We start from the raw sequence: 576,716 nt of genomic DNA on the forward strand, positions 1-576,716 counted from the left end.
ATGATATGCATGGGCTAATTATCATTGTATTGCTAGACTGTGATATGCATGGGCTAATTGTCATTGTATTGCTAGGCTGTATGATATGCATGGGCTAATTGTCATTGTATTGCTAGGCTGTATGATATGCATGGGCTAATTGTCATTGTATTGCTAGGCTGTAACATGTTCAGCTGTAGGTGGCTGCTGATTGGAACACAACTAATTTATTTCTATGGAACTGACCTTGTAATTGATTGACCTGAGAGATTATCTTTGTATCAACATGATTTTATCTCCATGTTCATTGACCAGAAGAGCTTTTGGAATGGCCTGTTGTTCTTCATCTCATTAGTCCATCCATTAACATGATTTTTTTTAATTGCTAATCCTGCTAAACTTCTTGGTGGATTGCCATGAAACTTGACACATTTATCATATAGTCTAGTTGGTCCTAAATGAAAATGGTGGTACTTAGACAATTTTGTTAATGCTGTTTCTGAATGGATGGACATGTTAACATGGGGTTTTCATAGAAAGACTTGGTATAATCTCTAGTTCTAAATGGAGACAGAACTATAAAGTTGCTCAGCAGATATGGAAAGTTACCAAGTTTTATTGTCCTGTCTCAAAGGGTATTTGAGGAAAAGTACAAAAAGGTAAACATTTTTATCACTGACCTTGACATTCAAAATATAATTATAACAATGATGAACTAGATGCTATCAAACTTGGAAGAATTAGGGTACCTTGGTTCATCCCTGTGCCTCCATCAGTTTTCATGATGTAAAGCAGAAAGAAGAAAAAAAAACATAAAATATTGACTTGTGACCTTGACTGTGACAATGAAACTTCAAATATGCAATGCATCATGTCTAGTAATGTGGGTGGGGTGAGGAAGAGATAACAAGCATTCTCTGAAGTTGTTTGAAATCATTTATTCCTGCAAATATGCCTACATTTTACTTAAATTGGTTGTATGTATTCCAGTTGAAGAAGATATCTATAAGTTCTTTTTTTATAACCACTACAGAAATTATGATGTACCAGAGTTTAGACTTATACAATAGTCAGCTCAAGTCACTTTGGTTCAAGGTCAAGGCCATGAGTACAAAACAAAAAACCTGTAGCTACTTTATTCATTTGTGAATGACAACCACCATAGACAGATCTGATAGCACATAATATGTGATAGGTCTCGGTCTATGCTGTTTAGACAGATCTGCAGCCACATAGTACACGATATATCTAGGTATATGCTGTTTAGACAGATCTTCTAGCACATAGTACATGATATATCTAGGTCTATGCTGTTTAGACAGATCTTCTAGCACATAGTACATGATATATCAATGTTTATGCTGTTTAGACAGATCTGCAGCCACATAGTACATGATATATCTAGGTATATGCTATTTAGACAGATCTTCTAGCACATAGTACATGATACATCTATGTTTATGCTGTTTAGACAGATCTGCAGCCACATAGTACACGATATATCTAGGTATATGCTGTTTAGACAGATCTTCTAGCACATAGTACATGATATATCTAGGTCTATGCTGTTTAGACACATCTGCAGCCATATAGTACATGATATATCTAGGTCTATGTTGTTTAGACAGATTTGCAGCCATATAGTACATGATATATCTAGGTCTATGCTGTTTAGACAGATCTGCAGCCATATAGTCAGACCTTCCAATTCTTAAGATTTTGCCGTAAGTCTTAAGACAATTACCCTTAAAATACAGACTTGCAGCATACAAGCAAAATCTACGGAAAAATTATAGTTGCTGAAAAATCCAGATAATCAATTCTTCCATGTTTCGTATGGATCCGAGTTTCATATTAGGATTAGTGAAATGTCACTGAACCAGACTAATTTTACAGCAGCACCCCAGACACTTTAAACTGCACCTATTTGTTTATGCAAAGTTATGTATGTTTAAGATGAAAGGGAAAAAAAGCTTCTAAATAAGTGTTAATAATCAACACAGAAGAATAAAAAGGAGTATTCAGATTCTTGTGAATAAAAGCTGGAAAGGACACAATTATGTTTATTAGACATCGCATGCCAATTTGAAAATGTCTCGCGACGGGATATATTATGGGTTTGTTACAAAGAAAATTTGGAGTATCCATCCATGAATCAAGGGATGGGGGTTCAAGCCTATATTGTTACAGGTTAGAAACCCCATCCCTTGATTCATGGATGGATACTCCAAATTTTCTTTGTAATGAACCCCTGTGGGAGATGTGATTGCCATCGTGATATGAAATAGAAAAAGAATTTCCAAGAATTATGTCAAGTTGAGAGATGGCAACAAGCCATTTAGTTGCGTAGGGTTTAAAACTAATGTTTGTGCAACTGTACTTGTGCTAAATAAAGTCTGCATTTACTTTACAAACTTTTCAGTTGAACATAATATATATTGTTGCTGCATCAAACTTTTAATTATGTTTTCCAACTCTACAGTAACAGTTATTGATATTTTGTTACACCTTACTGAAAACTGGTCAATCTTACAGAAAAAAATCAACTGCCTTACTGAGACAGACTTGTTAGGGTTGGCAGGTCTGATAATAGTACATGATATATCTAGGTCTATGCTGTTTAGACAGATCGGCAGTCATATAGTACATGATATATCTAGGTCTTTGCTGTTTAGACATCTATAACCATATAGTACATGATATATCTAGGTCTATACTGTTTTGACAGATCTAGCACATAATACATGATGTCTAGTCCATGCTGTTTAGACATCTGTAGGTCTGATAATAGTACATGATATATCTAGGTCTATGCTGTTTAGACAGATCTGCAGCCATGTAGTACATGATATATCTAGGTCTATGCTGTTTAGACAGATCTGCAGCTGTATAGTACATTATATATCTAGGTCTGTGCTGTTTAGACAGATCTGCAGCCATATAGTACATGATATATCTTGGTCTATGCTGTTTAAACAGATCTGCAGCCATATAGTACATGATATATCTAGGTCTATGCTGTTTAGACAGATCTGCAGCCACATAGTACATGATATATCTAGGTCTCTGCTGTTTAAACAGATCTGCAGCCACATTGGTATGTTGGTACGTGAGAAAACCTGCCAGTAGCTTCTCGTGGGTCGGTGGTTCTTCCTGGGGTTCTTCCTCCACCAATTATACTGGCCGCCATGTATAGCCTATCTTGTGCTGAAAATGGCGTTAAACCCTACAACAACAACAACAACAAAAATCTTCCCTTACTGGAAGTTATTGTAGTGACTGCAAAGAAATGAAAATGGTGTTAGATTCAAGCATATTATTACATACAAATCACACATATAATGACTTCCTCCCAAAAAATAATTGGAGAATTTAAATGAATAACAGAAACTTTAGATCAGATCATTACTGTCAGATATTCTTGTTGTTTATGAAAACAATTTCTTATTAATTTCTTCCACTGAATACAATTCATTATTACAAACATGGTAGAAAACCTATTTCATTAATTTCTTCCACTGAATACAATTGATAATTACAAACAAGGTAGAAAACCTGTTCCTTTAATTTCTTCCACTGAATACAATTGATAATTATAAACATGGTAGAAAACCTATTCCATTAATTTCTTCCATGAATTCAATTTATAATTACAAACATGGAAGAATTCCATTTTTGAAGGCCTAATTGGAAATTAGGACATATTTTCTCAATTATATCCATAGATGTTCACAATACAGAAATGTTTCAGTAATCAAAGTTTCCTATTCTAAAAAGAGTTTGAAAATTTACATTAGAGCCTCTTTGTTGAAGTACATAAAACTCTCTTGTTTTCTATCTTCTTCATCTGACAGTTTGAATTTTAAAACATGAATTTTAATTTAAGTTATAGCTCTGAGTTGTGGGATTTTCCCTGCATTTTGTAAAAGAGCATTTACTGCCTTCCCATAAACTACTCCACAATCATTGTAAATTCTTTAATATATTGAAGGTATATTCATAGTCATTTGTTTTCATGGTAATTTGTGGTGTAAATAAAAGTTTGAGTTGCATGTTACAGTATTTATTCCTGTATACAATTCCAAATTTTAATGTTGGGTCCCATTGTGGAAATAATAATGCTTGAGCCATTGTTTAAAAAAATATATACCTGGTACAATGGTGTCATGGATGAGAGGCTGAAACATTTGAATGGCATAATTTCAAGATTTTATCAGCCAGTGCAACAGCAAACATTTTGCTTAAGCAACAGATAAAATATATACTCAATGGAAGAACAATAATGTCAGTAATTTAGTTTTATCAGTATCATATATTGTTACAGTCTGAAAACTAAGCTGTTGAAAACACTGTAAATGATATTTAGACATTATCTATACTATCTGTGCAGTAGGTAGTGTTTCCCTTTTCAAAAAGAGGACAGGTTTGATAAACAGCAGCCATGGAATTATTGTTCAAAAATAATTGAATAAGTTACATTTTTATGTGTATTTTGAGGATCAGCTGTACCGTAAGTGATAATACTATGTTAATTTGATCAAGGGAAGTTGTTATTTCATGACTGTTTGTATTGCTGTAGAAAAAAAGAATCATAATTCATTCCAACTGAACTAATGCTGCGAGTAATCTCCACTAACACCTAGCTCTCATGCACCAGCGACCAAGTCTACCACACAGTCATGCTGAGCATTGCCTTTATCCCCATTATATAATATATATAATATATACTTTGTTCAAAAATGTCATGAAATTGCAAGGATAAAAGTTAAGGTATCCTTAAACAGACAACTTATATCTGCATACCAGTTTCTTGTACTTGATACTTTGTGATAAGCATTTCTGTCAGCTAAAGGAATAATTTCCTGATTATCATTATTCTCAGAGCTCTCTTTGCCATAGCTGATGTAACTGCACAAGTTGGGTATAAACCAGGGATTTCTTTTCCAGTAGGATCGATTTTCTGATCTAATAAAGCCTGTCTGTTACAAGTTGATTAACCTCAATCTTATCTCATTGCTTAGTAATAATTGAATACCCTTGATGGGTAAAGACATCACTTTTCCAACTTTCACGGGTCCTAAAACTAAGTGTGATGACAAACTTACGCTATGAAGAGAAGCATTAACTGAATTTCAAAACATTGAAAGAAAAACAATGGAAAACACATGCCTGATTTGTGTTTGTAGCTATTACTGTTTTCGCAGCAATATAAGAGAAGGTAAAAGGTTGATTTTTGCCTTTAAATTTGCATCAGATAATTATGATCAAATTTTTTGCCGAAATCAGAACAAAATAGATATGAGATATCACATTTGGATTTGTTTGAAAGCCCAGATAACTTTTCCCATCTTTCAGTAAAAGAAATATAAAATGTAACTTTTCATAAATTGGGCCATTATCAGTAATATCAAACAGCAATGCATACTAATTGACCCAATGTATTATTAACTGGATTTACTCTTCTTTTTTTTTTTTCCTGCGCCATGTTAACATTATTATCAACCAGCATGGTGGCACAGACGCATATGTCAAGGCAAGGTTCGGAAAGGCGAGAGCAGCTTTCATACAGCTCAAGAACATCTGGAGCTTCAAAGAAATTTCCTTAACTACCAAGCTCAGACTGTTCAACTCGAACGCGAAGTCGGTCCTACTTGGAGCAGAGACCTGGAGAACCACCAAGTCGACTGTAAAGAGAGTTCAGACCTTCATCAACAGCTGCCTAATAAGAAGTCTCCAGATCCGCTGACCAGACACCATCAGCAACACCAACCTGTGGTAGAGAACCTCCCAGCTTCCGGCAGAACACCAACCTGTGGTAGAGAACCTCCCAGCTTCCGGTGGAGGACGAGATCAAGAAGAGAAGGTGAGGTTGAATAGGACACACCCTACGTAAGCCGCCAACCAACATTACCAGACAGGCATTGAAATGTAACCGTCAATGCAAGCGGAGAAGGAGACGACCAAGAAACACCTGGAGTCAGCTTGAGGGGATGGCACATGACAGAAGCCTCTGGCGATCTTTTGTGGGCGGCCTATACCCCGTCAGGGGTGACCGGCAAAACTGATGTTAACATTACCATACCCGTTTGTCTTCATAAACTATCGACCTTTTAATTCTGCACCATGTTGATATTGCCATTCCCGCTTGTCTCTTTAAATATTTTGTCCTTATAATACCATTCCAGTATTAATCCTATGGACCCACTTAACAATGGATTTACCGTTTGTCCCCCAAGGGTTCCGCGCATGTTAACCTAAGGGCTAATAGTCTGACCCTATAAGTCCCCCGTGGTCCCCATATAACTACTTAAAGCTGTTTTGGGCAACGATAGAATGATTATGTTTGAAGAAAATCCAATGAAGAATGGCATCCAGTTTTGGATTTGTTCAGTTCTCACTTACAAAAAGATTACTACTGTGTTTTAGGGGGTCAATTACCTACACTAATAAGATGTGCTGCTGATAGTTAACGGACCGACCATTTAATTTTCCTGGGCTTTGTCATGAGATTATATTTTCAACCAGGATGTTATGTTTTTCTCTTATCTGAAGATTTTTCCCACATGTAATATTATAGATATAATTGATTCTTTTCTACGAAACGACAACAACAGTATTTTTTCAAGTTGTTCTGCTGCTGCAATTTTGGTATAAATTTTCAAAATCAAGCCTCACTCATCCTCTTCCACACCCCACCCACCAAATAATTGGTCAGGCCCTTACGACAAAAAACTCCAGGTTGGTGTTATCAAATTGGTTGGGTTTATGTTTTCATTTTCATTTCTGATATACGTTTATTATTTGCGTGCATATAATCTGAATGCTATTGGTCATTTTTGTGTCCAATGGAAGGTGAATTAACCCTACTACACAATTAAAACGCTTAAAACTCACTTGATTATTACAGCGATTACATATCGCCTTCACATCAGACGACTGATCCGCCGATTGCTAGTTTCCGAACCTACTTATTTATGAGCCGATAACAGGAGGTTTTAAGTTATATCTCGTTCCATGTATGACACGTACTTCAGTCTACTTCTTACATCAGCAGAAACAAGTGACAATTCTAAACAACAACAAACAAATGGAAGGGGGGGGGGCTTCAATACCGTTAGCTTTTTTAAATTCGAATTGAAGATCTCAAAAGTATAACCTTGTCTCGGTATTAGAAACCCAATTTCCGGTTTCAAATGAAATTGCTAAGAACCTTCATTAGGAGTTGGTGGGCCTACTCTAGTCCGAGTTTCTTCTGACCCTTGTCACCCCATTTCTGATTTTTGGACATTTATGTTGAGGTGTAGGGTTAGAGTCCATTCCAATCGAAAAGTTGGAATTCGCTGACACCATTTGGTGGCGGCATGGGGTAACCGCTTACTAGCCGGCCCAGTAAACTTGAACGACCTTTCATCGAGTTATATTTGCATGAAATCGAAAGGAATGTGATCTGTTTTCTCAAAAATCGTGAGCATAGTATTCGTGTCTTTAATCCGTGGACAGACGAGACGAAAGTACGTCGTTGCTGAAATTTGACCTGGATCTGGCCATTTGCACCCCGAGAAACACGACTATACAAATCTCGCAACCTACATGTCAATGACGTAAAAGGTCACATAGTCACGTGATATTGATAATAAACATATTCCAAAAGTTGTTGAACATAGAATTCGGACATATTATATATAAGTCACTTAATGTTTGTAAATAAATAGAATGCACACTTAATTCTTAAGATGTTAGTTTTGAGAACAAGACCCGAAACCTGTCGATATCGCAGCAGGGTATAGAAAACCATTTTCAAGAAGTATCGAGCACGTGTCGGCGATGTTTTTTGTTGGTGTCACGTGACTACCACATTTACATGTGCTCTATGCGTAGAATCTGGTTTTCTTCTACTTGGTGCAACATTACAGATTTTCGGTCGTTGTTTTCACAATAAATATTTTTAAAAGTTTATGCATCTTCAGTTTTCTATAAATATTACGTGACTTTCATTTATATGTTCGATTTGTTTTCCTAAAGCAACACTAGCGATGGTTTATTGTTGATATCACATGACTGTATGGCCTGTGATGTATTGGCATCTACGTTGCGAGAGTTGTGTAGTCACGTAACTAGGAATGCAAATGGCCAGATCCAGGTCAAATTTCAGCATAGATGTACTTTCGCTCATTTGTCAGCGGATTAAAGACATAACGAACGCTATGATCGCAATTTCTAAGAAAATAAATCATATTCCTATCTATTTCATGCAGGAATATCTCGATGAAAGGTCGTTCAAGTTTACTGGGCCGGCTAGTAAGCGGCTACCCTATGCCAACACCAAATGGTGTCGGCGAATTCCAACTTTTCGATAGGGAATAGACTATGGCCCTACCACCCAACATAAATGTCCAAGTATCAAAAATGTGCTGGCATTGGTCAGAGGAAACTCGGACTAGGCCTACTCTTGTTTCGAATTTCTACTGGTGTGTGAAATTAGGATCAATGAATAAATAAACAAAACATAAGACTGATCACCATCCCTAGATTCTAAAGTCGGTATTTATTTCTGAATTCAGGTTTTTGTTTTTAATACATTTTAAACCACTGTTTGTTCTTGCTGTAATGGGATATAAAGCACCGGCTTTAGAAAACGCGGGGCTCAATTTGGATCGTTTTGGCTGGGACCCCCTGGATTTATGTGCAAGATCCCATGTGAGCACAGCATTAGAAAATAAACTCGGAAACAAGTTTTATATAATATTAAACGTAAAATTTTTATTACATCGCTTTAAAATTACTCTCTCTCTCTCTCTCTCTCTCATATATATATATATATATATATATATATATATATATATATATATATATATATATATATATATATATATATATACACTAACCCGCGAGGCCCAATATTGCCCACTTTGGCCGGCCCTGGGGGTATAATAAGCGTTAAAGAACTGGACACAAATGCTGCATCGACGAAGTGATTATTTCTAAATTTTACCTGGAAACGTGCAAACGGAATTTTTATATGCAGAAAAATTGGAAAGAAACAAAAATCGATGATTGCGCTGTTTCATATATAAAAGGAATTTCGTGGGGGAAAAATTGTATTGATTGCTGCATAATTACTGAGTTTAAACTCTTCAAAAAAATTTGACATTACTTGCCATTTTTATATTGCAGACGTTCCATAGTTCGTTTCCTTACACAGATTCTTGCTCCCCTTACCAAACGTTGTGTATGTCATGCACGCTGGGTGACAAAAAGTATATCTCCCATTACCAAACGTTGTGGATGCACTTTGAGTGACAAGAAGCCCATATAATGTTCCCAAAGTTTGCGAATCCCATGCACTTTAAATGACAAGAAATTTGTATACTGTTACCAACGTTGTGTATGCCATGCACTTTGAGTGATATGAAGTCTATATACTGTTACCAATCGATGTCTTTGCCATGCACTTTGGCTGACAAGATGTCTATCTCTCTTTAACAAACGTTGTGTATACCATGCACGTTTGGTGAAAAGAAACCTCTCTCCCTTTACCATTCGTTGTGCATGCAATGCACGTTGGATGAAAACAAGCCTATCTCTTGGCCAAACGTTGTGTATGCCATGCACGCTGGGTTGAAAGAAGTCAATCTCTCTTTACCAAACGTTGTGTATGCCATGCTCTTTGGGTGATACGAAGTCTGTCTCTCTTTAACAAACTTTGCGGATGCCATGTACTTTGAGTGACAAGATGCCTATATACTGTTACCAAACGTTGCGGATGCCATGCACTTTGAGTGACAAGAAGCCGATCGATTTCAGGAATAAAGATTAAGATTACTGTGAAAGTGGCAACAGTTTTACCTCACAGACCTGGACAAAAATGGATTCCCATAATAACAGTTGCTCGATATCATCGAAGTGGTCTAAACTTGTGGATTGCTTCCACTTGGGGCATTGTGGAATTATATGGTTTTTGAAGTCAAAAGGTCAACGGTCAAGGTCACTCTGGCTGAAAGAATATTTATTTGTACCCCCAAAATATATGTTTACATCATCGGACCTGTAGTAAAGTTTATGGATAGCCTTCGCTTGGACTTAAGTAGAAGTCAATAGATGTCAAAAGGTAAAATGGTGAAGATCAGGAGCCAACAAATGAACGAATGGTTTCTGCACAAACATTCAGTTGCGTTCATGGCTGGCTTACACTTTGGATAAGAAGGGATTCTGTTGATTATGGGGTCAAAAAGGTCAAATGACATGGTCACTGTGACTGAAAGACTAAAAAATTGTTTTTTTACATGGATTCCGCTGCAGCGTTTTGCGGAACCGCCGAAAAAAGGGAGAATACGGGGCAAACGTGTTTGCTCTGCAACTCTTACGTTGTAGAGAAAATTAATATGCACTTGTATCTATTTCACCTAATTGATCGACATTTATATTTTATCACTCTTACTAAAAATGCGCTGTCTCCACCAAACAGCTGATCACAATGGCTTTTTATATGTGCTCTGAAAAAAAAGAACAACTTGATATGGTCCAAAGTATACCATTAGTACTTGGCTTTTAAATGCATATTCAGTTTTGGTATAGTTTTTTTTCTCAAAGTGCCAGCTATAAAATATTGTTCGATACCTTATCCAACTATTCATACTTCACTTTGCAAATTGATAAGTTGCTTCTTTTTGAGCTTTAAATAAATGTAAGGCATGCTTATGATTTAAATATGAAAGATGATTTAAAAGAAGAAAACAGAGCACTACGAACACCGCGTGCTTAGCTTATTGAGCAAAGACAGCGCAGCAATTCAGTCAACGATTAGCATACTGAAACGAGTTGTGAATATAGTGTTAAGACTCTTTGGTCATAAACTAAGTAGCAGAAAGAAGCAAAACAAACAAGTTTTGTAAAACTTAACAAATAATTTAATGATCAAAACTATAAATGAAAATGTGAGAGGAACTTACAGTATTATGAAGTAAATTCCAAATAATCCTGAAAAGTTCTATTATCGTCCGTTGTCCAGAACTCCTTTGATTAATTAACAATATTTCGAAAATAACGTTATAATCCAATGAGAAGTTTCTATTTTCACAACAATAACAACCCAATCAAATGTTTTCCTCTCAATTAATATCTAAGTACAACATGAAACACGCATGCAGACTCGATGGTACACCAGGAACACAATAAATAAGAATGACTCCAAAGTAGGAATGAAATTCTGATTCCTGTTCTCTCCTTATATACACCTTCAAGAGTCTATTATAAATCCAATAGAAATTAACTTAATTCTTCTAAGATACTACAGCAACAACCTATCCAATGTGAAAAATGCCGAATCTCGTAAACATATTTACTACTAACTTTATTTTTAGTAACTGCCAACACACATGTAAGCATTTATTTATAGATACTATTCAAATTTACGTTTTTTAATATTTTAAAATAGACCTTATTCATGTACGAAATCCAGCTATATATAATCACTACAATTTAAAGTCATAAATGAAAATAACTAAAAATATACAAACTTATGTACCAGGAGTTACAAAAGAAACAGATATGTGTAACAACAGTCTAAGTGAAAAGTATGCTCCCTGGCCAACCAAAAGTGAAAATTGTAAACAAAACAGATTCATTTACAATGCCAAGAATCGATGACTGCTGTCACAATATTGGAAATGAACAATATGTCGCCAAGTTTCATCTTTTGAAATCATTCGAACAAATTCCACTTACAGAATGAGCAATGGAAATTTCATCATTTGTAATTCCAGATGGATTTTTTCAACAGAAAGTGATGTCATTTGATATGAAGGGTTCCCCGCCAACTTTTTAGCGTTTTATGAATGAGAACATCTGGGTAAGATAATTGGGAGACTTAATTAACGGTATCATCTACAACTACACCTTGAAAAATCACTTGAAAACTTTTCGGAAATTCTTAGATTGACTTCGTGCTGCAAATTTTACAATTATTTTGGCAAACGTGAATTTTGTAATGTTTGTGTTACATTTTAGGACATACTGTGGGGCACAGTCAAGATAAATCGATATCAATTAAGGTCAAGGCTGTCTCTAAATTCACTGTGCTATCACTAAAAAGCAACCGATGCGATTTTGTAAATGGCCGGATCCTATATGAAATTGTGCACAAATTCTTCCATAATTGCTTAATCTCAGTATTATATTGGGGCACTATACGGACAATGGGAAAATACATTACGAAACACCCCGCTGCACTATATGGACACAGATTTTCATATCCTAAGGCACTATACGGACAAAGTTTTTCATATCACCCTAGGGCACTATACCGACAATGCGAATTAAACACGGAGAATACTGGGCCTGTATACGGACAAGGGAAAAAGAAGTTGTTGTATAGGGACAGTAAGAATGGAACAGGTGAGGTGAGGTCACGGTAATGGAAATTGGTAACAATTTTGCTAGGGCTGACCTCAATCGGACCAAAGAGCGTGAAAACACCTAGAACGCTTGGCGGGGTGGGACTGGCGGGACATAGACATATATAATACATACAACACATAGGCATAGATTAATGAAAATCAATTTATCATACTTTAACTATAAAACTGACTTACAAACATTAGGCAAGAAAGCAAATCTTTTCGAGGCATATGAGTGACCCTGAAAAGGGCCTTTGGTTTTCTTCTTATAATGTATTATATTCCTCCACCATCTTCTTGTTTCTTCCTACAATCTTTGTCTTCTTCTCATTCGTTTTCTATTCCTGTTTTTCCTTTTCTGCCTCCTCTTTCTTCCTCTTTTCATTTTCCTCTTCCTTTTCTATTTTTTCATTCTACTCCCTCATTCGTTTTCTGTCCTCTTTATCCAGCTTTTCTTCTTTCTTATCCTTTATCATTTCTCTTAACATTTCCTTTTCCTTCCTTGTATTATTTATCTCCATTTTGAGACGGTGGTGAGTATAGTCATAGCCATCCTCCAATCACACCAACATGGGGAGTACCCTGGTATCTTAGGTAGGCATACATGATTTTTGGATAGATAGGTCTCTTGTAGGCAAATAATTTCCGGTTTGTTATTAGCATGGTCGAGTTTATATAATAGTTCCGGAAGATCTTTTGGTAATCCCCTACAGTTCCATTGCCAAATTATAAGGTCTTTTTTGTTTGTGCTATCCATTTTGAGTGCTGGATTTTACTGTTGTGGTTGAGGCCTGGTGAGTGATAGAGTGGTATAAAAGTGACTTGAGATGATTGTGTTTAGTTTAGTGACTATGGTTTTGTAATATCGGTTGTTTAGTTCTGTCTAATTTTGCAAGTTCTTGCACATCGGCCATTTGAATGTGTTTGTGGCATCCTTTTTTGGGGTGTTTATTTTTACAGGATTGTCAGAGTGACTGCTGTGTTCATCTGGTTCCCCTTGTTTAGATGTTGTAGATTTTGTAGTGTTTGATTTTTGGGGGTGGCTTTCTGTTATTCCTGATGGGATTTGGGTTACCGGGTGTGGTACTAGTTTTCATGTGTTTTGAATAGATTTTTGGTATATCTTTTAACCTCAGGTAATTTAGATGGTGAATTGTTTACTGCATTTTTTGCTGCTAAGTACGTCAGGTGTTTTTCATTCATGAGATCAATTATCAGTTTCTCTTTGAGGGTGTGGGGGCATTCTGCTGCTCTGGGGGTGGTGATGTTCGCGTAGGATGGCGTACTCAATAGTTTGAATTCGGCAAGTACCCCTGTGTTGACCACCGCAGTGTTCTAGGTTTGTAACAGCAGTTGAGGGCGTAATGTCCCCAAAGTTGACATTTGTTGCAGAACCTGGGCTAGTTGAAAAATGGTTCCAGTATGTGGCGTACCCTGTATGGGCCTAACTTAACCATGGTGGGGAGTGGTTAAATGGACTTTAATACTGCCTTTGATGTGGGTTGCCCTATCAGTAATTTGAGGCGATATAAATTTTTGACCTTAGTTCCATGTTCCTGAAATATGTTAAAGAGAGTGTCACTATTTAGGTCTTTGTTATGGCCTGTTAATGTTAAGACGGCTTTAAAGTATGTAGTTTGGGTTTGTTTTGTGGTTTCTTGGTTGGTTTTTAATTCATTTTGTGATCTGGTGGTTGGTTTATGTTTTATGTTGCTAGGGATAGTGTGTTTATGTTTGATTTTGAAATGTCTATCTATTTTGACTTTGATGTGCTCTATGTTTTCTGTTTGTATGAACTTGTCAACCTGATTAAGAGTACTGCTTTGTATGATTAGGTAGTTGGCTTTTGGTCAAATTAGGTTGAACTGCCCCTGGTGTACTCTAGCTAAGGCTCCTGTGATAATTGTAGAACTTAAATAGTGAAGTTGGCTAGTTTTGCTGATAATAAAGAGTGTGTTCAAGCGAGTGGCATTGTGGTTTTGCTTGTTGGGAGGAGGGTGAGCGTTTTTTTGCCCTTGAGTTCTTGGATCCATTTTTGTTGGTTGGAGTTATCTGCGTTGTTTTCCTTTCATAGGGCCCTACATTTTTTCTGAGTATGGTATTTGTGTAAGGGACCTATCTTTATTAGGGAGGTGGTCGGGATGTGATGGGTTTGCCTTTTGGAAATTGGATTTTGTCCTCTTCCCTTTTGAGTTCCCTGAGGGGCCTAGAATTTGGTTGTAGTGAGTTACTTCCCTTGGTTTGGTTGGGTCCACTGCTGAGATCCCCGTGGGGAAGGAGCTTGACTATTGTGTCTTACCTCTTTCATTTTTGGGGGGTGTTCCATGTTTAGTAGAACTATTTTGTTTGGGGTTTTTTATTGGTGGGGGTGGGGTAGATTTTTGATGTTTTAGTATTGCAGGGGGTGGCATATTTTGATTGGTTTTTGCTTTAACTGATCTGTCAGAATTTGATTACTGTTGGGGTGAGATGCTATTGGGGGGGGGTGTCATGGTTTATTTTGAGTCCAATTGTTAATTTAGCTTACGCTAGTTCTAGCATTTTGAATGTTGGTTTTGGAGTTATTGTTTGATTCAAGTTTTGGTCTAAATATGGGGAGCTAGTGGTGAAATTTCCGTCCATGAATTTAGTCAGTTAAGACAGTGACATGAGGTGGGTGTCATCCACCTCCTCATATGTTATCGTTATAACGGGGTCCTTGAAGAAGACCCGTGATGGTCAGACTATCTTTCAAGCAAGGACATGATAGAAAATATGCCTGCGATTGTTTTTTTTTTTTTGGGGGGGGGGGATCTGAACGCTATGATAGTCAGTTTTAGGGTGAATGATAGAGAGAAGTCAAAGAGCGTGTATAATGATAACAACTGAAAACAAACGACATACACATTTTTTCAAAACACAATTTTTTTTATTCAGCAGCAAACAACCAACATTTAACAATACAACAGTTGTTTTAAACAAACATTTTTCAAATAACAATCGTTTGTTTTTACAAGGTTGAGAAGTCAAGCTAGACTTCCACTGATGGAAGTCATTGGGCCATTGATACACACTACGCTTCCTAGCTAAAGACAAAAGATAGCCATAATGGTCACAAAACCATCTACTTTGTCATCGTTTCTAGAATAGTGACGATAAAAATAAGTCACTAAATGTTCTAAAGAATATCAAAGACTGTGTTGATGAAGGAAATACACACAATAGTGTCCACACACCATGGAATCTGTGCCTTGTAATTTCACATTATTGAATTGTGTCGTCTTGGCATTTCTTTTCATAAAGTCGATGATGTCGTCTTCCAAAGGCGGTAATCCATACGAATAAAAATACTCCACACAACCATCACGGGTAATGTAGACGGTTACCAAGTGGGTTTCTGGGAGATGACTGTCGTCCGTGTTATGACATAAGCTTGATGGTCTTGAGGCATGCGATGAGGCAGATCATCTTTAGCACACACCACGTGATTCCAGGAAGCATTGTACGAACTGTGGTTCAAAAGGTAATAAAGTTCCCAGGTACCCATTTTTGTGTTGTTTTGTTTTTCTGAGATTTTTCACAGCTACTGATAAGTCATCAATTCAATCCGAACATTTTGCTTGAAAATCTCTGACAAGTAACCGTTTCTTCGCTTTGTCTCCGCACTCTGAGCCAAGAGAGCTTCCATGTGATGGATCTCTAGAGCCATCAATGGAGGGGAGGAATGATCATGCAAATCTTTATACCACTGATGCAGCACTGCTTCTTCCGAGATGAGAGTCCAAGCTTCGGTTAGATACTCGTCCAATGTTTCTTCTTGACTCAGCGTCAGACATTTATCGTGTTGAATTTGACTGGGATGATCAGTTTGACATCCATAGCAATCTTTCTTGATCAATTCCCTAATTGTTTCTACCAGGTATTTGGCTAAACAGGAAACTTAAGGTTATTTTTGTTCTGGCCATCTGGACTTTATCACTATGTCCTCTTAGTCTTTGTCTCTGGGTTCTACTTTCACGGGATCCTCCCATTCCATTTCCATGGATTCTCCACCATTCAAAGAGGGATTACATGCTTCCATAGTTTCTAACAGTCAAGAATTACTTCTCTCAAACTGTTGATTTCGTTGGTATTGTCGAATTCGGCATACAAGATGAAATTCACCGTGTGGGGTAGAGGTGTTTTAAACAAGTTCCACACGAATCTGACCGGATTTTATAGGGTGGAAATGTCTCTTATCGCTGCCGCCTTTGTCTGGAGTGAAATCAAAAGTTCACAAAGTGTAACCTTCTGCATAATCTTCTTACCTAATGCCGTGACTGGTGTTGGTTCCTAACTGTTCGGTGGCTTCGTATAGGGATAAGTACGACCTCAAATAATAATTATTGTCATCAAACTTAGGTTCGAAGGGTCTGGTACACAAGGTCTTACCATCGCGACTGACTTCAAGCTTGGATACGTCGCAGTAATAAAAGTTGAAAGGATTTTGTTGAAGGCGGCATTGCTCACGATACCAAGGATTAAACGCCTGGGTAATTGTCCTTGGAACAGATGATCTTCGATCATAGAGCGCTGTCCAGTGGGAATGATGAAAATGTTCATTTCCACGCGTCGTATCGGATACTTGGCGGTCGTTCTGCTCAAAGTGTAACTGATGTCGTTTCCCACTTTAAGTAACACTTTCACACGTCGTACGTAGAGTTTGGCTTCATCGTAAACATGTGTGCATTATCAGTTTCATTCAGGGTTATCAAATGGAAAGCAGCACTGTTGAGATTCAGTCTCTGACGGACATCCACACCGTTCAGCAAATACTTCTCCTGCAACCACATGTCCAAACGCAAAGTATCCATCATTTCTAAACTCTTGTTGTTTACAATTTTGTTTCTGTCGTTTGACAAGTCCCTTATTGTGACCTTTCTTTGGATCCGTTTCGGTGTCGTTAAATTGGCCTACCGTGTCAGGTTTCCATACCACGCAAGCATGAAGATGAGTGTTCTTGGCTTCTTTTCACTACGTCAAGAGATTTTTTCAGTTACGCTCGGTAAAGGTAAGTATCCATGCTGCTACTGACTATTTTGTTATTCAAGTGCAAATCCACTGAGCTGAACAAGGAATGCATAAAATCCTTGACGGAAGCTACTGGCTCAATGTCTATGGTAGTTCAAGTCGGATCCAGAACTTTGACTTTCAGGTACAAGTAATTGCTATTCAGATCGATGTAATCTTCGGGTTGTTCTTTGATTTCAAATCGATGGGGTTGATCCTGAGCCCTTGACAGACGAAACAGGATGAAATTGTACCCATTTGGATTCTTGCATTGTCATCATGGTGGGCGGCATGGCAAACATATCCAGTTCCGACTTGGAACAGGCAGAAGACTCTTGGTGCATCATTTTCAATCTTTCTTTTTCTCTCTGTGAATTTTTTAATAATCAAAAACGTTAAAGTCTCGGACGGTTCTTCTTTTCTTAGTATTTCTAGCTTTATAAGTGTGCAGTTCTCTGAAGGGGTGTTTTCGTCGTCTCTTTCCGGCCCGTCCTTGCTGTGGCGTCAGGGAAGCAGGAATGCCTGAATCAGCAGTGTCTAGGGCAGTTATACGAGTTTCTTGTCGGCCCAAAATATCTTTGCCCGTTTGAAGCAAGACATTTTTGCCTACTCTCAAGAAAACTTCCTCATGGTTTTGTTTGTCGGTGATGACATTTTGGAGAAATTATTTGCCTTGCATCAACGCGGCATCTTTCAATGTGTGCAATCCTCGTGTCACCATCGGTTCCAAAACTGGGGCCACCGAACGAAAGGCCGATTGAGCATATCTCCTAAAGCATGTCCTCGCTGTTCAGCGACACCTCGGTACACAGGACACATGACTTACGAATCGATAGATAATCTTTTGCGAAAATGGAGTTTAACCGTGACTTTCCCTTTTGTGAATGAAATATTTTGTCCCAGATCTCCTTTTATAGCAATGTTGACAGCTTCCAAATACGGCTTACTGGCGGGTAAATAATGAGGACTTACGAATTCTCGGTGAACGTGATAAGTGTTTCTACCTTTCTCGTCGGCGTTCATGGCAGAATCCACTTTGAAAGGAATGACACGCAGTAACGGTACAGAGGTGTGTCCCACCACGTTTTACGCCACCACACCGGAGTACACAATGATCAAATCTAGTCCTTGGTTCTGTTCTGCCGGGGAACGAAACCACTTTGCAAAACTCGGGTTGTCGTAAACGATAGCTATTTCGCCTTTTCCCTCTACTTTCTTCCTCATCTCCATGTTCCCACCCAAAATGTCAAACAATTCAGGACAAAATGTGATACCCATCACTTTGTCATCCAAACATTTCATCATAAGCCGACGAGCCACTTTATGGTACTCGATTGTGACACTGGTTTTGAATTTCTCTAAATCTGAAAGCAATTGCGTCCACCAAATGTTGGCCGCTAAAATAATAGCCTGGACGAATGAACAAGATATAGGGGTGACGTGAAACATCATTGACCTTAGCGGCAGCTGTACGATTGTTTTAAATCAAGTATTGTCACATTTGCTTATTAAAGATTTCTACCTCATAACTGTTTTGATTTTCGACGATATATTTTTTGTGTGTAGGGTGAATGATTTCGACCAAAGCCATTTTTCAATGGGCTTCGTGATCCAACTGGATGACCTGCTGTAATTTGGCCATGAAACAGCAGAAAGTGTTGTTGGGAAACACCTCCATGGAACTGTCACTGGTAACATTAAGTAAAATTAGTGGTTGTTATTCATAATTCCAGAGTTCTGCTGTCCGATGGGTCACTCGAGGTCAGAGGAGTGTCTGAAATAGGATTATTTCGGTGGCTGTTCTTGTTGGGGTGGTGACTGGCGTTGGGCACACGACTCCCGTTGTTCCCGTTCGAGGAGTATTTAAGGGAAGGATTGGGAAGAAGGTAACTGATGCAAATGCTCGGTAAAATAATGGTCCACACTTGTTTGTCTCCTTGATGTAAACTCATATTGGCAATATCCGCACCAATGACACAATACACCACAAAGATTTGGCAGAAAAAGACGATTTGCATTTTAGGCACACGTTCTCCACACCACACCTACAAGGGTTGATTTTGTAGATCTTGCAGAGAAGAACTCGGAGAATGAGTGGTCGTTGTGGTGGTTGAGGGTGTGTTGAAGGGCATGATGGTCACTTCTTTTTATAGTCAATGATTTACGAAGCGTCGATCAACGAATCAAAACTGGGAGGATATCCTTTCCAACGTACTTGACTTCTTTGACACGACGTTTTCCCACATTTCGGGTTCTTCGTTCGAGAATGCTTTCGATATCGTACACTTCGTCTTCTTTTTGGTCACGCGTTGTAACTCGGGCAAGTAAAACGTTCCTTTTCACACTTCCCCGTTCATGTCTTCCAATTTATAGACAGCAGGATGACGGCCACGCGCTCGTTTAGTGACACGAAACAATTCCAGTTGGGTAAGTAACCTTTGTCGAAAGTGTGTTTGGTTTTGCCAAATGCGCATCCAATCTCCTGCTGATAACACTCCGCTTTTTTTGGCGACAACCACCGTCGGGGACGTATCAAACAGGCGCTAAAAACATTCACTTCGTTGTCGGGAGTCACTTCTTCGGGGGCACATCCGATGCTTCGATGGTATGATCGGTTGTACGATAGGACCATGTGCGGTGAGATGCCGATGTACGTGAGAGTTTGTTGTCACGTAAAATATTTCCACATGCGTTCTTTCAAGGTGAGTTGAAAACGTTCCACGATGCTTGCTTTGATTTCAGAATTCGTGGTGATGAAAAAATGAATGTCACGTTTCTTTAATTCTTTTTGGAAAGCTTGGTTCCGAAATTCGGTACCTTTGTCAGTTTGCCATCGAAGGAGGTGACGGCCACATTGTTCAACAGCATTTTGAGGGCTCGCACTAAGTCACTGTTCGATTTTGAAGTCAATGGTACGACCCAAGCAAATTTGTAAAAGACGTCGATGAGACAAAATAAATATTTGTAGCCACGCTTGTAGGTGGCCAAATTGAGAGACATCGGCTGAATCGCATTGCCATTCGTGGTTTGCGAATCTAAGGTTGCGTCCTGGTCGAAGTGCCTCTCTTGCGGATAGAAGCTTTCTCTTTTTATGTGGGCTTTTGTTTCTCTGGAGTTGTGACCTGTTCTTGACACCACTGCTTTTTTTCTTTTGGGTCCGTTTGGCTTTTATTCGGAATGGCTTTTTTGGGGGGATTACATTGGGGGCATTAGGATCCAATTTTAAGTGGGAGCGAATGATGACACCTCCTAGAGAACCGTTATTTTTGGTTTGAGTGTCGATGCGGTGATCGGCCAATTGCGTCAAGGCTACTTTGTTTCTGTCAAAAGAGCGTTTCGTTTGATGTGAAATGTGAATGATGCCTTGCAGTAACTGACGTGCTGCCATCGTAAACCATCATAAGACTTCTTTGAGACTCGCTTCTAAGACACGAGCACGTATTTGTGGATGTTTTCCGTGACTGGTGCCGTACGAGCACGAATCAATTTGACGGGAAGTTGAGAATGAACGGACGTCATGTTGACACTGTAAGAGACAGATTTAAAGTGTCCGATGTATTTATAGATTTTGTTTGTTGTTGTCGACGACGAGGACGTGTACACGACATGCCTTCCGTCTCGACACCAGTGGTGAAACAGATGGGTACGAAATCGCAAATAATCGGGGCTGGGGGGGGGGGTAAATCCACAGGTAAATATGCACGTGGGATTTGAGCGGCATCGTCGTACGCATAAGTCAGCCAAGGCGTTCCTAACTGTTTGGCTAAGACATGCACTTGCGATTTATCTATAGGGTTTTTAAATAGGTCACGTAATGAGCATTTCAAAATGATGGTGCAATGGGCTTTACTTTCTTGAAACAAATTTTGGATAATGTAAATGACACTGGCATTGCGACGATTCCCTTTGCGCGTAAATCACGGTTTAATTTCTTCTTTGTCTTCTCCTAATATGTCGTCGAAAATGACCAAATGGGTTTGAATGGGGTCAGACACGATCCCGATCTTCGTTTGGAATGCCTTCCACAAACACGATGGTATCGCCTTGACTTTCTCGAGAGAGCGGCTAGACGCCGATTGCCACTCTTTGTAACACCACACGATTCGTTCAGGTCGGCGATCGATCAAATGATATTTATGTTCGATCAAACGTTTGAAAAATTCGGTTTTGCCTGAACCGATGGGTCCGATAATTAACATGTTAAAGGGATGGCGAAGATTCAATGACTCCCAACTGGCACGATCTGAGTGTTCGTCGATGACTTTGAAATTGGAGAAAGAGGGAGCAGAGACAGTACAGGTAGACATAGTGCATGGAATGCCAGTTTCGACACGAAGACAGACAAGACAAGAGTTTTGAACAACACGAAAGACAAAAATACCTAACAGCCAAAGGGTTAAAAACAGTGATAAAATACACATCAAAACGATTAAAGTGGAATATAAACAATTGACTGTACAACATGTTTTTGGTAACAAAGGTGTCCTAGAGACAGTGCGTACTGTTCTTAAAGTCTCTATATTGGGTACAGTCACACAGGAGTCCTCCCGGAATGGCCTTTCGGGAATGTCCATGACAGTCCTTTACTGAAGGGATTGGTTTTCCTCGGTGGAGGGTTCTTTAGCCACTGCAGCTAACACAGGTTTAAAAGTTACTCTTTCACTGGACACTTCAAGTTCAATTTTTCCTTTGAATGCATAACACAAATCTCGGGCTATGTAAGCCACATCTTTTTTCCAAGCCTCGAAACCCCAATTTTTTCAGTCACGTACATCTTTCCAGTGAGAGTGTAAGTCACAAACTATACACACATCTTCGTAAGCTTCCGGAGAGAATACAATTTCACAAAGAAACGTTTCTTTAAACAGAGGTCGAAAAGTTTGTAGATGGAAACGCAAGGCTTTTAGCAGAACTAACATCTTAATTTGTGTTTGGTACAGTACAGATCGTACCGAGCCCACAACGAATCGGCTGGTAACGAAATCCTTGAAAGCAGCTCACGAAGACACACACCACACGTCGACCCCAATTGAATGGAGACAGTTCTCGTAATAAGTGTTTGTAATCTTCCGCCATTTAAATACTCTCATTGATTTCTTTCGATGGAATCTGTTGTATCACCACTGATAAAGGTCGTGGCATGGTAGGCCGGGTTTTTTTTATTACCTCTTTTTGTCAGAGGCATAAGTGAACTTTCTACACAGAGATGATTGTACTCCAGTGGCTAATCTAAATGGTTGAGTCACTAACTTGCACATCACACGCCGTTTAAAAGTTTGCTCTTGAACTAAGATTACGTTGCGTAAAATATTTTCGCAATCCTCTAACTCTTCTTCAGGAATTCGTTGCAGTATGTCTACCTTGTAGTAAAAAGAAGCAGTCACAACAAAACAATCCTTCTCGCCCAAGTCAAGTTTAACAATGTCTGACCACTGGAGCACTTTCATCTGAATCAGTCCTCTTATATCATTCAGGTACCAGTGATTTAAATATCGGTGACATGACGGATTCAATTGTTCTTTGCGTTTCACTTGTCTTTTAAAACTGCTCTCAGTAAATGCGTTCTCTCAACGTCGCAGGCAAACCACGAATGTTCTCTTGCAATGTAGCCATCCAAAGATTACTGAGGTCGCCCCACTAAAGATAGGTAGTGACAATCTGGAGACCATCGATCATGTTCCAGGTAAGCCGAATCTTACGTGAAGTGACACACCGCAACTGATACACTTGACTTTATCCCCTTTGCACAAGTAGAAAAATCTGGCTCTGGCTAATTCTTCGGGAGTAGGTCCTCACATATATTTAGGCCATTTTTATTTGAAGGCTTGGAATCGACTTTCAAAATTGCAGTATTCAGGCAAACGCACAGGGAGGGAATGAATATTCGTCTTTCACGGGCTCATTTCTTCAAGGGTACGATGAAATCAGCAGGAGTTTGCTCAGTTTTGGGTGACATCCATAGGGCGGTAGGCGCATGATTTCACGTGGAGGATGAAATCCACAATCAAAGCCAGTAAAGTGATAAGGTGTTCTGTAATGAGTGTCATCGCTTTCGCATCCGTCAGATTTGACACGCACAGCATTACTTTCCTTGGTAGGTGTAGTGGTAGTAGTAGTCATAGCAAAGTTCCCATGATGTCCTGCTGAAGTAGTCACAGCAACGCTCCAGTGATGTGGTAGTGAATCGCTGAGGTCTCAGCGTACGGAATCGCTCTCATCGCAAGGCACAGCATCGGATTCAACTTGAGAATCACCGAACGTGAATGATGTCTATTTAAAAGTATTGATCTTTATCGATTGGTCTTTGAAGTTACAGTGAATTATCGGTCTTGGACGTTGTCCCTTTTTACATGCTGACCAATATCGACGTCCCCGTACGATAAGGTGAAGTGGTTGGGAAGCCGCACTCGCTTCTGGTAAACGATTTGATACACTTTTACCAAAGGTCGACTGACGATTTGGTGTGTGTGTGTGTAAACGTACAATCTTGTGCGGTTTGTAGGTGGTCACTGTCCAGACTGCAAAGCCTCTTTCAGTACGACAAAGTTCACCACTCGACCGGTGCTATAATTGAGAGTCATTCCTTTCACTTTGCACTCTATGTGCACTTCTCCTTGTGGGTCCCGGTATTCGTAGCCATACTTTTTAGGACCGCCACTAGCAAAACTTAAAATCTTGTCGTCGGGGTGCTCGTCCGTCCAGGCTCCTAAACGGTCTCGTTCGATTTAAGGGTAACAGTGACGCATGCGATCGATGTAGATGCAACTGTCCGTGTCAAAATACAGCACACGATCTCCTAATAGTTCTAAAATTTCCAAATTCGTTGGCTTCTACAAGGTCCAGTTTTTCTTTGTAATTGACTAGGATCAAGTCTTTCTTGTGTTTGGATCTGTCGTGAATCATCTGGAAGTAGCGGGAAGGTTCTATCAAATACTCCGTCTTGAGTAAACATGGTCGTTTTGCCATTTTTCCCCCACAAACAATTTAACTTCACTTTGGCAAACGATCGTTCCTTCGTTTTTCTCAAACTCGTCCAAAGTGATGGCTTCCTGCTCCCAGTATTTCTCTTTTAATTTCTTTCGGTCTTCGGGAGTGTGGCACCAGGAAGGATAGTCGCACCAGGAAGGATAGTCGCTGGCTTATTGTTTCAGTTTCTGCCTCTTACTTTCTTCTCCTTTATCTACGAGGTCAAATGGCTACATTTTAAACGTCATGGGTCCCTATATCAATGTCAGACTAGTGTCTTCCTAGAGCTTTGCTAGGTGTCATACGAAAGTTTTCTTCAGACAAGCCGACGGACTACTCCCTCTCCTTTCGAGATAAAAGTGAAGATACTTGTATATCTGTAAGACGAATGGGCATTCTGCTACAAAGTACCCAGGCCGTCAAAAAAAGCAAGACAGGTGTCAGAAGAGACAAAAGTCAAAATACCTGTTATCATTGTCAAGAGAAAGAACATTGGTCTTCAGAATGCTCTAAAAAAAAAAAACAGGAGCAAGAGGAAGAGAGGGGATCAGAACAGGAAGAAGAGGTACCCTCCCAAAACGAAGAACCCAGACACGTCCAAAAAGAGAAAAAAGAGAAGAAAAGAAGACATGGAGAAAGTGAGGAAGAAGAGGAGGAAAATAAACATGTGAAAGTGAAGAAATTTAAACAACAGAGAGAGAGACAGAGTAAACAAACACACAGAAGTCTATGAACGTTTTAATGTGTTGTGTTGTGAATTGGACAGAAAAACTGGTATTGGATCAGACAGAAAATGTAAGTGTCTCTTGGTTTTGATGTTTTAGATTAAGGACCTACACTCACTCATTCACACACGTACATCATGGGCAGAAAAATGATTTTGAGTTTTAATTGATTTTGGCAAAATGAATGCTATCTCTTTTCGAGAGAAGTGGGTGGCCCTGAAACAGACCGTTTGGTGTGTTGTTGTGTTGTTTTTTTAAACTCGGGAACGGGACGTATTCAGCTTTAACTGTCTTAAGCCGTTGCCACGGCCAATGTCTACTTCTGGACTTGCTTCTGTCAATGATGATTTGGTAGAAATCACATGGGGTGGTATCTCAGGTGTAGCAACAGGGTTGGACTGTTTGGCTCGGGAAGGTCTTTTTGTCTTTGGTCGCAATAAAGAAGTCTGATACATTTGTTTCAGACTCCTTAACTCTGCTAAAAATTCTAAGACTACCGTTACCAATTGACGTTCACTGTCCTTCTTCTTTCTTAGACCTTATTTCTTCTCTGCTGCTGATTCGTCTTCCTGTCGTTTCCTTCCTGCCTCTTCTTCTTCTTCTTCTTCTTGCTGATGAAGGAAGAAAGGATTATTCTGCTTCTTTCTGCCGCTGTAAAAATTTCTCCAATTCTTCTTTCTGTCTGTGTTTAAAATCCTCGACGTGTGGTAAAGAAGGAGAAGGCGGCAAAGGTACTGGTACATGAACAAATTCTTGCGATGAAGAAAGAAAATCGACTAAATCCCAATTCAAATCGGTCTGTTCTGGAAGTAAGACTGTGTTGACTTTGGTACCGCTGCTATACCATCGCTTCTAAAATTCACAGCCGGTGTACCCCAATTCACTGTCTTCTTAGTTTCCGTCTTGTTTGAAAACTCTGTCGCATTGATTCACTACGTACAGACACTAGCGCATCTATATAGGGAATGTGACGTCACAGGCAGCTCTCTTCGGATTGGAAGATAGACTCCACAATGTCATTGAATTTTGTAACGCGTGTTAGGATTGGTAAGGGGGAAAAAAATCAATCAGTTTCGATCCGCTCTTCCACTATAAATAACCGCAGTTACTTTTATTCCCTTCACCTGTTCTCATCATAAATGTGGACTAACGTTGAATCATCTACCCTCGTATCGTAGATGCTGTTCCGCACGGACTTACCCATTTATGTCAGATCATCATGGACAACTATCCGGATCACCAATACGAACGTTTGGAAAAGAATAAGTTATGTGGAGAGGCAAGGCTGTCTGAAGCGAGTTCTCATCTACGGCCCAGAAGTCAAAAGAAATTTGAGGAAGAGAAGAACACCTATGCGACGCCCTCTGTGCTAACGGCATGATTTTAACATAAAAACCAAAGGCCCTTTTCGGGGCAACTCGTATGCTTCGAAACGATATTAATTCTCTTTGCCATATATATGTTGAACATGTATGTGCTATATATGATGTCCCACCAGTCCCACCCCGCCAATAGTTCTAGATTCTGTCCCGCTCTTTGGTCTGATTGAGGTCAGCCCCTTGTAACATTGTTACCAGTCTCCAGTACCGTGACGTCACCTCACCTGTTCCATTCTTATTGTCCCTATACAACAACTTCACTTTCCCTTGTCCGTATACAGGCACAATATTCCCTATGTTCAATTCCCATTGTCCGTATAGTGCCCTAGGATCATACGAAAAACCTTGTCCGTATAGTGCCGCGGTGTGTTTTGTAATGTATTTTCCCATCGTCCGTATAGTGCCCCATATACTACTAATATCTAACCAATTTATTGTGTATGAAATCCAAGTTTAATTGCTCTGACAAGTGTCATGAGGCTTCTGGTAAATAAAAAGCCAAGATTGCACCAGTTATTTCAGCTCCTAATGTCAACCATTTAAAATGTGTGTTGATGCTAATGGTGTTGGGGTTGCATGGAGTATCGACTCAAGAAGACAAAATAGTGCGAATTGTCCAATGTTTTATTTTCTATTTAACAAAACAGAACAAAATACGCACCAAAGAAATTATTCCACAATAGAGAAGGAGCGTTTGACATGGAGACTGAGTTTGCAACACTTTGACGCGCATATTAGTTCAGCTCCTTCTCCGATTATTGTTTCAGTGATCACAACCCGTTACTTTCATATACAAATTGAAAACTGTCTGCGGCGGTTCGAGTCTAAGATTCAGCCAATGTGGGCATGTGAGAAAGCTTGCCAGTAGCTTCTCGTGGGTCGGTGGTTCTTTCCGGGGTTTTCCGGGTTCTTCCTCCACCATTAATACTGGCCGCCATGTATAGCCTATCGTGCTGAAAAATGGCGTTAAACCCCACAACAACAACAACAACAAATTGAAAACAAAATCAGGTAATATATAGGTGTAGTTTGATGTTGCAGGAATACAACACTGGAATAGGCACATCAAGGAAAAAAAAGAAATTGACTCCAGATGCACTTTCACGGTATAGAAGCATTATATTACTTTATGTATATCGTGTGTCATTCATAGGACACGTATGTTGTAATTAGTAAACTGTCATATGTACATTTAATTATTATGCGGAAGGAAGCTTTATTGTATAAATCTTTCATTTTTTTTAGGAGGTAAGATGTTATGTATGTTTAATTTCTGTTGTGTGATTGACCTTTGTCCATAATTAAGGGGAGGAGTTTGAGCCTAGTTTATTAATATCTTTCTTTGAAAACAACATATTACATAGCTATTTCTTAGAAATGATGAAAGATTATATTTTAAGATTATTATGTGTAGGTAAAAGTGTTTAATTTGATTTGAGTTCAGGACATTGGTTTTCCCCTATGGGATTCCTGGTGACCTGATGCTTGGCATGTTCGTTATTAAAGTTTTAGTAATAGACCTGATCTGTTTACGACTTAGAATGTTCAAGAAATGAGCGCTTCACCTTCATCTTGGCCCTCTTAATATTCATAGATATTAAGGAAGTTAGTGTTAGAATTACGTATTCCAGTCTTAACATCGGAAGTGGGATGAGTCTTCTAGTTTTCGGTTTCAATTTGAGAGAACTTTTTTTTTTAATTATTCATTGGAATTATGAAGTTTTCTTTGATCCTATAGGACAAAACCACTATGTTGGGATTATTTTGAATTCATTTAAAGAGATTTTAGATTATATCTTTGTGATACTGTTAGCATTTTGATACGTTAAATGTTACTGGCATATCAGCACATTCGAGACTGAAGCTGATTCGGAACACCACTGGATTTCATTCGGAATATTTTTGGAATTGTTCTTTTTAAATTATTTGTTGAATTGTATTACACATCTTGGTTTTCTCTCCTTTTTTTTTTTTTTTTTTTTTTGTTACTCAGCTGAAGCCCGCAGAGTCATAACACATGGATCCTAAATTAGATGGGGTGAATAATATTCCTTTTTAACAAATATAATGACATGAATGTTCTGTTTATATGTGTGACTTTGCGGCTGCACATTCTTTGGGTCCTTTTAAGATTTTTGTGGCATTATTGTTACTTTTATCACCCCAGAGAGAACCTTTATAAGTGGCGAGAAATCGGCGAGTTTTCAGTCTGCTAAAACTGGATTAAAATCTTCATCAGGACTGTATGCTGAACTAATCTTTTCATGATTATTTTTTTCCCTCCTTTCTCGCTTATTGGTCTGATGATATCCCTGCTTCGGGCAGAAGCTAATGGGTATTTGCCATTTTAGACCTTGACAAGAAATTTTGTTTTGAAATCACCATAAAAAAAAGGAATGGTTTGTCAAACTCGTCGTTTCGACAATCATATCGAAAGAAAGTTAAGATTGTATCAAAAACTGAACAAATGAATTTTAAATTGGCTAGGAATCAGAAAGTTTGCATGTTCGTGATACTCCGGCATGGACGTATGCAGGATTAACATCAGGATAGACGTACTCAGTTAATGCAAATGGATATTCTCACCAAACTTATAAAGTGTACAAAGCGTGCGTTTGAAGTGAAGATAATCTGAAACAATTAATTATATTAGTAAGTATTCAGGATTAAATTAAAGCAAAATTATTCGGAATGTTGCTGCTGACAGCCAGGTTTTCTTGTTTTTCTTATTCTTTCTGTGTTTTTTTTATTTGTGGGTGGGTGGGGTTTGTATTTTTTCCCAATAAGTTTTAGGACTTCCTCTACTCGTTATTCAAAAATAAAAAATGCATTACCACACAATCGGGTAAACGGACAAAAACTTAGGAATAAGAATTGGTTTCTAATAGACTGGGATAAAGTCCTGTAATGTTTATATCAATTAGCATTTTTTTTTTTTTAAATTTCAGACTCCACTTAAGGTACATCAACTGTTGAAACAAAATAAAATGAGTTCTAAAGAGTAGAAATATGTTGATCGCGTTTAAATTGCATTCTTTTCATAAGTAACTATTCAGTTAATTGATATATGGATATCCGAGGGGAATGCAAGCCTATGCTAGCATCTTGTCTAGTTAAGAAAAATTACAAATATTTGGGAAGCTACACCTGTCCGCTCAGACGAGAATACAAATTCATATGTGATGTTAGCAGTTGCGAGATAAAGTGGAGATTGTGTACTCTCAATAATAATATCCAGGATGTTAGGAGCAGCATATAGAGAATATTCAGAAACACTTTAATAAATGGTAAAAACATCCATGCAGGGTTGCATGGTACGTGACTATTTCCAGGCGTGAAAAGTCGCTAAAAACATTTTGTCGCATGTTTATATCTGTGAAAGTCAAGTGGAAATAAAGTTTCATTTAAGGGTTGTGTAACCCTACTTTACCTGTTCAGCTTTGCATGTGGATCCGTATATGGTTATACTGACCTTGCTAGAGGAAGACACGAAGATTCGTTCACCCAAGCAAAGGTAATATATAATTATTATGCTGAATCAATGAGGGCATGTCAACGCAATTGGTGATGGATATATGATCGTGTTAACGCGATCGGGTGAAGACATGATCTCGTTAACACGATCGTGATAGAGACATGATCGCGTTAGTCCCGTCAGGCCCGATCGCATGAGGAAGACATGATGCATAGTCTTTACGCAGGTCATTGACAACGTTACTTGTAGGAAGCAAAAATAATGATACAAAAACAATAATTGATTTATATCTAGAATCTAAGCTAGAAGCTTTAGTTTAAACATCCTGTATTCATAATGAACCATATAAAAATAAGATTTTTGCAGTTTCGAGGTCAGGCACACCAGAAAGAAGAGTGTAGAGATGAGAACGAACATTTTGTTAAAAGGGATAGAGACAGAAAGAGACAGAGACAGATTTGCGAATAATTTTTTTCTTCAGATATCAACTATTTACTTGACGGAAGCAGTGGGAAATGTGTTTGTTCGGACAGGAAAAGTTATAATGCAGCGACACACCTTATAATTACGCGTCCTGTTTTTGGCATTCATTGTTCAACGAAGTATATTGTACTTGAATAACAAACTGATTATCAGCAGCAAACACATTTTCCCCTGCTTTCATCCAGGTGTATTTAGGGCTTTGTCAATGAGTACGCATTTAAGACACTATTTTCCTTGCGTCAAAGATGCATCTTTCAAAGCATACAGTCTTTACGATGGGTGTTACCGTACGTAAAGTTTATTTTAACAATACTCCCAAATCATCCCCGTTGTCGAGAGACACATGATACGTATCTTACAATTCATTGGAGAATAGTTTTCCTGAATGTAGCTTCACCATAATCTATTTCCTTTTGAGAATAATCAAGGCCTCCTTTATAATAATATTGACGCTGTCAAAATAAGATTTACTGACAGCAACAGAATCAGGATGCACGCATACTCATAGAATGTGATACTTGTTTCTTCCTTCATCGTAAGCATGTATTGAAGAATCCACTTTGAATCTCGCCGACATTTGAGTACACTGACACTGAATTTAGTCCCTCGTTTAATTCAATTGGAAATAGAAAATAACTGTGCAATCGGTAGTTGCTGTTAATGTTTTTCACAGGAACGAGAGAGGTTTTCCACCCAGAATAGCAAACAAACCGGGAGATCAGTACGCTTCTTCAGTGCGTTGCAGAACTAGCTGTTGAACATTGCTAAAATTGTTTCGACGATTTTCATCACTGAAGTAAAATCTTGTTGGAAATCTCATGGTATATATGTTAAGCTGAGGATTTGCTTATACTATTTTTGTGATTCTTAAATGACATGATCAGTTTTGCCCAGTTCTTTTTTGACTTGTTCACTGATGATATCCACGATGAAAGTGTTTTAACCCACAGTAATTTTTATGTAGGATGAAGGATTTCTACCAAAGCCAGTGAATTTCATGATCCAGTGGTGCAGACTGCAGTAATTTGATTGTAAAACAACAATTTCTTGTTGGGAAACACATGCAAAGAAACGGTCATTTAGTAATGCTAAATATAGTTATAATAATTCGATCTATCTGGTTTCATACCAGTCGCTTGATGTCCAATGAGGATTTCCCAAAGAGGGAGCCAGAGAGAGAGCTACTGTGATAAGAAGAGGAGTTGCGACTGGCGATGGCGAAACTACCGTTGGTTTTACCTGACGGTATATTTCAACGAAGAAATGGGTAAAATATAACCAATACAACCGCTGAGCACAATAGTCAGTAATAGTCAATTATTTCTGCGCACCACAACCACAGTGCAGTGATTGTTTCGGTTGTTCTTGGAGAGCTTAACTCTAAGAAGGAGATACAAGTGTGTTTAACGTCATGGATGTAAGTTCTACATAGTTTTATAGCGCATGACGACACGTGAAGCAGCGATTCAAGAATCGAAATTGATTGGTTATATTTTCCAACTAATTTTCGCCTTTTGTAATCGATCTTTTCTAACTTTAGGTATTCTCTGACCGAGAATGCTTGCGATATCGTAGACACCGTCTTCATTCTTGGTCATTCGTTGTAACTCGGGAAAGTAAAATGTTCCGTTTACAACTCATTTGTTCCCATGTTTCAAGTCAAAAACAGGAGGATCAAGGTCACGCACTTGTCCTGCGACACAAAGCAATTTGTTTCGCCCACTTGGATAACTAATCATTCTATTGACATGCGTATTAACGTAATGATTTAGATCAAAAACCAATGCTTTCTTGTTTTACAGGTGAAGTTTGAAACTCATCGAAATCGTTACATTCTTCTATTGCCGTAGTTATGCCTGCCATCGTTATATCTAAGGTTGATATTTTTTGCATTTCTCTCAGCGTTGCCTTATCTGAAGTGTTCTGAAGAAGAACAAAAACAGTTCAATAATTATTGGTATCATTGCGATTTTTCGGCTTATAACAAATCTGTTCGATCCATCAACACTTGTAATTCTTGATGTAAATCTGACGTCTCGGTGAAATTGTAATTAAGCAGGAGTGATCACCGTTGTCAGTGTCAATGCTGGGAGTTCATCTATCGCTTGTAAGGAACTAGAGTTAATTTTCGTCATTTCTTAAGACAGAAGAGTGTATGTGATGTCTTTTCAGAAAATCAAGTTCTTTATTATCTTCTCATCACTTGTCTTGGAAGAGGTGAAGAAACTGAAGTAACAGCCATGCTTAACAACGGTCCTGTCAACATGAATAGAATCCGCCTCGATGAATGAGCATTTATTTCTTTAAATGATTGTCATTTCCGTTCTCAGGATTTGATCATTTGTTTAGGTGATTTTGGAATGACATGGTAAGAACTAATAAGACATCCTAATTTTTAGCTAAACATTGTGATATCTTTGTATCTGGAGAAAATTTCTAAAGTGAATATTATCCAATACTTCTTTTTTACTGGAATTAATCCCTACATATTGTTAGAGCGTCAACTTGAGTTTAGGTACTACAGATGCTCTCGACGCTCTCAATCATATTTGGAAAAATCTAATAAACCTTTTAACATGCCTTCTGCGTATTTCTTATAGTAGAGCTTTTTGGCAGTAGTACCTCAAAGTAGTCGAAATTTGGTTTGAAATGGATATATTTTTTTCTCTCATCAAATTGGGAAACACTGATCTTAAATGAAACGTGGCAGGTGTCATCATTAACAGAGTAGAATAAAAAGTGGAAAGAGCGACAGTTACTGAGAGAAGGTTTCTTGAATACGTACTATCAGCAATACCTCTCTGTGTTCAAAGAGATGGTGGAGGGCTTGCTTCATCATAGAATTTGAACTTGCTGCACCTCTCTTCTATTTGGTCTGTCTATTGGGTTTGTTGACGCTTTAGCTTCAGGATCCCATTTTAAAATCGAACGAATGTTAACACCTCTTAATGATTCACTTCCACCTGATTCTAAAATTATTCGTTTTTTGTTCCTTTCGTTTTTTAATTATTTTAATAGGAGGTTGGGGTGATTGTTTGTTTAGTCCTGGGTTGCTGTATATTTTTAGTATCGATTATTGGGTAAGTTGTGATAAATGCAACATTATGTATTTTTTTAAATAACGGTTTTGTTTGATGTGGTACGCGAATGATTCCTTGTATTCATTGACGTGTTGAAACTTTTCTTTGAAACTAGTCTCTAACAAATGTGAACATGTTTGTCATTATTTCGCGACTGTTGGCATACAGTGCACGAATCAGTTGGGCAGGAGGATTAGATTGAACGTTAGAAGTCAGTTTAAATCTGCCAAAAAGAGAAGTAAATGATGTTTTAGTTACTAGTTTTTTGTTTTAGACAGACGAAAACGAGGAAGGTGGCGTGTGAATGACCGGATCTCCTTCTTGATAAGAATGGTGTATAAAAAAATCCTTAAGAAATCTAAATTAACCACTAGAAGTAGATCTTAAATCAATTAATAAATACCCGTTTGGCCATTAAATGGCATGTGCACAAGCAAGGCTTTTCTAACTGTTTGCTTGAACTTGAGTTTTATCTCTCAAACCTTTGAACAGCAACACATAATGTGCATTGAGACTTATACTCCGATGCTCTTTACTTTGTTGAAAGAAATGTTGAGTACTGTAAGTAATACTGGAACTAAAGCAAGACACGATCTCGTCCATTTTAAAATGAATTCCTTTCACTAACAAAACGGATTCTCCTTGACTTACTTGGAGTAAAGTGTAAGCCGTTTTCCACTCTTCCTAACACCGCACAACATGTTGTGTAGGACGATGTAAAAAGTTTAATTTGTATTCTATCATATATTTGACAATATCGGTTTAGCCTGAACTACTGTGTCTATCAGACAACAGGTTAAAGGGACGGCGAAGATACAGTGCCTTCCAACTCTGACGATCTACATTTTCGCAGTCACTTTGAGAACGCAGGATGCAGCCATAACGTTAACGTTTGCTTACATAACTTTCAACGTGTGTTTAGAATTCTGAGATTTCATCAGAGACACGAGATATTCTCAATATTTTATATAATTAATATGTCATGGTGTAACAACAACATTTAAGAAAACACACACATTTCATTTTTTTTTTGTTTCATCAATCTAACGTGGTGGCATATTCATCTACCATTTACTTCCAATCATCGAATCCAATACTTTTCCAATCACGTACACCTTTCCACTGTAAAATATACTGGTGTATTCAAATTCAAACACCAGAAACTTATAAAAATTAGTACTAACAGCTGCCTCGCTAAGCGCTCAGCATTAAGAGGTTAGTTTTAGGACTGGTCGGCCTGGTGACATGATAACGTGACGGAGTGGGACATCATGTTACATATCTGTGGCATGATGCCCCGGTGCTATACATCACTATAAAATACCACAATGCAAACATCGTAGCGAGATGACTGAAACATTGTTAAAAGCTACATTAGAAATCCAAATCACACACACACACACACACTGTACATGCGCATATCGATGTCAATGTAAAGGACTAAATATCCTAAAGGTTCCGAGACATTATAATTTTATACGAGCATTAGTGTCATATAAGACATTACCAACCTCATCGGGTGATACAAACTCTGCGACTTATTCGCATTTCATCAAGACTAAATATTTTCGCGTGTTTTATGAGTTTTCCCTTATGACATGGATCGACCAAGAATTCTGTCTTTGGCAATATCGGACGTTTAGACAGTTTTCCCCACACGACGTTTGCAGATGGTCTTCTTCTTTCGTTTTGCTGAAAGTGTCTCATTGTGATGTCTTCTGGGGATCGGTGCTGTTCTTTGAATTCGAATTTGTGTTTTGGAGTCAGATTTCAAGAAGAATAGCTGCCTCAGTTTCAGAAATTCGTTGGCTTAGTCTCAAACATATCCCTAGATTCGAGCTGGAGTCTTTTTTGATAGTGTTCTGTCAAAAGAAAGTGCCAAACATAGTAGAGCATGAAACAACTCGCCAATGTTCCTGTCAAAACTCGTTCTTGATCATCGCGGCGACGAGAGTGTCTTGATCACACGTTGCAGCACACGCAAGACATCAAGGAAACATCGTTTTCCCTGGCATTGATGACGTAAAAGAGGATGGTACAAATTTGTCTGTGCATAACATTACATAAGGTCAACCCTTCATATCGGTGAATGTGTTCCACCACAATGTGTTCTATCAACATTGTAGGAAGTCTGCTGGAGAATCAAGCATATTTACAGATCCAATGATACAAGAAACACATAATGATGTATTTGATATACTCACCTTGAGATTGGTCCACTTCGTACAACTGTGTAACATTGGTCCTCAAAGAACAAACGGTCACGTGGATTTAAAGATTATATATCCACCACATCGCAGTTTTTGAAGATGCGTTTAAATTCCGGGTCTTTTTACAAACGTCAATCATAGTTGGGGTTCTACATCTCTACCACTTGATATTGTTGATTTTCCAAACTCGTTGATATGTTTGGTCGTACAACTCTTTCAATGTGAACTATGAGAAAGGATTTTCCAGTTCTCGTTGAGGAAAACATGTATGCGCCCTTGAAATAAACAAAATAAATATACAAATAAATAAAATCTTATGGACTTTTCATCATCAACTCCGCCTACATGCCTTGCAACAAAAACGACCGTTTTGTTTTCACTCTCTTCCATCTTCTCACTGCTAAAAGCTGTCCTGTTTTCCTCTGCTTGCTTACTTGTTCATATTGTTGCTGTTGTTATTGTTGAACAAATACGTTTTTTTTTTCTGACGTTGCAAAAATCCCTCCAATCCTCCCCTTTTCTGAAATAATCGTAAATTCGTAATGATGGGAAAAAGAAGAGACAGTTATACTACCGAAAAAAATTCTTGCGAAGAAGATAAAACATCGGCCAAAGACTGATTGAAAAGCATTTATCTTCCTAATGAATACTTGTTACAGTAGTAGTAGTAGTAGCATCAGTAGTAGTAGTAATATTTGATTTCCCTTCTTTTACATCTTACCCTTTTCTTTAGATAGTAGGTGTACGTGTTTTGGTCACTACACACGACGTTTTTGATAGTATAGTGTGGGGTGTTGAACAGTAAACAAAACGTGGGGTGTCGTATAGTAAAAAAAAATTGGTTTGGGAGAGCAATGAAAAAGTGGGTGTTGGATTTGGGACAGAAATGAAAAAGTGGTGTTGGATTTGGGTCAGTAATGAAAGTGGTGTTGGATTTGGGACATTAAAGAAAAAGTCGTATTGGATAGTAATCAAAAGTGATAGTGCTCATAAAGTGCGTGCTGGATGGCCGGGTTAGTTTTAACACTTGCAATCCTGTACGGCTCTATAAATCTGAGCATATTTTTTAGGCTCTATAATGGTCTTCAATGTAAACGTAAAAAGGCTCGCAAGTGACACATGTTACTACTTGTGTGTGCTGCAGATTATATATTAATAACTGATGGTTTAATAGCTTGCAATTTGTGGGTATGGTGTACTTACTGACTTGGACCTTCACTTTATTTTTACCTGGAAAAAATGCGATGCCAACAAAGGCATTTTACACAATTAAAAGTGTTTACTTATCGTCATTGTGACGATGTAATGATGTGAATTTCTTACCCTAATGCAGTGAATGTATAAGTGTTGATCACTTTGTTCAAAGATTTTTCGCAAGGACTACTTAATATGTTTTTGTCTGATAAGATTCTGTCCTAGTAATATCTGTAAGTGTGGACTACTTGACCGTCGTGTTCTCTAAGTAAAGAGAATCAATACATTTTTGAACTACTATGGTTTCTGACATAGTCGTATTATGAAATTTGATTTTAGTGTTTATTTAAAAAGTAAACATCACAGTTGAACCACATTTGCATTTTAAAGCTTTTTTTTTTTAAAAAAAAACTTTTATAAATATCTCTCTGTTTTGTTTTGGTTTTCGTTGTCTGTTTGTTTGCATTTATTCCTTGTTTATTTTCTCCATATATTGGATACGTTATAGGTTTATTTACTCATTTTGTGGATTTCTGAAGTCTGTAAGTTTCTCTCTGGATTAGAGGAGCAGCCTCTTATAGTCTTGTAATGTGGCTACAGTAGTCATCCTGGCTATTTGGACGGTACGGTAATTTTCTCTGTATTTCCTTTTCTTTACGTTTTCATCCTCGTCACCTGCTATAGAACGCTCATCTTCGCTAGCCGAGGTTCGAATAACCCTATCTGCACCTTGGCATATCGAGCAGATATTTCTGTGCTTCGGGTCTGTGAATATCATTGGATGCAGCGGCAAGCCACCGCATCCACTCAAAATTAAGTTGTTCAAATTTGAACACTGTTCTTAAGTGATCGAGACATGGGGAGCACACAACTTGAATGGACTGATAAATAAGCAATTTTCCACTGCTAGTCTGTGTTTGTACAAATATCTTTCACTCAAATACACATATAATGGCTTCCCTCTGGTACGTAGTCATACTTTCAATATTAAACTTGCAAAGTATCCTTTTTAGGTCAAATGCAACTAACGTTTTCTGCGGATGTATAATGCAACACGCTATTGGTTAGTAGGCATTACATACTAAGGCAGGCAACAAATGAAATCCAAAATAGCTATTCGATCCGCCAAGGTGTAGATAGGGTTTTCGGAACCTTGGCTAGCGAAGATGGAGAACCCTCTGTCAGCAATTCTATTCTGTTCTGCACTGGTGTACAGCTGGTTTCTCTAGTCGGGTTTCTTTTTATAATATTACTTGTTCTCCACCGGTGTGTCTGTATCTCTGTCTTTATTTTACCTTGTTCAAAGGCGACAGAATTTCACATATGTTATGTATTTCCAAGTTTCCATTTCCGTCGCCGACTGCGGCACCCAATACCAGCATTTCTTTTCTAGATGGGAGCAATGTCTTTGACTCTGTTTTACTTCCTTTTCCCGTGTTCTCTGTCTCCGGCAATTTTTCTGTCTTTAAAACTGGTATCTTCTCTTTTTGTTTTTGTTTTTGTTTTGTTTATTCTCTTCTTGTTCTTTGTTTTCTCCTCTGTTCATCATGAACGTTCCAGCTGCTTACATTTTCTGTTCTTTTATTTGTTCATCCGTTTCTTTCCGTGGGAATGTTGATTTCTTGTTCATCTTTGTTGGATTCCATTTTGGTTGTTTCTGTAAACACTGACTACACTGTTGGTTTCTTGCTCATCTTTGCTATGGTCAGTGGTTTCTCCAGCATGAAGAAAACGTCTGGGGTCATACCTTGATTGTCCACATTTATTGAACTTGCGATGAAATATGCAAACTGCATACCGTGACTTCACTAGGAAGCCATAGATATAAAAGAACGTTTGTAGTTTTTGACCTGGTTTGTTTTTCTTTCTATCGTGACGACTCCAGCTCCAGTTCGTATTGTTGGAAATCCTGTATAAGTTGCTATTTTGTATTCGTTCACCTCTGTGCTGAATTTGATTTGAAATCTCTCAACAGTTGCTTTCAGTTAGATATGTCTTCAAATTTCTCTTTCTGTGGGTGTTTCAATCACTCATAGATTTCGCCTTTGTTTTCTATAATCTGTTCCGTCTTCCCTTCTGATGTATGATGCATACTCCCTTTCCGTTGTACGTAAAGGCCTGCGTCTTCCTTATGCCTTGTATCCATAAGGAATTGAGGATTTTCCCACATAATGGTCTTTTTATACTCGTATGGGTGTTAGACGAATCCCCTAAATTCCAGCTCGCCGCTTTGCCACCAGGATAGTTTCCGTTTCCCGTTTCCGTACGGAGGGTTTCTATCCTAAAGAACTCATGTAATCCTGACATTTTTTAAACACGATTTGAAAATTCTCAGTATTGAGTTCGTTCAATACTGTTTTATACATTCCATATTAGTGGCTATTTTCTTCAAATTCTGTTACCATTCATGATTAAGAATTAAGTTATTTATTGAAAGTGAATCAAATAAAAGAATTCACTGGGTTACACTATTAAATGATACTTAAAACAGATTTAGGTTATTAGAGATTTAGATGTTTGCAGATTCAGTAAATTGCTTTGTTTATTCTATTTTCTGAACAAATGCTGACTTTCTATCAGACTTGAACAACAAATTATAAAATTTGAATATATATATATATATATATATATATATATATATATATATATATATATATATATATATATATATATATATATATATATATATATATATGGGTATTTACAATTGCCACGCAAACGTTATTACCTATTGCGGTTACTCTGTGTTCATTTTGAATATAAATACCATACGAGCAAATTCTTCAAACATTACAAATCCGCTCTTGCGACATTGTTATCTCCTACGATACGGTATTCCCACCTAAACATGTCTCACGTGAAGTGAGTAGGTGAAGGAATTAAGTGACAAACTTTATGAGAATGCGAAATGCGAATAATACAATACAGATTTCTGACGAACCCTGACGATACCTTGACCTAAAATCGTCGCCACGTTGAATCCCATTATCCACTGAGCTCGGGTACAAGCCCACACACTGCGGCAGCCTTGCTGTGTGACTTGACTTTTATTCCAGGGGGCGGAGACATATTGGATTATCTGGGTCATCCGCCAGCTGATCGACCGGGACTCTCATTCATAAAATACCACTACATCAGCGAAAGTAGGTCAGACTCTTCACAACTACCTCACCGAATAGAACGGGACAGAGGCATGTTTGTAACACAGGACACTACCTTTTGAACACATAAATAACAGAAAGCTACAAAGCCCCAGTCCTGGACAACGAGCACTTCGAAGAATTTCTCTTTCCGTTCACAAATAGGCCAGGATTAGGTTTTGTCTGTCAACCAGATCTTTTCAAGGAAGAGTTACGACGAAAAGATAACTTTGTAACAGCTATCTATCGCACAGCGGGAGTGAATGATTTCACGATAAGACCTCGTGAGAAAATCTCACACGATCATCATACCTCCTAAGGATATTTTGGACAGCGTTTATCATGGCAGATACAGAGACCAGAGGCGCTGAGCAGCCTCCTGCTCCCGAGAAAAAGAAAAGAGGCCGACCACGAAAACCCAAACCCGACCAGGTGCGTTCCTTTACTTTCGACTTTCGATTTATTAAAATATCTCTCTCTCTCTCTCTCATCAATATTTAGCTTTTTATTTTACGATTCATTATTTGTTTGCTTTAAGATCTCCATCTCCTTTTTGCACGTACTTCCAATCCTTTGGAAAGAAATTATTTTCAACGTTAAAAGTCCACGGGATGTTCTTATTTGTAACTTTACTTATTTTCATCTAATTCTGGATTGGGTTTAGTAAGTTGGGGTGTGTGTGTGTGTGTGTGTGTGTGTGTGTGTGTGTGTGAAATGTGTTGAAACAACCATTACATTTTCATGTGAGAAACGCTTTAAGAATACTCGGACGGTTTCATCTCTAATGACATTTTCTAAATTTAGAAACGTACACGAATATAACTAGTGCTTAGAAACGTACACGAATATACCTAGTGTTTACAAATGTACACCAATATAACTAGCGTTTAAAAATGTACACCAATATAACTAGCGTTTAAAAATGTACACCAATATAACTAGCGTTCAAAAATGTACACCAATATAACTAGCGTTCAAAAGTGTACACCAATATAACTAGCGTTTAAAAATGTACACCAATATAACTAGCGTTAAAAAATGTACACCAGTATAACTAGCGTTTAAAAATATACATGCATAAAACTAGTGACGTTTTAGTGCACCGTGTATACCTTATTCAGAAATAGATTTATTGGTGAGTTACGTTCTCTGGACATATATATATGTATTAATTCATGATATGTTACATAGAACAACTTGCCTGGAGTAGTTCAACAAATTAGCTCGAAATTCCCTTATCAGTTTATTGTTTCCATACAAGTTAATATTCTCTAAAACCAAAAACATTTTTCCTCCCCAATTTTTGTTACAGTTATTATGCACAAGAATAGTCCCAATTTTTCAGTTACAGTTATTATGCACAAGAATAGTCCCAATTTTTCAGTTACAGTTATTATGCACAAGAATAGTCCCAATTTTTCAGTTACAGTTATTATACACAAGAATAGTCCCAATTTTTCAGTTACAGTTATTATGCACAAGAATAGTCCCAATTTTTGTTACAGTTGTTATGCACAAGAATAGTCCCAATTTTTCAGTTACAGCTATTATACACAAAGAATGGTTTTCCCGCCCCAAACTTTATGTTAAAGTTATTATGCACAAAGAATGGGTCCAGTCTTTCTGTTTCAGTTTATTATACACAAAGAATTATCATATACTGCAGTGCTGTCCAACCCGCAGCCCGAGGGCCGTATACGGCCCGCTGGCTGACTTTAAATGGTTGCCAGAGCTCGAGCAGCTATATAGTCGTTGCTTTTCAGTTTTCTGCTGAGGCCGTCGGCTTCAAGACAAACATTTTTCAGTCGTCCATGGTGTCAAAAAGGTTGAACAGCACTGATATACTGCATACCAATTTTTTCTATCCTACAACGTTGTCGCTCTGCTGTCCGTATGACAGCATTATTCATCTGACCTTTAAGGATATATATATATATATATATATATATATATATATATATATATATATATATATATATATATATATATATATATATATATATATATATATATATAATTACCATTGGCAACGAACCTTAATTGCCAAAACCCTGATTCGTCCCAATATAGGCGGCGAGGACAGTGAGCCTTCCTTGACTTTATATTTTTGGAAACCAAAAATGTGACGTCAGAGACGGGAGTCCACTTCAGATTATGATATACCAATCTCCTGACCTAATGTGAAAAACGTATTCCTTGCGATGATCCAGTAGTTTTCACTCATTGGATGTTGCCTTGTACCTATCGGATGCCGTTAGGCACACGTAGGACTGGATGTTGCCAGGGGCGGATTAAGGCTCACTGGTGCCCTAAGCACTGACAAATCTTGGTACCCCCCTCCTTTCCACGTACACCTGGGAAGATAACCCTAGGGTGTACCATGATCAAGAAACAGAACATTATGATCAATTTGCACTAGTTTTATCAATTTTTTTTACAAATCTTCATTCGTTTTTTTTCTTTTCGCCCTTTCCTCAACTTTGTGGTGCCCCCTTTGGCCCTGGTGCCCTAAGCACGTGCTTAGTCTGCTTAATGGTTAATACGCCCCTGGATGTTGCCTAATACCTACCAGGTGCCGGTAGGGACACGTAGGGCCCAATAAGGTTTGGCCACGTGACATGACTTGACAGCAAACATATCGTGATGCAGGCCTTGCGTAAAATTACGTCACGTCGTACTGCGTAGTCTACTGTTTATTCGATTCGCGATTGACTAGAAAAATAATTAAAACAAGATTTTTCACTTCAAGTTTGAATGTGCTTAACAAAAGGGGAATGGGTAGAAGGATGTAGTTTCAGAGAGTATGATCTCACAGTACATGAGGCTCACAAGCTCGCCCGTTGTCTTTTGGTCTCATCCTCAATAGCCAAGAGTACATATTAGAGTTGAAATCAGTTCCAAACGTTCTTTTCCAGCAACCTTTTTCGGATAGGATTCGAATATTCGTCGATGTTAATAAATGCATACTAAATCTATCCTTTCGTTTACTTGCTTTGGTATTTATTGGCACCTTGCCATTTCCGCTAAATTACATTGACCCACCCCCCAATGCAGACGTCTACATTTAATCAATTGACATGTTGGGGGTCTTGAGTAAATTGTTTTTTATTCAGACAAAATATCAAAGAATATATGTGTTGTTTTCCTTGTTCATTTTGAAACCCAGTACGACCGTAAACTTTCCCTTAATGCTGAAGACGGACGTAACGGTGGACAGAAATTCGGTTACCTGTGCAGTTAAATGCGAGGATTATCTCGAACATTTCACCGGAAATTGAATTGCTCATGGCCAAATTGCACAAACGAGTGGCCAATTTGACTGAATGTAGATTCCTTGATTACAGGTCTCCTGAATTTGTTTTATATGCCGGACAGGGCTGACGCATTGACCGACTATTACTTGCGCAAATCGGACATTAGGAGTTTGTACTATGTCATAAGAAACTCGCACTTGATAAATAATTGTTTTAACTAAAGCCTATACACGATTTTTGACCTCATCTTATACGTAAAATGTACATTACAATAGGTGTGAACTGGCCATGTGGCCAGAGTACGGTGTACAGTATAGAGTACAGTGTAACCTCAAGCAGGGCTAGACACAACGAAACTAGTTCCAGGCCCCAAAGCCAGCTGTGGAGCAGACCATTTCATGTCATGCGTAAAAAAATGATTTCTAATGAACAGAATGCCTTTTCATACAGGCATAAGAAAGAAAAACTAAAATATTCACTGTACATACACAAACACACACACACACACACACACACAGATTTCTGTGTTGTCTTAATTTGCCCCGAGGGCCAGATATACTACCTCTATTTCTATAACATGTTATTGATATGACCTCTATTTCTATAACATGTTATTGATGTGACCTCTATTTCTATAACATGTTATTGATATGACCTCTATTTCTGTAACATGTTATTGAAATGATCAACATTTCTATAACATGTTATTGATATGATCTCTATTTCTATAACATGTTATTGATATGACCTCTATTTCTATAACATGTTATTGATATGACCTCTTTTCTGTAACATGTTATTGAAATGATCAACATTTCTATAACATGTTATTGATATGACCTCTATTTGTATAACATTTTAGTGATATGACCTCTATCTCTATAACATGTTCTTCATCAGATTGCCGTATTACACGTTATCTTCTCAAAAGTGTGTGTGTGTGTGTGTGTGTGTTTGCGCGTGCGCGCGCGCGTGTGTGATTAGGATTTTAAACGTAGCTTTAACAGTTTTTCAGTCATATCTCTACGATGTCTGCAGTGTGACAGTTTATAGTGATGTCTAGCACTGGGACATCATGCCGCAGACATGTAGCATGATGTCCCACCCAGTCACATTATCCTGACACCAGGCTGACCAGTCCTTACACTAACTCTTTATGCTGAACGCCTAACGAGGCAGCTGTTAGTACCATTTTCTTAAGTCTTTGATATCTTTGGTATGACTCAGCCGAGGTCGAGGTTCGAACCCACGATCTCCCGCTTCCGAGGCGGACGCTCTAACCACTAGGCCACCGGAGCGGTCCTTATCAAAAGTACCTGAATTAAAATGAATATGAATATAAATGACAGTGATATGAGCAATGTGACTATTCAAAATTTGTATATTATGATTAACTGTGAGTAGGCGTTTGAATTGTCATGTCATTTAGTTGGTTTGAAGTTAATTACCGTTTAAATTCTAATTCAACGTTGCAAAGTTTACCTATTTTATTCTTTCCTTGTTTTGCACAAAGCCTCAAACACAGGTAAGAAGCGAATATCCAAATACCATTTGAGTTCGAAGATTCGGGGGGAAACTATTCTGACCCGAATTTTTAGATATTAGTTTCAGTAGAAATCCTATAATCTATATAAAAATGAATTATTTCCCACGGTTAATATCAAACTTAACTGATGAAATAACTTTCTCTTAGTATGATATACAGCACCAATCTTGAATGCTACCATACCGCAATCATAATTTCACACGCAAATACGGTTATCGCCTTAATCAGACACCGGCTTTGTGTCATTTAAATCACGTAAGAACTTACATCCCTTCCTTGTACTTCCTTTATCCCATGATAAAAACCGTATGTGAGAATCGGAGCACTTGTCGAAGCTTTGCAAAATACCCAGGAATCATTGTATATCTGTCTGCGTATTTGGTATTTCCTCATCCTTTAATTAACAATCGATTACATTTGGTTTTTTATTTTCAAATTTACTTTGTTTTTACTACTAGCTCTTGTTATATTGATTTAGAATTGACAAATGTTGGTTATTGATTTGAAATTGACATATTTCGGTTATTAATTTGAAATTGACATATTTCGGTTATTGATTTGAAATGGATATATTTCGGTTATTGATTTGAAATTGACAGATGTTGATCATTTATTTGAAATTGACAGATTTTTGTTCTTTGGAAAGGCCGGGCTGAGGTTATGGAAATTACTAATTTATTGTGATTTAAAATTTAAGAAAGTATTACCTCCGTGTATTGGTTGCATTATTGCAAAGGGATCTTAAATTTATAAGACAAAAAGAAAGATTTTTGTTAGCTATTTTTATTTCTTGTTTATGTTAATCAGAAGGGGCCATCTTGAAAATTATGAAATTATGTGCAAACTGACACAATGGGTGAAAAATTAACAAAACAAACTGCGTGTAACATGACTCAAATACAAACTTAACTTGAAAATCACTGCTGAGATGAACTACGTATAAAACCAAAAGGCAAATAATAATAATAATAATAATAATAATAACCATCATGACACAATATTATTATTATTATTATTATTATTATTATTATTATTAACTACTATCAACGTCATCATTATGTTGTGCTATGAATAAATAAGAAAACTTAAAGCACAACTGAAATGTGTCAACTATGTAATAAAATAGAAAAATATAATATCCAAATGCTTACATGATATATTGTGGTTACTGTACATGTACGTACATATCACGTCACTTGCACATAAATCAACATCACCAATCTCAGAATTAAAATTGGTACGATACATCTAGACTGCTATATATGCAATACAATTAATGTGAAATGTTCTAAATACAATTTTTATGACAAAACGTAACACATATGTATGTTCGATAATAGGATTGTTCTGTTGTCCCTTCTCTGGCGATACTTCATCGTGTCACGGGACGGTTCATTATTGTCAGGGCGAATGAATCGAGCGATCGTACTGTACTCTGCCAAAGGGTCTCTTTACCGAGCGAATGTAACCAACACTCGCGTGGATTCTGCTAGAAGTTAGTTGTTTTCCTCTTATTTCCAAGGACTTGTCAACAACAACCGTTGTCTACTGAAGTTCTAATAGCGCGCCAAGACTATAAATTAATTTTCCTCTAATCAATGAATAACCACAAAATATCCTACCTTCACATTTGAATGACAATTTCACAATTGCATGGCATCCTCACAGCTGCATAGTTTCTCCTTGTTAGATTTCCGTAACATAGTGCCAGGACTTAGCTACCGTAAAATACAAGTCGCCACCCAAACACCAAATACAACGAACTATTTTCCTACTTTATTCCTTGGTCAGTCGAATCACGATTATAAACCTCGCTTCACCTGTATCACTCCACAGCATTTATCATCACTGCAACAATAAAAAGCGTCTCCAGATAATGAAACAATCATCTCTACATTATTATATTGTACAAAATTTCAGTTCGTATCCTAAATATTTCACATGGAGATACAGAATCAATCAACGCCTTAGATTTACATAGGAACTGCTTGGCTAGAGACACACTTATCCTGCTTTGACCTGAACTCAATACGAAAATAAATCATGCCATCATGAAATATTATTAACACTGCACTATGTGACGTTTGTCCCTAGATATTGGCAAAATACTTAGGCTGATGAATATTTCCCCAAAACCGACTTCCCATAATCAAACAAGTAATCACAAGAATTTAATAAATCTATAAAATGGATACGTAAATACAAATGGCGCATAACCTAGATTTATCACAGCACTGACAAAGGCGCTACATTCACAATTTACAAAGGATTCGGGTGCAAGTAGGCAAAGAGAGTGGGGGTTGAGGGATAGATACATATTTAACTTAGATATAAAGTAGGACACTAAAACTTAAAACCCTTTCAAGAAACCTATTTACTTTGTATGAAATGATATTCACGAATGTAATAAGTGATACAAATGGTTCGCGAATAAGCGGAAATAATTACTCCGACCCTCCAGGCAGGCCAAAATCACCCGCTGTATAGTATTGGTGTGAATAAACGTATATTAAAATACATTATCTAACGAAATATGGCTCATTTTAAACGTAAAACAGTAAACCACTGAGGCGTCTCGGTTGCAGTACATACAGGGCAAAATATTTATTCCATTCAGTTTAATTAATGAAACATTTACTCTGCAATTTTAATTAACAACATTCATAATTATCATTTTAGTATCTTTTCATTTCGCATGGTTATTTTGCCCTCAGTATTGTAACAGAGAGAGAGAGAGAGAGAGAGAGAGAGAACAAGCAAAATATGATGACTTTTCCACGCAGCAACCATTGTGATGTGTCTGGACAATAATGCTTTGAACCCGGATTTACTCCATCATCTACTACAGAGCGATTCAAATGTTATCTTTCAAGTCATCATTTTAAAAATATAGAAATTGTTTTGTTTTTTAAAGTGACACGTCAAGACCCTGGATTTAATACATGCATATGTGTACGTCCCTGTCAGCGTAGAAAATTATGTTCATGTTTAACTAACTTCATGTATCGGATTTTTCCTCAGTAGAGCTGGAATTGTACACTGTAACGAAAGACCGAACTGTGGCGCTGTTATATGTATCAATTTCTTTACTATATTGGGCAAAGACGCTGTTATATTTATGGGTCTCCATTATACATTGGGCAAAGACGCTGTTATATTTATCAATCTTCTTATTACATTGGGCAGAGATGCTGCTATATTTATCAGTCTCCTTGTTACATTGGCAAAGACGCTGTTATATTGTGAATCTTTTACATTGAGCAAAGACGCTGTTGTAATGTTTATGTAAGTAGTATCAATTTATTGCCAGTTTATATTAAATTAATCTAAGGTTTATTACTTGTACAAATCTAGTATTCACAATTTTGTTCATTTGTACATTTTGGATATCTCTAGTTCTTGCATTATATGGGACATTTAGCTGGATCCAGGCCTAATACCTGTATCCGATTCAAAATCACATTGAGCTGAATCCAAGCCTAATACCTGTATCGGATTCAAAATCACATTGAGCTGAATCCAGGCATAATACCTGTATCGGACTCAAAATCACATTGAGCTGAATCCAAGCCTAATACCTGTATCGGATTCAAAATCACATTGAGCTGAATCCAGGCATAATACCTGTATCGGATTCAAAATCACATTGAGCTGAATCCAAGCCTAATACCTGTATTGGACTCAAAATCATATTGAGCTGAATCCAAGCCTAATACCTGTATCGGATTCAGATTCACGCGAGTCATGCATCTTCAGTACCTCACTTGGGTTATTAAGGGATAATACGTTATCTTTTGTAAATATAAATATTTGATCCCTTATCTTTTGTAATTTCAGTGTTGGATCCGTCCGCAATAAAGTTGATTTTGTCTTTCATATTTTCATGATTTTGACATTATTGTGCTTAGTGACTCATCTAGACGATTAACGAGGATGATCATAACTTAGATGGTTATCATAAGCCTGTTAGTGGTCATCGAACAAATCATGGAGATGTGTATTGGTCTATTTTTCAGAAAAGTTGATTTTCAAACTATGTGGCAATCCGTTAATACGTACCCTTGAAGGGATATTGATAGAAATATGTAAATATGTATAAAAGGTATGAATAATGTATAAAAAGTACGAAATATGTATTAAAAGTATGAATTATGTATAAAAGGTATGAACTATGTATTAAAAGTATGAAATATGTATACAAAAATATGAAATATGTATTAAAGGTATGAAATATGTATTAAAGGTAGGAGATATGTATTAATTGTAATCTAACGTCCTCCATCTGTCATCACATATATGTGGCTCGTTGAATGTTATCATTGGCTGGAGTTTCATTGATAAAAATATGATTATAGATGACATAATCGAGGTGTACTCTTGAATTCAAAGGTCGCGTCAGTGACATGCAAAATATAACAACTGAGCTAACCAGAGTAACGTATACCTGCAACTGTTAGATCCCATTACTATATCTCTAACCACAGATGTTCTTCATTCTGAAATCATCTCTGCTGATGTAAATATGAGTGACCATTTAACTTTATGATCGCATTGCGAATCTTGTACCTGTTACAAGAGAGAAGCATGGCTTTATAATAAATCGGATTTTATACAATTTAATAATCTTATAATATATTTCGACTAGACATCTTAGTCAGGATGTCTGTCATGCCGTTACATCTTTACTTAATGGTATATTTATTTTGTAAAAAAAAAAAAATCCCGCCAAAGATTTATACCATTTTGGCACAGTAGCCGTTCAGCTGAAGGACACATTTTGGTAGGATAGCACAATACCCATAACTAGCAGTAATTGCATACAAAATATAGCTAAGTACAGTAATAATCCAAATCGTTAGGAAAAACAAAACAAAGTACTTTAAAAAAGTCGATGACCAGAAAGTAACAGTAAAGGAAATATGTATTCATATTATGGAGAATAGTTAATGTCTTTTTCGCTGCTACAACAGAAGTAGATGACACCAATGTCAATATACAGGATAAACACTTGAATCCTAATTACAAGCTAACTAACGTGATATTAGCAAAATATGAGGTTTTCTATGTGATCAACACCTTAACCAACCCACAAAGCATCTGGCTTTGATACAATAAGTCACTATATACTCAAAGGAACGGTCGCACCCATAGTTAAACCACTCCGTATCGCACCCATAGTTAAACCAGTCCGTATCGCACCCATAGTTATATCACTCCGTATCGCACCCATAGTTAAACCGCTCCGTATCGCATCCATAGTTAAACCACTCCGTATCGCACCCATAGTTAAACCAATCCATATCGCACCCATAGTTAAACCACTCCGTATCGTACCCATAGTTAAATCACCCTGTGTCGCACGCATAGTTAAACTTCTTCGTATCGCACACATAGTTGAACAACTTCGTATCGCACCCATAGTTAAACCACCCCGTATCGCACCCATAGTTAAATTACCCCGTATGACATCTATAGTTAAAGCAATTTGTATTGCACCCATAGATAAACCACTCCGTATGACACCCATACTTAAACCACTTCGTATCGCACCTATAGTTAAACGACTGGCATCTCGTATCGCACCCATAGTTGAACCACTCCGTATCGCATCCATAGTTAAACCACTTCGTATCGAACCCATAGTTAAACCACTCCGTATTGCACCTATAGTTTAACCACCCCCTGACACACCCATAGTTAAATAACTTCGTATCACACCCATAGTTAAACCGCCACGTATCGCACCCATGGTTAAACCACTCTGTATTGCACCCATAGTTAAAGCACCCCATATCGCACTTATAGTTAAACCACTCCGTATCGCACCCATAGATAAACCACCTCGTATCGCACCCATAGTTAAACCACTCCGTATCGCACCCATAGTTAAACCACTCCGTATCGTACCCATAGTTAAATCACCCTGTATCGCACGCATAGTTAAACTTCTTCGTATCGCACACATAGCTAAACAACTTCGTATCGCACCCATAGTTAAACCATCCCGTATCGCATCCAGAGTTGAACCATTCCATATCGCATTCATAGTTTAACCACTTCGTATCGCGCCCATAGTTAAACCACTTCGTGTCGAACCCATAGTTAAACCACTCCGTATTGCACCCATAGTTTAACCACCCCCTAACGCATCCATGGTTAAATAAATTCGTATCACGCCCATGGATAAACCACTCCGTATTGCATCCATAGTTAAACCACTCCGTATCGTACCCATAGTTTGACCACTCCGTATTGCACCCATTGCTTAACCCTCCCCCAACGCACCCATAGTTAAATAACTTCGTATCACACCCATAGTTAAACCACCTAGTATCGCACCCATAGTTAACCCACTCCATATCGTGCTCAGTTAAATCACCCTGTATCACAACATAGTTAAACCACTCCGTATCGCACCCATAGTTAAACCACCCCGTATCGCACTCATAGTTAAACCACTACGTATCGCACTCATAATTAAATCACCCAATATCGCACCCATAGTTAAACCACCCCGTATCACACACATAGTTAAACCACTCCGTATTGCACCCATAGTTAAACCATTCCGTATTGCACCCATAGTTAAACCACTCCGTATGACAGCGGGGCCCTGAGTGGCAGAGTGGTCTAAAGCGCTCTCCGTTACGGATCACTGCCATCTCACCTGTCTGCGTGGGTTCGAGTCTCGGATTCGGCCAATGTGGATATGTGAGAAAACTTGCCAGTAGCTTTTTGTGGGTCGGTGGTTCTTTCCGAGGTTTTCCTCTACCATTAATACTGGCCGCCATGTATAGCCTATCGTGTGCTGACAAAGTCGTTAAACCCCAAAACAACAACACCAACAACCGTATGACAGCCATAGCTAAATCACCCCGTATGACACCCATAATTAAACCATTCCGTATCGCACCCACAGTTAACACACTCCGTATCGTACCCATAGTTAAACCTTTCCGTATAGCACCCATAGTTAAATCACCCCTCATCGCACCCGGTTAATCCACTCCGTATTCTATTCAAGATATCCCTTGTTAAAAATATGCGTCCATCTTTATTGAAAACCGCGAAAGTAATGCATGTTTATAAAAAGGGATGTGTCTCCGATCCTTCAAATTAAGTCTTGCTTCAGTATTGCATTTGGTAGGAAAGTTTTAAAAAATAATTGTTTTTTTTAAGCAGCACTTTAGCCACCTAAACTTAGATATCTTATATTTGAATATCAATCCGGTTTTCCTCCCAACAGTTATATAGTATTCGAGCTCACAGATATGGACTAGAGATAGGTACCCGGAAAAATTTTGTCTGCCAAAGTTCTGAACGTGCTGCAATACGTAACACGGTAGACTGCATTTATGTTAGGCATCATCAATTTAATGCTCCGGGGTGACGTCCGACAGTTTTTTAAATTTCCGTCTTGCAATAGCTGGAAAATAACTTGCGCAGATTTATAACAAAATAACATCATGTTATATTCATTAGATTATTTTTTAAATATTATCTTGAAATTAAAGAAATTAAATATCCCAGCTCAGCAGATAATAGCAAAACTTCTCTCCCCCTCCGAAAATTAAATTGTGTTAGGTAGATGAATTTGGTATGTGGATGCGAATTGTTGCACAAGTTGTCATTTAAAAAAAAAACAAACTGTAACTATGTTGGGACGATTAAGCTTGCAGTATAGCCGACACCGTGTGAAAGACATTGTGTTGACGTTAAAGAATGTGTTGATAAAAACAGAAAGTGTTGACATTGAAGCCTATAATTGACTAGCTGCAATATTGACATAATAGACAGGGAAACGTTATTAAAGTGGGATGCCGGTACCCAGAAAAAATAATTTATCAGAGAGGGCCATTAAACATAAAACACACGTAGTCAATAAACAAGAAAATATTTAGTGGACTAGAGTATTGAAGTAAAAATTTAAGCAGAAAACAACTAACGCATGCCGTGAAAATATTTGGATGATTCGCTGTCTTACGTGTACTTAACACATTCACATACGCTTGTGAAAAACTAAAAGATAACGTGGTTATTTATTTAAAATCCGAAATTAGTCAAAAAGTTTTATATAACCTGAGTATCTTTCTCAGTATTCGATTTTGTTACCACGTTGGCATACGTGATACATGTCAAACATCTGATTAAAGGATACGTGATACATGTCAAACATCTGATTAAAGGATACGTGATATGTCAAACATCTGATTAAAGGATACGTGATACATGTCAAACATCTGATTAAAGGATCGGTCAAGGAAGTAGTTAGTTGACTTCAATCCATCCACAACTGAGGTAATATTATTCTCTGGTAAGGTAGTGTCGATTTTTCCAGAACTAAAATTCAAAACGAAATCCTCTCTCTTCTAGATTTCCATAAACCATTTTGTCGCAACTCTTTCAAAAGTCTAAGCAGATGGACCAAAGGTTTTTTGACCTCAAAAAATCCTTACAAATATTTAAATATAAATTTAGTTAAAGGATGTTAGAAAGGATATATTCACTATCTGTTCCTTTACTAGAATATGCTGATATTGTATGGGATGTCTTTTTTTCGGCTGAAGACTCCTAAATTAGAAAGTGTAATTAGAAGGAAGGAGAATTGTGACTGGTCATACTAAAAGTGTTACGTGTCATAAGATTTGTGAAGAAATTATTTGTTCTATCTTGGCAATAGACGAAAATTTTATAAACTATGTTACTGTCATAAAAGTGCATAACATGTCTCCCCTTTTTATCTTGCTGACCTTCTACCATCACTGGCTGGAGAGACAAACTGGTATAATCTTACAAATAAGACTAATTTTTTAATCGAGTTCTTGCCAGGCTTAAAATAAGCAGAAACTTGGAACTCACTCCCTTATTCAGTAAAAAGTGAAAGTAAATATTCTATTTTAAGAAGTAAAATATAGCCTAAGATAACACAAGTGCCTGTGCATTTTTTGAAATTTGTAACAAGAAATTTTCTATTCTGCGTACTAGAATGAGAAATAACTGTAGTGATCTACACAAAGATTTATATTCTAATCGTGTGCTTGTGGTGATTATATAGAAAATGTATACTATCACATATTAATTGCAAATGCTATACGAAACAGCGTAGGAAACTGGCTCAAAATCTAATTCGTCTCTGTATACCAGCGAATACAAATAATTTGTTATTCGGATCAAATGGGTTTACAGCGAACTTTAATATTGGCTTATTTGAGTTGTTCCAAACATTATTAAAGACAGGAAACGCCTTATATAATTAAGGAGTATTCAAAATATGATTTTTCTACTCAGTTAATTACTGCAATTCTAATATTGAAAAACATGATGTTTTTAGCAAATGTATTTATTTTGTTGTAGGTACTCATGTTCGATTTCTGACACGATTATTCTCTCTCTCTCTCTCTCTCATATACCTATTTTCCCCTGAATTATGTTTGATTACATATATTTGTATGAAACTATATATCTATTTAGTGTCGCTATCCATGTCAATGTCTTATCGATTGTAAGGCAAGATATATTTCTAAGTTGTGAGAACTTGTATCCTGACCCCATTTGTTACCATTAATACGTAATACGATCATGCTCTAGAAATGTCTTGGTTCGTCAAGCGGTATTTCCACGCAAATAATGTTATCATTTTCCTTGTCTAGACTTGAAATAGGACAGTAATGCTAAAATTCAGATTTAAAGAAAATAAAATGGTGAAACTAGGAAGGGATGAAACGCCAAAATTATATATGGGCATGCTCCTACATATGTCCAAACTAACATGTCTTTGGAAGGGTTGGTACAACGTAATTTGATATCTAGTCAGTTTTCTTTCCCACCCAGTCAGATGTATATGACAATAAAGTTGGGGTGTGAGGTCAGCGCGTGTTTCCTTCTGAAAGGGTGGAATTCGCCTAAACCGCTAGGTATCGGCGTAATTTAGTCACCTTTTGCAAAGGTTTCCACAAGTTGGCGCCATTATATCAAACCTTACCTGAAATCAATAAATATACACAATTTGACGTCTTAATATCGAACCTTGCCGTTCTGAAATAGACACAATTTGACGCCTTTTTTATTTTGAACCTTACCTATCTGAAATCGATGACTAAACACCATTATGAACCCTACCTATGTGAAATCGATAACTTGGCACAATATGGCGCCTTTATATCGAGCCCTACCTGTCGATAACTTGGCACAATATGGCGCCTTTGTATCGAACCCTACCTACCTGAAATCGATAACTTGGCACAATAAGGTGTCTATATCGAACCCTACCTATCTGATATCGATAACTTGGCACAAATAAGGTGTCTTTATATCGAACGCTACCTATCTGAAATTGATAACTAGAATATTTATCTTCTTGTTCATAACAACTGGAACATAGTTTGCAATTTTAATAAGCCAGTAAGCCGATTATCTTATACTAAACCTATTATTCTCTGAGATTCAACATGATCACCAGATCTTGTGGCTTACTTATTAGAAAGCAGTCTCATCAATCATTTTCTCCTCGCAGGTCTTTTAGACATACATAACGTGATCTTTGGACTTCTAACGTCGAAAGAAAATGTAGCCCGCGAGATTTGGATCACGTGATCAAACACTCCGAGAAATGGCAATTGTTCTGTCCAGACTATAAACATTGTATGTTTGGCTTCAGCTGTGGCATATTGAATTATAAAATTATGTTTAATTGTTATTTGTGAGAAAATAAATCAACCTTCTATGGATTTCATGCAGATAGCTGTCAGTGTAAGGTCACATGGCATTGATACGAACAGAAGTAAGGGCTACCCTTTGACGCTGCCACGCGGTTCGATGAATTACAACTTGCTAGGGACTATTCTCTGACATTACCAACCAATATAACTGTCCAAAATATCCTACGCTAGGTCCGAGAGGTCACTGGGAACGAAGCTATTCCGGAGAGGTATGTTATTTCCCCCATAATGCTGTGTGCATTTAACGTCAAGGCGCAAGACAAGAGATTCAACTTCTGAGTGGTACTGGCTGTAGCGGACAAAGCTGATCGTATCATTGCTGCTTACGCATGTTTAATTATGTTCTTTCGACCGTGTCGTCAAATTAACGATAATATTGTTTCTAGATTCCCTAAAAATGCTCCAATTGTATATCCCAATTTTTGAAACCAGGGATTGCGAATGCATTTCTGTCACACTGTAGCAATAAATTACAAAATTATGTCTCAAGATAAACATACCAAATTTGAGTTTGGACACCAAAAATGTCTCAGATTACAATGTAACCATCAACATCAATCAGTCTTGTAAAAAGTTATGTCTTCTCGTAATTTTGGGAATTGAAGCTACGAGATGTGGAAAGAATAGAATCGATAGAAGTGAAAGATATTGTATGCTATGATAGTGAACATTAATATCAGTTTCTTTTAGTATGTCTGTGATATACTAACATGCGTAACAACTTAAAGTACTTTGGTATCCAACCACCCATGTATAAGTGGTTTCAAGTGTTAACTTCTAGTAACAATGACATAATAAGTACAGTATCGAGCGTTTAAAATGAGAGATATTTTAAAGATAGCTTGATGATGATAATGAATTACACGATATATGTCAGTTGAAATTAGTTCTCTACGTGTTTATCAGTACTGAGCTTTCCAGTGACTCCAAATCCAAATAAATCATATTGTTACAGGCATAGGGTCTCATGCCGAGCCAATCAGACAACTTTGCTTGAGTCTGGCTTTGACAGTCCATATTTCCCCTATTTTCAATACCTCAAGACAGTCGCTGTTGTCAGCTTAAAGGTATGGTTCACTTGTATGCCTTTCTAAGCTGACTATTAGTAATTCACGCCATGCAATACAAAACATGACCCAAACACCCAACATGCAATACAAAACATGACCCAAACACCCAACATGCAATACAAAACATGACCCAAACATACAATACAAAGATTAAAAATCCATCTCTCTCTCTCTCTCTCTCTCTCACACACACACACATACACACACACACACACACAAACACACACACACTGACTGTAAATTGAGCCTTACGTTATAATCCACACCATTTTTTCACCTGGTTTATTTTGTTTTACGTTTGATCTAAGCACGGTTAAAAAACCCACCAATCTATAGATTGCACCACACACACACACACACACACACACACACATATATATATATATATATATATATATATATATATATATATATATATATATTTATTTATTTATTTATTTGGAGAGTAGTAGTAGTGGTAAGCATGAAGGCAAGACAAGCCTGACTTCAAATCATAAACCAACTCGTCACATATGATCAAAGAAACCTTTAAAAAGAAAAGAAAAAATATATACCAAAACAAGTTCATTCTTGCAATTTATAATAAATTTGATAAGGCTGTAAAAAACAAAAGAAAGATATTGTCTTTTGTGGAATGATTGGTCGTGAATCCAACTTGAGTAATTTAGTATCATCAAGGAATTTAGACAGTCTTAACATTTTATATAGCAGTAAATATTTTGTCAAAAAACAGTTTATTACAATAAGTTGTGTATAATTGATATATCGATTTTGTCACCTTTATTTTCACAGTAACACCGGTAGTCCAACCATCTGGTACGTAACCAGTATTTAAGATGATATCAAAAAGTTTTACATACATATTTAGCATTACAGGAATTTTTTTTTAAATATTCATTTTGTATATTATAAATTGAAATTGCGTTATCATTTTTTTAAATTGTTAAAAACGTTTAATATTTCTTCACAAGTAATGAGGTCATTCAGACGAGTTAACGACAACATCCGCCGCGTTCATCTTTTCATGGATTACTCGGTCGTCACTGTCAGATTGTCTGAATTATATCAAAGTACATTAGTTTATTCTTACTTGTCTAACATTGTTATCAAACTAATTCTAGTGAGACCATATCCACACTAATCATGGTGAGACCGTATCAACACTAATCATGGTGAGACCATATCCACACTAATCATGCCCTATCAAACTAATTCTAGTGAGAGCATATCCACACTAATCATGGTGAGACCATATCCACACCAGTCATGCCCTGTCAAACTAATTCTAGTGAGACCATATCCACACTAGGCAAATCTTATGAAACTAATTATAGTGAAGCCATATCCACACTAATCATGATGAGACCATATCCACACTAATCATGCCTTATCAAACTAATTCTAGCGAGAGCATATCCGCAATAGGCATGTCTTATCAAACTAATTCTAGTGAGACCATATCCACTCTAATGATGGAGAGACCATATCCACGCTAATCCTGGTGAGACCATATCCACACTAATCATGCCTTATCAGACTAATTCTAATGAGAGCATATCCGCAATAGGCATGTCTTATCAAACTAATTCTAGTGAGACCATATCCACTCTAATGATGGAGAGACCATATCCACGCTAATCCTGGTGAGACCATATCCACACTAATCATGCCTTATCAGACTAATTCTAATGAGACCATATCCGCACCGGACGTATCTTTGCACTATTTTATAGTGCAGTGTGTAAGAAAGAGATACCAGGATAAACACTACATGTGACCAAAACAATTAAACACCAATAGTTCCAGATTTTAAGGGACTTTCGTGTCTCGGGTTTTCGAATTAGGGTTGATTACTGGTTTGTCATTAATGTTTAAAGTTTACTGTGTTCAACTGATGGAGAAAAGCAAACATAATTACTTTACTTATCAGTCTAATGAAACCACTTTACCTCTAAGACTGCTAAACTGATACCCTATACTTTTTGGTATGTACTTTGAATTAATAGTTTTCTTTTCATTTATTATTATTATTATTATTATTATTATTGTTATTGTCAATGCAGCAATATTTGTATTTTCACTGTAAATGTACGAAACTCATGATCTGAATAAGAAACGATTGGTTTCATTCTCAATATATGACATGCTGGACGCTTACTATCAGGAAATTAAGGGCCAGTTCTCGGATGGGCTTCATAGCAATATTTCAATATATCAAATTGTGATTCACCCGTGACGTATGCATTTTGAGTTATTTGTCCTTATTAAAATAGGAAAATAAAATACAGTTTATAATCAGTATAACTTGAACTTCATCTCTGCTTATGATGCCCACTCCCTCTTCTCTCTATGTTTCTCCCGCTCCGGCGGTGGCCTAGAGGTTAGAACATCCGCCTTGGATGCGGGATGTCGTGGGTTCGATCCCCGGCCGAGTCATACCAAAGACATATGAAAATGTTACTTACAGGTGTCTCGCTTGGCGCTCAGCATTAAGAGGTTAGTGTTAGGACTGGTCGGCCTGGTGTCGGGATAATGTGACTGGGTGGGACATCATGCTACATGTCTGCGGCATGATGCCCCAGTGCTAGACATCACTATAAACTGCCACACTGTAGACATCATAGCGATATGACTGAAAAATTGTTAAAACTACGTTAAAAATCCAAGTCACTCACACACACTCTGTCTGTCTCTCGTTTTACATCCATGGATCTATATTTGTTTCTGTATATGTATCTGTTTCGTTCCCCCTGTCTTAGTCGCTCTCCGTCCTTGCTTATCGGTTTCGTTCGCTCTTTCACAGTCGCTCTACCTCTTTGCTGATCTGTTTCGTTCCCTTTGTCTCAGCCGATCTCTCTCCCTGCTGGTCTGTTTTGTTTCCTCTATCTCGGTCGATCTCGCTCCTTGCTGTTCAGTTGACCTTTTAGTTTTACAGCCATATATCCAGACGTATTTCTCAGTCTCTTTAATGCCTTTGTCTCATTCACTTTTTCCATCACTGTCTCTCTGGGGGGGGGGTGTTTAATGTTAAAAGTGACAGACACAACGATCAGCAGAAAGAAAGCGAAAGACTGGGAGCAAAAAAGAAACAACAAATCGTATGGTCAGTATGTATGTATGTGTTAGTGTTGAACGGCACCTCAGCTCAATAATGGCGGTATGGTGCCAATTAAAGAAAAGTTATAAACATATACACTTGAAAAAATACAAAACCTTAGGAAGATAAACGCATCTTAACAAATGGAAAACGAAATATTTATATATAAAAAAAACACTTCCAAACAAATGGAAGCATCAAGTAGAAGGTATACTGTAAAAGGCTAAGATGTTAAAAAAGTTTAAACTATATAAAATAAAAGATCAAGGTAAAACATGTATAACCCTTTGAAATCTGTGGTAGTTCATGGCGTAATGAGAATAAAATCTCGTGAATAGAATCAAATAAGCGGAATCGCATTTTGTGGCAGACACGCTCTTCAGGTACGTTAACTCTCTCAGTCAATAAACAGCTTCTTGTAAGCATTCTTAACTCCACTGGAAATATGTATGTGGTACAAAGAAAATAGTGGAATCAGTCTAAGTTCTGTTTCGGTTAATATTTTAGAGGATTTATTTATTTAAATTATTCGCTGGAATTACAAAGTTACATAATACTTTCGGACTAAATCACTATTTTGGGATTAGTGTTAATACATTTAGAGATATTATCCATATAATGTATAATGGTTGTTTAGCATTTTGATAAATTAAAAATTATGATAAATTACAATTCCTAATTATGATTTGCACGATCACCTAGTTTCTTGGGAAGCCACTGAATTTATGCTTCCAGGTTAAGAAGTTTAGATGAATACCAGTATTATTTCCTCTAATCGTAACTTGGAACCCCTCCTTTTCATTCGTGCTGTTTTATTCATGTATCAATTACGATGTAAAGAAATGAAAGAAATGTAAGGAGTTGGTGTTGTTGTAGGGTTTAACGCCATTTTTCAGCACACGAAAGGCTATACATGGCGGCCAGTATTAATGGTGGAGGATGAACCCGGGAAAACCCCAGAAAGAACCACCGACCCACGAGAAGCTACTGACAAGCTTTCTCACACACCCACATTAGCCGAATCCTAGACTCGAACCCACGCAGACAGAGGTGAGATGGCAGTGATCCGTAACGGAGAGCGCTTTAGATAACTCGGCCACTCGGGGCCCCGAAATATAAGGAAGAGTTAACGTTACATTGTATACTAAGTAAACATTAGCTTGCTGAATTAAACACGAAAACAGAGTGAATGTGTGAAATTTGAAGAAATCATATACTTTCACCCTAAAAATTACAGACCCACCTCTTTTTAAAAACCAAATATTGACCAGATAATGACGAAAGCAAATATTACAATCTCAGCGGTAAAACCAATGACAAAAATCTCAATTAACGAAAAAGATGTAGTGAAATATGGACAAGGCCCGCTAGTGACAAATTCAAGTAGGTCTCAGTACGTGAAGTGTGTGTCATTGATTTGAGTGGAAACTACATTCGTGGTGTATATGGCGGACTCGTATTGTCTGAAGTATATACTTTACCCCTTTCCTGCTTTTGTAAAGGATGAGTTATCCTTAAATTCAAGGTTAACAGCTAATTGAGTTATCTTGCATTTGGCATTCTATGATTATCCTACCTTGCTGACTGCAGCCGGAGTAGAGACTGTGCTTGTCTGATCGGCTGCTGTCAGGGTATGGTCTGAGTAGAGATCATACTTGTCTTACCGGCTGCTTTCAGGGTATGGACCGCTTTGTATACTATTCCTATCTTACCGGCTGCTGCCTGGACATGTACCTTGGCGGCTGCTAAAATTTAAATTCACTCCCTGATACCCTAAAGATACGTAATGACCACAGTCTGAAATGTTTAACTATATCTCGTAGATTATAACCACATGTAGTAATTTTATTCTATAAGAGAAATCAACTTGTATCGATATTTAGGCACATTTTTGCATATATAAATATACCTAATTTTGTTTATAAGTAGTATTTCAGGCTTTAAGGTGGAAGACTACTAAAATCTTTTACATCCATAATTTGCTCATACTGATAACGGTGGATCCAAAGTAGGTCATCGTGATCGATTTTGTACAGATCTTTTTCTTATATCTTATATTCAGATTTTCTCAAATACGTTTCAGAAATATTCTAAGTGATTTGTCACATTTTGACAATTAAAAAATGCATAGATCACCATTCTTGAAATACGTTTGCTGTTTCAATGCTAAACGTGACCATAGTTATACTGATCGTAATGAGTTCATCAAAACACAGGTCTTAATTTCGCCAAGTAAAAGTGTCCAGATGAGATTCTAAAATTGAATAAGATTATTAAAGAACTTTTAATCTGCCTCAGAATGATCATTTAGTGAAATGTTTTGTGCGGAAAGTCACTAATCCCCGCTTCGCGTTTATTAAGTACTCGTGAAAGAGGACAAACTGTCTACATTTGTAAGAAGCAGAGTGGAAAGAATAATGACTTACCTTTTGGCTAATTTCTTGTACTGGGACTAAAAGTTCGTTTGCAGACTGCTTTGCTTAAAATAAGAAAAAGGAATTTGCCAGAGCGGACAATACTAGCTTAAAATAAGGAAAATGAATTTGCCAGAGCGGACAATACTAGCTTATAATAAGGAAAATGAATTTGCCAAAGCGGACAATACTAGCTTAAAATGAGTAAAACGAATTTGGCAGAGCGGACAATACTAGCTTCAGAAAGCGCAATAAATGAAATACAAATAAATATTGACTGGTTTGTTGTCATCTTTTTTTCATCCAATTTATTTGTGATGTCCAGGACGTGAAGAGTTATCAGTCGGAGTTAGACGTCTTATGGATAGGTGCGGATCTTAACTCCCCACTCTACAGTTAATGAGTACTTTCAAGGAGGGACATGTATAATGTGAAGTTGTGTGTAAGCACAATGTTGAGAATACGGGCAAATCTGTGCGCTACTTTCATGTAGTGTGACTGAAATTAATTTGTATGTCGTGTTAGGGAGCAACACGTTACCTAAAGCAGACAAGTGGTCGAAATGGCTGTTCCGATGTGCGCGAGAAATAAGCTTGAACTAGTCCAAAGTACACTAACTTCAACCGTTATTAAAATAAGGAAATCAATTTTCCAGAGTATAAATTACTAATTTCTGAAAGCGCAATTAACGAATTATAAATTATATGTAAAAGGTTATTGGCTAGGGTTTTTTTTCCTTTTTCCAATCTACCCCAAAAGACCAGCAAGTGAAAATGACCAAGCGGACCTAGTAGTCTTTTAAGAGATACACATCTGAAGTAAGGGAAAGCTGTATACTTTATAACCCGTATCATACATATCCATCAGGCACAAATATATATGGACGGGGCCCCGAGTGGCCGAATGGTCTAAAGCGCTCTCCGTTACGGATCACTGCCATCTCACCTCTGTCTGCGTGGGTTCGAGTCTCGGATTCGGACAATGTGGGTATGTGAGAAAGCTTGCCAGTAGCTTCTCGAGAGTCAGTGGTTCTTTCAGCATAGCATATCGTGTGCTGAAAAATGGCGTTAAACCCTACAACAACAACAACAACAAAGATATATGGAATTAAAAGGCACTTTAACAATATCCAGTATATATGAGGTCTGTTTTAAGGATGATAAGCTGGAAAATTATTTTTTTTTTTAAATCGAACTCTATGCAAAGTGCAAAACTGTAGAGCGGAGCCTTAAGTAATACTAAGCCAACCCAAAGTACACATTTTATTGATGCACCAAAAATGGAATGAAAAGTGATTTTTACAATACCTAAGGTTTACAAGTTCTTTTTGTATATGACCAAGATAACTAGCGAGGAAAATGTTGGATATTATTGTTCTTGCTCCAGAGTACGAAAATCTAGAGCTGATTCTCGATGGCACGTTAACCATAGACCATTGTACGGTATGTCGTAATCGACTTGATTGACTAAGGTGGCGCTCACCAGATAATATGTACTTTTGAGAGAGTGACGTACGTAAGGTGAAGTAGTTCGCATTTAAAACATGCACAGTGGAGAGAATGTTTGCATACCTCTATGCTACATTAATGTAATGTGGATGATATTTCTTTTGGATATTGTACTTTTGGAAATTTTACATGATTTAAGCACACTGCTAACTAAAATGACTGCTCCCTTGTGTTCAAAAATCAGTCTGAATTAGTCTAAAGTACACTATACATAGCAGCTATTAAAATAGGGAAAATGAATTTTGCCAGACTAGACAATACCAGCTTCTGAAAGTGCAATGAATGAATTACCAAATATATAAAATGTAAAAAAAGTTATCGGCTCTTTTTTATACAATTGACCTCTGAAGTTCAGGAAGTGAAAATGACCAAGTAGAGCTAGCACTTTTTTGAAAGGTGCACATTTGAAGTAAGGCCAAGCTGTATACTCTATAACCCATAGTACACCCATCAATCATACACCAAAATAAAGGGAATTAAAGGTTCTTTGCATTATACCTAAGATATACAAGGTCTTTTTTAAATAGCCAGTATAACCAGTGAGGAAAGCCGGGGACATTCTTTTTCTTTAAAATCCTAACCCTATGCAAAATGCGAAACTGTATAGCGCCACCTAAAGAAATACTTTATTAGCCTTAATTATTAAATTATTTGTTTGTTTCTGAATGCGTTTAAGAATGTGAAACAGCCATTTGTCGACGAACTGTACAGCCAGCTAGATACAATCGGTATAAGCTCCAATAATGTCGTGGAAAATTAAGCATACTTTAGAGCAGAGGTGGGCAAACTTTCCAGTGCAAGTGCCGCATACCCAAATTTACACCTTGTCGCGGGCCGCATAGTTCATTAAGTAAAATAATTAATATTTGAAATAGCAGAAACAAAAGGTTTTTCTAATTAACATCTAATTAATTTTCAGTTGTTAATATGTTGTTAATATTTGAAAACTTAAACTTCAAAAGAAACACATTTATTTGATAAACAGAGTAACATAAACAGAGTCAGTGCGAATGATGACTTGTTCCTAGGCTGCATGAAAGCCCTTGGCGGGTCGCATGCGGCCCGCTGACCGTAGTTTGTCCACCCCTGCTTTAGAGATTCTGTGTATTCCAAAACCATTCGGTCCCACCACACGCAAATATCAAGACTTTTTTTTATGAGAACGATTCTGTCATACAGAGACTTATGAATGAAAAATGTCGTTTAAAGAAGGCCTGCATAAAATGACGCACTTCATCATCTAAGAATGCAGTCTTGAGCAAAATGAAGAGGAATGTCCAATGGAAACTCAGAGTTGCAAAACTCATGGCTGAACAATAAGGCAGATGAGATCCAGTCTTAGGCGGACACGAAAAATGACATGAAGAAATTCTATCGTGCTTTTGAAGATAATCTACTGGCTACAGTCATCAGGAACATCAATGCTGACAACGCCACGCTGATCAATGACAAAGTAAAGGTACTTAAAAGATGGGTTAAACACTTCAACATCATTCTCAATCTAGAGTCTTATATCAGCGAGTTACCTTGAGGTACCAGCGAGACCGACTGCCTCAAGTGGAAATCAACCTAACATGTGCTGATCCTCACACGCTGACTAAAACTGAGAGCAATTGACATGCTGTCAAATGGCAAAGCACCTAGAGCAGTAGACGTGTACAAAGCCATGCATAACATAGGGTACAGAAACTGACTGAACTCTTCCAGTCAATGTGTATTTTGGGAACTATACCCCAAGAGTAAGTGGATGCATCTTTCGTCACTTGTACAAGCGGAAAGACGACAGACAATACTGCGACAACTATCCGGGCGTCTCCTTGCTGTCAACATCCGGCAGAATACTTGCTAGAATTCTGCTGAATCATTTTCGCATGGCATCGATCAACGACTCCTGTCCAGAGAGTCGACGTGGCTTCAGAAAAAGACGAGGGACCGCACACACACGATGTTTGCAGCTTGTCAAATCCATGAGAAATGACAGAAACAGAACTCCAACTCGTAGACGGCGAGTCGTCTGAACCATTCTCAATCACCGTCACTTGTACAAGCGGAAAGACGACAGACAATACTGCGACAACTATCGGGGCGTCTCCTTGCTGTCAACATCCGGCAGAATACTTGCAAGAATTCTGCTGAATCATTTTCGCATGGCATCGATCAACGACTCCTGTCCAGAGAGTCGACGTGGCTTCAGAAAAAGACGAGGGACCGCACACACACGATGTTTGCAGCTTGTCAAATCCATGAGAAATGACAGAAACAGAACTCCAACTCGTAGACGGCGAGTCGTCTGAACCATTCTCAATCACCGATGGAATCGGTATGATTTCTCTGCCATGCTAAATCGATGCGTTCTTTGAGTGACATTGGGATCATCATCTGATACCGGGCTGTCGGCATGCTCTTGAATCTCAGGAGACTACAAGCAAAGACGAAGTTACAGGAAGTGACTGTTTACGATCTCCTAGTTGCTGACGACTGTTCCCTGAATGCCAAAGTCAGAGTCTGAAATGCAACACAGTATGGACCATTTATCTTGAACTTGTGACATTTTCCGTCTGACAGTCAGTGCCAAGAAGAAAGAGGTTATGTACAAGCCTGCACTTTAAAGCATTACGTATTGCCTACCACGACAGTAAATGGTCAAATCCTTCTGTCTGTAGACAATAATCACCTATCTCAGCAGTACACTGTCACGTGGAGTCTACATTGATGAAACCAACGCCAGAATGGCTAACGCAAGTGTAGCCTTTTGAAACTACGTGCAAATATGTTCGAGCGTGGAAAGATCAGTCTACTAAAACAAACTCAAAGTCTACAAAGGCTTTCTGTCTGCGACCCTGCTGTATTGCTTGCAAAACCTAGATGGAATACGGACGCTATTCCAAGAAGCTGAACCATTTTTACATGGGCTGCCTGAGGAAACTGATAAAGAGAAGATGAAGATAACATGGCAGGACAGGGCCCCAAGCACTGAGGTTCTCACATGGGCAGATATTCGAAGTTCTTACACGGGAAGGTATTCCAAACATTCACACTCTGCTGGTGATCTCACAGTAGAAATGGGCAGGCCGCGTCGCAAAGATGTCAGAAGAGCGACTACCACATAAGATCTTGGCGAGCTGAAGGAGGCAAATCAATCTCACGGTGGTCAAAAGAATCGCTTCAGTGAAACCCTCAAGTCATCCTAAACACATCCAATATTAAGTCAGAGTCTTGGGAAGATCTCACACATACGTACATACTGGTGCTCCAGACTTTCAAAAGGAGAAGAATTGCGGATGCAGCGCAGAAGCGGAAATCTCAGAACTGTAGCATATCCAATATTGATCAAGCAAACCTACGCGGCAAATCCTGTCAAATATGTCAAAGACAGTTCAGAGGACATAATGGCCTGGTCAGTCACTCAGAGCAACCAAACCATTTAGTGATATGGTCACTTTCTAGCACATTCGCAAGGTATTGTCAGTAAACCATCTCATCGTTCTCGATAATAATATATGCGCTTTTTAATTAAATTTGTGTAATATGTGTACTGTGATATATCGAGAAGTAAGGGAAACCCTTGAATCCAGGCAAAGGAAACGCAAAACTTGTCCACTTCACAAAATAACAAATAATTGAAGTCAATCCTATCGTTATATGTGGTTCCTCCAGTCGTCATTGACTTGCTCGTAACAACTGTCGTAAAGAAATTAAACTGCAGACAGTATTGGCTTGAGTTTGCTATTATTTCAATTTATTTATCCCCACTATTTTTTCAGTTTATTTATCCCCTATATTATTTCATCAGTTTATTTATCCCCGATATTATTTCAGTTTATTTACCCCCTATATTTTTCGAGAATGAAAGACTCTACTAGCTGAAATTTGCCAAGACGACTCCAACAGCAACTTGAAAAATATATGTATTAGTGTGTGTGTGTGTGTGTGTGTGTGTGTGTGTGTGTCCGCCCAGACAGTTACTGAGGCAGATATTTCACTTTCGGCTTGAAACAAACTGTAGTACACGTGACCAGTTCTTGTAGTCATACTTACGTATAAAACACGTAACCCTGTATTTCTCTTGCGTTTCTAGATACTTTCTTAAATGGCGATGCGACGTTTATATTCGTATTTTTGATACCATACATCAGGTTACTGAGAAACAACTACAGCAATAAATAAGTAAATAAAAGATGAAGTCATTTACTTGCATTCCGTGTCCGTGGTTGATTTCAAAAACACTGATTATGCCCTCTTAAAAATCGTCTTGTCACTACTTCTTCAGAATGGATGATCCTTAGGACACGGGGTTTTCATTTTTAAAAAAAATTTAATGATGTCCACTTTGTCCTAAATAAAAATGGTAACAAACTGACATCCGATATGTTTTCTGCCACAGCTTATTTGAAATTCTTCTTATTGCTGACAAATATGAAAGATGGTTTCAACACTCGACAGTTAAATGGAAGAAATGATCTTATTTTGAATTCCTGTAAATTCTTTTCGCCAAGTAGAGCGTCAATGCCTTCTAGGGACTCTTGCTTTAACAACCTTAGAAGTTTGACCTGTAAAGCTGATATGATCGTATGTTTGAACACTATGCATCATCTTTTGAATGGGCCGTGAGTTTAATAATATACAAAATGTTTGAGTGGTATTTTCGAAAAATTATTGTGCACAATTTGAAGAAATCTAAACACATAAAACTTAATTTGTAACTTTCAATAAATAATTGGAAACTCGTGTACCAATTTATGATTTCTAACATTGTATCTGGTGTTGATATTAAAAATATATACACGTCCATATTTTGTTAAATATGTCTGAATTTCTCTATGGTCCTGTATTTCATACTGAACATTAGATTAATGGTTGTATCGTTGCAGCTCCGATGTGCAAACCCACAATGTAACGTGGTTTATGAGCGTTCTCTTGTGAAACTTTTAAAGTGACTATTGCAGCTCATATACGGTACGAGTTTGACCCATAGTTCTACTCCGGAAATACTCATTGCATGTATCCGAATAAGTCATCCCCTGTTAACGGGACTTCGTCTCGTTGTTCTGATTGCACGCAAAGGTCTAGTTCTATACTTAATTTATTTGTCTGTAAAATGTACAGTCCTATTATACTGGATCTTCTAAGCTATGAATTTAGTTATAGATAGACTACGAAAGGCTAGGGTACTTGCTAGTATATACGTCTATATTTTTGAATGTGCTGACTTAGTCAAACAAAATACTAGAACGTCCTGGGTGTTTCCCGCCTTAAGTGGAAGGGTGAAGATTTTGACACCCACTCACTGGCATAAATCCTTGTGCTTCATAAAATTCCATTCTTGATTAAAATCGTTTGCACAACGTGAATCGGCTAAATCAAAGCATGGTGTTCACTTAGTTAAACATCTTTGCATTATGCCAACTTAGTTAAAATCGCTTATCACTTCACCAATGATGTTAACAAAACTGGTAATATAAAAAAATGCAATATTAGTTTGATATTTATCTTTCGTTATACGCAGCGAGGAGAAACATGGGCGTAGGTGTAATTTGTGGTTATTGGCACAACATTTATTACATATATCCTGTAAAATTCTGTCACCAAGCTAGGTGAAGTTTTCAGTTGAATGCGAGCCTTATATATACACCTTAGACGAGTTAGAATTCATATTTTGGATATATATAAAAAATTGGGATTTCATAAATCGAATGCTCGGGCAGATATACATGGGATAGCTCTAATAGTAAATAAGACAACAGTACATGGTACATGTATGGTAGCGTTATTTTATATCTCCCATTACGTAACTGATGATGACGCGTACCGATTTAACCGTTCATGAATTTATATTGGATGATGCGTACCGATTTACCCATTCATAAGCTTTTATTTTTTAAAATTAAATTCTGTATCCAAATAATGGATAAAAATGCACTCGGCCTAAGAATGACCTTTTTAAAAATATTTTTTAAAATTTTTTATTAGCTTTCTAAGTGATCAATTAGTGTGACTATTCTATAATAATGGCGGCTAAAATGGACTTTTGAACCATACTAAATATGTAACTTTTGTCCTCGAGGCTAGAAGGTTCGATGAAGGGTGTCTGGTCAAAGTTTAAGTCCCTCCCCTTATCAATCTTTTAAATTATTCCTTAGCAGCCGACTCCCATTCCACCTTTTACCATTCATGGACACCCGATATAGAACGATCAACTCGACATACGATGGAATTAAAGGAATATTCATGGACACCCGATATAGAAAGATCAACTTGGCATACTATGGAATTAAAGGAACAGTATGTGCCTCATTCCAAGTCGCTATCAACAGTTATTTACAGTTGCGGATCCATAAATATCGTTAGGTGGGGGATGTGAACAAGTAGGCGAGAGGTCTATGGGACCATCTGTGGGAATCCAGGTTACAAATCCCCAGGAAGATCATGCACGTTAAACGTATCCAGGGCACAATTTTAACTATCAAACTTAAAAGAAAACTTACTCATGGAAGCATTCCACAGTGATTACCGTTTTTTTTATTGGTTTTTTTAAAGAGGTTTTGTTGGTGGATTATGGTACGGGTACGCCGACTCACCCCCATCCTCCCCGATTTCAGTTAATATGATTGCTAACCTGCTATACCCAACTTCAAATAAAACAAGTAAAACTTGTAAATTAAGTTGATTTTATTCGTTCTTATTGAAATGTACATTTTGTCTGATTTAAGTTTTATTCCTAATTACATTTTTACCTTGCACGTGAATATGTTGAGGTTACATGAAAATGTGGCCTGTAATAGAATGTATTATCTGGCTGACATGAGGCCTACATGAAAATGTGGCCTGTAATAGAATGTACTATCTGGCTGACATGAGACCTACATAAAAGTCTGGCCTGTAGTAAAATGTACTATCTGGTTGACATGAGGCCTACATGAAAATGTGGCCTGTAATAGAATGTGCTATATGGTTGACATGAGGCCTACATGAAAGTCTGGCCCGTAGTAAAATGTATTATCTGGTTGACATGAGGCCTACATGAAAGTCTGGCCTGTAGCAAAATGTATTATCTGGTTGACACGAGGCCTACATTAATGTCTGGCATGTAGTAAAATGTATTATCTGGTTGACATGAGACATATATGAAAGTCTGTCCTGTAATAAAATATATTACATGGTTTGCATGGGGCTTACATAAATGAAATACATTTCATATTTTAAGATATGAACGTCAATTGTACACGATCTGACTCTTACATGCCGATTTCTGACCACATAAAATCTGCTAAATATAGTTGTCATTTATTTCATGTAAAGTACCGGTCATTTAAGTTTCTGGGTGGGTGGTTGGAATTTTGCACAGAGCGAGCTGAAGTAATTGAGGACGTGAAATTTTGTTCTCCTGGTGATATTGAAACAGACATTATTTTCCCAGCTGAAACTCCGTTTATGCCATACTCCCACCCCGTCTGTTGTGATGAATTGTTTGGTAACTGTGTTGAGATTGTTGCTTTTATTTGCAGCCGGAGGAGCCAAAGCCAAAAAGACCGAGGGGACGACCAAGGGGCAGCAAAAACAAACCGCCACAGGTAAGTGAATGTATTTGTGTGATATATTTCCTCTCGCTTAAATGGTCATGATCCAAATTTACCATAATTAATCAGAGCTTTCTTGACAAAGGAATCCCAGCATTGATAGCCCCATCAAAGTCACTAGTAATACACAAAACACTGTCCTGCAGGAAGATGTATTTTTCCAATTGGAGTTGAAAGAGACATGGCTTTAAATCTTAGTAATACTTCCCGCATGGGCTTGCTCCTCAGAGCTCATATTCAGAATATATGTATTGTGATGACCTGCGGTTTTGGGGGTGGGAAATATACATGCACGTGTACAGGAAACAGTAAACACTATTCATACGAGCTGCCAATTCGGTCTCGATTTTTTTATCAGTGTATTACTAACAAATCTGTCAAATAAGTTAACATTAATATTCTCTATAATTCTATGTTTTGTTTACTTCTTCGAATAACTGTCAGCTGGTATAACCTACGTGCTGTGGGTTAGCGAAAATAGGGAGTATCAATGCTGGAGGCTGGCATCCTTGATTACTGGATTAACGACTAATTTTAGTTAACCATTTATGGCTGTATAATGCATGCTCAATGTATTTATAGGTCACACTGTTTAGTTTTTATACGTCATTGTATTTAATGTTTGATTTTCTCATGTTTATTTTACTTGGTACGAACACATACTGACTTCCTTTGCCATGTGGTCTACATCGGTGATAATGTAAGAGTTAAAACTTAACACATGCTCCGAACCATTGCGATGAGCGACGTCGTCAACCTGATATGTGTGGTGAAAAACCAACTGATTTTAAGGGGTGGGAGGCAATACAACTCAAGGTAGTAATGTGTAAAATATCGAGTTAGCATTTTCTTTTTACAATCATTGTGAAAATTGACTAAACGTACTGTTGCCATACTAACTCATGTTTGTTGGAAGACTCAGTAGTCTGAATAAACCTCCCCGTATTTAAAAGACGAAACGCACAAATGAGATAAAAGATGCAAATAACGTAATTCATTTATTGATCTATAATTTCAAACTAGTTTAACCGGAAGTATTAAGTGTGAAAGACGAAGTGTTCGCCATTCATTTCCAGTCCCCGGACAAGTCCATTTTCATCGAAGGGGTGTGTTCACGGCCATATATGTATGTACATAGAAGGAACATACTATGCCGTCTGCTTCCGATATTTACAATGTCTAATCAAGCAAAGGAAAAGAATGACCATTACAAATATGCCTTTCACGTGGATTTAACAAGCGGTGTAATTTCTATGTACATCTGTGCAAAGGATATAACTCTGAACTGTCAACATTATGGTAATATACGGAATTACCCGGCAGTTACCGAATAGCGTTACAATGTTGTCTGATTAAATCAACTTGCCTACAGTGTACGCAACATTGCGCCGTATTAGTATGGAAAGTCCGTTAAGTATAAAAGTCGCAGAAAATGCCAGTGTTAGGGCCACTTTGGTCACATTGAGGTTAGAAATTATAAATCAATGAATGAATCGACTAAGTTCTGTGCACTTTTATGTCAATAAAGATTACCGTTATTGAAATATATAGAGGGGTTCAAACAAACGGGGAGGATAGTCAGACTATAGCAAACTTTGTGGGTTCTGTGGGTACTTGGTTCTGTGAGTTTCGTCAGAACTATATAAGGCGATGTGGGCTGCTTATGGGCTGTCAGAACTACGTAAGGCGATGTGGCCTGCTTATGAGCAGCCAGAACTATATAATGCAACGTGGGCTGCTTATGTGCAGTCAGAACTACATAAGGCAATATAGGTTGTTTATGTGCAGTCAGAACTATATAAGGCAATATAGACTGCTTATGGGCAGTCAGAACTACATAAGGCAATATAGGCTGCTTATGGGCAGTCAGAACTATATAAGGCAATATAGGCTGCTTATGTGCAGTCAGAACTATATAAGGCAATATAGACTGCTTATGGGCAGTCAGAACTATATACGGCAATATAGACTGCTTATGTGCAGTCAGAACTATATAAGGCAATATAGACTGCTTATGGGCAGACAGAACTACATAAGGCAATATAGACTGCTTATGTGCAGTCAGAACAATATAAGGCAATATAGACTGCTTATGGGCAGTCAGAACTACATAAGGCAATATAGGTTGTTTATGTGCAGTCAGAACTATATAAAGCAATATAGACTGCTTATGTGCAGTCAGAACTATATAAGGCAATATAAACTGCTTATGGGCAGTCAGAACTACATAAGGCAATATAGGCTGCTTATGTGCAGTCAGAACTATATAAGGCAACGTGGACTGCTTATGGACTGTCAGAACTACATAAGACATTGAGTGCTGCTTATGTGCAGTCAGAACTATATAAGGCAATGTGGGCTGCTTATGGGTAATATTTATTTAAAGATTTTTTATTTTTTCATTCATTTCTCTTATCTAAGATATTACAAATCGTATTTATTTATATTCATTTCTAGTTAGAAAGCAAATTACATATTGTTATATGACTTGTAAGAACTCACTTATATGTTCAAGTGACTGCTGTCCTCACAGACCAATACTTTTATTTTTTTACGTATAAATGTTTTTGTTTTTAATTATTTTATGAAGTTAAATGCATACCTGATACATTTGGTTTCACTGCAAATAGATAATTCATTTTCTTAAATTATAGGTCCAAAAATGGTTGTAGAGAAATATAATTTTAAGTCATTGTGAGCGTTATCCTCACCAATGTGATGGTTTTTAAAACTTCATGCATGTAATTCCAACATTTTCATAAAAAGCTCAAATGTCCTTGTCATTGTGAGTGTTTTCCTCGTCGACTTAAGATCAACTAAGCCTCTGTTTATTGTTTTCATGGATTAGAACACGAGTTCTTAATTCTGTTTCCTACATTTGATTTGAAATGCAATCTGGAACGAATCTAGAGGAAACAGACCACATGTGGTTGCTCAGACACCTTTCATTGTTACGTTTTAGGCATATTCTATGACGTCGGCTAACTTGCTACCGTATAACGTTATCTGACTTGAAAGTTACTGAAAGTAGAGTTTTTCTCTGGTATGTTTTACAAAATCTTCAATCTGTACCGAAGGCACATTAGATCTAAACAACTTTAAAACAGTCTACATTAAGTATCGCAAAGACATCAAATATCATGACTTTCTCCAGGTGGCATTTTACCACCAAAATGTACACCATTGTTGCTGGAAAACATTATCTTAGTCAGGGAATGTAATACACTGTGAGGAGTTTACAAATTCTGGAAAATAACACTCATCCACATTTCAACCATAAGTTAAATAATATAAACTTTTAATCTTGCCCAAATTATAAGAAATCATTTAGTTTGAACAATTTCACAGTATCGTTTATATTGCTATTAGTGATGGCATATCATCGAGTCCTTTTGACGTCATTGAAGTTATTATGACATAATTATATGCCTGAGATTAAGTCTGGTTCACAATGAGCATTCTTTAAATCTGATGTGTTTTCAAGCATGAGTGGAAAAGGCCGAGGACGTTCCTCCGTGACAAAAATCGATCCCTGTTCATTAGACGATTTAAATGATTTTGAAATATCTTTTGTGAAAATATGATCTTGAAAGGAACCTAAAACCTAACATAACATGTTGTGGTTGTTGCATTCTACGCACATGTTGATTCTATACATTATTTTTTTAATGCGAAGTAACAATTTATTAAGGCCTACAATTTTACAATTTTCCAGTGTAAGAAAATCTGTAAGAGATCGCATCCATAATTAAAATAAATTCATTCAAGAAACGGTAGTTTCCATGGACTCCGCTACAAAAATGGCGACCAGTTCCGAGAGCAATTTCCCTTAGCGGGGGTTGATTCAGTAAGTGGCAAAAACAACAACAAAGCGTGTGGGGTGCAAAACAAAATCGATGTCATAAACTTTGAATTAGTAAAAGTTACAATATAAATTTATACATTTTGCATGAGAAAGACAGTTGACAGCAGACGCACGCCAAAAACAAAACCATTGCGACACGCAATATTTAACTTAGAGGTTGAGCGAACATGTACTATCTTAAAGCTATATAAAAGGTTACACCTCTCTACTTCTCCTTCTTTTACCTTATCAGCATGTAGTATCCAATCATCATCTTCATCATCATCATCGTCGTCGTCTTTTTTTTTCTTCTTCTTCTTACATAGGTCAGCTCGTAGTTTGTTCAAAGACATACAGTGATTTTGAGTTAAAACAGTGATTAGAACTGAAACCGTCGCAAAGGAATGCGCTTTACAAGTGGTTGACATGTCAAAGTGCCACATTAGAACTTGGAATTCAAGAGATTAAAGAAATTGGAAGGAAGAAGTACGTATTGTTATTGAGAAATATCCATATCTGTCCCCAGTTAAATGTGTCTTTCATGCCAGCTCTTATAAAAGAGACAACAGAACTTAAGCCCAGAATTCAGTCATGTGACTGAAATTTAAGTTGGCTTAAAATTGACTATCAAATATCTGAAGTCTAGACTTTAAGACTAAGAACCTATGTTGGTGAAATTTGGACCATGTCATAGTGGGTACGTGCTCTGTTAGGAACTATAAAAAGAAAGTGGAACGAAGGAAGAAAGAAGCAAGAAACGGCAAAGATAATTTTCGTTTCTCAGCAATTAAATAACCTTTAAATATTTGATGTAACAAATGGCCGGATAAACCATATGGTAAGGAATAAAAAAATATTTGGGTTGCAGGAATTTTAAACGAAAAATTTCAATAATGGTATTGCTTGGTTTTGAGTCAACTATCAAACGCGCATTTGCCACAACTGATTAATGTATATTTAAAACCTGATGCATATAACTTAGTTATTGTATTTGATTAACTAATTGATACTGTATTTATTGCATGCAACATGTTTATTTACGTTTTAATTGAATTATTCTTACATTTATTATGTATATCTTTAAATTTTTAATGTTTATTCATGGCTGTAAATTGTAGTGATTATCTATAGCTGGATGAGGTCTATTTTAAGATGCTGAAGAACGTAAAATTGCATAGGATCTATATAAAAAAATGCTTACGTACGTGTTGACAGTTACTAGTAATAAAATTCTTAGTAAATATGCTAACAAAAGTTTTCGGCTTTTTCTCACTGGACAGGTTGGTCAGGTGGTACCTTAGAAGAAAAAAGTTAGTTCATACTGGATGGGTTAAATCATGTGAGTTTTTGTACGATGTTGGAAATTTGCGATTTGTCACGAAGCAGTAGTGACAATATGCGTGTTTTCCCCTGTATACAAATTGATCAGACTGAGCAGTTTTCTCATTCTTATTCCTTGTGTTCTTGTTGTAACATCGTCTGCAGACGTATTTTATGTTGCATTTAGATATTATTTGAGACGAAAAAAAAACATTTGGATTTACTCAGTGGATATAGAAAGTTCATTGAACTATGCTATTATTTTGGAACTTTTATGAATTATACAAAGGAGTACTGGAAAACGCCATTGTGACACGTCATGACTGCTGGCCGACCTTGAATCTTAATTTCACACGCAACGTTTCATTCTTTTGAACTTTGACCATAACTTTTTCAGGATTATTTTGGATTCAGTTCATAATACTTTAAGTTTCTCTTAAATTGTCATTCAATAACAAAGAGAATTATATTGTTTTTTAGGTTTTACAAAACTTGTCGGCTTTGCTTCTTTCTGTTAATTAGTTTATGACCATGGAGTCGTAAAAATATTATTTAATGCATTCAGTATGTGTATTTAATGTCTTTGATTAATTTTTTTTACAGTATTTATTGGTAAATCAAGTTAGTATTCTAGTCATTTTTACGTAAATACACGAAAAACTGGATCAGTTTGGTCAGGAAAAAATAACTTTGGCTCCCCATGTCACGGTTTCCGTCAATTTCAGCCATTTTAATGTTGGAATCGCCGGTCTTTTGACTCTTTGTCGTGTTCACTTTGGAATTTTCTGTCCCGGCGTCGAGATCAAGTTGACGTTCGTGACAATCACGGTATTGTTTAGCACGACCTTGCGCAAGATTGTGATTTTCCTCTGGAATTAAAGATGAAAAGTTAACCTTCGTTGCTGCCAGTATGTATAGCTGTAGGTTTCTTGTTCGAGGTTAGAGATATGTGAGGATATGACCAAATAATTTATTTTCCAGACGTTAAAAAAAGTAAAAGCGTAATCTAATCTCGTTGTCTTACGACCATATATTTTATTAATAAAATTACTAAAATATAAAATACCTTGGCAAGACTGTTACTCGCTGAGAAACCTAGATAACATCGACAAAAATAACATTTTTAGCACTACTGGTTATATATAAATATAGCTGATGGGATGGTTCGTCGTCCTTTGTCCGTCCGTACGTCCGTCCATTAGCAGAAGTTTGTAATTGCTATTCATAAACCTCTAAGGTGATTGCCCTGAAACTTTACACATGCATTTATCTTAAGGTCTAGTTGTCCTTAAACGAAATGTGTTTTATAGCTACTCCTCCTGAACTGATGTTCATATCCACATGGGGTTTTAGACTCCTTGATATGTCTTGTTGGTCATAAAGGAAAATGATGCGGATCTGATGTCCATCTTGAAAATCTTGTTATTGCCACTCTTCCTGAACGAAACGTCAGTTGACATTGGGTTTTCACCAGGAGATTTCTTATGATGTCTAGTTAGTCCTTGAAAGAAAATGGCACCACTCGCACATGATATGACCGTCACAGCGACCATCTGGAAAATCTTGTTATTGCTTCTCTTCCTGAATTAATCGTCGTATTAATATCGGCATTTTAATTAAAGACGTCTTATGTCTAGCAAGTCCTATATGAAAAGCTGTTTATTAGGCATCCAGTATGTCCGCAACAGTGGCCATCTTCAATATCTTGTTATTGCTACTTCTCCTAAATGGATGGTCAATTCAACATATATTTTAAAAAGATTTTATAACGTTAGCTTGTTTTAAATTAAATTGTTTCCTCTGAAACGTCCAATATAGCCTTCTTGAAAATGTTGTTATCGATATTCCTCCTGGATGGATATCTATATAAACATGTGGATCTCACTTAAAGACTTCTTATGGTATCTGGTTGGTCCTAAACAAAATGTGCCTGGCTGAAGTCCAACATGGCCGTCACGATAATAATCTGGAAAATATTGTATCGTTACATCTCCTGAACGGAAAGTCATATCGGCATGGCGTTTTCGCTTGACCTCTTTTTATATCCATTTGGTCATATATAGAAAATGGCACCGCCCGAGGTTGATATAGCCACTACAGAGGCCATCATGAAAATCTCGTTATCATTACATCCCTGGTGTGATGGTCACATCTTACGACTTAAACTAAGCAACAGAAATATGCACAAATTTCGTAAAATTATACAAATAGTTTTTTTTTCTCCAAGATTACAAAGTGAAAATTTAAAAGGTACTTATACTATTGTGAATTAAATCCGAAATACTCATAAAGGTTCTAACACAAGTCCAAATGTCTCGAATATTTCGAATGAATTCTTGAATATGCCAATGTACCATTAGTCTTTAACCGTATTGATGTATCACAATGATACAATCAAGAATGTCTTTGAATGAGTCCTCAATAATCCGAAAGTAGTTTTTTAAGTCCACCCTGTAATTCCAATGAATAATTTAAATAAATAATCGCTTTCAAATTATATCTGAACATAGCTAACAACGATTATATAGACTGAACGTAAAACAGGGATTAATCATCTTGTTTTAAATCTACCTAATATAAAAACCTAAGGCACAATAAAATGACCAGGATGTGGGTCATAAGGCCAAAGGGCCATGTCAAAATGTTTACAAATTTTCTTTGTCTTAAAGTAAAATCTACAATCAATGAAAACAGTCATCAAAAGATGCTGTATGCAAATGACCATTAGCTTAATATGCAGCCTTCAATCATGGATACAACTTAAGCACACAATATAGATATACATAATACATATCAACATGGGTTTTCACAAAAAGACTTCTTATGATGCCTAGTTGTCCTTACATCAACTAAGTCCCCAAATCGTATCGCTACTTGTCCTGGATGGAAATTCGTATCAACATTTAGTTTCCACCAGGAGACCTCTTATGATATCTTGTTGGACCTAAATGAAAATGTTACCGATCTGACACTCAGTACGGTCACCATGTAGTTCGTCTTGAAAATATTGTTAATGGTACTCATCCTAAAATGATCGTCATATGAACCTTAGGTTTTCACTAGAAGACTGGTTAGGATGTCTGGTTGGTTCTGGGTGGAATGGTGCCAGTCTTATCTCAAACATGGCAGGCATGGCATCCATATTGAAATCTTGTTATAAGAACTTGTCCTATATGGAAAGTCATACAGACATACTATATTAACCCGAATACTTTTTATGGAATCTAGTTTGTTCTGAATGAAATTGATTTCAATCTGACATCCGATGTTGCCATCATAGGGGCCTTCTTCAAAATCATGTCTTTATTCATCCATGTTGAAATAGAGTTTGCACAAGAAGACTTCTTATGATATCCACAAGGACCATATTGAAAATCTTGTCACTGATTCTTCCGAATGGATGGTCATATTGGTACGGGGTTTTCACCTAAAGTCTCCTGATGGTGCCCAATTTGTCATAAATGAAAGTTGTTCTGATCTTACAGTCAGTATGGCTGCCACAGCATGCTGATTTCAAAATATGATCGCTCAGACATGGTTTCAACTCACAGCACTTAAAAGGAAGACATGGTCTGATACTGAATTCCAGAATATTATTTTCCTACATTAGTGCGTCGGTCCTTTCGGGTGACTCTTGTCGTGAAATCTTCATGGTTGCGATCAGTCAGCATTTTCTATATTATTGAATTTGAGGTGTGAATCATTAGGGTTCACACGATTCCGACTCTTTATTAACAGAAACTGTCATCTTTAACAATGCTTACCGTAATTAGGGTCATTCCACCAGAAGCGTTTTGGATCCATACCGTATGAACTACATAGATAGTTTGCCACGTGCGCCTTTTCTGCTAAAAGGTCCAACATGAATTCTTTATACTCTTCTTTCGACAGCGTCATTTCCGCTTCAGATTTTGCGATCGACTGTAAGCATCAATCAATCAATTAGCGGGCAAGTTGATTAAATTAATTCATATTTCACTGGATCAGTAAATGTTCAGTTAAATTCACCATGATTAAATAGCTTCACAGTTTTACGCAAGATAATTTAGAGAACGTTTAATTTGTACCGGTAGGCAGACACAAAAAAAATTAGCATAGGACTTCTAGATTCGAAACAAATGTAGGTAGTCTTTGTAAGTAAGTTATGTTGAAAATATGCATTTAAAAATAGTGTATTAATATGTTGGTCGGGAACAAGCAACCACGCATGCGTGCATATACATTTATATATAGATTGTTAGCAAGAATTTGAAGGGAAGAAGGAAGACAATTTTTCTTGCCATCTATATTAACATTCGTATCATCCTCTAATCAGTATATTATCTAAAGTGGATTTAGGCACTCTGTTTTAATATGCATAACTACTGTCAAAAGATATTAGAAAAATCGATTGATAAATTATGAATTTTCTCTTGTAGAACAGCAAATGATTGGAACAAAAGTTTAGAGCAAACCGTCGTTTTAGATGCCACTACATACAGCACACCTAGTGGCAAGATTATTTGCGATATAAAATGACAAGTTTATTTGCTATGTCTGGGATATAAAGTGGCAAGAACACACATGTAACTAGAAAGCTCTCTGAATTTCTGCTTTCCTAGTTTTCTGAATCTTCCTTTTGATTTAGTTAGAAAGATAGTAATTATGACGATTATGATCACAAAGCATTGTACACATCAGATATGAATGATCATATACTGGATGACAGAGTAATTCCAGATCAGTAACTTGACCTCTTCATTTGACCCGTGACCATCACATTAATTTTATCTATAGCACTTGTTAACATGAACACGTGTCTGAATGTTACAGGTACACGAATATAATACACCGACAGTATTGGCAAAGGACAATGAACTCCTCTCCGACTCCTGGCCAACGTTTTCTCACGTACTTAACTAACTATCCGGTGTCATCGGTTGGTGATTTACTGTTGTCACGGCCCCGTATATAGTAAAGATCATTTGTTATCGAATCTTAAGTGCATGAACTACAACTATGAAAATTATTATATGTCTTTAACACTGTGTCTACAGCGACCCCACATGTAGCAGTATTCCTGGACCTACTGTTTCGAAGTTAACGAATGAATGATAATCCGAATCTAACCCTTAAGTCACTCATTTCCCTCAAAATAAAAACAGATCGAGAGGTCAGGGTGAAGTTTTAGATTTCGGATGGCTCACTAGTTTCTGGATCAAGTTACTGAACATGGAACTAAGCCTCGATGTTCATATTGATATTTAAGTTTACGTCAGATTCATACTATCTGGACCTTGCAATCGGAACTACTCGACTGTTTCAGATGCATGCTGCAGTTTGTTCGTCTCTTGTGACATTTGTAACAGCTCATATTTGCAGAAAACTCGAAAGTATTACAAGCAAACCGTTTTACTCCGGGGTCTAACTTATCTTAAATTGCGTCGACGTTTGACCAAAAACGAAAAGGCAACAAAAGCAAAAAAAGTTCCAGATCTGCTGGTTTAAATCTACAAGTCGGACATTTTCTGTTATTATATTTCCAGAGGAAGTGTGCGTGTGTGAACAATTATATTTTTGCAAGAATCTTACAGAAGGCAACTAGGGATGACGGTCCCGTTTCAAAAGTTGTCGAAACGTTTTCGGTCTCTTTAGAAGCGAAAGCGCAACTTGGGGAGGAGAAAAAAGACAAGGATGTCTTCCTATCCCGAATTTTGGACCTCGGTTTGAGATTAGCTTAAGCACAAACCTAAACACAATACTCTTAATGTAAGGCCGAAGCATTCCGAACATGTTTAGCACTTAGAATGACCAATGGTTCTCATAGTGTTGCGGTTCCGCCAACATCAAAAATTGTTATTTTATCGAAATCTTTGCACATGCTTTCTGAAACCTAGTTGCCTTCGAGTTCAGAATTATATCCACTGCTAGGACCAAAGCAAGATTGATTGAAATTATACGTGAAATTAAATTACATGTACTCATGATCTAATCGATTATTGATATAACGTTAACATGTCAGATGTGAGAAATTTTAGTCGAGACTCTGCCTGAGCCCAGAAATATTTAAATAACCCTTCAGCTTAGTCTATTCATACAACTATATTTGTCTTTGTTTGATGTTTAACAATTAGATATCATGTTACATATTAAAGTCATTCGTAATTGGCCGAGGAGAATACTCTGAGACATAATCTGATGCCTAAACTCAAGCTCAAAGGTTCTCGGGCCAATATTTGCTGAATATGACTTCCAGTTACCATTTACGTACCCATTCCAACATTTTACGACGAAGAAAAAGTCTTGCCAACTGTGTCGTCTGCTGGAAGATTTGTCTCAGAGGTCCGCTGCAGGCTGCACCTTCTCCCATGTCCATACTGTTTTCTAGGCATACCTTTTCACAAACTTCAGTCAATGGATGGAAGAATTTTACATCAGATGAAGACACTGCAAGAATCGAAGTTTGTGTCAGCTACATTTATCTTCTGGTTTATGTGACCTTCGTATTAATCAGCGTTTTAGTCCATGTTTTTTTCGCTAATGTGACATTTTTAGGTTACGCGTGCATTTTGAAATCTGTCGTTCTTACATGCAAATGTTAAGACAATTGTTTACTTGTCTTCACAGGCTGAATTCATCAGAACTAGGATTCACTCAAAATTGCCTCGAGTTCATCAGACAAAGCTAGGCTACGCTCAAATTCGACTGAGTTTTATCGAACAAAGCTAGGTTGCACTCAAGTTCAGCGCGAGTTCATGGACCAAAGCTGTACTAAAATTCGGCTCAGATGCATCAAAGTTTAGCTGCACTCAAATTCGACTAAAGCTAGGTTTCACACAGATTCATCAATCAAAGTTAGGCTGCACTCAAGATTAAATTCTAGTCCTTCAACCAAATCTAGGCTACACTAAGGTTCAGTTCTAGTCCATCAACCAAATCTAGGCTACACTCAGATTCAGTTATAGTCCATCAACCAAAGCTAGGTTACACTCATATTCAGTTCTAGTCCATCAAACAAAGCTAGGTTACACTCAGATTCAAATCTAGTCCATCAACCAAACCTAGGTTACACTCAGATACATTTATAGTCCATCAACCAAATCAACCGTATTAATGCGCATATCTGTTGTTATTCACGCTTCGTTCATAAATTCATATTAATGCGCATATCAGCAGTTTCAAAAAATAAATTTCGTTTATGAGTTAAGATTGAGTTCGTATCAGAAAGGTTGGAATCTTAATCATTTCCTTTTTCAATTTCATTTTGGGACATTTTTAATTATCTCAGAATGGATCTGTATATAACAGAAATATAATTATCATAGTAGTTCGATCTTGATGGATAGATCGTGTCTTGCTGTCAGCATCAGAAATTCCGGATCATGGCACGACGTTTCGCGTCTCGTAATGATACGGATTTTCTGATGCTGACAACAAGACGTGACCATGCATTCAAGATTGCATTACTGTGACAATGGTGGCGCTCTACAGTTTCCTATTTTGCGTACATTTTTAAGACAAGGAATTTTCTCTGTTTTCCTCGCTGGTTATACTGGCTATTTAAAAAAACAAGACCTTGTATATCTTAGGCAAAAATCGTTTACCTTATTTTAACATAGTGTACTTAAGACTAATTCAGGTTGATCTTAGGATCACATGGAGATAGCCATTGTGGTTAGCTGTGTCCTTAGATCATGTACAGTTTTCACAAGTACAGTATCCAAAGCAATTTCAACCACAGTACATGAATGTAACATATAGGTATGCCAACATTCTCACCACTGGGCATGTTGCAACTTCAACTTAACACGTGACACTCTCTCAGAAGTGTACAATATCTGTAGAGCGCCTCCAATAGTATATATGTACTTTATAGTAGGCATTGTCCTACGGTGGCCTTTATTATTCAATACATAGTATAGAAGCCATTGTCCTACGGTGGCCTTTATTGTTCTGCACATTGTATAAAAGCCATAGTCCTCCGGTGGCCTTTATTATTCTGTACATAGTATAGAAGCCATTATCCTACGGTGGCTTTTGGGGCCCCGAGTGGCCGAGTGGTCTAAAGCACTCTCCGTTACGGATCACTGCCATCTCACATCTGTCTGCGAGGGTTCGAGTCTCGGACTCAGCCAATGTGGGTATGTGAGAAAGCTTGCCAGTAGCTTCTCGTAGGTCGGTGGTTCTTTCCGGGGTTTTCCCGGGTTCTTCCTCCACCATTAATACCGGCCGCCATGTATAGCCTATCGTGTGCTGAAAAGTGGCGTTAAACCCTACAACAACAACAACAACAACAACTACGGTGGCTTTTATTATTATGTACACAGAAGCCATCATCCCACGGTGGCCTTTATTATTCTGTACATAGTATAGAAGCCATCATCCAACAGTGGCCTTTATTATTCTGTACATAGTATTGAAGTTATTGTCCCACGATAGCCATTATCATTTGTTTATATTTTCCACGTCACTGTCCCACGATGGGACAGCTCTGGTGGCCCAGTGGTTAGAGCTTCCGCCTCAGATGCAGGAGGTCGCGGTTCGAACCCCGGCCATGTCATATCAATGACTTATAAAATGGTACTAACACCTGCCTCACTTGGCGCTCATCATACAGAGGTTAGTGTTAGGACTGTTCGCCCTGGTGTCAGGATAATGTGTCTGGATGGGAATTGATGCCACATGTCTGCGGCATAATGCCCCAGTGCTAGACATCACTATAAACTGCCCAACTGCAGACATCGTAGCGATATCACACACACACACACACGTGCGCGCGCGCGCCCCACGATGGCCATGATTGTTTGATACATATTACAGACGTTATTGCCCCACGATGGCCTTTGTCATTTTGTATATCTACAGATGTCGTTGTTCCACCATGGCCATTATTATTTGTTTTTACATATTGAAGACGTTATGACCACCAGATTTTATATGTAGTGTTATTGTCAGTACTCTTCATAAAAGCGGTCGTAGTAAATGCATAAAAAGAAAATGATCTGAATTGAACTGTCAAAGACAATTTTCCCCCCAAAGCTTAACGTTCTTTAACTTTAAACACTTTCCCAGTAAACGGTATAACACGGAGTGAAATAAACGCCTTTCCCAGTAAATGGTATAGCACGGAGTCAAATATTATGTTCGTTGTCTTCAATTTTGAGTTAATTCAGTGCCAAATTTACACGCTTGTACTATATAAAAGATGCCTCTAAACTGTACCTTCTGTATCATCGTTGATTGCAAAGTCTTCCATTCGTTTATCCAAGTAAATTTCATGCCACGTCACAGAGGCTGACACGTCAGATGTCTTCGTTGACGTCATTTATGTTACGACTTGCGAAGAAAAAAAATTGTCGAAATTAAACATTTTGCTTATATGCAATACATGAAAAATAGATCTCTTCAATGTTTATCGATATATCATTTCGATACTAGGTGCACTCTTTGTTGAATTAATCTTGCAGAATTTGTTTTACATTTAAATAGAAAACGCCTATGTAAACAACGATTATTATTTCACACATTTTCTGAATAAATCACTTCATAAGACGAAAAATATACAGGTAGGTTTTGAATATGTTATTGCTCTTCAGCAATCTTCATCATATTGATAAAATATAAATGACGGACATATCCGGTGAAGAAGGTCAGGGCTAATATTCAGCATGAAGGATATTTATTTGACATCATTTCCGGTTTATACTTTTGATAAATAAGGTTCCTTCGGTCCCATGTGCATGTGCCTTTGTATATCTGCATATTTCCTTAAATTCAAGCATTTTGAACAGATTTGTGTGTGTGTGTGTGTGTGTGTGGGTGAGAGATATCTGGATTTTTAACGTAGCTTTAACAATTCTTGAGTCATATCGCTACGATGTCTGCAGTGTGACAGTTTATAGTGATGTCTAGCACTGGGCATCATACAGCAGACATGTAGCATGATGTCCCACCCAGTCACATTATCCTGACACCAGGCCGACCAGTCCTAACACTAGCCTCTTAATACTGAGCGCCAAGCGAAGCAGCTGTTTTGGTAAGTCTTTGGTATGACTCAGCCGGGGATCGAACCCATGGCCTCTCGCATCCAAGGCGGACGCTCTAACCACTAAGAGATTTGTAAGTAAAGGAAAACCTAAATATCGTTGTATAAAAAACGGTTTTGGTGTTGAAAACTGTTGCTTTGGAAACGTTATATAGCATGCCAGCAAATGTGCGTATTAAGCTAAAGTGAAATTCGTTTTTAGCATCTTTTTGGACTCGCCGCATTTCCACATTTATAATTTCTCTAATTCATTGTTGGGACTTGCCTACTTTTTGCACTGATAATTCCTCCAGTTCGTTTCAACGTCTCCATTTTTCAAACCGTGAGATACACTGATGTAAAGTTAATCAAAGTGCAAAAAGAAGGTAATTAGTACTACCTCAGTATAAATAGTGCTTTAGAGCCTCAGTAAATCGTACCAGTTAGCTCTTCCTCTTGCTTTTATTCTTTCAAGGAGTATGTGAACAAGGTTAAGCCATATTTTGTTATGTATATTTAATTTGTAGTGTGATTTACCTTTGTCCATTATTGAGGATAGGAGTTAGGCCTACATAATCTTTTTTGTATACAAGATATTACATAGCTAATATTTGTCCATCATTGTAGATTGTATATCAAGGTACTTATCACAAGTAGGCAAACATGTTTATGTGGCGTTTTCACCCATAGATGTTTCTAGAAATGATCTAGTTTATGTATTTTATGGGAAAACGACCCTCATCCTGGTCTTCATATTGAATCTTATGTTTTTATATAAGGGAGAGGCAAACATAAATTCTTTATAAATTATTTAAAGACATTTTGGATTATATCATTGTGATACATCAAGACCGTTAACATGTCAACACTATTCTAGGCTATTGGTAAATCAGTACTTTCAAAATTGGAATTCATTTGGAACACTACTGGAATTCATTCTAAATTCTATACTTTTGGACTTGTGATAGAACTTTTAGGACTGTTTGGTATTTAATTCAAAATACTTTAAGTTCTTTTTTCAATTTTCACTTCGTGTTCTAGGTAAATAAATTTGTTGAATTTAAAAAAAAATTGTTGTTTTTCTTTGCAAATTTCTGTTACGTAGTTTAAGACCATATAATCGTAACAATTCAGCGAAAGTAGGTGTGTTCAGTGTCAGTGCAAAGCAGACTTTTTCGCAGTCATTAATTTTCACTCATTCACACAAAAAATATGTGACACGTTTACAAACACATTTATCTATATATGTATTCAAACACATCTTTGTATCCATCTTAAAATACATATTTTTTTTTAGTCTTTAAAGATATGTATATTTATCTACAAACATACATCTATTTATATACCTACATACACATCTATTTATATATTTACAAACACGTCTACATGACTATCTATTGCTCTTTTTCTTTCATTTTTTTTTCTTTCATGTTTTTTGAGACATCTAGCGCAGATTTCTTCAAAAGAACTTTGGGTGATCCCCCAAGGAAGAATTCCGTCCTTATGGTTATCAGAAGAGTCACTTTTTTTTATGAATTATATTGTGACGGTGATGGGTTGTCCATTTCAGTTTCTATTCATACACATTCCAGTTACCTGCTTTGCCATTCTTCACATGTATACAAAATACTCCTGTCCCTCCATGGGAAATATAGGTAGTCAACGCCAGATAAACCGCAAATATTCAGTACGTAGGCGACAGGCGAGTTTAAATGGGAGCATTCCATACCTGTGGTTTAGGGGAGTGGAGAACAGCCATCTTACCTGTCAGCCATCTGTAATGCTTGCACGTAGCCTAACTTTTATCTGACATGGGTATCATATACTTTCTAGTGATAATGTATATATGTGAATTCCTAATTAATACATCTGTTCGTCAAATCTGTTTTTTTTTTTATAAATGTTTTTTTTTAAAAAGAACGTGCTGACTTTGCATTTTCGATTCAAGTCGTAAGAAAGACGTATATCATGCATTATACATGTCTCTAATTATAAATACCTGAGAACGTAGACAACAACAACAGCAAATAAATAACGAAGTTCATTTTTATTCCAGATTCCAGACAGACCGAAACAAAGAAGGGGAAGACCACGTAAAGCGGTTAGATATTTCTACCTTCGTATCTCTCTGTTAGCTAATTAGCTTTACTGATCGACGATCTAATGGACTCGGGTAATATTGCAGACCCCATACTTTAGCAGGGGTCCCGGTAGGTCGAGTTGTCAACGGCACTCGCCTTTACAGATCACCGCCATTTCACCTCTGTCAGCGTGAATTTGATTCTCTCCTCGACTAACATCGGTATATGATGAAAAAGCTGGCCAGTAGCTTGTCATGGGTCGGTGGATCTTACCAGGGTCTTCCCGGGGTCTTTGTCCACCACATTAATGGTTGCCATGTTTAACCTGTCATAGGCTGATTAATAGCGTTTGACCTCATAAAACCACAAGACAGGACCACACTTCAGTGTTCATTGTTAACCTTTAGCCATAACAGAGATTGGTACAACTTTACCTGATACTTAACATAGCATTTGGTACAAAATCAAAGTCTTTATTTAAAACAATAATAGACCTATGGATGTTAAGTACTTGCTGGATATTTTATGATAACTGGATACAAATATTCACGATACATTAATGTTATGAAGTCAGTGATTGGAACATCACTTCGGTTTGCTCAAAGAAACGTTTGGTGTTGCTGCGATCAATAATGCCCCACGCTTAGCAAGTGATATGACTGGTTTTTATTCCATTTGAAATCGTGATTAGTTTCGTTTTAGCTAACAGGTTGGCAAAATTGTCGATTCCACAATTGCTCGTAATCGTTACTCCTTCCAAAATCACCGAATGGATGGTTAGGAAACTCTGTACGCATATTTTGAATAGAGGTTTTGATCGGTTCCAAATAAAAATGGTGCCCACCTGATATTATGGTGGCTATGTACAGCAAATTCTCCATAACAATTTGCCCGCTTTTACATGGGATCTTCGATAACATACTATCTACATTGTATGGTTTTGTTCCTAACGACAGTGGACCCATATGACATCCAACATATCGCCATAGCGGCTGTTTTTGTAAATCATACTAACCTGACACACGTTCAGGACGATTGTTTAAATCGTGGGTGGATTTGGCAGCAAGCCTATAGCCTCTTTGTGTGTGTGTGTGTGTGTGTGTGTGTGTGTGTTGGAGGACACCAGCCAATATTTGAAGCAGCAAGCCTGACAGAGAAGTTAATATTGCGATTGTATCATATAAAATTCAGGGCCGTAATACGAGCTGGTTCGTGCTTGTTTACGCTATCTGCTCATCGTACTAACTACGTTTCCAGTCTTTAAATAGGACGCGATCCCATTGGAAATTGATTCTGTCAATTGAAGTTATTGACAAAATTCTGACTACCCCTATCACATTACGTTTACAGTTTTTGTATTGTCACTCCTACACGATAAGACTGACAGGGTAGTTACACCAAATAAGTTACCTGTATTTAAGTTTGGGACAGCAGGTGCAGTGAACATCGTGTTTATAACGAGATAACCGGGTTGGATTTCGGATTTATAACAGAACACTTTTGATGGTGATACTGGTACAATGTTTAATGATGAATGACTTGAATGAGAAAAGAATTATGATTAATACGTGCGTGTATAAGATCGAAATATTGGACAGATTAACATAATCCGCACGAAGCTAATAATGCAACAAATGAAAATGCAAATAAATGACCTTACACAGTAAAAGGACAGCGGTGAAAGTTTCACACTAATTTGACTCGACGAAAAGAATCATGTGTTTTACTCAAATAGTAAAAATGAATTCACTCAGATAGTGAAATATGAGGTATTTTCCTCAAATTGTAAAAATGAATTCACTCAGGTAGTGAAATATGAGGTATTTTCCTCAAGTAGTAAAATGATGAAAACAAAGGGACATATATAAGATATCTTTACAATCCCTAAACACGGGGTAAAAGATTACATGTATGGAGTTACACACTCCGTCACTAGCACACTTCGCAACCAGTCGTACTGGCCAGTCAGTATGTCAGTTTCCAGGTAGTCACCGACCACGATTCAAATCCTTGGTCAATCAAGCAATCAGCGCCAAAAAATTGGTCAGAAACGCCTGATCACCTGCTACTCGACCAGCAACACTGTTCACTCAACTATACAGCTGATGTGGTCAACTTTACAGCTGATACAGTCATATTCTATGGTTAGCTCTACAGCTGGTACCACGTCGACTCCGATCGGCTCTACAGCTGGTACCACGTTGACTCCGATCGGCTCTACAGCTGGTACCACGTCGACTCCGATCAGCTCTACAGCTGGTACGTCGACTCTGATTAGCTCTACAGCTGCGACTCCGATCAGCTGAAAATACACATAACACCGTGTGCTATGCACGACACGGGCATATACGATAAAACGTAATGCCGTTATATACGGTAAGCTATACAGATTACATTATCGGCACAATAATTACAAAACAACAGGTTCAGAATTGAACTTACCCGTGCCCGATAAGAATCATACGGTACTAAACGTTTCTTAAAATGCAACTTTATATTGCTAATATAAATCTCTTGCTAAGTCACAAACAAAGAATAGAAAATATTTGCTTATACTACGTAACCCGAAGCTACATAGAAAATATACAAAAATAAACGTGGTAGTAAAATAGTTATAATTTATACACAATAAATTATTAAATAACTCACATACCTCTACAGTTGAAGATTTACAAGTCCTTAAGTAGATCGCTCACTGACGAGACGTTTCGTCATGTGAAGATTTAGTTTTATGGTGAGGCATTTATACACAGACGATGCCGCCGTACATCGTCTGTGCGCTGGAAGTATTCGGTTTTCCCATCGAAAACATTCCGCACGTGCGGCATAGTATGAACCGAACTCATTGTTTCGGAATATTGTACAATATACATAAATAACCCTCGGGTATCGTTGTACAAAAAAAAAAAAAAAAAAAAAAAAAAAAAAAAACGAAACCCGAGTATATGTATTTCATAAATAAAGGGATTTATACGATTCCGTGACAGTGCTCATGCAATACCGTTACGAATTCAAAACGCATTTAGTTGGGCTTTGACTAAACTCGACATGAACACGGTGTACATTACACTTGAAACACGTTTAACAGGTGTGTTTTTTTCTTCTTCTTCCGCAGTAAATCACCCGTGTAACACGCAGTGCAAAGTGCATAGATCCGACTCGCATGCAAAGTCATTCAAACTCATAGTTATGTTGCCAAACAATACAGTTCACATCCAGGAACTTTCGCCATGATCTACATTTCCCATCCTAAACATCTTTTAGTGATCTTACTATCACCTGTACATATAGATTCGGATTAATTTATCATATGTTACCGAATATTATTTGAATTGGGTCTTTCAACGTTTCTGTGTGTCCTTTTGTTTGTCTTTTATCAGCGCTTGGCTTAAACATATTCCTAAATACTTCTGTTCGGAGGCAATGTTAATTCATCTATTGTTTGTGATCCGCCATCTCATTAGCATTTCAGATTCTTTAAAATTAGCGAGTTCTTTAAAATTGGGGGGGGGGGTCTGTTCTGAATGAGGCAATCTGCGTGCATATATCATCAACCCTGGTAAGTATTAGCTAATAATTTATTTGAACTTGGGCAGTATATACATTGCTGACAGGGATCACAGTAAAGTACAATTGTTGATTTATTCATACTAAACAAAATAACTTTGTGCGGAGCTGATTATGAAGGAGGACAAGCCCCGTCCTTGTATCGTCGGTTGTGGCAAGGGCTAACCAAATGATTTTGTACAGGGCTTCAGCTGTATTCAAGTCCCCTATGTAACTTCGCACTTATGCTATGGATCGGTCTAACTTTCGTGCAAGTTCGACGCTACTCAAAAAGCATATGTGAAACCTGATGAGGAGACCTACCAGCATAAACCCTTTGCCTTTTTCGTTTTTGCAGGATCTGACTATGTATTTAATAATATTACAAACACACAGAAAGAGTAATTGATTTCCCTTTTCAACATCAAATTTCGTCTTAAATTTTTCAAACGTAATAAAGTTAAGTCCCTCAGAGATATCGCTTATAAACATGGCTTCTTCATCATACCAAGCTTTGAAAAACTCTTTTGTATCTGTAACCACAATATTTTAATTTTCCCAAATAGGTAGGTTCGACCAATTTCTCAAATATGTGGGTTAGACCATCTACTCAAGTAGGTTGTTTTTTTGTGGTTTTTTTTACATGGTTAAGTTTGACCATTTTCCTAAATAGGTAGTTAATCATGCTTTCAGATAGGTGGATTTTACCATTCTTTCAGACAACAAACTTTTTTTCTTAAACTTTAATTCAAGCATTGAATACATCTCCCAACTTATATGCTATATTATTTCTTAGTTACTTTACGTACTTCATCACAAGAACCTCTACACTTGACTCACCCCATCTCCAAATCTGCTATATGTTTAAATTTCCCTGTTATGTATATTTAACTCGCATGGTTTGTTAGTTTTTTTTGTGTTTATTATATGCTAAGGGTATGTAAAATTGTATTTTATAGTTGTCCTTGTCCTAAATCAAGTTCATTTTCTACCTAGCAAGAATCATTTAATTTTTTATCTTGTAAACAACTAATACATAGCTAATATTGTCTCTATGATCGTGGGTTTAATATTAGGATCGTTATCAATAGAAGTAAATATATTTATCAAGGTCTGAATCAAGGAGATTGTGTTTACCATGTTCTTTATTATAATTTAAGTTACAGAATCTTCTAGAATGGAAGATCCCATTAAGCGATAGTATCCTTTTGAAAATGTTAATTGTGACTCAGGTCAAGTAGAGGTCTTTACGATAGTCTTTTTGGGGGAAAATTATTTATTCGTGCTATAAGAGGTTGATGTTTAGTGTTTGATTTCGGTTGAAATTATTTAATTCAGATTATTCTTCTCTGGAAATACAAAGTGCTCATTAATATTATTGGAAAGAGACACTTACTGGGAATTACAGTGAATTCAAAGAAGGAAACCTTGGGTTACGTTACTGTGATTCAACAAAAGACTGTTGGGACATCATTACCAATCAGGTCATTGGTATATTACGACGCCATGATCTTAAAATAAGTAACAGAAATGAATGAGAACCAAAACGTTTGTAAAATGCAAAAAATTGTTAGTGTAAAAAAGATATAAAAAATAACTTACGGTATTGCGAATTAAATTCCAAATAATGACATAATTACTAATACAATTCCTGATAAATAAAATTCTGAATAAACTTTAGTGGTGTTCCAAAAATTGAACGCTGAAGTGCTATTGCTTTTTGTGATGGCCCTTATCGTGGCAATGTGCCGACAGTGTTTTGTCGATAGACAATAACATAATTTCAGACGTCCTTGTTTAACTTCACTATATGTCCCTGTGAATGTCTCTGTCCAAAAATATTATTTTATGAGCACTCTGTGTGAAAACAACTTGAATGAAATAATTTTAATGATTAAATCCGAACCCAAATGAAAAACTGTACACAACAATAATACAAATGACTGTTCAGATCTTAAAGCAAGAATAAATTAAAAAAATTATCCAGTAACAAGATTATTTCTCTGCCAGACCTCAGATCAGGATTAGCACTGTCTAGTTTTTTTTTAAAAAGTACCGAATGGAAAGTTTATTCTTGAAGGTGCAAAATCTTTACAAGATAAAAGTTTAGTTATAATTGGAAGGTCTGTTACAAAAATTATAATAATGAACATGGAAAAGACGACGTCCTTAACTCAATCCAGAATAAATATTTTTACTTTTTTTAATAATAATCCTAATATTAATCCCATATTCAGAGATAAAATATTGGCTATTTATTCGTTATTTACAGAATTTAAAAAAGAATCAATGACCCAGGTCAGGTAGAAAATTAAACTGATTTCGGACAATTTCAAGTCCAGAATACAATTATCCAATGCATATAATGAAATAAGAAATTAAAAATAACTGGCAAACAATGAAAATTAAATATACATAACAGGTACATTAGTACATTAGAGACTACAGTTCACTACAGGCATATCAACACCTTTGGTCTTTAAAATTATTTGAAATACCACTAAAGTGTATTCAGAGCTTTATTCATTAGGACCAGTGTCAGAAATTCTAGGATTATGTGGGATTTAATTCACATTCCTTAAGTTCTTTTAACAATATCACTTTATATTCTTGGGAAATAAATTATTTTTTGAATTTTACAAAACTGGTTGGATTTTGCTTTTTTGCTTTACTAATTTTAAGACAACTGAGCCGTAATTCCAAAAATAATTTCGTAAAGATATGATTCCAAAAATTTTCACATTTAATTGTGCTTTGAATCCAGGATTATTTCAGTGCTTATATGATTTTGTTTTTCAAATGCAATTATATTTTACATTTCCATGAACCATAGTGTCTACTTGCTTCATCGTCTCTATAGGTCATAGTTTGTGGTATAGTCTCATAATATGGGAAGGGTTTTTTGTATAGGAGTACCAGGACAGTAGTAGGCCGATTTAGTTTATTTACGAATACCAGGTCTTAAGTAAGCCGATTGAAACTTTTTACTTGTACCAGGCCCCGAAGTAGGCTGATTTAAACTTTTTACTAGTTCCAGACCAGAAGTACGACGATTTATCTATTTACGAGTACCAGATCAGACGTAGGCCGATTTAAACTTTCTACGAGTACCAAACCAGAAGTAGGCCGATTTATTCTATTTAAGAGTACAAGACAAAAAGTAGGCCGATTTAACATATCTACGAGTACCAGGCCAGAACAAGGCCGATTAAACTTTTTACGTGTTCCAGGCCAGAAGTAGGCCGATTTAAACTGTTTACTAGCTCCAGACCACAAGTAGACCGATTTATGTATTTACGAATACCAGACCAGAAGTAGGCCGATTTAAACTTTTTACGAGTACCAGACCAGAAGTTGGCCGATTTAATCTATTTACGAGTACAAGAGCAGAGGTAGGCCGATTTAACATATCTACGAGTACCAGGCCAGAAGTTGGCCGATTTAAACTATTTACGAGTACCAGTCCAGAAGTAGGCCGATCTAACCTATTTTCCAAATTATGTGACGAAGGATATTGCAATTTTTTAAAATAAGTTTCTTAAGCAATTATTCCTGTAGGAGACGTAAAATATTAATATTAGGTGGAATTCCTAGATGAGTTGTAAAATTTCGATAATTGGTCAAATTCCTGTGGGAGTCGTAAATCTTCAATAATTGGTGGAATTCCTGAAAGTTGTAAATCTTCTTTAATTTGTGGAATTCTTGTATGAGTTGTAAAACATCACAAACTGGTAGATCTCTGAACATTGAAGTCATTACGGTCTAGGTATTGTATGGCAACCCTGTCTTTCAAATGACTCAATTTTGTGAAAACTGCACTTATTGGCACGTAAGGCCTCCTTTGTTGGAGAAAAATAGCTGCATAAAGATTGCGATTACTTTTAGGGAAAATGGCATCTTTTCATTTCATCAATATTCCACATTATCACCTACATCCAAGCTATGTGTTTAAATTACCTGCAGTAAATGTTGGGCTTCAATGATTCATAAGAAAAGACAAAGAAAAAAAGAAGGAAAGAAAGAAAGACATGTAATTAGACTACATTGTTAGACTTGAAAGGCTAGATCAAATTTGTTTATGTATGTATGTATGTATGTGAGTGCGTGCGTGCGTGCATGCATGCGAGCGCGTGCGTGCGTGCATGCATGCGCGTGCGTGCGTGCGTGTGTGTATGTATGTATGTATGTATGTATGCATACAGAAAAAGAGAATTAAAAAACTGAAACAATCGGACTAAATGTGTAAACTACAGGCCTATTTTCAGATTTTTGTCTAGCTATTTAACTCTTACTGTGTAGATTTCCTTGTTGTTCAAACACGTATAATTGTTCAGGTTCTCAGCGCGTTATGTTCTTTTTGTTACTTGCTTTTTTTCTCACTATCGAAGAGTTTATTTAGCTCGAAACGTTGGGAAACTTGTTTGTAAATGCGACATTACCCATTCTGAGTCAATATATACTTTTTTGTACTATTGCTTACTGTTCACTGTTGGTCTTGTATGAACATATTGGGAATTCGCACTATTGAATGGGGTATGTCGTTGGTTGGGTTTGGGGATCCGAACTATCGCTGCTTTTGTTGGGAATCCGCACTATTTAATGGAGTATGTCGTTGGTTGGGTTTAGGAATCCGTACTATTCAAGTGTGTATATGGTTGGTTGGGTTTGGTAATCCGGACTATACAAGATGGTATATCGCTGGTTGGGTTTAGGAATCAGTGCTATTCAAGGGGGTATATCGTTGGCTGGGTTTGGGAATGTGAGCTATTCAAGGGGGTATATAGCTGGTTGTGTTGGGAATCCGCACTATTCAAGGGGGTATATCGTTGGTTGGGTTTAGGAATTCGTACTATTCAAGGGGGTATATCGTTGGTTATTATGGAAATCCGAATTATTAAAGGGGTATATCGTGTGTTGTGTTGGGAATCAGCGCTATTCAGTGGGGTATGTAGTTGGTTAGGTTAGGAATCCGCACTATTCAAGGGGCATGTCGTTGGTTGGGAATCCGCACTATTCAAGGGTTATATATCGCTGGCAGTGTTGGTATGTTTTATATATCCCAAGATTCGCTAACGTTTCTGGTGAAGGGTATGTCTTTTCGTTGGTAAATTCTTCTTTTAGACAGTAAATAAAGTCCCTTGAATTCCAGATGTAAATATCTGATTTGTAGAACCTAACGTAAATTTCTGATTTATCTCTATTCTCGCATTCGATGTGTAAATTAAGCAAAAATCTCTTTCTCTCTCTCTCAGACTTTCAGGAGTCATACATTACCTAATTGTTGACAGATTTTAAGAGTCATTTGAAACCGCTTCTCTTAAGAATTCGGCCAACAGGAAATGCTTGATATAATTGAAAAAGCATTAAAGGAGCGCTTAGGCAGTCAGGTCTGGTGTAGAGCTGCTAACAGGAAGTCCCCTGAGTCGGGGTCATGCTAAGCCACAATCTGAATTGCTTTTGACAATAAAAGTTAACTTTAATCGCGCCATACCCATCCCAATAATCGTATCCTCTTCACCTCGAGTTTGATGCAGAGATCAATATGAAAATATTTGCCATCTTAAGATAAACTTCTCAGCGATAAATATGCAAAAAATGGGAGAATATTTACCTTCTTAAGATAAACTTCTGTGCGATATATGTGCAAAATAGAAATACATTGTTCATAAGCACATAGTAGCAACTTGAAAACCGTTAATGCTAGTTTGATATGTGAAAATACCAGGTATACAGGGTACATGACCGTTAATGATAGTTTGATACGTGAAAATACCAGGTTTACAGAATATATAACTATTAATGAAAGTTTGATATGTGAAAATACCATGTTTACAGGGTACATAACCGTTAATGATAGTTTGATATGTGAAAATACAAGGTTTCCAGGGTACATAACCGTTAATGTTAGTTTGATATGTGAAAATACCAGGTATACAGGGTACATAACCGTTAATGATAGTTTGATAGGTGAAAATACCAGGTTTACAGGGTACATAACCGTTAATGAAAGTTTTATACGTGAAAATACCAGGTATACAGGGTACATAACCGTTAATAATAGTTTGATATGTGAAAATACCAGGTTTACAGGGTACATGACCGTTAATGAAAGTTTGATATGTGAAAATACCAGGTTTACAGGGTACATAACTATTTATTAATGTGTTTTACGATTATAAGGATATTTATTATTATTATCTATTGATCAATTATAATCTTGTTTTGTTAAGATCAGAATGCTTTGACCAGAATGCTTCGGTAAGACCAGAATGCTTTGGTTAGACCAGAATGCCTTGTGTAAGACCAGAATGCTTTGTTAAGACCGGAATGCTAAGTGTTAGACCAGAATACTTTGGTAAACCCAGAATGCTTTGTGTAAGACCAGAATGTTTTGTGTAAAACCAGAATGATTCGTGTAAGACCAGAATGCTTTGTGTAAGACCGGAATGATTTGGCAAGACCAGACTGATTTGTTAAGACCAGAATGCTTTGTTTAAGATCAGACTGATTTATGTAAGACCAGAATGCTTTGGTAAGACCAGAATGCTTCGTGTAAGACCAGAATGCTTTGGTAAGACCAGAATGTTTTCCTATAAGACCAGAATGCTTTGGTAAGACCAGAATGGTTTGTGTAAGACGAGAATGATTTGTGTAAGATCAGAATGTTTTGTTTAAGACCAGAATGCTTTTTATAAGACCAGACTGCTTTGGTAAGACCAGAATGATTTGTGTAAGACGAGAATGCTTTGTGTAAGACCAGAATGCTTTTTATAAGACCAGAATACTTTGGTAAGACCAGAATGCTTTGTGTAAGACCAGAATGCTTTGGTAACACCTGAATGTTTTTCGATAAGACCAGAATGCTTTGGTAAGACCACAATGCTTTGTGTAAGACGAGAATGATTTGTGTAAGACCAGAATGCCTTTTTTAAGAACAGACTGCTTTGGTAAGACCAGAATGATTTGTGTAAGACGATAATGCTTTGTGTAAGACCAGAATGCTTTTTGTAAGACCAGAATGCTTTGGTAAGACCAGAATGCTTTGTGCAAGACCAGAATGTTTTGTGTAAAACCAGAATGATTTGTTTAAGACTAGAATGATTTGTTTTCGACCAGAATGCTTTGTGTAAGACCAGAATGCTTTGGTAAGACAGGAATGATTTGTGTAAGACTAGAATGCTTCGTGTTAGACCAAAATGCTTTGGTAAGACCATAATGCTTTGTGTAAGACTAAAATGATTTGTCAGACCAGAAGGATTTGTGTAAGACCATAATAATTTGTGTATGACCATAATGCTTTTGTAAGACATTAATGCTTTTGTAAGATAAAAATGCTTTGTGTAAGACAAAAATGCTCAAAAATGCTTTGTGTAAGACCAGAATGATTTGTGTAAGACCAGAATGCTATGGTAAGACCAGAATGTGTTGGTAAGATCAGAATGTTTTGGTTAGACAAGAATACTTTGATTAGACAAGAACAATATAGACGTTCTTTATGTTTGATAGGCAGTTTTTAAACTATTGTTTTAAAATTTCTATTGATTAGAAGACAGTTTTATTATTATTTGCCCTCGGTTCCATTCACTGATTTTTATGATTTTAAGGTTAAATCTTTGCATGTATCAAATGCAAATATAACTATTTAGTTCATCATTTATATGTAAGAAATAAACTTATATTATTATTCAGTGTTATGGTGTTTGGAAAAAGTATTGTCCATTATAAAACCATGTTTGTGTTTAGAGTAGTCTTTTGCTGTTAGCATCCATCCCAAATGGGTCGCTGCATCCGTGAGACTGGGCCATGCTGTTAGCATCCATCAGACTGGACCGTGTTGTTTGCATCCATCAGAATGAGCCATGATGTTAGCATCCATTCGATTCGGCCATGCTGTTTGCATCTATCCGATTGGGCCATGACGTTTGGATCCATTCGATTATATTTTCGAAACATAAACACCCGTAACATTTGGGGGTGATGAAAAGAAAATAAAACACTCAGGAAGGAAACGGTGGTATCTCGTAGTAGGCAAGTGATTACAGAAGACCTGTATGAATTGTCATCGTAGTTACCTATAATCTTACTATATGCAGCTCACTGTTACCTGGGCATCATCTTTATTGCACACACACACACACACACACACACACACACACACACACATCGTGATATGCATGGTATTTGTTTGGATATCTTGCTGTGTTGTTTACTTTGGGAAATCTCTCTCTCTCTCTCTTTCCGGTGGCCTGGTGGTTAGAGCGTCCGCCTTGGATGCGGGAGGTCGCCAGTTCGAACCCCGGCCGAGTCATACCAAAAACTTATAAAATTGGTACTAACAGCTACCTCGCGAGGCGCACAGCTTTAAGAGGTTGGTGTTAGGACTGGTCAGCCTGGTGTCAGGATAATGTGAATGGGTGGGACATGATGCTACATATCTGCCACAATGCAGACATCGCAGTGATACGACTTAAACATTGTTAAAGTAGCAACAGGGGACGCCGCTAGAGGGCACTGGCGATCAAGATTAACGATTTCTCAAAATGTCAACTTCATTACACCCGGTACTTTCTCCGCTTTAATATGTAAAAAGCCGACATTATTACATCCGAATGTATTCGTGGTTGAAAAGTCAAATGTCCATATTTAGCGTATATGACACTGGTCCATTTCTACTACTTATTCAGCGGAAAAGAAAAAACGAAAAACGAATTTTTCCAAACGCTGAGAAACTAAATAAACGAACATATACGCTCACCTACGCCTACTTTTTAAGTACTTTGGAGTTCTTTTTACGAGAAAAATGGTAAAAGTGTGCAAATATTTGCGGAAAACACACGAATTACGGCTTTTTCTAAGGTCACCCATGCCAGCAAGAACGGTAACTCTTCCCTGCACAGGTACGTACAAAATGTAAACAATGACAACAATACGACATAATTTGGGTTCAAAAACACACGAAAACTTGATTGTATGAAAAGGCAGTCGTTTATAGCAAGGAATCGGAGTATACAGACGTACTGTCATTCACTATACCAAACTTATTATAAAATATTTGTACAACATTTGTTGTGTAATATATTTTCGAGGTTAGAGACGACGGGAGTATCACTCACCGACTCAGTGATACCAGACGTATTGATAATATGTATGTGATTGTGATCACTGAGATATTATCAATGTCAGGGCATCTGTTCTACGTACGATTCTTATCTTGAGACACTGGTATTAAAATTAAAATGTTCATGTTTAGTAGGGATGGAAAAAAGGTTAAAAGTTCAACTATTTTTTCAGAATTTTGAAGAATGAAAACAAATTCATTTAAAATTGTCATGCCATTTTTTGTGAATATCAGTATGAATATTGTCATCATAAGCCAAGGAATAGAGAATCGATCTGTAGTATTTCTCCATTTAAACAAATACATAATCATAAATATTTCTTGAGAACCAACTCAGTGCCAGTTTCTTCTCTATGTCTATTACCACAATTGTCTTTACTTCATGAACTATGTAATATTGCTCAAAACAATGGTCAGAATTATTATGAAAATATTGCAAATTTAGGACATCCAAAATTTAATGTTGCACCATCCTAAGCTGACACTATAGAAATCCTGACTTACTGTAATGAAAACTTAGTATACAATTTCAACTTGGTACGACTCATGATTATGCTATTTCATGCAAAAATGTTATGGGGTCGTGTGATAAAAAGGCACAGAAAGTCTTCAGAAGTACATGGAACACAGAAAAAGTGAATTTATTCTTGAAGCTGAATGTTCACAACACATTTATATATAACCATATGTAAAAAATATGCAACTTTCAGCATGAAGTGACATGAGGTCAAGAATTTTCAAAAAGTGACCAAAGACCAATATTAAAAATGGTGGATGGTACATGTGTTTGAATGCTTCCTGTAAATTTATTTGAAGAGATATCATAAAGATGGGCTCGTTTTGTAAATCTGCACACTCAAATTCAGCAGAAAATATTCCATTTTAAAGCAGCGTTTAATTTCAACTTGTGTATGACTCAAAAATATAGTACTTCATGCAAAAAAGTTGGGGGGTGGGTTGATAAAAAGGCACAGGGGGCCTCCTGAATTACCTGTAACATATAACAAGTCAATTTATTCTTAAAGCTGAATGTTCACAAAACATTTCTATATAAAATATATGTAAGAAATATGAAAATTTCAGCTTGAAATAACATGAGGTCAAGAATTTTCAAAAATTGCCAAAGACCAATATTAAAAATGGTGGACGGTACATTTGTTTGAATACTTCCTGCGACCTTATTTGAAAAGATATCATAAAGATGGGTTCATTTTTGAAATCTGCACACTCAAATTATGCAGAAAACATTCCATTTTTATATATTCTATAATTATGAAAAAATCATCCCCTGTTGCTAGTTAAAGCTACGTTAAAAATCAAAATCATACTCTTTCTCTCTCTCTCTCTCTCTCTCTCTCTCTCTGAATCAATGAATGAATACGGATAATGTTAGACTAGATGCACGTCAATTATAGTTATTACACATCGGGTCCTTGTATTACATAAGGAGTCAGCGGCGGGTCAGGTAGGCCTAATTGTGTAGCTGTAAGCGAGCTGAATCAAGTAACATGGCTTCCTAACCCTCTGTTATCTAGCATACGCAGGAACCATTTAAAAATTATATTCGTTTTGAAAACAAGCTATGTAACTAACACTGCCAGCAATATGTGTAGATGAATTTGCACCTGTACCATCAAGCTTTATTCTTTGTGGCTTCTGCTGCAGCCACCGATTATCGTAATCGACACAAAAATCATTTTCTTCCCTTTCTTTGTGTCATGCTTTGTCGTCGCCTTTATACTCATTTTCCCTGGTGGCACAAGCCCCGTTACCAGATTAGCAATAAGCAAAATACGTCGTGTAGCATGGGCACAATTCAGCTGGGGATGGGTGGGTGTTGCGTGATACAGATTTTTTGTACCCAGGTTTATTTACTAAGCATTATTAGTTAACCTGCATGGAATGAATTACTAATATGATGGTCGGCAACAAGAGCAACAGCAATAATAATAATAATAATAACAATAATAATAATAATAATAATAATAATAATAATAATAATTATTATTATTATTATTATTATTATTATTATTATTATTACTTCCAATTGATTAGGTCTAATTGATTGACTCAAATGTACTTGAAAACAATCAGTTTTGTGAATAACTATATTTATCACATGAGACGGTAAAAGGAGACCTTTATATCTCATGAATAATTATCAGTATTGTCTTATTTAAAAATATAAAAAAAACAGCCTTGCTTAGGTCATTAATCTTAGACGTCAACAGCATAGGTATTAGACCCTACGTGCCATCTGGTAGAGAATAATTATGTCTCATCAGACATAAGTAAAACGTAAGATTCAGGAATGCTATTAAACATACAAGCTTGACGGCTGGAGGGAGAAAAAAAAATGCATTTCTGCAATTTATACCGAGACGAGATTGTACCTACTTCCTCGTTCACCATTGGGCAAGTAGTACAAGTTACCAGGGTTGTCGTAGAAAACCCGTGAGAACGGTACTGTTGTATATCAACTTTTAGTTCGCTAATTAAATGGTATTGAATCGGCTGATTCTCGTGCAGCGCGTGTAGATTCAGTTGACTGATTCGCGTAGTTATAACACATGGTGATTATGTTGGCTGATTCGCTTGGTTTTAACATATGGTGATTCTGTTGTCTGATTAGCTTGGTTATAACACATGATTATGTTGGCTGATTCGCGTAGTTATAACACATGGTGATTCTGTTGGCTGATTCGTGTGGTTATAACACAGGGTGATTATGTTGGCGTGGTGGCCAAGACATGATTAAATTGACTGAATCTCATACTGTGTGACGAATGGTTATTCATTTGGCTGTTTCCATAATATGCAACATATTGTACTGTATTCACTTGGTTGTTTCAGCAATGTAGAAAAAAAAAAAAAAAAAAAAAACCGTGACTCCTTTGGCTGCTTGCGCGGTGTATAATTTATGGTTATTCACGTGGCTGATTCCCGTTGTTTTTGCCTTATGGTGGTTCATTTTGTTGACATGCGTGATGTGTAACGTATGGTGGTTCAGTTGGCTGACTCCCATGACGTGTAACGTATGGTGGTTCAGTTGGCTGATTCACGTGGTGTATAACTCATGATTCAGTTCCTGATTCTAGTTGTGTTTGCAATTTGGTGGTTCAGTTGGCTGACTTCCTTGATGTGTAAGGTATAGTGTCTATAAGTTTGCTGATTCCCGTAATGTGTAACGTATAGTGATTCAGTTGGCTGTTTTCAATGGTATGTAACACATGGTGATTCTTTTGGCTGATTCCCGTAGAGTGTAAAGTATGGTTGTTCAGTTGGTAAATTCCTGTGGTAACGTATGGCGATTCATTTGGGTGTTTCCCGTGGTGTGTAACGTATAGTTATTTTATTAGCCTGTCTCTAAAAAATATAGATTCATAGGTGGGAAATAGCTGTTGTTTATATAATTGGCTTATATAATTTTTAATGAATGCAGCATGGTTAAGAAAAAAATCTCCAAACAATGAAAATTTAATTATTTATATTTCTGTCCGTGTATCCTATCTTGAAAGTGTTTCCCCTTATCGATTAATACTGGCTCATTACAATTTTGGTAATGTTGTGGCTACTATTTTTAAACTACTATTTTTAAAACATTTTAGTTAAATTAATTAATTAATTAACAAACAGCCATAATGGAAATTGGATTGAGGTTCCATTATTTATTACAAGATTCAGTATGACAAGCCAACGGGAGTTTCAGCAATGATTCTTTGTTTTGTTTCTCTTTGGTCCTCAGTTCGAATCGTAGGGCCAGCGCGAGTAAAAATCGGTTGTCACCTGTTCAAAACCTTCAGAGTCCGATTTCATTAGTACCTCATCCCAACACCTAGGGAGCAAAGCTGTGAGGCATCACGTGATTTACAGATATACTGGAGGCATGTCGGAAATTTGGGAGTAATGTTCTTCACACACACACACACACACACACACACTATAACCATTCAGACTGTCTTTACTTGAAAATTTTTCATGAAATGTTGGCATACGCGAAACAAAAGTAAAACCAGTTGTGTCAACATAAAGTTTTCAGATTATAAAGGTTGTTCTATACTGTTTGAGTCTGCGTTGTTATTTCAGCTCTAGCGATGTGTCAGTTAGTTAACGGTCCACCAGAGTTTCTTTATCAAATATCTGATTGACAGCTGCCACCCTCAGATGAAGGGTCAATTGAAGAAGAAGAAAAGAACCCCAGAAAACTATGTACGCAAGATGGCAGCTAATGGTACGCCATTGACATATTTTTTAAAAAAAACAACAGAAAACAAAAATTACATTGAATTTGAGCCATTTAGTAGTCAATATCTTCCCACTCACTTCTTTTGTCAAAATTTCGTGCAACTGATTCGTGAGGGTGGCATCTGTTATGTCGACCTTTAAACTACCTGCAACTTTTTCCCCAGCTACGAACTTGACGATCTGACCTGATTAACGAAGACATAAAAAGCCAAAGATCGGAATCTGTTGGCTGTTTTGTGTAAGCCTGTGTTATGGGCGAATGACACCGTGCATACCGTATATGCTAACTTAGTTGGTGCGTCACACCACTTATACATTTTATAGCACGAAGGGATGTTGCTTCACATACCACATTATTTTTATTTTACAAGGAGTGATAGATGCTTTGCCATTTATTACATTAACTGACAGTATGTCTAACGTTATGAAGATTGTTTTTCGCATATATATTCCATACAGAAAACAACAGTTCTTTCCCGGTATCGTTGTTTTAAGTTCAGCCATAATTTATCCGTGGAAGCATAATTTGAAGTATTTACATCGTGATGAATTGTAGTAGATGGTTTATTACGGAGTATTACAATGAATTGTGGTAGATGGTTCATTACTAAGTATTACAATGAATGGCAGTATATGGTTTATTACTGAGTATTACAACGAATTGTGGTTGATGGTTTATTACTAAGTATTACAATTAATTGTGGTAGATGGTTTATTACTAAGTATTACAATTGATTGTAATAGGTGGTTCATTACTAAGTATTACAATGAATTGTAGTAGATGGTTTATTACTAAGTATTACAATTGATTGTAATAGGTGGTTCATTACTGAGTATTACAATGAATGGTAGTAGATTGTTTATTATAGATTGTTTATTACTATTTCAATGAATTGTGGTAGATGGTTTATTACTAAGTATTACAATGAATTGTAGTAGATGGTTTATTACTAAATATTACAATCAATTTTAGTAGATGGTTTATTACTGAGTATTACAATGAATTGCGGTATATGGTTTATTACTAAGTATTACAATGAATTGTAGTAAATGGTTTATTACTGAGTATTACAATGAATTGTAGTAGATGGTTCATTACTAAGTATTACAATGAATTGTAGTAGATTGTTTATTACTATTTCAATGAATTGTGGTAGATGGTTTATTACTAAGTATTACAATGAATTGTAGTAGATGGTTTATTACTAAGTATTACATTGAATGGTAGTAGATGGTTTATTACTAGGTATTACAATGAATTGTGGTAGATGGTTTATTACTAAGTACTACAGTGAATTGTAGTAGATGGTTTATTACTAGGTATTACAATGAATGGTATTAGATGATTTATTACTAAGTATTACAATGAATTGTAGTAGATGGTATGTTACTAAGTGTTACAATGAATGGTAGTAGATGGTTTATTACTAGGTATTACAATGAATTGTGGTAGATGGTTTATTACTAAGTACTACAGTGAATTGTGGTAGATGGTTTATTACTAATCATATGTCGTGTTTAGGCTTGAATAAACAGTAACACAAGAAAGAGGGAAAACAACAAGCTTTGAAAAGTACAATAATTTATTTCCCTGGATAAAATCTGTAAAACTGAAGAAAAAATATGAACTTACTGTTTTATTGAATCAAATCCAAAAATAATCCAAGAATTATCAAAGAATAAAATTTTAGTAGTTCTAATAACAAACTGTTCTACTGCTTTCAAGTTCGAATTCCGGCGAAGAATCCAAGATGGAAGACGATGACGTATGCTATATCATTCGTGTTGAATTCTATTGTTCCTTGTAGAAACAAGAATTATCACTTCGGTTTCTGACAGCTGAATAAATGTTTATAAAAACTATCCTTGTTCAAAAATTTACATAAGCACACGTATTTTCCAGAAAAATAACAGAATTAATCCTTTTGAATCCAAGTAATTTGAAATAACTCCAATCCAAGTAATCTGAAATGACCCCAAACAGCACAGCATGCAACTTCCAGTTTAACACCCCAGCTTCTACTGAGATTAATATTCCAAAACAGGGGTTATATGGTCTTCTAAAACGTAAACAAGTGGACACGTGACCATGTTCTGGAAGCTCACAGAAATAAGGTACTTGTTAAAGGTCACGTACACCCATTGTGACCCTGACGAAAACCAATCATTTTACTCTAAGAAATAATAATTAAAAAAAATGACTACATCTTAAACATTAAGTCCCATCATGACCTCGACAACAACTAATCATTTTAAAATAAAGATAGAACTTGTTTATGTGGTTGCTACAAATTTTGAAACGAGGTCAGGATTTAGATCAGCACCTGGTGTTTATAAACTAACAGTCAAGGTCACATTATTTTCTGAAAATAGTATGATCTCTAGTGAATAAATTTACATTACAAACATCGAAATAAATATATATTAAATCAGATATAATTAAATCAAATATACATAACACTAAGTATTGGTGTATTGCTATGTATGACAATGATTTGTAGATGGTTCATTACTAAGTTTTACAATGAATTGTAGTAGATGGTTTATTACCAACTATTACACTGAATGAATATATATATATATATATATATATATATATATATATATATATATATATATATATATATATATATATATATATATATATATGTATGTATGTATGTATGTATGTATGTATGTATGTATGTATGTATGTATGTATGTATGTATTACATAACTACTATAAGGTGTGCCGCGTATCACGATTGGGTCCTATTTTCGAGGAGATGGTTAAGGATCAATAGTTAAAGTTTTCTTTCATTTCTTTCTTCCGTTGTATAACTTTAAAGCCGTTTGAGATAATGGGTTGAAGCTTGTTATGCTTTTCCATCATCACTAAAAGGTGCGTCTCGTAACGCATTGTGAATGCCCTCTTCTACGTCAACGTCGCGTGTCTCGTATCACATTGTGAATGCCCTCTTCTGCGTCAACGTCACGGGTCTCGTAACACATTGGGGATGCTCTCTTCTGCGTCAACGTCATGAGTCTCGTACCAGATTGGGAATGCCCTCGTCCGCGTCAATGTCATGGGTCTTGGAATGCATTGGGCATGCCCTCTTCTACGTCAACGTCATGGGTCTCATATCACATTGAGGATTGACTCTTTTGTGTCAGCGTCACGGGTCTCGTATCACATTGGGGATGCACACTTCGGTATCAACGTCATGGGTCTCGAAACACACTGGGGATGCTCTCCTGTGTCAGTGTCAAGAATCAATAATTTCCATTTTCCATTCCGCTTTTAATTCTGCTCTCTGCTGCTTTATAACTATAATGCCGTTTGAGATTATGGAATAACACTTAGAATACTTGTACATCAAAACTCACTTACTTCGACTGCAAGAACAAACTTAAAGACCTAATAATGTTTCCTACCTGAAATATTCTCAGCATGTTTTTTTTTAATAATGTTTTTCTAATTTCATGGTGTTTGTTTTTGTAATAATATTATTATATATTTTTTTATAATTATCTTATAGGTGTTGTCAAATGTTGTAAAGCGCTTAGAGCTTCTAAAGATTAGGCGCTATAAAAAGTCCTCATTATTGTTATTAGTATCACCAAAACAGCGTGTCTTTTACCATATTGAGATCTTATCACCAGGGTGAAGGTCACAAGTAAATAGTTTAGGTTTCTGTCTCATCTGCTTTCCAACTGTTTCAGATAAATTTTGAGGCCTTGTATTTTGATTGGTTGTCACAGGAAAATATGTCGTATTGCACGGTTGAGGTCATAACCTCATAGTCAAAACCTGAAGTCAGTATGTTAAGGCTATTTTGTTTTTGCTTCTGCTTTACATCATAAAAGGCTGTTTGAGGAGCACAGAAGAACAATGGTGCACTTATGTTTCACATTTTAATAACATCTCATGTAGCACACTCAAGGTCTTATCACCAAGGTCAAGTTCGTTTATTTTTTTACCTCTCTTCCTCGCGTCTTCAGGCTTCTTCAGACTGGCGATGCAGCTTTGTTACTTTCGATGCCTGTCGTAAATGTCGCCTGATTTCATGATTATAAACGTTTCTAATCTCACAAAGGTGACAGATATTCATTGAAATTGTTTGTTGTTAGTAAGCGCGTCACTTCTAATTATATGCCTTTTGCTAAGAAACGATTGTAAATTTTGAATACTAGCGATTTGGGTATTGTTATTTGAGTATAATCTGCGCATGAAAAGGGACGTTGGAATGATTCCCTCCACAGACAATCGTCTGCAAATGGGACGTGCATACTATTTTTTGTCCGATAAATCCCCCCCCCCCAATCTGTGTTGATACTGATAGACGTTATGTCGGTCTGATGTGAGCGGTTCATTAAAATGTGCAATTGTGCTGCCTGCACATCTTTCCAGAACCAATCTGCGTACACTTTGGACATATACATGTAATTGGTAACAGCCATATCGAGCGCGAAAGTCAAACTGGCCACAGGACAGAGGGTTGTGCTATTCCACGTGGATTTACAAGGCACCAAACGTAGGATTTGCTTCAGAAATATAATGTACGTGCCACCAAAAGAACACTTCAGCCGACCGTAGCTCTACAACAGCGAGAAATATTGGTAAGTATATAAAATGTACACCGATGTGTGCAGCTAAAGGTGTTGGCAAACGTTTGGATGTTTTAATGTGTGCAGCTAAAGGTGTTGGCAAACGTTTGGATGTTTTAATGAATACCTGATATCAGCCCCTAAATCGAAATAGTCATCATCACGGAGAGAGATTTATCCGCCTAAATATTTCTCAGATTTAATGTTCATTATACATAGACTTGATCACAAAAATTCACATTTACCGATGGGATGACCAAAAGCAACTCCCCAAAGTGAAAACTCGGCTTTGCTTGTTTGCGTTTGTGTTTAGCTCTACTGGTCAAAAACCAGGAAAACTTGGGCTACTGCGCGTCGTTCAGCGTCCTTCGTACCTCCGTGTGACAATTGCTTGTTGTCACTACAAGAACATAAACTACTGTGAGGATTTCCACTAAGTTTTACACACATTCACCCCAGGGTCCAGTTTGTCCTAACTAAAAATGGGACTCTTTGGAAGTATGGGTACCGCTGTGGCCATCTTGGAACTTTTGTAATTGCTACTTCTCCTGAACTGATGGTCATATCGACATAAGACTTTCACTAAAATACGTAGATACTGTCTTGTTTGTTCTCTATGAGAATGGTCCCTACCCGACATCTGTTTTCGCTGTTTTCCTTGAAGAGATGGTTGTATCGAGATGCGATTTTCGCCAAGGGACTTATTATAGGATGTAGTTGGTCCTACGTGTAAATCGTGCGGTCAGCCGTCCGTGTTGCGAAAATAATGTTATGGCCACTTGTTCAGTACGACTGCTTGTAGCGACATAGGATTTTCACTAAAACACTTCTGTTGATGTCTAGTGTGGCCTGCATAATATGGCGCCAGTATAACATGAAACATTTCCTACAAGGCGTCCATCTGGAAAATCTTGTTGTTGCTGCTTCTACGTAACAAATGACCACAGAGTGTTTTCACTGTGAAACTTCTCATGATGGCAAAATTCCTGTTACAGTTACACTGACATGGGATTTCCACTATTCGCTTGAATGATCGATGAGACTGACATGGGATTTTCACTATTCCATTTGAATGATCGATGACACTGACGTGGGATTTTCACTATTCCATTTGAATAATCGATAAGACTGATATGGGATTTTCACTATTCCATTTGAATGATCGATGACACTGACATGGGATTTTCACTATTCTGCTTGAATGATTGATGAGACTGACATGGGATTTTAACTATTCCATTTGAATGATCGATGAGACTAACATGGAATTTTCACTATTCCATTTGAATGATCGATGAGACTGACATGGGATTTTCACTATTCCATTTGAATGATCGATGAGACTGACATGGGATTTTCACTATTCCATTTGAATGATCGATGACACTGTCATGGGATTTTCACTATTCCATTTGAATGATCGATGAGACTGACATGGGATTTTCACTATTCCATTTGAATGATCGATGAGACTGACATGGGATTTTCACTATTCCATTTGAATGATCAATGACACTGACATGGGATTTTCAATATTCTGCTTGAATGATCGATGAGACTGACATGCGATTTTCACTATTCCATTTGAATGATCAATGACACTGACATGGGATTTTCACTATTCCATTTGAATGATCGATGACACTGTCATCGGATTTTCACTATTCCATTTGAATGATCGATGACACTGACATGAGATTTTCACTATTCCGTTTGCATGATCGATGACACTGACATGGGATTTTCACTATTCCATTCAATGCGCTTATGACTATGTATGTATGTATGTATGTATGTATGTATGCTTGTAAATATGTATGTTTGATATCGATTTTAATGTAAAAGGACTTAACTCTGGATTTAGTTCTTTTTTTATGTCTTCATGATGGCACAAAACACGTAGGAATGGATTTGTATCAAAATGGATTTGTGGATATATCTGAAAATACCTTTAATGATGCAGGTTCAGTAACTTATTTTTCTTCCAATAAAAACTAATTATAGATTTAACGAAACTTAGCGTGAATAGCTTTATGTTATCAGAGACAAGTGATCTTCTATACATGGTAGAATGTTCCATGTCAACGATAAAGAATTTAGATTGCATTAATGGAAATCTTGCAAACATCTTAACTCAGACGTAAAGGATCTTTTACTCCTCTGTGGTCTTAAACTAAGTAACAGAAAAGCAAAACCAGCAAGTTTTGTTGTTGTTGTTTTGGAGGAGTCTCGTCGCAAGATAGACTTTACATGGCGGCCAGTATAACCGGTGGAGGGAGAACCCAGAAAAACCCCGGAAAGAACCACCTACCCACGGGAAACTCCTGTCAGGTTTCTCACATGCCCACATTGGCTAGACCAGAGATTTGAACCCACGCAGACAGAGGTGAGATTGTAGTGATCGGTGAAGGCGAATTCTCTAACTTATAAAATTACAATTTAACAGGAACTTCCAGTATTGTGAATTAAGTCTAAAATATTCCTAAAAGTTAAATCACAAGTCTAAAAAATTGGGTATTCCAAACGAACTGTTTGAATGTGCTGATGTACCAATACCATTGAATATGCTGAAGTGCCAACAGTCATGACGTATCGCAATGACGAAATCCAGAATGTCTTGGAATGAATTCACAACAATTCCAAAATAGTGTTAATCCAAACAGTAATATGAGCACTTTGTAATCAGTTAACAATTTAAATACATGATTTCTCTCAAACTAAAGCTGAACACAACATTAAATACTTCTGCAGACTGAAAATAAAATAAGAACAGTAAAATAAGAATATCAATGAATAATTGTTGATTTCTTCTTTCTGATATAAAGCCACACGACTCTATGTTGCATAATACAATCCTACTAGATCAATGTCAGAATACCTCCCCACCTGATTTGCATCCGAATATTCAATCATATCCATGGAAACTGCCCCAACATTTGCTTATTTTCAGGGCTGGGCTAAGAACGAAAATCCAAGTAAACAACCTATTTATAGTATCATTATCTTACAATATTTTGCAGTCATGGATAAAAATTTATTATATGATATGTTGTTTATAAATAATCATAACAATCTACAATCATGGACAAAAGTTAAAGGAATATAATTGCATCACCAAAATGTGGTATATTGGTGTTTCTCAAGGATATCTGTGTTGGTTTCAATACTCGGCAGTTAAAAAGACTAAAAGGACAGACGAAATCGACAAAAAGAGCTCCATTTCTTTCTAGGGATTCTTTCTGTAGTTTGTTTTTGTTTGCTTGCTTTGTTTTTTAATTATTCTCTGTAAAATTATTGTTGTTGTTTTTGTTGTTGTTGTTATTATTATTATTATTATTAAAAAGTTTTGTTGGAAATCAGATATTTCTTTCTCGACTTGACAGAACAGGCAGAAGATGTTCTGATTATTTCACTAATATGAAGAAGATTGTTACATTGTGTTGTTGATGACGAATAACTGTTATGTTTGCCCATGAAGAAAGAAACAAGCGAGATCTCAGCACAGGCAAGTGCATGTGATAAAGAAGTGAAGCAGATTGTCTTCCGTGGCTTGCGACAATGCTTGAAGTCATGGCCTTCATTCAAAGTGTAACGCGCCAGAGGTCTAAAAGCACCTATCATAAATGTACATCGGAACTGAGCTAATAAAAAACACATTGTTAAACAGATTGCGTTTAGTTTAGTTTGAGGTAATTGTTTTCCTTATTTCAAAGATTCTCGTCAGCTGAATGGTTCACGAACGCGCTAATACCACAACTAATGTTCGTATAATCAAACTAATGGTCACACGTTCATGGGACTCTAATTTCATACATGTACGAGTGCACTAATCACGTTCTAGAGCCGTAGTTCATTCGACATGCCAAGACCCAGATCCATAATACACGGAATTATTTATGTTTCTAATTATTAAACACTTGCACATGGGAATATCCTAAAAATTCCTTATATTAAAAAAAATTTGACAAGGCCATTTTACGAAAATAACTTAATAATTAACGAATTATTAGGTTTGGAAATATATCTTGCCTGCAGAGATTCTCCACAATCAAGCTAAGAATCACTAAAATATATATTAAAAATACATATAAATGGAGATGTAACTAAAAATATCACAAAAGCTTGTTACACAAATCCTTCAGCGATTTTTTAATCGGGGAAAAGTACGGCCGTGAACATTTTCTTAGGTTCCATGTAGGGTTCACAGTTGCTTTGTTCCCGATCTGTATGTCGCTGCATTGTATAAGCTGTAAAAGCCGTTCCGGTCTTCCCGCTCTGGTCTGTCCATTCCTATATGTGCATTTCTTGAAATCTTAGAGACGTCGTTTCTCTTTCTCAGTCCCTATTATGTTCCTATTCATTTTTGCTATTTCATTTTTGCAAATATTTGTGCATATTTTGTATCACTTGATCTCGTCTGATCAAATTGAAAATGTGGTCAACGAATATTCTCAGATTTCCGTTCTTGGCGAATGCAAAAAAAACCCAAAAAAAACAAACACACAACAACATTTCAGCAAATTATTTCTTTTTAAGATAAAACATATCAGCCGCATTATGTTGTAGTATGGTTAACAAGACGTACATCCGTGTTGGACTTTATTATAACTTCAAGGAAAATTAAATTATATTGTAGGATGGCGAATACGATGCAAATGTCTATTGACCTTTATTATAGCTTCATGGATGTCAAAATCTTTGTTGAAAAGTAGAATTGGAATATTAAACCGACGAGTGGCGACGTTGAAATTTATGTATGTGTATTGACAAATTCAGAATCTCGATTTTTTTTTTCACCAAAAAAAATATTCTGTAAATTTTACAGAGTTGTACGGTATCGTTTAAGGTACAGTTTGGCTCTGATCAAATGCTGAGGTTCTGTAAAGACGGTTGACATCGAGCTGTAAAGCTTGTCTCTTTGGCGTACCTGTTATAATTTATTCCAGCCAGATACATTCCCAAATCTTGTTTTGGATGACGCCGTATTTTCTGCTGAATGGATACAACGCCCTTATTGTTCTGGACGGCCAATGGAAGGACATTCCTTTCTATTTTGTTTTTTGTTTTGTTGTTGTTTTTGTGGGTGTGTGTAACGTTCCATGCGCTATACAAACCAGTCTGACTACTTCGCATAAAGACCAAATGTAGGTAACAGATACAGTTCTTCAGTTTGACTTGCTGCATACGAAACTGGTCTCTCAAACAGACGACTCATTTCAACGAAAATGACTTAAATGAAGCAGTACCTCAGGTCGACCTAAGTCTGTAAAGGTTAGGTAGATAACCGAAGATGACGCTGCAATTAGGTCAATGTTTGCTTCTTAATACTTCTGTCAGTAAACAAAAAGGGAGTACCTATTCGTGTAATAAGAACTGTCAAGATTAGATGATCTTTCTGAGGCTAATACGGTGAAATTGTAAGTTACGCCAAGTATATTTAAAACTAGTTTTGTGAATAAATCATTACAAATAAGATATAACAAGAATTACACTAAAACAAAAGGCACCAGTAATGCAGCTCTTTTATATACCATGCCACCCTCTCCCTGTGTCTGCTTACGTGTGCTCTTGACTAATTTAACTGTTTTGTTTTCTTCAGGCAGGCGATATTGTAATTGAAACCGGTGGCCAAGGGGAAACAAGCAAGGCTGAATGAAGCGCTACGATACGATTGCTCTCTCTTTCATCTGAGATGCAGGAATTCTAGGGACAAAGCAATAGTCAAATGGAATATAGTCCGATGAACACAAAATTCATTCAAACTTTGAACCATTCTTAGGCGAGGTCAAGCGTTATATGGAGCACAGAAGTGACGATCATGGTGAAAGACTAGTACTTTAGGCTGATGACAAGGCTACAGCCCCACGCATGCGCTTCAGTTGTTCATTGTGTTCATGACGCTACATTCATTGCTAGAGTTTTAGTCATGTATAAGTAACAATGCATAAACAGTAGGAAAATCAAATATATGATATGTTATTTTGCAGATGAGCAATAATTTCAGAATGTCATTGATTTATATTTTAATACTTATGAACTTGATTGATGTTATATTCACTGCCGGGGGGGGGGGGGGGGGGCGGGGGGAGGGAGAGAGAGCTATCACGATGTGTTCCTTAAAGATTTTGGTGCTATACATCCAAGGCCGGATTAAAGGCGAAACAGAGGGAGAGGGGATGGGGGCACAACAATTTTCTGATGGTTTTGGGGAGGGGTATTCTGAAATTGCTCCAGAGCTACTTACAACTTTAATCCGGCCTTTGTACATCCTATATTTAATCATTCTGGGCAGTGAGCACTTCGCATCAGATGATCACGGTTGCAATACATTTTCCCGCCTTTAGGAAGCATGATACATGTGACTGCTTTATTGGACAAAAGGTATTTGGGACGAATGGTAGATTTAATTGTTCTTTATTGGACACAAGATTTCTAGGACGGATGGTACATACAGTTGTGTGTTTTACTGGACAAAAGACCTTTATGATGCATAGCACACATCATTGCGTGACAAAAGACCTCAGAATCATGGGACAGTTTGATTTCAAATTGATATCTTAGTTACATCTAAAGTCACAACCTACTACATAACGTTCGCAAAACAATTTTAGATTGTAGAAGTTTGACTGCGAAAGCTTGTGCCGGTTCGATTTCAGAGCAGAGAGACAAAAATGGTGATGAGGTACCCTTATTTTTTAAAAGAAAAGAAAACAAAGACAGATCAAACATTGACGTTACTTTGCCTAAAAGTTTGACATCGCTTAGCTAAACTAGTACTTTATGTGGAATCTTCCTTTCAGAGAATATTCCACTGATTTGAAACTCAGAGTTTGTGTTACAGCTTCAGTTTTAAAACTTGTTTGATCGTTAGGCCAGCTTTGAGTATCATGCAGTTTTTGAACTTGTATGACCTTGATGCCAGCTTTGTGTATCACGCAGTTTTAAAACTTGCATGACCGTGATGCCAGCTTCGAGTATCACGCAGTTTTAAAACTTGTATGACCTTGATGCCAGCTTTGCGTTTGACGCAGTTTTAAAACTTGTATGACCTTGAGGCCTGCATTGAATATCTCTGTTTTCAGTGCTACTAGTTTTCTTTCTGATTCTTTCGGGGTGCAAACATGATTGAACCTTTATCCGATGTTAAGAAAATCATTATTTAAATTCTTATATAAAATAGAACATTTGTGTTAAACAGTGCTGACGTCACCCACCACGGCGCATAATTAAACAAAGAAAATCGTTACGCAGTTAAATGCATTGGGAACAAGTGTGAATACTGAATTAGGATCATTGTCAATTACGACAAAATTGTACAGCAATATTTTGTTCATGTTGTGAGCCTTTAGAAAAGCAAATTTAACCCAGTTGAAAAGTGGAATAATTAACATTTCGCTGAACGTTAGTCCAAGTCCAACACATGCCAATACCCATGGCCTACTGGCCAGTACTATCGCTGAATGTTAGTTCAACGTGCCTATACCCATGGCCTACTGGCCAATACTATCGCTGAATGTTAGTTCAACATGCCTATACCCATGACCCACTGGCCAGTCCTATCGTTGAATGTTAGTCCATCACTTGCCTATGCCCATGGCCCACTGGCCAGTCCTGAATGATAGTCTGAGTCCAACATGTGCTGCAGACCAATAATATCGCTAGACGAAGTATTAGGTATTACTTTATGAAAGGCATAATGGTAAGTTTGACTGATATTCTGGTCTATATCTGTCACCTAACTGACTGACGCTGTGTAAAATATACAGATTCATACGAGAATAAATTTATTACTTTTCAACCAATTTTGATGAAAGTTTAAGTATTTACTTAGCGTCAATACAAGTATGAATGATTCGGGACATACTTAGCGTCTGTACTAGTATGAAAGGTTTGGTAATATACTTAGCGTCTTTATTAGTATGAAAGGTTCAATATATACTTAACATCTACATACTCGTATGAAAGGTTCGGTCTATACCAAACATCAATACTAGTATGAAAGTTTCTGTCTATACCAAATACCTATACCAGTATTAAAGGTTCCGTATATACCGAATACCTATACCAGTAATAAAGGTTAAGTATATACTAAGCGTCTTAACTAGTATATATTTGTGTCAAGTTGGTTCACATATCATGGCATATGATGAGTTGACGTAGCTATTCCATGGCGATAAGTTAATTATAAATGCATGAATATGTCTGTAACTTATTGATTTTAATAGAATATATTTTTACGGACATTTATCACATCGTACACACGAACTTGAAGTTCTCTTGCTATAGGATCAGTCATATCTCATTCTAAATACCTCGATTTTTACCCTGCAAAAGTACCTCATGTTGTCATTTACATGAAGCGCAATATTTTATGAGACAGACCTCATTTTAGTTGTGTAATCCGCGCTACAGCTTCAGTATATTTCTCAGATGTACGCCTTTTCATCCGTAATGCGCATCACTCAAATGTACGCCTTTTCATCCGTAATGCGCATGACTCAGATGTACGCTTTTTCATCCGTAATGCGCATCACTCAAATGTACGCCTTTTCATCCGTAATGCGCATGACTCAGATGTACGCTTTTTCATCCGTAATGTGCATCACTCAAATGTACGCATTTTCATACGTAATGCGCACCACTCAAATGTATGCTTTTTCATACGTAATGCGCATCACTCACATGTACGCATTTTCATACGTAATGCGCATCACTCAAATGTACGCCTTTTCATACGTAATGCTCATCACTCAAATGTACGCTTTTTCATACGTAATCCGCATCACTCAAATGTACGCTTTTTCATATGTAATGCTCACCATTTAGCGTGCTCGTTAATGACTGACTTGTCTGGCTTTCTTTCAAGTGCTACTAAATGGCGGCGCCGTAGAGGCATTGCTTGTTTGAAAAGAAAGAAGAAAAAAAAATCAACGAACACGTTAATTTAGCTGACATGGCCCAAGACCTAAGAAGCTCGGTGTCGCCGTGACCATGCATCAGTTGAGCGTCGTACGACGGACAGGTTGTGCGTCATTTAAACTGTTACTTATACCACAAAAGAGACTGTGCTCATAGAGAAATTTTGAGCCAGCTTGGTTCCAACGATTATATTATCAAGATTTCAAGAGACGTTCATTATGGGCGAGATAAGCTGATATTAAATGAGTTTCCCTGGAGGTTGCATTTATGACTAAATTTCAGACTTGGTATGTAAACTGTAACCAATACCATCACTGGGACGGATTCATCAGACTTGTTACGTAAACTGTGTGTGTGTGTGTGTTTAATTGGGATTTTTAACATAGCTTTAACAATTTTTCAGTCATATCACTACAATGTCTGCAATGTGGCAGTTTATAGTGATGTCTAGCACTGGGGCATTATGCCGCAGACACGTAGCATGATGTCCCCACCCAGTCACATTATACTGACACCATGCCTACCAGTCCTAACACTAACCTCTTAATGTTGAACGCCAAGCGAGGCACCTGTTAGTACCATTTTTATAAGTCTTTGGTATGACTCGGCCGGTTACGTAAACTGTAATCGATTGATCACGAGTATGGGTCCATCAGACTTATTACGTAAACTCAAACCAATATCACCACTGGGAGCGATTCATCAGACTTGGTATGTAAACTGTTATAAGTATCATCACTGGCACGAATTCATAAGGCGTGGTATGTAAACTAACAAATATCATCCCTGGGACGGATTAATCAGACGTGGTATGTAAACGGCAACAAATTCTATCGCTGAGACGGATTCATAAGACTTGTTATGTAAACTCTAACCAATATCATCACTATGACGGATGATTTTGATTATAAGACACGTGTGAATGAGGAGAACTGACATTTAGACTCGCTAGTGTGTTACTTAATTTGGTGTATTTGTTTCTGTCCCAAAAATGTATCTTAAGCCTATGCTTGTATGAAAAGTTCATGACTCGGATGAACTCGGTCATGAGTAAATATTACGCATATTTAATTAGGTCACCCAGAACCTCTGCCATAAAACTATACTCGGCATTTAGAATACTGCATTTTACTCCAGATCTAAAAGACTTTTTCGAAACGTACACCTTTCTGATTGGTCACTTGCTCCAGACCTAAAAGTCTTAATCGAAACGTACATATTTCTGATTCGTCATTTACTCCAGACCTAAAAGTCTTAATCGAAACGTACATATTTCTGATTGGTCACTTACTTCAGACCTAAAAGTCTTAATGGAAACGTACATATTTCTGATTGGTCATTTACTCCAGACCTAAAAGTCTTAATCGAAACGTACATATTTCTGACTGGTCATTTACTTCAGACCTAAAAGTCTTAATCGAAACGTACAGATTTCTGATTGGTCATTTATTCCAGACCTAAAAGTCTTAATCGAAATGTACAAATTTCTGATTGGTCATTTACTCCAGACCTAAACGTCTTACTAGAAACCTACATATTTCTGATTGATGATTTACTCCAGACCTAAACGTCTTACTAGAAACATACAGATTTCTGATTGGTCATTTACTCCAGACCTAAACGTCTTAGGTGGCGCTATACAGTTTCGCATTTTGCATAAGGGTTAGGATTTTAAAGAAAAAGAATGTCCCCGGCTTTCCTCACTGGTTATACTGGCTATTTAAAAAAGACCTTGTATATTTAGGTATAATGCAAAGAACCTTTAATTCCCTTTATTTTGGTGTATGATTGATGGGTGTACTATGGGTTATAGAGTATACAGCTTGGCCTTACTTCAGATGTGCACATTTCAAAAAAGTGCTAGCTCTACTTGGTCATTTTCACTTCCTGAACTTCAGAGGTAAATTGTATAAAAAAGAGCCGATAACTTTTTTTTACATTTTATATATTTGGTAATTCATTCATTGCACTTTCAGAAGCTGGTATTGTCTAGTCTGGCAAAATTCATTTTCCCTATTTTAATAGCTGCTATGTATGGTGTACTTTAGACTAATTCAGACTGATTTTTTAACACAAGGGAGCAGGCATTTTAGTTAGCAGTGTGCTTAAATCATGTAAAATTTCCAGAAGTACAATATCCAAAAGAAATATTATCCACATTACATTAATGTAGCATAGAGGTATGCAAACATTCTCTCCACTGTGCATGTTTTAAATGCGAACTACTTCACCTTACATACGTCACTCTCTCAAAAGTACATATTATCTGGTGAGCGCCACCATACTAGAAACATTCAGATTTCTGATTGGTCATTTACCCAAGACCTAAACGTCTTATTTCTGATTGGTCATTTACTCCAGACCTAAACGTCATAATCGAAACGTACAGAGATCTGATTGGTCATTTACTCCAGACCTAAACGTCGTAATAGAAACGTACAGATTTCTGATTGGTCATTTGCTCCAGACCTAAACGTCTTACTAGAAACGTACAGATTTCCGATTGGTCATTTACTCCAGACCTAAACGTCTTAATCGAAAAGTACAGATTTCTGATTGGTCATTTACTCCAGACCTAAACGTCATAATAGAAACGTACAGATTTCTGATTGGTCATTTACTCCAGACCTAAACGTCTTACTAGAAACGTACAGATTTCTGATTGGTGGGAACATGTTCTAGTAAGATCTAGAGGCTGCATATCTAAACTAATTTTGATATAACTTAGTATCTAAGCCCCTTTAATCAATATTTCAGGCACGTTTGATTTGTGAGTAGCATTTGTACATATGAATATGCTATGATGTTTAGTTTGTCACGTGCTATAAACACTACGCTAGTTAAGAAAGTGCTATGAAAACTGTTAAACACGTGTGCATCCACATGGTCGAGACTCGATACTCAGTAAAACTTACGCACGTGGTCATCCACATGGTCGAGACTGGATACTGAGAAAAACTGATATACAAGTGTGTGTGTGTGTGTGTGTGTGTGTGTGTGTGTGTGCATTTATCTTTTTCATGACATTTATTGTTCCTGACAATGAGTCACGTTTTCTTTTATTTAGAACATATTTAATATGCGCTATTTGTCAAAAATTCTGTTTTTTTTAAGGTCACGTGGCAAATAATGTACACTATCCAAATAAATAGGTGGATGTACATTATCACTCATTTCGAATTAAATTTATTAAACGAGTTTAATACTTTCTTTCTTTTGTGAGCCCTCTCTACCAAGATACTTAAACTATTAACAAGTTTAAACATTTCATTTGAAATGTGCACAAATGTTTGATTATATTTATCATATGACAACAACTCCAACTGTGTCGATGTGACGAAATTGCAACTCACTACAGTTGTCCAGATACAGACTGTGACGCCAGCTATTACGTTATGAGGTGTTATATGTATTACATACTTACACAAAACTACATAATTGTTTCGTTTTGAGTGGGTGGAAATGACGAGTTTGATTTGTTGTAAAGATCAGGCCTAGACCTATTCATTAGCTATAACAAACTAGTTCTTTCCTCCCAACTCGGAACAAAATACAAATGTGGTTTTGTATTTACTGTATACCTCTTTTTACGCTTTCGAAATATTTGTAGCTTTAATGTATGATTGAAATTAAAAAGCAAATTAGGCTTTATAAAAGTTAGTTTCACTACATCTAAAAATATCAATGCGCGGATGTCAAAGAAGACAAGTGTGTTCAATCTGGGTGTGTGATACATAAATACAGATTGAACCGTTGTATCGAACGCCAGATGACGTAGGTAAGTTTAAGTGGGTATGTAATAAAGAAAATTGTGGTACTGGGATATTGACTTCAACACGAAGCAGTTGTTTGATAAATAGTGCTTCGAGGCAGACGGTACTCGTGAAAATGTTGCATTCACGACTTGTCTTGAAAAGCAAAAGTCACACCGTGAGGAAAACACCTAAGAGAAAAGTATATATTTTTAAGGTTTATAGTCTATATTTTAGTGTGAACACATTACTGTATGGTATTGTATGTGATGTATCATTTGTTTTTATTTGTATTTTTTTAGTTTTTTAAATCAGATTGTTGCTCTTCGGTCATATATTTGCGATACGAAAAATACCTTTGTGTATTTTGAATTTTATAAAACATTTTTGAATGGCAATACATTGTCCCGATTACATAACGTGCGTTTTTCATTCTTGACTAATGAACACGGGCGCCCAAAGAGTTATCTTCAGTGGGGGCAGGGGTTGCTGGTATACATGTAGTGATGAGCTATTAGGTTTTGTGGTTGTAGGCTAAAACATGTTTTGAGGTGAAATTGCGGGCGGGGGGGGGGGGGGGGGGGGGCAAGTAACCTCCTTACCCTAATGTGCGGGCGCCCATGTTAATTCTTTTTACTCTTAAAGCACAAAGCCTTTTGTATTATTGACTAATGAAACCTTTACTCACTCTTAAAGAACGAAGCCTTTTTCATTCTGGACTAATGAAGCATTTAAAAAAAAAACTAATGTAATAATCTGAGTCATTCCATGCGTTTTTCACTCTTGACTGATGAAGCCTTTTCTCTAACTAATGCAACTATGTCAGTCATTCCACTCTTCTTCTTCTCTTTCGTTAAATAACGGTTGTTGCATTTTCCTAGATTTGTTTCTTAATACTGTTAAACAAGAGTCTTTAACAGTGGTAATTTTATCTACTTAACTATCAGTCTTGTACTGGATACTTTAACAGTGTTACTAGTATCTACTTACCGATCAGTCTTGTTTTGGATACTTTAACAGTGTTACTTGTATCTACTTACCGATCAGTCTTGTATTGGATACTTTAACAGTGTTACTTGTATCTACTTACCGATCAGTCTTGTACTGGATACTTTAACAGTGTTACTTATATCTACTTACCGATCAGTCTTGTATTGGATACTTGAACAGTGTTACTTGTATCTACTTACCGATCAGTCTTGTACTGGATACTTTAACAGTGTTACTTGTATCTACTTACCGATCAGTCTTGTATTGGATACTTTAACAGTGTTACTTGTATCTACTTACCAATCAGTCTTGTATTGGATACTTTAACAGTGTTACTTGTATCTACTTACCGATCATTCTTGTATTGGATACTTTAACAGTGTTACTTGTATTTACTTACCGTTACTTGTATTTACTGACCGATCAGTCTTGTAACGGATACTTTAACAGCGATAATTGTATTTATTTAAAGACCAATTTTGTATTGGATACTTCAACAGTGGTAACTGTATTACTTACCGACCAATTTTGTATTGGATACTTCAACAGTGGTAACTATATTACTTGCGGACCAGTTTTGTATTTGATATTTCTGTGAATACAAGACATAGCAAATTCAATGTAATGTCGAATATTAAAACAAATAATACTGCTCAACAGCGCCATTATTCTATCAAATCTCAATAAGTTTTCTTTTAACCCATTTCGTTCAAGACAATTAAAAGGGCACATTAAGCGGATATATGATCAAACAGAAAAGGAAATAAAGAACGTATTTGTCGTTTCATTGGTAGATTGTTATCACAAGCGGAATTTTTTAATGAACTGCCATGGTTCTTCAGAGTATTAATGAAAACAGTCAGCTGTTCTTTCAGCAGAATGATCCTTAACTTTCTTTTTGTTCCAGAATTGGCTGTCTTCCAACTTTGAATTCCGTACGTGTTATATATCTTTTGCTATACAGCGTAAAACAATCCATTGGATTTTGAACGATTCTCGCTATCCGTACTGTTTCTTCAACGGTTGATGTCCATCTCAGAACGATATCTTGTATTCGCCATTCAAATTCATAAAGATTTTGGACTTTGTATACCAGTATTTATTACACGGACACATTCATTTTAAGTGTGACTTAGGGTGGTACTCCACAGTTTCGCACTTGCATAGGGCTATATTTTTTAAGAATAAAAATTTCCCAGGTTTTCCTCGCCGATTATACTTTGTTACTTAAATTAGACCCTGTATATCTTGGATATTGTTAAAAGATCTTTTAATTCCCTTTGGTTCGGTGTATTATTCATGGGTGAAATTTGGGTTATAGAGTATACAGCTTGGCCTTCAGATGTGCACATTTAAAAAAATATAGTTCGGCTTGGTTATTTCCATTTCCTGGACTTCAAAGGTAAATAGTAAAATTAGGAGCTGATAACCATTCTTAGTTTATATATATATATATATATATATATATATATATATATATATATATATATGTGTGTGTGTAATTAATTTATTAATTGCATTTTCAGAATTTGGTATTACCTTCTCTGGCAAAATTCGTTTTCCCTAGTGTACTTTGGACACGTTCATACTGATTTTCGAGGAGGCATCTGTTTTGATTAGATATATGCTTTGACTATGCAAGATTTCCACAACTACAACATTTAAAGAAATTTAAGCCACGGTGCATGGAAGTAGTATAGAGGTATACCAACAGTATCTCAGTTGTACTTATTGCAAATGCAAAAAATTGCGTCGTACACCTGTCACTCTGTCAGAAGAACGCAATATCTGTAGAGCGCCACCATAAAGACCGCATATGTATTATTACTTTACGATCTGACATAAAGCTACGTTTAAGTCGGAAGCGTCTAAACAGTTCTTTTCAATAATTCTCATCTATTTCTTCCATAGAACTGTATTAGTAGCAAAGTCACACACATGCTCATAACCCAACCCCACCCCCACCCCGGAAAGTGAGCTATTTTAAAACTTCACCTTGCATTTTCTCAACCTCGCAAAAGAATGTTTTGCTACGAGAGGAACATAAAACTTACAATGATTCTTCATGAGATGCCACTAAAATACTAGGAGACAATCAATAAAATATAAAACTAAAGTATCATAATTAAACCATCCGTAATACAGTTGGTCATTTCATCCCCGGACGCCCCTCTTGCTGTAATTGGGTGGGGAATTAGGTACGGGGGTAACATACGGTTTACCGCCCAAGTAGGGATGTGTACCGCCAAGCGCGGGCTGGTGCTGCACCTGCACCTATCAACCACTGCAGCACCCTGGGTTGTCCGGATGTATGACCTTCTAAATAAATACCATTCAATTAATTATAACTAGGAGACAGGCCAACAAACTAAATTTAAGGAACATTAAGATCAGATGTCTTTGACACGTCTTAGCGACCCTAGTACTGCAAGGATATTTGTCTTAACCAAACAGACTTAGCCTGAAAATAAAATAACACCACATAAATAAATGTATCCACAAGCTAGAAAATAATCAAAATAAAGTATGTGCAACTTATTATAACTAGAAGACAGGCTTACAAACTTTAAATTAGGGAACAAATAAGATCAGATGTCTTTGACACGTCTTGGCGTCCCGAATACTCGGCAAAGATATTTGTCTTAACCAAAAAGACTTAGCCTGAAAATAAAATAACACCATATTAATAGCTTCATCCATCTAGGAAAATGAACGAAACATAAATATAGACCAGCAAATAATAAGGGATAAACAAGACCTAATATCTTAATATATGCAACTAGAACAGGGGAAAAAACCCACACGGAAACTCCGGGGGTGGGGGGGGGGGCACAGTGTGAACCCATTATAGGGAGGCAAGGACAGACATGACCCTCAGACGTGGTTATTGTCTTTAGCCTGGACCAACCACCAGGGGTATAACAGGCTGCACTTCCTAACTCCCCAAATGTGTTTAAAACAAAACATTATTTTATATTTCCATTATATTTCTTTAGCCTTAACTATTCCTTACTTTATTCTGAACACCCCCTTCTTCTCTAACAACCACCAATATCCCAGCGTGTGCACTAATAACCCAACACCTCTGAGGTCTCGGTAACGCTCTAACCGAAGGTGACAGCTATAATACTGTTAAGGGTACTCGAACACCAAAAAACATCAAATAGTCCAGAAAACTAGATCGTATAAGGTGGTCCGACACCCAAGACCATCAGGCCCCGCCACGCAAAGTGGCACTCCAATTACCACCACTAGGAAAGTAAGGCCCTAAATTAGCACTTATAAGGTGGTCTAAACACCAAAGACCATCAGGTCCGGCAGCATAAGGCTGCAGTCGAATAGATAACACCAGATAAAATGACCCCAACTTTAATCCAACAGTAAAGGTGGTCTAAAAATCCAAAGGCCATCATTACCAGCTGCACAAGGCGGCAATCATCTCAATAAAGCTGTCACCCTAGGTACCTCTCTTCGTCTTAACTCTCAAACAAAAACAGCACAGTTTTTTCCAAATTGTGTAAGACGGCAAATTTAGAACAAAAATACCATGAAGTCTAGAAGCACCGACATGTGACCTTGGACCTGACCTTTCTGCGCTCTCTCCCGTTGCCACGGCCAGACACCAAAATATATCAGCGTGCAGTGCACGTCCTTTGCGCTGCCTTCATAAGTATGAGTGCGTGAGGGGTCAATTCCCACTCATACACACATTATGCAACTCATTAGATGCGGACTGAAAAGTTGAGTATGCGTTGGGTCTATTCACACTCTCTTCAAAGCCCTCCATTCATACAGTTAGGGACTAATCTTAGTCGCACGGCTTCAATTAAATAGTCTCCTTGAGCACATAAAGGTTTAGCCACAGTACATAAATGTAGTATATAGGTATGTCAACATTTTTTCCGATGTGCATGTTGCAAATTTAAACAACTTCACCTTAAGCCTGACACTCTGCCAGAAGTTTATCTGTGGAGCGCCCATTTAATTTTTGGTACCTTTTTAAAATCTCGATTTGCACACAAACCTCGAGTCCTACCTTAAAGAGCACCAGTATCACATTATCGGAAACTATGTCTGTGTAAAACATTTTCAGTAATCTGTGCTCAATTCTTTAACCCGTGGGGTCGATTTTATCTCATTTCTGTATGCTGTACGCCTGATTTGTCATATATCCGTCAATTGTTGTACGGCGTTGTGTCGTTTCTTTAAAAACAGATTGTCATTATCACCGTAAAGGAGTCGTACAGGTCTACTAAGTCCATAGAGACACACATTGCAAGATTCCATGCCTCAAAAAGATAGATGTCATAAATCAGAATCATTGGAATTTGTTCAACCTTTTGGAAAGATTCTAAACTGTGACCACTTAAAAGTTACCAACGATATTTTACAAATATAGATTTGTTGCTCAAGTTTGATACATAGAAATAATCCCAGATCAAATACGTATCTTATTTCTTGTAAAACATTCAGATTTACAATGCCATGTATACCCAACAAGGTGTCGTAAATACACAAGCGAAACTGCGAAATCACTAGCTAATTTACGCCCTGAATAACATGGTGATGTGACTGTCAGATCGAATCGACCCAAGGTGACAGGATTATCTACTTTGGTTAAGTTTGGTGTTTTAAGGTGCAGCAACAGTAGCTTATTTAGTCCCGATGTAATTGGAGTAAATTGTCTTGCCCATGGTCACACCAAGGTAGAGCTGACCTGAATGCAGATTCGAACCAGCACCTTTTTGACCACAAGTACAGCACTCGAACCGCTGAGTCATTTGTTTCCTACTTCTGTTAGTCGCCTTTTAGACACACATGGGCAAATGGGGCATATTGCTAGTGTATGGGGGCGATATAGCGACATTGAGAAAATACATTACAGACTCCCCAAGGACGATATACCGGCAGTGACAATACTTTTCAGATCCACCTGGAACGATATAGCGACAAGGGGAATTTAACATGGGAATATTGGGACTGTTTAGCAACAAGGAAAAGTGGGTTTGTTATATAGGGATAGCAGGAATGGAACAGGTGAGGTGACGAGGCTGACCTAAATTGGGCGGAACACTGGCAACAATGTTGCAAGTGGATAACCTGAATACGTGCTACTCTAGGGAGAGACAACTACAGGGGAGATATAGACATGAACATATATAGCCCATAGCCACAGATTGATACCGTTGGGCAAATGAGAACATAGGGGAAAGCACCAAGGGGACATATAGGGACAAGGGGAATTTAAAATGGGTGGGACTATAGCGGGACAAGGGAAAGTTTAACATAGGTTGGGACTGTATAGGAACAATGGGGAAATTGTATAGGCCTGTCTAAGGATGTTCTGCTCTATGTTTGGCTGAAATTGGCCCAATGGCCTTTGATGAGTTCAGAACAGGAATTGTTGATAGACACCGGTGGACAGAGGGACATACCATCAAGCTCATTTAGCCTATGGCCAGGCGAGCTTAAGATGAAATGAAATCAGAATGTAGGACTTCTGGTCTTTGGGCACTACAATAAATGCATCTCATCTTTTGTGGCAAAGAAAAATAAAATTTATATCAGGAAGAATGTTGTAAGAACATCAATCATCATCATTGGCGGCCGAGTCTAAAGATACCATGCAAATAGCACCCTTGGATTGTCGTCTGTCTCTGGGGTTTTGGCATCATCTGCTGTGGCTGTGCAGGCATATGTGTGAGTGACAGTCCCTATTGCAGTTGATGCAGACATAGAGAAATTCGAGTTGCTGCCGCACTCTTCTTTCTCTCACGTTTCTCTGCCGTCAGCAGTTATCTCCTCACATCAGCGACTGCTATGCCTTTCCTTACCATCGGTCTCCAAGTGTTTTGGTCCTTGGCCTGCACTTCCCAGCCATCGGGTCAAATGGGCCCTTCCTGCTGACCAGGTCGAAGGCCTTGGTGAGGTCGATGAACAATATGTAGAGTGGATGGCCTTGCTCTCTGCTCTTCTCTTGGAGTTGTTGGAGGGAGAAGATCATGTCTGTTGTTGACCTGCCTGCTCTGAAGCCACACTGGGATGCTGTGTACACATGGTCCGCCAGCAGCCGCAGCTTGTTGAGTATGATGCGGGCGTCCACTTTGCCAATGATGCATAGGAGCGAAATCACTCTGCAATTATTATAGTCACTGCGGTCGCCCTTGTTTTTGTAATGGGTCATAATCGTTGAGCATGTCTTGGGGGACTGCTCCTTCCTCCTAGCAGAGGCAGAGCAGCTCATGCAGTGGCTGAAGCAATGTTGGTTTTCCATGTTTGATAGCTTTGGGTGGGATGCTGTCGTTACCTGGTGCTTTGTCGTTTGGGAGGGAGTCGATTGCTTTGCTGAGCTAATCTAAGGTTGACAATTTGTCAAGCTCCTCCATAGTGGGCAGTTTCTCTATGCTGCTATGGGCCTCATCGGTGACTGACGTTTCTCAGGAGTATAGCTCTGTTAAGGACAGAGCACCTGATGATGACAAGAACAATATAAGGATATATAAGAATACTGTCTTTTTGACGTCATTCATGTACATTGTGAGGACATAATCTACAGGACATCAACATTTTCTCAAGAGATGATATCAAAATGTATTAACTTGATTTAAACAAACCGTATGGGGGCTAAAGTTTTTGATGTTTTTTCCCAGACTTAAACTTGCAAGTTCTGTATTCAAATACAGTCTGTACTGGGGACGTCTAGAGCAAACACTGAGCATACAATCTGCGTTTTGAGTCAAGCTCAATCAATCAAACTGGGCGGCTAGTCTTGTGTATGTGAAAGTTGGTCAGTGTGAATCAGTTTTGGCTTACCACACAAACTCATTCTAAATTTCACCCATTTTGTAACTTTCAGTTAGGCAGACAGATGAAGCACTTCAAATCATTCATGTGTGTGTGTGTGTGTGTGTGTGTGTGTGTGTGTGTGTGTGTGTGTGTAATTAGAGGAGACTACTGCTATTTTTCATATAACAGATGTTTATTTGGAATTCATTTTAAGCTTTGCTCTATTAAGTACCTCTCATGTTTTAGTAACATCAGTTTTTATTTGCAAAAGAATGCAATACACTAGAAAAATAATTACACGAAAACAATATAAAGATGTAAAGATCAAAAATATGATTGGTCAATAATATATTTCTAAGGCAGAAAAAGCTAACAAAAATCTAATAGTTTAACCTCATATGACTTTTGTCTGTAACAAGTTTACCCGATATCATTATGCATAAACAAAGTCCAAATTCGAATTGCAATCAATCTTCCTTGACCCTCCATGCTCTCCATGTTATTCAGATGGCACTGTGTGTTATATAAGATTGACCAGTCCCATTCGGATGGCACTGTGTGTTATATAAGATTGACCAGTCCCATTCAGATGGCACTGTGTGTTATATAAGATTGACCAGTCCCATTCGGATGGCACTGTGTGTTATATAAGATTGACTAGTCCCATTCAGATGGCACTGTGTGTTATATAAGATTGAACAGTCCCATTCAGATGGCACTGTGTGTTATATAAGATTGACCAGTCCCATTCAGATGGCACTGTGTGTTATATAAGATTGACCAGTCCCATTCAGATGGCACTGTGTGTTATATAAGATTGACCAGTCCCATCAATAAAATGAACCTGGAACTGTTCAGGTATGGTATAACATGTAGAAACCAAATTGCAACTTTTCATACCCAGTGTGCAGTATAACTGGTTTAGTGTGGTTATTCCTGTGGTGATACCACTGTTCTTTTTCACTGAACCAGTCCATCAGTGATGAATGTATAGAAATTCACAAACAATCTTGTGAATTTGGTGCACTGCTCTTGTTTCGTACTGAAATGATGTGTTAAAATATTTGCTGTGCTCAAATATGGCTGCATAAGGTTCCATTCAGTTGCCTCCAGTTAAAATATTTCAAAAGAAATTCTTGTTTTACAGTGAAATCACTGGATAGTAAAGCTGGGTACCACAACAAGTGTTGTACCCCAGTATGGTATACCACAATTATATTAGGGACAAAGCAATTTAAGGTTCTGGGTCAGGGTCCTGACTCAAGTGTTTTAAAATTTCTGTTTGTCAATAGCTTAAAAACTATTTTGCAATGATTTATAGTAAAATAACACCATATTATATTCGCCAGTAAATTATTTTTAAAAAAATCATTTTAAAATGTGAAATTTTTCCAAAATTTGAAATTTATCCAAATATCTTTCATAACATCCATTTTGGCAACAATGCTGGTACACATGACACATATCAAACATGTGATTAATTGATCATAAATATAAATATATCAGCAATATTCAAAATAAATATGTGATAAATACAACTGTTTTGAAAAAAATATTAAAACAAAAAAAAATCTGAATTAAATTGGCATGAAAAGTAAAAACATGTTGTTAATATCATTAAATTTTTAACTTATGTACATTCTTTACTCATGAAAACTGCTTAAGCAAAGGTACAGTGAAAGTTTGCCATACATACCACTGAAAAAATGACTGCAGTATACCTGTACTACTACAGTAATATTACTACACACCTGTATTATTTAATGCACGAGATTTAAGGTGGCAAAACATCAGCTTGGCAGTTAAACATCTCTAAATTCTTGTCTGTATGATAGAACATTTAAAACTAAAACTTAAAAACAGTAACATATGACACAAATTGTTTTGTAACAATGTAATAATAATGTGCACAAAACAGTATAATTTTAGGAGAGTCAACATGCAACGCAGCAACATAAATGTCTTTTCTTTGTATGTGTGTGTGTGTATGATTTGGATTTTTAATGTAGCTTTAACAATTTTTCAGTCAGATTGCTATGATGTCTGCAGTGGTGTGGCAGTTTACAGTGATGCCTAGCAATGGGGCACCATGTTGCAGACATGTAGCATGATGTCCCACCCAGTCACATTATCCTGAGACCAGGCCGACCAGTCCTAACACTAACCTCTTAATGCTGAGTGCCAAGTGAGGCAGCTGTTAGTAGCATTTTTGTAAGTCACTGGTATGAGTCACCTGGGATCGAACTCACGACCTCTCTTTTCTATGTAAAATCTAAGTAAAGACTGCAATTAAATTATACAGAGCTTTTCTAGACAACAAAACTGCTGCAGCAACAGGTTTTGGATAATAAATGTGACTTTGTAGGAACAGCTTCTTTCCAACATACCAAATGACTGATACCTCTCCCCCCAAAGTACAACTGAACATTCAATTTATTTCCAGCAAATTTTTTTTAAAAATTATGAAAAGAACATCAAAACAAAATTCCACAATAGATTTTTAAAAAGAGAAAAAGCTATACAGAGGCTATAGGAAAATAAAATGTATATTTAAGTATAGCCAAAGATCTAGTATTAAAAAATATTAAGACTGAGTGTAAAAGATATAAATGAAAATTGTATGACAAATGCTTATGAATGTTAATTGTTTTTCAGTCTATACTGTGGAGACATAACACTGAGCAAAGATATTTTCATAGCTTGCAATTCCTAACTTAGCATTTATAATAAATAATCGTGAACCATAAAAACATGAAACTGACAAAATTACAATGAATGGAATATTATACACTCATTCTGTTTAACGCGTACATTATACACAAACACTTAATATGAACGGTTCATTATACACACATGCTGTGTAATGAATGGCACATTATACACACATGCTGTTTAATGAATGGTACATTACACCCATACACACAGTTTAATGAATGGCACATTATATACACAAAGTTGAATACATGCTGTTTAATGAATGGTACATTATACACACACATTGTAATACACAAGCTGTCTAATGAATGGCACATTATACACACTGTTATGTATATTTGATTTAATTATATCTGATTTAATATATATTTATTTCAATTGAATTGTTTGTCAGTTTTAATGTTGTCGAGGTCATGATGGGACTGTGTTTAAGATGTAAACAGTTTTTTTATTTCTTACAGTAAAATGATTGGTTTTCGTCAGGGCCACACTGGGTGGATGTGATCTTTAACAAGTACCTAATTTCTACAAGCTTCCAGAACATGATCACGTGACTCCCTGTTTACGTTTTAGATGATATAACCTTTGTTTTGGAGAGTTGGGCTGTTACACTGGAAGATGTATGTTGTGTTGTTTGGAGTTATTTCAAATTACTTGGGAGTTATTTCCAATTATTTGGATTCAAAAGGATTAATTAATTTTGACTGGAAAATAATTGTGCGCATGATAGATTCTTAATCACAGTTCTTATAAGAAATTTATTCAGATTTCCAAAACCAGAGTGATAATTCTTGTTTCTACAAGGAACTATAGACTTCAAAACTACAGGTTATAACATACATCATTGTCTTCCATCTTGGATTCTTCGTCAGGATTTGAACTCGAGATCAGTAGAACATTTTGTTATTAGGACTACAAAATTTTTATTCTTGGATTACTTTTGGTTCTGATTCTATAAAACCGCAAGATCATATTTTTTCATTTTTTACAGAATTTTTCCAGGGAAATAAATTATTGTATTTTTTCGAAGCTTGTCGTTTTCACTCTTTCTTGTGTTAGTGTTTATTCGAGCATAAACACGTGACATAATAATACACCCTGTTTAATGAATGGTACATTACACACACACACACACACACATTGTTTAACGACTGGCACATTATATACACATGCTGTTTAATACACATCATACACACACACTTTGTAATACATGTTATACACATACTGTTTAATACATACATTATACATACACGCTGTTTAATTAATGGTACATTATACATACACAGTTAATACACAAATTATATACACATGCTGTTTAATATACACATTATACACACAAGTTTAATGAATAGTACATTATACACACACATGCTGTTTAATGAACAGTACATTATACAAACAGGCTGTTTATTACACACATACACACACAATGTTTAATACACATATACACACTGTTTAACACAAATTATACACATGCTGTTTAATGAATGGTAAATTATACACACACTGTTTAATACACACATTATAAACACACTATTTAATACATGCATGATATACACATGCTGTTTAATACACACACTATACATACACAATGTTTAATACATACATTATACATACATTATACAAACACAATGTTTAATACACACATTATACACACACCCTTTGTTGTTGTTGTTGTTCTAGGGTTTAACGCCATTTTTCAGCACATGGCGGCCAGTATAACTGGTGGAGGAAGAACCCTGGAAAACCCAGGGAAGAACCACCAACCCACGAGAAGCTACTGGCAGGCTTTCCCATGTACCCACACTAGCTGAGCCTTGGACTTGAACCCACACAGACAGAGGTGAGATGGCAGTGATCTGGAACGGTGAGCACTTTAGACCTCTCGGGGCCCCCACATGCTCTTTAACACATGTAGTCCTGTGTGCAGGCACTTGTAAGTACAAGTAAGATAGTGTTGGTCTCAATGACCTTGACCTTTGGAAGCGGTACGTGTGCTTGAACAAAACTTACTGGTTTCTGTGTTACCCTAAGTGCAAACCATCCACAAAGTGAATTACCTTTCCAACTATTTAGGTTTGTGTAAAACAAACATCTGACTTTGTATTTGATGGATTTTCTCTTTGTCTGCCTTTATCTTTGTTTTGTTTGGGATGCCTGATCTTACTAGGCACCATATTTCCAGAACTGAACTAATGAGAAAGTATGAAGAAAGAAAAACATTTGTTTTCTTCAAGCCACCCATAGAGTTTAGTCAAGGTATATTACAATTGTTGGGCAAGTCACTTTACTACAGATACTTTGGTATTTAATATCCTACTTGGATTGCAGTACCAAAACCAAATCTTGCAGTTGTAGTGACCCTGACCTCTGGATTCTAATACTGATAGTCTTCCTCCTTACCCCAAATACTAACTATTTACACAGTTTGGTAATGCTTGATGGTGGAAAACTTGATTGTGTAGGGAACAGACAGAATGATCTACATCATATCACAATACACAAGTAATTATGGTAGCATATATAATTAGTTGTGATTTTACCTACCCAAACACCATCATTATGAGCTACAGGTACATACCACATATAAATAAAAGGTCATCAGAAATTTGGATGCATTTTTTAAAATAATTCTATCTGAATATAATAACACTGACATTTCTAGAAGGCAACTCAAAGGATATTTAACTAGGTATAAATGCAAATATTCACCTATAGTAATGTTATGCAATCCCACATTTTAAAAATTATCCCACCTGAATCAGCTGACAGTAGCTAAAACTATTAAAGGTATGGCATACTAGGCTGTAATGCAATTGTTGACGAAGCCAGAGAACCTCAAATTATGAACTGATACTGTCATTCCTATTAATTAATATTCCAGACATCAGAAGCACCAACCCGCATCAACATGTACATGATAAATAACTGAGCTGCAAATTAAAATAATGTTCTTAAACTGTTCATCGAAATTGAAACTACTAAATTTTCCTTGCTTACTTGGGGAAGGTTTTTTTCCCATTTTCCTTTTTGATCATGCAGGTTTTTCCAATAAAAAAGATTTTAAATTTCATGCTAGTTAACAATTTAAATTAATAACAATATGTGACAATGAAAGGTGTAAGTCTAACACACTGAATAGATGAAATTATAGTTTATCTTGGAATTCATTAATGTCAGAAAAGATCATGTGGTTTTCAAATATTGAAGCATTAATACAGATTACATTATTATTATTATTATTAATGTATTCATGAAGTAAACAAATAGAGAAAGTCAAAATTTTTGTTTCTACAATCTGAACAGGTCCCAAAAATATAAGCAGAATGAAAAGTCAGTGAAAGGAAGCATGCTTCTGAAAGAAATAATACATGATTTTTAAGAACAATATAGTCAATTTAAGTTGGATTAAATTTTATTCAAAGTGTACCAATTATTTGGATTTTCTGGTTGTAATAAACCAAGAAGTTAAAGACTTGGCCAAGTTAATGCCAGATGTTAAGCTCACTGTGGAGGAAAGGTTACATTTTTTAACACTAATTCAATTATTGTAAAATAACAAGTATTCAAGGAAAATACCTATTCAGAGCTGATTCTGATAATGTTGCAAAGGAAGGGAGATAATTTAACCTCTGAGAATGGTTGTTTAACTTGCATGTTGCAGGATGGAGAAGAAAAAAAAACCTGTGAGAAAACAAAATCAAATGATGTATGAGATACGATAAAATTAAATTTCCATAAAATAAAAAATATAAAGGAAATTCATTTTGCCATGTGCTACATCTTTAAATTAGGAAATACATTTAAATTCATAGTAGCTCTGAACTTACTAGTAATATTAAATTCATTGAATAATAATTTAAATCAAACATTAGAGAAATACAGGCAAATCAGAATCAAGAGACAGGTAGAATTATGCATATTTTAGGGAAAACCAGAATTAGCTGTATCCAGAATTAGCTCTATTTTAGGGCAAATCGGAACTGACAGACTTCTAGAATTAAGTCTATTTTGGAATAACAGAATTGATTCTTTAATCTTATGTTAGCATTCCTCTGTGTTCCAAGATCAAACAGTGATCCTAGTGAATAATAAATGTTAAAAATTCTGGTGTTGATTAAATTAGGCATTTTTTATATCATATATATCTACAAATGAAATGAATAATTTGACTAGACCATGGCAACAAAATTTGTTGACCTGATCAGTATTTCTGATTGGACAAGATTATTCAGTTGGGCAAACAGAATATTTTAGCTTTCTAGGAGAAAAAAAAATCACTCCTGAATTTAATATATAGAAAATAAGAATTTACAATATTTAACAGCTGGAGATAATTTTATAATAATAAATGCAAGACAATATAGATTGGCATGTTTGCACAAATCTTGATTCACACATTTTATTGTCTCAAAGTAATTTGTATATCATGGAAAAACAACAATGACTATACAATGCAACCTTATATAAAAACAACAGTCACAAAAGTTAGAAGTTATATAAATTGTTTTAAAACCAAGAAAAACTTCAGAGTCACAATTACAACCTGCTAAGCACTTGACAAAGAGCAATACAGTGATATGTGCTAAGATGAAAGACAAGTAAAAAAACCCACAAACTGGCAAATATTGTAAGACAACAATCTTAAAGTGTGCAAACTGATAATTATTCGGTTATGATACTCACATTTTCATTGGTAATCACAAAATTATGGTCCCACATGACAGAAAAACGACAACATTATATACAACTACTTGCAAATATGCATTGCTTTCTCATTCTGTACAAGAGGATGGACCCTTAGGGTTAACATTTAAGGTAAACATTCAGCAAAAATGTCCATTCTGGGTCTGGGCGATGTTAACAATATTCTGATGTCTTTCACGTCATGTACCATCAGAAAACTTTAGTTTTGGTGAAGATGAGGGGCTTGGACTTGGACTCTGAAGTATAAAAAAATGACTGAATGAATGAATGAAAACAAAAATGTGATATTGTTTGCATACAAACACTGGTCATATTTGTCCCTTACCTTGTATCTGAAGAACAGACTGTATTTGTTATGCAACATATCTGTATTAGTAGATGAAGAAACATTTAAAGTTTCATCTTAATCTAATGATCTGACATTTTGTTAGCCATTATCAGGGCTAAAAATAAACTGCTTTGCCCCCAAGTCAAAATGGATTGCATCTTGTGTAAATTTTGACCCAACAATTAACGAAGAAGTGAAAGCAAACATTTAAATGACAATGATATTGCAATGTTAACTAATTTATTCAAAGATCAAAAGCTGATAAATGTATGCTATCAGCAATAGAGGTGAAATGATTAATCAATATAATGACGTATCAATCCATATCAACACCCATATCGATATAACTGGCAAAGAATCAATACAAAATGATACTTACCCTATGCAAGTTACCGGGTACTTTAACTGTCAGCAGTCACAACTAATTATTAGTTATTTTCCTTTTTATTCTTTTAATTGAGACAGCCATAGCAGGCATATGCACTCAATTCTATCAGCAAAAAAAGAAAAACTATTGACAATATTCCAATATCCACACATTTTCTACAAATTAAAACGAGGTGTCTAATTCACTTGGTTCAAAATCTAATCCCCACCCCTGCTAATTCCAATCCAATCACTTTACCATGTCAGTATGTTCAGACAACAAGGTGTCTAATTCACGTGGTTCAAAATCTAATCCACACCCCTGCTAATTCCATACCAATCAGTTTACCATGTCAGTATGTTCAGCCAACATAAAGACATTCAAGATTTGTTCTCCATAAATGATCTTTGTACATTACTGATCATCTAATAGCCACTTTTTACACAAATTTATCTGTTGCTTTATATCGTATCTACTTGGAATAGCCACTTTTACACAAATTTATCTGTTGCTTTATATTGTATCAACTTGGATCAATTTGAAGTCTACTCTTCCACTGTGTCATGCTGTGAAATATGTTACATTCAATTCTGATTGGTGGTAATTGTTTGTTCAAGGCCAGGGTAAAACAATAACCATCAATTACAGCTAACTGAAGCTTGTTCACAGCATAACACATTGGATGTACTGGCATCCTAACTCGATCCAACAAAAAGCAACAAAGAAACTTTCAGCAAAAGTGGTTTTTAAATGATCTGTAAAATATTTAAACTGTACATGGGTAACAAGTTTGGAATGTCTCCTCTTTACCCTAATATATGTAACCAGCAGATTGGTTTTATATAAAAAATTGTGGCCACCTTGTTAATTTGTAGAAGGGGAGTACATGTTGTCATTAATTTAATTTTTCATCAATAGAATGAGTGCCTATGGTGATAGTTATTTTTGCATCTGCAGGAAGTACGATGTGAAGGATTTCATTGTAAGTTATCTCCCATAGATCAACTTGTTCTACTGGTAGATAAGATTTTTCTTAAACGAGGAAATTCCACAATTTCTTTGGTTCTGAACATACTACATGTACCATCATGCCATCCAACTTTTAGTGATGAAATGAAATTGTAATAAAATATTTTTTAAAATTGATACAGTGCAAAACAAATGGCGTAATGACAAAGATGAGTCTTGCATCTGATCAAATGGTTGTTGTTGTGGGGTTTAACGTCATTTTTCAGCACATGATAGGCTATGCATGGCGGCATGTATTAATGGTGGAGGAAGAACCCAGGAAAGCCCGGGGAAGAACCACCGACCCACAAGAAGCTACTGGCAAGCTTTCTCACGTACCCACATTGGCCGAATCTTAGACTCAAACCCACGCAGACAGAGGTGAGATGGCGGTGATCCATAGCGGAGAGTGCTTTAGACCACTCAAGGCCCCTCTGATCAAATGGAGTTTTCTGAAATGGCTTAAAAGGTTGAATTAAAGTCCCAACAACTAACAGGTATGATTGGAAGTATTTTTGTGCTTCTCCTATCTTGTCAAGGATGAGAATGGCATATAAAAAGATGGTATGTCTATGTCTGTCTGTAATTTGCATAATATAAGCAATTTGTCAACACAATAAAAATGACAGACTTTCTAATGATGAGAAGACCATCAAGCATCCATAATAAATTGTATCGTAGGCTCTGTATCATCTCAATTTAGGACCAACTAACTAAACATCATAATCAGTCTTTCAGTAAAACCCCATTTAGGACCAACTAACTAAACATCATAGTCAGTCTTTCAGTGAAACCCCATTTAGGACCAAATAACTAAACATCATAATCAGTCTTTCAGTGAAACCCCATTTAGGACCAAATAACTAAACATCATAATCAGTCTTTCAGTGAAACCCCATTTAGGACCAAATAACTAAACATCATAATCAGTCTTTCAGTGAAACCCCATTTAGGACCAAATAACTAAACATCATAGTCAGTCTTTCAGTGAAACCCCATTTAGGACCAAATAACTAAACATCATAATCAGTCTTTCAGTGAAACCCCATTTAGGACCAAATAACTAAACATCATAATCAGTCTTTCAGTGAAACCCCATTTAGGACCAACCAGATCATGGATTAATGTGTGTGTAAAGTTTTCATGGCATTCCTCCAAATAGTTTAGTAGCAATGACAAACTTGAACTGATATATGCATGACAAATGTTGCATGACAGACAATGACCATCCCAAAAGTTTCTCTGGGTCTATGACCAGAAGAGGTCACAACAGGCCATCCCATAAGTTCATTTTGGTCTATGACCAGAAAAGCTCACAACAGGCCATCCCATAAGTTCCTTTGGGTCTATGACCAGAAGAGCTCACAACAGGCCATCCCATAAGTTCCTTTGGGACTATGACCAGAAGAGCTCACAACAGGCCATCCCATAAGTTCCTTTGGGTATATGACCTGAAGAGCTCACAACAGACCATCCCATAAGCTCCTTTGGGTCTATGACCAGAAGAGCTCACAACAGGCCATTCCATATGTTCCTTTGGGTCTAAAACTAGAAGAGCTCATAATAGGCCATCCCATACGTTCCTTTGGGTCTATGACCAGAAGAGCTCACAACAGGCCATTCCATATGTTCCTTTGGGTCTAAGACTAGAAGAGCTCATAATAGGCCATCCCATAAGTTCCTTTGGGTCTATGACCAGAAGAGCTAACAACAACTGCTTTACCTCTCTAAATCTGCTGCGGTTGCTACGATCCTCCTCCAGAAGCTCTGATTCCCAGTCCCCATCCTCTGCCGGGTCGAAGCTGTACAATGGCATTAGGTGATGCCGTAATCTGTCTAATCTAAATGTTGCAAGGGAATATTTCAAGCTGTATTTACACATAAATAATTGCAATTAATAATAATATTTCATTTACTGTATATCTTGGGACAAGATAAAATAAAAGATTTTTTTCCCGTACCAGAACTTATTGTGAATCTTTTTTAAACCTAGGTTATATATTCTAAAGCTTAGGAAAAAAAATAAATTTGTATTGAATGTGTGGCCTCTTCCCCCCCCCATGCATATTACAACACAAAAAATAAACAAAATGCTTATTTGATTACAAAATAAAAGAAACTAACCTTGTATTATTATCATTTATTCCTTTTTTTCATCATGAGCAATTTATTAAAGAAAAAAATGTACCCATGAACTCCATATATGTTGGATAAGCATCCATATTGTCGTGTGTATCACTTATGTCAAGTAACATATGACACATTGTCGACCAGGGCTAGTAAGTTACGGTTATCAATAGTCAGCGTTTGTTTATGCCATTCCCTAATAAAGACTTGACTTAGCAGATGTTCTGTAGGATCAAAGCACTGGCCATTGTCAACACAGTCATAAAATATTAGCATGAGAAGATGAAGTCAATTTTTGCCTTGGAAAGGTGCGTTTCTATAACAAGAATCCATCTGATTTTGTGCATTTCACTTAACAGCGCAAATTATGGTCCCATCATTAACAACAGAAGTTTGGCAATTGATTCTAATTAATCTGATAATGAATTACATGAAAAAATGATGTGGTATCACACTTTATTCACTCAACTACAGTAACAAACTAAAAAGCAGTATACCACACAAAAGAACACAGCAAAAACTATTCAAAGAAATTAGTTTGCACATTGTATATTTTAAGGTTTGTTTTTTACATTTCCATCGAAATAATTATAAGAATTTGATCAATTTATTATAATTATGTTATTGACACATCCTTTCAATACAACTACTTTTTCTATGAAGATAAGGACAGTTTTTATATTTTTCCCTTAAAAGAATGAACAAATTAAGTTAATACACATGGAGATATCCAAGCAGAATGCTGTACATTTGTTGGAAATTAAAATCTTGGAGCATGGGCATCTAAGATTTGAAAACTGTCTGCCTTATTATTAATTTCAACAATACATTGAGGTTCGATTAATTAGGAACAATTACCAAACTTACAACTTATGATGCTGTAATTAGAACTGTTAAATACAACGCGCCGAATGTCAGATGGATTCGTTTGATGGGAACACAACCTTTCCAAGCTGAAACTAACACTATCTTATGATGCTAATATTTTATAACAGTGTTTACAATAGCCACTGCTTTGATCATGCAGAACATCTGCTGAAGTTGTCTTTGTTAGGGAGAGGCCATTTAATTTTGGGAGGGGGCAAAGACACGTGTTTTGAAACGTGTTTCTTGCTCTGACTTTCTTATATAAAGGACACTGTGCCATTCCCTTTTTTGCTTTAAATAATTTGCGTCAGCTATACTATAACATCTTGTATTTGAAAACAAGGCACAATTCCCTCCTTATAAGACAGGCAAAATGTGGCATTTGATAGAAGGTGTTCAGCCACTGGAAAAAATAGCAAAAGTTGAATGAGAATGATGAGGAATAATTCTTATGATAGGGAAAAGCGTAATGGAAAATTTCAGAAGAAATGGACAAAAGACAGGGAATGGCTGAATTATGACGAGGAAAGGAATGTTATGTGGTGTAACTGGTGTATGCAATTCGCAAAAACAAACACACAGAAAACATCCAGTTTTGTTGCGGATTGTTCGAACTTTAAAATTGAATTGGTAAACATATATGAAAGCTGTGTGACATTGTTTTGTGAACAGGACTAGTAAAGATTTGGCAGGACTAATACATTTCTCAATATACTAGTCCTTCTGGCTACAAAGAAATTTGTGTTATATTCTAGCCCTGTCCACTGACATGAAAATTGAGAATTGTTTTTGGATGTACTCGAAGATTTAAATATGTTATCAGACTAAAAACAGGATTCAACAAAATCACAAATGAGAGAGAGAGAAAGAGAGACAGAGAGAGATGAAGACAGCAATCAACTAATCGTTTGAAGGCACCTACCATTCAGGCATGTCACAGTGTCAGGTGCAAAATGACCAAGACTCTATTATATCTATGTTAACTATATGACAGTATATCGAAAATAAAAATCATCATTTGAAAATATATTCACTGCAAGTGCAAATAACAATCTTTTCACTGACATTGGTTACAAAAAGTATTATTAAAGCAAATTAATGCTGTGTATACTTTTAACCCTGCAAACACAAATGCCCTTTTATGATTTAAGATGGCATACAAATAACAAACCTGGGTGGTGAATAAACACAACTGGTAGTGAGCAATAAACTAATTGTTTCAACCATCTGGCAGGATAGCAAGTACAAAGGTTATTTTATTATAAAGCAAATCGACCCTGGAAGCTAACTTTAGTTTCTAATAAGTGGGCTGATTATATATATATATATATATATATATATATATATATATATATATATATATATATATATATATATATATATATATATAGTTGGCCAATATTGTGAAGCCAACTTTGGCTCCTTTTTACTGGTATTCACAGGAATGTTAAAAAATGGAACAGTTTTCATAGTAACACAATCTAGTGCTTCATATACAGACATCTATCACCCAGTGTCTTTCAGAATATTTATAAAAAATAAAAAATTATTCCATGAACTTGTGAAGGCCAGTTTACTTTGATCTCATTCCTGGATGGACCATCAATAGGATGGGGGTTGAAAGTGTGAGAATTCACTTGACTGGTGCAGATTAAAAAAAATCTAATTTCAGTCTTCACAGTTTCATAGCAGAAGATGTATTGCTTTCAATGATAATTTTTCACATAATGAGGGAGATAGAAAGTATTCATGCACCGAAAGAATGGCTCCTTGTTTGTGTGCAGGAGAAGAGTTGGGCTAATGACATGATGCTTCAGTAGATTAAAGAGTTTTATCTCAAATGCACAGTTTCATATTTTTTTTAAAAATAAAATTTAAGTTTGAGTGCATTCTCTGACATAATTTTTGAATGATTATTTATGGTGTCCCAAGAAATATGGTGTCCCAAATTATAAGGTAAATATGGTAAGCAGTAATTTAATTGATCATTTGTCACCATGTGAACAGTTGTTGCAGGGTTTAATGCCATCTTTCAGCACAAGATAGGCTACACCTGGTGGCCAGTATTAATGGTGGAGGAAGAACCCGGGAAAATCCAGGGAAGAACCTACGTCCCACGAGAAGCTACTGTCAAGCTTTCTCACATACCCACGTAGGCCGAATCTGAGACTTGAACCCATGCAGACAGAGGTGAGATGGCAGTGATCCGTAATGGAGAGCGCTTTAGACCACTTGGCCACTTGGGGCCCCCTCATGTGAACATAATCATCTGTTAATATTTCTGAAAATTCAGTTCAGTGAACTGCTGAGAACAGTCATGTGACTTGCCAAATAAAATCAACACCAAGAAAATGGCAGCCATTGTAGTTTGTGATTTAAACATAATTTAATCTTTCTGTACATATTTTGAATGAATAAATTCATATATCTAATTCTGGAAGCTCCTCTTCAGTCAGTAAATCATATCAAGCATTCACTGTAAATTTAACTTCATTACATGTAAATCATGACACTAGAAAAATTCTGCAAAGTGACTCAGTGTACAGTCAGAAGTATTTCAATATTACTACATACACAAAGAGATCATCTTAGTTGCAGGAAATGAGAAAGAGTGACACACAGGTGAGGGGGAGAAAGTGCTATCAGACTTTAAACATGAGTTCCTCAAAGGGACTTATGCTCTAGTGTCCAAAAGGAATTTCCAGGAATTCAAGACAAGTCCATCTCTTCCTTTTTAACTGCCGAGTGCTGAAATAATATATGATATTCATGTGTGGTAAGATTTTCCAATTAGTTGCAGTGACTGTTATACTGGATGCAAGATCTACACCATTTTCATTTGGGGAAAACTAGATTTCATAAGTGAAGCTGCACAGTATTGCCAGTATACTGGTTGAATGCAGTGTTTTCCCCCCCATACATACCACATTACTTCATTGTACTGTTACTGTATCCATCAGTAAGAAATATATAGACATTACCAAATAATCTAGTTATGAATTTAATGGTATCGATAATGTATTAATTTTTCAGTACAAAATAATTTGTAAAAAGTTTTCCCTACATTTCTCACAAATCAGTTTTGAATGAATGGTTCCAAGGTTTGTCACTGCCGGGGGTGGTTGTGGGAGATAAGCACCCACTTCCCTTGGAAATCTCCCAATGGCTTGCGTCTGATAGAGCCTGATAATCAAATCCAGCTCCAGGCCTTCATGAGTGGCGGAACCTGTATAAACTGACTGGAGATGGGATGATGGGCGAGTTTCAGGCGCCTCAAAACCAGATGCTTTGGGCAGATGGGGCTTGTTAACCTCGGGTGGTCGCCCATCTTGGAGAAGGTAAACTCCGATTTTAAACCTTCGCTGCCTTGCAACTATACCCTCTCATGGGAATGGCCAAGGGAGTAAACCCCAACAGAAAATCCAGTGATGGAGTCCCTAAGGTTACTTGGCATTGATTTCAGTGTCATCTTGGCAACTCCTGCGACGCAGCTGGTACCATGACATATTGGCTTGTCCTTTCCATGGATCCATCAGCTGCATGGAGAGGGGGGATCAGCTGTATGGGCAACAGTTGATTCTCTATATCACCCTGCCCAGGCTTGCACCCTGGAGAGGACACTCTAGCTTCGCTCCACAGTGTTGACACAGCATGGGAAGCAGCAGTTTACCAGTTATAAGTCACTGCTCGATTGGCGTAGAGCCAGACGCCAGGGGTTGCTTCTGACGGTGGGAAAGACCAACAGGTTTCACTGGGCAGCCCCAGCCAATAAGGTGCCGTCCCACCAGTTTGCCTGCCTTGCTGGGTGCATAAGGCTTAAGGTACGCTAGTACCTGACAAGCGGACTGCAACTACTGCACCAAGAAATAACAAAAGAAAAATAAAAAAGAAGACTTCAATCCTCAAGCTAGGTACCTGGAATGTCCAGACCATGCTGATTGGGCTTTCAGATGATCTCCAGACAATCACTGATGTTCGAAAGACTTCAGTTATCAACGACGAACTTGCAAGGCTCCAGGTCTACATTGCCTCACTACAGGAGACATGACTACCAGATTCCGGGTCCCTCAGAAAAAAGAACTACACATTCTTCTGGCAAGGAAAGAGCGCCGACGAAGCCAGAGAGTTTGGTGTTGGATTCGCTGTCAGGAACACTCTGCTGGGGATGATAGAACTCTGCCAACAAGGAAATGGAAGACTGATATCCCTCTGCCTCCACACCACAAATGGGCCTGTCAACCCACACTAAGATCCTCCACAGATACCATGGATTAGTTTTTCGATGAGTTAAACTTGCTCATCGACAAAGAGAACTTGATTTTGCTGGGCGACTTCAATGCTAGGGTTGGTACCGACCATGACTCTTGGCCCTCCTGTCTTGGCAAGTTTGGCATTGGGAAGATGAATGAGAATGGGCAGCGCCTTCTAGAGATGTGCTCGTACCACGACCTCAGCATCACCAATTCATTCTTTCAGACAAAGCCACAGCACAAAGTGTCTTGGAGGCATCCCCGGTCTAAACACTGGCACCAGCTGGACTTGATCATTACAAGACGGTCAGCCATGAAGGGTGTGCTTCTTACCTGTACCTTCCACAGTGCTGACTGTGACACCGACCACTCACTGGTGTGCTGCAAAATGAAGCTTCAGCCGAAGAAGATCCACCGCTCTAGGCAACAGGGTCAGCCACGCATTGATGTGAGCAAAACATCATATCCAGACAAGGCTGAGCAATTCACCTATGCTCTTTCCAAGACGTTTGATTCAGAACCCCCCAGCGGCAGTGCCAAAGAAAGATGGGATCACATCAGAGAGACTGTGTACAGCAAAACCACACAGATCTTTGGTAAGAAGCAATCAAAGAACAATGGCTGGTTTGAGACTAATTCTGCCAAACTCATGCCAGCCATAGAAGAGCGTCGCAGTGCTAACCTGCAATACAAGTGATCCACTGCCAGAAGATACTACAGGCATACAGGTCTACCAGAAGCAAAGTGCAGAGATTAGCATGGCAGTGTGCGAATGAATACTGGCTTCAGATCTGTCAGAGTATACAGTCAGCAGCAGATATTGGAAACATCAGAGGCATGTACGATGGCATAAAGAAAGCAATGGGTCCCACGAAGAAACTGAGAGCACCACTTAAGTCTGCCACAGGCGATACCATCCACAACACAGGCAAGCAGATGGAGTGTAAATTTGTAGATTCAAATTATTTGCTGTTTAAATTTAGTATTATTTAGCAATAAAAGGCCCTTCAAATGTGTTGAACCTATTCTAACTTCAAGCTGATTTTTTTCTCGCTTTGTGCGTTATGAGTATAGACACTGTCTTTGCTAATTTGTTCCTCCATCACATAAACCGGAGCATTTTAGTCTTTGAAACTCGGAAATTTGCAGGTACTGGCATGGTAAACATGAAACCTGATTTAATGGTCTGAATTATGTATGTTCTGACATTCAAAATGTATATTCGTTATGAAAAGCACATGTGAGGCAATATTGTTACAAGTCTATGGTCTTAAAAGAAGTAACAGAAAAGAGTGAAAGGCAATAAGCTTTGTAAAATTCAACAAATAATGTATTTCCCTAGAATACAAAGTGAAAATGAGAAAAAAGAACTTATGGGAATCGTGAATTAAATCCCAAAATAATTAACAAAATTAGACACAAGTCCTAATAATTTAAAGTCCCAAATAAAATTCAGCAGAAGTCCAGAATAAATCCAAAAATTGAAGGCGATGATGTCTCTGTGGTAGCTAATATAGTGTTGATGTGTCAACAGTCTTTTATTGAATCACAGTAATATAATTCCAGGTTTGAATTCATTATAAATTCCTGTGAATGCCTCTATCCAAGAATTTTATCAGAGCACTTTTGTATTCCCAGAGAAAATAATCTTCTGAATACAGTACATTGAAGAAATAAAATTCAGCCCAACTGGACACAACATACAACTTCAAAGTGCAAGATCTTAAAGCACAACTCAAAAAATCCTCTCAGTTACAAGATTATATTAGTTCTCCAATTGACCTCAGGTCACAATTAGCATTTTCTAAATAAAACTATTACCTAATGGAGAATAACCTTCTAGAATGACCCTGATGTCTACAAAATTGTCAAATACACTAGGGAAATTCCAAAACCCAGATAAACATATTTACTTATATTATTAATAATTCTCATTTTAAACCCATACACACAGAGAATAATTTAATTATGTATTAGTTGTTTGAAATAAAAAAAGTCAATTCAGGTCAAGCAGAAATGAACTCAATTTTCAACAAGGTCAAGTCCAACATACAATGTTACATTACAATAGCTTGTAATGAAATTAAAATAAAACAACAAAAACACCTAACAAACAAACAATGTAGATTAAATATATATAACAATATGGCCAGAATTACTAGTGACCCAAAAGTAAGTATAAAGATGTGTACAAGACCAAAATAATAAATGTCAAAATGTGTTTATACGATGCCCAAGTAATTCTGAAATAGGTTAAATAAGTTTGAGGTAGTCTTCCACCTTCTCTCTATTAAATTTCTTAAAAAAGGTAAAATGGACAGTACTGATACAAACTGTCTGTATGTTTATACTTACTTGCTTCTTCTACAGATCATCACTACCTACAATGAAAAAGTAAACTATACAATGAAAAATGTAAAAGTAAGGTATGCAATGAAAAAGTAAACTATACAATGAAAAAGTAAGCTATACAATGAAAAAGTAAACTATACAATGAAAAAGTAAACGATATAATTAAAAAGTAAACTATACAATGAAAAAGTAAGCTATACAATAAACAGTGCAATTATACAATCTAAATAAAATAAGGCAAATAACGAGACATTGATTTACACAGTATTTATATGCTTAAGTCATCATGGGATGCACATAAAATAAAAAAAGAGATAAAGCTGACAGAGGATCAAGCTTATTTCAATATATCTGGTGAAGGAAAAGTCTGAAAAAGACCGTTAGAAGCACCAACCCGAAAAGTCCGGTAGAAAGACCAGCCCATGGGACGCTACTGGCAAGCTTTCCCACATATCCACATTGGCTGAGGTCAAGACCCATATTGACAGAGGTGTGATGTCAGTGATCTGTAGAGGCTAGTGCCTCGTACCATGCAGACACCTAAGACCCCATATTGACAGAGGTGTGATGTCAGTGATCTGTAGAGGCTAGTGCCTTATACCACGCAGACACCTAAGACCCCATATTGACAGAGGTGTGATGTCAGTGATCTGTACAGGATAGTGCCTCATACCATGCAGACACCTAAGAAACCATACTGACTGAGTTGTGATGTCAGTGATCTGTAGAGGCTAGTGCCTTATACCATGCAGACACCTAAGACCCCATATTGACAGAGGTGTGATGTCAGTGATCTGTAGAGGCTAGTGCCTTATACCACGCAGACACCTAAGACCCCATATTGACAGAGGTGTGATGTCAGTGATCTGTAGAGGCTAGTGCCTCATACCACGCAGACACCTAAGACCCCATATTGACAGAGGTGTGATGTCAGTGATCTGTAAAGGCTAGTGCCTTATACCACGCAGACACCTAAGACCCCATATTGACAGAGGTGTGATGTCAGTGATCTGTAGAGGCTAGTGCCTTACACCACGCAGACACCTAAGACCCCATATTGACAGAGGTGTGATGTCAGTGATCTGTACAGGATAGTGCCTCATACCATGCAGACACCTAAGACCCCATATTGACAGAGGTGTGATGTCAGTGATCTGTAAAGGCTAGTGCCTTATACCACGCAGACACCTAAGACCCCATATTGACAGAGGTGTGATGTCAGTGATCTGTAGAGGCTAGTGCCTTATACCACGCAGACACCTAAGACCCCATATTGACAGAGGTGTGATGTCAGTGATCTGTAGAGGCTAGTGCCTCATACCACGCAGACACCTAAGACCCCATATTGACAGAGGTGTGATGTCAGTGATCTGTAGAGGCTAGTGCCTCATACCACGCAGACACCTAAGACCCCATATTGACAGAGGTGTGATGTCAGTGATCTGTAAAGGCTAGTGCCTTATACCACGCAGACACCTAAGACCCCATATTGACAGAGGTGTGATGTCAGTGATCTGTAAAGGCTAGTGCCTTATACCACGCAGACACCTAAGACCCCATATTGACAGAGGTGTGATGTCAGTGATCTGTAGAGGCTAGTGCCTCATACCACGCAGACACCTAAGACCCCATATTGACAGAGGTGTGATGTCAGTGATCTGTAAAGGCTAGTGCCTCATACCACACAGACACCTAAGACCCCATATTGACAGAGGTGTGATGTCAGTGATCTGTAGAGGCTAGTGCCTCGTACCATGCAGACACCTAAGACCCCATATTGACAGAGGTGTGATGTTAGTGATCTGTAAAGACTAGTGCCTCGTACCACACAGACACCTAAGACCCCATATTTGGTGGGCATTTATAGCAGAAACATGTTAGCGCATATTTTAAAGATGAAATATGAAAATGTTCGTGTTGATGGGGGAAGAAAAAGGTAAAGGACTATTAACTTGAGCTCAGTTGGTATAAATGTACTAACTAAGTATATACCAAAAATACATGAAGTTAGTGCAAATATATAAATGATGATTATACAAATTTGCTATTATCTAATTTTAAATCTTTTCATTACCTCAAGCAATTGCAGGGTGTTACCTGTCAATTATTGACTTTTCTCTATATTATGGGACAATAATAAAATAAAATAGAGACAAACAGTCATACATATAATTATATTGTTATAAAGGATATTCAAGATATCAATTTAAATTATACAATTTTATATAGTGCATTTTAAATTGATATATTGTATATCCTTTATAACAATATAATTATATGTATGACTGTTTGTCTCTATTTTATTTTATTATTTTACTAATTCAAGTTTCATTGGAGACTCGTGTATCTTTTAGATCCTGTTATATATAATTGTTATGATGATGCATATCATTTATGACGTTACGTAATGACGTAATTGTTGTTTTAAAATAAAAGACGTCATCGTTACTTTCAAAACATTTCGTGCCTGAAGAAGCATAAATTAAATGCGAAACTAGTTGCACAGAATTTTCGGCATGTGTGTTTTTTTTATCACAATTCTTATATTATGGGACAAAATTCCTACTGCTCAGTTTCTGATAGCAATTTGTACAGTCTAAGAGAAAATGTTTTGCAGTTTCTGGTTTGCCACATGAGCATTGTTAAATGATGAAGTTTATGGAATGATTGTCATTTATAAAGTCACAAGTGTTATGTACGCAATTTATGCTAATCTCTCACCTTCATAACAACTGGTTGAAACCTTTTTTATTTCCCTATTTAAGTGTGATTTTAAAAGAGGCAAATAATGGGTTATTCCAAATGTTCAAGAAAGAAGACCTTAGTAAAAAAAATGAACATTGGATTTGTTTCGGCAAGAAGCACATGGTAGTAGCTGTAAGTTGTCCACTATTTACATACTGGACTCTTGGTAAACCTACTGCACCGGTGGCCTAGTCGTTAGAGTGTCCGCCCCTGATGCAGGAGGTCATGGGTTCGAACCCTGGTTGAGTCATACCAAAGACTTCTAAAAAAATGGTTCTAACAGCTGCCTCACTAGGTGCTCAGCATTAAGAGACTAGTGTTAGGACTGGTCGACCTGGTGTCAGGATAATGTGACTGGGTGGGACATCATGCTACATGTCTGCGGCATAATGACCCAGTGCTAGACATCACTTTAAACTGCCACACTGCAGACATTGTAGTGATATGACTTGAAGACTGTGAAAGCTACATTAAAACTCCAAAATCACAAACACATGGTGGAACCAATGCCTGTATGTATATAGCAGTCATCATAATGTTATCATTATGTTTTCAGAATTTGTTTCTGTACATCATAATAATAATTTTTTTTAAACTGATGAAGTTGAGAATGAATTACAAGGATATATAATTTTACCATTGTTATAATATGTATGTACAACACATTTATGACGTTACTTTGTTTTAGAAAAGAGTTAGTCACATGGGTTTTAACACATTCATGTGATCCCAGCAATAAATAATATAGATGGCAGTTCATAAATTGCTAATGAAATCAGTTCCAAAAAAAAAATTCCACTTTTAGTCAGCTGATTACAGTAAAACCTGTCTTGAGAGACCACTGGTATGAAAGACCACCTGCCTTGACAGACCAGGTTCTCCATGTACAGATTTATTGATTATATAGTGTTATGACCCGTTATGAGAGACCACCTGTCATGAGAGACCATTATGTTTTGGCAGAAGTGGTGGTCTTTCAAGACAAGTTCCACTGTAATACCTGACCTTTTATGTAGCTTTCTCAAAATTTCATTAACTTATAATGACCATTTCCCATCTTTATTACCTATCTTTGAATTGTTCAGTCTTTTTCCCCAGATCTCAACTGAATGATCAAAAACAATATTATTTCCATAATTACTTTAAGTATATTTGTTCTATCATCTCAAAGAAAACAACTGATATAATCCAATTCTGTAGCCATATATTAAATTTTCTTTACTATCAGAATTATTTCTGTTGTCCAATAAAATTTTCCTTTCCACAAATAACAGGTGAATGGTCAAAAGACAAATAACAGATGAATGGTCAATACAAAGAGTAAATTCATGAACACAAAAATAGAACTTCTTATCAATTTGTGAGGGTAATGTAACAACATAATCAATTATACTGTTGCCACTATCTGATTAACACTGACTAATTTGTACATGGCCATGAATTATTTACACATCTAGAAAGTTAATATTTCATGAAAAATGAAAAAATTACAAACGTGAAAAGAACAAACATTTAAGTCTCGAATGTAATGATCATATCACAACAATAAATAAAATATTCAGAATTTTTTAAATCCATATCTAAAGAGGCAATAATCAATAATATTGTAAAGAAAGTTAATAACAGGCTTAACTTTCTTCATACATAAAGCAGTATTTTGAACGAAAACTTGAAGAAAAAAATGCCTATGTACTGCACTGATTGAAAGCAGTTTATATTATTCTTGTTTCATTGTATTTTTGGACCACATGTCGAAAAACAAACTTAAATTTTCTCAAAATATAACTACTACTAAGATCTACTATTTGCTACATACATGTATATTCTTTCAAGTGCAAGAATAGAAAAATGTGGAAAACAGAGCTAAACCATGTATACAACATAGTAAGCTAATCCATGTATACAACATAGTAGGCTAATCAATCTGTACAACATATAGTAGGCCAATACATGTATACAACATAGTAGGCTAATCCATATATACAACAAAGTAGGCTAATCCATGTATACAACATAGTAGGCTAATCCATGTATACAACATAGTAGACCAATACATGTATACAAGATAGTAGGCTAATCCATATATACAACAAAGTAGGCTAATCCATGTATACAACACTGTAGGCTAATCAATCTGTACAACATTGTAGGCTAATGAATGTATACAACATAGTAGGTTAATCCATGTATACAACATTGTATTCTAATCCATGTATACAAAATAGTAGGTTAATCCATGTATACAACACTGTAGGCTAATCCATATATACAACAAAGTAGGCTAATCCATGTATACAACATAGCAGACTAAACCATGTATACAACACTGTAGGCTAATCAATCTGTACAACATTGTAGGCTAATGAATGTATACAACACAGTAGGCTAATCCATGTATACAACAAAGTAGGCTAATCCATGTATACAACATAGTAGGCTAATGCATGTATACAACATAGTAGGCTAATCCATGTATACAACATAGTAGGCTAATGCATGTATACAACACAGTAGGCTAATCCATGTATACAACAAAGTAGGCTAATCCATGTATACAACAAAGTAGGCTAATCCATGTATACAGCACAGTAGGCTAATCCATGTATACAACAAAGGAGGCTAATCCATGTATACAACAAAGTAGGCTAAACCATGTATACAACACTGTAGGCTAATCAATCTGTACAACATTGTAGGCTAATGAATGTATACAACACAGTAGGCTAATCCATGTATACAACATAGTAGGCTAATGCATATATACAACATAGTAGGCTAATGCATGTACACAACAAAGTAGGCTAATCCATGTATAAAACAAAGTAGGCCAATCCATGTATACAACATAGTAGGCTAATCCATGTATACAACATTGTATTCTAATCCATGTATACAAAATAGTAGGTTAATCCATGTATACAACACTGTAGGCTAATCCATATATACAACAAAGTAGGCTAATCCATGTATACAACATAGCAGACTAAACCATGTATACAACACTGTAGGCTAATCAATCTGTACAACATTGTAGGCTAATGAATGTATACAACACAGTAGGCTAATCCATGTATACAACAAAGTAGGCTAATCCATGTATACAACATAGTAGGCTAATGCATGTATACAACATAGTAGGCTAATCCATGTATACAACAAAGTAGGCTAATCCATGTATACAGCACAGTAGGCTAATCCATGTATACAACAAAGGAGGCTAATCCATGTATACAACAAAGTAGGCTAAACCATGTATACAACACTGTAGGCTAATCAATCTGTACAACATTGTAGGCTAATGAATGTACACAACACAGTAGGCTAATCCATATATACAACAAAGGAGGCTAATCCATGTATACAACAAAGTAGGCTAAACCATGTATACAACACTGTAGGCTAATCAATCTGTACAACATTGTAGGCTAATGAATGTATACAACACAGTAGGCTAATCCATGTATACAACAAAGGAGGCTAATCCATGTATACAACAAAGTAGGCTACACCATGTATACAACACTGTAGGCTAATCAATCTGTACAACATTGTAGGCTAATGAATGTATACAACACAGTAGGCTAATCCATGTATACAACATAGTAGGCTAATGCATATATACAACATAGTAGGCTAATGCATGTACACAACAAAGTAGGCTAATCCATGTATAAAACAAAGTAGGCTAATCCATGTATACAAAATAGTAGGCTAATCCATGTATACAACATTGTGAACAACACTGGTCAAACATATTTATGAAGTAATTTTCCTAGTGTATTTACATCATCATCATTATAATATTTGAGGTAGAAATTTTATACCTCTTAATTACCAAGAGTGAAGTGTATCATTTACAACCTTTCATTACTAATCAGTTAAATATTGAAATGGTGTATCATTTACAACCTTTCAGTACTAATCAGTTAAATACTGAAATGGTGTATCATTTACAACCTTTCAGTACTAATCAGTTAAATATTGAAATGGTGTATCATTTACAACCTTTCAGTACTAATCAGTTAAATATTGAAATGGTGTATCATTTACAACCTTTCAGTACTAATCAGTTAAATATTGAAATGGTGTATCATTTACAACCTTTCAATACTAATCAGTTAAATATTGAAATGGTGTATCATTTACAACCTTTCAGTACTAATCAGTTAAATATTGAAATGGTGTATCATTTACAACCTTTCAGTACTAATCAGTTAAATATTGAAATGGTGTATCATTTACAACCTTTCAGTACTAATCAGTTAAATATTGAAATGGTGTATCATTTACAACCTTTCAGTACTAATCAGTTAAATATTGAAATGGTGTATCATTTACAACCTTTCATTACTAATCAGTTAAATACTGAAATGGTGTATCATTTACAACCTTTCATTACTAATCAGTTAAATATTGAAATGGTGTATCATTTACAACCTTTCATTACTAATCAGTTAAATACTGAAATGGTGTATCATTTACAACCTTTCATTACTAATCAGTTAAATACTGAAATGGTGTATCATTTACAACCTTTCAGTACTAATCAGTTAAATATTGAAATGGTGTATCATTTACAACCTTTCAGTACTAATCAGTTAAATATTGAAATGGTACTAATCAGTTAAATATTGAAATGGTGTATCATTTACAACCTTTCAATGCTAATCAGTTAAATATTGAAATGGTGTATCATTTACAACCTTTCAATACTAATCAGTTAAATATTGAAATGGTGTATCATTTACAACCTTTCAGTACTAATCAGTTAAATATTGAAATGGTGTATCATTTACAACCTTTCAGTACTAATCAGTTAAATATTGAAATGGTGTATCATTTACAACCTTTCAATACTAATCAGTTAAATATTGAAATGGTGTATCATTTACAACCTTTCAGTACTAATCAGTTAAATATTGAAATGGTGTATCATTTACAACCTTTCATTACTAATCAGTTAAATATTGAAATGGTGTATCATTTACAACCTTTCAGTACTATTCAGTTAAATATTGAAATGGTGTATCATTTACAACCTTTCAGTACTAATCAGTTAAATATTGAAATGGTGTATCATTTACAACCTTTCAGTGCTAATCAGTTAAATATTGAAATGGTGTATCATTTACAACCTTTCAGTGCTAATCAGTTAAATATTGAAATGGTGTATCATTTACAACCTTTCAATGCTAATCAGTTAAATATTGAAATGGTGTATCATTTACAACCTTTCAATGCTAATCAGTTAAATATTGAAATGGTGTATCATTTACAACCTTTCAGTACTAATCAGTTAAATATTGAAATGGTGTATCATTTACAACCTTTCAGTACTAATCAGTTAAATATTGAAATGGTGTATCATTTACAACCTTTCATTACTAATCAGTTAAATATTGAAATGGTGTATCATTTACAACCTTTCAGTACTAATCAGTTAAATATTGAAATGGTGTATCATTTACAACCTTTCAGTACTAATCAGTTAAATATTGAAATGGTGTATCATTTACAACCTTTCATTACTAATCAGTTAAATATTGAAATGGTGTATCATTTACAACCTTTCAATACTAATCAGTTAAATATTGAAATGGTGTATAATTTACAACCTTTCATTGCAATGTAATAAAAGTTTGGAATGATGTATTGTTTACAACCTTTCATTACAATGTAGTAAAAGATTGGAATGGTGTATCATTTACATTTCAATACAATGCAGTGAAAGACTGGAATGGTGTATCACTGACAACATTTCAATACAATGCAGTGAAAGACTGGAATGGTGTATCATTGACAACATTTCAATACAATGCAGTGAAAGATTGGAATGGTGTATCATTGGCAACATTTCAATACAATGCAGTAAAAGATGGGAATGGTGTATTGCTTACAACATTTCAATACAATGCAGTAAAAGATTGGAATGGTGTATTGCTTACAACATTTCAATACAATGCAGTAAAAGATTGAAATGGTGTATTGCTTACAACATTTCAATACAATGCAGTGAAAGACTGGAATGGTGTATCACTGACAACATTTCAATACAATGCAGTGAAAGACTGGAATGGTGTATCATTGACAACATTTCAATACAATGCAGTGAAAGATTGGAATGGTGTATCATTGGCAACATTTCAATGCAATGCAGTAAAAGATTGGAATGGTGTATTGCTTACAACATTTCAATACAATGCAGTAAAATATTGGAATGGTGCATTGTTTACAACCTTTCGATATATATCAGTAAAAGATCGGAATGGTGTATCGTTTACAACATTTCAATACAATGCAGTAAAAGACTGGAATGGTGTATCATTTACAACCTTTTATTACAATGCAGTAAAAGACTGAAATGGTGTATCATTTACAACAAAACAATGCAGTAAAAGATGGGAATGGTGTATCATTTATAACCTTTTATTACAATTCAGTAACAGATTGGAATGGTGTATCATTTACAACATTTCAATACAATGCAGTAAAAGATTGGAATGGTGTATCATTTATAACCTTTTATTACAATGCAGTAAAAGATTGGAATTGTGTATCATTTATAACCTTTTATTACAATGCAGTAAAAGATTGGAATTGTGTATCATTTATAACCTTTTATTACAATGCAGTAAAAGACTGGAATTGTGTATCATTTATAACCTTTTATTACAATGCAGTAAAAGATTGGAATGGTTTATCATTTGCAACCTTTTATTAAAATGCAGTAAAAGATTGGAATGGTGTATCGTTTACAACATTTTAATACAATGCAGTAAAGGGTAAGAATGGTTTATCATTTGCAACCTTTCATTACAATGCAGCAAAAGACTGGAATGGTGTATCATTTACAACCTTTTATTACAATGCAGTAAAAGACTGAAATGGTGTATCATTTACAACAAAACAATGCAGTAAAAGATGGGAATGGTGTATCATTTATAACCTTTTATTACAATGCAGTAAAAGATTGGAATGGTGTATTGTTTACAACATTTCAATACAATGCAGTAAAAGATTGGAATGGTGTATCATTTATAACCTTTTATTACAATGCAGTAAAAGATTGGAATTGTGCATCATTTACAACATTTCAATACAATGCAGTAAAAGATAAGAATGGTTTATCATTTGCAACCTTTCATTACAACGCAGTAAACGACTGGAATGGTGTATCATTTACAACCTTTTATTACAATGCAGTAAAAGACTGAAATGGTGTATCATTTACAACAAAACAATGCAGTAAAAGATGGGAATGGTGTATCATTTATAACCTTTTATTACAATTCAGTAACAGATTGGAATGGTGTATCGTTTACAACATTTCAATACAATGCAGTAAAAGATTGGAATTGTGTATCATTTATAACCTTTTATTACAATGCAGTAAAAGATTGGAATGGTGTATCATTTATAACCTTTTATTACAATTCAATAACAGATTGGAATGGTGTATCGTCTACAACATTTCAATACAATGCAGTAAAAGATTGGAATGGTGTATCATTTATAACCTTTTATTACAATGCAGTAAAAGATTGGAATGGTGTATCATTTATAACCTTTTATTACAATGCAGTAAAAGATTGGAATGATGTATCATTTATAACCTTTTATTACAATGTAGTAAAAGATTGGAATGTTGTATTATTTATAAACTTTTATTACAATGCAGTAAAAGATTGGAATGGTGTATCATTTATAACCTTTTATTACAATGCAGTAAAAGATTAGAATGGTGTATCATTTATAACCTTTTATTACAATGCAGTAAAAGATTAGAATGGTGTATCATTTATAACCTTTTATTACAATGCAGTAAAAGATTGGAATGGTGTATCATTTACAACCTTTTATTACAATGCAGTAAAAGATTGGAATGGTGTATCATTTATAACCTTTTATTACAATGCAGTAAAAGACTGAAATGGTGTATCATTTACAACAAAACAATGCAGTAAAAGACAGGAATGGTGTATCATTTATAACCTTTTATTACAATTCAGTAACAGATTTGAATGGTGTATCGTTTACAACATTTCAATACAATGCAGTAAAAGATTGGAATGGTGTATCATTTATAACCTTTTATTACAATGCAGTAAAAGATTGGAATGGTGTATTATTTATAACCTTTTATTACAATGCAGTAAAAGATTGGAATGGTGTATCATTTATAACCTTTTATTACAATGCAGTAAAAGATTGGAATGATGTATCATTTATAACCTTTTATTACAATGTAGTAAAAGATTGGAATGGTGTATCATTTATAACCTTTTATTACAATGCAGTAAAAGATTGGAATGGTGTATCATTTATAACCTTTTATTACAATGCAGTAAAAGATTAGAATGGTGTAGTATTTATAACCTTTTATTACAATGCAGTAAAAGATTGGAATGGTGTATCATTTATAACCTTTTATTACAATGCAGTAAAAGATTGAATGGTGTATCATTTATAACCTTCTATTACAATGCAGTAAAAGACTGGAATGGTGTATCATTTATAACTTTTTATTACAATGCAGTAAAAAATTAGAATGGTGTATCATTTATAACCTTTTATTACAATGCAGTAACAGATTGAAATACCTTGATGCAGGATATTATACTCATTACCAGGTTGGTAATATCAACAAAAAGATATTTAAAACTGCATTATGCTCTCACTTTATAAACAATCTAAAACTTTTTAAAATTCTGCTTCTTTAATAAAATAAATACCAGCAAGGATTTTTTAAATTAAAAACACTTACAGTATCCTTTTCCGTGAATACCTGTGATCCTTTTATCATCACATTACCTTCCACTTTATAGTTCTTCCCATCTGAGCTGTTTTATGTGATTATCAATGAAATATATACATGTATTTTGTTTGTATATTTTGTGATCTGTTAGGTATACCTTCCTTATAACCTATTCTTTTAATCTGGTTGTTTTCTTTTATGTTTATTTTAATGCTTTTGCCCCAAAAATCTTGAACACAGATAGGACCCCTATGAAAAAAAGCCCCATTAAGGCTTTATGGATAACCCTAGGACCCCAGTGAAAATAAGCCCCATAAAGGTTTTATGTGTAACCCAAAGACCCCATTGAAAATAAGCCCCATAAAGGTTTTATGGGTAACCCTAGGACCCTAATGAAAATAAGCCCCATAAAGGTTTAATGTGTAACCTGAATACCCCATTGAAAATAAGCCCCATAAAGGTTTTAGGAGTAACCCTAGGTTTAATCAACATGTTTTACATGTGTAATGTATACATTGTCTGTACAATGTGCTTGTTTGTATTACTATGTATATATTATCCATGAGCTGTACCAGTAAAACATACCTGGGACCATGGGAAGGCATTTTCAATGTTGAGTGGTAACCTAGAGATGCAATTTAGAATTTTGTAGACAATGGCAAATATTTTCAAAAATAATGCCTTCCACTGTACCATGCAAACTTAAATTGAATACTGTCTTCCACTGTACCTTGCATACTTAAACTGAATACTGCCTTCCACTGTACCATGCATACTTAAATATTTTAAAAAATACTGCCTTCCATTGTACCATGCATACTTAAATTGAATACTGCCATAAACTGTACCATGCAAACTTAAACTGAATACTGTCTTCCACTGTACCTTGCAAACTTAAACTGAATACTGCCTTCCACTGTACCATGAATATTTAAATATTTTAAAAAATACTGCCTTCCACTGTACCATGCATACTTAAACTGAATACTGCCTTCCACTGTACCATGGATATTTAAACATTTTAAAAAATACTGCCTTCCACTGTACCATGCATACTTAAATTGAATACTGCCATAAACTGTACCATGCAAACTTAAACTGAATACTGCCATCCACTGTACCATGCATACTTAAACTGAATACTGCCTTCCACTGTACCATGCATATTTAAACTGAATACTGCCATCCACTGTACCATGCATAAACTGAATACTGCTGTATACTGTAGTCTGTACCATGCATACTTCAACTGAATACTGCATTCCAATGTACCATGCATACTTAAACTAAATACTGCCTTCCACTGTACCACACATATTTAAATATTTTTAAAAAATACTGCCTTCCAAGTACCATGCATATTTAAATTGAATAGCCTTGAATGTTATCTGCACTTTTGTATTATATTTTGTCCCGTTTTCATGTTTCTTACATCCTGTATAGCACTGGTGTCATACTGCCTGCTGTGTTTTATGTCTTGCATCAGTTTTCATGTTGCTTACTGTATGTTTTATATCTTCTATCACATTGTTTTCATGTTGCTTACTTATGTTTTATATCTTCTATCACACTGTTTTCATGTTGTTTACTGTATGTTTTATATCTTCTATCACGTTGGTTTCATGTTGCTTACTGTATGTTTTATGTCTTGTATCAGTTTTCATGTTGCTTACTTTATGTTTTATATCTTCTATCACATTGTTTTCATGTTGCTTACTGTATGTTTTATATCTTCTATCACATTGTTTTCATTCTGATTAGTTTTATGCCTTCTATCACACTGTTTTCATGTTGCTTACTGTATGTTTTACATTTCCTATCTCATTTATTATGCATTATATGTTGATTTTATCACATAAATACTACTACTATTACAAAATGAAAAAGATCCATTTGTTAAAACTAACTACATTACCCACTCAAAGCCACAATAGTTTTCCAATGTATCACTGTCATGACAAGTTGACTGCATTGCATCCAACACTCTCAGCCACAAAAGTTTTCCCATGTATCCCTGTCATGACAATTTGACTGCATTCAACACGTTAAGCCACAACAGTTTTCCCATATATCCCTGTCATGACAATTTGACTGCATTCAACACGTTAAGCCACAACAATTTTCCCATATATCCCTGTCATGACAATCTGATTGCATGCAACACTCTCAGCCACAATAGTTTTCCCAATCTGATTGCATCAACACTCTAGGCCACAACAGTTTTCCCATATATCCCTGTCATGACAATCTGATTGCATGCAACACTCTCAGCCACAATAGTTTTCCAATGTATCCTTGTCAGGATAGTTTGATTGCATCCAACACTCTAAGCCAGAGTGGTTTTCCCAATTTGACTGCATTCAACACTCTAGGCCACAATAGTTTTTCCAATCTGACTGCATCCATCACTCCAGGCCACAATAGTTTTCCCAATCTGATTGCATCCAACTTTCTAAGCCACAGTAGTTTTCCCAATCTGATTGCATCCATCACTCTAGGCCACAACAGTTTTCCCAATCTGAATGCATCCAACACTCTAGGCCACAATAGGTTTACCAAATGAAAAAAATCCATTTGTTAAAACTGACTGCATTACCCACTCTAAGCCACAATAGTTTTCCAATGTATCCTTGTCATGACAATTTGACTGCATCCAACACTCTAGGCCACAATAGTTTTCCCAATCTGACTGCATCCATCACTCCAGGCCATAATAGGTTTCCCAATCTGATTGCATCCATCACTCTAGGTCACAACAGTTTTCCCAATCTGACTGCATCCAGCATTCTAAGCCACAACAGTTTTCCCAATCTGATTGCATTCAACACTCTAGGTCACAACAGTTTTCCCAATCTGACTGCATCCAGCATTGTAAGCCACAACAGTTTTCCCAATCTGATTGCATCCAACACTCTAGGCCACAACAGTTTTCCCAGTTTGACTGCATCCAACACTCTAGGTCACAACAGTTTTCCCAATCTGATTGCATCCAACACTCTAGGTCACAACAGTTTTCCCAATCTGACTGCATCCAACACTCTAGGTCACAATAGGTTTCCCAATATGACTGCATCCATCACTCTAGGTCACAACAGTTTTCCCAATCTGACTGCATCCAACACTCTAGGTCACAATAGTTTTCCCAATATGACTGCATCCAGCATTGTAAGCCACAACAGTTTTCCCAATCTGACTGCATCCAACACTCTAGGTCACAATAGGTTTCCCAATATGACTGCATCCATCACTCTAGGTCACAACAGTTTTCCCAATCTGACTGCATCCAATACTAGGTCACAACAGTTTTCCCAATCTGACTGCATCCAACACTCTAGGTCACAACAGTTTTCCCAATCTGACTGCATCCAGCATTGTAAGCCACAACAGTTTTCCCAATCTGATTGCATCCAACACTCTAGGCCACAATAGTTTTCCCAATATGACTGCATCCAGCATTGTAAGCCACAACAGTTTTCCCAATCTGATTGCATCCAACACTCTAGGCCACAATAGTTTTCCCAATATGACTGCATCCAGCATTGTAAGCCACAACAGTTTTCCCAATCTGATTGCATCCAACACTCTAGGCCACAATAGTTTTCCCAATATGACTGCATCCAGCATTGTAAGCCACAACAGTTTTCCCAATCTGATTGCATCCAATGCTCTAGGCCACAATAGTTTTCCCAATATGACTGCATCCAGCATTGTAAGCCACAACAGTTTTCCCAATCTGATTGCATCCAACACTCTAGGCCACAACAGTTTTCCCAATATGACTGCATTCAGCATTGTAAGCCACAAGAGTTTTCCCAATCTGATTGCATCCAACACTCTAGGCCACAATAGTTTTCCCAATATGACTGCATCCAGCATTGTAAGCCACAATAGTTTTCCCAATCTGATTGCATCCAACACTCTAGGCCACAATAGTTTTCCCAATATGACTGCATCCAGCATTGTAAGCCACAATAGTTTTCCCAATCTGATTGCATCCAACACTCAAGGTCACAATAGTTTTCCTAAGCATCCTTGTTAGGAAAAATTAACTCAAAACCAGCACACTTGAACAGAGTGCCACCACTGCAAATTAATTGTTCTGGCTTTGTTTATACTGAACATGAATGTTATCCTGTATTTCATAATTTGTACATGAATTTGTCCCGGTTTGTATCACTTGGGCATGGATTTTGTAAGTTTACACAGAGGACTGCACTTGAGTTTTGCTTTCTCCTGCAGAACACTTTACTCAGGTTTTTTGCAGTTTTCCATTGTAATTCAGAGAATGAAAATTATTTGTTGTCCTCAACTCATCCTCAAAAAACATTACCCTTTCTCAATCAGTGTTGAAAATGTTGGGGTGTGAGAAGAAGGACATTGATAGACACAATGACAGACAGTCATGACCAAACATATCATATCTGCATAGGTATAATTAAGGTTATACTTACCACAAATGCCATAACGGCAACCAGGATCAGGGTACCCAATGGAATCAAAACATATACAAGGATGTGGCTTTTCAGTGACCCTTCTGTTATCTTGCTCTGGCCATCAAAGACTGTTGTAGTCAAATTGGAATACCATGTAGTACCATTCACTGTTCCACTCACTGTAGTCTCATTAATAGAAGCCATGTTAACGTATGATTATGTTCACAGTATTTTACAAAAACAATGAGATTCAAATAAATATGAAGGGAAAGAAACCAACCCAGAAACTATCATATACCCAAACAGCACATTTGCATTGTTTCACTGATTGTAAAGTCTTGCATCACTGTGGGAAGTCAAGACCTTGGGATTTAAACATACTTTATACATGTACATGTTCAGAAACAAATCCAAATATCCTCTTGCATACTACAGTCCAAATATCCTTTTGCATACTACAGTCCAAATGTCATGTTGCATACCACAGTCCAAAAACATACTTCCTATACTGTCGAAGGTGCACCATTCGAATGTGATCAATCTGAAAGGAAAAATAAACTAGTAGTGTTGTATCTGTTATATCCACCAAATAAAAATATATGAACTAAAAGAAACATAAACACTATCAAACATACCATGTAAGTCAATACTTTTTGACCAGGAAAAATGGGCTTGGTTTCATACTCCAAATCAATTTATATATGGATTGTCATTCAAATTGTTAAATCAAATGTGATGTAGCTTTTCGTATTGAAAAATAACAAATATTTCTTCCATAGTACTAATATACTGTGTAAAAAAATAATTATCATTTTGGGAAGAGATTGTGTAGAAAAAAATGTAGGACCTAACATTGAGATGGATTTTAAAATATTAACATGATTGTTAATATTAAATTCTCGTGCATCAGGTGTAATTATATTAAATCCCCATGCACTAGTAATATATGTTGTTTAAATTTGATTACATGTATGTGTATTAGAATAGACAAGTTGGAAAACCATGATAAAGACGTAGATACATATATTCCATCTCGAGTCACTTTTCTTCTTGCACCTCATGATGAAAATAAAATATGAGATTTGATGGAAAGAAAGAGACAGAGACAGAGACAGAGAGAGAGAGGTTTCAGGACTGTAATCTGTTTTGTTAATTTACCTAATGATTGTGATATTACTCATGTACAAGGGCAAACATATATTCCAATTATCAATACCTCTGAATAAACAATTCCTTATAGTTTTAATTAATTATGATATCCATTATTCGAAGAACCACATGGCTATGCTGTGTTATTTGCATGCTAATTGAATACGCTGTAGTTTTGGCCAGGTCATTCCAGCTGACACCTGATTGAAGGCATGATTCAGCCAACCAGATCAAATTAGTGAGGCTTCCAATAAGAAAATGAGGCTCCCCGTATTGTATGGTATATATTTTTATGATTTACTATTTGCTTGCTGTTTTCTCTCTTTGACAAAAGCTTCTGCAGTAAGGTAAAAAATAACATGAAGATGGGCTGGAATCTCTCTGAAATATCTGGGCTTATTTGATTTCAATCAAGAGGTACAAGAAAGAAAACTGCAATTGAATACCTATGCATCTAGCATGATCTGTTGCCTACTTGATTATCCTCATTATTACTTCAGATGTCTTCCCATATAAATTAAACTGTGCTAAAATTACTCCTATTTTTAAATAAGAACGTTGACCCATTTCTATACTAGAAGCTTTATCAAAGATTTCTAAAACCATGCAGAAAGGTTTGTAACTACTTTAATACCTTATCCATTTTCCACAGAGGATTCATGTTAAACAGCTTTCACAAATTTAACTGATCAATGGTTGGGAGAAATGAATAATGGTAACATAACTGGTATAAAGCATTTGAGTTAGTTTCACATGGTGTTCCACAGCGCTCTGTACTAGGTCCCCATCTCTTTTATTTATCAATGGTCTTCCACTCTGTACTCAACATACAAAGACTGACATATCTGCAGATGATACAACAATTTCTTCATCAAGTAGCAATTTCTCTGGAATGCAAACTACGTTCAGACCTTGCATTAACCGAGGAGTGGTCAAAACACAAGATCGTAATAAGTGAATCTAAAACAAAATTCATGCTTATGGGTACATCTAAAAAAGAAAAACTTAACACTGTACATTAATAATAAGTCAGTTGAAAATGTAGACAATGGGAAGCTATTATATTAGGAGTAATTTTTGACACAAGACGCAAGTGGGAAAAACAAGTAGACAATGTGGATAGGTTTAAAATTTCATTGCTTAGTAGAATAAAAAATGACCTGACAACAGATTCCAGAATTCTTTACTAAAATGCATATATTCTTCCAACAACTGACTACTATTCAACAATATGGGGAAATTGTATTATTTCCCAACTAGACAGAATTCACAAGCTTCAGAAACAAGCAACTTGTTCAGACATGTTCACATAATGTCTCCATTGAAGCATCATCATCAGACATGTTCACATGATGTCCCCATTAATGTATCATCATCAGACATGCTCACATGATGTCCCCATTAATGTATCATCATCAGACATGTTCACATGATGTCCCCATTGATGTATTATCATCAGACATGTTCACATGATGTCCCCATTGATGCATCGTCAGACATGTTCACATGATGTCTCCATTGATGCATCATCGTCAGACATGTTCACATGATGTCTCCGTTGATGCATCATCATCAGACATGTTCATATGATGTCCCCATTAATGCATCATCATCAGACATGTTCACAGAAATAAAATGGTTAAAAATTGATAAGAGAATAAATTTTCTGAAAGCAGTTCAGGTTTTTAAATGTATCAAAGGAGATGTTCCAGAGTATATGACTAAGTTATTCTACAAAACATCTCCAAAAAATCTAAGATTTTAATTTTCAAAATGATTTAGAAGTACCAGAACCTTCCACTAAACAATGCAAGGAAGTCTGCAGTATTCAAAACTATGGAACTCACTTCCTGTTCACATTCAATCTGCTGATTCGGTTAAATAGTAAATGTACATGCAGCATTTCAAACTTACATATTAACAAACAAACTAGAAAATATAAGTTCAACTTTGAGTTCTGGATTTATTAGAGTGTTACTCTTCAAATTTATCACTTGCTTATTTGGTATATCGGCATATTTATTAAAGTATGTAAAAATGTCTTGCATATATAAATTCAATATATAACATCTCTCTACTTTTGTACATAATATTGTTTTATGAAAAGGTATAATACTGATGTAAACTTTACTGCATGCTAGTTTTGTAGAATAGCCTAAAAGTATATGGAAGCACATCGATCATTGACTGCTATGTATACATACAGATCTTGCTTAAAGTTATTTTTGGAAAAACAAAATTTATATATGCAGTTAAATGTACCTACTTTCATAATGTATTTCAGTATGTATTTGTAAATTTGTTTAGTAAAACAGTCAATCTCAAGAGAGAAAAACATTGCATGGTGATCACTTAATATATCTCGAAAAAAATCACAGGACGAAATCCTTTTCTCTTTACTAACAGAAGAAGGCAAGTTTAAGTTACATGTATTTAGGTGAATTAGTCACCCACTTCGCCTAGTAGCATGAGCCTGATATCTCACATGGTCAGAATCAGCTATGCATTTGGGCCAAATAAGCACGGTCTGAAACAGCCATATTTCGAGTCAGCCTGATGTAAATCCAGAATTTATGGAATTGTTGAGATTTTCAAAGATGGTGAACTAAATCACATCTGTAGCCTGAAAACAGAGACTGGCTCAAGCAAATATGGCAACTGTGTTGCTAAAGAAACTCCAGTTGATTTAAAACACCAACAAGTTGACAGTGCTGGGGACCCCCTGTTGACAATCTGGTTAGAAATTATAAATCAATGAATGAAATGACTAAGCTTTGTGCATTTTTTATAGCCTTTATGAACGTTTATGCCTTCTATTTTTAAAATCAGTGGGGGGGGGTACAAGGGGATGGTGTCAGAATACCAGTCTCCAAAAGTATGTTGAAGGTTTAAAGAAAACACGTTCAATGATAACATTTTTTAAATATATAAATCGGCTATTACTGCAAATGTTTTTGACTCAGTAGTCCTACAATGTAAGACACAGCACATATTGTTTTCATTTTAGCGCTATGTCTTACTATCCAAGTAACAGCCTTGTATAGCCTGTTCCGATGTCGGTTGACATTGGAATGAATCATCAAAATTTCAGGAATATCTGACTTGGCCGCATATATCGACACTCTTCCACTAATTCATGTGTAATTAATATACTTACCGTGTTGTCTTTATCCTGGTGGAATAAAAATATGACACTAGCAAATGGATGCAATTTCATGTTCCATTGACATATATTTGAATTTGTTGCAAAGCAAACGGTAGTCAAGGTATACCAAAGTAGGTTCATGTGGTGCATATGTTTCTTGAATGAAACAAAACATTGCTTACGGATCGAATAGGCATAATATATTTTTATTCGTTTATTTCAATAATATTTCAAATTAACCCGATTTCTGCATTATCAACTTTCATCGCTTTCCAGCCAATTGAAATGTAGGCCAATGAAACTTGAAAACAGCTCCATTTCTTTTGTGAGAATTTTAATTTATTAGAGAAATACATCAGGTAAGAAAAGTCTGGCAAAAACATTTTAACTTTATTTTGTAGAAAAGCGTCGTTATTGGTTGCCATTTGTGTTTGGTATTCCTCTGACTTTCGTTACACTGTTAGCCGACATCAAAACACTACACAGCGCCTTTAGGTACGACTATCAACTCAAATGAATGATGCATCACTTATAGTACATCTAAAACTCCCCTATCAGTGGCACTGCGTATAGTCCTACAATGCAAGACGCCTCCCCTGATATATGTGTATTTTCGATCGCCGTCCTGAAAAACATAGATTAGGGGAGACCGTAATGTCTTGCATTGTAGGAATAATTCATTCATAGTGGAGTACATACAAGTGCAAAGTCATTGTCATTAGCGCTTGTTGTCATTAATTTGTATGCTAAAATCTAAATTTCTCATAATTGTACACAATACGTTCAATACGCTGAATTTCTTACAATGTGCGTACACAGGATCTTGAAAATCGCACAAAAACTGCAACAACTTAAACCTATTCACCAAAGAACGATTGATGCATGTATAGTTTTCTATTTACATACAGGAAATAGAACTATTCCGAATATTTTCAAAATGTCTGCGTCTGTTCTGTACGCAGAAAATAACTTTAATAAGGATGGTTGATATCCTAACTTATAGTCATGGTATCCCACGAGTAATGAAGACATAATGCAGATAAATTGAATTTATATTAAAAGCAACAGCTGTTAAAAAATACTGGATGATTTAAACCATTAAATGAACTTTAAAATGGGCCAGGGAAGCTGGTGTGTTGTCCTCCTTGAGTTGTTTCCCCTGATGTTTCTTTGGAGTGGATGAATCCTCAATTAACTACGGCTAGTGAGTTGTGTGTTGTAATCTGTACAATGTGCGTTTAGGATAGTAATCTGTACGGTGTGAGTTTATCATGTAATCTGTACAGTGTTAGTTGAGGATGGTAATCTGTACGGTGTGAGTTCAGCATGGTAATCTCTAGTGTGAGTTGAGGATGGTAATCTGTACAGTGAGTTGAGGATGGTAATCTGTACAGTGAGTTTAGGATAATAATCTGTATGGTGTGTGTTTAGCATGGTAATCTCTAGTGTGAGTTGAGGATGGTAATCTGGAGGAAACATTCTGCCAGGGTTGAATTAGTACTCAGTTGGATTTATTGCTGATTAGGTTTTGTTCACCCTTTACAAACCTGAAAAATTAACCCCAAGTCTCAAGCCTGAAAAATTAACCCCAAGTCTAAACCAAATAAGATTTTAAAGTACACTGTGCTTTAATGTTTCTAGGATACAAAATGTGCCCAACAATAGCTGTTTTTGCTAGGTCATTAAATAGAATAAAACATGATCATGTGGTTCATTTTGAAAACTGTTGCTTTCCCAATATGAGGTTGGTTACAGAAAGAGATCAATGCATTGAGAAGAATAAAAAGGTACATTCTCATATTGTTGTCAACATATGGAAAATAAATTGAGCAATTACATAATGCATAATAACAGATATGTCTTGTACCTTATTTTTCTAAGTCCAGTTATTCATCCTTTTGGTATTGTTGCTCTGTACATAAGCCACATATCTAGAAACATTTACTGGCTGCCATGCCTGCTTGCTTGTGAGCCATTGTGACAAGCCGCTAAAGAAACACTGTGAACTAGATTGCCACTAGAGAGCAGTTACTGCAGTATTGCCATAGTCATGGAAGGTGACAACTGTAAGATGGCAAAAAATATCTATTTTTAAGATAATGTATCTGGCAATGAAAACTTCAAGTTTGTGGCTGGCCAAGCTGCAATATAAAGTTTTTGATGGCTGTTCATTTAACAAATTTTTTAGGTTAAAGTTACCTATATGATGAGGAAGATTTCATTTATTTGAGGCAGAAATTGTGACAAAGTAGACTAAAGATATGCAAATAAACAATTTGCCAATTAACCCTTTAAACAATTTATTTATTTGGAAAAAAGTAATTTCAGAAAACATAGGTATTAACTGCTGGCAACACTCGGAAAGTGTTTTGTTCCCCAAATTTGGACGTGGGGGACACTGTGTCCCTTGTCCTTTGGATCATATGTGCAACACTGGATATTGACCTTTTTAAACAAAGATTAAATATAGTTGTTCAGTTACAACAGTGAAGTAATTTTCATTTGGTAATTTTCAAGGCAGCACAATCTTTGAAATAATCGTTATACATGTATGCAAAAGGTATTCCTGCACCCATCACTTAAGCAACTACATTTCTGAACCAATGTTTGTTAGTGACTACCACATTGGCGAATAATTGTGTGAAAATGTTGGTATGAATAGATGAGTTCTACGCACAAGTGCAAAACAAAAATATTGCTGATTAACACATTAAGTAAACAAAAACAAAATTTTGGCAATTGAGCAAAGAAACAAATCCTAGTAATGTGCAATAATTATTATCTAAATTATCATAATAAAACTGTCAGATTTACACATATAAAAGAAGGTATTAGTAGATTTAAAATAAGTGCAGTGCAAGTAAACAGAAAACATAGTTGTCAATTATTGCATGAAGTAAGATTCCAGCAGTTGAGCAAATGAAAGTAATCCTTTTAGTGTGCAGTAATTATTATCAATATAATGATATCAACTGTAATCATTGCACATATCTGAGGGAGGTATGAGTTAGTAAAAAAAATACACATCACAAATGACCAAATTATTGCTGCTAATTGTTGCACAAAATAAATATAGAGGCGAAATTCCGACAGTGAAACTAAATGGATAATATAGAGGTGAGATTGTGGCAAAGTATCAAATCCTTTTTTAATGTGCAGTAATTATTATCAAAGTTGGGTAGAACATGTGAGTAGCTAAAAAATAAGCGCAGCACAAATAAACAGAAAACATTGTTGCTAATTATTGTATGAAGTAAGATTCTGACAGTTGAGCAAAGTAAACTTTCCTTTTAATGAGGGAGATGTGAGTTAGTGAAAAAGTGTGCTACTGCTTACTGCCCTTACTTAATTTCACTTTTCAATTTTCAGTAGATTTTGTTATTTATTGCCCATCTGCCAGTCATGGAAATGACAATTAGTGGAAATGTCAGATGCAGAAATGCCTGTTGCAGAAATGCTTGATGTGGAAATGCATTACAGAAAAAACAGACATACTGCTGAATCAGTTTGAAATTGGTTAATTTGAAGGCAGCACAGAGTGATCAATGAAATAAAATTCACCTGATAAATACAATGAGTCAGTTGAATGAATTTGAATTTGGTAATTATGAAGTCAGCACCAAGTGGTCTATGAAATAAAATCAACACGATTGTGCAGGAAAACATGGATAATTGATTTGTCACTATTCTGACAACTGGAATCAGATGTCTAACCTAAGAGGTTTAGAGCCACTTTTGTGTATCAGAATCACTATTTTATTACTAATTGACATAGTTTGTCATGCTCCCCACCCCATATGTGTAATTCCTGTTACACTGGTTGTAAAATTAGGGTAGCTAGGTATTTTTTTTTAATGGTCAGATATTAGCATTATATTATGCACTAAACACTTCAGGTACTGGCTTAAACCAGCTCAGATTTGCAACAAAAAAAATTGTTAATTTGTTTTTGTAATATTTAAATTTTTATTTTAAACACACACACACACACACACACACACACACACATACATACATACATATATATATATATATATATATATATATATATATATATATATATATATATATATATATATATATATATATATATATATATATATATAATAATGATTAGTATATATAACATACTAAGCACAGCAAGCTTTGGGCTCAACCAGCTCAGATTCTCATATCAATTTCAGGAATTGTTTTTCAAGTTTTTGTTTTTGTTTTTGTTTTAATTTTTTTATTCATTTATTTCTTGGGGTTTTTTTTTTTTAACCCTAGGGGGAAAAGTGCTTGGGCCAGTAACAAAAAACAGGGATGGTCGGTCAAACAGAAACACTCATGTTGTTGGCCTCATGGGTTTGTAACTTACGAAAGCTTAGGTTTTTTCAGTCTGTATTACTGTAGTAATTGGGACTGCACTTTTAAGGTGGACCTGTCAGTGGTCATTCAGTCTTGTTTTTAAAGATAGTTTTGCTCTCAGCAGTAAAAATGTTTTATGGAAATTTTGTTCACATATCCATAACTTAGATGGGAGATAAATATTTTCTACATTTTAATTTAAATTTGCCTTTTAAATTGCCATTTGTTGTGTTTTTGGAGCCAATGGTTAGTTATGGATTGAACTGTATATTTGAAATCTTCATCGAATGGTGAAGAAAAAATAAATGTTTGGGTACTGGAGGCTGCAACAGTGTTTTACTTCACCATGTAGTAATCTTGATTTTCAGACAAAAATCTTGTCATGTATGGACTTAAGTTGTAGTTTGATGTCACATTATTACATTTGTTCACATAATTTGGAATAAATATGTGAGTATTTTCCATCAACACATAATTTGGAATCCTGAATACATGAATGGTTTTCCACCATTCATTCATCAATGGTTTTACATCAGTACATAAGCAATTACCTTGATCAGTATTTCAAAGGTTTGAAGTTTAGAAATTGTGATAAAAAATGCAAAGCTACTAGCTTTGATGTTTGAACTCGTTTGTTTTATTTTTTTTTACAGAAAATGCGTCTCTGCATGCTGTATAGAATATTTTGGCCAGGACAGATAAGAATATACCACAGAGGAAACTCAGAAAGTGTTCTTTTTGCGTGTACCTATTGCAAGGGAAATCAGCTTGCAAATATTTCAGTGAGAAGTAAATCACATTCTGCATTTAATGCAGGAAGTGCTAATTGTATATCACAATCACAGATAAAGCTTTATGAAAGTAAATTTGGCCTTACTAGAAAAGTACTGGGAAATATATTGCCAAATAGACAATGCTGTCAGAGTATCAACAGTAGACCATCAACAGTATCAGAGATCGTTCAAGCATGGGCCAAGGTTTTCCGAGATGCCAGTGTTGCTGAGCCTGTTGAATCAGCCAATCTGATTGTGTCTCACATCATGGGTCATACTATGGTAAGAATTTAAGACTGAGATCTTGGTGGAAAGTGAATTAATAATCAACATCATTGTCAGTGTTGGATCCAGAAGGGTTTTGGAATCAACATCATTGTCAGTGTTGGATCCAGAAGGGTTTTGGAATTAACATCATTGTCAGTGTTGGATCCAGAAAGGTTTTGGAATCAACATCATTGTCAGTGTTGAATCTAGAAGGGTTTTGGAATCAACATCATTGTCAGTGTTGGATACAGAAGGGTTTTGGAATGTAAGAGGAGGCAGTAAAGCCAAGTTGTTCATTACAGTGGCAAACATTTGAGTAAACCCCACCCCAGATATTACCTTCATTGTAATCTTTCCTCACTAAATTTGCAACTTTCTGTAATTTTTAAAAATTTATTATAGGTCTCATGAGACTGAAAATTTAGAGTATGTTAGATAATATGTTGTGAGGCAAAAGGTGTCAGTATTAAGGTGTCAGTAATAAGGTGTAAGTATTAAGGTGTCAGTATTAAGGTGTCATTATTAAGGTGTAAGTATTAAGGTGTCATTATTAAGGTGTAAGTATTAAGGTGTCACTATTAAGGTGTCATTATTAAGGTGTCAGTATTAAGGTGTAAGTATTAAGGTGTAAGTATTAAGGTGTCAGTAATAAGATGTCAGTATTAAGGTGTAAGTATTAAGGTGTCAGTAGTAAGGTGTCAGTAGTAAGGTGTAAGTATTAAGGTGTAAGTATTAAGGTGTCAATATTAAGGTGTCATTATTAAGGTGTAAGTATTAAGGTGTCATTATTAAGGTGTAAGTATTAAGGTGTCATTATTAAGGTGTCAGTATTAAGGTGTCAGTAATAAGATGTCAGTATTAAGGTGTCAGTATTAAGGTGTAAGTATTAAGGTGTCAGTATTAAGGTGTAAGTGTTAAGGTGTCATTATTAAGGTGTCACTATTAAGAACTTCCAAATCACTATGAACAAAGTAATAGGATGTATTCTAATTTTATTATAATTATAATTATCTTTTGCAGCCAACACATTTTCTTTTAAATAATTCTCTAAGTTTGCTTATAGCCTGTGACTACTATAGCAATGAAATATCTGGGATATAATTTGCTCTTAAATAAATTTACATAAAATAACAGGCCAGTACAAATATTTTCCAGTATCAGCAAAAAGCTGAAATAAACTAGTTGAAACGTAATAAAGTTAAAAGGTTGAATTCCTGTAGAAACAGCCATGTAAAGTTTTGCAAACATAACCTTTTTTCTGTTTTATTGGTTTGTCATGTCTATGTTTTGTATTGTATTTGCCTTTGAAAAAGACTCATTAAAGAGTTGAAAGCACCCAGGCTAGCGCTAGATACTAGTTTTGCACTGTTCGTTGTCAGTTTATTACACATACATACATGTATATATATATATATATATATATATATATATATATATATATATATATATATATATATATATATATATATATATATATATATATATATATATATATATATATTGTTAGACAAGCTTGTAAAATCAAAATGTTAATGTTAAATTATACCAAAAATGGACAACAGCAATGTCAAGAATTTAATAGTTTTGAATCTTCATTTTCCCTATATGGACTTGGAGCACAATGGTCCTCTAGAGTCAATGTAAAAGAACCAGTCTCAAAGAACTAAATATATGTATTTCTGGCTGCCTATAAATATACTTTGTAACATTTTACAAGTATTATTTTCAAAATTTTCTCTGTATATAGACACTGCACAGGGTCAGTATTATTTATTGGGTCAGAATTACGTTTAGTTTCTGATATCTACAGGATTTTTTCCTGGTACAAATAATAAGCTGATGCCCAATAAATTTCTTTGTAAAGTTTTGGTTTTTTTAATTCACTAACATTTTATTTAACCTTTTGTACATTATATGACTATATTTTATCTAGTGAAATTTAACCTTTTGTACATTATATGACTATATTTTATCTAGTGAAATTTAACCTTTTGTACATTATATGACTATATTTTATCTAGTGAAATTTAACCTTTTGTACATTATATGACTATATTTTATCTAGTGAAATTTAACCTTTTGTACATTATATGACTATATTTTATCTAGTGAAATTTAACCTTTTGTACATTATATGACTATATTTTATCTAGTGAAATTTAACCTTTTGTACATTATATGACTATATTTTATCTAGTGAAATTTAACCTTTTGTACATTATATGACTATATTTTATCTAGTGAAATTTAACCTTTTGTACATTATATGACTATATTTTATCTAGTGAAATTTAACCTTTTGTACATTATATGACTATATTTTATCTAGTTAAATTTAACCTTTTGTACATTATATGACTATATTTTATCTAGTGAAATTTAACCTTTTGTACATTATATGACTATATTTTATCTAGTGAAATTTAACCTTTTGTACATTATATGACTATATTTTATCTAGTGAAATTTAACCTTTTGTACATTATATGACTATATTTTATCTAGTGAAATTTAACCTTTTGTACATTATATGACTATATTTCATCTAGTTAAATTTAACCTTTTGTACATTATATGACTATATTTTATCTAGTGAAATTTATTTTCCTTTTAAACGGTAACCATTTTTATAGGTTGAATTATCTACCGGTATGTCATATTTTTAAAAGAAAGAAAAGAAATAACAGTTATAATTAGTATTTTATAAGAATTGGTCATTATAACATATAGATATAAAATTGTAAAAGAATAATTGCCTTTTGAAAACATTTCTAAGCGCTAAATAAAAATGCAATCCTTGATGTGGAGGAATGGAAAACAACTACAATCTCAACATTTGGTTGTGTAAGAAAGGTAGAAAAAGATAATTTAATTATTGTATTAAAGATCTGTTCCTGGTACCTCCTTTGAGTAGTTGTTGTTTGCAATCAGTGTCAGAAAATAAACAGCTGTTACAGCTAGCTTAACATATGGCATTAGCTAGCCCTGAACTGCCAGATGATGGCAGGAAGTAGTATTATTACACGATTGACTTTGCCAGGTTACTGTCAGATGTTAGTAAACTTTAACACCCAGCATAAACAGTAAGTAGCAGACAAAATACTAATGAGACTGTTTATAAACCATAGCCATCTAAATCTGGTTGCCTGACCAGGATGAGACTTTGGTCAGGGATAAAAGAGATTGGCAACTACTGTTTGTGTACAATTTAGTGGCACCCGTTTCACATGTAAATGAGGGTGTCAACATAGTGAGTGTCCGGGGAAATGACAGTTCATGCAGCACTTGGCTGCCTGAGGTGTAAACTACCAGTAACTATGTAGTAAGCAAGTGTGACACTTTAGCACATGGCTGACTGGGATGTAAACTACCAGTAACTGTATGTAGTAAACAAGTGTGACACTTTAGCACATGGCTGCCTGGGGTGTAAACTACCAGTAACTGTATGTAGTAAGCAAGTGTGACACTTTAGCACATGGCTGACTGGGATGTAAACTACCAGTAACTGTATGTAGTAAACAAGTGTGACACTTTAGCTTATTGTTTTTAGAGTGAGAATTTAATTAAACTGAATTTCAAGATGCAGTATGAAGACATCTACATCAGTGTTGCTACCCCGGTAGTGCTCTCGCTGAATGATGCAGTGCCATGTGATGTTGCCAAAATCTTTTGATAACAAAAGACCTGATGGGAAGATGCCAACATCTGTGTTATATGTCTGCCATTATACACTTGGTTGCCTGAAGCTAAATTTGAGTTTTCCAAGGCTGCCAGGTAATGGATTTGCCTGAAACAATTTTTTTTAGTTGTCCCAAGCTGCAAGGTGATGGATGTTTGAAGCTAAAATGTCGTTGTTCCAGGCAATAGATTACCTGAAGCTAAAATTTTTCTTGTCCCAGGCTGCCAGGTAATAGATTACCTGAAGCTAAAATTTAGCTGTCTCAGGCTGCCAGACAATGGATTTTTCTTTTCCCCTATCATTAACAATAACAGCAAACAGAAGCATAATTTAAAGTAGATATTTGCATCACATTGTACAATATATTGTTATGTATATCTATAGATTCAGTAAGTTGTATTCATGAATGTAAATTGTAGTGATTTATCTTTAGTTGAAATTTCATACATGCATAGGTTATAGTTTAAGATATTAAGAACATACAATTGCATAGGATCTATAAATAGACATTTACATACATGTTTACAGTTACTATTAATAATGTTAATAAATATGTTGACAAGTTGTTGGCTATTTCCCATTGGACAGGTAGGTCAGGTGGATTCTTAGATGAAATAAGTTATTTCCCATTGAATAGATTAGATCATGTGAGTTGTTTTATGATGTTGGAGATTTGCAATTCGTCATGTAATAAGTAGGGGCAAAAGGCATGTTTTACTATTTATACCTGTATATAAGTACCTATTGTCAGACAGTTTTGTTATTCTTATTTCTTGTGTTCTTGTTGTAACATCAAGTCTGCAGACTTATTTTTATGATGTACTTAGGTATTGTTTGAGACAAAATATTTGTTTGGATTATTCAATAGACAATGGTGTTGTTCTGTGACTATTGTGAATTTTTCAAAGGAGTTCTGGACAATGCCATTTTGACACATCAGGACTATTGACAGACCAGCACATTCATGGATCTGAAATTTATTCGGAATGTTCAGATATTTTAGAGTTGAATAGAACATTTTGGGATTATTTTGGATTCATCATAATACTGTAAGTTCCTCTAACATTTTATACTATTCATAATTAAATTTTTTAACTTTCCCAAAACTTGTTGGTTTCACTTCTTTCTGTTACTTACTTTATGACCATAGAGTCATAACAATTTAAATAATGAAATATTAATCTTGCAAAACTGAAATGTGTGTTGGTCAATTTGTACGTACATGTACTGCCAATTACAGGACTGATGACCGAGTCAATCTAGTCTATTCAATTTTATAGAATGTGCTAAAATAATTCTTCTGTTCATATAGTACTGGTAAAGTTCTTCCAATTTACTACTTGATGGTTTATTTTCAGATTCACCATGTTGATCCCTCAGCTGTGTTAGATGATGACAAAATGAAAAGAGTAGAGGAATTCTGCAAGCAGAGATTACAGTGGTAAAACTCCTACAAATACTCACTTTTATATATATATAACGTAGAAAAACTCCTTCAAATATTCAGTTTTAAGAAGATGTTCCAGTGGTAAAACTCATACAAATACTCAGTTTTAGATGAATATTCTTTAAGCTTCATTCTGTATTGCAGAAGTAGCTTTTCCATTAACTACCATTAATACAAGTAAAAGGCATAATAGTACCATGCATAATAGTACCATGTATAATATAGCTCGCATAAAAATAGTAGCTTGCATGATAGTACCATGCATAATAGCACCACGCATAATAGTACCTTGTATAATAGTAGCTTGCATGATAGTACCATGCATAATAGCACCTTGTATAATAGTACCTTGCATAATAGTACCTTGCATAATGGTAGCTTGCATGATAGTAACATGCATGATAGTACTGTGCATAGTAGTACCTTGCACATTAGTACCATGCATCATAGCACCATGTGTAATAGTTCCATGCATCATAGTACCTTGTATAATTGTAGCTTGCACAATAGTATGATGCATAATAGTAGCTTGCATGAAAGTAACATGCATGATAGTACCGTGCATAGTAGTACCTTGCACAATAGTACCATGCATAATAGTACCATGTGTAATAGTACTATGCATCATAGTGTCATGCATAATATTAGCTTGCATGATAGTAACATGCATCATAGCACCATGTGTAATAGTACCATGCATAATAGTACCATGTGTAATAGTACCATGCATAATAGCACCATGCATCATAGTATCTTGCATGATAGTATCTTGCATAATAGTACCTTTCTTGAAAATACGGTGTGACCCCACTATAGCACACTCCATTATAACACGAATTGGGATGTAACATGGTTATTATGTGGCTCCCGAAATTTCATATACATGTACTTTTCTCATACATGTAAATTTTTTCCTTAAAAGTAAGAAAAGTATCATATAAAAGTGTATTATCATTTTTGGGGAAGAGAGAATTCTAATATAAGACGATAGTGGTGTTACTATACATTTATCTCATACATGAAAAAAGTGTTTTCTTCCTAAAATTAAGAAGAATAACGTGTAAAATGTTTATTCATGGATCATGCTGGACATTGCCAATATCTCAAATTGCGATTTATTTTCCTTACTGGTGATAAAATGTACCATCTGGCAATTTCCCCATCCCTTGGACATTGTTGACTGTTTAAAATTCTTTATACAACTTAGGTATGAAGTGAAGAAATTCAGAGGCACCAGGAAAGTAAGCCGCAAACTTTGTATAAAATAATTTATTGTCCTTACTGTCTAACCACCACAACAGTGCATTGTTATATCATAATCCACTTGTGCTGACATCTGGCCCAAGTACTGCATGCTGTAAGATCTCTGCATTTTCTTAAAAAAACAACATTTCTGGCAGAGGAGATCAACTGGACGAGGCACTATCTTATAATGGATCTTTTGGACGAAATATGGATTATCTGCCACATACTAGTAATTAATATATTTATTTTGACTGACCTCTGTATGTCGATGGTAAGTAAATTCCTCTTCTTTTCACTCATTGAATTTAATCCTTTGTAAAAAAAATTTTTATAGTAATCCCTGACAGAACAGAACACCTGTTTATTCATCATCTGTTGGGCATTTGTTTTTAAATTTCTGACACATGTGTGAAAGACAGCATCACTCCACACCAGAAATGTCACCTAAAAAAATTTAATTAAACACCCCCCCCCAATAAACCCCAATAAAAGCCAAGATCTTCTTATTTGTCTGTCTATGCTACCAGGATTAGCCACAATTGACCAACTTTTAAAAGCTGGAAAAGTAACTGCTACAATGGACCAAATGATGGCTAATTCCTTTTGTTTTTAAAATGAACCCAGAAAAAAAGTTTTGCTGAAACTTCAAAGAAAACCAATCACATTTGAAACACCAATCCTTCTGTATAAATACTAAGCAAATGAAGAAAAAATATCAGTCTCAATGTTCTATAGTTATTTGATGTTGCCATTGCAATAAGAAACATACATCTTTGGTCCTTCAAAGCTCTCCTTTACCGGTAACTTCAATAACAAATGCACAGTTCATCTAAGAAAGCTGACTACAATCTTCAATAAAGCAAATAACCTTTCATCAAAGGAAGTCAACACCAAAGTTAATAAAAACAATGGAATCTGATAGAATGTTGCATTGTCCAAACTGACTGGTACACATTTGTTGTACCATGAAAGTTCACTTTTGCAGAACAAAGGCTCTCAGTAGCTACCAATGGTGGCATAACACACAATTAAATTTCCAGTCTTTTGAAACCATTTACATATGGCCATCAAATTAGTTGAAGATGGGTTATCTTGCAAATATCTTTGTTAAAGTTTTTAATTTGTTCAAGTTTTCATTTCCCTATCAATAGCCTTATCCCCTGGGTAGCCTCAGCAAGAGGTTTCTGCCACCAGCTGACCACAATTTAGACCAATTTAAGAACATGTACATGTAAACAGCTACAGCCATGTGCTAATTGTGACAAATTTGTGAATTGTTAAGTAACAATTGGATATAGATCAAAATGAGGACTTCCATTTTATATACATACTTGTTTTTTGTGTTTTTTTATGGGATGTGAGTCATATATGTTGTATATAATATGTGATCTATACTCAAATTCATGGATTTATTATATACAAGTATAGTCCTTAACAGATTGTGGATTGTACTAAATAATTGTAAGTTGTCTATGTACAAGTGTTTATCAGACTAGTTTTTTGTCTTCATTTAATAAAAAACACGTATTTTTGTGCCCACTTTTATTATCCCCTACCCCTGCCTGCCATATTTTAGATAAATGCATCATTTTCATCAACTAACTGACTTTTTTGGTTATACCACAGTTTGGTTTATAACACAGTTGGGTTCTATGGACCCCATCTACTGTATTACAGCAGGGTCATAATATACCATGCGTAATAGTACCTTGCATCATACTACCTTGTATAATAGTACCATGCGTAATAGTACCTTGCATTATAATACCTTGTATCATAGTACCTTGTTTAATAGTACCATGCATAATAGTACCTTGCATTATAGTACCTTGTATAATAGTACCATGCATAATAGTACCTTGCATTATAATACCTTGTATCATAGTACCTTGTTTAATAGTACCTTGCATTATAATACCTTGTATCATAGTACCTTGTTTAATAGTACCATGCATAATAGTACCTTGCATTATACTACCTTGTATAATAGTACCATGCGTAATAGTACCTTGCATTATAATACCTTGTATCATAGTACCTTGTTTAATAGTACCATGCATAATAGTACCTTGCATTATAGTACCTTGTATAATAGTACCATGCATAATAGTACCTTGCATTATAATACCTTGTATCATAGTACCTTGTTTAATAGTACCTTGCATTATAATACCTTGTATCATAGTACCTTGTTTAATAGTACCATGCGTAATAGTACCTTGCATCATACTACCTTGTATAATAGTACCATGCGTAATAGTACCTTGCATTATAATACCTTGTATCATAGTACCTTGTTTAATAGTACCATGCATAATAGTACCTTGCATTATAGTACCTTGTATAATAGTACCATGCATAATAGTACCTTGCATTATAATACCTTGTATCATAGTACCTTGTTTAATAGTACCTTGCATTATAATACCTTGTATCATAGTACCTTGTTTAATAGTACCATGCATAATAGTACCTTGCATTATAGTACCTTGTATAATAGTACCATGCGTAATAGTACCTTGCATTATAATACATGTACATTGCATCATAGTACCTTGTATAATATGCGTAATAGTACCTTGCATTATAGTAACTTGCATGATAGTACCTTGTATAATAGTACCATGCGTAATAGTACCTTGCATCATAGTATCTTGTATAATAGTACCATGCATAATAGTACCTTGCATTATAATACCTTGCATCATAGTACCTTGTATAATAGTACCATGCGTAATAGTACCTTGCATTATAATACCATGCATTATAATATCTTGTATAATAGTACCATGTGTAATAGTACCTTGGATTATAATACCATGCATTATAATATCTTGTATAATAGTACCATGCGTAATAGTACCTTGCATTATAATACCATGCATTATAATATCTTGTATAATAGTACCATGTGTAATAGTACCTTGCATTATAATACCTTGCATCATACTACCTTGTATAATAGCACCTTGCATGATAATAATACCATATAGTAACAATCATAATAGTACCATGCATGATAGGAACATGCATAATGGTACCATGCATAAAAGTACCATGCATAATACTACCTTGCATTATAGTACCATGTATTAGAAGAATACTGTAAATTGTTTTACAGTTATTTGACATTTGATGATGTTAAAAGGAGCATTTTTCAGACCCAAATAAAGGATATTGAAATGTGCATTTTTCAGACCCATTGTGTTAATTAGGCTGATTAGCTAACACCTGACATAAATGCATAGATTTTAAGGAAAATGATGATGCCCTTTTCTTTGAGCTAACAGTATTAGTCGCACTGCCGTAATATGTTCTAATTAGTGTTCTTAAAGACTGTTATCAAAACATTAAGTTCTTGACAATCAGGGATTAGGCACTAACCAAAAGCCAATCAGAGTAAAATCATTTTTTTCAAGACAACCTTTGCCATATAAAAACAGTTTTGTGAAAATTGAGTTTCACTCTCTCAACTAATATCACAGTGTATGCGATACAGTGGATAAAGAGCAGAAAACTTGAAATAAAATCATCTACCATTGTGGTCCTTCCTAAGGATTCCACTGATATACTCTTTTTCTGAAAATTGCAAAAGATTTTGAAGCATTCATGAAATTCTAGATATGAGGCACAAACAGCCCATGCAACAAACTAGAGTAAAACTTATGAATTAAACAAATATGGAGTTTTATAAGCAGCAAGAACATTCACTGTTGACCTTGGGATGAAAGTTAGCAAGATAATTTTGTGTTCGACTTGGGATGAAAGTTAGCAAGAATATTCAGTGTTGGGCTTGGGATGAAAGTTAGCAAGAATATTTAGTGTTGGACTTGGGATGAAAGTTAGCAAGAATGTTCAGTTTTGACCTTGGGATGAAAGTCAGCAAGAATATTCAGTGTTGGACTTGGGATGAAAGTCAGCAAGAATATTCAGTGTTGGACTTGGGATGAAAGTTAGCAAGAATATTCAGTATTGGACTTGGGATGAAAGTTAGCAAGAATATTCAGTGTTGGACTTGGGATGAAAGTTAGCAAGAATATTCAGTGTTGGGCTTGGGATGAAAGTTAGCAAGAATATTTAGTGTTGGGCTTGGGATGAAAGTCAGCAAAACCCACAGTATTTGTAATCAGTAAGTTATAAAACTCAGGAAAACTGAGGACATGAATGGCCTGCCCAAATCATTCCATGAGAACCTCTTGTTACTAAGTGACCTTGACCTTCCTCCAACAGCCATTTAGTATTGGATCCATAAAGTTTAACAGAATTTTGGAGTCAGAAATATAATGATTGTCATGGCTTGTCCTGAAGGCATTGTCACCAAATACACTAAGCATAGAATGGATGAAAAGTTTACTACTACAGTGCCATGGACAAATTGCCATGAAGGTATTGTCACCAAATACACTAAGCATAGACTAGATGGGATACATTACTACTACAGTGCCATGGACAAATTGCCATGAAGGCATTGTTACCAAATACACTAAGCATAGACTAGATGGGATACATTACTACTACAGTGCCATGGGCAAATTGCTGTGAAAGCATTGTCACCAAATACACTAAGCATAGACTAGATGGGATACATTACTACTACAGTGCCATGGGCAAATTGCTGTGAAAGCATTGTTACCAAATACACTAAGCATAGACTAGATGGGATACATTACTACTACAGTGCCATGGGCAAATTGCCATGAAAGCATTGTCACCAAATACACTAAGCATGTACTTGATGGGATACATTACTACTACAGTGCCATGGACAAATTGCCATGAAAGCATTGTCACCAAATACACTAAGCATAGACTAGATGGGATACATTACTACTACAGTGCCATGGACAAATTGCCATGAAAGCATTGTCACCAAATACACTAAGCATAGACTAGATGGGATACATTACTACTACAGTGCCATGGGCAAATTGCCATGAAAGCATTGTCACCAAATACACTAAGCATGTACTTGATGGGATACATTACTACTACAGTGCCATGGACAAATTGCCATGAAAGCATTGTCACCAAATACACTAAGCATAGACTAGATGGGATACATTACTACTACAGTGCCATGGACAAATTGCCATGAAGGCATTGTCACCAAATACACTAGGCATTGAATAGATGGGATACATTACTACTACAATGCCATGGACAAATTGCCATGAAAGCATTGTCACCAAATACACTAAGCATATACTAGATATGATACAATACTACTGCAGTGCCATGGATAAATTGGGATGAAGGCATTGTTACCAAATACACTAGGCATTGAATAGATGGGATACATTACTACTACAGTGCCATGGATAAATTGCCATTAGGCATTGTTACCAAACACACTAAGCATATACTAGATGGGATACATTACTACTACAGTACCATGGACAATTTGCCATGAAGGCATTGTTACTAAATACACTAAGCATATACTAGATGGGATACATTACTACTACAGTACCATGGACAATTTGCCATGAAGGCATTGTTACTAAATACACTAAGCATAGACTAGATGGGATACATTACTACTACAGTGCCATGGATAAATTGCCATGAAGGCATTGTTACCAAATACACTAAGCATATACTAGATGGGATACATTACTACTACAGTACCATGGACAAATTGCCATGAAGGCATTGTTACTAAATACACTAAGCATAGACTAGATGGGATACATTACTACTACAGTGCCATGGACAATTTGCCATGAAGGCATTGTTACCAAATACACTAAGCATAGACTAGATGGGATACATTGCTACTACAATGCCATGGATAGATTGCCATGAAGGCATTGTTACCAAATACACTAAGCATAGACTAGATGGGATACATTGCTACTACAATGCCATGGATAGATTGCCATGAAGGCATTGTTACCAAATACACTAAGCATAGACTAGATGGGATACAATACTAATACAGTGCCATGGATAAATTGCCATGAAGGCATTGTCACCAAATACACTAAGCATAGACTAGATGGGATATATTACTACAGTGCCATGGACAATTTGCCATGAAGGCATTGTTGCCAAATACACTAAGCATAGACTAGATGGGATACATCACTAATACAGTGCCATGGACAATTTGCCATGAAGGCATTGTTACCAAATACACTAAGCATATACTTGATGGGATACATTACTACTACAGTGCCATGGATAAATTGCCATGAAGGCATTGTTACCAAATACACTAAGCATAGACTAGATGGGATACATTACTAATACAGTGCCATGGACAAATTGCCATGAAGGCATTGTCACCAAATACACTAAGCATAGACTAGATGGGATACATTACTACAGTGCCATGGACAATTTGCCATGAAGGCATTGTTACCAAATACACTAATCATAGACTAGATTGGATACATTACTACTACAATGCCATGGATAGATTGCCATGAAGGCATTGTTACCAAATACACTAAGCATAGACAAGATGGGATACATTACTAATACAGTGCCATGGACAAATTGCCATGAAGGCATTGTTACCAAATACACTAAGCATAGATTAGATATGATACATTAGAAATATTATGCCAGTTAGGTTGCCATTATTCATTTCCTCCAGCCATTTATCATTTAATTTTGTGAGAGGTTTTTGTCACTAATGCTCCTTGTGGAAAAGGGAAAGGTATTAAAATCATTAATTTTAGCACACTTTGGATTATTAGGGAAGACACCTTAACTAATACTGAGGTTAATCAAGTAGGTGACAGATTGCAATAATGGGTGCTGATAACCAGATGGCTCGTCATCCCACACCTCATCTCTACTGCACAGTGTTTTCATGCTGATTTTTCTTAGAGTGTAAAGAATGTCACTTTTGCTCAAAATATGGAGGGCAAATTGTAGATCATCAAGAACAATAATGTTTACAAAGAGTCTGAGATCTGATCTCCCTCACAGCAGTGCTATGGTATGGTACAAAACAGGTTTAAAAAAATGTTGGAGACTCCAGCAAATGCGAAACATATATGATACCCATGTACAGACAACTGGATGGTATCCCACGATCATTGCCTTGTCTTTGGAAAGAAGGGATAAAAATTGCAAAACCAGACACTACAGCACACAGGCAAACATAGTTTGGTTCTGACAAATCTTGTAAGTTATTAACAGCAAAATTAAAAATACTTTGTACCATACAATAGCTCATACAGCCACCTTGTACATGGGGTAAGTACTCAGAAACAAGACTCAGGTACATGCTGTTAGACCTCTTTCAGTTACACATACTTGCTACCCAGGTAAGGCAGCTTTTTTAAAAGTACATGACAGGGAGGTATGTTTACTCAATTGGTTCATATGGAAATGATGCAAAATAATTTTAAACTTCCTCTTTGGGTGACCTCATCACAATAAAAGTGCCTATTTTTAGGCAACAAGTATATTTTACTGGAACAATCCTAACATGGGAGCCCCATTTCACTTTAAATAAAACATGTAAATTGTTAGCCAGTTGGAAGGGGTAGTGGAGAAGCAATATAATATCAATTACTGATCCTGTCACTATTGCATAGCTGATCTATATTCATGCTGAAAATTCACCTTCCATTTGATGTGAATTCATCCTCCACCAGAGGGAGAAAAATCAATATGCATACCACCCTGTATGTTGCATGGACATGTTTTGAAGGTAGATATTACCTATCATTCTTTTTTATGGACACCAACTGTGTATATGTTTGCCAAAACCATTACCAGACAAATTATGGCTGTTGCAACTTACCACAAATAAAAACAGTTTTTTTTCTGCAGTGTTATAACTGTCCATTCTGTTTTATTAAGAAAAACCATATGGTAACCGTTCCCACTTGAGAACTTAGTTCTTTAAAGAGCTTCCAAGGTTACCTCACATTCCATTCTTTTAGTGTGGGCATATGCTCATTATATATATATACACAGTGGTTTGCATAAGTCCTTGTGTTCAAAGAAAAATAACAACAGGACTTGCCTAACAGTGACGATATCATTTCCTCAATCTTCAATTTCACGTATACTTTTAATGTTTGTCCGTGCTCACATTCACATTGCAAATGTATTTGCATGTTTATTTAATAAGTTCAGAGGTGAAATATCTTATTTTTTCATAGGAAAACTACAGGTAATTTTCCACAAGGTAAACTCTTTTGTTTTCTACAAGCATACAGTGTTGTTGGTACAAACACAGGAGTGAACATGGTACAACACTGCATGCAACCAGATGAGTTTCATGGTAACAACAGGTGATTTATGGTGACATTCTTTAATCCTTTATTATGTCAGGACAGTCTTTGGGGCAGTGTGGCCACAAGAAGAGCTCATGGGATATTCATGTAGACTGCATAAAGTGCTCAAAGTGCACACGGAAAAATCATTGCACTTTTTTGCAAATTATGGTCTTCTGGTGCCTGGAATCTATTTGATTCCAACCATATAGAGGGCAGAGGAACCTTCTCTCCTCCTCACGTTCAGATTTTTCCAGTTTTTCTTTCAGGTTTTCATTTGCTGGAACCTGCATCTTTGGCAGCTTATGAAGCCCAGCCAGAAGGAGGCACTAGACATTCAGTGAGTCCATTGGCTTCCTGCTTTAGGGAAAAGACAAACACTCCTCATGTTCCAAACAGCATGTATGCCTTAGGTAGCTGGTTACTCCCTCCCACTGGAGAGGTAAAGCACTGTGACATCAGGTTGAACCCTCTTATTAAGGAGGTAGAGCACTGCAACAGTGGGTTGCACCCTCCCATTGAGAATCTGAAGCACTGCCACCATGGGCTGCACCCTTCCATTAGGGAGGTTGAGCTTAAGTGAGTTGCTCCCTCCCATTAGGGAGGTAGAGCATCACAACACATCTCATGCTTCTGGCAGCATCTTGCTCCCTCCTGTTAGGGAGGTGCAGCACCACATCTATTATGCACAGAGTGATAAATAAATTGAAGACACGATCTTCTACTGTCAATTTATTGTCTTCATGGTACGGGGACAGGGTTTGGACCAAGTACCCCCCTTCCTATGCAGGATTTGGAGTTTACCCACAGGACTCAGGCTAAGAATGGATTTTGCATTGGTGCCCCCCCCCCAATTATACCAGTGAGCTTTTATGGGATGTGGGGTCCCTAACCTCCAGGCCCTTGTTCCATTATACCCCCATGGGGTAGGTGGCCTTCGCTTGGAAGGCTATAGGTTTAACATCATCCAGATTAGACAGACATTCTTGTCTCCCCTTTGGAACTCATGTTGAATTACAGACTATGGCATGCTCCTGTGCCTCCTTCACCAAGGGATATAGTGATGCCCAGCCATTCTCTGATTCAGAGTGTACCAGTTCTATGATGATAATGATGCCCTGTCTATCCTCGTTGACAAAAATGAGTTTGAAACAGAAGCTGCAGAAATGGCACCTCTGAGGCCCACCCCTTCCTCCCACTTGGAGGAGGAAGAAGAGGGAAGAGGTCTGGTTCTTTGATAAAGCAGTAAATAAATTTTACCTTTTGCCCCTGGACTTGTGCCCCAAACCATCTGGCACATAGTTCAAATACATCATTTCCATTTTGGAGATTTCTGGGGTACCAACACAACCAGACTTCTTTCTTCTCCCACATTCATCAATGATTGAGGAAATATCAAGTTTTCATTATGCCAAAATATCACTCAACAACATAGAGGTTAGTTTGTTCCTCCTTCAGTGTTGAGACTCCTTGTACCTTCTGCCAGGTATCAGGGTACATTCCTTGAAGTGGCCTACCAAATCTACCCAACTGGATGCCAATGTGGAAAAAGTGGTATTTCTTTGGGAACCTGGGCTTGCCTTCCCATCAAAATAATTGATTCCATGGAGCAGAAAACCTGGTTACTCATAACATAGCTTCACATGCCAAGCTATTCTCAGCTACTTCCATTAGTATTCTGAGAGAGGCCATACAATCCAGCTGCCTTACAATGCATGCTAGAAGCTGTGGCCAAGACATCCTGGCATGCACTTTCTCTTGCAATGGCATTATCTGCAGAATTTCTGCACATCCACCATGATGTTGATTGGACTGATCCACTAGGTCCTCATTGGGGGTTCCACATACTATGTCTTCTCAAGAGTTGCTGAATCATCAACATCAATTCTTAACATCCACTCCTGGCCAATTGCAATTGGCCAGGAAACTTGTTAAGGCAAATTGCCCTCAGGGACCATCCACAACATTTTTCAAGCAGGAGCAGCCCCAGTTCAATCCACAAACCACAGACCCCAAAAGAGGATGTTCATTTACCCTCCTTCCTTTCCCACTGGAGAAAGTAGGTGGGGACAGCCCTGGCATCTGAATGTCCCAGTAGGTGTTTGACTAGGCCTTTCTAAGAAGCTTGGTCAAGCATAATGGAGAATGGTGGATCCTCTCCATCATGAGTGAGGGTTATCAAATCCAGTTTTGAGAATAATCCCATCTATGAATGACCCTTATTTTCTTTCCCCAGTCCAGTCTGGTAAAATTGAGGGAAGAGGAACCCACCCTTTTGCAGAAAGGGCAGTTGAGAGGGTCCTGAATGATCAGTCTCCCTCCTTTTACTCCCATATCTTCCAGGTAACCAAGAAAAGCAGAAAATTTTGACTCATAATCAATCTCTACCCACTCAGTCAGTTTATTTGGAAGAAACCTTAAAGATGGAGACAACCTCCTCACTCTGGAACACTCTTTGTCTGTTCATTTGGGCCATCTCCATCAACCTTCAGGATTCCTATTTGCACATCCCAGTATTTCCACACCACAGATATCTCAGTTTTGCATGGACAGGGAAGTATTTCAGTTCTGGGTTCTGCTATCCAACTGCTGTCACAAGTTAAGCAAAAGGTCAGAACTTCCACTGCTTATATAATTTTCATTGCCACACTGTGGCCTCAGCGATCATGGTTCAATGATCTCCTAGACCTGTCAATCACTTGACTCAGATCCTGTCACAACACCGGGGATCCCTCCTCTACAACAGTCCACACATTCTCCACCTTCATGCCTGGCTCATCTCAAGTGATCTCTCTCTAAAACAGGTATTTGGGCCAAGTTGCCAGTTGTATCATTCAGGCCAGGAGAGCTTCTACATCCAAGGTCTATGATGCCAGGTGGAGAATCTTCTGTGATTGCTGTAGTAGGAAACATGTTGATCCTAGCTGCCTCTCTGTAACTTTAACTACTGATTTCCTTTTGTTCCTTTTTGAGACCAGTATTCACTATCAAGGGCTATTGATGTGCCATTCCCAAGACTCCTAAATTTTCTCTGGGCATGGAGATCAGTTCAGATTCACACTTTGTCAGTCGTATTAAGTATTTTGAGCTCCAGAAACCTCTCTCCCACTCTCTTATGCCCAGATGGAATCTTTCTTGTATTTTATGGTCATTAGTCAAAGCCTATTATGAACCATTGAGTGAAGCTTCCTTTCAAGAAATTACACACAAAACTGTGTTCCTACTCACTCTTGCTTTTGCAAGATGAAGAAGTAGATTCATGCCTTGTCTATTGACCCTGGCTATCTCTGTTTTTGCCAACCATGATTTCTCGCTAAAATCAATTACCTTCAGTAACTCCCCTGTCTATAGAGATCCCCATTTGTAGATAAATCTGTGCCAGGGATGATCAAGATAAACTCATATCTGCTGTGCACGCTCTGTCTAAATGGCTCTAAAGCAAAAAGAGGAAAATCTCTTCCTCCCTCCTAAGGGTGCCATAGGCAGTTTGGCTGCCACTATGTCCTGGTAGATTGTCACCACAATCAAAAGAGCCTATCAGTCCCATACAGTTATGACAATCAAAAGAGCATATCAGTCCCTTACAGTCACCACAATCAAAAGAGCCTATCAATCCCTTAAAGTCACCACAATCAAAAGAGCATATCAGTCCCTTACAGTTACCACAATCAAAAGAGCATATCAGTCCCATACAGTCACCAAAATCAAAAGAGCCTATCAGTCCCATACAGCCACGACAATCAAAAGAGCATATCAATCCCTTACAGTCACCACAATCAAAAGAGCCTATCAGTTCCTTAGTCACCACAATCAAAAGAGCCTATCAGTCCCTTACAGTCAAGATAATCAAAAGAGCATATCAGTCCCATACTGTCACCACAATCAACAGAGTATATCAGTCCCATACTGTCACCACAATCAACAGAGTATATCAGTCCCATACTGTCACCACAATCAAAAGATCATATCAGTCCCATACAGTTACCACAATCAAAAGAGCATATCAGTCTTTTACAGCTATGACAATCAAAGAACATATCAGTCCCATACAGTCACCACAACCAAAGGAGCATATCATTTTCATAGTCACCACAATCGAAAGATCATATCAGTCCCATACAGTAACCACAATCAAAAGAGAATATCATTTCCATACAGTCACCACAATCAAAAGAGAATATCAGTCCCTTACAGTTATGACAATCAAAAGAGCATATCAGCCCCATACAGTTATGACAATCAAAAGAGCATATCAGTCCCATACAGTAACCACAATCAAAAGAGCATATCAGTCCCTTACAGTTATGACAATCAAAAGAGCATATCAGTCTCATACAGCCACAACAAACAAAAGAGCATATCAGTCCCTTACAGTCATGACAATCAAAAGACAATATCAGTCTCATACAGTTACCTCAATCAAAAGAACATATCAGTCCCTTACAGTCACAACAATCAAAAGAGCATATCAGTCCCATACAGTCACGACAATCAGAAGAGCATATCGGTCCCATACAGTAACGACAATCAAAAGAACATATCAGTCCCATACAGTCGCGACAATCAAAAGAGCATATCAGTCCCTTACAGTCACCACAATTAAAAGAGCATATCAGTCCCATACAGTCACCACAATTAAAAGAGCATATCAGTCCCATACAATCACGACAATCAAAAGAGCATATCAGTCCCTTACAGTTACCACAATTAAAAGAGCATATCAGTCCCTTACAGTTACCACAATTAAAAGAGCATATCAGTCCCATACAGTTACCACAATTAAATGAGCATATCAGTCCCTTACAGTTACCACAATCAAAAGAGCATATCAGTCCCAAACTGTCACCACAATCAAAAGAGAATATCAGTCCCATACAGTAACCACAATCAAAAGAGCGTATCAGTCCCTTACAGTTATGACAATTAAATGAGCATATCGGTCCCTTACAGTCACGACAATCAAAAAAGCATATCAGTCCATACAGCCATGACAATCAAAAGAGCATATCAGTCCCTTACAGTTATGACAATCAAAAGAGCATATCAGTCACTTACAGTCACCACAATTAAAAGAGCATATCAGTCCCATACAGTCACCACAATCAAAAGAGCATATCAGTCCCATACAGTTACCACAATTAAAAGAGCATATCAGTCACTTACAAATTGAGACTATTCCTTTATGAAATTAAAAGCCTATGAAGCTTGTTTTGCTGCTACCACATATTAATCGTTCAGCTTGGAGGATGTCAGGAAAGCAGCTTTTTGACATTCCCATGCTACCTTTTCCAGCTTTTACCTCTACTCATTAGCACAACAGAGCACATGCATTTTTTTCTCTAGGGCCTTTTGTTATTGCCCAACATTTGGCTCAGAGATACATTAACCTCCTATAGGTGGATCTCTCCCACTAATGTGAGTACATTTCAGTTTCTCGGTTTTTGTTCAGTTTGTCAAGGGAATCAACATACCCTCCTAACTGACAAATTCAGCTACACACTAGTAATGGGATGAGTAATTGCTGCAATTAGAACATATTTTTGGGAATTGAGAAAAGTAATTATAATTATGCAATACTTACCTGATGCTATTGCCAGAAGTCCTCCTCCCACCCTGCTCTGATGTCTTGTATAGTATAGAAGATGACTGGTAAAATTATCTACATTCTCCACATGACCATGCGACATACAGAGTATTGTGCAAATGGTCATACTAACTTTTCTTCATTATTTGGGAGGATCTATTGACATAAAATGGATGGTGACCTTTCAGCATGAAAATAGACTAAAATTATCTACATTCTCCACATGACCATGCGACATACAGAGTATTGTGCAAATGGTCATACTAACTTTTCTTCATTATTTGGGAGGATCTATTGACATAAAATGGATGGTGACCTTTCAGCATGAAAATAGACTAGCTACACAATAGTGACAGGTAAGTATTGCATAGTTAAACTTAGTTTTACCCCCCACAAAAATACCATATCTGTCAGATTATAGTATGTTTTTCATATCACTGTTTGAGGGGTTTAACAAATGAGTCTTTTATTCTATTTCAGTGTTCCTGTGCAATATATTCTCGGAGAATGGGACTTTCATAGTCTTACACTGAAGATGAGACCCCCAGTGTTCATTCCCAGACCAGAAACAGAGGTATAATTAACAGCTATACATTTTACAATCAAGTTGTTCACATTCTGATAATATGCATGAAGTATCATTGAAGGCCAAAGTGGTAATTTAGGTAAAGAAAGTGGAGTTTGTTTCCACCTATCCATGGTCATGGGCTGTAACTTCATGGCATTTGAAGGTCAGATTGGTCTTTTAATTGGGGAAAGGGGAGGTAGTACTTTCCTATCCATAGTTATGGGCTTTAAGTTGGTGATATTTGGTGACCAAAACTAACATATCAATCTCACTCACAGAAGAGCTTGCTTGAGAGAGAGAGAGAGCTTAGATATGTGGTAAATTAATTGGACATGGTTATCACAGAGAAAAAAAGGAGCCCTCTTATACATGGTTATTATAGAGACAAAAACTATGGCCCACTTGTACATGGCTATTATAAAGACAATAACTATAGCTCTCCTAATGCCCTTTTGATTGTTGTGATTGTATGGAACTGATATGCTCTTTTAATTGTGGTGACTGTAAGGGACTGATATGCTCTTTTGATTGTCGTGACTGTATGGGACTGATATGCTCTTCTGATTGTCGTGACTGTATGGGACTGATATGCTCTTTTGATTGTCGTGACTGTATGGGACTGATATGCTCTTCTGATTGTCGTGACTGTATGGGACTGATATGCTCTTTTGATTATCTTGACTGTATGGGACTGATATGCTCTTTTGATTATCTTGACTGTATGGGACTGATATGCTCTTTTGATTATCTTGACTGTATGGGACTGATATGCTCTTTTGATTGTCGTGACTGTAAGGGACTGATGTGCTCTTTTGATTGTCATAACTGTAAGGGAGTGATATGCTCTTTTGAGTGTGGTAAATTTCATGGCACACAGTGCATTTTTTACATGAAATTTATTTCTTTGATACAAAATGCACAGTGTGTCATGAAATTTATTCCTGTGTTACAAAATGCATAGTGTGTCATGAAATTTATTCCAGTGATACAAATTGCATAGTGTGTCATGAAATTTATTCCTGTGATACAGAATCATCAGGAAAGACTTATGAAAGTAGAATGTGTTTGTATACAAGAGACGGTGTTTTCCAGTCTCAAGATATGCATTGTAGGACAAACCAGCAATAAAAGTGTTTTATAATATACAGTTTGTTCTGGGTAGATTTGAATAATTCTGTGTCTTCAATTTTTTAAGTTTTCAAGTTTTAAACATCTTAAATTTTTTAAAAGTTAGTCTTTTGATATTTGTGTATAAAATATATACTTAAAGAGAAAAGACATCAGCATTTTTATGGAATTTTGTCCTTAAAAAGGCCACTTTTCAGGCAGAAATTTCAATTTTAAAGACAAAATAGTTTGATATTTTTTTAACAATAAACTCCTACTTTCTTGAAAATTTCCCATAAATTAAAGCATTGATTTATTTTCATTTTATTGAATATATTACAAAAGAGACAGTTTATGCCCTTTTTTTATTTTTAAGATGTTTTGCCCAAGTTTTAAAACCATTTTTATTCTAAAACACAAGGTAGTGCTTACCTAAATTTTACTCCAAAGAATATTGTAACAAAATGCAGTCATTTTCATGATTAATCTTGACTGTGCTTTATGTGAAAAATATACTATTGGAACATATTTTAAAATTAGATTTTCGTACGTGTAATGATTATGGTATAAAGATATTTAATAACCAAAAAATAAGTTTAGTTCAGTCAAAGTGATGGGTGTGTCTGCTAGAGGTCTCAGGATTAAATCCAGTGTAAGACATCAACCTCTAAGAATGAAACTGGGTTGTTTTACTTCTTTTCTTGCTAAATCACATTTAGTTTGTCTGTTTATTGCTTATTTATAGTTTCAAATATATACATGTAATTATAATCTAGCACCAGATTTGGTTTGCCATGGTTATTCATTCTAACATAAGATTTAATCTCATCATCAGAATACATTTATGATCATTCTAAAATAAGATTTAATCTCATCATTAGAATACATTTATGATCATTCTAACATAAGATTTAATCTCATCATCAGAATACATTTATGATCATTCTAACATAAGATTTAATCTCATCATCAGAATACATTTTATGATCATTCTAACATAAGATTTAATCTCATCATCAGAATACATTTATGATCATTCTAACATAAGATTTAATCTCATCATCAGAATACATTTTATGATCATTCTAACATAAGATTTAATCTCATCATTAGAATACATTTATGATCATTCTAACATAAGATTTAATCTCATCATCAGAATACATTTATGATCATTCTAACATAAGATTTAATCTCATCATCAGAATACATTTATGATCATTCTAACATAAGATTTAATCTCATCATCAGAATACATTTATGCTCATTCTAGCAAGATTTAATCTCATCATCAGGGTATGTTTATGCTTATTATGAGATATAATTTATTCTTGTCATCAGAATACATTTATGATCATTCTAACATAAGATTTAATCTCATCATCAGAATACATTTTATGATCATTCTAACATAAGATTTAATCTCATCATCAGAATACATTTATGATCATTCTAACATAAGATTTAATCTCATCATCAGAATACATTTTATGATCATTCTAACATAAGATTTAATCTCATCATCAGAATACATTTATGATCATTCTAAAATAAGATTTAATCTCATCATTAGAATACATTTATGATCATTCTAACATAAGATTTAATCTCATCATCAGAATACATTTATGATCATTCTAACATAAGATTTAATCTCATCATTAGAATACATTTATGATCATTCTAACATAAGATTTAATCTCATCATCAGAATACATTTATGATCATTCTAACATAAGATTTAATCTCATCATCAGAATACATTTATGCTCATTCTAGCAAGATTTAATCTCATCATCAGGGTATGTTTATGCTTATTATGAGATATAATTTATTCTTGTCATCAGAATACATTTATGATAATTCTAACATAAGATTTAATCTCATCATCATTTAGGGACAACTAGATATATACAAATCTTTTATTAAAAACTCCCCGTCAATATGACCACCTGTTCAATTAGGAGTAGCGATAATACTTCTAAGATGGCTTGACCTTTAAATCTTGTCGCAACTCCATTTCATGGAAATTTAAGAACAAAAAGAAATAGGACAATTTATTTAAATTGACATTCATCCCACAAGAATTAGTAAAAAAGTAAAATCATAATAATTTTAGATTAATTAGGTGACATTTAATTTTTTTTTTTGAAATGAAGTGCTTTTGATTTTGCTAAAATTAAAATGTGTACAAAACTTAAGGAATAAAAGCAATGATTTCAGATGTATTTATATTTTAAATCAACTTTCTTGTCTCTTGTGTGTAATTTTTCAGGAGCTAGCAAGTTATGTAGAAAAAGATATCATTCACCAGCAAGTTAAAGGAAGACTTAGCCCTATACATGTGTTGGAGATTGGATGTGGGTCGGGTGCAGTATCGCTACATCTTGTACACAGTTTGAATAAGGTATATGAATTACTACTTACCATAAGATATAACAGTGATGCTAGAAATGCTCAAATCTAAAACAGGGTACTGTTTTTTTTCCATCCCATTACTTTTCTTTGAAAATGCTATTAAATTGGGCCTTTTTAGTTATATATTCTTCCATTCTTTTCTGTCCATCCCTCACACTTTATCTGCATAATGGATCTTCCTGGAAATTTGCTAATGATGATAACTGAAAATTTAGGAAATCCAACCAACACCATGTTTGTTTTCACAAACACATGTTGGGATGTGCAATCCTCAGTAGTCAGACTGCTGTTTGCAATAAAAAGGGCTGATGAGAGTTAGAGATATTAAATGTAAACTTGTTAACTGTAAAGGAAGAAAATTGCAGGAGGGAAAAAATAATGCCCTTAGAATGATGGATCATGAGGTTGACATTCATCCGTATCAACAGTAGCCAGTCCATGTCTTGTATATGACGTAAGCAATCAGAAATATGCAACATGTTTAATTACATGTTTCTGTGTTTGAAGTTGCATTAGAAAGAGATTTGGAAATTATTGGGATATAAACTCCATAAGTAAGCATGATTTGACTTGCTAATAGAACTCTGATCCAGAGGCCTGCATTTTGATAAATAAGCATGATTGAACTTACCAATAGAAAGAAAAGTCTAATCCAGTGGTCTGGATTTTGATATATTGTTATGACTCTATATAACAGAAAAGAGCAAAATCCAACAAGTTTTATTAAATTCAGTGTATAATTTATTTCTTTAGAATAAAGAGTGAAAATTAAAAGAAACTTATGATATTGTGAATTAAATCCCAAATAGTCCTAAAATTATATCACAGGTCCAAATGTTTTGAGTTCCATTGTTATTCCAAATAAAACTCAATATTGAATGTGTTGATGTGCCTATAGTCATGAACATTCAAATGTGACAGTGGCCTGGATTGTGGTGATGTGCTAAGAGTCTTTTGATGTGTCACAAAAATATAATCCTAAAATGTTCTTGTCTGAATTCACTATAATTCCAAATTAATTTTCCAGCCTAAGAATATTATTGATGAGCACTTTGTATTTCCAGTCAGTAATAATTTGAATAAATTAATCCATTGAAAGCAACAATAAGTCTGATTCTGCTTCAAGATGTTAAAGCAAGAATGAGTAATTTCTCAAGTAAACAACATTGTATAAAAAAAACTAAGACATATTAATAGGTAGGTCAGCCTCCTTTATAAAACATTCAAAGTTGTCAACAAGTTTAAGAATTTCCATGTGGAAATCTGATGTTTTACACCAAGACCCAAATAAACATGTTTATTGATAATGATCAGGATATTTGATCCACACTCATAGAGAAATATTAGCTATGTATTATATTGTTTACAAAATGAAGTCCCTGGTCAGGTACACAGTGAACTTAATTCTGGATAAGGTTAGGTACTAAATACAAATGTATAAACATATCATAATTAAGAAAAGCCAAGAAATAATACAAATTAAATATGCATAACAATATAAACATGATTTGAAATGTCAGTAGAAAGAAAAATGAGATCCAAAGGTCTGGATTTCAATGTATATAAACATGATTTGACTTACTGGTAGAGAAAATATCTGCATTTCAGTCTATGAACATGTTTGGACTTCACAAGAAAAGTCATATCCAGTGGTTCAGATTTTGGTATATCAGATTTGTATTTCTCTGGAGAAAGTGAGAGTATAAGTTCACTAAATTTCTTGGAAAGCTACATTGACTATTCTTCATCCAAGTTGTCCAATACCAAGTCTACAACAAGCAACTATAGTCAAATATTAAGTCTACAACAAGCAACTATAGTCAATGCTAAATTTCAACAAGCAACTATAGTCAATGCTAAATTTCAACAAGCAACTATAGTCAATGCTAAATTTCAACAAGCAACTATAGTCAATGCTAAATTTCAACAAGCAACTATAGTCAATGCTAAATTTCAACAAGCAACTATAGTCAATGCTAAATTTCAACAAGCAACTATAGTCAATGCTAAATTTCAACAAGCAACTATAGTCAATGCTAAATTTCAACAAGCAACTATAGTCAAGACTAAATCTACAGCAAGCAACTATAGTCAATACTAAATCTACAACAAGCAACTATATCAATACTAAATCTACAACAAGCAACTATAGTCAATGCTAAATCTACAACAAGCAACTATATCAATACTAAATCTACAACAAGCAACTATAGTCAAGACTAAATCTACAGCAAGCAACTATATCAAGACTAAATCTACAGCAAGCAACTATATCAATACTAAATCTACAACAAGCAACTATAGTCAATACTAAATCTACAACAAGCAACTATATCAATACTAAATCTACAACAAGCAACTATAGTCAAGACTAAATCTACAGCAAGCAACTATAGTCAATACTAAATCTACAACAAGCAACTATATCAATACTAAATCTACAACAAGCAACTATAGTCAATGCTAAATCTACAACAAGCAACTATAGTCAAGACTAAATCTACAGCAAGCAACTATATCAAGACTAAATCTACAGCAAGCAACTATATCAATACTAAATCTACAACAAGCAACTATAGTCAATACTAAATCTACAACAAGCAACTATATCAATGCTAAATCTACAACAAGCAACTATAGTCAAGACTAAATCTACAGCAAGCAACTATAGTCAATACTAAATCTACAGCAAGCAACTATATCAATACTAAATCTACAACAAGCAACTATAGTCAATACTAAATCTACAACAAGCAACTATAGTCAATACTAAATCTACAACAAGCAACTATAGTCAATAATAAATCTACAACAAGCAACTATAGTCAAGACTAAATCTACAGCAAGCAACTATAGTCAATACTAAATCTACAACAAGCAACTATATCAATACTAAATCTACAACAAGCAACTATAGTCAAATACTAAGTCTACAACAAGCAACTATATTTAATGCTAAATCTACAGCAAGCAACTATAGGCAATACTAAGTCTACAACAAGCAGCTATAATCAATACTACATCTACAACAAGCACCAATAGTCAAATACTAAATCTACAGCAAGCAACTATAGGCAATACTAAGTCTACAACAAGCAACTATAGTCAATGCTAAATCTACAGCAAGCAACTATAGTCAATACCAAGACTACAGCAAGCAGCTATAGTCAATACTAAATCTCCAACAAATAACTATAGTCAATACTAAATCTACAACAAATAACTATAGTCAGTGCTAAGTCTACAACAAATAACTATAGTCAATACTAAATCTACAACAAATAACTGTAGTCAATACTAAATCTACAACAAATAACTATAGTCAATACTAAATCTACAACAAGCAACTATAGTTGCACTGAAATGCAGCAGGTGACTGTAATCTTAAAGCATATTTATTTGCCTAAAATGTAGAGGAGCAAAACGAATCTCACTCTCTCCCACTTGCTTAAATCATATATATGTTGATTAAATTTAGTATTCATAGTTTTTGAGAAAATTAATGTGTCATGTGATTTCATAATGCAGTGTTGTTATAATCAGAAAATACATTGCAATATGTGTAATTTAATTTTAGTGATGTCATAAGCTGTTTTGTTATATTAATCAGAAAATATGTGTCATGTAGTTTTAGTGATGTCATAAGCCATTTTGTTACAATCAGAAATTGCTGTGAGTGAAAATGTGGGCATTTCGTTTTCTATTTTACTTTATTCTTGATGCCTTGCAAATTTCCCATAAGGCCCATTATTTTCCTAGTTATTATTTCATTTCATTAAAAACTTGGGACTTGATGAGACTTGTCTGAGTTTGATTGTCATTCTATTCAGTTATTGCACTGATTGCCAGACCTCTCCACATTCATTTACTCACAGTAATAATAACCTAATTTCAGTCATGTTTTGCAAACAGCTTGTGATTCGTGAGGCCTTGATAGAGTATTTTTTATCAGTCACACACTTACATTTCTGCACAATAAGTCCTTTATTTATAATTGGAATTTAACCAAGTTGGTTGGCATAATAATAATATGGATAAGACCTTGGATTATCAGCATTATACAACATTTCATAACAGTTATAGCCCCTGGTTGGATAACCTCTTCACTTTTGTTTTTTTGTGATAAATCTTTGTCTTCATTGGATTTCAATTAAATTTGGTCTGCATTTTGATGAGACCATTAATGAGATTGATTTCCAGTATTATGCTACATCATTTAGCTGAGTTATGGTTCCTGATTCTTAGACAGGCCCCACAATAAATTTAGTTGCCAGCTTGATATTGATGAGACCACAAATGAGCTTGATTGTTAGAATTTTTGCATGTTATGAGTTATGGTTCCTGATTGCCAGTTGCCCACTTTCCTCTCAGCAAAAAAGCTGCCTTTATTCTTATTGAATTAAGGCCAAATTTGGCTAACAGCCATCTCTTAAAAACAGCAGCTCTGCTCAACATTTAAGAATGTTTCCAACCTATACATGCATGACAATGCACCACTCACATTTCTCTTGAGTTATGCCAGATGTTTGTGTGTTTGTGATTTGGATTTTTAACATAGCTTTAACAATTTTTCAGTCATATTGCTATGATGTCTGCAGTGTGGCAGTTTATAGTGATGTCTAGCACAGGGGCATCATGCCGCAGACATGTAGCATGATGTCCCACCCAGTCACATTATCCTGACACCAGGCCGACTAGTCCTAACACTAACCTCTTAATGCTGAGTGCCAAGCATGGCAGCTGTTAGTACTGTCTTTGTAAGTATTTGGTATGACTCGACCAGGGATCGAACCCTAGGCCACCAGAGCGGTTCTTGCCAGATGTTTACAGATATTGTTAAATGAATTAACAAAAATAAATAGCAAGATAACCACCCGAGATGTGTTTTTCTCTGGAAACATGCATTAACTCATATGCTATATCATTATCATATTTTAGCCCCTATTTCTATAAAACTGCACTCTCCTGCTTTCTATTAAAATGGAAATTGTTATTTCTAGAATTTGCTGGTTAAAATTTAATTAATGTGCTGTGTGAGTCTATCTATAATTAATGTGCTGTGTGAATCTATCTATAATTAATGTGCTGTGTGAATCTATCTATAATTAATGTGCTGTGTGAGTCTAATTATAATTAATGTGTTGTGTGAATCTATCTATAGTTAATGTTCAGTTTGAGTCTATCATTATTCTGCTTTGTGAGACTTTCTATAATTAATGTGCTGTGTTAGTCTATAATTAATGTGTTGTGTGAGTCTATCAGTAATTCATATGCTGTGTGATTCTATCTATAATTAATGTGCTGCATGAGTCTGTATATAATTAATGTGCTGTGTGAGTCAATCTATAATGTGCTGTGTGAGTCTATCAATAATTCATATGCTGTGTGATTCAATCTATAATTAATGTGCTGAGTGAGTCTATATATAATTAATGTGCTGTGTGAGTCAATCTGTAATGTGCTGTGTGAGTCTAATTATAATTAATGTGCTGTGTGATTTTATCTATAATTAATGCACTGTGTGAATCTGTCTATAATGTGCTGTGTGAGTCTATCTATAATTAATGTGCTGTGTGAGTCTATCTATAATTAATGTGCTGTGTGAGTCTATCTATAATTAATGTGCTGTATGAATCTATCTATAATTAATGTGCTGTGTGAATCTATAATTAATCTGCTGTGTGAATCTATCTATAATTAATGTGCTGTGTGAATCTATAATTAATCTGCTGTGTGAATCTATTTATAATTAATGTGCTGTGTGAATCTATCTATAAATAATGTGCTGTGTGAGTCTAATTATAATTAATGTGTTGTGTGAATCTATCTATAATTAATGTGCAGTTTGAGTCTATCATTATTCTGCTTTGTGAGACTTTCTATAATTAATGTGCCGTGTTAGTCTATAATTAATGTGCTGTGTGAGTCTATCAATAATTCATATGCTGTGTGATTCAATCTATAATTAATGTGCTGAGTGAGTCTATATATAATTAATGTGCTGTGTGAGTCAATCTGTAATGTGCTGTGTGAGTCTAATTATAATTAATGTGCTGTGTGATTTTATCTATAATTAATGCACTGTGTGAATCTATCTATAATGTGCTGTGTGAGTCTATCTATAATTAATGTGCTGTGTGAATCTATAATTAATGTGCTGTGTGAATCTATAATTAATCTGCTGTGTGAATCTATCTATAATTAATGTGCTGTGTGAATCTATAATTAATGTGCTGTGTGAATCTATCTATAATAATGTGCTGCGTGAATCTATCTATAATTAATGTGCTGTGTGAGTCTAATTATAATTAATGTGCTGTGTGAATCTATCTATAATGTGATGTGTGAATCTATCTATAATTAATGTGCTGTGTGAATCTATTATAATTAATGTGCTGTGTGAGTATATCTATAATTAATGTGCTGTGTGAATCTATCTATAATTAATGTGCTGTGTGAATCTATCGATAATTAATGTGCTGTGTGAATCTATCTATAATTAATGTGCTGTGTGAATCTATCTATAATTAATGTGCTGCGTGAGTCTATCTATAATTAATGTGCTATGTGAATCTATCTATAATTAATGTGCTGTGTGAATCTATAATTAATGTGCTGCATGAGTCTAACTATAATTAATGTGCTGTGTGAATCTATAATTAATGTGCTGCATGAGTCTATCTATAATTAATGTGCTATGTGAATCTATCTATAATTAATGTGCTGTTTGAATCTGTAATGTGCTGTGTGAATCTATGTATCATTAATGTGCTGTGTGAATCTATCTATAATTAATGTGCTGTGTGAGTCTAATTATAATTAATGTGCTGTGTGAATCTATCTATAATTAATGTGCTGTGTGAATCTATCTATAATTAATGTGCTGTGTGAGTCTAATTATAATTAATGTGTTGTGTGAGTCTATCTATAATTGTAGCTTTAATCTAGTAAGTATAAGTCTTGGAAGTTTTGGTTTGACCATAAAGTGCATTTAATTTCCTAAATGGATAACATATTTACTATGAGTTTGTCAAGACATGGATAACATATTTACTATAAGTTTGTCAAGACATGGATAGCAGATTTACTATAAGTTTGTCAAGACATGGATAACATATTTACTATGAGTTTGTCAAGACATGGATAGCAGATTTACTATAAGTTTGTCAAGACATGGATAACAGATTTACTATAAGTTTGTCAAGACATGGATAACAGATTTACTATGAGTTTGTCAAGACATGGATAACAGATTTACTATGAGTTTGTCAAGACATGGATATCAGATTTACTATAAGTTTGTCAAGACATGGATAACAGATTTACTATAAGTTTGTCAAGACATGGATATCAGATTTACTATGAGTTTGTCAAGACATGGATAACAGATTTACTATAAGTTTGTCAAGACATGGATAACAGATTTACTATGAGTTTGTCAAGACATGGATAGCAGATTTACTGTAAGTTTGTCAAGACATGGATAACAGATTTACTATAAGTTTGTCAAGACATGGATAACAGATTTACTATGAGTTTGTCAAAACATGGATATCAGATTTACTATAAGTTTGTCAAGACATGGATAACAGATTTACTATAAGTTTGACAAGACATGGATAACAGATTTACTATGAGTTTGTCAAGACATGGATAGCAGATTTACTATAAGTTTGTCAAGACATGAATATCAGATTTACTACGAGTTTGTCAAGACATGGATAACAGATTTACTATAAGTTTGTCAAGACATGGATATCAGATTTACTATAAGTTTGTCAAGACATGGATATCAGATTTACTATAAGTTTGTCAAGACATGGATAACAGATTTACTATAAGTTTGTCAAGACATGGATAACAGATTTACTATAAGTTTGTCAAGACATGGATAACAGATTTACTATGAGTTTGTCAAGACATGGATAACAGATTTACTATAAGTTTGTCAAGACATGGATAACATATTTACTATGAGTTTGTCAAGACATGGATAGCAGATTTACTATAAGTTTGTCAAGACATGGATAGCAGATTTACTATAAGTTTGTCAAGACATGGATAACAGATTTACTATAAGTTTGTCAAGACATGGATAGCAGATTTACTATAAGTTTGTCAAGACATGGATATCAGATTTACTATAAGTTTGTCAAGACATGGATAACAGATTTACTATAAGTTTGTCAAGACATGGATATCAGATTTACTATAAGTTTGTCAAGACATGGATAACAGATTTACTATAAGTTTGTCAAGACATGGATATCAGATTTACTATAAGTTTGTCAAGACATGGATAACAGATTTACTATAAGTTTGTCAAGACATGGATATCAGATTTACTATAAGTTTGTCAAGACATGGATGTTTAGAGTTGCTTCTGACTAGTTTTGGACTTATCCCCTTATCAGACAAATTCGAACAGGTAAATTCATTCTTTGGTTATATAATTATAAGGAGAGGTCAGAAGTTTTGCAAGTGCTAACTGTATGAAAGTACAGTGTCATTGTGCAGTCATAATACCAAGGCATTTGTGCTAACTGTATGAGATTACAGTGTGAGTGTACAGTCATAATACCAAGGCATTTGTGCTAACTGTATGAGATTACTGTGTGAGTGTACAGTCACAATACTAAGGCATTTGTGCTGACTGTATGAGATTAGTTTGAGTGTGCGTTCATACTATCAAGGCATTTTGTGCTAACTGTATTAGATTACTGTGTGAATGTACAGTCATAATGCCAAGGCATTTATGATAACTGTATGAGATTACTGTCTGAATGTATAGTCATAATACCAATGCATTTGTGTTAACTGTATGAGATTACTGTGTGAGTGTACAGTCATAATGCCAAGGCATTTGTGCTGACTGTATGAGATTATGGTGCGAGTGTACAGTCATAATACCAAGGCATTTGTGGTGCTAAATGTATGAGATTACAGTGAGAGTGTACTGTCATAATACCAAGGCATTGGTGCTAACTCTGAGATTACAGTGGGAGTGTAGTCCTAATACCAAGTCATTTTGTGCTAATTGTATGAGATTACAGTGTGAGTGTACAGTCATATTGCTTGGCATATGAGAGTATGGTGTGAATGTACAGTCATAATACCAAGGCATTTGTGCTAGCTGTATGAAATTACAATGTGAGTGTACATTCATATTGCTTGGCATATGAGATTACAGTCATAATGCCAAGGCATTTATGCTAACTGTATGAGATTACAGTGTACAGTCATAATACCAAGACATTTGTGCTAACTGTATGAGATTACAGTTTACAATCATAATACCAAAGTATTTGTGATTACTGTATGAGATTACAGTGTACAGTCATTGCTTGGCATTTGTGCTAACTGTATGAGTTTACAGTATACAGTCATAATACCAAGGCATTTGTGCTAATTGTATGAAATTACAGTGGGAGTGTACAGCTTGGCATATGAGCCTTTTCAGTGCAACTTCATTCTAGATGAAGACTTTTGTTCAAGTGCTCCATCTCTCAATCTTTACAGCCATATGCATGGTTTATGCAGATCCTTGTGTTATGAATTTATGGTCATAAGCTAAGTAACAGAAAGAAGTAAAACCAAAAACTTTAGTCAAATCAACAATTCTCTAAGTTTTAAAGTGAAAATGTAGTGGAACAGTAATGTAAATTAAATCCCAAATAATCTTAAATGTTCTCTAACATGCCCAGATTTATAGTGTTCTGAATGAATTTCAATCTTGAATGTGCTGATGTACCAGAAGTCTTGAATATTTTGATATGCTATCAGTCTTGATGTATAACAGTGATATAATCCCAAATGTCTTTGAATGAATTCACAACAATCCCCAAATAATGTTTTCCAAACAGTCAATTAGGACTTTTTAATTCCAATATATAATGGAAATAAATGATTCCTCTCATATTGTATCTGATAACAGCTAAAAGTGATTTCAGAAAGAACGGTATTAAAATAGGAATGATTAAATAATTTGTTTTCTTCATTCTTATATACATCCCCACTTGAACTATGTTGTAGTAGCTATTTCTGAAAAACGCGGTCATCCTAATTAAAAATTACAGCATACTGTCAACAAGTTTGCTTCTAGAACTTTCAAAGGTCATAATCAAGGCTTGGTCCTGAACTCAAATTCAAGTAAACAACCTATGTGTAACTTACAAACAAGACAAAGAGAACCAGGTACACAATAAAACTGTATTGTCAGTAATGAGCAAAGGTAAAGTACACAATACAAATTCAGTAAAGATAACACTTGAAAACATTACAGTTGTTTGATATATATGATGTCGAAATCAAGACTTTGAAAGTTAACGTCAAAACAGGCATGAAGATCATGAAGTTTTTAGAGAATTATCATATGTCACAGGCATAACTTTTTAGAAATAGTTGCAGCCATGCAGATTATTTATATCGAATGAAACAGAAATAGTCCTAATTCTGATTTATATATGTCGTGCATAGAGCATGTACCCTGATGATATCAACTTTTATCTTAAGGGAAATCAGCTTTATGATTGATTCATAATTTTGATGTTTTACAATTATATGAGAAAAGAGAAGAAACAAAAACTTTATACTATTCCATGATTTGTCATAAATTAGGTCCTTGAAAATAACATTGTGGAAAGTTCTTAAAAAGTCCTTGAATTTTCTACTTTCAAATAAGTTGTGAAACATGTAACTTGGTTGCAGTAGCCTTTCAGTTCATGCCATAGACATGATACAGTGCTATATTTTAGTATCTCTAAGATGCACACTAGATACTTCTGTCCATGTTGTTATTGTAGATAGCTATGGTACTTCAATCAATTCATGTGCGTTGACTCTTAATTCATATTTTTTTCTGGCTTTTTTTGGTGGTCATTCTATTTTTGAAGTCACTGCTTGTTTATTAGTTGTTTTGAGAAAACCTAACTGCTTTGTATATAGACATTCTTCCTTGTCTTCCATTTTTCTGTTAATATTTGTTTATGGGAGATCTTTTTTACTGTTATATTATTTTGTCAGTCATCTTCTCAAAATGGTACCTTTCTGTATGCTCGTTTTAAGTTATGGAATATTCCATCCATTAATATTTACTTGCATTACCCATAATTTTGTAATGATTCGATTTTCCTGGACATGGATTTCTTGACACTGTTATGTACCATATTCATGTTAAGGGAAAAGGTATTACTGTTGCTTGTATCCTTGTCGAATGTATAACTAATGAGCCATATAGGATATTTTGAATCCTTGTCCAATGTATAACTAATGAGCCATATAGGATATTTTGAATCCTTGTCCAATGTGTAACTAATGAGCCATATAGGATATTTGGATGAAACTTTTCCAAAGTATATATGATGACTAGCCACAACCACTGCCTTAAGGTCAAGATTATGTGGGGGAAAATATAATTCTCTTAGTTTTAGCTGTGTCCAGAGTATAACATTTGAACAATTGAAGATGTTTTAATGAAATATTTCCAGAGTATATATCATAATTAGATGTTGTATTGTGTACCATAGAAACACCCACTATCTTAAGGTCAAGGTCATGGCAAGGGAAAATGTAATTCTGTAATATTTATCCTTGTCCAGAGTATAACTTAAAACAGTGAAGATATTTTAATGAAATTGTAGCTTTGTGTATATCTTGTTTTGACAGTGTCTTTCTTTTAAAGTCATAATCCCTGTAGCAGGGTCAAAGCCATAAAAAATGATAATACAAGTTATTGGCTTGCTTTCTTATCCATGTTGTCACTTTATAACCCTTACTTACACATGTATTTGATGAAATATTACTCAGGTCCTCACCTTATCTTTCAGTTTTTAAGTTCCTAGCTGAGAGATCAAGGTCATTTATAGAGATAATGTCACCAGATGGTCATATCATTGTCATTGTTGTCTGCATGTTGTAAAGCCTTTAGCTGAGAGATCAAGGTCATTAGTAGTGATAGAGCTGGACATGTCATTGTTGTCTTGCATATTTCTATGGTATGTTCTAAGAACTATTTCTGACCTGCAGGTGAATGTTGTAGCAGTTGACAAAAGCATGGATGCTTGCTCTCTTACACAAGAAAATTCTGAGAAACTTGGTCTAGCAGACAGACTACAGGTCATTAATTTGGATATCAGAACTGGTAAGTAGTCAATACACCATGTAAATAAGAGCTTACAAAATGCATCTTGTGGACAAGGTGATCATGCAGACCATTACTGATCATTATTTTGGTAGAAAAGAATCTGAAACCACATGAAGCATTAGGAAAAGAAAATTTATATTTACCTGATTCATATTTTTCACTTACATACATAGCCTGATTACAGGTGATAACCATTTTCCAGTTGGCATTATCATACTTGTAAAACACCTTATCCAAAATTAGACATGGCTACATACCATCTCTAAATCACACTGCCAGGTAAATCGGATTTGGAAATAGCCGTAAGTCTGCTGCCATCCCTGAATACTACTACCAACTAAATGTAAATTGAAAAATGGATGTAATTCAGCTACCATCTCTAAACACCAGCACCCAATAAATATGATTTTTGCTGAATCCACCAAAAGCTCAACACAGCAAATACTTTGGATTCCATAAGTATGTCCATATGTCTGTATGTGCAGTCACTTTGGCATCTGTATGTATGTCCATGTCTGTATGTGTAATCATTTTGGTTTCCTTATGCATGTCCACATGTCTGTACGTGAAGTCTCTGTCCTTTCGGATTGCACCCTAAATTAATCGCAGTGTTATGGGCTTAGATAAATAAAAGACAGGCTGTTTGTTATTACCTATAACAGTATTTTGGTCAATGACTTGGAACCAGAAAGGAATATTATGTATTGGGAAACTTTCTGTTCAACAGAATTTTCTTTACAGTTAGTATGAAAAGCTTTCAGCGATATCTTGTATGAAGAAAGTCATTTAAAATTTATATCTTTGAAGATTATATTGTCCACAATAAAATCCATATGGTTGTAACAATATAAAATAGAATTTTTTTTTCTCACACAATTAACATTATTAGATGTCAATTTCTCCAAGACAGTGCAGTTGAAATCCTGAAAAGATTTTCTCCCTTTGATGTGATAGTCAGCAATCCTCCATACATCTCAAGCATGGACATGGCCAACTTGGCACCAGAAATTAGCAGGTACATGAAATTTTTGTGTGTCTTTCACTGAAAAAAGAATGTTCTCAAACTGAGACTGCTACATGTTCATTTTATCACCATTTCTTTTTTTCACAACAGGAATATTTTGTTGCCATCAGTTATTCCTCTATTTTCTAGTCTGTCCATTGGTCCAGTTTGAAGTAAATATTTCTCCTTCTTAAACTCCAAATCAAACTATAGGTTTCTTCAAGCTCTGTGTGGCTTGTACCCCCAGGTCTGATTAAATTTGTATACACTTGAGCTGTTTCATAATATTTGGTGGACTTCTGATACTTCCCTCAGTGACCATTTAGCAAATTGGATCATTTATACAGTGTTGACCCTTTCTCAAATTTAGACTCATCCCAGCATGCTTTTAGATGAAGCTAGTCAAGATTTTTGAAGAGATATTTTAAGTTCCAAATTCATGCCACAGAATTAACATTACCCTTGCTGTTTGCTTGAGTACACATGATATGATGTTGGCATGGCGATGCAGAAGGTTGGTTTTGAAAGAAATTAATCATATTAATGCAGTTTTGAGAATATTATGCTTTTATTTTAATTATTATGTTTTTATAAACCAGAGGTAGGAAAAGAGGGGCATTAAGATGGGCATTCAGTCATTGTATAAATTATGATGCAGAATGCTTGACATCAACTTACACAATATCTCATCATTATAAAGGTGCAATGTAGGTTTGGTTTGACTTCAATATTACTTAGTAAACTTGAGCTGCTCAAACAAAACCAAAGATGAGAAATCTGGCGGCTATCACTCTCTTCTAAATAGTAGTGTGTAATGCTGGAAATGAAACAAGTCTTGGTAAAGTAATGCTACAGAAATTGAAGCCAGAAGCTGACTGTCAAATAGAATAGTCATTCTGTCCAGAAGGATTTTAATAACCAAATAATTAGTAAATACTGCTGTTTGTAGTTTTCAAACTTTTTTTAGATAAACTCAAAACTAATGATGTTAGAGAAATCACTTAATTTATGGTGATGAAATTTGACACTACTCCAGTGGCCTTAGTGGTTAGAGCATCTGCCTCTGATGTGGGAGGTTGCAGGTTTGAACCCTGGCTTTGTCATGGGCATGGCAGACTTCTTTAAGGAAAGACTGATGCTATTCTAGGTCTTTCTTTAAATTACTATGATGTGTCTTGAATTACTATAGCAGACTAATATAGGTATAGACCAGTGCCAGTCTAGGTCTGTATCTGGATTACTATACTGTGTCAAGGGCATGACAGACTAATCTTGGTAATGAATGATGCCAGCCTAGGTCTGTATGTGGATTACTATACTGTTTCAAGGGCATGGCAGAGTAATCATGGTAATGAATGATGCCAGCCTAGGTCTGTATGTGGATTACTATACTGTGTCAAGGGCATGGCAGAGTAATCATGGTAATGAATGATGCCAGCCTTGGTCTGTATCTGGATTACTATACTGTGTCAAGGGCATGGCAGACTAATCTTGGTAATGAATGATGCCAGCCTTGGTCTGTATCTGGATTACTATACTGTGTCAAGGGCATGGCAGAGTAATCATGATAATGAATGATGCCAGCCTTGGTCTGTATCTGGATTACTATACTGTGTCAAGGGCATGGCAGAGTAATCATGGTAATGAATGATGCCAGCCTTGGTCTGTATCTGGATTACTATACTGTGTCAAGGGCATGGCAGACTAATCTTGGTAATGAATGATGCCAGCCTTGGTCTGTATCTGGATTACTATACTGTGTCAAGGGCATGGCAGACTAATCTTGGTAATGAATGATGCCAGCCTTGGTCTGTATCTGGATTACTATACTGTGTCAAGGGCATGGCAGAGTAATCATGATAATGAATGATGCCAGCCTTGGTCTGTATCTGGATTACTATACTGTGTCAAGGGCATGGCAGAGTAATCATGGTAATGAATGATGCCAGCCTTGGTCTGTATCTGGATTACTATACTGTGTCAAGGGCATGGCAGACTAATCTTGGTAATGAATGATGCCAGCCTTGGTCTGTATCTGGATTACTATACTGTGTCAAGGGCATGGCAGAGTAATCATGGTAATGAATGATGCCAGCCTTGGTCTGTATCTGGATTACTAAACTGTGCCATGGGCATGGCAGACTAATATAGGTATAGACCAATGCCAGCCTTGGTTTGTATCTGGATTACTATACTGTGTCAAGGGCATGGCAGACTAATCTTGGTAATAAATGATGTCAGCCTAGGTCTGTATCTGGATTACTATACTGTGTCAAGGGCATGGCAGACTAATATAGGTATAGACCAATGCCAGCCTTGGTTTGTATCTGGATTACTATACTGTGTCAAGGGCATGGCAGACTAATATAGGTATAGACCAGTGCCAGCCTTGGTTTGTATCTGGATTACTATACTGTTTCAAGGGCATGGCAGACTAATCATGGTAATGAATGATGCCAGCCTAATTCCATGCATGGGTTACTTTGTATAGCCATCAGATCAACCCAAATTGTTATAACTGTTTTCACCTATAAAATATCAAGTGATCAGATCTGGCAGAAAACTGTATTTTGGATGAGATATCTTTCATAATCAATGGATAAAATGCTTGACTGTATAAGAATAGTACCACATGTAGTTTATTAAGTCAGTCATTTGTGCCAGAGCACTTAGACAAAAAGGATTTGCTTTGGGTTCAGAAACGTTTTTACAAAGCATTCGCAAACATATGATCCCTACAGACATGTCCTTGGGCAATAAAAATCTGATTAAAATAAATCTCCATATAGGGCTGTGCCCTTAGAAGATGGGGCAATAACAGAGATGAAAATATATCTCCATATAGGGCTGTGCCCTTAGAAGATGGGGCAATAACAGAGATGAAAATCTATCTCCATATATGACTGTGTCCTTGGAAGAGTGCAACAACATTCTGATTAAAATCAATCTCCATATATGTCTCTGTCCTTCGTAGATCTCCATGTAAAACTGGAGATTTGATTGTAATCAGAATGGGGCAATAATAAAATATTATGGTACCCTAACAGTAGTGTTTATAAATGGAGAACTTTTGTCTCTGTCAGGTTTGAGGATCCTGAGGCGCTACATGGAGGAGAAACAGGCCTGGATGTAATCATCAGAATACTAGACATCAGTTCCCAGCTTCTGGGAAACAGTGGGTGAGCATCTAGCTTGATACTATAGTACGAATATATCTTCTGGGTATGTTGTTAACTACCTGGTGTGATTCTAACCACAAGTTGTACACCTCTTAAACAAATTATTTTCTTCTGCCTAGATTGTATAATACAAGCTCTGATACATTGTATAATACAAGCTCTGACACACCCATTGCTGTGTGTCTATCAGTGTTTTGTAATTTGCTAAAGTGTAAGTTTATTCCAGTTTAAACTGAATTGCTCTGTATCATAAATCTAACTGTTCTATACCATGTGTTTTCAGTGCTTAAATATAGCTGCTCTGTACCATAAATCTAATTGTTCTGTTAATTGAATCTAATAGTTCTGTACCATAATCTAACAGCTCTGTACCTTAAATCTAATTGTTCTATTAATTGAATCTAATAGTTCTGTACCATAATCTAACAGCTCTGTACCATAAATCTAATTGTTCTGTTAATTGAATCTAATAGTTCTGTACCATAATCTAACAGCTCTGTACCTTAAATCTGATTGTTTTATTAATTGAATCTAATAGTTCTGTACCATAATCTAACAGCTCTGTACCTTAAATCTAATTGTTTTATTAATTGAATCTAATAGTTATGTACCATAATCTAACTGATCTGTACCATAAATCTAATTGTTCCATACCACAAATCAGTTGTTCTTTACCACAATCTAACTGATCTCTACAATAAATATGATTGTTCCATACCATGCGTTTTCAGAGCTTAAATCTAATTGTTCCATACCATTTCTGTTTTCAATGATTTTTGATGGCTTGTTAAAGTGTACAAGATTTCTTACTGTAATGTCCGCTATTTTCCATTTATGTTCTTCCATGTTTTCACACAATAAATTTGAATAATATCGTAATTCTCATTCCATATTCAAGGTAAGGAAACCTCTTCCTTTATAACATGCATAAAAGGGGTCCAAAAACAGATTGCTTCAAGTTAGGAGTGATCTCTGAAAAATTGAGAATGTCGTGGATACTGACAGTGACAAGGGGATATTTAGTGGTTAAATACTTATTTCACTATTGCATTGGAACTATTTGTTAATAAATAACTTTTTTTAATGAAGTTCTTCACTTTTTTATGTGATGTACCTTTATTTTCAGCAAACCAAATCACAGATAGTTTAAAACATTACTGCAAGTAAAAAAGAGTGACATTTATTAAGAGAAACAACAATGCTGAAACTTATTATTTTTGTATTGTTAAATTGGTCAAATACTGATGCTGTGATTTCGTTGCCAATTATTACAAAATTATCCAAGAGCAAACCCCTGGTGCCAATTAGAAAATTTTAAGTTCAGTATAAACTTTAAAACTAAATGGTTTGCAAGTGATACAGGCATGCTAATATGAGGGAGTGGAGTAGTCAAGGAAATAAAATTGATACAAAAAAATCATTACAGCTCTCATTCACTAATAACAGATCAGTGTTTAAATTTTAAAAATCAGTCTGACAGGGAGATGGAAAATCCATAAAGACTTTGGGGATGGATGATACATTTTAATGGTCCATGGCATTTTGAAACAGGCAAGATAATATATTCCTGTTTGTCTTGCAGGAGCCTGTGGCTGGAGGTGGATTCCACACATCCTCCATTGATTGAAAACTACGTCAGTCAGAATCCTGGATGTGACTTGAGATATCTTGCAACAGTGAAAGATGTCTTTATCAGGTAATGTCTACTAGGTGCCAAGAGCTAGATATACCATAAAAACTTTACAGTTAATACAATAGACAAGGGGTGGGAGACAGACAGAAAGCATTAGTTTAAAGGTAAGCCAATAAATTTACCATATTTAATGTTTGAAAATAGGAATGACAAAGCTATTGTTATTATTACATTTCATATATACTTGGAAGTTGAGGTTATTGTTACGTTTCAGGTATATTTAGATGGGGAGGTTAATTTTACAGTTCAGGGATACCTGGAAGAGTACGTTTTACTATGACAGATCAAAACCCAATTAAGATACGAGTTTCTTGCTAAATCAAATTTGAGCTTCTACTGGTGTTATTTTTAATTTTGAACAAAAACCATATTTCCAGTTCAGAAACAATTGGTTCAAATTCCATCAGTTTTAGTAGTTTCCAATATAAATACTGCTGTAAGAAAGTAAATGGCTGATGTTATTCAGACATTGTGTGATTATTACTATTTTGGGGTATTCAACAATCATTCAGTGTTTATCAGTAATGGCATGAAAACCAACATCACAAATACATTTCAAAATATGTTACATAAAGCAATTAGATGCAGTTGCTGTATTGCCACTGAGGGCTGTTCCATTCAAACATACATGGTACCCAGGAAAGGCAGTTTAAAAAAAAATATATGCCAGGGTACTTCGATTTCACAGAATTCATATTAAAATTATGAGAAAATTCTAAATTGCATCTATGGGTGAGTACCTTATTTTAAAAGTGCCTTCCCTGGGTCCCAGGTATGTTTTAATGGAACAGCCCTGATAATGAACACCCCCATTCATTTTAGTGATCTCACTCTTACCAACTCTTTGTGGGGATATTAAAATAAAACCGTGACCTAACAAAGGTAATTAATTATTTTTACTTCATTTATAGGAGCATCCAACAAAAACTTGATTAATACTTGAAAAGTATAGTTGAGGATTTTTCTGTTGAATGCTTTAATGAAACATTTAAATTCTAGCATCCATATGGATGGTTTAAAACACGACGGTTTTAAAGAACCTTTTAGAAAAGACTGTCACGGAGGCGGCATCATAATGTAGGTATCAGATAAGCTACTTTGCAGATGTCTGAAAGATTCAAACTTTGATTGTCATGACATTGAACTAATGTGGACTGAGATTATGTTACACTCACATAAAATAGCCTTAATGGGTATGGTACAGATCAAACTACTCTCCTACTAATATCTGGGAAAGTTTTGAAACTTCAATTGATATCGTTAGTGACATGTATAAGCAGTATTATTATGGGGGACTATAACACTGATTTTCTTGTACCTTCTATTTCTGCACGTTTAGTTAATTTAATGGTAAGATACAGGTCTTTCACAAGTGATTGCTACTACCTAAACCTTGCTTGATCCAATCATTGTAAGTAGCAGTACAGCCATACTTCACCCTGACATTTACAAAATTGATAGAGAATTATGTGACCACGATGCACCTAATACAGCAATCAGTATTAATGTGGACCTGTGTGTGGCCTATATGCACTGTGTCTGGATTTACAGTAATCATTATTAATGTGGACCTCTGTCTGGCCTATATGCACTGTGTCTGGTTTTACAGTAATCATTATTAATGTGGACCTCTGTGTGGCCTATATGCACTGTGTCTGGATTTACAGTAATCATTATTAATGTGGACCTCTGTGTGGCCTATATGCACTGTGTCTGGTTTTACAGTAATCATTATTAATGTGTACCTCTGTGTGGCCTATATGCACTGTGTCTGGTTTTACAGCTATCAGTATTAATGTGGACCTCTGTGTGGCCTATATGCACTGTGTCTGGATTTACAGCAATCAGTATTAATGTGGACCTCTGTGTGGCCTATATGCACTGTGTCTGGTTTTACAGCAATCAGTATTAATGTGGACCTCTGTCTGGCCTATATGCACTGGGTCAGGATTTACAGCAATCAGTATTAATGTGGACCTCTGTGTGACCTATATGCACTGTGTCTGGATTTACAGTAATCAGTATTAATGTGGACCTCTGTGTGGCCTATATGCACTGTGTCTGGTTTTACAGCAATCAGTATTAATGTGGACCTCTGTGTGGCCTATATGCACTGTGTCTGGATTTACAGCAATGCTGATTTTAAGAAATTAAATGCTGTTATAACAGGAACTAACTGGGTAGATCTTTTATTAACACCAAGAGATACTGACGGATTCCTTCTTGGTCACTGAGTGTCATAGTGTATGCAAGTCACTGAAACAATCTCAACATCCTTGTTTTGTATTATGTGGCCTTTTGATCAGGTCTGGCACACAGACTTATGATTAAAATTGAACAAATACAATGTTTCAGGTAATCTGCTTAAATGGTTTGAAAGTTATCCAAGTAATAAAAAAACAAAAGGTCCTTTTGCATGATACTCATTCATAAGAAATGATTATAAATGCTGGTGTTCTGCAAGGATCCGTGATCTCTCAGCCTTCTTTTTGACTAAGTTCTGCATTATTAATCCCCTTATTGTGTTGAAATAGAGCCTGCCATGAATAATGAGCCAATAAAACTGCATAACTGGTCCAGTGATGGCTCTTTAAATTTAATCCAAACAAAACCCAGTGGCTATGTTTTCCACAAAAACGTAACAAATATTCATGAATTTGTTTTTGAAAATATTGATCTTAAATATGTGGATTCTCATTGCCATCTAGGATTACAACTGTCAGCAAATATCAAATGGACTTGTCACATTGATAGCATTTTAAAAACAGCATCATCTTGAATAGCCAATACAAGACAGAGCATTTACTCTATCCAGGACATAATAAGCTAAATTACAACCATAGCAGTTACATTTATCAAAACTATCAATACTTATATCAAGCCCATCTTGGAATATGCCAGTGTAGTCTGGGATGAATGTACATCAATCAATTCAGAAAAACTACAACTAAAAGCGTCAAGAATAGTTACAGGACTTTCAAAGTACACTAGTAGGCAATCACTCTATTTTGAAACTGGCTGAGAAAATCTGCAGTCAAAAAGGAGGAAGCAACAAGTATTGACACTTTACAACATTATAATGAGCCAAATTCTGGACTGTCTCATTGAATTACTCCCTCCCCATGTCAGAACAAACAAATTATAGTCTTTGACATTCAGATAATATGGTCATTTGCAATTCAGGCTAAGTTTCACCAAATCATCTTTTATACCCTCTATGGTAGCCTTGTGAAACAATCCCAAACAGTATACTTACAGTGCTTTGAAAAAGTGTTTATTTCCAAAAATAGTATTTCAGTAAAACACCTAGTTTTATTAATGGAACCCTAGATACCTAGATATTATCCATACTAAATTAGGACACAATGGAGCTCATTAAAAGCGGATTTTTACCAAGTTCAAATTGCTGACAACCATTTTTGTTCCTGCAATGGAACTGAAACCACAATGCATTTCTTTACGTTCTGTCCCAAGTATAGTTCTCAACGAACTGAGTTGATGAGAAAATTACTCTCAGTGCCATAGCCAACTGTTAGCTTAAATTTACTGCTTTGGAGAAAAGATGATGCTAATGAAAAATACAGAATTCTGCAAAATGTAAAAAAAATATTTAACTGATACCAGACAATTTCAATAACTTACTCAAATTGTGATTCCTATCAATGTGCTCTCTCCAATCATTTTTCATTATTAGTGACTGTTATGTTGAATATGTTGTAATGCTTGCATTACATGGGGAGAGGGCTAATTTAAGTTGTTAGAACTTGTGCCCAATCCTAATATATCATATTGTGACAATAAAAAAATGTTTGAACTAACTAAAGAAATAGTTGATATACATAATTACAATATAACATACCCATATTTTACTCCCAGCTATAGTTTGATCCATTTACAAACTGGCATATTTTTGTCTTCCTATTATAAGTCATCACCCATTGAAAAATATACATGAAAAATCTTTGTTGTAATTAGAAGGAACATAAAAGCCTCAGAGTTATCTAGGCCAGTCTAGATGACTTGTACAACAAATTAGCTCAGAATCTGTTGTAACAAGGTAGTTTGCAATACAGCTCCAGTCCAAGACATGGCACATCAATGTGACATACTTTTGCCTAATTGGTCCTGCTTTTTATTATAAACAATTTCTATATATTTACTAAAATGTGTCAAAGGACATTTAAGATTGATGGTGTTTTATCTCCATCATCATTCTTTCTTACAGGGATAGATTCTGTCAGATTGTGAAGACAACATGATCATCATTCCTGTTGACAGGGATTGATTCTGTCAGCTTTTGAAGAGAACACGGTCATTTTTTCTGTCAGGGATTGATTCTGTCAGCTTTTGAAGAGAACACGGTCATTTTTTCTGTCAGGGATTGATTCTGTCAGCTTTTGAAGAGAACACGGTCATTTTTTCTGTCAGGGATTGATTCTGTCAGCTGTGAAGACAAATGAGTATCATTCTTTTTGACAGGGATAGATTATGTCAGCTTTTTAAGACAACATGGTCATTTATATTGACCGGGATTGATTCTGTCAGTTGTGAAGACAACATGATTATTGTTCTTTTGGACAGAGATAGATTCTGTCAGATTGTGAAAACATGCAGAATTAATTTAAAATTTCTAAAGTAAACAGGAAACATCATTAGATGTCAAAGTAGAACCCAATGCAAATCATGACAACTGAGAGAGATAATTTGTATCAGAAAAATTATACTGGAGATATTATGCTACATTAACATTGTGAAAAAAGGAAAAGATAGGACCATAATGTGAACAATGAATTTATTGCAGTAATATAAATTGATTGGTGTAAAGATAGATAGCATATGGGATAACAAAGATCATCACAGATGTATGAAGACAAAAAGCACACAACAGATTAATAGTATGTACAAGAGAAATGTTTCACATTCCATGCCTGTGTTATGTCCACAAATATGACAGATAATGGACATCTTAGAGAAATATACTGTAATGAATGTATAAAACATTTACCCTAACTTTTTCATTCATAACTGATCCACCCCAAAAAAAATCAAATTTTGTTTGTACTACCATTTTTAATACATATAAGTTTTTATTCATATTGAAACATTTTAAGTTTTGTAATACTCAAGTCCAAATTTGGAAGATCAACACATATGAGAATTAAATTTACATTAACTTAATGTCGAAAAATAGATATAAGGCATTATTTTTTGCCTGACAATTTATGAGTTTCAAAGACCTGGATGTAAAAGAGTACAAGCTATTTTCAGTAAAATGCATATTAAACTGAAATTTTTAACAGAATTTTGCCTTTTTTGTTTGTTAATTGGGTTATTGATCTTTCCAGTCATATTAAAAGAAAACACACTGTTGCCCCTCCATTGAGAGTTTAAGTTCTGAAAAATATTTACAACAGTTTAAGTATTCCTTTTATCCATCTTAATGTAAATCCTAATGAAATGGTTTCCATCATCATAAATAAGTTGGTGTATCTTGTTTTCATGCAACAACTTGGCAAGTCTGTACAAACCAGTTTTACACTGGAAGAATTAAAGCCCCTTCCAAGTAAAGCAATCAGAAACAATCTGGACTAATGGAACAAACATGCTGGTTCTTTATGGTGATCCTTTTCGTATACATGAGCTTGTGTGAATTCATCCTGATAACAATTCACAGCAGCAATATCGTGGTTCTAGCTGTAAATACCATAGGTATCCTAAACATTAAATCCTTCTCTGAAGAGAATCCCCACACAGCAGAACTTCAATAACTCAGACATTAATTACCTGATTACTCCAAATCAGTCCAGTTGTAAAACCTCTTGCCTATAAAAACAGCAGCTTAGACACACTACTCAGTTATTTTTAACAGCTACGTTATGCAAAGGAAATGGCCCCTATAATTACACATTTCTCAAAGACCCCTTGTGGGCTCTGGAATGTAGAATAGCTCAACACACATTCCCAAATTTGGCAAATAATAGGGGCAAGAGTCAAAGTGACTTGGTGGTTAGCATACTGGACTTGTTATCAAAAGGGAATGGGTTTGAATCATACCACTGGATCATCCTGGGTTTGAATCCTACCACTGGATCAGCCTGGGTTCACTAGTGTTGGGTGTTTTTGGGCAAGGCACTTTACTACAACTGCCACAGCACTAAATAACCAGTGTTGTTGTACCATAAAACACCGAACCAAACAAAAGTTTCCTATAAACACACAGGGGCAGCCAAAACCTTCATTCTTTGGATCACGAGTAAAATGTTCTGGCAAAGCTGCTATAGCTTCCATACAACTCTGTAACCTGACCTTGATCTTAAGACCTCACACTTAATACAATACATTAAAAGGTTAAACAACATATTAAACTGGGTCTGAACCGGATATGTGATGGATTTCTGTGGAAAGAATAATGCACCCATTTCACTGATTTCTTGCAGAATTATTAATTAAAAAAAAATTTATATCTGCATATGTATTTTCAGTGAGGGAAAAGTTTAAATAAGGAATTTTAAAATCTAAAAATACACTGAAGTAAAAATCATAATGGTCATGTATGTCCATTTACTCATTAAAATTAAATGATTGTTTTAAAATGTAATAATAATTTTGTTTAACTGAAGTCTTTTCAATCCCAATTAATGTATGCTCTGCACTTTAACTGTAATCAAGAAACTTCCAGATGAAAATTATCAATTTCTATGGATTTGTTTATCGACGTCATAGTTTTCATTGTGACATCACAGTGTGCAACACTGGATTGTACTGGATCACACCCTTTGGTTGATCTTGTCCAAAATGACCATATCCTTTAACATTTTATTTTGCTGTATTTCTCATGGCATCTAAATTATGACATTCCAAAGGACCCAAATACACCAAGTAATTCCATTTAAAAGTATGTAGAATCAAATTCTAAAGAATGATATCCATTACTGAAATAGTGTTGAATGCTTACATGGCCTGTGCGACTTTTACCATGATAATGAGTTGAATCTATGAACAAAGACAAAGAATGAAATAAATGGTCTAAAGAAATTTAAATTAAAGAGTAATGACATAGAAATGACATGGATAAAAAAATCTTTCAAATTCATGTAAAACAAACCCATCTGGAATCTGAAAGTAAATACATGTATATGCAAGAAAAGCTGAAACATACAAGTAGTAACTGAAACTAAATAGATCAAGCATCCCAGCTGATATTACTTCAAAGAAGAAGAAAAAAAGAAGAGAACACAAACTGCGAACAAGAGGGCTGAGATCACTCACCTGCCTGAAATCAGCCTCATAGCCAAATACAACAGCAGTTGGCCAGTAAATGTTAGGAGGATGTATTCTATTGAATCTGTCAGTAGGATGTATTCTATTGAATCTGTCAGTAGGATGTATTCTATTGAATCCGTCAGTAGGATGTATTCTATTGAATTGAATTTTCTTGCAGTGCTATTGATTACATATATTATGAAAATGACTGTTTCAAGATTTCTTCATTTGTTAAATTTTTTTATCAATATCTGATGGAATATCATCATCATTTGTCCCATACTGAAAGGGCTCTATGCCAGGATATTTGATGTCAATGTTAGTAAAATTCTGCAGAGTGGTTTTTGAGATAGAGTTGTGTAAATGTTTTTCTGTTTTTAGTAATGGTGGCCATATTTAAGGGTGCATTGATGGCTGTTAGTATAGTTCTAGGTTTAACCCATTTTTCAGCACATTATAGGCTATATATGTTGGCCAGTATAATTGGTGAGAAAGAATCCAGGAAAACCACCGTAAGAACCACCAACCCACCAGAAGCTACTGGCAAGTTTTCTTATCCACATTGGCTGAGCCCAAGACTAAAACCCAGAGACAGAGGTGAGATGGCAGTGAATGGCTTTAGACCACCCTGCCCTGATTGTGCATCATTTGTATGTGAAAGACTGTCAAATTTGTTCAATTTCTGTCAAGCAGCTTTTTTTTAAGGAGAAGGTATGAAATGTTTTCTAGTTTTAGCAATTGCAGCCATATTTTATGATAAATATGTACTATTTGAACAGATATAAAGCCTTGTAGCCAGACTGCTTTCGTTGAATAAGGTCAAATTCTGTTTAGTGACTTTTGACGGACACCATTTGTACAAATGTGAAAAACACTGATCATCATATTTTATCAAATTTGTTTCAATTCTGCAGAGCAATTTCTGAGAAAAAATTAGTTTATTGCTTTAAATGCTTTTTAATATTGGTGGCCACTTTCCATGTCATATCAGTATAATTTGTACAAATTGCAAAGACCCCTATTCCATAATGCTATCTGTAAAATTGTCAAATTCTGTCAGCAGTGTTTGAGAAGCTGTTTCAAGGCTATTTTTCATTTTAGCAGTGTGACCATGTTGGTTGACAGATCAAATGATTTTTTTAAAAATGCCTTGATACCAGAATGTTTTTGGTAAAATCATGCACAAATCTCATTTTCTTTTATTTGCAAAGAAACGGTTAATAGCAATTCTGGAATGGAAGATACAAGATTGATTGCAGACAATACAATAGCTCGCTTTGCCTTATTGCAACTACAGAATGTAAAATATATATATATATATATATATATATATATATATATATATATATATATATATATATATATATATATATATATATATATATATTATAAAGGTCAGAAAAAGTTGAGAAAAAGACTAATAAAACATACAAGCTTGTATCAATATATCTGTTCTTTATTAATAGGTATAATATAGAAATAGGAACAAAGAAAGAGGAAAAAAGCATGCATCTGGACCCAATATTTGCAGATTAAACACATCTTCACATGAACATTTGGCAGAAAGGTCTCAAAAGCAAATAACTGGCAGTAGGCTAGAACTGAGACTAAAATTTTAAAAAGTGAAAAAAGCTTTAAGGCTTTTTTCTTTCTTTCGAAGGCAGTACATATACATATCCCTAAATGTGTACACCTGGAACTGACAACAGTTATTAAACTTAAATTATATATCCCATGTTACACTACCAGGGTTATAATTAGGGGTGAAAAGATTCATTGTTATATCAATACATTTGCTGTAACGATACACATATCTATATAAGAGACGGAGAATTGATACAAAATCATACTTAATGTGTGGAAGTTATTTTTGTCTTCAGCAGTCATGAAATAATTATTATTAGTTTGCCTCATTATTCTTTAAATTTAGAATTTATCTGAACAGCATTTGCAGTCACAGGCACTTATTTTTATCAGTAAAAGCAAAAAAGACTATTGAAAATGCTCGCTTGCCATCTAACAACTTAACACAAAGTGACATGATTAGTAATTTGCCCCCCCCCCCCCCCCCCCCCCGCTAATTATCTTAAGTCAGCAACATGTAAGATACAGTACAAATGTGTTCCACATGTATCATGAAGTAATTTACTCATCATTTAATAACCAGTTTTATGCAAGTTTCTACTTTGGTCAATTTAAAAGCTACATGAACGGTGTGTCACGCGGTGACATGTTACATTAGGCTATACATGGCGGTCAGTATTAATGGTGGAGGAAGAACCCGGGAAAACCCCGGAAAGAACCACCAACCCACGAGAAGCTACTGGCAAACTTTCTCACATACCCACATTAGCCGAATCCGAGACTCAAACCCATGCAGACAGAGGTGAGATGGCAGTGATCTGTAATGGAGATCGCTTTAGACCACTTGGCCACCCCCCAAAGTTAAACAGAGATGCTGTCAGGTGTGTGCAATTGTGTGAATAGTGCAGAATTTGTATGAATTCACACACTTGGAGAATGTGATGCCGAAGAGATCCAGCAAATTAGTTGAAAGTAATGCATATTAAAATTTGTTCAGCAAAGTAGTTTTTATTTAACCGTTCTTGTCATGATATCTGTGTTTTGGGTAGGTAACTGTTTACATACCTGGGTTCTTCAGGCATGACAGGAGTGGTTGTTAAACAAAATCTGATTGGCGCATTATGCCCTGGAATAAGTATTATGGCGCAGTCTGAACCTTCAATCTAGAAAGTTCTACAACTGCTTTGTTAAAATATGGGCAACCTAGAAAATACAAAATGTCTGATTCCTGGCATGGTTCATTCCGTTTTCATTTGGCAAAAGTTTTTCACCCATGAGATGAAATGTATCCGTTATTCACTCGTTTCAAGCAAATATTATTTTTATTTTATGCTCACATATGTTGGCTCCCAAAAGTTTGTGACACAGTAAATTAGCAGATTTCTTATGGTAATGTCAGCTGTTTACCGTACATGTTCTGCTGTGCCATGTGTACCTGCGCACAAAATTAGTTCCACATCAGATTGATAAAAATTAACTGATATTTCCAGAATAACAAACTACAAGTTTCAAGGATAACAGACAGGGATTATTAATAAGAAAACAACCACTAAATAAGGAAAAAGTAGTTCACTGACAGAAAATCAAGGGGAGGTAAGTATGTTCTGACCCAAAAAAGTAGTTCCTGTAGTGAAAAAATATTATTTTTTTACTACAGTGAAATATCAATATTATTTTAATTAGAAAATCAAGTAATTCACTGCTTAGCATAAAATAAATAATACATATTTGTCTATCTGTAATCTGCATACTGGAAATACAACCAGTATGTCAACATACATTAAAGGGAACCACCTACCTCCCAAAGATGGAGAGACCAAGTTCATATGTGTATCAATATATATCGTATCATGAATCGTATCAATATGTGGCACGTGTATCATTTCACCCCTAGTTATAATACATGTAATGTGTCACCAATACCAAATGTGCAAAGGATGAATGCTTCATTTATTGTTAAGTAAACAGAAACTTGTTGATTAACAAACTTTGGTGCTACAAGAGAATTAAAAGCGAGTTCCCACGAGTTGGTTCTCTTTGACAGCTCTTTTAAACATTATTGGCTATATTATGACAATGGCTTGGAGCATATATAAAAAAACAGGCAGGAAATATGCATCCATTTGACTCACCTCTTAGCTAACAACTAATAATACATATTGGAACTCCAGCAATATATAACTACCACTCACTATCACATTAAAAAAAAAAACAATGAAATGTTTACATGACAACTGGAATGCAAAATGATTACGTTTACACATGATTAATCCACGTGCATGCCAGAATTGTCACTCCGTGCCAAATGTGAATTGTTTCTGTTAAGGATACTGACAACAAAAGAAAGGTTTCTTAATCAAGTCCAAAAATAAGTTTTCCAGTATAGGTGATAACACTGTTTAATTTAACTTCTGCTTGAACTCTGACAAAAAAATGACATGTATCAAGAAAGTTCACTATGACGAGGTGTATTCCAAAATCTGGATTGACTAGTTGCTTGAATAATTCCATAAATGACAATAATGTTATCAAGATTAAAGCAAGATCAAGCTTAAACTTCTCATCTAGCCGAGTTAAACCTGTCAAAGTATATAATTTCCTTAAACATCCATTGTAAGTGTAGACCAAAAGTTACAATATGTGTATTTGATCATTACACTTTAAAAAAATTTAAACCCATGACAATATTACCTTTTGGACAGAATGTCAAAACATGCAAATTCACTCACCTACAATTTACATAGGAACAATTACAGAAATTTTCTTCTCTTTCAATTTTCATGAATTGTTCAGATATTTGGAAGTTGGCACAGAAGCCTATGCAAAGATACATGTGGCAAAAATTTTCCCCACTAGTATAGTCAGCTGATTGGCTCTTGTGCCTAGTATTCTTAATAGGTAACCACAGTACAATTACATAGCAGACAGGACCATATATGGAAACTTGTTTTTCCTGGCATTTGTACAAGAGTTTAATTCAGTAAAAAATCCCACCCTTAAAGTATACCAGGAGGTCATATATCACATGCATTCATGATCACTAATTTTTTCAATACATTGCTGACAGTTAACTTCAGACATAGCACTGGTAACTCAAATGTGGTAACTGGCATTTGGAGGAGTATTCTTTTGCCAGAGACCACATGCACACATTTAAGAGACTTGTGTAAATGTTTCAACTGGTTGATCATCACACTGGTGCTCCCCTCTATGTAAGGTTTCTTTGTAGAGCACAAGTTCTATTTAATCCTTCTGTTTGCTGCTGGCTTCAACTGTTATGAACACTTCCAAACTGCTGATCAACTGTCATACTTATTTAAAGCTATTTTGATTAAGGTCCAACCCTTTACTTTTGGGTTGGGGGAAGTATCCTGGGAATTTCTTTATAGGATATGTTTGTATGTTTTCAACTAATGTATAATAAATAATAGGTTTCTTTGTGGTATAATACAGGGCATGGATACTGTTTTCAAACTGGGGGGAGGGGCTGGACATTTTGTTCAGAAAATTATAGGCACCCCCACCTCCAAAAATTAAATGGTTGGTCTCCAATACTTGGATGCAAATTTACATCATTTTGTCATGTGCTTCATGTATAGTTCTAATGGAAGGCAGTTTTTGTAAACATAGAGGGCTAATAAGAAGCTATCTTGTTTACAGGTGTAAATAGGTTAATTTTAATAACAAGAGTCAGTCACCCTCCTATCATGGTGAGGTAATAAAAGTTCACAATCATGAAATCTGTAACCTTTAAGACAGCTGTAAAGTTAATGGGTAGGAATAGAAAGTAACCAAGTTTCTTTGTCCTGTCTTAAAAACCATTAGATGAATAGTGTAGAAAGGGTTTTTAAACTAAACATCAATGGCCTTGTTCCTTAAAGGTAACACCTTGACCGTGATAGGAGATACATGGTGGCCAGTACATTTTAGTGTAAGAAGAACCTGGTAATAACAATAGGTTTATAGGAAGCAAGTAGCAAGCTTTATCACATACCCATACTGATTTAGTGGAGACTTGAAGCAACGTGGTGAGGTGAGTCATCTGTAAAAATGGGTGCCTTAGACTGCTCTGTCACTGGGGGTACCAAGCAGGTGGGTAAATGCAACTGAAACTTAAACTATGGATATAACCTTCACTCCCTGAGTGGTAGGCAACATAACTTTTAGTGATGTTATACCAAGCTTAATCCTTTCATCTCAAATGGCTCTAATCTTAAAGGGAGAAAAGAAACAGAAAATTTAACATGTAACACCAAGGCATTCAGTTTGAAGACAAGACATCCAATAAGGTACAAAACATGCTTGCTAATAATATTATATACATTATGTTAAGTTGCATTGCTTGGTCTCAAAGCTATAAAGTTATAGAGTGGAAAGAATGTGTGATGGAAACCAATACTGAACCAAGAGTTTGACTTTGAGAGCACCCAATGTGATACGCCTTCTAGTGTTGATGTAAATGTACACCAAGTTTCATCCCTCAATCTCATGGATTTAAAGATGCAGAAGGGAAAGTAATAAAACAAAACTTACTGAGCTGTAACTTTTACCTTGAAGGCAGAACCACCAAATGATGTGCAACACGCCCTCTAGTGATGCTGAATCAAAATACCAAGTTTCATGCCATAATCCCAAACAGTTAAAAATTACTGAGTGGAAGGTAAAGTGCAATGAAAACGTAAAATACTGAACCTTGACCCTGAAGATAGGAACCTTAATGTGGTACATGGGACAATGTTGTACAAGTATACCAAGTTTCATTCCTTGATGTGTGTGTGTATCATTCCTTAATCCCAAACAGCTTTAAATTTAAAGCATGGTAGGATAAGTCATGGAAAAATAAAGTACTGTAGTGTGACCTTGACCTATTAAGAAAGCAACCCCAATCTGGTAGGTGACACACCTTTTAGTGATACTGTATAACAAGTTATATCTCAAATGGCTTTAAACAGAAGGGAAAATGTGACAGGTGTATGGATGACTGCAAAAAAAAAAAAAAAACATTTCCCACTTTCCTTTGAAACGGTAGGGAACAATTAGTTTTGATCGGCATATATGGTAGATGAATTATACAGAATACCTGCAAAAACTCCAGCTAACCTTGAGCTACATTCAATGAAATTATATTTATCGTTAGAAAACAGACAAGTTTTGAGTATCAAAAATGCAGGCTGTCCAGGTACATGCATACAAACAAACATGGAATATACATATATATTGAAAATACTGGTACATACAAATGTGGAATATACATACATATTGAAAATACCGGTACATACAAATGTGGAATATACATACATATTGAAAATACTGGTACATACAAATGTGGAATATACACTGTAAAATAGCTGTTAAAGATCAGAATTCATATAAGCCCAAAAAGGGAATGTGAAGTGTTTTAACACAAGTGCTGAGAAAAGATATTGTAGATCTGACAGAAATAAATTACGATTGTCAAGGTAACGATTCATAAAGCATAAAATGGATTTCTAGATTTAAATAAAACTCATGGATTTTTTATTCAGGTCATGTAAGTGGACTAGTTTGCTAGTAAAATATTTCTACTAGTCACAATTTAATGATACACTGACCTTACAGCTTTGTAAAACTCACCCTCCATGGATGAACTGGACTAAATATTAGCAATTATTTTTACTTTGCTAACAGGTTAATTCAGCCATTTTTTAACCACAAAGGTCTATAAAAATGAAATTTGAATTTTCATTTTCTATGCTGTGATTGGTTATAAGTTGTGTGATAAAAGTTTAAAATTTGTTCTTTTTTTAATTGTTTATTTTCACAACATTCAATCAAATATATGCTCATGGACCTTTGACCATGTGACGTTTTATGCCAGTAAAATAAGACATTTGCATCCTATTTTAGTAATTATACTTGGTATGGCTCTACTGAAAGTCCCTGAATTCTTCTCATGTAAACAGACCTCACACTGGCTGAATCAAATAGTTTTATGGTCACCCAACATCAATATGTCAGTCTCGAGATATGTGTCTTAACAGGTATAATAAAATCTGACACAGAATCTCTAAATATATTAAAATACAACCCATATGTGCACAACCTAATCAATTAAAAAAGACAAAATAAAATCTAAAGAATGATTAAACAGGTATAATTTCAGATCAATATATGAAGAATACATAAAAACAAGTAATAATGTAACAATGTCAGAGAAAACATAGACTTAAACAAAAAGTCAGGTAGATTAGTGATATATGAAAAATACAAAAAAGGAGAAAACTGGAATTCTTGAAGTAAAGAACACAAAAAATAAGATTATTGCAATTAATACAGTAAAACATCTTGAGATTCAGTGAATGCAATAATAACAAGCTTACAGCATATCTGAAAAGGATCATTTAATGAATTACTGAAACAATCTTGTGTAAACAGTGCTCTATTTGACAGAAATAGAGATCCTCTCTCCCTCTGCATCTCTCCAGAACACTAAGTGATCCTTAATTGGGTGCTGTTTTCTATAAATTCCATTTACATTTGTGTTTATTTAATGCTAGATGCAGAAAGTATATATATATTTACTTTAGAAATGATAAGGTCTTAAATTTTGTTGCAGGCAGCAAGTCCTTTGGTTGCTGCCCCCTCTTACTGAACAAGTGTTAAAAATAAATTCTGAGATGAAGCACCTGCAGAGTGAAAAACACAGTGTATGCATAAACACACAATAGCAATTATCTAGAACGTCTGCAATTTAATCCATCCTCAATTATCTGGAATGTCTGCAAATCAATTCATCTTCAGTTATCTGGAACATTTGCAATTTAAATCCTCAGTTATCTGGAATGTCTGCAATTTAATTCATCCTCAGTTATCTGGAATATCTACAATTTAATTCACCCTCTGGATGAACCTGCTCTTGAGCTTTCATCCTCATAATGGTCAGAAGGTGACTAAAGATTTATCTAATTAACCTGTAAACATCTAAAAGATCACTGCTTAAAGACTGAATAAGATAGAATGAAAATCACAGAATTTACACCAAAAATGTGATAAATACTGGGCAGTTCTCAAGGTAAGGCAAACTAGTCATCTCTCGCAAGTCATCATTACTTGCAATGTCATCGTAGAAATGCAGCATATTGAAAATAATCAGAGTGATTTCAGTACATTTGTGGACTATATCAAAATCTTCCATAGTTCATTCAGCTCTGCATCCTGAATGATATCCACATCTGTGGTCCAGTGAATTTTCAGATGAACATCTTGAAATGCAGATAAAATTACCCAATTAATTTCACAGGTGAATAATTTCACACCAGATATATCAACACCACTCATGTGATATAAACTGTGGTCTGTTTATATGTAATCTGCCATGCTGGTCCTGGAGTAAAAGTCTGTTTTTCATATAGGACTGAATGGCTATGTGGGCTGGTGCATGCTTCACTTAAACCGACATTATCTGCATCACCCCGTTTTCATGATTTAAATTTTTTACATAATATATGTTTAGGATATGATTTGTCTAATGAGCAGACCATGTTTGTTTAGAGTTAATGATACAAACTGCTGAGATGAACAAACTATAAATGTTAACACAACAAGCTGACAACACATTTGTTTACCTAAATGTGAAGTGTATATTATGACACAACGAAGCAATATTAAAATTAGGAAGTAACTCCTTACAGAATATGGGCTTGCCTCCCTATCATCATCTAATAATAATAATAATAAACATCCTGAAAATTTTTCACAAGTTCTCTATCTCTGAAAAGTAAATTTTTAGATTTTATTATAATTGCTTCTCTCCCCCAAAAAATCACTATTACCTAGGCATTACAATTTTCTCAAATAATTATTTATCAGTATTACTGTAAACTTATTCCAAACCATGAGGAATTATGATATTTTTAAGATGGATTTTGCTGTCATAAACTGAATTCTACTAATAAAAAGAAATATTAGTGATGAAACAACTATATACTAATATGTTCTCATATTTTCAAATTAAATACCATTATCAACATTTTACCAAACATGGAAAACGATATGCAGAAACATTATAAAAACAGCAATTCTATATAACCTGATCTAACAAGATGTGTCACGATGGCAATTGTTGATTTTACAGGTTAAAACCGTTCATGTTATCAACATGTGTCATGATTGTACTTGATTTAATAGGTTCAAACCATTCATGTTATCAACACATCTTGATGGTACTTGCTGATTTTACAGGTTCAAACAACTGTTCATGCTATCAACACGTCTTGATGGTACTTGTTGATTTTGCAGGTTCAAACTGTTCGTTATCAACACGTGTCATGATGGCACTTGCTGATTTTACAGGTTCAAACTGTTCATGTTATCAACGCGTCTTGATGGTACTTGCTGATTTTACAGGTTCAAATTGTTCATGTTACATTCATCAAATAGAATGTTAAAGTCCCATATAAGATAGTAACGTGAATTAGTGGCATGGATTTCTGTGATAACTGAAACAATTCTGACAAAAGTGTTTTCAAATTCTGCTAGTTCTGTGTTTCAATAATAAATCATGTAAAATATTAAGAGGAATGTAAGAAAATGAAATGAGTATCAACAGCAGAAATCTTTGTAAATTAGTTCCTTTCTGTTATCAGGTTGAAATCTGTGGTTATATGAATTTACGTCAATGGGGTGCTCCTTTCTGTTATCAGGGACAGGTTGAAATCTGTGGTTACATGAATTTACGTCAATGGGGTGCTCTCTCTCATCTGCATGGATTCAAATGGATTGTCCAGATCCTACCAAAAAAATAAAAAATGAGTAAAAAGCTAGATGATTTAGATATACTGATACATAATCAATACACTATTTGAAGTTTTTCTGTAAATAGACAAAACACACAAACAACCCCAGCAATAAAGGGGGAAAAAGCACACTGTACACTGATTTAGTTTTCTCTTCTAAGTTTTTTAAGATCTCTGTTTACCATCTTCACACTTGCTTCGTCTTTCTACCAAGATTTCTGTGTGCCATATTTTTGTTATATTTTACCAAGAATATTCCAACTGTGTGGTAAATGAGATATGAAATACTGGAATGATGCTTAAAAGGCATGTTCATATTTTGATTTGTGATTGCTATTCTGCCCTGATTGGCTGCCATTCTTTTACCTTACTGTGGAGCTATTTAATATTGTATTGTTAATAAAACTAGCATGGGCAGCTTTTCTTTGAATTTTGATTGCTAGAAAATATTCATTAAACAAAGTGAGTTCTCAACATACAACTACAAGTTACTATCTTATTATGTGTGGTACATGTAACTTCATGTACATTCATTACTTGCCCTTTCTTTCTCTTTATAATACAGTAATGTGTATTGCTCCTACTTAATGTTAACCACAATCTAATTTTCATGATATATCTCAGTCAGATACCCATTGAATGCAGCAGACTAACTAACTCACAACACATATTTAATTTATATAAATCTGACATCCAGGGATTATAAATTTGTGCCTCAAGGTAATCAGATATCAAACACATTTCAAAGTGATATGTTCTTACAGATGACAGTGATTTACCAAACAATTATTTATAACAAGAGTAAAGTGCACAGCCACAAGTTTGTTAGTTCATTACGTAAATAACTGAAATTTTTGTGCACAAACTAGTTTTCTTCTTTCAGTATGGATGATCACACTCACTTACCTTTCTTAGCCCCCAAGTCATTGTATGGAAAACCAAAGTGCAACCTAATGACAGTCTGAGTTAGGTCTGTGATCTACATTACTGTGTAGAAACCATTTTATATTAGACAGTGACCATGACCTTTTACCTTTTTACCCCCAAATCTATAACTTCTCTAATCCCATATGTAAGTCATCCACAAAGTTTGATTAAAGTGTGTCATGTAGAATTATACCACCGTGTGGAGACCATTTTTATTCTTTCTGACACAGTAATCTTAGCCTTTTTGCTTTTGACTAAAATCAACAGTGTTCTCTTACACCAAGTGCAAGGCATCCAGAAAGTTTGGGAACTTTAGATGATGCAAAACTTAACTTCATTCAATGACCTTGACCTCTGGAGTTAAGAACAGTAAGGTTCGACCATTATAAAGGGTAAGTCTCCAGTGATGATAGAGAACTCAAGTTATTGTGTGGAAACCATTTTCTTCTTTCAATCAGTGATCCTGACCTTTGATATTTTGAACCTGACAAAACAGGGTTCTCCCTTACCCCAAGTGCACACTCTCCACAAAGTATGGTAAATGTGGATGGTGGAAAACAAGTTATTATGTAGAAATCATTTTCCATTTTTCAGTAATGGTGACCTTGACTTTGGAGCTTGGGAGCACCATATCAATATGGTTCTTTCTTACCCAGACTGCTCTGGTGGCCTAGTGGTTAGAACATCTGCCTCAGATGTGGGAGGTCGTGGGTTCGAACCCTGAGTCATACCAAAGACTTCTAAAAATGGTACTAACAGCTGCCTCGCTAGGCACTCAGCATTAAGAGGTTAGTGTCAGGATAATGTGACTGGAGAGGACATTATGCTACATGTCTGCAGCATGATGCCCCAGTGCTAGACATCACTTTAAACTGCCACACTGCAGACATCATAGCGATATGACTGGAATTCTTTTTTAGCTATGTTAAAAATCTAAATCACACACTCTTTCTTACCCCAAGTGCAAGACATCCACAAAGTATTGTAACTGTTGATGGTAGTCAACATCATAACACAAAATTTAGTAATTCTTGATGGTAGTCAACATCATAACACAAAATTTAGTAATTCTTGATGGTTGTCAAGATCATAACACAAAATTTAGTAATTCCTGATGGTAGTCAACATCATAACACAAAATTTAGTATTTGTTGATGGTAGTCAACATCATAACACAAAATTTAGTAATTCTTGATGGTAGTCAACATCATAACACAAAATTTAGTATTTGTTGATGGTAGTCAACATCATAACACAAAATTTAGTATTTGTTGATGTTAGTCAACATCATAACACAAAATTTAGTATTTGTTGATGTTAGTCTACATCATAACACAAAATTTAGTAATTCTTGATGGTTGTCAACATCATAACACAAAATTTAGTAATTCCTGATGGTAGTCAACATCATAACACAAAATTTAGTAATTCTTGATGGTAGTCAACATCATAACACAAAATTTAGTAATTCTTGATGGTAGTCAACATCATAACACAAAATTTAGTATTTGTTGATGGTAGTCAACATCATAACACAAAATTTAGTATTTGTTGATGTTAGTCAACATCATAACACAAAATTTAGTAATTCTTGATGGTTGTCAACATCATAACACAAAATTTAGTAATTCCTGATGGTAGTCAACATCATAACACAAAATTTAGTAATTCTTGATGGTAGTCAACATCATAACACAAAATTTAGTATTTGTTGATGGTTGTCAACACCATAACACAAAATTTAGTAATTCTTGATGGTAGTCAACATCATAACACAAAATGGCAGGCACATACATTTTTTTAAAGAATTATGATTGGTTACAAGATATATAAAACTTAAATTACCTCTAAGCACAGCACTAAGTAAATCACTGACCTACCATTGCTTAAAAAAAGACGCTCTTCTGACAAAGTCTAATGCAATGACATTACTTTAGATAAATGATAAAAAAGGTAACTCTCTACAATAGTCTTTGTAAAAGAGTCTGAAAATAGTCCCTTGTATGTTAAGCATGCTTTAGCACATACCCCCCCCCCCACTTCCTTTTGTCAAGCCTGTCTTTTTCTAAGCTATAAAGTGAAAAATGCTAACACTGAGTTTAGTAGAAAAAGGTTTTATCAATGGTATCAATCTAGGGTTTGGATAGATGGTCTTGCACATGGATACAAAATTGATTGCCATGTCAAGATTTTGCCAGGGTGGACTTGAAAAAAATCTTAACCTGTCAAAGAAAGTTCTGTTAAAAATTTCATCAGCTCTGGCAATACATGATCCAGAATCCTAACATACTGACTCTGTCTTATTATAATATCTCTTTGAAGTTTGTTGTCTGATATACCAGGATGCCAGATGTCATATTACTAAATGATGTTTATCTTTAAGGTTACTGGAATCGGGACATATCAGGGTACAAACTTTAGGCATAGATTAATAAGACACTGAGCATCATAGCAAAGCAGGGTACAAACTTTAGGCATAGATTAATAAGACACTGAGCATCACGGCAAATCAGAGTACAAAATTTAGGCATAGATTAATAAGACACTGAGCATCATGGCATATCAGGGTACAACCTTTAGGCATAAATTAATAAGACACTGAGCATCATGGCATATCAGGGTACAACCTTTAGGCATAGATTAATAAGACACTGAGCATCCTGACATATCGGGGTACAAACTTTAGGCACAGAGTAATAAGACACTGAGCATCATGGCATATCAGGGTACAAACTTTAGGCATAGAGTAATAAGACAGCATCATGGCATATCAAGGTACAAACTTTACACATTTAGTTGTTGCTGCTGTGGATTTAATACCATTTTTCAGCACATGATAGGCTATACATGGCAGTCAGAGATGCCCATTGCCAACCTGGGAAATTAGTGACAAAAGGGTAAAAAGTCACAATTCTATGGAATCCTGGCATATCTGGGTACTAACTGTAGGCATTTAGTAACAAGTGGATTCCTGGTATATATGGGTATTAACTATAGGCATATAGTAACAAGTGGAATCCTGGCATATCTGGGTACTAATTGTAGGCATATATTAACAAGTGGAATCCCTGGCATATTTGGGTACTAACTGTAGGCATATAGTAACAAGTGGAATCCTGGCATATCTGGGTAGTAACTGTAGGCATATGGTAACAAGTGGAATCCTGGCATATCTGGGTACTAACTTTAGGCATATAGTAACAAGTGGAATCCTGGCATATCTGGGTACTAACTGTAGGCATATAGTAACAAGTGGAATCCTGGCATATCTGGGTAGTAACTGTAGGCATATGGTAACAAGTGGAATCCTGGCATATCTGGGTACTAACTTTAGGCATATAGTAACAAGTGGAATCCTGGCATATCTGGGTAGTACCTGTAGGCATATGGCAATATTATACTTGGAATCCAGTTATATCATGGTACAAACCTTGGACATGTAGTTTATAAGTCATGTGGATACCTGACATACCAAAGTTCAAATTACATGCATGCACTATATTGTACCAAAGGTAGATACAGTAATAATGTAACAAAGGTAAATAAAGTAATATTATACCCAAGGTAAATACAGCAACTAAAGTAGAGATATGACTTGCAAAACCATTAACACAGAACTGCTGATGCCACTGTCATCATTGTAAGAAAGGTTATACCCATGTCTTGCCATCCATGACAAAGATGGTAATACAATATTCTTACATGATCAGAAGGACTTTAAATCCTTGGACCCATGTTCATCCTTTCTGCTCAAGGAAACATTTTAAACAAAGTATGCATCCTATTATGTTTTTAAATCTAAAGAAATGACCATGGACTTACTTTTGCAGACATCTTTTTGAAGTTCCTGAAAAACCCTGTCCCCTTACTAATCTTCACTGTGTCCAGCTGGTCATCTTCCTCATCCTCCTCAAGGGCACAGCTATCTACTCCAGGCAGCTCTCCATCCTTCCCTCCAGAACTCTCCACCAACTTCATGTAACGGTACTCCAGTCTGATGGGGATTTAAAAAAAAGTATTCCAAAGTCCTGAGGTGATTCAAGCAATCAAAATAAAGCATAAATGTTTTTCTATGGAATTACTCACACTGCCTGAGGTGATTCAAGCAACCATGCTAAAGCATAAATGTTTTTCTACGGATTTACTCACAATGCCTGAGGTGATTCAAGCAACCATGCTAAAGCATAAATGTTTTTCTATGGATTTGCTCACAATGCCTGAGGTGATTCAAGCAATCATACTAAAGCATAAATGTTTTTCTATGGATTTACTCACAATGCCCGAGGGGTGATTCAAGCAATCATTCTAAAGCATAAATGTTTTTCTATGGATTTACTTGCAATGCCTTAGGTGATTCAAGCATCCATACTAAAGCATAAATGTTTTTCTATGGATTTACTCGCAATGCCTGAGGTGATTCAAGCAACCAAAATAAATCATAATTGTTTTTCAATGGATTTACTTGCAATGCCTTAGGTGATTCAAGCAACCATACTGAAGCATAACTGTTTTTCTATAGATTTACTCTTGCAATGCCTGAGGTGATTCAAGCAATCATACTAAAGCATAAATGTTCTTCTATGGATTTACTCGCAATGCCTGAGGTGATTCAAGCAATCATACTAAAGTATAATTGTTTTTCTATGGATTTACTCTTGCAATGTCTCTTGTTGCAGATCATCTACATTAGGTAGTTTATGTCTTAACCATTTGAAACCAAAACAAGTTCATCAAACCCATGTTTTTCACCTCCATTGTATCCTTGTCAGTATATGCAACATTTCTGACTTTCAAAAACTTTAATATTGCTGACCATGATGCTGACAGAAAAGTGACTAATGCAGTTCACCAGGTTTACTTGGTGATGCAAAAAGGGACAGACACCACAGATATTTTCATTTACTTATATTACACCTTTAAAAAATACACAATTAAAACCATTCAACTGCTACTTGGGTTTAAAGGATATGAATTTCAAAATTGTTGATTAGCATGTAATGACTGATTATAATATTCTGTACATGGAAATCAAGTTTTTTTGGCATTACTGAAGTCCTTCCGGACTTCATATATTTTATGGGTCAAAGTCTTGTTATATAATGCTCTGCGCCAACAGTACCATTTTCAAAGGATAAACAGGATGAACATTTCACTGTTTTAATTCCTGAAAGAAAAAAATCCATTTTTGTTCAAAGTAAACTGAGAGCCACAGATTTCAATGGCTCATATGAATAACTGTACTTACTTCCTGTTCCTTCTCCAGATTACAAAGAGCATGATACCGAGGATTAATGCAAGGCCAAGTATAACAGGTATCATAATCTGGAACTGAAATGCAGACAGAGTACAGTCAGGAGTAGGAATGGATGACATGCATGATAGATACATTTACTATTTAGCATTTTCTACACTAATTTCCTACTCAATGCTAGGTATACTCGACTGAATGATCCTAAATTGTGTTTCAGAGACATCGGAAACAGAAGATCAATTCTACATTATATAAGGCAAATGTGCCCATTATTTTTACTCAGACAAAAAACTCTGATCAGTTTGTTATTTCTTACCTGTAATTTTAGAGTTGTTAAAATTATGAGCACAAGTTGCTGAAAGTGTATAGAAGACTGATTTATTGTGTCATGGTTCCACTCACATAAGTTAATTTTCTGCTGTTTAATAAAGGAAAGTATTGCCAGGAAAAACATACTGCACTACAGAATTTTTTTATTGTGATATATATCAATACATGTTGGTTGTGGACAACGTTTATGATCTAATGTTAATTTCACTTATTTTGTACTGTAATAATGAGCAATTAGCGTGTAAAAAAAAATCTTCACTGAACAAAAAAATAAAATCATGTTGCTTATTATTTCACCAAAACACCCAATAAATATAATAACTACATAAACGATTTAGCACAGACATTGTAGTATTATTTTGCCTGATCAGAAAGGTCTTTTGGTCAGAAAATTAAATGACAAGGAATAAAAATAAGTACAAAATATAAGCAGGGGACAAGTGTGATTTTATGTCCTCTTTGACTTTTTGACTGCAGATCAAGCACCTGTGGCATGTTTAAGAATCATTCTTTGACAACACTGTATGGATGCAAGTCATGAATAATGAAACTGGCAATGTCATGAGTGATAGCTGTGGCTCGTGATGACGAAGATTCATATTTAGTATGTGCAACTTGCATACCCACAATTGTTGGTTGCTGACCTGAAATGTTCGATATGTAACCTTTGGCTGTTGTGCCGTGTATTGTATCACTTCACTGTTGCACAGTAATGGTAGACCATAAATGAGTTGAGAGGTTTGTTGTTCCTCCTGCATGTTTGATTCCAGCTTTGTACATATTAGAGCAACAGTTTTGTTAAGTGTATTGGTGCCAAACTACCTTTTTAGTGAAAAATTATTCCAAAATAAACTATCTGCTCTTGGGTTTTTCATGAACTTTAGAAGCTGCCATGATGGTAATGATGCTAACCCAATTGGAAGACAGTTGTCTGCTCAAAGTTAGTCAATTGTGTGAGTGTGTGTGTGATTTAGATTTTTAATGTAGCTTTAACAATTTTTCAGTCATATCGCTATGGTTAGTCAAGTGTAGGTGAAGAAAAAATCTATTATACCTGTATTTCCATACTTGTATCACGATGTACCATATCGGGCATTCTGTATTGCAATTTATCGGTATATCATTATACCCTTACTGTTTAATACATAAATCTCAAGTTTCACATATTAGGGATGATCAGTCGAGTGTGCTCTCTCTTACTTGTGCCTAGTAATGGTGTTGTTAATTCTAACATGAAGCCCAAACAAACATTCTACTTTGTTTTAACTTATTATATATCACTGGCTTTGAAAAAGGGACTGAAACAGGAGTGCTTATGATGTAACCTGGCTGGCTTTCTAGAGGAAAACACATACAATTAGGGCTTACCATGAATGGCAATGATCTCAGTTCCACAGTGCATTTCTGCTCCACCTGCCTCTTCTCATTCGTGTCTTTTAAAGTACAATTCCTGAAGATGTTATAAAAAAATCAGTTCTATATTACCTTATAGTCTGAACATAATCCAAAGGTCATGCAGGAGATACCATGATGAACTTATTAGGAAACCTTATGGATGCGTTCAATTAAATAATTCTGTTTCAAGAATGGTAAAAATCATTATGCTTTATTTCCACATATAAAATTCTATAAAAATACACTTTCACTTCATATAAACTTTGACTGGTTTCTGTCATCACATATCCATATGCATTAATAAGCTTTGTTTTAAACCATCATCTTTCCTTCCTTACCATCAATAAATCAATAAAATTTGAGATCAACTGGCTTTTTGTTCCCATGAAAAATAGCAAAATATCATTTTAATAAAGCTAAATGCCATACTAAAAAAATGAGCAAGTGAATTTCCAGCAGTCATCCTGTTTTGCTTTCAATATATTACTGATCACAGGCTGAAGAAACCATGTGGTGTCCAAGATCATACAGATAGGCTGAAGAAACCATGTGGTGTCCAAGATCATACAGATAGACTGAAGAACCCATGTGGTGTCCTAGATCATAGAAATAGGCTGAAGAAACCATGTGGTGTCAAGATCATAGAGACAGGCTGAAGAAACCATGTGGTGTCCAAGATCATAGAATAGGCTAAGATACTAAGAAACCATGTGGTGTCCAAGATCATACAGATAGGCTGAAGAACCCATGTGGTGTCCTAGATCATAGAAATAGGCTGAAGAAACCATGTGGTGTCCAAGATCATACAGATAAGATGAAGAAACCATGTGGTGTCAAGATCAGAGAGATAGGCTGATGAAACCATGCAGTGTCCACGATCACAGAGATGGGTTGAAGAAACCATGTGGTGTCCAAGATCATAGAATAGGCTAAGTAACCATGTGGTGTCCAAGATCATAGAAGTAGGCTGAAGAGACCATGTGGTGTCCAGAAAGAACACATAATTCTGAACATATTTATTTTGAGAATAACTACAAGAAACCTGGCCAGTCTTATTCATCAAGCAGAGTAGTCTGGTTCCCTGCTTTGTAAGCTAATGCATGAGAGATCACATATCAACGTGGTAGTCACGTGATACAACAAAACTTTGAAGTTAGTCTCTGAATAAATATAGGGAATTTTGTGCTCTTTCATTTTTGTATTTTTATTACAACCAGTATACTACTTTCATTTATTTTTTCTACAATACTGAAAAATGACGGTTGTGAGATTCTGTGTGCTCATGCGACATGTTATCAAAATTGCTAGTACCAGCTCAAATTTCATCAACGCATTAGTTTCACCATCTTTCAACAGATTAAAGACATAACAATTTTAATACTCTCGCTATTTCTGAGAAAATAAATAATTTTCATATCGATTTCATGCAGGTATAACTCGATTTAACAAATTTAAGTTTGCTAGCCCATCCGCTAAGCAGCTATGGTTTAATGCCACCATGTTGGCCTCTTGTGATGCTAAACTGGTTTTCATACCTTAAATAAATAACAAAATCCAGATATCGAGCTGGCTGTGAAACAAAAAGTCAACTAGATGAATCTAATCCACTGAGCGTTTGGATTGTCTCAACAAATATATTTATGGCAAGCACCTAAATGACCCATACTGCAACTTCCTAATATTCTGGTTAGAACTCAATAAATTTAACTCACGATCAGTTCAGTTACCATTCAATTACATAATTGTTTTGGGCATCACATTGTGGAGAAAAACTCCCAGGTTTTTCCTGACTTCCGTCAATATTTGCACAATTCAAGGACTTTTCACGGTCGGGAAAAGAATTATCATTTCTCCTAATTTTTCTTGATTTCCTGGTAGCATGGTAACCCCGTAATAAGCAGCCTAATTTGAAGATCATGACTAATTCTCTTAGACAACCTGTTTTATATGTTCCCCGTAAGTTTTACATAATTCATGGGGCTGATTATGAAATGTGCCACACAAGAAGTCAGAAATCATATAAATATTTCATCCACAGCCTGTACTTTCTCGATAATATTTTAACATAATTGTAGAAATAAACAACTCTGGGACTTTGTACTCAAATGACATTAAAATACACTAATAAAGTAAAGAATAAAATATCTGGGGGCAAAGGATGATCATACAAACAAACCAGACAATAAAAAAAGAAGTCCTGCCAAATTCATTCTTGATCATCAGTGAAACATTCAGAATTTTAATAATAAAGAATGCAAGTTGGATATAAATTTATCATTACAAACAAATGTTCTGAATATCATTATTATTATATCTCTCCTGTAAACTGTGATATAATTACAGGTGAAACAATTCACCAATACAGAAGCCAGAATTGTTGGCAATTTCTACTGGGTACCCATCAATCCTAACGATCGGTTACCCTGGTACCCAATCAAAGGGAAATTGTATTAAATATGAACCTAGTTTAATTAATATAAGTGGCAAAATGCATAATCTGAAAATAAAAACAGCAATCTAAATATTACATGCCATAATTACAGAAAACTATGAAAAATGAACATATTTATTTTATGTAACGGACATTTATTTTTGCTATTTACCTGGATCTACAGTTAAAATTTTTGTCATAAATTAGCTAAATCCATGTGGATTAGTAGTTAATACATGTCTATAGACATAAAAGAAATGGATACATTATTTATGCATAACACTCACGTGAACTAGTCTACATGTCTACAGTAACTTTCACAAATCATGACTGTTGTAACTGACATGGTTCGTAACTTAACAACAGTCCACTGCAAAATGATTTTAAGTTTAACAAAATCCCTCTCCTCTAACATTTTTCAGTCATTTAACATCCAACGGTCACAGCAATACAGCCCGTATTTTAATATCTGGCACCATTTTTTTTCAATTTAGACTGGTTCACTACATATGTAGTATCAAAATAGAATAAATCTATGATAAGTAGTTTCCCATTCAAGAATCCTGTCTGTTTTCTTGGAACTGTTTCAAGTAAAATCAGTATGAAAATTACCATATTTACACGTGGTAAATTTGTATTAGATTTTTTTCCAGTGCTATTAAATAACAAATATTTCCCTTATACTGAAATATTTCAGAGAATAATTTCATTCAGTATAGTTTTCCATTACAGTAACTAAGTTTTTGTGTCGCCTTTGCCATGACAAATATATCTGTCTTAGATTTGCTACTAATTATTTTTTATATAAAAAGCAACAAAAAATAAACAACTAATACTTGCTCCAGGGCCACATTAGTTAAACCAGACATTTCTATTGTGCTTTCTTTTATTTGAACTGTAATACGTATATATATAAAAAAAAGTCTTCGAATATTTCTTAATCAGTACTTACTGTCCCTATCAATGAAAGGTATTGATGTAGTTAATGTCATTAGGCGCTCAAAACAAGCGCATTTAAGTTGCAAGAAAAATAGCACATGAACCATGGACAGGCACAAAGTTAGGATGGTCTAGCTTTAAATATCAGTGTTGATTCTTAAATTGGTTGCATAAGAGAGGAGAGAAGTGACCTCGTTTTCATTATTTAATACATGTATGACAAGTAAATTGTAAGCCTCTGTGATGATGATGAATAAATTCACACATGACACGAGCCTCGAACTGTAATTATTATTTTGTGTCTTGATCTGAACTTGGAATATTTTTTTTTAACTTGTACCTGGTTGTTCATTTTATTACCTGGGTTATTATTAATGGGCGGGTACCCATGTACCTGGTACTAGCTGGCATCTTTATTCACCAATGCATCAATAAATTTGCCATTTTGATACACACAGATATAAAAGACAGAGAATCAAAACACAAAGAGGTTTACTTTACAAAAGTTATGCTTAATCTTCCATGTTCATGAACAAATACTGGTTTGCCTCTCTATTTTTTTTAAAGATTTCGTATCATGATGCATGGAATGGTCTTATCGTTTCCTTGCTAGCTATGGTATCCATTTCCTAATATGACTTTTAAAACCAATATCTACTGCTGACACAAAAGTAACAGCGCATGATACATACTTTGGGGGATAGTAATGGATTATCTGTTTGCCTCGAACACATTCTCCAATAATCTTCTCAAAGTCATTTTGGCGACAAATTGGACAGGCATTTTGGGTGGTCCACAAGAAGTGAAATGTACATCCATCACATGTTCCATCTGGGCATTTGGGAGGTGGACTTAAAATCCCTAAACCTTCCTGTTTCATGTCACAGCGCAGAGACAATATTGTGGTTCTTCCATTGGGACAGGCCAATGTTGGTCTGTTGGGAGAAGAAAAAAAATATGATGTAAACAGATATCCAGTGGAAATTGTTCATAATGATCTCAGCTATATAGAAATTTTTGAATTTAGCAAAATATTAATCAAAATCTTAGTCATTATAAACTCTTTTTATTTCTCCAGTTTTATAAACAAAAAATGAACCAGTCTAACTGGCCTCTTTATGTTCATTATAAATATATATGGTTCTGCTGTATTGGAGTGCTCTTATTTATATTGCAATTCTGGATGTAACAAAAATACATCAGGGATACAATTGCAAACATTATAATCTCCGTTTTTCATCAGCTTAAAGATTTACATAACCATTCTATTCAAGTTGAGTATCTTTCTTGTGATCAAGCAGTTCCCTAACCAATGCAAGGCCCAAACATGTCAAAATTCATTAGCAATACAATGTGGCTGATTAGTCTACTGTCTGGTTATGAAAACGTTTTGATTACCCTAATTAGCAAAGGTATCAAATGTAGGTTTTGTCAAATGGCAGCAATAAAAAGTCAATATGTTCCAAAACTTATGATCAAGCAGTTCCCTAAATAAAGTGAGCCAATACTTGTGTATGTGTGTATGAGATTTGGGTTTTTAATGTAGCTTTTTTAAAATTCAGTCACATCACTACAATGCCTGCAGTGTGGTAGTTTAAATTTAGACTGCTTTCTATGAATTGTATATTTTCCCGAATATATTTGCAAATGGTTTATGAAAAGACACAATCTAATAAAATGGTATTTCCCAGAACAGAGATTTATGCCATTATTTCCACATGACAGTCTCACTTACCATTCCAAACTGATCTTAATGTACATATGGCAGTTAAAACATTCATGTTACCGATTCTATTCTTAAAACATAAATTTGCTGTTTAAGTAAGTTTAAGTTTTGAAACACAAGTTTGTATGTTTTTATCACCCAAGGATAACTCAGGCAGTAATAGTTTTAACAAACTTGGGATATGGTTAATGGTCAATCAACTATCAAAACACATGCCTGTGAATGTGCAAGAGTTTGTCAGCACAAATGATATCAACACCAACTATCTGATGGCTTGAGGCATACATTTCGCCTTGAGCTTGTTGTTGTTGTTGTAGGGTTTAACACCTTTTTCAGCACACGATAGCCTATACATGACAGCCAGTATTAATGGTGGAGGAAGAACCTGGGAAAATCCCATAAAGAACCACTGACCCACGAGAAGCTACTGGCAAGCTTTCTCACATACCCACATTGGCTGAATCCTAGATTCAAACCCACGCAGACAGAGGTGAGATGGCAGTGATCTATAATGGAGAGCGTTTTAGACCACTCGGACACTCGGGACCCCTAGTTTGAGCTATATATAACATCACTGGAACTAACCTGGCCAAGGTGAATGAGCATCTGAAAAAGGACTGTTGTTCAATGATCCTCTAAAAAATCATAGGGTGAAGTTGTTTCACTTTCCTAACATAAGAAGACAAAGTTTACATTTTTTAGGTGGCTTAGTTACCCACTTCGGCTGGATATGTGACCCCTGAATCAAATTCATGTTGTACCTGACCAGGGACATTTATTTTGTAAACACCATAATACATAGCTAAATATTTCTCTGTAATTGTGGATTAAATATTTGGATCATTTATAATGGAGACAAACATGTTTATTTGTGTCTGAGTCTAGGACATCAGATTTCCATTTGGAAATTCCTAAACTAGTTGACAACTTTGAATGTTTTATAAAGAAGACTGGTCTACATCCTGGCTCTATTATTGTCTCTTATCTTTTTATATAATGATGTTTACTTGAAAAATTATGCACTTGCCTTAATATATGAAGCAGAATCAGTCTTATTTACCTGGGTGGACTTATTTATTCAAATTATCATTCACTAGAATTATAGTGCTCAATACTATTCTTGGACTAGAATATTAGTTTGGAATTATAGTGAATTCAGACAAAAACATTTTGGATTATTTTACTGTGATACATCAAAAAACACTAAGCACATTGCCACAATCCAGGCAACTGGCACATTAGCACAGTTGAGACTGCTGGCACATCAACACATTTAATATTGGAACGTAGTTGGAATACCACTGGAATCAATTGGGAACTTCATATATATATGGACTTGTGATAAACTTTTAAGACTATTTGGGATTTCATTCATGATACTGCAAGTTCCTTTTTCAAAATTTTCACTTTGCATTTTAGGAAGATAAATTCTTTATTTAAATTTATTAACGTTTTTGTCTTTTCACTCTTTATTTCTTACTTAGCTTTGACCACAGGGTCATAGCACCTACACCACTTTCAACCACCACTGTACCTAAAAGGCCTGCTAGATCCTTTAAGCCACCACTGTACTTACAAGGTCTACCTAGATCCTTTAAACCACCATTGTACTTACAACCTACCTGGACCACTTTAAATCACCTTTGTACAAACAAGGCCTACTAGATCCGTTAAACCAACACTGTACCTTCAAGGCCTACTAGATCCTTTAAACTACCATTGTACTTACAAGGCCTACTAGATCCTTTAAACCACCACTGTACTTACAAGGCTTAGCTGGCACTCTACAGTTTCATATTTTGCATAGGGTTATAATTTTAAAGAAAAAGAATCCTCCCTTTCCTCACTGGTTATACTGGCTATTTAAAAAAGACATTGTATATCTTAGGCATAATTCAAGGAACCTTTAATTCCCTTTATTTTGGTGTACGATTGATGGGTGTAATATGGGTTATAGAGTATATGACTTGGCCTTACTCCAGATGTGCACCTTTCAAAAAAGTGCTGGCTCCACTTGGTCATTTTCACTTCCTGAACTTCAGAGGTAAATTGTATAAAAAAGAGCCGATAACTTTTTTTACATTTTATATATTTTGTAATTCATTCACTGCACTTTCAGAAGCTGGTATTGTCTAGTCTGGCAAAACTCATTTTCCCTATTTTAATAACTGCTATGGACAGTGTACTTTAGATTAATTCAGGCTGATTTTTTAGCACATGGGAGCAGTCATTTTAGTTAGCAGTGTGCTTAGATCATGTACAGTATCCAAAGAAATATCATCCACATTACATTAATGCATCACAGAGGTATGCCAACATTCTCTCCATCGTGCATGTTTTAAATGCAAACAACTTCACCATACATGTGTCACTCTTTCAAAAGTACATAATAACTGATGAGCACCCCCTTACCTAGATCCTTTGTACTTACAAAGCCTATCTAGATCCTTTAAACCTCCATTGTACTTGCAAAGCCTACCTAGATCCTTTAAACTATCACTGTACTTACAAGGCCTACTAGATCCTTTAAACTACCATTGTGCTTACAAGGCCTACCTAGATCACTTTAAACCTCAATTGTACTTGCAGTGCCTACCTAGATCCTTTAAACTACCACTGTACTTACAAGGCCTACTAGATCCTATAAGCCTCCAAGGTACTTGCAGAGTCTACCTAGATCCTTTAAACTATCACTGTACTTACAAGGCCTACTAGATCCTATAAGCCTCCATTGTACTTGCAGAGCCTACCTAGATCCTTTAAACTATCACTGTACTTACAAGGCCTACTAGATCCTTTAAACTACCATTGTACTTACAAGGCCTACCTAGATCACTTTAAACCTCAATTGTACTTGTGGTGCCTACCTAGATCCTTGAAACTATCACTGTACTTACAAGGCCTACTAGATCCTTTAATCCACCATTGTACTTACAATGCCTATCTAGATCCTTTAAACCTCCACTGCACTTGCAGAGCCTACCTAGATCCTTGAAACTATCACTGTACTTACATGGCCTACTAGATCCTTTAAACCACCATTGTACTTACAATGCCTACCTAGATCACTTTAAACCTCAATTGTACTTGCAGTGCTAACTAGATCCTCTAAACCACCACTGTACTTACAAGGCCTAACAGACCACTTTAAACCACCACTGTACTTGCACTGCTAACTAGATCCCCTAAACTACCACTGTACTTACAAGGCCTATTAGATCCTTTAAACTACCACTGTACTTGCAGTGCCTACATAGATCCTTTAAACTACCACTGTACTTACAAGGCCAAATAGACCACTTTAAACCTCCATTGTACTTGGCAGTGCTAACTAGATCCTCTAAACTACCACTGTACTTACAGGGCATAATAGACCACTTTAAACCACCACTGTACTTGCAGGGTCTACTGATTCACAACTGTGACAATAAGGATATTAATTTCTGGGATAAAATTCACAACCGTGACAATAAGGAAATTAATTTTGGGGATAAGATTCACAACCATGACAATAAGGATATTAAATTTTGGGATAAAATTCACAACCGTGACAATAAGGATATTAAATTTTGGGATAAAATATTCAGGAAAATGTATAATTTTCATTGGTACAAGAAATTCAGGAAAATGTATAATTTTCTTTAGTCAAAGAAATGTTCTGCACAGAGAAAAATGTAATTTGATTTTTTGTGTCCAGATAATTAGATTAGTGACAGTACCAATGTTATTCTAAAAAGATATAGCCTGAATTTTAAATGTTAAAGTCTCTTGATTTCTTTATCTCTTAACAAAAGATTTAAAGATAAATCACAAAATCTTTTGGCAGAAAATATTGTTTGCGAATTGCTTTTTATAAAGGTTTTCTAATAAAATGATTCTTTATGAAGTGCTACCTTGAATGTCAAATTATATAAAAGGAGAAATAGAGTATAATCATTTCTTCTTAGGATTACAATCTAAGTTATGTCCCTTTAAATAACCACTTTTTGAAGGTGAGAAGGCAAGTAGATCTCAACAGAAAAGTGTAAATTAGAAAAACAACTATTTTAATAAATTGCATTTGTCTTTGTCAAGTATTTTGTTGTTGTATAATAACGCTATCAAGTTTACTTTGACAGATGTACAGACATAAATGCTGAGAATAGAGACATGGGACCGAACCATGATGCATACACTCACTACAAGCAGGCAGTAAGGACATAAAAACGTTATCTACTTACGTGTTAGCAGCATAGTGGAACTGGATATCATTTTCTATACCTAAATATAAATAATTAATATTATATAATATTTAATTAAGTCTTCAAGAAGATGCAAAAATTCTAAGTACAACTAATCTTGAAATATCGAGTTCAGAATTCTAACACGAACTCCGTCTCTTGTTACAACAAATGAGGAAAGAGAAATAAGACCATTATTTTGCCAAAAACAAATCTGGGTTTGTAATATGGAATAAAAAATACAAAATGGTTAATGTTAATTCTACAAATTAATCTTTTGACATAGTACATAAATATATATCTCAGCTGCACATAACAATGACAAAGGTGCTCCACAGTAGGCCATCTGAAGGATACAAAATGTATATTCTGTATCAACACAATAAACAACAGGCCATCTGAGGGGAATAAAATGCATATTCCATACCAATGTATAAAATGCATTCCATAATAGACCTTATGAGAGAAACATGCATATTCCATATGTATGTAACAAAATGAGATTATGTGCAAAATTTACATCTGGCACTATATTTACTCTTGTCCCAGTATTCACATAACATGGAGAGACAGAGAGAGAGAGAGAGAGAGAGAGAGAGAGAGGTGTTTGTACAACATGAAGAACTTATTCATGAAGTTGGAAGTGTTAGGTAAAAATATGCCGACATTACCAAATAAAACAAAATGGAAAATAATGGAATCTATGGTTGTATGATGCGCTGTATTGTACTCATTAGGTCCGACATCACTGCAAAATGGCAACAATATTATGTCAATTACATCCTTTCTCTGATTATATATATATATATATATATATATATATATATATATATATATATATATATATATATATATATATGCAGTTTGCATGTTTTGCATGCAAGTCTGTCAAAGAGTAAACATGTTTACATAAAATGTTATGGATTAAGGTTCAACTTTCTTTACATTATGGGATGCACCACATGAACACAGCTAAATACCATACATGTAATTTTAACCCAAGGAAAAGAAGAAAAAAACTAAGACAAATTCAAAATGAATTTCTCTTTCTCACAGACAGAAACTTGGTTTCAATGGAAAAATATGTCACACCAAGCACGTATCGATGAAAAATATCCCTATACATCAGTTTTCATTCAGCATTTTTTTCAGTCAGAACCATAATGGTGGTATTTTGAAGTCAGCTATATACATATCTGTATTACCCTTCCAAGAAAAATGGCAAAAGCTATCTCAAAAAAGTTGTCTAAAAGAAAACATGGTCAAGCCATCTATGTAATGTCATCTTAAAAGAAAACATGGTCAAGCCATCTATGTAATGTCATCTTAAAAGAAAACATGGTCAAGCCATCCATGTAATGTCATCTTAAAAGAAAACATGGTCAAGCCATCTATGTAATGTCATCTTAAAAGAAAACATGGTCAAGCCATCTATGTAATGTCATCTTAAAAGAAAACATGGTCAAGCCATCTATGTAATGTCATCTCAAAAGAAAACATGGTCAAGCCATCTATGTAATGTCACCTTAAAAAAAAACATGGTCAAGCCATCTATGTAATGTCTAAAAGAAAACACAGTCAAGCCATCTATGTAATGTCATCTTAAAAGAAAACATGGTCAAGCCATCTATGTAATGTCATCTTAAAAGAAAACATGGTCAAGCCATCTATGTAATGTCATCTTACAAGAAAACATGGTCAAGCCATCTATGTAATGTCATTTTAAAAGAAAACATGGTCAAGCCATCTATGTGATGTCACCTTAAAAGAAAACATGGTCAAGCCATCTATGTAATGTCACCTTAAAAGAAAACATGGTCAAGGCATCTATGCAATGTCTAAAAGAAAACATGGTCAAGCCATCTATGTAATGTCATCTTAAAAGAAAACATGGTCAAGCCATCTATGCAATGTCTAAAAGAAAACATGGTCAAGCCATCTATGTAATGTCATTTTAAAAGAAAACATGGTCAAGCCATCTATGCAATGTCTAAAAGAAAACATCGTCAAGCCATCTCTGTAATGTCATCTTAAAAGAAAACATGGTCAAGCCATCTATGTAATGTCTAAAAGAAAACACGGTCAAGCCATCTATGTAATGTCATCTTTAAAAAAAACATGGTCAAGTCATCTATCTTATGTCTAAAAGAAAACATGGTCAAGCCATCTATGTAATGTCTAAAAGAAAACATGGTCAAGCCATCTATGTAATGTCATCTTAAAAGAAAACATGGTCAAGCCATCTATGTAATATCGTTTTAAAAGAAAACATGGTCAAGCCATCTATGTAATGTCACCTTAAAAGAAAACATGGTCAAGCCATCTATGCAATGTCTAAAAGAAAACATGGTCAAGCCATCTATGTAATATCACCTTAAAAGAAAACATGGTCAAGCCATCTATGTAGTATCATTTTAAAAGACAACATGGTCAAGCCATCTATGTAATGTCACCTTAAAAGAAAACATGGTCAAGCCATCTATGTAATGTCTAAAAGAAAATACAGTCAAGTCATCTATGTTATGTCTAAAAGAAAACATGGTCAAGCCATCTATGTAATGCTTAAAAACGTTGACAAGCCATCAACGTAGTATCATCTGAAAAGAAAACACGGTCATGCCATCCATGTAATCTTGAAGGAAAATGGCTGGTACTTTTTAAATTCAGAAGAGCTGTAAATTGCTCTCCTGGTGGTGTTGAGGAAAGTTATTCACTCTTCTCAAACATTTACAACATCGGTTAAGGCACATCATCATTTATGGCACATGGTATCATATATCAAAATGGAAAAACCTGTAAGCACATCAGTATTTGTGAAAGGCAACTGCCATGAAATTTGGAAAAAAAAAGTTGAGAAAGTTGCTCAAAATCACCTGGAAATCTTTGTTTTTAACAATAACATTGGGGAGAGTAATGGCTCACAGTCCTCAAAGCATTTTTTGGAGTGTGATGGGACACAAGAGCGATCATGCTTCTCAAAACACAAGCCCTGGTAAAACATGGTAAGCTGTCCATGTGGTGTCATCTTAAAGTAAAACAATGTCAAGTCATCAATGCAGTGTCATCTTTTAAATTGCAGTTTTCAGAAGGGTAAAACCTTTCCAGACTGTTCTTGTGAAATATGGGAACAATAATATACATAAAATTAATGACATACCTTGTATGTTGAATCCTGCCTTTGTGTACAAATTAGTCAAGTTCCTATCAGTCTGGTTCCAGACAACTTTAGTCAGATGGTCGCCAATGCTAAAAGATAAACAGCTTTGAATAGAACTGTTAGAGGTTTCAGCAGGAGTGGGTGGGTGGCTAGAATAATATTGTAATAGATTTATGGTAATGTTACAAATAAAAATGTATGTAACACAATCTACGATTTCTTATTTAAGTAAGGAACTTGTTTTGTGATGATTTCATAGATACTTCACTTACAGAAGTACCACTTTTCCAAATGCATCAAGTGTTTTGTGACTGTAGCTAAATAAATACCCAAGTTTAATGAACACCTCTATTTTAACTAGTCTCCAGTGATCTTGACCCCTTTTCTAACTAAATATTTTTGACAATCATTGATCTTTACAGATGAATTTATCATCAATTTAGAATCTGAAATTTAAACTAGAAATTGGTATTATATAACCAATATTGTGCTGATATACTGTATAACCACCTACCTACTTACCTTACTTAAACTGACAGGGCAAAAAAGATATATTTAAAGAAAAAAATCATTTCTATTGTACCAGTGTTGATAAGACACAGCTGAATTTTGTTTTTGTATTGTACCAGTGTACAGGTAATAAGCTAATAGGACACAGCTGAATGTTGTTTTTGTATTTATCTATTAAACAATATTTTTATTAACCACTTGAGAGGCTGTTATCATTGTACACCCCTAGACATCAGAAAGTCACATTCTTTGAGTGACCTAGGAGTGACAACCAGCAGTATATAGTTCATGCATCAATTACTACCTTCCTGAACTTTCATGGGTGCCTCACATCAAAAGCATGATAGTCTACTTGCGTAATTCCTATACTCATTCACATATAAAATACAGTTATTGAGGAAATATATCACAATACATATTTTGTTGTTGTTGTGGGGTTTAACGCCATTTTTAAGCAAACGATAGGTTATGCATGGCGGCCAGTATTAATGGTGGAGGAAGAACCTGGGAAAACCATGGGAAGAACCACCAACCCATGAGAAGCTACTGGCAAGCTTTCTCACATAACCACACTGGCCGAATCCTAGACTCGAACTCACACAGACAGAGGTGAGATGGCAGTGATCCGTAATGAAGAGCGCTTTGGACCACTCGGCCACTCGGGGCCCCCCAATATATATTTTGTATATAGTTAATAAAATGTAAAGCTGACCAGTGAATACATATATTTATTCCTACTTTCAACGGCACTGGTCAAAAATACCATTCTGAGTAGCCTAGAATGTATACAGGTCTAGTGTGGAGGAAATGAAGTAAAATGAGGGTCATGGTTTTAATTTTATAGCTGTAGTACAAAATATGCATACAAATATCAAGCTTCATGACTGGAATATAAACATTACCCATGTAATAAACTTTTAAAGCAAAATAGGAGGAAAAGTCACATAGCATTAAGGTCACAGAGACCTCTTTATGTAAGCAGTATGTAGAACTTATTTACTCACCAAAGTTCTTTATTTCTGGTTGGACAATAAGCATATAACATGCCATTAACTCATGTGGTCATGACTCAAAACGTTTGGCTAAGCCAGTCAAGGCTGATATATGATGAGATCCTTTCGTTGTTAAAAGTGTGGTAGCAAACATCAATTTTATGATTCTAGCATAAATGGAAGACATGCTGGCTCAGTGGTTAGCATGCCAGACTCATGACTGAAAGTGTGTGGTTTCAAATCCTACCAATGGACCAACCTGTGTGTAGCCAGTGCCTTGAACAAGGCACTTTACTCTGTCCTGGCACTCAGTAATCTACTTGCATTCCTGTACCTTGAATCAGTAAACCAAACCAAATCTAGCAAGAACAGAGCCTAATAAACTGACCTCAAGCTAAAAATTTAATCCAAGTCAGTGAAGCATAAAACATTGTTGATAGTGATCTACTTCTGAAAAGAGCAGGTAGTGCTTATAAAGATCCAGCGCCAAGTTTTATAGCTCTTTAGTATACAGAGAACATGTTAAACACCTATGTGGTCATGAGCTAAAAGAAATAACCTAACCTGAGCCAATAAAATGTAAATATAGATCACAATGGCCTGTTTTGGTCTGGAACTACAAAAGATGTATACAGTCAATGAGTTGATGATTACAGGATGAACAGTAAAACCATGGAACTGAACCAAAATATGTGAAATATGGATCTCTGAGGGTGACCTTTTGATTGAATAGTACAGTTAGGGATGCATACGATCATCTAGTCTGATGAGTCTGGCATGAAAGGCACTTCATACTGATATGAAGTCAGTTAATAATGAAATATAGATCATAGTGATCGACTTCTGTCATGAGACATTGTACTCATCCTGATACATCCCCTCACCAAATTTCACAATGCATCCATCCATCCATCCCTCCCTCCCTCCCTCCATCCATCCATCCATCCATACATACAGGGTGCTATTAATCTGGTTTGGGCCCTAGGTGGCTGAGTGGTCAAAGGCACATGCCTTTACAGACCACTGACATCCCATTTCTGTGTGCATGGGTTTGAGTCTCAGCTCAGCCAATGTGGGTAGGTGAGAAAGCTTACCAGTAGCTTCTTTTGGGTTGATGGTTCTTCCCAGGGTTTTCCACAGTTCTTCCTCCACTGGCTGCTATGTATAGCTTATCATGTGTTGAAAAATGACATTAAACCCACTCACCAAACCAAGCCTATCTAGTCATGAAATAAACGCAATGGATACAATCATATTATCTGATGATACTATCTTGAATAGTGCTTAAGATACAAAATAAAACATCCAAAAGTATCAATCAGTAATCCTTAAAAATCATGGTGACCTACATTTGTGATCAGGGTATATTAACCATGATGACACAGCCCTTACCAAATTTAATGAATCTAGCTATAACAGTATGTATACTGGGTGCAAAAAACCCGAAAGGTTTTGAGCTAAAGAAAAACACTTAACCTAAGGGATTAAAATGTGAAATGCAGCTCAGAGTAACCTTCTTTGTGGTATGGGTGTAGTACTAATAGAAATGTATGTATGATTTAGATTTTCAAGCTTTAAGAATTTTATTAGCCATATTGCTATGATGTCTGTATTGTGGCAGTTTATTGCAATGTCTAGCAATGTGGCTTCATGAGACAGACACGTAACATCATGTCCAACCCAGTCACATTATTCTGACATCAGGCCAACCAGTCTTAGCACTAACCTCTTAAAGCTGAGCACCAAGTGAGGCAGCTGCTAGTATCATTTTTATATGTCTTTGGTATGACCCGGCTGAGGCAAATAGAGATGTATACAATTATAAAGCTTCACGATTCTATCATGAATAGTACTGAGATAAAAATGTAAACCAAACAATTCAAGGCAAGTCATGAAGCATGAAATAAAGGTCACAATGACCTACATCAAACACAGTGATCTACATTTGTGTTGAGGGCATTGTTATTCTCATCAAGATGCATCCCCTCACCAAGTTTTAAGATTCCAGGTATAACATTACTCAGAAAGTGTACAGACAGCTGAAGCTATAGGTACATCTACTTCATAGGCGAATAAAAAATGGACACACACACACACACACACACAAACACACATAAAGTCAATGCAATGAGAGGGGGAAAGATAGAGAGAGAGAGAGGGGGAGATAGAGCCTACCTTGTAGACTGTGTAGTCATGACAGTATCAACTGGACCTTGTGCTGGAACCATGGTCATCTTGCAGATCATTGATTTGACTGATTCTGTCTTTGAAGACTAATAAAGGTGAAAAAAGTATCTTTATATGATTGCAATGTCATGCATGATTTATGACGGTACTAATTCCCAAGTATCAATCAGTAATCCTCAAAATGTATTAGAAAAAGGATTTTTTAAAATAAAATGTGTGTATACTTTCTGATATATTTAATTCATACACTGTATGTGGCTATTAAAATAAGCCTAATGAACATACCAATAACTTCTGGTACCAAACAACTGTATTATTACTATCTTATAAATACTAGAAATAAGAATGCCATAAAGCATGATAAACCTTTCACACAAAATACCATTGCAAAATAAATAACTAATTGTTAGTTATAATTTATTAAAATTATCAAATAAGCCATTAATGATAAGCTAAAATGCTGTAACTTGCATGATTTAAAAAATAACTGAAATACTTTCAATTATTTTCTTTCCAATCACTTTAATATTATTCAGCTAAGTGCTATATCCAAGACAATATATTAGTTTTTGAGCTAATGGTAACATCCAAGGACATAATCTATGACAGGATCAGCAAACTACATCTTACATTTTGAGATAACAGCACTATCCAAGGACATAATCCAAGCACATAAGTTATCATGCAAGTATGTGATGGTGTCATATTTAAAATATGCATTGATTTCAATAAGGGTTTATTGAAATAATAATAATAATAATAATAATCAGAAAGTGTCCATTTTTATATCTCATGGCCACACCCATGGACAAATCCATTTGGCAACAGATATAAAGGCTGAATGGCAAATATGAGATATAATAATCCAACTATAAAATAAGGCCATTGTTGAGTTATTTGAATATTAGAAAAAGCAAGGGAATGATTTTCTAATGGGGCTGAGAACTGCCATAATTTTTTTTATTTTGATACATTGTGATACAGAATGGTGTAGTTTGATATGTACAGCAATATATCTGGCAAAATCTGTAGAAAATTCAAATTAATATTAAATAGTCAACAAGATGTCCAAGTTTCTTATAACTTTGATGTTGTCTAATTCTATTTAAGCAATGATTGCAATAACATCTTTACTTACTGGTGAGTCTCAAATCCTGTTAAACTGCATCTTTTCAATGCTGGCCACATGGTGCAGTATGTGATCATGCTGGCACATGTACACTGGCCACATGGTGCAGTATGTAAGCATGCTGGCACATATACACTGGCCACATGGTGCAGTATGTAAGCATGCTGGCAAATGTACACTGACAACATGGTGCAGTATGTGATCATACTGGCACACATACATTGGCCACATGGTGCAGTATGTAAGGATGCTGGCACATATACAATGGCCACATGGTGCAGTATGTGATCATGCTGGCGAATATACTGGTCATATAGTACAAATATGTGATCATGGAAAATGTATACTGGCCACATAGTGCAGTATGTATGTGATCATGTTGGCAAATATAGTGGTCACATGGTGCAGTATGTGATCATGGAAAATGCATACTGAACACATAATGCAAATATGTGATCATGGAAAATGTATACTGGCCACATAGTGTTGTATGTGATCATGTTGGTAAATATACTGGGCACATAGTGCGGTATGTGATCATGCTGGCAAATATACTGGCCACAATGCAGTATGTGATCATGCTGGCAAATATACTGGCCACAATGCAGTATGTGATCATGCTGGCAAATATACTGGCCACATAGTGATCTATGTAAACATGCTGGCACAAAATGTATATTGACCACATAGTGCAAATATGTGATCATGGCAAATGTATACTGGGCACATAGTGTTGTATGTGATCATGTTGGCAAATATACTGGGCACATAGTGCAGTATGTGATCATGTTGGCAAACATCAGCAGTCAAGTTAATCATCCCACTCACAATTCAATAATTGCACAACTGCATTACATTTTGACAACCTGTCAGTTTATTAAGGCTTTTCTTGCAAGCTTCAACTCTGAATTACACTGCCAAAAATTGCAATGTTATGAATTACTTCCTGATATCTTTTCAGAAAATTTCAGCCAGAAGTGCTGCCAAACAAGTGATTTTGTCTTGTTTTGGGGTGCCAACTCATACAATACTTCAAGTTTCATATCCGACATTTCTGAACACTGCCATGGGATAAAAGATGCAGTTCAAACATTTTCTTTGCAGAAACATCTTCCATAAATATTTTTAAGGGGTGTTAGAAGAACAGATACTGAAAAAGACCCAACCTTTGAGTGAAACAAATGAAGGAATAAGTCAACATTTTATCAGTTTACTATCACTGCAAATACCAGTTCATCAGCAATGTTCTGTTCTGTGTTACACGTATTGGCAGGATCTATACCATAATAGGAAGATACAATAGCGAAACTGCACACCCATATACTCTTTGTTTGAAAGAGAATTTCAAGTAATCCCATGTAAAATAGTTTCTCTTTTAGCTGCCAAGTGTTGAAATAGTGACTATATTTGATGTAAGATTGGCACAATTTTTGTTTTGGACTAACCGCATGAGAAATCTTTGCGAAAACCCCATCTTGATATAACCATCCATTCAGAAGGAACAGCAACAGTATGGTTATATTGGAAGCGAGATCGGCACCATTTGCATTTTAGATTCATCACCAATATGACTATTTGTTCATGAGAAATGTCTCTAGCAAGCATTTCAAAAGATTTTGGGACCCAACTAATCTCCCCGTCCCTCCCAAAAAACAATTACTGAGCTACAAACAACAAGACAAGAACATGAACAATGGCTGTCTGCAGACACCTGTGCACCCACACCTCCATAAATAAACAAATGAAGAACCCAAATCCTAGATAACCCTGTCCTAAGGCCCCTAAATAATCCAAGTGTCCCTCTTTCTGGGGTATGAAAAAAACCAACAATAAAAAGATTATAAATAAGTCAACTTGCCACAAGCATTATCACACAGTTACAGAAATTTAAATAAATAAATAACATTGAAATAAATAATCCTCCCTGCAATGAATTTATACAGGCTTGCAAACGATGTTACTAAAATATAACAAAATGATGCTGCTGAATGAATGATCTGATGAACATGCATGGATGATCTGCCATCACCAAAAAAGACCAATCACCATTACAGATATCTAATAAAAATATCAAGTTTACAAAGAAAAAAAATACACCGATAACCCTCAAGCCAGAAACAACCTGCCCAACCAGAACACCCTTTAATTATATGTTAAACAATGAAATACCTTAAATCCTCTTTCATAATGATACTTTCAATCAAAAAGAAATTAGATTTAAAAAAAGAGAAATTTCATTTTATCCCCAAAATATACACATTATATACACATAAGAATTACAATCTTTATATTGATATGAAAAACATGAATCATACTCTAAAAGGTATTGTCATTCCATCTTACTGTATGTTCGGTTGAAATAATCAAGTACAATTATTAAGATATAAAACAAAGGTTGTATAAAAGGGTTTTAAGAACCAGTTGTAGCATTTAAGAAAATATTGAATCAACTAACAAAATTAAATATATTCCATCTTACTGTATGTTCGGTTGAAATAATCAAGTACAATTATTAAGATATAAAACAAAGGTTGTATAAAAGGGTTTTAAGAACCAGTTGTAGCATTTAAGAAAATATTGAATCAACTAACAAAATTAAATATATTACAAAATCTCTAAAGTCTGAATTAAAAACAAGAGATCCAAATGGGCTTAATATTGCTTACCTGCCTTATATGCCTTAGGAGCTGATCATTTCACTAAGAACCATTACTAGTATAGTATCATAAGAGTACAACCGATGTAAACTATCTCCCGAACTTTACATCATGTAGATTTTACTTGTAATGTTGATTTTACCCATTTTACAGCAGTGTACTAAAACTTCTTGCGATGATAAAGGTGTAAGTAATACATATAGTTCATTGCTCTTAATCAAGTCATCCAAGATCTTGTGGACATAAACCCCCAGACCAAGTTTTGAATAAAAAGGGTAAAAAAATATTTTGTTTATATTTAGAGAGGTAACAAGCTAAGTCAATCAACCAGTCAGATGCATGATGTTTCACTAACATTGGCAGAGCTCAGTTAATATAAAGACTGTCAAAGACATTGACAGAACATGACTATATACCAAGACTGTCAAAGACATTGAGAGAACATGACTGTATACCAAGCTGGAACAAAGTCCGACAGAAATTCAACATGGTAAGAAGCTAAGCCAATCTGATACAAGTTTACCTCATTATTATGCTTAGATTTTTTCCCCTCATAATCCACCCAGTGAACACTTTGTTTATGTGAGACTATTTAATAAGATGTATCAAGATTTCAGCAGAAGAGCTCCAACTATCAGATGCATTATCACCTCACTGGTCTTATGAGTTTTGTTCATGATCATTCTCAACAAAGATATAAGCCTATCTAACCAAATTGAATCAATAAAGAGTCTCTAGAAACAGATGCAATACTAATACAAGCTCAGGTATGCTAGGCTCATAATAAATATCATCCAACACAAGACTATTTACCATGTTTGATTAAAAATACACTCTTGAGTCGCAAGAAACTCTGGGAATTAGACCTCATTAACATATGCAGATCTTACTCAGTCAGACACATTATATACCTTGATGATGTAAGCCTACTTACTGGGTTGATCACAATCTGAGATGGAGTTGCTTAAGTGTTGACAGACTGCCAATTAGATGAAAACATAAACTCATTAATATCCACAAATCTTGCTCATAATTCTACGCATCTGAAATCTTGTTGATTTAAGCCTATTTACAAGTCTGATCACAATTAATTCATTAATACAGAATCTAGAAAGGCAGCCAATTCCATTCAAGATTACCCCATTAATATGTGTGGATCGCATGCGTTATGCAAGACCTTGATCATATGAACAAAAACTGAAAGTTGGATCGAAATCAAGTCAAAAATATGTCTTTTACAGTAGAAACAAGTTTAATCAACCTGATTCAAGATCACCTCATATGTCAGGAAATTGTTAAACACATAATGTACTTCATGCATACGAGTAACACGGAGTCAAAATAGGTTATCTGTGCATAGACGATGAAAATGCCCAAAGTGTTAATCAATACTGAGGAGTAGAGAATATGAATATTAGCAAAGTGGATATCTGATTATTTGTTGCAGTGCTAAATTTGTTAACTGTAGTGCAGAGTTGAGGTTAGTTCATTGGGTATTGCTCCAAATACATACATTTTATATGGCTGTAAGTGTAATTCTTGTAAAAGCATAAATATTATCAAGTGGTATTACCTCTTCTAGGGAGCTGGTAAGATTATCCTTGCAAGAGACAGAGAATTTTTCTGGGTCACCACACAGACTAAGGTTAAAAGCTCTGTAAAACTGTGTCCCTTTTGATGTAAACAGATGACCACCTTCAATCAAATGAAAGCTAGAAAAAAAATATATAAAGGAAATTATTTTGAACTGTATTTTGCAAGGAAAGATTTATACCACCTATACAAAAAATATACTTTTATATCTATGATAGGTGGAAAAAACATTTAGATTGGTACATCACAGGTGTACTAGATAGATCTACTTTAATATTATCAACTAACATGATGACTGTACAAAATGCTTAGAACATGATTTCCCTACTGTAGTGCCTAATCAACTCATCTAATTATACTAGTAAAACTTCAGTACCTAATGAACTCACCTAAATGTACTGGAAGAACTGCAGTGCCCAATAAACTCACCTAAATGTACAGGTAGAACTGCAGTGCCAAATAAACTCACCTAAATGTACTTGTAGAACTGCAGTGCCTAGTAAATTCACCTAAATGAACTGGTAGAATTGCAGTACCTAATAAACTTACCTAACTGTACTGCAAGAACTACAGTGGACATACACTTGGACAGAAAAGGATTATGCTGTATTTTCCTACTATATTTTCAGTGAGGCATAAAAATGACTGCTTTACTGATATCTAATGTAATACAGACACCAGGTAGTAATGTGTCCATATGCCATGGTTGTAATACAGACCCTAACTAGAAATGTGTACATATGCCATGAATGTAATACAGACCCTAACTAGAAATGTGTCCATATGCCACGGATATGATACAGACCCTAACTAGAAATGTGTCCATATGCCATGGATATCATACAGACCCCAACTAGAAATGTGTCCATATGCCATGGATATGATACAGACCCTAACTAGAAATGTGTCCATATGCCATAGATATGATACAGACCCTAACTAGAAATGTGTCCATATGCCATGGATATGATACAGACCCTAACTAGAAATGTGTCCATATGCCATGAATGTAATACAGACCCTAACTAGAAATGTGTCCATATGCCATTGATATGATACAGACCCTAACTAGAAATGTGTCCATATGCCATGGATATAATACAGACCCTAACTAGAAATGTGTCCATATGCCATGGATATGATACAGGCCCTAACTAGAAATGTGTCCATATGCCATGAATGTAATACAGACCCTAACGAGAAATGTGTAAATATGCCATTGATATGATACAGACCCTAACTAGAAATGTGTACATATGCCATGGATATGATATGGACCCTAACTAGAAATGTGTCCATATACCATGAATATGATACAGACCCTAACTAGAAATGTGTACATATGCCATGGATATGATATGGACCCTAACTAGAAATGTGTCCATATGCCATGGATATGATACAGACCCTAACTAGAAATGTGTCCATATGCCATGAATGTAATACAGACCCTAACTAGAAATGTGTCCATATACCATTGATATGATACAGACCCTAACTAGAAATGTGTAAATATGTCATGGATATGATACAGACCCTAACTAGAAATGTGTCCATATGCCACGGATATGATACAAACCCTAACTAGAAATGTGTCCATATGCCATTGATATGATACAGACCCTAACTAGAAATGTGTCCATATGCCATGGATATGATACAGACCCTAACTAGAAATGTGTCCATATGCCATAGATATGATACAGGCCCTAACTAGAAATGTGTCCATATGCCATGAATGTAATACAGACCCTAACTAGAAATGTGTAAATATGCCACTGATATGATACAGACCCTAACTAGAAATGTGTCCATATGCCATGGATATGATACAGACCCTAACTAGAAATGTGTACATATGCCATGGATATGATACAGACCCTAACTAGAAATGTGTCCATATGCCATGGATATGATACGGACCCTAACTAGAAATGTGTCCATATGCCATGGATATCATACAGACCCTAACTAGAAATGTGTACATATGCCATGAATGTAATACAGACCCCAACTAGAAATGTGTCCATATGCCATGGATATGATACAGACCCTAACCAGAAATGTGTACATATGCCATGGATATCATACAGACCCTAACTAGAAATGTGTCCATATGCCATGGATATGATGCAGACCCTAACTAGAAACGTGTCCATATGCCATGGATATGATACGGACCCTAACTAGAAATGTGTCCATATGCCATGGATATGATGCAGACCCTAACTAGAAACGTGTCCATATGCCATGAATATGATACGGACCCTAACTAGAAATGTGTCCATATGCCATAGATATGATACAGACCCTAACTAGAAATGTGTCCATATGCCATGAATGTAATACAGACCCTAACTAGAAATGTGTCCATATGCCATAGATATGATATAGACCCTAACTAGAAATGTGTCCATATGCCACGGATATGATACAGACCCTAACTAGAAATGTGTCCATATGCCATGGATATGATACAGACCCTAACTAGAAATGTGTACATATGCCATGGATATGATACAGACCCTAACTAGAAATGTGTCCATATGCCATGGATATGATACGGACCCTAACTAGAAATGTGTCCATATGCCATGGATATCATACAGACCCTAACTAAAAATGTGTACATATGCCATGAATGTAATACAGACCCCAACTAGAAATGTGTCCATATGCCATGGATATGATACAGACCCTAACCAGAAATGTGTACATATGCCATGGATATCATACAGACCCTAACTAGAAATGTGTCCATATGCCATGGATATGATGCAGACCCTAACAAGAAACGTGTCCATATGCCATGGATATGATACGGACCCTAACTAGAAATGTGTCCATATGCCATAGATATGATACAGACCCTAACTAGAAATGTGTCCATATGCCATGAATGTAATACAGACCCTAACTAGAAATGTGTCCATATGCCATTGATGTGATATAGACCCTAACTAGAAATGTGTAAATATGCCATGGATATGATACAGACCCTAACTTGAAATATGTCCATATGCCATGGATATGATACAAACCCTAACTAGAAGTGTGTTCATATGCCATAGGTGCTGTACAGATCATAACTAAAAATATATAATAAATCACATTTTCAAATTGAAGAAACCAGTTCATTTTCCCAGAAATCTGTCATATACAGTTGCTCTAACAAAATAATGGCAGTATCTGGAAAGTACATGCAGATTGCCATTGGACAAGCATACTCTTATGAAGTACATAAGCCTTCTTATTTAAAATACTCTCAAATTTATATGATGTATGGAATTAAAAAGATTATAATAAAAACAACTTTGCTTGCTTTATTTACTATTTTTTTCCTGTGCCAAAAAAAACAAAGAGCATTCATTCACAATATGACTCTAAATTTCAATTTTAAGTAGACCAAAATGACAATTTAAAAAAACCTAATGTTGAGCAAGTGACAAAATTCAAAGATTGCTGGGCAGTGCTATGTGCACATGAATATTGTTACAGTGTATTGACGAATGTACTCTTATGTTTTTATTTGGGAATAAAGCATATATTCAATTATTTTGTTTCTTGTTGTGCATTCTTTTTATTATTAATCCTTCGGTAGAATATAATGAAAAAGTTACTGCATTTGTAAGCAAAAATATGAACTTGTCTTTTTTATATATTAATACTGCCCTTCAAGGTTTTGCAATATTACTTAGAAAAACTTGTATATATTTTCTTGTACAAATGCAGTAACTATAAATCCAGTTATGGAAAACAATCCACATTTACGAAAATCAGGATAGAAATTACAGAAACATCAACAACAGAATGTCAATGAACCTCATTTTGTAATTTATCACTAAAGCATTTTCACTTTTAGTTACAAGTGAATATTTTGAAACAAAAAAAGTACTAAACAGATTTTGAAAGAAATGGCATATTTACTAATGCTAGCTGAATCCAGGGAAAGAAACATCTCTTTTGGATTATCGAAATATCAGCAGCCTTGACAAAAAATGTATATGGTGCAAATATCTAGGTATCGACATATCTGTGCGTGTCTGCATGTCTGTCTGTCTGTATGTATGTAAGTATGTATGAATGTATGTCAGCCTGTTAATATATTCTTACTAAGCATTTGGAATTTTATTATTAGTGTCAAATGAAATAAACAAGAGTCTCAAGACACTCTAAAGTATCAAAACCATCTCCTTTGTCAAGATCAGTACCATTTTCATTTGGGACAAAAACATCATTGGAAGACTTCTGGTGAAAACCCCATGTTGTTATGACCATCCATGCAGGAGAATTAGTGACATGATTGTTCATATATTCATGTGTGTGTGTGTGTGTAATTTAGATTTTTAACGAAGCTTTAACAATTTTTCAGTCATATCGCTACGATGTCTGCCGTGTGACAGCTTATAGTGATGTTTAGCACTGGGGCATCGTGCCACAGACATGTAGCATGATGTCCCACCCAGTCACATTATCCTGACACCAGTCTGACCAGTCCTAACACTAACCTCTTAATGCTGAGTGACAAGTTCAAACCGGTGACCTTCCATATCCGCCTGGATGCTCTACCACTAGACCACCAGAGCAGTCTCATATGTTCATTGTGGCAGCCATATCTGGAGTCTCATTGGCACCCTTGTCATTCAACCAAACAGATTTATAATTAGTCTTCCGGTGAAAACTCCATGTTGATTTGACTTTTCATCTAAGAACAGTAGCAAAATCAAGATTTTAAAGATGGCCACTGTGCTGGTCATATTGGATGTCTGAATCCCATTTTCATTTAGGACCCAAACTGGACAAAGAAAACTTTCAGTAAAAACCCCATTTAAATATGACCATAAATTCATGTTGAATAGCGATAACATGATTTTCAAGATGGCTGTTGTGATAGTCATACTAGTTGTATCAACAGCACCATTATCATTTAGTTCCAACCAGACATCATAAGTAGTCTTCTGGTGAAAACCCCATTCCAATATGACTTTCCATTTTGAAAGGAGTAGCTGCAGTGGTGGCTATTCAGTTCAATCTGAATCGTTTTCATTTAGGACCAATTAGACATTATATAAAGAAGTCTCCTGGTTAAAGCCTCATGCCAGTATGACTTTCTGTTCAGGATTTCAAGATGGATGCCATGGAAACCAGACTGGATGACAATCAGCAATATCTTCATTTAGGATAAGAAGCAATAACAAGGTTTTTAAGATAGCCACTGTGGCAGACACAGATAATGTCCAACTAGAACCAGTTTCATGTTGGACCAGCAAGAACTCAATGTCTTCTGGTGAAATCCCCATGTTAATATGAATTTTTGTTCAGGAAGAATAACAGTAACAAAACTTTCAAGGTGGCTGGGTACCATGGCACACATCTGGACCAACTAAACATTATATGAAGCCTTTCAATGACAATAAAACCATCCATTTAGAAGTACAGATAATGTTTTCAATCTGAGAAGTAGCAAGTAGCAATAACGAGATTTTCAAGCTAGCTGCAGTGGTGGCCATATTGGATGTCTTAGATGCACAATTTTCATTTAGGACTAAATCAACCTTGAGATGAATATGTGACAAGTTTTATGGCAATCCTTCAAGCAATTTAGGAAAAGTATGTATAACAAATTTGAGTTAACGGATGGATGGGTGTCAGATGACAGACAAAGGACAACAGGCCATCCCATATGCTCTTTTGGTCTATGACCAGCAGAGTTATGTCTGTATCTCTGTTTTCTTTAACTTAACGGTAATTTTTACCTATTAACAGTAGAACAGACTGGTTTCTTGTTAGGTATATTGTGCATTACATAGAAAAACTAAAATTCTATGCACAATTCAATCATAAAGTAAAAATCCAAAGACCAATTTGGTTTAACTAGATATTATGCATATGTCATGTTCTCATTGTTTTTTGCTGCTATTTTGATGAACAAGTGTTTCCTGGAGCTCAAACATTGCTGTATATCAGTTACTGCTCCAATGCTACCTTATTAACTCATATAAGGCAACATTTTCACTTAAAATTTGGAACAATTCTGCATAATCCTGAATGGATGGCGTTTCTGCAAATGCTGAAGAAATGCATAAACAGTAAACATTGTTGTAAAAATGACAGATCTGAGCTAAAACGCAATCCCTAAAAATGTATTTTAAATGGATATTTGCAGAACATAAATGTCTGATGGTGTTCAACAAGATGGGTCAATACTGGCTGCACACATTGTGTGTAACAAGATGGGTTAATATTAACTGTACAAATGGTGTGTAACAAGGAGGGTTAATATTAACTGTACATGTGTGAACATGGTGGGTTAATATTAACTGTACATATGGTGTGTAACAAGGAGGGTTAATATTAACTGTACATGTGTGAACATGGTGGGTTAATATTAACTGTACATGTGCGAACAAGGTGGGTTAATATTAACTGTATATATGGTGTGTAACATGGTGGGTTAATATTGACTGTACATGTGTGAACATGGTGGGTTAATATTAACTGTACATCTAACAAGGTGGGTTAATATTAACTGTACATATGGTGTGTAACAAGGAGTGTTAATATTAACTGTACATGCATGAACATGGTGGGTTAATATTAACTGTACATGTGTGAACAAGGTGGGTTAATGTTAACTGTACACAATTGAACAAGGTGGGTTAATATTAACTTTACATATGATGTGTAACAAGGAGGGTTAATATTTACTGCATACATGGTTTTTAAAAATGTGGGTTAAATATTTACTGCATACACCCATTGCAGTACAATGTGTATACTGCAGCTGTTTATCTAACTGAAAGTGACTGAACATCTCTCCTAACTGGAACTGTATGTCTTGTCAGTGTTATGCTTGATGTTAAAACTGGAACCGTGTCTTGTCAGTGTTATGCTTGATGTTAAAACTGGAACCGTGTCTTGTCAGTGTTATGCTTGATGTTAAAATTATAAACCATGTGCATGAGACAGACATCAGATAAATTGCTACTTACTTTTACATTCCTATTTCGAAAAAACTATACTTTTATTTCTATATTTCACTTTTCTATCTCATAAAGAAAACCAAGAACTATATTTATGAAACATGGATGCAGACTGCCAACCCTGATGATACCATCTCAGTAAGACAGTTGATTTTTCTTCTGTAAGTTTGACCAGTTTTCAGCAAGGTGTAATAAAATATCGCACTGCTGGAAAATGTATTTGAAAGTTCAGTATTCAAAACATGCAGCAACAGTAAACACCATTTTCAACTGAAATACACAGACCTTATTTACAGTTGCACAAACTTCAGTTACAAACCTATGCAGCTCAATGACTTGTTGCTATCTCTCAACTTGACGTAATTCTTGGAATCTGTATTCCATTTCACATGATGGCAATCATTTCTCCCACCACAAGACAGACTCTAACTGACACATGATGTCAAATAAACGTAACTGTGTCCCTTCCTGTTTTATTCACAAGAATCTGAATATTACTTTTTAATCTTTTGTGCTGATTATTAGCTCTTTTCAAGAGGCTTAATTTCCTTGTGTCACTTGCTGGATGCCATTTTAAAAATATTCTATAATCAACAGTTTGATCATAAAGACACTTTGCTTGACAAAACACGAGTTTAAAGCATCTGAGGCACTAATGTAAAGTTAGGCTGGTTCTCTCCCCAACTCCACTAACTGTAATATGAAACCCAAATTCAAATCAAACACAGATGAACCAATTATCTATAGTTTTCGGAAACAATAATTTTCCTGTAGTTTTTTGCTTTTATTCTGCAAGACTTAGGGCAAAATCATAAGGGTTGGAAGGTCTGTGAATGTCTCATTGCAATGCTTGAACAAATGACTTCAAACTGAACTTAGCTTAATCAAGGTACAATGGTCAGACATGGGTAACACTCTACTATTGGAACGGATATCACTTTTCTAAAGAATCTGTGATGTGGTATGAATTATTTAATACCTGGTAAGGTTTCTGAAGTCATAGTCCCTGCCCTGGGAGTCGCTGAAAGTACAGTCTGAGATACATGTGCTACCCATGGAAGCAATAAGCCCAGGTCCACAAGGCTTACAAGAACTAACCCCATACGAGCTCCTGCTGTACACAACTGTGTTGGCTGGACACTTCATGCACTTCATAATATCAGGATCAATATAATGGCCTTCAGGACATGGGATACAACTAGAAAAGACATGATATTAGCTATTAATCAACCTTGCATAACTTTACAAGTTTTACTAACAGAATGTTTGCTTTAATCATCAGCAGCTTAGCTTCAAAATGTGCATCTCCCCAATAGACAAAATATATGGCCCGAGTAGGCCTGATAATACATGCATGGCTTATAAATCTTATGTACTAACCAGTTCACTAAGCAGGCTTGAGTAAGATCTTATTAAAACATCCTACATAAACTAACACACAAACTTTGCATCATGTTGATTTGACCTATTTTAATGTATCCCCCAAAAAATATTATTTGCTAAAGAAAAAGGGAATATTTAATATGATCAGACTCTTGCTCAAATCAAAATAGTCCAAGACCTAGATGATATATTTCAAGTCTGATCAAAATTAGATTGGTAATATGTCCTCCAGAGTGGCAATGATCTCAGCCAATCAAACGCAACATCACCTCATTAGTATGCATGGACTTCACTCTTTATTTAACTATCTGAGATCTTGATAAAATAAGTACATATTCCAAATCTAATCCAACAATGATCATAAATCTGGCTTCTAAACATGACACAATGTTAGCCAATCAGAACTAAGATTACTGCTTTTATTATGTATAGATATCACACTTTATCAAACATATTCATAGTTGAAAATATCAGTCACCATTTAACGTTCCATCAGAAGTGGATCACAAATATGGTTTTCAGTGTGGAAAAGTCACAGCAATTCAGATGCTAGATCACCTCATTAATATGCAAGTACCTTGCTCATTATTAAATTGCCCAAGTCTAATTAAGATCCATTAAGAGAAATGGTTTCCAGAATGGTTACAAGCTCAGCTGATCAGGGGCATGATTACCTTATTAAACACATCCTTGAAATCATCTTGATGATATACGGAAATATTCCAAGTCCAGTCTACATCTAGAGGGATAACAAGCTTAGCCAATTTGATGTAAGATCACCTCACTAGTATCCAAGATGTTATATTAGTATATATTCCAAAGTCTGATCTCAATCAGATCAGAAATATGGCCTCCAGTGTGCCAATGAGGTTGGCCAGACCAGTGCAGGATCTGCTCATTAAATGTGTATGGATCTCACTCAAAACGGCATTGGTTTGAGACTTTTGTCATGATATAAACCCATATTTCAAGTCTGCCTGCAACTGGATCAGAAATACAGAGTAGCACACAGATGGCTAACAGACAGCCGATGAAGGACAGCATACAAAAATTGATGCACAATAGATGCATTGCCATATGATAAGCTCCCCTGGCCTTATGACCAGGTAAGCTAAACATGTCTTTACAAATTTTCAAAAAAATGGCACCTAATCACAACATAAATAACTAATACGGTGAGGTCACTTTGAAATTAACCACTCTAACTACTAGGCCACCAGAGTGGTCTAGATAAGAAAGGGCTTTTTGAGCAGGCCAGGACATATATAAGCCTAGCAGGTATTTGATCATAAATACAATCACTTAAATCATGCTAAAAATATATCAAATGTAGGTAACCATGACCTTTGGATTTAAGGGCAGAGTAGTAAGTGAGATGCAGTAAATCATCAAACTTCATTATTGGAACATAAACAACACTCAAGAAATAAACATTTTAAGAACATCACTTAACATGAAATAAGGTTACAGAGACCTCTTTTGGCAGAGAGTATGCTGAACTTATCAAGATCCACCCACTAACCAAGTTTAGTGATTCCATGTAGGGCTGCATACAAAATAGCATGCCAAAAATTCATGTGGTCATGAGCTAAATGCAAACATTTAACCAAAGCCAGTAAAATATAGTAAACTACTTTTGGGATAAGTGTATAGTACTCATCCAGTCACAAAATTTCATGAATCTCTGTATAACAGTATGTATTCTGGATCCTAAAAAAGACCAATTTGGTTTCAAGATAACCCCCAATACTTAACCTTAGCCAGTAAAATGTGAATGTTAGTCACAGTAACATTCCTTTGTGGTAAGGGTCTGGTACAAATAGAAATTATAGGTATGTGGTATTACCAATATATCAAGGTATTATTTTATTTTCCAGTGATGCATATCACAGTAATTTTTCACTGTACTGTTACATCAGTAGTTTCCATCATTAAGGAATATACAAAAATTCCAGAGGAATCTTTGTTATGACTTTTTTGTTATTAACAGTGTTGTCATTCTTCATGACAATTTAGTTAAAAATTCACCTCGTTTTTTACAAAATGGTTGAATCTGTTGCAAATAATAGTGATTACAAATTATATTTATGATCCTTTAATCACATTTTACATGTCATGTCTGCCAAAGCAGTGGCTAATGGCATGTTGTGAAATATATTCAGGCCAAATCCAACTTGCAGAATAAATTCAGATTAAAAAGAAAATAAAACAAAAATAAATACAAGAACAGGTCATGTTTCAGTTACTTACTAGATTTTGTGTTTATTTTAAGTATACATATTCCTTGGTAAGACTGTGAATCAGCCTACTTGTTTTCTGTCTGAATTTAATTTAGTTGTGGTATAGAGTGGTAGTTTTTTTAAATAGAAATGCACACAGCTTGACAATACTAGCACACACAGAACTGGAGAATTATGCCTAAAAACGTAATACAAGCCAGTAATCTGTAAAATGTTGGTCACTATGACATTCTTTTACAGCAAGGGTTTGGAACTAGTAGAGATGCATACAATTGTGAAATTTTATGATTCTAGCATACATAGGTCACAGTAGCCTACTTCTGTGATGAGCATGTCATCCTCACCAAAAATGCTTTCCTTCATCAGTTGTCAAGAATCATGGTACAATAATATATATATATATATATATATATATATATATATATATATATATTCCAGTCAAGGGAATTATTTTCTCCATTTTTCATTAAAGTTAGGTCCACAGTTACTCAATGGTGTTCTGCTTCTTTCACTCTCTTCGCTAATTATTCTTAGTCCATTTTAATCTGGTGATCACTTTCTAGTGCAACAAACATTGATGTTAAACATCTGGATGACATCTTGATCAGCTCGATGGGAATTGCGTGAGAAGTCCCACGAGTAGGGGAACCTACTCAGACATAACATTGCCTATGCTAGCTGGTTCCTGTTTCATATGCTCCCTGCATTGCACTCCACAATATGAATACGAGTGCAACCCAGTGAGCATATGAAACAGGGAACCAGACTATGCCTATGCTCAAAGTACATGTATACACGATGTCACCCCTCATCCAAAGCATTGGATATTAAATAAATCCTGATCAATTTATGTGAATCCTTTGTGTTTAAAAAATGCACAGCAACAAAACGTGTGCGTCAATTTTCTCTAGCATCCGTCCATGATGCACAAATGTGTGTAAAGGGAAAACCAGGTAAAAGATACATGCAATCATATGGTTTTATGATTCTTTATGAAGTGAGCAAGAAAAATAAACCTGAACCCTAAAATTTTGCCAAAGTAATGATTTTAGGAAAATCTGTATTTATTCACCTAGCAAAGAACCTGATCTAAATACGAAATCTTAACCAAGAATGTACATGTCCAAATTTATCTCCACTGGAGTTGGTAGCACGAAATCCACTCAAAATCTTAAACAAGAATGTACATGTCTAAATTTATCTCCATTGAAGGCTGGTAGCATGAAATCCACTCAAAATCTTAACCAAGAATGTACATATCCAAATTTATCTCCATTGGGGTTGGTAGCATGAAATCCACTCAAAATCTTAAACAAGAATGTACATGTCTAAATTTATCTCAATTGGGGTTGGTAGCATAAAATCCACTCAAAATCTTAAACAAGAATGTACATGTCTAAATTTATCTCCATTGGAGGTTGGTAGCATGAAATCCACTCAAAATCTTAACCAAGAATGTACATGTCTAAATTTATCTCCACTGGAGGTTGGTAGCATGAAATCCACTCAAAATCTTAAACAAGAATGCACATGTCCAAATTTATCTCCATTGGGGTTGGTAGCATGAAATCTACTCAAAATCTTAAACAAGAATGTAAATGTCTAAATTTATCTCCATTGGAGGTTGGTAGCATGAAATCCACTCAGAATCTTAACCAAGAATGTACATGTCTAAATTTATCTCCATTGGAGGTTGGTAACATGAAATCCACTCAAAATCTTAACCAAGAATGTACATGTCCAAATTTATCTCCATTGGAGGTTGGTAGCATGAAATCCACTCAAAATCTTGACCAAGAATGTACATGACCAAATTTATCTCCACTGGAGGTTGGTAGCATAAAATCCACTCAAAATCTTAACCAAGAATGTACATGTCCAAATTTATCTCCATTGGGGTTGGTAGCATGAAATCCACTAAAAACCTGGAAACTAGGAAGAAAAAATGGTTGACATTTAGTGAGGGTGTAAAGATGTATATGCTTTTTTGTGCCAACAATGATGGTGGGGGATTGCAATAGATTATCTATATTTGTAGTGGTGAGCTAATTATTTTGAGATACAAGAACAATAGATAAAGAATAAAATACATGCAGTCATTTTGGGTATTTTTCCTTTTTAAACCAAGTTCAATTTCGGTCTTCAAACCTGTTTCTACTACACACAACTGCTAAGACAGATCAACTGTCTTAATAGACTGCATCTTGTTGTCTGCAGGTTGTCTCTCAAGGTGGGTTTTACTGTATGCAATAATAAAATTATCATTTTAAACAAAACTATGAAAACTGAATCATATGAAAATGTCTAAATTTATAGCAAATAAAAAACCTATTTTTAGTTAAAAATATTTATAACCAAAACCCACAATTAAACGTGTAAATATGAGACAAGCTATTTATTCCCTGCTTACAGAAACTGCAATATATACAGTTAATACTGTTAGCTATCAAAACCTTTGTAGCTCACTGGAGAATTACAACTCTTTGTTTTTGTTTTTTTCATCATAAATATGAAAATACCATTTTAAGAAAACTGGTTTTACGTACCCATCCCGAGTGGTGCCTTCAGGACAGGTCTGACATTTCTCTGCCCCTCCGTTTATCGTGTTGGTTACTTTAATGGAGTATATTTTAGCCACACTATCAATATTTGTCTGACTGCCCTTGTACAACCAGGCAGAATTCTGAAAAGCCCAGATAAGTGAGAGAGAAGAGTTCTTTGTCACCTGGTAACTGAAATGGAAATGAATAAATTAAAATAATGAGTATTCTGATGGCTTGGAGAGTTCTGATAATACAGTACATGCAGTAGAGACGAATTATTGTCAACACTGATGGCTTGGAGAGTTCTGATAATACAGTACATGCAGCAGAAACGAACTATTGCCAACACTGATGGCTTGGAGAGTTCAGATAATAGGTGTACATGCAATATAAACAAACTATTGCCAACAATGATGGCTTGGAGAGTTCAGATAATAGGTGTACATGCAAAAGAAACAAACCATTGCCAACAATGATGGCTTCGAGAGTTCAGATAACAGGTGTACATGCAATAGAAACAAACCACTGCCAACTCTGATGGCTTGGAGAGTTCCGATAATAGGTGTACATGCAATAGAAACAAACTATTGCCAATACTGATGACTTGGAGAGTTCTGATAATATAGTACATTAAATAGGAATAAAGTATTGAGTACACTGATGATTTGGAGTGTTCTATTAATATGGCACATAAACTAGGAATAAAGCATTGAGTACATCGATGATTTGGTGGGTTCTGATAAATATGGTACATTAAACATACAGTTTTCAAGAGCCATCTAAATACATGTAGTGTGAAATCAATTGCGCACCTAACTGTTATTACCATTTTTATGCATAAATGTATTGTTCCAAATACCATAGTTTACATTTTATGACCATTTTTGTACAGAAATGATGTATTATTTGAAGTACACTATTTTACCTTTTATGATAATTTTTGTACTGAAATGACATATTGTATGAATTTTTGTATTTTTGTAATCTGCTGGCAAAATGATAAACAAAAATTCATTTGACGTCTGAAAACAAACATAAAAATGAAAAATACCAAGCCCAACAACTAAATCCACATATACAATATCAGGCCACCCCTCAAGTTACATAGAAAAGTAATCCCACTTTACACGTACAGAAATGAAACTTATCACATAGCAAAGTAATCCCACTTTAAATGTACAGTAATGAAACTTATCACATAGCAAAGCAATCCCACTTTACATGTACAGTTACTGTAATGAAAACTGATCATATCTGCCTAATTCTTGTCAGATTGATTTCAGTCCATAAAAAATGCAAGCATATTAAAGAACAAACAAATTTACACAGGAAGCAAAACTATCCACCATAATCAAATATCTTAGCAACATAACGTAAAAAAAAAATCTACATAAATATCACTCAGACTGAGTCTGTCAATCAATTAAGAAAGAAAACCTTATATGACATGGAAAATCGTCACTGTAATTTTTCAGATTTGTGTTGTTGGTTCTAAAACTTGTACAAGATCACAAAAAATCAAATTCCAATACTTTGAAATTCATAACATGCAAGGATCTACTTTGTGCAGGTTAGGGTCATGTGTTAAGTCATCTGAAGACTGTTGTGAGTGGGGGAGCCCATTTGCTACTTTGCAAGAGTTAAGTTTAAAAAGTGGAACAACCCAATTCATTTTATATTCCAGGTAAATCAGAGATACTGTATAAATGTTGAAGAACAAACATTGTTGCACATCACCACAGCAAAAGAAAATGTTCTAAGCCATTTGTATAAAAGATTAATGGCAAGTTTGTGAACAGCAGCAATATTTCTTTGGACTCAGATTTTACTATATATAGAAAATGCTAAACATGATTATTTAACTTTTTGGAATAGCATTTAAGTATGATTAATTTTTTACGGTGATTCAGGAAGCAACAGGTTATCAGCAAAGCAAGTAAAGTCCAGGAAAAATGAATGTCAGAACTCATAGCTGATGTGGCTTTAATAATAATAATAATAATAATAATAATAATAATAATGACTTTGTATAGCACCTAATCTTTAGAAGCTCTAAGCACTTTACAACATTAGACAACACCTAAAAGATAAAAAACATATAATAATATTATTACAAAAACAAACACCATGAAATTAGAAAAAAACATTAAAAAATAAAAAAACATGCTGAGAATATTTCAGGTAGGAAACATTATTAGATCTTTAAGTTTAAATGTGAAGCACAGCAGCATAGGGGAGCATTTAATTCTTTGCACATACTGCATACAACACATCAACATATGCGCCAGTAGCTTCTCGTGGGTCGGTGGTTCTTCCTGGAGTTTTCCAGGGTTCTTCCTCCACCAATTACACTGGCCACCATGTATAGCCTATCTTGTGCTGAAAAATGGCATTAAACCCTACAACAACAACATCAACATATTTTCATTCTTGAGTGTATAATTATTCATCTTATTCTTGTTAAAATACGAACTATTAATTGACCCATGCTTTTGAGGCTGATATGAACCATGAAACAGATTCCACGAAAGACAATAATAAGCACACCATTCTGTTTGCACAGTTCATGTGTGCTGATAAATCGTTAACACCTGCACTAGACACAGGTATTTATTACTGCTACAGTACCTGTAAAGCCCTCTTTAATCTTACAATTATGATGTTCCAAATATAATGGTCAGTCCCAAATATTGTGTATATTCATTTTTCTAGAGAGATTACCATGTCTAATGGCTAAATTGGATCATTCAACCTGTTGTACCCTTAGGGATCACATGAAATGATACATAGGTCACCTGACAGGCCAGTCTTTAGAGAGGTCACAGGATACAAGATGACATGGAGGCTGGGTGTGCTTGCAATCTGTAAGTGTTCTAAAGGTTCATAGAAATTATCATCAAACTTCAACTTGGTAAGTATCATTTAATTTTTCAGTTTCAGTGAGATATTTCATTGAACCTTTCATACCCTAATGGACCTCATGAGATATTTCATTGAACCTTTCATACCCTAATGGATCTCATGTGATATTTAGAGCCTTTCTTGTGACAAAAGTATAGTTCGGTAAAAAGAGCAAAATGCTCTGCATCATAAATCACGAAAATTTATTATGCAAATTCAACTGAACATGATGAGTGCATGTATTAACTTTAAAAAAAATGAACGTCAAGTCAGATGTGACAGGTTTTTGACAAAATTTCTGTAAGCTGTTTTTGATGTTGAGCCACAGGATCTTTGAGGGGGAGGTAATAAATGCAGGCAGTAAAATACATGCTTCATCGGCACAGTTACCATCTTAAATCGATTCATATTAAATGAGAAATACACCTGTAGTGAAAACAAGTCATGTATAATAGTTTGCTTTACTTAGAGAACCACAAAATGGTACATATATGTGAATACTGTTTATATATACATGTCTAAATGTATAGCACGAATAGAGTATCGACACCATGTACTTACCTGTGAATCTCATCATATACATTGAATCCACAATACAATCAATTCCATCTAAAATATGCACACACAGATTTAAAATATTCAATAATTTTGTCACAAGTTATATTGCTCTCAATTCAGTGGAAAAATATATCACAATCACATAACGAATGACAAAGCCCATTTACTTTTCAGTACGTCCCAAATTGGTAGTCGTTAGTTAGAGTTTTAAGCTGCTTTTGGTAGCGTCTGTAAGCATAAACTTTTTCCCTGCAAAAAGGAAACTTTCTCTGCAGAGTTAACGTGTTGCAGTCATGTTAGAAAATGCAAAAATCCACATAATTCTATTACTTTTATTTAAGTCTGGTACTGACTTCCCTTGAAGAAAAGTTCTTTGTTTTTATTGAAGACTTTAGTCGGCTTTCTTTGATGAGGGGTGCAAGCATTACTGAAGTCACTGCTAAAGGACAGCTTTGGAAAATCAAACAAATGCATATTTCTTATTGTGGCGGCAACATAAAAAAACTGTACTGCATAATTGTGTCTAATTTTTTTTCTCCATTTGCCGAGTATGTTTTCATAACAATTGATGCTTCTTCAAACATAACCTGTTTCCTTTGAAATTTCTGCAAACTATTTTATCTGGGTACATTTTTAAAAAGAATTGGCCATCGTTTGGTATATTCTAGTTACTGTTCCTCCCTGCCTATTGAATAAACCAATAAGTAAGATGTGTTTTTCTTTTCTTTTACATTTGTGGTAGCAACATGATGCTGCCTTCCAAGCACGTGTTGGAAATTTAACAAAGGGGTGTTCTGAAGGATTGAATTTTTACTGAAAAGAAGAGGAATTTTACTTACCAGAAGCGATATCAACACATACAAGGGAAATTCCAAGGGAAGTTTATAAAAATAGCATGTTTCTGATTAACAACATTATCACATGGTTTGTATGTGGGAAAGGAAGTCAAAACAAATTTTAAAGTGGATAAGTGCCCAGGGAACCAGTTGCAGAAATCTTTCATTCCCCAAAGTCTAAAGAATTGTGATTTTGTTATTTCAGTCATTTAAGACTAATATAGTCATAATATAATGGTCATACACTGACTTCTATGCAGGAGACTGAAGACTCATTCAGCAAGCATTATTTAGTAGTGTAATGAATTTCTAAGAAAAGGTGAGAAAACTAATTTACCAACTAATCTAAATGAGAAACACAAAATACAGAACCATTTACATCGGATTATCTTACAGAGCATGAAGTTTACAAAACACTGTAAACAAGGCAACAGGATTAGATGGAATTGGACCCAGAATACTTAAATTATCTGCACCAAGTACTCACATAATCAACATCAGTATTGCAGCAAATGCTTACAATTGCAAAAGTGACACCTATTTGTAAGAAAGGCGCCAGAGAAAATCCAGACTAATATCTACACGACCCACTCTTTCTAAAATAACAAAAAAATATGTAGAAAATTCTAAACGTCCATACTTATATCATGAAGGCTTGTGCAAAAGGATTTTGACCTATACATTCTCTAACTAAAGGAAACCTAACTGGAATTGTTGACTTGGATTTCCAAAAGGCATTTGATCTTGTCAATCATTCCACCTTATTGTCAAAACTGATATGCTATATGCTTCATGACAACTCTGTCCAGTGGTTGGTGTGATATATACAATTGAGAACACAGCAAGCTGGCGAAGGAAGCAGAAAAATTGCAGCCAGAAAGTTATCCAAGCCAGTGTTCCACAAGGATCAGTCATGGACCTTTCTTATTTATCATTCATTACAAGTGTATCAAATATTGACCTTTTTGCTGATCATTCTCTGCTTCATTCATCTGGATCCTCCAAAAACGTTGTGCAACTTATGCAATGAAAATCAAAGACTGGTGTCACAAAAATGATAACCATTCAAAGGGAGATTTTTTTAAATGTTGTTAACAACTTCACAACAGTAGGCACACTTAATTCAAACACATTCAAATTTAACCATAAAAGGAAGAGAATTTACAAAGTATCAAGTCCTCAACTTTTAGGCAATTGTTTTGAGAGATTTCTACAATGGAATGATGATATTCACAAAATATATAAAGCTGTAAATTCAAAAATCACTTTCAGGAATTCTCTATTACAGTACTATATTTTGCCAATTTTTTACTACAGTGTCACTACTTCCAAAAAAAATGTTAACAGACTTTGAAAAGAACAAAAAAAGAGCAGCAAAAATTATACTCGAAAAACCATTTGAAGCACAAAGCAAGCCTCTCTTCCATAACTGATATGGCTGGATTTTTCAAGAAGGATTACTTACCAAAAATGTATTTTATAGTACAAGTTTCTTTTTAGGAAGTGCTCCACAACATCTTTAGGAATTATTCACAACAAACTCATCTGAATATGGATTAATATTTGTTAAATTCCCAAACCAAAGTTAGACACCTTCAAAAAGTCTCTGCAGCATTAAGATGTTTTCATATGGAACAGTATTCCTCGAAACATCCAAAAGAGCGATAATCCAAAGATATTTAAAGAAAAGTGATTTTCTTACACATTTAACCACATCTGATTGTTGTTATAATACAAAGACACTTTATATTATATTGTCAATATTGTAAATAATTTTTCCACATTTTAAGCAGAAGGCCTCAAAGGGAAAGTACTACTGCACTAACTGAGATACCTTTTATAAAAAATTACTATTATTATTATTATTATTGTAGCAATTAATGAAAATACTTTAATTGCCAAATATCTTAATAAAATGGACTAGTTTTGCGCTTCAGTCCTAGCATACTTGCTACTGTTCAATTTGACGTACGTTTCCAGGGTGATTCAATTAAGCCCAAGGCACGACAAAAATACACTGCAAAAAGTAAGAAACTGGATAGATGATTGAAATTAATGTAACTACAGGGCATGATGTTTTCAAATGCTAATGTGGAAATAGATAAATATCTTCCAATCCTAGTCTGCCTATCTGAAGCATATTCGGCTATTCCATCCATGACATGCCTATCTGAAACATATCTGGCTATTCCATCCATAACATGTCTATCTGAAACATATTTGGCCATTCCATCCATGACATGCCTATTGCAAACATATTCGGCTATTCCATCCATGACATGTCTATCTGAAACATATTTGGCTATTCCATCCATGACATGCCTATTGCAAACATATTTGGCTATTCCATTCATGACATATCTATCTAAAACATATTTGGCTATTCCATCCATGACATGCCTATTTCAAACATATCTGGCTATTCCATCCATTATGCTTTTGTTTACCTAAAATCAACTGAACCTGTTGTGACACTCTTTTATCATGACACTGTTTTCCATGAAAAAGGGACTCATTATGATCAGCAGTATATGTTATCCCCAACTGAATACAAATTGTGCTGGATGATTTCAACAAAGCACTGGCTTTTTTGCTGACTGAAAAATTTGCTCTGATCACTGCTACTTGTTGACAGTATCAGCCTGTGGAAATCTTATATCACCTTTTCATGTACAGATCATATGATGTAATACATTTGTGAGTACAGCTTCAGGCAAATATACCAAACTGAACACAGAAAATGAGAAGTAACACAATGAATGTATTTAACTTACACATAGCGCTGTTTCTTATTAGTCCCTGTCCACTGCTGTTTAACTGATTGACTGTCTTGACCTTCTGCCTGCATTCATAAAAAAGCATACTTTTTCAAAAATGTTTAGGATTCTATTTGAAAAATACACAGTTAACATAAAAAGAATCAACATAAAATGTTATATTGTCATACACTGATATCCACTGCACCCAATATAAACATACATGTCAATAGATGCTCTTTAGCAAGGATTTTATGGAATACTGTGTCACCAGCATAGTATGGTACATGGCTAAACTCTTTAACATAAAATGCCAATAACAATGTTATCACCACTTTCTGAGAAAGTGATCCCTACATTTCTGTATCTGTTAAGGCAGGCAGACCAAAATGTTCACATGGTAATGGAAGTAATCTGAATGGATTGCAGAACATGTAACCACAAAGTTTGAAATTTCTTTAAGAAGACAAGATTTTCATTCAATTGTGTTTGTTGGATAATACTTATCCAATCACATCAACATTGGGATTACTCTTCAAATCTAGCACTTCCTGAAAGATAAAAACATGACTTACTCCCTCCCCCTCTCTCTCTTTATTTTTTATATACATATATATATATATATATATATATATATATATATATATATATATATATATATATATATATATATATATATATATATATCAGAGCATATAGCTTTGTTTCTCTCAATATATTAATTGATGAGTGGGCACAAATAGTTATTTTTCAGCTACCTGGTGCAAATTGTTCTTGGAAATAAAACTGGGTGGTGTCATTAAAAGGACTGAACCATCAGAGTGGAACTATACGTAGCTGAGATCCATGGAAAGGGCATATTGCTCACTCACCCTGCATGCTAAAGCCAGTACTATCAGAAAGCAAGTCTTATATGTAGCTAACATCAATGGAAAGGGTATATAGCTCACACTCACCCTGCATGCTAAAGCCAGTACTATCAGAAAGCAAGTCTTATATGTAGCTGAGATCCATGGAAAGGGCGTATAGCTCACACTCATCCTGCATGCTAAAGCCAGTACTATCAGAAAGTGAGTCTTAGATGATAGCTGAGATCATGGAAAGGGCATATTGCTCAATCACCCTCCATGCTAAAGCCAGTACTATCAGAAAGCGAGTCTTATATTTAGCTGAGATCCATGGAAAGGGTATATAGCTCACATTCACCCTGAAAGCTAAAGCCAGTACTATCAGAAAGCAAGTCTTATATGTAGCTGAGATCCATGGAAAGGGCATATAGCTCATTCACCCTGCATGCTAAAGCCAGTACTATCAGAAAGTGAGTCTTATATAATAGCTGTGAGATGTAAGAGGCCTGAACTTGGACGAGCTGAGCTATGTCAAAACCCAAGACAGATTTAATATTGGTAATAAAGTGAGCATGGTCTGGATATGTCCAAATTAGACAGCAAGTTGGAAAAGTTTTTGTTGCATCCAATATCATCTTATCAATGATGCCTGAATGTTTTCTGAAATCATGGAATGGTTTCCCTTTATTGTGATTGAGGCCAATTCCTTATCTTCAAAGATAAAAGAAAGAAGTGAGCTAGTTGTTGTGGGTTTAATGCCACTAACCCAAAATAGCCATCTGTAATGGGAACATGATGTTGTGGGTTTAATGCCACTAGTCTAAAATGGCCACCTGTAATGGGAACATGATGTTGTGGGTTTAATGCCACTAATCTAAAATAGCCATCTGTAATGGGAACATGATGTTGTGGGTTTAATGCCACTAATCTAAAATAGCCATCTGTAATGGGAACATGATGTTGTGGGTTTAATGCACTAATCTAAAATAGCCATCTGTAATGGGAACATGATGTTGTGGGTTTAATGCCACTAATCTAAAATGGCCATCTGTAATGGGAACATGATGTTGTGGGTTTAATGCTACTAATCTAAAATGGCCACCTGTAATGGGAACATGATGTTGTGGGTTTAATGCCACTAATCTAAAATGGCCATCTGTAATGGGAACATGATGTTGTGGGTTTAATGCCACTAATCTAAAATGGCCATCTGTAATGGGAACATGATGTTGTGGGTTTAATGCCACTAATCTAAAATGGCCATCTGTAATGGGAACATGATGTTGTGGGTTTAATGCCACTAATCTAAAATGGCCATCTGTAATGGGAACATGATGTTGTGGGTTTAATGCCACTAATCTAAAATGGCCACCTGTAATGGGAACATGATGTTGTGGGTTTAATGCCACTAATCTAAAATGGCCACCTGTAATGGGAACATGATGTTGCGGGTTTAATGCCACTAATCTAAAATGGCCATCTGTAATGGGAACATGATGTTGTGGGTTTAATGCCACTATCTAAAATGGCCATCTGTAATGGGAACATGATGTTGTGGGTTTAATGCCACTAATCTAAAATGGCCATCTGTAATGGGAACATGATGTTGTGGGTTTAATGCCATTATCTAAAATGGCCATCTGTAATGGGAACATGATGTTGTGAGTTTAATTGCACTAATCCAAAATAGCCATCTGTGGGTTTAATGACATTTTTCAGCACGATAGGCTATACATGGCAGCCAGTTTAAATGTGGGAAGAAGCACCTGGGAAAACACCAAGAAGAAACGCTAGCCCACAGGAAGCAACCAGCAACTTTTTTCACATACTTACTTTGGCAGAGCCAAATTAGTTGGTTGGATAATTGTGGACTTTATGGTGCACCTGTTTTTGGAACATTCCCTGAAAGGGTCATGTTGTTATGGGAGCTTGCCCATAATGTGTACCATCGCTTTCTCACCTCCTCAATTTGTAAACAGAAGGGAAGAACTGAAAGGAAGAGAATGCTGTGATGGGCTTCCCTATTCACTTCCTTGGTGATACAGCTCACCAAATCCCAGACATGATCATTTCCAGCCTTCTCAGCTAGGCAAATATCTGCCCTGCTGGTTGGCCAGTCAGCTGGCTAGCTTGGTGACTGAAAACATTCCAGTATGGCTTGTTGTTTGGCTGGCAGACCTGTCAGCCAGCTGTACAAGTCCAACTGTAGTTCAGTCAGCTGACCATCCTTTAACCGTTATGTCCATGTTTTGCTATTTTTATGCATGAACTGGATACAGGATACTTGTGAATAAAGAAACACTGTTGGTGGAGAAAAGTTTGACTGTAAAACCTCGCGCTTCATAATAGTCAGACGTTTCCTGACCGATACCACCCCATTTATGATATTTGGACATTTATATTTGGATGTAGGGTCAGAGTCAATTGCCTATCTAAAAGCTGGAATTTGTTGACACCAAGCAGTGTTGCATAGGGTAGCGATTTCCTAGCTGGCCTAGCAAACTAGAATAACCTTATATTGGACCATATCTGAATGACATCGATAGGAAGACGATTTATTTTCTCAGAAATTATGAGTATAACATTTGTTACATCTCTAATCTGCTGACAGACAAGATGAAACTACAGTGTTGATGAAATTTGATACGGAACTCATCATTTGCTAGTCCCTAGACTAACCAAATCTAGCTATCTACATGTCCACGACATCAGAGGTCCAACAGCCAATTGATATTAACAATAACCCATTTCCAAAGTTTTTGTAGGAAGACAAATCGAAAATATAAACCAAAGTCATGTAATGTTTATACAGAAAACAAAAGTACACAAACTTCTCAACATAATTATTCTCAGAAGAATGACCGGAAAACTGTCACAGTAACCTTAATAAAGACATGTTCACCAAGCAGAGATCACATGTTAATACAATCGTCATAAGATACCAACAAAAACATTGTTGATACGTACTCAATTCTTCCCAAATCTGGCTTTCTCCAGGTTGCTGCATTACCGAGACATTCCAGCCGTTGTTCTCAAAATACGTATGTGCATTCATTTTTATTTTACAAACATTACATGACTTTCATTAATATTTTCAAACTTTGTGCACAACAACAATGGAAATTGGTTTCCTGTTATATCATTTAACTATTGAACCTCTGATGTCATGGATACATAGGCTGTTGGATTTGGGTAGTCATGTGACTAGCAATGCAAATGGCAAGTTCCTGATCAAAGTTCATCATCACTGCAGTTTTGTCTTGTCTGTTGGCATACTATACCACTGAAATAGATGGCTGAATTTAATACTGAGTGGAATCCTGTAAAGCAAACACAAAGGGGACAACTGACAGGGAGACAATAAGGGACACTGAATGATGGGGTTTAAGAGATCACACAAAGAGAGCATCTCTTCTCATCAGATCAAGGAACCAGTTAGGGCATTTACTGTCCCATGGTGAGGTTAATTAGGGTGGAATTTTACATGAAAATACTAAATTTGATATACTGTCAAACACCTTATAAAAGAGGGGAGCAGACATGTTAACTGCAGTTATCTCTGTATCTAGATTAGGCACATTCAGGTGGTAAGCATTGGTATGTGCCTAACAGCAGCAGGGTGAGAAGGTAGCAGGATCACAATACACTTATACTGCATAGGTGTAATCATGAACATTTAATACACACAAAGCATCTGTCATGATTATCTGAAGTTATTGTATTTCTTGCAAAAGCTTCAACTGGTAAACACGAGAGATACACATGGTCACCTACAGGGGAGGTAATCCGAGTTACTTCCCATTACATAACATACAGACAGTTGTTGTTGTTGTAGGGTTTAACGCCATTTTTCAGCACACGATAGGCTATACATGGCGGCCAGCATTTAATGGTGGAGGAAGAACCCGGGAAAACCCCGGAAAGAACCACCGACCCATGAGAAGCTACTGGCAAGCTTTCTCACATACCCACATTGGCTGAATCCGAGACTCGAACCTATGCAGACAGAGGTGAGATGGCAGTGATCCGTAACAGAAAGCGCTTTAGACCACTCGGCCACTTGGGGCCCCCACATACAGACAGAGACAAGTCATCATTCATGGAGGGCTAGATTCAGAGGTAGCTGAGGTTCTTTCCTGAAGTTAATGTGACTGGATAATGTACTGGACGCAAAAACTTGAACATGCATCAGTACCACAAGCATCATCAAAGATATATTTAACTTTGGCATCAAATATTAACTTTTTCAGCATTACATGTTTTGAATTGGTCATCACAGTCAAACTACAGCATGGTATTCTGTAATTTCCTTGTCTGCTAAAATAACTATGTCCACTATTCAAAGTCGCTGTTGATCTAGCCCCACCCCAAGTTTTCTAACATAATTTTGACACCAACCAAGGTTTTCTGACATTTTATCCGTCCATGTTTACAAACATTTTTGTGTGGAAATTTTATTTTGGCACCTAAGATAGTAGATATAAAGATCATAATTACTTTTTGGCATCTGAAAAGACAGGGTATATTCATATATACATTGCAAAACTCTGTGTGTGTGATGGATTTTTAAAGTAGCTTTAATGATGTTTTCAGTCATATCACTATGATGTCTACAGCGTGGCAGTTCATGTTTAGCACTGGGGCATCACGCCACATCATGTCCCACCCAGTCACATTATCCTGACATGAGGCCAACTAGTCCTAACACTAACCTCTTAATGCTAAGCGCCATGCAAGGCAGCTGTTAGTACAATTTTTATGTCTTTGGTATGACTTGGCTTGGTTTCAAACCCACAACCTCCAGCATCTGTCATGGATGCTCAAATCACTTAGGCCACTGGAGCATTCAAAGATTAGGTAAAGTGAACAAAGTAAAATAATAGAAAAGCATTATTTGCTAATACAACTTGAATTGCATCTTACCACAATAAAGAGAAGCTGACAAGAATCTGCCCCTACAGTCTCAAACTCAAATGAAATTTCCCCAACAGTCACTGCACTCTTTCCCTCTGAGGGACTGCTAGCAGTTCGGAATCCAGGGATTTTCAAACGTAGGACAACATAAACGTTTTCATTCCGACCAAAGTGAGAATGAAGGTGGTCCCCAAAAGGCAACCAGCCAGATTCATTACTGCAGTCTTCATCTGGAAATAAAAATTTATTTAAATACTTAACTATTCTGGATTTCAGATATTCAAAGTTATTTTATCTTCAGTTGGACATAGTGAACGTTCTCTGATTGCACTACCATATTTACTTATGTATAACATGCATCCAACAATGCTCAATACAGATTATTTTCTTGAATTAAATAATAATAATGTTTCAAAAGAATTAACCTGATCTAAAGGTCCATTACATAAAAATAAATCTGGGTCATTAGGTCAAATATATGCCAGCTCCGGACACACAATTCCATTTTATGATGACAGCTCTGGCTCAATGGGTCCATTTTATGACAGTCAGAGGTCTAAAGGTTCTCTATACAACAGTTATGGATCTACAGATCCATTATATAATGACAGCTCTGAGTCTACAGGTCCATTGCATGAGGACAGCTCTAGGTCTACAGATTCATTATGTGATGACAGTTATGGGTCTACAGGTCCATTATATTATGACAGCTGTGTCAACAGGTCCATTGTATGATGACAGCTCTGGGTCTACATGACTATTTATATGGTGACAGTTATAGGTCTACATGTCCATCATATTATGACAGCTCCAAGTATACCAGTCCATATATGATAACAGTTCTGTATTTACACTGTCAGTAGTCAGCCAAGTGTTATTTATTAAAATGCAAGTTATTTGTTCATTAAATGTGTATTAATCTGCCAAATACACAGTTAACTTCAAGATGGCTGCTGTGGCAGCTAGAGATAACCCTATGTCAATTACACCATCACAAGCAGCAAAAATAAGACTTTCATGGTGGCCACAATGGCAGATATATTGGACATTAGCTTTGTACTATCCTCACTAAAGTCCATCTAGACATCACAAGAAGTCTTTAAGTTGACATGACAATCCACTCTGAAAGAATAACAATAAAAAATTTTCAAGACTGCATCAAAGGCAGCCAAACTGTCTGTCTGATGTACACCAGTTTCATTCAGAACCAACAAAACCATGGAATGACTATGTGTCTAAAATTACATGACAACCTCCTTCCAGTAGTTTAGGAATGATAGTGACAACAAACTTGAATTTACAGCTGGACACATGATGGACAATAGGTCACTCATTTTTTTCTGGATGACCAGTAGGGCTAACAACTAATCAATGGGATGCAAAAAGATATCACCGTAATATACTTTTAATATGGTGAGTGGTACCCCTCAGGATAAAGAAACAGAGATTCATGACTATACAGAGAAACTGAACCAACTACAAAACTTCCAATTTTGAGGACTATACTGTTAACATTGACAACAATATTGTTGGAAAAGAGATACATATGACACTTATGATTCTGTTGTAGATAAAAATAATGGATGTACTGAAATTGTAACAGTCTCTTTCAAAAATGAAATTTGGGGGTTGGGGTTGTATTTTTTTCTTCATGTTAGTACATTTTCCTTTCGTTTCACCTGCACTCCAGCATTTGTGCTTGGTCAAGTCTGAGTGCATGTAATTATCTTTTTAATATAGGATACATATGTGAACTGGATTTACAGTATTATTATTTGATGAGTCTACTTACCGCGCAATGTCACACACTCAGATGTCATATCAGGCAGCAGTGTACTAAATGATTTGTAGTTGTACTCATAGTCAGGTGAAGTGTTCACAGTACACTGTTTGCACCCACTGATTCCATCTGAATAGTGGTTGAGGGGACAAAATTCACATGTTCTGTTTATCCTCTCCATCCCTGGGCTACATGGGGGACAAGTTGAATTTTCTCCATCTGGAGGCAACTTAACAGCACCTTCAATGTCCGTAAGGCAAATTCTTGGTTCAATCCATTTATAAACCACTCTAGTCTGTATATAATAAAAGGGATGCACTAAATAAAATGTGTTTATCAGTGCAAAAATTGTAACCAAACTTAAAACATAATCTGCCAGCTGATCAGAGTGTAAAGTAGTACAGTAGTCCCCCTCTTATAAGGCCACCCCTATTGCAGCAGGGAAGTGGCCTTATAATGAGGGTGGCCTTTCTAGAGGGGGATGACAAATGCGAATAGTAAATACATATGAAGAAAGTCACAAGTACATTTAATTCTAAAAATTTTAAAATTTCATTAAAAAATCACATGCATGTTGTGAAATAAATGTAAAACAAACTGTTTCATCATTTTCAAAAGAATGTTATGAATAACCATTGATATAGTTTAAAAACTATCTTTATAATTATGTTACAGATCACATCATCTGTCACTTTGTTGGTAACAGTCTAAAAAAAAAAAACAGTCATCACTATTAAATATATCTGTGCTATCGTATTCCCTCCATATATCGTTCAGTCTTTTGTTCCAATCTTCGACAACTTCATTATTAACATCAGCTGGTTCTCCACTAAGGACAGAACACTTAATATTGTGTCAGTCTTGAAATCTGTGCAGCCATCCATTACTTGCCATAAAGATGTCATATCCCATTTCAACTGACAAAATAGTTGCTTTTTCTTGGATCATTTGACAAGTGAGTATTATTTTCTTAGCACGCACAGTGCAAAACCATTCAAAACCCTTGTCGTTCAAATCAGGATACAAACATCTCCTGGCTTAAACAATTTTCCTTTCTCCGTCCATTTCACCTTCCCACTTCTGCAGAATTGTTTCCTTATCTTTCACTACATTGTTTATCGGAGTCTTTCCAACATTAGTTTTCTGCAAGGATCCTCGACCCCCGCCTGCTTTTCGGTCAGTTGAATTACTTTCACTTTTTCTTCTAAACTGAGAATTATTCATTTCCTCGATGACATGTTGATCTTTTTGCAGTAAGTTATTCATGTTGCCAACTACAATACCGGTAAAACAATTTTTTATGCAACTAAACAAATTGCTGTGTGTTTTTAAAGGAAGTGATCTTGTCACGTGATTCGTTAGTCAGTCTGGTACCATATTTTTTTTTTATACATTTCTTTACACTAAGTAAGAGAAGTCAAAACGGCTTCGATATGTACCATTGACATCATGCAGATTTGACCTCGTGGCCAGTAGGATCTGTCAGCTTGACAATTATTTTCAGTTAAGTAATAGCCACAAATTATCAAAGTTAACAAGCTCAACGTCTTACTAAGGGAAGCCATAAAGGCTATCAAACCATTTTCCTGCTGACTTGTGTATTTGTACATCGATACTGCCACTTCTCAGCTATTACTACTGTTCAATAACTGTAATCTTAACAATTATCAGAGTGACTAAACCGGACATCTTATGATAACACATCAGTAAAGCTAATTGGATTACATGTACTTACCCTTTCGTATGGACTAAAATTTTAGTCTTTCTCTGCTGTATGAAATAAATGTGGCTTCTCGTGAGGCGTAAATAATATAATATTGACCTTAGTGGTACATGTACTTTAGTCAACACTTCTTTCAGTAACAAAAACCTTACATCGGGAAACAGAAATCGGATTACTTAACACACGTTATGAATAAAATACTGGTTCTGGATACATATAAAATAAAATGCAGCCGTTTGTGAGGGGTAAATTTTATATTATTGCACTAATATGCTGGCCACTGGTCACGTTAGCCGGGTGGCCTTTTTTGAGGGGTACTTTTGAACACAAACTCGTTGATGCCAATGGATTCTGGCCATAAGGAGTGGGTGGCCACTAGTCAGGAGGTCGGTTCAAGAGGGGGACTACTGTACCAAATTTAAAACATAATCTGCCAGCTGATCAGAGTGTAAGCCAGTACCCAACTTAAAACATAATCTGCCAGATGATCAGAGTGTAAAAACAGTACCCAGCTTAAAACATAATCTGCCAGCTGATCAGTGTAAAAACCGTACCCAACTTAAAATATAATCTGCCAGCTGATCAGAGTGTAAGAACAGTACCCAACTTAAAACATAAATCTGCCAGCTGATCAGAGTGTAAAAACAGTACCCAACTTAAAACATAATCTGCCAGCTGATCAGAAAGTAAAAACAGTACCCAACTTAAAACATAAATCTGCCAGCTGATCAGACTTTGCATTGTTGAAATCACCAGCAGAAAAGAACAGACCCTCAGCTCTGTGCTCTATTATAACTCTATGGTCTTAAACCAAATAACAGAAAATAGTGAAAACCAAAAGATTAGTAAAATTCAGCAAATATTTAATTTCCCAAGAATACTAAACAAAAATTTAAAAAAGAACTTACAGTATTGTGAATTAAATTCCAAGTAGATCTAAATATTCTATCACAGGTCCAAAATACAGAGTATTCCAAATGAATGAACTCCAGTCATGTACTGGATAAATTCCAACTTTGAATATGCTTATGTACCAATAGCATGGAAGAGTGTAGATGTGCTACAAGTTCTGATGTATCACAATCATATATTTCAAATTATGATGTTAAATAGGAATGAATAATTCTGATGTAAACAACTTTAAATACCTCTCCATTTGACCTATGCTGCAATAACCATTTCCTGGAAGTACTCTTTCACAATTAACTTGCCTGTTTATTTTCATCACTAGGTGTTTGTACCATGAAGTAATCCTTGTAAATAACAAGTAACCTGCCTGTTTATTTTCATCACAAGGTGTTTGTACCATGAAGTAATCCTTGTAAATAACAAGTAAATTGCCTGTTTATTTTCATCACAAGGTGTTTGTACCATGAAGTAATCCTTGTAAATAACAAGTAACTTGCCTGGGTTTTTTCATCACACGGTGTTTGAACCATGTAGTAATCCTTTTCGGTACAAGGTGGCCTCTTTTGGCAAACACTGGCTCCTAAATCTGAGAAGAAAGAAATAGTTCATTCTAGACAAATTTATGCACATCAGTCAATTCAAATGTGATATATTACATGATTTGTGTCTGAAAATTTTATTAAAGTCCCTAGCAGGAATGACTATCAAGAATTCTGTATTTACTTTACTGAAATCTTCTACACTTTTGCGCCTTTCTTTCTTTCTTATATAATTTTGGGAGGAAAAAAAAGGCATAATACTTGTCTTTCTAACAAATGAAATAGCTTGAAATAGATTTACATCTCAATCTATAAAGTGTCAGATAAAATGAATTACTTTCTCTCCACCGAGTCAAGACAGGAAAAAAGCCTTTAAGTGCCTGGTAGTTAAGACAGAAAAAAAAACTTTAAGTGCCTGGCAGTAATTTTTTTAGGTCAGTTTAGTCAAGTTGGGAACCTGGTAGTCAAGACAGAAGAAAACAAAATTAAGTGCCTGGTAGTCATTATTAGGTCAGTTTAGTCAGGATGGGAAAAAAAGTGTGTCTTTTAGTGCTGGCAGTCATCATTAGGTCATGTTAGCCAAGACAGGTGAAAATAGCCTTCAAGAGCATTGGAGTCATAGATCAGTTGAGTCAAGATGGGGAAAATACCCTTTAAGCACATGGCAGTCATCATTAGGTCAGGTGAGTCAAGACAGAGGGAAATAGCCTTTAAGTGCAGATCAGATGAGTCAAGACAGGGAAAAATACCCATTAAGCACCTGGCAGTCATTATTAGATCAGATGAGTCAAAACAGGAAAAAAGCCATCAAGTGCCTGATAGTCATTATTAGGTCAGTTAGGTCAAGATAGGGGAAAAATCATTTAAGGATCTGACAGTCAGTCATTATTAGATCATTCAAATCAAGACTGGGTAAAAAGCCTTTAGGTGCCTTATAGTCACAGATCAGTTGAGTCAAGACAGAGTAAAAAGGTGCCTGGTGTTCATTATCATATCAGTTGAGTCAGGACATGGTAAAAAACCTTTAGGTGCCTGGTATTCAGACAGAGTAAAAAGCCTTTAGTGCCTGGTATTCAGACAGGGTAAAAAGTCTTTAGATGTCTGGTATTCAGACAGGGTAAAAAGCCTTTAGTGCCTGGTATTCAGACAGGGTAAAAAGTCTTTAGTGCCTGGTATTCGGACAGGGTAAAAAGCCTTTAGTGCCTGGTATTCGGACAGGGTAAAAAGCCTTTAGTGCCTGGTATTCAGACAGGGTAAAAAGCCTTTAGTGCCTGGTATTCAGACAGGGTAAAAAGTCTTTAGGTGCCTGGTATTCAGACAAGGTAAAAAGCCTTTAGGTGCCTGGTATTTAGACAGGGTAAAAAGTCTTTAGGTTTCTGGTATTCAGACAGGGTAAAAAGCCTTTAGGTGCCTGGTATTCAGACAGGGTAAAAGGCCTTTAGGTGCCTGGTATTCAGACAGGGTAAAAAGTCTCTAGGTTCCTGGTATTCAGACAGGGTAAAAATGCTTTAGGTTCTTGGCATTCAGACAGGGTAAAAAGTCTTTAGGTTCCTGGTATTCAGACAGGGTAAAAAGCCTTAGGTTCTTGGTATTCAGACAGGGTAAAAAGTCTTTTGGTGCCTGGTATTCAGACAGGGTAAAAAGTCTTTAGGTGTCTGGTATTCAGACAGGGTAAAAAGCCTTTAGGTGCCTGGTATTCAGACAGGGTAAAAAGTCTTTAGTGCCTGGTATTCAGACAGGGTAAAAAGCCTTTAGGTGCCTGGTATTCAGACAGGGTAAAAAGTCTTTAGTGCCTGGTATTCAGACAGAGTAAAAAGCCTTTAGGTGCCTGGTATTCAGACAGGGTAAAAAGCCTTTAGTGCCTGGTATTCAGACAGGGTAAAAAGTCTTTAGTGCCTGGTATTCGGACAGGGTAAAAAGTCTTTAGTGCCTGGTATTCGGACAGGGTAAAAAGTCTTTAGTGCCTGGTATTCGGACAGGGTAAAAAGCCTTTAGTGCCTGGTATTCAGACAGGGTAAAAAGCCTTTAGTGCCTGGTATTCAGACAGGGTAAAAAGTCTTTAGGTGCCTGGTATTCAGACAAGGTAAAAAGCCTTTAGGTGCCTGGTATTCAGACAGGGTAAAAAGTCTTTAGGTTTCTGGTATTCAGACAGGGTAAAAAGCCTTTAGGTGCCTGGTATTCAGACAGGGTAAAAAGTCTCTAGGTTCCTGGTATTCAGACAGGGTAAAAATGCTTTAGGTTCTTGGCATTCAGACAGGGTAAAAAGTCTTTAGGTTCCTGGTATTCAGACAGGGTAAAAAGCCTTACGTTCCTGGTATTCAGACAGGGTAAAAAGTCTTTTGGTGCCTGGTATTCAGACAGGGTAAAAAGTCTTGAGTGCCTGTTATTCAGACAGGGTAAAAAGTCTTTAGGTGCCTGGTATTCATCATTAGATCAGTTGAATCAAGACATGGTAAAAATTTCCTTTAGGTGCCCAGTATTAATTATTATATCAGTTGAGTCTAGACACGATACAAAACCTTTAGGTGCCTGGTATTCATTATTAGATGAGCTGAGTCTAGACAGGGTAAGAAGATTTTAGGTGTCTGGTATTCATTATTTCATGAGTTGAGTCTAGACAGGGTACAAAACTTTTAGGTGACAGGTATTCATTATTAGATCAGTTGAGTCAAGACATGGGATAAAACTTTTAGATGTCTGGTATTCATTATTAGATCAGTTGAGTCAAGACACAGTACAAAACCTTTAGGTGCCTGGTGTTCATTATTAGATCAGTTGAGTCAAGACACAGTACAAAACCTTTAGGTGCCTGGTATTCATTATTACATCAGTTGAGTATAAACAGGGTAAAATGCCTTTAGGTACCTAGTATTCATTATTAGATAGTTGAGTCAAGACATGGTAAAAAACCTTTAGGTGCCTGGTATTCATTATTAGATCAGTCGAATCCAGACACGGTACAAAACCTTAAGGTACTAGATCAGTTGAGTCAAGATACAGTACAAAACCTTTAGGTGCCTGGTATTCATTATTAGATCGGTTGAGTACAGACAAGAGTAAAATGCATTTAGGTACCTGGTATTCCATATTAGATCAGTTGAGTCAAGACACAGTACAAAATCTTTAGGTGCCTGGTATTCATTATTAGATCAGGTGTCTGGTATTTATAATAGATGAGTTCATCAAACAACATACCTATGATAAATATTTACTATTCAAGTTCACAGAGCAATACTATATACATTTATAATAACTATTCAATTCCTCCCACCATTTACAATCATAGTCTTTTGGAGCAAGGTGAAACAACAGGAATCACATTTTTGCAACAGAACAAGATACAATGATAACTATTGGTACTGTAGCTGTAACTCGGGTTACAACTAGACCATTTTTAATATGTAATAGCTACTGACTGCACCTATTAATCTAAAATAGGAGCAAGCAATCATGATGCCAAGGATGAAGAAAGACTCACCAGAAAACTCTTTTGCTTGGTCACAAGAAGTGCACTGTGAGGCTCCATGTCCAGAATATGTATTGATTGGGCATGGTGTGCAGGAGTGGGATCCAGAACTGCTATATGTTCCATTCTTACACTTGCTACATTCAGAGGTGAAGGCAACTCCTGGAAGTCAAATAAACCATCACTAAAATTTCTCATCCATTTAACAAGCAAATCCTGTTGCTCTGCAATCTTTGTATTTTTTCTTTACTCAGTCTGGTTTATATTTTATCTAGGTCTGGTTATCTCAACCACTAAAATATGTACTGATTAGGCATGGTGTATAGAATGGGATCCAGCAATGCCGTATGTTCCATTCTTACACTTGCTACATTCAGAGGTGAAGGCAACTCCTGTAAGGCAATTAAGCCATCACCAAAATGTCTCATCCATGCAACAAACAAATCCTTGCTCTGCAATTTTTATTTTTCTTGACTCGGTCTGGTTTATAATTTATCAGGGCATTTTTATCTCAAACACTTAAGTTTTGCTTACGTTATATCATGGTAAGATGCACTAGGATAATATCACCAAATAAAATTGCCAGACCTCCCTAAGAGCTCCATATCTGTATACCAAAACTACTCCCAAATGCAAAAGAGCAGTCATATTACTGGTTTCTAACAGAGACAGTTATAATAATGAAAATTTAAGACTCAAAATATAATAATGAAAATTTAAGACTCTTTCAAGTCCTTTTAGACATTTTTTAAATTTTTCCAGACATTTTCAAGACCTGGAAAAGCAATTTTCAAATTTTAGACCTTTTCCTGAATTCCAGACTCCCCCCCCTTTGGAAACCCAACAGAGAGACGCAGTGTAAGCTATCCTGTCAATCATGTGAGGACCAACCTGAGATTTCAATCTTCTTTATTAGGATAACAGGCTGAACTTGTGGATTCTCAATTTCAGTTTCTACGCTGAAGGCTTTCCAGGACAGGATATTTAGTCCCGATTTCAATTCCATCTGAAATCAAAAGTAGGAGGTTGAATAAATAAACTCAAGACATGTTTACTCAGATTTTGTTAACCACTTCAATTTTAAGTCTGTTTTTTGTAAACTTTCAGTCTTGTAAGTAGTCCCTTTCTTGAATGATCTGTCTGTCTCATTCATAGCAAAATGTAAGTGTTTTACATAAGCAAGACATATCTAACAATATCCCCCCACCCCATTCCAACTTTTAACATATTAACTTGCCTGAATCATCAGGCTTATCATGAGAGAAATACTACTGTTTAAGACTGGTCATTGTACAGAATCACCAAACTAGTTACCTGAAGAGGAAATTTTAAATTCAAAGGGAAACAAGACTGCATTTTTGATAGCTAAAAGTTCAATGCTGCCTACCAGTTGCTTTTGAATACTTGGCATATACAGAGCAAAGTTATGAGTGATAAAAGTGACATGATTTAGCAACTAAAGCTGTACCGATGTCACGTTTTGCTGATTATGCCGATACCACATATAGCCGATTATTAAAATTGCCGATACCGATAAAGAGACAGATTATTTCAAGAAACCGCCTGTTCTACAGTGAATGAAAGGACTAGTATTTGATTGATAAGTAAACCATGCCCTATTTTGTTATAACTAACAATGCCTAAAATGGGTGCGGATTTATGTTAACAGTTCAAATGCGGTCTCAAGCTAACATACATGTGATAACTATTTCCCACATTTTATATCCCATCTTATTTCTTATTGTTAACTCATATAGACAGTTGGGATACAGAATCTGAGCGGCAACCATTAGCAGCATTTGAACCTGTCTCTATGGATTTCGTAGGTACAATCCTGATGAAGAGTGCACCAAAGTCATGTGAACTTGATCCAATTCCAACATCACTGCTACCCGAGTGCTTAGATCCAGTATTGCCTTCACTAACTGATGTTATTAATACCTCTCTCTCATCTGGGGAATTCCCATCATTTTTCAAAACTGCCATTGTAAAGCCTCTGCTGAAGAAACCAACACTAGACCATAACGATTTAAACAACTACCGCCAAGTTTCTAATCTCCCATTCATATAAAAAATCTTAGAAAAGGTTGTTCTATCCCAGCTTGTATCTCACCTGAATTCAAACAGTCTTTTTAGCAATGTACAATCTGCATATCGCCTTTGTCACAGTACTGAAATTACTCTTCTAAAAGTAGTTAATGACATTCTCTCTGCATTGGATAGCTGCAAGATTACAGTCCTCACCCTCCTTGATTTGTCTGCAGCATTTGACACAACAGACCATGATATATTACTTCACCGTCTCCAGCATGTATTTGGCATTCATGATACAGCCTTACTGTGGTTCACGTCCTACTTGGTCAACAGGACACAACTTGTATCTGCAAATGGAATACACGCCAGCCCAGCTGATCTATGTTGTGGTGTTCCACAGGGGTATGTTCTTGGACATGTTCTCTTCATTCTATACACTCAGTCGCTCTCAAGTATCATAGATCATCATCCAGTGTCTCACCAATTGTACGCTGATGACACCCAAATATACAAATCTAGCCACCCAACTGAAGTTGATGCTACCATCCAAGGTGTAGAGAGGTGCATTTCTGATGTGAAATCATGGATGACATATAACAAGCTGCAGATGAATGATGATAAAACTGAGGCCAAACTGATCACAACAAAAAGACTTTCTCATTCACATCCTTTACCTCAAACAATAAATATCAGCAACACCAACATTAAATTCACACAATCAGTATGAATCCTAGGTGTTACTCTGGACAGTACTCTCACATTGCACCAACATGTCATGAACATATGCAAGGCTGCATATCTCGAGCTGAGATGCATCAGCTCAATTCGCAAATATCTTTCAGTTGATGCCACTAAAACACTTGTTTGTTCATTAGTACTTTCAAGACTGACTATTGTAACTCAATTCTGTCTGGTTCGTCTCAATATCTACTCCAGAAACTTCATAAAGTTCAAAACACAGCTGCTTGGATCGTACTTAGAGTACCACATCAGAGCACACCACTCCACAGCATTGTACCCTACACTGGCTATCCATTCGATCCAGAATCAAACACAAAATTTTTTCTCTGTGCTACATTTCACTGTCGGACTCTAGTCCAACATACCTATCCGACCTCACCCATGTGTACACACCAGCAAGATATTTACGCTCCTCTTCTGACAATCGTATACTCATTCCCACTATGAAAACAAAGTCATATGGACAGCGTTCTTTTGCATACCAGGGCCCAGCAATGTGGAATGAATTGCCCAATGAACTTAGACACAAAGACACAGTGATTCCATTCAAGAGTGCTCTCAAAACTGACTTATTTCGAATGCAAGAACAAAATTAAAAACCTAATAATGTTTCCTACCTTAATTATTCTCAGCATGTTTTTTAATCTTTTCTAATTTTATGGTGTTTGTTTTTTTTAATTATGTCAATATATGTTTTTATCTTATAGGTGTTATCTAATGTAAAGCGCTTAGAGCTTCTAAAGATTAGGTGTTATACAAAGTCCTCATTATTATCATTATTATTATTATTATTATTATATGCAAATAAAACTCTTTACTAAATAACACATTTATTCCAAATTAGTGTTTGGGAGGCACATATGCTCTCTGATATGTTTCTTCATTCCTTCTTTTAATTTAATGATGGTAATCAATGCTTATATATACCGTACAGTAATGTCAGGTCAAGTTCACTCGTGTAAGTTTCATTGGTGGGGATGGAGATCATAATTTGCTTGTCAAGAAAAAATCTACAGCAATCAGTGATCATTCCTTGGATATAGGGAGCAGTTCACTAACAAAGCATGTAAAGCACAGCAAAAATAAATTTCTGAACTCCTGGTTGATGAAGATGTACTTTGTGAAGCTAGCATTTAAAAAAGGGGGAGCCATTTAATTCCTGAATGCGTGAAATCGACGGTCGGATTATATGTCACTTATCTTACATTGCATACGATCATAAGGTTTTAGTATTTAAATGTCATTAGCTAAATTAATTTTCTTACAAAACTATTATTTGGAAAAATAATATACATAATATAGATTTGCTTAATACCCAATGTTTCTTTTAAAAAAAGAGAGACTGTTGGAAAGTAGATATTTTACATTTGATAATGCAATTATTTCAGGTGACAACAGTTTGACCTATGCACTAATGGTGATGCACAATGCAAAGACCATGGACGCAGTGCAAAACAGTAATGTAATGATTTATTTTGTAATATTATGGCTGTATTGCTTGTTGTCAATAAAGTAATAACTATCCCATTTTTTTCAATTGTCATTGCCTATTACATTAATAGTCTTGGAAAAATATTCACTACTTATTCTGGCGACATTTTTTTAAAATTGGCAACAAAATATTGAGTTTGGCGATATTTTTTGGCGACAACTTTTTAAAAGCCAGGACCATCCCTGTCATGTGTATGCTGGAACAGCCACACGAGACTTCAATGGCTGGTTGGCTGCTGTGATTGGGATGAGTGCATGCATGGTATTGATAATTTGTTGTGAGCCGACAATCAGCAGTAGTTTACAGCAAGTGTGTTAAGAAGTATTTACTTTTAAGAATATACTGTCTTTCAATTAACCCCCAAATCAAATGTTTATTCCTTAATTTCCACTATTTAATTCTGATTTAAAATTCAAGCCATGTCAAGATGAATGTTATGATTAAATTTATATTTTGGATTTTTTTTACATCAGCTCAGATTATTTCTGCCAATACCGATTATACCGACTGTTCCAATAATCGTCCTGATTATGAGTATGGCCGATTAATCAGTACAGCTTTATTAGCAACTACATTAATTATGAAGGTGTTAATTGTGACCAATTAAAATCAATAACTGTATTATCCTTTTCTTTTCATATCAGCTGAAGCTTTTCAAGTGGACTGAACAAATATGTTTGATTGTTCTGAGTAAACCTCCATGACTTGCTTGGCAACATGTAGTGATCACAGTGTTGGCAAGGGTTCCTATAGAGGCAGTAAGCTAAACATCCCTTAGCTCCATGTTTGACAAGGGTTCCTATAGAGGCAGTAAGCTTCATACATCCCTTAGCTCCGTGTTTGACAAAGGTTCCTATAGAGGCAGTAAGCTTTATACATCCCTTAACTCTTTGTTTGACAAGGGTTCCTATAGAGGCAGTAAGCTTCATACATCCCTTAACTCTTTTGTTTGATAAGGGTTCCTATAGAGGCAGTAAGCTTCATACATCCCTTAGCTCCATGTTTGACAAGGGTTCCTATAGAGGCATTAAGCTAAACATCCCTTAACTCTTTATTTGACAAAGGTTCCTATAGAGGCAGTAAGCTTCATACATCCCTTAGCTCTGTGTTTGACAAAGGTTCCTAAAGAGGCAATAAGCTTCATACATCCCTTAACTCTTTATTTGACAAAGGTTCCTACAGAGGCAGTAAGCTTCATACATCCCTTAACTCTGTGTTTGACAAGGGTTCCTAAAGAATCAGTAAGCTAAACGTCCCTTAGCTCCATGTTTGACAAGGGTTCCAATAGAGGCAGTAAGCTTCATACATCCCTTAGCTCTGTGTTTGACAAGGGTTCCTATAGAGGCAGTAAGCTTCATACATCCCTTAACTCTATGTTTGACAAAGGTTCATATAGAGGCAGTAAGCTTCATACATCCCTTAACTCTGTGTTTGACAAGGGTTCCTATTGAGGCAGTAGACTTCATACATCCCTTAACTCTATGTTTGACAAAGGTTCTTATAGAGGCAGTAAGCTTCATACATCCCTTAGCTCTGTGTTTGACAAGGGTTCCTATTGAGGCAGTAGACTTCATACATCCCTTAACTCTGTGTTTGACAAAGGTTCCTATAGAGGCAGTAAGCTAAACATCCCTTAGCTCCATGTTTGACAAGGGTTCCTATAGAGGCAGTAAGCTTCATACATCCCTTAGCTCTGTGTTTGACAAAGGTTCCTAAAGAGACAATAAGCTTCATACATCCCTTAGCTCTGTGTTTGACAAGGGTTCCTATTGAGGCAGTAGACTTCATACATCCCTTAACTCTGTGTTTGACAAAGGTTCCTATAGAGGCAGTAAGCTTCATACATCCCTTAACTCTGTGTTTGACAAAGGTTCCTACAGAGGCAATAAGCTTCATACATCCCTTAGCTCCATGTTTGACAAGGGTTCCTATAGAGGCAGTAAGCTTCATACATCCCTTAGCTCTGTGTTTGACAAAGGTTCCTAAAAAGGCAATAAGCTTCATGCATCCCTTAACTCTGTGTTTGACAAAGGTTCCTACAGAGGCAGTAAGCTTCATACATCCCTTAACTCTTTATTTGACAAAGGTTCCTATAGAGGCAGTAAGCTTCACACATCCCTTAGCTCTGTGTCTGACAAGGGTTCCTATACAGGCAGTAAGTTTCATACAAGTCATCCCTTAGCTCTATGTCTGACAAGGGTTCCTATGGAGGTGATAAGCTCAATACAACCCCTAGCTATGACAAAACTGATACAATGTGAAAAGAAATAGCAAAAAACAGCCTTGGAATCCAACCAAGTGACATAACTCCCCAAGGAGAAGAAGGAGAATTCTGTTAAGGAAATGCTGGAGACTGAGTAAATTCTCCATCATAAGAAGCTGTAACTTAATCAGGGCTTCCAATAATGAAATTAAAAATGACACATTAAATCCCCAGCCTAAGAGTCCCATATGAGGCAATAAAAATTGCTGACCAAGTTGATTTCGAGCTTGCAGAAAAGGCAGAGGTTTCACAAAACAGAGGTCTCAAGGATTTTCTATGCATCTGTTGAGGTTATGTTCATTAATTATGCATTGTGTTCATTTCTGAGTGTAGCCAAAAAGTACAGTGCATGTGATCTCGACTGAAGCTAAGGATTCAAAATAGATTAGAAGATAACTCTACAATAATAAAACTTAAAAACCATTTGTTGTTTTCACATAGAAACTTGGATAAAATGCCATTTGCAAATCTGTTTAAATATTTTGGGGGTTAAATGCATACATGCCAGCCATTATTCTTTTGTCATAATCATTACGCCTTTTTTAAACAAATTACGTTTCATCCTCTCCAGTATATGGATTATGCTGTTATGGTCATTCAAAAACTAAAATAGATAAGAATCAGGCAAAAGTTTGATTATCATTTTTAGTAACATCTCTTTAATTCCACTCATAAATTTGAGAATCTGCTTTAAAAACATCACTGCTATTTATGAATTTTCCTTGCTTCTTATAGAAAATGTATATGACCCATTTTATATCCAAGAAAACAGATGGGTTTTATCAATTTGAACTGATTCATCGTATTAATAAAAAACAATTAGGTAGCAGACCAGTCTATGGTTTTATAGTGAAAGGCACCAGATTATAAGCAAGCCACTTTAAAGTGTGACTTGTTAATGTTATACAACGAAAAATGTTAGAGCAGATGGATCTTTGCAAACTTCAAAACATGTCAAATTAGAAAAATGGACAAATCAACACCGATGTACAAACATTCATAGAAGAATATGAGAGAAATGAAATACCACACTCGGGATCAAGCACATGAATGCTCATTGCAAACATTAAAATTAAATTCAAAATCATCCAGTTCTGTAATTAAGATGCCTCGCCCGATATCTTTGTTTGGCTTTGTGTACTGTGTTCCCAAGTCAACTGATGGGATATCACTTTTAATACAGAATATTTAAAGAATTACAAATAAGTAAAGCTGACAAGGGTCTCTCTCTCTCTTTATTCCTGGCATTATAATGGAAATTTATCCACTTCATGTATATCCAACATGCTTGTGAGAGGGGACTGCAATATTTACTGGTGGAACTCCTATTTTCAACAAAATTCTAGTGGGACCTCTCTCTCTCCCCCTCACAGACACACACACACTACTGTAGAAACTATAAAGTGGGACCCTTTAACATCTTGTAAGGACCCTAAAAAATTCAAATGTGGGGGTCCTTGGGACTCCATATCTATTTAACAGAAGCCCTGTTAGTACAAAATAGTTCCACACATGTAAAGTCAAGTCATCTACAGCAAAATATGAAAATCACAAAGTGTGTACAACTTCATAGTTTGTATGACATAGTTGTTATACAGTCATACTGAAACAGATTCAGAAACAACCCAGAAATTTCCAAGTCACAAAGGGCCATAGATTCATAAAACATGGGTCCTATACTGTCTGAAAGGAATTTCTAGGAATTCAAGACCATTTTTTCTTTTTAACTGCTGAGTGTTGAAACCACATCTAATATTCCTGATCAGTAACTTTTTTAAATTAGCTGCCATATTAGATGTAAGATTAGTACCAATTTCATTTGGGTCTAACTAGAAGCCTTTGGTCAAATCCCCATGTTAGTATAACCATCTATTCAGGAGTATTAGTGACAAGATTTTCAATATGATCATTGTGGCAGCCATTATGGATCTCTGTGAGAAACCATTTTCATTAAAGATAAACCTGGCACCTTAATTCTTTTGGTATAAACCCTATGTCGATGTGACCATTAAAGGGTCACAACTCTGTTAGAAATATATATAAATTCAGATTATCTTATGACCATGATAAACAATTTCAAATTATGTGTCCAAGTTCAATGTGCAATCAAATACAAATTTAGTCAGGACCTACATAGAAAATTGAAAAAGTCACAATGGGCCATAACTTTGTGTCTTTTTTAAAAAGCAGCATTAGTTATGAAAAAGACCTACATAATAAACTGAAAAAGTCACAATGGACCTTAACTTTGTTTTCTAAAAATACGCATTAGTTATGAGAAAATCTAATCTGGTGATAAACTTATGCTCATGATAAATAAAGAATGCAAATTTTCATGGAGAGTGTGTGTGTGTGTGTATGATTTAGATTTTTAATGTAGCTTTAACAATGTTCCAATCATATCGCTATGATGTCTGTAGTGTCGAAGTTTAAAGTGATGTCTAGCACTGGAGCATAATGCTGCAGACATTATCCTGACACCAGGCTGACCAGTCCTAACACTAACCTCTTAATGCTGAACACCTAGCGAGGCAGCTGTTAGTACCATTTTTAAAAGTCTTTGGTATGACTCGGCTGGGGGCTCAAACCATGACCTCTTGCAGCTGGGATGGATGCTCGAACCACTAGGCCACTGCAGCGATCCAAATTTTCATGGATATAAGATTAGTTGTTGTTGTTGTGGTGTTTAACGACATTTTTCAGCACAAGATAGGCTATACATGGTGGCCAGTATTAATGGTGGAGGAAGAACCCGGGAAAACCCCGGGAAGAACCACCAACCCACGAGAAGCTACTGGCAAGCTTTCTGACATACCCACATTGGTCAAATCCTAGACTCGATATAAGATTAGTAGTTTTATAATATCTAACAATAACAGATTCTGTCTGGATGAAAAGCAGAAAACATTACATCCCCTTCTGCTACTGCATTGGGTGGAGGAGGGAGACAGACATCCAAGGTTTGAATCTGCTGCTGTATGCACAGGCCAAGGCACTTAAAACGACAAATGCTGCAACTGGCTCATCTGTAAATCAGTGCCAGTATTTGCTGGTGATTAACCAACAATCAACTGGCATTTCATGGAGCAGGAGCCATGTTCTTCCAGTTAACACCTTGCATATCAGAATGGCCTTATTAGTGCTTCTCAACTCAACAATTACAATGGAACCTTTTATAAACTTAATGACCTTTGTTTTAACGATTCCATCAATATCAACTGAAACAGCTGAAGAGCTCCCTTACTGATTCCATCAATATCAATTGAAACAGCTGAAGAGCTCCCTTACTGATTCCATCAAAATCAACTGAAAAAGCTGAAGAACTCGTTTTCTGATTCATCATTATCAACTGAAAAAACTGGGGAGCTCCTTTACTGATTCCACCAACATCCACTGAAAAAGCTAGGGAGATCATTTGCTGATTTCATACTGCATCCATGAAGTAGAGTTGGCATCTTAACATTGTCATGAGAGTTACTGTTTTCTGAACTTAAAATCAGTTATTAAAAGTTTTCCTTTCCAGTTCTATCATTGTGTCAATGTCATTCATATCAGGACTTGCCAGGCAAGTTTTCAAAATATTTTGTTTCAAATGCTTTTCAAAGTATTATTAGACAGAAATGTTTTCTTACAGCATGTCTGCCCCCCCCCCCCCCCCACACACACCAACATGTGAAATTTCAAATGGCAAATGTTGTGGAAAAGATATATGTGGATAATAATTAAGAAGATATCATAGAACACTGATGATAACAAAAGTCATATAACCACAGCTTCAAGAACTGCATAAAAGCATAGAATCAACAAGAATCTCTCAAAAGGATTCAAGCATTAGTGACTGAAAAGAATTTGCAGGAATTCAAGATAAGAACATTCCTTCTTTTAAATTTGATGTCCTAGCATCACCAATTTAATTCAGAATCACCTAGATATCATAAGACATCTTCTAGTAAAATCCTTGTAGATAAGATCATCCATTTACGAGTAAAAGAACAAGATTTTCAAGCTCGTACTGTAACAGCTATATTCAGTGGCTGAGTGGCACCATTTTCACTTATAACAACTAGACATGATACAAAGACTTTCTAGTGAAAAGCCTATATCTAACTTTCCATTCATGAAGAGTAGCAACAACAAGAGTTTTTCAAGATGGCTGTCATGGATGTGATGTTGACCATGATATCTGCACCATTTTCATTCTGGACCAAATAGACACCAAAGAAGATGGCCACGTTTGTAGTCATACTGGATATCTGAGTGCTTCCATTTTATTTTGGGACCAACTAAACCATGGGATGAATGTGAGTCTAGTTTCAGCACAATCATTCAAGTAGAATATTTTGTGATTAGAAACTTATGCTACTGTTCAGACAGGATAGAGGCTCAATGATGAAAAATGGACAACAAGCCATCCCATAATCTCTTCTAGTCTATGACCAGTAGAGCTAAAATGAGACAAACTACAAATATGTTTGTTCTGAAACACTGAGGTAAAAAAGTTCTCATAGGTAATCATAAAATGGGTCTTGTAATGACATTACTATCTATTCTGTTCTATACCAGACCCTCCCCAACTAGTTACTGTTAGTCTCCCATTTGCCATCTTCAGAACCAGACTCTCCCCCAACAACTTACTGTTACAGTCTCCCATTTGCCATCCTCAGAATCAGACCCTCCCCATCAACTTACTGTTTTTGCCATCTTCAGAACCAGACCCAGCTAACAACTTACTGTTACAGTATCCCATTTGCCGCCTTGAGAACTAGACCCTTGCCAACTACTTACTGTTACAGTCTCCCATTTGCCTCCATCAGAACCAGACAGCCACTTGCTGTTTTCTTCATCTGTTGCTTGACACTGGTCATTTTGAACCTGAAAGCATTAGAGCAAGAAGCAAACTAAAGAAACTGGTAAAACAACATCTCTCGCATTTCACTGGCCTCAGCAATATCAAGCTTCCATGAAAATCTGCATAAAATTCAATAGTCAAAACTGATTGTGTCTGACACTGAAGGGCAATAACTATAGTAAACAATGACACAAAAAGATGAAAATCAAATTCAAGTAAGGCAACATAAAAACAAGCAGCATACCAATTAGACTTGAAATTCAATAGTAGTTTTAAGGAAGTACTGTAGAAATTAATATGGGTATGTTCAACAACTGGGATATACAACTCCACTAAACAATGACACAGAATACTGATTATCAAATTTAATCAAGGTCTCATATAAAGCAAAGAGAATATTAGATCTTGTTGGAATAAAATAATAAATGTTCATGGAATATGTGTGGATCTGATAATTTAGGGCTGTAATTCATTTGAACAATGATGCAGAATACTGACATCAAACTCAGATAGTCTTACCAGCAGCATGCTGCATATTAAATTTGGTTGAAATCCAATGCTCAGAAATTTATTGTGTAGAGAAGAAAGTGAGTACGGATCACACATATTTTTGATTCTCAACATTTCATGGTAAGGGTGGAGAGGATTAAATAAGACGGAAAACTCCACCATCTATCCATGTGTCCTGATGGAGTTTCTATGTCTCATGGAGAATAGCTCTGCACACTCTCAATGATACACATCTGATAATCACAGACAAGTGGATGTGGTCTAGATAAAACTGCCATCTGTTCATCTGTCCATCCATCCATCCATCCTGCAGCTTTCCCAAGCTGACATTATCATTTTTGTTATGCTAAGCCTCGTCATTATTTGGGAGAGACCATTAATCTTCTAAAAGGGTTTGAGGGTGTGGGTTTAATGGGATAAACTGCTTTAAAACAACTGTTGTACTCTGATTTGTAGTATAAAATGATGCTATTCTATTCCTTATTTTACCATAAACAAATTTATCTTGTGATAAATGAAAATAAAATATCCATTTCAGAAAGGACATTCTAGCCCCATAAAAATGGTCAGTCCCTTAAAGAGTCAAAATTTAATAAGTTCAAATTTGTGTATATTCAGCCTCATTACTAGGCCATTAATACTTAAGGATTAAGTACACTGTTCACATTTCAGTGTAAATTCAGTGCTTTCTTTTGCTTATTTTGTAAAACAGAAGTGGTTGTCATTTTGAATTTAACTTGGAATGTTAAATTTAATTTTGGACCAGTTAGCGAGAAGATGACATGTATAGATTTTTCTATTTTTAATAACAATGGCCATCATGGATAACAAAAGTTTTATTTGTGCAAAAAAATAAAATGAAAGACCCCGAGAAGATGTCCTTTTAGATTTTAATTTTGATTTTTAGCAATACAACCAAATTTTATGTCAGATCAGCATCATTTGTACAAACTTGAAAGGCTAGGTGAGAAAATTTGATCCCACTGTTTTGCAGTTGCTTAGAAATGTTAAAAGGTTTTGCTTTCGTTAATAACAGTGGCCATATATGAAAACAGACTGGCATCATTTGTAAATTAAACAGCTTTTATGCCATACTGTTTTTGTCAAATTTCGTAAAATTCTATTTTGAAGTTTTTAAGATAATGTCATTAAAAGGTTGGTCTATTTTTTATTGTAATAAAGGCCATTAAAAGATTGGTCTATTTTTTATTGTAATAAAGGTCGTTAAAAGGTTGGTCTATTTTTTATTGTAATAAAAGTCAATAAAAGGTTGGTCTATTTTTAATTGTAATAAAAGTCAATAAAAGGTTGGTCTAATTTTTATTGTAATAAAGTTCATTAAAAGGTTAGTCAATTTTTTATTGTAATAAAGTTCATTAAAAGGTTAGTCTATTTTTTGTGTGTAATAAAAGTCATTAAAAGGTTGGTCTATTTTTTTCTCATAATAAAGGTCATTAAAAGGTTGGTCTATTTTTTATTGAAATAAAAGTCAATAAAAGGTTGGTCTTTTTTTATTGTAATAAAGGTCATTAAAAGGTTGGTCTATTTTTTATTGTAATAATGGCTATGTGCTTGCAGATAAGTATCATTTATACCAATTTGAAAAAAATCTTATGTGTAGTTACTTTCTATCAAACTTTGTAAAAGTATTGTTTAAATGTTTTTTCCAAATTAGAGAGTGGATTTACATCACGTGTAGAGACCTGAAAGGTCTTCAAGAAAAAGGTAATATCAAAATTGGCCATCCCATCCCATGTATCTTTGCAAGCCAAGGTTCTGATGTGCTAACCCTATCTACACCTTGGTGGATCAAAGATTTTTAGTGCTTTGTTATAGTGACATCTACTGGATGTCATGAGTTGCCTCCGTTAGTATGTTGATCCAATAATGTGTAACAGCGGTGCATTGTACATCGGCCAGAAATGGTAGAAGCAGCAGACTTAAAGAACATACTTCATACGTTTAACATCAAAAGTATGACTACGTACCAGAGTGAAGGCAATATAGGTGTATTTGAGTGAAAGGTATTTGTACAAACACAGACTAGCAGTGGAAAATTATTTGTTAGTCCATTTATAATGTAAGCTCCCCTTGTCTCGGTCATGCAGGAATAGCATTCAAATTTGAACAACTTAACTTAGATTGGCTGCATCCAATGGAATTCACAGACCCAAAGCACAGAAATGTCTGTTCAGTGTGCCAAGGTATAGATAGGGTTATTATATTGGGACCTTGGATAGCAAAGATGCATGCCATGATGCTTTCTGTCAAGATTGGCCATTTCATGCCATGATGCTTTCTGTCAGAATTGGCCATTTAATGCCATGATACTTTCTGTCAAAATCAGCCATTTCATGCCATGATGCTTTCTGTCAAAATTGGATATTTCAAGTCATGATGCTTTCTGTCAGAATTGGCCATTTCAGGCCATTATAGTTTCTGTCAAAACTGGCAATTTATTGCCATGATGCATTCTGTCAGAATTGGCCATTTCATGCCATGATGCTTTGTCAAAATTGGCCATTTCAGGCCAAGATACTTTCTGTTAAAACCGGCTATTTAATGCCATAATGCTTTCTGTCAAAATTGGCCATTTCAGGCCATGATGCTTTATGTCAAAATTGGCCATTTCAGGCCATGATGCTGTCAGAATTGGCCATTTTAGGCCATGTTACTTTCTGTCAAAATTGGCCATTTCATGGATTGATAATTTGTCAAAATTGGCCATTTCAGGCCATGATTTCTGTCCAAATTAGCCATTTCAGGCAATGATGCTTTCTGTCAGAATTGGCCATTTCAGGCCATGATATTTTCTGTCAAAACCGGCTATTTAATGCTATAATACTTTCTGTCAAGATTGGCCATTTCATGCCATGATGCTTTCTGTCAAAACTGGCCATTTCAGGCCATGATGCTTTCTGTCAAAACTGGCCATTTCATGCCATGATGCTCTCTTGTCAAAACTGGCCATTTCATGCCATGATGTATTCTGTCAAAATTGGCCATTTCAGGCCATGATGCCTTCTGTCAAAACTGGCCATTTCATGCCATGATGCATTCTGTCAAAATTGGCCATTTCATGCCATGATGCATTCTGTCAAAACTGGCCATTTCATGCCATGATGCTTTCTGTCCAAATTAGCCATTTCATGCCATTATGCATTCTGTCAAAATTGGCCATTTCAGGCCATGATGCTTTCTGTCAAAACTGGTTAAATTCCATTAAAAAGTTATTGAGCCTTAAAGGTTGTTCTATTTTTAGCAACAGTAGTCATATCTGATAGCAGATCGCTATCATTTCAACAAATTTGAAGAAAAAAAAGTTGTACATTTTACTTGTGAACAGATAATGCATGGCAGACTTGCACTTGTGAATACGTAAATTAAAAAACTGATATTTCATAACAAGTTGTAACAATATTGCCAAGTCAGAATGTGCAAGTCAATATATAAAGATGACTCTCCAGCAAACTGAACTCTGAAACTCACTGTGAAATGGATGTATGCTATCTGGTGCGCAGCTTGTTGATAAATGAATGTCAGGGCCCCTGGTTTCACCAGTCTGGCTGCATAAATAAGAGTAGATCCACAATCTGCAGGTCGCACGCCAATGTAACTTCCGTAAGGTTTCCACTCTGAACTGATAATAGAACAGGAAATATTACATTAAGTTTAAAGTACATCAATCTTGCATACAGCAAGGTCCAAAAATTTAGTTTTTGTATTTCATTCTGTTTATTTTACTTACAGCATAAAAATAGATGTTATAATAAACAATCATGACAGTAAAAGTATAATTCAAATAATTATGTAGAAAAAAATAATACAAAAGAGCAAGAAAAAAGAAGCCTAGTAAAATTTAACTAACATTTTTTTCCCTAGAATACAAAGTGAAAATGTAAATAAAAAGTTTTTAAAAAAATAACTTATGGTATTGCAAATTAAATCCCAAAAAATCCTGAAATTACAGGCACAAGTACTAATAACTAAAGTTCTAAATAAACTTCAGTGCAAATCCAAATAAAATCCTATGCTAAAGGTGTTAATGTGCCTGTGGTGGCCAATGTCATGTTGATGTACCAGCAGTTCTTTGTTCGGATCACAATAATACAATCCAAGAATTAAATCCTTGTTTTGAAATTTCAACATAAATTTCTCTCTATGTCAAACAATGTTATTTTTGAAAAGCACTTTGTATTTCCACATCATAATCACTTGAATTAAATAATCAGACTAAATAAAATTCCAGCCCAAATGAATTTCTGGACACAATAATAATTCAATTGATTTTGCTAAGCTCTTAAAGCATGAATGAATAATTTTTCCAGCAACAAGATTACTTGACATCGGGTCCCAATTAGCATTTTATATATATAAAAAAATATTACCTACATGTAATTGTTATGTATATTTGAGTTAATTTATATTTGATTTAATTTAATTGTTTGTAAGTTTTAAAATCTTTTTATTTCTATTTCATTACATGTTAAGTAATGTAATTTTGTTTACTGAAATTTTATACTTTCCAGAAATTATTTTGACCCGATTGTTTTGTCGGAAACACCAAACTTTGTATCTAAAAGCTGACCTAGTTCCTGGCCTGGATTGAGAATCAAGTAAACAACTTTTTAAAATTTATTTTCATTGTGAGATACATAGAGTTAGATCGAGGCTGTACTGGAATATGTGACACTTCGACATGTAAATAGCTTCTAAACAGTTCTGGAAGATGATCACATGACCCTCATATGGGTATCTACTTTGCGTCTTACTTGACTATAACCTTTGTCTATAGAGAATTTAGCCAGTTGGGCCTTTACACTTGAAAGTGTTTGTGACCAGTTTGTTGTTACATTTTAATTTTTATTCAAATTATTTGGATTCTAAAATATTAATTCTTTTTCCCAGAAATATTTGAGTGTTCATAAAAAATTCTTGGACAAAGACACTTCTTGAAATTTTATTTGGAAATTCAAATACCAGAATATTGTTTGTGAATCAACAAAGAACTGTAGACACAACAGCATAATACTAGCTACAGTATACATCATTGCCTTCCATTTTGGAATTTTCATTGGGACTCAAACTTGATTAGAATATTTCACTACTAGGACTTCTAAAATTTAAATCGTGGATTATTCTTGGATTTTTTTCAGGATCTGATTTCTTAAAAACCGTAAGTTCTTATTGTTTTCTTGTTTTATATTGCTTTTCCAGGGAAATAAATTATTTGTTAAATTTTTCAAAGCTTGTTTTCACTCTTTCTTTGTTAGTGTTTATTAGAGCCTAAACATGTTACACTAATGGAAAATAACCTTCTAGAAATTTCTTATCACATTAACCTTTGGCGACGAGATAACGTGGCAGGAGGTATTAGCCTATTTCCAAGCTCTGTAGTGTCAAAGTCATGCAAGATACACTAAAGTGGGTGGTAATATAGAAAGGTAGACAGATGTAGCTCTACAACATAGCTTCCAACCTTCCTGGCTCACAAGTAGTAAATCTGGACATGAATTAGTGAAAAATACTAGGACAATAACTCCATCCACTCTGATTGTCAATACTACACTATATCAAGATCACAATATAAAACTAAAACACTATATATATGCAGAAATATATCTGCATGTCTATTTATTATGGCATTCATAAACTTCATTTGTTCTTGTGGTTATTTATCAAGACATGATACTGTGGCAGACTTGAACTTCCTCAACTGCTTGATCATAAATTTGTTTTCTAAACAGTTCAGACTTCTTGCCTGCTGGTTGATCTTGGTGAATAAAATTGCTGACAAATATTCTGCAGCTAAGAAGGCATTAAAGTCTGTCTTATTTTTCCTCACTAGAGAAAATACTCTTTCGCTGTCACTGTTGCTGTGAGGAATGCACAGGAGCTGCAGCACTTTTGGTTCTTCAACAGGAAAATTTAGAAGCGATTTTCAAGTCAGGAACATTTGTCTGAACAAATGTTTAGCATGGTCTCCAGCTGATAAAGGTAGATTGTGTTCACCAAGAAAACTCACAAATAATGCTTCAATTTGGTAGCTTGCAGGTCTTCCGCCAATGGTTTAAAATATTCCAGAGCTGAAATCTGCGAATTCTTAATTTTCCCAACTTCTACATGTTTTTTGCAACTGATGTGCTTCCTCACATCATCTCTGCCACCATGCCCAATACTAAAATTTGTGGCACACTGTGCAAAAAGCATGATGAATATCAATGTTTAATGGCAGAATGCACGGCCAATTTTTGATATATTCCAAATTAAACTTCACCTTTTGAGCAATACATTTCTTTTTCCTTGGTAGTGAAGACATTTTCAAGATCTTACATGCGATGCCGAACGGTTACTCAAATCAGTGTTGGTGATGCATGCGTTGAGCAAAATTCCAGTTGGACCCGTTTCTCTCAAAAGCATTTGTAAAACTACTCTTATACATATAGATTAAAATAGGCTAAAATGCTTGCTACCGGGCCAATGTACTAATCGGCTGAAGCTCTACTAATATCGTGACCAGCAGTACCCGACCATTTTGGCAAATGCCAATATCATGACTAGTGCTTAACGGGAAATCAGTTTATTAAAGATTTAAAATAACTGAGAACTGGAAAATTAGTGAATTTTTGGTTTGCAGCATGAATTCGTGAATTGCTGAAAAAGTTGTGAAATTCATGCCAAATTCATGAGGGTTGGCAGCTATGCTACAATGATACCATATTATCTGGAAGTTCTAGTTGCACTACAAAATACTCAGGGAAAAACCTCATTTTTTGTTCCCAATTTGTTTTCCACCCAAAATTCGCCCATGGTTTGAGTCCAATTTTGTGTCCAGATTTTAGACTTTTTGGTCTCGTATCTAGGGCAGACCAGTATGAACTGCAAACAGACAGATGAACCTTTACAAAAAGTAGGATAAGATGGGCATTTGGAATCAAGAGTAGTCTTGATACGAAAATAATGGGTCCATTAAGCAAAACAAAAAAGAAAAAAAAAAGAAAAAAAGCACACCAACTTTTACCCTTCTGCTCATGCGCAAGCAAAATAGTCAATGAAAATGATGTTTCTAACACAACTAGGCATTAGGTTATTGAAAAATCACCTGGAAGTTGATGTCTTAAAATGTATTCAAAAATAGCTTCAAAATGTGTTTCCTATTCGAATTTCAGGCGAAAATGACAAAAACCTCCAGGGGTTAATGTGTTAATGTTTACAAATAAAATCTTAGCTATAATTAGGTCTGTTACTAAAATTATAATATAGGATATGGAATATATCAGGCAGGCCAGGCACATTTATAGGAGAATTCCAATAACCTAGATCCAGACCCAAAAAGTGTTTACTTCAATAATAATGATCCTAATATTTACCCTATACACATAGAGAATATTTACATATGTATTAGTTGTTACAGAATAAAAAAATCAGTAATTCTGGTCAGGTAGAAAATGAACTTGATTTTGTATGTGTAATGTTGGACAAGGTCAAGTCCAACATACAATGTTACATTACACAAACATATGATGAAATAATTTTAAAAAATAAAAAAAACCAAACAAACACAAACAATGCAAATTAAACATACATAACATTGAAAATATGGTCCCTGAACAGAAATTTCTGGTTAGTGGCAAGTAATGGAATTACTGTTGCAGGTTCAGACATCTGTATGAAATGTAATGGCTGCAATGTGACTTGTTCATAAAATAGTTATTCAAATGTATAAATGATATTATTTTAACAAAATTATCACTAACCTTTGAGTTTGATTTTTTAAAATACAAATTATGACCTTTAACACTGCTGTTTTTGTCAGCTGTTGGCGAGAAATGGAAGAAAAGAACCTGACTAAACTCATGATATTTATGTAATGTCATTCATCTGGAGATGAATTCATGATAGGACATCATTCATTTGGAGACAAATTCATGATATGATGTCATTCATCTGGAGACAAATTCATGGTAAGACATTCACCTGGAGACAAATTCATGATATGATGTCACTGATCTGGAGAAAAATTCATGATAAGACATTCATCTGGAGGCAAATTTATGTCATTGATCTGGAGAAAAATTCATGATATGTCATTCATCTGGAGACAAATTCATGATACAATGTCACTGATCTGGAGAAAAATTCATGATAAGACATTCATCTGGAGACAAATTTATGTCATTGATCTGGAGAAAAATTCATGATATGTCATTCATCTGGAGACAAATTCATGATATGATGTCATTCATCTGGAGACAAATTCATGCTAAGACATTCATCTGGAGACAAATTCATGATATGCCATCATTCATCTGGAGACAAATTCATGATATGTCATTCATCTGGAGACAAATTCATGATATGATGTCATTCATCTGGAGACAAATTCATGATATAATGTAATTCATCTGGAGACAAATTCATGATATGATGTCATTCATCTGGAGACAAATTCATGATATGATGTCATTCATCTGGAGACAAATTCATGATATGTCATTCATCTGGAGACAAATTCATGATATGATGTCATTCATCTGGAGACAAATTCATGATATGATGTCATTCATCTGGAGACAAATTCATGATATGATGTCATTGATCTGGAGACTAATTCATGATATAATATCATTGATCTGGAGAAAAATTCATGATAAGACATTCATCTGAAGACAAATTCCTGCATCCTCCAACTGCCTATTTAGTGTCACAAGATAATTAGAGCAATTGAAGTGCTCGAACTACCAACCAGTCCATCATGATTTAATTCAAAATGTGATAGTGTACATTCTATAGAATACATGTAGTACTCAATCTACCAGAACTCTGAAAGTCTAAGCTATACAATTTTTGGCTACAGATATATTGGATAATGTTGTGTCAGAAATTATCTCAATCTAACTGATCCAACACACTACACACTGGAAACATTTACAAGCCCACACTGGAATTTAAATGGTACTGGATCACAGACCTCTGCTACATGTAATTTCAAGCCCCCAGATGACCTTCATCAACACCATGCATTTAAGACTGGGTTTTATCAATACCTACTCTGTTATGGGTTAGATCATTACCAAGATTCCACTGAAAGGTTAAAGCACCATGTCACAAAGACAATTTAAAAAAAAAATATGATGTATCAATTAAGCCAACAATGCAATACTTGCCCAACAAGTCTGGTGTACACTTTCCAATGCAATTAAGCTGTTCAGAACAAGGGGACAAAGATGGCCCTTATGTGTCTCACCAGATTCAAACCAGAAAGGGTGTAGTTTGATTACTAAAAATAGATATTATATGTATTTTGTTGCAGGGCACTTTATTCATATTGTTTTAGCATTAAATCACCTCCTTTGTGTTTCTGTACCATAAAGCACTGAATGAACCTGTCTTGTCCTTTTAGGAGTCATACTGACTTGAATGGGTATATATTCTAATCTACAATTGGATAAGCCCTTGGTGGCTAAGGTGGATAGTTTTGGGGCAAGGCAATTTAATCTAAATGCTTCAACATCAAATAACCTGTTTGTATTGATGTGCCATAAAACACCAAATCAAAACTATAATACTGCAAGCTGATGCCCATGTTGAAATAAATGCTGCACACTGATATCTAATGTCTCCATATTTGATCATGTGCAGAAAATATTTCATAATTCTGATAAGTGGTGTCATTTGTGATAACGCCTGAGAAAATTAATACCTTGTATGTCAGTAGTATCTCAACCCTAACAGCTATGTACATTCAGTTTTCTTCCTCTGCATACAAGCCTATTAATACCTGTAATAGTCTTCAGGCAATGTAACAGGTGCTTATCGTAGATTGAAGACAAAGGAGTGTGTATGTATATTGTTCAGATGACACTTGTGTGATGCTGATGTATTAAACAATACTAATTTTAAAAAACTGTATCAAATTAATGTCACCGTAGTACATCCTCATAATATTTTTACTTCACTTGTGTAGACCACCTGCCCCTCCACTTTGACCATGACATACTGTCCCATATATTAACAGGTACCTTTCTTGTTGCAAATACCATCCATGAAGTTTGGTCATAGTTTGCAGTATATGACTGAATATTATGTAGAACTATTTTTCTCTTTCGAGTCAGACCTTGGCTTTAATTTAAAAAAAACTCAAAATCAACTGGTTGTCTTCTTTGTCTCAAATGCAAGCAATCTACAAAGTTTAGTCCAGGCATGTGGCACAGAGTTCAGCTATTTCCTTTGTCCAGTACTCTGACCATGACTCTTGACCTTTTAAGCCTAAAATGAGTGTAATTTCTTGTCTTAAATGTAAACTATCTCTAAGCTGTCTTTCACTAATTTAATTGGACTGACTTGCTGGATTAAAATCAAAGCACAAGTCATTTGTCAGGGTCTGGTTAACACAAAAAAATTGTTTAAAACAATGTTAATTTTTTGTTTTTTCTTCTTTTTGGCCAATAATTTTGTTGCTTTGCCCAGTATCCAGTTAATCTTTAACAGAACATGCACACATAAATAGAGAAGAGTTGGATGGCCGCTATCGCTTAACTGGCTTGAAGCAGCTGTTCCGTTTTTTAGTGCCGTTTTCATGCTATTTGTGCTTTATTTGTGCTTGTTGCCTATTTTCATCTACATTATTGTGTTCATTATGTACTGGCTCTTAAATTCATGTGTTTCTTCATCTCCTTGTTTTGGAAATCAGAACAATTAGACTTTTTCTCAGCTGTCTTGCTCCACTGTTTTTTTAACAAACCGCCATCACGTGATAGTCGCCAGTCAACCTGTTTATGCTACAATGGACCCTCATCAATTGCTTTAAATGATCACTCCTTGGCTCTCCATAGTACATTGTGCTCTAGACTAAACAAACTGGGACTACATTCATCATTACATATGGGGGCGCTCACCAGTTAATACGTACTTTTGAGAGAGTGACGTATGTAAGGTAAAGTAGTTCACATTTAAAACGTGCACAATGGAGAGAATGTTGGCATACCTCTATGCTACATTAATGTAATGTGGATATTTCTTTGGATATTGTACTTTTGGAAATTTTACATGATTTAAGCACACTGCTAACCAAAATGACTGCTCCCTTGTGTTAAAAAAATCAGCCTGAATTAGTCTAAAGTACACTATACATAGCAGCTATTAAAATAGGGAAAATTAATTTTGCCAGACTAGACAATACCAGCTTCTGAATGTGCAATGAATGAATTACCAAATATATAAAATGTAAAAAAAATTATTGGCTCTTTTTTATATAATTTACCTCTGATGTTCAGGAAGTGAAAATGACCAAGTAGAGCTAGCACTTTTTTGAAAGGTGCACATCTTAAGTAAGGCCAAGTTGTATACTCTATAACGCATAGTACACCCATCAATCATACACCAAAATAAAGGGAATTAAAGGTTCTTGAATTATACCTAATATTTACAAGGTCTATTTTAAATAGCCAGTATAACCAGCGAGGAAAGCCAGGGAAATTTTTTTTCTTTAAAATCCTAACCCTATGCAAAATATGAAACTGTAGAGCGCCACCTAAATGTAAACAGAAGCGTGAAAAAAAATCATTGTTTCAAAGCTGGCCAGCGTAGAACAGGAAGAATAATTCCAGTTATCTCCCTTATTTCAGCTCAACAATTTAAAAAAAATTAGACTGTTAATTTAGATAACATAATTCAAATCCCTATTAATTTGTCAATCTTTGTGTCAACTATCCAAGAGATACCTATGCGTATTGCATTATTCAATGCCCATTCATTAGGACCACCGGAAAAGACCACACAAATAGTTAATTTTATCAACGATCAGAATATTCACTTCTTTTTCCTGACAGAAACATGGCTAAAAACATCAGGCGATGAGCCCAAGTGTGCAGATCTAACACCCACTGGTTACTCCATCAAGTCGTTCCCCCGTAATTCTCGCGGAGGTGGAATTGCTGTCATCACAAAGAACTCCATGATAAAACGTTTTAACCACACCACAACATTCAATTTCGACCACACATCATTTGAACTAGTCCAAACCACACTCACACTGGAGCAAAGGTCAGTTCATTTTTTCTGCCTATACCGCCCTCCTCCTAGCAGAAAAAACAAGCTGGCTGACTCTCTCTTTTTGGAGCAGTTTCCGAATCTCCCGGAGTAAGGAAATTCGATAGGTGGCAACCTGATTATTCTTGGAGATTTCAACTTTCACTTTGACTGTCCCAGAAACCCAAATACATAAAAACTACTAGATTCCATTAATGTTTTCAATCTCAAACAGTCAGTTAACCAACCCACCCATAAACATGGTCACATTTTAGACTGATTCTGCATAGACCTGATGATAACATTCTACGGTCCTCCCAGGTATCAGATGACCTTGCATCAGATCACCTCTCCCTAACCCTCCACCTTTATCTGCTACTAACAGAAACCTCCGTATGATAAATAGAACCAAATTAATGCACAGCATCCAAGCTAACCTAAAAACTTGCTTACTCCTACCGCTGAACAACTTGATAACTGTCTGCGTTCATTGCTTGACAAACATGCCCCAGCTACCAACTGCTGAGTATCAATTCAAAAGTGTTCTCCATGTTACAGCAGTGTTAGAGACCAGCTTCGCACTGCTAAAAGAGACCGCCATAAAGCTGAGAGGCTTTGGCTTTCCACCAGACTCACTATCCATAAGCAAATCTATAAAGCTGCTAAGAAGAATGTCACAAATATAGTCCATGCAGCGAAATCAGCCCACTATACTACTAAAATCATGGAAAGTTCCAGCTGCAAAGAGCTCATCAAGATTACTAACAAGCTAATGTCAAGGAACAAATCTACACCACTTCCAACTCTCCAGTCGACCTTCCGGACATGTTTGCAAATTTCTTCCGTGACAAAGTACAAACCATTAGAGGTAAGCTTGACACCACAATTTAAATTGACTTGTCGTCACCATACAGATGGGATACAGAATTTGAGCGGCAACCATTAGCAGCATTTGAACCTGTCTCTATGGATTTCATACGTACAATCCTGATGAAGAGTGCACCAAAGTCATGTGAACTTGATCCAATTCCAACATTACTGCTGCTTGAGTGTTTAGATCCAGTATTACCTTCACTAACTGTTATTAATACCTCTCTCTCATCCAGGGAATTCCCATCATTTTTCAAAACTGCTATTGTAAAGCCTCTGCTGAAGAAACCATAACGATTTAAAAAACTACCACCCAGTTTCTAATCTCCCAGTCATATAAAAAAAATCTTAAAAAAGGTTTTTCTATCCCAGCTTGTATCTCATCTGAATTCAAACAGTCTTTTTAGCAATGTACAATCTGCATATCGCCCTTGCCACAGTACTGAAACTACTCTTCTAAAAGTAGTAAATGACATTCTCTCTGCGTTGGATAGCAGAAGGATTACAGTCCCCACCCTCCTTGATTTGTCTGAAGCATTTGACACAATAGACCATGATATATTACTTAACTGTCTCCAGCACGTATTTGGCATTCATGATACAGCCTTACTGTGGTTCAAGTCCTTCTTGGTCAACAGGACACAAATTATGTCTGCAAATGGAATACACTCCAGCCCAGTTAATCTATGTTGTGGTGTTCCACAGGGGTCTGTTGTTGAACCTATTCTCTTCATTCTATACACTCAGCCACTCTCAAGTGTCAATAGATCATCATCCAGTGTCTCACCAATTGTACGCTGATGACACCCAAATATACAAATCTAGCCACCCAACTGTAGTTGATGCTACCATCCAAGGTGTAGAGAGGTGCGTTTCTGATGTGAAATCATTGATGACATGTAACAAGCTGCAGATGAATGATGATAAAACTGAGGCCATTCTGATTACAACACAAAGACTTTCTCATTCACATCCTTTACCTCAAACAAAAAATATCAGCAACACCAACATTAAATTCACACAATCAGTATGAAACCTAGGTGTTACTCTGGACGGTACTCTCACATTGCACCAACATGTCATGAACATATGCAAGGCTGCATATCTTGAGCTGAGACACATTAGCTCCATTCGCAAATATCTTTTAGCTGATGCCACTAAAACACTTGTGTGTTCATTAGTACTTCCAAGACTGGACTATTGTAACTCAATTCTGTCTGGTTCATCTCAATATCTACTTCAGAAACTTGAAAATGTTGAAAACACAGCTGCTTGGATCATATTTAGAGAACCACAATCTGAGCACACCTCCCCACAGTTCTGTACCCTACGCTGACTATCCATTTGATCCAGAATCAAACACAAAATTTGTTCTCTGTGCTACGTTTCACTGTCGAACTACAGTCCAACATACCTATCCGACCTCACCCATGTGTACACACCAGCAAGATATGCTCCTCTTCTGACAATCGTATACTTATTATTCCCACTACAGAACGAAGTCATATGGCCAACATTCTTTTGCACACCAGGGCCCAGCAATGTGTAATGAATTGCCCAATGAACTTAGACACAAAGACACAGTGATCCCATTCAAAAGTGCTCTTAAAACTCACTTATTTCAACTGCAAGAACAAACTTTAAGACCTAATAATGTTTCCATGTGCATGTGTGTGTGTGTGAGAGACAGAGCATATAAAGCATAAAGAATTTTGATAAAATTGTGCACCATGTTTAATTCATTTAAAACATGATTACTAATATTTTTGTCATTATGTCCCTATGTTACCAATAATCAATCAGTGGAAATTCATGACTGATCCAGAGTGCAGTATTCTACTGTTGAAAAAAGTCTTTATGTATGCATATTAATGCACCACGGGTTGATCACAATTTCATATACACTAACATTACTGGTATATCAAATTGCATTATAACAACACTATGAAAGCCCGTATGTACACATGTACGTACGTATGTATACATGTGAGAGAGGGGGAGAGACCGAAAGAATAGACAATATAGTTACATAGCTGTATTGCACTTTAGGGAAGGATCCATTTTCAACATCAAGAAATTATAAAACCTACCATAAAACACCACTGTCTTCAAAACAATTTTACCAGTATATATGGCCTAAGTTTTAACAATGGAAAGACAGTGACATTCGAACAGAAATACATGCAGATGGTGAAGTTTATCATACAGCAATAAATTATACTTTATTGAAGAGGTACTTGTATTACAATATACCTGTGCACAGAACATTCAAGAAGGGAATGACAATATACCTGTGCACAGAACATTCAAGAAGGGAATGACAATATACCTGTGCACAGAACATTCAAGAAAGGGAATGATAATTCACTGTGCACTACTTTTCAAATTAAACATTTCAAAACTGCAGTCTGCAGACAGTACAAAATAAGAAAAATAACAAATATTAGATCTTGTAAGGATGTGCACAAATAAGTCATCTTGGACAGACGTGCTTGGTGGCTAGATACGATAAAGCAATTGGTGGTCTGATCCAACAGTGAAATGAATAGCAGCTACAGCTGTTAAGTGACAGGAAATTGTCCTGAAGCCACTGTAATTTTATATCCTTTGTCTGTTATCCAGCATGCACACAAATTACAAGATATAAGCCATCTGGCAAGCATATACTTTAAATGTGCTACACAATGTAAGATGTAACCCGATTACAAATATCTAAAAGGTATCAACCATCTACTGCCATGAGCTCTAACGTTCATTTAAATTGTTCACAAATGATTTTGTTGCATTAATTTATACTTAGGGATTCATCTTCATTCATGACTGAGGGCAGAGCTTTTGCCTACCTGACTTTTGTCACACTTTTAAAGATATTTACTAAAACGAGTGTTTAATGCCTAATCTTCTTTACCAGCTAAGGCTGTTCAAAAATTTATTGACAATTTGGTGGAATTTTTCATTGGAAATTTGGGAATTTCAGAACAATCAATTGTGTCGCAGGTCCAGTGATATTTGTATACAAAAACTAATTTGGTAAATAATTATTCATTCCAGCTTCATATTACCCTTTGGGAATCTATGATCTGAGTTTGTAGTTGTATTCAGATATAATTCAAGACAAATTATTTATTTAAATTATCACTGGAATTACAAAGTGCTCATTGAGATTTGGATTAACAAATTACTTTTGGGATTATTGTGAAGACTTTCAAGACTAAGACTATTGCTACATCAGTACATTCCTGATTCCATACATAAGAACATTCAAGGCTATTGGAATTCACTCAGAACATTCAATTATTTTGGACTTGTGATTGGAAATTTAAGATTATTTGGGATCTAATTCTAAAGTGTCTTTAAAATGTTCCCTTTGTAATTTAGAGAAATAAATTAATTGTCAATTTTACTTAAATTGCTGGTTTATGTAGTTTAAAAGTTGTAACACTTTGATCTTTAAAAATAAAATATATAAAAATTAAAATTAAACTAAAATATAATAATAATAATAATAATAATAATAATAATAATAATCAGAAAGTGTTCATTGGCAGAAGCCAACCCAATAAATCTCTCCTCCTCCCCCACCCCAACCCAGCACACAACCCCAAAAATCTCCCTTGGGGCTCTCTATTATCCAGATGTATTTACATGTAAAATTTCAAAGATGTTAACACATTATAAACCCTAGTGACGACTTTACGGGGCAGGAGGTAGTAGCTACTGCCGAGCTATGTAGTGTCATGGTCATGCAAGATACAGTAAAGTGGGTGGTATTATAGAAAGGTAGACAGATGTAACTCCACAATGATACCAAATAATCTGGAATATCTAGTTGCACTACAAAATACAGATTAAAAAACCTCATTTTTTGGACCTGACTTTTTTCTACCCAAAATTTGCCCATGGTGAGAATCATTTTGTGTCCGGATTTTAGACTTTTTGGTCTCAGATCTAAGGCAAACCGGTATGAACTGCAAACAGACACTCAGATGAGCCTTTGCAAAAAGTAGGATAAGATGGGCATTTGGAATAAAGAGTGGTCTTCATACAAAAAAATTGGCTCTGTTTAGCAAAAAAAAAACGAAAAAAAGAACTCCAACTTTTACCCTTCTGTCATGCGCGAGTCAAACAGCCAATGAAAAAACGATGTTTCTAATACAACTAGGCAGTATGTTATTGAAAGATGACAGGGGATTTGGCGTTTTTGAGTCTATTTAGAAATAGCTTTCAAAATGTGTTTCCTACTCGATTTTCTGCCGAAAATGACAAAAAGCTCCAGAGGTTAATGTGTTAAGGACTTCCAAATGACAAAACTGAGACTATAAATGCACTTAAAACTTTGAACCAAAATATCTAAAACATAATTATAATACAAAAAGGTAACTGCATGAGAATTCATTAAATGACCTGATGTGACATATTCAAATTAATTCTAGGACTGGAGATTATTGAATATTGAATATTGATCATATCTGTATGTTTCCCAGTATAGTCACACATAGTCATTCATGTCAAATATGTACAAATGAGTGTGCGACAATACATGGTTATGTGCATGGTCTTCTATTTTTTTTTATTACAAAAACTGAGGACCACATGGTAGATGGGTCAGCCATGACCAAATGTGTTATCCTCGTTAAAGATAGTTTATTATTATTATTATCATTATTATTATTATTATTATTATGATGACAATGTTCACTATTTTATAGCATGTGGAGTAAGGTTTACACATACTAAGAAGATTTGCTGGTAAGGGTGTGGAAAATCTCCAAAAGCTGCCACTTGTCCCTGGACAGTAAACTGTCTAAATTCACTTTTTCAGAGACAATTGCTCCCAATTACTTTGTCAACTCTCAATTGGTATGAAGACATTTGTTCTTGTGTGTTTTCAGCTGTCTTGTCTGGCTCAAGTTTTATGTTTATGAGGAGCAACTGTGAAGTTTGCAGTTGAACTATTTATGTTCTTGATGATAAATTCATCCAAATATGGCATGCTTCAAATCCAGTAATACACATCCAGGCAAATCAATAATTTTATTCTGCACATTAAATGCAACTGCTGTCATGAATCACAGCTCTCTGTGGTAGAGTATTATGTCAAGTGTCCATGGATAACTGAATGCAATATTTACTTCTCCATGAAACGTATCTGGAATTGGATTTCCCTGACAAGAAATTTTGTTAAATGGCACTAAGATGGTTGAATTCATTTGTTCAATGGCAGGCTGCCTTCAGGTATTGATTCTGCATACTGCCTCAAGTTGTTTGACCTGTATAATCTCTGATTGTTTCACCTGTATAATCTCAGACTGTTGCACATTTATAATCTCTGGCTCTGAATTCAACATGGCCAGAAACCATGTTTTAGAAGTTTCCTTTCAACCTGTTTGTTTTTTATAATAATTTTCTTTTTTTAACGATACCATAGAATTTCATTCAAAAAGAGGATTAATTTTAAAAATTAATTATTAATTTTGACAACAAGCAGACTTACTAACTACTAAATATGTAGCACTGAATAAACAGGCATTTATGAGCAAATTTTAAGATAAATTTTGATCTGACCAGGACTTACATGTTACTTCTAGTTTATTTTCTGTTGTTCAATAGGGGCTATGTTTTATTTTAATGGTCTTGTATGTGCTGACACACCTCCCCATACACATGGTACTGGGGATTGAGGTAATGTCGATGGTACAGATCCTAAGGTAAAATCCTCCAATTACAACTTTTTCAAAAGTCAAGAAGATAAGCTTTCCCACCTTCTGTAATAATAATAATAATAACAATAATAATAATAATAAAAATAATGATGATGTTTTTATTTAAAGAGGGTAACTCAATTAGTTAAATACAACAAATCTCCCTTGAAGCCTTCTAATAAAAAGTATACATATATCTTCATGCAAATGTGTCTCTCTCATGAAAATCACAATTAACTTAAGCACATTTACAAATACATACTAAAATACATCATGAAAGTAGGTTGATTTACTTCATATATATAAATTTTTGTTTCATCACTCCAATAACTATGTCCTAAAAATGATTTTGAGCAAGATAGTCATGTAAATATAGCAGTCAATGGTCACATCTGCTTAGATGTATCTTTAGGCTATTCTCCAAAACTGTGGCATGCAGTCAAGTTTATATCAGTATTATACTTTTTCATAAAACAATATTAACTACAACAGTACAGATCTTCATACACTGAATATATATATATATATATATATATATATATATATATATATATATATATATATATATATATATATATATACACACACACACACAACATTTTTACATACTTTTGAAATTATGCTAATACTGAAGATGCAAAACATGCAAGTCGGAAATTTGAAGAGTAACACTAATAAATCCAGGACTCAAACTTGAATTTATATTTTCTAGTTTGTTAATGTGTATGTTGGAACTAAAATTACGCATCCATTTAAAAAAAATTAAAGGATTTAACCGAATCAGCAGACTGAATGTCAACAGGAAGCGAGTTCCCATTTTTAGACCCCTGAAAACTGCAGACTTCATTTCCACTGAATTGTTCAATGCAGATTTTGGTACTTCTAAATTGTTGTTAGAATCTGATCTTAGATTATTGGGAGAAAACATTTTGTAAAATAACTTAGTCATGTACTCTGGAACATCACCTGTGATACAGGTAAAAACCAATCTGCTTTCGGAAATATTTCTCATGTGTTTTGAGGCTGTGTTTAAACAGCTGGAAACACATAACAACCAAACAAATGCTGAGGACAATTATGGGCTTCTGTCCAATGCCAGACTTGTTTATGGTCCATTTCTTTGGTTTACTTTTATTTTACAAACTGAATCTGTTTTCAGGCTTGAGATTAACAACTGTACCATATTTTAGTGACTCTTGCTAGACAGAAGCATAACAAGTGGTTGTTGTTGTTGTGGGGTTTAATGCCATTTTTCAGCACACGATAGGCTATACCTGGCGGCCAGTATTAAAATAATGGTGGAGGAAGAACCACGAGAAGCTATTAGCAAGCTTTCTCACATCATCAGGGTGAAAATTTCTTGTATATCAATGGCTACGACAAACCTTATCGAAAGAATAGGAAAACAGGTGGCGGTGGGCTCCTTGTGTATGTTAGAACCGATACTATTTGTAGAAATACAGGAAATAGAATCCATCTGGCTACAGATCACTCCAGAAAAAGCTAAGCCCTATTTAGTAGGTTTTGTGTACAGACCTCCATCATCACATACTGATTGGTGTGAATATTTTGAACTTCAAGGAGATAAAATTTCAAAATAAGATAAAGAATTTTACATTCAAGGCGATATAAATAGAGACCTTCTCAATGATCAAATAAAAGTGAATTGGATGAATTTTATTGCTTCATTAGGTATGGAGCAACTGGTAAATGAACCCACCAGAGTAACATCTACCTCTAAAACACTTATAGATCATATTTATACCAATACAAAAGAAAATGTTTTGGAAGCAATGGTTCTAAAGATTGGTGTAAGTGACCACTTTGCAATTTTTCTAACACGTAAAGTCAATGGCAAATCAACAAAAAATAATATCCATAAATCCATTACTTATAGATCCTTTCAAAACTTTGATACTGTTAAATTCCTAGAAGATGTGAAACAGATTCCATGGAATACAGTCCAAATCTTTGAAGATATTGATGATGTTTTAGATACTTGGACAGATCTGTTCATCAGTATAGTGAACAAGCATGCCCCTTTAAAAACACACAGGATAAAGAAAGACCACCAGCCAGGCTAGATCTCCCCAGAAATTTTAGAAGCAATAAAGCAAACAGACCAACTAAAATAAGTAGGAAATCAAACTGAATATAGAGTTTGAAGGAATAAAGTTAATAAAATGATACATCAAGCCAAACAAGTGCACTATAAAAAAGTGCTTGATGAAAACCAAAATAATCCCAAAGCTATCTAGAAAGTGTTTATAGGGTTTGGTGCAGGCAAATGTAAGAGCAAAGCTGAAATTTTATCCCTCAATCATGAGGGCATTTACACCGATATTTAAAAAGTGATAATCCAGGTGACACCTCAAACATTTTTAACAATTTTTTTGTTCAAATTGCTGAAAAACTTAAAGAACCCAGAACTTCATCTGATCATATGGAACTCAAACATTTCTGTGCTAAAAAACTACCAAACAATATAAAGTCTGAAATTCCTGAAATGAGTCCCGAATTTGTGTTGAAATATATTTAAAAAAATGAATGATTGTAAAGCTACAGGACTTGATATGATTGGACCAAGGCTACTAAAGGTAGCTGCACCTGCAATTGTATAGAGTATAGCTTTCATTTTGTAATGAAAGTATTAGGTCTAATAAATTTCCACAAACATGGAAAACTGCCAAGGTTATACCATTGCATAAAGCAGGAACAAAAGATGATGTAAATAACTACAGACCCATCTCTATCCTTCCTTGTCTCTCCAAATTACTAGAAAAACATGTACAAGATTCTTTTCTCAACTATTTAAACACTTATGTTCTTATTCATGATAATCAGTCTGGCTTTCGCCAGAATCACTCCTGTGAAACTGCACTTGTATCTTTGATTGATAAATGGCTGAAAGCAGGCAATATTATGGTTGATTTTCGTAAAGCTTTTGATCTTGTAGACCACGAAATTTTGCTTGAAAAACTAAAAATCTATCAATGCAGTGAAAACTTCCTAAACTGGTTTACTTCTTACTTAGCCGATAGAGTGCAAAAAGTATCTTTAAATGGTCAACTTTCTGAAAGTAAAAATATTAATTGTGGAGTACCACAAGGCTCTATCCTTGGGCCTCTGTTATTCATACTATTTATCAACGATTTACCTCTTAAGATTGTAACTTCAATTTCTTCCACTGACCTTTATACAGATGATACTACACTGTCTGAGATTGGTAAAACCAAAACAGTACTTGAAAATAACTTACAAGATGCTCTCAACAGACTTCAAGTATGGTGCAAGGAAAACAGTATGATCATAAATACAGAAAAAACGAAATCCCTACTAGCTACAACACAACAAAAACAAGCAAGCTAGATAGCGACAAACTCCAGGTTCTATTTGACGATGTGAGCCGCAATATAACCTCTCAAGACAGAATTCTTGGTGTATTCATGGATAACAATCTTACTTGGTCTATTCACATCAAACATATTTCAAAATAGGTTAACTTATCTTTGGCTACTGAGGAAAATCAAAACATACATTCCTCTTCAGTATAGGGTCATCTTTTATAAAGTTATATTAAGCCATATCTGGACTACTGTAATGTAACTTGGGGTAATACCTCTAATTCAAACATAACAACACTTCTAAGACTCCAAAAAAGGGCTTGCCATTTAATTCTAGATCAAAGTATAGACAATTTTCAGGATGCAACGAATAATATAAAGGTTTTAATAATACATGAAAGAATATTTTTTAGAAAGGCCAAATTGATGTATAAAGTATCCAGAAAAGACATTCCTGTCTATCTAAGCAATATCTTTCACCAAAGAGATGCTGATGGCACTCCAAATTTAAGATCCATAAGAAGAAAAAATTACATTATACCAAGGCCAAAGAAGGAATTGTTTAAAAAAAGTTTTCAATATACTGGTCCACTGGTATGGAACAACATTCCCAGTGACATAAGGCAGGCTCCTAGCATTTCATCTTTTCACAATCAATGTCTTAAATGGATGAAATCTTTAGAAAATTTAACAGTTCTAGTACAAAAAATACTGCCTGCTTCTCTGTAATTTTACATCATTTTCATAGCTGAATTTTTCAATGCAGGATTATATTTTATGTTTTATATATGTTTATGTTTTCACGGATGCCTGTGAATGTGTTCCAGGCTTGACACTTTGAATTTTAAAATTACTTAATTATTTAGTGTCAAGCCAGACTCTTCACATCATGTTGTATATACTGTATATATTGTACATAACAGATAGAAGGCCTCAAGGTAGATTAGTTCTGTAACTAATTGAGTTACCTTCTCTAAATAAAGTCTTTATTATTATTATTATTATTATTATTATTATTATTATAACAAGTTGTAACTAAAGAGAAAACACCGATACACTTTAGTATTAAATGTTTTAATGTCTCATTTTCAGCTCTGATGTTGCTTTGGTTTCAGTGTTATTATTCAATGTATTACTAGTTTTCTTTCAAAATTTTTAATTATGAAAATGATTTTTCATTCAGAAAACTATAGCAGAGAATTTCATCCAACAACAGGATTTTATGCCACTATTTAAAAAAATTAGTTATTAACTGACAACAATCAGGCTTGCTGCATAACACTCACTAAATTAAAAGGTAAGTCCTACCATAAAGTTTTATTTTATCAACAATCAGGCTCACTACATAACACTAAATTAAAAGGCAAGTCCTACCATAACATTTTATTTTATCAACAATCAGGCTTACTACATAACACTAAATTAAAAGGTAAGTCCTACCATAAAGTTTTATTTTATCAGATTTTGATAAAAGCTATTTGAGGCTTCTTGTACTTTTTTTCTTCTGTTTCATTAGGGCTTATGTTACACATCTAACTTCATATGCATTATATGTGCAGACACACCTCCCCACTGCACACATGTTGCCAGGGACTGATGTAATGTCTATAGTGCAGACCCTGGGGCAAAGGCTTTCAACTGTAAAGGTTTAGTTAAGGTTTAGCTATATCTGAGAAATAAGCTTTCACACCTCTTTTGTTATGTGCTTTGCAACTATAGTGTTAAAACAGTTGGAAAAACATAACCACAACTGCATGGGATAATTATGGGCACCTTCTGCCAATGCCCAACATGTCAAGTTATAAAACTATCATTTGACCTTGTTTGTGGATCATGCTGAACATCTCAAATGTACATGTAGCAGTAGCATCCATTTTGTAAACCAACATCTCAAATGTACATGTAACAGAAGCGTCCTTTTTGTACCCAACATCTCTAATATACATGTAGCAGTAGCATCCATTTTGTAACCCAACATCTCCAATGTACATGTAGCAGTAGCATCCATTTTGTAACCCAACATCTCTAATGTACATGTAGCAGTAGCATCCATTTTGTAACCCAACACCTCTAATGTACATGTAGCAGTAGCATCCATTTTGTAAGCCAACATCTCAAATGTACATGTAGCAGTAGCATACGTTTTGTAACCCAACACCTCTAATATACATGTAGCAGTAGCATCTTTTTAAATCTTGTTTTAATAATAGTGTTATGTATATCTAATTTAATTATTTGTTTCTTAGTTCTTAAATTTTGTAAATTCTATTACATGCTATTGTAATGTAACCTTGTTTACTGGATTTGATATTGTCTAGAGTTCAATTCTGACCGATTCTTTTATTATTTTTGACATAGACAACTAATAGAAACATTGTATCTGATGCTGACCTAGTTCATGACCTTGTTTCAAAATCAGTGACAGTTGTAGTAAACAACCTTTTTAATTTTTTAAAAATTCTTTCTCAGAGCAAGATTCATTGAGTGGAGTCAAGATGATACCTGGAGTACGTGATATCAAGCATGTGTCTATTATTACAAACTTCTAAATTTTCTAGAAGACTGAACCACATCCAGGAATCTGTTTTGTGTCTCAAACTTGTGTATAGTTGTTGTCTTTATAGAGATTAGTCAGTCATGCCGTAACATTTGAAAAGTCCAAGTTATTTTAAGTTGTGTCCAGTTTGGGCTAATTCTTTTATTTTCTTCAAATTATTGAATTTCAAGTGATTGTTTTTCCTGGAAATACTAGTGCTCTAAACAAATTTTTGGACAAGGACATTTTTCAAAATTTATACAGAATTAAAAAACTGGAATAATATTTTCTGTTATTCAACTAGACTGTTGACACTGCAGCACTTTGCAGTTATAACAGACGTCATCGTCTTCCATTTTGGCTTTCATCAGGAAAACTCAGTTTCATGAAGGACTTTTTATTACTAGGACTTCTATTTTTTAATTCTTGGATTTTATCCATAAAACCATAAAAAAAAATTATTTTTTTTTTCACTTTATATTCTAAGGAAATAAATTATTTGTTAAATTTTACAATGCTTGTTTTCTTCACTTTTTTCCAATTACTTTTTTTGTAAAAGTCTCGACTTGCAACAATAGTCTTAAGGAGGAAAAGACAAGCAGGGTAATGAAACAGACTGGACATACAGTGGAACCCTGCAATAACTCTATAATTGGGGTAAAAAAAATTGGATCGCGTTAATATCAAGGTCACACTAATGCGGGCTTTTACAGTATTTTCCTTTTTTCTGAGAATAACTCGTTGGCATATATACGTGTATTCCTGTCTAATGTACATAACGAATAGGGTATCAATACAGTTTACTATCGTGCCATCGTGGCATGCAGTTCATCCATAATGCATATAATTCCATTGAAAAATTGCACAAAGATTTACAATATCCAATAATTTTGTCCCAGATCAATGTGTCTGAATTCAATGTATAATATACAGCATGAACAGGGTATTAACACCGTTTACTTGCCGTCTGATACTGTACCGTCAGGGCTTGCAATTAATCCATATTACACGTAATTCCATTGCAGAAATTGCATTCATATTTAAACTATTCAATAATTTTGTCACAGATCATTATGTGTCCGAATTCAATGGGAAAAATTAACAGCAAAATTAGGTTAAGAAAGACAAAGCACATGTACGGTTCATTATGTTCCAGGGTCTTTGAATGGTATCTGGACAAAATGCATACTGCTAAAATTTTCTAATATGCATTTCAATGCACATTTATTCATTGCAAATTTCCAATAATTAATGCTTGTACACCTATTCATTTGAATAACTACAGCAAGAATAATTAACAATAAACACATGCTTTCTGTGTGCATATAACTTTTACTTCAGATTTTGTGAATATCAAAAGAAACATGTGAAAACGACTATACTAATCATTGTGCAAAGAACAACTTGCATTGGTAAACCTGCTTTTCCAAAACAGTACATTTTTTAATAAAAAAAGGAAATTAATAACGAATTCATAAACTTTCAGATGTAAAACCAAAGAACTAAGTGCAGTAGGCCTGCAATGGTCACGAGTTACTTTTATAAAAATATTTTAAGCTGAACGCATGTACAATTTCATATCCTTTCAGTTTCCAGCTAATAAAGCGGATATTATTTACTGGTCAACTGATAGTGTCTAATAACACCGCCAGACCCAGCAAACATGTTGGCAGCATTTGTTTTTGATGTTTATTAAATTGTGAGAATCTTTTATCAAACACTGCATTGTCTGCTGCTTGGTTGTGTTTGCAGTTAAAGAATAAACACATGTTAGCTATTGTTTAAGCAATGATTGTATACAGAATTAATTGAAGACAATCACAAAGACTTACTAGCTTTACTCATAGATCAGTAGTAATAAGTAAGATTTCCGATTATGTTTATTTTGGCATAGCACTTCAAGATCCTGTTGAAATTGTCAAATTTCTGAAGCTACACCACAATCATATTATATTAAAATTCATACGCGAAGTCTTCCCCAAAATGAAAATAAATGTTTTACACACTATTTCTCGTACTAAAAAAAAAAATAAAATTCTGGCATGATGAAAACACACATATATGTATTCAAAATGTTAGGAACCAAACCAAGATCGTATTATATTCAAATTCACACACGATCTCTTCCCCAAATGATAATACATTTGTTATACACTATTTCACGTACTTGGAACACAAAATATTTTTTCATGTGCGAATGAATATACAAAATTTCGGGAGCCATGTCATGACTGTGTTATATCCGAAACTGCATTATCATGGGGCGTGTTATAGCGGGGTCGCATTGTACATTCATTTTATTTGCAAACATTGTACACTTTCCACAAGAAAAAATACAAATTATCTATGGTATCAGCTGACATGGAAATTTTTGCACATTTCTTACAATGGGTATTATGTTTCATTTAGACTGAAGATGCTCATACCTCCACTTTCCATGTGAATTCTTTCCATGAAAAATCCTCTTCCATCAATTTGAGAAAGAAAAAAAAAGACAATTCGGTTACAATAAACAGATGAATTAAGCAGTTCCTTTCATCTTGCTCATTAAAAACTAAACATTGCAAAAATACTTCCCCACATTCTAAGAAAATTATAAAACAAATGACTTGCCTAGAACAGTTGGCTGATGAGTCCTCTTCACCAAAGAATGCATAAGTCTCTGTCTTTACAGTGAAACCATCTGGTATTTTGTCCCATTCCTCAAACCGTGCTCCTCCACCAATGGAATATGTACCTGCCTGACACTCATCACATTTCTGTTGAGAAATGTCCAAGAATTCTCCAGGTCTGCAGGTAAAGCCTTCAATGACAAGTAAATCATACATTAGCCACAAAAAAAGAAAAACAAATTTTAAAAGGTTTTATAACAATGGTTTCAATTTAAAGCAAGAAACATGTATTAACATAGCTTTAACAATTTTTCAGTCATATCGCTAAGATGTCTGCAGTGTGGCAGTTTATAATGATGTCTAGCACAGGGGCATCATGCCACAGACATGTAGCATGATGTTCCACCCAGTCATATTATCCTGACACCAGGCCGACCAGTCCTAACACCAACCTCTTAATGCTGAGTGCCAAGCGAGGCAGCTGTTATACAGCAAAACCTGTCTTGAGAGACCACTGCTATGAGAGACCACCTGTCTCGAGAGACCAGGTTCTCCATGTACAGATTTAGAGATTATATAGTGTTATAACCTGTTATGAGAGACCACCTGTCATGAGAGACCATTATGTTTTGGCAGAAGGGGTGGTCTTTCAAGACAGGTTCCACTGTATCATTTTTGTAAGTCTCTGGTATGACTCAATGACTCAGCCAAGGATCGAACCCACGACCTCCTGCATCCAAAGTGGATGCTCTAACGACTAGACCACCGGAGCAGTTTTGTTTAACCGATTCAGCCCCGATCCCATCTGTAGGCGTGATGAGACCTTACCCTACTTCCGAGCTCTGCAGCATCAAGATCATTTAAGATACACCAACGTGGGTGGTATTTAAAAAAAGCAGACAGATATAGCTCTAAAATGATACCAAATAATCGGGAAGTTCAAATTGCACTACAAAATAGAGAGGGAAAAACCTCATTGTTTTTACCCGGTTTTTTTTCCACCCAAAATTCGCTCGAGGTCGGAATGCGATTTTGTGTCCGGATTTTAGACCTTTTGGCCCCAGATCTAAGGCATACCGGGCTTAACTGCACACAGACATGTGAATCTTTGCAAAGACTAGGATAAGGTGGGCATTTGGAATGTATTGCGGTCTCCATACGAAAATGATAGGTCCATTAAGCAAAAAAAAAAAAAAGAATCCAACTTTTACCCTTCTGCTCATGTGCAAGCAAAATAACCAATGAAAAATGATGTTTCTAATACAACTAGACATTAGTCTCATGGAAAATCTGTTGAAAGCCAATGTATTACGCTGTATTCAGAAATAGCACCCCCCCCTCCAAATATCTTTTCTACGCACATTTCAGGCAAAAACGACAAAAAAATCTGGGACCGAATGAGTTAATGTGAATAGACCAAGTAAGACTGTTATTGATGAATACACCAAGAATTTTATCAACAGAGGTCATATTAAGGCTCATATTGTCAACCAGAATCTGGAGTTAGGCGATATCTAGCCTTGATTGTTTTTCTTGTGTTGTAAATAGTATAGCTTTCATTTTTTTCCATATTTATGATCATACTATTATTTCTGTCCACCACACTTTAAGTCTGTTTAGAGCATCTTGTAAGTTATTTCCAAGTACCTTTTCACTTTACCCATCTCTGACTGTAGTATCACCTGCATACAGGTCAGTGGAAGAAATTGAAGTTCTTATCTTAAGAGGTAAATCGTTGATAAATAGAATGAATAACAGAGGTCCAAGGATGGTACTCCAACTGTTAGGTCCATAAGAAGTAAAAATTACATCATACCAAGGCCAAAGAAGGAATTGTTTAAAAAAAAATTCAATATACTGGTCCACTGTTATGTAACAGAATTCCCAGTCGCAGGCTTATAGCATTTTTTCTTTTCATAATCAATGTCTCAAATGGATGAAATCTTTAGAAAATTTAACAGTTTCCAAAAACGTAAAGCTCATGTGTTGGAATAATTACTCCAAATCCAAGGAATGCAGAATATGTGCCAGCAAGCAATTCATTTGCAGCATACCATTCCAAATCAAAATACAGGATATGTGCCAGCAAGCAATTCATTTGCAGCATACCATTCCATATCCAAAGAATGCAGAATATGTGCCAGCAAGCAATTCATTTGCAGCAAACCATTCCAAATCAACAGAATACAGGATATGTGCCAGCGAGCAATTCATTCACAGCATACCATTCCAAATCAAAAGAATGCAAAATATGTGCCAGCATGCAATTCATTTGCAGCATACCATTCCAAATCAAGAGAATACAGGATATGTGCCAGCAAGCAATTCATTTGCAGCAAACCATGCCAAATCCAAAGAATGCAGGATATGTGCCAGCAAGCAATTCATTTGCAGCATACCATTCCAAATCCAAAGAATGCAGGATATGTGCCAGCAAGCAATTCATTTGCAGCATACCATTCCAAATCAAAAGAATGCAGAATATGTGCCAGCAAGCAATTCATTTGCAGCATACCATTCCAAATCCAAAGAATGCAGGATATGTGCCAGCAAGCAATTCATTTGCAGCATACCATTCCAAATCAAAAGAATACAGAATCTGTGCCAGCAAGCAATTAATTTGCAACATAGCATTCCAAATCCAAAGAATACAGGATATGTGCCAGCAAGCAATTAATTTGCAGCATACCATTCCAAATCAAAAGAATACGGAATATGTGCCAGCAACCAATTCATTTGCAAAACAGATGGAACATAGCCTGACTGCAGATTTAACAAAGACAGCATAACAAAACCTGAAAATTACCATTCAGTCTCATTAATCTGTATTTATTAAAAAAATAATAAAATATTTCATAGGAAAATATCTGATACAGTACTCAATTAAAATGAAATTTATGACACAAGTACTCAATTCAAATGAAAGTTATGACACAAATACTCAGTGCCAGTGAAATTAAAGAAGCAAACTTTACCTAGCCTTGGTAAATTTGAGTTTTCATCAATCAGAATTAAAACAACAACTAATTTTATTTTTAAGACCAAAGGGGTGGTGAGCCAAAGGGATGGTGAGCAAATTGCTAACATAAATTTAACTATGCCTGATCCCTGTCACACCCATACATCATGAATCATGATGGAGATGAACGTAAAGTCAAATAAACACAAAATTCTTCTGAAAAGAGCATGATTACAATGATTTGTCAACATGTATATCTTCTGTTTAGGACCATGATATATATGGAATTTCAAAATGCATGATTAGCTGCTTTCTCAAAATTCTCATACACTGCATACAGCTTTTTAGTCAAAATGTGCAAATACTCCTTACAATAACACTGGACAACAAATTTTTACAAAAGTCATGTTACTGAAATAAAATTAGTCAATTCTTGTCAATTTTTATGTGCTGAACACGAATATGACAGTCAAATTGCAAAATTGGCTCTAGTTTTTTTGTAATCTGCAAGAAATTAATGTTTACATAACGAAATGCATTCCAATAGTAAAAGGTCAACTGTAATAGCCTACCTATAAAAAATCAAGTCATTGACTACATCTTAGATTTCTTCGCCTGTCTCTTGTACAGCTGTTCGGGAGCATCTCTGAGGAGTGTCCAGCAGTAGTCAGCCAGCATTGTAGTGGACCATTTTCCCTGGTATCTTTGTTCCATTGTTGCGATATCTTGATGAAAACGTTCGCCGTGTTCATCACTAACAATACCACAGTTGCTAGGAAAGAAATCCAAATGGGAATGAAGGAAGTGAATCTTTAGAGACATATTGCAGCCAAGTTTCTTATACTTCATCAACATGTCTTCTACTAGTTCCTTATAGTTTTCTGCCCTAACATTTCCGAGGAAGTTTGTAGAAACTAGGCGAAAAGCATTCCATGCTTGTTTCGCGTCACCTTCCAGCAAGTTGTTGAACCGGTCATCTTTGAAAAGCTCTCGAATCTGAGGACCCACAAAAACTCCCTCTTTAATCTTTGCTTCGCTGAGTCGAGGGAATTTTTCATGCAGGTATCGGAATGCTGGCAAAGTCCGGTCAATGGCTTTCACGAAGTTCTTCATCAAACCTAGTTTGATGTGAAGGGGTGGTAGCAAGATTTTCTGAGCCTCAACCAGAGCTGGGTGTTGGATATTCTTCTCTCCAATGGCTACATTCTGCCTGTGAGTCCATTCCTTCCTCATGTAGTGCATTTCCCTTGCTCGGCTATCCCACTCGCATAAGAAATACATGTATTTTGTATATCCTTGCTGCAGTCCCATTAAAAGGGCAACTACCTTCAAATCACCACAGAGGTGCCAGCTGTACTTGTTATACTCAATGGAATTCAGTAGCTGCCTTAAGTTATCGTATGTCTCTTTCATGTGGACAGCATACGCTACTGGAATAGATGGAAGAATGTTTCCATTGTGCAAAAGCACAGCCTTGAGACTCAGTTTCGAAGAGTCCACAAATAGTCTCCATTCTTGTGGGTCATGAGTGATTTTTAAAGCATTCATGAGGCCCTCAATATCGGAACAGAATATCAGATTACTTTCCTTTCTGAAGAAAGGCTCCAATTGCTGGTGGCGCTTTCGATATGCAGTAATTGTGACATCTTCTTCTAGAAGATTCCATTGTTGGAGTCTTGATCCTAGCAATTCTGCCTTGTTCTTTGATAAGTCCAAATCACGAATCAGGTCATTTAGTTCTTCCTGTGTTATTCTGTGTGGGGTTGATGATGCACCACAGTGAAAATCTGGATCACTGCATGCTGATGGACCAGGAGAAGAACAGGTCGACTCACCTTTGTCTTCGTCAGATGAATCAAGAGAATATTCTGCTGGAGGTTCTGGAATAGGAAGTCCCTCACCATGTGGAACTGGTCTCAATGCAGACGGAATGTTTGGGTAGACTATTCTCGACTTCTTTCGCTTCGTTATTCCGCCGGAAAGAGGAGGAACCAAGCAGAAGTAACAGTCATTTAGGTGGTTGCTTGGCTCTCTCCACACCATTGGGACTGCAAACGGCATTGATGACCTTTTGCAATTCAACCACTGTGAAAGCTGTGTTGTACATGTAGCACAGCATATATGCGGAGCCCAAGGCTTGTCTTGGTCACCAACCTTGCATCCGAAGTAAAGATGATATGCCTTCTTCACTTGAGAATTGATACTTTTCTTCTGGTTGGCAAATGTCACTTCCCCACAAATATAGCAAAAATTGTCCGCGGTATTAACACACTTTCGAGGCATTACTGTTCTTTATTGTACGTAAATGGATAAAATAATAAGTTTTATGTAACAGTAGCTTGAACTGTCTCGCACAACGTCTAAAATATTTTAAATGCTGAACCTATCTGATTGGGCTTTATATAGTACACTGCTTACGTCAGCTTCAGCAGCCGCCTGGCATTAGTATAATAGGCCTACACATGTATAGTACACTGCTGACGTCAACTTACTTCAGCAGCCGCATGGCATTAGTATTGCATTGCATCAGAAAATGATGCAATCAACTGTGGATGATGTGAGCATGATGGTATTATGCAATGTTACATCATTATTCCGGATGTTGCTGCAGTCCTACTGGAGAAATTTACACAGTGAAACATAGAAAATGAGGTATATGAATATCTTCAAAACGAGAGCCAATACAAATTTTTCACGGTTATATTCGTGTTCGGCACACCAAAATACTACAGATTAGGGCCTTTTCAAGTCAGTAATGATTTCACTGTTGACCAGTGTAATAGGGACATAAAGAGTTGTCAAAAAGTGCTTTTTTCTGCTTACCGTAATATTTACCAAGTTACACAGTAATCCAGAAACAATAGTGCCTTGCAGGGACTGACACTATTGTCCCAAAAGAAGTTATACAAATCCAAGACCATTATTTCTAACTTCATAAACCAATAAATTAAATAACAAGATTGTAGAATATTCAGTATCTGATGTAACAGTTTTTGCCAAGTTGAATAGGTACTAGCTGGTGGCTAAATTCCACTTAATTATTAACCTCTCAAAAAAGAAATCCAAGCAACTTGAACCACACTATTCAAATAATAACAATACAATCTAACCCCTAATGGAATGAATGTATTTAGTGCGAAGACAATTGGAGTGCCTTGCCCAAGGACACACCAAAGTAGCTGAGGTAGCACTCTACAGTTTCATATTTTGCATAGGGTTAGAATTTTAAAGAAAAGAATTTCCATGGCTTTCCTCACTGGCTATTTAAAAAAGACCTTGTATATCCTAGGTATAGTTCAAAGAACCTTTAATTCCCTTTATTTTGGTATATGATTGATGGTGTAATATTGGGTTATAGAGAATAGAGCTTGGCCTTACTCCAGATGTGCACCTTTCAAAAAAGTGCTAGCTCCACTTGGTCATTTTCACTTCCTGAACTTCACAGGTAAATTGTATTTAAAAAAAAGAGTTGCTAACTTTTTTTTTATATTTTATATATTTGGTAATTCATTCATTGCACATTCAAAAGATGGTATTGTCTAATCTGGAAAAATTCATTTTCCATATTTTAATAGCTGTTAAGGATAGTATACTTTAGATAAATTCACGCTGATTTTTGGAGCACAAGGGAGCAGTCATTTTAGTTAGCAGTGTGCTTAAATCATTTACAATTTCCAAAGAACTGACAGCAACATTACATTAAAGAAGCATATTGGTATGCCAACATCTTCTCCACTGTGCATGTTTTAAATGCAGACAACATCACCTTCCATAGGTCACTCTCTGAAAAGTACACAGCAACTGGTGAGTGCCTCCTGAACCAGGCTGGTCCAAATGTTTGATGCAAATCTGAAAGCTTTCGGTCGTGAGTCTGGCACACTAACCACTCAGCCACAGCGGCTTCCGACCTCTAATGGAATAAACATAAAATTAATACTGTTGCCTCTGCAAACAGACCACCTAAATTGCTATTTTGAAAACAACCAATACAAATTTAGCAAAAAGATATTTTCAAGCATTTCTAAAACCAATAGCTGAATATAATTGTAGTGTGTAAAATGTATATACTGTAGTGTGTGGGACAGACATACCGTAGTGTATGGGACTGATGTACTCAGCCGCTCTCAAGTGTCATAGATAATCATCCAGTGTCTCACCAACTGTATGCTGATGAAACCCAAATATACAAATCTTGCCAACCAACTGAAGTTGATGCTACCTACCAAGGTGTAGAGAGGTGCATTTCTGATGTGAAATCATGGATGACATGTAACAAGCTGCAGATGAATGATGATAAAACTGAGGCCATTCTGATCACAACAAAAAGACTTTCTCATTCACATCCTTTACCTCAAACAATAAATATCAGCAACACCAACATTAAATTCATACAATCAGTATGAATCCTAAGTGTTACTCTGGACAGTACCCCCACATTGCACCAACATGTCATGAACATATGCAAGGCTGCATACCTTGAGCTGAGATGCATCAGCTCAATTCGCAAATATCTTTCAGTTGATGCCACTAAAACACTTGTGTGTTCATTAGTACTTTCAAGACTGACTATTGTAACTCAATTCTGTCTGGTTCATCTCAATATCTGCTCCAAAAAGTTCAAAACACAGCTGCTCGGATCATACTTAGAGTACCACATCAGAGCACACCTTCCCACAGCTCTGTACCCTACACTGGCTATCCAATCGATCCAGAATCAAACATAAAATCTGTCCTGTGCTACATTTCACTGACGGACTCTAGTCCAACATACCTATCCGACCTCACCCACGTGTACACACCAGCAAGATACTTACACTCCTCTTCTGACAATCGTATACTCATTATTCCCCCTACGAAAACAAAGTCATATGGACAGCGTTCTTTTGCATACCAGAGCCCAGCAACATGGAATGAATTGCCCACTGAACTTAGACACAAAGACACAGTGATCACATTCAAGAGCACTCTCAAAACTCACTTATTTCGACTGCAAGAACAAACTTAAAGACCTAATAATGTTTCCTACCTTAAATATTCTGTGCATGTTTTTTTATGTTTTCTAATTTCATGGTGTTTGTGTTTGTAATCATATCATTATATGTATTTTGTCTTATAGGTGTTGTCTAATGTTGTAAAGCACTTAAAGCTTCTAAAGATTAGGTGCTATACAAAGACCTCATTATTATTACTATGTGTGGAGTCTAGCTAATGTAGTGCGTGGGATAGACATACTGAGATGTATAGGACTGATGTAGTTAAGTGTGAGATCTAGCTAATGTAATGTGTGGATCTAGCTACTGTAGTGTGTGTGATAGACATACTGTAATATGAGGGACAGCCATACCGTAATGTGAGGGATAGGCATACCATAATGTGAGGGATCTAGATATTATAGTGTGGGGGATAATCATACTGTACTGTGAGGTATCTAGATACTATAGTGTGATGGATAGACATAATGTAATGTGAGATAGACATACTGTAGTGTGTGGGATAGACATACTATAATGTGAGGGACAGGCATACCATAATGTGAGGGATCTAGATACTGTAGTGTGGGGGATTGACATAATGTAATGTGAGGGAACTAGATGCTGTAATGTGTGGGATAGACGTACTGTAATGTGAGGGATAGGCACAATTTAAGGTGAGGGATAGGCATACATTAAAGAGAGGGATCTAGATACTGTAGTACTGGGATTGACATACTGTAATGTGAGGGATAGACATACTGTATTACGAGGGACAGACATACTATGTGTGGGATCTACAAACTGTAGTGTGGGAGATAGACATATTGTAATGTGTGGGATAGACATACTGTAATATGTGGGATAGACATACTGTAATTTGAGTGATCTAGATACTGTAGTGTGGGGGATAAACATACTGTAATATGTGGGACAGACATACTGTAGTGTGGGGGATAGACACACTGTAATGTGTGGGATAGACATACTGTATTACGAGGGATAGACACTGTAATGTGAGGGATAGACATACTATGTGTGGGATCTAGATACTGTAGTGTGGGGGATAGACACACTGTAATGTGTGGGATAGACATAATGTAATATGTGGGATCTAGATACTGTAGTGGGGGGGATAGACACACTGTAATGTGTGGGATAGATACACCATAATAAAAGGGATTTAGATACTGTAGTGTGAAATGTACATTATACAGCACTGGCCAATTCAACTGTAACATAATTTTCTGCACCCTGTATAACTTTCTGCACTTGACAATATAAAAGTCTGTCAGATAAATCAAGGCTGGATATGCTGTAGGATTCAAATTACTAATTATCCAGAAGTATTAGAAGTAGTCTAAACTGAGTGAAGATACATTGGGCTTTTTAGGCACTGACTGATTGATAATGAGAATAAAACTGAAAGCAAATCATCTTTTTCAATCTGATCCTCCTATCATTAATTAAAATGAGAGAGAAATAAAGTTCTACTCGTGCACTAGAGTTTTTCTGCTAGCTTAGTTTAGGAATCCCAATTCTGAAAGTAGTAGTTTATTCCACAGAGATGGAATAGGTCTCAAATTTCCAGTGCAAACAGATTTAAAAATGACACAGTATATATGGTCTTCTCAACACTTGTACATACAAAGATGATGGTCCTATGCTGTGAAGTTTTGATTTTGCCCTAAGAATACAGAAATTTTCAGGCAATTAATTTCCTATATTATGGCACTTCCATTTGTTTATTTTACAAACTGAATTATTACTTAATGATCTTTATTCCTGGTGCGAAAGGGATTATTTTTTTAAATAAAAAAACTTTAAAGCAACTGTCTTGCACTGATTTGTGTGGGGAAAAATCTGTAATGAAAGATTTTTTAAAAATTCCAGTGAGAAAGAGAATCCAAATCCATTCACTCATTCCTGACCCACCCCCCAATAAGGTTGGTCACTTATACGTTATGCATGCAGTAGACCCTACTGCATCAGAATCAATGCGACTCAAAGTTGCATATATTCATAATCACGAGTATGTGCTCATGCTTGTTGACAGTGTGTACCAACATTACTGCTCAAATCGCTAAGGATGTGGTTTTGTATTTTATTGTAAATTCAGTTTTCTGTTCTTTTCATTATTTTAAATAGCAGTGGTTGTCATTTGGAATTTAACTGTCAATATCTCTGAGGATTACTTATACTTTTATGCCATTCAAGAGAAGCAGAAAGATTTGCCTCTCGACAAGTCAACTGTTCAGAATTCTCCAATTAAAAAATAGCACAAATGCAAAAATTCACATTAGTGTCTGTGATCTACTTTCCATGGATCAGTATGAAACCTTCATGGGTTATACTGTTTAAAATTAATCAAAAATGCACCAAAAAAATGTTAAAATCAGTAATAACATTGAACAGAAGTATACAGCAGAAACATGGATCAACCTTTCCATGTACAAAATATAAAAGACTCTTTAGAACTTGTTCTTTTATTGTCAAATATACAATCAACGTAAAGACAAATTATTCTTCAAATACTGTGAATCACTCGATGACTCAGTCTTCCATGAGTAGTCTGCATGCAATTTAAATATCAACTTGTAATGTCCCCAAGCTCACTCCCTATGCAGTGGAGAAGCATGAGATCTGCCTGCCAATTTGCTGTGATTTGTCGATAGCTACCCCTCCAATGCAGAGCTGCTTCACTGCAAACAATGAATGTTGAGGGGATGAACTGCTCCACTGCAATTTGTCCAGTAATGAAAAATCCTATGAGATGTAATGTATCTCAGTAGAACTTTCTGCCTTATCATGTTAAATGCAGCTGCTCAGTGTCTACCATAATAATGGAACATGCAGCTAAGCACCTGAAACTCCACTTATTGAATCCTACTTATGAATGTTGACAGAACTAAGGCAAGTGATTTTTTTTAAAAAGAACGATGCCCAACTGGATGAGAGGCATTTAAACTTGATTCAGTATTATTTAGTATAAGACGAGTGAAATTTATCCAGACAGGTAATGTTCCAAGTCACTTGCCATACAGGTAAAACTAAACATTTTCAAGCTCAACAGCTTTATGTTTGCTCTCTTTTTTTTGGGGGGGGAAGGGGGCACAGATAGTGTAGTTCTGCACATAGCTAAGAATCATTATCAATGGTCACCTATTTATAACAAAAAGGAAGAATCATGAAACAAAGATCCCATCAATGTAAAATGTGTCACATCTACATGTAAGGGTGTTTTCAAGCTGGAAAATAAAAGTCACAGCTCGGTAAGCATGTGACAAAAAGCCTCTTTCAACAAGATGAAAAAACCCACAATTCTTGATAGCATTACAAGTGGCAATTTTGTACCACAGGTGCATGTACATGACTAAAAGTGGCTTATGCACTTAACAAGGTCCATTTACATGATGGATGAAGTTCCATATAAAAGTCCATAACATTTATAATCCAAGTTCAAAGGTACCCAGTGTAAATCCCCCCCCCCCCACTTAATTTACTCTCTTATTAATTGAAATGACCCCATGGGCATGCTACTGACTGAGAAGGTAAATGACCAGTCAGATGGTATTGTATGTATGTAAAGGGTTCAAGGGCATCTCAGCACAATACTAGTATTACCTAACTGCAGAAAGTTCTAATGAAAATAAGGTTAGGGAAAGAAATGCCACCAAATAAACATAAATGTGTTGTCCTTAATCCCATTACATGGCCATGAATCAGATAACAAGTTGCAACAATTGTTGTAACAGTTTTGGCTGGTTTCTGTAATGCACATAAATTTCCAAAAACAATATTTAAGAATCACATGTTAAAGCCATGTGAGCACTAATTCGAGTAACCCAGGTAATCTGCCCCCCACCCCTTCACAGGTCACGTGCTTTGCTTTGTACACAAAGTTTACAGCTTTTGATAGAAGTATGACACGTGGACAATTTTCATTAGGGCAGGGGGCATACATGGGGTTCAACATCAATAATTTACAAGTCTTTCAACATCTTGAAAATAAGTTTCCACATTTCATCAGCAAGATCAAATTATTATCAGGCAGATATTCTTTCTCTCAAACAAACATGACACATTATATATCAATCTGTAATAGTTTTATTTCAGTTGTTAAGGTAAATGACATTTTATTATTTCTTTAATTATATGACTGGCCAGTAATAAAATGAGGAAATGTATGTCCTTTCCTCAAGTGTTGATTGCTAAGGTCAAGTTAACAACAATTATTTCAGTCAAGTATGCATTAGTTCAAATGAAGGTCATGAAAGAGCGCATATGTCCTGTAGAGATAACACGCATCCCCCAGATGTTAATTTCACACGTCAGAACATGAATGCTACATTATTTTACAATTAAAGGATTGAAATGTTTTAGAATCTTTTTTGTGATTCAGATTTTGTTGACTTGGTGTGCACATGACTTTATAAGAGAATTAAAGCACCATATTAAGATTCTTCATGCCAGTTTTGTACAAGAGAAAGAGAGGGAATCATGATTTATTTATAATTGTTCATTGATAAACAGAGTGGAAAACATCTATTCTAAAACAGACAGTACTTTGAGGATTGTGTGAAATTATTCAAGGACTTGAACATTTAAATAGTTCTGTTGGATTATGTGAAACTTTCAAGGAAGTTAGTGATATTCTAATTCCATGGGATTTCACTGAACTAAAATCTTTTGGGTTTAGAACTGATTATTTTGTGGTGCTAGCACATGAGCACATAAACACATCAGTACCTTCATTTGGAATACCTCTGGATAGTTTCCAGATTGGTGTGAAAATGAGTACAAAATAGGACATTCCAAGAATTAATACACTGCAAGTTATTTGATTTCATATTTTAGAGAAATAAATTTATATTTTATAAAATGTATTGCTTCTTGGGTTCTACCTTGTATTGTTACATACAGTAAGCCCCTTGACATATCACAAGGAATATTCTAATTTACAGCTGTTGTTGTAGGGTTTAATGCCGTTTTTCAGCACAAGATAGGCTATACATGGTGGCCTGTATAAATGGTGAAGAAAGAATCTGGAAAAACCCCAGAATGAACCACTGGCCCATGAGAAGCTCCTGGCAAGCTTTCTCACATAACTACATTGGCTGAGCCCGAGACTCAAACCCATGACGACAGAAGTGAGATGGCAGTGATCCATAATTGTGACTGCTTTTGACCACTCAGAGCCCCCTTTCTAATTTACAGTACATATACCATGATTACAAATGAAGCTATGACAGGAAGCTAACATTTTAACACTGGGTCATGTTAACACGAATAGAACAAAATCACAGTGACCTACTTTCCAATACCATTATTCCAAATCATTTCAGTAAGTCAATTTCCATAACAAAGTAAAATTTTAAGTCTGGGCTTAACCAGAAAATAAACTGATTCATGTATTAAAAGTATGTTATAATTTCCTCTCCAATGGTTTCCAAAAGGTAGGTACTAACTGAACTAAATGAAAATAGGATGTCCAACAGAGTCACTATAGTAAGAAAGGTAGGCGACAGTGACCTATTTTCTCTCAATAATCATGATTGATTCAAGAAAAAACAGACGAAACTTCATAAATATATAATATCTATAATCTGAGATAATGGCAATTTATTTACCATGCAATTTTTTTGCTAAACCTGGAATGGGGTACTTGAAATTGAAGACGTGTACATGTTGTTGTTGTGGGTTTAATGCCCTTTCTCCACATAAAACAGGCTATACATGGTGGACAGTATGATTAGTGGAGGACGAACCATGGAAAACACCAGTGACCCATGGGAAGCTACTGGCAGCTTACTCACATACCCACATCAGCCAAGCCCAAGACTCGAATCCATGAGGACAGGTGAGATGGCAGTGATTAGTAAAAGTGAGTGCTTTAGACCACTCTGCTACCTGGCGTCCAACATGTACATGTATTATCTAAATGTTCACATAAAGTGTTGGTAGCTAAAATGGATACCATTTGATAAAATCTTCAATACATTGTCAGTTAAATGTAGCTAACAGGTAAAGGAAGTTAAAGTGATGAAATGAAAGAGTAAACATAAATTTAGAGTGAACCCATTTTTTTAATTTAAAAAAAGAACAAAAACTAGCATAAGGGTATGATTACATAAACAAGCCTAAATATTACTGGCACATTTTGAAATAAAAAAACTGTATTACCTTTCAAAAACTTTAATGTCTCCAGATTAAAAAGTATGACTTGCTTGACGTCTTACTTTTAGCACAGGAATAACCAGAAAATGAGAATACTGAAACCAGAGATACACCTCCTTCAGTTTGGCCATACAGAAATATACAGTATTGTTTAGGCTCTTATAAAATGAAACAGAAAAGAGTGAAGACAACAAGCTTTGTATAATTAAGCAAATAATTTATTTCCCTAGAAAATAAGGTAAAATTTAGAACAAGACCTTATGATTTACCAATCAAATCCAAAATTAATCCAAGAATTAAATAACAGAAGTCACATTATTAAAAGTACTAAATGAATCTGAGTTCAAGTCCCAATGAAATCCAAAATAGAAAGCGATGACATCTGTTGCAGCCTTCAAAGTGCTGTTGGGTCAACAGTTCCTTGTTGAATCACAGAGAAAATTAATCCAGTTTTTTATTCAATGAATGTCTTTGTCCAAGAATTCTGTATAAGCACTTATATATTTCCAGGGAAAAGAATCACTTGTATTCCATAAAATAAAATTTCAACTCAAAATGGTCACAATAAAATACCTTTAAGTTTAAGAGCTAGAATGCCCAAATTATGTCCAGAAAAAAAGTTATGCACTAATTTAAGATGCAAAACAGATTCCCATACAAGAGTCAAATGGTCACCCTTCCAGAACAAAATAGAAGCTTTTTACATGCCTAACATCACAAATTCCCAGCATGACCTTAATTGAAATCAATGGTTCTTACTCTGGGAAGGAATAATAAAATATAAAAAAGTTGTTTACCAGAACCCATAATGGTTCAGAATCAAGGTCAGGAACTAGGTCAGCATTAAATACAGTGTTTCTATAACAGTCAGGTCAAACAAAACTAAAATGAATTTCTAAATAAATAAATAAAAAATGGGTCAAATCCAGTAGTCGAAGTTGCCTAATAATAGCATTGTAATGGAATTTTTTTTAAAAACCAACAAATAAATAATAAAATTACATATACATAACAGTATATCAAATAGTATTGGCAAATCAGCACGCTATCGGTATGAATACATACTAGTGATTTGTGTGATGTGATGTAATTTTGATTTTTAACGTAGCTTTAACAATTTTTCAGTCATATCGCTATGCTGTCTGCAATGTGACAGTTTATAGTGATGTCTAGCACTGGGGCATCATGCCACAGACATGTAGCATGATGTCCCACCCAGTCACATTATCCTGATACCAGGCTGACCAGTCCTAACACTAACCTCTTAATGCTGAACGCCAAGCGAGGCAGCTGTTAGTACCATTTTTTAAGTCTCTGGTATGACTCGGCCGGGGATCGAACCCACGACCTCCCGCATCCGAGGCGGACGCTCTAACCACTAGGCCACTGGAGCGGTTTACTAGTGATTTAACCAACAGTCTATTAGTATGAATACATAATAGTAAGGTTAAACCAACAGTCCAAATTTCAGTACCAGTACATAATAGCAGGTTTAACCAACAATCCAGGTATTAGTACCAGTACATAATAGTGGATTTAACCAATAATCCAAATATCAGTACCTTAAATAAATAGCAGGTTTAACCAACAATCCAGTTATTAGTATCAGTACACAATGGTGGGTTAAACCAACATACTGGTGAGGTTAAATCAACAGTCCAAAATATCAGTATGAGTACTGATTAATAAGGTTATTGGTTTCCTCTGTCATTTCCAAAAACATATTCCATACAGATCAAAATGGGATATTACTTGTCTACATATAATTTTTAAGTACTTGCAATGATAAAAAGCTAGGGATGTTTGGTACAAACTTGTGTATCCTGATTTCTAACCTATAAAAATTGTCATGATGGTTGGAAAAATAGTGCTAACAAATTACATTTTTATAACCCCACTGTTACAAATATGTGATGAACATTAAAATGAAAGAACACAGCAAGGAAACAACCAAATTTTGTCACTCTTTCGAGGCCGTCATTTGTGACTGACATCGAATCCATCCTCGTATAAGATTTACGAACCAGAAGTGTTTGTCCATGTTACACTGTTTGCATAAACAGCTGTAATGTTAATAAACATAAATGAAATTCTATACCAATTTATTACTGACATGCCAGAAAATAGTCATAATATTGACATCTGGCCTTTTTGCAGTACAATCAGAAGTTTTATGTCTGGCCAACATATGTGCACTGACAGAAAGCAATCATAACTCGCATAAAATTTATGGAACAGAATTGGCAGTCACAGTAATGTGAGTCGTGTTTATTGTTTAAAATCAGTACATACATAAAAGCCAAGAGGTGCATAAAAAAATCAATACTATACATGGCAATAAAGTAATGCAATGAAATAAAAATTTATACCTATATCAATGTTTTAAAGTACATACTGTTACTAATACATTACAGACCCAAGATATTAAATAAATAACACATTGTACATAAATATTTCTGTTGTTAGATTACATTAGAATTACCACTGGCAACCAAATTTTTCAAGAAAGTTGGCAAGCTAAGATGCAATGAAGAAGCTTAATATAAAATAGTATGAACAGATGTGGTGTAGCAACTTCCAGCACCAAACCTGTCAATTGATGGCTATCAAATATTTTACGAATTTAAATAAAAAAATAAATTTTGTCATTTTTTACAAATTTGATGTGAGAATGAAGCATTTAAAATTTTGGGTATTTGTCCCATATGATTGACTAAAGAGCAAACTGTTAGTCCAGTATGAATACAGACTAGTGAGGTTCAACCAAAAGTCCCAAAATATGTGCATGAATACTAACTAGTCAATTTCTATCTATAGTCAAAATATAAGCTTGAACACAGACTAGTGAGATTTTAATCAACAGTCCAAAATATCAGGATGAATAAGGACTAGTAAGGTTTTAATCAACAGTCCAAAAAAAATCAGTATATGGACAGTACGGTTTTAATCAACAGTTCAAAGTATCAGGATGAATAAGGACTAGTAAGGTCTTAATCAACAGTCCAAAATATCAGTATGAAGTAGAATAAGATAAATATTAACAATGTAACCAAACTGAAAGACCTTTAAGCCAGGATGTTTTGTCATATTCTGCAAAGTCATTTTTTGAGAAAAACATTTTGCTTTTAAAAAATTTGTAATGGTATCCATATTTGATGGTGAATCTGCATCACATGTAAAGGAGGCAGTTATCTATGTCAGATTTGGTCATACTGGGGATCCTGATGAGCACTTTTGAGAAGTAACTATTTAAAGGGTTTTCTACTTGCAAGCTTGGGCTGTTAATTATCAATGGCTTCAATTCATCAACTCTGAAGGAAAGTTGTTTTGCAGTTACTGCAAACTATATCCCAAACCGGCAAAGGTTGGAAATTCAGCCAGTTTATTTGTCAACAGACCTAAAATATTCTGGATATAATGTCGCAAATCTCCTAACGGTTTTGGACCTCATAAAGACACTAGCCAGCATGTGCAGAAAATTCCTTAAGTTGTAGTTGCTACACTCCAATAGGAAAGGCCATTTTAAAACAAAATAAGAATGAAACGAAAATAAATAAAATGAGGCATCTCTTTAACACAGCCTGCACCCTAACCTAACAGGAAAATACATTTTCATATTATATAACCATGGAGAAAAACTAATGAATATATATTAAATAGACATAACAACCCACAGAAATTATTTTGTTCTGTAGGCAAATGACTGACATTAAGAAAAACATAAAGCTAAACTTACTGCACTCTTTAGCAAGAACAGGGGCAGACGGCAAGCCCCCAGAGCATTTCCCTGGAGCTGGTACTGATACTCTCCATCTAGTGTCATTCTTGCACTCCGTGTACTCGTAATGGAAGTCATTCTGTCAGAAATAAAACATTCTCTGTACAATATCTGTTAGCAGTGTTTTATTTATTAGTGCTCACTTGTCCTGCATGAATAACAATAATGACTTGTCTCTTGTTCACACTGATTTTGTAATGCATCAATGGTTAAATATATTGTATATAACCTATGTGATCGTTTGAAAATCTAAGCTAGGGGATTAGCAATTTATAAAAGCTTGTACTGTAACGTTTTTCACCCAAAAGCAACTAAGAATTGGAATACATTCTGTCAAGAAGGTGGTAGTCACTGATTCTATTGATATATGCAATGGGCACTATAACACAAATTAATCTACAAACAAAGAGCTACTGTTTGCACCAAATGATATGAAATATGACTAATGCCCATCCGACATGAAGCCATAAATGCTCACTTTTTTATAATGCTGCTTAGGCAAAACAAAAAGTAAGGATTTCTGGCCAACCACTGGGCCCTTCCTGGCAAAACGAACTATTTTTATGACAGATTTCAGTTATACTTCAGCAAAATGACAAGATTATCTCTGATCAGGCCTGCAACTTATAGGTCTTCAATGACTTCTTTATTAATGTTGCTAAAGACATAGGCAATAACCACCAAACGTATGATGAACACCTAAGCATACAGGCTATCAAAACAGAACTTAAATACAATTATGTCTACAAAATTTGATTTCTCTCACAACACTGAAGACTCTAAAGCTAAAGACATATCAAATAGCAGTATTAGGCAGGCAACTGAGATCTTATATTACCAAAGTTATTAAAACTTGGAACTCAATCAGTGACCAAATTCATCAACTATGGTGCTGACTATAACAGGTTCCCAATATATAAGAAAAATGATCCACCTGATAATCACAACTATCATCATGTCTGTATTCTCCCAACTAAATCAAAACTCTTTGAATGAGCTATCCGCGACTAGATAACTAATTACTTTGAAAATATTGCTTTCATAAAGGGTTTAAGCAGTCAAACAATGCTAATGCAACAACCAGAAGTCTTGCACTTAGCCCTTGCTCAAAACAAATATGCTGCAGCTATTCTGCTGGATTTGTCAAAACCATTAAATTCTTTACCCCACTAACTCCTCCTCCAGAAAAACTGGCAACATATGGACTTTCAGATTTGGCAGTAAATACAATGGTAAATTAACTCTCAAACTGAAGACAATGTGTCAAAATAGCAACTCTCTATAATGGACTACCCCAGAGATCAATTATTGGACCTATGTGTGTGTGTGTGTTTGATTTGGAATTTTAAAGTAGCTTTAACAATTTTTCAGTCATATCACTACAATGTCGGCAGTTTATAGTGATGTCTATAGGCTACCAGAGCAGTTCTCTTGGGCCTATACTTTTTAATATCTTTATTAATAACATCTTTCATAAATGATTCAGATCTAGAACTACGCTGATGACAATCTACTCTGGAAATGGAGTTAATGAGTTTTTATCAGTGTACCATGTAGTGAACTGGAAAGACATGGGCTGCCTTAGAAACGAGGATACAATTACAAGGAGGCATTTTAATGTGGCTGGTAGTCTGCATTAAAGGACAATATTAGACCAAAGTCTTAGATTTCAAACATTTTGCCTTGAACCAATTATTAGCAGCATGTTCATTAGTTGTACAGGTAGGAGGGTTTTCCACAAAAATAGAAGGGATTTTTAAAATATATATTTTGGACTTCAAAAACGTTTATTGATTTACTTTATAATGGTGGGTGTTTGCAGCAAAGTTGCCGGGGTAAAACCATAGAAAGCTCCTAATGACACTTCTGTATTAGGATGCCAAGAAAGTGGTTAGAGATTTAAATTAAAGTCAACATTAATTAATTAATAAAGTTCAGAAAACTGAATTACCAACTGTGGCACAACAGATCAGCATGTACAGAAAGATGTGAGCATATAATGTTGATATTACAGGCTCTTGATTTCCGAGAACATCATAATGTTTGGGACTAAAATTAAGACAACGGTATCATTATAACCAAAATACAGGGAACTTGTGTTACTGTCTTCATCATAAAATGCTTATGGCCAATACTGCCATTTGTACCTTTCTTTAGGAACTACTGTTGAGATAGTTTAGGACTGACTAGAATCTATTTTATTTGCAAACTGTATGTGCAGAAAAAGCTGATGTTCAATTCCTTTAAGTTTTATTCAAACTCCACTTTTTGCCACCAAATGGATTATTCATAAGTGTATGGATGGATCTTACTTTAAGTTATTCTTGCACCCACTCGCTGCTAAATGTTGCATGATAGTATCATGATGATACTCAACTGAAAGAAATGGGAAATCATTATTACCATATTTTTTAGCACAGAGTACCATCCCCACCCACCTGTGGATGCATTACCAGTAACCCTAACATCGGCTCTTACCTGTGTGCAAACCGGTAAATCAGACGAATACACGCTAGCAGACAACACCATCAACAAAACAGTTCCAGATGTAAAACCCATACCGCACAGAAAACGATGTCTTTGCAATATGTATTTGAGCACGGTTATCCTTGCCTTCAAGGTTCTGCAATATCCTTGGAGGAAGCCTTCTTTACCTGTTCTGTTCAAGTTGCGTCTCAAAATTCATATGAAATTGCAATTCCTGGTCAGGCTACATTTATACCCATTTGTGCTGCGCAAGCAATTCGCCTGGTTATCTGATAATTTTACATTCAACTAGAATGTAAGGACCAACGGTAGTAATCCAGTCCACCTGCCAAGCAGACTGGTTAAAAAAATGTATTAATCGCAGCTTTGTCTAATACTTTATACCTGCCACACTATAAGCTAACTTTTAGTCCGTTCTTCAGAAAATTCCGTAATAATAATGTCAACGAAATAATCATATCTTCAGAAGTAAAATATCTCTTTTTTTTAGCAGAGTATTGCATTCTATATAAATACGTAAACAAAAATTTAACACTTATATTTCTCTATAAAAAATACCTTAATTATCCAATATGTGTACAAAATAATTCTCACTAAGCTTGCAATATTTAAGAGAAATACTAATAACACATTGATTATTATTATTATTATTATTATTATTATTATTATTATTATTATTATTATTATTATTATTATTTGAGAAACCATTTTATCAATGACTCCTGCTACATAAGACTTTAGATCAATATAAAAAATCTTGCTGCTCACAAGTTTTAAGTTTACCCTTAAATCTCACTTATATCCGAAAAAAGCAATAATTATTACTTTCATATTACATCTTATAAATACGATGTTCTTTTGTTACTCACTATAACATCATTTTGTATGCATAATGTATGGATATGTATCATGGGCCAGTGGTCTATATTGCAAATAAACACTATTATTATTATTATTATTATTATTATTATTATTATTATTAATTTCAAGGGAAAAATTAGGTGCAATTTGCCAGTTTAACACAACCTGTTTTAAAAAGCCTTTTTAAGTGCTGCTGGAGGTTCATAAGCATATATTCATAATCCAAACATTACTTTCTGGTCTTAAGCCTGAACTCCTTATCTAAATACAACTTTCTGGTCTTAGACCTGAACTCATTATCTAAATGCTACTTTTTGGACTTAGACCTGAACTCATTATCCAGGTACCACTTTCTAGTCTTTCTGTCTAAACCTAGAGTATTTTGGATGAGTATGTAATCTTCTGTAATTACATTTAACTATCAAAATCCTTGTTTGAATATTTATTTATTTATTTATTTATTTATTTATTTATTTATTTATTTACATATATTTAGGAAGAAGTAAAATATGTACATCATGTTTACTTGTCTTTTTACAGTGTAGTCAAAATATCTTTATAAAATGTAGTAAAAATATATTTATAAGCTGTTACCAAAATATCTTTATACAGTGTAATCAACATGTCTTTATACAGTGTAATCAACATTTCATTATATAGTATAGTGGGAATATATTTATAAATTGTAACCAAAATGTCTTTATACAGTGCAGTCAAAATATATTTATACAATGTAGTCAAAATTTCATTATATAGTATAGTGGGAATATATTTATAAATTGTAACCAAAATGTCTTTATACAGTGCAGTCAAAATATATTTATACAGTGTAGCCAAAATGTCTTTATACGGTATTGTCAAAATGCCATTACACAATGTTATCAAAATGTCTTTATATATTGAGGTCAAAATTTCTTTATATAGTGTAATCATTATATCTTCAGAATACAAATAATAATGTCGTTGTAATAGGCATTTTGCACTAAAATGTAAGTACATGTAATATATGTCATATAAATGATGAGTTCAGCTTGATTTGTGTGTTCAAGTTGTCTACATTTAGCAAAATATAATATAAGGATATATTGTCATCTGTCCATTATAAAGGGTTGGATATTGCTGAGAATCTATTATAAGGAGGGGGGAATAATGCTGATATCGCATCATCTTAACTCCGCTTTGAGTGAAGCTACATATTGTAAAATTTTATTGAGTCTGTATATATTTGTGCTGTTAAAGTTTATGCCAGTATTTAGTGGTCAACAGCACATTCTATGGTTCCAGAAACAGAAAGAAAAATCTTTAATTCATAAAACAGCCCTACTTTCTGTCAGTATTCATTCATTCAATGTGTCTTTTGATTTGCAAGACATTTAATAAGACATATGAATTGTGTCTTATTTCTAGTTTGGTACAATTAACAAGACATTTAATAAGACATATGAATTGTGTCTTATTTCTAGTTTGGTACAATTAACAAGACATTTAATAAGACATATGAATTGTGTCTTATTTCTAGTTTGGTACAATTAACAAGACATTTAATAAGACATCTGAATTGTGTCTTATTTCTAGTTTGGTACAATTAACAAGACATTTAATAAGACATATGAATTGTGTCTTACTTAAAGTTTGGTACAATTAACAAGACATTTAATAAGACATATGAACTGTGTTTTATTTCTAGTTTGGTACAATTAACAAGACATTTAATAAGACATATGAACTGTGTTTTATTTCTAGTTTGGTACAATTAACAAGACATTTAATAAGACATCTGAACAGGGATATTACACTTTATTTCTAGTTTTGTAAAATTAACTTGGTTGATTTTCAGATCATTTTCCATATCAGCATTCAATAAGAAATTTTGTCTCCTGTATCTAATTAGTCAACACTGTTGTTGGAAAAGTAATTCTAAAGGAAAATTATTGAGACTGGAAAAAAAGAAAGGAAGATATTAAATGATAGAAGACAGTTGTGAAAAAGTACTATTATTGATGTCATCATCATCATAATCATTAATTTTTGTGCTGGTTTTTGTAGGATGTCAAGAAAAATTAGTAATTCACTGTATTTTGGCATATAAAAACTTTTTCTTTGCACTTAAGTATCGTTCTTGTCACTGTAAGTCTAAGTCTTGACTCACCAGTGAGTTCCATTAAACAGGCAGAATAGGAAGATAAACTAAATTATTTGTTTAATATCTTCTTCAATTAAGAGTATTTAGATGAGAACTTAATCTGCCATTACCTTTAATTTGATGAATTAAGTAATTCAGTTATTTTTTTTATTGTGATCAACTATTAACAATCAGTTAATGAGTTAACTCTAACAAAATGTACAATTATTTCCCAAAAATTGCATGTTAAAATCACTGCTGCTGCACCACCACAACCACTACTACATTTTCTTTCCATCTATTACTACTAATGTGATGAGTTGATTATCTTAAAAATGAATAATCTTCAAAATACTGCTCAAAGATATTTTTAAAAAGGAAGGAAAAATTATGCTCTTCAAAATCCTGATATTTCTATATGAAGCGTCATGTATGATACGTGATGTGTGCTTAGTTTGGGTGTATGAATCAAACTAAAATAGGTTGTTGACCGGTCACATTTAATCTTGAATACAATTTAATTATTTAAATATAAAGAAAACTATGAACATTTTAAGAATTCGTTCTTGATAAACAATACATTTTATTTTGATATCTTTCTTTTGTTAAAATTTGTGAAATATCATTTAATTTTTGATTCAGACAATATATATCTTATTTATTCAGAGTAACGATCCCACAATTCTTTTATGGTTGCTATAGTCGACTATCAACATCCGTTTCCAGCAGATGTTACAAGCCAAGTTGGCGGGAGCAAGACGTGATCAACATAAAAAAATGACATCCAAAATTGTATCCAGCCGGAATCCTCATCCGTTTCCGAGGATTCAGAATGACGAGGATTTTTACGGGCCGTCTGCTACAAAGGTGTGTACTTAACTCTCTTATAACTTTCACAGGGCCCTGGTTTTGCCTATTCAAATTGTACAGTAAGCAGCACTCCATGTTAAATTAGGGGCGGCTTTGACAGGAATTTTAGCTTTTGCAGGAGCACAGTAAGGCATCGAGTGTTCGGCCACTCTGGTCATGGTAATGTTAGAAATTATAAATCAGTGAATTAAATGACAAAGTACTCTATCTTTTGTTATCACATTAAAGGATTTTGTTATTGAATTCACGGGGGGGGGGTTAGAAACCAACGGATTTATGTAAAAACTATTGAAACACTGAAATACACTACAAAAAGGAAATATACCACTTGCTTTTAGCTACGATGTCGTAGCTTCAACCTTATTTGTTGTGGTCCACGAGGTACGGGTAAGGGTACTAATATTAGTACTACACTTGCTTTTAGAGATTTTTATAGGAATTATTTACATTTTTCTATTTATAGCTCTATTTTATATTTATGAAATCATTCGGTCATACTTGATTAGACAGTGTTTACCTTGTTTTGTATGTCTGCTGCATCTTTATTTACTTTAAAACATGTAATTTTAGGATATTTACACTGAAAATATGTAAATACACATTCTGTAGTGATGAGCGTAGGTCAGAATTTTATAATCGATAATTGGTCCACTTAAGCAACTGATAATCAATTATAATCGGTTACTAAGAGTAAATTTAATTTTTTTTGTATAGTTATATCTTTGCTCAAGAGCTCAAAATCTGAATACATATACAGAAGTAATCTCTTTTAATGATATGTAACTTAACCTGGTAATTTTTTTTACATTTATTTAAATTGTGTTTTTTACAAGTTTCTTTAATGAAAGTAATATTTTATGGCTGATCAGTCTTATGTAACTGAAAAACTGTTGCAGTACCCCAAAACCCTTTCATTCATATGTGATTTTTCTAAAATTTAAAGTGTAGAAGGACATGATTTTCTTCTTTGTCATTATTTACAAATACTACAAAGGATTTTACATTTAATTTGAAACCAATCTTCAAAATTTGTTTAAATTTATTAACTCAACAATTTAACAGCTTAATCATGCAATAATGACTATATGTTCCTAATTATGAAAATTTGCACCTATGGAATATAGTATGGTTTTATATTTGTAAGTTGTAAAGGAAATAAATAATTCAGATCAATTTTAGCAGATTGGAAGCCCTATTTAGCTTACCATTTAAAAAGAAGTTTTACCAACCTTTGTGTTCTGCACGCAACTAAAAAGAAGTAGTCTCCCTTTACACACAATTGATTATGGAGTTTCACAATCAATTATCTTATTGGTTCACTAAAATTACTGATGATTGATTATAATCAATAATCGGAACAACACTGCTATATTCTCACAATCACAATCTCACTCTCATATTTTAAGTTCAGACCAATCCACAATTTATCATACCTAGCCAACTGAGCAAAATCAAGTACAACCTAGTGATGTCATTACATGGTTTGTGCCAGAAATTGATAAAAAGAAAAAAGTCATCAAAATTTGATAAATGAAAGTTTGTTTTGCTTCTTCTTCTTCTTCTTCTTCTTCTTCTTATTATTATTATTATTATTAAAATAATGTCAAATCATAATATCAGGCCTTACACCAATATAGGCATCCAAAAGTTTGTAAATGTGTATTTTGGTTTTTTAGCATATTTCTGTGTTTCTATTAGCTGCCAAAAGTACAGATCAAATAGGTCAGTAGGCATTCTATTCTGTGTACCAACTGTTTCAGTACTGGGTGTCAATGTTTAGAATTTGATTTCCCATACCTTTAAATGGCAACTGTTTACTTTATTTCAATCCTATTACATCCATATCAAATGGAAGGTCATTATACAGTATATATACTTCCAGAGAAATACATCCAGTAAAATTAGTGTTAAAGTACATAGATGTTTTTTTAACAAGGTCACCATGAAGGTGTGATCCAGTACAAACCAGGGTGAATGTCATAATGAAAGCTTCATGGGCTTAAGTAAGTTTGAGCTACTCTGTAATTTCTTATGTTAGACCAGACATCCTCTTTTCTTGACCAAGATTAATACTGACTGACATCTTGTTTTGACCCAGTTTAATATTGACCCACATCTTCAATGGTTTATCTACAAATGGCTTCATGTAAGTCATTTGACTCATCCAGGCAAAAATAGTGAGTCAGAATCCAAACCTATGAGTCTTATTCTAGCCAATGATCAGTTTTCAGTAGTTTTTAAAATATAATTACATTGTTTAAATACACAACACAAATATTAGTTATATAATGTGGCCAAAGCCAATAAAGCAATTCCCTTGCCATTATATATTTGTTAAAAATCTTGTTGAAGGTTTTATGTCATCAGACAAAATCTGAGCATATATGACAAGGCATTTATTGTTGGTTATGTCAGTGCTTTCATCTGCCATTGCTGTCACAAATGACGAATTTTGCATGTCACATATAAGACTATCCTCAACAAGATTTGATAGGCACTCCCGTAACTCTAAACAGGTAGTAGCCGAGTCATACTGATTGGCAGAATTCTTCAAAATGCCAATGGCGTCAATTTCTTCAGCCGCTATGTTGCGTATTAAATTAAGAAGATATTTGTATTTTAAAACAAGGGATGTGTTCTACACTCAGCCAATGTACACACTCAAGTGCACTTTCACTGCTGTCTTGTTTGAAAGAATGTTTTTGTAACCTTGCATTCATATCTGCCTTGTGTTGTGGACCTTCAGTCAGCAGTTTGTGTTCTGGCAACCCAGCATGCCTTGTCATTGTACTGTTCTGAAAGTTATTGTTTTTTGCACATTTGGTCATGGTGCTTTTTTAGCCTCTGCACATAAATGACAAAACCTAATCTAAAGGTGTCTTAACTGTTACATTCTTCACTCGACTTAACTTCTTTTTGAAAACATTGCCAGCTGTGTTTTCAACCATTGCTGCAGAAACTACATTTTATCTTATGAGTAACTGTTACCTCTAATGGACAAACAAGAGCCTCATGTCAATGGTGTGAAAAAGTTCAAAAATTAAACTTATTGGCAACCACTGGTTCTACTCATCTGGACATTTAGCCACTTCAGGTATGCCCAATATGCTTCTGGTAGGGGACTGCAACATTTGCTGGTGGGACTCCTGTTTTTTTCCAAAAATAGGAGTCCTGGACTCTTAGTTTTAAAATCCTACTGAGACATCTACAGTATTATCATCGGTAGGTCATAAATTTGGTCCGAAAGATAACTTCGTTTGTTTTGAATCTATTTTAATTATTTTTGCCTTGGATGCCATTTTCAGTCGAATGCTGACAGTATATTGGAACAACACAAGGCATAAAATTGAGCTATTGGAAATTGTTGCTTCATTGCATGACAAAGGGTGCGCATAAAATAATAGTTTTTTGTGAGAATCACTTTAAAATCAGGTGTTTATTTTCCACCTCTTTCTTGGGTATGGTGATTATACGGTTCTAACATCCAGTTGCTACAAATGATGTGACAGTTACATGTTAAATAAGGTCAGCTCCAGGCTCCACACTTGGTTTTAACCCTATGTGTTATGATAACATTAGCGTAAGAAACTGATGTGCGCATGTTTTCCATTTGGGAAAGTTGTAATCTAGCCATTAAAGTAGTTAGACCAAACCTTAATTTTGTTTTAATCAGCAAAACATAATATTGGGGTACGTCAATGTATCTACTGGCAATGATTTTTAGACAAAACCTTTGTTTTTGTTGAGCAAAACGTAACATTGGGGTGCATCAATTTACGTATCGATGACTATTGTTTTGCATCAGATTGGAAAAGTCTGGGTAGATAAAACACTGCGTCATATTTTGACCCAGATTAATATTGATCCACATCTTATTTTTACAAGAGAACACATCTTTTATTGATGTCACAATCAAAACATTGGTTTACACTGATCAACATCAAGTCACGCAGACAGAAACTTTTGTTGAACGTCCGAAAATTATTACTTATGATTTCAGATAAATAAGCAATTTTACTTTAACATTAAATTTTCAATCAGTCTTTAAAATAATCTTGATATCTAACATTTTTTGACCAATTTATTATTTATGAATTGGTTTGAAAATAGCCAGAATGACAATAATAGAAAATAAAACCTTCCCCTGTAAAATGATGTCTTCTGTTTCTGGTTATTTGCACTTTTAGAGACAAAAGTTATGAACCAATTTTTAAAAAAAAGCAGATACAAAAATGTAGGTTCTGTTTATTCACAATGCTAATTAAGTATTGGCAAACAGCCATACACCAAATCTGTCATTATTTATCATAAGTAAATAATTTTATCACAATACACAACAGATTTTCCCTATTTTGTTTTAAAAATTATGCTCTTATGACAAAATCTGCTCCAAAATGAAGATTACAATAAAATAAGAGAAACGTTAGGAATGCTAAATTAAACATTTTAATTTAATGTTTCCTATAACAGTGCTCAAAGAATTTTTTTAAGACACAAACCCCAGGCTGGTGACTAAAAGATCATAAACCCTGACTCAGATTTCACAAGTCTGGACTACAGTTAAACACCTCTGTCCAGTGCAGGTGGTAACGCTTTATCAACAGAAATCAACTGTGCAAAAACAAGCATGTGCTTATTATTGTCTTTCAATCAGTCTATTTCATGGATAAAATCATCCTGGTATGCATGGGTCAATTAATAGTTAGCATTTGAAAAGGTTAAGATAATGAATAATAACAAAAACAACTAATTGGAATATTCAGTTGAGCATGTCAAATATGTTACATATAGGTGGTGTTCCTATTTTGACAAGACATGGTACACACAGGAATGATGAATGTCAATATGTTGTTTGCCATATATGCAAAGAATTAAATGCCCTCCCCACTTGCTGGTGAGCTTCACAAAGTAAAACTCCATCAACCAAGAGTTCTGAAATTTAGTTTTGCTTGCTTTGCTTCTGAAATCACCTTAAAAAAATGAATAACACCTGAACACTATTCCAACAACTGAAATAATCACATATTTCCATTTTATGTAGGGGGTAAAATCTGACTTCAAAGAAGCATTGCTGTTCACTAGCTTGTCAATAATCTTTAGCTGAAACCATCTCATTGAAGGCAATCGTATGTAATGACTTTTGTTCACCTAGAATCTGTTTGATTTATCTATATTGGGTTGTTCCTGTTCGTGATATTTTTACCTATGCAAATTCACACATGGGCTCACCCATTGCTGTCTTCAATCACACTAGGAATTGTGAGCCATTTAAGTAATACATGAAATGGTGGTTTATACTGACTGCTTTGCTTTTTGATTGTCAAGAAAAAATAGCTCCAATCATGACTGTTTACCGATATACATGCTGCATGTAATAGGTATATATACTGGAATTTTTTTTGTTCTATTTTTGAAGATTACTGAAAATTGTATTTTTCAAAACACATCCACGTCAGGGGTTTTGGTAGGAAAAGAAATCATGTTTTTAGCATGTCACGCCATGTTATGGCAGGTCAACATCTTGAAAATAAATTTCCACATTGCATTAGTGCAATCAAACTCTCCTCAGGTAAATTAGATTATTTCAACAAGCCCAACAGGTACCTCACAGAGAATAAAGGAGAGGCCCAATCTGAAATTACAGGGGCTCCAGGTGTCGGGTTATCAGATTTTGCTAGCACTGTATAAACTTTAGTTACCTATGTGCTATTGATGTTGCTCTGCAAAATATTATTTTCTTTGGAGCATGTTTACTATTATGGTGTCACATGTAGAAATAGACTACTATATGAGGTGCATCAAAATGGGTGATGTATTTACACGATCTTTACAGCAATTGGTTATCTTGATGAAAGAGGAGTGTGATGAAATATATCAGTCATTTGTTATCCATACTTTAAAATAACTAGATTTATGTTTCTGAAGTAATGAGAAATATTAACTATGAAAGAAGTTTACTTATGAGAAGGTGAAAGTAAGTGCTTAAGTGCATTAAAACCAAGGACACTACAATACATTGCAAAAGCCCATAGCAATCAATATTTTAATCAGGAATTTTTTTTTTTCATGACATCTAAAGCATAGGGCATTCAACAGTCAGGACTGAATAGAGTTTGGTTAACTATGTTAGTGTTCAGTTTTTAGAACAACAATTAATATTTAAGATTAATAAATGATCCTACATGACCGTGTTGACATACACTTTAGAAGAAGTGAACACAACATTATATTAGCAGCAGAGGAGGTGAACAGACCTTTTGCTAGAACATCATTTTTGAAAATAATAAAGCTTCCTACGAAAATGAAAAACTATGTTCATTAATGTCAAACCGAAGCCTCTAACTGACTGAGTGTTTCTCTAATTGGGTTTGTTTATTTTGTTACTTTATTTTTGTCATTCGTGCTTTTCTAAATTTGTATGTACGTTCATTTACCCGCCGGATGTTTCATTGAGGTCGCACCTCCTCTGCTGCTATAAATGTGTGAGTAATTAAATCATTATTATATCAATAATGGAATCTCACACAGCTAGATTAGATCAAGAGCGACTAGAGGCAATTAAAAAATATATCCCTGTTCGTGATGTTGTCAAACAGCAACTACAAGCACGTCAGGAATCTCAGGTGGAATTTGCGGAAGGCACAAAACAGTTATTTAAACCAATTATGAAGGCTACCAAAGGAGTTACAGAGGCTACCAAAGGTCTTCTCCCCATGTTAAAAGAAACAGCTGAGCAAACTGAAAAGATGGCAGAAAGAATTATAAAAAAAAAGATTCTATGAGAACTTCCAGGTGAAATAGTTGCTGTTCAAGCTCCTGGTAAGGAAGAAGAAATACTTGAATGTACTGGCAGAATCAAAAAAGATCTTGCACCAAAACCTAAAGTAAAAAAGAAAATATTGAAATGATTAATAAATTTAGAGAAGGTGTTATTAAAGAACTTAAAGAAAAAGTTAAAGAGGAAGATTTGTCTCATGTTTCAGTGATGGGTTTTCTTCTAAAGTCCAAACTTTTAAAGCCTGAGCATGAAAGCTTAAACATTGATAAGTTTCTTAAATGGATATATCGTATATATTACAACAAAAAACATGCCAGAGATGATGATTTAAAATATAATAAATATATTGAAGAAATAAATAAATTCTAAGCGAAGTCATAAAACAACAACCACAATCTCCTCAAAAAAAGAATCACTAATTGTTGGAAATAAATTTACTTCTGACGGTATTTCCAAATTGGATGATCCAGAAAAATTAATAGATCTTGCTGCGTTTGGATATAAAGAAAAAGAAATATATATAAAACCTAAATTTCTTAAATACTGAAAACCTGAACATTGGTTTAAAGAAATATACCTTGCTGCAAAAAATCTTCCTTCTCTTAGAGGAAGCGAACTGGATATTATTAAATTTCAGGAAGAAGTAAAAGATTGTGAATATGAGGTTATTTATAAATCATTATTATCTCCCGGTACAGAGGAAGAATCTAAAAAAGAATTTTATAATGTACCTGGCACCAGCGCCACTGGAAGTGGTTTTGTTACTCGAGGAAGCGGTCTTTTTACTCCATGTCCCAGCAACGTCCTTGCCAATGTTGAACAATTTGAAATTCTGAATGGCGGAAAATGAGCCGGTAATAATTTCCCAGAAATTATTAATGAAGCAGCTGATATTTGTCAACGATTATTTACAGGCGGCATCCTGGATATTAATGTTTATCGGTCTCTCATTGATGACATCGTTGATGATTATCACAGTGATTAAATAAATAAATTAAACAAATAAGATGACCGTACGTAATGCTCAACATGGACCTGTAATGGTCAGGGTGAGAAATTCACGGTTACCAACTTTTAAAGCAACTTACGGAGATGGACTCGGCGATGTTATTCAGGGTCTATTTCGAAAGATAGCCCCAAAAGCAATACCGATTGCAAAACAGCTAGGAATAAAATCTACTGATTTTGTTTGTGAAAAAAAATCGTAGTGCAGTTGGTGATGTTGCTAGTAAAGCGTTCTCAGCAATCAAGTATAGACTAGCATGATTAATACAATGAAAACCACAATCAGTAAAATTACCCAGCACTGAAATTATGCCTGCAAATGTTAGTAAAATAATTAATCAAGCTACAAATCAAAAACTAGCAGAGTTGTCTGGTGTACCCATGTCAGAAAAAGAAACAAATATAACCGCTAGTCTGATAGCAGGAAATGGTCTTCGTGTTAGATGTTTAAACGTATAACTGATTCAGCGTTTGATATGGATGCACCAGTTCTCAAAGATGAATCTATACGCAATTATCAGTGTTATTCAGTAAAGAAGATAACTTAGTGGTGTTTACTAAAAATGGAAAAATTTAAAAACTCTGATGAATCAATTCTATCAATCATGGGAAAAATTGCTGGACGCATCAGAAGAATTGGAGATATTATGTACTGTGATCTCAGTATGAGCAACAATACAATTATTAATGTGAGAGAACCAAAATCAGATGATGATGTGGTAGCAAAAAGATATGTAGACAGCAACAACAACATGATCAGAACTGAGATCAATGATCATTTATTAACCACAGGTGATACAATGACTGGTTCCCTCAATATGACTAATAATAAAATTACTGGTCCCGGAGAACCAAAATCAAGCAATGATGCTGCAATGAAGAAATACGTCGATGATAGCAACATTCCTATGATGAACTGATTAATGACAATCAATGGTGGAATGGCCACATTTAGATCTGAATACTCTAATCATGTACAAGCGTTTACAAATTTTCATAGCAACGGATCCATTAACAAATGTTTTGGAAGTCCGCCGGTTATTGATATTAAACTCTCTGACATAAAAAATTACAGACAGCAAAGTATATACAGTAGCGTCTGGACAAACATGGTCACCAGTCAATAATCAATTAAACATCGCGCTGAGGTTACTGGTATATACAGGCTCTCAGTACTTGACATTACAACATTTACAATATCTACCACAATTTCACGGCGTTTTCCGCTTCTGACTCTGTCAGATGGATCCTCTGGATATATGCTAGTTATGTTGGAGCAAAATGATGAAGAAACATTTGTGGGGGAACCCGAAGAAAAAAATTCGGCTTGATTTATTATTGGTGTCTTGAATTAGTTGCTAAACTACCACCTACTTAAAATATAATGAGCTCCCCAATCAACATTCAATATTTTAGATATAATCAAGCACGTCCATGGCAAACAAAACTAATAAAATATCATTGATGAATATACAGTAAAAGTAAAAAGTATCACAGACGTTGTTGTCGTTGACATAATTGTTTATTCAGCGTCTGTTGTTATTGCTGAAACCGGTGTATTATTATTACCAATAACACCATCACTAGTAATGGCACCAGCAGTTGTAACAATTTGTGTTTCAGCTGCAACAATTGATGGCCTTCTTAATATCATCACAAAAAAATATGCACGTGTACAAAAACAAAATTGCATGATTATATAATAAAATTACATACAGCGATGTTAGCATACTCCAAATTATTGTCATTATTATCAACAAGTCTTAGTGATGGAAAAATATAAGATTTTTTTGAGTTCACGGAGTTAATTAAAATCTACAAAGAAGCAATGACTGTGAAAGAATCCACGCCTGATTTAAATAATTGGGATTTAAATAATGTCAACTCAGAACGAATTACTACAACAGATTGTGGTTAATACAACTCCGTTAAAAATTACGATGATATCAGTAAGATCAACTAATCCAGAATTTAATATTTACTTTCCAACTGCAATTCCAGAGAAAGAATTGCAGTTGGAATTCCAGTGAAAGAAATAGTGCTAGCACAATTACAAGTATATCATAGTTGGACAAACATCAGATCATAATTCGCTTGTATTTGCAAATAAAAATAAAAATGATGGAACTTATAAAATCGAACAAATCAATGATGAATTCCAGTGCAGAATCAAATCTATAACTGGAAGAGAACCTAAGATAGCTATTATGGTACATGAACCAACTTTATCAATCATCAATCCAATCAGTGTTAGGTTGGCCTGAAATTCCACCTGAATACCAAGGACCGCTTGAACCAAAGTTAAATGAATTTCTCACAGATGATAAACAAAATTATAACAACTCTGAAATATCGAGAAGAAATAAGCTCTCCATTACACTCTACTCAGTATTTATTATATACTTCTTATATAATCATATATATAGGGAAAATGATAGATATTTTGTTAACAAAGATATATTAAAATTATTATCTAAGCAAATGAAAGATGAACATGCAATTATATCTGTGGAATTAGAATGGTTATTCAAAAATTATATTCAGGAATATCCTAATGATAATCTATAAAAAAAAAATCATTGAAACTATACAACATTTAAATCAAATTACATCAGACATTAAATCTGCTAATAAAATAACTATTGATAATACAAGTCTTGCAATTAGTAGAATACCACAAAATATAATAGAATAATTATTCATAAAGAGATATTCCTCAATCATTATAAAATAACCAAAACAGTTCTAGAAATATTTATAATACCAGAATTTGAAACTGGCAACAACAACAAAATCAGTCAACGATATTATTGATAAATACTCCCCACAAATATTAGCCGCATGAAAAAAAAACTAAACCCACCAGCATGTATACTCAGACATAACAATAATACGTATGGTGGTGGCAGACATATTTCACCAGGAATTGTAAATATAACTTCAGCAATCACAGTCAGTCTTATATGGGATGCAGTTGATGGCAACTATCAAAAAGATCTTGAAAAATCTAGTCAAGCTCAACAAGGATATATTTTATATACATTTACACCGCAAGTACCTCCTCGATATTTGATTGTGCAAGAGCCTATTAATCCTGTTTATCTATGTTGTCATAATCCATTATTATCAAGGATACATTTCAAACACACTGACCAGTCCGGACATTTAACTGATTTAAGAAATGAAAATCTGAATATAAATCTACGTAAAATCTTAACGATTTCATGGGTATATTCAAATTATCAAGAAAAGAATTGTACAAGTCAAGTCAAATTATTTTTTTTACTTCTCAGGTAGAATAAAAGTCAGAGAATAATTGACCATGACATTACTGTAACTTTCATTTTCATCAGTGACATTGTCAATACTTTCACTTTCATTGTATAAAATAGGATCAGTCACTCTTTTTTTACCACCTTCAAGCTTACCAGGTTCATATAAATACCTTACAGTCACATTACCTAATACTGGTTGTTTTGAATATTGATGTTGTATTGGTATGTGTTTTATTGGTAATTACATTAACAATTTTCATCACACTTGGTAATCTTGCAACTCATTAGCGAGATCTCGTATTTTTCTGAATTATTTCCATTGCATATTGATATTCAAATAACTGCTCAGTAAGTGTTCGATTAAATTGGTTAACAATTGCCTGATCACAATGAATTGCGGTATGTCCCGGTCTAATTTTGACATGTTTTTTCATCAGAGATGATACTGCACCAAGAAATTCCTTGCCAGGGTCAACCTGTAATAGTTATAGCTGTTGTAAGGGTCTTCGTTGATAAATTCATTCAAAAGCAGAAGAAACTTCAGTTGCTGTTTTAGTTAATAATGGTTCTGCTTCTTTATATTTCCTTGCAACGTCAATGACAGTTAACGCGTATTTGTATGTATGTGATTGACGTCTTCCAATTTTAATAGTATCATGTGGTAAAAATAAAATACCTGCTTGATGAACTTCATTAGGAGTGCTGACATCAAAATGTGCTTGCTGAACATTTTTAGGTGATGGTAGATAAATTTGCATATTGCCTGTCATGCTAACCATTTTGCAGCAACATAACATGTAGCATTTGCTGCATCAGCGATTTTACTAATCGCTGCTCTAACAGTGAGTTTACTAATTGCTGCTATCCTCATGGGATATAGTAAATCGATTCCATTATTTTATAATAATCGATTGATTAATTACTGGCTTATAATTCTAGTTTACCTTTTATCACAGATCTTATCAACCAATTAGCTAATGATTCTCTAAAAGATTTATTTTTTATGGAATTTAATGAGTGAATCAATTTCACATCTGCAATATGTCATTGTTGCAGCTCTTTACTTGTATAAGCTACATCATGAACGTGACATGCTTGATCAATAGCATTTATTGGATACTCTCCAGGTCTTGGTTGATCTCACTCATCAAATCCGATATCAAGTCTGGTTCCAGGACCACAATAATTATATCCAGGAAAATGTTTTTCTCCTGGGTATTTAGCACATAGAGTTCCTGGTAATTTTCCTAATGAAGTAGCAATATCACCACCAATTTTATTATCAGAAATAATGTTTTTTAAAAATTGTACCACATTTGACACATTTGCCTGTAAGTGCACATTTTTTATTTTTTTATATTATTGTTGTTAATCCACTTGTGTGGGCGGATGCTCTACATTGCACACAATATAAATCCATAGTATTTATTATATTTGCATAACGTGGATATCATTGTCACAAAAACAAGAACCAGTAAAATATATTTCAGCATTACCGAATTCCATCAGAATAATAGATCCATCTGGACCTAAAACACAGTTATTACTTAATTTGATAATGAGATGGCTCAAATGGGATAAGTTATATTTAGTAGCTCCGTCAGTTGATGATCAGAGATGTTACGATGTACTTAAAGATTTTAATGAAAATGCAAAATTGTTGGACAAAGATGGTAACGTTATTATTGAATTTATCACTGATTGATGAAGCCCCATCTGTAGATGACCTCGATGGATTTATTAATAATTTAGTAGTGTATGACAACGTAATGCTGGACAAACAATCAAATCCAGCAAGAATATTTTCTTGAGGCAGACATAAAAACACAGATGTGATTTATGTTACTCAATGATATACACAAATACCTAAAGTGATCAGAGATAACTGCAATATTTTAGTTGTGTTTAATGGAGTTGATACACATACTCTGCGAAATATTCATCAGACTTGGTGTAGTGGGAATATGGACATGAATAAGATCAAAAATTCTTTTCAAAAACACAATCTGCTCCACACGGATTTATGACAATAAATTTACATGATCCTCGATCATGATATCATACAGGTCTTGATAAAATATTTGGTTGAGAGATTGATTTAATTACTCACACATTTATAGCAGCAGAGGAGGTGCGACCTCAATGAAATGTCCGGTGGGTAAACAAACGTACATACAAATTTAGAAAAACACGAACAACAAAAATTAAGTAACAAAATAAACAAACCCAGTTAGAGAAACTCTCGGTCAGCTAGAGACTTTGGTTTGATGTTATTGACCTTAGTTTTTCATTTTCGTAGGAAGCTTTATTTTTTTCAAAAATGACGTTCTAGCAAAAGGTCTGTTCACCTCCTCTGCTGCTAATATAATGTTGTGTTCACTTCTTCTAAAGTGTATGTCAACACGGTCATGTAGGATCATTTATTAATCTTAAATATTAATTGTTGTTCTAAAAACTGAACACTAATATAGTTAACCAAACTCTGTTCAGTCCTGACTGTTGAATGCCCTATGCTTTAGATGTCATGAAAAAAAAGACTTCCTGATTAAAATACTGATTGCTATGGGCTTTTGCAATGTATTGTAGTGTCCTTGGTTTTAATGCACTTAAGCACTTACTTTCACCTTCTCATAAGTAAACTTCTTTCAAAGTTAATATCTCTCATTACTTCAGAAACATAAATCTAGTTATTTTAAAGTATGGATAACAAATGACTGATATATTTCACCACACTCCTCTTTCATCAAGATAACCAATTGCTGTAAAGATCGTGAAAATACATCACCCATTTTGATGCACCTTATAGTAGTCTATTTCTACATGTGACACCATAGTAAACATGCTCCAGAGAAAATAATATTTTGCAGAGCAACATTAATAGCACATAGGTAACTAAAGTTTATACAGTGCTAACAAAATCTGACAAAATAAACAAATCACATTAGTGAAACTTTCGGTCAGTTAGAGGCTTCAGTTTGATGTTACTGACCTTATTTTTTCATTTTCGTAGGAAGCTTTATTTTTTTCAAAAATGACGTTCTAGCAAAAGGTCGGTTCACATCCTTTGCTGCTATATTTGTGTATTGATTAAAATGTGTATTGTCTGAATGCTTCTTAAACTTAATTTGGAGGAATATGCAAGAACAACAGCAATATCGTGTGATGTTATATGCACATTCTTTGCCTTTGCAAAAGAAATGTCTGTATTGTGTGAAATATTGAGGATGTTTTTTATTTATGGTAAACATATACTTAATTTAATGAATTTATATAAGAAAAATGTAGTTTTCTTGGCTTGTATTATATTTTACTTCCTGACATTGGTATTCACTTCTGAAGTACTTAGAAGCCTGAAAAAATCACTGGAAATGAATTCAATATTTCAGTTTATCACTATGCAGAAGATGCACTTTACCAAAAGAGCATGTTTTGTGAGAAGGCTTTTCACCATTATTTACTTGCCATATAGTAAAGGATAAATGTACAGGGCCAAAGTCAATGAAGAATTGTCTGCCCTTTATAAATAGTCCCAGTACTGGTTGTACTGGGATGTTTCACTCAAGATGTTTTATCCCAGTTTTGTTGGGAGCTCAACTAACATGCTTCTTAATTATAAAGATGAACATTAGAATGAATTGCAGTTTTTAGAGCATATCTAAATAGTTCTGCTAATTAGAAATGTTGCCATTGTTAATTAAGAATTTTTATAATATACCACATGTGTAATGACAGCTATAGCTTATTCTATGTGCATACTTCACATGCTCCTGTATAAAGACAAACACATGACACATGTTGATTCTTTACTTAAGATTTCTATCTATTAGCAGGTTAGCAACTTAGAGGATTGTTTAAACATTATGAGTGTTCACCAGAGGATGACTATTTGCTGAATTAATTTATATAGTTATTGCTATCACCCAGAACTGTACAAGCTCATTCAAAACCAGAATGTATATTATATTATATTATATTATATTATATTATATTATATTATATTATATTATATTATATTTTAATATATTATATATTATATTACATTACATTAATTATATTATATTATATTATATTATATTATATTATATTATATTATATTATATTATATTTCATTATGCATATAATTTTTGTTCTTAAAACCTTACCTTTATTCATATTTTGTTCATTTGTTTTTTATTTTGATTTCAATTAACCTTTTGTTATTTATTCATTTGTTTTTTTAAATAATATTCATTTACATCATTTATACTAAATTTAAAATATTCAACAAAAACTGTGGATCCATATTTCATATCCCTTAAAGAGGATAGTCCAATTGAAACAATTTTGATGTTGGATACAAAAACATAAAGTATCACAGTGGAATTTTCATGTACTTCAGTGAAAAACATAAAGTATCATAGTGGAATTTTCATGTAGTTCAATGAAAAACATAAAGTATTATAGTGGAATTTTCATGTAGTTGGATACAAAAACATAAAGTATCACAGTGGAATTTTCATGTAGTTGGATACAAAAACATAAAGTATCATAGTGGAATTTTCATGTAGTTCAATGAAAAACATAAAGTATTATAGTGGAATTTTCATGTAGTTCAATGAAAAACTTAAAGTATCATATTGGAATTTTCATGTAGTTGGATACAAAAAACATAAAGTATCATAGTGGTATTTTCATGTAGTTGGATACAAAAACATAAAGTATCATAGTGGAATTTTCATGTAGCTGGATACAAAAACATAAAGTATCACAGTGGAATTTTCATGTAGTTGGATACAAAAACATAAGGTATCACAGTGGAATTTTCATGTAGTTGGATACAAAAACATAAAGTATCATAGTGGAATTTTCATGTAGTTGGATACAAAAACATAAAGTATCACAGTGGAATTTTCATGTAGTCGGATACAAAAACATAAAGTATCACAGTGGAATTTTCATGTAGTTCAGTGAAAAACATAAAGTATTATAGTGGAATTTTCATGTAGTTCAATGAAAAACATAAAGTATCATAGTGGAATTTTCATGTAGTTGGATACAAAAACATAAAGTATCATAGTGGAATTTTAATGTAGTTGGATACAAAAACATAAAGTATCATAGTGGAATTTTCATGTAGCTGGATACAAAAACATAAAGTATCACAGTGGAATTTTCATGTAGTTGGATACAAAAACATAAAGTATCATAGTGGAATTTTCATGTAGTTCAATGAAAAACATAAAGTATTATAGTGGAATTTTCATGTAGTTCAATGAAAAACTTAAAGTATCATATTGGAATTTTCATGTAGTTGGATACAAAAAACATAAAGTATCATAGTGGTATTTTCATGTAGTTGGATACAAAAACATAAAGTATCATAGTGGAATTTTCATGTAGCTGGATACAAAAACATAAAGTATCACAGTGGAATTTTCATGTAGTTGGATACAAAAACATAAGGTATCACAGTGGAATTTTCATGTAGTTGGATACAAAAACATAAAGTATCATAGTGGAATTTTCATGTAGTTGGATACAAAAACATAAAGTATCACAGTGGAATTTTCATGTAGTTGGATACAAAAACATAAAGTATCACAGTGGAATTTTCATGTAGTTCAGTGAAAAACATAAAGTATTATAGTGGAATTTTCATGTAGTTCAATGAAAAACATAAAGTATCATAGTGGAATTTTCATGTAGTTGGATACAAAAACATAAAGTATCATAGTGGAATTTTAATGTAGTTGGATACAAAAACATAAAGTATCATAGTGGAATTTTCATGTAGCTGGATACAAAAACATAAAGTATCACAGTGGAATTTTCATGTAGTTGGATACAAAAACATAAGGTATCACAGTGGAATTTTCATGTAGTTGGATATAAAAACATAAAGTATTATAGTGGAATTTTCATGTAGTTGGATACAGAAACATAAAGTATCACAGTGGAATTTTCATGTAGTTGGATACAAAAACATAAAGTATCATAGTGGAATTTTCATGTAGTTCAATGAAAAACATAAAGTATTATAGTGGAATTTTCATGTAGTTGGATACAAAAACATAAAGTATCATAGTGGAATTTTCATGTAGTTGGATACAAAAACATAAAGTATCACAGTGGAATTTTCATGTAGTTCAATGAAAAACATAAAGTATTATAGTGGAATTTTCATGTAATTCAATGAAAAACATAAAGTATCATAGTGGAATTTTCATGTAATTCAATGAAAAACATAAAGTATCATAGTGGAATTTTCATGTAGTTGGATACAAAAACATAAAGTATCACAGTGGAATTTTCATGTAGTTGGATACAAAAACATAAGGTTTCACAGTGGAATTTTCATGTAGTTGGATACAAAAACATAAAGTATCTCAGTGGAATTTTCATGTAGTTGGATACAAAAACATAAAGCATCAAAGCGGAATTTTCATTGTGAAAAACATAAGAAAACAATTACATTGTCTATAAAACTATATTTTCTTACAGAAAAGTGTTACCCTTTGGGGTCACTCTACAAATATTGTGAACTTATAACAGAGTGACATGTGCAAGGTGAAGCTGTTTGTATTTGCAATTTGCACAAAGGAGAGAATGTAGCCTTGCCTCTATGGTATATGTGTGTACTGTGGCTGAAATGTCTTTGGACATTGTACTTATGAGAATTGTACATAATCCAAACACACAGCTGACCAAAATGACTGCTCCCATGTAGTATTAAATTCAGCCTGAAGTAGTTTGAAGTACACGATCGTTAGCAGTTATTAAAACAGGGAAAACGAATTTTGCCAGACTAGACAATGATAGTTTCTGAAAGTACAATGAATGAATTACCAAATATATAAAGCATAAAAAAAAGTTCTTGGCTCTAATTTTAGTTTTGATACTCCCTGTGTCTTTGTTCCGATAAGCAATTGCTAAATTAAATGAATTAATTGCCTTTCATAATTAACAAAGAAACATATCTGATTGGTCTTATAAACAAATTGAAATATGAGAGAACAATCATGTTACATAAAATTGTGCCATATTTATTATTTAATTTTGTTGTTATTATTATACTTTGTGATAAAACAATAGCTGTAGTGACCATACTACCTTCCACAGCCTTGATATTTAACATTGGTGTCTACTTTTTGTGTTACAGTATGACCCCTATGATAAACCGACACATCTGGCACAGAAGGAGGACCCATGGAACAGGCTTAACTGCACTGTGACGCTTGCAGCCTCACGACGAGAGATCTTCCACAGCGATCCTCATGCTCCTCGAGACAGTCTTGACTTTGTCTTGAAAGCAAAATATAACCATCATGATGAGTTCCTTAGAGCTAAACATGAAACACTTTATCAACCAGAAACTGTAGGAGAAGATCATGGGTACAGTTTTTTAAATATTTTTTTCCTGTGTTAATGAGATTCAGTCCTGTGTTATAGCAGATATTCTAACAAGACCCTTGTTACCTTTTTATTACTTCAGTGTGCTCACGAAGGCTAGCTCAAATGTTTGTATGAGATGATCTTTGAAGAGGAGAAATCTGGAGAGTACCTGTCATTGACACATGGCAGGCAATGATTGCCTGCTGAATACCTCTCATTGATGCGTGGGAGGCAATGATTGCCCACTGATCACCTGTCATGGACACATGGCAGGCAATGATTGCCTGCTGATCTCTCATCACTGGCTAACTGTGAGATGTAATTGATCAGAGCCAGACAGAAAGCTCCTTGCATCTCCGACATCTTTGTAATAGCCAGAATATATAAAAAATTTAATCCAAGTTTTCATGACAGTTTTATTGCATGCTGCAGATCATTTTTCTTTTAATGAAAGTTTTTCATTAATAAAGACTTTTTATGTATAGATTCAGGGAACATCAGTGTGTGTGTGTGTGTGTGTGTGTAACTAGAGTACAAATATTTTTGGGTGTAAAATCTCATGTTGCTTTAGTACAAAGCAATTTATATACATACGTTCATATTGCAACTTAGTTTTCCTTCCTCTTAATGAAATTTGAAGGAAACCTAGGGGGCTCAACTATTTTAATGTCATCTAAAAATTTGGTACATATTTCAACTTTCTAAAGCTGCGTGTTCATTGTGTGTACATAGTTTTGAAACCTGTGGTAATCAATATATCTGCAGTATCGGGAACATATAGAATTCTTAAATAAAATTAATTCATGTCAGTACTAGCATATTATTTAAATAACATGATCCTATAGGTAAAATGTTGGAACTCACATTTTCTTTTACAAATGTAACAATGTGAAACTGTTGATTGGAACCTTTAGTCAGCAGCTAAAGATGTTAAAGAGTTTCAAAATCAAACTTATATTTTATTTGTGTGAGAATTCCTGATGGGGCAAATCAGTGCATATATCATGTTTATACGTCAATACAGAGAGCATAATAGGAACACTTAAAATAAATGCTCACATTTTTTAAAAACATTTCAGCCGAGTCCTGAAAAATAGATCTAAAGAAATCATTATTCCACCACCACCAATGAACTACCCTCTCAAAATACAGGAAGAGAAGAAGAAAGAGAGTATACACAGCATAAAAAATGCTATAGGTAAGTATTCTGAATTGTAAGAGTATATCCAAGAAATATTCACCTATTTATTATGCTATTTATTACCAGTTTGGATGAGGGCAAATAGAATTAATCATGTCTGACTGCCCATCATTTTATATCGTGTTGCATGTCATGATTTTTTTTGTCTTCTGCTCAAGAACATCTGAAGGTTTAAATGGATTGAAGCCATAAGTTGGTGCTTGATGTTAAATAATATTCTGGTCTTATTTAATGTTCACTTTTGTTTTATTAAATTTGATGAAGTTATGGCCTCTATTTGAGTTTGAAGTTTGCCTTTGTGTCAGGAATTCAACCTGTGCTCTGAAACTTAGGAAGGACTTTTTAGTATGAAACCAAATCTAGTTTTAGGTTTTAAATGAAAAGGTCTGGATTTTATTGGATTTTCATTTGTTTTCCTGTCCAAATCTAATTCATTTTTGACCCTTTTTGACCTTGACCTTTGAATAATTAAATCTGTTCCCAATTAATAACTTTTGAAGATGTCTCTTTGTTGTTTTAATGTGACTGACCCCTATTAGATTTCATTGTTGGTGTTCCATTTCTGTTTGGTACCAGTTACTTTTGAAGGGTTTCATGGATTTAAACCAAATTTAGATTGCTATACCTAATGTTGTAAAAAAAATTGACTGAGTTAAAACCCATTTTTAAACTGAACAGAGTTTGTGAATACATCATAAATTCTATATCCATGTCATCACATTTGAAGGATTCCATAGACTGAAGCCAAGGCTTCTAAAACAGAATTACAGGACAAGTCTGGCATCTTCAGATTTTGATCAGGAGGAATTCTGGTTTGCCAGATAAATAAAACACTTGTGGTTAGGGACTTTTTATGGTCTTCTTAAAGGGCTTATCATGGTAACCCTGGGTAATGTACTTTATTTCTCAACAGCCCTTTCTGGGCACCATATTTTTCCTTGAAACAGCACTGGGTAATAATCTGTTTTACAACAAATTGCCTTTATTGGAGGGGCACATATTTATGGTTTTTGTAAAATCTGCAAACTGTCATCAGTATACTAATGCCATCATTGTATCGAACTGTGCTAAATTTTATTTTCAGACTGTTCTCCCCCTGCATTTGTGAAATCTTTTTTGCATTGCTATGGTTTATATGTAAATTAGAACAGTACAGAGCTCAAGATAAGCAGTTTACAGTGCAAATACTAAATAAGTTGTCAGTGTATTGATATTGCCATAAGCACAGACTGGATTTAAGATAGTACATAAAAAAATTAAAAATTTCTTTGTCTCAGTCACTAGGCTGTTTGATGCATTCTCAAAGGTATGATGAATGCCTTGGTGATTATGACTCAGTCTGGTATTGCAGGCAAAAACTTCCCTAAGCCTGAGTTCCTTGTCCCAAAAATCGTACCCTAGGACCCAGCCGTTATTGCAACCAAAAAAAAAGCAAGTGAATTTAGTCTTGATCACATTATAACAGCTGAAATGTACCATGTAGATGCAAATGTAAGGAGAGATAAGAAATGAAAAGTGTGATATGATATGAAAATGCATAGAACATAATAATATATATACTGTTTTATTTTAGTTTGATTTTGGGACCAATGAGTCGTAGGATCAGACCAAACCTAAACTAAAAAAATTAAAGTGCTCATGCCCCTATGATCAAGCAAGCGAAATTCAGCCCCATATATCATTGCTCACACAATACCTGAATTTGTTTTCTTCTTCTCATTTAGTTTCAGATCAGGGGGTAAAATAAGTAATAATTCAATTCTTTTCATGAGGTCTGACTGCAACTCTCAAGCATGTGGTAATGTTAGGCTAAAATTCCTTGAACAATGTCATTTTAAATCCAGGTTTTTTTAGCTACTGTATAATAGTTATGAAATAAAACTGACTTTTAGAACTTGACGACTTTATTACATTTGCAAGCATGCTGGTATTTAACTCATTGTACATTCATCTTCACAGTATGTATGTATGTATGTATGTATGTATGTATGTATGTATGTATCTATGTATCTATGTATGTATATATGTATATATGTATGTATCTATGTATGTATCTATGTATCTATGTATGTATCTATGTATCTATGTATGTATGTATACACATTGTTTATTCCTGTGCATTGAATTACATATTTATATACGATTTAATGTTCATATAAATTTATGCCTAGAAAACTGATAAGCATTCTTTGTAACTACTACTGCCATTGTATTTATGTACCAAAAATAAGTTCTCAACCTGTATGCATCTTAAATATACATGTACCAGAAATAGGCTTTCTACCTGTGTACATCTTAAATATACATGTACCAGAATTAGGCATTCTACCTGTGTGCATCTTAAATCTACATGTACCAGAAATAGGCTGTCTACCTGTTTCCATCTAAATCTACATGTACCAGAAATAGGCTTTCTACCTATGTGAATCTTAAATATACATGTACCAGAAATAGGCTTTCTACCTGTTTCCATCCTAAAGTTTTGGGGTTACCTCTCCATTCTGAGTATGGTTTAAAGCTGCATTCCTTCCAGAAATCAAGTTTTTAACTAATATTATCAGTGTGTTTTTCACACTAGGAAACATCCAACCAAATATGAACTTTGTATGACAGTATGACCACCATTAACAGAGATGAACTTTGTATGATAGCATGACAACCATTAACAGGTATGAACTTTGTATGACAGTATGACAGCCATTAACAGATATGAACTTTGTATGACAGTATGACCACCATTAACAGATATGAACTTTGTATGACAGTACGACCACCATTAACAGATATGACATGATAGTATGACCACCATTAACAGATATGAACTTTGTATGATAGTACGACCACCCTTAACAGATATGAACTTTGTATGACAGTATGACCACCATTAACAGATATGAACTTTGTATGACAGTATGACCACCATCAACAGATATGAATATTGTATGACAGTATGACCACCATTAACAGATATGAACTTTGTATGACAGTACAACCACCATTAACAGATATGAACTTTGCATGACAGTACGACCACCATTAACAGATATGAACTTTGTACGACAGGACGACCACCATTAACAGATATGAACTTTGTATGATAGTATGACCACCATTAATAGATATGAACTTTGTATGACAGTATGACCACCATTAACAGATATGAACTTTGTATGATAGTATGACCACCATTAACAGATATGAAATTTGTATGACAGTATGACACCCTTTAACAGATATGAACTTTGTATGATAGTACAACCACCATTAACAGATATGAACTTTGTATGATAGTATGACCACCATTAACAGATATGGACTTTGTATGATAGTATGACCACCATTAACAGATATGAACTTTGTATGATAGTATGACAACCATTAACAGATATGAACTTTGTATGACAGTATGACCACCATTAACAGATATGAACTTTGTATGATAGTATGACCACCATTAACAGATATGAAATTTGTATGACAGTATGATCACCATTAACATGCTCAGATCTTCTATTAAAAGAAAGCTAAAGTTGTTAAATAATACTTTTCGTGTTCATACATCTCATTTGGATAGAACCTTACATTTTGCAGATGTGTAAGAATTAAATTTATTTCTGTACCAAACCAGCTTATGTGTCTCGACCTTTTCCATGGTTTCCATTTAAAATACATGAGTCATCCAGATTGATGTATTTGTCAGCCTTTCTGCCATCTTGTTTTTTCATGTCACTATTTTCCAGAGAGTCATCATACACAGACTACCAACAGGGGTTACTCTCGTAAACCAGATGGAGGATTTTTCACCTCATAATTGGTCTCTATTTTTCTTAGTTTGACACTTATCATGTGCTGGTTATGGTAGATAGAAGTAGTGGTAGTTACTAGCCTGGCCTGTCCACTGCCTTCTTTCTCCACAGTGTTTTTCCAGTTATTTGTCAACAAACTGTCATGCTCAAATTTGTTAACAATCTTTCAACCAGAAGAGACAATCCAAATGTTTCATTATCTTAGTGTTTCATGATAAGAGTGTTTCAATTGTAGAACACTTCATTTAAGAATAGATTGTCAAATTAAATATTTTTATGACATAATGCTATTGCTTGTGAAATATTTTTGCTCATATATAATGCCCACTTAGGTGAAAACAGTGTGGACACGGTCATTAAATGACACCCAGGTTGATTAAGGTCTACACTATTCATTCTGCAGATGATTTCAAGCAGGATTGAGTTGACCCTGATCTGCTGGCATATTTTGCTATGTCAGATCAGGGTCTATGCTTCTTGCAGTTGGTTGTATTTTCGTGTGGGTAAATATGATAATGTCTTTGGCCTATACCATAATATGCTACAGCAAACATCCTTGGCATATACCATAATATGCTACAGCAAACATCTTTGGCCTATACCATAATATGCAACAGCAAACATCCTAGGCATATACCATAATATGCTATTATAACATCTTTGGCCTATACCATAGCATGCAATTATACCATTATTTGGCCTATACCATAATATGCTACAGCAAACATCCTTGGCATATACCATAATATGCTGCAGCAAACATTTTTGGCCTATACCATAATATGCTACAGCAAACATCTTTGGCCTATACCATAATATGCAACAGCAAACATCCTTGGCATATACCATAATATGCTACAGCAAACATCTTTGGCCTATACCATAATATGCAACAGCAAACATCTTTGGCCTATACCATAATATGCTATTATAACATCTTTGGCCTATATCATAGCATTCAATTATACCATTGTTTGTCCTATACCATCATATAAATAGTTACTATTTTGAACTGCCATCAAGTGCCTGTAGTTGTCATTATGTCATAATAAAGATACTTACATCACAAGGATAGGCTAATGTTACATCACTGATAGCATCATGGGAATTAGAGACAAGGATATGCTAATGTTACATCACTGATAGCATCATGGGAATTAGAGACAAGTATATGATGGTGTTACATCACTGATAGCATCATGGGAATTAGAGACAAGTATATGATGGTGTTACATTACTGATAGCATCATGGGAATTAGAGACAAGGATATGATGGTGTTAAATTACTGATAGCATCATGGGAATTAGAGACAAGGATATGCTAATGTTACATCACTGATAGCATCATGGGAATTAGAGACAAGTATATGATTGTGTTACATTACTGATAGCATCATGGGAATTAGAGACAAGGATATGATGGTGTTACATTACTGATAGCATCATGGGAATTAGAGACAAGGATGTGCTAATGTTACATCACTGATAGCATCATGGGAATTAGAGACAAGGATATGCTAATGTTACATCACTGATAGCATCATGGGAATTAGAGACAAGGATATGATGGTGTTACATTACTGATAGCATCATGGGAATTAGAGACAAGGATATGCTAATGTTACAACACTGATAGCATCATGGGAATTAGAGACAAGGATATGCTAATGTTACATCACTGATAGCATCATGGGAATTAGAGACAAGGACATGATGGTGTTACATTACTGATAGCATCATGGGAATTAGAGACAAGGATGTGCTAATGTTACATCACTGATAGCATCATGGGAATTAGAGACAAGGATATGCTAATGTTACATCACTGATAGCATCATGGGAATTAGAGACAAGGATATGATGGTGTTACATTACTGATAGCATCATGGGAATTAGAGACAAGGATATGCTAATGTTACAACACTGATAGCATCATGGGAATTAGAGACAAGGATATGATGGTGTTACATTACTGATAGCGTCATGGGAATTAGAGACAAGGATATGATGGTGTTACATTACTGATAGCATCATGGGAATTAGAGACAAGGATATGCTAATGTTACATCACTGATAGCATCATGGGAATTAGAGACAAGGATATGATGGTGTTACATTACTGATAGCATCATGGGAATTAGAGACAAGGATATGATGGTGTTACATTACTGATAGCATCATGGGAATTAGAGACAAGGATATGCTAATGTTACATCACTGATAGCATCATGGGAATTAGAGACAAGGATATGCTAATGTTACATCACTGATAGCGTCATGGGAATTAGAGACAAGGATATGATGGTGTTACATCACTGATAGCATCATGGGAATTAGAGACAAGGATATGCTAATGTTACATCACTGATAGCATCATGGGAATTAGAGACAAGGATATGCTAATGTTACATCACTGATAGCATCATGGGAATTAGAGACAAGGATACGACAGTGTTACATTACTGATAGCATCATATGATTGGAGACAAGGATATGATAATGTTACATCACTGATAGCATCATAGGAAATAGAGACTATGGTAACTAAATGATTACTTCATTCTTTTATTGAACATTTACACAAATAACATGAAAAATTTAGAGTGCAGGTGTTTCCTTGTTTGTTGAAACTTTGTTGTATATTTTCATTATGAGGATTTCTATCTAGCTGGATATTTGGCCTCTGAAAACTTACAAAGTGGTGGGAGTATTGCTGTGATTACATCTGTGTTTTGTTTGGAGAGTCGAAGCTATTAGACTGATGCTAGAAAGATATAAGAATGTTCTGGCCAGACCTTGGCGCAGACTGACATTGGAAAGATATAAGAATGTTCTGGCCAGACCTTGGTCCACACTGACATTGGAAAGATATAAGAATGTTCTGGCCAGACCTTGGTCCACACTGACATTGGAAAGATATAAGAATGTTCTGGCCAGACCTTAGTCCACACTGACATTGGAAAGATATAAGAATGTTCTGGCCAGACCTTGGTCCACACTGACATTGGAAAGATATGAGAATATTCTGGCCAGACCTTAGTCCACATTGAATATTCTGGCCAGACCTTGGTCCACATTGAATATTTTGCCCAGACCTTGGTCCACATTGAATATTTTGCCCAGACCTTGGTCCACATTGCATATTTTGCCCAGACCTTGGTCCACATTGCATATTTTGCCCAGACCTTGGTCCACATTGAATATTTTGCACAGACCATGGTCCACATTGAATATTTTGTCCAGACCATGGTCCACATTGAATATTTTGCCCAGACCTTGGTCCACATTGAATATTTTGTCCAGACCATGGTCCACATTGAATATTTTGACCTGACCTTGGTCCACATTGAATATTTTGCCCAGACTTTAGTCCACATTGAATATTTTGCCCAGACTTTAGTCCACATTTAATACTTTGGCCAGACTTTAGTCTACACTGAATTTTCTGGCCAGACCTTGGTCCACACTGTTTTTTGTTTGATACATCTTATATATAAGCTCATGCTTCCATGACAGTTTTTTGACATTTTCACATGTATTCTGGTGTTGGGAAGTATTTCTGTGTACACTGTATACAGTGAAACCTGTCTATAAAGGACATTTAAAGGAATATAAATTGTGTCCTTTATGGACAGGTGTCTTTTGTTCTTAGTCTTTATAGCTTTCTCTTTTTATATGCATATCTGTGTTTTGTAGAAAACAGCTAGAAATTAATTTATGTATTCAAGCGAATTTGTATCATGATGTCATCATATAATTATATCCATAATTGTCATGTTGGCAAGGACAGAATGAAATCACTCAGTTCAGATACTGCAAGGAAGAATGAACTCACTCAGTTTAAATATTCAATGTTTTTGCAGCAGAAGTGAAGTTAGGGATGCAAAATCAGTATTATGTGTTAGACAGATGTACAGGATGCCTATTATTGAAGGATTGAGTGTCCTGTTTGATAGATGTCCTTCTTCTAGGCTGTCCTTTTGACAGGTTTCACTGTAATTTGTATAGGGTGTGTGTATGTTGGTCTGAGATCTCATTCCATGTCTCACCATTGATTTCTGTATCTTTTTATAGGGTGTGTATATGTCAGTATGAGATCTAATTCCCAGTCTCACCATTGATTTATGTATCTTTGTATAGGGTGTGTGTATGTCGGTCTGAGATCTCATTCCCAGTCTGACTTCTATACTTTAGTGTTATTTTCTTGTTTAATTTTATTGGCTTGAAGTAAAATAATTTTGTTCTTAACAATGACAGAAGCAATGTATATTTTGTCTTTATAGTTACCCATAAAACACCCATGTTTTTATGGATTATACCTGTACATAAGACATTAATTTGTTTTATGTATTTACTTCTGAAGAATTAATGAGACAAAGACAAAAATAGTAATTAATAATACTCATTAAGTACATTTATGCTTTAATTTTGATGTCTGGACCATTTAATCTGTAATAAAGAGTTATCAGCTTATCTTTTGCACTTCTGGCTTCATCATGATGTGGTAAGGGACATAACTCAAAATATAAATTGTCTAATTCTAACAGGAAATTATTAGCTAGAATTGTTAACTCCCTTGTAATGGTTGGGCAGCTTATACACAGCGGACACAATTCAGAATTATTTCATTATAGATACTCATCAAATGTATTTACTTAACTATTGACCTAAAAAAATATGAATGTATGAAATAATCTATTCTATGTTAAGAGATATACAGAGGAAAGGCATAAACATCAATAATTAAAATTATGTGAACTAGGTGGGATATTTGTGTTTTCTTATATCATGAAATAAAAACTTGATATCTCACAAGATATGTTCATCCTTTTGATCTTTTTAGTGTAGTATTTACCTGAAAACCATCTGTTTGTTTTCTGAATACTGTCTCTTTAATTTTTTTTTATTTATGATTAATAATTTTGGAATAATGTCAACTTAACATTTTAAATTTACATACAAATTTACTGAATCTTTTATATTTAAATGTCCCAGTTTGTGACTTTTAGCAGGAGTGCACATTTTAATCTGTTTGGATTAATATCTTGAGTTAGCAAAAGATTTCCTATTGTTTCTGTTGTTATATAAGTAATTAAATGATGGTGATGTAGGAGTTAATAGAAGATGTATTGTTTGCTTGCCTCAAGATTTTGATTTTAAAAGTTGATCTGTTTTATTTACATTTCATTAAACAGCTCATTAAATCAACATAGCTATGTAAAGACAACTCAAAGAATCTAATAAAACTTTCTTGTAAATACAACAATAATGGTTCATTGGGGGAGTTCATTTCACAGTTTGTGTTAATACTGTATGACGACTAAGAGTCTTATGTGAATGATTGTATGTTGATTATTGCAAATATCTAATCAATATGAAAGTTATATTTAATTAATATGTCTTGGCACATAAATATATCTTAAACAATACACTATTGCAGCATAGAAAACTTGCTAATTAAATGCAGATAACCTTTTGTGAGGACATAAGAGTAACTTAAGAAAATGCTGCCTAGTAATATAACAGCCATTAGTATTTAGAAAAGTAAACATGTGCCAAAGTTGACAGGATCTCATCCATTATTGTAGATATGAAGTTCTGATTTGACACATTTCTCTCCCACACTGTAGATATGACATGCTGATTTGACACATTTCTTTCCCACACTGTAGATATGACATGCTGATCTGACACATTTCTCTCCCACACTGTAGATATGAAGTTCTGATTTGACACATTTCTCTCCCACACTGTAGATATGACGTGCTGATTTGACACATTTCTCTCCCACACTGTAAATATGAAGTTCTGATTTGACACATTTCTCTCCCACACTGTAGATATGACATGCTGATTTGACACATTTCTCTCCCACACTGTAGATATGATGTGCTGATTTGACACATTTCTCTCCCACACTGTAGATATGAAGTTCTGATTTGACACTTTTCTCTCCCACACTGTAGATATGAAGTTCTGATTTGACACATTTCTCTCCCACACTGTAGATATGATGTGCTGATTTGACACATTTCTCTCCCACATTGTAAATATGAAGTTCTGATTTGACACATTTCTCTCCCACACTGTAGATATGAAGTTCTGATTTGACACATTTCTCTCCCACACTGTAGATATGAAGTTCTGATTTGACATATTTCTTTCCCACACTGTAGATATGAAGTTCTGATTTGACACATTTCTCTCCCACACTGTAGATATGAAGTTCTGATTTGACACATTTCTCTCCCACACTGTATATATGAAGTTCTGATTTGACACATTTCTCTCCCACACTGTAGATATGAAGTTCTGATTTGACACATTTTTCTCCCACACTTTAGATATGAAGTTCTGATTTGACACATTTCTCTCCCACATTGTAGATATGAAGTTCTGATTTGACACATTTCTCTCCCACACTGTAGATATGAAGTTCTGATTTGACACATTTCTCTCCCACACTGTAGATGTGAAGTTCTGATTTGACACATTTCTCTCCCACACTGTAGATGTGAAGTTCTGATTTGACACATTTCTCTCCCACACTGTAGATATGACGTGCTGATTTGACACATTTCTCTCCCACATTGTAAATATGAAGTTCTGATTTGACACATTTCTCTCCCACACTGTAGATATGAAGTTCTGATTTGACACAATTCTCTCCCACACTGTAGATATGAAGATCTGATTTGACACAATTCTCTCCCACACTGTAGATATGAAGTTCTGATTTGACACAATTCTCTCCCACATTGTAGATATAAAGTTCTGATTTGACACATTTCTCTCCCACACTGTAGATATTAAGTTCTGATTTGACACATTTCTCTCCCACACTGTAGGTGACGTGCTGACTTGACACATTTTGAGAATGAATTCTTTGCAGCATCTTATACAGACATTTCATCTTGGGCAGTTCTATTTTTGTTTAATCATTTTACTGCCATATTATATGTCTGGCAGTTAAAATAAATTCTTCAGATGTCAACAAAATATGATAAAAATGCATTGCTAAAATGAATAGAAAACATGATAAAAATACATTGCTAAAATGAATAGAAAACATGATAAAAATGCATTGCTAAAATGAATAGAAAACATAATAAAAATGCATTGATAAAGTGAATAGAAAACATGCTTTCTGACAGAATCTTTATTGGCAATTTATGTGAAGATTTTGCCTGAGTGTATCAGCTGAAAATGCTCTATGTAGGCAGAGTTGGATGTAGGACCGACTGCCAGCTTGTCCACTATCTAGGTGGAAACATGTCTGCTAATAATACCCTGTGGATGTCATTAATAATGTATGCAGAGTTGGATGTAGGATGTACTGCCACTTGTCCACTACCTAGGTGGAAACATGTCTGCTAATAATACCCTGTAGATGTCATTACTAATTTCACAGCATACAAGCATGTGGGTCAGCTTGTGCAGTAATAAGTATCTGGTACAGTAAAACCTATCTTGAGAGACCACCTCTTTTGAGAGACCAGGATCTTCTTTAAGACAGACCACCTAACCTAAAAGTTGTTGTTGTAGGGTTTAACGCCATTTTTCAGCACAAGATAGGCTATACATGGCGGCCAGTATTAATGGTGGAGGAAGAACCCAGGAAAACCTTGGAAAGAACCACCGACCCACGAGAAGCTACTGACAAGCTTTCTCACATATCCACATTGGCTAAGCCCGAGACTCGAACCCACGCAGACAGAGGTGAGATGGCAGTGATCCGTGATGGAGAACACTTTCGGCCACTCAGGGCCCCCCTAACCTAAGAGACCATTTTTTTTCTCTCTCAGAAGGAGTGGTCTTTTACACCAGGTTCAACTGTAATAGCATGCAAACACATGGGTCCACAATAATAATTAGTAGACATACAGGAGTGAAAAACAAAGCATTCGGAGCATTTTTTTTTTGTCTTAGAGGTTTTATTTGGTGAATTTTATGATTTTTAGGAAATATGAGTTTTAAAGACCTAACTTAAAACACTGTCATTAAATGCCATTTTTTATAGACTGTCTTGATTTAAGCATACCAACTTAAAATACTATCATTACCTGTCATTTTTCAAGGCATGTCTAGACTTAAAAGTACCAACATAAAACACTTTCATAAATTAAAGTTTCAGAGGCAAATCTAGATTTAAAAGTAAGAAGTTAAATTACTGTCAATAAATGTCATTTTTTAGAGGCATATCTACAGATTTAAAAAAAGTGCCCAGAGTGGCCGAGTGGTCTAATGCACTCTCCATTACGGATCACTACCATCTCACCTCTGTCTGCGTGGGTTCAAGTCTTGGATTCAGCCAATGTGGGTATGTGAGAAAGCTTACCAGTAGCTTCTGGCGGGTTGGTGGTTCTTTCCGGGGTTTTCCTGGGTTCTTCTTCCACCATTAATACTGGCTGCCATGTATAGCCTATCTAGTGCTGAAAAATGGCATTAAACCCTACAGAAACAACAACAAATGTAAAAATACCAACAAAAATGTACATTTTTGCCAAATGACAAAAAAACAAGGAATCCTCATTTCCCGGTATGATAGTGATTATTTATGCAATTGGTGATAAACATAAGAAGAAAACGACAATCTTTCATTTTCCTGGAAAGGCAGTAAGATAATGTTTCCATGCAGTAGTAGTAAAAATACCAGTAATTCATTTTTCATTTGCAAAACATTGACTTTTTAATTTAACAGCAACATTACATAACTTTACTTCAGGTCACTGGTTTCATTAGGAGGAAGCAAAAAATAACCATGTGTACAGTGTTCAAGTTTATAATTGTACCACATTTACTCATGTACAATGTACAAGTTTATAACTGTATCACATTTACTCATGTACAATGTACAAGTTTATAATTGTACCACATTTACTCATGTGCAATATGCAAGTTTATAATTGTTCCACATTTACTCATGTATAATATACAAAGTTATAAGTGTACCACATTTACTCATGTAAAATGTACAAGTTTATAATTGTACCACATTTACCCATGTACAGTGTACAAGTTTATAATTGTACCACATTTACCCATGTACAATGTACAAGTTATAATTGTATCACATTTACCCATGTACATGTACAACAAACCATGAACGGCATAGACTGAATTCTGCCTGTACATAATGCCCTGGTGGTTAGAGTCTGTACCCAGTATTCTATTAGACACTGACAGATAGACTGAGGTCTGCCTGTGCATAATGCCCTGGTGTTTAGAGTCTGTGCTCAGTGGTGTATGATACACTAAAATATCTTGGCCCTTGTTCTCAGCTATGGCAAAGTTTAAGTACTGAATGACTGTTATCGTAACATCAAGCTTGAAAAACTATAACTTCTAGTGCAAGCCATCTTAAAATGACTCCACATCTGCCCATGTATACTTTGTGTCCCTGACTTTTATTGGGGGTGGCATGCCAATTAAATTCAGACTGTCCATCCATTCTTTCTTCTAGATCAGTGGTTTCCACGTGTTATGAGCCTATGCTCTTAAAATAAGTAACAGAAAAGAGTGAAGACAACAAACTTTGTAAAATTTAACAAATAATTTATTTCCCTAGAATACAAAGTGAAAAATGAGAAAAAAGAACTTAAGATATTGTGAATTAAATCCAAAAATAATCCAAGAATTAAAGACACAAATCCTAGTAATAAAAAGTTCTGAAAAAAGTCAGTTCAAGTCCCAAAGAGATCCAAAATTCAAGGTGATGACATGTCTGTTATGGTCTGCAATGTGCTGATGTGTCAACAGTCTTTTGTTGAATCATAGAAATATTATTCCAGGTTTGAATTCAGTATAAATTTCAATGAATTTCTTTATCCAAGAATTTTTTTCATCAGAGCACTTTTGTATTTCCAGAGAAAAAAATCACTTGATTTCAATAATTTGAAGAAAATAAAATTCAGCCCACTCTGGTCACAACAAAATAAAAATTAAAGTGCTTGATGTTAAAGCACAACTGGTAAAATCCTTACAGCCACAAGATAATATAGTTCTCTGCTTGACCTCGGGTCAGATTAGCAGTTTCTAAAAACAACCATTACCTAATGGAAAATAACCTTCTAGAATGATCTTAATGAGCCTTGTTTACTTACAACACAATAACCTATAAAATTCACATGGGAATCTCCAAAACCCTGACCCTGATCAACATATTTACCACTTCTTGTTTATCTGAATAATAGTTTTGGTTAATAAGCTCATACACATTGAGTATAGTGAAGCTATTTTTAGTTGTTTACACAAATGAAGTAAAAAAAGGTAAATCAGATCAAGCAGAAATGAACTCAATTTTGGACAAGGTCAAGTCCAGTAAACACTGTTACATTACAATAAAATGTAATGAAATAAAACAAAATTAAACTAACAAACACACAATTAAATTAAATATCCATAACAACTGGGTTGTGACACTGTTCTGTAGTTCAGCAGGATTCTTTTTTTTTGGGAGGGTGGCAAAGCTTATCAAAATGTGGAAACAGTGTCATGAATTTCAGAAAAAATGTTTTTTAGGGTCGCTGCCAAAAAAAGGTTGGGAACCACTATTCTAGATGTTTGATCTGACTTTCATTTCCATTCAAGAACTCCCTTAAGTCCATTGAATTTCAAACAAATTTGTTGCAGCTAGATATTAATGAGGCTTTGGTTGAATTTGATTGTCAGCTTTTTATATCATCTTTTTGGCAGAGTTATATCCCCTGATTGTCAGATGGCCCAATGTAATTTTGTACAGTAACTTTCCTAATTAATTATTGTAGGATTTCAGTTGTCATGCTTCCACATCACCATTTAGCCTGGTTATAGTCCTTGATTGTCAGAACCACCCACTTTCTTTCTTTTGCACACAATAAATCCCATGATTATTATTGGATTTCAACTGAATTTTATATGCAGCTTGATGTGGATGAGACCTGAATTCATTTGTCAGCATTCTGTGTCATCATTTAGCAAAGTTTTTGTCTCTGGTAATCAGATCTGTTCACTTTTTTTGTTTCTGCTTAACAATTCCCATTCTTATTGCTGGATTTCAATTAAATTTGGCATGCCACTTGATAGTGACAGAAACCTGGCTGAGTTTGATTGTTGTCAGTCTTCTATGTAATTGCTTATGGGCTATAGACTAATTTTATAGCATCCTTATGCACGATTCATATAATTCCTGCAACACATTTATAATTTCACAATATTGTTTCCCAATGATAGAATTGAATATCTCTGAAAGTTGATGTGCCTAATAAAGGCATTGAGTGGCAAGAGTTAATAAAGGGATGGGGACAATATCACCTATAAAGCAACTCCAAAAAACTTATTGCCACATTTATAAAGACCCTAATGTGATTATTACATGCTCCATAACCACATTTATAAAGACCCTAATGTGATATTACATGCTACATAACCACATTTATAAAGACCCTAATGTGATTATTACATGCTCCATGACCACAATTATAAAGACCCTAATGTGATTATTACATGCTCCATAACCACATTTATAAAGACCCTAATGTGATTATTACATGCTCCATGACCACATTTATAAAGACCCTAATGTGATTATTACATGCTCCATGACCACAATTATAAAGACCCTAATGTGATTATTACATGCTCCATAACCACATTTATAAAGACCCTAATGTGATTATTACATGCTACATAACCACATTTATAAAGACCCTAATGTGATTATTACATGCTCCATAACCACATTTATAAAGACCCTAATGTGATTATTACATGCTCCATAACCACATTTATAAAGACCCTAATGTGATTATTACATGCTCCATGACCACAATTATAAAGACCCTAATGTGATTATTACATGCTCCATAACCACATTTATAAAGACCCTAATGTGATTATTACATGCTACATAGCCACATTTATAAAGACCCTAATGTGATTATTACATGCTCCATAACCACATTTATAAAGACCCTAGTGTGATTATTACATGCTCAATGACCACATTTATAAAGACCCTAGTGTGATTATTACATGGTCCATAACCACATTTATAAAGACCCTAATGTGATTATTACATGCTACATAACCACATTTATAAAGACCCTAATGTGATTATCACATGCTACATAGCCACATTTACAAAGACCCTAATGTGATTATTACATGCTCCATAACCACATTTATAAAGACCCTAATGTGATTATTACATGCTACATAACCACATTTATAAAGACCCTAATGTGATTATTACATGCTACATAACCACATTTATAAAGATCCTAATGTGATTATTACATGCTACATAGCCACATTTATAAAGACCCTAATGTGATTATTACATGCTCCATAACCACATTTATAAAGACCCTAATGTGATTATCACATGCTCCATGACCACATTTATAAAGACCCTAATGTGATTATTACATGCTACATAGCCACATTTATAAAGACCCTAATGTGATTATTACATGCTCCATAACCACATTTATAAAGACCCTAATGTGATTATCACATGCTCCATGACCACATTTATAAAGACCCTAATGTGATTATCACATGCTCCATGACCACATTTATAAAGATCCTAATGTGATTATTACATGCTACATAGCCACATTTATAAAGACCCTAATGTGATTATTACATGCTCCATAACCACATTTATAAAGACCCTAATGTGATTATTACATGCTCCATAACCACATTTATAAAGACCCTAATGTGATTATTACATGCTACATAGCCACATTTATAAAGACCCTAATGTGATTATTACATGCTCCATAACCACATTGATAAAGACCCTAATTTGATTATTACTTACTGTTGGATTCAAATTTTATATCCTGAAGATCATTCTAGTTGAATGACAGTAACTCTTGCTAATCAGTTCTGTTGATTGCTTTTTTTTGGGTTGCTTTATCTACTTTTTTTGACATGTAGTCTTTGACTGTTACTTTACATGACAATAGCTAAGAAATCCAATATGCAGTCATCCTAAATCCAATCTTCACACATCCTGAATGTTTTCTAGCAATATACATTGCTTATTCATTGTTTTGCTGATTGCATGAGCATGTATCTTGATATAATTTATTGCCTGTTTGTATTCACTCTTAAATTTGTTGCATTTCTTTTCTTTTTTGTTTCATTACCTTGTCTTGCCTAATTTGTCACTAAAGTAATGATGTACTAATGATTAAGTGTACTGAAGTGACTAGATATAGTAAAGTCACTTGATGTACTGAAGTGACTAGATGTAGTAAAGTCACTTGATGTACTGAAGTGACTAGATGTAGTAATAATTAGATATACTAAAGTTTCTTGATATACTGAAGTGACTAGATGTACTGAAGTGACTAGATGTGCTGAAGTGACTAGATGTACTGTAGTCACTGTATGTACAAATGACTAGGTGTACTAATGACTAGATGCATTGAAGTGACTAGATGTACTAAAATGGCTAGATGTACTTAAGAGACAGTATATGTACTAATAGCTAGATGTACTAAAGTGACTAGATGTACTTGAACAAGTATATATACTAATGACTAGATTCACTGAAGTGACTAGATGTACTAATGATTAGATGTACTAATGACTAGATTTATTGAAGTGACTAAATGTACTAATGAGTAGATGTACTAATGACTATATTGAAGTGACCAAATGTACTGAAGTGAGTAGTTATATTTGAATGAATATATATACTAATGACTATATATACTGAAGTGACTGGATGTACTAATGACTGGATGTACTGAAGTGACTAGATGAACTGAAGTGACTAGATGTACTGAAGTTACTAGATGTACTAATTACTAAATGTTCTAAAGTGACAGTATATGTAATAATGACTAGATGTGCTAAAGTGACTAGATGTACTTGAGCAATTATATGTACTAATTTCAGATTCACTGAAATGACTAAATTTACTGAAGCAAGCAGATATACTTGAATGAGTATATATACTGATGACTTGACTTACTGAAGTGATTTAATGTACTAATGCCTAGATGTACTGAAGTGACTATATGTACTGAAGTGACTGGATGTACTGAAGTGACTAGATGTACTAAAGTGACTAGATGTACTGAAGTGACTAGATGTACTAAAGTGACTAGATGTACTAATGACTAGATGTACTGATGTGACTAGATGTACTAATAACTAGATGTCCTAATGACTAGAGGTACTGAACTGGCTAGATGTACTAATAACTAGATGTACTAAAGTGACTAGATGTACTTGAGCAAGCATATATACTAATGACTAGATGTCCTAAAGTGACTAAATGTACTGAAGTGACTAGATGTACTGAAGTGACTAGATGTACTAATGACTAGATGTACTGAAGTGACTAGATGTACTAAAGTGACTAGATGTACTGAAGTGACTATATATACTGAAGTAACTAGATATACTAATGACTAGATGTACTACAAACTAAATGTATTAAATTTACTAAATGTGATGAAGTTCAGTTAGCATTAAATCTTAAAATAATCTTGCATGGAGTATTAACGATATGCTAACATCTGACTTCAGTAATAAAATATCTTGTTTTCTTTTTATATAGATGAGTGAGTTACTGTGTGGTTAGCTAATATATCATCAAATTACATATTTTTGCATATCTTTGGTTTATGTAGTGCCAAAGTTACTCACTTGCCAAGAATGGCACAAAGTCACATGCATGATTTATTAAAAAGAATGAAGAATACAAATTACACTGAATATAGTAAAACAAAACAAACAAATGTTCTTTGTGATTGTCAGTTATTTTCCCTTTAAAGAACACATTATTCTATTTGAAAGTGTTCATCGTGTTTGCATTTTAAAAAAACTCCTTCAAATTTAATGTTTTAATTTTTTATATGTGGGTTAAGTAGAAATAATTTTTTGAGTTAGTTTCATTCATTTCTTTTTTTTTTTTACAGAGAGTCCACATAATGCTCTAACAAATGGCGGTTACTCCAGGAAACATGATGGTGGATTTTACTGCACATAGGATGGGCTGATGGCTAAACCATAATACTAAACCAGTATTGAACTGTCAATTTTAACTTGGCCACATTTATTCCTTTGGCTTGTCAAAATTATCATTTAATTTGCGGCTACTCCCGGAAACATGATGGTGGATTTTACTGCACATCGGATGGCCTGTTAGCTAAAACTACATGTGTAACACTAAACCAATATTGGACTGTCAGTTTTAATTTGGACACATTTATTCTTTTGGTTTGTCAAAATTATCACTTATAGAGGTTTTAAATGTTGAAATTTGCAGATTTCTTGATAACAGAATGTTTACTTAAATGTTTGTATACATTTTTCAGGTACATTATATCCTATCAATCGTATATTTTTGTTAAAAATATTTATTTCAAAATGCTTATTGCAGTTCTTTGGCATCAATCATGATAGAAGAAATAAAATATGACTGACGAAGATCCGTAGTTTGTATCATATTGTCATTTCAGTTATCTGTTGAAAGACAGAACATAAAAACATGTAAAGATGCAATTTTTTGAAAAAATCTGCTGTTTAAGCAAGTACTGAACTTTGTATATGTACTTTTACTCTCTGGATCTTTTTTCTATTAACATGTCACACTTCTAAAAGTTAATAATTATCCTTATAAGCTAGAACTTTCCCAGATGATTACACTATGTTAGGTGTTGTCGATTTTAGTGTCTCTTCCTTAAAGGGAAAAAAGCTCAATACATCTTAGTTTAGTCTAGACATGTTGTAGTAATTATCTGCAGGCCTGTATATATATGTGTATATATATATATATATATATATATATATATATATATATATATATATATATATATATATATAATACCCATAATAAACTGTTATATTGTGATATTTTTTGTTAAATCTACAGGCCTGTAGATATAATAATACCTCCAGGATAAGAAACAGATACATTGTTATATGAATAAATCTACACATTGTTACTGAGACAGAGAAAATTTTAGTTTTTGAATATGCAACTAAACAAGTATTAATACTGAATTGTTTTACTATAGTATAATGGGAAATTGGGGATCAGCATTCATTCTGTTTGAACTTTGTGATACTTGTATTTGTATGAATTTCACATAATTTTGTGTTAATTTTGTGATGAATGAATTCTCTTTACTGCCTCAAATATTTGCAAGTCTTTTTATTACACCTTTTAAAAGTGAAATGTCTTTTCTTATTTTTATCTTCCAAGTTAAAACTCAGAATGTGATGCTTTCCTACAAATCTAAAATACCTTTATAAAGTTTATATCCATGTACATAGATAATCTGAAGCAGGTGCCCATTTAAAACATATCAAACATATCATTTCAGTCATTTGCTTGATGGGCAAGATATTTGTTGTTCTAGGGTTTAATGCCATATTTCAGCACAAGATAGGCTATACATGGCAGCCAGTATAACAGGTGGAGGAAGAACCCTGGAAAACCCAGGGAAGAACCACCGATCCATGAGAAGCTACTGGCAGGCTTTCCCACGTACCCATGCTAGCTGAGCCTTGGACTTGAACCCACGCAGACAGAGGTGAGATGGCAGCGATCCAGAACGGTGAGCGCTTTAGACCACTTGGCCACTCGGGGCCCTGGCAAGATATTTAAATTATTCAGTAAATTTCATCTTTTTTTAAATGAACATAAGAGTTATTATCTATTTATTGCATGCTGAAAATTACTTATTTCATTTTATAAAACCAAAATTAGACAAGTAAACTGTTGTTGTTGTTGTAGGGTTTAATGCCATTTTTCAGCACAAGATAGGCTATACATGGTGGCCAGTATAAATGGTGGAGGAAGAACCCGGGAAAATACTGGAAAGAACCACCGACCCACAAGAAACTACTGGCAAGCTTTCTCACATACCCACATTGGCCGAATCCAAGACTCAAACCCACGCAGACAGAGGTGAGATGGCAATGATCCATAATGGTGAGTGCTTTAGACCACTTGGCCACTTGGGGCCCCCAAGTAAAATACATTTGAAGTACATATTTTGGTGTCTCATAAGTCATATGATATTACAAAACATTATAATATCATGTTTGACATTATGACTGAACTTTTCACTATGCACCTCCAGAAGTATAGCATAGCCATCCTAAAAGCCGGTCCTTCTGATAAATTTTTTACGCCTAACTGACTTTGTATATTGTCCAGCAGCACTCCCCCACTCCCTGGCTTGTTTTTCACTGTCAGCAAACTGTAGCACTCTGCCATACAACATCATGCATTATGGTGCTAGGTTTCCACGTAGAAATTTGGTTGAAATTTGGAAGAAAAATCATCTTCATTTTTACCTAACCTGTTATTATGTGTATTCAATGGATTACATTAACTACGGATTAGAGGAGGTTGCTCCAGGTTTATTTAACCTGCTATTAGGTGCATTCAGTTGTTGTTGCTGCTGCTTTTGTTTTTGTGGTTCCCTTGTAGTGAAAATGTGCAGGGAGGGTGATAAGATGGAGGGTAGTGACAGGTTGAACAGTATTTTCATATATTTTTCTTTGTTTTTAATCGATTACTGGTGAGTCTGCAATCAAATACTGAAACTTGACTTTTACCAACATACTTTCATTTCTTTAATGCTACTGTCTCTCACTTTGTATGCCCTTCGGTCAAGGTGATCATTATCTTTTTCTGTCACTCGTCGGAACCTGGGCAAGTAAATCTTCCTTTTAAAGTTCCTCTGTTTGTTTTCCAATGCGTACAATGGTGCGTGATATCCATGAACATGTTCCATTGCACAAATTAACTTTGTTCTCCAGTTATGTCAATATTCCTTGTTAGAAGAGCATTTTGTTTTTACAATGTGAGACAATTTCCAGTTTTGTAGGCGAAGGTGATATGGTGATAACTTTGAGAATATCAGTTAACTGAAAAACCCAAGAAAACTAAAACTGTCAGAGTCACTGGGTTCCATTGGTTCTTGGCCTCAAGAGGTTTCACTCTACTTGTAATCTCAGTTGTACAAAACCAAATCTTTATATTATATACTGTATATTCTTGCCATGCAACCATTGTTGTATGTCATGGAGACCTACACTTTTGTGTCTGGCTTTGGCAGCATGATATAATTTGTTAATTCCTTTATAGCCAGCAGCATATGTTGGGTTGTATAAAATTCTTGTTCAAGTCCATGATGCTCAATAAGTCAACCAACTTCAGATGCTTGTCTATTTCAGCAAGTCAACCAACTTCCGATGCTTGTCTGTTTCAGCAAGTCAACCAACTTCCGATGCTTGTCTGTTTCAATAAAGCAACCAACTTCCGATGCTTGTCTGTTTCAATAAGTCAACCAACTTCCGATGCTTGTCTGTTTCAATAAGTCAACCAACTTCCGATGCTTGTCTGTTTCAGTAAGTCAACCAACTTCTGATGCTTGTCTGTTTCAGTAAGTCAACCAACTTTCGATGCTTGTCTGTTTCAGTGAATCAACCAACTTCTGATGCTTGTTTGTTTCAATAAGTCAACCAACTTCCAATGCTTGTCTGTTTCAACAAGTCAACCAACTTCTGATGCTTATCTGTTTTTGTAATTTGTTTTTAGATGAGCATTAGGATCAAATGACAATGCTGAACTTTGTTTTGTTATTTTCTTCACTTCATTCTTTTCTGGTTCTGATGTGTATGGCATCAGTATAATCTGTTTCATCCCTGCTTTAATTTCTTGCTGAATCAGGGTATTAGAAGCAAGATTGGATGATGTCATGGGTGTTTAAGTAGGCAGAGTTCCCTTTTCATTCTTTGTTTTTCAATACTTCTTCTTCTTGGGGTTACACACTCTCTCCAAACATGGGATTAAATTATGCAATTCCAGGATGTTGTATCTATTGCTTACATTGTAGATTGCCAACTGTATTGATTTGTCTGAGTTCCGAGGAGAATTATTACTATCCCATACATTGAAATTGTTGACAGTATCAATGAGCATTGTTGCTCTAGTCTACCACACTAGATCCAAGAATTGGTTTTCCTTGACATACTAAACTATGTTGTTAATTCTAGGACATGTAAGGATGATCACTGAGAATGCATAGAAGCAAACATGTTCTTGTCTGCATTGATTTGTGAATTCTTTTTTCAACTTGCACTCATAATGCATTGTCTTGAGGGGAAAAAAGAGTTCATGGCAGTTGTAGTAACTGAGCTTTAACTGTTGTATTGATTGTTGTCATCATCACTGCCATATCTGATGTTTGTTCTTTGGTATTCACCTGGCCATTTATGCGGTATTGCACTTTCATCTACTGCATCTGGTGAAATGATTGTAGTAATTGTTGGTACTGTTGTAATTTTTCCACTTCTGACAATTCTGTTTGGTGTCAATGATTGTAACTCATTGTATGTGAGCCATCTCAGTGAGATTATGATCTGGTGACAAGTGGTGTATCCATTACTACTTGTACCAGTGTATCCATTACTACTTGTACCAATGTACCCATTACTACTTGTACCAGTGCATCCATTACTATTTGTACCAGTGTATCCATTACTACTTGTACCAGTGTATCCATTATTACTTGTACCAGTGTATCCATTACTACTTGTACCAGAGGTGGAGGTTCATCTACCATCTGGTGACAAGTGGTGTATCCATTACTACTTGTACCAGAGGTGGAGGTTCATCTACCATCTGGTGACAAGTGGTGTATCCATTACTACTTGTACCAGAGGTGGAGGTTCATCTACCATCTGGTGACAAGTGGTGTATCCATTACTACTTGTACCAGTGTATCCATTACTACTTGTACCAGTGTATCCATTATTACTTGTACCAGTGTATCCATTACTACTTGTACCAGTGTACCCATTACTACTTGTACCAGTGTACCCATTACTACTTGTACCAGTGTACCCATTACTACTTGTACCAGTGTATCCATTATTACTTGTACCAGTGTATCCATTACTACTTGTACCAGTGTATCCATTACTACTTGTACCAGAGGTGGAGGTTCATCTGCCATCAGTAAAGGACTAATGGCAATTTTCATCCTTCGTGACATCAAATGGTATGGTACTGATATCCTTTTGTAATGTCCTTTTAATGTCGCCTGAACACTCCACCCAAAAGATGATCTGCTATTGCTCTTAATCAACATGGGAAGAAAAAACCCACCTTGATAAGTAAGGACTTTCTAGCTCACTTTTATGAAGTAGGGCTAAGCTATTGTGCTATTCTATGCATCCACTTTAGCGTCCACACAGTCTGGAGTGGCTTTGGATTTCATATTTTACTGGTTTAGGTTAAGTTACTGTTATACTTTGAATCATAGAACTTGGTAGAGGATTCATCTTCGTGACCGCTATTACCTCATTTCAGAAGCAGATCATTATTGCCGGTATTTTACACATTCTTGCCTCGGAGTAAATGTCGAGTTTCATTTCATTTCTCAGGCATGCTAGTCTCATGAAATTGATGATGCTTTTACTACAATGACCTTACAACAAATGAAACACATTTTGACCTATATTTCAACTGTTTTTCTAGCTTTGGATGTGTTTAAATTGCATTTATCTCAAGAATGTTTGGCATGTTATATGGATATATATCATCCTACCAAAACTTGTGAAGCTTGGTGTGTGGATGCATCTTGACAAGTTCTACATCCATATTTTAAAAAGAGGTCTCTACACCTATACTTTGTTATAATTGGATGCATATCTGTTAGTACACCCTTAAAATCAAAGTAGGTCATAGTGACCTCCTTTTATTGTTTAATAATGTGGGTTGCATTATTGTGTTTATAATCACATTCATCATAAGCTACTAACAAGGCCCTTTCTGACCAGTGCAGTTGGACTTATAAATATGTGCATTCAGAGCTAAACTTTCCATATTATTGACTAAACATTGTATTATATCATAGGTAATCCTGAGCAGGTAACTGTGTACTTATACATTGTATATTGTGACAGATGACCCTCAGCAGGTACTATACATTGTATATTGTGACAGATGACCCTCAACAGGTACTATACATTGTATATTGTGACAGATGACCCTCAACAGGTACTATACATTGTATATTGTGACAGATGACCCTCAGCAGGTACTGTACATTGTATACTGTGACAGATGACCCTCAACAGGTACTATACATTGTATATTGTGACAGATGACCCTCAGCAGGTACTGTACATTGTATATTGTGACAGATGACCCTCAACAGGTACTGTACATTGTATATTGTGACAGATGACCCTCAGCAGGTACTGTACATTGTATACTGTGACAGATGACCCTCAACAGGTACTATACATTGTATATTGTGACAGATGACCCTCAGCAGGTACTATACATTGTATATTGTGACAGATGACCCTCAGCAGGTACTATACATTGTATATTGTGACAGATGACCCTCAGCAGGTACTGTACATTGTATATTGTGACAGATGACCCTCAACAGGTACTGTACATTGTATATTGTGACAGATGACCCTCAACAGGTACTATACATTGTATATTGTGATAGATGACCCTCAACAGGTACTGTACATTGTATATTGTGACAGCTGACCCTCAACAGGTACTGTACATTGCATATTGTGACAGATGACCCTCGACAGGTACTATACATTGCATATTGTGACAGCTGACCCTCAGCAGGTACTATACATTGTATATTGTGACAGATGACCCTCAGCAGGTACTGTACATTGTATGACAGATGACCCTCAGCAGGTACTGTACATTGTATATTGTGACAGATGACCCTCAACAGGTACTGTACATTGTATATTGTGACAGATGACCCTCAACAGGTACTATACATTGTATATTGTGATAGATGACCCTCAACAGGTACTGTACATTGTATATTGTGACAGCTGACCCTCAACAGGTACTATACATTGCATATTGTGACAGATGACCCTCGACAGGTACTATACATTGCATATTGTGACAGATGACCCTCAACAGGTACTGTACATTGCATATTGTGACAGATGACCCTCAACAGGTACTGTACATTGCATATTGTGACAGATGACCCTCAACAGGTACTATACATTGCATATTGTGACAGATGACCCTCAACAGGTACTATACATTGTATATTGTGACAGATGACCCTCAACAGGTACTATACATTGTATATTGTGACAGATGACCCTCAACAGGTACTATACATTGTATATTGTGATAGATGACCCTCAACAGGTACTATACATTGTATATTGTGACAGATGACCCTCAACAGGTACTATACATTGTATACTGTGACAGATGACCCTCAACATGTACTATACATTGTATATTGTGACAGATGACCCTCAACAGGTACTGTACATTGTATACTGTGACAGATGACCCTCACAGGTACTATACATTGTATATTGTGACAGATGACCCTCAACAGGTACTATACATTGTATATTGTGACAGATGACCCTCAACAGGTACTATACATTGTATATTGTGATAGATGACCCTCAACAGGTACTATACATTGTATATTGTGACAGATGACCCTCAACAGGTACTATACATTGCATGTTGGGATAAATGACCCTCTACAGGTTAACTGTGAACTATACAAATGTATATTGTGATAGATGACCCTCATTTTAACTGTCTACTATACAATGTATATTGTGATAGATAATCCTAAACAGCTTAACTGTGTACTATACATCTGAATGAGTATAAGAATTAGATCAGTAAACTGCACCTTTTCATTTGATGCCTCACCTAGTGGCTAATCAAGGTAATTATTGATGCATGAACAATCCTTGTAATGATGATGTCAGTCAAAGTTTACTCAATGCCCGTGACTTTCTCCCATAATCATGTCTTTCCAAGTTTACTTGATGCCTGTAACTTTCTCTCATAATGATATCTCTCCAAGTTTACTTGAAGCCTTTGACTTTCTCCCATAATGATGTCTCTCCAAGTTTACTCGATGCCTGTGACTTTCTCCCATAATGATATCTCTCCAAGTTTACTTGAAGCCTTTGACTTTCTCCCATAATGATGTCACTCAAAGTTTACTCGATGCCTGTGACTTTCTCTCATAATGATGTCTCTCCAAGTTTACTCAATGCCTGTGACTTTCTCTCATAATGATGTCCCTGCAAGTTTATTCAATGGCTTTGACTTTCTCCCAGTACATTTTGGGTTCTAGGGGTGGACAATAAGAACAGCTTCTCAAGATGATTCTAAGAACAATCTTTTTTAAAAGCAATAATGCAAAAAGATTACATTGAAGGGTAACATTGTGTTATAAATATCTAATTAATTATGAGGGCTAACATTGTGTTATAAATATCTAATTATTTATGAGGGCTAACATTGTTATACATATCTAATTAATTATGAGGGGTAACATTGTGTTACAAAGAACCCTTTACTTATATGGGATAACATTGTGCAGTAAAAATCTATTTATATGGGCTAAACTTGTGTTGTAAAAGAATTATTTGATTATAGGGGATAATCTCTTTAATCTGTGCTGATTTTCATATGTTAATTAGTGTTTACAATCACCTCTGGAGACTATCTGGAATATTATTTTCCATCATGTTTCTATGACTTTGACAATCTCCCTTTCCATCATATTTCTATGACTGTGACTATCTTCTTTTCCATCATGTTTCTATTACTGTGACACTTTTATTTTCCATCATGTTTCTATGACTGTGACAATCTTCTTTTCCATCATGTGTCTATGACTGTAACAATCTTCTTTTCCATCATGTGTCTAGGACTGTAACAATCTCCCTTTCCATCATGTTTCTATGACTGTGACACTCTTCTTTTCCATCATGTTTCTATGACTGTGTCACTCTTCTTTTCCATCATGTGTGTATGACTAAGACACTCTTCTTTTCTATCATGTCTCTATGATGCGACAATCTTCTTTTCCATCATGTTTCTATGACTGTGACTATCCTCTTTTCCATCATGTGTCTATGACTGTAACAATCTTCTTTTCCATCATGTGTCTATGACTAACAATTTCCCTTGCCATCATGTTTCTATGACTGTGACAATCTTCTTTTCCATCATGTGTCTATGACTGTGACACTCTTCTTTTCCATCATGTATCTATGACTGTAACAATTGTCTTTTCCATCATGTTTCTATGACCTTGATAATCTTGTTTTTCATCATGTTTCTATTACTGTGACAATCTTCTTTTCCATTATGTTTATATGACTGTCTTATTGTGATTATCAGTTTTCCATCATGTATCTATGATTGTGACTATCTTCTTTTCCATCATGTTTCTATGACTGACAACCTTTTTCATCATGTTTCTATGACCATGACAATCTTCTTTTCCATCATGTTTCTATTACTGTGACAATCTTCCTTTTCATTATGTTTATATGACTGTGATAATCATTTTTCCATCATGTTTCTATGATTGTGACTGTCTTCTTTTCCATCATGTTTATATGGCTGTGACAATCTTCTTTTCCATCTTGTTTCTATGACTGTGACAATCTTTTCCATCATGTTTCTATGACCATGACAATCTTCTTTTCCATCATGTTTCTATGACTGACAATCTTCTTTTCCATTATGTTTATATGACTGTGATAATCTTCTTTTCCATCATGTTTCACCGCTCCAGTGGCCTAGTGGTTAAAGCGTCCGCCTCGGATGCGGGAGGTCGTGGGTTCGATCCCCAACCGAGTCAAACCAAAGACTTACAAAAATGGTACTAACAGCTGCCTCGCTTGGCACTCAGCATTAAGAGGTTTGTGTTAAGACTGGTTGGCTTGGGGTCAGGATAATGTGATTGGGTGGGACATCATGCTACATGTCTGCGGCATGATGTCCCAGTGTTAGACATCATTATAAACTGCCACATTGCAGACATTGTAGCGATATGACTGAATTTTTTTAAAGCTACGTTCAAAATCCAAATCACATCACATCCATCATGTTTCTATGATTGTAGCAATATTATTTTCCCATCATGTTTCTATGACTGTGACAATCTTCTTTTCCATTACGTTTCTATGACTGTGACATTCATCTTTTCATCATGTTTCTATGACTATGACAATTTTCTTTTCCATCATGTTTCTATGACTGGGGCCGTCTTCTTTTCCAACATGTTTCTATGACCATGACAATTTTCATTTCCATCATGTTTCTATGACTGTGACAGTCTTCTTTCCCAACATGTTTCTATGACTGTGACAATCTTCTTTTCCATCATGTTTCTATGACCTTGATAATCTTTTTCATCATGTTTCCATGATTGTGACAATCTTCTTTTTCATTATGTTTCTATTACTGTGACAATCTTCCTTTCCAAATCGTGTTTCTATGACTGTGACAATCTTCTTTTCCATCATGTTTCTATGATCATAACAATCTTCCTTTCCATCAGGTTTGTACGACTGACGATCTTTTTTCCATCATGTTTCTATGACTGTGACAATCTTCTTTCCATCATGTTTCTATGACCATGACAATCTTCTTTTCCATTATGTTTATATGACTGTGATAATCATCTTTTCCATCATGTTTATATGATTGTGACAATTTTCTTTTCCATCATATTTCTATGACTGTGACAATCTTCTTTTCCATTATGTTTCTATGACCTTGATAATCTTCTTTTTCATCATGTTTCTATTACTGTAACAACCTTCTTTTCCATCATGTTTCTATCACTGTGACAATCTTCTTTTCCATCATGTTTCTATGACTGACAATCTTCTTTTCCATCATGTTTCTAAGACTGTGACAATTTTCTTTTCCATCTTGTTTCTTCACTCTTGACAATCTTCTTTTCCATTATGTTTCTATGACTGTGACAATCTTATTTTCCATCATGTTTCTATGCCTGTGACAATCTTCTTTTCCATCATGTTTCTATTACTGTGACAATCTTCCTTTTCATTATGTTTATATGACTGTGATAATCATTTTTCCATCATGTTTCTATGATTGTGACTATCTTCTTTTCCATCATGTTTATATGGCTGTGACAATCTTCTTTTCCATCTTGTTTCTATGACTGTGACAATCTTTTCCATCATGTTTCTATGACCATGACAATCTTCTTTTCCATCATGTTTCTATGACTGTGATAATCTTCTTTTCCATCATGTTTCTATGATTGTAAGAATCTTCTTTTCCTATCATGTTTCTATGACTGTGACAATCTTCTTTTCCATCACGTTTCTATGATTGTGACAATCTTTTTTCCATCATTTTTCTATGACAGTCTTTTTCCCCATCATGTTTCTATGACCATGACAATTGATAATCTTCTTTTTCATCATGTTTATATTACTGTGACAATCTTCTTTTCCATTGGGGCCCCGATTGGCCGAGTGGTCTAAAGCGCTCACCATTCCGGACCACTGCCATCTCACCTCTGTCTGCGTGTGTTCGAGTCCAAGGCTCGGCTAGCGTGGGTACGTGGGAAAGCCTGCCAGTAGCTTCTCGTGGGTCGGTGGTTCTTCCCTGGGTTTTCCAGGGTTCTTCCTCCACCAGTTATACTGGCCGCCATGTATAGCCTATCTTGTGCTGAAAAATGGCGTTAAACCCTACAACAACAACAACAACTTCTTTTCCATTATGTTTATATGACTGTGATAATCTTTTTCCATCATGTTTCTATGATTGTGACTATCTTTTCTTCCATCATGTTTCGTTGACTGTGACAATCTTGTTTTCCATCATGTTTCGCTGACTGTGACAATCTTCTTTTCCATCATGTTTCGTTGACTGTGACACTCTTCTTTTCCATCATGATTCTATGACTGTGACAATCTCTTCTTTTCCATCATGTTTCTGCGACCATGACAATCTTCTTTTCCATCATAGTTCTATGACTGATAATCTTCTTTTCCATCATGTTTATATTACTGTGACAATCTTCTTTTCCATCATGTTTCTATGACTGTGACAATCTTCTTTTCCATCATGATTCTATGACCATGACAATCTTCTTTTCATCATGTTTCTATGACTGACAATCTTCTTTTCCATCATGATTCTATGACCATGACAATCTTCTTTTCATCATGTTTCTATGACTGTGACAATCTTCTTTTCCATCATGATTCTATGACCATGACAATCTTCTTTTCATCAAGTTTCTATGACTGATAATCTTCTTTTCCATCATGTTTATATTACTGTGACAATCTTCTTTTCCATCATGTTTCTATGACTGTGACAATCTTCTTTTCCATCATGATTCTATGACCATGACAATCTTCTTTTCATCATGTTTCTATGACTGACAATCTTCCTTTCCATCATGTTTCTATGGTCATGTTTATATGACTGTGATAATCTTCTTTTCCATCATGTTTATATGACTGTGACAATCTTCCTTTCCATCATGATTCTATGACCATGACAATCTTCTTTTCATCATGTTTCTATGACTGACAATCTTCCTTTCCATCATGTTTCTATGGTCATGTTTATATGACTGTGATAATCTTCTTTTCCATCATGTTTATATGACTGTGACAATCTTCCTTTCCATCATGTTTCTATGACTGTGATAATGTTCTTTTCCATCATGTTTATATGACTGTGACAATCTTCTTTTCCATCTTGTTTCTATGACTGTGACAATCTTTTCCATCATGTTTCTATGACCATGACAATCTTCTTTTCCATCATGTTTCTATGACTGACAATCTTCTTTTCCATTATGTTTATATGACTGTGATAATCTTCTTTTCCATCATGTTTCACCGCTCCAGTGGCCTAGTGGTTAAAGCGTCCGCCTCGGATGCGGGAGGTCGTGGGTTCGATCCCCAACCGAGTCAAACCAAAGACTTACAAAAATGGTACTAACAGCTGCCTCGCTTGGCACTCAGCATTAAGAGGTTTGTGTTAAGACTGGTTGGCTTGGGGTCAGGATAATGTGATTGGGTGGGACATCATGCTACATGTCTGCGGCATGATGTCCCAGTGTTAGACATCATTATAAACTGCCACATTGCAGACATTGTAGCGATATGACTGAATTTTTTTAAAGCTACGTTCAAAATCCAAATCACATCACATCCATCATGTTTCTATGATTGTAGCAATATTATTTTCCCATCATGTTTCTATGACTGTGACAATCTTCTTTTCCATTACGTTTCTATGACTGTGACATTCATCTTTTCATCATGTTTCTATGACTATGACAATTTTCTTTTCCATCATGTTTCTATGACTGGGGCCGTCTTCTTTTCCAACATGTTTCTATGACCATGACAATTTTCATTTCCATCATGTTTCTATGACTGTGACAGTCTTCTTTCCCAACATGTTTCTATGACTGTGACAATCTTCTTTTCCATCATGTTTCTATGACCTTGATAATCTTTTTCATCATGTTTCCATGATTGTGACAATCTTCTTTTTCATTATGTTTCTATTACTGTGACAATCTTCCTTTCCAAATCGTGTTTCTATGACTGTGACAATCTTCTTTTCCATCATGTTTCTATGATCATAACAATCTTCCTTTCCATCAGGTTTGTACGACTGACGATCTTTTTTCCATCATGTTTCTATGACTGTGACAATCTTCTTTCCATCATGTTTCTATGACCATGACAATCTTCTTTTCCATTATGTTTATATGACTGTGATAATCATCTTTTCCATCATGTTTATATGATTGTGACAATTTTCTTTTCCATCATATTTCTATGACTGTGACAATCTTCTTTTCCATTATGTTTCTATGACCTTGATAATCTTCTTTTTCATCATGTTTCTATTACTGTAACAACCTTCTTTTCCATCATGTTTCTATCACTGTGACAATCTTCTTTTCCATCATGTTTCTATGACTGACAATCTTCTTTTCCATCATGTTTCTAAGACTGTGACAATTTTCTTTTCCATCTTGTTTCTTCACTCTTGACAATCTTCTTTTCCATTATGTTTCTATGACTGTGACAATCTTATTTTCCATCATGTTTCTATGCCTGTGACAATCTTCTTTTCCATCATGTTTCTATTACTGTGACAATCTTCCTTTTCATTATGTTTATATGACTGTGATAATCATTTTTCCATCATGTTTCTATGATTGTGACTATCTTCTTTTCCATCATGTTTATATGGCTGTGACAATCTTCTTTTCCATCTTGTTTCTATGACTGTGACAATCTTTTCCATCATGTTTCTATGACCATGACAATCTTCTTTTCCATCATGTTTCTATGACTGACAATCTTCTTTTCCATTATGTTTATATGACTGTGATAATCTTCTTTTCCATCATGTTTCTATGATTGTAAGAATCTTCTTTTCCTATCATGTTTCTATGACTGTGACAATCTTCTTTTCCATCACGTTTCTATGATTGTGACAATCTTTTTTCCATCATTTTTCTATGACAGTCTTTTTCCCCATCATGTTTCTATGACCATGACAATTGATAATCTTCTTTTTCATCATGTTTATATTACTGTGACAATCTTCTTTTCCATTGGGGCCCCGATTGGCCGAGTGGTCTAAAGCGCTCACCATTCCGGACCACTGCCATCTCACCTCTGTCTGCGTGTGTTCGAGTCCAAGGCTCGGCTAGCGTGGGTACGTGGGAAAGCCTGCCAGTAGCTTCTCGTGGGTCGGTGGTTCTTCCCTGGGTTTTCCAGGGTTCTTCCTCCACCAGTTATACTGGCCGCCATGTATAGCCTATCTTGTGCTGAAAAATGGCGTTAAACCCTACAACAACAACAACAACTTCTTTTCCATTATGTTTATATGACTGTGATAATCTTTTTCCATCATGTTTCTATGATTGTGACTATCTTTTCTTCCATCATGTTTCGTTGACTGTGACAATCTTGTTTTCCATCATGTTTCGCTGACTGTGACAATCTTCTTTTCCATCATGTTTCGTTGACTGTGACACTCTTCTTTTCCATCATGATTCTATGACTGTGACAATCTCTTCTTTTCCATCATGTTTCTGCGACCATGACAATCTTCTTTTCCATCATAGTTCTATGACTGATAATCTTCTTTTCCATCATGTTTATATTACTGTGACAATCTTCTTTTCCATCATGTTTCTATGACTGTGACAATCTTCTTTTCCATCATGATTCTATGACCATGACAATCTTCTTTTCATCATGTTTCTATGACTGACAATCTTCTTTTCCATCATGATTCTATGACCATGACAATCTTCTTTTCATCATGTTTCTATGACTGTGACAATCTTCTTTTCCATCATGATTCTATGACCATGACAATCTTCTTTTCATCATGTTTCTATGACTGATAATCTTCTTTTCCATCATGTTTATATTACTGTGACAATCTTCTTTTCCATCATGTTTCTATGACTGTGACAATCTTCTTTTCCATCATGATTCTATGACCATGACAATCTTCTTTTCATCATGTTTCTATGACTGACAATCTTCCTTTCCATCATGTTTCTATGGTCATGTTTATATGACTGTGATAATCTTCTTTTCCATCATGTTTATATGACTGTGACAATCTTCCTTTCCATCATGATTCTATGACCATGACAATCTTCTTTTCATCATGTTTCTATGACTGACAATCTTCCTTTCCATCATGTTTCTATGGTCATGTTTATATGACTGTGATAATCTTCTTTTCCATCATGTTTATATGACTGTGACAATCTTCCTTTCCATCATGTTTCTATGACTGTGATAATGTTCTTTTCCATCATGTTTATATGACTGTGACAATCTTCCTTTCCATCATGTTTCTATGACTGTGATAATGTTCTTTTCCATCATGTTTATATGACTGTGACAATCTTCCTTTCCATCATGTTTCTATGACTGTGATAATGTTCTTTTCCATCATGTTTCTATGACTGTGACAATCTTCTTTTCCATCATGTTTCTATGATATAACCATATCTAAACAACATGGACTCATGTCTACGTGTTGTTGGTACAAGCTTTTCCTTGGACATTGGACAATGAGAAAACAACATAGTTTGCAACAAAATCAAGTGAGCCATTGTTTTGACAGATTGATTAAACTCCATAACAAATCATCTCTGTCATGAACATTTTCCTAGGCTCTTGTCCTATTTGCACAGCAGCAACAGTCATAGCATAAGAAAGAGAAGGAAGTATGTTTAGAAATGTGTGTCTATTTGTGTGGTTTCGTCAACTAGTTGGAAAATAATTTTCTTAAATCATGTTTCACTGGCATATCAATAATGGAGGAAAGGAGACTCTCTTCTTTGTTTTCCATGTCAGTAGTATATGATTGCACACGAGACCCATAAAAGAAATCCTATTGATACGAGTCTATGCTCATAAAATAAGTAACATAAAAGAATGAAAGACAACAAGCTTTGTAAAATTCAACAAATAATTTATTTCCCTAGAATACAAAGTGAAAATTAGAAGAAAAAAAAGAACTTATGGTGTTGCAAATTAAATCCCCAAATAATCCAAGAATTACAGACACAAGTCCTAATAATATCAAGTCCTGAATAAAACTCAGTTCAAGTCCCAAAGAGATCCAAAACTGAAGGCGATGAGGTGTCTGTTACAGCTTATAGAGTGCTGATGTGTCAACAGCCTTTTATTGGGCCACAGCAATACAATTCCAGGTTTGAATATACTTTAAATTCCAGTGAATGTCTTTATCCAAGATTTTAATCAGAGCACGTTTGTATTTCCAGAGAAAATAACCACTTGAATGAATGCTTGGAAGAAAATAAAATTCAGCCTAAACTGGTCACCACATAATACAACTTGAAAGTGCTAGATGCTAAAGCACGAATAACCAAGTCCTCACAATTACAAGAATATATATTTCTCTACTTGACCTCTAGAGCCAAACAGGAACTAAACATGGGAATGGCATTCTGGACTCGAATGGGAATTTACCATTGAGGCTATACTATTTGGCTTCAAATATGGTACTCTAGAGACAAACAGGAACTTAACATGGGAATGGTACCCTGGACTATCATGGGAATTTACCATTGAGTCTATACTATTTCGTTTCAAATATGAGTAGTAATAGGGGATACCGTGGGTCACTGAGGACATGTAAGGAAAACACCCTGGCAGTGTTTCCCTTTACGCACATTTTGTTGCCGTGCGTTTTTTTTTGACGCAAAGGATTTTCATAATATGATCAGGATTTATATAATACCCAATGCATTGGACGTTGGGTGGCATCGTATATACTTCGAGTATAGGCATTGATTGGTTCCCTGCTTTGTTTGCTCCCTGCCTTGCGTTCCTCTATTCGTATAGCAAAGTGCAACGCAGGGAACATATAAAACAATGAACCACACTAGCATAGGCAATGTTATGACGGAGTAGCTTCCCCTAATCTCCATCGAGCTCAGCAAGCTGTCATCTAGATGTTTAACCTCAAGGCTTGTTGCACTAGAAAGTGATCTCCAGATTAAAACGTCATGCACTAAAAAGCATTAGCGAAGAAAGTGAAAGAAGCAGAACACAAAAGAGTAACTGTGAATCTAACTTTAATGAAAAAAGGGGAGAAAATAATTCCCTTGACTGGAATACGGCACATTCATTATGATTACCGGTGTGGCTTCTGATTGCGTGATTGTAAAGACTGCAAAAGTGAATAATCCTTTCGTGACATGATTTTAGAATTTTTAAAAATCTGCCCTCGTTCGCCATAAGATATCTGGAGAACACATTATAACCTAAGACATTATTTCACAAGAAAAAATAAGTAAATTTGCAGAGGCAAATGCGTTATTTGGATTACAAAGTCGGGGGTCATTGCAGATTTTGTTGGTTTTCAACTTTTGCTGCAATAAAAGAAAGATCTTAAAGTTCAAGTGTAACTTATTAGAAAGAAGATGAATCATTATCCTCCTTGATATTCGGATAAATGTGTTCTAGGACGAAGTACAATGAAACCTATGATAGTACACATTTTATGAAAGGCAGTAAATTAACTCCCATTTGGTTAAAAAGATTTATTTGGCTTTTTGTATTGGCTTATATGTAATGTGTTGGGCTTTAATATTGCTTGAGGAGACTGTTAAAAGTACGACTTTAAAAGAAAAATAAACCAATAAATTTATTCTTTGAATGGACAATGCATTTGTTTGTTAATTGTGCCTGTTGGTGTATTTGTATGTTTAGAGAGAGAGAGAGAGTATGTTGTACAAGTTGCAATATCCTATTTCAAGCTGAAAAAGTACGAGTCGTATGAAAATTTGTCAGTACATTTTTGACCCCCACATTTTTTATTTGACCCCCAGTTTTGACACCAAGGGGTTTTTTGTACCCTCAATTTTACACCCCTTGGGGATACACTGCACCCTGGGAACGTATAGGGACAAGACTTTTCAGATCACCCTGGAAACGTATAGGGACAAGGGGAATTTAACATGGGTGGGACTAGAGAAGGACAAAAAGTATTGGGAGAATAGGAATGGAACAAATGGGTGACGTCATGGTACTGATTATTGACATCAATATAGCAAGTGGTTGACCTGAACACGTGCTATCTTAGGTAAATACATGATAACACTAAAAAATTGTTTTAGGCAGGAAAGCAAATCTTTTTGATACAATGGAGTGGCCCTGAATAAGGCCTTTGGTTTTCTTCTTCTTTGTCTTCTAATTTCTTCTTTTTCTCCATCAACTTCTTATTTTCTGTCCTACATTCTTCTTCTCCTCTATCTCTTCTTTCTCCTTCTCCTCATCCTATTTTTCCTCTTCTAATTCTCCCCTTCTTTTTCTATTTTTTCGTTCCAGGCTCTCATCCTCTTTTTGTCCTCTTCATCATCCTTCTCCTTATCTTGTTTCATCAGCTCTCTTAGTCTTTCCTTCGTCTTTCTCAAATTGTTGATTTCCATTTTCACTATGTGGGCGATAAGAATAGTAATCATCATTTAGTTTGACGAGCATCTCCTCCACTATATCCAAATTGTCTACTGCTTCGTGAAACGTCTTCATTTTGTCCATGTGATTACTTGACAGCTTCCTAGATTATTCAATGTTGAATGGCGCGAATGACGAGCGCTGAACTTTATATTTGTCAAGCACGGACGTAAAGGAAAACATCCATTACACTCACTTCACATATTATTATATATCAACACAGAAGGGAAGGTTAAACAACCCAATATCTTCTATACTAAAAAAAAAAAACCATCTTCCATCCACACAAACATACACGAGCGCAAACAAACACACACTTTCCTACCATACATAAGGAAAGGTTAAAACACCAATATCGGCTATATAAAAAAAACAATATCTACTATCCACACAAACGTACGCACACGCCTACAAACACACCATTTACTATCCAAACGGAAGGAAATGTTAAAAAATCCCAATATCTACCATTAAAAAAAAATAAAAACAATATCTGCTACCCCCACAAACGTACGCGCACGCATAGAAACACACACTCTACTGTGGCTGGTAACGCAGAGGGGGGTTGACTGACATCACTTTCCCAGTCTCCACTTTACTGGATAGTGAAGACTTCCGTCTGTCTTCTCCTATGCCACACGCGTGGATGCTAAGAACTCCTTATTTCCTCTTCCCAGTTTTCAGTCTAAACAACATGATACATAGCTAATATTTCTCTGAGTATATGTTAAATATTCAAATCATTATATTTGGAGGTAAACATGTTTATTTGTATTTCAGTCTAAGAAACAGTTTTCCACCAGGAAATTCCTAAACTCTTGAATGTTTTAAAAGGAGACTGGCCTACAACCTGGTTCTTTATTTTGTGCCTTAGCTTTTAATAAAATTATTATTATTTGAGAAAATATTAATTCTTGCCTTATTATCTGATGCAGAATCAATCTTATTGTTATATTCAGTTTTTGTTTGGGTGGATCTATTTATTCATATTATTATTCAATTGAAATACAAAGTGCTTAATAATAATCTTGGACTGGAATATGAGTTTGGAATTCTAGTGAATTCAGACGAGAACACTTCGGACTAGGTTATTGTGATACATTTAAAATTCTTATCACGTCGTCACAATCCAGGCCACGACACATTAGCACTTTCGAGACTGCAGGCACATCAAGACATTCAGTTTTGGAACTTATTTGGAATACCACTGCAATTCAATTGGAACTTTATACATTTGGACTTGCGATAGAACTTTTAGGACTAGTTGGGATTTAATTCACAATATTGTAAGTTCTTTATAAATTTTTACTTTGTATTCCAGGTAAACAAATTATTTGTTGAATTTTACCAAAAAAATGTGGTTTCCGCTCTTTTCTGTTATTTGGTTTAAGAGTATAGTCATGACATCACTCTTTATAGTTTCTTTACGAATTTAAGAGACGAGCTTTTTATGCACTCGACAGCTTTTGTGTATAAAACAAGTAAGCAAGTTTAAAACAGGGGAAGAAGAGGCACGGGATGTCCAAAGTAATTTTGTATGTCTAAAATCAGCAAAGAATAAAAACAAACTTTTGTGCTTTGCACACATGGGTTTCTTTTACTGTTTAGCTATTAACCATTTCATTTAAATTCCCCCCCCCCCCCCAAAAAAAAAATGGTTTGGGTTTATTATTTCACTTAATAGAGCCATCATTTAAAGAGAGTTCTATATAATTATTTTACACTGAATACATTACTGTTTATTTTACTAAAAATGGGGGTTCAATTGTCCCAAGCCATTCCGCTAATTTACCTACCCGCCACATCAAAAAGTCCCCTTGATATTGTTTCTAGGTGGCAGATATTGGTAATGCCTTCTAAAAAATCTTTGTTTTTGCATTTAAAAAATGATTTGGGGAAAGATAAAAATATTTATCTCAGGTTCGCTCATCTCTACGAAAATCCTTGACATGGAAATGCGCTGTTTTACGCTTATTGTGAATCAAAGAAAAATGAAGATGACTGTTTTTAACAACTGATGTAAGTAATAAATATTATTATTCTTTCTGAGAGAGAGAGAGAGGCAGAGAGACAGACAGACATACAGACAAGGACTTGCCCACTTTATAATCATCGTGCTGTGAATTCATTCATAATCGAAGTTTGGTAGTTACGTGCAAAATGACATGTAATTACTGCTATATTTCATGGATAGGAAGGTACTTGTAATATTAAGACAGATAGTTTGTTATTTATTGGGTACTGCAATTTCCTGCTTGAAGTTATTTAGAAATCCATAAAAGTGGGATCTTATGAATAGCAGTAAATTCATCGTGGGGATAGGTTGGTATCTATTTACACATTGTCACAGCCCTAGGTTATAGGCACTTGTACGTTCAGGCACAAACTTGTACACATGCTTGTGTTTGTGTATTAATCCATCTCGTCCTGTTTGTGCATTGCTCATATGCGCTGTCCAATAGTTTGATTTGATTTTCCTTGGACTTATGTGTATGTCCCCATTTTGGTTATTATTTATTTGGGACATATGACGTCAAATAAGCATAGCTAAAACTATGTTGTTAAAAATTCTTAATGACAGGTGTACTTTATTGTATTATGGTCATTGCTAATAGGGAAAAAAAAACGACTATTTTATAAAATGCCACTAGAACGATTTCATATTTGTTAGTCTGTACAACTTAACTCACAAATGTAAATGTCCAAAACATTTCAAAGCAAAGATGTGTGTGCTTGCGTGCGTGCGTGTGTGTGATTTTGAATTTAATGTAGCTTTAACAACTTTTCAGTCATATCACTACGATGTCTGCAATGTGGCAGTTAATATGGGATATCATGTAGCATCATGTCCCACCCATTATCTTGACACCAGGCCAACCAGTCCTAACACTAACCTCTTAATGTTGAGCGACAAGGCAGCTGCTAGTACCATTTTTATAAGTCTTTGGTATGACTCGGCCGCGGAACCCGCGACCGCCCGCATCCGAGGCGGACACCCTAACACTTAGGCCACCGGAGCCGTCCAGGCAAAGTTGAAACAACCCATATAAATATACAGTAGTGTACATTGACAAAGGCCTTCACACAGTATTCTAACCATTGCCATCTCTGATGTTTCAGGTCATTAAGTTCAGGTTTACAACATAAGTGTCAATTCGATATGAATGTGAATGTTTTTTTTTTTTTTTTTTTTTTTTTTTTTGTTGCTTGCTCGTGCTTGGAAACGAACTATGTATTATTTGGTCAAATAGTACTTGATTAAATATTTGAAACGTAATCCAAGCACCAGTAGTCCTACTAGTTTAAAACAATTCTAGAATTGTGCTCATTTCAAGACATATGACAAAGAACATGGTGTGTTGACGATACATAGAAACGTAAACCTTAAAGTAAGGTGAATACTAAAATCCAGTTAACCTTAAAGTAAGGTGAATACTAAAATCCAGTTAAGTGGCATAAATTAGAGTTTCAGGCCATTATAGATGACCTAATTAGAGTTTCAGGCCCTGTAGATGACCCAATTAGAGTTTCAGGCCATGTATATAACCTAATTAGAGTTTCAGGCCATTGTAGATGACCTAATTAGAATTTTTGACCAATAGTCATTTTTCAGTTATTTTACACTTCTTTTCCTTATATTCCTTTTTGGACACAAAACTTGTTAGCATAATTATGAAGCAGAAATCGCTTGAGTGACACCAATTCATACTTGAGTGACACGAGTTCGTATTTTTTTTAATAACACCATATTTGAGATATAACACCACAAGCTTATTCTCTGCAAGTTTAATATTTTGCATAGAAGGAATATGTGTGTGGACAAAATAGGACACAGTTGTAACGGACCCATACATAAATGTTAAAGGACCCATACATGAATGTTAAAGGACCTATGCATAACTGTTATATGACTCGTACATAAATGTTAAAGCCTTTTCAGTGCTCATACTTGGCCTCTCGTCAGTGCGAAAATTAACAGTTTAATGGTGGTGGGGGGGATGTGTGAATGTTATAAAAAGGATTAAATGAAAATTCCATGAATTAAAAATGCAGTGATTATGTTGTCTGCCATCATTTTATCCATCAGGCAGAAATTTAGTGCTAAATTATTCATATAAGGAAAGCCACAAACAAACTTAAAAACACAAGAACGCTATTGGAGAGTGTCATCCTTCGTGAAGAACAAACTGGAAAGATGACGTGGCATACTGGATATACAACTGACTCATGAATGCCTTTTGAAGGGTGAACCTCGACCTGGTCGCATACCATGCCATTATCCATTGACAGTGGAACACATTCCAGTCTAGTGTCTACTTCCACCTTGCGAGACATAGTTCAAATTCTCTTGCTTCGTTTACAACATTAAAGAAATTATTTCTTGACCAGCTGGAATGACATGTTAAAGCCTCGGAATAGTGAACATTATAATTGGGTCCAGAAATAAAATGTGCACGTTTTATTCGATACACGTATGTGCATATACGACTTAGGTATAGTATATTGCTCACGTATGTATCTATTGACTAGTAAAGTCACACACATTCATTCATTTTATATCTGTGTGAATGAGTGGGCGACGATTCCTTAGTACGTGTAATATTTGTTTCTTCTTAAAATTGGGGACCACATGGCATAGGGTGTCTTTCGTGATCAATTGTGTTATTCTCGAAAAATCATTTTTTAAATAAAAATTATCATTATTATTATTATTATTATTATTATTATTATTATTATTAAGCGATCGGAGTTATTTATACAAAGAATATGTATGATAATGTAAGTAGTGAAGGGGGACGATTCAGGGACAATGGGACTTATCATTAAAAACACCCCTGGGACGATATAGGGACTATGTAAATTTAACATGGGGAAAAATCGTGGGACGATATAGGGACAAGGGGAATTAACATGGGGAATAAATCGTGGGACTGTCTAGGGACAAGGGAAATTTAACATGGGAGAAAAAAGCAATTCTGGGGACAAGGGGAATTGAACATGGGAAAAATTGGGGTAGGCAATTGAAACTCTATCTCTTTTCGAGAAATGTGGGTGGCCCTGAAAAGGGCCTTTGGGTTTCTTCTTCTTCTTCTAACTCGTTCACTTCTTTATCCATCCCCTTATTTTTTCCATCATTCCTTTCTTCTTCTTCTTTTCATTTTCCGGTATCCAGTCCGGGTGACCCATGGCTCGGAACTTCTGTTGGATTTTTATCCAGTTAGCGTTCAGTTTCTCTAGTTCTTCCTTTTTCTTTCTATTTTCTTCTTCTTTTCTATCTTTTGCCCACCTGTCCTTTATTTTCTCCACTTCTTCATCTATCACCTTTCTCATATTTTCTTCCCCTTTTTTCAATCTTTCAACACTCCTTTTGACAAAGGGCCACTCTGACCTTTTTTCTATCTCTTCCAAAAACCTTCTTACTTCTTCTACCTTCTCCAGGGCCTCTTTTAATGTCCCCACTCTGACATAAGGGGGATTTATTAGCCCTCTCAATCTCTTCACTTCTTCTTCAATTAATCCTTCTATCATCTCCCTGGCTAATTTTAGTTCGTTCACGTAGTGCACACTGGTTCTTAACCTCCAATCTCTTTCAGTCCTTTCAACTCCATATTCACCATCCACCATCCAAAAATAAACATGCCTTAAATCATTAAACAGTTGGGACACTTGCATCTTCTTTTTTTTATTCCTTAGAATGGTGCGAACGACGAACTTTGTGGGTTCTTATAGTGAAAGCGCGGACGTGATGGAAAACATCCCCCTAAAACAAAATTGATATTACCTAGATCATGACCAAACATAAATCACGCAGTGCGTGAATAAAAAAGTGGTACATGTTCAAAAGAACGAAAACCACTATAATCCAACTAACGAACGAACGACCAAACAACGCGCGGACGTGAAGGAAAATATCCCCTACTTTTCTCATTTCATATTATCTATTATCCACATACATGAACCAGCAATAAACAAACCCCAAATCTACTATTTACACACAAATCATTAAAACTAAATCCATAATCTACTATCCACACAAACGTACGTGAGCGCTTACAAAACTCCATAATCTACCATTCACACAAACCTACTTGATCACTTACAAACACTAATACATACACTCGCAATTAGAAAAAAGAGTCAGTGTTTATATTCACACTACTCTACCTACACACATTGGCAAATCGATTACTATATCTTTTCTAGAGATTGGAGTAGCCCTGAAAAGGGCTGTTTGTTTTTTTGAACTCCATGACACCTGGTTAATGATGGCACCTTTCAGGCCTGGCACCACACACACATCTTCTTCCCCAGTCTCTTTTCACTCTTTTTTGGGGGAGAGCAGAGGCGGGATAAGTGGCTTCAGAATCCCAATTTTCTGTCTCTGGGATTCTGAAATTTCCTCTCTCATCTTCTTTGTTTCTTCTCTCCTCGTCTTCTTTGTTTCTTCTCTCCTCCTCTTCTTTGTTTCTTCTCTCCTCCTCTTTCATCCTTCCCTCTTCTACGATGGCCTCTGCAGCCAGCCCATTCACTATACGCCTGGCATATTCCAGGTGTACATGAAGTTCAAGCAGTTTAGCTAGTCTGGTGTTCATTCTGGTGGTGTTGATCAATCAACAAGGTAGCTAGACTGCCGAACGATTTTTAATTTATACTGAAAGCGCGGACGTGATGGAAAACATCCCCATAACAAAATTGATCTTACCTAGATCATAACCAAACAACGCGCGGACCTAAAAGAAACACTCACTCACTTTTTTATACTACCCATTACTAATTTAAAAATTTTCATTAATCACTTCAATATACTATCCACATACGCAAAGCAATCAAACCCCAAATCTACTCTCCCCACACGTCAAACAGCAAAGAAACATTATCATAATCTACTATCCACACAAACTTACGTGAGCACTTACAAACACACAATCATATACACAAACACATACACTCACACTATAAAAAAGAGTTAGTGTTTATATTCACACTACTCTACATACACACATTGGCAAATCGATTGTTATTTCTTTTCTAGAGTATGGGGTAGCCCTGAAAAGGGCTGTTTTTTTTGTTTGCTATGGCAATCTTTTAGTTTCTAAGAATGCGACGTCCTCTGAGGATAGACTTTCTGAAGATAGGTCTCCCTCTTCGGACAGAGAAGAAGAACTCTTTGGTGTCGATACGACAATCGACAAAGCCTCTGTCAGGTTCAGGTTCCTGCTGCTGTTGTTGCTGTTGCTGCTCTCTCTGCTGTTTCTGAAGTCTGTACTTCTCTGTCCATTCTTCTTTCTCCCTGTTCACTTCTTCTCTGAAGAGCTCTTCTATCAGGTCTTCAGTGACTTTTAACATTCTCACATTCTCTATCTCTTCTGGCTTCGGTATCAAACTGTGTCTGACCCTATGCAAATTCACGTAGGCTTCGTTTAGCTTAGCTAGTTTGGAGCACATCTTCGTAGGAGGATGAGTCGACAATGGATGGTTAGACTGGAAACTACCCCGGTTCTTAAAGTCAAAGCGCGGACGTGAAGGAAAACATCCCTACACGGTTTTCGAGCCGCAACGTTCAATGAGTGTCATGAAAGGGATAGTAAGAAGTCAAAGAGCATGAATCAAGATTCCTATAGCCAAACAAAAGACAAAGGCGTTTTTTTTTTCAAAACACAACATTTTTTATTCAAAATCACTTAACACTAACAAACAACTATAACATTTTTAACAATAATCCAACAATATAACATCAAACATTTTTTTCAAATCACAAACATTTTTTTCAATTAACACTCTACTTTAAACAGGGCTGACAACGTTGTGAATGAAATTGTGATTTCCACTGTTGGAAGTCATTAGGCCATTGATGGACACTACGTTTCCTAGCTTGAGACAAAAGATAAGCATAATGGTCACAAAACCATTGATCTACTTTCACATCGTTTCTAGAATAAGAACGAGGATCAAAATGAGTCACTAAATGTTCTAAGGAATAGCCCAGGCTGCGATGATGCAGAAAATACACACAATATTGTCCACACACCAAGGAATCTGTGCCTTGTAATTTCACATTATTGAATCGGGTGGTCTGAGCATTTCTTCTCATAAAGTCAATGATATCGTCTTCCAAAGGAGGCAATCCGTACGAATCGAAATATTCCACACATCCTTCTTGAGGAAAGTAGACGGCTACCCAGTGGGTTCCTGGGAGATGACCGTCGTCCGTGTTGATGACATAAGCTAGATGGTCTTGAGGTTGAGGGAGTTCATCTTTAGCACAGACGACAGGATTCCAAGAAGTCGTGTACGAACTGTGCTTCAAAAGATAATAAAGTTCCCAGGTATCTATTGATTTGTGTTGTTTTTTTTCTTCACAGGTAATGATAAGTCATCAATTCGATCCTGACTTTTTGCTTGAAAATGTCTGACAAGTAAAAGGCGTTTAGATCCGACTTCTTACTCTGGTCAAAGAGAGATTCGATGCGACGGCGCTCCAGAGACGTTAATGGAGGAGAAGAATGTTTATCCAAGCCTTTATACCACTCGTTCAACACGAATTCTATCTCGATGACGCCCCAAGCTTTGTCCAGATATTCGTCCAATTTTTCTTCTTGGCTCAACATCAGACATTTGTCGTGTTGAATTTGACTGGGATGATCGTTGTGACATCCATATCACTCTTCCTTGATCAATTTCATTACATCTGTCAGGAATGTAGCAAAACAGGAGACTAAATGGGCTTCTTGTTCTGGCCATCTTGACTTCATCATGATAACTTCTTCGTCTTGGGATTCTTCTTCTTCCACGGTCTCCTCACATTCCATTTCCAAAGTTTCTCCACTAGGTAAAGAGGGATAACAGTCTTCCATGGCTTCTAATAGTCTAGAATGACTTCTCTCAAACTGTTGATTTCTATGGTATTATCGAATTCTGCATACAGGAGGACGTTCACCGTCTCTGGTAGATTTGTAGTAAACTGAATTTCCACATGAATCTGGCCAGATTTTATAGGGTGGAAATGTCCCTCGTCGCTGCCTTGGTCTGGAGTGAAATCGAAAGCCCACAAAGCGTAGCCTCCTGCGTAACCCTCGTACGTAATGCCGTGACTGGTGTTGGTTCCTAACTGACCGGTAGCTTCGTACAGGGACAAGTACGACCTCAAGTAATTCTTCGCGGCACCAAAGTTAGGTTCGAAAGGTCGGGTACACAAGGTTTTGCCATCGCGACTGACTTCAATTTTGGACACATTGTAGGGTTGAAACTCAAAAGGGTTTTCGTTGTAGGCTCCGTTGAAGGCTGAATTCTTGACGATACCAACGAATAAACGCTTGGGTAACTGTCCTTGGAACAGATGATCTTCGATCATGGATCGCTGTCCAGTGGGAATCGTGAAAGTTTTCACTTCCACTCGTCGGATCGGATACTTGGCGGTAGTTCTGCTCAACGTCTGACTGATGTCGTTTCCCACTTTAGGCAACACTTCCACACGACGCACGTAGAGTCTGGCTTCTTGAATGATAGTTTTGTAAGTGGCATCAGCAGCAGCCATTAAATGGAAAGAGGCAATGCTACGATTCAGTCTCAGGCGGATATCCACCCCATTCAACAAATATTTTTCTTGTAACCACATGTCTAGATGCAAGCGATCCATCAGTTCTAAACTACGACTTTGTGCAATTTTCGTTCGTCGTTCTACAAATCCCGTTGTATTTTGAGCATCCCCAGCAATTGTAAGGCTGTTGAACTTAGTCGCTTTGTCAGGTTTCCATACCACGCAATCATCCAGATGAGTGTTCTTGGCTTCTTTTCCGTACGTCAAGAGATTTTCCAGGTAGGCCCGATAAGGGTAAGTATCCATGCTGCTGCTGACCAGTTTGTTATTCAAGTACAAGTCCACTTCGCTAAACAAGGAATGCATGAAATTATTGACGGGAGCTACTGCTTCATCAGCGTCTAGGTTAGCGTTGGGTGGTTCGATCACTTTCACTTTCAGGTACAGGTAACTGCTATTCAGATCGATGTAATCTTCGGGCTGTCCTTTGATTTCAAACTCGATGGGAGCGGAATCCGTCAAAGAGGAGACGGGATGAAATTCCACCCACTGGGATTCTTGCATGGTCATCATGGTGGGGGGCATGGCAAACAGTTCCAGTTCTGACTTGGAACAAGCACAGGACTCTCGGTGCATCATTTTTTTTCTGTTTTTCAATAATCGAAAACGTCTAAGTCTCGAACGGTTCTTCTTTTCTTTGTCTTTCTAGCTTTAGACGTGTGAAGTCTGGTGAAAGGGTGTTTTCTTCGTCGTCTCTTTCTGCCTTGTCCTTGCTGAATGCCTGACTCGGTAGCGTGCAGGGCATTTATAGGTGTGTCTCGTCGGCCCAAAAGGTCTTTACCCGTTTGCAGCAACACATTTTTGCCTGCCCTCAAGAAAGCTTCTTTGCGGTTTTGTTTGTCGATGATGACATTTTGGAGAAATTCTTTGCCTTGTGTCAATGATGCATCTTTCAAGGCGTGCAATCCGCGTGTCACCATCGGTTTCAACACCGGGTCCACCGAACGAAAAGCCGATTTTAGCATATCTCCTAAACCGTGTCCTCGCTGTCGAACAACGCCTCGGTACACTGGATACATGACTTACGAGTCGTGAGAGAACCGTTTTCGAAAATGGAGTTTCACCGTGACTTTTCCTTTGGTGAATGGAATATTTTGTCCCAGATCTCCTTTTATAGCAATGTTGACCGTGTCCAAATACGACTTGCTGACAGGCAAATAGTGCGGATGTACAAATTCGCGGTGGACGTGGTAAGTGTTTCCACCTTCCTCGTCAGCGACCGTGGCAGAATCCACTTTGAAAGGAATGACACGCAGTAACGGTACGGAGGTGTGTCCCACCACGTTGTACTCCACCACATCGGAGTACACAAATATCAAATTCAGTCCTTGGTTCAGTTCTACCGAGGTACGAAAAAACTTGGCAAAAGAATCGTTGTCGTAAATGACTGCTGATTCGGGTTTTTGTTCTACTATCTTCCTCAACTCCATGTCCCCGCCCAACATGGCAAACAATTCAGGACAAAATAAAATGGACATGATTTTATCCCCTTCAGGAAATTTCATGAGGAAGCGACGAGCTACTTTATGGTACTCCAGGGTGACACTTTTTTTGACACTCTCCAAAGCTTTCAGAAACACGACATTAAATCTGGAGGCTATGGTGCTCACCAAATGTTGACCACTAAAATAATAGCCTGGGGGAATGAACAAGTGATAGGTTGTCCACTTTTGATTTTTTGTGCTAGGGGTTTTCTTGTCATATTTGACATGGGTATCCAAGTACTGTTGCAATGAATCGTCATGAACTTCCACCGTAAAAAAATTTTGATTGGGAAGGACATTGAGGACTTGGGTTGGGTGAATGATTTCTACTAAAGCCACTTCCCAATGGGCTTCGTGATCTAATGGGATGGCCTGAGGTAATTTGGCCGTGTAACAGCACAACGTGTTCTTGGGAAACACCTCCATGGAACTGTCACTGGATAAGGTTAAGTAAAATTGGTTTTGGTGACTCATAATTCCAGAGTTCTGTGGCTGTCCGAGGGGTTACTGGACGTCAGAGGCGTGTCTCCGCCTAAAATGGGGTTGTTGTTGTTGTTATTGGAGTGGTGACTGGCACTGGCACTGGACACAAGGTTCCCGTGGTTCCCGTTCGAGGAGAATTTCAGGGAGGGATTGGGAAGCAGGTAACCGATGCAACTGCTTAATAAAATGGTCCACAATTGTTTGTCTCCTTGTTGCAAACTCAAATTGGCAATGGCTGCCCCGATGACACAATACACCACGAAGATTTGGCAGAAAAAGACGATTTGCGTTTTAGGCACACGTTCTCCACACCACACTCACAAGGGTTGTTTTTGTAAATCTTGCAGAGAAGAACTAGGTGAAGGAGTGGTCGACGTAGCTGCGTCTGTGTGAAAGGGCATGCATGATGGTCACTTCTTTTTATAGTCGATGACTTGCGAAGCGTCGATCCAAGAATCAAAACTGGGTGGATATCACTGGTCAACAGTGAAATCATTACTGACTTGAAAAGGCCCTAATCTGTAGTATTTTGGTGTGCCGAACACGAATATAACCGTGAAAAATTTGTATTGGCTCTCGTTTTGAAGATATTCATATACCTCATTTTCTATGTTTCACTGTGTAAATTTCTCCAGTAGGACTGCTGCAACATCCGGAATAATGATGTAACATTGCATAATACCATCATGCTCACATCATCCACAGTTGATTGCATCATTTTCTGATGCAATGCAATACTAATGCCATGCGGCTGCTGAAGTAAGTTGACGTCAGCAGTGTACTATACATGTGTAGGCCTATTATACTAATGCCAGGCGGCTGCTGAAGCTGACGTAAGCAGTGTACTATATAAAGCCCAATCAGATAGGTTCAGCATTTAAAATATTTTAGACGTTGTGCGAGACAGTTCAAGCTACTGTTACATAAAACTTATTATTTTATCCATTTACGTACAATAAAGAACAGTAATGCCTCGAAAGTGTGTTAATACCGCGGACAATTTTTGCTATATTTGTGGGGAAGTGACATTTGCCAACCAGAAGAAAAGTATCAATTCTCAAGTGAAGAAGGCATATCATCTTTACTTCGGATGCAAGGTTGGTGACCAAGACAAGCCTTGGGCTCCGCATATATGCTGTGCTACATGTACAACACAGCTTTCACAGTGGTTGAATTGCAAAAGGTCATCAATGCCGTTTGCAGTCCCAATGGTGTGGAGAGAGCCAAGCAACCACCTAAATGACTGTTACTTCTGCTTGGTTCCTCCTCTTTCCGGCGGAATAACGAAGCGAAAGAAGTCGAGAATAGTCTACCCAAACATTCCGTCTGCATTGAGACCAGTTCCACATGGTGAGGGACTTCCTATTCCAGAACCTCCAGCAGAATATTCTCTTGATTCATCTGACGAAGACAAAGGTGAGTCGACCTGTTCTTCTCCTGGTCCATCAGCATGCAGTGATCCAGATTTTCACTGTGGTGCATCATCAACCCCACACAGAATAACACAGGAAGAACTAAATGACCTGATTCGTGATTTGGACTTATCAAAGAACAAGGCAGAATTGCTAGGATCAAGACTCCAACAATGGAATCTTCTAGAAGAAGATGTCACAATTACTGCATATCGAAAGCGCCACCAGCAATTGGAGCCTTTCTTCAGAAAGGAAAGTAATCTGATATTCTGTTCCGATATTGAGGGCCTCATGAATGCTTTAAAAATCACTCATGACCCACAAGAATGGAGACTATTTGTGGACTCTTCGAAACTGAGTCTCAAGGCCGTGCTTTTGCACAATGGAAACATTCTTCCATCTATTCCAGTAGCGTATGCTGTCCACATGAAAGAGACATACGATAACTTAAGGCAGCTACTGAATTCCATTGAGTATAACAAGTACAGCTGGCACCTCTGTGGTGATTTGAAGGTAGTTGCCCTTTTAATGGGACTGCAGCAAGGATATACAAAATACATGTGTTTCTTATGCGAGTGGGATAGCCGAGCAAGGGAAATGCACTACATGAGGAAGGAATGGACTCACAGGCAGAATGTAGCCATTGGAGAGAAGAATATCCAACACCCAGCTCTGGTTGAGGCTCAGAAAATCTTGCTACCACCCCTTCACATCAAACTAGGCTTGATGAAGAACTTCGTGAAAGCCATTGACCGGACTTTGCCAGCATTCCGATACCTGCATGAAAAATTCCCTCGACTCAGCGAAGCAAAGATTAAAGAGGGAGTTTTTGTGGGTCCTCAGATTCGAGAGCTTTTCAAAGATGACCGGTTCAACAACTTGCTGGAAGGTGAAGCGAAACAAGCATGGAATGCTTTTCGCCTAGTTTCTACAAACTTCCTCGGAAATGTTAGGGCAGAAAACTATAAGGAACTAGTAGAAGACATGTTGATGAAGTATAAGAAACTTGGCTGCAATATGTCTCTAAAGATTCACTTCCTTCATTCCCATTTGGATTTCTTTCCTAGCAACTGTGGTATTGTTAGTGATGAACACGGCGAACGTTTTCATCAAGATATCGCAACAATGGAACAAAGATACCAGGGAAAATGGTCCACTACAATGCTGGCTGACTACTGCTGGACACTCCTCAGAGATGCTCCCGAACAGCTGTACAAGAGACAGGCGAAGAAATCTAAGATGTAGTCAATGACTTGATTTTTTATAGGTAGGCTATTACAGTTGACCTTTTACTATTGGAATGCATTTCGTTATGTAAACATTAATTTCTTGCAGATTACAAAAAAACTAGAGCCAATTTTGCAATTTGACTGTCATATTCGTGTTCAGCACATAAAAATTGATAAGAATTGACTAATTTTATTTCAGTAACATGACTTTTGTAAAAACTTGTTGTCCAGTGTATCCTTTCTAACGTACTTTGACTTCTTTGACACGTCGTTTGCCCACTTTACGGGTTCTGTGTTCGAGAATGCTTTCGATGTCGTACACGTCGTCTTCTTTTTTGGTGACACGTTGTAACTCGGGCAAATAAAACGTTCCTTTGAGCACTTCTCCGTTCATGTCTTCCAATTTATAGACGGCAGGATGACGGCCATGCACTCGTCCAGTGACACGAAACAATTCGGTCGTCCAGTTAGGTAAGTAACCTTTGTCGAAAGTGCGGTTGGTTTTGCCAATGCGCACCCAATCTCCTACGGTCAACTCTCCACTTTTCTTGGGGACAGCCCTCGTCGGGGACGTACCAAACAGGCGCTCAAACACCAGCACTTCGTTGTCGGGAGTCACTTCTTGCGGGGCACGTCCAATGCTTCGATGGTAAGACTGGTTTACGCTTGTACCAGGTGCGGTAAGATGTCGATGTACTTCAGAGTGTGGTGATGCGTAGAATATTTCCACATGCGTTCTTTCAAAGTGCGTTGAAAACGTTCCACGATGCTGGCTTTGGTTTCGGGATTCTCGGTGGTAAAAAAATGAATGTCACGTTTCTTTAATTCTTTTTGGAAAGCTTGGTTCAGAAATTCGGTGCCTTTGTCCGTTTGCCATCGAAGTGGGTGACGACCGCTTTGTTTCAACACCCGTTGCAGGGCTCGCACTAACTCGCTGCTCGATTTGGAAGTCAAGGGTACGACCCAGGCAAATTTGGAAAAGACGTCGATGACACAAAACAAATATTTGTAGCCACGATTGTAGCTGACCAAATGAGAGACATCGGCTAAATCGGCTTGCCATTGATGATCGATGCCTTCCACTCGGGTGCGACTTCAGGAAAACTTGTGTCGAATGGGTTTGTGTAAAGTGTAGGTAGCAAGTTCTTGTAACCATCGTTGCACTTGAGGTAAACGGAGACTTTTCAGTCGAGTTTTGGCAGCACGATACAATTTTTGAACTCCTGCGTAACCTGCAGGATGCGAGGGATCGTAGTAAATGCTGGCTAACGCCTTGTCCATTTTTTTGGTGTGTTAATAAGTCACCCACTCTTCCGTGATGCTACTTTGGGTGGGACGAAAGGGTGGTTTAGAAACGGATTTACGTGTCCGATGGGCTACAGGAGTAGAAGTCGAAGGTAGTGGTGGTGGAGGTGGCAATGGAATGGCTTTGGTCTTCTTTTCTTTTTTCACTTCTGGCTTCCCTTCTTTCTTTTTCACTTCTGTCGAAGAAGGAGTGGACATCAGCTTTTTAACCCAAGCTTTCATTTCTTCTCGTTGACGTGTGGGGGACGGGGTCAACAAGGATGCTGCAATCTTACTTGAAATGGGTGCTGCTGACGGTGTTTGAAACACTTCTCGCATCTCTTCTTCCTCAGGTCTTCGTGGGGTAGCATCTCTGGTGACCCCTGGGGATGGTAGTAGTGGTGGTGGTGGTGGTAGTGATGATGGTGCTGGACTTTTCATCAAGGTCTTAAAATCTTTCAGAGTGGGTAGAGCTGTTTCGTCTAAAGCTTTCTGGTGAAAGAGTTGCAGTCGTTGCAAGAGTTGACCGTACTTTTTGCGATTTTTCTGTTTCGGACAAATCTTGGCGATCCATTAAGGACTGCAGTTCGTGTTGTAACTGGGACATCTCGCTCAAATTGGGATTGAGAGGTAAATGCGGGGTGCGTTGTTCTTGCCAACGATGGTATTCCATCCATCGTTTGTAAGGCACTAAAGCTAGTTTTCGTCATTACATGGGGTTGTCAGGGGTCGATTCTGAGATCTTGGGACTTCAGAGGACCTTTTTATCTTGCTCCCACCAGTCCTCCCAACATGGTTCCCAAGACTCCTTTCAGCAATGGACCTAACAAGAGGGGTAAAATACCTCCACGTTGGACCAACATCTTCTTCTTTTGACGAATGGGAATTTTCTTTTGAACCATTTGGCGAAGAACGTGACAATGTTTGCCTAAGCATTGTTTCTGGTGTTTGGACAAAGGGATCGTGCCTTTCAAGACGTTCAAACAACATTCGCACACGGTATCGATGACCTCTTTGGAGGCCGATTGAATGAGTTTTTTTTCGTAGGGGTGGAGAAGCTTTGGACTGGACAGATAACATGTCCCCATGTTTGACTAAACGAGGAGGCAGTCCTTTCCTTTTCTTTCCTTGGGGTTGTTTAGAAGAGGGATGTTTTCTGGAGGGTGACATCTTTGAGTCTTCAGCACCAAAAACACTGATACCCCTACTTGGTCACAGGCCTTTTTTATACTGGAACGCGTAGCCACTGGTTGTCTTTACGGCGTATCAATTTGAGGACAGGCATGACACGTCGTGCAGGGGTACGCAACGGACTAAATCGAGCCAGTTCTTGCTTGGACAAATCCGGTAAACTTTGTAACATGCCCGATCTTTCTTGAACGTTGATTTTGGGAGCAGGTACTTTGTGAGCAGCAGCCACTGCCACTAAATTGGAGGGTCCTGCCACTGGGGAAGTTCTTGGTGTGATCAACGTCTCCAAGTACTCTTCAGTTCTTGGTGTCATCAACGGAGAAGTGGATGAACGTGAGGTTGCCGGAGACGCAGTCACCGTCGTGGCAGGTCGTGGTTTGCGAGTGTAAGGTTGCGTCCTGGCCGAAGTGCCTCTCTTGCGACTAGTTTTCTTCTGTGGACTTTTCTTTTTCTGGGGACTTTTTCTCTGTTTCTTTTTCTGGGGGCTTCTTTTCTTTTTCCGGGGTGGTGTCTGGTAAGAGGAGGGTCCCGCCACTGGAGAAGTTCTCCTTGGGGACCTGGTCTTTTTCTTCTTCTTGGAACTTCGTTTGACTTTTTTCTTGGGGAGAACTTTGGGGGCATTAGGATCCCATCTTAAGAGAGAGCGAATGATGATCCCTCCTAGAGTACCGCTCCCTCCAGGTTTCAAAATGATTTGTTTTTTGGTTTGAGTGTCGATGCGAGGATCGGCCAGTTGGGTAAAAGCGACTTTGTTTCAATCAAAAAAGCGTTTGGTTTGATGAGGAATCTGAATGATCCCTTGGAGTAATTGACGTACTGTCACCGTGAACCATCGTAAGACTTCTTTGAGACTAGCTTCTAAGACACGAGCTCGTGTTTGTGGATTTTTTTCTCGACTGATACCATACAAGGCACGAATCAATTTGACGGGAAGATGCGACTGAAGGGACGTCATGTTGACGTTGTGTGAGACAGACGAAAAGTGTCTGAGGTTTTTATAGATTTTTTTGCGGAATGAAGTTAAGTCGAGGACGGAGACGTGTACAGGACAGGCCCTCCGTCTTGGCACCAGTGGTGAAACAAGTGGGTACGAAATCGCAAATCATCGGGGGTCGTAGGTTTCAAATCGACGAGTAAATAGGCGTGTGGAGTTTGAGTGGCATCGTCGTACGCCTGAGTCAGCCAAGGCGTTCCTAACTGTTTGGCTAAGACTTGCACTTGCGATTTATCTCGAGGGCTTTTAAACAAGACCACGTAATGCGCATTGAGACTGATGGTGCGATGGGCTTTACTTTGTTGAAACAAATTTTGAGTGATGTAAACGACACTGGCATTACGGTGATGCCCTTTGCGCGTGAACCACAGTTTAATTTCTTCTTCGTCTTCTCCTAACATGTCGTCGAAAATGACCAAATGGGTTTGACGGGAGTCAGAGACGATGCCGTCGTCTTTTTTAGGAATGCCTTCCACAAACACGATGGAATCGCCTTGACTTTCTCGCAAGAGGCTGTACGCCGATTGCCACTCTTTGTAACACCACACGATGCGTTGAGGTGGTCGATCGATCAAATGATGTTTATGTTCGATCAAACGTTTGACGAATTCGGTTTTGCCTGAACCGCTAGGTCCAGCAATGACCATGTTAAAGGAATGGCGAAGATACAAAGCCTCCCAACTGGCACGATCTAAGTGTTCGTCGATGACTTTGACAGTAGAGGAAGAGGGAGCAGAGACAGCAGAGGTAGCCATAGTGTCAGGAATGTCACTTGTGACACGAAAACAAACAAGACGAGAGTTTATATACTTTTTTCAGGACACGTTTATTGAATGTTTTAAACATGAACAACACGAAAGACATAAATACATAAAAGCCAAAGGCTTAAGTACAACGATAAAAGGCACATGAAAATCATTAACGTGGAATAAAAACAAGTGTCTGTACAACATGTTTTGGTTAAAGTTCTGACCAGTTCTATAGGGGGTAAGGTCACACAAGTGTCCTCCCGAAAGGGTCTTTCAGGCCTATCCACGACAGTCCTGTCCTGGGTGACGGGTTCTTCTGGCACCGTCACTAACACAGGTTGAAAAGTAACTTTTTTCTTTGGACGTTGAAAGGAAGGATCACAACTCTCGAGCATACTGGGCCACTTCTTGGGTCCAAGCCTCAAAATCCCATTTTTTCCAGTCACGGACATCTGTCCAATGGGGGTGTAAGTCACAAGCTACACACACATCGTCATACACGTCTTCGGTAGCTAAAAGTTGACGAATCTTTTTTTCCCGTAGAGGTCGAGAAGTATCCAGACGAAAACGTAAGGCTTTGAGCAAAAGGAGTCTCTCGTAAACATTTAAAGGCACCACTTTCATGTTGAATGAGGTGGTAAATACTGTTCGTAAAGAGTCCACAAAGAATCGGTTGGTAAACGAAATCCCAAAATACAGGTCACTAAGACACACACTATGCGTCGTCCCAAATTGAATGGATACAGTTCTTGTAATAATCGATGGTAATGATCCACGGTTTGAATATGGTCATTGAGTTCCTTCCACGGAATCTGTTCAATTACATGTGACATAAGTCGTGGCATGACAGCCTGTTTTTATACTCTCTTTTTTTCGGATGCAATACACGTACTTTCTAGCCAGACATCTTCGTTCTCCAGTAGGGAATCTAAATCTTGCATACTGTAACCTAAACGTCAGAGTTTGTTTAGAAGTTTCCTCTTCCGCTAAGTAGATTCCACGTAAAATATGTTGGTAATCCTTTAACTTGTCTTCCTCAATGCGTTGCACTAGGTGAATCTTGAAGTAACCAAAATTATGAACATGTCGATCATTGGCGACCTCAAAATTTTGAACAATGTCTGACCACTGAAACAATTTCTGACGAATCAGTTCTTTTATACCATTCAGGTACCAGTGGTTAAAGATCTGGTGACGTAACGGATGCAACTGTTCTTTACCTTTGACTTGTATTTTGACCAGCTCTCGGTAAATGCGTTCTCTTAACTCCACAGGCAAAGCACAAATGTTCTCTTGTAAGGTGGCGCTATACAGTTTCGCATTTTGCATAGGGTTAGGATTTTAAAGAAAAAGAATGTCCCCGGCTTTCCTCATTGGTTATACTGGCTATTTAAAAAAGACCTTGTATATCTTAGGTATAATGCAAAGAACCTTTAATTCCCTTTATTTTGGTGTATGATTGGATGGGTGTACTATGGGTTATAGAGTATACAGCTTGGCCTTACTTCAAATGTGCACCTTTCAAAAAAGTGCTAGCTCTACTTGGTCATTTTAACTTCCTGAACTTCAGAGGTCAATTGTATAAAAAAGAGCCGATAACTTTTTTTACATTTTATATATTTGGTAATTCATTCATTGCACTTTCAGAAGCTGGTATTGTCTAGTCTGGCAAAATTCATTTTCCCTATTTTAATAGCTGCTATGTATACTGTACTTTAGACTAATTCAGACTGATTTTTTAACACAAGGGAGCAGTCATTTTACTTAGCAGTGTGCTTAAATCATGTAAAATTTCCAAAAGTACAATATCCAAAAGAAATATCATCCACATTACATTAATGTAGCATAGAGGTATGCAAACATTCTCTCCACTGTGCATGTTTTAAATGTGAACTACTTCACCTTACATACGTCACTCTCTCAAAAGTACATATTATCTGGTAAGCGCCACCTAAAGTATCCATGAATAGGTCAGTCCGTACAATTCACAATCTTCTTCTAGAGCAAAAGTAATCCACATAGTGAGTAATTTCTGGCCACTACCGTTCAGGGTAACGTCCAAGAATGTCACTGAACTCTTTTGATGTAAACGGTCTAGAGTGATATAATAGGACGAATGCACACTTGACCCAAAGAAATCTAACACACTGGTTGACTTTCTTCACTTTCCTCTTATGAATTTCTCGACACAAAAGTTCTACAGTGACCCATTGAGATTTCACTCTGGCAAACCCCTGCCAAAATTCTTTGTAAATCTTCTCTTGCAGTTCTTTAGGTAATGATTCAATATCGTTTTTGAAATGAAGTTTAAATACTGGTCTCGGTGATGTCCAACATTTGACTCCTAACCAATATGGTTTCTTCTTCGTCAACGACATGGTAAGTTACTTCAATGTCTCGGTCCCACTAAAGGTAAGTAATGACAATTCGGTGACCATCCAGCATGTTCCACGTAGGCCGAATCTTGTGGTTCCCAGTGGTGAAGTGACACACCGCAACTGAAGCACTTGACTTTATCTCCTTCGCCCAAGTAGAAAAATCCGGCTCTGGCTAATTCTTCGGGGGTCGGTCCTCCCAGATACTTAGGCCATTTTTCTTTGAACGATTGAAGACGATTTTCAAAGTCGCAGTATTCCGACAAACGCACAGGAAACGAATATTCGTCTTTCACAGGTTCGTTTCGATGAGGGTTGGGTGACATGGACAGGAGTTTGCTCAGAGCTGGATGACATCCGTAGGGGGGTAGACGTGAAGGTGAACATCCACCTTTAAAACGAAACCCAGTAAAGTGTCCAAGAGGACGAGCGGCATCGCTTTCGCATCCCTCAGGTTTGGCACGCACAGCATCACTTCGTGATAGGGGTAGTGAGAACAAAGTTCCCATGATGCTTTACGGCACCGCTAAGGTCACAGCGTACAACATCGTTCCCATCGCAAGGCTCACAACCGCATTCCACTTCAGAAGCCTCACACTTGAATTGTGCCTTTCTAAACTTGTTGTGTGTTTCTCTGAAAGTATTCATCTTGTTCGCTCGGTCTTGGTAGGTAGTCACAATGAACTATCGATCTTGACCATAGTCCCTTTTTATACTAGTCGCAATGCAGTCTCAAGCTTGTACATCGTTCCTCTTTTATGTTTTTTATGTCTAGTTTTTGAAGGTACCGTCTCTAAGGAGCCATCATCATTGTACCGTAGTGTCATGGGTGGAAAGGCCATAGAAAGGTAAGGACAGTGCGGAGACCATCGAGTATGTTCCAGAATAGCTGAATCTTTGTAGATACATAGATCCATTCGTAACTTCAGTCCGCAAGCGAAACACTGTACTTCGTATCCCAATCCTGACTCAGGTCCCAAGTCGACAAATCCTGTTCTAGCTAAAATATGCGAAGAAGGTAAATCCTTTCCGATCCGTAGGCCATGCTTGAAACGTGTCCAATCGACGGGCACAATCACAATAGTCAGGCAAGAAAACCGGAAAATGGTAGGTTTTGAACTTGGAGTTTTCATCGGGTTTCTCATTCGATTCTTGCTGTGGCGAAGTCATCCTTCTGGTGGGTGGCTATCCGCTTACAACCAATGTTTTATACCAACATGTCCATACGGCAAAGTAAAGTGGTTGGGCAGTCGCACTCGCTTCTGGTACACGATTTGATAGACTTTTTCCAAGGGTCGACTGACGATGTGGTGAGTGGGTAAACGTACAATCTTGTTGGATCGATAGGTGGTCACTTTAAAGTGTTCATCCTCTCCAGATTGCAAGGCTTCTTTCAATATCCCAAAGTTGACCACACGACTGGTACGATAATTCAGAGTCAATCCTTTCACTTTACACTGCGTGTGCACTTCTCCTTGTGGGTCCCGGTATTCGTAGCCGTAAATTTTTGGACCGCCACTGACGAAACTTAGAATCTTGTCGTCGGAATGCTCGTCTGTCCAGGCTCCTAAACGGTCTCCTTCGATGTCAGGGTGCTGTTGACTCGGGTGATGGATGTAAATGCAACTGTCCGTGTCAAAGTACAGGACGCGTTCCCCTAACAGTTCTAAAGCTTCGTACAATTTTAAGCGAGCATGAGCTGTCACGTAAGCCGCAATTATGACATTTCCAAAAGGGTCGTCTTCTACAAAGTCCAGATCTTCTTCGTAATTGACCAAGATCAAATCCTCGCGAACGACGTCCACGTGTTTCATGAATTTGGTTTTGTCGTGAATCATCTGGAAGTAGCGGGAAGGTTCTGTCAAATACTCCGTCTTGCGTAAACACAGACGTTGTGCCATTTTACCCCACAAGCAATTTAACATCACTTTGGCAAACGATCGCCTGCCTTCGTTTTTCTCGATGTGGTCTAAAGTAATGCCTTCTTGTGCCCAGTATTTCTCTCTGAATGTCTTTTGGTCTTCGGGAGCGTGACACCAGGAACGATAGCCACTGGCTTCTTGTTTCAGTTTCAAAAAGGCATCCACGTAGTCGGCGAAAATGCCTTTCTGCGTGGGGTCACCCTTGTGATATTGTTGTGTCTTGGGAAAGTGACAAATTTCGTACACTTCTAACAGTTGGTATCCCATGTCCAGAGCTTTGAACAATTCTACGCTGACCCACGTCCCCGTCAAGGCCCGTTCTTCCTGGGTGTGATGACAAGGTTGGTCTTGGTTGCACGTTTCGGCACAAGTACGGCACAAAGGAAACATCAGTTTGCCTTGGCAATGGTGAGGTAGCACGGGATGGTACAAGTTAGTGGGAGGCAAGACTTTGCACTTGATCAGACCTTCGTATTGTCGAATATTTTTCAGGTCGATGTCTTCCGTCAACAATTGTGGGTGTCCTGCAGGAAAACGACAATATTTGCACACGTAGGGATACAGCGAACACACGTCCAAGTATTTGATTTCTTCTCCTTTCTCTTCGTCAGCTTGGTACAGCAAACAGGTGGCATTGGTCCTTCCTCCGTACAAACTATCCCTCGGGTTCAGCGGGTCCATGAACTGGTAACTTTCCACGAGGCGTTTAAACTCGGGATCGGTTTTCAAACGGTGATCGTACTCGTGTTCCCACATTTCCACCACTTGGTATCCTTCCTGTTCTAACTTTAGGCGTCGCTGACAAGTGGCCTGGTACAAGTCTTCCATGGTTCGTTGTAAAAACTGATTTTTAGTACCACGGTCAGGGTAACAGACGGGACATCCGTGAAATAAGCAACCGTTAAACTCGTACACGATCTTGGGGTTTTCTAAGTCCCAGCCATCGACCGAATGCGTTCCGATGGTCTTTTCGCCTCCTCCGTTGCGGGCATGCTGAATCCATTTGTCTTCCTTGTCGCACAAGTAATGTAACCAGCGTAGGGCTTTGACCGAGTATTGACGTTTGACATAGTTGGTCGTTTGAGGACTGATGACAGCCACGGTGTTTTCAGGCATGAATCGTTGTCGATACACTAAGGAACACGCTTTGGCAATGGTGCAAGCTTCTTTCAAAGGATCGACCCCTCCGTGTTCCATGAACAGTTCTCGAAATTTTCGTCAGCAACGTCGTAAAATGTCCACGTCGGAACGACAATACTTTAACATTTCTTCCTGAAAGTCGAAAGGGTCGGAGACGTGAGCCTGGTACCAAGCGTAGAAAGCTTCTCGTTGTTCGGTACGCATGTTGTCAGGGTCGTAATAGTGAGCCTCAGGCAAATGGGGTAGAACGACGTGTTGATTGGCTTCCGTATTGAAAAAGTGTGGAAAGTACCCTTTAGCCGTTTCTGTCATTCCAAATGTTTTAGGCATTCGACTCAAAGGCATGACCAAATAGCTCATCGAATCTTTAAACTGTACTTGTCCCACTTGCATGAAAATTATTTTGGCTCCGTTCAAAGTCACTTTAGGACGCTCAGTGCCTTGTTCCGTATAGTATCTGAGAAGAAACTGTCCATCGTATCCGGAGAAATTGTGAGCCATCACCGTGGCATGACGATGACAATCTCCGTAACGTTCGATGTCCTCTTGGCTCCACGTCTTGTCGATGGGGTCTAAGACCCATTGGGCGAAATCGGCTAGCGTGTTCGGTCCCCGAAAGATTTTTTCACGTCCTCCAGGAATCTTGCTGCAGTGAGGGCAATGACTGAAGATAGGTTCTTGAATGCACTTCTCGCACGCTCGATGAGCCACGCAGAAATTAGGAATGTGAATGCCGGTCTCTTGCATGCATTCGAAATCGAAAAAGATGAAATTGCCTTTCTTCTTGTGTCCATCGTCTTTCTCTGGTGGGGGTTGGTATTTTTGCACGTAGCATTCGTGTTCCAAGTCAACGATGTGGTGACAAATGTGATATTTTTTCTTTCTTGAACATATGTGTGCCTTGGCATTATTGGCAAGTATGCCTTGTCCACACGTGGGGCACAATCTCAGCAGTTGACAAGCACATTTCTGCTGTGAACGTTGCGTCTTCAGATGTTGTTGGTAACAGGCAGGGCTGACAAACGTGCGCTGACAAGTTGAACAATGCACTGGTTTTTGCCCTTCCCTCAGACAGGGTGGAGAGGCCAAACATCCTGAGCATTTCGATCCACAATGTTTGTGTTGCTCTCGATTATTATAACCATGGTCACATTTCTCACAGTAATAACCGTATCCCAGGAATGCAGTGATACTGGTAATGGTATCGAAATGGTCATCGTGATAATAGACATGAATGTATTTTCCATCCTTAAAGTCTTTCCCTCGAAACAACAGAGGTCCGCGCACTTCTTGAGGGTGCACTTTCAAGGTGTAGAATGGAGCTAGGACATCTTGCAATTTTTGCATTTCAGGAATGCCACAGGGTGTGTCTTTGGACAGGCCGGCTTGTTGCAACAGGAGTTCTGCTTCACTTCGTTGTTTGGCTTAGTTCGATTTTCGAATGTTCTCCCAGTCTCTTTTCCATTCTACCGTGTCGTTCTTGTTGGCATAGGTTCGTCCCACCACGATGGCTCGGGCTAAACACATCTGGTCTTGAGAACTGTGAATTTGGACGAGACTCTTTTTGGTGCTGCGAAGGTCGTTCACCAATAACACCTTATTGCGTTGTCCGGTCCCTTGAGGAGGAGAGACGTGGGTCATGTCCAGTGTGGCTTTTCCATCGGTGATGTCAAACTGGTCATTGGATTGTTGCACGTGTTGAATCTTGTCCATGACTTTGGAAGCGGTCAATTCTGCAGGGGTGCTAAACTCGATCCAAACAGGGGATTTCAAACCGTCGTGTTGTATGGAGAGTCTCAGGCGATCGTCTTCTTTGGGTTGACATTGTCGCTTGAGTGTGGTGAGCAAAGAATCCCACACCCCAGTGATGAACCCTTCTGCTTTCTCTAACGGTACTTCGGACTTGAAATCTTTAAACTTCACCGTGTATTTGTAAGCCGTGGTTCTAAATTTTCTAGAGGAGCGTTTTTCGGTCTCTCGAATGGAATAGTATTTTTCAGGGTTGACATAGGGTGGCGAACTTTGTTTAGAGGGTTTGGATTCTGGTTCACTCGTGTCCTCTTCAAAATCACTGGCATGAATTTGTGCCAAGACTTCAGCCCTGGTACGAGGCGATAGATTACGTTTCTGCCTCTTACTTTCTTCTTCTTTCTTCTCAAATGAATTGGATCGTTTCATCTTGAGTGCAAAACGTCAAATGACTCAAGTTTAAACACCATAGACTAATTTATAGTCATGGCAGACCAGCGTATATAAAAGGGTGTGTGTCTTGTCCTTTCACTATTCATTTCATTCTCAAACCGAGCACAACGATGGAAGAGACTAGCCAAATCGAACGTTTCATCAGAGCTTTGCGAGGGGTCATTAGAAAATTCTCTTCAGACCAGCCGACGGACTACTCTCCTTCCTTTCGAGATACAAGTCAAGATACTTGCTATATCTGTCAAAAGAAAGGGCATTAGTCTTCAGAGTGTCCAGACCGTCAAAAAAGAAAAACAGGGGCTAGAAAAGACAAAAGTCAAGATACCTGTTATTATTGTCAAGAAAAAGGACATTGGTCTCCAGATTGCCCCCAAAAAGAAACAAGAGGAGTCAGAAGAAGAGAGGGATTCTTCAGAGGAAGAAGAGGAGGAAGATAGCAGACAGGTGAAGAAAAAGAAACAGGAGAAGAAAAGAAGAAGGGAAGAAAGTAAGGAGGAAGAGGAGGAGGAAAAGACTGTGACGGTGAAGAAATTTAAAAAACAGAGAGAGTAAACAAAGAAACAGAAGAAGTGAATGCACTTTTTAAAGTGCTCTGTTGTGAATTGCGAATTGGATTGTAACTATTGATAAAAGAATAAATTAGGTATAAAAAGGTAAGTGTCTTTGGTTTTTGATTTTAAAATAAGAACGTACACTCACGCACTCATACACAGACACGTACTATAGGGTAAAATGGTTATTTATTTATTTTTGAGTTATTGGCAATAGAAAGTTTATCTCTTTTCGAGGAATGTGGGTGGCCCTGAAAAGGGCCTTTGGTTATTGGTGTAGGGGTGAGTTTAAGCAATCAACTTTAACTGCCTTAAGCCTTTGCCACGGCCGAGGCCTTCTTCTGGACTGCATACTGTTGATGATGATGATGATGATGATGATTTGGTTGAAATCACTAAGGGCGGTACGGTAGGCTTAGTCACAGGGTTGGCGTGTTTAGCTCGGTAAGGTCGTATTCTCTTCGGTCGTAATAAAGAAGTCTGATACATTTGTTTCAGACTTCTTAACTCCGCTAAGATGTCTAACAGTACCGTGACCGTTTGATTTTCACACCCTTGTTTCTTTGCTGGTACTTCTTCTTCTTGTTGTTTTTTTCTTACCTCTTCTTCTTGCTGTTGTTGCTGTAGGAGAAAAGCTTGTTCCGCTTCCTTTTGCTGTTGTATAAATTTCTCCAATTCTTCTTTCTGTCTCTGTCTAAAATTCTCCACGTGCGGTAATGAAGAAGGAGACGAAGGTTCCGGAACAAATTCTTGCGAGGTAAGAAAATCCACAAAATCCCAATGTACCTCTTCTGAAAGTAAGTCCGGGTTCCCTTGGGCGGTCTCCATTGCTGGTGCACCCCAACTGATCGTTTTCTGAGTTTCCGTCATGTTGAATCATTGTCGCATGGATTGACACCGCACAGGCGCTAGCGAATCTATATAGACCACGTGACGTCACAGACTGCTCTCTTCGGATTGGATGCGGACTGCCTGAATTTTGTAACGCGTGTTTGGATTGGTCAATGAACTCAATCCGTTTCAATCCTTCCTCTACCTATAAATAAGCGCAGTTCACTGCATTGATTCACCTGTTCTCGGCTCCTCAAGATGTGGACCACAGTCGAATCATCCACCCTTGTTTCTTCAATGATGTTTAGGACGGACATGCTAATGTATGTCCGATCCAAGTGGACAGTTGTCCACAAGTAGACACCAGTCTGGATACGAAGAGTCTATGTGGAAAGACAAGGATGCCTCAAGAGGACTCTGATTTATGGCCCTGCAGTAAGACGCAGCTTGAGGACAAGAAGATGCCGCAGATGCCCTTTATGTTAAGGGCATATTAACATAAACCCAAAGAGAGAGTTTCAATTGCCTACCCCATTTTGTCCCATGTTCAATTCCCCTTGTCCCTAGAATTGCTTTTTTCTCCCATGTTAAATTTCCCTTGTCCCTAGACAGTCCCACGATTTATTCCCCATGTTAATTCCCCTTGTCGCTATATCGTCCCACGATTTTTCCCCATGTTAAATTTACATAGTCCCTATATCGTCCCAGGGGTGTTTTTAATGATAAGTCCCATTGTCCCTGAATCGTACCCCTTCACTACTAATGTAGCACCCGACACAATCTTGAGGTTTTTGACGGAACGTGCTTTTTTAAAACAGTTTAATAACATGCATTAAAGATTAAACAATTGTTACCATTATCATTTTTTAAACAAAAATATTAACATATTTCAGTGTGTATTTTATCTTGTTGTACTTCATATTTTCATTAATTTGGAATGGTTTTTCTTCCTAAAGTTTTGTGCAATCTATTTTAGTACTTCTCGAACTGTACGTTTAGTTGGCACCGTATGTCCACTGTTGTGCTGATCTGCCTTAAAAAAGCTTTTCATGGACGTTCGTGTAGAGAAAAGTATCAACGAACATTTTCCATGCTAAAACAAAATAAATTTTGAAAGATGTGCCAACACTAGTGAAAGGCATCAAGTCCGGTAGAAACTGTTTTATACTTCAAGTATTGACTTATTGTTTTTTAGGCAAGAATAGATCATTTAGCTGTAAGAAATTCTATAGTCAAACATGTAATGTCTTTAGCACAGATCACAATCAGTGACGATGGTACCGTGCTTAATTAACAGTTATGTGCTGAACTAAAGTATTGACTATAAATTGCAATCAGTGATTATTGTGCCATGCCCAGTTGACATTGTTGTCCAGAACCCTAATATGACTATAAATTACAATCAGTGATTATTGTGCCATGCTTAATTGACAGTTATATCCAGAACTCTAATATGATTCAGCTGCACGCATGCGTCAGACTAGTAGAAACATTTATATCTGGAGCATGCGTCAGACAAGTAGAAACATTTATATCTGGAGCATGGGTCACACAAGTAGAAACATTTACATCTGGAGCATGGGTTACACAAGTAGAAACAGTTAAATCTGGAATGTATGCTTCACACAAACATTTACGTGTATAAAAATGAAGGAAGGAACTTGACAGGGACAAAGTGTTCAGGACCATTTAGTAACGTAGCATAAGCACTGCTGAAAGATCCAGTTACCACTGGGAACGATTGAGGAGAAGATTCAGTTACCACTGGGAACGATTGAAGAGAAGATTCATTTGCCACTGGGAACGATTGAGGAGAAGATTCAGTTACCACTGGGAATGATTGACAAGAAAAGCATAGGCAGGTCTTATAAAATGCCAGTTGATGGAAAGGAACTCCACAGGAATATACACAGGTTCTCTGCGAAATTAAAACAAGAATAAGAGTTATGGCGTACAATTTCCCCCACACTGAAGTCCATACAAGGGCCTTATAATTTAAGAAGTCATCGTAAGTGACAAAAATGTCATCTTTCGAAAAGAGAAACAGTGACAATTAAATAAATGTGTCAAATGATAAAGTGAACATGTAAGAGGAAAGGAAACTGAGGCATACATACAATCTCTTGTAAACATAACCATAGAAAAGAAACGCCAAAAATCATCCAACAAAGTGAAGATGTGAGAAAAAACCAAAAAAAACCCAAATATTTTCTCAAATATAGAGCCCAAGAAAAAGTCTATCAACACACCAAGAGACAAAGTGAAGATGCATGATCAAAGAAAAACGAGGCAAAATGGTCATCTGTTGAAAATAGAACCATTGGCAAAACGCTTGGAACAAACTTAAAACACATGAAGTTGTTAGAAGAAAGCCAAATTACTATAAAAATAATCCTCGCTTGGACATAGAAAAAGTAAAAAAGAGCGTAAGCATACAAGACACAAAGCGAAAACTTCAGGTAGGATGCGAAAATATACTTCCATGACAATTTAGATCAAGCAGTTTTTAAATCCATACAGGAATAATGAAATATACTCTGTGTATCACTTGTAATTGACTGTTGTATATAAAGAGTTAGCGACTTTGTTCCATAGATCTTAAACTCAAATTGTATAGAGAGATATCGTCTAAGTTTCAGATCTTCAAATCATGCATATAGAGTGTTTGTCTCCCTTCCAGAGATATTAAACTCGTGTTATATAGAGTGTTTATCTTCCTTCCAGAGATTTTAAACTCGTGTTAGATAGAGTGTTTGCCTTCCTTCAATAGACCTTAAACACGTGTTGTATAGAGTGTTTGTCTTCCTTCCAGAGACCTTCAAATCATGTTATATAGAGTGTTTGTCTTCCTTCCAGAAATCTTAAACTCGTGTTGTATAAAGTGATTGTCTTCCTTCCAGAGACCTTAAACTCGTGTTATATAGAGTGTTTGTCTTCCTTCCAGAGATCTTAAACTCGTGTTATATAGAGTGTTTGTCTTCCTTCCAGAGATCTTAAATTCGTGTTATACAGAGTGTTTGTCTTCCTTCCAGAGATCTTAAACTCGTGTTGTATAGAGTGTTTGTCTTCCTTCCAGAGATCTTCAAATCATTTTATGTATAGTGTTTGTCTTCCTTCCAGAGATCTTAAACTCGTATTGTATAGCGAGAGTTAGCGTTTTCATTCCAGAGATCTTAATCTCGTGTTGGTGTTGAGGAGAGAGAGAGAGAGAGATGGAGGGAGGGAGGGAGCGTGTCTTCGCCCCACATATTAAACTCGTGTTGTTTAGAGAGAGCGTGCGTGTCCCTTGCATAGATCGTAAACTCATGAACTCGTGATATATATATATATATATATATATATATATATATATATATATATATATATATATATATATATATATATATATATATATATATATATACATAGAGAGAGAGAGAAAGAGAGTCTCTGTTCCTGACATCTTATACTCAATAGAGATAGTGAGTCTTCGTTTCAGAGATCTTAAACTCATGTTGTATCTATCGAGAGAGAGAAGCGTCTTTGCCCCACAGATTAAACTCATGTTGTATCGAGAGAGTAAGCATCTTCGTTTCAGAGATCTCAAACTCAAGTTGTACAGCTGTTAACTGTAACTTGAATGATGAAAATGAGGATGTGCCTGTTAAATGTAACTTGGCTGATGAAAATGAGGATGTGCCTGTTAAATGTAACTTGAATTATGAAAATGAGGATGTGCCTGTTAACTGTAGCTTGAATGATTAAAATGAAGCTGTACCTGTTAAATGTAACTTGATTGATGAAAATGAGGATGTGCCTTTTAACTTTAGCTTGAATGATTAAAATGAGGATATGCCTGTTAAATGTAACTTGATTGATGAAAATGAGGATGTGCCTTTTAACTGTAGCTTGAATGATTAAAATGAGGATATGCCTGTTAAATGTAACTTGATTGATGAAAATGAGGATGTGCCTTTTAACTGTAGCTTGAATGATTAAAGTGAAGATGTGTCTGTTAAATGTAACTTGATTGATGAAAATGAGGATGTGCCTTTTAATTTTAGCTTGAATGATTAAAATGAGGATATGCCTGTTAAATGTAACTTGATTGATGAAAATGAGGATGTGCCTTTTAACTGTAGCTTGAATGATTAAAATGAGGATATGCCTGTTAAATGTAACTTGATTGATGAAAATGAGGATGTGCCTTTTAACTGTAGCTTGAATGATTAAAGTGAAGATGTGTCTGTTAAATGTAACTTGAATGATTAAAATGAGGATGTGCCTGTTAAATGTAACTTGATTGATGAAAATGAGGATGTGCCTTTTAACTGTAGCTTGAATGATTAAAGTGAAGATGTGCCTGTTAAATGTAACTTGAATGATTAAAATGAGGATGTGCCTGTTAAATGTAACTTGATTGATGAAAATGAGGATGTGCCTTTTAACTGTAGCTTGAATGATTCAAGTGAAGATGTGCCTGTTATATGTAGCTTGAATGATTAAAATGAGGATGTGCCTGTTAAATGTAACTTGATTGATGAAAATGAGGATGTGCCTGTTAAACGTAACTTGATTGATGAAAATGAGGATGTGCCTGTTAAAATGTAACTTGACTGATGAAAATGAGGATGTGCCTTTTAAATGTAGCTTGAATGATTAAAGTGAAGATGTGCCTGTTATCTGTAGCCTGAAGTAAAAGCTTACTACACCTTAAGACTAAACTTATACTGTTAACATAAATGATGAAGATGTATAACGGAAAAATAGATATTACCATTGGCACTCTCGACATACTCCATCACTCACAACGTCTAATGTTTGAAGACGACAAATACTAAAATTTCCCTTGGGGGAAGGAAATTAACTAATCAATACATTACTGGATGAATTTGCAGAATAATAGGTTTCCCTTAAACTTCCTTAGGACATTCTCTGACACAAAACAAAGACTGAATTGTAAACATTTCCAACCGTGATATATGTAAGCATATCTTTGCCGTGTTAATGAAAGGAGTATTGCAAGCTGTATTCCAAACTTCAAATTAAGAAAGTTCTAAATCAAGTATGTACTGGATTTGTTCTCCAGAGAACCTAAAGAACCATTGAGCTGTCAGCTGGATTTCTAAAATCTATTGAAAATATTTCATAAAAGTACTAATGACTTTATGAAGATTTCAGATTTTATCTCGCTACTTGAGAGTCTACCCACCTTCTTGGAACAAGCAAGGAAAGACCTGTTTGCTCTTATTCGACAAGCGAGGAATCAAATATGTTTGCATCCTTTGCATCAGCAGAAACTCACTGCGTGTGCCAATATACAAATCTTACATTGGATTGACCAATATCAAACTCGTTTTGAATATCAAATGAAGAATAAAAACTGGATAAAAAATTCAAAAGTAATTTTTATATAAAAAAAATCATATGAAACAATCGCCCTCTTAAACCTCCTTGCAATGTAATTGAGTTGTTCTATAAATCGATGCGTGGGTCTCCATGCTTCCATATGTTATATTGGTTTAAGATGTACCAGGTAAAGACAGACAAAAGCGAGGAGAGTGATTGAGGATTTGTTGATTAACACTATCATATTCAAATGATTTTTATGCTCTAAATCTTCTACTGCACAAAGCTATGTTACACCGAGAAAAAAGAAAAACCCATCGAGAATGACTCATGGCCGCCAATGTCGTACACCTGCATCATCCATCATGAACAACACATGTTTACGAAATAAAAGAGCATATAAGTAACTGAGATCAAACCAAAAGACAGCAAATGAAATGAGAGAAAAAAGAATGGAGAAAATCTGAATGATCCGAATATAATTATGCTAATAAATTGCGTCACATCAGTACATATTCCTATTCCCATTATACTAAACAATATTACAAAAATCAGACGTATTTCTTTACATTACAACTCATACAAAGTATACAAATATTCAAATATCCATGCTCTGATATATCCATACATCCATATTAACTAATCTTACACACTTCAACCATTTTCCAAATTCACAATTCACGCATGTGTAAAATCTAACATATCGCATGAACAAATGCACTAGTTTACTACGAAGGAACCTAAAAGCGAATTAAAAAATTAATTCTGACCACAGCTAACAATCTACATAATTCTCTATATAATATTCAAGTACATTTCTAAAACGATCTTAATAATTAAGTATACATACTAAACATAATTACAATTACAATGCCATAATATTCTGCTAAAATCGAGCAAATGACTTACTGACCTTTACAAAGCTTTGTCTTTCCTTAGAATCTCCTCTCTAAGTTTTCCCGACAAATTACGAGTGGTTCTTTCGGAGTAATCCTATTTGCTCGGAAATCTTCCCAGGAGAATTAAATTTTCGCTTGCTAGTTAGAAGCTATAATTCGAATCGAAAATGTTATCACACTCTCCGTCTCAATTCCGATTGGATGTCGCTTTGATTCGATCCAATCAAGCTTAGCGAACAATGTCCTTCTCGAAGTCTGTTCACGTGGGGACGGATTTAGAACACGCTCCGTCCTGTGCCGATTCAATATGTCGGGTCGTCTCTCTGGTCACGGTAGCCTTGCGTAAGAGATTAACTCTAGCCTGCGGCATGTTCAGACATCAAACATGGCTTACAATAATAATACCTTAGTTTATAATACGACTTACGAACTGGAGTTGAGCAGACATGACAGCACTGATATAAAGTAATTTGCCAGATGGGTCCACTGATATAGAGGAAGCCAACATTTTAATAAGATACTCTGATAGATCTCGACAAATGGACACTCTGTCTTTAGCAGATTTCTGCTCATGTCAATCGTCCTTCATATAAGAAGCAAACCACAAAGTCTTCCTATGTGCCAATCGTCCTGTTTATATACTGAGATGCAATACTAAGAAGCAGAGCAAAGAACATTAGACAAACAAGTTGTCTTAGGTTCAGCGATGGATCACAACTTCACAAACGCAGAAAACGTGAAAGAATAAACAAAACAATAAGCTATAAGACATGTGAGGTAGAATCAGAACAGTGATCCAGTAAATTTCTGAAAGAAAACTTACTTTTAATTTTCATCCGTGGAGAAAAGAGCAAGACGTCAAAGGAACTTATGGAATATGCCACTAATGATTTTAATATGGACACCATTGCAGAAAAGATATCTGAGTACAACCATCTGTCATAGGAATTACATTTAGGAGTGGAGGAGCTACATGGTAACAAAGGAACATGGAACTTTCTACAGTAGTCAAAACAGAAGATGAACAAGAAGGCTCGAAACCTGCGAGATAAAAGTTCTCTTATGATCATCGTTTAGATTTCATTTAGATTTCACACAATCCCCAGTCTATAATCATCGTTTAGATTTCATTTAGATCTCACACAATCCCCAGTCTGTACCACTTTAATTTAGATCTCATACAGTCCCCAGTCGGCATCATTTAGATTTCATTTAGAACTCACACAATCCCTAGTCCGCATCACTATGATTTAATTTAGATTTCATAAAGTTCCCAGTCGGCATCACTATGATTTCATTTGGATCTCACCTAATTCCCATGAAACTCAGAAAATAGGGTATAAGATAAAAAACGGATTGCATGTGAGATAAAGCAAACGTATTCCTTGTTCAAACTTTGAGCAAAACTTAAAGAGCTTTTTGAGCACATTCTCCACCAAATTAAAGTAAATGTTAATGAAATATCCAGTGTTTCACCCTGCATACAAACGACTGTTGTTAAATTGTTACCAAATTCAGGGAGACGTTCCACCGTGATGATGAATATGTCAGAAATAATTGTAGGAATAGCACAGTTTATAATCGGACACCACTCAAAGACGCAAAGCGTGCTTTTTTGTGGGTCAGTATAAGAATCTACGTTGCTGGACAGCAATTCCCTCTACACATGGCACCTGCTAATTCTTTTATGGCGATACAATGGCCTCATGCAATCGTTGATTTCACAGTACATTATTTTCATCATTCACACTGTGCAGCCTTAAATGAAATGCAACGAGTATTCATTGCAATGTAAACGGGATCTTCCCTTCAATATCTGTACTGACTATCCAAGAACTTATTGTACTGATTATCCAAGGACTTACTGTACTGACTATCCAAGGATTTATTGTACTGACTATCCAAGGACTTATTGTACTGACTATTTAAGGACTTATTATTTTAACTAGCCAAGGATTTATTGTACTGGCTATCCAGTGACTTGTTGTACTGACTATTCAAGGATTTATTATTTTAACTATCCAAAGAGTTACTGTACTGACTATCCAAGAACTTATTGTACTGACTATCCAAGGACTTACTGTACTGACTATCCAAGGATTTATTGTACTGACTATTCAAGGACTTATTATTTTAACTATCCAAGGACCTATTGCACTGACTATCCAAGGACTTATTGCATTAACTATCCAATGACTTACTGTACTGACTATCCAAGGACTTACTGTACTATCCAAGGACTTACTGTACTATCCGATGACTTATTGTACTGACTATCCAAGGATTTATTATATTGACTATCCAAGTACTTATTGTACTGACTATCCAAAGGACTTATTATATTGACTATCCAAGGACTTATTGTACTAAGTATCCAAGGACTTATTGTACTGACTACCCAAAGACTTATTGTATTAACTATCCAATGACTTATTGTATTGAGTATCCAAGGAGTTATTGTACTGACTATCCAAGGACTTATTGTACTAAGTATCCAAGGACTTACTGTACTGACTATCCAAGGACTTATTATTTTAACTATCCAAATACTTATTGTATTAACTATCCAATGACTTATTGTATTGAGTATCCAAGGAGTTATTGTATTGACTATCCAAGGATTTATTGTACTGAGTATCCAAGGACTTATTGTACTGACTATCCAAGGAGTTATTGTACTGACTATTCAAGGACTTATTGTATTGACTATCCAAGGACTTATTGTATTGAGTATCCAAGGACTTATTGTCCTGACTATCCAAAGACTCTTTATTTTCATTTTATAATATTAGATTCTTTTACAAACATTTCATAAACATGTAGTACAAATTCCTAGGCAGTTAATAAAAACAACTTTGTAAAATCAAGAATGTGTGCCACTGACAGCAATGAAATTTACCAGGCTACAATCTCCACAGCGTCGACCCTTCTGTGTGCAGTAAGAACAAGAAGCCCGCATGGCCATTATACATACCACCTTTGCTCGCAAAGTGCAACTAGCAAGGGAATGTTCTGTAACCATGGCTATTCTTAATTGTATATAATGGTAGTGTATTGTTCTCCTAAAATAAAATCTCTTTGTTGTCCTTCAAGATGTTGTGAACAGCGTGAAACAACCTTCTGGCTTCAGTAGTAACACAACGGTCATTATTATGGATGACATTAACATAGATCTCCGTTCAAACATATAACATCAATTTTTATTTCGAGCTTCAAAGATATATACATCGTATTAGAGAACCTGCAAGGTTAAACACTTTGCTAGAACATCTTGTGGGTGTCAAATTATCTAACCATATCTCTTATATTGTGCTCGTGTCCCCTGCGTAGGACGCTACTTAAATGATATTTCTTAATTATTTAGAAACAAAAGTTCAAAATAGGGAACATTTCTTTCCACGCTTTTATTGCACTAACAAGCAGCCTTGACTTTAAACTACCGATTATAACACTGGTCAACAGTGAAATCATTACTGACTTGAAAAGGCCCTAATCTGTAGTATTTTGGTGTGCCGAACACGAATATAACCGTGAAAAATTTGTATTGGCTCTCGTTTTGAAGATATTCATATACCTCATTTTCTATGTTTCACTGTGTAAATTTCTCCAGTAGGACTGCAGCAACATCCGGAATAATGATGTAACATTGCATAATACCATCATGCTCACATCATCCACAGTTGATTGCATCATTTTCTGATGCAATGCAATACTAATGCCATGCGGCTGCTGAAGTAAGTTGACGTCAGCAGTGTACTATACATGTGTAGGCCTATTATACTAATGCCAGGCGGCTGCTGAAGCTGACGTAAGCAGTGTACTATATAAAGCCCAATCAGATAGGTTCAGCATTTAAAATATTTTAGACGTTGTGCGAGACAGTTCAAGCTACTGTTACATAAAACTTATTATTTTATCCATTTACGTACAATAAAGAACAGTAATGCCTCGAAAGTGTGTTAATACCGCGGACAATTTTTGCTATATTTGTGGGGAAGTGACATTTGCCAACCAGAAGAAAAGTATCAATTCTCAAGTGAAGAAGGCATATCATCTTTACTTCGGATGCAAGGTTGGTGACCAAGACAAGCCTTGGGCTCCGCATATATGCTGTGCTACATGTACAACACAGCTTTCACAGTGGTTGAATTGCAAAAGGTCATCAATGCCGTTTGCAGTCCCAATGGTGTGGAGAGAGCCAAGCAACCACCTAAATGACTGTTACTTCTGCTTGGTTCCTCCTCTTTCCGGCGGAATAACGAAGCGAAAGAAGTCGAGAATAGTCTACCCAAACATTCCGTCTGCATTGAGACCAGTTCCACATGGTGAGGGACTTCCTATTCCAGAACCTCCAGCAGAATATTCTCTTGATTCATCTGACGAAGACAAAGGTGAGTCGACCTGTTCTTCTCCTGGTCCATCAGCATGCAGTGATCCAGATTTTCACTGTGGTGCATCATCAACCCCACACAGAATAACACAGGAAGAACTAAATGACCTGATTCGTGATTTGGACTTATCAAAGAACAAGGCAGAATTGCTAGGATCAAGACTCCAACAATGGAATCTTCTAGAAGAAGATGTCACAATTACTGCATATCGAAAGCGCCACCAGCAATTGGAGCCTTTCTTCAGAAAGGAAAGTAATCTGATATTCTGTTCCGATATTGAGGGCCTCATGAATGCTTTAAAAATCACTCATGACCCACAAGAATGGAGACTATTTGTGGACTCTTCGAAACTGAGTCTCAGGGCTGTGCTTTTGCACAATGGAAACATTCTTCCATCTATTCCAGTAGCGTATGCTGTCCACATGAAAGAGACATACGATAACTTAAGGCAGCTACTGAATTCCATTGAGTATAACAAGTACAGCTGGCACCTCTGTGGTGATTTGAAGGTAGTTGCCCTTTTAATGGGACTGCAGCAAGGATATACAAAATACATGTGTTTCTTATGCGAGTGGGATAGCCGAGCAAGGGAAATGCACTACATGAGGAAGAAATGGACTCACAGGCAGAATGTAGCCATTGGAGAGAAGAATATCCAACACCCAGCTCTGGTTGAGGCTCAGAAAATCTTGCTACCACCCCTTCACATCAAACTAGGTTTGATGAAGAACTTCGTGAAAGCCATTGACCGGACTTTGCCAGCATTCCGATACCTGCATGAAAAATTCCCTCGACTCAGCGAAGCAAAGAGTAAAGAGGGAGTTTTTGTGGGTCCTCAGATTCGAGAGCTTTTCAAAGATGACCGGTTCAACAACTTGCTGGAAGGTGACGCGAAACAAGCATGGAATGCTTTTCGCCTAGTTTCTACAAACTTCCTCGGAAATGTTAGGGCAGAAAACTATAAGGAACTAGTAGAAGACATGTTGATGAAGTATAAGAAACTTGGCTGCAATATGTCTCTAAAGATTCACTTCCTTCATTCCCATTTGGATTTCTTTCCTAGCAACTGTGGTATTGTTAGTGATGAACACGGCGAACGTTTTCATCAAGATATCGCAACAATGGAACAAAGATACCAGGGAAAATGGTCCACTACAATGCTGGCTGACTACTGCTGGACACTCCTCAGAGATGCTCCCGAACAGCTGTACAAGAGACAGGCGAAGAAATCTAAGATGTAGTCAATGACTTGATTTTTTATAGGTAGGCTATTACAGTTGACCTTTTACTATTGGAATGCATTTCGTTATGTAAACATTAATTTCTTGCAGATTACAAAAAACTAGAGCCAATTTTGCAATTTGACTGTCATATTCGTGTTCAGCACATAAAAATTGATAAGAATTGGCTAATTTTATTTCAGTAACATGACTTTTGTAAAATTTTGTTGTCCAGTGTAATCATAATGTTGAATGAGGTGGGACTATGAAGCATCTTTTACATGGAGTCTTTTTTATTTACTGATTATGAACGCTTATGAATATCAAAAAAAAAAATTTTTTTAAGCCACAGCGGACCTGGATGAGGTACGCGACCAGCTCAAGCAGCGACACAAAGCTCAACGACTTTCAACATTCGGTCAGGCGAGCCCCAGAACACCATCCACTGCGCTCCATAGTTTTGCGCAAAAGTGTGTATCGTCGATGCATTGCCTGTAGACTGGATTTGGCGGCGGAGGTAGCTTTGGTCTGACACTTGACACCTATCATGGGTAAACACCATCTCTAATTCCGCGACAGCAACTCGCAAAGAACCGCGGTGATTTGTTTACTCGCCTTGGCTTCTATCATTTCAGTTTCGTTACTTGACTGAGGTCCCCACAGCGTGGGGAAATGTGGTGTGCGGGGCTGAAATAAATCCTGCATTTCCAGAATGGCGCTATCGCCCTTCTTTTCCTGCTCCGCAAGGCGTGGCTCCAGCAATACATGTTTATCTGTCCGTACACCTCTTTAGTACCCGGTTTCAGCCACGTTACCCTATTCTGTCCCCAGCGAACCATGTTTAATTGGTGTAATACTAAATATCAATGTGTCGTCAACTGACGCGTGCTTGCTCTAATGCTAGTGACCAGATGTTTTCTACGACTAGTGACGAATCTAACCACCAGCATTTATCAACGAAGAGCATTAATATTTGTCAGGAAAAGCTGCCTTAGGTTTGACTATTGTACTACTACAGGCGCATTTAGCTCCTATTTCCTCGGCATGATATAACCAATTATATGCGCAACTATGACGTCAATCCTACGGATCATGCCTCGTCTGCATGTCGATATTGCCATTCGGGCGATTTTGACTATTTACGAAAGAGAGGATTAAGCGAGAAGTTACGAATGATGTAACTAATTATTTTCACTCGTAGCCTCTCGGTTAATTCTACAGATAATCCAAGTGTAGACATAAAGAGGTGGGGCGAATAGATTCTGTTTCTTTTCTTAGGAGAAATTTGCGGCGGAACAAACTGTATGATTTTTCTGTAGATTATTGTGACGACATACATATGAGGCATATCGTTATCCCGCAGAAATAGCCAAAGTAGTACCGAATGTATAGACCTCAATGGGCATTTACAGATCGAGACTTACATAATCACAGACAACGACTTAATTTGACAATCCAACAATAAAGCCCTTATCATCCAACATCAACCTGTACAATCCAAAAACCGGCCCTTACCGTCCAAAACCATTTCTTACCACCTCATAATCAACCTTAAGAACAAAACTGGCGAGGGAAAATAGAATTATGTGATGGTCATTAACACATCTAATTATAATCCAAAACCCACACCTACAAACGAAAACGATAACGTAGTTAGGGCATTGATAATAGTCATTAACACACTTTCTTCAAGACAAATAAGCACACATACATATAAAATGGACGAGGGAAAGGGGAGTTGTGTTTTGGTCACTAGCATACCTCTTCACGCATACACACACTAAAATATTTTTAAAGTCAATATTTTCACAAGGGCTATGACAAAAGTATTAAAATGTATTTATTTATTTACTTTTTTATCAAGTAAAAAATCCTTACAGTAAAAATCCACAATGGACAAAATTAGCTATATAATGTGTTTACTAAATAACCCTTGTAGTTTAAAATCATGAAAATTAACACACATTGATGTACATAGCAAAATATCAATAAATATGATTGACCGAGTAAGCGAAACACTTATGAACCTAAGTATGCCATTTTCACCAATATTGTAAGCTTTAGTCACAGTGAATTATGTTGCACTTGAGACTGTTTCGTCGCATTTACAAACAGCATGGTCCATTTGACCTTCAGAAACAGGGATCGATTTTCTTGTCAGCATATGCTAGAGCAGTACTGTCCAGCCATTTAGACATCATGGTCCACTAAAAAATGTTTTTCTTGTAGCCAAGGGCCGCAGCAGAAAACTGAAAAGCAACGATTATGTAGCTGCTCGAGCGCTGGCGGGCCATTTAAAATCAGCCCATAGGGCCGCTGCCCGCGGGCCGCGGGTTGGACAGCACTGTGATAGAGTATTGTAGTCGACTGTTCAATATTAAGTGATTTTCTTCCAAAAAGGCGTAGTGATTTGAATTTTATTCTGTAATAAGTTCTGTAGGTAGCAGCCTTTCATTGATTCGTTATGGAGTTGTTACAGCAGTGATAGGGGTTTTTAGTAAAGCAAAAGCTATATCCGATATAAAGATTCAGAACTGTACAGATAGAAAGTATTCTGCAAGTTATTTTGTAAGAAATGTGTATGTCGAGAACCATCCTGACATGTTATTGTGTTGTCTAGACAGCCCATTAATTTAAATATGCAATAAAAATAATACTTTTGAGTATGGCACGTCGGCTCCTATATTAGATGTTTGTATGTTCGCACATTTACGTGGTCTGCATATAGTGTTAGATTTTCCGTTCGTCCTTCCGTCCTGCATTTCGTGTATTGTCTATAACTTTCACTGAGTTGAGAGTATCTCTACTATACAAATTCTGATAATACACCTCTTTCAGAACAGTCGAATGATTGAAGCAGTTCTTGGCTTGAACAAACACTACTTTTATTCAATACATATGGGTGCGAACTTTCGTGTCCAATAGATGTGTTTCTAGTTTATGCTTTTGAAAGTCATTTACTAATTTGGACAAATTATTAAGCTATTTTATTAGAAAAGAAAATGCTAATTTTTGTAAATGCTGGCCTTTGTTAGGAAATTCAATTTACATTTTCTTAAATTTTTTTATAATTATTTTGGCTTTCTTACAGTCGTGCACTATTTCGTGTCCTTGCCTTATTACGTCCGTTTTTTCCCCCGATAGAAGACAGATAATCAGATAATATATGTAAAAGGTTTTAAAATCGTTTGACAAGTGAAACATATTTTGTGACTCTCTTTCAACTATGACATAGTCTGTACACTTTACACATATTGCATGCAGCTTAATATTAAACACAACATATTACTTTATGTGATTCTGATTGGACCAAGTAAGCCCATCAAATTCCTGCGCAGCATTGTCTTTAATGATTGGCTGCGAGAGTTGGATAAATTTATTTTACCTGCCTCATGGAACTTTTTCTTTTTAATAATAATATGACTATTTTTGCAGTCATTTTTTGCATCGACTATCCAAAGGGAAATTAAAAAAAAAGGTATCGTCTTTCTGAATATGGCGAATTTACCTCCGCAGGGGCTCGTTACACTATGTATAGCATATAATGCTATGAAAAAGGCGTAAATCCCCAAGAAAAGAATAACAACAAGTATCAGTTTATATCGGGTGTGGAGGTAAGGGTGAGTTGCATACATGTAACATGGAGCCAAGCCTATATACAAGAGTGGTTTCAATATTAACTTATAGAAGTAAATAAACTCACCTCTATTCACCGAAGAAGGTGGACATAAACCGATCTCATAGCTGACAGACCTTCATCGAACTACATCGTATTTACACGGCAAATATGTGATGCAGTTCTGACAAAAAATGAAATTTGGTTGTGTTATGTAGTCTATTGTTCCAATCAAATTATGCAAATATCCAGCTACAAATACATTACAGTAAATATGGGAATTGCTGCATCCAGTAAACCTCTTTCAACATAAATATAACAACAATGTAATGTTTAGTTGCGAAATTTTGTAATGTTTTAATATTAAATTTATGAAACCCGTTGAATAAAGTCAGTATTAAATCATTGCCCATTTGAGAGCATCTATATATGCTCCGATTTTATTTTAACGTTAGCGCTGCACAAATTAACCTCTATTCGGATATATTCGGGCTAATGACACCTTTTGGACCAATGAACCTTCTTTCTATTATGTTGGCGACTACTGAGCCTTCCGATCAAAAAAATATATTCGAAATAATAAATGTTAGAACCAATGAACCTATTTTCAAGTACCTTCAAAGCAAATAACCTCACACTGATGAATCTTTGTTAAAATATTTTCGGACTTATGGCCCTTTGGGCTATTGGACTCCTTATTGTCAAAAACATTCGGATTAATGAACCTTCGGACTTGTGAACCTTTCAAACTTTTCCTTTGAAGCTACGAACCCTCGGATCAATGAACCGTCTGACTACTGACCTCATTATTCTTCGAATTTATTAACCTTTTGAGCACTGGAACTTTGGAATAATCGGAAAAATAGCTCTCTTACAAAAATAGTATCGTCTTATGAACCTTTATACAAATGAACATTCGGAACATCGAGCAGTTACCGCAGAACTTCAAGGAAATCATAGATTTACAAAGGCAAATTCATACCTTTCGAACAATGTACAAAATCATCACAATTTAAAGGAATCACTTTCTGGAATTATATTGTTTCTTGTATTTATACAATTGTTTATCGGAATAGAATTTGGCATCATGAATTGCGGTATTCATACAATCAGTTTACGTATATAAATACATCCTGGATCATAGGTACTATTAGTACTAATATTAGTACCCTTACTCGTACCTCTTGGACAGGGTACTAACATGAGCATATACGTGTTAATGGAGCAAGCCTAATAATAACACTTTAAACATATTCCTTGCATATAATCCAATAAATTGAGTAGTCCTCTTATTTAATACCGGAAGTATCGAAAATCATTGTAGAAATAGTTGTAAAATCTCGTTTACCTTTTTTAGCCGATATTTTCGTTTAGATCGTCCGCCATATTAGTTCAAATAATGATTACTTCCGTTCTCAGCCTCGTTTGTTTATATGCCATATAAGGACAATGACTCCTTATTTGGAAATGTAAACAAATCGTAGTAAAAATTTGGCGCCGTTTGGGTCAGAAATTCTGAGCATTAAAAGTAAATACGGTTTATCGGCAACTTTGAAATTCCACCAAGAAGCGATTATTCGCCACTTGATTGATAATAATGTAGCGTAGAATATCCAAAATATGGTCTGGCAAGCCTTACGTAGAAAAGGGGTCACGGCGAGAGTCTCGCGTTATCTGTCATGGCGGACAGGATAAAGTTAGAGTAACCATGCCAATTTATTTTATCGTGTAAGGGCTTAATAAATTCAAAATAAGCCAAACTTCTTTCACTTTAGTGATGATTTTTTTTTGTGCTCCATTACATGATATGGGATCGGTTCGTAGCCTCAACCACAACAAATCAAGTTGAGGCTACGACATCGTAGCTAGGGTACTATATAATAATTGGATCCTTATCTCAGCTCAAGTTTTTCTCCGTTTCTCTGCTAATACTGACTTTTAAAATCTCAGTAAATATGGCATGTTTCTGTTTACTTCGTGACAATGAAGACTGTATTACCTAAAATATAACTTACCCGTTGGCTAGCTAGCGACTGACAAAGCGATTGACCGGTCAGAGGGAGCACTCAGCTAGAACATAAACAAACTTCGGTGACTTGGATTCTTTTGGTATTGAGTATCCGGAAGAGTATCATAGTAATGACAGCAAACTGGATGAAATCGGATTGACGATTGACTGCCATGGGTTTATCATAAAGTGACTAAAATACTAATATTTACTTACCCATCTAGACTCTACAATGCGATGTACTACATAGCAATTTTAGACAATTATTCTTTGACAATTGCCACAAAAGGAAGAAAGCTAACACAACAAAGTAACCTCCACGAGCTCTTGCGTTTAAAATGTCAGTTCTCTAAATCTATATAAACGACAAGACATGCTTAAGTGATCAACCATACAACTTCGAAAGTATTGCTTACTTGGTGAGTGAATATCAAAGACAAGAAGAAATATCCGAGGTATATTAGATAATAATAAAAACACAAACACATCCACACGCGGGCTACAAGACAGTGGAGTAAAATATTTTTTCATGCTGCTTTTTCCTTACTGGTTGGATTATGAAAGTAACTACAATGTGTTCCATGTATGATATATGCAAAGCTAAATTGTGCTTGTCAGCATGACCGTTTGGATTTGACTATATCCAAATATTAAGTGATAGATAAGTAATACTACAAAATACATTTTAATACCGATGTTTTTTAAAGCTATACGAGTTCATGAAAACACTGTTTGCACAGTATTCACAATGATAGTTTGATTACATGCCATCTGACACGAAAACACACTTTGCATAGTACTAATACTGATAAGTCGATTACAAGCCATCGGACACGAAAACACTGCATACTACTAACACTGAGAAGTCGATTACGTGCCATCTGACAAGAAAACACACTTTGCATAATACTAACACTGATAAGTCGGCTACATGCAATCTGACACGAAAACACTGTTTGCATAATACCAACACTGATAAGTCGATTACATGCAATCTGACACGAAAATACACTTTGCATAATACCAACACTGATAAGTCGATTACATGCAATCTGACACGAAAACACACTTTGCATAATACTAACACTGGTATGTCGATCTTATGCCATCTGACACGAAATTACACTTTGCATAATACAAATATTGATACGTCTTTTTCAAGCGGTCGAACATGGGTTTCATCTCAATGCTTCATTAAATTATTTTACATGCGTTCTGTCGCTATAGAGTAGCGTCCTTATCTTAAAGAGACAAAAAACATACTGTCCAAAAATAAACTGTCCAAAATATATTGTCCAAATGTCCAAAAATAAACTGTCCAAACATTTGCAAGTAGGTTAATTATACATTTTAATACAATCTTGTGTGCAAAGAAGCATCCTACTGAGAATGTTTAGAAGCGTTGTATGGTGGAGTTTTTTCACTGTAGCGTTCTATAGTATATTTTTAGAGGTGTTCTATAGTGGAGTTTTTGAAGCATTATAAAGTTGATCATCACGTTTGCCTGCCCGCGATTACGTAAGTCAGGAACAAAGGAATGGGTTAGCGCCACCTGTATGTAGACCCTGCGGCTATCGTAGCGATTCGTGTTGTACAAGAGCCCACAACGTTAGGTGTCAAAACTAACATGTAGACGTTGGAAGCTATGCTCTAGAACAAAGGACCCTCGATGCTGTTGTAAATCTCCCCTCTTTGACAGATGGCCTGAGGCTCGTCTGTTAAGCTAGACCGACTGGGTAGAATTGATATCGAATCGGAACTGAGGAAGGGTGGGGCCATCAATTCGAACCATAATTTAACAGTCATTTGGGCTGGGAACGAGTTGTGAAGCATCGTGCTGAGAAGTTGTAGCAATAACTCCGAGGAAGCCACTCGTGAATTGGCGGGAAAAAACCTCGGTACATTCAAGGACAGAAAGCTTCGTAAAAGTCAGTGAGTTATTTGCTCGATTGTTGCAGAATGTTACGGCATTGCAATTATGTGCAGCATATATATTTACTTAATAGAATTGTTAGTACGTAGAATTACCTTTGTATTGTTTAATTTACATGCGTACTTGATGTTGTTGTTGTTGTTGTTGTGGGGTTTAACGCCATTTTTCAGCACGATAGGCTATACATGGCGACCAGTATTAATGGTGGAGGAAGAACCCGGAAAACCCCGGAAAGAACCACCGACCCACGAGAAGCTACTGGCAAGCTTTCTCACATGCCCACATTGGCTGAATCTTAGACTCGAACCGCCGCAGACAGAGGTGAGATGGCAGTGATCCGTAACGAAGAGCGCTTTAGACCACTCGGCCACTCGGGGCCCCCACATGCGTACTTGAGAAATGAGCTATGATTATGTAGACTGCTAGCTCGTAGTCAGAAATAATATTGTAATTCGCTATCTGGTTACTTCGTGGTAAACTAGTGCATTTATTTATGTGATATTCTAGATTTTGCCATTGTTGAATTAAATTGTAATTTTGGGAATGGTTGCAGAGTGTAAATTTAAATAATATGAATATTTGAATATTTGTGTACACTTCTGGGAGTGTAATGTACAGAAATGCGTCTGTTTGTTGTGATATTGTTCAGAATAATGAGATTAAGGTTATATTGATGTGATGCAATTTAGTGATGTCTGTATGATAAGTAGGATATTGCTCTTTATTGCAACGTTGTTTTATAAGAACGTGTGTGGTACACGAATGCGTGACCGAAGATGTAGATAGCCTCTATCTGATGATTGGTTGTTGATTTAGTGTGAGCGAGATGGCTAACGAAACATGCTAACGTCCTTGTGTTTTCACAGGAAGCTTTTGGGGACAGAACTACCGGGTAGTCAAGTGCCGAGTCTCAGAGAGACAGGACAGAACAAGGCAGTAGGCAGAGAACAAGCCTAGTTGCTAGAGAAAGAGAGAGAGAAGGGGGGGGGGAAGGAGACAAAAGGGGAAGAGGATAGGAAGAATCGCAGTACGGAGAACGCCGGAAGGAGGAAAGGAATTAGCAGAGTAGAACACAGATGAGTCGAAACCAAGCCCAGGGGGAAAGCCATCTCACACTATAATCACGTGATGAAATAGGTTGTTAGATGGTCGAGAGGAAGAAGATTGGTTGAGAAATTAATATCGTTTAAATTGTATTAAATTGTTATTCTTTTGAATTTCACCTTTGTGTTCTTAATAATTTAATTGTCGGTATTGCTGACTGGGGGCTCGGAGCTTTGCCCCTCTCTATCACTAATTTCACTTCCTACAAAAACGAGCCAGGGTGAGAATTCCATAGTAATTCAAATAAATATTGGGAGCACCCCACCCCCAACTCATAACAGAGCGTTCGTAGAACGCCACAGTGGGCGCTTCGTCCGGGATATGAATTAGACAAAAATATTATCTTTACGACCTAAAGTTTTATTTGTTAGGAAGTATTAGTGAATAGTGTGAGATAGTTGTGAGATATTTTCCATCCTGTGTATTTTGAATTTTTATGATTTTTCATCTTGTGTATGTTACATTTTGATATTTGCATGCTTGGTAGAATTTTAATTACTTGCAGTAATTTTGAAGCAAATATCGAGCAAATTATCTTACCTGAGCGAAGTTAGTGGTGTTAACAGGTAAGTATTTGGTAAGAAACGTGTAACATCTGTCAATTGTTAGTGAGTCGAGACAAGGTATCACTTACTGTTAGTATATCATAAAATGGCTACAGAAAGACAGATGATTAAGGAGTACCGTGCCATAGGCTCGGAAGATCTCGGATACGAGAGAGATTGCCTGGCAGCGTTTATAGAGGAAAGAATTAGGGAATGGAAGGCACAAAAAGCAGCGGACAGAGAGCTGGCCAAGATAGTAGCGGACAGAGAAACACAGAAAGAGCTGGCCAAGATATCAGCGGACAGAAAAACACAGAAAGAGCTAGAGCTGGCCAGACTGGCTCACACTCTCGACATGGAGAAGGTAAGGTTAGCGGCTAGGGAAACCGATAGGGACGATTCCTGGAGGGAGCGTACAACCATTTATCGATCACCGAATGGTACAGATAAGTATGCCGCGGTTCAATGACAAAGAAGAGTCCATTGACGATTTCCTCGTGCAATTTGAGAAACTCGCGGGCGCTCATAAAATTCCCTCGCAGCACTGGGCGACTAACGTCTCAGCCTTTTTGCAAGGTGCAGCTCGGGAAGTTTACCACAGCTTAGCTGCAGATGATGCTAACAACTACGACGCACTCAAGAAGGCCCTCCTTTGCCATTATCGGCTGACCGCCGAAACGTACCGTAAACTTTTTCGGGATTCGACGAAAAAGACAACGGAAACGATCGTACGACGGGCTAAGCGAGGTCATTCTAAAGGAGCATGTCCTGAGTACTTACCGTCGCGAGTTGACAGTCTTTCTAGCAGAGAGAGAACACCTGACGCTCGAAGAGATCTCCAGTATGGCAGAGAGATACGAGCAGGCTCACTCGAAGAGTGGAGGTTCCATAGCTGCGAACCGACCCCGACCCACTGAGTCGCGCCGGGTGGGTGAGCGAGAGCCGGCCGGCCGTAAACGTCAGGGCGACGGGAAGGTCGAGGGGGATCCGCAGGCAAGGATGCTAACCAAAGACCAGGACAGGCCTAACCCACGAGAACGGGCCTTGCAGGTCGGCGAGAGCCACCGATGTGTTACAACTGCAAACGCCCGGAGCATAATACATGTATTCTAGCAGAGTAGCTGGTCAGTGTTTGGTAGTTTAATACTTGAATTCTAGCGTCGATGTTTGTCAGTGCTTGCTAGCCTAAAACTTAATGAAATGGACAAGGATGATTGTTTTAAACAAAACAAATCACCCCTAACGCATCTGGATAATGAAATGGAAAATCTGTCATTTAGTGTCTGTAATAACAACATTAATCCTCGTGACAATCTAAGCTACCATAAAAGATTTTTTATGTTGTATCTAATCATGTAATTAGGGAAATGATTGAGTTTCCTCTTCGGTGACTTAGTACCGGCACATCTTACTTGTGACAATGCCTTTCAATGTATGCGTTTTATAAGTCTATATTACCTCTTATATATATATATGTGTGTGTGTGTGTAATAAACTGACAACGAACAGTGCAAAACTGGTATCTAATTAGCATAAGCGCTTTCGACTCTTAATGAGTCTTTTTCAAATGCAAATACAAAACAGACAAGACCAACACATAAAACGAGAAATTCAAGGATGGTTTCTCCTAAACTGGTGTGCCAAATGTACTTATATCTTACAGATGTGATAAATCAAATGAACTCTATCGGTTGCGTACATATACATAAGCCCGGATTTTTCTTGTAATTAAATATCATAAAAACATGATTAAAATAACCTCATCTTTTCATTCGATGTAATCCGCTTTGATATTTAATCCGAATGAAATGCGACACTTATCTCCCAATCTGAGTAAAGGATATTAGCGCTGATTTGAAGATCAATTTGAAGTATGGTCGATAATAGGAATATAGTTCTGGGTCAAGAGCAAAATAATAAAATGCCATCTAGCCGTTTTGTTTACAAGTGATTTCTGAGAGAAGATTATATATTTAAAGGAATAGAAATAAACAATTTAACTTTACAATTAAAACACACATACAGTGCTATAACTTTATGATTAAAACACACATACAGTGCTATAGCTTTATGATTAAAACAGACATAGTGATATAGCTTTATGATTAAAACAGACATACAGTGATATAGCTTTATGATTAAAACACACATACAATGCTATAACTTTATGATTAAAACACATACAGTGCTATAGCTTTATGATTAAAACAGACATACAGTGCTATAGCTTTATGATTAAAACACATACAGTGCTATAGCTTTATGATTAAAACACACATACAGTGCTATAGCTTTATGATTAAAACAGACATACAGTACTATAGCTTTATGATTAAAACACACATACACTGCTATAGAGGAGAATAATATGTATTTACAATTCATGTCTGAGAAGCACGAGAATAAAAAGGTATACCATAGAATCAGAATACTGTGTGTATAGTATGCATAGACTGCACATTCGAATCAAGGTGAGATGTGTATAGTATGCAGTGATAGCGCATTCGAACCAAGGTGAGATGTGTATAGTACGGATACATTACACATTTACCTCAGAATACGATGTGTATAGTATGCAGTGATAGCGCATTCGAACCAAGGTGAGATGTGTATAGTACGGATAGATTACACATCTACCTCAGAATACGATGTGTATAGTATGAAGTGATAGCACATTCGAATCAAGGTGAGATGTGTATAGTACGGATAGATTACACATTTACCTCAGATTACGATGTGTATAGTATGAAGTGATAGCACATTCGAATCAAGGTGAGATGTGTATAGTACGGATACATTACACATTTACCTCAGAATACGATGTGTATAGTATGCAGTGATAGCGCATTCGAACCAAGGTGAGATGTGTATAGTACGGATAGATTACACATCTACCTCAGAATACGATGTGTGTAGTATGCATATATTGCACATTCGAACCAGAAGACCATGTATATTTACGACTATATACTGAACATATTAAAAATTTCTGTTTAATTGTGGAAATCTTCATATATAATATTGTTTTTTTACTGTTGGCATCTTTCAAGTTTTTGCTATACAAAATCACAAAATAAAGTTCCATGATTTTCTTTCATGGTTTCGACTATTGCACATATATAACAGGTATATGTCCTAGTAACTTTGCGTTTATTAAGTACGTACACGGCGATAAATCAAGAGTACACTCAAATAATTCATTATTTGAACGTTTCGGCATTTTCTACATTGCGTTTCTGAGCACACAGGAAAATCACAAAAATATCCACCTATTCATATCGAGATTCTACTTAGAGATGTTGAATCCAATTAAAATTTGTATACCAGTCCACCTTAACTTTAATATGTAAGACCTTCGCTTTATTAACAGTTATCCAAAACTTGAAAAGTTTACATTATTCACTAGAAACAACCAAATATGGTTGTAAAGCTGACAAGGGCTCAGTGCAGCTTGCAGTCATATATCGTTTTAAAACAGGCACCGGAAAACGTAAACTCATAAACTGTAGTAAAGAAGTCACAGACTACTGGAAATTCACAGGACTTCAAATATTGTACAGGAGGCATAGGCTCAAGAAAACATTCCTTATCGTCTGCGTGGAGTAATAGCAAACTATTAAACATATGTGAAATAAAAATACAGTTTAATTACATCACGTTACTTGTCTTTCAGAAGCCGTTGTAAGTCCTTAAAGAAATGTGAATTTAATATGGCTTAACGTTTCTCCCTGGCGAAGTCCTTTTAAACATTATACGAAATTTGATACAGGTTGCTTAATCGAGACAAATAATCCATTTTTAATTATTACTTTTTACAATCGTAAGCATTTAAGATTTATTCCATTAAAGACATGTATATCCAACAACCCGTCAAAAACTACTAAAGTACAAAATAGTTTCACTTTAGTTTTAAGACAGTAAATGAAAGTTGGGAAACAAATGCACTGTAAGTCGTAGAACACCCCTTTTGAAATACGGCTTTATGTTTTTGTAATTCCCACTCAAAATCAACCAGCTTATTAAGCATTTATTTCATTGCTGATAGCTATGAGTACATTGTAAAGTGTAGCGTAAATGGAAATAATTTCATAAAGCTAATAAGAATAATATTTATGTAATTACGCGGGTCGGTATGCACAACATTTTGTGTCTTGTGTGTTATTTTGGATTTTTGACGTAACTTTAACAATACTTCAGGGGGCCCCGAGTGGTCGAGTGTTCTAAACGCTCACCGTTACGGATCATTACCAGCTCACCTCAATCTACGTGGGTTTGGCCAATGTGGGTACGTGAGAAAGCTTGCCTGTAGCTTCTCGTGGGTCGGTGGTTCTTTCGGGGGTTTTCCTCCAACATTTATACTGGCCGCCATGTATAGCCTGTCTTGTGCTGACAAATGACGTTAAATCCTACAACAACAACGATATTTCAGTTATATCACTGCGACGTCTACAGTGTGGCAGTTTATAGTCATGTCAAGCATTGGGGCATTATGCTGCAGACATGTAGCGTGATGTCCCACCCAGTCACATTATCCTGACACTAGACCGACCAGTCATAACACTGACCTCTTATTGCTGACCGTATAGAGTGGCAGCTGTTAGTACTATTTTTTTTTATAAGTCTTTGGTATGATTCGGCCGGGGTTCGAACTCGCGACCTCCCGCGGACCCTTTAACCACCAGGCTACCGGACCGGTCACACACCAGTTTGTTATAAAATTAGTTGACAGTCCGTACTAACCAACTCTCGACTACAGTGTTTCCCTTTACGCACATTTGTGCGTTAGGGACGCAAACTGGAGAAAATTGACGCACACGTTTTGTGGAGAAAATTGACGCACACGTTTTGTTGCCGTGCTTTTATAATTTTTATTTTTGACGCAAAGGATTCGCATAAACTGATCAGGACTTATTTGATATTCAGTGCTTTGGATGAGGAACGACATCGTGTATACTTCGAGCATAGGCATAGTCTGGTTCCCTGCTTCGTATGCGCTCTGCCTTGCACTCCGCTATTCGTTAGGGAAAGCTACTCCGTCATAACATTGCCTATGCTGGTCTGGTTACCTGCTTCGTACGTTTTGCATGTCTTTTGCATTGCTTGATATGTTTATTATCTTTTCATATTGCTTGCTTGCCATAACAAATACACATCTACAATAAAGTATATGATAAAGATGGTAACATTTTCTAAGGATGTGATATTTACGTCGAGCTGCTTTCCATATCTCCCCGAATCAAATCTGAATTTACTTCTTTGCCTTCAGTGTCAGATCTATAACTAATTTCAGCAGCACCTTCATTTAATATTTCACATAATTCATCATAATTGTCATCAATTGTATATTCCAAGCATAAATAATATAAAATATCTATTTTCCGATTATCATGGATGTAACAGAATTGAAACCGAGTAGGTTCTGGATTAAATGAATAACGCAAACACAATGTGATGGACAATGGGAATTTATAAAATGAATTAATAAATATATATATATATATATATATATATATATATATATATATATATATATATATATATATATATATATATATATATATATATATATATATTATAAATACAATGATTCTTTCACGCTCCCAATATGCGATTGATCCAATCACTTTACACAAACATTCACAAATTGAAAAACGAAAATATGATTCATGTAATCTTACGTATGGAAAGTGAGATCAAATAATCTCATGGAATTCAAATAATATTATGCAATGTAAGAGATTCACATAATCTCACGTATGGAATACGATTAAGATTCAAATAATCTCATGGAATTCAAATGTGTTTCAAATAATATTGTACACTGTAAGTGAGATTTGCATAATCTCCTATAATGCAAATAAGATTTAAAATAATCTCATGCAATTGAAACCTCAGTTGGAACAAACATATGCCTCTTGACACCTATACAGTCGTATGGTTCATAAACAGATGAACCACACAGTTTTACCGAGTCTTGGGTTGGCCCACACTTTTATCGGCCGCTCACACCCTTCACGGACCTAGTATATGTACAGACATACGTATACACATACGTACACATAGCATACAGCATCCTTGTATTGGCTACGTCTACATTCGTGGCTCCACCACATGTACAGACACACGTACACATTAAAGATAAAATTTGTTCTAAATATGTATTTCTTCAACATACTAATTATTACCAGCACATCATTACATATAACCAACGTCATTATCATCATCACTGATGACATTTTAAGGTCAATCATATTGGTTTATTGACATCCTATAACAGAATGTCAAAGTCACATAACTCTAAAGTGCTCCACGTTCAACAAAATATTTATGCTAGGAATAACGTAGTCAATATCCGTCCTATATTTACATGTATTCAAGGAATAAATTAATCAATATATGTCCTATACTTACACGTATATTTATAAATAGTTTATGCTCCTCTGTCGAATTATACTCTCATATAGTTAGTCCATGTAAGTAAATACGATTTATTTCTACTATTAATTGTATGTCCATAATTTTTTTTTAACCATTGTTCGTATATTGTTCAGTAAATTATAAGTCATACAAATTTGTTCTACACTTGTTGCTACATAGTTCAGTCAATTACATGTCAATGCAAGTATGTACCACCATTGTTAGTATATAGTTCGTCAATTGTATGTCCATACGAGTTTGTTCTAACATTGTTCGTATATAGTTCAGTCACTTGTATGTCCATACGAGTTTGTTCTACCATTGTTCGTATATAGTTCAGTCACTTGTATGTCCATACGAGTTTGTTCTACCGTTGTTCGTATATGGTTCAATCAATTTTCAGTCGAGACGAGTTTGCTCTACTATATTTTTTTCTGTAGTTCTGTAATTGTATATCCATACGAGTTTGTTCTACCACTGTTCGTATATAGTTCAGTCAATTATACGTCCTTACGAGTTTGTTCTACCATTGTTCTCATATAGTTCAGTCACTTGTATGTCCATACGAGTTTGTGCTAAGATTGTTCATATATAGTTCAGTCAGTTGTATGTCCAAAAGAGTTTGTTCTACTATTGTTCGTATACATTTCAGTCAATTGTACGAGTTTGTTCTACCATTGTTCGTATTTAGTTCATTCAATTGTATGTCCATACGAGTTCGTTCTACTATTGTTCGTATATACTTCAGTCACTTGTATGTCCATACGAGTTCGTTCTACTATTCTTCGCATATCCATAAGAATTTGTTCTACCATTATTCGTATTTAGTTCAGTCAATTGTATGTCCATACGAGTTCGTTCTACTGTTGTTCGCATATAGTTCAGTCAATTGTACCAGTTTGTTATATCAGTGTTCGTATATAATTCAGTCACTTGTATGTCCATACGAGTTTGTTCTACCATTGTTCCTATATAGTTCAGTCACTTGTATGTCCATACGAGTTTGTTCTACCATTGTTCGTACATGTTCAGTCAATTGTACATCCATAAGAGTTTGTTCTACCATTGTTCGTATTTAGTTGAGTCAATTGTATGTCCATACGAGTTCGTTCTACTATTGTTCGCATATAGTTCAGTCAATTGTATATCCATACGAGTTTGTTCTCCCATTGTTCGTATATGGTTCAATCAATTTTAAGTCGAGACGAGTTTGCTCTACTATTATTTTTCTATAGTTCTGTAATTGTATGTCCATACGAGTTTGTTCTACCATTTTTCGTATATAGTTCTGTCAATTGTATGTCCATAATAGTTTGTTCTACCATTGTTCCTACATAGCTCAGTGAATTGTACGAGTTTACTCTACCATTGTTCGTACATAGTTCAATTAATTGTACGAGTCGATACGAGTTTGTTCTACTATTATTTTTCTATAGTTCAGTATTTGTATGTCCATACGAGTTTGTTCTAACATTGTTCGTATATAGTTCAGTTAATTGCTTGACCATACGAGATTGTTCAACCATTATTATTATGTAGTTCATTCACTTGTTTGTCCACACACGTTTATTATATGATTGTTCTTATATAGTTCAGTCCATTGTATGTCCATACGAGTTTGTTCTACTATTGTTCGCACGAGTTTCACTCACTTGTATGTCCATACGAATTTCTTCTACCATTATTCTTATATGGTTCGGTGAATTGTATGTCCATACATATCTGTCTTACCATTGTTCGTATAAAGTTCAGTCACTTGTATGTTCATACGAGTTTGTTCTACCATTGTTCGTATATAGTTCAGTCACTTGTATGTCCATACGAGTTTGTTCTAACATTGTTCGTATTAGTTCAGTCACTTGCATGTCCATACGAGTTTGTTCTACGATTGTTCGTATAAAGTTCATTCAATTGTATATCCATACGAGTTTGTTCTACCATTGTTCGTTAATAGTTTCCAAGAAAGACTGAGATGTTATGATTGAGTTTCCCAGGAACACCGAGATTTTGTAACTGAATTCAAGTAAATTCAAAGTCTTATAGTCTTAGGAATTTCAAAAAGTAAAAAAGCCAGACTCAATTGCAGATCATAGCTTTAAAAATAAAGCAGATTTACCCCTGATAAAAGCTTTAAATATTTGCAAGAATATTTTAAATGACAATAGTAACATGACCTGGATTGTCATCTAAAGATTTGGTATATTTCGTTCCTATTATCGTATTTGAACGTTGTATGAATCAAAGGTAAATTGACTCTGACACTGTGAAATAATGACGTCGACGCAGAATTTTATCATTGTACGAGCCCTCTTCTAGGACATTTTCCTCCGGCCTGCTTGCGCGCGTGCACACATACACACAGACACACAAAGACACACACACTGAGAACTGTTCAGATAGTTAATTTTACCTTTGATTGTTAAACGGGGAACACAGGTTTATAAATCTGAAAGAAGTTGATTGGACTTTAATGGATGGAACTGAACGTGCCCTTTTTTTTTTAAATTGGACTGCGCTGGATGGAACTGAGCGTGGCGACCATTCTTTGAAGGGTTGTGATGAGTGCAACTGAGCGTGCCGTTTGATAGGACTGTATTGTGTGGAACTGAGCATGCCGACCATTCTTTGATTGGGCTGCGTTGGGTGGACCTGAGAGTGCCGACTATCCTTTAACTGGACTATTTCAAATGTTTGTAATGCTTTGATACATATGCATATTTACCTCATATATATATATATATATATATATATATATATATATATATATATATATATATATATATATATATATATATATAGAGAGAGAGAGAGAGAGAGAGAGAGAGAGAGAGAGAGAGAGAGAGAGAGAGAGAGAGAGAAAGTAATTTTAATGCGATGTAAGACAATTTTAAGTTCAATTTCATGTAAAACTTGTTAAAATTTTATTTTCAAATGCCGTGCTTACAGGGGGACTCGCGTATAAATCGGGGGAGGGGGGCGCCAATATGAATAGAATTGGTCCCCGCGTTTGCTGAGGCCGTTACTGTGTATGTCTGTTTATATACACACACACACACACACAGACATCTCGCCAGGGTTTGATACCGCTCGATGAAGCAAATATCCATGGCTTGTGTATATATATATATATATATATATATATATATATATATATATATATATATATATATATATATATATATATATATATATATATATATATATATATATATATATATATATATATGTGACATACATACATACATACATACATACTGACCATTTGCCGCTGACCGCGAAATAAAGACCGGTTCGTATGATTACTTTTACGTACGTTATTGGGAATAGGGCCAGGAGCAGTTTGTTATACTGTATATTGATCGAGTTGCTTGTTGGATGCTAGGCTGCATTCCCAATATAACCGCACATCAGTGACAAAAGCGTTCAGTTGGATTGAATCTGACGGAAGGGATGCTATGAACTGGCTATGTCTGTGTGACACGCTGGAATGCATCTGGCTTGAACCTGACGGAAGGGATGATACGAGCTGGCTATGTCCGTGACACTCTGGAATGCATCTGTTGCACATGACTCAGAATTATCTCACGAAATTTTAATTGTTATCAACATTTTGTTATTAACGACTGTAGTTGCTGGAACTTTTGGAAACATTTTCGTACTATGCATCGTTATCAAAACTGCTTCTTTGAGAATTCACATTAATGCCAGTCTCGTAAGCCTGTGCATTGCGGATCTGTTTGTTTGCTTTTTTGTCATACCAATTAGGTTTCTTCTTTATAATTTATATTTAAAAGAATTCAAGCACTTGGAAGTGATTTGTACATTGGATATTTTTTTCCAAACAACAACCGACATTGTTGAGCTGTTTATGATTTTAATGACAGGATATGAACGTTATCAGGCTATCGTTTATCCATTCAAGAAAAAGGGTAGGATTAGAAGAACTGCTTGGTTGATGGTTTTATCCTGGTCCACAGCGATATTGGCAGGAATATTTTCCAGCTTGTATCTCATAAATGGGGCAACAATATACCCATGTTATTATATTCAAGATCAAACCACGGGTATGACCGGAGAAATTCTAGTCCGCTTTCCTATAGGAGTGATTTGTTTGCTTTTTGTGCTATTGTTTTATATCCTCATTTTTAGATCTCTGAAAGAACACAGTTCACAGATGACTAAGAAGTATGAGAAATCGAACAAAATCGTGCCATTAGACGAGAAAGAACCTCCAAAGATCGAGGTCGTAGGAGAAAATACACAGCTTACAAGTTCATCTGCTCATGAAAAAGAGAAGTCTTCGGAAACGGAAAAATCGGCGAATACCGTCTCTGAAGAAAATAAATATAAAATGCAAACGCCCACACTCACTATTTTCAGAATTAACAACGAAGCAAATATAGAATCCTTGTCAAGCCCGGGAACTATTAGTGATGATAATAGTATTCCTTTAGTAATGACTCCGAAGGAACATATCCCACATAATAGCGTTCAGACAAATCGTGGTGCGAATAGTTTAGAGACGTCCGATCCTCGTTTACATGTTGAAAATGAATTATGCATTCCTCAGACATCAACGAGCCACGTACATCCTAGCAAACTTTGGACAAATATTACAGAGGAGGTTTTGATCGGGCTCACGAATGTGGAAAATGAGGAGGTCAAGGAGAGCACAACAAATAAAGACCTAATGATGAACAATTCCTTTGACTCTGCAGTGGAAGTTAAGACTATCACTTCCTCCATGGATAAATCCTTGGTGAATTCAAACGATTTTGTGCCACGTGTTGCAAATTATGGGTCGAAAAGTTTGGTTGAAGTGCCGAAAATTCAATGCAAACCCATTGAATCAGCTTTCCAAATGGTGGACGTAGTAGAAATGGATGGTACGACCTATAAGCAAAAAGCACACAAGGACACTGTTGTTGGTGCAGTATGTGTGATGAACTTCAAAAATAAGGAACAGGGAAAACGTACAGTTGAGTTTCGGGCAGCCAAAAGGATCGCATGTTTTGTTGTGACATTTGTTGCTCTTTGGCTACCGGTTCCAATATCGGTTTTTTTCTGTTCATTTACCAAAACGTATTCAGTAACTGCTGTAGAGGTAACTATGTTCTTGACTTCGTTTAGTTCCTTAACTGCCTTCTTGAACCCTTTATTGAACTGCATGCTCAATAGACAAATTCGATCGGTAGTCAAAGACCATCTTTTTATTATAAAAGAATTTTTTTATAAAATTTGTTTCGCATACCTAAAATGATTTACTTGTGAAATTATCTTGTTTTTTAAATCAGTGTTCAGAGCGGATACCTTATCTGTAATATTAAAGTAGAATTGTAACTTTCCTTTTACGGTCCACTCCTGACACGAATATATCCGTTACGTCCATTCATATTTAATAAATGATACAAGATTTCAATATCTCTGTATATACGTATCTTATCAAGGAAGTCAAAAGAGTTTGAAGAAATCATGCAGAAATTGTTTCTAAAACAGTTATATCACAGTATCCCATATCAAATGTTTAAAATGAAATTACGTTCTATCTGTGCATATCGTGTTCCAGCTAATACACACCAGCAGTTTGCTAACAAATTGTCTTGTATTTCTAGAGTGATATGACGATTCTGCAGAAAAGTGTGTGTGTGTGTGTGTGTGTGTGTGTGTGTGTGTGTGTGAATGTTTGTATATGCATATTAGTACGGGTGTGTGTGCATGTTTGTATAATGATATTCGTACGGGTGTGTGTGCATGTTTGCATATGTATATTAGTACAGGGAAGTCTTTGCATTATTGTATATGTATATTAGTGTGTGTGTGTGTGTGTGTGTGTGTGCATGTTTGTATATGTATATTAGTACGGGGAAGTATGTGCATGTTTGTATATGTATATTAGTACAGGGAAGTATGTGCATGTTTGTATATGTATATTAGTACAGGGAAGTATGTGCATGTTTGTATATGTATATTAGTACAGGGAAGTATGTGCATGTTTGTATATGTATATTAGTACGGTGGAGCATGTGCATGATATATATATATATATATATATATATATATATATATATATATATATATATATATATATATATATATATATATATATATATATATATATATATATATATATATATATATTAGTACGGGTGTGTGTGCATGTTTGCATATGTATGTTAGTACAAGAGGAAAAATTAAGTAGGATAAGTCATGCTAGTTGGTACCCATATTAAAACATCCAGTATGGTGATTTAGTTAAATTGGACACCTGTATTAAAGCATCCACTATGGCCATAATCAGATTATATACCCGTATTAAAATATACAGTATGGCGATTCAATTAAATTTGATACCCGTATTAAACCATTTAGTATGGTGATATAGACACATTTGAAACCGATATTATAGCATCCCGTATGGCGATTTAGTCAGATTAGAAATCCGTATTAAAACATCCAGTATGACAATTCAGTCAAGATTTGAAATCCGTATTAAAACATCCAGTATGGCGATTCAGTCAAATTTTAAATCCGTGTTAAAACATCCAGTATGGCTATTCAGTCAGATTTGAAATCCGTATTAAAACATCCAGTATGGCAATTCAGTCAAGATTTGAACTCCGTATTAAAACATCCAGTATGGCAATTCAGTCAAGATTTGAAATCCGTATTAAAACATCCAGTATGGCAATTCACTCAAGATTTGAAATCCGTATTAAAACATCCAGTATGGCAATTCAGTCAAGATTTGAAATCCGTATTAAAACATCCAGTATGGCGATTCAGTCAAATTTGAAATCCGTATTGAAATCCGTATTGTCGCAGAATTGCAACCGAGTGGGTTTTTGGACTAAATGAACAAGACAAACACAATGTGAGAACGATGGAAATTTATGAGTGAATTAATAAAGATAAATATATGATGTAAAAATACAATGATTCTCTCACGCTCTCAACATACGATTTACTCAAATCACTCAACACAACATACACACATCGAAAATAAACAAAAAAATATTAAATCAAAATGAAGTACAGATCCAAGAACCTTCATGTACTGTACATACACCTCAAACAGTATTTTACACAATAAGAGATTCACATAATCTCGAACATAAATTCTATTAAGATTCAAAATAATACAACTTAGATTCAAAATAATCTTATGAATATAAACAAAAATGCAATGGAACAACAATTGATCCAAACGTATGCTGCTAGACCCCTTGTACAGTCGCACGATTCCTTAGGTTGGTCCACACTCTTATCAACCGCTCGCACCCTTTATGAATCGACCACGAGTACAGTCATACGTTACACGTACAGACAGCATACAGCACTTTTTCAATTTTTGCTACGTCTACGTCCGTGGCACAGACATACGTACATACATACATACGTATCGACAACACGTAGCATTAATTGTTCTGGAAACTCCAGATAGCTCTAAGCAACTTTAGACGGCTTCGGACAGCTTCAGACCGCTCTAGTCATATTCACAGTCACATTGACAATCACATTTCATAGACACAATCACTGCGACAGTCACAATCAGCTACAATAACAGTCAGCTACAATAACAGTCAGAATCAGCTTCAGTCACAGTCAGCTACAAACACGGTCAGCTACCATAACAGTCAGCTACAAACACAGTCAGAGTCAGATTTGAAATCCGTATTAAAACATCCAGTATAGCTATTCAGTCAGATTTGAAATCCGTATTAAAACATCCAGTATGGCTATTCAGTCAGATTTGAAATCCATATTAAAACATCCAGTTTGGCGATTCAGTCGAGATTTGAAATCCGTATTAAAACATCCAGTATGGCGATTCAGTAAAGATTTGAAATCCGTATTAAAACATTAAGTATGGCAATTCAGTCAAGATTTGAAATCCGCATTAAAACATTAAGTATGGCAATTCAGTCAAGATTTGAAATCCGTATTAAAACATCCAGTATGGCAATTCAGTCAGATTTGAAATCCATATTAAAACATCCAGTATGGCAATTCAGTCAAGATTTGAAATCCGTATTAAAACATTCAGTATGGCAATTCAGTCAAGATTTGAAATCCGTATTAAAACATCCAGTATGGCAATTCAGTAAAGATTTGAAATCCGTATTAAAACATCCAGTATGGCGATTCGGTCAGATTTGAAATCCGTATTAAAACATCCAGTATGGCAATTGAGTCAAGATTTGAAATCCGTATTAAAACATCCAGTATGGCAATTCAGTCGGATTTGAAATCCGTATTAAAACATCCAGTATGGCAATTCAAGCAAGATTTTAAATCCGTATTAAAATATCCAGTATGGCAATTCAGTCAAGATTTGACATCCGTATTAAAACATCCAGTATGGCAATTCAGTCAGATTTGAAATCCGTATTAAAATATCCAGTATGGCAATTCAGTCAGATTTGAAATCCGCATTAAAACATACAGTATGGCAATTCAGTCAGATTTGAAATCCGTATTAAAACATTCAGTATGGCAATTTAGTCAAGATTTGAAATCCGTATTAAAACATCCAGTATGGCAATTCAGTCAAGATTTGAAATCGGTATTAAAACATCCAGTATGGCGATTCGGTCAGATTTGAAATCCGTATTAAAACATCCAGTATGGCAATTCAGTCAAGATTTTAAATCCGTATTAAAACATCCAGCATGGCAATTCAGTCAGATCTGAAATCCGTATTAAGACATTCAGTATGGCAATTCACTCAAGATTTGAAACCCGTATTAAAATATCCAGTATGGCAATTCAGTCAAGATCTGAAATCCGTATTAAAACATCCAGTATGGCAATTCAATCAGATTTGAAATCCGTATTAAAACATCCAGTATGGCAATTCACTCAAGATTTGAAATCCATATTAAAATATCCAGTATGGCAATTCAGTCAGATTTGAAATCCGTATTAAAACATCCAGTATGGCAATTCAGTCAGATCTAAAATCCGTATTAAAACATTCAGTGTGGCAATTCACTCAAGATTTGAAATCCGTATTAAAACATCCAGTATGGCAATTCAGTCAAGATTTGAAATCCGTATTAAAACATCCACTATGGCAATTCAGTCAGATTTGAAATCCGTATTAAAACATCCAGCATGGCAATTCAGTCAAGATTTGAAATCCGTATTAAAACATCCAGTATGGCAATTCAGTCAAGATTTGACATCCGTATTAAAACATCCAGTATGGCAATTCAGTCGGATTTGAAATCCGTATTAAAACATCCAGTATGGCAATTCAGTCAGATCTGAAATCCGTATTAAAACATTCAGTATGGCAATTCACTCAAGATTTGAAATCCGTATTAAAATATCCAGTATGGCAATTCAGTAAAGATTTGAAATCCGTATTAAAACATCCAGTATGGCAATTCAATCAGATTTGAAATCCGTATTAAAACATCCAGTATGGCAATTCACTCAAGATTTGAAATCCGTATTAAAATATCCAGTATGGCAATTCAGTCAGATTTGAAATCCGTATTAAAACATCCAGTATGGCAATTCAGTCAGATCTGAAATCCTTATTAAAACATCCAGTATGGCAATTCACTCAAGATTTGAAATCCATATTAAAACATCCAGTATGGCAATTCAGTCAGATTTGAAATCCGTATTAAAACATCCAGTATGGCAATTCAGTCAAGATTTGAAATCCGTATTAAAACAACCAGTATAGCGATTCGGTCAGATTTGAAATCCGTATTAAAACATCCAGTATGGCAATTCAGTCATATTTGAAATCCGTATTAAAACATCCAGTATGACAATTCAGTAAAGATTTGAAATCTGTATTAAAACATCCAGTATGGCAATTCAGTCAAGATTTGAAATCCGTATTAAAACATCCAGTATGGCAATTCAGTCAAGATTTGAAATCCGTATTAAAACATCCAGTATGGCAATTCAGTCAGATTTGAAATCCGTATTAAAACATCAAATATGGCGATTCAGTCAGATTTTAAATCCGTATTAAAACATTCAGTGTGGCAATTCAGTCAAGATTTGAAATCCGTATTAAAATATCCAATATGGCGATTCAATCAGATTTGAAATCCGTATTAAAATGTCCAGTATGGCAATTCAGTCAGATTTGAAATCCGTATTAAAACATCCAGTATGGCAATTCAGTCAAGATTTTAAATCCGTAGTAAAACATCCAGTATGGCAATTCAGTCAAAATTTGAAATCCGCATTAAAACATCCAGTATGGCAATTCAGTCAAGATTTGAAATCCGTATTAAAACATCCAGTATAGCTATTCAGTCAGATTTGAAATCCGTATTAAAACATCCAGTATGGCTATTCAGTCAGATTTGAAATCCGTATTAAAACATCCAGTTTGGCGATTCAGTCGAGATTTGAAATCCGTATTAAAACATCCAGTATGGCGATTCAGTCAAGATTTGAAATCCGTATTAAAACATTAAGTATGGCAATTCAGTCAAGATTTGAAATCCGTATTAAAACATTCAGTATGGCAATTCAGTCAAGATTTGAAATCCGTATTAAAACATCCAGTATGGCAATTCAGTCAGATTTGAAATCCATATTAAAACATCCAGTATGGCAATTCAGTCAAGATTTGAAATCCGTATTAAAACATTCAGTATGGCAATTCAGTCAAGATTTGAAATCCGTATTAAAACATCCAGTATGGCTATTCAGTCAGATTTGAAATCCGTATCAAAATATCCAGTATGGCAATTCAGTCAAGATTTGAAATCCGTATTAAAACATCCAGTATGGCAATTCAGTAAAGATTTGAAATCCGTATTAAAACATCCAGTATGGCGATTCGGTCAGATTTGAAATCCGTATTAAAACATCCAGTATGGCAATTCAGTCGGATTTGAAATCCGTATTAAAACATCCAGTATGGCAATTCAAGCAAGATTTTAAATCCGTATTAAAATATCCAGTATGGCAATTCAGTCAAGATTTGACATCCGTATTAAAACATCCAGTATGGCAATTCAGTCAGATTTGAAATCCGTATTAAAATATCCAGTATGGCAATTCAGTCAGATTTGAAATCCGCATTAAAACATACAGTATGGCAATTCAGTCAGATTTTAAATCCATATTAAAATATCTAATATGGCAATTTAGTCAAGATTTGAAATCCGTATTAAAACATCCAGTATGGCAATTCAGTCAAGATTTGAAATCGGTATTAAAACATCCAGTATGGCGATTCGGTCAGATTTGAAATCCGTATTAAAACATCCAGCATGGCAATTCAGTCAAGATTTTAAATCCGTATTAAAACATCCAGTATGGCAATTCAGTCAGATCTGAAATCCGTATTAAGACATTCAGTATGGCAATTCACTCAAGATTTGAAATCCGTATTAAAATATCCAGTATGGCAATTCAGTCAAGATTTGAAATCCGTATTAAAACATACAGTATGGCAATTCAATCAGATTTGAAATCCGTATTAAAACATCCAGCATGGCAATTCACTCAAGATTTGAAATCCATATTAAAATATCCAGTATGGCAATTCAGTCAGATTTGAAATCCGTATTAAAACATCCAGTATGGCAATTCAGTCAGATCTAAAATCCGTATTAAAACATTCAGTGTGGCAATTCACTCAAGATTTGAAATCCGTATTAAAACATCCACTATGGCAATTCAGTCAAGATTTGAAATCCGTATTAAAACATCCAGTATGGCAATTCAGTCAGATTTGAAATCCGTATTAAAACATCCAGTATGGCAATTCAGTCAAGATTTAAAATCCGTATTAAAACATCCAGTATGGCAATTCAGTCAGATTTGAAATCCGTATCAAAATATCCAGTATGGCAATTCAGTCAAGATTTGAAATCCGTATTAAAACATCCAGTATGGCGATTCAGTCAGATTTGAAATCCGTATTAAAACATCCAGTATGGCAATTCAGTCAAGATTTGACATCCGTATTAAAACATCCAGTATGGCAATTCAGTCGGATTTGAAATCCGTATTAAAACATCCAGTATGGCAATTCAGTCAGATCTGAAATCCGTATTAAAACATTCAGTATGGCAATTCACTCAAGATTTGAAATCCGTATTAAAATATCCAGTATGGCAATTCAGTCAAGATTTGAAATCCGTATTAAAACATCCAGTATGGCAATTCAATCAGATTTGAAATCCGTATTAAAACATCCAGTATGGCAATTCACTCAAGATTTGAAATCCGTATTAAAATATCCAGTATGGCAATTCAGTCAGATTTGAAATCCGTATTAAAACATCCAGTATGGCAATTCAGTCAAATCTGAAATCCTTATTAAAACATCCAGTATGGCAATTCACTCAAGATTTGAAATCCGTATTAAAACATCCAGTATGGCAATTCAGTCAGATTTGAAATCCGTATTAAAACATCCAGTATGGCAATTCAGTCAAGATTTGAAATCCGTATTAAAACATCCAGTATGGCAATTCAGTCAGATTTGAAATCCGTATCAAAATATCCAGTATGGCAATTCAGTCAAGATTTGAAATCCGTATTAAAACATCCAGTATGGCGATTCAGTCAGATTTGAAATCCGTATTAAAACATCCAGTATGGCAATTCAGTCAAGATTTGACATCCGTATTAAAACATCCAGTATGGCAATTCAGTCGGATTTGAAATCCGTATTAAAACATCCAGTATGGCAATTCAGTCAGATCTGAAATCCGTATTAAAACATTCAGTATGGCAATTCACTCAAGATTTGAAATCCGTATTAAAATATCCAGTATGGCAATTCAGTAAAGATTTGAAATCCGTATTAAAACATCCAGTATGGCAATTCAATCAGATTTGAAATCCGTATTAAAACATCCAGTATGGCAATTCACTCAAGATTTGAAATCCGTATTAAAATATCCAGTATGGCAATTCAGTCAGATTTGAAATCCGTATTAAAACATCCAGTATGGCAATTCAGTCAAATCTGAAATCCTTATTAAAACATCCAGTATGGCAATTCACTCAAGATTTGAAATCCGTATTAAAACATCCAGTATGGCAATTCAGTCAGATTTGAAATCCGTATTAAAACATCCAGTATGGCAATTCAGTCAAGATTTGAAATCCGTATTAAAACATCCAGTATAGCGATTCGGTCAGATTTGAAATCTGTATTAAAACATCCAGTATGGCAATTCAGTCATATTTGAAATCCGTATTAAAACATCCAGTATGACAATTCAGTAAAGATTTGAAATCCGTATTAAAACATCCAGTATGGCAATTCAGTCAAGATTTGAAATCCGTATTAAAACATCCAGTATGGCAATTCAGTCAAGATTTGAAATCCGTATTAAAACATCCAGTATGGCAATTCAGTCAGATTTGAAATCCGTATTAAAACATCAAATATGGCGATTCAGTCAGATTTTAAATCCGTATTAAAACATTCAGTGTGGCAATTCAGTCAAGATTTGAAATCCGTATTAAAATATCCAATATGGCGATTCAGTCAGATTTGAAATCCGTATTAAAATGTCCAGTATGGCAATTCAGTCAGATTTGAAATCCGTATTAAAACATCCAGTATGGCAATTCAGTCAAGATTTTAAATCCGTATTAAAACATCCAGTATGGCAATTCAGTAAAGATTTGAAATCCGTATTAAAACATTCAGTATGGCAATTCAGTCAAGATTTGAAATCCGTATTAAAACATCCAGTATGGCAATTCAGTCAGATTTGAAATCCGTATTAAAACATCAAATATGGCGATTCAATCAGATTTTAAATTCGTATTAAAACATCTAATATGGCAATTCAGTCAAGATTTGAAATCCGTATTAAAATATCCAATATGGCGATTCAGTCAGATTTGAAATCCGTATTAAAATATCCATTATGGCAATTCAGTCAAGATTTGAAATCGGTATTTAAACATCCAGTATGGCGATTCAGTCATATTTAGTTACTAACGTTTACTGTTATCATCTATGCCCTGTTTCACTATGCTATACTCATCGACTCTGACAGGAGTAGCGATTCTTAGATGCAATGTATGTTATTTGGAATTTAAACGTGATATTTCATGTTATTATATACAACAAAAGCAAGGACGGTCTTGAAGAAAAGTTATAGGTATATTATGTTAATAATGATGATAATAATAAGAAGAAGAAGGAGGAGGAGGAGAAGAAGACGAAGAAGAAAATGACGACGACGACGACGACGATGATGATGAAGACCACGATGACAAAGAATGTTACGCGCAAGGGGTCTCTAAACTGAGCGAATGAAATACTTGCATGGGTATGGCTTGAACTAATGACCTCAAGACAACAGTCGTTGTCAACTGAAAGGTTCTCAAACGCGCAAATACTGTTACATATATTATATTTAATTTATATTTGATTTAAGTTGTATTTGATTTGATTTTATTGTTTGTGGGTTTTGGAGTCTTTTTGTTTTCTTTACATATAATATAATGTAATTTTGTTTACTAGGAATTTGATATTTTCCAGAAAATTCAGCTTGATCTCAATGTTTCCATCAATATCTAATAATAGAAATACTTGTTTCTACTTTTGACTTAGTTAATGGCCTTGATTGAGGGTCAAGTAAACATCTTTTTCTAGGAGTAAAATGACTGGTTCTTATCAATGACATACAGGAGCTATGTGACTTTTACTTGTAAACGTGATCACGTCATCCTCTATTTCGCAATTAGTCATTTCCGAAATTGCGAAATACTTAGTATCAATAGTGATGTTTGTTGAGAGAGAGAGAGAGAGAGAGAGAGAGAGAGAGAGAGAGAGAGAGAAAGAAGCGTCCAGGCTTTTAAACACTTGATGTCAAGTTGTTTTCTTCTGTTGTGACCAGTATTGAAGTATTGAAATTTTGGAGTTTTTGAGTTATATGTTAATATTTATTGAGGTTTTTTGGACTCAAGAAGATTAATTCGTTTCTCTGGAAATATTATTATATTCATACAGAACTCTTAAACAAGGACATTTCTTGAAAAATATTTTTGAATTTCCAAGACCCAAGGATTAATTATTATGTTTCTACAAGAAACACCTGGCGACGCGACCTTGAGGTGGACATCACTAAGATGGGTCACACCTGGAGTCAGCTTGAAGGGATGGCACAGGACAGAAGCCTCTGGCGATCTTTTGTGGGCAGCCTATACCCCGGCAGGGGTGACGGGCAAAATTAACAAGGAACTGTAGATGTCAAAACAGTATAGGCTACAGCATACGTCATCGCCTTCCATCTTGGATTCTTCGTCGGGACTCGAACTTGGAATCATTAGAACATTTCAATAGTAGGACTTCAAAAATTTTATTTGTGGATTATTCTTGTATTATTTTTGGATTTGATTCTGGAAACCGTAAGTTCCCATATTTTTTAATTTTTACAGTATTTTTTCCAGGGATATTTCTTATATTTTTCAAAGCTTGTTTTCACTGTTTATTCAAGCCTAAACAAGTAGCATAAGAATACTGCAAAAGATTTATATAGTCACCTAATGACCACAGCTCAGTAACCCTTAGTAATGTTTCCAGTAGTATAGTAATATAATAAGCCAAAGGGGTCTCATTACCGAGCGAATTCAGCTCTAACGCAAATCCCGCTAGAAGTCACAAATTTTGTTCCAGTAATTATTCTACTTTTGCTTCGAGCACAGTTTTATCATCTGTACGCTCCTCGCACCTGTCCTCAGACTCTTCATAATCTCTATAAGCAGAGCTTACTGGCATTTGCCTTACACCGGCACCCAAGAAAGCCTCCTATTGGACCCCTACTCTGATGGTGTCTTGCAAGCTGTTACGGTGATGGCGCCAAAATCTCAAGTTTCAGGTTTTCATCTTGTACCGCCCCTAAGAAATGATCTTTTGCAAGCCTATCGTTAATATCAGGTGGGCGACTGGGATATGCCAGCGAAACAAGTCTTTGTATAGTTTGTCCTATTTCAGGAAGCGTTTCTCCCCTTCTGTTGAAACAGCTTCGTAGTTGCGCCTTGTAGTATTCATCTTGTTTGCGAGGGGCAAATCGAGCTTCCAAGGAAGCTTCAAACTTCTCAAACTCGACTTTACTGGGCTGGATTTGTACATTCGTTAAGACCTGAAGGACATCCTTCCTTAAACATGCATCCAAGCGCAACCCCTTTTCAGTATGGTTTCAGCTTATTAATCGTATGACAGCGCTCGAAATGAGTCAGGTAGCCAAGAAACGGCTGTGAACCATCGTAGGTGTCTGCCTTAACAGTCGCCTTAGTTTGAGGCCGAGAAGAACTGAACTCTATTTTTTTTCAGTGTCGACTCCTAGGGTCACTTGCGAGCCTGGTTTTTCCCTTTTATCTTTTGTCTCACCTTGGCTCTCGACCGATTTTTCTGTCAACCATTATTCCACGGTTGTACCTAAATTTGCTCACTTTTCTGTAATGAGGGTGTCTTTCGTTTTGACCAGATATCAGTGGGCGAACTAATTGCTCTCTTAGGAACTGGAGACGTGGTTCGATTGTAACTGTTCCACCTCACGTTCTCAGGCTCACCCTCCTTTATGGTTTCGAACCTGAAATCTTTAGACCTGGGACCGGTTGCACGTGCATTGCCATCAAATTTATCGTCCTCACACGGAGTCAATGTCACAAGGAACTGAACATCACAATATGTCAACAAGATTTATCTGCCTCGAGTTGTATTGCCCCTGCCTTTTGCCATGATAATAATTTATAATAATTCCCCTTCAGTATTTTCTGCTTGCCTGTCGAGACGTAAAATGATTAAGTGTAAATTGTTTTATATTTTACCGATTGTTATTTAAATCATGTGAAAAGTAAAAACATATGTAGATATATATTTTGGTTGTTGTGGTGGTGGTGGTTCATAATCTGTTGTTATACGATTTTTAGAAATTCAGTACCAAGCGATCAGTCTTAGATAACTGGGGTGGTGGAGTTGTGTACGTTGTCAAATAAAGTTTGTGAATGGTCGCTATTCAAGAATATGTAAGGAGATCTCGCTTATCTTCTCTCTTCAAAACAATAATTATGGAACTTTAATAGAATAAGAGCGGGATGAATACTGATCTTGGTCAAATCTGTATATATTATGGAAATAGAGCGGGTGTTTGTGTCCATGGCTAATGGATTTATTAGACAGTTCTTATCTAGTTAATTAACGATTAAATCACACCACATGAAGAGGATTTAATGGTCAAGTTATACTCATCATTTTAGTTTATCTGAGATTAGTTGGCTAGGGAAAACTCAGTCTTTTTATCTGATACCATGTAACTTGTGTCAACCACTCTATCGAGAATGACCCTTGTTTTTCTCCAGCTGTAGCAATTCGTATAGACAGCGTTTTTGCTGTGTATCACAGCTGTATTACATCCTAGATTCAATATCCAAGTCGTAACTAGACACGTCCCACCAATAGATAGAAAATGAAACATTTTAAATATATATATATATATATATATATATATATATATATATATATATATATATATATATATATATATATATATATATATATATATATATATATATATATATATATTGTTGCACAATAAATGTTGCGAGACAATAATGACACTTTTAAGAGCGCTGTATCAGTACTATTATTCTTTTTTAATTTTATATGACGCGTTTCCAGTTGGAATAGAATAGTCTGTAATCAACATAATCAAACCAAATAAAATATAAGTATCACAGAACTATTCAAATATATCCCACGCAAGCCACCATAAATTTTTCTTCTAATAGCCAAAGGGGTCTCTTAAGCAAGTGAATTCAACCCTAGTGCGAATCCTGCTATAAGTCACCTGTTTTTCCTGATTTCCAAGGACTTCTCTACAACTACTTTTGTAAACTAGAAACTCCAACACGCCCAAACACTAATTATAATTTTCCTCTAATAAATGCATGACCACAAATATCACAACTACACACTTGCATCACAGCTTCACAACTGCCTGCCAACCTCAGAACTGCATGGTTTCTTTTTATTATATTTCCGTAACGTAGCGCCAGTATTTCACGCCATGAAAATATACAACTCAAACAGCAAACACAGGAAACTATTTTCCCTATACTACCCCAGGTCAGTCAAATCGTGATTTTAAGCCTCATTTCGCATGTAACTCTACACCATATTTACCATTGTATCAACAATAAAATTCGCCTCCAGACGACGAAACAATCACTTGTCATTTATTCCATTATACAATTTACCAGTACCCAATACAAATAATGCATATGGAGTCACACAATCAATCCTGGCCTGAACTCATTACGAAAGTAAACCATGCCATCATGGAATCTTATCAACACTGTACTCTGTGACGTTTGCCCTTATTAGCTGGCTAATTATTCGGGCTAATAACTATTTCCCTATCACCGACTTCCCAAAATCGAAGAAGAAATCACAACAATCTAAGAAATTCTTAAAATGGAGAGCTATATATACAAATGGCGTATAACTCAAATTTGTTACAATAAAAACGTTTTTTTTTATTACTGAGCTGGGTTAAAGCCTACTAAACCCCGTCCCATGATTTTGTCCTCATAGCACGCGCACGTGCCCACACGTGAGGTGAACGTTACTCACATGTGCCCATGCAATAGCAAAGTCATGTGGGATAGAAGATTTCAACCCATATCAGTAACGTATAAACCTCTCTTATCATACTACTACGTACACGGTCAAAAGGGACCACAACAGTCCATGACTACTGTTTACGACCACAACAAATTTATACATGATTGCATCATACTATCGAGGAATGTTTGGCTTTAATTTTGGCTTTACAACACTTTGAAGTGTATATTAATTCTGCTGCTTCTCCGATTATTGCATTCAGTGATCACAGTCCTCTTACTGTCATCAATAAAATGAAAAAAGTAATCAGAGATTGTTGAGGTAGAGCTTGCTGTTGCAAGAATACAACATCGACATTAGGCATGCCAAGAAAAGAGACAACGTGATCGCAGATGTAATGTCGAGTGCATAGAAGCTCTGTAATAATTTTGATACAATCATGTACCAAGAGTTATAAAAAAAAAGATATACATAACTTTTGTCAAAATCTTGGCGACATCATGTACTGTATATTTAACGGTAAACGTTCTTGTTGTGTTTGATAAGTGTGCAATCACGATGCTGCGTACTACTTTTCGTAGACGGGAATGGCTTAGGATACCCATATCAACTAGAAATCGACAGTCGGGACCACCCTAATGTATCCATACCAACTAGACGTCGACAGTCGGGACCACCCTAATGTGCCCATACCACCTCGAGGCCATCTTGGAGTGATTGTATTAAGACGTGCAAATAGCTGGTCTTTGCACATGTCAGACGTAAAATCAACCAAGGACTGTTTCTAAGACGACGATGATGTGAAATTCATCATTGAATCCACCCCAACTACATCCCCATCTAATACCAACATTGACACAACTATAAAGATAAGGATACCGAATGTTATTCAACAAGGATGCACTTTTCCACGTAATAATTCTTGGACGCAAATGGTCGCTAAAGGCACAAAGCAAAGGCGTAAGCATTGCTTTATGTCAATGTGGCGCCAAATCTCAGCAAAGGACAATTGCCGGAGACTTAAATATTTACAAAGAAAATATTTTATGTGATTGCACGATTGTTGTACCAATAATGAAAAGTGCTTGTCTGGAAGTGCTGTTATCCGCTATTATCATACTACTTCGCACCTACATATTTTTCTCTTGTTTCACATTTGTATGACTTATCTGCAAGATTTCCAGACCGAATATCAATACTTCACGCCATGCAATATAAAACGCGAACCAAGCACCTAATACAAAGAATTATTCCTATCTCAAATTCCTAAACATGTATAGCTAAAATATCACGAGAATTCCCTTTGTTAAGAAATTTGCGAGGATTCATTTTACGAAGCTAATCCATGCTGTCATAACGACTTTTTTAATGCTGTACATTATAACTCTGTTCCTAGAAAGGGGCTAATTACTCGGATTGAGAAATATCTTCCCAACATCGACTACCCATAAGCAACTAATCATCACAAAATCTAACAAAACTATAAACGGATACGTAAATATAAATAGCACATTCCCTAGGTTTATAATAATAATAATAATAATAATAATAATAATAATAATAATAATAATAATAATAATAATAATGATATTATTATTATTATTATTATCATTATTATTATTATTATTATTATTGCATCTTACAATAAATAATGTGCTTGCCGATCATCTAAAATACAACAAATAAAGTAATAAATATTTGTTTTGAAAACGCAATTAAAGCACAAAAACAAAAAGAAACCAAAAAGAAAGTAACACTAAGTGGTAGCAAATATCAAGTAGCTTAGGATTTGGTTTTGAATTTGTATAAAGTGTTCGCCGAAAAATATTTCAATTGGTCTATATTTTCTATGACAAACTTCTTAGCTTTATAGTAATAAAAAAAAATTGACGTCTCATTTTAATGGTTGTTTTAGTATTGCATTTTATTGAATTATTCATAACAAATACGCATTTTCAGTGGTAGATCCAGTCTTGGTTACTGGCGAATTGTGTCTACACTTACAGTGAAAGTCAATAAATACCAAACACTCACTTGGAGATTTTTTTTCTTTTTTATCCACGAGTCTCCTTGATCCAGCCGCTGACATGACGCGTATAATTTGTAACTTCAAGGATGTAATCGAGAAGTTTCGATGAAGCATGGCTGAACGAGAATTAGATCTATAATTATCCCATTTGCTAGAGAAATAACAATAATAATAATAATAATAATAATAATAATAATAATGATAATAATAATGATAATAATAATAATAATAATAATAATAATAATAATAATGATAATAATAATAATAATAATAATGATAATAATAATAATAATAATAATGATAATAATAATAATAATGATAATAATAATAATAATAATAATAATAATAATAATAATAATAATAATAATAATAATGATAATAATAATGATAATAATAATAATAATAATGATAATAATAATAATAATGATAATAATAATAATAATGATAATAATAATAATAATGATAATAATAATAATAATGATAATAATAATAATAATAATGATAATAATAATAATAATAATAGTAAAACAAGGATACTTAGTACCGGTACTATCAAAACACCCATCCTCCACGCTGTCCTCAAGATAGTAACTGGTTATGTTATACGAAGTCACTTAAACTCTGATACACTTGCAGAGTACTCACGCAGATTAAAATTAATTAATTTATGTAACTAAACTGGTCAACAGGTATGTACACTGTTATGTAATTTTAGATTGTATTGTTTGCTGGCTGTTTCTAATGATTATGTTATTCACATATGTATTTTGTACTTGTCCAAAATCAAGTTAATGATGTATCTGACCAGTGACATTTCTTTTGTATTCAACATAATACATAGCTAATATTTCTCAATCATTGTGAATTAAATACTGGGATCATTCTCATTAGTTAACACGTTTACTTCAATTTGAGTGACATTTAGTCTTGATTCTGACTTTAGAAACTTCCAGAATGGAATTTTCCTGTTAAGCTGACAGAGCATTTTCAGAAAATGGTCATTGAGACCGAGATAAAATAGACATGTATGCGATCTTATTTAATTAAAGAATTAGTCACTTTAGTGATAATATTCATAGTATCAGTAAATTAATTAGAGGAATATTGCAACTAACATAGTCGGGTAAACTTTAATTCACTAAGGCAGTAAAAATAGGTTCTGTAAAATGTATTGGTATCAAGGAGATATTAGTATAAAAGACGTTCACTTGGTATCAAGGAGATATTAGTATAAAAGAGGTTCGCCTGGTATCAAGGAGATATTGGTATAAAAGAGGTTCGCTTGGTATCAAGGTGATATTATTATAAAACCGGTTCACTTGGTTTGCATGGTCATCGTCGGTGCATCTAGTGTTATTAACTATAGTTTCACAAGGACTTAGAAGTCCATTTACTATAATTTTACAATGACTTAGAAGTCCATTGACTATAATTTCACAAGGACTTAGAAGTCCATTGACTATAATTTCACGAGAACTTAGAAGTCCATTAACTATAATTTCACAAGGACTTAGAAGTACTGGTTGGTTGAAGTTAATTCTCGCAAGTGATTCTAGATGGATACGTTATCAGAGTAAGCAAGTGGTTCCAGATGGATAAGTTATCAGAGTAAGCAAGTGGTTCCAGATGGATAAGTTATCAGAGTAAGCATGTGGTTCCAGATGGATGTTATCAGAGTTTGAAACGATGGCTCATTTGAAAAATAAAATAAAATTCTGGTTACTTTCTTTTCCAGATTAAAATCAGTATTTATTTTGAGTTTTACAATGAGGGATTTGACTTTGTTCCACCATTAAAGATAACGTGTAAACTTCCCATATTTATCATCATAGGTTCGTTTACTTTGCGCCTCAGCGATCTCATTAGTACATAATTCTGGTTGTTTTGATCTTTTAATTCTTTTGATCTTTATGAAACGTGTTTGCTTAGAACAGTAACACAACAGTGGTTCCAGATAGACAAAGCACTATCTTGGTCTAAATCAGAGAAAATTAATGAGCTAATTTTTTCAGGCAGTTCAAGGAGAAATTAATTTCAGTATACATTAACATGCATTGTATTGCCTATTGGATTGGGAATTGTTTTTCGGTTGCTCATGAGTGGCACGTACCGGATAGCGATCACTAACAAACAGGACATGTTAATTTCGTACAGGTTTTCAGGGTGGGTAGTGTAGATGTGGTCCATCAGGGTGGAAATAGAGGCTGTTACTTTTTTGGAGCAACGATTACCGTGTATGTTTGTGCAGTAGTATCATATAAACCACTTAGTTCTAGAATCAGAGAAGGAAATCAATATTAAATTCTCCCATGATAAATAAAGCCTACCATGATCAATAAAGCCTCCCATGATAAATACTTCACGATTAAAATACGAAAGCGATATCAAGCTCGCGTTCAATTTAGTCGTCGATGATAAAAGGGAGTTTGGAGGTGGGTAGGCAGATCGAATATAAATATATTTGCTACTGAGGAAAGTTAATTCGATCCATATTGATTCCACAGTCAATATTTCTGAATCAGTTCTTTTCCTGCAGTTTACAGTTTGAAACGTATATGACTATCCCTCCTCCCATGACTTGGTGTCAATCTCGTTTTTCCAATGAAAAGTTGATAATCAAGTACGTTACAATCAAGAAACGTTCTGCATAGTCCAATAACTGCAAGGTTGGATTCATTTTGTATCGTAAGTCTTAGAATGAATCACCAGCAATATTATACCTATTTTTGACTGATGTACATATTGTCAGATGATAGAGATGATTCCTATGACATTTAAGACAAATAAATGAATTATCACAATACGTATCAAAGTAATGCATGGAATTCCTACTCTATACGATTTCTATTACATTAAAAACAGATGAGTGTACGATTATTTTCTGAACTCGAGGAAAATTGAAGCATGAATTTAAAACGAATAAATTAAAAGAATAATTACAATTTTACGTCAATGCATACACCTAAGTGGTTAGACCGTCCGCCTCGGATGCTGAAGGTCGTGGGTTCGAACTCCAACCGAGTCATACAAAAGACATATTATAAAAATGGAACCAGCAGCTGCCTCACTTGGCGCTCAGCATTAAAAGGTTAGTGTTAGGACTGGTCGGCCGGGTGTCGGGATAATGTGACTGGATGTGACATGATGGCACATGTCTGCGGCATGATGCTCAAGTACTAAACATCACTATAAACTGCCATACTGCAGATTTCGTAACGATATGAATGAAACATTAAAAGCTACGTTAAAAATCCAAAGCAAACACACACACAAATTATCAGCAAAATTTTGCAACAGTACATATGTGTTATTATTATATCCAGACTGATGTAATTAATGCTTTTAAATACAGGTAGGTAAAAATCCCTCATATATGTACTCTTTTATCGAAGTGAACCTTTTCCAGAGACTTATATTGTGATAAAATCTGCCTCGCTAACCACTGTATGTATTTTGTGCATTTCGGTTGCCTTCCCACCCATTAGAAGCTTGTATTGCACGTCAATGACTTTATGTTGCCTAGGCTGGTATTGGATAGTTGGGTATTGATTACCCACTTTGGTAGATTTTGGTTGAGTTCATGAGTAACATTGCAAGTATTTTTAATAGGTTAGCTGTGCCCGCATGTCTCTGGGGAATCAGGTCAGATTGAAAGAAAGTGGAAGGCAGCTGGTCCTACGTTTGCATAATGGTGTTGTAGTTTGAATTGAAAATTTCGCGAGGGAAATTAAATTTAAATTGCTGACGTATGCGTGAAGGCAACATCACCCCAAGGTAAGAGTAATGCGTGGATACCTTAAGACTGCGAGAACTATATCATTATGAACTGATCATTTCTTGGGGCAGATTTATATATATATATATATATATATATATATATATATATATATATATATATATATATATATATATATATATATATATATATATATATATATATATATATATATATATATATATATATATATATATGTATATATATGAAGATTCTGGACACTGTTGATATTCTTAAGCGACAGTGATGGCGATGACAAAGTTATGGCGGAAAAATCTCACATATCAATAAATTTAATTTACACAAGATCTCTTCAGACGGAGAAGCTCACCCATTAATTATTTTAATTTACACACAAGATCCCTTCAGAAGAACGCGTCAGGTGAAGCATAATGTAATTATTCTCATGTATCACCGCGATTTCAGGTGTCAGACCAGGCCCCATCCTGATAAAGCTTCACTATTGGTCTCAGCTTTTAATATTGGATACCAAAGAAATCGAACTAAATAGAAAACGCTTTTAAAGATGATATTATTTAGAAACTATTTTTTCTCTCTGATTACGGATCTTTTATGAATTTTTTTTTTGTAAACTGAAGGAGGACTTTTTGAGTTTGAGTGCGCATTATTGGAGTTTAGTGAAACCGGGCCCTGGTCATGAATATATAAAAACGATTTCCTGCTTGATACATTGAATACGTACCCTAGTCATGCATGCTACAATGACCTGCTTCATACACTGAATACGGGCCCTGGTCATGCGCTTGATACAGTGAAAACGAGCCTTGGTCATGTGTGTTAAATTAATCTCCTGCTTGATACAATGAATACGGGCACTGGTCATGCATGTTACAATGACCTCCTGCTTCAGACAGTGAATACGGGCCCTAGTCATGCGCTTGATTCAGTAAATACGGGCCATGGTTATTCGTCTTAAATTAATCTGCTTGATACAATGAACACGGGCCCTGGTCAAGTATGTCAAAATGATCTGTCTCTTACAGTGAATACGGGCCCTGATAATTTATGTTAAAATCTCCTGCTTGATACAGTGAATACGGGCCCGGTAATGATCGTAAAATGATCTCCTGCTTGATACAGTGAATACGGGCCCTGGTAATGCATCGTAAAATGATCTCCTGCTTAATACAGTGAATACGGGCCCTGGTAATGCATCGTAAAATGATGTCCTGCTTGATACAGTGAATACGGGCCCTGGTAATGCATCGTAAAATGATATCCTGCTTAATACAGTGAATACGGGCCCTGAACATATAGGATAAAGTGATCTCTTGCTAGATACAAGGGGTAGCTATATTTAAATGAACAGAAACTAGAGGTTTCGGAGTATCACTTCATAACGTTCTCGTAACATGATTGGAAAGTTTTTTTTTCTTTCTGTGGGGTAAACAATGACAGTAATACTATGTGGGAAACGAGCGACAAAATAGACCATAGAGCGACAGAGAAACAAATATTTGTACGAGGAAATTACTAATCAAAGAATCAATGGAAACTGAAGGTACAATAATGAAAAGATGCGCCAGAAAAAAAAAAATCATCGAATGTGGTCATTGTGGGCGACTTTGTCGTCTTTAGATGATGCGGTCATATCCGAAGAAGTAAATGTGGGGTTGGGGGTTGGGTGTAGATTTGAAACAGTAGCGTGCACGAGGATTGAAGAACATTCCTTCTGCTCATTTAAACTCAGTTTAGAGTCGTTTGCCGTGACTGATGAAATGTTTTTATGTCCAATGGGCTGCATGATTTTTTTTGGTGACACTCAGGCTTTTGAGAGTGTGGTAGGTCTATCTTGTTTTCCTGATTGAATGATTCGTGAATATCTCTTTTCAAATCCCGCATTTTCAGCAGCAACCTTCCTCAATGTTCCCAGGGTAATATGCCTCAATGGTTTTGGGTATTACCTTAAAATAAGGATTGTTATTAATTTTGATTTCAAGTATAGGCTAGAACAATGTAATTCTGAATGACTAAAAGTACATTCTTTTTTCTTGCAATTTTGAGTCTTTGGATTTTGTTGGTGGTTACAGTAGCTATTTTTTGTTTTAAATTTCATTTCGGATGAGAGCTATATATAGCCGCCACACTTGCACATAGAAACAAAAGTTCACTAAGATAGCCATTCAATAGGTGTGGACGGATATTTTCCATTGTCCTAGATTCTCTCATCACCACCCAAAGCTAAACATTTTTGCATCTTGTTGTCGCTGGTTCATTCCGGGGTTTTTTCCGGGTTCTTCCTCCCCCATTAATACTGGCCGCCATGTATAGCCTATCTTGTGCTGATAAATGGCGTTAAACACTACAACAGCAACAACAACAAAATCAACAGCATCTCGTTGAGTCGCCGCTTTGGTATTGTGCTTTTTCAGATTTGTAATGAAATTTCCAAGTCACCTGGATTTACGTGTAGGTCTCTTGCCTCCACCTTTATTTCTTCCTCAAATGGTTAAAGAAACAATACGTTGGTAACGTCACAATTTTGGACGCGGTCAGCGTTTATTGCCATTTTTATTTCGACGTAGACAAAAGTAGTTCTTCGAATGTGGACACGTAATTTACCATAAAAGAAACGATGAATATTTGTATCTAACTCCGGTCAATACCGCTGGGTATTGACCCGTAGCAACAACGTTACACTCATGGGACTTTTTTATGAATTATATAACAAATTGTAATATTGTTAGAGCTGACCTTAATACAGCGCACCTATATGCTGCATGTGACGTCACGCGTTTCTTTCTAGGCCTATGTATGGGTCACCAAGTGCACTTTGTCCCCCAGGTGCTGCTGTTAAGTGTTATTCCCATGTTAAATTCCCTTTGTCGCTCGATGGTCCATTCTGTCGGCCGTTTCCCACATTTGACTACTAATAACAGAACTTTTTGAAATGGTCTCAATACCGGTATCTAAATTTCCATTTCAGCATGAATCACTTGGTCTTATATTGGCATTACCAATTTTATAGTCTATTTAAGTATGAATCTCTAGGTCTTATATTGATATTACTAATTTCAAAGTCTATTTCAGTATGAATCTCTTGGTTCTATATTGGTGTTACTAATTTTATAGTCTATTTCAGTATGAATTTCTTGGTCTGATATTGGTACTACCAATTTTGCCGATTTTATAGTCCATTTCAGTATGAATTTCTAGGTCTTACATTGATGTTTCTGATTTTGTAATCTGTTTTAAAGTCTATTTCAGTACGAACATGTCGGTCTTATATTGGAATTACCGATTTTATATTTTTTTTTTAAATTTACAAACGGATCTACACATTACGCATGCATTCAAATATAAATATATTATTCGCATATATTGACTGATTTCTTCATTTTTTCAAAGTTTAAATGTTTTGGCAAGACCTATCATCCTTTCAATATATACTCGTTTACTACTTATATTTCAGTCACTTAATGCTACGTATACACACAATAACAAGTACTCAGCATAATTAAAGAAATTTTAACCTCACATTTCGATATAGGAAGTGCTCGGGCAAATATGCAAGGCAACGGACAGAACAGAGCCAAGCCAATTAGCCAAATATGCAAGGCAACGGACAGAACAGCGCCAAGCCAATTAGCCAAACATGCAAGGCAACGGACAGAACAGCGCCAAGCTAGCCAACTCACATTTCGAGTCTCGGATTCAGCCAATGTGGGTATGCGAGAAAGCTTGCCAGTAGCTTATCGTGAGTCGGTGGTTCTTTCCGGGGTTTTTACGGGTTCTTCCTCCACCATTAATACTGGCCGCCATGTATAGCCTATCGTGTGCTGAAAAATTGCGTTAAACCCTACAACAACAACATTTCAAACGGAGCTTCTTGATAACTATTTTTACAAGCGGCAATTAAAGTCAAAGATCATTATTGCAATATATTCTGAACTGGAATAAATGAGCTGAAGAATGAATGTTTTCGATTAGTCATGTTTATTTCCAGCACATCCATTTTAAAACCATGATTGCAAGCAGATATTATGACATACACATATATTGGATAAACATCATTTATGCGTGTTTTGAAACAGTACCAGTTCTAACATTACAAAACATAACGCAAATGAAGGTTATTTCTAATTGCATTTTCAATTCCGTTCTAGTAAAGGTATTTGTTAAAATTTAAAATGTTTTGGCTAGACCTATCATTCTTTCAATATGTATTCTTTTATTACTAACATTTCTATAATTTAATACTACCCATACATACAGCAAGATATATTCGGCATAGTTCAAGATTTTTTAACCTCACAATTCAATCTTGGAAGTCATTTCCTTGTTTATCGATCGAAGGTAAATAAAGACGTAATCAGCCATCTAGATAGTAACGATAACTCGCTATTAGACCTAGATCCCCCCCCCAAAAAAAAAGACACACCAAAAGAGGCATATAATTACGCGAACTTAGTCAAAAAATGCAGTTAGAAACTCTCAATACACCCACGTTGGGCCAGAGTTGTACCAAACGTCGTCTCCATTGTCGGCCCTAAATGATTAAATTACGTTGGTCCAACGTCATTGAGCTTATTGGGAGCTGTTGGACCGACATGTCGGGAAGTGCGAGGGTGGGGTCGGGTGAGGTGGTGTGCAGAGTTGGGGCCTGGCACAGTGATCCATAATCCCCCCCCAAAAAAAAAATTAAATATTTATTGTTATGGGTCGCCAGCAGTTCTGCAAAGGGGGGGGGGGGGCAAAATTTCTTCTTCCGCTTGACTGAACATTGGGTTAAACGATCACAATATATTCAGCCAGTCAAATATTTTCAAACGAAACAAGCCGGTGTGATTCATTATCAGTGGTCTAACCGGTTTCTTCGGGTTGTGTTTACTCAAAACTAGTTCTTCACGAACGATTCAACCTTTGATAATAATCCTGCAAATCAATCCAATTAAATGAATGAAAGGCACTTGACCGACATTAGTGTCCTCTTATGAACTCGTTAAATGCCAGAAGCAATTCTTTAACATGTAGTGGACTGTAGAGAGGATAAACTTCACTTCCAATACTGCGTTCAAAGCTAAGTAATTACGTTAATTAGGGTTCGGCTCTACAGTTTCGTACTTTGTATAGAGTGTGATTTTTAAAGAAAAATACTTTTCCAGGATTTCTTCACTGGTTATTCTTGTATATTTTAGATATTGTTAATATAACGCTTTAATCACTTTATGTTGGTGAATGATTAATGGGCGTAATTTGGGTTTACGCGTATATAGTTTGGCCTTAATTCAGATGTGCATTTATAAGTTAACTGCTAGCTCCGCTTGGTCATTTTTACTTCCTGGACTGCAAAGGCAAATTGTTTTTTAAAAAAGGACGAGCTGATAACTTGTTATATATATATATATATATATATATATATATATATATATATATATATATATATATATATATATATATATATATATATATATATATATATATATATATTTGTAATTAATTCATTGCACTTTCGTAAGCTGGGATTGTTTAATGTACCGAAATTCGTGTACTTTTGGACTAGTTCAGGCTGATTTTTTGGGCTTGTTGGAGCAGCCATTTTTATCAGCCATTGCCTAGAACATGTACAATTTTCACAACTACAGCATGTAAAGAAATTGCAGACACAGTACATGCAAGTAGGTTAGAAATATGATAACATTCTCGCCACTGTGCATGTTGCAAATGCAGAGAACTTCACCTTACACCTGTCACTTAGTCCGAATTACTTATTATCTGTAGACGACAACATAAGGAACTGTCTCTTTTCATATTTAAAGGCTAAATGTACGTTACGATGACTTTCGAAGTAAATGTCAAGCAATGTGACATTTTACTATGTGGGGAAAAAAAGTTTCAGAGAAGAAAAACACTTGTGAAAGTAGAGGGGTAGAATGTAAGATTGCCATTTAGTGTGAGGTAAGATTTTTTAAATAAACAGACATAAGCCAGAATGTGGCAACCTAAAATGTCACATGTGAAAATAAAATAAACTCAATCATTCTCTGCCGCATGGGTTGATAGTTATCCCTGGCCTGAATTCATTAACACAGAATGAAGATTGTTTGTTATCCCCGGCTCGATTAACTAACACAGAATGAAGAATGTTTTCAAAAAATAGCCCAAACTGGCACAGGTTGGAAATTCAGCCAGTATATTTGATAACACATTCCAGCATGTGTAGAAAATGCCTGAGTTAGAGTTGTTGACACGCCACTTGGACGTGCATTTTCAAAACGTAATTACGAATGAAATTAAAAACAATTATATAGCCCTCTTTAAAACAGTATATATACCTGTTTAAAATAGCATGTAGTCCTCTTTAAAACAGCATATAGCCCTCTTTAAAACAGCCTATAGTTCAGCCCGTTACTGACAATCGTTATCTGATGTATAAATACAGTGCGCACTCCAGGAGAAAAACGGTGTTGAATGTGGTGCCAATTATAAAAGCAGACACAGGACCAGAGACATTGTTCTTGTAATAATCTATCAAATCATGATTAGAGAAGTTAGGGAAAGTCTGAATTCCAGTAAATTCCTTTTGATTCGTCCTTCCGGAAGTACTGATATTACCATATCAAAAAAAGAAATAGTGCATATTGTTATGGATATTTGTATATGTTATTTTTAAAAAAATTGTTTATATTTTAGACATTTTGGGTAATGACTTATTTTTGATTATTTAATTCTGCGGCTGACTTGTAATATAGGAGGAGGATATGTATGTATTTTCACCATCCATAAATCAAGGTTATTGCCAAGTTCACGTCAACAACTATTTAGGCCACAGTACGCCACGAAATAGTTGAATGAGGGTCATGTCAATATCACGTGATCCTAGGATAACATCTGTACTCTAGAATGTCGTACGAATCCTAGCTGATGAATGGCTCAATAACGATAAAATGTCAGATAATAACTGTTAAAGATATTTCATACTACAGAAAAAATTAAATATCTGGACTATTTTCTAGTGATTCAGGATCTTTTATTGCATGTATATGTGGTGGCTATATAAAGGAATTAAATACGCAGGGTAGGGAAGGAAATTCGATTAATCTTTATTTCTTCATTGAAAGTGCAGAACGGAAAACCATCTATTCTAAACAGACAGTACCTTGTTGGATTGGATTACTGCTAAAAATTATTGATTGACTTGGTTATTTATTTAACTTAGTTGGAATACCTTGAAACATTCAAAGACGTCCTTTTTTAGTGAAATATTTAAAAAGGTATACCGTGGAAGGCTTTTCAACTTCCCATGGAATCCTATGGGAATCGTATTCATGATCAGGGGGCCCCGAGTGGCCGAATGGTCTAAAGCGCTCTCCGTTACGGATCACTGCCATCTCATCTCTCTCTGCGTGGGTTCGAGTCTCAGATTCAGCCAATGTGGGTATGTGAGAAAGCCTGCCAGTAGCTTCTCGTGGGTCGGTGGTTCTTTCCGGGGGTTTTCCCGGGTTCATCCTCCGCCATTAATACTGGCCGCCATGTATAGTCTATCGTGTGCTGAAAATGGCGTTAAACACAACAACAACAACAACAATATTCATGGTCATAATAGGTATCTAATGTCCTTTTATTCAACATACTTCGATATATTTTAATTTCCCATAGAGTACTGTATACCAAGGTTAGAACGTAACCCCTTCTGACTTATGTACTTCAGTCTTTTAAATTTGTTTTTAAATTCCCAGGAGAGACCGCATCCTTTGTCCAGAATGTACTATGTTTGGTCATGTTGCCCTTATAGACACATATCCTTCTATATTTATTTCCTATAATCCACCAACGTCAGAAGTTAACATCTCAAACTTACTAATTCATATTTTTGGAGAGCTTTCATTGATTATAGGGTCCAATACCCTTGGTTTAGAATGTAATATCTGTGTTATTAAAAGTAAAACAATATGAAGTCATGTATTTCAGTTTCCATAAGGATTTGATACCCTTTCGTCTTACTATAGGTTCATTCAAAGGTGTTAAGTGCAGTTGTGTCAGATTATTACCTGGTTGTTTACATCCTTTTTCAGTTCCATTTCTTTTATCTCAACCTGATAGTTCAACTTCTACCTGTAGTTAGACAAAACAAAGGCTTCTTTAATATTTCCTATGTCCATATTCTATATCCAGAGGAATATAAAGGGAACTGTACTTTCTCCACATTTGTTCTCACGTGTTCAAACTCTTTATATTCTAAATCTAGTGTTATACAAAAGTCCTTTCACCTTCTCCACAAGTATTTGGTAATGTCCACACATGTATATCAACATCTTATTTCAGTAGGACTATATTAGTACTGTACTGATTTCACGACGTGCACATTGTCTTACTTTTTCCTCATAATGTCTATAAATGAATAGTGTATTATACTTCTTTTCGCATTTGCCTTTCGCCTTTCGTAACGGGCTTCAGCATAACTTCAACTTGGAACGTAGACTCCAGCATAACTTTAACAATGTCTCACTTGGAACGTAGACTCCAGCATAACTTTAACAATGTCGTTGACTCCAGCATAACTACAAATATGTCTCACTTGGAACTTAGTCTCCATGATAACTTCAATAATGTCTCACATTGAATATGGCCTCCAGCATAGCTCCAATAGCGTCTCACTTGGAACTTAGTCTTCAGCATAACTTCAATAATATCAGCTGATTATACTTTTCGTATTTGCTATTTGTCTTGCATACTCATTGCTTCACTGAGTAATTTTATATTCTCCAGCCTTCCAGGTCCATAAAATCTAGTCTCTGACACAACTTACTGTTCGCCACCCATTCACAAAACCAGAACTGCCAAAATCTCTTATTTGGAACACAGTGGTTTCCAGCATAATTTCAATAATGCCTCACTTGGAACATGGACTCCAGCATAATTTAAATACTATCGAACTTGGAATATGGGCTCCAGAGTACTTTCAACAATGTCTTACTCGGAACTTACATTCCAGCATAACTTCAATAATGGCTCACTTGGAACTTAGTCTCCGGCATAACGTCAGCAATGACTCACTTGGAACTTACATCCATCATAACTTAAAAACCCATTGAGACAAAGAGCAAAGAACAAACTGACACTTGAATATTGTACAAAATTTTTGCTAATAAATCTAGCTTTCTCCACTTTTTCTACGAAGCTTTTGTTTGTTGGAAATTGACGAATTAATTTTTTAGTCTGTTTCCTCAATTAAATAGAGAGGGTCAATATTATATTTTGCACATTTTTGTTATGTCATTGAGGTGATGGCTATAGTGGGTCACTAGGTCGGTCTTTTAGAATCATTAGCCATGTCACCACGTTTAAATTTGGTTATGACGGAGTTTCTTGCTCTTAAAGAAATGCATACAATGATGGACTTGTGGCCTCGCTGGAGGCAATGTCCTTCCAAACTCCCATTGTATTTGCACACTACTAATTTTAGTTTGTTTTGAACTTGTACGTTAGAAATAAATTTGTATTGACTTTCTGGTGACGTAAATGTCTAATTTATTTAGCACCTGAAATCAGATACACACAGATGCAATCCCATGATGCATGAGGCATATATTCTTTTAATCCGCCTTTCATTTTCACCTGTGAGTATTAAAATCCAATTCTACTTAATATCACGGAATTGAATAAATCCTTTTAATCATTGATTACATGTACTCTGATTTCGATGGTGATTTATGTATATTGTGCAATATTTCTAAACAGTGCGTTGGGTTCATCATATTCCGCACGTGCGAAGTGCGATTTCGATGGGAAAACCGATTACTTTCAGTGCACAGATGATGTATTAATGCATCGTCTGTGTATAAATGCATCACCGTAAGACTAAATCTTCACATTACGGAACGTGTTGTTAGTGAGCGGTCCTGAACACAACAAGAAACAAGGATGTCTGGCTGTGTTAATGAAGAATACCTAGATTTCCCGCCCTTTTCCCGCATGTGAATACAGAGAAATAAAAGGAAAGTAACCTCTCATCTATCTCTTTTCTGCACACAGCCAAAAATAAAATTTAAATTTAGCAATCCAATCTTTCAGAAATTTAATATTTTACTACCCCAATTTCTGTAATAGAGATTTTGCTGTAGCAACGGTTCTTTTCAGAACTCTTTACGCCCTTTGCGTGCTTAAGGCCTACAATGTCAACAACAACTCCTAAATTCGTTAATGGGGAAAACTTCCTCAAGGATTATTTCCGCACTAAAGAGGATGAAATTTAAAAAAAAGGCGGCTCTTTAAAGCCTTTAGAGATCCGTGGGCTCAAGCAACTGACCTATCGGACATTCTCTGACAGGCGGGGCCCCGAGTGGCCGAGTGGTCTAAAGCGCTTGACTTACGGATCACTGCCATCTCACCTCTGTTTGCGTGAGTTCGAGTCTCAGCCTCGGCTAACGTTGGTACGTGAGAAAGCCTGCCAGTAGCTTCTCGTGGGTCGGTGGTTCTTCCCGTGGTTTTCCAGGGTTCTTCCTCCACCAGTTATACTGGTCGCCTTGTATAGCCTATCTTGTGCTGAAAAATGGCGTTAAACCCAACAACAATCTCTGACAGGCCTAATGATTTCACTATACTAGTCGCATTATCAGCAATAGGAATAAATAAAAGAGATTTTCGCTGCCAACAGGAAATTTCATGTTGGGGACGTGGTGGCAAAAGTGACCATTACCGTCCAATAACCAGATTAATGGAGAAGAAATTTGCTGCCATTTATGCATCCAGGTTACCGAGTGAAGTCCACCTAAGTTTTCCCAGGAGTGTTTTCAAACGAGAACTGGGGTCAAACCCTCAAGTGTCCAAACGGACACTTTCAAAGCCTTCCCTGGTTTACATAATGGAAAGATTGCTGTTAAGGTGGATATAAAGGACACCCCAAAAATTCCCGAGCGTTTCAAAATCAACGGGAGACCCGTCCAGACATGGTACTATAATTGCTACATGTCAAGGGCATGTGGTAATTGTGGAACTGTAGGACATAAGAGATGGGACTGCAAAAAACCAAGGCAAGAACGACAATACCAAATAATCCAGAGACAAAATCACAAGCCACCATGAACACATCCGCACAAGCAGTCATGCAAAACACAGAAGATATAGAAGACATAGGAATGCAAATAGAGGAAGAGCCAGTACCTCTTAGAACATAACCGTCCACTACGAACACCACAATCACTACAAACCACGCTACCAAATGAATTAGCCCAACATGAAAACGAGATGGAAACATAATCCATGTCAGATACTGTAGCATCACCCAATCCAAAATCAAAACAATTTTTCTTTTTATAAAAAAAAAACAAGGAACCAAATAAAAGGAAAACTAATTCGTCAAAAGGAGGTCGAGTGATCAAAAAGACATCAGGTACTCTCACCAGGGACAAAAATTGTAAGGCTATGCTAAAATAAGTCACACAAATACCGCAAATATTACGTGCACTAAACAAAGAATCAACATGTATACCACCTACTCAACAACCCAGTACTTCAACTACATCACCTGCCAATAATGAAGACGACAACTACACAAGCAAAAACAAACAGGACTACCGAACCCCACCAACAAGCCCAAACAAACAGACTCCTTACGCACACAAAAATTGACTAAACAATCAGAAAAAGAGAAAAACAACAAAGCCAAAACGATACAAAACAAGGAAATCAACAAAAGAAATCACCCCCGCAAAGGAAAATAACGAGACAACTGACACAATGTATAAACAATTATCACTACTTTGAATAATACAAACCCAAAATGCAATTTAAAAAACTGAAATACACACTAAATAACGTTATGAAAATTGGAAAAGCAAGGAAGATTAAAAATACTTTCAATCAACATAAATGGATTTAATTTTTTAAAAATTCTCTAATAGAGCTAGCAAAATCATATGACATTCAATAAATACATAATACGCAACAGAAAATAAGAAACTACATAGCAGATCAGGTTAATGAAATAACTGTTATTACACAAAAAGATTACACCAACCTAAATTCAGGATTATGATTAATAATCGATAATAAACCAATAAAGACTGATTGGAAACTTTTACCAGCTCCACCTGAATTAAATTTTGAATTATTCATATACACAAAAACAAAATACACTTAATAAACACACATGTACCACCAAGAAGGAATTGAAAAATATAATTTATCATTAGAACTATCTACAACCATATACTCTAGATAATATTGTAATAATTGGGGACTGTATCTCATTCACTAACGATATTGACATACAAATTGGTATATACCAGTGGAAAAAATAATTAATATTTCTCACGAATGGCCAGATTCATAATAATAATCTAACTGATTCTTTCAGATATTTACACCCGACCAAGGTAGAATATACACATATTACGGGAAATTCGGCTGCAAAATTAGCTCATTCTTATGTAACCAATAAAATACAAAACGTTTTTAGCAGCGCAATATTACAAGATCAAAAGCAGGGGGGAAAAGCCACTGGAAACAAAATAATTCTATCCTTAACCTTCCTGAGGGCTATTCCATTTAAACATACCCCTGTGGGGGGAAGGCACATTCAAAAATAGGTGAACACGCATAGAAGTGATTTTTTCTACCACTACCAGTCATAGCAGTGAATTTTGGACACCCATGCCCATGCATAGAAGCAAATTTTGGAAATTCATTACTGTGCATACAAATTACTTTAATAGAAGTGAATTATATGTTGATTAATTTTTATTATTTGTAACTTGAATAGAAGTATTAAACTTAATAGTCAGAAATAAAATATAATGGATCTAATCAATATTTATAATTAAAGATAACATGATAAATAAAAAACATTTTGCGAATAGTAATAATAAAATGAGCTGTTCATGTTTGATCAACCGGGTATTTATGGTTTTCAAGTTTAAGGACGAAACATTGCCTTGACAGTTTATTTTGGATTAAAAGCACAATATTTACATAGTTTAAGATCAATATGATTAACAGCTCCTAAATAATAGTACCCATAAATTATATATGAAATTTGATAGCAGGGCCATACATGTAAGTTTTAAAAATTATTTTGAAGTTAGACAAGGTAATATGTATTTTATATGAAGGGATTAAAGAAATTTTAAAAACCACAAGATGCCTGAATTACGTTTATTTTCTGTAAACATGGAAAATGTTCCCCAACAGACTTCGAACATGCAGCTTTAATTGTCTTATATAAAGATGACACATGTCTCATATCACACCTTTTACACACAGTATCATTGGATACTCAGCCAACCCATTTGAAGATTTTACATGTTTATATGTTCAAACAAACATTACAAAACAAAAACCTTACCATATATATATATATATATATATATATATATATATATATACACACACACACACACACAGTGGAGCCTCGTTAATCCGGACACATTCGTTCCCAGCGAATATGTCCAGATTAACGAGTTTTCCGGATAATTGAATCATGCACATTTTTTATTTTACGATATCATCACACCGTATATGTGTACATGTATATGCTAGCTTTAAATGTAATGTACTGTATATTCAATAATGGTTGAAATAAATTAATGAATACATCTATTAATTTGTGTTTATTTCACATTATTATAACATGTGCTTGTACGTACATATACAGTAAATAGAAGTTTAGACAATTAACACATAGAACACATAACACTATGTTCATGTACATGTATGTACTGTACATACATTTATTATGTCAATTTCCTGAAGAAGTCTGTAACCTTTGTTTGCCTGGATTCTTTGAAGCCCTATACTGTCCACAGCTTAAAAATGTCAACTGTATTTGCACAGCAAATAATAAACTGTGATTGTTGCATACAATTGGTAAACAACAAAGAGGCTTAATGACACTTTTAATTTATTTACCATATGTTATGTCAAAAAGCGTGGACGATTTGATCCCAGTGTGTTTATTTATTTATTAACACCCCCGTCGGTGACTAGCTAAAACAGACATTGTTTATACAATCGCTGGTTACAATATGGTCACGCTGCTTAGTTATTGATAGTGGCCATATATTCTCAAGGGCTTCACTACTGTGTTTTATGTATTATTCTTCTGATTGTATTTTCACATACGATTTTTCGAATTTTCTTATTTTTGGGCAGATTATTTCCGGATTATCGAGACAGAACTCGGAAGAACAATCCTATAGAATACACTAGGAAATAAATACCCCGTCAAAAATTCATTTAAAATTTTTGATCGAAATTCTGTTTAAATTTAAAAAACAAAGCAACATATCTGGGGGACTCAGTGAAACATAAAAACATTTTTATTCTTTGGCTAGGTGGGGGGGGGGGGGCATCTGTCTGGTGCCCAAAAAAAAAAAAAAAAAAAAGATTATCGAGACAAGTTTTAATGTAATTTTACACTTTGGTCCCCATATTTTGAATTCCGGATCCGGAACGCGGATTTCTTGGCGGATTTCTTGATTGCCGGAGCAAAATAACGTTTAGGAATTCCGTTCCCGTTGAATTATGTCCGGATAGCGAGGTTTCCGGATAAAAGGAGTCCGGATTAACGAGGCTCCACTGTGTATGTATATATATATATATATATATATATATATATATATATATATATATATATATATATATATATATATATATATATATATATATACGGTTGTTGTCTTTCCCAGGCTTTATTGTTGTATCTTGCCTAAATTAGTCAAATATTACACTTGTAAAATTTCTGCAATTTTCAACCACACAAAACTCATTGGATCAGCAGATGCATGTAGTTCAGAAACCAAAAACAATTCCACAAAACAGTTTTCCCATGACAAAGAGTAATATTTGGAAATATGGTAGTTTTTTTTACAAGGTCGACATATTTGTAGAACCATAAAAACCATTATTTTCACAGTGATTTGTGAATAATTTGTCCAATTTTCAATAATTTATCATTTCATATCTAAACTTTGCTGTCTTCAAATCAGTGAGAATGCAGAGAGATCATTGTTTTAGACGAAATATTTCAAAACTCGTGACTTTTCTATGAATGTTTACATTAACTGGCCGGAATTGGTCTTTTATCTTACAACTCACAGCAGATTTACTTAACAGTACATTATTTATGGAGAGTACCAAACTGTATTTGGCCAGCCAATGGCAAACCCACAGTGAGTAATAAGATAAGAACAATATGCTGGGAACCAGTACATTTCCGGCTTACATAGAAAAGTGTGAGCTTTTCAAATAAATTCACAAGAAGCATTCAAACACATGTACCGTCCACCATTTTTAATATTGCTCTTCGGTCACTTTTTGAAAATTCTTGACCTCATGTTATTTCATGCTGAAAGTTGCATTTTTTTTACATATGGTTATATATAAATGTGTCATGAACATTCAGCTTCAAGAATAAATTCACTTTTTCTATGTTCCATGTACTTCTGAAAACTTTCTGTGCCTTTTTATCACACGCCCCCTAACATTTTTGCATGAAATAACAGTAGTGAAGGGGGACACTTTACGTATAATGGGAATTAGCATTAAAAACACCCTTGGGACACTTTACGTATAATGGAAATTTAACATGGAGAAAAATCGTGGGACACTTTACGTACAAGGGGAATTAACATGGGAATAAATCGTGGGATACTATACGTACAAGGGAATTTAACATGGGAATAAATCGTGGGATACTATACGTACAAGGGAAATTTAACATGGGATTTTTTTTTTTAAAAAAGTTTTTTTAAAATTTAAATTTAAATTTAAATTTAAAAAAGGGGTAGGCAATTCAAAGACTATCTCTTTTCGAGAAATATGGCTGGCCCTGAAAAGGGCCTTTGGGTTTTTTCTTCTTCTTCTTTTAACTTTTTAACTTCTTCCACCATCCTCTTATTTTGTCCATCATTCCTTTCTTCTTTTTCTTTTCTGTTTCCGGCAACCAGTCCGGGTGGCCCATGGCCCGGAACTTCTCTTGGATTTTCATCCAGTTTGTGTTCAGTTTTTCAAATTCATCCCTTTTTTTTCTATTTTCTTCTTCTTTTCTTTCCTTTAACCACTTTTCTTTGATCTTCTTGACCTCTTCGGTCAGCACATTCCTCATTAGTTCTTCAGCTTTCTTAAGTTTTTCTAACCCCCACTTCGCGAAACACCAATCTGTCCATTCTGCAATGTCTTCTAGAAAGCACCTTGCACTCGTCACATGATCTATCGCTTCTTTTAACTTACCCACTTTGACATACGGTGGGTTAATTAAACCTCTGATTCTCTTCTCCTCATCATCTATCATTTCTTTTACATTATTTACGGATAAGTGGAGGCTGGTTACTTGTCTTGAGACGAAGTCTTTTGTCACTGCATACCTCCATTCCTGTTCAACCCTTTCTACTACACTCAATCCATCTACCATCCAATACCAACTTCCCATAAGATCGTTGTATAAAGCTGAAGCTGCTGGCATCTTCTTGTTTGCTTATTCCGTAGAATGGGTTCCAATGGCCAACACTGTTAGTTTTATACTCAAAGCGCGAACGTGAAGGAAAACATCCCCTAAAAACATAAAATGGATCTTACCTAGATCATGACCCAACAACGCGCGGACGTGAAGGAAAACATCCCCCTACTTTCTCATTTCATATAATAAAACCCTAACTATACTCTTCACATACGCTAAGAAACCCATAATCTACTATTCACACAAACATACCTGAGCTCTTACAAACACACAAACACACAAACGCTTACCCTCACACTATCTTAAAAAAGAGTTAGTGTTTATATACACACTACTCTACCTACACACATTGGCAAATCGATCGTTATTTCTTTTCTAGAGTATTGGGTAGCCCTGAAAAGGGCTGTTTTTTTAAACTCCAGATGCACCTATCTAATGGTTGCACCTTCCTGGCCTGGCGCCGCACACGCATCTTCTTCCCCAGTCTTCTTTCACCTTTCTTCTGGGGAGCGCAGAGGGAGGATGATTCGCTTCAACACCCCAATCCTCTGTTTCAGGAATATTAAACGACATCATCTCTTCTCTTTTCTTTTCCTCCTCTTCCCTCTGTCTTCTCTCCTCTTCTTCCTTCTTTATTCTTGCTTCTTCTACGATAGCCTCCGCTGATAGTTCGTTTACTATCCGCCTGGCATATTCCAGGTGCATCTGGAGTTCTAACAGTTTCACTATTCTGCTAGTCATTCTTCTGGCTGTGTTGATCAATCAACAAGGGTAGCTGGACTGCCGAACGAGTTTCAATTTATAGTGAAAGCGCGGACGTGAAGGAAAACATCCCCCCTAAAAACATAAAATTCATCTTACCTAGATCATGACCAAAAAAAAAAAAAAAAAACAACAACAACAACGCGCTGACCTAAAAGAAACACTCGCTCACTTTTTTATGCTACCCATCACTTCAATAGACTATCCACATACTCAAAGCAATCCAATCTAACCCCAAATATACACCTCAAGCAGCCCAAAAAAACATCATTTTAATCTACTATCCACATCAACCTACTTTATCACTTACAAACACAATCACACAAACACATACCCTCAAAATTTTTAAGAAAGAGTTAGTGTTTATTTTCACACTACTCTACCTACACACATTGGCAAATCGATTGTTATTTCTTTTCTAGAGTATTGGGTAGCCCTGAAAAGGGCTGTTTTTTTGTTTGTTATGGCATTCTTTTTAGTTTCTAAGAATGCGATGTCCTCTGAGGATAGACTTTCTGGCAATAGGTCTGCTTCTTCGGAAAGAGAAGAAGAATTCTTTGGTGTCGATACGACAATCGACAAAGCCTCTGTCAGCTTCAGGTTGCTGCTGCTGTTGCTGTTGTTGCTGCTGCTGTTGCTGCTGTTGCTGCTGTCTCTGAAGTCTGTACTTCTCTGTCCATTCTTCTTTCTCCTTGTTCATTTCTTCTCTGAAGAGCTCTTCTATCAGGTCTTCAGTGATTTTTAACATTCTCACATTCTCTATTTCTTCTGGCTTCGGTATCAGACTGTGTCTGACCCTATGCAGATTCACGTAGGCTTCGTTGAGCTTAGCTAGTTTGGAGCACATCTTCTTAGGAGGATGAGTCGACAATGGATGGCTAGACTGGGAACAACCCGGTTCTTAAAGTTAAAGCGCGGACGTGAAGGAAAACATCCCCCACACGGTTTTCAAGCCGCAACGTTCATGAGAGGGATAGTAAGAAATGAAAGAGCATCAATCCAACATTCTTATAGCTAAACAAAAGACAAAGGCATTTTTTTCTAAACACAACATTTTTATTCAAAAATCACTTAACACTAAACAACAACATTTTTATCAATAATCCAACACTATAACATCAAACAATTTTTTTCTTCAAATACAATCTACTTTAAACAAGGCTGACAACGTTGTGAATGAAATTGTGATTTCCACTGTTGGAAATCATTAGGCCATTGATGGACACTACGTTTCCTAGCTTGAGACAAAAGATAAGCATAATGGTCACAAAACCATCGATCTACTTTCACATCGTTTCTAGCAGAAGAACGAGGATCGAAATGAGTCACTAAATGTTCTAAGGAATAGCCCAGGCTGCGATGATGCAGAAAATACACACAATATTGTCCACACACCAAGGAATCTGTGCCTTGTAATTTCACGTTATTGAATCGGGTGGTTTGAGCATTTCTTCTCATAAAGTCGATGATATCGTCTTCCAAAGGGGGCAATCCGTACGAATCGAAATATTCCACACAGCCTTCTTGAGGAAAGTAGACGGCTACCCAGTGGGTTCCTGGGAGATGACTGTCGTCCGTGTTGATCACGTAAGCTTGATGGTCTTTAGGTTTGCGATGAGGGAGTTCATCTTTAGCACAGACGACAGGATTCCAAGAAGACGTATACGAACTGTGGTTCAAAAGGTAATAAAGTTCCCAGGTATCCATTGTTTTGTGTTTGTTTTCTTCTTCACAGGTAATAATACGTCGTCAATTCGATCCTGACTTTTTGCTTGAAAATGTCTGACGAATAAACGGTTATTCGTTCTGTTTCCTCACTCTGATTCAGGAGAGCTTCGATACGATGGATCTCTTGAGTGGTTAATGCTGGACAAGAATGTTCACGCAAGTCTTTATACCACTGGTGCAACACGTCTTTGTTCGAGATGAGACTCCAAGCTTCGTCCAGATACTCGTCCAATTTTTCTTCTTGACTTAACATCAGGCATTTATCGTGTTGAATTTGACTGGGATGATCGTTTTGACATCCATAGCAATTTTTCTTGATCAATTCCGTTATTTTGTCGACCAAGTGTTTGGCAAAACAGGAGACTAAATGGGCTTCTTGTTCTGGCCATCTCGACTTCATCATGATATCTTCTTCTTTGTCTTGAGATTCTTCTCCTTCCACGGTCTCCTTACATTCCATCTCCAAAGTTTCTCCACTAGGTAAAGAGGGATAACAGTCTTCCATGGCTTTCTAATAATCTAGAATGACTTCTCTCAAACTGTTGATTTCTATGGTATTATCGAATTCTGCATACAGGATGACGTTCACTGTCGCTGATAGTTTATCTGCAAACTGAAGTTCCACACGAATCTGGCCAGATTTTATAGGGTGGAAATGTCCCTCGTCGCTGCCTTGGTCTGGAGTGAAATCGAAAGCCCACAAAGCATAGCCTCCTGCATAATCGTCATACTCAATGCCGTGACTGGTGTTGGTTCCTAACTGACCGGTGGCTTCGTACAGGGACAAGTACGATCTCAAGTAATTTTTGTTGGCAAAGTCAGTTTCGAAAGGTCGGGTACACAAGGTCTTGCCATCACGACTGACTTCGACTTTCTTCACTAAAAAGTGTTGAAAGTTGAAAGGATTTTGATCGAAGGCTCCGTTGAAGGCTGCATTCGAGACCATACCAAGGACCATACCAAGGATTAAACGTTTGGGTAACTGTCCTTGGAACAGATGATCTTCGGTTATGGATTGCAGTCCAGCAGAAATGGTGAACGTTTTCACTTCCACGCGTCGGATGGGATACTTGGCGGTCGTTCTGCTCAACGTCTGACTGATGTCGTTTGCCACTTTAGGTAACACTTCTACGCGTCGTACGTAGAGTTTGGCCTCTAAAATTGTGCTTTTAGGAGGCTTAGTAGGATCAGCAGCCATCAAATGGAAAGCGGCACTGTTGCGATTCAGTCTCAAGCGGACATTCACCCCGTTCAGCAAATATTTCTCTTGCAACCACATGTCCAAATGCAAACGATCCATCAGTTCTAAACTTTTCTTGTTTATGATTTTGTCTGCTCTTGCCTCAAAGCTGGAATTGGATGTATCTGTTTTTTCTAACTTGCCCGCTTCGTCAGCTGCCCACACCACACAGGCATTGAGATGACTATCCTTGGCATCTATTCCGTACGTCAAGAGATTTTCCAAGTAGGCACGGTAAGGGTATGTATCCATGCTGCTGCTGACTAGTTTGTTATTCAAGTACAAATCCACTGAGCTGAACAAGGAATGCATGAAATTGTTGACGGGACCTATTTCGTCATCGTCTTTTACTCCATTACCATCCTTATCTAGAACTTGGACTTTCAAGTACAAGTAACTGCTATTCAGATCGATGTAATCTTCGGGCTGCCCCTTGATTTCAAACTCGATGGGAGCGGAATCGGTCAATGAGGAGATGGGATTAAATTCCACCCATTGGGATTCTTGCATGGTCATCATGGTGGGGGGCATGGCAAACAGATCCAGTTCCGTCTTGGAATAAGCGCAAGACTCTCGGTGCATCATTTTTTGTTGTTGCTGTGTTTCAATAATCGAAAACGTCTAAGTCTCGAACGGTTCTTCTTTTCTTGGCCTTTCTCGCTTGAAGTCTGGTGAAAGGGTGTTTTCTTCTTCGTCGTCTCTTTCTGCCTTGTCCTTGCTGAATGCTTGACTCGGTAGCGTGCAGGGCATTTATAGGTGTGTCTCGTCGGCCCAAAATGTCTTTGCCCGTTTGCAGCAAGACATTTTTACCTGCCCTCATGAAGGCTTCTTTAGGGTTTTGTTTGTCGATGATGACATTTTGGAGAAATTCTTTGCCTTGTGTCAGTGCCGCATCTTTCAAGGTGTGCAATCCGCGTGTCACCATCGGTTTCAACACTGGGGCCACCGAACGAAAGGCCGATTTTAACATGTCTCCTAAACCGTGTCCTCGCTGTCGAGCCACCCCTCGGTACACTGGATACATGACTTACGAATCGTGAGAGAACCGTTTTCGAAAATGGAGTTTCACCGTGACTTTTCCTTTGGTGAATGGAATATTTTGTCCCAAATCTCCTTTTATAGTAATGTTGACCGTGTCCAAATACGACTTGCTGACCGGCAAATAGTGAGGATGGACAAATTCGCGGTGGACGTGGTAAGTGTTTCCACCTTCCTCGTCAGCGTTCGTGGCAGAATCCACTTTGAAAGGAATGACACGCAGTAACGGTACGGAGGTGTGTCCCACCACGTTGTATTCCACTACATCGGAGTACACAAAGATCAAATTCAGTCCTTGGTTCAGTTCTACCGGGGTACGAAAATACTGGCCAAAAGTCACGTTGTCGTAAATGATGGGTAATTCGGGTGGTGTTTTTTGTTCTAATTGCTTCCTCAGCTCCATGTCACCGCCCAACATGTCAAACAATTCGGGACAAAATTCAATGGACACGATTTTACTTCGCTCAAATTTCATCAAGAAGCGACGAGCTACTTTGTGGTACTCCATGGTGACACTTTTGTTCCTGAAATTTTCCTTCTTAAAAACTTCCCCAAACACGCCATTAAACTTGGAGGCTATGGCGCTGACCAAATGATGACCACTGAAATAATAGCCTGGGAGAATGAACAAGTTGTAGGTCCACGTTTTAGTTTTCTCATCATAGGTTCTATTGGTAGATGTGCCAATCTTATCCAACTCCTCTTGCAATGGTTTGTCATGAACTTCCACCTTAAAAGTATTTTGATTGGGAATGACATTGTGGACTTGGGTCGGGTGAATCATTTCCACTAAAGCCACTTCCCAATGGGCTTCGTGATCTAAGGGGATAGCTTGAGGTAATTTGGCTGTGTAACAGCACAACGTGTTATTGGGAAACACCTCCATGGAACTGTCACTGGGTAAGGTTAAGTAAAATTGGTTTTGGTGACTCATAATTCCAGAGTTCTGTGACTGTCCGAGGGGATATTACTGGATGTCAGAGGCGTGTCTCCGCCCAAAATGGGGTTCTGGTTGTGGTTGTTGTTGGAGTGGTGACTGGCACTGGCACTGGACACAACGTTCCCGTTCGAGGAGAATTTCAGGGAGGGATTGGGAAGCAGGTAACCGATGCAACTGCTCAATAAAATGGTCCACAATTGTTTGTCTCCTTGTTGCAAACTCAAATTGGCGATGGCTGCCCCGATGACACAATACACCACGAAGATTTGGCAGAAAAAGACGATTTGCGTTTTAGGCACACGTTCTCCACACCACACCCACAAGGGTTGTTTTTGTAAATCTTGCACAGAAGAACTAGGGGAAGAAGGACTGGTCGACGTAGCTGCGTCTGATGTGTGAAAGGGCATGATGGTCACTTCTTCTTTTTATAGTCGATGACTTGCGAAGCGTCGATCCAAGAATCGAAACTGGGTGGATATCCTTTCCAACGTACTTTGACTTCTTTGACACGTCGTTTGCCCACTTTACGGGTTCTGCGTTCGAGAATGCTTTCGATGTCGTACACGTCGTCTTCTTTTTTGGTGACACGTTGTAACTCGGGCAAATAAAACGTTCCTTTGAGTACTTCTCCGTTCATGTCTTCCAATTTATAGACGGCAGGATGACGGCCATGCACTCGTCCAGTGACGCGAAACAATTCGGTCGTCCAGTTAGGTAAGTAACCTTTGTCGAAAGTGCGTTTGGTTTTGCCAATGCGCACCCAATCTCCTACGGTCAACTCTCCACTTTTCTTGGGGACAGCCCTCGTCGGGGACGTACCGAACAGGCGCTCGAACACCAGCACTTCGTTGTCGGGAGTCACGTCTTGCGGGGCACGTCCGATGCTTCGATGGTAAGATTGGTTGTACGCTTGCACCAGGTGCGGTAAGATGTCGATGTACTTCAGAGTGTGGTGATGCGTAAAATATTTCCACATGCGTTCTTTCAAAGTGCGTTGAAAACGTTCCACGATGCTGGCTTTGGTTTCGGGATTCTCGGTGGTAAAAAAATGAATGTCACGTTTCTTTAATTCTTTTTGGAAAGCTTGGTTCAGAAATTCGGTGCCTTTGTCCGTTTGCCATCGAAGAGGGTGACGACCGCTTTGTTTCAACACCCGTTGCAGGGCTCGCACTAACTCGCTGCTCGATTTGGAAGTCAAGGGCACGACCCAGGCAAATTTGGAAAAGACGTCGATGACACAAAACAAATATTTGTAGCCACGATTGTAGCTGGCCAAATGAGAGACATCGGCTAAATCGGCTTGCCATTGATGATCGATGCCTTCCACTCGGGTGCGACTTCTGGCAAACTTGCGTCGAATGGGTTTGTGTAAAGTGTAGGTAACTTGTTCTTGTAACCATCGTTGCACTTGAGGTAAACGGAGACTTTTCAGTCGTGTTTTGGCAGCACGAAACAATTTTTGAACTCCTGCGTAACCTGCAGGATGGGAGGGATCGTAGTAAATGCTGGCTAAGACTTTTTCCATTTTTTGTGTTGATTGGTGTGTTAATAAGGCACCCACTCTTGGAAGAGGCTACTCTTTTTCTCTTGGGGTATTTTCTTGGATTGCAAGGCTTTGCGTGTGCGGCCAGCAATAGGTGTCGAAGAGGAGGATGTCTGAGCGGGGGATATCGGTTCTTGTTTCACTTCTGTCTTCACTTCTGTCTTCACTTTCTTTTTCTCTTGTGAGGAAGAAGGGGTGGCCATCATCTTTTTAATCCATCCAATTCTGGAGGTAGGTGGTGTTGTTAACTTGCGTACTTTTTCTGGTGGAGTTTGAAACCCTTCTTCTTCTTCTTCTTTTCCTTTTTCTGTCTTGGTCACGGGTACTGGTGGTACTGGTACTGGTACTGGTGATGGTGCTGAACTTTTCATCAAGGTCTTAAAATCTTTCAAAGTGGGTAGAGCTGTTTCGTCTAAAGCTTTCTGGTGAAAGAGTTGCAGTCGTTGCAAGAGTTGACCGTACTTTTGCGATTTTTCTGTTTCGGACAAATCTTGGCGATCCAGCAAGGATTGCAATTCGTGTTGTAACTGGGACATCTCGCTCAAATTGGGATTGGGAGGTAAATGCGGGGTGCGTTGTTCTTGCCACCGATGGTATTCCATCCATCGTTTGTAAGGCACTAAAGCTAGTTTTCGTCCTTCCATGGGGTTGTCAGGGGTGAATTCTGAGATCTTGGGACTTCCGAAGGCCTTTTTATCTTGCTCCCATCAGTCCTCCCAACATGGTTCCCAAGACTCCTTTCAGTATGGGGCCTAACAAGAGAGGTAAAATGCCTCCACGTTGGACCAACATCTTCTTTTTTTGACGAATGGGAATTTTCTTTTGAACCATTTTCCGAAGAACGTGACGATGTTTGCCTAAGCATTGTTTCTGGTGTTTGGACAAAGGGATCGTGCCTTTCAAAACGTTCAAACAACATTCGCACACGGTATCGATGACCTCTTTGGAGGCCGTTTGAATGAGTTTTTTTCGTAGGGGTGGAGAAGCTTTGGACAGGACAGATAACAGGTCCCCATGTTTGGCTAAACGTGGTGGTAGTCCTTTTCTTTTCTTTCCTTGGGGTTTTCTGGAGGGTGACATCTTTGAGTCTTTAGGAGCACCTAAAAACACTGATACCCTACTCGGTCACAGGCCTTTTTTATACTGGAACGCGTCGCCACTGATTGTCTTTACGTTTTATCAGTTTGAGGACAGGCATGACACGTCGTGCAGGGGTACGTAACGGACTAAATCGAGCCAGTTCTTGCTTGGACAAATCCAGTAAACTTTGTAACATGCCCGATCTTTCTTGAACTTTGATTTTGGGAGAAGGTACTTTGTGAGCAGCAGCCACTGCCGCTAAATGGGAAGGTCCTGCCACTGGGGAAGTTCTTTTGGGGGTCATCAACGGAGAAGTTCTTGGTGTAATCAACGTCTCCAAGTACTCTTCAGTTCCTGGTGACATCAACGGAGAAGTGGACAAACGTGAGGCTGCCGGAGACGTTGTGGCAGGTCGTGGCTTGCGAGTGTAAGGTTGCGTCCTGGCCGAAGTGCCTCTCTTGCGACTAGTTTTCTTCTGTGGACTTTTCTTTTTTTGAGGACTTTTTCTCTGTATCTTTTTCTTTGGGCTTCTTTTCTTTTTCCGGGGTGATGGTGGTGGTGTCTGGTAAGAGGAGGGTCCCGCCACTGGAGAAGTTCTTCTTGGGGACTTGGTCTTTTTCTTTTTCTTCTTGGGGCTTCGTTGAACTTTTGTCTTGGGGATAACTTTGGGGGCATTAGGATCCCATCTTAAGAGTGAGCGAATGATGACCCCTCCTAGAGTACCGCTCCCTCCAGGTTTCAAAATGATTTGTTTTTTGGTTTGAGTGTCGATGCGGGGATCGGCCAGTTGGACCAAAGCGACTTTGTTTCGATCGAAAAAGCGTTTGGTTTGATGAGGAATCTGAATGATTCCTTGGAGTAATTGACGTGCCGTCACCGTGAACCATCGTAAGACTTCTTTGAGACTAGCTTCTAAGACACGGGCTCGTGTTTGTGGATCTTTTTCTCGACTGATGCCATACAAGGCACGAATCAATTTGACGGGAAGATGCGACTGAAGGGACGTCATGTTGACGTTGTGTGAGACAGACGAAAAGGGTCTGAGGTTTTTATAGATTTTTTTCATGGGGAGTGAAATGAAGTCGAGGACGGAGACGTGTACAGGACAGGCCCTCCGTCTTGGCACCAGTGGTGAAACAAGTGGGTACGAAATCGCAAATCCTCGGGGGTTGTAGGTTTCAAATCGACGAGTAAATAGGCGTGTGGAGTTTGAGTGGCATCGTCGTACGCCTGAGTCAGCCAAGGCGTTCCTAACTGTTTGGCTAAGACTTGCACTTGCGATTTATCTCGAGGGCTTTTAAACAAGACCACGTAATGCGCATTGAGACTGATGGTGCGATGGGCTTTACTTTGTTGAAACAAATTTTGGGTGATGTAAATAACACTGGCATTACGGTGATGCCCTTTGCGCGTGAACCACAATTTAATTTCTTCTTCGTCTTCTCCTAACATGTCGTCGAAAATGACCAAATGGGTTAGACGGGAGTCAGAGACGATGCCGTCGTCTTCTTTAGGAATGCCTTCCACAAACACGATGGAATCGCCTTGACTTTCTCGCAAGAGGCTGTATGCCGATTGCCACTCTTTGTAACACCACACGATTCGTTGAGGGGGCCGATCGATCAAATGATGTTTATGTTCGATCAAACGTTTGACGAATTCGGTTTTGCCTGAACCACTAGGTCCAGCAATGAGCATGTTAAAGGGATGGCGAAGATACAAAGCCTCCCAACTGGCACGATCTAAGTGTTCGTCGATGACTTTGACAGTAGAAGAAGAGGGAGCAGAGACAGTAGAGGTAACCATGGTGTGAGAAATGTCACTTGTGACACGAAAAACAAACAAGACAAGAGTTTATATACTTTTTTTCAGAACACGTTTATTGAATGTTTTTTTTCAAACATGAATACGAAAGACAAAAATACATAAAAGCCAAAGGCTTAAGTACAAGAATAAAAGGCACATGATAACGATGAATGTGGAATAAACACAAGTGTCTGTACAACAACCACATGTTTTGGGTAATGTTCTAACCAGTTCAACAGGGGGTAAGGTCACACAAGTGTCCTCCCGAAAGGGTCTTTCAGGCCTGTCCACGACAGTCCTGTCCTGGGTGACGGGTTCTTCTGGCACCGTCACTAACACGGGATGAAAAGTAACTTTTTTTCTTGAACAACTCTCGTGCATACTGGGCCACTTCTTGGGTCCAAGCCTCAAAACCCCATTCTTTCCAGGCACGGACATCTGTCCAATGGGGATGTAAGTCACAAGCTACACACACATCGTCATACACGTCTTGGGTAGCTAAAAGTTGACGAATCTTTTTTTCCTGTTGAGGTCGAGAAGTATCCAGATGAAATCGCAAGGCTTTGAGCAAAAGGAGTTTTTCGTGACCATTTAAGGCCATGGAGGTGGTAAGTACTGATCGTAAAGAGTCCACAAAGAATCGGCTGGTAAACGAAATCCCAAAAAACAAGTCACTAAGACACACACCACTTGTCGTCCCAAATTGAATGGATAAAGTTCTTGTAATAATTGATGGTAATGATCCACGGTTTGAATATGGTCATTGAGTTCCTTCCACGGAATCTGTTGGATGACATGTGACATAAGTCGTGGCATGGCAGCCTGTTTTTATAGTCTCTTTGTTTCGGAAACAATACACGTACTTTCTAGCCAGAGATCTTCGTTCTCCAGTAGGGAATCTAAATCTTGCATACTGTAACCGAAACTTCAGAGTTCGTTTAGAAGTTTCCTCTTCCTCTAAGTAGATTCCACGTAAAATATGTTGATAATCCTTTAACTTGTCTTCCTCAATGTATTGCTGTAGGTGAATCTCGAAGTAACCAAAATAATGAACGTTTCGATCATTCACTAACTCAAAGTGTTGAACAAGGTCTGACCACTGAAACAATTTCTGACGAATCAGTTCTCTTATACCATTCAGGTACCAGTGGTTAAAGATCTGGTGACGTAACGGATGCAATTGTTCTTTACGTTTCACTTGTATTTTCACCAGCTCTCGGTAAATGCGTTCTCTCAACTCCACAGGCAAAGCACGAATGTTCTCTAGCAAAGTATCCATGAATAGGTCATACTAAATCCTCTTTGGTCTGACACAAGAAATGTACTCTTTGCACAAACATGGTTTCACTTCAGTGTCGAATTTAAATCGTTGAGTCACTAATCTACACATTACAATTCGTTCAGAAGTTTCCTCTTTCACCAAGTTGACATTGTGTTCAAGATGTTGGTAATTCGTTAACTCTTCCTCTGGAATTCGATGCAGTACGTTTACAATGATGTAACTACAATCGTCCATACCAAACCAATCCTTTTTAAAACTAGAGGATCGTTGATCAATGTCTGTCCGATGGAACACTTTCAATTGAATCAATCCTTGTATAGCCTTCAGGTACCAGTGGTTCAAACACCGGTGACGTAACGGATGCAATTGTTCTTTACGTTTCACTTGTATTTTGACCAGCTCTCGATAAATACGTTCTCTCAACTCCACAGGCAAAGCACGAATGTTCTCTTGTAAAGTATCCATGAACAGATTATTATGGTAAGAAGTTACTTCAATGTCTCGGTCCCACTAAAGGTAAGTAATGACAATTCGGTGACCATCGAGCATGTTCTACGTAGGCCGAATCTTGCGGTTCCCAGTGGTGAAGTGACACACCGCAACTGAAGCACTTGACTTTATCTCCTTCGCCCAAGTAGAAAAATCCGGCTCTGGCTAATTCTTCGGGGGTCGGTCCTCCCAGATACTTTGGCCATTTTCCTTTGAACGATTGAAGACGATTTTCAAAGTCGCAGTATTCCGACAAACGCACAGGAAACGAATATTCGTTTTTCACAGGTTCGTTTCGATGAGGGTTGGGTGACAGGAACAGGAGTTTGCTCAGGGCTGGATGACATCCGTAGGGGGGTAGACGTGAAGGTCGACATTCCCCTTTAAACCCGGTAAAATGTCTAAGAGGACGAGCGGCATCGCTTACGCATCCCTCAGGTTTGACACGCACAGCATCACTTTCCATGACAGGGGCAGTGAGAACAAAGTTCCCATGATGCTTTACGGCATCGCTCAGGTCACAACGTACAGCATCGGTCCCATCGCAAGGCTCACAATCGCACTCGTCTGCAAACTCCGTTACGCAATTACAATGGTAACCACATGGACAATCGCAGTTTCCTTCCGGACATTTTCCGTCGCAATGCCTGGGTCTTATCCATCCAATATTAGTCACACTAGAGGAAGATACAACTTTTTTACAATCCCCAAACTGGAACGATGTCTTTTTCAAAGTATTCATCTTGTTCGCTCGGTCTTGGTAGTCACAATGAACTATCGATCTTGACCATAGCCCCCTTTTTATACTAGTCTCAATGCAGTCTCCAGCTTGTACATCTTTCCTTTTTTACGTTTTTTATGTCTTGTTTCGGAAGGTACCGTCTCTAAGGTACCGTCAACATTGTACCGTAGTGTAATGGGTGGAAAGGCCATAGAAAGGTAAGGGCAGTGCGGAGACCATCGAGTATGTTCCAGAATAGCTGAATCTTTATAGATACATAGATCCATTCGTAACTTCAGTCCGCAAGCGAAACACTGTACCTCGTATCCCAATCCTGACTCAGGTCCCAAGTAGACAAATCCTGTTCTAGCTAAAACATGCGAAGAAGGTAATCCTTCCCTATCCGTAGGCCATTTCTGAAACGTGTCCAATCGACGGGCACAATCACAATAGTCAGGTAAGAAGACTGGAAAATGGTAGGGTTTGAACTTGGAGTTCTCATCGGGTTTCTCACTCGATTCTTGCTGTGGCGAAGTCATCTTTCTGGTGGGTGACTATCCTATTACAACCAATGTTTTATACCAACGTGTCCATACGGTAAAGTAAAGTGGTTGGGTAGTCGCACTCGCTTCTGGTACACGATCTGATAGACTTTTTCCAAAGGTCGACTGACGATGTGGTGAGTGGGTAAACGTACAATCTTGTTCGGTTGGTAAGTGGTCACTTTAAAGTTTCCATCCTCTCCCGATTGCAAGGCTTCTTTCAATACCCCAAAATTGACCACTCGACTGGTACGATAATTCAGAGTCAGTCCTTTCACTTTGCACGTGGTGTGCACTTCTCCTTGTTTGTCACGGTATTCGTAGCCGTAATTTTTGGGACCGCCACTGACAAAACTTAGAATCTTGTCGTCGGGATGCTCGTCTGTCCAGGCTCCTAAACGGTCTCCTTCGATGTTAGGGTGATGTTGAATCGGGTGATGGATGTAAATGCAACTGTCCGTGTCAAAGTACAGGACGCGTTCTTCTAACAGTTCTAAAGCTTCGTACAATTTTAAGCGAGCATGGGCTGTCACGTAAGCCGCAATGATGACATTTCCAAAAGGGTCGTCTTGTACAAAGTCCAGATCTTCTTCGTAATTGACCAAGATCAAATTCTCTCGAACGACGTCCACGTGTTTCATGTATTTGGTTTTGTCGTGAATCATCTGGAAGTAGCGGGAAGGTTCTGTCAAATATTCCGTCTTGGGTAAACACGGTCGTTGTGCCATTTTACCCCACAAGCAATTTAACATCACTTTGGCAAACGATCGCCTACCTTCGTTTTTCTCGATGTGGTCTAAAGTGATGCCTTCTTGTTCGTAATATTTCTCTTTGAATTTTATTTGGTCTTCGGGAGTGTGACACCAGGAAGGATAGCCGCTGGCTTCTTGTTTCAGTTTCAAAAAGGCATCCACGTAGTCTGCGAAAATGCCTTTCTGCGTGGGGTCACCCTTGCAGTACTGTTGTGTCTTGGGAAAGTGGCAAATTTCGTACACTTCTAACAGTTGGTATCCCATGTCCAGAGCTTTGAACAATTCTACGCTGACCCAAGTTCCCGTCAAGGCCCGTTCTTCCTGGCTGTGATGGCAAGGTTGGTCTTGGTTGCACGTTTCGGCACAAGTACGGCACAAGGGAAACATCAGTTTGCCTTGACAATGGTGAGGTAAGACGGGATGGTATAGGTTCGTGGGAGGCAAAACTTTGCACTTGATCAAGCCTTCGTATTGTCGAATGTTTTTCAGGTCGATGTGTTCAGTCAGCAATTGCGGGTGCCCTACAGGAAAGCGACAATATTTGCACACGTAGGGATACAGCGAACACACGTCCAAGTATTTGATTTCTTCTCCTTTCTCTTCGTCGGCTTGGTACAGCAAACAGGTGGCATTGGTCCTTCCTCCGTACAAACTATCCCTCGGGTTCAGCGGGTCCATGAACTGGTAACTTTCCACGAGGCGTTTAAACTCGGGATCGGTTTTCATACGGTGATCGTACTCGTGTTCCCACATTTCCACCACTTGGTATCCTTGCTGTTCTAACTTTAGGCGTCGCTGACAAGTGTCCTGGTACAAGTCTTCCATGGTTCGTTGCAAAAACTGATTTTTAGTGCCACGGTCAGGGTAACAGACGGGACATCCGTGAAATAAGCAACCGTTAAACTCGTACACGATCTTGGGGTTTTCTAAGTCCCAGCCATCGACCGAATACGTTCCGATGGTCTTTTCGCCTCCTCCGTTGCGGGCATGCTGAATCCACTTGTCTTCCTTGTCGCACAAGTAATGTAACCAGCGTAGGGCTTTGACCGAGTATTGACGTTTGACAAAGTGGGTCGTTTGAGGACTGATGACAGCCACGGTCTTTTCAGGCATGAATCGTTGTCGATACACTAAGGAACACGCTTTGGCAATGGTGCAAGCTTCTTTCAAAGGATCGACCCCTCCGTGTTCCATGAACAGTTCTCGAAATTTTCCACAGCAACGCCGTAAAATGTCCACGTCGGAACGACAATACTTTAACATTTCTTCCTGAAAGTCGAAAGGGTCCGAGGCGTGAGCCTGGTACCAAGCGTAGAAAGCTTCTCGTTGTTCGGTACGCATGTTGTCGGGGTCGTAATAGTGAGCCTCGGGCAAATGGGGTAGAACGGCGTGTTGATTGGCTTCCGTATTGAAAAAGTGTGGAAAGTACCCTTTAGCCATTTCTGTCATTCCAAACGTTTTAGGCATTCGACTCAAAGGCATGGCCAAGTAACTCATCGAATCTTTAAACTGCACTTGTCCCACTTGCATGAAAATGATTTTGGCTCCGTTCAAAGTCACTTTAGGACGCTCGGTGCCTTGTTCCGTATAGTACCTCAAAAGAAACTGTCCATCGTATCCGGAGAAATTGTGAGCCATCACCGTGGCATGACGATGACAATCTCCGTAACGTTCGATGTCCTCTTGGCTCCATGTCTTGTCGACGGGGTCTAAGACCCATTGGGCAAAATCGGCTAACGTGTTTGGTCCCCGAAAGATTTTTTCACGCCCTCCGGGAATCTTGCTGCAGTGAGGGCAATGACTGAAGATAGGTTCTTGAATGCACTTCTCGCACGCTCGATGAGCCACGCAGAAATTAGGAATGTGAATGCCAGTTTCTTGCATGCATTCGAAATCGAAAAAGATGAAATTGCCTTTCTTCTTGTGACCGTCCTCTTTCTCAGGTGGGGGTTGGTATTTTTGCACGTAACATTGGTGTTCCAAGTCCACGATGTGGTGACAAATGTGACATTTTTTCTTTCCTCGACATACGTGTGCCTTGGTATTATTGGTACGTATGACTTGTTCACACGTAGGGCACAATCTTAGCAGTTGACAAGCGCATTTCTTCTGTGAACCTTGCGTTTTCAGATGTTGTTGGTAACAGGTAGGGCTGACAAACGTGCGCAGACAAGTGGAACAAGGCACTGGTTCTTCGCTCAGACAGGGTGAAGAGGCCAAACATCCTGTGCATTTCGATCCACAATGCTTGTGTTGCTCTCGATTGTTATAACCATGGTCACATTTCTCACAGTAATAACCGTATTTCAGGAATCCGGTGATACTGGTAATGGTATCGAAATGTTCATCGTGATGATAAAGATGAATGTATTTTCCGTCCTTAAAGTCTTGGCCTCGAAACAACAGAGGTCCGCGTACTTCTTGAGGGTGCACTTTCAAGGTGTAGCGTGGAGCTAGGGTATCTTGCAATTTTTGCATCTCAGGAATGCCACAGAGTGTGTCTTTGGACAGTCCGGTTTGTTGTAACAGGAGTTCTGCTTCGTTTCGTTGTTTGGCTAGATGGGAACGTTGAATAGTGTTCCAGGTTCTTTTCCATTCTACCGTGTCGTTCTTGTCGGCATAGGTTCGTCCCACCACGATGGCACGGGCTAAACACATCTGGTCATGAGAGTTGTTAATTCGGACGAGACTCTTTTTGGTGTTGCGAAGTTCGTCCACCAATAACATCTTTTTGCGTCCAGTCCCTTGAGGAGGAGAAACGTGGGTCATGTCCAGTGTGGCTTTACCATCGGTGATGTCAAACTGATCATTAGATTGTTGTACGTGTTGAATCTTGTCCATGACTTTGGAAGCAGTTAATTCTGCAGGGGTGCTAAACTCGATCCAAACAGGGGATTTCAAACCGTCGTGTTGTATGGAAAGTCTCAAACGATCGTCTTCTTTGGGTTGACATTGTCGCTTGAGTGCAGTGAGCAAAGAATCCCACACCTCAGTGATGAACACTTCTGCTTTCTCTAACGGCACTTCAGCCTTGAAATCTTTAAACTTCACCGTGTATTTGTAAGCCGTGGTTCTAAATTTTCTAGAGGAGCGCTTTTCCGTCTCTCGAATGGAATAGTACTTTTCAGGGTTGACAAAGGGTGGCGAACTTGGTTTAGAGGGTTCGGATTCTGTTTCACTCATGTCCTCTTCAAAATCACTGGCATGAATTTGTGCCAAGATTTCAGCCCTAGTACGAGGCGATAGATCACGTTTCTGCCTCTTACTTTCTTCTTTCTTCTCGAATGAATTAGATCGTTTCATCTTGAAAGCAAAAAGTCAAATGACTCAAGTTCAAACACCATAAACTACTTTATAGTCATAGCAGACCAGCGTATATAAAAGGGTGTGTGTCTTGTCCTTTCACTATTCATTTCACTCTCAAGCCGAGCACAACGATGGAAGAGACTAACCAGATGGAACGTTTCGTCAGAGCTTTGCGAGGGGTCATTAGAAAATTCTCTTCAGACCAGCCTACGGACTACTCTCCTTCCTTTAGAGATAAAAGTCAAGATACTTGCTATATCTGTCAGAAGAAAGGGCATTGGTCTTCAGAGTGTCCAGACCGTCAAAAAAGAAAAAAAACAGGGGATAAAAAAGACAAAAGTCAAGATACCTGTTATTATTGTCAAGAAAAAGGACATTGGTCTCCAGATTGCCCAAAAAAGAAACAAGAGGAGTCAGAAGAAAAGAGGAATTCTTCAGAAGAAGAGAGGGATTCTTCAGAGGAAGAGAGGGATTCTTCTGAGGAAGAAAGAAGACAGGTGAAGAAAAAGAAACAGGAGAAAAAAAGAAGAAGGGAAGAAAGCGAGGAGGAAGAAGAGGAAAAGAGTGTGACGGTGAAGAAATTCAAAAAACAGAGAGACTAAACAAGGAGAAAAGAAGAAATCAATGAACTTTTTTATTAAAGTGTTGTGTTGTGAATTGTGAATTGGATTGTAAAAAATGGAGAAAAGAATAAATGAATGATATAAGGTAAGTGTCTTTGAGTTGTGATTTTAAAATAAGAAGCTACACTCACGCACTCATACACAGACACGTACTATAAGGGTAACATGGGTGGGGTTTATTTTTGAGTTATTGGCAAATTGAAATTGTATTTCTTTTCGAGATATGTGGGTGGCCCTGAAAAGGGCCTTTTTTTCTTTATGGTGCAGGGGTGAGTTTAAGCAATCAATTTTAACTGCCTTAAGCCTTTGCCACGGCCAAGGCCTACTTCTGGACTGCGTAATGATGATAATGATTGGGTTGAAATCACTAAGGGTGGTACGGTAGGCTTAGTCACAGGGTTGACATGTTTGGCTCGGGAAGGTCGTATTCTCTTCGGTCGTGATAAAGAAGTCTGATACATTTGTTTCAGACTTCTTAACTCCGCTAAAATGTCCAACAGTACCGTGACCGTTTGATTTTCACCCTCTTGTTTCTTTGCTGCTACTTCTTCTTGCTGTTGTTTTTTTCTTACCTCTTCTTCTTGCTGTTGCTGTTGCTGTAGGAGAAAAGCCTGTTCCGCTTCCTTTTGTCGTTGTATAAATTTCTCCAATTCTTCTTTCTGTCTCTGTCTAAAATTCTCCACTTGCGGTAATGAAGAAGGTAACGAAGGTTCCGGAACAAATTCTTGCGAGGAGAGAAAATCCACAAAATCCCAATTCACCTCTTCTGAAAGTAAGTCCGGGTTCCCTTGGGCGGTCTCCCCTGCTGGTGCACCCCACTGGATCGTTTTCTGAGTTTCCGTCATGTTGAATCACTATCGCATAGATTGACTGCACACAAGCGCTAGCGAATCTATATTGACTACGTGACGTCACAGACTGCTCTCTTCGGATTGGATGCGGGCTGACTGAATTCTGTAACGCGTGTTCGGATTGGTAAATGAACTCAATCCGTTTCAATCCTTCCTCCGCCTATAAATAAGCGCCGTTCAATGCATTGATTCACCTGTTCTCGTCGCTTCAAGATGTGGACTACAGTTGAGTCATCCACCCTTGTGTCTTCCATGATGTTTCGGACAGACTTGCTCATGTATGTCCGATCGAAGTGGACCGTTGTCCACAGGACAAACACCAGCCTGTGGATACGTAGGATCTACGTCGAAAGACAAGGATGCCTGAAAAGAGTGCTGATGTACGGACCAACAGTAAGACGCAGCCTAAGGACAAGAAGAAGACCAATGCGGTGCCATTTATGTTAATGAATACATTAACATAAAACCCAAAGGCCCTTTTCAGGGCCAGCCATATTTCTCGAAAAGAGATAGTCTTTGAATTGCCTACCCCTTTTTTAAATTTAAATTTAAATTTAAATTTTAAAAAAACTTTTTAAAAAAAAAAAATCCCATGTTAAATTTCCCTTGTACGTATAGTATCCCACGATTTATTCCCATGTTAAATTCCCTTGTACGTATAGTATCCCACGATTTATTCCCATGTTAATTCCCCTTGTACGTAAAGTGTCCCACGATTTTTCTCCATGTTAAATTTCCATTATACGTAAAGTGTCCCAAGGGTGTTTTTAATGCTAATTCCCATTATACGTAAAGTGTCCCCCTTCACTACTAATAACATAATACCAAGTTGAATTGTATGTTACTCTTAAAACCAATAGTGCATATTCATTATAGTGTTCTTGGATGGTGCAACATTAGATTTTTGATGTCCTAAATTTGCATATTTTCATAATAATTCTGACCCTTGTTTTGAGCAATATTACATAGTTCGTGAAGTAAAGACAACTGTGGTGTCAGAGATAGAGAAGAAACTGGCACTAAGTTGGTTCTCAAGAAACATTTATGATTATGTATTTGTTTAAATGGAGAAATACTACAGGTTGATTCTCTATTCCTTGGCTTATGATGACAATATTCATATTGATATTCACAAAATAATGGCATGAAAATTTTAAATGAATTTGTTTTCATTCTTCAAAATTCTGAAAAATATTTGAACTTGTACCTCTTTTCCGTCCTTACTAAACATGAACATTTTAATTGTAACACCAGTGTCTCTAGATAAAAATCGTACCTAGAACAGATGACCTGACATTCATAATATCTCAGTAATCACAATCACATACATATTATCAATACGTATAGTATCACTGAGTCAGTGAGTGATACTCAAGTCGAGTCTCTAACCTCGAAAATATATTACACAACAAAAGTTGTACAAATATTTTGTAATAAGTTTGGTATAATGAATGACAGTACGTCTGTATAATCCGATTCCTTGGTATAAACGTCTGCCTTTTCATACAATCGTTTCGTGTGTTTTTGAACTCAAATTATGTTGTATTGTTGTCATTGTTTACATTTTGTACGTACCCATGTGTCAGGAAGAGTTATCATTCTTGCTGGCATGGGTGACCTTTGAAAAAGTCGTAATTCGTGGGTTTTCCGCAAATATTCGCACACATTTTACCATTATTCTTGTAAAAAGAACTACAAAGTACTTTTTTAAAAAAAAAAGTAGGCGTAGGTGAGCGTATGTGGACGTTTATTTAGTTTTCCAGCGGTTTGAAAAATTCGTTTTTCGTTTTTTCCCCGCTGAATACGTTGTAGAAATGACCCAATGTCATATACGCTAAATATAGACATTTGACCTTTCAACCATGAATACATTCAGAGGTAGTAATGTCGGATTTTTACATATTAAAGCGGAGAAAGTACTGGGTGTAATGAGGTTGACATTTTGAGAAAACGTTAATCTTGATCGCCAGTGCCCTCTAGCTGCGTCCCCTGTTGCTACTAACTATCGAAGAATCAACGCTGATATTTTAAGCTAAACTGCGCGTAGCGTAATAAATTTGGTAGCAATGTTTCGCTCAGGCATTCGACTTCATACTCCTACTAAAACTTTTACGTAGTATTTATAAATTTACGAAATGCCAGACCATTTTCCCACGCAATCGCTCGGCATGACCATGATCGCGCCCATTTAATATGCTAGTGCAACGCAAAAAATGGAATACTGTCCCCGTTATAGTCAACTGAAAATCAGTTTATACCTAGGTTCAGTACCTCATTTTCAGTCAACCAATGAGAAGACAGCATTCCATTATGTGCGGCGCACTTGCATATTAAGTAGGTGCGATCATGGCCATGTCGAGCTATAGCGTGGGGAAAATGGTCTGGCATTCCATAAATGTATAACAGTACGTCAAAGTTTTAGTATGCATACAAAGTAGAATGCCTGTCAGAGCAAAACATAGGTACCAACATTATTATGTTACGTGCAGTTTAGCTTAAAAGGTCACGTGAAGTCGCGTGAGAAAGAGCGCAATCCGGTTTATTTCAAGGTCGTGTTTTTTTTCGGAAGCACGTACTTGTCATACAAATAGTTCTAACCAATCAAATGGAAGCTAAGATAAGGGGACTTTTTCCAAGTTTGCGGAGTTTCAAATGTACGATTTTCAAACTTAATTCTGAGGCTGAAGAATGTCTCAACCTTGTATCTGTCTATCGTCAAGTTCTCACCTCTAAAAGGCAGCCATATCCCCACATCTTCGACGGACCACATGTTGCATTGTATTTCTGTCGCCATTTTATGTCATGTTCTAAATATTCGGCTGCAGCATCCTTACCATCTATGGCAACATCCGAAGACTTCCGGATATCCACGTTCCCATTATTTCCATATTTCCGTTACAATTCATCGGGAAATTGCCGATTTAGTTTTTATTTTCCCCGAAATCCCGCGAATTACGATGAGTAATCCGCAAAGACGTTATTTTTGTTAACGGGGGGGGGGGGACAGAAGACAAAACAAACACAACGGTGGCATTATAGAAACATATTATTAAAATAAAATAGGCACCACCGATAGAAGCATTTTTTTTCTTTTGATATGACATGGCACAGAAGTGATTATTGTTTACTGATGACCATATATGGAAGTTTTTTATTTTGCAGTCCGTGGGGTAGTGGTATGTTTAAATGGAATAGCCATTACTAAAACCACTATGTAATAATATATTTATAAGAAAAGAAATGACAGAAAGCAAGATAACTGGTATAATAACTTTAATCTACAAAGACAAAGGAGTGATAACTGACTTAAAAAATTGGAGACCAATACCTTTACCAAATCTAAATTACAAAATATTCAGCAAAATACGGGCAAATAGAATAAAATCAACTTAGGAGAAATCGTAAATATAAACCAGACATGCGGAGAATGAAGAAACATTTAAAACAATGTACTATCCATAAAAACAATAAGAGATTATATGGAATTGAAACAACTTAGCAGGTGCGCTAGTTTTCTTTGATCATGAGGAGGTATTCGATAGACTATAAATAGACTTTATTGCGCATATTCTTCGTAAATTCAGCATTGTACCCAATTTCATACAATGGGTCAAAACTCTAATCCAGAATATCCAGTCAATGGCACAGGCCCCTTGTCAATGCTTCTGAGTATACTGGGAATCGAAACATTACACATTGCAATTCAAAATGATAAAAAGATTCATTCAATAAAAGTACCAAACATCAAAAGATAATGTAAAACTTTTCAGCATGCTGATGACTGTTCCAACTTCATCACCATACATCAATCGTAACAACATTTAATCAAACAATACAACCTTTTCGGCATTGCTTCAGGTTCACAAATAAATCACGAAAAAATGTAAATTCTACTTACAGGCAACGGGAGAGGAAATCATCCAGGACTCGCTCCGGAAAATATTAGAAAATAAGTTAAAGTCCAATGTTTTTCTGGGCAGAAACTAGAAACATGGAGAAATGAAATCCGACAAAAAATCACTAATAAGTTAGGATATTTTGAAGTGTCTTCCCTCTTATACACAAATCTGATTAATGATAAAAAAATCATTTAAGGATGTGACATATTTATACTCTAGCAATTAAAGCCAGGCGCCAAAATGTTTGGATAACAGAAATCTAATTAAACAACTAACATTATAATAAACTTTACTTCAGGAATAGCCATTTATATATCTGCTAGCTTCAAGATCCTCAGAAACTGTGTTTTCCGTCAAGTCCGCGTGAGGAAAACTCTCAATCCTTCACATGGGAAAAGCCACAAAATGTGCTATCGTAAAAAACGTTTTCCATCACGTCCGTGTGATGAACATTTTCTATCCCCTCACTAGATGAGCTATCTTGAAAAGATCCTAGAGGTGGAAAATCTTATTGATTATTACATAGTTACCTTTGTCACTTGTATCCCAACAAGACCTCTGAACTACACCAGATGCTGTTCCCACAAAATAACAGAAACAGGGCTCTCTAGATACCCAAGCCATCCATAAGATGAGCACTCAAAGAAGAGGTTACATGGGAAAGCTCTGTAACTGGCATTCAAATTGTATACCTTTATCAAAATTTCCAATATCCAATTTAATTTCAAATTTCGCAATACTTCCATGACAGAAAAACCCCAAAACTGCAAACTGTTTATAAGAGAACCCTTGTTTTCCATCACGTCCGTGGGGTTAATAATTTCAATCCGTGTTTCGAAGCTAAGGTGCACATCACAAATAGTAAATACATACTATAAAACAATTTAATTGATACTAGAATTAACGATCATTAATACAATCAAATGGGGACAAGGGCTGTGGAAGATGAACAATGCTCACATGCTCGACGAAGAGTATGTGGACATTGTTCAACTTCGCTCGAAAGAACTCGCTTCAAAATAATATGGGGATATAATGGATAATTGAGGAATTATAATATAGGGAATAAAACAAATTTCAAAATATTACTGTAAAACTAAGAAAATACAGAAACAATGGGTAAATGAGAAATATCGTGAAGTACAGTGGAAAAATGGTCATAAAACGATACAAGAGGAAAATCTTATAAAACATTGGAAAAAAATTGGAACAAAATAACTCTCAAGGTATCAAAATAAGAGTAGTAAAATTTGACAAAAATGGTAGAGGACTTTACAAATGGATTGAACTAAAAGGAGGTAGGGAAAAGTAAATAGTGTATAAAATTAAATAGAACCTACAAAGACAAAAAGATATACCAAAAGGCATTAAATAGTATTATGCAAAAATTGATAACACCCAATATATATATATATATATATATATATATATATATATATATATATATATATATATATATATATATATATATATATATATATATATATATATATATATATATAACATTAGAAACAACTACATAGGGAAAACTAATTACCAAGAAATACCAGAACAAGATAAAGAACACTGTGACAAGTTTATTACTGAAAATGAAGTTCGTAAACCAATTCAGTTTGGATAAAGGGAAATCGCCAAGGTCAGATGGAATCACTAAATTTCAAAACGAATTAATCGACGTACTAGAATTGCTTTATAATATATACATTTTAAGGGGGAAATGCCAAAGTCTTTGAGGGAAGGGATAATTACATTGATATATAAAGGAAAAGGGAGATAGGAATGAAATTAAAAACTGGAGACCGATTACATTACTAAATACTGACTACAAAATACTAAGCAAAATTATCACCAATAGAATAAAAAACCTGTCTAGATACAAAAACTAATGTAAACCAAAGATGTGAGGGGACAGCATAGATTGGATCAATAATTGACTTTTTAACTAGTAGGGAAAAAGGAGCCATGTTTCTATTCGATCAAGATAAAGCTTTTGATCGAATGGAGCATGATTTCATCATTACAGCACTGGAATCCTGTGGTTCCGGCATAAATCTCATTAACTGGATAAAAACCATGTACAAAAATATAATATCTAAAATATATTTATGATAGAGATCAGTAAGACAGGGTTGCCCCCTGCCACTGATACTCTATAGTATAGCAATAGAATCTTAAAATATTGACATTAATAAAAACATTAATTTTGTTGGAATTAAAATACCTAATTTGAAGGGGAATTTCGAACTATGCTACATGCAGGCGACTGTACAAACTGCACCAGAGACGAATTCTCTTTTAAACATTTACAATATGAATTCATACAATTTGGAAAAGCCCCTGGATCATCAATTAATCATGATATGCAAGAAATATTACTGATAGTTAACTGGAGAGCTAGTCGCCCTGGTTTCCCGTCTAAATTAATTAAAAAGCATGTAAGAGCATTAGGAATATTATATGGGAGGAACTCAACTTACCTCAAATGGAGCATACACAGGTTGATAAAACGTACATGTATAGTCAACTATATTAAGAATACGGTGCACCTCACTGAACCAATGAAGGTCATAGAGGGAAAGATTATAGACTTTATATTGAATAATAAAACGAGTCATGTTTCTATTCGGTCAAGATAAAGCTTTTGATCGAATGGAGCATGATTTCATCATTAAAGCATTGAAATCCTGTGGTTCCGGCATACATCTCCTTAATTGGATAAAAACCATGTACAATATATATATATATATATATATATATATATATATATATATATATATATATATATATATATATATATATATATATATATATATATATATATATATATATATATATATATATATATATATATATATATATATATATAATTACAATGTTACTGGAACCACCGAGATGTGGTAAAATAACAAAAGATTTCATACATACGTACAGAGACAATAGTGAAATTTGGATTGCGGATTAAAATATATATAAGATATTAAACGATAAAATATTCAAAGGGAAACATGAGATAGAGCTACGACAACCAAAATTAAACTGGGGAATATATGGAATAAATGGTCAGTTATAGGATCGTAAAGTAGGATGTTCCTGTACCTGCATGAAAAATGGGTGACTGGAGAGGTGGCTTTCAAGAGGCACCTAATAAGAACTATACAACCCTGCAGACTGTAACAACAACTCAGATTCTAAAAAAAATCATTATTTTAAGATGTATCCAAACTTCTATAGACAGATACAGAATCACGAATAAGATTAGAGATAAATACGGGGGATTGGAATCTAAACAATTACTATATACAAATGACATCATAGATAAGAAAATATACTTGGAACTAACACTTTATTAACGAAATTATAAAAACCTAAAATTATTTTTTTTTAACATGATATAGAAACAGAAATAAACAGACGCGATAGGTATAAACTCACCTGTATAATTTATCCTAAATGAGCTTCTCTACATATATTTTTTTACTGTAATTTTTGGAACTATATTCTTATATCGATTATATACTTTTAAAACATATTCCGTATAAGGGAAAACAATAAATTCATTTAATATGATATGCAAAAAGAAACAGACACGATGAGAGAGGTTTATCCTAAACGAGATTCTCTGCATTGTTTTTGTTACTGTAATTTTGATATTCTTTATCAACGTAAATACTGAATTTAATACTAATGAAATAACAGACTAATAAAAACTCTGAAAACCTTGTAGAAACCAATACAAGCAATAACATCGATAGGTACAAAAAGAACAAAAACAGTGGAACAGGGATTGGCCTTACTGATGAAGGAGTATACGATGGTACGATGCCTAAGCTACTTGGTTCACGCGAGGTAGCTAGGATCGTATCGGATCTCCCCAAAGGTAAGGTCAAATTATAGAACAGTATGAAAAGACAAAAACGGGGATATATATACAACAAACACGCACTCAGCACTAAAAAAATATTTTCTTTTTTCTTTCTCCTCTTGATTATTTTATTCTCGAACTTTTTCTTTCATCTTCTTTTCTACACACATCACTTTCATATTAGATAAGGACTCAAAGAATGGGAATGAAGTATTGACCACTGTCAAAGAAGCGTGTGAACAAAAGAAATGAGTAACATGCCACCGCCACATGCTAATACCGGACCTCCCCAGATGGATTTGTTTTCCTTACATAGGAATTCTTCTAACTAAAGACAACTCTAAACATTAGTGTGATTATAGAGCCAATCCATACTAAAAAAACAAAAAAACAAAACAAACGGGAAGCATACAGTACATATATAATACTCATATAGCATACACTGGACAACATAGATCCCTGGCAAGTATTACTAAGGTAATTAAAGCTCCGAAACCAGCCAGAGTTAAGGAGCTATATAAATACCAAAGAAGGACGTTGTACAAAATAATAAGTCTGTTAAAATTCTATTTGAATATACACGCACTACGTGTAATATGGGGGCATCAAAACACATATAATCATTAAAATTTTAGCACTAGGGGTCCTCTCTATGATGGAGATGGACCACACCAATACATTTAAGGGCTAGAACATCTTCACCTGTAGAGGTATGTGAGCTATTTATTACTTTCTTATGTATAAGTTATAAATATTGTACTACCATGTTTATTTTTGTATATTTTCTATGTAGCTTTAGCTTAATTGGTATAATTCAAATATTTTCAATTCATGTTTGTAACCTAACAAGAGATTTATATTAGCAATATAAAGTTGATTTTAAAGAAATGTTTAGTACCGTAGGATTCTTATCGGGCACGGGTAGGTTCACTTCTGAACCTGTCTATTGTTTTGTAATTATTGTGCCGATAATGTTATCTGTGTAGCTTACCGTATATAACGTCATTACGTTTTATAGTATATGCCATTGTCATGCATAGTACACGGTGTTAGATTTATTTTCATCTGATCTGAGTCATGTGGTACCAGCTGTAGAGCTAACCATAGCAGTTGACCATAGCAGCTGTAAAGCTGAAAATTGCAGCCGTTGAGCTGAGTGAACATTGTCGTGGTCGAGTAGCAGGTGATCGGGCATTGCTGACTGATTGGTGGGCGCTGATTGCTTGATTGACCGAGGTATTCAATGGTGGTCGGTGACTACCTGGAAACTGACAGCTTAATTGACAAATGTCACTGGTAGCCAAGTGTGTAGTGACGGGAGTGTGTAACTCCATACATGTAATCTTTTAGCCATGGGCTAGTTTTGGGGTTTGTAATACCGAGTGTTTTGGGATTGTACAGATATTTTGTATAACTGGCCCTTCGTTTTCATCATTTTACTATTTGTGTAAAATAACCTAATTTTTCACTATTTAAGTGAATTCATTTTTACTGTTTGAGTACAACTCATGAAAAAAAGTTTTCGTCGTGTGAAACTATTCACCTTATCCTTGTAGTGTATAAGGTCATTTATTTGTATTTTCATTTGTTGCATTATTAGGTTCGTTAAGATTATGTTAATTTGTCCAATATTTGGATCTTATACAATCACGTATTTATCATAATTCTTTTCTCAGTCAAGTCATTAATCATTAAATATTGTATTTGTATCGCCATCAAAAGTATTATTTTTTAAATCCGAAATCTAACCCGGTTATTTCGTTACACTTGAATTGGTTTTGATTGCGAAGTATTTTCGACATTTGATCCAATAAATAAGTCCATTTACGATATCAATAGGTGATTTTGTCCGGATGATCTATCGTACTTGTACTTCACGGTCCTTCGTAAAGAAAATCGTTTCAGAAAATGAATGAGGAGGTGGACATGTTTACTTTTAATCTTTATTTTTATGATATGGTGAAAATCAAACATTGTTCTGTAGTAAATAAAGCTTCAAATGTTATGTCATCCTAGACGAATTGCTGTGTTTAAAGAAATAATTTTCCATATTAAATGAAGCTCATGGTGTTGGAGATATATTGTCTCTGATGCAGTTTTGAATCGTGCCTGGCGGTAATGATTGGAATATTGCTTTTAAGCTTAGTGATGGTTCAAATCAAGCAAATAAGCCGCACCCAATGACCCTAAGAGGGATCAATTATCAATGTGTTTTCACCACATAATATCCCAGTCAGTACTCGATTGTGTATTTTGTAGATAGGATCTGTCGTCAATATAGCCAATGCAGTTGGTCCACATTATAGAAACAGAATGATTCCTGTGATATATACTCTGGCTTCCGGCCCAAAAATCATTTTCTTTGCTTGTATACATACTTGTCATTGTGTCACTTCTAAAAATAACAAGAAATGTGGACCTTCTGAAGCAGATTTTGTAATGTAAGGCATGTATATACAATGTATCCAGTCTTGAATATTTTGAATTTAAGACGAATTTATGCCAAATTTATTTTTGGAAATTCTTCGATCCTCATAAGCATAAACATGGCTCTAGAATTATCTTTACAAATTAGTAGTTTTAGTTGGTAAATCAAGATGATGCCTTTCATTACAGCTGTGTTGTAGCTTTTAAAATGTTATCGTTCCGTGCTAAAATGACTTTTACGAACCTATTCTGCAATTTTACATATTTGAGACCATACTTTAATCATTTGGTGTTAAATCAAAATTTTTAAACACTTAGCACACTGTATATACATTGCATTCTAATTACGAAACTTATGTTGTAGTTTTCAAAGGTCCATTGTTTTGCATTGATGAAAATTGTGTTGTATTACCAAATGTCCGTAGTTTTGAAATTGTTAAAGTAAATACCAAAAAGTTAATAGTTTGAATTGACGAAAAATTTTCTGCATTTTCTAAAAGTCCGTAAGTTCTAAATTTACAAAAGATCTCTTGCATTTAAAAATAGGCCATAGTTCTGAATTTACGAAAGATATTTTGCATGTACAAATAGGCCATAGTTCTGAATTTACGAAAGAGATGTTGAATTATTTTCAAAAAGGCCATAGTTTTGAATTTACGACAGATCCGTTGAATTATTTTGTTAAAAGGGATATAGTTTTAAATTTACGACAGATCTATAGAATTAAAAAAAAGACCATAGTTTTGAATTTACGAAAATTCTGTTGAATTAATTAAAAAAGGCAATATTTTTGAATTTACGAAAATTCTGTTGAATTATTTTGTTAAAAAGGCCATAATTTTGAATTTACGAAAATTCTGCTGAATTAATAATAAAAAGGCAATTTTTTTTGAATTTACGAAAATTCTGTTGAATATTTTTTAAAAGGGTCATCGTTGTGAATTGTGGATGTTTTCAGTACGTGTATTTTGATATAGTCAACCACTTCGGCAATTATTGGATTTTCTTTGCAAAGTAACATCACAAATGATGTAAGATATGATACCGTTTTTTAGTGACTGAAGTGTGTATTTTTTTAATTCTTAAATATTTGTTACGAGTCTATGCTCTTCAAATAAGTAATGAAAAGATTGAAAAGCAACAAGCTTTGTAAAATTTTTAAAAAAATTGTTTTTCTAGAATACAAAGTGAAAATGATTTTTTTTAACGGTATTGCGAATTATGTCCCAAAATAATCATAGAATTACAGACACAAGTCCTACTAACTTAAAGTTCTGAATAAAGTTTTGTAGAAATCCAAATTAAGTCCAACGCTGAAGGTGTTGATGTGCTTGTGGTGGCCGGTATTATGTTGTACCAACATTCATTTGTTTAAACAGTTATATATAATTCAAGGTTACTATAAACCCCAGTGAATGTCTCTGTCCAAGAATGCTATTTTTTAATGAGCACTCTGTATTTCCCGAGAATATTCAATTGAACTGGACACTTAGAAGGAATAAATTCCAGCACAAATGAACTGCTGAACTCAATATTAATACAAATTGATTCTGCTAGATATTAAGCGCAAATTACGTACTTTCAGAATAAGATAAATTATATGACAAACTTAGTCGCAAAACAAAACCCCACATGAGGATAAAAATACATCATTCTAGAAGTAATTTAAAGATCAAAGTTATAATTAGAAAGTCCTTCACCAAAATCACAATAAAACATATGACAATCATCACGTAATCTAGTTGTAGAAATACAATGGCCTTGACCCAGCTTAAGATAACGATCCTGTCTCTGAGGAAAAAAAAACAACAAAAAGGTCCAGTTCTTTACCAAAACTGTAGCTGATTTTTGACAAAGACAGCCAGCAGATACAGCCAGCAGATACAACCTGCAGATACAACCAGCAGATACAGCCAGCAGATACAACCTGCAGCACACAACGAAAAAATGGGGAACAAAAGACCAACAAGAAAACGAACAATGCAAACTGAATATACACAACATACAACCCGAATGTTCAAAAAATGTCTGATAGCGTAATGTAAGCTGCGAGATAAGGATGGTCTTTTTCCAAGGATGAAGCTAAACCTGCCAAGTTCCAATTTCTAATATTTTTCTTATACCAAGATTGACAGTAGCATTTCGGTTTTTGGTTTGCTGCTTTACATCACAGTGACACGAGTGCGTTATTTAGTGCCGAGGCTGTTGAAGTAAAGTGCCTTGTCCAAGCACACACCAAAGTAGCTGACCCAGCCTGGTCCGATGGTAGGATTATATCCCCTACCCTTTCGGTCGCAAGTCCGGCATGTTAACCACTGGGCCAGGCAGATGTGTACTTTTTAGTTAACATTCAACATAAATAAAAATATTAAAAGAAAATTATTCTTTGAAAAGAAGTAATGTTTTTCGTTGAGAAACATTTTAAGGATTTCCATTCTTTTTTAAAATAGAGGATCTGAAGAATTGCCGTAAGCCTACCCTTCATTCTGCCATACCAACTTATAACACAATCAACAATATTGTGTGAATTCTGCCATACCAACTTATAACAAAATCAACAATATTGTGTGAATTCTGCCATACCAACTTATAACAAAATCAACAATATTGTGTGAATTCTGCTATGCCTACTTATAGCAAAATACCAATATTGTATGAATCATGTTATCCCTAATTGTAATAAAATCCCAATATTGTATGGATTCTGTTATCTCTACTTGTAACAAAATGCGAATATTGTATGAATTATGTTATCCCTACTTGTAACAAAATCCCAATATTGTATGAATTATGTTATCCCTTATTGTAACAAAATCCCAATATTGTGTGGATTCTGTTATCCTTACTTATAACAAAGGCCTAATATTGTATGAATTCTGCTATCCCTACTTGTAACAAAATGCGAATATTGTATGAGTTATGTTATCCCTACTGCAACAAAACCCTAATATTGTATGAATCCTCTTATTCCCACTTGTAACGAACTTCCAATATTGTATGAATCCTGTTATCCCTACTTATAATAAAATCTGAATAGTGTATGATCATCATGAGATATTACCTAGATAACCAAAAAGTGGAACAAAGAAAACTGCTGATGCCATTTGGACTTTGAACGCTGAAGTACTTTTAAGGGCAGCGGTAAGGAACTGATGGTGTCAGGAATGCACTGATCCCTATTAAACGACACATAAAAATGATAAGGTTGATAATGGCATGTAACAACTTGAACAATGTTCAAAAATTGAATCATATTGTTAAGTTCATCCTGAACTGGACAACGTTTACTAAAACGTGTGTTTTTCAATCTTCCGACGTCTTGTTTCTAATCAGGCTTAGTTGTGAAATTGACCGGTACGTTCAATATTTTCGTTTTCACCACTAATTTACAACGTCTTTCGGGACCCCGAGTGGTCTAAAAGGCTCACCATTACGGATCACTGACATCTCACCTCTGTATGTGTGGTTTCGAGTCTCGTGTTCGGCCTATGTGGGTATGTGAGAAAGATTGCCAGTAGTTTCTCGTGGGTCGGTGGTTCTTTCCGGGGTTTTCCTGGGTTCTTTTTCCACCATTAATACTGGCCGCCAGGTATAATCTTGTGCTGAAAAATGGCGTTAAACCCTACAACAACAACAACGTCTTTCGATTGCGTTAATTTTTTGTTATATCGACAGCTCCGGTGGTTAAGTAGATAAAAGAGACATACAGCTCGTGAAAAGACAAGAGGAAATTGCCCACATATGCACATGGTTTCATCTGTGTTTCTTACTTTAATTTCATTTGAAGTGCAGAACGTTGTATCCTTTGGAAATATAGACACTCGTTCAGTCTAATAGCTTGCCGGACTCAACATGCAAAACTATTGAAGATTCAAGACTTTTTGTGGGAAATGGATGTCACGTCCTCTCGATGCAATTAATTATTATTAATGGCTTGCATCGATAAGTTTCTGCTCTCTCGGAAACCTATAAAGATGCACAGCGTAAAAGAATAATTCAAAGTTAGTGTCTATCTTCGTCTCATTACGTTTCATGAAGGACCAACTACATCTCTGTGTGAGCTCTGCATTCTGAACCGGAAGTGAGAAGATATACCTCTTGTAACTTACTTGTCTGGGTTCAATCTCCTTACCTAGCATTAGGGGCCCCGAGTGGTGTAAAGCACTCTCTGCTACAGATCACTGCCATCTCACCTCTGTCTGCGTGGGTTCGAGTCTCAGATTCAGCCAATGTGGGTATGTGAGAAAGCTTGCCAGTGGCTTCTCGTGGGTTAGATACACGGACATATTGAGTGAACACATTCCTATACAATGTTAAATGGTCAATTAGATACACGGACATATAGAGTGTACGCAATCCTATACAACGTTAAATAGCTAAATTAGATACCCGGTCGTATAGAGTGAACATATTCCTACACAACGTTAAATTATTAATTAGATACACAGACAGAGAGAGTGAACACATTCTTATACGACGTTAAATGGTTAATTAGATGCACTGACATATTGCGTGAACACAATCCTATACGACGTTAAATAGGTTGTTGTTGTTGTGGGGTTTAACGCCATTTTCAGCACACGATAGGCTATACATGGCGGCCAGTATTAATGGTGGAGGAAGAACCCGGGAAAAGCCCGGAAAGAACCACCGACCCACGAGAAGCTAATGGCAAGCTGTCTCACATACCAACATTGGCCGAATCCAAGACTCGAACCCTTGCAGACAGAGGTGAGATGGCAGTGATCCGTAATGGAAAGCGCGTTAGACCACTCGGCCACTAGGGGCCCCTGTTAAATTGGTAATTAGATACACGGACAGATAGAGTAAACACATTCCTAGACAATGTTAAATGGCTAATTAGATATATGGACAGATAGAGTGAACACATTCCTATACAATGTTACATGGCTAATTATATATATATATATATATATATATATATATATATATATATATATATATATATATATATATATATATATATATATATATATATATATATATATATATATATATATATATATATATATATATGGACAGATAGAGTTAATACATTCCTATACAATGTTACATGGCTAATTATATATATGGACAGATAGAGTGAACACATTCCTATACAATGTTACATGGCTAATTATATATATATATATATATATATATATATATATATATATATATATATATATATATATATATATATATATATATATATATATATATATATATATATATATATATATATATATATATATATATATATATATATATGGACAGATAGAGTTAATACATTCCTATACAATGTTAAATGGCTAATTAGATATATGGACAGATAGAGTGAACACATTCCTATACAATGTTACATGGCTAATTATATATATATATATATATATATATATATATATATATATATATATATATATATATATATATATATATATATATATATATATATATATGGACAGATAGAGTTAATACATTCCTATACAATGTTACATGGCTAATTATATATATGGACAGATAGAGTGAACACATTCCTATACAATGTTACATGGCTAATTATATATATATATATATATATATATATATATATATATATATATATATATATATATATATATGGACAGATAGAGTTAATACATTCCTATACAATGTTAAATGGCTAATTAGATATATGGACAGATAGAGTGAACACATTCCTATACAATGTTACATGGCTAATTATATATATATATATATATATATATATATATATATATATATATATATATATATATATATATATATATATATATATATATATGGACAGATAGAGTTAATACATTCCTATACAATGTTACATGGCTAATTATATATATGGACAGATAGAGTGAACACATTCCTATACAATGTTACATGGCTAATTATATATATATATATATATATATATATATATATATATATATATATATATATATATATATATATATATATATATATATATATGGACAGATAGAGTTAATACATTCCTATACAATGTTAAACGCTAATTAGATAAACTGAAAAATAGAGTGAACACATTCCTATACAATATTAAATGGCTAACTAGATATGTGGACATATATAGTGAACACATTCCTGTACAATGTTACGGCTTATTCAGAGGTTTCAAAATATACTTAGCAACCAACGAATTGTCATACTTGACTGCGTCACGAATGAACATCAATATAACCAGGGCACATGTCACACATTAAAGGTACAGAATGCTTAGTGACATAATTAATATTAGATATATCATTGAACCTCCCAATTCATTCTAACCATTTTTTGAACCATAAGAACTGGTAATTCAAATTTATTCAAATCATGGTCAGAGTATACTAATAATACTGATATCAGTCTTCCTCTTTTCAAGAGTGGACCCAGAATATTGTTAGGAGGAGCATTCAATTCTGGGAAAGGGGTCAGTGAGACAAACTCCCTGAAACTACCGTACTTTAAACGTTTCCAGTGAATACTTGTAAACTTCTAACTCCCTCCCATTGACCATATTCCTTCTCTTATCTTCCAGTCCTTCTTAGCTGTTTGTGATCAACGGCATCAACAACGACTAGTGGCATGACACATCACTATTTTATAAAATCATATTTGTTTAGAAACCAAGAAGCAAAAACTAACTTACGGAAGAAATCGACCACTCTTTATTACCACACTGTTCAAGAAATCGACCACTCTTGATTACCACACTGTTCAAGAAATCGACCACTCTTTATTACCACATTGTTCAATAAATCGACCACTCTTTATTACCACATTGTTCAATAAATCGACCACTCTTTATTACCACACTGTTCAAGAAATCGACCACTCTTTATTACCACATTGTTCAATAAATCGACCACTCTTTAATACCACACTGTTCAATAAATCGACCACTCTTTATTACCACATTGTTCAATAAATCGACCACTCTTTATTACCACATTGTTCAATAAATCGACCACTCTTTAATACCACACTGTTCAATAAATCGACCACTCTTTATTACCACATTGTTCAATAAATCGACCACTCTTTTTTTACCACACTGTTTAATAAATCGACCACTCTTTATTACCACACTGTTCAATGAATCAAAATTTTGCATTTTTTGTCCTGAAGGAAATTGCAGTTGTCTGTAAATGAGAAGTACTTGACTTCCATCCATCCTCCTGAGATTAAAGGCTTAACCCTTGCATTGCCAGACTGAAATATCATACTCACTGTTGTGTTAAGGGCTGCATTACCGATAGGTAAACATTACACATTGTCCTTATCTTACCCATGCACGTGTAACCTTTGGAGATCAAATTCGTGATTTCAGGACCTCTTACTCGTACACGTGCAAGCTTTAGAGATCAAATCAGCGATTTCAGGACAAATTATATATCAATTTACAAGCTTTGGAGATCAAATCTGCGATTTCAGGACAAATTATTTATGAATTTACAAGCTTTGGAGCTCAAATCTTTGATTTCAGGACCTCTTACTCATACATGTTTAAGATTTGGAGATAATACCCATGATTGCAGATTTGGAAAGAAGTTGTTGAATTCTGCACCATTTAGATTGAGTTTAGGCCCTGATTGCGTAGGAAATATTTTTCCGCAAGAGCTAGAAATCATTAAAAGGGTTATTGTATATGTAGTATATGTGCATGGATGGTTGAATCAGCATGTGTCCAACTACTTTGCAGCTCAATGTAATTATGTCCTTCTTCATTTCATTTTTTGACCATTTCTTTTTCTTTTCTTTTTAGGGTATATAAAAAGGGTTTGAGCCCATATAAGAAAAGAGTACAATTTGTCTCGAGGGCGATGCATTCGATTGCTACGGATACACGGTTTATGACAAATAGACTACGACGTTTATAACGCCAGTGTGAATGGATCTGATGGATGGATCGGGCGGATGCTTCAGAACAAGCAAAGCATGGCAATCCAAAACTTGGGTCGCTCTGATTATATTGAACAAACCATCTTATTCGGAGTGCTTCTCAAACTATGCATTTGTTATTAAAGCGTTGATATCAGTACGAACGTACTGCAGGAATATTTGTATCTGACCAAAATATCTTTTAATGTTATCGATTGTTCTAGTTGAATGCTGAATGCAAATATAATATCCGTGATGCGCGGCTTGTTTCAGCATCTACTTACATTGTTTAAGGTAAACATTGTAACGTAACGCTTATAGCCATAACTCATGATTTGCTGGTTAATGAGCGCGTGATGTCGTCAAGACAACAAATTCGACAGCAAATCACAATAAGTTTCAACAGAAAGTAACAATAAATAACCGGAATAGAAGACGTGTTAAGCATTTAAAAATTTCAAACAATGTTATCGTCGGTATGACGCGGACACAGTATCATCTGATGACACTAAAAAAAAAAAATTCTTCATCCGACATGATTCTAATTTACAGTGTTGTAATAATCAATGACTAGCCATCGCTATTTGAGTGTCGATGTTTCATTTAAACAGTTACCCGGCAGTATTATAGTGGGATACTTTAGCGTCAATGGGAAAATACATTACAGACCCCTCTTGGAAACGTTTAGCGTCAAGACTGTTTAGTAAACACTTGGTACGTTTAGAGTCAAGTGGAATTGAACATTGGGACTACTGGGTCTGTATAGTGACAAGGGAAAGTTGGGTTGCTGTTATAGGGTAGCGGGTAAATTCAGCTGTAGTGGATGACGGGTAAGTTCAGCTACTGCAGCGGGTATCGGGTGGCGGTTAAGTACAGCTAATTCATAAACTATACCAATAAAACAGCGCTTGGAGGGGCTGGACATAAAACGTCTTTATAAACAGAGATATAGATATACGACACATACAAAGATTGATGATCATCATTCTATCACACAAACAACTATACAACCGACTAAAAAATGTAGCCAAGAAAGCAAATCTATTTGAGACCTATGAGTGGCCGTGAAAAAGCCCTTTTTTTTTTGTTAACACCATTTCGTTAATATAGAGGGCATCGCATAGGTCTTCTTCTCTTCCTCAAACTTCTTCTGACTTCTGGACCGTAGATGAGGACTCTCTCCAGACAGCCTTGTTTGTCCACATAGATCCTTCTTTTCCGAACGCTCGTATCGGTGATTCGGATGATTGTCCATGATGATTTGACATTCATGGGTAAGTCCGTACGGAACAGCATCGACGATATAAGAGCAGATGATTTAACATTACTCCACATCTTGTGACGAGAACAGGTGAAGGGAATGAGGTGAACAGGGTTATTTATAGTGGAAGAGCCAATCGAAACAGATTGAGTTTTTCACCAATCGTAACACGCGTTACAAAATTCAGTTACAGTGCGGAGTCTGTCTTGCAATCCAAAGAGAGCTACATGTGACGTCACATTCCCCATATAGGTGAGCTAGCGTCTGTGCGCAGTGAATCAATGCGACAGAGTTTTCAAACATGACGGAAACTAAGAAGATGATAAATTGGGGTGCACCAACCGTGGAGACGAGAAGCGATGGTATATCAGCGGCTACCAAAGTCAACACAGTTCTACTTCTATCAAAGGTTCATTTTAATTGGGATTTAGTCTATTTTCTTTCTTCTTCGCAAGATTATTTTCCCCCCGGTATCAGTTACTTCGCTTTTGAACAGAGACAGAAAGAAGAATTGGAGATATTTAGCAGAGTTAAGGTCTCAGAAACAAATGTATCAGACTTCTTTAAAACGATCCAAGAGAAAAAGACCTTCCTTAGCCAAACACCCAACCCTGTTACTACGCTTGCGATACCACCCTTGGTGATTTCTACCAAATCATTGACAGGAACAAGTCCCAAAGTAGGCCTTGGCAGTGGCAGTGGCTTAAGGCAGTTAAAGCTGATTACGTCCCGTTCCTGAGTTGTTGTTTTTTAATTAAAAAAGCACCCAAAGGTCTTTCTCGGGGCCACCCACTTTTCTCGAAAAGAGACAACATTCATTTTACAAACATCAATTAAAACTCAAAATCCCTTTATTTGCCCATGATGTACGCGTGTCATTGAGTGAGTGGGTGAGTGTAGGTTCATATTATGATGACCAAAATCAAATCCAAGAGACATTTACGTTTTCTGTCGGATCTATTCTGGTACGAATTTTACAATCCAATATCACAACACAACACTTTAAAAAGTTCGAAGACTTCTTCTGTGTTGTTTTTCACTCTCTCTGTTGTTAAATTTCTTCACTTTCACAGGTTCTTCCTCCTCTTCTTCCTCATTTTCGCATCGCCTTCAATTCTTCTATTTTTTCTTTTTCTGTACGTGTCTGAGATCTTCCTTTGGGGAGGTTACAACTTCCTGTTCGGAGCCCCTCTCTTCCTCTTGCTCCTGTTGTTTCTTAGGGCATTCTGAAGACCAATGTATTTTCTATTGACAATGATAACAGGTATCTTGACTTTTGTCTCTTCTGACACCTGTCTTGCTATTTTGCCGTTCTGGGCACTACGTAGCCCAATGCCATTTCTTCTTACAGATACAGCAGTTATCTTGACTTTTATCTGTAAAGGAGAGGGAGTAGTCCGTCGGCTTTTCTGAAGAAAACTATGGGATGATACCTCGCAAGCTCTGATCAGAAGTTAGATCTGTGTTGGCTCCTCCATCTTTCTGGTTGGTTTGAGAGTGAAATGAAAACTGGAACGTAAAACACTGACCATTTATGTATACACTGGTCTGACATAGATATTAATGGACCATGGCGTTTAAAATGTAGTCATTTCACATTTTGCAGTCAAGATGAAACGATCGCATCACTTCGTGGAGAAAGAAAAAGAAAGTAACAGGCAGATACGTGATTGAGCTGATGTCTTGCCTCAAAATTCATGCCAGCGATTTTGAAAATGGCACGAGTGATTCCGAATCCAGACCCTGATATTCTACACCCAGCCAAAGTCCACCACCATTAACCCCTCAAAACTACTACCACATTCGAGAGACGGAAAAGCGCTCCTCTAGAACATTTAGGACTACGGTTTACACTTACACGGTGAAGTTTAAAGATTTCAAGTCCGAATTTCCGTTGGAGACAGCAGATGGGTTCATCACCGAGTTGTGTAATTCTTTGTTAAATACACTGGAACAGCAATGTCAATCCAAAACGAAGAAGACGATCGTTTGAGACTTTCCATTCATCACGACAGTTTGAAGTACCCCGTTTGGATCGAGTTTAGCAGCCACGCATAATTGACACCTTCCAAAGTCATTGACAAGATACAACACGTGCAACAAGCCAACGACACGTTTCACATCACCAATGGAAAAGCGACAATGTTCATGACCCACGTGTCTCTTCCCCAAGGGACCTTCGCAGCACCAAAAGGAGTCTCGTCCGAATTAATAACCCTCAAGACCAGATGTGTTTAGCCCGTGATATCATCGTAGGACAAACGTATGCCAACAAGAACGACACGTTAGAATGGAAAAGTGCCTGGAAAATTATTCAACAATCGGACCGAGCCAAACAATGAAATGAAGCAGAACTCCTGTTACAGCAATCCAAAGACACATACTGTGGCATTCCTGAAATGAAAAAGTTGCAACACATCTTGGCTCCACGCTACACCTTGAATGTTCACATCAAGAAGTACGTGGAACTCTATTGTTTCGAGGCAAGGATTTAAAAGACGGAAAATACATTCACGTCTATCAGCACGATGAGCACTTCGATGCCATCACTAGTATCTCCGCATTCCTGGGATATGGTTAGTATTGTAAGAAATGTGACTATGGCTATAACAATCGAGAGCAAAACAGTCATTGTGGATCGAAATGCTCAGGATGTCTGGCCTCTAAACCCTGTCTTGACGAAGGACAGGAACGATGGCATTACCCTGCTTGGCAACGCACTTTTGTCAGCCCTGCCTATTACAAAAAACATCTGAAGACGCAAGGTTCACAACAGAGAAGTCCTCGTCAGATTGCGCCCTACTTGTGGACAAGTCATACGTAGCAATAATGCTACGTATGTTCAGGAAAGAAATGATGACACATTTGTCACCAAATCGTTGAATTGGAACACGAATTCTACATTCAAAAATACCAGCCCCAGCATGAAGAAGATGACCAGAAGAAAGGCAATTTCATCTTTTTTGCGTTCGAACGCATGCAAGAGACCGGTATTCACATTCCTTACCCTTACTGCGCTTACCTGGAAAATCACTTTACGGAATGGACGCCAAGAAAACCCATCTGAATGATTGCGTGCTATGGTGACCTGTCTAAGCGACCCAGTTTGACACATTAGCGAAAGAGAATGATAGATTTGTAGAACGAAGAAGCAAATCATAAACAAGAAGAATTTAGAATTGATGGATCGTTTGCATTGGGACATGTGGTTACAAGGGAAGTATTTGCTGAATGGCGTGTATGTCCGCCTAAGACTGAATCGAAGCAGTACCGCTTCCCATTTGATGGCTGATGCTACAGAAAATCCCAAAACCAAAATCGAGTAAGTCAGGCTCTACGCGTGTCGCGTGGAAGTGTTACCTAAAGTGGGAAACGACATCAAACACGCTTTGAATATAAGGACAGCCAAGTATCCGATGCGACGCGTTGAAGTGAACACTTTCACCATTCCCAATGGTCAGCGATCCATGATCGAAGATCATCGTTTCCAAGGACAGTTACACAAACGTTTAATCACCGTGATCGTTGAGAATAGAGCCTTCAACGGAGCATTCAAAAACTCCTTTCAATTTGTGTACCAGACCCTTCGAACCTGACTTTGAGCATTAGAATTACTTAAGATCGTACTTGTCCCTGCACAAAGCAGACAGTTAGGAACCAACACCAGTCACGGTATTACGTACAAGCATTATTCAAGAGGCAACGCTTTGTGGGCTTTGTTTTCCCACAAGACCAAGGCAGCGACGAGGGACACGTCCATCCTATAAAATCCGGCCAGATGCGTGTGGAACGTCAGGTTACAAACCGAATTCCTGATGTAACGGTGAACGTCATCCTGTATGCTGAATTTGATAATACGATAGAAATCAAGAGTTTGAGAGAAGTCATTCTATACTATTTGAAGCTATGGAAGACTGTAATAGCTATTTGATTGGTAGAGAATCTTTTAAAATGGAATGGGGGGATACCGTGGAAGTAGAGCCCTGAGACAAACACGAAGAGAGCATAGTGATGAAGTTCAGATTGCCAGAACAAGAACAACATTTAGTGTCCTGTTTTGCCAAACATCTGGCAAAAACAAATTACGAAACTGATCAAGAATGATTGCTATGGATGCCAAAACGATCATCCCAGTCAAATTCAACACGATAAATGTCTGATGCTTAGTCAAGAAGAAAAATTGGACGAGTATCTAGACGAAGCTTGGAGTCTCATCTCAGAAGAAGCCGTGTTTCATCAGTTGTACAAAGACTTGCATGATCATTCCTCCCCTCCAGTTATGGCTCATGAGATCCATGGCATCGAAGCTCTCTTGGCTCTGATAATTTTATTACCTTTAGAACCACAGTTCGTACACTGCTTCTCGGAATCCTGTCGTGTGTACTAAAGATGAAATGCCTCATCTCAAACCTAGAGACCATCAAACTTATGTCATCAACACTGACTACAGTCATTTCCCAGGAACCCACTGGGTAGCCGTCTACTTTACTCGTGGTGGTTGTATTGAGTATTTTGATTAGTATGGATTGCCACCTTTGGAAGACGACATCATCGGCTTTATGGGGAAAAAATGCCCAGGCGACACGATTTAATAATGTGAAATTACAAGGCACAGATTTCATGGTGTGTGGAAAATATAGTGTGCATTTTCTTCATCAACGCAGTCTTGGATATTCTTTGGAACATTTAGTGACTTATTTTGATCGTCACTCTTCTAGAAACGATGAAAAAGTAAATCGATGGTTTTGTAACCATTATGGTTGTCTTTTCTCTTTAGCTAGAAAACGTAGTGTACATCAATGGCCCAAAGATTTTCATCAGTGGAAGTCTAGCTTAACTTCACAACGTTGTAAACCATGTCACAAATAGTTTGTTATTTGAAAAAAATGTTTGTTTGTTTGAAAAAAATATTTATGGTTAATTGTTGATTGTTAGTTATTCGAATAAAATGTTGTGTTTTGAAGAGCAAAAACACGTGTCTGTCGTTTGTTTTCAATTTTTATTATGATACATGATCTTTGACTTCTCTCTATCCTCTCCCTAAAATCAACAATCATAGTGCACTGACTATAAACATTGTAGGGATGTTTTCTATCGCATATGCGCTTGAACCATATAAAGTGATGCAGTCTCCAGTCTAGCCATCCATTGTTGACTCATCCTCCTATAAAGATGCCTTCTAATTTAGCTAAACTTAACGAAGCCTACGCGCATTGGCACCATGTCAGGTAGAGCCTGATACCCAAGCCTAAAGAGATAAAGAATGCCCGAATGCTGAAAGTGGTCGAAGACCTGATAGGAGAGGTCTTCAGAGAGGAAATCAAGAAATAGCAAGAAGAGTGGACGGAGAAGTACAGACTTCAGAAGCAGGGAGAGCAGAGAGAACATCAGCAGCAACAACAGCAGAATCATACAGAGGGTTTGTTGGTTGTCGTTTAGACACGAAAGAGTTCTCCTCTTTCAGAAGAAGCAGGTCCTTTCATATGGGAAAGCCTTATGCCTGACAGGGACGCAATTTTAGACGATAAAGATTTCCATAACTTCCCGTCCACAAAAACAGTTCTTTTCAGGGCTACCCCAATATTCTAGAAAAGACATACTAGTTAACATGCCAAATGTTCGTCAGTAAGTTGAAAAAATAGAAGTGTGTCTATAAGCACTTCATTTTTTTGTTTTATGTGTTACAAAATAGAAGTGTGTCTATAATCACTTCGTTTCCGTAGCTTCTCAAAAATAGTATGTGTGTGTTTGTGATATTAGTTAGGGTTTGTAAGTAAAAAGTCAGTGAGTGTTTCTTTTAGGTCCGCGAGTTACGTGTTGTTTTGGTGATAATATGGGTCTTGTTAGTTAGTTAGTTAATTGAATTAAAGAGGCTTGCGCACAAAGGTTCATGTGCCTCTGGTTTATTCCTGCACTGCAATGATAATTGGTCCTGAGGGAAGGAATCAGTGCCTCATCCCCAGGCTTTTATGCCCTCAAAGAGTGATGTTAATTTAGCCGTCAACTAGCGAAACATGATGTTTCATGCTAGGGGAATGGAAGGCTGACACCAACGCGTACTCATGTCTAATGTTTAATTAGTTCTGTTTTACTTGATTGGATGAGTCGGAGTGGTACATATACTCACTCTTATTGAAGTGTGTTTTCTTATAACATTTATGCGCGCATTGCACGCTGGTATTTGGTGTCCGACTGAGGTAAGGGAGGAAAGGTGCGGGAAGGCTGACGTCTGTCCACAGTAGATGTCCGCTGGATCCAGGATGGTGTCTCAAGGTATATTTAAATTTTGATTTAATCATACGATTTGCCAGTAGAGAAACGGAGAGTATTCCGTGCTGTTTTTAAATGGTTAGTTCAGAACAGGTAAGTAGGAAAAGAGAAAGTAATTTTTTAAAAAAACAATTTAATGTGCATTTAGTTATTAGGTGGGTGTTTAATTGGGGGAGGGGGTAATGGTAATGTTAGGGTTAGGTCACCCTAGACTTATCAATGTCGCCAGTCCTGACTATTTAGCCTGACGGTTCGTTTGGATTTGATGGGAGGGGGGAGTTACAGGTATTATTAGGGTAAGACGGATTTCTTTGCTGAATACTCAGATCACCCATGACATATCAAAGTCGTCCGTCTTAATTGATTACCTGACTGGTTTATTTGGGGTTGGATAAATCCTATTTTTGAGCCCTGTTGTTTCAAGGAATTTTAATGTTATGATTTGTTGATTGTTTGTTAGGATTTGTTTGGTATAGGAAGAGTGGATATGTAAAATTGTTGCCAATTTCTTTTTGTGCTCTTTTAAAGTTGTTTTTTGCTATATGTAGTTTAGTATATCGGTCTTGTGCGTTTTGGTAATAGGGGATGTTTTCCTTCACGTCCGCGCTTTACAAATATAGAGCGAAAGTGTTCGTCAGTCTGGCTACCCGTCGTCGATTCATCAAGTGAAAGAAGATCAGCCGACTCACCAAGCTTCTGGAACTACAGTTGCACTTGGTGTATGCCAGGCGCCTCCTGGACGAGCTGGCCATGGAGGCAATTGCAAAAATGCAAGAATTGATGATGATAATGATGAGGAAGGAGGAGGAGGAGAGAGAAAAAAAAAGAAAGAGAAGGAAAAAAGAATCTTGCCTCACCTCATCCTAAAGCCTCTGTGTGGGGTAAAGCCTGAGGTAAGAATACCTCGACAAGCAGCACCACCACAACCACGTCAGCTACAGCCACTGTCACAACCACAGCCTCAACCACCGGTAGCAAAGTCGTGATTCCCGATATGGAAAAATAGGAGGAGGAGTTGCGAGCGCAAACCACGTCACCAACAACATCATCCCCGTGTCTGGCGTAGGAGAAGACAGAGGGAAGTCTTCAGGGTCCCACAAACTGAAACTTCGAATAAAGACGAGGCCTCCTTTTTTTTGCGGGGGTATCATGTCCACTTTGAGGGCAAAGCTCCCAAATCATTTTTTGTGATAGAGTCCGCTCAAGCTGCTTCGCACTTACAGCAGCTACAGTCAAATGTATATTAAAGCAAGTCATGTTGGGGTTGGAGCAGTATTGATTCAAGAAGAGAAAAAATGGTGTAGATCATCCAGTGTGCTATTTTTCTAAGAAATTAAACAAGCACCTGAGAAATTATTCCTCAGTCGATATGGAATGTTTAGCTTTGATACTGGCTTTGCAACACTTTGAAGTGTATATTAGTTCAGCTCCTTCTTCGATTATTTTATTTAGTGATCACAACCCCCTTACTTGCACTGACAAGATGAAAACAAAAATCAGAGATTATTAAGGTGAAATTTGATGTTTTATGATAATAATACTGATATCATGCACGTAAATGGACAATATAATTTAATATCATATAAAAAAATTCATTAGGTAATAATATTCTCAAAAATATTAATTCTGATTGTGATCTGAGGTTAAATAGAGGAGTATTTAGTCTTGTTTTTCTAGAACTTGGTGCTGTAAGATCTTGAGGCAGAATCACTATTTCGTTATTCAGATTATTCATTCACTGGAAATACAAAGTGCTCATCATCTAAAATTATATTCTAGTGAAATTGAAAATCAGGATGGACTATTCTTGGATTGTATTATTGTGATCCAAACAAAGACCGTTGTCACATCACCGCGACACGGCCTACCACATGCACATCAACACTTCAAGTGTTGGGTTGTTTTATTTTATAATACTACTGAAGTTTATTTAGAACTTTAGGACTTCTGTTCAAAATTCTATGATTATTGGGATTTATTTCGCACTACCGTAATTTTTTTTACACTTTCACTTTGTATTCTAGAGAAATAAATTATTTGCTGAATTTTACAAAACTTGTTGCTTCCTACTCATTTCTATTACTTAAGTGCACGACCGAGAGATAGAGAGAGGTGGAGTTTCAATACCTGAACGAGAAAGATGGGTTTAAGTACCTAGGGGAGAGAGAGAGATGGGGGGGGGGATGGGGGGAAGGGGATAATGTACGCGACCAAGAGAGAGCTGGGGTTTAAGTACCTGTCCGAGAAAGAGGGGTTTACCTACCTGATGAGAGAGAGGGCTATAGTGCATGACCGAGAGATAGAGATACGTGGGGTTTGAATACGTGAACGAGAAAGAGTGGTTTAAGTACCTAGGAGAGAGAGAGAGAGAGGGAGAGAAGGTTAGGTGTCCTTAACATTGCTGTGTTTCATTTTAAGTAAGCAACATAATGTATATTGTTGATGAAAAAATATTCTGCTTTGTCTGTGAAAGTATTACACGATGACTTTTATTAACCCTTGTTAAAAACACGTTCACATTTTCAGCTGGAACACTTTGTAATGTCAAGTATATAACCTACAAAGTACAGATTTTTCTATGGAAGCTACCAAAACATTCGACTCTAATATGAGCATTTGTTGACTTTCGAGAAGTGGTTGAAATTCCAATCCGACATCGTTAAGTGTAAGACACTTTCAGAAATATATAGACATTACATGGAAACAATAAGCTATTTGTGTGGACTGGGACCATTTTGTTTCCGGTCTCGTGGGATCATTAATTATTTCCGATAATTTCGGGACAAATCATTCTTGAATAGAGGAACAGAAAGTAAAATATCCACAGAATTTGGCAACTGAACAATTAGGAATTATCTTCAAGGTTGTTCAGTTATGTTAGTTGACAAAATGATTATTTAGTGTCAATATTGGATTGTCATATCTTGCTTCAAACTTTGTGTTTCATTATTTCTTCTCTACTGGATGCAAAATGTAATGTTCTTCAATATTTCAATACATTCTTGCTCGTATCTAACTGTACAAAATGGATCAGTGTCTGTATTAGTTTAAAGTAGTCACGGTGATATGAACGGATGGAGGGAGATATGTTCGAATATTAATCACATGTCGAATTGTTACAGATCTACTTTCTAGCCTTCCATTCGAAACAACCAAGTTGAATCCTTCCGAGACTGAGTGACAGCTGGTGTGTTATTTTCACTGATATATTAACTCTTCCACTTACAGCATGTATATTTCATATTATGAAACAAGAAACTACTCCTTTCTTACTTTATCTATCAATCTCTCTCTCATTCTCTCTCTCTCTCTTTCTCTCTCTCTCTCTCTCTCTCTCTCTCTCTCTCTCTCTCTCTCTCTCTATATATATATATATATATATATATATATATATATATATATATATATATATATATATATATGTATATATGTATATATATATATGTATATGTGTGTGTGTGTGTGTGTGTGTGTGTGTGTAATTACAATTATACGGTCTTAAAACAAGTAATAGGAAATAGCGAAAACCAACACCTGTTGTAAAGGTCAACACATAATTTTTTCCCCTACAATTCAATGTTAAAATGTAAAAATGTCTCAGGTAATGCGAATTAAATCCAAAATAATCATTGAATCTCTAACACAGGTCCTAATGAATAAAGTTCTGAACATACTTTAGTGGTGTTCCAAATAATTTCCACCGCTGAAGGTGGTTATGTGTCGGTAATGGTCATTGTAGTCTCTAATTTTATAATGTACCAATCACCTGGACTTTAATGATGTGCCAATAGTCCTTGCTGAATCGCAGTAATATAAGCCAAGGTTTCCATGTCTGAATTCACTATAATTCCCAGTTATTATCTCTTTCCAAGAATATTATAGAGCACTTTGTATTTCCAGATAAGAATAATTTGAATTAAATAATTTCACCTCAAATCAAACAGTGAACACAACAAATGGTTCAGCTGCAATATATTACAGCAAGAATGAATGATTTCTAGATAATAATAAAAAAAGATTTTATGTAAAAAAAAAAACTATGACACAAAAGAAGAACCAGGACGTAAGGCAAAAGCTCTTTTGCAGAACAACCGAAGCTAATTATACAAGGCCTGTTACTAAAATTATAATATAAAATATGGTAAACATCAATTAGACCCTGCACTTTATGGGTAATTTCCAATGTTTTGGACTCAGATTGAGATAAACATTGATTCATTAAGCCCAGTCATTATAATAGGAATCAGTTACTTTGTGAATTTGACATAGTTGTCTTCACAATTTTAGTCTTAAAATATGTTATGTTTACAATATAATGACATCGGGCTAAACAATATATAATGGCATTAGGCAAAACAATATGGCATAATAGCATTTGGCAACAAGTTCTAACAGCTTAAATTTGCCCCTTCTCTCGGTGAAACAAGTCTTACAACAGATTTAGCAGTGTGGCAAAAGCTAGTAATTGCAAAATGGTAAGAGAGAGGCAAAAAAGACAGTATCGCGATATGAATAAGTTATGCAAATCGTCCATTACACTGGACAACAAATTTTTACAAAAGTCATGTTACTGAAATAAAATTAGTCAATTCTTATCAATTTTTATGTGCTGAACACGAATATGACAGTCAAATTGCAAAATTGGCTCTAGTTTTTTTGTAATCTGCAAGAAATTAATGTTTACATAACGAAATGCATTCCAATAGTAAAAGGTCAACTGTAATAGCCTACCTGTAAAAAATCAAGTCATTGACTACATCTTAGATTTCTTCGCCTGTCTCTTGTACAGCTGTTCGGGAGCATCTCTGAGGAGTGTCCAGCAGTAGTCAGCCAGCATTGTAGTGGACCATTTTCCCTGGTATCTTTGTTCCATTGTTGCGATATCTTGATGAAAACGTTCGCCGTGTTCATCACTAACAATACCACAGTTGCTAGGAAAGAAATCCAAATGGGAATGAAGGAAGTGAATCTTTAGAGACATATTGCAGCCAAGTTTCTTATACTTCATCAACATGTCTTCTACTACTTCCTTATAGTTTTCTGCCCTAACATTTCCGAGGAAGTTTGTAGAAACTAGGCGAAAAGCATTCCATGCTTGTTTCGCGTCACCTTCCAGCAAGTTGTTGAACCGGTCATCTTTGAAAAGCTCTCGAATCTGAGGACCCACAAAAACTCCCTCTTTAATCTTTGCTTCGCTGAGTCGAGGAAATTTTTCATGCAGGTATCGGAATGCTGGCAATGTCCGGTCAATGGCTTTCACGAAGTTCTTCATCAAACCTAGTTTGATGTGAAGGGGTGGTAGCAAGATTTTCTGAGCCTCAACCAGAGCTGGGTGTTGGATATTCTTCTCTCCAATGGCTACATTCTGCCTGTGAGTCCATTCCTTCCTCATGTAGTGCATTTCCCTTGCTCGGCTATCCCACTCGCATAAGAAACACATGTATTTTGTATATCCTTGCTGCAGTCCCATTAAAAGGGCAACTACCTTCAAATCACCAGAGGTGCCAGCTGTACTTGTTATACTCAATGGAATTCAGTAGCTGCCTTAAGTTATCGTATGTCTCTTTCATGTGGACAGCATACGCTACTGGAATAGATGGAAGAATGTTTCCATTGTGCAAAAGCACAGCCTTGAGACTCAGTTTCGAAGAGTCCACAAATAGTCTCCATTCTTGTGGGTCATGAGTGATTTTTAAAGCATTCATGAGGCCCTCAATATCGGAACAGAATATCAGATTACTTTCCTTTCTGAAGAAAGGCTCCAATTGCTGGTGGCGCTTTCGATATGCAGTAATTGTGACATCTTCTTCTAGAAGATTCCATTGTTGGAGTCTTGATCCTAGCAATTCTGCCTTGTTCTTTGATAAGTCCAAATCACGAATCAGGTCATTTAGTTCTTCCTGTGTTATTCTGTGTGGGGTTGATGATGCACCACAGTGAAAATCTGGATCACTGCATGCTGATGGACCAGGAGAAGAACAGGTCGACTCACCTTTGTCTTCATCAGATGAATCAAGAGAATATTCTGCTGGAGGTTCTGGAATAGGAAGTCCCTCACCATGTGGAACTGTCTCAATGCAGACGGAATGTTTGGGTAGACTATTCTCGACTTCTTTCGCTTCGTTATTCCGCCGGAAAGAGGAGGAACCAAGCAGAAGTAAGTCATTTAGGTGGTTGCTTGGCTCTCTCCACACCATTGGGACTGCAAACGGCATTGATGACCTTTTGCAATTCAACCACTGTGAAAGCTGTGTTGTACATGTAGCACAGCATATATGCGGAGCCCAAGGCTTGTCTTGGTCACCAACCTTGCATCCGAAGTAAAGATGATATGCCTTCTTCACTTGAGAATTGATACTTTTCTTCTGGTTGGCAAATGTCACTTCCCCACAAATATAGCAAAAATTGTCCGCGGTATTAACACACTTTCGAGGCATTACTGTTCTTTATTGTACGTAAATGGATAAAATAATAAGTTTTATGTAACAGTAGCTTGAACTGTCTCGCACAACGTCTAAAATATTTTAAATGCTGAACCTATCTGATTGGGCTTTATATAGTACACTGCTTACGTCAGCTTCAGCAGCCGCCTGGCATTAGTATAATAGGCCTACACATGTATAGTACACTGCTGACGTCAACTTACTTCAGCAGCCGCATGGCATTAGTATTGCATTGCATCAGAAAATGATGCAATCAACTGTGGATGATGTGAGCATGATGGTATTATGCAATGTTACATCATTATTCCGGATGTTGCTGCAGTCCTACTGGAGAAATTTACACAGTGAAACATAGAAAATGAGGTATATGAATATCTTCAAAACGAGAGCCAATACAAATTTTTCACGGTTATATTCGTGTTCGGCACACCAAAATACTACAGATTAGGGCCTTTTCAAGTCAGTAATGATTTCACTGTTGACCAGTGTTATCAATTATATATATATATATATTTGTACACGTGTTGTATAATTCTTTATTTTTTAATTTGCAACGGCTTTTCCCCCAAGGTAGGGAATCTAAGCTACCAAATAGATAAGGCAACTTTTTAGAAAATTATTACAGTTCCCTGCTGTCTATACTTGGGACAGAGCATGAATAAATGCATGGTGGTTTGTATACCACCATAGGAACAAGAAAGGGGTGTCACCAATCCGAACACGATAGAGATCAGCTTTTAATGAGCTTGCATTATAATGCAATCTAGTACGGCTAAAACCATACATTTTACTGGATTCGATATTTGGACATGTTTTTGTTAGCACTGTAAGACATGTTGGGGTATAAAAAATGATTCACTAGAAATAAGCATGGAAATACAAAGACTATATTTCTTAACGTCGAAGGTTTTAATTTGCTTGTCCGGACACATTTATAGTTGTGATAAAATTTGCCTGCCAAGTTCATATTTTAGCTTTCGATAAATGGTTATTCCAGATTATACTGTTTTTAATGTTCTACCAGTATGACAATTCCCTTTGATAGTTGATGAAAAAGTTAGACATGAGTATGACAATTCCCTTTGATAATTGATGAAAAAAGTAAGACATGATGACGATAAGAATCCGAATACTGAAGATCAATATTTTCTTTAACATCTTGAGGAATATTTATTTATTTTTTGTCCTTGAAGAAATGTCGCCACATTATTATAAGGATTAACCTTAGAAAACATTGCTTGGACCATTTGTACATTTCTTTAGACTGTTATTCACGCCGAGTTCTTTTTCAATACAAGGAGGTGATGAATACTGCATAGATGAGTCATCTACGAATATATACTAATGCAAATGACAATGCAGAGATAAGTTATCTGCAAATATACGGGTAAGAGAGCTAATACTATTTGCAATTTGTTTAGCGTGGATAGGAAACAAGAGAGGCCCAAGTACGGGTCCTTGCGGCACACCAGCCTTTAAAATCATTTTCTCTTAAATAAATATCATGCAAATGGTCCATATGCTTTTCTAGCACTTAGATAGTTAATAAAATATTTCATCAGATCACAAGAAACACAAATTCATTCAGTTTAAACAACGAACCTCTGGGCCAGATCCGATCAACAGCTTTTTAAAGGGCATAAACTAAGATACAAGAAAAACAATGGAGCGATTCGGACAAAATCCTGCTTGATATTTGCAAAACGTCAGTTTTATGAAAATAATTGTACACATTTTGTTTTTAAATTTTGAGACACAGCTAAATAAAGATATTGGTGAGTGATTGGAAACTTCGCGTAAATCAGCTTTTTAGTAATGGGAAGAATAGGCGCAAGATTAAATTTGTCTTGAAATTTGATTAGCTTCAACAACAGATTTAAAAGAATTTTTAGTGGTACTCGTATCTTTTCAGGATATGAAAGCATCTTAATTTTGAAAAATAAGGAGAGAAATATTATTAGTATCAATAGTTAAAATCAGTATTCATTTGGTAAGTGATCTTTTTCTTTCTCTTTTGTTGCGACTCTATGATCTTAAACTATGTAACAGAAAGAGGTAAAACCAACAAATTTAGTAAAATCCACAAAACAAATTAGTTCCTTAGAATAGAAAAGTGAATAATTAGTTCCTTAGAATAGAAAAGTGAATAATTCAAAAGCCACGTGTGTTACGTGTGTCAAACCCAAGTATAATGTTTACCTATAAATAATAATCTTAATATTTAATCAATAACCATAAATACAAATTAGGTATATAATATGTTGTTTACCAAAAAAGAATTAGCTAGGCCCAACTCGTGCCCTCAGTTATGTACAAAGGTAAATCATACAAATGAAATATACATTGCACTTTATTAGAAGCATCATGGTCACTAAATTCTCTTGCAAATTTTAAAATATCGGTGTAAATTATAGTTATACCACCACTTGTAAATATTAGAATCAGTAACATTTCGGTAGTAGAAGTAATTCTTGTAGGTTTTTCGGTGCGTAGACTGTATCTTGACATTAGAGGAATTACGCAATAGAAGGCGTGAATAAATCAGCATTATAGTTTTATATATATATATATATATATATATATATATATATATATATATATATATATATATATATATATATATATATATATATATATATATATATATATATATATATATATAGTAATATCATCTTGACACGTGGCAATATCAGTCGAAGTTTCAAAACGTTCCCAAAAATTAGTAAGATAGTAGTAACTTGATCTATACCATATCCCAACGGCTGCTGTATAGAGGGAACGTAATTTCAATCCACGTAAGTACAATGTCATGACAGCCAATGTTTGAATCGTTCAAAGCTCGAGTCGTTCATGATGCCGCCTCCGTTACAGTTCCTGTCTTCTATAAACGACTCTTCAAAGTTATCGACAAGAAACGCGTTTACGCGATAACAATAAGTATAAAGCCATTCGTGTCCTACATACAGCGCAGAGTGTACAGCAATTCGTGTTTCCAATCAGTTAATATCACTGAAAAGTAATGTGAGAATGGAGAGATATGTTTAAAACTATTTAGATGCACAGGTTACAGCAATCCTTGATTCGTCATAAAGCCTCTAATCAGCTGCAACACTACTTTCTGATACATGAATTACAGTGCCTCCCCATACCACCCTCTAATCGGTTACAACACTAATGCCTGATACATGAACTAGATTGCATCTTCATGCAAGCCTTCAATGAGTTACAGCACTAATGCCTGATACATGAACTAGATTGCATCTTCATGCAAGCCTTCAATGAGTTACAACACTACTGCCTGATACGTGAATTACAATGTCTCTCCATACAACCCTCTAATCACTTCCAGATTCAAGGCTACAGAAAAGAGAACAAAGCGAATATATGGTCATAGTTTTAACGCAGGCTTACAAAATGTCTATGTCGATAATTGAACTTTAACAATAGCAGCACACACACCATGTTTCATCGTCTGTGGTGCATTACGGAATGACGTGACTGTGTGTTGAGGTCCAAAAAAAATAACTTTGTGGACATCTCTACAAAACCCAAATATGTGACTGAAAGGAATCGCACGCGAAAACCACAATAAGCCTTCAGTCGAGGCTGTTGAAATCCAGACGATGCTGTTGAAATCAAGTCGAGGCTGTTGAAATCCAGACGATGCTGTTGAAATCATGACGAGGCTGTTGAAATCCAGAGTCGAAATTCGGGTTGATGTTCATGATCATGTTTTCTACATCTGCAACATCTGTGCCTGCATGATTATAATGTAACCTTATTGTATACCCGTTAATATGTGCATTATCAGTTGCATCTGTTATGTATATTTGATTTAATTTATATTTGATGTAATTATGTGTTTGTTAGTTTTAATTTTTTATTCCTTTACATGCTATTGTAATGTAATTTTATTTACTAGATTTGATATTTTCCAGAAATTCAGTTCAGTTTTTCCAAAACCTAATATTAGAACTTTGTATCTAAAAGCTGACCTAGTTCCCGACCTTATTTCATGATTGGAAGTAAACAATTTTTTTTTTTTAAATTTTTAAAATTCCTTCTTAGTGTGGGATTTATCGAGTGAAATAGAGGCTGCACTGGGAGTACGTGACTTTAGACATATAAATAGTCTCTACGCTGTTATTTCGAAATTCTGGTTTTACCGGAATTGTGCAGTAGCCAGATTTAATAATGATGTTTTGAGAAAATCTCTCAGTTGGCTAGAAACCATTAACACTTAACGATGTTTTTTGTGAGAAGTTTGAGTTGAAACCCTATTTTATTGAAATATTAATTATTTTCATACAGAATTCTTGGGCAAAGGCATTTTTTGAAATTTTATTCGGAATTCGAAACTGGAGTATTATTTTCTGTGGTTCAACAAATTACTGTTGACAATTAAGTACTATAGTGACTACAATATACGTCATCGCCTTCCATTTTGGATGTTCGTCGGGATTTCAACTCAAATTCATTAGATAGAACATTTTGTTACTAGGACTTCTCATTTTTAAATTCTTAGATTATTTTTGTATTTGATTCTTAAAACAGTAAGCTCATTTTTTTCTCCATTTTTACCTGGTATTTCCTAGGAAATAAATTATTTATTAAATTTTACAAAGCTTGATGTCTTCACTCTTTTTATCTTACTGTTTATGAGAGCATAAATACATAACATCCATGATGCGCTTCATCGTTGGGATAGCTGATCTCGGGTAATAGTCACTGTATCTGGCGAATCCAAAATTGGTCGTGGCAATGTCAACGTTGTCTACAATCGCTTTGATTTGATTTTCCTTCGATGTGATAACGGGCGCTTCTAAACAATGCTATGCTGCCATTGTTGAGAAAGCCAGCTAATGAATCATCGGGATAATATTTGTTATAGTTTTGTTTATGAGTTTTTCCTCAATTTGTTCTAAAAGCTTCACACGGAAGAAAAAAACATATAAGTGTCCTGCACTTGTAATTTTATTTGTAATGGCAGGAAGTTTTTAACGATATACGAATGAAACTGGAACTCTCGTTGCTTCGATCTACCAAGACAGGTATGTAAGTGTTAAAGGCGGGATTGGATGTATTGAAATGGACCATTATTGATACATTATTGGTTTTCTTTAAAACCTTTTTGGTAGCTTCGCCGCTCTCTTATGGGGATATTCGAGAACTGTAGTCAACTTCCCATTCTAAAATTCGTTTTTCAACGGCTTAATTGATGACTTTACTGATAGGCGCGTGCATTGTTGATAGTAGTTTAATCTCCTTTTGTTGTCGAGTCACTAATGGTCTTAGTCGATCTCGGATTGATTAAACCGCCTGCAATCCTAGATTTTTCAACCGGTCAAGGGCAATGTTTTGATACTATCAGCAAGCACTGGAACTTGCAGAGCGCGACATCAAGGCCGCAAGCACCGTTGGTATAGCATATATTTTAACAAGTTCTATAAAGTTAGGCTACAATATATTATCTCTGTCTATTACTATTAATGTCCACCCATTAATAGAAGTGGCGTCCGTTGTTTGTTCCGCGACTTCTTTGATAACATGGGTGTGTTTGGATATCTTACGAATTGGATCAGGTGTTTTCGGTCTTGTTTCCATCATTGCGGCATTAGTTTCCGCGACTTTGTTTGTTCCACAGTTTTGGCGGCCTTAGCTGTCTTTTTTTTTTGGTGGGGGGTAATCAATTGTGCAAACGTCTGTTTGAAGACCGCTGTAGGGTTTCCCCATGTAGATGTCTCGACTGAAACATATCTTTGACATTTTTATGGCCGATTATAATATTACGAATCAGTTCCTGGTGTAAGTGATTAGCCTTATGGGATCGCTCCTCATACACTCTTATTACATCACTGGAAGGTGTTTACATTTTATATGTTTACTGTGGTTGTTAAATTACTGTGTGTGATGCATTTATGTCCATCGAATAATAGACTAAGATATACCCAAGATAATCGGAATACACTGAGTTATTTCTGTGGAGGAATTGACTTCAGGTCCCGAAAGTGTTCATGCTAGTTCCACACCTGTTTTTGCACATGGTTTTGTTTTACAATGTTTTTGGCAAACTCTTTTGGGATCCATTTAATCTGGAAAGGGTTTTGTGCCATCTATGTTTTGGGTAACTCTTTGACAAGTAATTTGAACAGCATATTGGTGTCATTATCTCCACATTACCGTATGATTACCTCATATTGAAATTGAACATATCGACCTCAACATCTTTCTTATAAATTGTGATGCTTGAATGTGTGTAACGCGTTTGGCCTATGCCCATTTTGCGTATTACAATTTCCACGTTATTTTTCTTCTGTTCCAATTTTATTCGGTTATAGCATGCCTTCAGTGGCGTTTTGTTTCCTTCCATTTTACATATATTTGTTACGGAATTCTTATCATTTGCTATACAGAAAACAATAACAGGTAGGTGATCGATGCTCTTATCCAATCAAATCAGTTGCACTGCTGTTGCGAAATACACACCGATTAAAAGGTGTGCATAAGAAGAGACCTTAGCAGCAAGATTCACTCCTAGTTTTGAATCATTCATATTTTTTGTGTTACTGTTGTAGCATCAAGTAAGCAGACTTGTTTCATGCTGTACTTAGAAATTATTTGAGAGGAAGAAAAAAAAAACCCACATTTGTTCGCACTGTTCAGTGGAAAGAGAATGTGCTCAATTAAACTGTGATCTATTTTTATAACTACTGAGGGTTATTCTAATGAGTTTTGAAGTGTATATGAACGTTTCATTATTTTGGACGTAATAGAACTTCTTCAGGATTATTTTGGATTAACTTGTTTTGTTATGCTCCTTCTTGTTACTTAGTTTATGACTATATAATCTTAACATACATAGGTGGCTCGTCTGAAATAAGAATTTCACAATATTTCAAAGAAATTAAAATTGTTTTCAAGTTTAAATTCATTTTATTTCGGGCATTTCGTTATCCTTGGTTCTTTGATTTTACATACTGAGACCATCAAGTTTTCCGAAATATCATATGGCGTGAAGAACTTTATTTTAAATCCTCCCCAGGAATGGCTAGAGTCCAAGAAAAATACATTGCTTCATCTTGCCAGACTATACAATGTTTCTGAAGCGGGGTTTTTAATGGTTATAGAGTCAACTTTTTCGGTTTTCCACGGAAGACCTTGAATTTGAGGCAAACGAGTTCCTGCTTGAGGACGAAGAAAAAAAATTATGCAGGTAGAGAAAATAAAGAGTTCAAGAATTGGGTCGATAGTGACGTTGAGATCTACCTTGATGAGCACAAGTACGAAACTTTAGAAAATGTTGCAAAAGACATGTAGCATCATGTCCCACCCAGTCGAATTATCTGACACCAGTTCGACCAGTCCTAGCACTAACTTCTTAATGCTGAGCGTCAAACGAGAGAGCTGCTAGTAACATCTTTATAAGTCTTGGGTACATTCGGACCAGGATTATTATTAGTAATCGTCAGCACATAGCATCTATTTATAGAGCCTATGTAATTTTCCGCTCTTACTATTCCAAAAATAGTCCCTAGTTACGTAGACAAAATCTAACTAAAGACAATCACTGCAATTTGCTGCAATACATAAAAAATTAAAAAATTAGAAAAAATCATATATCCGAAGTTACAAAAAATATAGATATACATGACATCTCAACAAGGACAATAAAGTTTTATGCAATAAAGTACTCTATTCCCATATTATTCAAATACAACAATGATAATAATAATGGAATTATGCAGGAAGATGTATAATTAATGCACAAAAATATATACAAAATAAAGCAATATGCAACTCTTATACACGTTGAAGTGACCATAATATTGTCGAACTATTAAGAATTGTTCGAAAGAGTTTTGGAAAATGTCGTTTCCACAGCGTCACGATTCTTGGTGGACCAGTACATTTACAAGCTTTGTAAAATTTAACAAATAATTTATTTCCCTAGAAACAAGGTAAAAATTAAAAATAAAACATACGGTTTTAAGAATCGAATCCTACAATAATCCAAGAATAATTCTGGAATTAAAAATTAGAGGTCCTAATAATAAAATGAATTTGAGTTCGAGTCCCAATGAAAACGGAAATGGAAGGCAATGACGTATGCTATAGCCAGTATAGTACTGCAGTATCTACAGTTCTTTGTGCAACCACAGATAATAATATTCCGGTGTTTGAATTCCGAATAAAATTTCAATAAATGTCTGTCCAAGAATCCTGCATGATCACTTAAATATTTCCAGGGAAAAGAATGAATATTTCCATAAAATAGAATTTAACTCAAACTGGTCACAACAAAACAGACACCGTGATGTATACGTGTTGAAAAGCCTGACTAATTTTTTTTCTCAATACATCACTATGATATCTGATACAGCGCAATTTTGATAAAACCAGAATTTCGAAATAGAGGCTTTTCACACATATAAAATCACGTATAACCAGTACAGCCTCGATTCCACCCTATCAATCCACACTAAGAATGAATGAAAAAAAGTTGTTTACTAAAATTCTTACTATTTTCTGTATCAAGTTCAGGAAGACAATGGGATATGGGTGAAGTGACAAAAACATTTAAAAAAATATTTTTAGAAAACGTTTAAATGGCGTATTGTTTGAAGGGAGTGGTTTAGAATATTCAAGCATGTTGATTATGAAACGGATTTGACAGATTAGGCAGACGTTTATATCCCCTCCTCTCCCCTAAACTCCCCATCACCTCCAACAACAAACACATGTTGGGTTCATATATTAATGATATGTGAAAGTTATTAGAGTCAAGAGTCAAATATCTACTGATGCTATGATTCGGAAATTGATAAAGCAATATTTATTAATTGTGATGATAATCAAGTAGATTAACATATGAATAATATATATTGACATATAGGGGATTATGTTACAAGTCAAGATGTTTATATCAAGCTCTCTCCTCGGTACCAATAGACTTCATTTAACTGATATAAACCATTGAGATTAAAATACTAACAAATACTGAACTATTACTAAAGAAAATGTCGATATATCATTAGGAAAAAATATTAATAGCTGTCAGCAATAATATTATTTGAAGGTGTTTCTCTTGGTGAGGACTGGACGCAGTGAGTGGGTGGGCGGATGAATACAAGCTATCAGTTTCATTTCTATTTAGAAAAAAAGAAGAAAAAACCCACGGGCATAGGAAAATTATATAAAGAAAGAGAAATAATTTAAGTGCATCTTTTGGTTGCTTAATACATTTTTTGGACCAGAACGACTATTTCGAGAAATAAGGGATTTCCCATAGGTACTGACAACACGTTCATTTTAAGGATAATGCTCCCATCGCGTGGTTTTAGCAAGGTGTCATCAGATTAATTTTATTGATTAATGAAAAATCAATCTAACTTAGCACTTTTTTTCTTCATGTTTCAATGATCAACTATGAAACGTTGATTACATAAATACAATGAACAATGCGCTCAAAAGATAAATTGTTTTGTATTAATGTTGATGAAATTAGATCACGTTTTATATTCTGTAACATTAATAACACCTCCCAATAATGGCAGATCAAATATCTACAGCCTGCGTGTCGAAATAACGAGGCGCATGCAACCCAGTACAATTTCTGCATGATATGAAACAGTGGTCTAAACACTGCTATAGAACGCACAGTAAGACTTAAAGATAGTGCACTTTAAACGGTCAAGATATGGTCTTGCCAATTTGAATAATCTGTGTGTGTGTGTGTGTGTGTGTGAGAGAGAGAGAGAGAGAGAGAGAGAGAGAGAGAGAAGGCATGCGCTTCTCTACACTCTGATTACGGGAAGCAAGTTCTAAGACCAACTGAGTGTTGTACAATATCAAAATTGTTGTCGGCAGAATCGAAAGACTAAATATATTTTGAAGTGGAATAAAATGAAAACTAATGAAGTAGTAACCCCAAAAGAAACAGACACTCGTTATTGTGTCTCTTTCTAAAGTCCTTTTTAATTTGCAACATTCTTAATCCCAAGCTCCATACACTATGTCTCAGAATCGAAAGCTTTTTGAATAAGGGATAAGTATTAGAAAAAATATTATAAAATTGTACGTTTTCGTATCGACACAATATATGCAGAAAAAAGCAAAACATGTTTTAAAAAATCTTTACTTAAATGAGTTTTATGTTTTATATACATATATCTTAATTGTTTTGTAACTTTTGGTACATGATTTTATTTAGATTTTTAAATTTTTTACTAATGGTTGCAATTTATACATGATATGTTTAGCTGGTCTTACATACGTGCCGTGAATCTGTTGCAAATGATCCTTACATGATCGTACGTATTGACAGTAATTGATAGAACTTAATAAGGATTACTTTGGATTCACTTCATCATACAGTAAGCTCCTCTCATATTTTTCTGTTCTAACTTTGATAATTATATTGCTTGTTAAGTTTTACAAACCTTGTTGGTCTTGCGTTTTTTTTTTTTTTTTTTTTTGGTTACTTATTTTATGATCACAGAGTCGTAATAGAAAATTGGGGGTTCGTCCGGAATATGAAATTTAGAGAAATTGGAATTGTTTTGAATTGAAATGCGTTTGATGTTACATATATCAGCTCTTTTCAAAACCCAGGAACGGTTAGTATGCTTGAAAAGGATAAACTGATTCAACTTGCCAGACAACATGATTTCTCAATGGCAAAGTCATATTTGCTAAAACAAGAAAAAACTATTTTGGATCAATATTATGTAGAAAATAATATTTTGGATAAAAGTGCTTTTGGTTCATTAGTACGCCTGAAACTAGCTCTAACTTGCAAGATATGAAATGAAAATTAAAATACTAGAATGAATGAAGTTAAGAAAGCTTGGTCTTGAAAAAGAGGAAGAAAGAACCGATATACAAATTCAAAATGATGAAAGAAGATGAAGTAGATAAAAATGAAAATGAAAATGCATAAAAAAGAGAGACATGCAAAAGCATTGGAAAAGAGTGAGGAAAATGTATGACAGATAGAGAGACAGATACAATCTGGAAGTCAATGAAACCTACAGCTAGTTTTTACATAATTTGTATTGTTCTAAAAGTAAGAGCGATGTTTTAACCACTGTAGATCTTATCATACTTTTCAAATGGTAGGAAAACCTACAACAAAAGAAATAAAGCTCATATACGATCAAGTCCTGCATTTGACGAATTATTTAGAAGAATAATGTTACATTGTGTAGGTCATTTAACTAAGAAAAAGTCAGGAAATACTT

General features: G+C 36.0%; 7 protein-coding genes across 13 annotated transcripts; 4 read left to right on the forward strand and 3 right to left on the reverse strand.

The window, feature by feature from the left end:
• The first annotated feature begins 39,757 nt into the window (after positions 1–39,757).
• Positions 39,758–124,833, forward strand: LOC149788531 (uncharacterized). 2 transcript variants are annotated; one of them, XM_089974545.1, is made up of 4 exons: positions 39,758–40,486; positions 71,167–71,232; positions 88,462–88,506; positions 124,551–124,833. In XM_089974545.1, the coding sequence occupies exons 1-4, from the start codon at positions 40,397–40,399 to the stop codon at positions 124,668–124,670; spliced, it is 321 nt and encodes a 106-aa protein (XP_089830671.1). In that variant the 5' UTR covers positions 39,758–40,396; the 3' UTR covers positions 124,671–124,833. The 2 variants fall into 2 exon arrangements, with proteins under 2 accessions (XP_089830671.1, XP_089830672.1); XM_089974546.1 differs by lacking the exon at positions 124,551–124,833 and adding an exon at positions 115,582–116,056 and having other exon boundaries at positions 39,766–40,486.
• On the reverse strand, positions 76,940–85,695 carry LOC149788532 (uncharacterized). The gene is made up of 4 exons (XM_089975726.1): positions 85,604–85,695; positions 82,653–82,828; positions 80,167–80,323; positions 76,940–77,271 (listed from the first exon to the last, which is right to left on the reverse strand). Exons 1-4 carry the CDS (start codon positions 85,635–85,637, stop codon positions 77,033–77,035), a joined length of 606 nt encoding a protein of 201 aa, XP_089831852.1. The 5' UTR covers positions 85,638–85,695; the 3' UTR covers positions 76,940–77,032.
• A 5,836-nt stretch (positions 124,834–130,669) lies between the features above and the next one.
• LOC149788533 (uncharacterized) lies at positions 130,670–170,290 on the reverse strand. 3 transcript variants are annotated; one of them, XM_089974547.1, is made up of 5 exons: positions 170,182–170,290; positions 165,102–165,624; positions 149,154–149,179; positions 141,278–141,395; positions 130,670–138,087 (listed from the first exon to the last, which is right to left on the reverse strand). In XM_089974547.1, exons 2-5 carry the CDS (start codon positions 165,285–165,287, stop codon positions 138,031–138,033), a joined length of 387 nt encoding a protein of 128 aa, XP_089830673.1. In that variant the 5' UTR covers positions 165,288–165,624; positions 170,182–170,290; the 3' UTR covers positions 130,670–138,030. The 3 variants fall into 3 exon arrangements, with proteins under 3 accessions (XP_089830673.1, XP_089830674.1, XP_089830675.1); XM_089974548.1 differs by having other exon boundaries at positions 170,193–170,273; XM_089974549.1 differs by lacking the exon at positions 170,182–170,290 and adding an exon at positions 166,867–167,510.
• Positions 170,291–170,330: 40 nt separating this feature from the next.
• On the forward strand, positions 170,331–222,374 carry LOC149788534 (MTRF1L release factor glutamine methyltransferase-like). 3 transcript variants are annotated; one of them, XM_089974552.1, is made up of 11 exons: positions 170,776–171,164; positions 174,381–174,782; positions 179,805–179,887; positions 195,443–195,536; positions 198,913–199,044; positions 211,080–211,194; positions 212,104–212,212; positions 215,284–215,379; positions 216,962–217,075; positions 221,298–221,347; positions 221,448–222,374. In XM_089974552.1, exons 1-10 carry the CDS (start codon positions 171,009–171,011, stop codon positions 221,329–221,331), a joined length of 1,335 nt encoding a protein of 444 aa, XP_089830678.1. In that variant the 5' UTR covers positions 170,776–171,008; the 3' UTR covers positions 221,332–221,347; positions 221,448–222,374. The 3 variants fall into 3 exon arrangements, with proteins under 3 accessions (XP_089830679.1, XP_089830678.1, XP_089830677.1); XM_089974553.1 differs by lacking the exon at positions 170,776–171,164 and adding an exon at positions 170,331–170,581 and having other exon boundaries at positions 221,298–222,374; XM_089974551.1 differs by having other exon boundaries at positions 221,298–222,374.
• A 3,396-nt stretch (positions 222,375–225,770) lies between these two features.
• On the reverse strand, positions 225,771–358,144 carry LOC149788535 (endosome/lysosome-associated apoptosis and autophagy regulator family member 2-like). Its single transcript, XM_089974550.1, has 22 exons — positions 357,862–358,144; positions 355,342–355,462; positions 337,501–337,690; positions 313,895–314,045; positions 309,832–309,918; positions 299,408–299,522; positions 298,529–298,678; positions 295,009–295,097; positions 291,892–292,174; positions 290,109–290,329; positions 284,356–284,423; positions 277,290–277,475; positions 272,100–272,318; positions 264,118–264,256; positions 258,747–258,844; positions 255,070–255,158; positions 251,913–251,952; positions 246,659–246,901; positions 242,570–242,651; positions 240,866–240,948; positions 239,443–239,614; positions 225,771–234,687 (listed from the first exon to the last, which is right to left on the reverse strand). Exons 1-22 carry the CDS (start codon positions 357,940–357,942, stop codon positions 234,631–234,633), a joined length of 2,964 nt encoding a protein of 987 aa, XP_089830676.1. The 5' UTR covers positions 357,943–358,144; the 3' UTR covers positions 225,771–234,630.
• Positions 358,145–361,550: 3,406 nt separating this feature from the next.
• LOC149788536 (protein CFAP276-like) lies at positions 361,551–401,345 on the forward strand. Of its 2 annotated transcripts, XM_089974554.1 has the most exons (5): positions 361,553–361,720; positions 379,920–380,152; positions 381,232–381,350; positions 385,094–385,167; positions 400,084–401,345. In XM_089974554.1, the coding sequence occupies exons 1-4, from the start codon at positions 361,583–361,585 to the stop codon at positions 385,162–385,164; spliced, it is 561 nt and encodes a 186-aa protein (XP_089830680.1). In that variant the 5' UTR covers positions 361,553–361,582; the 3' UTR covers positions 385,165–385,167; positions 400,084–401,345. The 2 variants fall into 2 exon arrangements, with proteins under 2 accessions (XP_089830681.1, XP_089830680.1); XM_089974555.1 differs by lacking the exon at positions 385,094–385,167 and having other exon boundaries at positions 361,551–361,720.
• Positions 401,346–477,443: 76,098 nt separating this feature from the next.
• LOC149788537 (uncharacterized) lies at positions 477,444–495,544 on the forward strand. Its single transcript, XM_089973525.1, has 3 exons — positions 477,444–479,102; positions 479,524–479,550; positions 495,467–495,544. The coding sequence occupies exons 1-3, from the start codon at positions 477,444–477,446 to the stop codon at positions 495,542–495,544; spliced, it is 1,764 nt and encodes a 587-aa protein (XP_089829651.1).
• The last annotated feature ends 81,172 nt before the right edge of the window (positions 495,545–576,716 follow it).

Source organism: Sinohyriopsis cumingii, chromosome 11 (genome assembly GCF_028554795.1).
Source record: "Sinohyriopsis cumingii isolate HCF-2022 chromosome 11, ASM2855479v2, whole genome shotgun sequence".
Classification (NCBI taxonomy): domain Eukaryota; kingdom Metazoa; phylum Mollusca; class Bivalvia; order Unionida; family Unionidae; genus Sinohyriopsis; species Sinohyriopsis cumingii.

What these genes read in the sequence shown, in the direction of transcription:
- LOC149788533 (XM_089974547.1), bottom strand. Translation starts at nt 165,287, where the DNA reads ATGGCTTCTATTAATGAGACTACAGTGAGTGGAACAGTGAATGGTACT. An exon ending in TTGCCGTTATGGCATTTGTG is followed by an intron (nt 149,180 to 165,101) that starts GTAAGTATAACC and finishes TTTTCATTGTAG; the next exon opens with GTAGTGATGATCTGTAGAAG. An exon ending in ACCGCAGCAGATTTAGAGAG is followed by an intron (nt 138,088 to 141,277) that starts GTAAAGCAGTTG and finishes TTTATACTTCAG; the next exon opens with AGTCCAAGTCCAAGCCCCTC.
- LOC149788532 (XM_089975726.1), bottom strand. Translation starts at nt 85,637, where the DNA reads ATGGAAGACTTTGCAATCAACGATGATACAGAAG. An exon ending in GTCGTAAAATGTTGGAATGG is followed by an intron (nt 80,324 to 82,652) that starts GTACGTAAATGG and finishes TGATGCTTACAG; the next exon opens with TCGATCGCAAAATCTGAAGC. An exon ending in GTGGAATGACCCTAATTACG is followed by an intron (nt 77,272 to 80,166) that starts GTAAGCATTGTT and finishes CTTTAATTCCAG; the next exon opens with AGGAAAATCACAATCTTGCG.
- LOC149788537 (XM_089973525.1), top strand. Translation starts at nt 477,444, where the DNA reads ATGTCCGTGACACTCTGGAATGCATCTGTTGCACATGACTCAGAATTA. An exon ending in TCAATAGACAAATTCGATCG is followed by an intron (nt 479,103 to 479,523) that starts GTAGTCAAAGAC and finishes TTGTATTTCTAG; the next exon opens with AGTGATATGACGATTCTGCA. An exon ending in TGACGATTCTGCAGAAAAGT is followed by an intron (nt 479,551 to 495,466) that starts GTGTGTGTGTGT and finishes TTCTGACTTTAG; the next exon opens with AAACTTCCAGAATGGAATTT.
- LOC149788535 (XM_089974550.1), bottom strand. Translation starts at nt 357,942, where the DNA reads ATGGGTTTTACATCTGGAACTGTTTTGTTGATGGTGTTGTCTGCTAGC. An exon ending in TCATCAGCCAACTGTTCTAG is followed by an intron (nt 314,046 to 337,500) that starts GCAAGTCATTTG and finishes TTCTATTATCAG; the next exon opens with TTCAGAGTGGAAACCTTACG. An exon ending in TAGCATACATCCATTTCACA is followed by an intron (nt 309,919 to 313,894) that starts GTGAGTTTCAGA and finishes TAATGCTTTCAG; the next exon opens with GTTCAAAATGACCAGTGTCA.
- LOC149788531 (XM_089974545.1), top strand. Translation starts at nt 40,397, where the DNA reads ATGGCAGATACAGAGACCAGAGGCGCTGAGCAGCCTCCTGCTCCCGAG. An exon ending in GCAAAAACAAACCGCCACAG is followed by an intron (nt 71,233 to 88,461) that starts GTAAGTGAATGT and finishes TTTTTATTCCAG; the next exon opens with ATTCCAGACAGACCGAAACA. An exon ending in GGGGAAGACCACGTAAAGCG is followed by an intron (nt 88,507 to 124,550) that starts GTTAGATATTTC and finishes TTTTTGTTCCAG; the next exon opens with AATTGGCTGTCTTCCAACTT.
- LOC149788534 (XM_089974551.1), top strand. Translation starts at nt 171,009, where the DNA reads ATGTTTCTAGGATACAAAATGTGCCCAACAATAGCTGTTTTTGCTAGG. An exon ending in TGCAAGCAGAGATTACAGTG is followed by an intron (nt 179,888 to 195,442) that starts GTAAAACTCCTA and finishes ATTCTATTTCAG; the next exon opens with TGTTCCTGTGCAATATATTC. An exon ending in CAGCTTCTGGGAAACAGTGG is followed by an intron (nt 215,380 to 216,961) that starts GTGAGCATCTAG and finishes TTTGTCTTGCAG; the next exon opens with GAGCCTGTGGCTGGAGGTGG.
- LOC149788536 (XM_089974555.1), top strand. Translation starts at nt 361,583, where the DNA reads ATGTTACAAGCCAAGTTGGCGGGAGCAAGACGTGATCAACATAAAAAA. An exon ending in ACTGTAGGAGAAGATCATGG is followed by an intron (nt 380,153 to 381,231) that starts GTACAGTTTTTT and finishes AAAACATTTCAG; the next exon opens with CCGAGTCCTGAAAAATAGAT. An exon ending in CAGCATAAAAAATGCTATAG is followed by an intron (nt 381,351 to 400,083) that starts GTAAGTATTCTG and finishes TTTTTTTTACAG; the next exon opens with AGAGTCCACATAATGCTCTA.